Source organism: Lycorma delicatula, chromosome 5, assembly GCF_047948215.1.
Source record: "Lycorma delicatula isolate Av1 chromosome 5, ASM4794821v1, whole genome shotgun sequence".
NCBI classification, from domain to species: Eukaryota; Metazoa; Arthropoda; class Insecta; order Hemiptera; family Fulgoridae; genus Lycorma; species Lycorma delicatula.
The window spans coordinates 128,117,106-128,639,552 of record NC_134459.1 but is presented as its reverse complement, the minus strand read 5'-3'; the positions used below and the strand labels follow the sequence as shown (position 1 = coordinate 128,639,552).

The 522,447-nt window shown below is 30.2% G+C and overlaps 6 protein-coding genes and 2 pseudogenes across 12 annotated transcripts; 5 read left to right on the top strand and 3 right to left on the bottom strand.

Annotated features, from left to right (window-relative positions):
* The first annotated feature begins 3,719 nt into the window (after positions 1-3,719).
* On the top strand, positions 3,720-49,659 carry LOC142325381 (activating signal cointegrator 1 complex subunit 3-like). The gene is given in 16 exon segments (XM_075367081.1): positions 3,720-3,835; positions 13,115-13,256; positions 13,764-13,875; positions 15,727-15,895; positions 19,718-19,736; positions 19,738-19,900; positions 20,092-20,197; positions 21,792-22,087; positions 28,280-28,540; positions 32,181-32,321; positions 33,605-33,793; positions 35,562-35,864; positions 39,640-39,830; positions 42,844-43,012; positions 47,506-47,690; positions 49,459-49,659. Coding segments are annotated over 15 exon segments (2,493 nt in total). The 5' UTR covers positions 3,720-3,835; positions 13,115-13,137; the 3' UTR covers positions 49,529-49,659.
* A 1,816-nt stretch (positions 49,660-51,475) lies between these two features.
* LOC142325746 (GTPase-activating protein and VPS9 domain-containing protein 1-like) lies at positions 51,476-85,240 on the bottom strand (annotated as a pseudogene).
* A 35,806-nt stretch (positions 85,241-121,046) lies between these two features.
* On the bottom strand, positions 121,047-433,696 carry LOC142325380 (cell growth regulator with RING finger domain protein 1-like). Of its 4 annotated transcripts, XR_012756522.1 has the most exons (9): positions 433,372-433,696; positions 410,176-410,333; positions 176,863-177,034; positions 161,625-161,766; positions 155,831-155,938; positions 152,553-152,899; positions 139,588-139,652; positions 135,387-135,452; positions 121,047-121,216 (listed from the first exon to the last, which is right to left on the bottom strand). XR_012756522.1 is itself a non-coding variant. In XM_075367080.1 (8 exons), exons 1-7 carry the CDS (start codon positions 433,479-433,481, stop codon positions 143,248-143,250), a joined length of 1,053 nt encoding a protein of 350 aa, XP_075223195.1. In that variant the 5' UTR covers positions 433,482-433,696; the 3' UTR covers positions 135,544-139,652; positions 143,220-143,247. The 4 variants fall into 4 exon arrangements, 2 of the variants coding, with proteins under 2 accessions (XP_075223195.1, XP_075223194.1); XR_012756523.1 differs by lacking the exon at positions 139,588-139,652 and having other exon boundaries at positions 121,050-121,216; XM_075367080.1 differs by lacking the exons at positions 121,047-121,216; positions 135,387-135,452 and adding an exon at positions 143,220-143,263 and having other exon boundaries at positions 135,544-139,652.
* Positions 133,598-133,698, bottom strand: LOC142325874 (U6 spliceosomal RNA; annotated as a pseudogene).
* A 20,822-nt stretch (positions 433,697-454,518) lies between the features above and the next one.
* On the top strand, positions 454,519-471,199 carry LOC142325379 (acylphosphatase-1-like). Its single transcript, XM_075367077.1, has 4 exons — positions 454,519-454,779; positions 456,068-456,084; positions 467,680-467,789; positions 470,864-471,199. The coding sequence occupies exons 1-4, from the start codon at positions 454,608-454,610 to the stop codon at positions 470,976-470,978; spliced, it is 414 nt and encodes a 137-aa protein (XP_075223192.1). The 5' UTR covers positions 454,519-454,607; the 3' UTR covers positions 470,979-471,199.
* A 3,965-nt stretch (positions 471,200-475,164) lies between these two features.
* On the top strand, positions 475,165-485,535 carry LOC142324532 (acylphosphatase-2-like). Of its 2 annotated transcripts, none has more exons than XM_075365370.1 (4): positions 475,165-475,397; positions 482,295-482,311; positions 483,659-483,771; positions 485,404-485,535. In XM_075365370.1, exons 1-4 carry the CDS (start codon positions 475,214-475,216, stop codon positions 485,519-485,521), a joined length of 432 nt encoding a protein of 143 aa, XP_075221485.1. In that variant the 5' UTR covers positions 475,165-475,213; the 3' UTR covers positions 485,522-485,535. The 2 variants fall into 2 exon arrangements, with proteins under 2 accessions (XP_075221485.1, XP_075221484.1); XM_075365369.1 differs by having other exon boundaries at positions 485,115-485,492.
* Positions 485,536-493,234: 7,699 nt separating this feature from the next.
* Positions 493,235-506,073, top strand: LOC142324531 (acylphosphatase-1-like). 3 transcript variants are annotated; one of them, XM_075365365.1, is made up of 4 exons: positions 493,235-493,478; positions 496,433-496,449; positions 501,989-502,098; positions 505,577-505,810. In XM_075365365.1, the coding sequence occupies exons 1-4, from the start codon at positions 493,328-493,330 to the stop codon at positions 505,734-505,736; spliced, it is 438 nt and encodes a 145-aa protein (XP_075221480.1). In that variant the 5' UTR covers positions 493,235-493,327; the 3' UTR covers positions 505,737-505,810. The 3 variants fall into 3 exon arrangements, with proteins under 3 accessions (XP_075221480.1, XP_075221481.1, XP_075221482.1); XM_075365366.1 differs by lacking the exon at positions 505,577-505,810 and adding an exon at positions 505,329-505,570 and having other exon boundaries at positions 493,237-493,478; XM_075365367.1 differs by lacking the exon at positions 505,577-505,810 and adding an exon at positions 505,817-506,073 and having other exon boundaries at positions 493,244-493,478.
* A 1,947-nt stretch (positions 506,074-508,020) lies between these two features.
* On the top strand, positions 508,021-518,999 carry LOC142325744 (uncharacterized). Its single transcript, XM_075367775.1, has 4 exons — positions 508,021-508,246; positions 512,695-512,711; positions 515,686-515,801; positions 518,709-518,999. The coding sequence occupies exons 1-4, from the start codon at positions 508,021-508,023 to the stop codon at positions 518,923-518,925; spliced, it is 576 nt and encodes a 191-aa protein (XP_075223890.1). The 3' UTR covers positions 518,926-518,999.
* Positions 519,000-522,447: the final 3,448 nt, after the last annotated feature.

The window sequence follows — 522,447 nt, the reverse complement described above, 5'->3', positions numbered from 1 at the left end:
AAACGTTAATCATAGTCTGAAGAGTTTTACTCAGCTTGGAGAAAGGTCGCAGCTTTGTAGCATAATATGGTTACGCGAGTATCATTTTAGAATGTTCATAACGTTAAGACTGTGATTGACTCTTAGTTGACGCACAGAATTACTTGCGTAATGCTTCTGTTTCAGATCGCTTATATTCATATAAATACTAGATACGGAATCGATTTATTCCTCACACAGTTAAATTTTACTTACGTAAGAATCATCTGTAAATAAGTTGATAATAAAAATTTTTAAAAAGAACCAATTGGATACGCTGGAAGTCTGGGGCTCGTTTCTCAGTTTAGACGTAATCTTATAAATCTACAGGTTAACCAGCCTCATTGTCGGCCTCCGTGGCGCGAGTGGTAGCGTCTCCGCCTTTCATCTGGAGGTCCCGGGTTCGAATCCCGGTCAGGCATGCCGTTTTTACACACGCTGCAAATCATTCGTTTCATCCTCTAAAGAAATACCTGACGGTAGTCCCGGAGGTTAAACAAAAAAATTAAAAGGTTAATCAGATTAAAGAAACTGAAGATACTGGGTTCCGCTTTGAATTAGAGGGTTTTTTAATATTTCATTCTTAGTTTGCACATAAAAATAATTCTTAAGGCGACAACAAATTCAAAAATAAATAAATAAATAAAAACATGCTTTATTTTATATTTTTGACTTTATTTAATTTGTTTTATAAGATAACAGTCAATCCTGCTACTGCGTAAGGGATCTATAAAAGTGATAGACTCTGTTAACCTTGAACGTCGTAGTCGGTTGGAGTGAGGAATGTTTACAAAATAACTGTGTCAGCAAAGACACGCTGGCTAGATAGTGCGGCAACAACTTTTATCTTCATCACGCATTAAAACAAGTATTCTTTATGTATTTTATCTTAAATAATTTAATTATTTGAACTAGCAGACTCGCATGCTTCACTATGCTAGATTTGAGTAAATATAGATTAAATGAACACAATTGAAAGTTAGATAAAGCATTACAGAAAGTTAAAATGACCATTACGGAACTTCACAAAATTTAACCTTTCCATTTTATCCTTTTCCCCTTCCCTTCACCATTTCCTTTTCCCCATTTTCATTTTATCACGTTCTTTTTCCATTTTCCCCGTTTCTCTTTCCCTTATTTCCTTTTCTTTTACTCCTTTCAATTTTCTTTTCCCGTTTTCCCCTTTTTTTTATTTTTTCCTTTTCCGATTTTCCCTGTTTCCCTTTTCCTATTCTTCTCTTTCTCCCTTTTTCCCCGTGCATAAATCGGTCCAGTAGCTTTTTTAGTTTATATCGGACTACATATCGGAAACACTGGAATGGAATTGTAAAATATTTAGTACAGCGTAAACGATGGTAGATTGTCATTATTTAAGTAATCTTTTTACTACAGAATAAATTAAATATGGATAGGTTTTGTTTACTGAGAAATTTAACATTTTGTTTTTCAACAAATTTTGAAAAAGTTTCAGAACCAATTAATTTTTTTTTTAGCTCCCGATTCATCGAGGATATTTACTTATTATGTGAAATTATATATTTTCAAATAAGGTTATAAAGAGTTCCTAGACTACAAAATCATTAAACGCTACTTAATTCCAGTCAAGGTGGCAGTTAACAGCTTGTAACTTGTAAAGCAACAAAGTTGCTTTACAAGTTACACCTGATTACTTTTTTAATAGTCATAATTTCTTTTCCTCAGAAAACCATTAAAATTTATTTAAGATAATGCAATTCTAATAGATAAAGATTAAAAGCGAACCAAATCAAACTTTCAGTTATAAATCCTATTATTTTTTTGTTTTTGTGTGATAAAATTATTAATTACATTTAAAAAATACATTTTTAAATATATTATATTGAAAATAGTTTAAAAATATTTTAATATAAAAACTATTAACTTGAAAATTAAAACTAATTAATTCAGATTAATAAGGTAATAATAGTAAAAAAATCCTAACAGTATAAAATAGCTTCTGAACGATACAGTGAAAAAAAATTGAAACTGTGGTACTTTGTACGTAGTGGTGATTGTGTACAGAGAATGGAACAGATAGCGTAATTGCTGTATGTATTCGATTTACTCGTCCATCCACCTGATTCGCGCCGAATTCGTCAAAACAACTATGTGGGTAAGTTTTGCAGTCAACGAGTTGATTTCTAAATCTTTGCTTAACCATGATATAATCTATCTGATACCTTGCAGTATCGCCTTGCTTTTTTCAAGTGTATATTCTTCTATTATGATTTTTAAATTGGGTGTTGGCAATTACTAAATTATACTTCGTGCAAAACTCTATAAGTCGGTCCCCTCTTTCATTCCTTTTGCCCAGCCTGTATTCACCCATTATATTTCCTTCATTGCCTTTTCCAATGCTTGCATTCCAATCTCCAACTATTATTAAATTTTCATCTCCTTTTACATGTTTAATTGCTTCATCAATCTCTTCGTATACACACTCTACCTCATCATCATGGGCGCTTGTAGGCATATAGACGTTAGCAATCGTTGTCGGTTTAGGTTTTGATTTTATCCTTATTACTCCATACTTTATTATTCCATAATTTATAACTTTTATAGTAATGGATAAATTACTTTTTAATTTTTTCACTGACTGGTTGGTAAAGATGTTTTATCAGTTTTAAAAATAAAAAATAATAAGTAACTGTTCCAGTCGTTTCTGAACATCTTAATGAAATATAATCCAGGTGGAAACATTTTATATTACATTAAAAGACAAAATAGTGCATTTTTTATTACTACCCAACATTATAACAAACAATCTTTACTTTCTGAAAATTTCAAAGTTATTATTATTTTTCATATTTTTTTTGAGATACTTTATGAAAAATTATTATTTTTTTTTTTTTTTAGATCTGTACAATGTAATTCTTTAATACTGTAATTCTTTAATTTAGATTTTTCAGATAATCTAGTATTTATTATGAAGTTATAGTTTTTATTGTATAAAAAACATATGTATTATGGACCGAAATATATATTCATATACATGAATACATATGTATTATGTCATATTAATTATGAACCACTTAATAAAACAATTTTTAAATTTATTTAAAGTAAATCTGTAGAAATTATATAAGTTATTCAACAAAATTATTCTATTTTTTGTCTGTTTCCCATTAGTTTAATTTTATTTTATTTAATTTTATTTTTTACTACATGGTTAAGGTTGATGGTGATGGTATTGCCTGAAGAGACAGATTGATTAACTACTATTTTATTATTACAGTGACATTTGCTTTGTCACTAAATACTTATGATGAACCAAGAAGAGATCCCCCAGATGGGTTTCACCTCGCACTTTCAAAGGCTGTGTGGGAACCTCAAGAGCAACCGGGAGTGCAGAAATAACCTATTTTGAGACGATCAGAAAGGGGAATATAAACTGCCAACAAGACAGTTATATTTTAACAATTTAGATCAGTAAGCATGAATCTAAATTCAATATTCTTCAATGCATAATCAAATATAGATGTATTTTTCAATAAGCATGGAAGACTGTTGTATCCCAACGATGTAACAATATCGATGTAAGCCGACGATGTGGACAGTTTTTATCAGTATGCATTTCAATGTTTCTTTCATAGTTGTTCGTTATATTATAATAAATAAATGTTGTTTATAATAATGGTATCTCTCCACAGGCAAACCAGTGTGGGACTCAGAACTTTACCAGACGTTCTGGTGTTTCCAGAACCTTGGAAAACTTCACTACATGCTTAAGGTTGATGGTGAAAGATAATATTCTCTGAAGAGACACATTGATCAACTACTGCGAGGTGGAAGGTAGCATGTATGTTTATTTAAATACAGACATTCCTATCTAGACACCGTCTAGATCCGCATTTTATTCATTATCCTTGTGCTTGTGAAAATAATACTGCTAAATAACAATTTATAAAAATCATCAGCATATTGTAATTTCTTCAGAGCATCAGTTTTGTAAACACAGGACTTGAAACTTTGAGTGATGTCAAGTATATGGGTTTCAGAATAGTCAGTCTCATCTTAAAAATAGTAGTTGTTATAGCTCGTGCACCCGTCCTTCGTACCGTAAAAAAGTATTTTGTATGGTTCTTAGCGTTACTCTAAAAACACCATAAGGAGATGACCGTACTTCATTTATCAATTTTCATTTTATTTTTAGTCAAGTAACTGAAGACAAGTGCAACCAGTCGCGTCATACATACAATAACAGTGGCAATGGCTATGTTAGTTGAGCTGCCGTACCATACACCATCATATCTTTAAAGCTACTTTTTTTGATAACAGAAAGAGACAAACAGACCTTTTTTTTTATAGAAAATTTAATTTCAAATATAACAAGCAATTTCCAACTTTGACCAACGGTTTGGTCATAGTAAGGTTGAATATTGGCAAAGAACATAATAATCCGATTGTTACTGCAAGCCATTAACAATGTCAGCCATCTTGAAACTTTGAAACATTTCATAATAGTAATAGGTTCTTTTTAAATTTCCAGATTCACAGATGCCACTAGATTTATGTATATATATATATCTCAGATTTAGGTTTTTTGTTAAATTTTTCCATTGTTGGTTTTAATACAGCAAACAACTTTAAAAAAGAAAATCTGGTAAATATATAACTTTTTCCATGGTTTTATCATGATTGATGAGATTACCTATAAGTTTTTAATGAAAGTTCCTTTTTTTATTTTTTAAACCTCTTTCCATAACATTATTATTATTATTATTATTATTGAATAACGTTACTATAGTTAAATACACGTGGTTTAGAGCAAAAAATTATTCTTTAATCTTACATATTAATTTTTTAATGAAATTATGAAGCATTAAAATTATACTTAACAGAAAAAAAACAACTAAATAAAAAAAAATTCATTTATTAATTCTTACTGGTAACAGTTACATAGAAAATAGAGCAGTAAAAACCATTTTCTCATTCAAGTACAGTTTGAAAACATGAATGAATATTTAAACATAGAATTTTCCATTTTGATACAAGGTGTAATTGAAAGTAATCAATTAATGATAATTAGTTTTAAATTATGATATTTGCAATAATTATTATATTACCTAGTCTTGTAAGTTTTATAAAAAACATTTATTATGACGTATGTCCTAGTTTATGTAATGTGACTCATAATATTGTAAAATATAACACCCTTAATAACAGTGATTATATAATATTCTAAATTATTATTATATTCCATATCCCTCCATAAATTAGCAATTATTATTGTAATTTAATGTAATCAATTATTTTTTCTTCATTTTTTTAATGCAATATTATTATATTAGAATACTAAATAAAAATTATTAGGAATTAATAATTTTTAGTAAATGCAAATTAAAATTAGGTAAACAAATTTATAAAATATGTTTTATTCTGATTTTTAATATATCATCTAGACAACAAATATAAATTATGACTAATCAATCAAACCAATTACTAAACATTTACATTTTTTTTTGTCTTCAGTCATTTGACTGGTTTGATGCAGCTCTCCAAGATTCCCTATCTAGTGCTAGTCGTTTCATTTCAGTATACCCTCTACATCCTACATCCCTAACAATTTGTTTTACGTATTCCAAACGTGGCCTGCCTACATAATTTTTCCCTTCTACCTGTCCTTCCAATATCAAAGCGACTATACCAGGATGCCTTAGTTTGTGGCCTATAAGTCTGTCTCTTCTTTTAACTATATTTTTCCAAACGCTTCTTTCTTCATCTATTTGCCGCAATACCTCTTCATTTGTCACTTTATCCACCCGTCTGACTTTTAACATTCTCCTATAGCACCGCATTTCAAAAGCTTCTAATCTTTTCTTCTCAGATACTCCGATCGTCCAAGTTTCACTTCCATATAATGCGACACTCCAAACATAGACTTTCAAAAATCTTTTCCTGACATTTAAATTAATTTTTGATGTAAACAAATTATATTTCTTACTGAAGGCTCGTTTCGCTTGTGCTATTCGGCATTTTATATCGCTCCTGCTTCATCCATCTTTAGTAATTCTACTTCCCAAATAACAAAATTCTTCTACCTCCATAATCTTTTCTCCTCCTATTTTACATTCAGTGGTCCACTTTGTTATTTCTACTACATTTCATTACTTTTGTTTTGTTCTTGTTTATTTTCACGCGATAGTTCTTGCGTAGGACTTCATCTATGCCGTTCATTGTTTCTTCTAAATCCTTTTTACTCTCGGCTAGAATTACTATATCATCAGCAGATCGTAGCATCTTTATCTTTTCACCTTGTACTGTTACTCCGAATCTAAATTGTTCTTTAACATCATTAACTGCTAGTTCCATGTAAAGATTAAAAAGTAACGGAGATAGGGAACATCCTTGTCTGACTCCCTTTCTTATGTTCTTCAATTGTTACTGTTGCTGTTTGGTTGCTGTACATGTTAGCAATTGTTCTACTATCTCTGTATTTGAACCCTAATTTTTTTTACATATTTAAAAAAAAGATTTAACAGTGAAATTATTTGAAGGTTTAATAATGTGTCATCAATTTTAGTGAACCAAATCACAGAATAATGCATTTATGTTCATGAATTTTAAATTTTACTACAATAAAATATATGAATTCCAATTGTATGCAATTATATAAATTATATACTGCATCTGGGTTTTCATTGAAACCCACCGGGTTGGTCTAGTGGTGAACGCGTCTTCCCAAATCAGCTGATTTGAAAGTCGAGAGTTACAGCGTTCAAGTCCTAGTAATGCCAGTTATTTTTACACGGATTTGAATACTAGATCGTGGATACCGGTGTTCTTTGGTGGTTGGGTTTCAATTAACCACACATCTCAGGAATGGTCGAACTGAGAATGTACAAGACTACACTTCATTTACACTCATACATATCATCCTCTGAAGTATTATCTGAATGGTAGTTACCGGAGGCTAAACTTGAAAAAGAAAAAAAAGGTCATAAAGCAAATTTCCGTTTTCATAATGGCTTCAAGAGGCTGCAACAATTCTGTAGATACTTTTTGTTACATTTGTGGTGAGTTAACAGTTTAAAGATAAAAAGAAATATAACAAGTTTCGTTGATAAAGTAAGTGTAAGAGTGTTTTCAAAAGGCTACTTGTATGAGGTATCTCATAAAAATGATTAAATAAGTAAAAATTAATTTATAAATGCATTATAAAATTCACTTGATTTCTTTACCGCGTAGATTTAAAAAAATGTATCAAAATGGCGGCAGAATAAAATTGTTTTCTCATAATCAACTATAGAATGCGTTAAATATATCAACGCACGTGGCGGTGTATAATGGTGGCGTCCTTTCTAACGGTACCGTTAACGGCTATTCGATATAACTATGTAGATTAATTTGTTAGTCCAAATAATCTTAGTCGAATGCTTACTAATAGAAATAATTAGATAGGTCTACTGATTGGTTTCTGCGAATAATGAAATACTATTTTGCGTCATGGTCTCTACTGAAAGAAAGTAATGACTTGTAGTTAATTCTCTTAATTGTATGTTATGTGAATGTGTTTCTGAACCGGCTTTATGTTAATTATTTACAATTGTACATCATACTGAGTGTGTTATCTAGGTAATATAAAACTATAAGTAACTTTTAAGACGTTATGTTTATAGTTAATTTAGAAAACTTTTGCTGTTTATTTTATCTGAAATTTTTACTATTTTAATATTATATTTTGTGTTCGTGAACAAAGTTAAGTTTAATTATTTATGCGTGTTGTTAGTTCTAATTTCCATGTTAATTATTTTCAATATTATTAAGGGATACTGGTAATTCCTGCTGAATAACAAGTATCAGGTATTATTTACCCATCCTAGCTATTTATTTTATGATTTGTTTAAAATGTTTAATACTTGTGCTTAAAGATTTACTTCCTCACACAAACGATTTAAATGTAAGCCTCAAAAAGTTTTGTTTAGAAACTCAAAATTTGTAATAATGCTATTGTGTAATCCATAGTGCATTTATTCATTGAACAGGTTGACAAAAAACTAAAGTTATTAATAATCGAGTTTCAGATTAATTTAATTTTTCCTCCAAACCATTTATAGCTAATTGGCACCTTCCTGGAGTAAATAGTAATGAGGCAGTAATTAGCTACATAAGGCATTTTGGAAGAAAGAGTTTCATTAATTTGAAACCGGTAGTCAAACTTTAAACCTAATATAGACTCATTAATTAAAATTAAATGTAAGAAAAAAATGGTATTTAGAGAATTAAAACTAGAATTCAGATTTTTAAAGTAAGAAAAACATGGAAGAGGTTAATGAATCAGTTTTTCTCCAAGGGAAGTGATTTTATTTTAATAGTTTTAAAACAAATTTTAACTTTACCCTTTTACAAAACAATTGAAGATTTATTTTTAATTGTAAGCTAAATAAGCTCAAGTTATGTCACTTTAACACTTATTCAAAGATCTCAATGTGTTTAATAAATATTACATCTTAATTCTTAACATTATATCTTCTCATAGTTTTTACAGTAGATCATTCTTTCCATTATTAAATTATAACTAAGTCAGCAATGGGAGAAAGGCTTGGGTAAGATGATACCCTGCCACAACTTCTTACAGTTTGATGATTCCACATTGTGCAGAGTAAGATCCTGGAAATTGAAGATTATAAAGTAAAGTAAAATGCTAATGGCCAAATGATGAAGGGCTTAACAAACCCTTGGCCCGCCTACATTGAAAATATTCACGATTCTTCTTTTACATATAATAATGTTCTTTTAAACCATTGATTCTCAAAATTTTACACTCACTGTCCACATTGAAAACAAAAATTTTCTAGGGGCCTCCAACATTTTTAAACTTACCATCTGTTAAAAATAATAATTGCAATTATTGTTTTTAAACATGTCATATCCTATTTCTGAGTTGAAACTTCTAACATTTTAAATGAGAGCAGTTAAAACGCATTAAAGTATTTTTCATAAAATTGCTTTAAAAAAAATTACAATTGTATGTATATACTAAACAACAATAGCGATAGCATATTCAATTTAACAATACAATAATTAAAACAAAGGTTTCAGTTGAAATATTTTTTGTACTAGTGTAGTAGGTATTTAATTTTAGTTTGAAATATCAGGAAAACATAATTTTGCCTTTTTTTTTTTAATCAGCCATTGTCTTCCTAGACTGTCTGAATGCCCCAGCTCCCACAAGGGGGCATTATTCCCCACTTTGAGAACGAATGTTTTAAACTAATTTTTTTTAATCGGGTACAAAATCTTCAACATTTGGTTAATTCACAACTTCACCCTCCTTGGTGGTGAAGAAATGAATATTTTTAATATCTTAAGCCTGGTTAAAACCTTTTCTAGGATAACATGAATGTATTCTGCAAATTTGAAAGTAATCGGTCAGTTTTCTGATTAACCATGATCTGTTAAGATTGAGATTCTGCCTGATGCATGCAAAAGTTAGTCTTTGACCTACTAATAAATATGCTGTTTGAATTTTAAAATTGAACGGTTGTTTGCAGATATTATAAGAGCACCTCATTGCACCTCCCAAAACAGCATGCCAGGAGCACCCCATTTATAGGGGTGCTCGTTAAAGGTCTAGCCTTTAACGAGGTACTTGTATACCTTACAACTCCAAACTCACACGCAATCCCCACGGGAAGCCCATTATTGTTAAACAAAATTTTTTTAAATTTATATAATATTATTTTATATAATGTAAAATTAATTCTATTATTTCTGTAATATTATTCATTCGATTGAATAAAATCATTCGGTTCAAAACCAACCCGCACAGTGATAAAGACTCACAGTTCATTAATTCAATTCATGAAAGTTTGTGAAAACAAATTGGCAACAATAGACTAAAAATATTAACACCTAATATAAATCAGCTGTTCATATAACCATATGTTTACTAGTAACTTTACAGTGTTGCCACTTTGGCTGCCAAAAAAAGAAAACTAGTCTCATTACTTTATTTACAGACCTTGTATGTAATAACAAGACTTATTTTACTTAAAAATACTATCTATCAATCTCATGGGTTAACCAATCGACTGTACAAACCTATAAATTAAATTCACTATGTTTCACTTAGAATTCTATATATAAGCCTCCTCAAGTGTCAATACACATTCATACACACATCATAAATTCTTTTACATACTAAGAAATTAACCGGTCTATCCATCCTAGATTACAATATTTAATCCCCGCCCTTGTTTTAATAGATCCTGCTACATATATGACTCTTCTTATCTTTAGATAATTATATGTATCTCCTTTATATAAAGGAATAGCAATCAGGTTATGTAAAGAGATACATATAATTATCCAAAGATAAGATGAATCATATATATGTAGGCTTTGTTGTATCTATTACAATAAAGGTGAGGATAAAATATTGTTATCTAGGATGGGTAGACCATTTAATTTTTTAATTTGTAAGAGAATTTTATATGATTGTGTATGAATATGTATTGTCACCTGAGGAAGCTTAGAAAATTCTAAGTGAAATGTGATGAATTTAATTTATAGGTTTGTGTAGTCAACCCACCGGGTCGGTCTAGTGGTTAACGCGTCTTCCCAAATCAGCTGATTTGGAAGTCGAGAGTTACAGCGTTCAAGTCCTAGTAAAGCCAGTTATTTTTACACGGATTTGAATACTAGATCGTGGATACCGGTGTCCTTTGGCGGTTGGATCTCAATTAACCACACATCTCAGGAACGGTCGAACTGAGAATGTACAAGACTATACTTCATTTACACTCATACATATCATCCTCTGAAGAATTATCTAAACGGTAGTTACCGGAGGCTAAACAGGGAAAAAAAGAGAGAGAGAGGTTTGTATAGTCGATTGGTTAACCCATGAGATTAATAAAGATAATATTATTAAGTAATATATATATTGTTATTATATTTAATTATACCCAATCAAGAGGTAAATAAATTACATTTATGTAATATTACTAATCCGTCGACTATTTAATAAAGAACTATTAAAAATGCTACTTGTTATAATGGTAAATTATGTTCAAAATTATAATGAATTAATTTCGGATTGGTCAGTTCCATATTAGTGTATGTATTAATAAGATGATTTGTGAAATTCTGATATGCAAATATCAAAGTTCAAGTAGATAAATAATAAGGGTTCTACGAGTTTCAAGTAGCTTAATAATGGGTTTTCTGAGTCAAATATCCACTAAGCAAAAGAGTTTGCTTTATATGTTCTTTTTATATATAAATGGTTTGTTTCATAACGAATAAATGATGTATAATATTCATTGATATTAGTAACATTTTTTGATATGTTGAGTTTATGTAACTGGTTTTATATAAAACTCAAGAGAGCAATCTTAGGATATAAACTTATCAAGCAGCATAGTCTTAGTACATTGTTTCGCAATTCCCAACATTAGTAAATTCATTTTTTTTTTTAACAAATTCTTTAAAAATGTTTACTTTTGTAAAAAAATTAAATTTGGTGTAGTATAGAAGCTTCCAAGATTTATATCTGACACATAATGCCAGACATGGTACTTTATTGTAAAATTATTAATTTACTATAATTTGTCATTTACTAATCGGCATAACAGTAGATTTATGTCTGACACATAATGTGAGATACTGTACATTACAGCAAAATTGCATTTATTATAATTGTGCATTTGATATGAGTACTAACACTATAAATCATATTCCTTTAAAAATAATGTTGTTTATAAAAGTTTGTTTATGTTACTATATTACTCACTGTCGGCACATTTTTAATCGAAGTTAAAAATTTTAAATTTATGTAATATAAAATAAATAATTTTTTTGTTTTGTTAAAATAACATAATTTTATAAATTATTTTGGCCAAAAAAAAGTGTCATAATACAATCCCAAAACCAGGTTTGTCTTTCACTTCTACTAATTTCTTAACAGCTATAATTGTTCAATCACTTCATTATACAATATAATATTTGATGAATTTCTGTTACCATAACCTTGTATAAAAACTTGTCATTACATTCATGGTTTTGTTGTGAAGTGAGGAAATAAAATGTAAAACATTTCTTTCTTTTATATTTAACAGACATTTGCTTCTAGTTTATAAAGGTATCAATTAATATAATACTATATTTAGAGTTTTTGCTATTTACTCTTGTTATTTTTGCTGTTTATGTTAGGCCTCACATTTCCTTTAAGAAATCTTGATTTATGAAAACATTTTAATTAAATGATTAGAATGTGCAAAATGTTTTGATTTGTGATATGTATGAAATCTGAGCTAATGAGTCCATATGTGGTTTAGTAAACAAACATTAACTGTGGTGCATCTGATGACTTGTGCGCTAAGCTGTTTCATAAGAACTTAAGATATGAACAGGAAATGTAATCAGTTTGATTACAGTTCAGTATATTTTTTATAACACACAAATCAAAAATATAAAATTTACATAAATTATTCTTACCAGTCTTTGTTCATACTTTATTTTTTAATTAAGTATATATAAAATGATAGATGGCCTAGAGAAAATCAAATCTAACATTTTTATATGCTGTGAACAGATAAACTAAATATTATTTTTACTAAGCAAAACCCACTGTCAGAACAATAATTTTCTGGTCAACATAAAATTTGGAACTGAAAAGAGAGTAGGTGTTCTATATAGTATTACATATGCTGAATCTGAATGTATTCCAAAACAACCCATCACACGTTCTTAAGTTACAACCCTTAAATTTATTTATTCCATCATTCATGAAACAAACAATACAAATAAGTTAGTGCATCTGTATGTTAGCTTATTCATATCTGATTTATATTGTGATGCATGGTGTAGACCTATATTTGATACATAACAGTCAAATGATGTCATTTCATGTCAAGCTAGACATATATATATATATATATATATAGACATGTTAGAGAGTCAAGTAATGAGTAGTTCAACATGATGAAATTTTCTTCAGTATAGTTCAGCTCTTACTATGACTTGCTGTTTTCTTTAGTTTGGAAGTGGTTTTATCATACACATATAAAAAAATTTTAAGTTTAATTTTTAAAATTAGTTTTTTTTTAATTTACTGTAATTATTCATTTTTAAGGTTTAATATTACGCCATGCTAGAATGGGAGAAACTGTGAAGAAGTGCGCTCATGAATTCCCACTTCTAAATATTGAAGCAACTCTTCATCCTATCACTAGAACTGTATTAAAGATAAAATTACAGTTGACTGCTAATTTTAGGTAATGAAAAACTCTGATTTTTTATGTTTTGTTTTCTTTTGAATTTTAATTAAATAATAATATATGCAACCCTAATTAGTGTTATTTCAGAAACATATAGGAAGATGATTTTTGGTCATAATTATTACATTAAATTAGTTTATTTAAACTGTACATTTATATTAAGTAATAGCAGTATTTTTCTCTCTATATATGCACCATTAATAAATTTCATAATAATTGCATAAATTGCAGTTTTTATTAATTTTACACTATATTTATTTGTTTGCTTATTTTCCTTATGCCAACAAATTATTAATAATGTAATTACTAAAGTAAGCTTAATTATCTTTATATTTAGATCATATTCTTGCTCTTTAAAGTCTTATTCATTCATTTCGTTTCTCTCTGTATTAAATTTTTAGCAATTTTATTTTACGTGCAGTGAACTTCATAATATTAATTATTTCTTAAACTTGAGTAAAGAATTAATGTTTTAGCACTAGAATGAAACATACTCTTTTTCAGGTGGAATGATAAAGTTCATGGGAAAACATCTGAAACTTTTTGGATTTGGGTAGAAGATCCTGCTTCCAATTTTATGTACCATTCAGAATATTTTCTTATAACACGTAAACAGGTAAAAATGAACATTTCTCCTCTCTTATGGATCTTAATTTCATTTATTTAATTTAGTCTTTTCCATACTTTGTTTCAACCACTACGATTAATATTACAAGGCATGTTTTTTAAGCATGGGCTGTTTTGATATAAAAATTGAAATAAACGAAATAGAAAAAACTTTATTATAACAAAATAAACTCATATATATATATATATATATATATATATATATATATATGATTCAATGTGATCTACTTGTGAAAATTATGGTAAACATTCATATAAATATATGTCCACTATTTTGTTCAGAATTAAATTCTCTATAAGTTTTGTTTAAAAGTTATATGTGTTTATTGCACATTTAACAAAGTTGAATGTCAAACAAAAAAAAAACAGGATTTCTTATCCCAATTTATTGGTTTTCACCCCAGATTTCTCAGAAATTACTGCAGATACAGCTCTGGGACTTATTTTATTTGATTTTTCAGGTCAAAAACCATAAGAAATCACTAATACTGCCACTTAATTAATGACCTAAAGATTTCAGTATGACCTCATTTTACCAGGTAACTGAAATCCAAGCGAAATCTATCACTAGCCATAACTTACAAATGAAGTATTTAGGATGTATGTTTATGTGAACTTTTTCCATTGCTTTCACAAGTAGAATAGATTATGAAAGGCCCAGGAAAACTTGATTGTACACTCTGTATACAATTGATTTTATATTTATTCCTTTTTTTGGAGTAATTCAAATTGTATTTAATGAGCATAGTGGGAATGAATAAATATGAAATGGTCTTTAACATAAGCTTAATGAAATTTTTATTTCATTCTCGTAGTGTTAATTGATTTTTTCTTTTTTTGTAAATGAAGGGTAAAATAGCAAATATTTGTTCTCTTGCTCTTATATCTGATCTTACATGCCCTTCTTTCTTCAGTTACTTGTAAATTTCTAATCGATCATTATGCCCATTTGTTAATGTCCGAGCTGTGCTAACCCAGCTGGAGTTATGTGCTAGCACAGCTTGAGATGATTTATATTTTGTATCTTTTACTGATACACCACGCCCTTCTTATAAAATGTGTATTTTCCTGTGTATGTAAATGCATAGGTTTCATGTTCTTCTGCAGTGGAGGACATCCACTGCATTGAAATTGTTTTCAAAATAATAATAGTTTTGTAGAGCCTATACTTTTTATAATATAAAATATAATAGGTTTTATTATATAAATAAAAATCATTTTCATAAAAACATTATTTTTGTATATATGGAAACTTATGGAACACCTGTATATGAGGCAATTATGGGAACTTTTTGAACCTACCTTGAATTTATCATATTTTCTCATTAAATTCTGTTCATTTTTTTCTATTTTCGTACATGAGTATTTTGGAGTGATAATTACTACCAAACTTACATTGTAAAAAAATGTAATGTGTTACTAGGACAAAAGAAATGTAGATATTTGAAAAATATTCTATTTAAAAATTTTAATTTGAACATAAAAGTATAAAATATTAAGTGGTATTAAACAGGATGATTTAATTAATTGATGTAGAATTAAGAGAAAATTCAACTCCTGTATTGAGTACACTGATTTTACATTTTCAGATCTACTCCACAAAATTTTTACCATAGTTTATTATGAATATTAGTCTGTGATCTGATACAGAAGTGGTAAGATACTATGTGTTTATGTAAATGAACATTAACATACATTGATGTTTTTAGATATTTATTGTTATATATGCATTTTTTTGGTAATTTTATGTATATATATATTTTTTTAAATTTAATTAAATATACATTATTTTATTATTTATTAAAATTTTGATAAAAACATGTTTACATATCTTCTTCAGGTAATTTCCAAAGTGCTTCAAGAGCTGGTGATGACTATACCACTTCATGAACCATTACCATCACAGTACATGATCAGAGCAACAGCTGATAGATGGCTAGGTTCAGCCACCACTGAGCCATTATCATTTCAGCATTTAATATTACCAGAGAGCCATCCACCACATACAGGTTATTTATTTACTTATTTGATCTAGAAATATGCAAATGTTGGAACATAAGTATTGTGTAGAGGTAAGCAGGTTTCCTGTACTTAAATCAAGATCAATACAATCTTAACAATGCAGTTAGATAATTAATATATATATAACAACTCTTTTAATATTGTAATATTTATCTTCATTGACTCATTCTTAAATTCTGTTATTGACTATTTGCTCTCTTAATTTTGGAAAGAATGTCAATGGTTTTTGTACAGATTATTTTGAAAAATCATGATTGTTAAGTTTCCATTTAGAAGGTAAATTATTAGAATAATAGAAAAATAACACTTATTCATGAATAAAAACAAAAACTAAGGTAATGTATTGTTAAAAACATTCAGCTTTGTCACCTTAAAAATCACCATGTTTTATTTACAAATTAATATTAAAGACTTATTATACATTCATTAATAAATGATCATAATAATAAATTATCATAATAAATGATTATCATTTAAAAAATCTCTCCCTGAGTGCTCAAAAAATTGTCTCCCACCATAGGGAATTAAACGCATTTTTGACATCCAGTAAAATAAGTACTGCCACCTCCCTGATACACCAAGTGCCTGTTACAGCTTTGTCTTTTATCTGCATCACCTGATCTGCCGCCTCAGTGGCAGATTTACCTTTATGGAAGCTATATTGGTGCTTGTTCAAGGAGCTTGCAAATATTATTTATGAGACCATTGGTCTATATCCACCTATGGAGTTCTCAGCACCCATTTTTTTAATAAATACCACTCGCTTCTTTCCAGGATGCAGGTATATATTCATTAAGCAGCATTCCGTTTATGACCCTAAACATTCCTTCCAATACCTTTTCAACTAATACTCAAATAATCTTATAAGCCGGTGTACTGTCTGGTCCTGGGCTTTCTTAACTCTTCCAACAGGTCTTTTAGGTGCTTTATTTGCTGCTTTTATTGCTCTGGCCATAACATAATTGAACTGAGCAGTATCCCTGTCAGAAGCACTTCTCCTTTTTGAGCTTTGGTAAGCCCTTGTTTTCCATGCCTGCTTCCTACTGATTTCTATATCCTCAGTCCACCAATATGCATGTTTATTGTCCTTTTAGGGACTAGTGCACTGGATGTTTTGCACTCTCTTGGACTATCACCACCAACTCCATTGGAGATATGATCCTGGTCAGTCTGGTTTGTATTTGCCACTAAATTGAATACATCCTTTCTTGGAGACTATCATGCTTGGTAACTGGTTCTGCCAACACTTGTCCTAGTTTCATAGACTATATATAAATGATTCAAAAGACACTCAGTTTCTAGAATTGACCAGTTCACATAATTGTTGACTCCCTCCATTGGTACAAATGCAACGTCAATTGTGGAATGGGAGTCCCCTCTCTGGAAGGTCGCCCCACTGCCATAAATACCAAGCCCAGCCCACTCTCCCTGTGGCTAAGGTATTGGCCTCGTATGCTATTTAATTAACCAGAAAATTCAGGACTTTTGGAATTAAAATCCCCCCTCCCCCCAATTAATATATTCTTCCCCCTGTATTGGGTGATTTCCTCAGCAAGGTTGTCCAGGAAGATAATAAACTAAGCAATGTTCATATTGGGAGAGTGATAACAAGAAAATACTATCATGCTACCTAGATCTCCCAATACAAAGCCGCATCTGGCTCCACTTCTAACTACCAGAACACCAAGTACTGGAAAGGTTATCGCTGCCACTGAGGAGCGGTCTACTAGCCACGCAGGCCCCAAAATTATTGACACATTCGGCTCTGATAATATGATGATGTTTACATGCTCTTTCAACGCAGTGACCCAGCAGAGGTCCTGTACTGGTCTACGTCATCCTGTATTGATCTGGAGATATTTCACTTGGGGCTAAAAATTTCTCCGTTTCGTGGTCCTCCCTACCACAAATCACAGGCACCTTGTTCTGGGCACGCTTGTGCCCAGGCTTACTGCAGTTAAAACAAGTTTGACTGGTCCACCCCTTTGCAACCGGCTGAAACATGTCTGACGACCCAACATCGGAAGCATCTTTCTTCTCACTCTCTAATCTGAATGTGGCAGTGAATTGACTCATCAGGGCCACCGTTGAAATATATGGCAATGTTACCTCCATGCTGGGAAGTGAATTTCTTCTCTCCCTCCTCCCAGGTTGATCCATTCTTAATTAGATCATTGGAAACTTGTAAGGGATCAAATTCCGATTGATTTGATACCTCACATGGTATCCCCCCAAATCCAGGGTTGGAATTTGGGTGGTGGTTGAGGGGGTCCGGATTGATGAGATCCAGAGGGTTATGGGTAGAAACTGAAGGGATCAAAAGTTGTTTGGTCTAAATCCGGCAAAGATTGCTGCCAAACCTAACCTCACTTACAGTATATAAACAGCTGATGGTAAGTTAGCCGCCAACCTAATTGTAAATTGCCTAAAAGTCATAACACATACAGTAAATTCCTTAATCAGAGAAACCGTGAATGGTAAGGTAGAACTGTTTTCAGTTAATATTATTGAAATATATATCATACTGATTTTTCAGATAATGAAATTTGTTGCATTTATTTGCTCAGTAACTCCTATAATATATTTATATATACACACTTCGTAGAGGATAAATTATGTATAAATAATTTATTTACAAGTTTTTCTTAATGAAATATGACACCTATAACTTTGCTGATGACAATTCATGAATTTAGTTATTCATATTTTAGTCGGTTTAATTTTTGATGTTATTACTGCAATTTTGTTATCTTCCAGGAATTTTGTTCAATGAACAATTGAATGATTTGGTAGTGTAATTCTTAAAAAAAAAAAAAAATATAGCTTTTAAAAAATATTGTGCTAGTTTATGTTTTTCAGGTGCATTTGTTGTAGAAACATGTATAGTTCTCAGTGACTAAAATTTATTATATTGGCTTGAATGCGATTGTAATGATTTGATTCCTCATACCTGTTTAATAGTTTCATTCATCAAGAACAAAAAAGATAATAAATTATTAGAGAATTGAATGAATTTAAACTTATGTCTTACCTTGTAAAGTCACCAGAGAATAGTAAAATTACATAATGATCAATATGCATTGCTTCAATTTTGTCATTGCTAACAATATTTCTTTGATGCATCAAAGGGCAGCAAGGAGAATACTACAAGCTCCAATATCCATATATTGTTGGAACCATATGTTATTTCAATATATCATTTTGATCATTTTGTCTTTTTTTAATATTTTTCAATGTAGCCCAAAAAGCCTTGTCTTAATTTCTGGTTAAAAATATAATTTATATTTTTCAAGACAGAATATTCATTTTCCAAGGAAGATTTTCATTTGCACCTTATGGTCAAACAAGGCTCAATTTATCATCTGACCATCATGTTCAGAGGATATTGACTGAACCCCAACAACCTGAGGATAACCTTAAATCATACATTATCTTTTTTGTGAGCTCCTCAACATTGCAATACAGAAGGTGAAAACAAGAAATAATATATTCAGCTAACTGGCATGTATAATGGGGTTGCTCTGTATAATTGTGCTTTAGATCTCTGCAATCTTTATTTTTTCTCTGAGCAGGAATTAGTAAAGTATCAACAAAAAAATTGTTATTACCAATCTAGGACATGAAAATGACTAGAAAATTGCTCTCATAAGCCTCAGGAGACTCATTGTGCATAATGCAGACTTTAAGCCAGATCTCCGTGGCTATTCAATTTTGATCTAATATTTAGAAAATTGAGACCATAAGTAAGTACTTACTAGTTCCTAGCTCATTTTTATTAGTCGTAATGATTATGTATTTTTTTTTTATAGATTTACTGGAGTTGCAACCTGTTATATCCATTCACTCATTTTAATCCTATTCAAACACAAATTTTCCATTGTCTTTACCACACTGATCATAATGTATTGCTTGGTGCTCCAACTGGTTCCGGTAAAACAATTGCTGCTGAAATTGCTATGTTTAGAGTATTCAAACAATATCCAGGAACTAAGGTATTTTATTATTTCTGTTTCATTATTTATGTATTACTATTAAGTTGGGTGTGAATAATCTGTTTTCAGTAATTTTTTTTTATATCTTAGTGTTACATTTATTTTTTAAATTGTTTAGAAATCTTGTTTATTTTATAATAGTGTTGAATTATTATATCGGTTAGAAATGAACATTTATTTACTTTTTACAGGTTGTGTATATAGCACCATTAAAGGCGCTTGTTAGTAGAGCACAAATTGAGGATTGGAAAGTTAGGTTAGAGAATAAATTAAATTATTCTGTTGTTGAACTCACAGGTAAATCGCTTGAAAAAATATCTTTAAAAGTATTACCTTTTGTATTGCATGATTTTATATTTAAGATTTTTTCCTTCTACCGATTTTTTTTCTTTTATAAATATACTGTCTTCTACCATGTAATAAAAACCAATACTAAGACTAAACAAAGTTTCAATTAAACAAAGCAATATTTAAAACATTATATCTAATTTCAGTTAGTTAATTCAAACAAATGTGATATTAATATTATCTGCACAAAATTAAAAGTCTGAAACTCAATTTTATTGGTTAAATTAAACAAATATATATATATATATATATATATATATATATATATATATATATATATATATAAGCAATCATGGAATGTAACATATATCTCTCATGTTTAAATCACTGCATAATAAAACCAGAAAACAATATTAGAAAATAGTTGGATAAATTGTTAGATTTCAGAATTCTCCACCAGATTAAAGAATAATACTCGCGTCTTTAAACTTGATTTTAGAAGTCTGCATCAAATTAAGGATTAGCAAAATGTCAGTTGTTTTTAATTTGCCTATGTTGTAAAGGTTCCTGTTAGTGTAGTGCTCTAGAAGTTATAATTTAATAAACTGAAAATGTATTTTTTATGTGCATGTGTAATAATTTGCCTTACTTGCCTGAGGGACAACTGAGTACAGCTGCACTCAGTTTTCACGCAAGTTTCAAATCAGCATAGTTTGAAACTTAAATTAGAACATGCTGATATGAACTGATAAACATTAAAAATATTATTACATTATTATTCTTAAAACTCTTGATAGCTGTTTTTAAAATGGCTGTTAGGACCCAGAGGTTCTCAATATTTTTAAAGTCTTTTCTTTCCTAAGGCTTTTTTCTGGACTTGTTTATTATTAGAATGTATTACATTTATAACTGACTGAACTTTCAATCTCCATTGCTACCTTTCCTCAGCATTAATGTTATCTATTGTTGCTGATCAATTTGCATAATTAGGATAGGTTCTTCCAGATTTATGTTGCTAGAATGTACCACACAGCTGTATGCCTCATTCTGAAGATTGATATTAATGAAGCATAGAAGAAATTTTAGGTAGGAAAATGCTACACTTACTCACAATTTTCTCTTTAAATTAAAGAACATTGATAAATTAAACATTGCTTGTCTTGCAGTTTTCTACTGGAACTGACACAGTTTACTGAGATGAAAATGTTGATGTTTTCAGAGATTAATTATTAATTTCTGTAGTTATTTAAAAAAATCCTGTTCTGTTGAAAAACTGCAGTTCTGTAATGAGGTTACAGTTAAATTTTGCAAGCCCAGATGTAAATGCTTTGGTTGCTCTTTGATATTATATTTTCCCTTTTTTTACAAATTAATTATTCATTAATTAATGTTGTGTTGTGTTAAATCAGTTATGCTTAATATTAATTGATTGAATCAGAGGCCTGTGAGCAGCTGTGTCACTTGTTCATATAGTGAGTGTACTTGTAGTTTACTACATCCCTGGTTTACTTGATTACCAAGCAAGAATTATTGTTTTTAAATTAAGAATAATTTCTCATCGTAAAGTATATATAACTATTTATATTATTTTATATGTTTGTAGGTGATGTAACACCTGATGTAAAAGCAATTGCCAGCGCTAATGTTATAGTAACAACACCAGAAAAATGGGATGGTATATCACGTAGCTGGCAAACACGTGGCTATGTTCATGCAGTCTCTCTTATTATTATTGATGAAATACATTTATTAGGTGAAGATCGCGGTCCTATTCTCGAAGTAATTGTGTCTCGTACAAATTTTATTTCTTCACATACTTCTAAAACATTACGGATTGTTGGTCTTTCTACAGCATTAGCAAATGCTAGAGATCTTGCTAATTGGTTGGGTATTGGACAGGTTAGTTTTATTATTAAAGCCAGTAGATATATTTTATCAGTGTTAATAATAAATTTCTTTCATTATTATGTGTTACTTATATAATTGTAATAAATAATTAAATTTTCTCCAAATTGATATGAACACCTTATTAACTATTATGTAGTTAATAATATTTTGTTCACATGTCAGAGACATAAGAATGTGAGAAAGTTTTTTGGTCAGAAAGTATTTTGTTTTATAAAATAAATGACAAGAATTACTTTCTTATAAACAAAAATGTAAAAAATTTCTTTATCATCAAAATAAAGCTCAACATCTCAAATGGATCAATAGAGTTACATTTAAACCAATTTATTTTATATTGTCAGAGTAATTATTTGAAAGCTTGTTTGATAAAAATAAATAATTCAAACATAAAGGATTTAAAATATATGAGAAGATTGTAAACATGCATTAAATTATGTAAGCTAGGTGGAAAAAAAGAAAGAACTGTTATCTCTTAAACAATTTTCTTTGTCAGTAAAAGAGTACATCTGTAAATCTATTATAAGGATAAATATACAGAAGTAGATGTGGTCTCAATAAATTCTTATTAATAAAGTTATCGAGGAGTTTATCGTCTCCCATTTGGTGTGTTCTCAGGTGGTGGATAGGGCAATTCCCAGCAGATATGCAGGGTAGATGGAAAATAAAATACCACCCAGAGACCAAAGTGGTACCTCAAATACACTTCGTGTCTGCTTTGCAACATGTGGCAAAGTGGTCGCAGTCTGTTCACCAGAGGTACAGCTGGGCATTTCTCCTAAGAGCTACCAACCTTGAGATGTATCTTAGGGAACTTGTTCTTCTAACCCAACAAAAAATAAACGTAGATGTGCATTTTGTACAGAAAGCTTGGACTAATTTTGTACCAAGTAACTTTGATAGAATCTTTCTTTTAAAAGAATAATACAAGGAACTTTTATAAAACATCCAAAACTAACTTAACAAGTTGCACACCACCAACTTTACATTTTAAAGATCCAGAAACTCTCAAAACTGCATATAATAACACAGAATATTACAGAATACTCAAAAAACTACACAACTGCGACCCTCCACAAGAAAACTTTAATTTTGAAAACATCATTCCAAGTCGAGCAGATTCAAATCCAACTTTTGAAGAAATTAAAGAAATGATAAAGTAACTTAAAACTAACAAACCATCTGGATAAGACAATGCTATGGAAACGTTCTAGTGAAAAGATGAAAGTGTTGATGGAGTAATCCAAGAAATCTGTGAGACAAAACTCTACCATTTGGATGGATGGGCATCTGTGTTAATACATCCACTGCACAAGAAGGGAGACAAAACAGATCAAAGTAACTACACATGAATATTCCTCTTACCACTGATATGTAAGACCCTATCCAAAGAACTCTTAAACTGAGCTAAAACGGTCTCTACCTGCAAAAAGGACAGTATTAAAGGAGGGTTTAGGAAAGGTAGGTGGTCCTGTGCAGAACAAATCGCAAACCTAAAAATAAAAAAAAACATCTTAGAAATTGGGGAAATCGGGAGTTTGAAATGTGTGGTTACTTTTGTAGATTTTAAAAATGCTTACAATTCAATTGACAGAAATGTGGTTATTATCAATCTAAAAGAATTGTACTGGATAGTAAAATGACTGAAATAATTAAAGCAACCTTAACAAACACATTTTTTTCTAGAGGAGGGGAAACCTTTTATAAGCACCATGTGGTCTCATACTCCATAGTGTAGTGTGGGACTCTCCCTTGCAGGCCTACTCATTAAATCCCCTCCCCCAATACAGCAAGCGATGCTGGGCCCAACTTATGGTACTATCACAGCATCGCTGTGTGTTTCTCTCCATTACTGGCCCCATGTCTCAAACTTGTCAGGATCTTGTGGTTTTTTTTTAATTTGGTCTTGGGGTTGGCTGCCTGCACCAAAGGAAACTCGGACATTCATCCCTGGACATCTTCCATCAACATGGTTCGGATGATCTTAACCAGCATCATGCATTGTTTGGTCTGTAGGATTTTCCCAGTGATGTTCTTAGGTGTAAGCATGCCAAATTTTCCTTTGTGTGCTTCCCTATGCTGCAGGAACTTATTGCACTTGAACGTCATGTATTCCACGATCTCCTTCTCCCAGCAGTAATTGCAATCCACAGAAGGTCTCAAAATCCATGACCAGTAAGAAACTGTGTCAACTTGTACCCTTTCTTTCTGTTCTTGTCTAGCCTCTGGGAATTACCATTCAGGTATTATTTCAGAGGATGATATGTATAAGTGTAAATGAAGTGTAGTCTTGTACAGTCTTAGTTTGACCATTCCAGAGATGTGTGGTTAATTGAAACCCAACCACCAAAGAACACTGGCATCCACGATCTAGTATTCAAATCTGTATAAAAGTAACTGCCTTTATTAGGACTTGAACGCTGGAACTCTTGACTTCCAAATCAGCTGATTTGGGAATATGCATTCACCACTAGACCAACCCGGTGGGTTGTCAACTCATACCCCAGTTTGAGTTAAACTAACTTGAATACAGCCTTTACTGGAGTCCATCTGCCTTTTGTCAACTGATCCCATTTCTGCTGCCCTCTGCATCCACCTTATTCACTCCCCTGTACATCTCCTCTCTTCCAAACGAGGAAATCCGGGGATGCAATTCTCACTATGCTGGTGACATCGCCTGAGATGCTGTTTACCCATAGTATACCTGAAAGGGAAGGGATAAAGATTGCACATCTGACTAAGATTGCATGGGCTCTCCCCCTCTGCAGCAATGGACCAGACTGGGGCTCCATTGAGTAATTTCAAGAGTATCACCTGAGACAAGACCTTCCACTTTGATGTGTGAGGGCCCTGATGTTGGCTGTTGTCTAACTGAACACAACAGGTGTTTTTTCAGCTTTGACCAACATATGCCTCTGGAATGTAGCATTTTTGTTTATCCATACCCCATGGTATTTCATTGCCTGGGTAGGGTGGACTATCATGGTACCGACCCTTAACAAAATTAGGGTCAGCTTATGCCTACTCAAGACTACAACCACTTAGGTCTTCTCTGGCAAAAGCTGAAGGCTGATCTCCTGCAAGCATGAAACAATAATGTTTGTTGCCTTGTTTCCAGTGTCCATCACTGCCCGTTCCAACTTTGCTGTTAACACAAGTGTAAGTCATTGGCAAACCCAGTAAAGACTGCCCCAATGGGAAGTGCGAGGGACAGTACTTTGTCATATGTTATATTACATAGTGTTGGCCTCAACACTGAACCCTGTGGAACATTACAACTTATCCTGATCCATATCTCTCCCCCCAGTGGAAATTACCCGTCGCCAATTTTTTGAAAGGTAGCACTGGGTTACCCTTCTTAGTATAGACTAATGCCATAACTCTTCATAGCCTGGAATATTGTGTCCCATGAATAAACTGTTGATGTAACCTGTTACATCAAAAAGGTTCATCACCGGAATCAAACATGTATGCCTTGAGCTCAATCTGGCCTACTGGCCGTTGGTCATGACTACGTATGGCATCTACAGTCGACCTGCACCCTCAAAAAGTTTACTCAGGTAAATTGAGCAAGCAGATCAATCTAAAGGATGCTGGTTTGCTGGCTTGCCTCCCCTTCTTCCTGAGGATCACATGCTGGGCAGACTTCCAGGAGTCTGGAAACCATTCCTGGGTGATGGCATAATTGAATGTGTCAACCTTGCACCACAGAGCAAGTTTTACAACAAGCTTGACCACCTCCAAACCATGCCATCCAGGCCAGGGCTCTTACTGCGCTTGATATTATAACTGGCCACCATGAGCTCTTCTGTGGTGATGAGTGGGATATTAATGGCAACTATTTCCTTGTGGTTTGTCTTGCAAAACATAATGCTAAAGTTAAATTTATGGGGAAACTCTCAGAAAATTTTGAAATAACATAAGGTGTAACTCAAGGAGATGGTTTATCCCCTCCTTTTCAATTGTGGGTTAGAGAATGTAGAAAGTTTATAAACAATAACAACTTTAAATAATATCAAGGTGGATTGTCTAATTTTCGCAGATGACATGGCATTAATTACAGACTCACTTGAAAATGCACAAGAACAAATCACAGAATTAAAAAAACAAGCAGGCAAGGTCATTCAAATATCATTTGAAAAACACAGTTTATGACAAACATCAGCTATGCACTTCAATACGTTAAGATAAATAATAAATCACAAAATGGATTGCATTAAATATCTTTGAGAACGGATATCAAATGCCACAAAAAAGCGATAGAAACTAGAACACAAAAAATGGAAAGAGCATTTACATTACAAGAAACACATAACAAATTTCTATCATGGAATATAAAACTGAGACATTGTCAAACAGTGGTTAGACCCAAAATACTTAATGCGGTAGAAACACTTAAACTAATTGAAACTATAGATCTTGAACAATTAGAAAAGATTTAAAGGAGAGTTTTGAGTAGAATACTAGGACCTAAAAGTAACAGGGAATTTGAATTCAAATTATGACCTTATAGAGAACTATATTATATTTTAACTATATTTTAAACTATATATTAAACTGACAGATGTGGAAAAGATTACAATTCTATAGACATATATGTAGGATGGGTGTTAACAAAATAACTAAATGATGTTTTGATTTGCTAAGAAGTTACAAATCCAAACCCAAATGGTTTCAGGAAATAGAAAAAGGCAAGAAAAACACTAGAATCAACAGACACAATAAATGACAGGACTCTTTTTAGAGAGGTAATTCAGAAACCAGGTTTTCAGGAAAAATCTACCAGTGGAAGGAAGTGGACACAAGAAGAGAATGAACAACTCTTTTTAAGGATGAAAGAAGTGTGGGTGCAAAAGAAGCATAACCAAAGTTGATTTATTGCGCCCCCTAAAAGGGTATTTGAAAAAAGTTATCAGCAGAACTAAAAACCTCAATACATAGGAATATAGTACTTTCAGTGTTGGTCAATGTGGCTGTTCGATTCTAATAAGAGTCTGAAAGAAAGAGAGAATTGAATGAGTGAGAATGATGGGAATAATCATATATGAAAATCAAGTCTTTTCAAAGCATATAAACTTGTAATAAAAGAAGATATTACCAGCTTATAGAGATTGTGAATGAACAGGGAATTAAAAAAAGCTCTATGACTACCCTAAAATAATAGAATTAAGAAGAGAAAGTTGAAGTGGACAGAATGTATGACAAAAGTGAGAAAGGAAAAAAAACATTATATGTATATATGTATAATAAATGTAATCTGCAGTTGAAGTAAAGGGGGAACATACAGCTGGGCCAACAATACTAAATTGATTTTTGGTGATTTGGCTTGTTTTGTAGCTCCTTGAAATTTTTTACGACTTAATTAAGTATACCTAATACAATTTTATAAACAAAAGGTTTAAAAAAATAGTATTTGGATGTTGTTTAGCTTGATGTAAATGTTGAAACATTTACACTTTTAAAATTGAGAATATTTAAAACTAAGAATTCAAAGTACAAACAGTGTGAAGTTTCAATTCAGAAACTTTTTAGAAAAGTAGAGAAAACGAGTAAAAATTACTTTATTATTTTTAAGTGCTTTTTTTTTTGAAGAAAACTATTTATTTTGTTAGTGAATGTTAATTTGAAGTAACTGCCCATGAGCAAAAAGAAAAAAGTAGATATAATTATAAGTAGTAAAAAAAGTTATTAATCTTTACTAGTAAATGTTTTGTTACAGTTTTAAGTGAATATTTGTGAATTTTTAAAGAGTAACGGCTATTTTCTTCCCTTAATCTGTTTTGTACATAACAACTGGTGTAAATATTTTTCCACATAGGAGACATGAGACTTTATAATTATTTTATTAAGTAGCTTTTATTCTTTGTTTTGTAAAGCTCCTTTAAATTTAACATTTATTGCAGAAACTAACTTTAAGTAAATGTTTTTTGTTCCGTATATGCCATTATATCTTTTAATCAAACAGTAGATGCTATTTAATTTTTAAATTAACTAATTATTGTAGTGCAGAACTCTACTTTACCAGACTTTCCATCTAGTTTAATTTTTCTTTTCCTTTTTTTGTTTTCTGTTTTGGATTTCAAAATATTACATGTAATACCATAAAGCTAAAATCTATTTTAGTGTACATTGATGTTTATTTAGTTAGTATGAAGATTGTGTGTGTATGTTTTATTTTGTTTGTAGATGGGATTATATAACTTCAGACCATCTGTTCGTCCAGTACCACTTGAAGTTCATATATCTGGATTTCCCGGTAAACATTATTGTCCGCGTATGGCAACTATGAATAGACCTACTTTTCAGGCAATACGGCAGCATTCTCCTGCACAGCCAGTTTTAATATTTGTGTCGTCTCGTCGTCAAACACAATTAACAGCCCTAGATCTAATTGCATTCCTTGCTGGTGAAGAAGAACCAAAACACTGGTTACATACAAATGAACAGGTAATTTTATATCTCTAAATACAGTTTAACTTTTTTTATTTGGTAATTTTGATTAAAAATGATATGTTTGTGAGGGGAAATAGAACATACAGTTTTGTATACCATTAATTATCTTATCTTATATTTTAAAAATATAATGTTTTTAAAGTTACAAGATAAATTAGATAGCTCAAGCACTAAAAATAGATATGGACTCCTTTTATATAAATTAAAGTCCTGTGAATGAAAAGATGGAAGTTTTCTAATTATGTGCATGAATGAATGAATGACTTATATGTAAAATGCTTTAAAAAAATATAAAGTTGTTTAGGGGGTCTTCCTTTCTAGCTTTCAAAAGGTGCCAGTTTTATTTTTCAGAAAATGATAAAATCATTTATTTTTCCAGTAAAGGAAATTTCATTACCCACAATGTATATGCATGATTTGTAACGTTTTGATCATATATTTATTAAAAAAATTACCACTAATTTTAAAATACATTTGGAAGTCTAATTAAAACAAAACTCTTGAATTATAATTTCCTTCTGTTCATACCCATGTTTTATATTATAATGATAATGTAAATTCATTTTTATCCTAAGAATGTTATCTATTATTTTGAAAATAATATAAGATGGAGCAGATGTAAAATCAAAGGTCTCATTCGGGAAAAAAATACTAGGATGAAGTTATGATCAAATTAAGTATCCTAACATACCTATTGAAAAAACAATTCATATAATAAAAAATAAACTAATAAATAATCATGAAGACTTAAATTTATTGATAACATCATCGCTATTATAAGGAATATATGCCAACAAAATTACTTACCGACAGATTTAATGATAAGCGTTTTGCACAGGAAAATACCTTGCCTACGGTATTTCCTTTGTCAGCTATCATGTCTGAAATTTACTTACAAGATTTTGAGAATAAATTAGTTTATGGCATTATTCATACACGTAATGTTTTATTATGGACTCTTCATGTTGATGTTTTGTGTTTTATACGGTTATATATAATGAACACTTCATAATTATAAATAAGCTTAATTCATATATAACAATTTAAAATTTCCTTCAGAAATAAATTTTCTAGATGTTAGTATTGAAATTAATAATAATTAAACTGTAACTTCAGTATACAGGAAACCTATAACCGATAGAAGATCAGATCAGCCTTGGGCTCACAAAATTAACATACATACAAATATGATTAATAGAGCAATCCATTATACACAAAATAATAAAAATAAATTAAACATGGAAATAAATACTATAAAACAAAACATATTACAATTCTTAATAGATACAGTGATTTGTTAATTGATAATATATATTAAAAAAAACAAATGTCAAAACTTAATAGTACAATAACTTTAAAAACCAATAAATAACTCACAGAAGGTTGAAAATGTTTACTTAAAATATTCATACACAGATAGCGTTGTTGAAAATATAACTAAAGTTTACCATAATAATAAATTTAAACCTGCATATAAAACAAACAACCACATAATAAATTACTTAAAAAGCAATAATAATAATAATAATAATAATAATACTGATTCATATAATTTATACAATTTATGTGGGGTTTATAAGATAAAGTGTAATGATTGCAAGAATATTTACGTAGGTAAAACCAATAGATCTTTTAAAGCCAGATTTTTTTAAACATTTTAGGCATTATAAAAATAAAAAGTTGGGTTTCTCTAATGTTGCTGATCACCTCATTAATAATAAACATTCTATTTCAGATATTAATACTAATTTAGAAATATTGGAAATTAAGAAAGGAGATATAAAAAGTAATAATAATAAAAATCTAGATATTTTGGAAAAGTACTACATATTAGTTGAAAATCTCTTCCTTCTAAGCCATTTTTTAAAGTTAGGAATCAGGTGTTAATCACTGGAAGACAGATCAGGTGAATATAAAGGGTGTTGGAGGAATTTGAACCATAATTCGTTGATTCTTGCCATTATAATGACAAGTGTGATCTGGATATTTCATCGTTGAGATGCTGCAATTGGTTTGCATAATATTATTCGCCACTTATTGTTTTACTCATCTTTAGATAATCAATGAAAGTCCCCAAAAAATCCAAAAAAACAGTTGCCATAACTTTTTCATGAAAAAAGTCATTTTCGCTTTTTTTGGAGCAGGTTGACCTTTTCTAACCCATTTTTTTTACTGCTGTTTTGTCTTGGGAGTGTAATGATGAACCCAAGTCTCATCAACTGTCACAAATATACCTAAAAATTTAATAATTATTAATCTGTGTTAAAATATTAATATTTTCTTGTGAAAACTGGGTAGACTAAATTCTGTGTGACTCATAGAGTCAAAATACCTTAGAAGAAGTGTGTGTGTGTGTATGTGTCATGTTCAACAATCCATGGTGCTGATAATTCTGGAACATGATAATGCTCAGCCATACATATCGCATGCAACCACCAAGGTTATTGTGAAGTTGAAATTTGAATTTATTCTACACCCTCTATACCATGTGATTTGGCACTCTGCGATCTTCTTTCTGTGGTTAAAGAGGCTATTAAAGGTATTAATTTTGCCATGGATAATGAACTGAAAGACATAGTGAGATCATGAATGAAGGAAGGACCACCAGCATTCTTTATTGACTGAATAAGAAAACTGATACATTGTGGAGGTCGGTATGTATATCTGTAAATTGTGATTAAGTGGAAAAACAAATGTAAGTTTTTGTAGCAAATAAAATGTACTTTTATGCTATATTTGTTTCATTTATCTGTCTCTCCATTTGTGAGTTATGAGCGACAGTGCCTTACATTTCACTCACCCCTGATATATATTTTTTTCAAAAAAATTGTAATCATGTAATCACGTATCATAAACATGAAACTCAAAACATGGCTCTGGAAAATATATAAGCACATTTTAATGAAGTATAAAGAAATAAATTGTGAATACATTTATGTAATTACATTAATTTTTAAAGTATTATTTCTTAATTTAATTATAGCAAAACAATTTCATGAATGAATGACCATGAAACTCAATTTTTATGTGAACTTTTTGTATGAATGACAGTCTTAATGAAATGAAAAATGATCAACATCTGTGATTAAATGGTGGCTTCTCTTAACAGTCTTGGATTCAAATCCACTAAAAAGAATAAATAGTAATGTAAAAAAATATTAATTGAAAATTAAACAGAAATTATAAAAAGATATAACATGAATATTTTCAGTAGGGATTTTGTATCTGGTATATTTATTTATTATGTAATGTTTAAGTCTGCTAAGATGGGGTATTTTTTGTATTTATTTTTGGTTTTAAATTATATGTTCATGAAAACATACGACATTTTAATGCACTCAAACACTGATTTACTAATGAACAGGTGGAATTCCAATTTATCTTTCAATTATATTCTAAATATCTTATCTGCCTTACTGGAAAAATACTGCCGTCAGTAACATCAGCTTAAATTGTGTTAATTTTTAATATTTTAACTTATTAAAATGCAAGTTTAATTTCTTTTAAAGAACATTATCTTTCTACAGATATAATTTTTCTTAAGTCACCAGTACTATCATTATAATACTTTGTATGTCATTTCTTAAATTTGTAATAGCAAATCTTTTTGTATTATTATTATTCTTATTTTCAGGAAATGGAACAAATTGTTGGATCTGTTAAAGATCCAAATCTGAAACTGACATTAGCATTTGGTATTTGTATGCATCACGCTGGGTTACAAGAAAGAGATAGAAGAACTGTTGAAGAATTATTTGTTAATCAAAAGATTCAGGTTATTAATTAATTCAGTTTATTAACTATGGTTGACATTGACCATTTTTGGTTGATATTAATTGTATTTATTTACTACTGTAGCAGAGAAACTAAGCACACTAGGATTTTTCTTGGACTTGTTAGGCAATTTGTCTTTTAACCATCTTCTGCAGCTATGTCCTTCTGTGCTCTGAATATCCTGAGATTCTTCCTCTCCATAGATCTTTAATCTCTGGAAATTTCTCTTTTTATGATGTGCCCAGTTTAGTGTAAATGCAAGTTCTGATTTTAGCGGTAATATTTTGGTCTTTATATCATCTCTCTTCCTTTCTATCCTCCATACCTCACCTTTAATTTCTCTTGAGGGAGTGCCCTCTTCTCAAACACTATCAATCATTTTGATTTTACTTGAAAATGATATTTTGTTTATATTAGTAATGTTATATAGTGAGACCTGTTAACATTAGGTTAAGTAAATCCATTATAGGTATGTTTATTCTAGTATAAGTATAATTTTATATTTTAGAGACTTAAATTTATATATAGCATTAATGTATTTATATATGAACATAACTTATTCAATCAACTCTAGGCTCTTGGGTCTACGTTATAAACAAGAATCATCCTTATCATCATCTATCCCTGCTGTACCACTCTTTTTCCTTGTCTTCCACGGAATATTCCTTTTCTTCTCTGCTCCTTTTACTTATCTTCTGTGGAATATTCCATTTCTCCTCATAACTTCATCCAGATGAAAGTTTTCATTCAGTTCAAGTTCATTCAGTTTTTTCATTCAGATGAAAGGCAAATACTTATACAAATCAGAATGTGGTCAAATCTATAAATATTAAAAAATTATGTAGAAAACACTAATTATACAAAAATTAAAAGTTGATTGTTGTACTGTATGGTACGAAGCCTTAGTAAGAATCTAGAGCATTAAACAAAAACTAGACATTACGTACCTTACATTATTCGAACGAAATGTAAAATCATCATAGAAACTGCAATTTTTTTTTTTATCTGAGTATGTTAAGCGATTGTGAAGTTGATAGATAATGAAATAATTGTAATTTTTTGATGAATATGATAGATAATATAGTATAAACTTCAATAATAACTTTAGTCTGGGCATAGGAAATTACATCTTTATTTTCTTTTAAATTGAAGTCTACTGTTATGCTGCACTTATAAACTAGTGCTAATTTTATTTATACTTTTGTTACAGTTATATAATGTATTGTTCTGTATAGCATCATCTTGCTATGTAAAGTTTACATGCTCATAACTAATTTTTCACAGGTATTAATTGCAACTGCTACATTAGCTTGGGGTGTTAATTTTCCAGCACATTTTGACGTTGTTAAAGGGACTGAATATTATGATGGTAAAGTCAAAAGATATGTGGACATGCCCATTACTGATATATTGCAAATGATGGGCCGTGCTGGTCGACCACAGTTTGATAATCAGGGAATTGCTGTTGTTCTGGTAAATAATATTAATTTTATTTTTTGAGCCACTTAAATGATTCTGCTTATTTTATTCTTTAATGTTTGTGACAAAAACATAATTAGAACTAATTATGTTAAATGTAGTGTTGATAAGATACTATTGTATTTTTAATGTTACTGCTATTTCTTGTAAATTTGATAAATAGATTTGTTGTACATGTTAACTACGGATCACTAGATCTGTAATATAAGTATAATAACAAATTATAATTGTGGCAAAGGCATACTGACATCTGCTCATGTGTTTTTCACACAGATGAAAGATAAATACTTAGAAAAATCTTGTAATTTCTAAATAATTGGGAGTACACATGTAATTCTAAAAATGTGGTCAAATCTATAAAAATTAAAAACTTCTATAGAAAACACTAATTGTACAAAAATTAAAAGTTGACTGTGTACAGTGTGGTAAGAATTAGAGCACTCTCAGTATAATCTTGTTTTTGTTTAATGCTCTGTATTAAACAAAAACGAGAGCGTTAAACAAAAGACTATACCTACCACACATTATTCAAACCAAATGTAAAATCATCAACTATACTTTTTATTACTTGAATGTGATAAGAGAATATGCAGTTGATAGATAATGAAATAATTGTTAACTCTCTAATGCCAACAATTCTATAGTCTTCCTTGTTATGTAAAAATTATACTTTTGATGCTTTTTTTTAATAATTTTTTCCAGTATGTAATTATTTATTCATTTAAGAAAGATATTCTATTTAAATTATAATATAGTATTGTAACAAGTAGGCCTAGGCCTAATCTTAGACCAATTTATCCCTGGAATTTGTAATTTTCGTGATGTTAGCCTGCCTCATAAACGGACTTGTTATTATTGTTCATACTTTGTGCTCATATTCTGAAAAAGCAGGAGTGTAAATTTAGATTTTGATATTCATTGTCTTAAAGAGAAGAAATTCTACAAACTTTCTGTTATGTATTTTTCACAATATTAATGTTAACATTCAAAGTGTTGCATTTGTGTACATATTTATTGTATCTTCTTTTTTTAAATAAATAAACCAAACATATTTTGGTATTGCATAACTAATACTTATAACTTGTTTATTTATCACGAATGTTCCATTTCAGCAGCAAACCACTTTAGTTTTTTGATTTGAGAAAGGAATTTTTGATCACCATTTTGTTGTCTGCAGTTACAATTAGTATTGCATTTGATGAAGATTTAAATTCACTAATTTAATCGTATTAATTAATATTCACATTTTTTCAATGTGTTATGATAACTTCTTTTTAATAGATACGTGATCCTGCAAGTTAATTGTTATGATAGGTATTATATACCATTATAAAATATATATAAAAAAATTTATTATTGGTAGGAATAATATAAATTACTTTAATAATTACCATCAATAATTAATCAAATTACCATATTATTAAGTGAAAAGGACTTAAGAGATTTAGATTCCTTATGTAACCTTCAATTTTTTTTTAATATTTATTTTTTAAGTATATGCAAATTATGTAAAATATTCATGTTTAGTTATTATTAATATCTAAAAATAAGTATATCTATGATTGGATTTATTTATTTATATTTATCTTTGATTATTATTTTGTGTAATAGTTAGTAGTATCTGTTATTATTAATAGATTGATGTTAGCCCTGAAATTGGCTGTTTACATTTGTTATTTGATAAAGTGTAAGAAGTAAATAAGTTATTAAAAACACACTGATTTTAAAACTGTAGTAATAGCTGTGTTTACAATTTTTGCAGGTTCATGATGTGAAAAAGAACTTTTATAAAAAGTTTTTATACGAGCCATTTCCTGTTGAATCTAGCTTACTTTCTGTTTTACCTGATCATTTAAATGCTGAAATTGTTGCTGGATCTATTAAGACTCGTCAAGAAGCATTAGATTATCTGACATGGACTTACTTCTTTCGTAGATTATTACAAAATCCATCTTATTATGGTTTAGAAACACTTGAACCAAAAGATATTAATATGTTTTTATCATCTCTTATTGAAAAATCATTAAACACACTTTCTGATGCTCATTGTATTTATTTTGAAGAGGTGAGTTGAAACTTATTCCTTTTTTTAAAAAGATGCTATATTATTAAATAATGTTTATAATTTTTATTTCTAATATTTTCAGGGAAGTTGGATTAATCAACATATCATAAGCTGTTACTCTGCAAAATATATTTTTTTTTATTTTTATACATAAAATATATATTTAAATATTTATTAAATATAGATTTTTATTTACTTTTTTGTACTTAAAAGATTTGTAGTAAGTACTAACATTTCTCCCAGTTTTCTTTGTTCTAGCAGTTCAGAATTTTTGGTACCTTAATTATATACCACTTTTTTGTCAAACCCTTTTATATACTAAAGGATTAAAATTAAAATTGAGCAGTCACAAATCATACTCCTCCTCTTATAGCAACCATTTTAATAAATGTTTGCTTATTTGTAGCAACATTCGTACAGCAGAATGTAAATGTTTGTATTTGACATGAAATTTAAATTATTATAATAACATTTTTTAACTATGACAACTAATTGCATTTTTTTACTGATTTGTTGTATGAAGTCTTATTTAGTTGGATGGTTTTGTTTGAGAACTACAAAAAAATTGTCTGATATCCAATTGTTTTAAAATTCTTATTTCAAACTATTCAATTAACTTATCCTTATATAATTCATGTTTAGGATTTAATTACCATTATTCAGGTATTCTAGATAAAGATTTTTTTAGAAAATTTAATATGAAAAATAACAGATTTATATTAAAATTCTGTATCATTAAGAGACAGGTAGTACAAACTACTTAGGTACTACCTAAATAAAAAGAAATGTAGGAAAAGCACTAGTTGAGATTTAATTAGAATTGTTTATGTTCCTTAAAATATGATGCAGATAATTATTAGTTCTTATTTATGGAAACCTTATATTATATTGCTATATATTATATGGAAATCTCATATTTAGTATCACAGCTGAAGCAAGAAACTGAATCCATTTTGTTGTAAAATTGTAGCAATAAACCATTATTTTAATTATCATTTCATTTCAGTTATCCATTATTTCATTTATTTTTATCGGTTTATTTATTATTTTATTTATTTTTATCCGTTTATCAACTCTCCTGTCATTTTCAAATCGCTATTTTACCTCATCGTAACAGGCGATGAGATATGAGTTAAATTTTTAACATGGAAACAAAAGTTTAATCAGTGCAGTGGGGGTATACCAGTTCTCCTTGAAGACCCATAAAGGCCCGTGAAACACATTCTTCAAAAAAGCTAATTGCATTAGTTTTTTGGGACCATAAAGGTGTGATCTTGGTTGATTTTATGAAAAGAGGCATGGCAATTAATACTGAAACTTACTGCGAGACATTGAAGAAATTGAGAAGGGCTAAACAAAACAAAGTGGCATTCTGAGTTTCAGCATCGTTTTCCTTCATTAGTCCATACTGCAGTACGCATTCAATGCCAAATCAACAGTTTCAAATGGGAGTCCATCCTCCATACAGCCCTGATTTGGCTTCCAGTGATTATCACTTTTATCTGAAAATGAAGAAATGGTTACCGGAAGCAGCATTTTGAAAATGACAAGAGTTGAGAAATGATGTTAATACTTGGCTTAATTCACAGATGGCAGAGTTTTGTGACAAGGGTATACAAAAACTTGTTTATAGATATGACAAGTGTCTTAATTTGGATGGCAATTATGTAGAAAAGTAGCTATAAGATGTACTGTGTGTAATAAATTGGTTTTTAAGTAACGAATATGAAGTTACTTTCTGATTAGCCCCCCTTGTATATACATTATTTTACAGACAGGAAATATTTAAATTAATATATTAATTAATGTACTAGAATTATAAGAAATCACACAGATAGATTATAGGTAAATTAATGTCACTGTCAATTCGTAGACATTGACATAAGAATAGCCATCTGTGCCAATGTATGCCACATAGAGAAAAATACTTTTTTCAACACTTAACAATATAATTACCTCCAAAAGTCAATATTTTGTTTTTAAAGAAGATTAGCTAACAAAAACTGTACTAAGATACATACATAGACTATTTTTATGATATTTAAAATGAGAGAACCATTATGAAGAGGCTAATTTTATTGCATGTAATTCAATAAATAAAAAAAATACCATCTAAATATAGTTTTTATTTATAAAAATTTAATTTTAATGCTCATTAGCTAATGTGTTTTTAAGAATATCTAAAATCATTATTGAAAATATTTATAAAATTTTAAGAATAATGAAATAATAAAAATAAGCATTTTATTTGTCAAAACTATGTCAAAACTTAAAATATCTCATTTTTAAATTTTATAAAATCAGTGGATGAAATATAAAAATATAATTTAAAAAATTTATTCTGAATATGCACAATCTATACTCCAATGAGAGATAAGAGCATGGGGTGGTGTTTTTAACATACACTTTAATAAAATATTCTAATACAAAACAATATATTTAAAGCAGCACTTGGAAAACCAAGATGTTATCCCAGCAACAAACATTTTAATGAGAACAATGTTATTACCATCAAACAAATTTATTTAAAAGATTTGGTAATCTATATAAATGAAAGTAGACACATTTTTCATTTTTAATACTCATTATAACACCGCTTATAATTTACGAACTTAATGTAACTATGATGTTCCTCACACTGATTTAATTTTGTGCAGAAGACGATTTTCTTAATTTATAACAATATAATAAATCTTATCCCAGAACAATTTGTTATGCACTTGATATAATATAATATTTATATTATTATTATTTATTTATATTATTGATATAATATTTAAGTTTATAATATCATCCATTTACATGATTTACTTTATTAAATGCATAAATCACCTCTTTTCATTGTACTTCATGTAAACAGTAATTGAATATGCAATATTAAACATTTTTCCCTCTTTTTTAAAGTAGATACTTGGTTTTCTCTTTTTGTTACTTGAACTACACTTGTTGCTGGCACTCAAGGTCTGCTTTACTGGCAATGCCCATATTGTAAAAGAGATTATTTTTAATATTATTCTCTTTCTTATTATAATATATTGTTAATTATTGTACATGTAGTATTATAAAATGTGGCAAATAAATAAATAAATAAAAATTGATATCCTGTTTGGTTGGGGTTCCTCATGGTTGGATATAACTATAGCTCCACATAAGTAGGTTTTCGTCGAGATCTTATATTTAATATTAGAACATAAACTAAAATTTTATAATTAATCGAATTTTTTATTTAAAAATTGTTTGTCAGGAATGCTTGGCTATTATACATTAAAAGATCTTAGATGGATGTAATTTTATGTAGATTCTCTCAACTTATAGTCAGACCATAGTTCTTTTTTAGAGTGAAGTTAAATGACATTTCAGACCAAATTCTGTAGAAGAAAAGTTCAGGATACCTCAGTTTCTGAATTTATTTTGTTGCAGTTTATTAATAATGTTTTATAAATTTCATTAATAAATTATAATTTTAGAGTTTTTCATAATTTTTTTCTGAGAAGAAATTTCTTAAGAGCAAAATTTAAAGTGTATATAATGTTACACATAAATAAAATTATGAAAAAAGAAACTTTATAATGTATGTAAAGTTTTTTCTTCTTAGTAATCCGAGGAAAAAATGAATAAAACTTAAAAGAGACATTACCAAGACACATAAAGTAGTAATAATAATAACAATAATTATAATAGCATTATTAAAACGAATTAAATATTCAGTTAGATCAACATCTTTATGTAGTTATCAATATTGTCATTTTTGTTTTTATAGTGTTATTTTTTTTAGGATGGAAGAGGAGTGACTGCTACATCAATGGGTCGTATTGCATCATATTATTATTTATCACATTTAACAATGCTACATTTCAGATCACATTTAAACTCGTCACTAACTCTCGAACAATTGCTAGAAGAATTTTGTAATGCATTTGAATATAGTCAACTTCCCGTCAGGCACAATGAAGATCAAGTCAATGGGTAAATCAGTTGAATTTTTATTTATTTTATTAAAATACTTTTGTTTTTTTAAAAATTACATTGAAATGCATCAAGGGTGTGTTTTGATACCTACATTGTTTTGCTGGTCTCATTGGCACTGATGCCTTGCTCATATTTTACTGTGGATCTCAACAGATTTTCATAGAGTGGAGGGTCTATTGCCTACAGACTAAATCTGATCTGAAGTTGTTTAGATGGTAAAATGTCAGGATCAGGATGTCCACTTTGCAAACAAAACTACTGTGCATGGAAGTGATTTCTAGTATAATATAAATCTGAAAATATTTTATAATATTGTATTATTTTATGTACTTAATTATAATACTGTTCAGCTTCATTTAATAAGAATATATTTCAACATTTTTTGTTATTCTTTGAATTTCACTTGTTATGAGGAATCAGTTAAGTAATTGCTTATTTTAGAAATTTTACTATTATTAGGTTAATTACCTTATTTACTTAACTATAAATTACATTCACAACATATTTAAGTTTTCATGGATTAATTTAGCTTGTGACAATGTTTGTTTTGTTTGAAATGTTGCTATGATAACTATTTTAGATCTAAGGTTTTTGACAAGCACATATACCAGATGTTCATTTGAAAAGTTAACGCATTTATTAAACAGCTATTAGTCCCATTGTATTTTTGTTTGTAGGCATGTATATTATTCTTGGGGAAACTTTTTTAAAATTATTTTTGTAGGGTTGGAACCCAGCCCTTTGCTACACCTACCTAAACTCAAAAATCTTAAATGGCATTGATAACATTTAACTACATTAATTGACAACCCGAAAAAAATAATGAATTTTGGTGAAAAGAAAATTAAAATTCGCCTACCCCTTCGCTCGGTAGGTGTGAAAAACCATTTGGGGTTGTATTTTATTTTAATTTCAGTTCAACAAAAATAACTATAAAATTACGTGATATAACATAAACCATTTGAAGTAATCATAATCTGTGGATTAAAACTGTGAAAATTTTTTTTAAATGAGACTATGTAGCTTGTGACACCTCATTGGAAAGCCCTTTGAATGACAAGTAATTCGGTACAAATAAAATAAAAATTGGTTCACTGGTATTGAAGTTAACTATTGGTATCACTAGTATTGAAGTTCCAGGAGGGACAATTTATGTCCCTCCTGGAACCTCAAGAACGGTATTGCCAGTTTCAGCAAGACGGCGTCCTACATGCCACACGTCTCAAGAAACCATGGATTTTCTGCAAGAGTTCTTTGATGATCAAATAATAAGCAAGGACTTATGGCCTCCAATAGGAGGCCAATAGTGAGGTCAGGAGACCTCACATCTCCTGACTACCACATCTCCCAAAAACAATCCTCACACTATTGATGAACTTAAAGTCAATATTACAGACTTAATCACAAATATTTCCAATGCAACTCTTAAAAAGGTTTCTGCTAATATGCTGAAAAGAGTCTGTGCGTGTATAACCGCAAGGGGTGGGCATTTTGAGCATATTCTTTAACAATTATGTAAGTAATAGCTTTTTATTAAATCTCTTTTGTAAGTAACAAATATATTTTTTATTCCACCTAAATTTCCCTTTCTTAAATTACATTTAAAATTGGGTAACAGGACTAAAAAATCACTCTGTAGTATGATTGATACATAAAATGGCCTCCCTTTTATCAAAATTTTCAGTAACATCCGAGCACAATTGTGGTTCAGTGTTATGTAATTAGATGTTAACTCATCTTTGGGTTCATGGATTGTTGCGTGTACCTAACTTTTCACACAATTCCAAAGGAAATGGAAACAGTGGTGTTAAATTGTATGATCTTGGAGGTCAGTTGATATGACTGTTTGAAGGAAAATTATGCATCTGAACTTTGTTCTCAGTAGTCGTAATTTCATTGATTTATTAATGCTAATCTATTCTGAAAGCCATTTTCATTTTCAAAAAAAAATAGAACTTGATAATGCTTTCAGCCCATTATTTTTGCTGGATATGCATTGCCCAAAATGCGACAATTTTGCTAGTTAATATCCTCATTAATAAAATGGGCTCATCACCAAAAATAATTTTCTTGTAGAAAGCTGTTTTGTTTTCAAGAATTCAGTCAACTAGCAAATGATATCTTTAGTCTCCTGGGTTTAATTACTGTGTCAGTTGATCCTTGTATGATTGTAAAGCCAAATATTTTTTTTTAATTTATCATGTAGTGGTCTCGGTAGTGCCTAATTTCTGCTAACAGCTTTGAATTAACATTCTTGGATCTTCAGCAACACTTTTATTAACCAGTACAATATTTTTCCCTTTAAGACACTCAGGAAGCTGTACATCTTTTACAGATCATGTTTTCTTAAATTTATGTAAAAAACAGTGCTGAACATAACATTCACAATGCGATGCCTAACTCCCAGCAATTAGGCATTATCTGTTACCAAATTATGTGGACTGAAAAAAATTACAAAGTTCTGAAGTGTGATTTTGTAATATGTGTTTTAAGCTTGAAGCTTGTTTGTATGAATATGGAATTGAAATCTTATACGGTATGAAAAATACAATACGAATATAAAATACAATGTCTGACTCGGGTAGGGATGTGTTTATTCTTTTGCGTATTACTGCATAACTAAAAGATGATATATGTGGAACACAACTATCAAACAGTGCTACCACTTGACAAGCATAACTGGATAATACCTGGTAGCTCTTATTGAACAACTTTTTGTTTCTATTTTTATTTTATTTTTTTCATATTAAGTATAAAATTATGTTTACTTCTAATTTTACATAATTATTATTAATTTGCATTACTAATTAATTATAGTTAATTGTTTTTTGCTCTGGTGATGTAAGTTGCATGTTTCATATTGGTTACTAGATATAGTTCTACTAATTGATTTCATTTTGTGTTAGCAACATTTCTAATATTTTTTGTTCTAAATATTCACAAATTTATCTCTAGTTTGTCTCTTCAGTACTTTAAAAATTTTTTTACTTGGATTTTTGTTTTTCTGCAGTGAACTGGCCAAGGATTGCCCATTGCCAGTAGACCCATTAACAATGGATTCTCCACACACAAAAGCATTATTGTTATTTCAAACTCATTTTTCACGCCTACCATTATCTATGTCTGATTATTACACAGATCTTAAATCTGTTCTTGATCAAGCAATCAGAATATTGCAGGTAAGTATTTATAAAATGTTTACAGTTTAGTAAATATTATTATTTAGTTAAATATCTGTTTCTTTTTTGTTTTTCTAAGCACATCTTGTGGTCTTATGATAGAGATTACACCATCCAACAATGATTTTGTTAAATGAGAGTGAATAACTGATTCTTATAGTATTTTTCATGCTGATTTCAAATATGAAATTCTTTTATCAGGCTTAGTTTTTTGTAACTACTTTCTTATTTTCAGGTAGTATTATGCATGAACACCATACACATAGCATTTTGTGAACGTATTTTATTATATTATCAACTAAATAGCTTTTGTTTATTTATTACAGTCCCTTAATTGTATCACATTGATTTATTAGACATTAAGTCATCTTGCTTATTATTTACACACTAATTAAAACGAACAAGAAAGACTCATTCTTCCTTTTTTCATCTTACTTCAAAAATATCATTCACTCAATAATTATTTTTGTCATTATTATATTTACTTACAAACTGTTGCACAGACTTGAGAAATATTTTTAATTCTTATTTAAATGTGAGTTCTCGTATGTGTAATATTCAGTTTTGTAGTTTGCTTTTGTATTTTCAGGTTTTTCAGTAAAGTGAGTGAATGTTTATTAAATTAGCGTGTTTATAAAGTATTTCTTTTTAAACAATATCATTTATTGCAGTGTATTAATGCCTCAGAGTTGTGTTAATCATACAAACAATTTCTCTACATCTGTGGTGAGGTAACATTGAAGTCATAGAAAAGAAGTATAACTCCACTGATAAAAAAGTCATATGAACTGTACTTTGGATGTAAATTAGGTAAAGAATGTAATTTAGGTACTTAGGATGTAAATCAGGACAAATCTTGGGCTCCTCATATTTGCTGTGCTTGTTGTGTAACATTGTTCACTGGTTGGTAAATGGATCTCATCTCATGCAATTTGCAATTCCAATGGTTTGGAGAGAACTGAAGGATCTTACCGCAGACTGTTATTTTTGTGTAATAAAGATATCTGGGATAACAGCTAAAACTAGGTGTACTGTTGAATAACCTGATATTCCCTCTGTCATGTGGCCAGTGCCACATAGCCAAGAGCTTCCAATTCCAGTACCACCACAAACATGGAACTTAGATGAAGATGAAAATATCAAATCTTGTGCTGACTTATCAGGCGATGAAGAAAGTGATCCAAACTTTTTAGAAAATAGATATACTGAACCCTATTTAATTAAATGATCTGGTTCGTGATCTAAATTTATCAAATAATCAAGCAGAAATATTGGCATCTTTTACAACTGAACACTAAAATAAGTGCTTTCTGAGATAAGACAGTAAAAATTTGAATATTTCTTCTCTCAGTTCAAAAACTTATATACTGTAATGATGTGGACTATACAGTAATTCAAATTATGCAGATAATAATACAAGGTCGTTGGTTGACTGATTCACCATTAACTACTCTTCCTCATATTGAACCTCATAATTTATATGTTTTTAAAGGACATCATGAATTGGCAACACTACCTGGGCTAATGCAATGCACTTATAAACAGTTAGCATCAATTCTTACACCTGAATTAGATGAAGGACAAGTTGATCAGGTATTTAATTTTTTCCTGGTATTTTTTAAACATTCTGTAATGTTAATTATGGAATTAGAGAGTATTAGTGAACTAGTTCGATCAAATATTTATTAGATTTGATGATAAAATTAGAGATGGTGGTATGTTAAATACATTACAATATATAATATATACAATAATTAAAGATGTAGCTGATAAAAATAATACAGTTTGTTCTGTTCTTAAAAATAATTTTTTTTTGGTTTCTTTTAGGAACTTAGATATTGTATGCTATTGTATTTTACGTAGAACTTTCTTTTTTCTTAAAAGTGTGTGAATGCCATGATGTTTATTAAATAAAACAAGTTATTATAAAGTAAGCTAAAACTAATTATCATGATATATAACAACAAACACAATGTTGAACTGATTTACAAGTGTGTTAGATAAGGTAAGTTAAGTTAGATAAGGTAAGTTGTAACCATATTTTAAGGGTCATTCTTTTAGAGGAGTTGTAAAAATCATCTGCAGTAGAAGTCAGAAATATGAAAACAAAAATTATTTTGAATAATATCATTTGGTATACTAGATTTAAAATTATTTTCTCTGTTAAAAAACATCTAAAAGTTGTTTTACATCATTCGTAAAGTTTAATGCAAAATGTTAATAAAAAACTGAGTTGCTGAAGAAAAATATTCAATGATTATCGCACTTGTTTTTTTCTTTAAATAAACTCAATAAAAATTCCAGTTATATATAAAAAGTTAATTTAAATTTCACATACTTCAAAATTCTACATAGTAAAAAAGCATTGAAATTGTTTGAAAATTTTCTCACTGCTTCAGCTTAAGTTTTGTTTATATTTAAAATAAGTGTAATTTATTTAATTTAAAAACAGTATAAAGGATCTTTAGTTTTTGTTTGATGTGTAATTTATTAAATTTTGTGGTGTAATAGGTTTTGACTTATCATTACTCTTGCAGGTACTATTGTAGACTTAACTCGATTTCCTAATCTACGGGTATTGCAGTATTATATTTGATTTTACTTAAGTTTACATTTTTATTACTATTTTTCCCATGTAACTAAGTATCAAGACTTAAATAAAAACAATTGCATAATTCCTGTGTATGCCAATTCTTATCTGTGGTTGTGCACAACTATGTTATGATGATTACACTGATTTTTGTTGTAAAACATAAGTTGTGTGTCACCTTATATTAATTTTTATTTTTTATTAAAATTTTCAATACCAAATTCATAAACACAAAAAATTATTTTTTAAAATTAACTGTTTAACAGTAGCCGTGCATACTAACTAATTAAACCCCCACCTATTTTTGTTTAGCGCCTGATATAAAATAATGTAGAATGATTAATGATAGCAATGGGTCAGTTGCTACTACAAAATATTATTTATTATATTAAACATTTGGACTATGTTTATACCAATGTGAATAGAAACTTTCCAATGTAATAATATTTAAATTGATACAATAACAGATGGCAATTTTTTTAATCTGTATAGCACTTTATATACACAATGAAATATTCAGCTCTCAACTTGCAAAGAGTTACCGCATAAGCAATTCACAATTCAATCAGACAAGCAAGGTCAGGGGCTACGAGTATCTTACGTTGCTGTATATTTTCTTAATTTTTTTGTTTCGTGATTAGTCAAGCAGACCTCTTGACAAATCATAAAACAGTTAAGTGAGACTGCAGAAATGCAGACGCTCTCTTAGCTGTAATGTTATATATATTTTTTATAATAAAAAAACAACTTGAACAACCCAAGTTCAGAATTGCAAAGTAAATGAAATGACCATTACCTTACTTTTTTCTTTTCTTTATTCCAATAGCACATTTGTGGGATCCCGCATCATCAGTTATATATAAAATTACATATCAAACATAACAATTTTTTTTTTTTAGAATAAAAATTAAAAGATTAAAATTACTATCATATATACAAAACATGAAGTCAATTAAATAAAAATAACTACATATATTTAAATATGATGTCAATTAAGAATTAAAATTAAATTTTAAAATAAAATAATTAGAAAATGTATACCATGAATCTGGCTAGCCAATGTATTACTGACTGAATTTGAAATTATTTATATACATTCTGATAGTTGCTGCTTTTATAAGAGTGTCATCTTCATATTATGTCTGAAAGTTGATCAAGTTGGAAATTCTTTTTTGCTTATATATATAATGTCTCCAAGATGTCCAAACTTTTACTATTATTATTTAAATTAAATTTCTTGATTTTCTGAATATCAGATACAGAATATTTTTTATCAATAAGGTAACATTACATAAACCCAGTTTACCGTTTTTATAATTTCTAATGTGTTCTAAAAATCTAGTTTGATGCAGGATCCTGTGAAAGTGCTATTGGAATAAAGAAAAAAAAAGTCACTTCATTTGATTTATAATTCTGTACTTGGGTTGTTCAAATTAATTTTTGATTATAAAAAATACAATATATTGGTGTAGAGGAATATGGGTCATAAGTATTGACTTAAGAAAAATATATATTTGTTTGTAAACTACCCAATTTTGTTTTATTTTTAAACCATCCTATACGTTTAATTTCTGTATTTTCTCAGTTTTTACTGCATTATTATAATATCTAAGAAAAAGATATTAAACTATTTCAGCGAAGAAAAAACTTTTTTCTAACGTTATTGATTTGAATTGAATAAGCCCACATATTTTTAAAATATTCTGAGATTTAGGACTTCTATGTACAATGTTTTTAATTAATTCAATTGAAAATATTCTATCTTAAAGAAATTCTATAATCGTTTTTTTGATTTTCGCCTAAAATGTAAGACATCACACATTTTTTTATATGCATCATTACATTTTAATTTATTACTATATCTCTTATATATATTACATCAATTCTTTTGTTTTGTTTTTAGATATATAAAGTGATAAGAGAACTACCTGATCTAAAATTAGAGTTTTTTGTTCGTGGCTGTTGGGAAGGTGAAGAAGAAGATAAAGACAGAAAAATTAGCAGAAATGATAAAGAACCTCCTACTGTTCTTCATGCTGATCAAGAATATACACTTTGCATTAAAATGATTAGGTTAAATCAAACTAGGTAAAATAAATTTTTCACAAGCATTTAAAGATTTACCTCTATACTAATTAATAAAACTAGCGAGTTACTAAGAGAGTCCACATTAATAATGTTTACCTAATTCAGTTGTCTGTAATTATAACTATACAGAAAAGACACTTTTCCATATCTAAAACTTAAAGCAGTACAAGTTGATTTTAAGAGTTTTGACATACATACTGTTATTACAGTTATGTCAATTGTTGCAATTTTTTTTTCCTTTATTAGTATTGTTTCCTCATACTTGAGGAGACAAGTCTAACCCTGTGCCATCTCTGTTAACTGTGCAGGAATATGTAGTATGAAAAAAGTGCTGCTGTTTTTGGTTAGTTTAAAAATTCAAAGTGCATAAAATATTGAAACCATCTAAACATTATTGTGAAGCGAGTTCATGATTATCTGGTTACCAATGACCACTAGATAAGATAAAATGATCTTATTAATAGAAGTTTGAGGTTAAATCATGACATTATACAATCATCCCCCAATATCATTGTATACTGTGATGATTAGTCCTGTACATATACCTTTTTAATTAAGTTGTTTGTTTTTGGTAATGACAGAATATTGCTGCAGTAATTAAAATTACTGTGTGATATATTCTATTCAGCCACACGCAACTTGCTGTTGAAAACAAAATTATCCGTAGTGATAATTATTTATATTAGAAACCTTTCTTTAAAAATGTGAATGAATAATTACTAATTAATTGTTAATCAATTCATGGTAAAGATTCATTAATTTTGTAGATTAATTATATGTAAACTGATAATGTCTGCTGCATAAAAAATGTATCTTTCAACACAAAACTTGCCAGTTTTTCACTATATGTACATTCAGGTTTATAATAATTTATTAGAGCGCTTATTTTATTAAGCATATCATATTTAAAACAAAGCTAGTTATTTATTTTTTCTAAACTTGTATATCTATTGAAATTATTTCTAGAGAGAAAAGGACATGCACCTAAATTTTCTAAAGCAGTAGAACCTGGTTGGTTCCTAGTACTTGGCAGTATTGGAACTCAAGAATTGCTTGCATTGAAAAGAGTAATGCCTGTTACACATCATACAACACAACAGCTTCTATATACAACTCCAGCAGCAACAGGTATTTTACTTTTTTTTCTCATTTCATTGTAATTTATGTTACAGGGGATGAAAGATATTTTAAATTTTGGTTTTATCAAATAATTTAGTGATGTAACCTCAGCTTACAAATCTCCAGTCTGTAATAAATTGAAAAGCATTTGCATTTTTGCTTGTCGGTTCATGATACTGATAAATATATGTCGTCATAAATAAAAAGATATGGATGAGAATGTGTCACCATATTTTGTTGTGAATGTTTCTTTAATTTTCACTTTTGGCAGTTTTATGTGGTTGTTCATATATATTTTCTGAAAATCCTGTTTACATCTACAGTGGTTATTATAATCATTTGTTGAATTGTAGGCTGTATGTTTAATTGGATCCAGCTCATTTCAGTAATCGATATCATTGAATATTCATTCATCTAACTGTAAAACTCTCAGTAGAATCGTTAACTTGCATTAAACACAATTAGATAGTGAACAACATTTAAATAAATGCCATAATCTCAAAAAATTAGGATATTCTTATTTGAGACACACTAATGCAATACCCTTGAAGCATTAAAATGAAAGTACTTGTAATTGACATTTTTGATATAGGTAAATTAAATTTTTTTTGTATATAAACTGAGTAATGACAATTTCTTTTTGTTTTAGGCCGTCATGTACTTACACTATACATTATGTCAGATACATACCTGGGACTAGATCAACAGTACAACATTAAGATGGACATACTGCCACCAATTGCAGCAAAAACTGTTGATATGTATTAAATAATATTTTGTATAGATAATGTACATAAAGTTTTGTAAATATGTTATTTAATTATACAATTTAATTATTATAATAAAAGGTAAAACAATATTTTTTATAGGAAATAAAAATAAATAAGAAAGAGTGTTTTTTGTTTTTTTTTATTAAGTGAACATGAGGTACAGTTTATTGGGTGCTGCTTTTTACTTTTCTTAGCTTCTTCATTCATTTATTGTAGAAGTATTTGAAACCCATTATCAAAACTTATTGTACACTTTTTTATTTTTGTTTGTTATTAATGATTGTACTTATCTTTTAATTTTACTTATTTTCTGTAAATTTTCAGTTCAGTATAGTACTTGAAAAGTACATCCACTTTTAATTAAATTTGTTATCAAAAAAAGAAATACTGAAAAATAATTGCGTAAGAAATGAACAAATTTTACCATAACATTAAATATACGATGAAAAAAAAAGAGTTTTGAAATTCAAAATCTAGATTATTTCTTTTATTGATAGCTTTAAAAAATTAATCATTTCATATTTTCAGATGAAATTTCAGACCTAACAATAAAAAGAAATTATCCAGATTTTGAATATTTAAAAAAAAAAAACTTTTAGATAGATGATAGATAGAGACTACATAATAAATTACCATTAAAGAAACCTACATATAAAAAAGAAATTAACATTGTGAGTAAATTTACCCAATTAAACAGTTCTTTAGTAAATATAAAATTGGTTATAAAGTTAAGGCTATAAAAGTTAAGCTTCTTTAAAATAAAAAACAAAATTCTAAATTATCAACACAGTTAATTAATAAAAGAATATATCCCAATTAATATGTTAATGAAATTAATTCACTTTAAACAATGAACAGATTAACAATAAAGCAGATGTCCTTCTCAAGAACTTCAATTTACTGAAAACAGGTAATAAATAAGAATTAAAAGATAAGTACAACCATTAATAACAAATAAGCATGAAGAAGGCCAGATAAAGACATGACGTCAAAAAGGGAAATAAAGAGGGCCTTGACTAAATGCTATATAAAAGGGTAACAAAAATTTAAAAGTATCACTACAATAAGTTTTGACTATGGAGTTGTTCTGCTGCATCAATATATTGTAAACGAATGAAGTCAAATAGTTTCATTTCTGTTCCATCTCAAATCAATTTCCAAATCAGTTCCATTTCAGTCAAACAGAACATTTATCAATACATAATTTAAAAAAAAAATTAATTATGATGGTTTATGTGAAAATTATACAAAATTCAATTAAGCTGTAGCTATTACAGTTTTATATAAAACTGTATATAAAATTTACTACTATATATATATCTACACATTATTAATGATGAATCTGCCATACCTGTAAACAAAAAAAAGCTTACTTTGACTATATACATAGAGAAAGAGAGAGAATTGATGATTACAAATTTATCTTACATTTCAACAAGTTAAATGTACCTACAATACAAGATATCATATTTTCAAGCAATTACTACCATCTAAATCTTTAATAATTCTTTTTTTTTTATTAAAATAATATAGCAAATAATAGAATAAACATTAATAATTTTCAAAGAATTAATATCAAATGACTTTTTAATAAAATATTAAATATCTTTTGAGTTTTTATAATATACATTAAGCACAATCAGTTTTTTAAAAATAAAATTTGTTTTAATTGAGAATTATAATGTTAATTAAAAAATACTTTCATACAAGAGATAATTTTTATTATTTCATTAATTACAAGGCACAAAAAAATATTTGTTTCCCTTTTTCTATTAACTTTTTTAATTTTATTTAAAAAAATATAATTTTTAAAGCTATACATCTAATTGTATTATTATAATTATTTTTTTATCAGTTTATTTCATAATAAATAATACACAATTGCTTGTATGGCGCATTAAATAATTTTAAATATTAATAAACAAACTGAATGAGTTTATTTTTAATAAGAAGGATCTGTAATTTAATTTACTATATTATGTATTTAACAAAACGACAATATTATGTAACAATGCAATAAATTATTTGCTACATTTTTCATGAATATATGATACATATAAGTCCTGATAGTTAACTAGACTTTACTTCAAGCAGCATAGTCATTCTGTCTATGAAGTGCCAACAATGTGTATAATTATCTATACATCTGTATTGCAGGAAATCCTACCTCCACTTTTTTTTAAAATATGTTAATAAACACCAATCTTTTTTGCTCAGAAATCTTACAGAATTGTTATGCAGCTACATTGGCTATGCTAATCTTACATAACAGCCTATAATAATCCATCTTGTTTCTATGAAACATTGCTTCTAGTTAAATGACACATGCCAGCCTTCATAGCACAAGTGGTAGCATCTCGGCCTTTCATCTGGAGGTCCTATGTAGCAAAAATATAATGTTATAAACTACCTAATTTTACAATTCATTATATTTAAAAAAGAACTATCAGGAAAAATTGACAGTATTTATATTTACTAGATAGGAAATATATAAATTTAACAAATAATTTCTATCCATATCTATTTACTTATTTCTTGAAATATCATTATTTAGAAGTACTTTCTCAGCAATTTAAATGTAAGAATAAATAAATATTCTGATTATTCATTAATTAGAGCAAATCTTGCTTTTTAACACAAATTTACACAAGATATGTATATTGAAATAATATTATTAAATAATGCATTATTAAAATTCATACACAAATGCTAATAACATTTTTCTTTTTTAACAGTAATTAGTGGGTTATAATTATGCTTCTAACCAAAAACCCAGAACTTAAATTTTCTCATGTCAGATTTATATACACATGCATACAGAGAAATAAAACTTTCTAAGTTTATGATAAAATCTACTAGTCTATTATTACATTTCATTATTCATTAAAGATAAATTTGTGACACAAATTAATTTTTAAAAAAATATCAATCTTATCTCCAAAGATCATTAATCAAACGAGAATTGCTCCTACTGAAAAGACAGATTTTCATTTTAATTACATAATATGAATACACAATAATAAAATTACAATTTCTGTACACAATATTGAATGTCAATATCCACGCATAAAAAAATTTTTTTTTTTTTTTGTCTTCAGTCATTTGACTGGTTTGATGCAGCTCTCCAAGATTCCCTATCTAGTGCTAGTCGTTTCATTTCAGTATACCCTCTACATCCTACATCCCCAACAATTTGTTTTACATACTCCAAACGTGGCCTGCCTACACAATTTTTCCCTTCTACCTGTCCTTCCAATATTAAAGCGACTATTCCAGGATGCCTTAGTATGTGGCCTATAAGTCTGCCTCTTCTTTTAACTATATTTTTCCAAATGCTTCTTTCTTCATCTATTTGCCGCAATACCTCTTCATTTGTCACTTTATCCACCCATCTGATTTTTAACATTCTCCTATAGCACCACATTTCAAAAGCTTCTAATCTTTTCTTCTCATATACTCTGATCGTCCAAATTTCACTTCCATATAAAGCGACACTCCAAACATACACTTTCAAAAATCTTTTCCTGACATTTAAATTAATTTTTGATGTAAACAAATTATATTTCTTACTGAAGGCTCGTTTAGCTTGTGCTATTCGGCATTTTATATCGCTCCTGCTTCGTCCATCTTTAGTAATTTTACTTCCCAAATAACAAAATTCTTCTACCTCCATAATCTTTTCTCCTCCTATTTTCACATTCAGCGGTCCATCTTTGTTATTTCTACTACATTTCATTACTTTTGTTTTGTTCTTGTTTATTTTCATGCGATAGTTCTTGCGTAGGACTTCATCTATGCCGTTCATTGTTTCTTCTAAATCCTTTTTACTCTCGGCTAGAATTACTATATCATCAGCAAATCGTAGCATCTTTATCTTTTCACCTTGTACTGTTACTTCGAATCTAAATTGTTCTTTAACATCATTAACTGCTAGTTCCATGTAAAGATTAAAAAGTAACGGAGATAGGGAACATCCTTGTCGGACTCCCTTTCTTATTAGGGCTTCTTTCTTATGTTCTTCAATTGTTATTGTTGCTGTTTGGTTCCTGTACATGTTAGTAATTGTTCTTCTATCTCTGTATTTGAACCCTAATTTTTTTAAAATGCTGAACATTTTATTCCAGTCTACGTTATCGAAAGCCTTTTCTAGGTCTATAAACGCCAAGTATGGCGGTTTGTTTTTCTTTAATCTTCCTTCTACTATTAATCTGAGGCCTAAAATTGCTTCCCTTGTCCCTATATTTTTCCTGAAACCAAATTGGTCTTCTCCTAACACTTCTTCCACTCTCCTCTCAATTTTTCTGTATAAAATTCTAGTTAAGATTTTTGATGCATGACTAGTTAAACTAATTGTTCTGTATTCTTCACATTTATCTGCCCCTGCTTTCTTTGGTATCATAACTATAACACTTTTTTTGAAGTCTGATGGAAATTCCCCATTTTCATAAATATTACACACCAGTTTGTATAATCTATCAATCGCTTCCTCCCCTGCACTGCGCAGTAATTCTACAGGTATTCCGTCTATTCCAGGAGCCTTTCTGCCATTTAAATCTTTTAATGCTCTCTTAAATTCAGATCTCAGTATTGTTTCTCCCATTTCATCCTCCTCAACTTCCTCTATAACACCATTTTCTAATTCATTTCCTCCGTATAACTCTTCAATATATTCCACCCATCTATCGACTTTACCTTTCGTATTATATATTGGTGTACCATCTTTGTTTAACACATTATTAGATTTTAATTTATGTACCCCAAAATTTTACTTAACTTTTCTGTATGCTCCGTCTATTTTACCAATGTTCATTTCTCTTTCCACTTCTGATCACTTTTCTTTAATCTTCTTTCACCAGTTTGCACTTCCTGTTTATAGCATTTCTTAATTTTCAATAGTTCCTTTTACTTTCTTCATCACTAGCATTCTTATATTTTCTACGTTCATCCATCAGCTGCAATATATCGTCTGAAACCCAAGGTTTTCTACCGGTTCTCTTTATTCCGCCTAAGTTTGCTTCTGCTGATTTAAGAATTTCCTTTTTAACATTCTCCCATTCTTCTTCTACATTTTCTACCTTATCTTTTTTACTCAGACCTCTTGCGATGTCCTCCTCAAAAATCTTCTTTACCTCCTCTTCCTCAAGCTTCTCTAAATCCCACCGATTCATCTGACACCTTTTCTTCAGGTTTTTAAACCCCAATCTACATTTCATTATCACCAAATTATGGTCGCTATCAATGTCTGCTCCAGGGTAAGTTTTGCAGTCAACGAGTTGATTTCTAAATCTTTGCTTAACCATGATATAATCTATCTGATACCTTCCAGTATCGCCTGGCTTTTTCCAAGTGTATATTCTTCTATTATGATTTTTAAATTGGGTGTTGGCAATTACTAAATTATACTTCGTGCAAAATTCTATAAGTCGGTCCCCTCTTTCATTCCTTTTGCCCAGCCCGTATTCACCCACTATATTTCCTTCCTTGCCTTTTCCAATGCTTGCATTCCAATCTCCAACTATTATTAAATTTTCATCTCCTTTTACGTGTTTAATTGCTTCATCAATCTCTTCGTATACACACTCTACCTCATCATCATCATGGGCGCTTGTAGGCATATAGACGTTAACAATCGTTGTCGGTTTAGGTTTTGATTTTATCCTTATTACAATGATTCTATCGCTATGCATTTTGAAATACTCCACTCTCCTCCCTATCTTCTTGTTCATCACGAAACCTACTCCTGCCTGCCCATTATTTGATGCTGAGTTAATTACTCTAAAATCACCTGACCAAAAGTCGCCTTCCTCTTCCCACCGAACCTCACTAATTCCTACTATATCCACATTTGTCCTACCCATTTCCCTTTTTAAATTTTCTAGCCTACCAACCTTTTTCAAGCTTCTAACATTCCACGCTCCGACTCGTAGAATGTTATTTTTTAATTTTCTGGTGACCCCTTCCTTAGTAGTCCCCACCCGGAGATCCGAACGGGGGGACTATTTTACCTCCGGAATATTTTACCAAGGAAGGCGCCTCCATTATTGCTATGTGAAAATGCAGAGAGCCACATTTTCTTGGAAAAAAAGCAGCTTTTTATATTTGTAAATGTTGGAAGCTCTTAAAATATTACATAAAAAAATAACAATAACAAATGCCAACTGTAAATATCATGTTAGTGTTTCATAATTTCATAAAGAGAATAAATATATTTTAAAAATGAAGTATTTATTGCTATATAACAGCATTGCCAGACAATCTGCTGTACATATATACACATGTGCGCATGCACACGCACACACACACACACACAATAAATAGAATATTGTAAATTATCAATTCTACAAAAAAAAAAACAATATTTAATTAACATATGTAAACATTATGCTCTTTAAAATAGTATATACTACTTAATTGTATAAATAAATATTAATTATTCTTTCAAAAACTTTACTAATAAATGCATTATTTAAAGGTCATAAATGAGATATAATTTTTTATATACTAGCAAAATGGTAATTCATATTCCTTCAAAATTATTATTAGCAAAATATGACGAACAAAACTGTTCTATTATCATAATTATTCTTGACTAGACTGAGCTTCAGAATAATCAAATCGATACATCTGTAAGACACTTTTAACTTTTACAAAAGAGAATTAATATTAATTACTGTTTTGATAATAGTTATATAATAGCTCTCAACAAATTTAAAAATAATATTCTGTTAGATTTTACATTTAGAACCCTATGTTGCTTGAGATTAAAAGATGTGAAAATAAGGATAAAATACCTCTATTGCATTAATAAACCATTTAGAAAAAATGAAAGAAAACTAATACAACACACCTGTGGAAATAAAAAAATCACAAGTTAGCATCTTTTTTATTGGGTTTGTTAAACTAAAAAAAATTGTTATTTAACTTAACACTGCCAAAAATAAAATCCTATTTGGAAAAGGATTGCATGTTTGAATAAATTTATTGATATAATAAAATAACAATATAAATGGTTAAAATGGAGAAAAAATATTTTGATCTAAATTAATATTCATTGCAGCCACAAAAAGAAAAGCCTCATGAAACAGAATAATTAAAAGTAAATACATTAATTATTTAAAATATACAAACATATATTCAACACTAATTATAAACCAAATATTACTGTAAAAAACTAATTTAAAAATCATTTATGACCAATAAATGAAAAAGAAAATAATAACAACATACAAAAAAAATCTTTAAACAAAGATAACACAATAAAACAATGATTACAACAATGTACAAATTTAACTTAAAAAATACAACATAAATTTTTTAAAATGCACCATTGTACTGTAAAATAGTAATTAAAAAATTTAACTACAAAAATATAACCACAAATAATTTGTCACATTCTTAACTCAATTATTTAACTGTCTATATATTCTTTTAAACCTTCATTTACTATACAAAAAAAAAATCTATTTACTTTTAACAATTAGTCTCAATGACTTTTCATCATAGATTTAATATTAAAACAAACAGATGAAGATCATTATAATCTAATAATGATGAGTGATGCGTCACTAACTTTAGTACAAGAAAAGTTTTAATACTTTTTCCTTCAAACCTTATTAAATTCTCTTATCACAAAAAAAAATTAATTAAAAAACCGAAAACTTTAGATTGGTGAAAAAGAAAATTCAGCTAATACAATGTTCTTTGTAAACTGTCACAATTATTATTCTGAATTTAAGAGTAAATAATGGTAACTGTTTAACTCATGACTGAAATAGAAGTGACATTTGCTGCTTTTGTGTAACAAAAATTCTTGATCTGGTAGAACAATTATATTAAAAAAATTTAATAAAAACTTAATCCATAAACTATCCTTAAAACTTGAGCCCATGGCAATAAAGAAACATTCAGTAAATACAGCTATAAAATTAATTCAGACCATTCTATTTCATTTTATACATTTTTCACATTTGGTCATTTACTGAGAAACAATTACCAGTGGTGCTTCTTTTAACAACAAAAAAATAAGTAGCAAAACCAAAAGAATTATATATTTTCTTAGCAGGCTGTTATATAGTATTATCTTGAAGGTTATGTAAATAAAAAAGGTTTATGTTTTACAAGAACAAAAATGAAGAAAAAAAATTATGTATTTCTGTTCATACATTTGCACGACTAGTAATGCACTATATATAATGAATGAATGATAGTCATTGTTACTCTGAATACTATTTATATGACTAACACCTAGTTTATAAAAAAGTAAATTTTAAATAAGTTAACAAAAACATGCCTAAGTTATCAAACCTAAGATTTGTTAAAAAAAGTTATGAATTTTTTCACCAATAACCACTGTTTTAATAAAATTCAATCATATAATGATATATTAATCAGTCAAAAAAAAAAATTATTGATAAAAAAATGAAGCTCAAATAATTGTTCATAAAATATTAAAATTAAAATAACTGAATATACATTATAAAACTTTTATCAGCTGCCATTCTCCCTAACTGAATAAATGGGCGACACATAATACTGTTAGAATAAATAATTAAACCGCAGTTTTACTGAACTATGAACTCGCTTTTCCATTGTTTTTTACTTAAACTTTTTTTTAACAATAAAAGAAACAATTTAGTTAATCAGTATGTTATACTTGTGTATAACATTATGCACAATTAAAAAAAAAAGAAATTTATATAAATATATTATAAGAATTATTAAAACTTTATATATACTACATATTATGTTCAATTATAACTAAAAATAATAAAAATAAAAATTATTTTACTTAAATATCAGTATGAGTTTTTATAATAATAAACAGACTATATAAAACAAGAATTATTGCAATTTTACAATAAAACAGAAAAGTTACATTTAATAAGACCCTTATTCTTTATAATGGAATAAGTAAAAATGTCATCTTTCAGTTAATTTATTTGTGAAAACTGATAAGAGAAATAAATTGATAACAAGTTATTTATTCTTAAAGTTAAATTGTTATACAAAAAATTCATAATACATTTAAATAACTACAGTTATAAATATACAAAGTAAAGCAAGTAGCATTTTTTAAAGAAAAAAATTACCGTAATTTTAAATAGAAATTAATACTTTTATCACTAAAACCTCAACTATTAAATTTAAAAGAGTGCATGTATCTGTTACTATAAATGCACTACTAAATATATACTTCACTACTTGCTCTTTTTCAATAAAGTTACCTTAAGTATACCACAATACATATATTGCAAGCATGCATTAAAAAAACAACAGATATTATTAAATGCAAAAATATATATATATACTACTGTTCATTATATTTAATCATAGTAAATAATAATTTAATCACTGACAACATAATCCATGGTCTTAATGAATTCAATAGCTGAGCAGAACTGGACCCACCAATACCTAACTTCACCTTCCAGACGACTGCCATAAAAACTGTTAATATACTGAATGGTTGATAAAAGAGAAGGAGGATTTGCCTAAGAACAAAATAAAAAATTAAATATTAATCTAAATATTTTTTACACAGAAAAATTCTTGTAAGTGTATGGTCACAAACACAATCACTAGTATACTCTCCAGATGGTACTACTGCTGGTGGTCCATTCCAGGCCTACAATTCTGCAATTTTGTCTTGAAATCACAGTTTCTATTGACTTTGGTAGGGACTAGACATTTTTGGTTACTTTGTAATATTCCATTTAGAACCATTTCTGATATGTCAAAGCGTAATTCATTTCTATTTATTGTTTATTTTTTTTTAATGGATTATACTATTTCTTTTAGTTGATATTTTCTCTCAACCACTTGAAAGTTGTTCTATTTTAAAAGTAAAAATTTAATTAATTTATGTGAAATTATAAATTATAAAAAAAAAATCAGTTAATATTTATGCGTGTGTAACCTTGTTGATTGTTTTTCTTACATTTTTACAATTTTAAAAATATGAGGGATATCTAAAGTAGAGATCGCTGGGAAATTTCTCTCCTTATGGTTGGCAAACCTGTGTCGTTCATGGCCACATCAGTAATGTACACACTGCATTTTTGTCTGTAAGTTGTAGGGTCACCTACAACTTTGCATATAATGCAATTATATTTATCTATTTATTGATCTATATGATAATTTTATGTAGTTCTTTGTTAAAAGTTAAAAATATTATTAACTAATACAGAGTTCAATGTTAGATATGAAAGATAAAATATATTTTTAGTGTAATTATTAAGATTAAACATACTTTCATTTCAAAACAGAAATTAATGATTTTTAAAATAATTCTTTCAAAATTCAATTTTTTGAAACTTAGAACTTATGCTTTTTATATCTGAAAGGGAAAAATAACAATAGTCTATAAATATTACATAACATCATTAAATAAATAGATTTATAAATATTAAAATAACATCTATTAAATTTGAATGGTTTCACAAGTTAAACTAGTAGTAATTTTGTGGAAAAAACTGTCCATGTCCATGAAATTCACGTTTGAATATTATGGATTCAGGGAAGTATCAATTAAATTGTTTTACTAAAAATCACTGTTTTCTAGAAAATAATCAAATGTAACTTAAGTAAGACTTCTTTGCGTGAGGTCTTCAATTATTATAAAAAGAAAAATGTAAAAATTTTGTTGTAGAAAAAGACATTTGTTGTAAGCACAGTAAATAAAGATTATACTTAATTTTATGTACTACTACGTATCAATATTGGTAGACACGGGCATACATGTATATATTCACTCAAAATAATTTTCTTGCAAAAGATGAATAAGTACACGTATTATTAATATCCAAACTGGGTTAAAAATCAACAAAGGAAATGCATACATTTGCTTTAAAAGTGTTTGATAGTAAAGATGTTACTCTTTACTGCACTACAAAATATAATATCTTAACACTGAAACATGGATTTTGCTACATGAAATGTATTATAAGGGTCAGGAGTTATTATACAAAGCTACAAATACAGTTATTTTGCATAAGCTCCAAATTTTCTTTCTATAACATACCCAACCCTCTTCAGATTTCATATGAATTAAAAAAGAAAGGCATACAAAGAAAAGAATAAGTATACATATACATGATATGAATCTTATCTTAACTGCAATAAACATATTAATGCAGGTTGGAAACGTATATAAATTTTTAAAAGCATCACTAACTTCCTTAAAATGATATTTTTCCCCAAACCGAAAAATATGGTTCATATTACCATAAATTAGTCTTAAAATACAGCACCAGAAGGATATATTCATATTATGTTAAAAGAAAAGTATTTCCTACAAGTTGACGGTTGTTTTTTTTTTCTTTATATTCTCAGAAGTTTGAAACTTTCAATAAATTGTTAAAACAAAGTAAAATTTGTTACCTAAAATAACTACAAATAATTCAGACACTTTTGTTTTATTAATTAAACTTGGGGTAAAACATTATGAAAGTTTCTTCAAATCAGAAAACTGTTCTAAATGAGTATTAATTTTTAGATTATTTTAGTAACTGTTTGTAAGTAAACATGAACTGTATTCAGTAAACATGTCTAATTAGAACAACAGCAGAAAATAAATCGTGACACCAACTAAACTATAATATTTGAGGATAGAACTCAAAAGTGAAGATTCAAAGTTAATTTTGGCACTGTCATCAAAATAGTTAAAAGGAATTATTATCCAGTTCACCTTGTAAATAGAATCAATCTGTTCTTCACAAATATTACCAATCATTATTGGCTACTAACAAAAAAAAAAAGAATTATTGCTACAATATGAAAGAAAACATAGTTCTGAATAAACACTCATACCACCACTTATCAAAAACCGAAAATTAAAAAGATTATCTTTATTTCTTTATTTTGCAGGTTATCAACTAGACCTACCTACTGTAATTTTTTTTAATTAAATTTTTCCCTTTTAATAATAAATACAGATTATGTTTAAGATGAAGTGTTTGACAAATTACAAAAGTTAACTTTTATAATCCTAATTCCATATTTAATCATACAACTGACTTTTTCATAAATTTTCAGCGAATGATATTTCATAGTTGCAAAATCAGCATTAACAAAAACTAACGTTATAACTAGATAACCAGTATTACAAATGTACTTAAATATATTTCAGATAAGAAAATATCTTTACAGAGATGTGATAATTAAACTTGATTTTAATCAACCCAGAGATGATTTGATTTCCATGCATAAATCAACACATGTTTTTTATGAACCCCTATGTATAATTATTATAGTTATGGAATAAAAATATATATATTTTTTTTATTTTTTGTTTTTTTCACCAACATATTGACCACTGTGCTAATTAAATCCAATATTAACAACTTAACCACTAAAAAAATAAAAATACCAATAGTCAACTTTAGTGGGATCCACAAACAGTAATGGCAGTCATCATTGACAGCAGTGGAGTTTTGTCATTCATACAGATTTTGTGGTTAATAATAGTTTTATCAGTTAATGTATTTTGGTGGGACACCAAAACTTTTCTGTTTTTTTTTAATACATTTTTTTTTGTAATTAAAACCAAAACCTTGAATATTGAAGTATGTAGAGTAAATCAACTCCTTTGTTAAATTGTTAAAAAAGGGTATAATGTTTTCATAATTCTGAATCCATCTAGTAACAGCCTATATAACCTAGAAAAAATCTGCCTTTTGTGAATATAGAAAATCTTATCTTTTTTGTGAATAATGGAAATGTTATCAGCCCTGTCTAAATTGACAAATATTCATTGTTTATAGAAAATTTGCCTAACCTTAACATTCCAGAATCTAGTTCTACTTTATATATTTATGATAACTGATTAAAATCTGGCTACATTCAGATTAGTAATTAATTGCATGAAGGAGTATTAATATTCTCAACACATTGAACAAATCTAAAACTGTTAAAACTATTTCATACACATTTCTCTTAATGTGAGTTTTGTTCAGTTACTCTATAAAGCAGTTATTCGTTAATATTAAATATAAACAAATCTAATATAAATGTATGATGTATTAAATAAAGAGTACAGTTACCTTGATGAGAACATACACTAAAACTGGTATAAGATCATCAGCTGCAGGAACACTGCGATCAGATGCTAATGACAATAAATTCATGATAGTAGTACAACAATGAAATACACAGTATAACTTATCACGTGGTGTTTTATATGCTGATATTGCTGCTATATCAGCTTGGGCTGAAGGCCAAGGGCACTCATAATAATACATCTTTGGAATTTGTAAATCTTTGTGACTTGGTGTTATAACTTTAGAAAGCTTGTTCATGTGTTCATGCAGTACTCTGAAAAGAAAAATACTTTTTGTAGTAAACATTTTTTAAATCAACAAAATAATTATTTCATTCTTATTGTTTGTAAACTATCTTTACTGTAAAATTACATTTATAATTTGATGAGTGCTAACATATTACTTTTTGAGGTGTTAAGAAGGCAGCTACTACATTTTTATCCACCAAAATAATTACTAATGGTAATTAAAATATACTTAAAAATTTATTTTATAACAATTTTAATTTATAGCAGTGAGTATTTCTTGCTTACCTGTACTATATTCTAATGTTTTCAAGCTGTTAACTATAAAACATAAATACAAAATTGAATAATATTTTAATACATACATTGCATTACCTGTGATAAAATTAAATTGTGGGAAATTAATGTGAGAAAACTATTAAATTTACCGACTTATTCAAAAATATGCAGATCAAAGATACATGGAATATCGTAGATTGATTCTTAAAAATTTTAGAATTTCAGGTTGGTGTCTACTCAAATACTGTAGTATAATTTGTTTTATCAGTTACTTAGTTACTGGTTGATGGATTTCTCATTTATTAATAAAAAAAAAAAGTTTTAATGAGACAAAAAACAGAAATTCTACACCATTCTTTTACACATATATCCTGGATCCTACGTTCTAATTTATTACAATTGTCGACTTTGTTTAAAAAAATAAAAATTGGTTTAACACTCTACTCTCTTTTTTTCAGCAAGTGTTTTATACATCTCTATTCTCCGGTTAGTCTCTTAAAACTTACCTTTTATTTGCTGCTTTCAAGAATGATAAAAGAACTGGCACATCAGTATTATTTCTATGGTGAGAGGTATAAAGGACTTAAGTAAAAAAAATAAATAATTGTTTTTTTCAATGGTAACAACATGCATAAAAAAATTCTCTTTCAGATGGTATAAAAGGTTTAAGTCAATTATTATTATGATTGGTTTTACAAGCAGTGACACAAACGAGTTAATTCAATTTTTCAAACTTTTGGTTGGTAATATGGTCTTAATTCAACTTGTGTCTTTTTAAGTCATAAGACATCTTAATTCTTTTTGACCATATTTTTCTAACAATGTGAGGTCAGTATAAAAGACTTAAATCAACTTAATTCTATTTAAACATGTTTCATGTTAATTTTGGTCTGTTCAAAAAGGATTAGTCAATATTTTTATTTTGATATTACATAAAATTTGTCAGCCAACTAATTTTTTTAAACATATTTTTACATTCAGTAAATTTTATATACAAAATCAGATGATTTAGTAATGTTAGTATTCCTGATATTGTACAGCTGTTTTCTATAAGGTTACAAAATATTGTAGTGTGAGTATTAAGTTATATTATGACATTTTTTTTTGATAAAATGGAAAATATAATATTGTTCATTTAAAGTTACTTGTTAAAATTTAAAGTAATAAAATATGGGTGACCGCTCATGAAAGATATAGAATATGGCTTTAAGAAGCAACATTGAAAAAGAAGACTGGTAAATGGCATAATCTTTTTTGTTAATTCTAGGCGATATAAAATGTATTCTACTGTTTAGCCCAATTCTGCGAATTATCTTTCATTATTGAAATATTTTGATGTACTTCTGTTTCTCCAACTCAATTTTTGGTAAAGGATTTCCTTCTGCCATCAAATGTGTACAATTATAAAGAAAATACTTTAAAAAAAGTTACAACCAAGTATTTGCCTGAGTGATAATTCTGTTTGACATAATGACTTGTACAACTCATTAACTTGTTCTCATGTTTCAAATAACCTTTATTTTCTTTTTCCGATTAGCCTCTGGGAATTAATCTTCAGGTATAAATGAGGATGATATGTAAGAGTGTAAATGAAGTATAATCTTGTACAGTCTCAGTTCAACCATTCTTGAAGCATGTGATTAATTGAAACTCAACCACCAAAGAACACCGGTATCCATGATCTATTATTACCATCTGTATAAAAGTAACTGTCTTTACTAGAACTTGAACACTGGAACTCTCGATTTCCAAATCAGTTGATTTGGATGTTTGAAACAGCCTAAATTCTCATAATCTAACTCCCACACTTCAGATTATTCTTCTTTCCATACATGGATACATCCAGTAATTCGCCAAGTATATCACCAGTTGCAATGACTCTGATTCCAATTCTTCGACAGTGTGATTATGCAGACTTATTAAGATAAAGATGAAACATATGTTCCACCACAAGAAAGTGATAGTAGTGAAGATTCTACACTTTCAATTACAAGGAAACAAAAGTCAAGAACGAAAAAAAGTCTAAAATTATTGTCAATGAAATTCATAATGCAAATTTTGAAATATAAGGCAGATTGAAAATTGCTCACAAAGTCATGCTGTGCTGTAGTTCTTGAAGAGAGGCTATTAGACCAGCAGAATAAAAAATAATTAAAGAAATGGGCAAGGAAATTCATAAAGAAAGAAAACAAAAATTCAAAATGGTAAGGCCTACACTAATTTTAGTGGGAAAGAAGTATCGGCAAGGTAATTACTGAAACCACTAAAAAAATGTAGAAATGAATGTTATCAGTTTTTAACTGATGAAATTCACATTGCTATTTTTCATATTGGGAGTATTGGAGCTTAGGATCCCACGGTAAGAGTAGATTTTATAGCTGGACATGCTAATAACAAAGTATTGTTCAGTCAGAAGAGAAAGCCTGAAAGTTCAAAATCAAGAAATGTTAGTTATGAATATTTTATTCAGTTCAAAGTAGAAAGACATGTTGTTTGCAAGGACTTTTTTACCAAAACCCTAGATGAGAAAGAAAAATTTATTTGAAACTCTTTAAAAACAAATCCTAAAGTATATCTGAAATTACTAAAAGTGATCAGCGAGGGAAGCATCCTTCAATTAATAACTGAAAATGAACTGGAACAAGTACAATCCCATATAAAATCATTCCCTTCATACGAAAGCCTTCACTTGCAAAGGACAAATGATAAGAAATTTCTTCATCTCATTTGAATTTAACAATCATGTATGATCAGTATTGTGAGAAGACAGAAAAACCAGTCTGAAGAAAAATTTATGAGAGAATACCACAGCATGAAATTGTTCTTTAAAAAACTAAGTTGACACTTGTCACAAATGTGACACTAACAATGAAGATAAAAACTGCAGATGACAAAGTAAAATCAGAAGCTGAAGATGAATTTAGAGTGCAGCAAGAAGCTGCTGATGAAAGCATATGAATCGAAGAGAATCAATAAGGAAGCTGCAAAAAATAATGAAATAAAGAAGGTTTTTGTGTTTGACCTACAGCAGTGTTTACAAACACCATCTGTCTGTATTTCTGTTGTATTTTATAAATGCTAGTTGTGGATGTTCAATTTAACAACCCATGATACATCTGGAACTTCAACACATATGTGGCATGAGGGTTTAGCTATAAGAGGAGCTAATGAAATTGCCTCATATGGGTACAGTCATTTAAGTACAATTTCTAAAAATGTAAAAGAAGAAGTTATCTTTTATTCTGGCACCTGTGGTGGGCAGAATGGAAGCTCTCACATATCTGCTATGTTTCTGAAAGCAGTGGTTGACTTTCCACATTTTAATGTCATACATCACAAATTTTTGGTTCCTGGTCATTCTCACATGGAGTGTGATCACGGATTAATTGAAAAGAAAAAAAAGCCGCTTTCTATGCTGATATATCATCTGCATGATTGGTATGAGTTGGTAAGGAGCACTGAGCAGAAGAAGCAGTTTACAGTTTGTAAAATGAGGCAATTTTTGTGTCATTTCACAAACTGTTTTGTTTAATGTTTAATACCATTATATTTTTACTTCCTTGTACGAAGTAAAGGAAGTATTGCGACTTCCTTTACTTGCAAAAATTTTTGGTTTCAGATTTCAAAAGAAATATCCTTTTTGACCATTCGTGAAATCATTTTGACTAGTTTTGGCGTGATGTCTGTACATACATATGTATCTTGCATAACTCAAAAACGATTAGCTGTATGTTGTTGAAATTTTGCTTTTAGAACTGTTGTAACATCTAGTTTGCACCTCCCCTTTTGATTGCAACAACTTAACCAAAAGTGTCCAAAAAACCAAAAAAAATTTGGATTTTGGACTTTTTCTTAACTGCAATAATAAGCCCTCATTGTGAGCTTTTCAACAATATATCATAATTGGTACTTATTTTCATTGGTTCCAGAGATATACCCAAATGAAATATGTGGAACTTACAAGGGGAAGGCACATTGGTTGAAATCAGACTTCAATTATTAACCTGCGATTGTAAAAAAATTTTACGATAAATAATAATTTAATAATAACAATAAAGAAAAATTATAAAAAAATATCAGAAGTTATTAATGAAATAAAATTTTATGTACTTTTTATTAAAAAAAAAACGTGTATGTATAATTTAATAGGCGTACAAGAAAGTCATGTGGTGTCCACATCAGATTTCCTAATAAAGAAATTATTTTACCAATAACTATTTTATTGTGAAAAAGAATAATTGAAGAGCTTACTTACCACTAATCCTACAATTATTACTAAGTTTATGATCACTGTCCATTAAAAACAGAAACATTAGAACATTTTGGTAAAAAAGGCTTAAGTCAAGATTTGTTTGGTCCAAGAGAATTAAGTCCGTACATCAGTAATGAAAAATTGTGAAAAATGATATTAAAACCTAAAAAAGAGGTGAATTTGCAGATTAAAAAGAAAAATACGTTTAACAGCATGAGCTATTTTTTGAATATTCAATCAATCATTGCAGAGTTTTTTGAATATTGTTTTTGCTTTCCTGAAAAATCATAGTTTTTGACTTTAGTCCTTTATACTGCATATCGTAGATTTATGAATCTTCTAAATTTTTTCAATGCGTTCATTTTAGAAAAACCACAGTTTTAGACATACTTTCAAAGTAGTTTTCTACAGCAACTTTTCCCTTCAGTTTTTAATTAAGTTTCTGGGAACATTCCTTCAACCAATTATTTAACTGATTACTGATCAAACCTCTTTGAGCATCATTGTAGCATAACAGAATAGCAGTAATATTCATATAATAATGTTGTACCTCTTTCTTTTAGGTTGATTTCAACTAAAAAAGAAAACCAGCTGATGCCATATTGGAAGAGTATGCTTTAAAGACATTATTTAATGTTAGTGCTAACCAGTGTATCTTAATCAGGGTAGACCAAAGCTTTGACAACATTTTTGAACAATCAATAAAAATGATGCATTTTTTGATCATGTCGTTAATACTAGTGCACTGATATCTCAGTAATGGCTCAAATTGATGTCACACTTCTGACCTTATTTCCTAAACAGATTTCGTTAAGTCGCTTTGAACATACCCAATATTTTTGTCACTTGTCGCAATAGACAGACATCTGCTCTCAATATTAACATTAAATAATCCACACAGAAATGCTTGTAACAATCATAAATCTTTTCTTTTTTTTTCATTATAATTTAACAGTTGCTTTTTCATGTGGTGTTTAATGTTTTTAACAGCAATTTTTTTTTTGCAAAATTTTACATCTGTACCTTATCAAATGACGGAAACAGATACAATTGTAAAATGACATAAAAACATAGCTACAGCTATTGGTGAGGAACAAGGTGGGCATACTTTTCTTTACTGTTTAGCTGCTGGAACCACTGTAAGGTGTTACTTCAGAGGATGAAATGTATGAATGTAAATGAAGTGCTGTAATCTTGTGTAGTCTCAGGTCGACCGTTCCTGGGATTTGTGGTTAACTGAAACCCAACCACTAAAGAACACCGGCGGTATCCATGATCTAGTATTCAAATCCATATAAAAGTAACTGTCTTTACTAGGATTTGAACCTTAGAACTCTCAACTTCAAAATCAGCTAATGAAGAGTTAAACATTAGACCAAAACCAAGTGGGCTAAGGTGGGCGTACTGTGACATCCAGAATAATGCAAACTTTATGAATAAATAACAATTTATAAGGCAAACTGGTTCTCATTCTTTGCAAACATTTTGCAGCTACCGTGTATTATTATGTAAAAATTAGTTTTTAAGGGATACTACATTAAAGAATCTTTCAACTTTTTTTTTTAGATCATTTGAATAACATTTCAGATTATAGAGAATCATTAAAATAATAAAAAGTCATAAAGAATAATATAACATTTTCTAATCCTATACTAGAACAGTGTTTTCAAAAAATATGTGATTCCAAGACCCATAACAAATAAATATTTCTTACACAGGTCTGTCTGGAAAGCAATAAGAATGAAATAACTTATCTTTTTTTGGATAAACTTTGAGGGATTCCTGTTCCATAACAACTTAGGTTGGGATCTCAGGTACTCAAAAGGACTCACGTATATTCTAATCTTGTATTACTCTTTTCATGTCTTTTTTCAAGTAAGGTATCAAGGTACTTTTTCAAGTGCCTTAATAAGAAAAAAAAATTAAATTAGTTTGGAACAATGTTATGCCATCAAATTTTGTGTGGAACTAGCAAACGTGATCAGACACACTTTAAATGTTAAAGAAATCTTATGAACAAGCTAATTTTATCAGTACATGTATAACAGTGGCACAGGACTTTCAAAGAGGGTCATGACAACACTGAAGATGAATAATGTTCAGAGTACTCTTCCACATCAAAAATTGATGACATGCAAATCTGAGATATTAGTCTTGAGCAATAATCACCGAATTAACTCCCAGAATGATTGCAGAAGAATTGGGTTCCCTAAAACTATCGTCTATGAAGTTGTGAGACAGGAATTGGATGCGTGGAAAATTTTGCAAAAACTTTACTCTTGAATAAATAGTCATCTGTGCACCAGCCAAGAAATGTTTGGATCGTTTGACAACTTAACCTGATTTCTAGGCTCAAGTGATCACACTAGATAAATCACGGGTGTTCAAAAACAACCTGAATTCAAAAAGCCAAAGTGCAGAAGGCACATTACCAAATCATCTCGCCCAAAGAAAGCTCACAAGAGCAAACCAATGATTACCATATTTTCTATTTTCAAGGGATTGTTCAGAGAGAATTTGTACCACAGGGCCGAATGGACCAAATTTTCTAAGCATAAGTTATAGAATGTTTGGGGAAAAACTTTTGCATTTGGATTAAAAGATAGTTTCTTTCTTCATGGATCTTCAGCATGACAATGCACCAAACCATTCATCCAAAATATCCATTGTAGTTCTTTCATATTCATTCTACGGCTGTGACTTGGCATCTGGTAAATATTTTTTGTTTTTGTTCCCCAATTTAAAAATGAATTTGAAAGAATCTAATTCAGAACATAGGAAACATTAAAAAAATGGTGGGAATGGTCTGAACCTTTCTCACCATTTAATAACATGGGAAATATCAAGCAATATAAGACACCAGGCATTTAATATGAAAAATGCTTGGAAGCATTGCATGTATTCTAAAAAAAAAAAAAACATTTTAGGATATCATTGATTTGTGAATTTTTTCAAGAGATTTTTTTTTAAATAAAATAATTGTAGTTTCCAGACAAACCAAGCATAAATTCTTAATTCATTAATCTAGCTCACTTCTTAGTTCTAGCTATATATAAACATATATACAATCATAATAAAATGGCAAAGAAAGGAAAAAATAAACACAATTAGAGGCATAAAGAGCACTTAATGATATGCTAGTTATTATATAAAATTGACTAACATTAAACAAACTATATTTTTATGAAATTGGACAAAATATATAACAGTGCTAATACAATTTATATTAATGAACAGGGTTATCTAAATATTAGGTACAGCTAACCTGCCATGCTTCGCTGTGGCACATTGTGGTTGCATGGATGAGAAATGAGAAACAAAGCATACATTTCATAGAAGTTTAATTTTGCAATACTTGTGGATATACAATATTTTTTGTTTTTCCACTGTCTGCGTAGATATAAAGGCTATCTGGTTTGCCGACTCGGGAAGACGCAAATACAGTTGTCCATGTGAGAAGCAATCCGCATCTAAATCTAAACCACACAATTCTAAAGATTGACCTTGAGCTTTATTGATTGTGATTGCAAATGCCAATCGAATTGGGAATTGCAATATTTTAAATTGAAATGGTGTATCGGTCGGGATCATGGGTATTCGAGGAATGAGGAAATCTTCACCTTTGAAAGGCCCCGTTAAAATCGTTGCTTCCACTACGTTATTCATCTATTTCTAAATCGTACTGCAAGTCGCGTGCCGTTGCAAAGTTTTGGCTGATTAATATTCCGCAACAGGATAATTGGCACACCTATTTTCAATTTTAATGTGTGTGGTGGCATCCCTGGCAGATCAAGTGAGTTTAAAAATTCTGTTGGATAATTAACTACTTCATCTGCTTCCACAACGGTGTCTATCGACTTATATGTAATTTCCTCACTTTGAATGCTGTTTTGAATAACATTAAGTTGATAGACATCTTTATTCTTTGCGGCAAGGATAACTCATTCACTGAGCCAATCGTGATTTCTATGATTAATTTGAATATCAGGAAATATTTTATCGATCAGTTCTTCTTTCGATGTTACTAAATTACAAAAATTATCAGGAAATGATATTCGTCTAGATGTCTCATCGACTGGCAGCTGTCCGTTTCCAATGTCCAGTAACTGTCGTGAGAATACCTCAGCTGATGGATCATTCTGCAACTGGACATGCATATTCGTAGTCAACTGCAATATACATACGTGTCGCCACAGTGTTGAATATTTCAGACAAGCATTTATTTCGTCTGCTGGTGTCGATCGAGAAATTACAGGCAATGTTTGCCTAAAATCTCCTGCGAGCAATATCAAAGCACTCCCGAATGGTTGAACATTTCCATGCAAATCTCGTAACGATCGATCAAGAGCTTTAAGCGATTTTTTATGTACCATCTTGCATTCATTCCAAACAATGAGTTTACATTTTTGTAATACTTTTCCCATACAGAATGCTTTGGAAATATTGCACGTGAGAGTCTCGATGATTTGCATGTTTAATGGCAACTTCAGAGCTGAATGCGCAGTCCTTCCACCTGGTAACAATGTCGCAGCTATTCCAGACGAAGCAAGAGCTAAGGCTATGTCATTTTTTGATCGGATCGTAGCTAGAACCAATCTAATGAGGAATGTTTTCCCAGTTACTCCTGGCGCATCCAAGAAGAAGGTCCCCCAAACTACGTCATTTATCATTTGCATTATGCGATCATAATTGCCTTTCTGTTCACACGTTAATTTGGGAATGTTTGATTGGATATATGACTGAAGATCACCAATGTTGTAACTGTTCACAGCGTAAATCCACATCAAATGAAGTAATCGCAGCTCGGGTGGCTGCTGGCATTCCCAATTGACTAAGAACTTTATTTGCATTAGCTAAGCACTTGTCTTCAATATTTATCAATGCTTCGTTGTAAATGCCTTCTGTAAATTCAGACAAAAGTGAATATTTAACCTAACAAAGGATTTTTTGGTCATTATGTAGGGATATTATTTTCTGTGTATTTGGTTATTTTGACTTTTTTTGTTTACATAGTCTTAAATCTATCTGGGCTATAAGAAAGTTGGGTGTGTTAAATTATTTACTGTAAGTCATCCTTCTCGTTGGCTTTTCGTTTTGTTTTGGTTTTTTTTTTTTTTTTTTAATAAAATACAGATGTTTTAGCTGTTAAATATAATTCAAAGAAATTTGTTACTTAATCAGTTGTGATTTTGTTTACATTGGCAACGGCCATACGGGCTCTTTGTGATTGGTCGTTGTGTTTGACAGTGGCCATCTTGCACTGATCTGACTGGTTTTCCTTTGTTTACATTTCCATCTGATTTATTAGCCTCTTATTTATTAAAAAAACTGTACAAATTAAAAATAGATAAATAGATTTATTAAAAATAGATGAAAACAATCTTTGATGCGGGTTATATATCGTGCCAAAATTTGAACTTTATCGGTGCAGAACATTTTGAGTTTTTGAAGTGGACACAAACAAACTTAACATTTTTATATATATAGATTATATATTTTTTTTTATACAACTTTAATTTATAAAAAATACTTACTGATCACGAGAAATATCACCATCTCCATTAGGATACATAGCGTATATATATATACCCTACTAATAACAGATCTTTCAATAGCAGTATGAGCCATTGTCAACTGAGATTCACTGGCAGCTGAAACAATTTGAAATAATTTATCAATATATAATTAATATCTCTCCAAGTGTTTAATAAAGGATATATCACTGCAGTAGGATGTTCAGTGTGGTTTTAGTTTTATATACCTTTAGCTTTTTTCATGAGTATTTCAAAGTTGAGAACATCAATAAACAACTAACTGGTTTATATAGATAACATAATAATACATTATACAAATCATTGCAGGAAGGTTTAGTTTGATATTCCAGCCTAACAAAAAAAAAGAGAGGCTTCAGCATTTGCTTAGAAGGATCAAAGGAAACCATGAAAAAATCTTAAATCAACATTAAAAAACAGAATTACAAATAAATAGCAAAATGTTTTTAAAGCCCTATTTATTTACAATTTTTTTTTGCAGTGTTTTGATTAAAATTTTTTCATGGTTTCCTTTGATCCTTCTAGGCAAATGCTGGACTCTCTTTTTTTTGTTAGGCTAGAATATCAGACTAATCTTACTGCAATGATCTGTATAATATATTATTATGTTATGATCTGTATAAATCAGTTGGTTATTTACTGATGCTCTCAGCTTTAAAATGTCTGTGAAAACAATTAAAAAATAACTAAAAACTAAACTCAACATCCTACACTACACTGATCTATTTTATTACTATCAGCTACATTAAAATTATTACTACACTGGTATCCTTTATTACTGATTATAAAAAATATTATTTAAAATATAAAATATTATTTAAAATTTAAAAATATTATTTTCTATATAAAAACTATTATTTCATTATGTAGTAGTATGTAAAATGTGAGAATGGTGCAAAAGAATTGGATTTAAAAATTTATCAAGAATAACATTGATGAATGTGCCAACACAAGAAGAACCCTCTAGACTATCTACCACAAGTTATTGAGGTTAATTCATATGATGGCATTGTACTTCAATTTTACATCACACATGATTTATTGCTATAATTCAAGGACACTAGGAAAGTTTTGCAATGACTTTATTTTTTTAATGTTTCAAAATAATCTCGACCACACATTACACATTTTTCCATCTTTGAAACTACCTTCAAAGAAACACTGCCATGTTTCAACAGAGATCTGGGCATACTCAAAGCCCTTAAGAGGTTATTATTGCTTGTAAAATGTCTCCCTTTCAGTCTGTTCTTCACCGAGGAATAGAGTACAGACACATAAAGTAAGGTCAGGACTGTAGGGAGGGTACTCTAAGTTTTATTCCAGTACTGGCCAAATACTCAGAGCAAACTTCGGAGCGTCATCACAGTCCTTCCATTTGGGCACAGCTTCTTGAGAGCTTCAACAATTTTAGGGAGGCATTCCTCAGTATACCACTTCCCTGTAACTGTCTTCTGAGTTTCCAACACAACTTGCAGTAAAATTACTCTTGTACTAAAAAAAAAGGCCATCATTTTCTTCTTCACTGATCTGGATTTTCTAACACCCATTGGGATCTCCTCATTTTTGAACAATCATACTTTGTTCTGAGACTTGGTCGGGAAGTCATAATAGTTTCATCACCTGTCACGATATTGCTCATCAGAAGATTTCCCATTTTCAAATTTTTTCAGCATTTCATGGCACCATGAAACATGACATGCCATCTCATCGTCGGTCAAGTTATGCGGTACCCAAAGGGTACAAAGCTTTCTAACTTCAAGGTGATCTCACAGAATAATACAAACTGTTAGCCCATTAATGCTCAAGAATACCTCTATTTGGTAGTAGGTCACATACTTTCTGTCTCAAGTACTTTTATTACTGCAGAAATGTTTCCCTCAGTCATCGACAAAGGTGGTCAACTTGACCTTGAAAGCCAAACTTTCCTCTTTCAAACCCTCAGTACCACCTAAATATTGTTGTATAATGAAGATAATCCTCATTTCACTACCTCAGCTAAAAGGCAAATGACCTGAGATAACAACTAGAATGGCTATAGTGCAGGTTGGGTCCTATGCAAACTAACTTTTGACTGTCATCAAATTTTTCAAGATCTTGTAACTGTGATGATTCCTTCTGTCATACTGTAAAACTTTCCAAGTGCCCTTCGTATGTTCAGTAAAGCTAAACTATTACATTGAATCAGTTATCTTACAAATAACTGGAAGATTTAATTGTTCCAGTTTTCAGAAAAAAAAAATTCATGAGTGAAAATAAATATATAAAATATTATACATATATTACCTTGCCAAACAGGATCTCTTTCCATTTCCAAAGCAAGAGTTTGCAAAAAATTATCTAAAAGATCATTTTTCTCATCAGCCAGTGTAAGATGTTGAAATTCAGAACTGAACCTTGCTACCATATTTTCTCTACGCTCAAGGAACAATCTGACACATACAGCCATTAGAAAACTAGTGCGTACTGCTCTATCACTATTAACACGTTCTGTTAACCTGTCAGAAAATAGAAATACAAATGTTACTGATTTAAACTTTCAGTAGTAAATTTGTAAAATCTGACTAACTCTAATAACATGAGAAAGTATAAAAATATATCAAGACTAATTTAATAGTTAAAAATTATTAAAATGAATTAGCTGCACAATCATTTTTATTGGTTATACCCTGAACCCCAATAATGGGGATTTTCATGGCCAAATCTTTCTGATGAAATTACCTGAAAAATAATAAATAAATTAAGTATGTAAACTCCCATGTATAAATTTAAATTGTTTGTAGAATAACCTAATGTTATCCATATGAATTATAGCTCACAAAAATGAATAAATTTCACTGGCATAATTTGGGCCAGTACTTTATACAAGTTTTCTATGTTTCTTTTTAGATAGAAATGTTTTCAAGTAATCAGCTATTCAGCCCCAACAATCATTGAAGTGGATACAATTTTAAGTCAAGTGTTGAAAGTGTTATAATAACACGGGAAAAATTTTAATTACAACACATGATGGATCTGGTATACCATTTTATGAGCTACTTACACAGTGTCTAAATTACGGCTACAACCAAATCAATTAGTGAATTTCATTAAATCCAGAGAAACTGCTCAAGAATAACGCTACAAAAAATAACTTTTTTTATGTAGCTTAAAAAACATTTATTCATTTATAAAATAAATTTAATGTTTATAAACCAAGTAAAATAAATTAATAAGACCAACAATTCATTAATAGGCAAAATAAAATACCTATCCAAATGTGCTAAAGTAGAAAGCAAGGCTTGACGACAACGTATTAAATATGAAATATACGGTGTTCTTGACTTATAATCTTCCTTCAGCGATTCAAAGAGCTTGGTACAGCTAAAAAAGAAAAATATTTTTATTACATTATGTCATTACAAATAATTTGAAAAACATCAATTTGGTGAGAAAATTATATATATAAAACTTCAATATACCAAATAATTTAAAATTATGATCTACATGTATTTTATTTACCTACTTTACTTTACAACATGTATGAAACATACTATAATAATATAAAAATGTAAAACCCTACCCCTGACTATCAAACAATCGCACACAACGTAATGTTTCATGAAGATGTGCAACAAGAGAACGATCTTGCAGATTAATAGCTTCAGCCAGCTGGAGTTGAAGAAATGCAACCAGTTCATTTTCTTTCTGACTCCAAGCTTCTCTCTGAAATAAAAAAAAAAACTTCATGATATTATCATTATTATTGTTGTTATCTATATTTAAAATAAAAAACATAGATGGGCTTGTTTAAATTTTAACATTCATTCAGTGTATTTATGTTTACTTTTAACTGCTTCATAAGTTTGGAACCTACCTACCTACCTACCTACTTTAAAAATGAAGATCAAGTCTTCCAATCATAATAAATGAAACTACCTTATGACAAAAGAGAGAAAAAATACCATATAAACCAATAAAAATATTAATAATCAGAAAAAATGGAATTGCTGTCATCAAATTTATTGAAAGCACAAAGTATTTAAAAACATATATTTTATAAAAATTCACACAAATTAGTAATTGACATAAAATTTTATAAATACACACAACTGCTTTGAAAACTTTTTGAATATTTCATTTGAATGAATTAAAAAAAAAAAGGTCTGTGATTATGAAGACCTTAGTTTGGCTTATTTTACTCGTAAAATTCATAACTGAATTTTCAAATTTCTAAACATTAATCACAATAACGTTGTAAATGGATCTGCCAAATCTCAAATCACTAAACTTTATGCTTTTAATTTTTAACATCTTTATGAAGATTTGATATCTAGGGCACTTGCTGTATGCTGTATTTTGTTGGCTAGTTACAAATTGTGTTAAAAATTAAATAATAGATTAAAGTAGTTCTGACAAGATGTTCTTATTAAAATTTAAAAATGTATTATTACATAGGAGGGTACAGGGCTCAATAATCTCCCCTTTTAAACCTGAAAGGTACAAAAATAATATTTGTACCCACTGAATTTTTTCAAATCTTATTAGTTGGGTTTTTCATAAATAATTTACACATTTAATATAATTTAGTCCCAAAAAATACAAAATTTTAAACAGAACAATTTAAGTTATATCAGAGAAAGTTTATTTATTTACAATAAGGACTTTAAAAAATAAAAATCCCCAGCTCCAACTTGTAGAAAAGTTAACATTTTGTCTGAATTTAAATGCATTAATGAGATATATATCTCACTTCATCTTTGTTTAATACACTAACAAGGAATTAATCCTGAATATTTAACATGAAAAACTAGCAATTTAGTAAAAAAGGTTTAACTCTGGAAGGTGAAAGTCTCAACAAAGAATTATTTAGGGAAAAAATTAAATAGAACATTAAATTAAATGCAAGAAAAGAACTGTGTAAAAAAATTATTCATGAATAAAATCCTGAAAAAACAGAACCCTTGGTGACTGTATCGCCCTATCCTCTTGACTAATTATAACCTAACTAATTTAAATTAATGCTAAATTGCCATTTAACATCAATTCTCCATATATAGTAATCATCAGGCCAAATTAAAAATGCCACAGCATATGCTGTAAAATTTTAACACCCAAGATGAAAGACAAACCTTTCAATCAATCTGATCTGCCTTTGATCAAACTTCGGTTATTTCATACATTACATCTGAATCTAATCTAAATATGCTACAAAATACTTTGGTAGAAAAATAAATATCACTTTATTTTAACCATCATTCAACTTAAAACAAATACATACCATTGCAGTAAGTGTTGTCTCAGGCACTTGCTGTACTTCTGCAGTACTTAAAACAAGTCGTAATTTCTTCTTAGCATCCTTAAACGCATACGAAGATTCAATATTAGCAGGATCAATAAATAGTCTTTCATCTTCATTCACCACCGGTTCATTTCCAACAGTTACTGATTCACCCAATTTTCTAGTCTTATTGTTATCACTACCATTAGCATTACTATTATCTCCTCCACTAACCTTCCGCCTGTATTTTGCCAGTATATCGTCTGAAGTATCTACAAAAAAAAGTACTATAAAAAAATTGACAATAATTAAAAGTCAAAAAGTTATTTAATTTATATTTTCACACAAATTTGATAATTTTAAGATGCCGAAACTAATTAATCCATTCAGGGATGGTCAAAAAGAATATTTCCACTGAATCTGAAAACCTAAATTTTTTGTGATTACAATACTTACCTCGGTTAGGTTTAATTATTCTACATATTTTATTATTCGCTGGTTCATTTAAATAAATAAGTCTTATTTCATTTATAATATAAATTACTTTTATAATATTCTTTGAACTTGTAATTCATACATGTAACATTATTGTATTAATTAATTATATATTTGTAATAAACACATGTTTGTCTTTGAAGGATGGAACAAGACTGACTAACAATAGAGCATTAGACAAATTCATTTAATAAGAGTAACAAAAAAGTGAGAATTTATAAAGACTAAACGAAAGAATGAAAATTTATAAAGAGTAAAAAAAGGTGAAAATTTTTATTTTTACAATTAAAAAAAGGAGAAAATGAAACCTAAGACTTAACAATATTAAATTAAATAAATACTTTTATCTTTATGAAATTTTTCTCTTTATTTTTATAAAAGTTAAGTACAAACGAAGAACTTTTTTCAAGTTCAGCATGGTTCCTCTCTTCCCCTTCGCTTTGCCCCCAGCCCATCGTCTAAAATCATTTTAAATAACGTCACATAAAATGACTAATTATGTCATGTTTGTTTTGATTCTTATTTACATTTCCGTAAATAATTTAAAGATACAATAATAAAATATTAAAACTTAGAAATAATAATTAGTCATTGTTGAAACGCATATTAAAATCATAAATTGTAAATCTCACAAATTGGTTTAGTTTATTCTATATAACTGTCAGCTTCCATGATATGCAAGCATTTACTGTGATTTGAGTAAGGTTATAATAGATAATTTTTTGTGTCCTATTTTTAGCTTTGTTTTTTTTGTGAATGTTATATTTGAATAGTTTAGTCGGAAAGTGATGAAATTTAAAATATCAAAAATTCGGGAAACTTAACTACTCCACAGTCATTTCTGTGAAATTGTGTCTAATGTTATAAAGTTCATGACAGAAGAAGCAGAGAACAGTGACTTTATAATTGTTCCTAATAGAATAGGTCTGCCGCCACTCGCAAAAAAATGAATAAAAAAAAATTGCAGTGTCTCAACATCAAGGAAAACTTCTTAACAGCCGAAACCTGTCACAGGGTTTGATGATTTTAATATCCATGTTATCCATAATACAATCAACCACTTTTACATTTCAGAAAAATACCTTCTGTTAATAAAATACTCAAGAAACTGAAGGATGATTGTTTCACAGTTCAAGCTGATCATTACGTCGAATTCTTAAAGCAACATGGTTTAAATGTACTGGAATTCTATCAAAGAAGTCCGTATTGGTTAAAAGGTCTGATATTCGATACCAAAGATTTATGACTTGTTCCTATCTAGTAGACGGCATAAGAACCCAGGACTAGCCTGTAAAGATACAAACTGACTACCTCCCCCATTACTCAACAGCATGGGAATCCCAGACTGCCTGTAATATACACAGTGAATCATGAGAACAGCCTGGCTAGAGCAGAACTTGCCTCAGTTCTGAAATTTCAATTCTGCTGTCTGCCAAAAATAATGTAGGCCCTTCTACCACCACAAGTCCAAACTTCAATTAACTGATATAGTGAAAGTTGACTTCAGTCACTGACGATGAGATGTTAACTTCATGTCACTGGAGATTAACATGGTCTGTTGCAGAAACACTAGCCAGTTCATATATATATAGATCTTCATTGGAGCTAAAGTGCATGCTCCTAAATTTAACAAAAAATTTCTGTATTCAGAATAGTAAATCGACCAATAGTTTTTATAGATGAGATGTACATCCATAGCAATCACTTGCAAAAAAAAATGTCAGTTGGCAAATGTAATACAGCAGAATGTTTAAAGAAACCTATTAGTAAAGGAGAGAGGACAATAATTTCGAATGCAAGAGGAATGATGGGATTTGTACTAGACTGTCTGTCAATGTGGAAATCAAGTGGTACAATCAAGGGATTACCACCAAAACTCTGCTGAATTAGGAATTTTATTAACTTTTACATTGTGATAAAGGCGCATTGTCTATTACAATATGCCTTATCACAATGTAAAAGTTAATAAAGCTACTAATTCAAATGCTAAAAAGGAAATTACAGTAAACTAGCTTCAACTTAATAAAATTCCCATACCTCATAACACCTTGAATGTGGAGTTGTATAATATAATTAAGTAAAACAAAAAGTGTTGCGAGAAATATGCCATTGACGAGTAAACAAAAAACACCATGACGTTTTAAGACTGTCTCCCTACCACCCTGAAATACATCCCACTGAACTGATGTGGGCAGATGTGAAAAACTAGGTTGTAAAGCACAACGTAACTTTCACACATGAAGAAGTAAAGAAATGTACAGGTAAATTTAGTTCTATTGGACCTGAACAATGGAAACCAAAAATTCATAACTGCTTAAAATGGGAAGATAAATATAAAGCCAAACTAGGTATTTTAGAAAACACTGGAATCCTTTATATGTTTAGATGAATATAACGAAAGTGATACGGATGACAGCAGTATCTATGACAGCGATCCAATTACTTGTACTGAAGCTATGAGTTGACTAGAGTTATGATATTTGTCTGGTGTTATTTTTTAAAATATTTTTATTAGGAGTTAAATTAGAGATATTTCAGAATTACATTGTTGTAAATACTTACAGTATATGGTGCAATCTTACAACATTTTCTAATAAAATAAAATAAATAGGCCATTATAAAATAAGATAAATATTATTATTAAGATAAAATATTAACTGTAGTTTTTCAGTTTAAAACATTATAATTATTATTAACATGACAACCAACTCACTGAAGGTGGGAAAGGTCTGCTAATTACTGAATCGGCCTGTATGCACTCTATCTGTCTACATGCCAAGTACAATGCCAATAGCAGTATTTGGTTAATAATCTATATCAAGCAAGTACAAATAGATGCATACTCAAATTTTATTTCATTCTATCTCTTCTATGTTTCTTTAACAAAAATACAGTAAACATGATAAATAAATGTTTCCTGTAATTCATATAATGTTTTCCCATTCTACATTAACATAAATATATACAGCAATTGGCATTTTTATCAATCATGTTTTAAATACTATTTACTCATTTTAGCATTAAAAATATACCCATTAATAGGTATAAAATATATATATATACCGGGTGATATTTAAGTCTTGAAATGGTTTATACTGCATATCTGAGAGGTATTTGGAGACAGAAAGAAATGGGGTTCTACGTAGTTAAGAAAAATCTGTATTGTGGTGGGTTTTAATTTTTGTCCGCCATATTGAATCATACTTAATTTTTTTAAAATAGGAAGGTGATTTTGATTTTAAAATTTTACAAGAAAAACAATGGTGAACCATGTTTATCTGTTAATGCCTTCATTATCTAGTTAATAAGCATTCAAAGCTGTAATGATGGAAAAATCACAAACTTTAAACAGTGCTATCATATAAAACAATAATAATTAACAACACAACATTAAATGGTTATATCTACTAATATTATTTTCTAAATAAAAATTAACTTCCAATGTTAATATTAGCTGATGATATTTGTTACTTAAAATAAATGAAACAAATCAGCTGGAAATACTTCCTTGTACACCTATTAAATTACATGTACATGTTTTTTTAAAATGAAAAGTACATAAAATTTCATTAATAACTTCTGATATTTTTTCATAATTTTTTTTTTTATTGTTACGATTGAATTATTTATCGTAAAATTTTTTTTTACAGAGGTTAATAAATTAAATTAATAAATAATAATAATAATAAATTAATTAATTAATAAATCAATATATTTAAATAAAAAAAAGTTATAAAATAAATATTAAAGTTAATAAATATTAAAAATCAATATTAAAGTTAAAAAAAGGGAGATTAAGTCTGATTCAAACTGATGTACCTTCCCCCTGTAAAATCCAAATATTTCATTAATTAAAGTTTTATTCAGCTATAACTCAAAATAAGTACCATTTATGATATATCGTTGAAAATCTCTCATGAGGGCTTATTATTGCATTTAATAAAAAGTCCAAAATCCAAATTGTTTTGAATTTTGTGCTTTTGGATTTTTTTCCACTTTTGGTTCAGTCAATTGCAATCAAAAGGGGAGGTGCACAAAGTTCCAAAATCCAAAATTTCAACATCCTACAGCTAATCGTTTTTAGTTATGTGAGATGTATGTACATACATACATCACACTGAAACTTGTCAAAATGGATTTAGGGATGGTCAAAATGGATATTTCTGTTCAAATCTGAAAACCGAAATTTTTTGCAATCACAAATTTAGTTGAGTATATCATACAACATATAGTTAAGCAAAACTGTCAATATCTGAGCCATAATAATCCAGATGGATGTTAAGTTAATAATCCTAGCTCAAACACAGCACCCTCAGAAAGTGAATGTTTGGGCGGGAATCGTTGATCATTGTATTGTAGGGTCTTTTATTTTAGATAATAATCTTACAGGAGTTACTTACAAAAACTTGTTAGCTGTTAGAATTTTATCAAATAACTGGGAAAATGTTGGACAAGAATTAAATAATAAGATATAGTTTCAGCAAGATGGGCCACCACTTCATTATCTAAGGCAAATTTTAAATGAACAATTTCCAAATCGCTGGATAGGTCATAGAGGAGCCATAGAATGGCCTCCCAGTTCTCCAGATCTACTTCCTCTGAATTACTTTTTTAGGAGTACCTGAAACATGTTTACAAAACAAAACCTGCAGACATTGACAAATTAAAAAGATGAATAATTAACGAATCTGCTCACTTACCATGAGACATATTACAAGTTATAAATGGATATTACTTCACATTAGCACACTTGCCAAGCTGTAGAAGGGAAGATTTTGAACATTTATTGTAGAATGTGATGCTTTCAACATTTATTTCATTAGTAATTTATGATCAAAAACATTTATTTAAAATTTTAAAATAAATATTGTAATATTTAAAGTGAATATCAGCTGATTTAGCCATTTAATTTATTGTTGTGCTGTTAATTATTATTTATTGTTTATTATTATCAATATTATAGCACTGTTTAAAGTTTGTTTTTGTATGCAACATGAATGTAAAACGCAATAAAATTGCTCATGCAGCGTGTTTTACCTAGTTTTACTGTTAGCACAATTTTTCTATTATTGCAACTTTAAATGCTTAAAACTTGATAATGAAGACACTAACAGAAAAATGAGTTTCACCATTGTTTTACTTATAAAATTTTAGATTGAAAGCATGTGTCATATGTCCACCTTTCTATTTAAAAAAAATAAGTATGATTCAATATGGTGGACAAAAATTAAAACCCAACATAATACAGATTTTTTTCTAACTATGTAAAACCTGATTTCTTTCTGCCTCCAAATACCTCTCAGATATGAAGTATAAACTGTTTCCATATTTAAATATCACCAGGTGTATATATATATATATATATATATATATATATATATATATATATATATACACACACACACACATAAACACACACACAGTTTTAATTTTGATATAAGTATGATAATTAATCTTCAAATCATAATACTAAACATTTATTTAATACATTCAGAACTGCTTATGAAACAACTAATGGCTTATGTTTCAGAATTTTTTCTGATACTAATAAATGAGTTATAAAAGACAACTAATTATAATTATTTTATCTATTATATTTTAATTTTATTTAAATTTATTTTTGGAAAAATATTTTATTTTACATGAAAGTAAATACATCTAAATCTTTACATGTTTTTCTTAAAGGGGTTGGAGTTCAAACAAATAATACTACATTGCCTTAAGTTATATCAGATAAAAGAGGTCAAATTACTATAGTCTTATTAATATCTTCTGTATGCTGTTAACTAATTCTACTTATTCAATTGATATTAAAGATCCTAAGGAAATAATACATATAAAAAAAATTAAAATTTTCTACCTGTTCTTGTTGAACGACTTTCTTCTGATAATCCTCTACGAAGACTTAAACTATCAACATCAGTACCACCTAATCCAGTACCAAACCTACAAAAAAATCATTTGGTTTAGGAAAAATTACTTGATAACTTTAGAAAACGCAAATTATAAATACAATACAATGCACTTCTTTCAAAAGTAAGTATACTGAAATGTATTTTGGGCTCACCTGAAATTATAAAACAATCATCTTGGAAGTGTAATTGTTGAAAAATTGCACAATGATTTCATCAAGTTCTTTTCACTGTATGATTAGCATCATAGCTGAATACTAAGTGCTATATTTATGCTATATTTAAGTGCTAAGTGTTAATTTGCTATAAGTGTCCTTGGCCCATTGGTTACAATTCTATCTATTCTGGTTTATATTTGAATGACTCTTGTATATATAAACTACAATCTTTACAACAGATAAAATAGCATATTACAAAAATAAAAAAATCTTTGATTTAGAAAAAAAAAATTCCTCTCAACAATAAGAATGGATATTTGTGCAGCCTTTTTTCAAATATAAACTTTTTTTTTGATAAAACAAACTTAATCAATCATTTTTCAGAATGAAACTATAATTTTCATAAAAGGTTACAAAGGGGTCCTTAAGTTTGTCTATGTTTATCAAACCATTAAATATAAAAACAAACACCATTTCTTACAAATTATAGGATACAAACATGGTTTGTATTTGAAATTAACCAATGACTTTCATTAAAACATGGTTACATATACATAATCATACATTTAGGTTGTATATTGCTGTAATATTCACATAAATAGGTATGAAATGTTTAACAGAACTGAATGTGCATATTAATTAAATAATGTAATCCAAGAACAAGCATGTTAATACTTGTAGTAACAAAGGTTATTATGCAGAATATCTAGCCATGCTTCCGATACCAATGACCTATGAGATTAGTCTGCAAAATTAAATAATTATAATATCGCTTCTTATTCTCAAAGACAGTAATTTATTTTAATAATATATGAAATTAAGATAAAAAAATCTTACCGTCCTAGATCTTCAGATCCTCGGAATGATTTTCCACGACGATTTTTATTAAAAGGCAACCTAAATCTGAAGAAGCTACCATGTTTTGATTTGCTATCTTCATCCAATGATTCCTGAAAAAAAAAACAAAGTAATTAAATTTCTGTAGCTGTAACAACAGATTTATAGGTAATAAAATATAAAAAAGTAAAACTGAATTAAAAATAACAAAAATGAATCAACTATTAGATAAATAACTGATATCCACCTTATCACCTCTTTCAGCAGTCTTATCAAATGATATACTCTTTGGTATAGCACCAGTTGATGGTAACTGCTTAGAATTGGTAGAGTTACTTGGTTCCAACATGACAACTGATCCATTCAATACCAAAGGAGTGCCAGGAACATTATAATCTGTAAAAGAAAGAAGAAAAATATTAAAAATTAATATTTTTCAAACATTTATCAGTCAAAAAATAAACAAACTGTCATTTAAAAAAAAATAAAAAACCATAATGACAGAGGGACAATTGATTACATTTTCACATTTTTTTTACCTATGATAGTCTGCTTTCAAAAGAATATAAAAAATACAGAGAAACTAAGTAACCAACATGTAAAAAGTTCAAAAACATCTTGTTCAATGTCACAAAAATTGTATATATTAATAGGCTATTTGTAGGAGAGATTTAGACTCTCTTTATCAGTGGTTTTGTGTTTTTTTTTTAATGTAGTGTTAATGAAAATATATTTAATGTATTTCATTAACGATCAACAGATCCTAGTTTTATCAGGTTAGTCTTCAATTACTGCTTTCCATCTCTTCTCCATTGCACTCATCTCTTTTCCAATCGCTATCCAATTCATCTTTGGCGTGCCCCTTAGTTTTCTACTTCCTATATTTAGAAATAACATTTTCTTTTGTAATTTTCCTCTTCAATTCTAATCCCATGTATGAATAACCTTCCAAATCCTCTCAAGCAAATTATTAATCCTAAATGTTTTCATGCTATAACACTCCTTATTCTAAATCTTCTTTTCTTAAATTTTATCTCTGTAAACAGTAACTTACTCTTCTCAATCTTTTTTGTAATAATTTCTACATGTATTCAGATATTTTATTTGTTACTAAATTTCTAAAGAAATTTTACTAGCAAAGAACTATACTAGCCCAACGTAAAACCAAATGATCTCTCTTAAACTGAAAGATAACTACAAAGGAAGTGGACATTATAAAAGTAATTACAGAAATGAGAAATAAACTAGCCATGGGGAAAGATGGGCTGACATTTGAAGTACCTTCATGTTTTAATGGAAAAAGGATTGCAGAAATTAGTGAAATTGTGTAATGTGATCTACAAAAGAAGGATGTTTTTAGAAGATTCTCTAAAAACACCCTGATTCTAGACCTTAAAAAAAGTACACCCACAAACACCCACCAACACCCAACACCCACCAACACCCACCAACACCCACCAACAACCACCAACACCCACCAACACCAACCAACACCCACTAACACCCACCAACACCCACGTACACCAACCAACACCCACCAACACCCAGCATCACCCACCAACACTTACGTACACCCACCAACACCCACCAACACACACCAACACCCATTAACACCCACCAACACCCACCAACACCCAACAACACTAACCAACACCAACCAACACCAACCAACGCCCACCAACACCCACCAACACACACCAACACCCACCAACACATACCAACGCCCACCAACACCCAACACCCACCAACACCCAACCCCCACCAACACCCAACACCCACCAAAACCCACCAACACCCACCAAAACCCACCACCCACCAACACTAAAACCCACCAACACTAAAACCCACCAACACCAAAACCCACCAACACCCACCACCCACCAACACCCACCAACACCCATCAACACCAAAACCCACCAACACTACCAACGCCCACCAACACCCACCAACACTACCAACGCCCACCAACACCCACCAACACCAACCAACACCCACCAACACCCACCCTCAGCCGTACTCAGCCGTATATAGGGTACTCAGCCGTATACAGACATCAAATTTTCAGTGTGTATTTTATTTTTTAATACATTATATACATATATATATATATATATATATTAGTGCTAGTCCTTATATCAGAGTTTACATGGGAGCTATGTGTTGTGCACCCTACCACTTCACATGTGCTACATTGCTGCTTATTAAACATTGTACTTGTTATCAAGGTATTTGTAGCACCAAATAAGATATATTATTTAATTTTAAATTTCTATTAATACCTTGTAGCAAACTATCCTTCTAAAATTAGAATTTTGGAATGTAGGACAAACATAACCTTTGCTAGTAGCAGTTACATTACACCTCTTAAAATTGTTCTGTGAGCTCTATCTGTGTACAGTTCTTACAAAAAAAAGGTTAATTTTTAGTAATTCTACTACTAGATAGTGGTAAAAATTGTATCTAAACTTTATTTAGGTTTGTAATCCATATGATTAGGTTAATAAAAATACCTATTACAATTTTATATCAGAGCATTATAAAAAAAAATCATGTTGCAATAAAATCCATATTAAATAGGGTTGATATTAATTTGGATAATGAAAGCCTGGATAATCATTAGATTACATGAAATACCTTATATAGTAAAAGTCATATATGAGAGGTTTTGTAATTACGAGGGACGTTCAATAATAACGAGACAAATTGATGCAGAGAAAAAGATGTTCGTTCAGTGACAATGAAGCTTTTTGAGGGTCAAGTTGCCAACCTTGGGAACACATATCAGGGTTTCAATCATAATTAATTTAAACATAACCGCTTTTGTTGATTTCAGAATGTCAGGTCTGCTTGAAATGTGTTTGCCAGAAAAGCAATGTTCAGTGATAAGATTTTTGCTATCAGAAAGTGTGTAACTGGTGTAAATTTACTGAAGAAGTTGAAACAGGGTGGTGAAAAGTGCAGTAATATGTGTAAGTAGGTGGAACAGTTTAATTCAGGCAGAACAAGTGATAAGGCAAAAACAATAGGGTGCTCTCTCAAAAAGTGTGAAAATTCTCTTGCATGACAACACACGCTCCACATTGCTTAGAGAATGGAAGAAATGCTCAAGAAGTTTGTTTGGGAGGTGATGTTACATCCTCTTTACAGCCCAGACTTTGCTCTGTCTGATTTTCATTTGTTCGTCTCACTCAAGACTTTTTATGTGGCAAGAAGTTGGACAACGAAAACCAGTACACGAGTGTTTCATACAGCAAGGTAAAGACTTCTATGCTGCAGGAATCAGAAAGCTCACAGAACAGTGGGACAAGTGTCTAAATGTTGATGGAGACCAATTTGAAAAGAAGTGTAAGTTTCATTGTCATTGAATAAAATTGTTTTTTTCTCTACGTCAATTTGTGTCTAATTATTGAACGTCCCTCGTGTGTTGGATATACTTACAGATTTATGATGATGCAGAATGGATTTATTTCTACTTTTCTCTTTAAAATTATATATTATAATTGAACTTTATTAATATAATTTTTTTTTTATAAAACTGCAATGTTGCACTTTTTAAGAGATTAAACATGGAAACTTAAGTTTTAATTGACAAACTTTTGTAAATATTTTATATGAGTGTAGCATTTTAGGTAGAAATAAACAGCACTTAGTTTAAAAGGCATTAAATTGCTTAAAGAAAAAAATGGTAATTTTTTTTTTTGCTTTAGTTTATTAAATCATTTGGGAGCTGCACAGTTGCTTAAATGAATAATGGCTATTAAATTTATCAGCATAGTATTTATTTAATTGGCATTCTAAGAAAGTCAACATATTTTCTTCATCACATTCAGTATCCTGCTTCACTTGAAGTCGCAATCTCATCAGTACCTAGAATTTACATCACTGTTGTCCACTGCACAACAGTTGTTAATTGTATAAAACATTTCCTGTGTTGCATTTTAGGAGCCTGTAAGAAAATAATATTCTATCGTATCTTTGTTACATTGGTAAATTATTAATTATTTCAGACAATATTTTTTCCCAGGCTCTGTTGGTAATTGATTGCATCTCTTTAATTTACATCTTTAATATAGATGGTTTTATTAAAACTTTGATTATGTTTTCTTTCATGTTATTTTCTTTTAATGAATTCCATCATTAATGCTTTTTTTCTATAGCTATGTTTAATTGTTTTATGTATCCTCATCTATGGATTGCAAGTTAAATATATCCAATTAACAATAATAAAGTTTTAAGTGTGGGAAATAGTAAAATGTTAAACTTTATCAATCGTCTGGCTATATGTTAAGTCTGGTGAATTTGTAGCGATTAAAATGAGCTTTTGTTGTATTATATAATAATAATAATGATTATTGTATATAATAATTAATTTCATTAACTTGTGTTTTGCAAAAATAGACATTAAGTAATTGTAAATGAAAAATAATTATAAATCTGGTTGCTAATTTAGAAGATTAAAATTCTAAATATTAAGAAGATTATGACAACTGTAAGAAAGGAAGACTTATTTATAATCTGTAAAAGAATCAGTAATAGTTATAAGAGTAGAAATTAAAGAGTGAAAAGAAGAACTTGGATTCAGAAAGGAGTGAGAGAAGAAGGATGTACTCTGTCTCAATTGATTTTCAATTTTTATATAGAAGAGTTGAAGGTAAAAGTTGTGAGAGGCATAATTATCAAATGAAAAAAATGAGGTGCGTAAGATTTGCTGATAAAAACGGCATGGATTTATTCTTAAAAGAGAAATTAAGATAAAAATAAATGAAACTAAAAAAATGTAATGAAACGGAACAGAAATATGGATATTGTGTCATTAAATATTAAAATGGTTAACGCAATATATCAGAAGTTGTTTATTTATGTTGTAAAGTTATAAAAAGAATGAACAAAGTAAGTCAGACTTCAAAACCAATTTGGAACAAGCAAGAAAGGCTTTTTTTAATTCAAAAGAGGTATCTACTAATATCAAATCAATTCATTTAAGAAGTAAGGCAGACACTACCACTTTGCCAGTTTTGTCAGCAATATTATTAAAATTAAAAAAAATACTGTTTTTTATAATTTAATGAAAGATGGCTATAATGTGTTTTTTTTTTTGTAAATTTTTAATAAGATTTTTAACTAATTATTTATTTTATTTTGTAGGGTAGTGATGATGAATTAACATCACAAACTGGGGAAGTAATTGCATTCATTTGTGGCCATCGATATGATGGTAATACTGCTTTAGAGAAAGCTGCACCTAATGCAGCTTTCTCTAAAGCAGTACCATGCTTAAATCAAAGCGCACTACCAAATACTGCAAATGCACTTCATACGATGTTTCCACAACCTCAACTTGTACGACATTTTGCATGTCCAACATGTATTCTTGGTTGTATTGAATTAGAATTAATATAAATCATAATTATATTTAATCATTTTTTATCGCAACATTTAATTATAGTAATAAAAATAATTATAATAATCATTAATTAATGTAATTTAATGATTATAAATTTAAAAGAATGATTATTGTTTTATTAAAAAAAGGAAAGTATTTTGTATTTTTTTTAAGCACATTAAATTAAAATAGTATGATGTTATAAATAATGCTATGATTTATCTAAACATTTTTTTTTTAATATTTGTTAACAGATCTGCTTTCTGTGCATGTTTGTGGATATAGCCTATGTTGTTGGATCTAATATATGTTGTTTTATCTTGTTTTAGGGTTTTAGAAAATATAGGCCTGGCATTAAAGCAAAATGAGGATTTATTGGTATATTTAAAACATTGTTATCGTTTATGTTGGTTTATTTTAAAAAGCAGGATTATTGTTTTTTCTTATTTTTTCTTGTTTAATAGGATTAATGAGTTTTTTAATACTTCAGCAGAAATCATTTATCATTTTTATGACAATAACTACTGTTTTAGTGTATTATAATTAGACTATCGAACCACTTGATTACAACTTAATCTATAATGTTTTTACTTAAGATTTACTTGTTTTAGTGGGTAGGTTTGTTTGATGTAAGGTCATGCGTTTTCTTCACCAACACCTGGCTTAGACTGTAATATTTCTAGGAATCAAAGGTCACTTCATGTAGTTAGTTATTTTTAAAATATTCAAAAAATCCATAAAATGAAAGATTGTGTTTATTCAAATTTATATTAACTAGTATATTATTAAATTATATTTTACAAAATAAAATGCGCTCATTCAAGCAGAAAAAGTTTTTAGTAGCTATAATTCAAACATAAATTCATTATAAGATAAAGATTTTTAATTTTTCAAATATTAGCTGTACAGAATAATCACTTTGGAAACACAAGAGTTTTTACATTTTAGAAAGAAAAAAAGTATTATTACAAAGGCCTGTATACTTCGGATGTTTATTATCGGCAACTGGACATAGCTATGTAAATCGTAAGATTATCCCCTCCAAAACGAGAAGTACACATGCATTTTCAGCAAGGACAAAAACTCAGTCAACTACAGAGATGTTACAGTCATAGTCAGAATTATTGAATGATATTTAGTTGCATGATATTTAGGGATCATATTTACAATTTGATGTAAATAGAATACATTTATGTTATAAAATACACAATGTAAATACCCATTATATAAACACAGTTACATGGAAATTCACTTCTCACTTTTTTTGGTGACTGTACGTACACACACTGAAGCTAACAGCATGAACTCAGTTACGAATGAATTGCGCATGCGCTACTATTGCTTAACAAATGCCTTAAAGCACACTGTCTGTAGCCTCACGTCGGGTGCCTGTCTAAAATATCCTGTCCAAATATCAAGGGTGGCAAAAGGTTTTCTTTTATTAGATTAGATGGTTCGATTTTTGCCAACCCCGTCCGGAACCGGACTCTAATGCAGTTTCATTTTACTGCCCGCAGTCTTTAATTCCTGCATAATGAACATCAGCCACTATTTCCTCTACATGGATCTACTTACTTTGGAAAGAGTACATCTACATATTCACGCACCTTGTCTTCTGGTATCACTGGCAATCATCTACCTAGTCTTCCAGAAACTAACTGGTACCCTCTTCCACAGGGGTCTCTATTGATATCTTTGCAAAGGTCTTTCCAACACTTGCTCTTGGCGTTTTGATGGCTGCTGTATATTTGGATCTAGCCTCCACGTATTCTTTTTTGGCCTCATACTTACGAAGTCGACACCCACGTCTATTAACTCTTTGTAGTTTCCTTCTAGCTGCACAATCTCTTTTACGTAAGATCTCTAGCTCAAGTCCTCACCAATATGTAAATCTTTTCTTGGGCAACTGTACCAGGACTCCCGTCTTGTCACATTCTATAGTAACAATTTCTCTCAGTTCTTCAGGGTCTGTTACTTCAGCTACTTTCTCACCAATCACTTCCGAAAAACGAACACACTCGCGCCTCGAGCTGATATTTCTACCAGGCTTAACCATTCTTGGTGTTGTTGTTACCTCATACGCCATTATGTAATGGTTCGACAGACTCTCTTCATCAATATTCTCCAATTAATTAGAGTAGTTACATGATTTTCAAAGATGAACGTCAATTCAATTGCCGATCTAGCTTCCCCACGACTAAAAGTGGGTTTATCATTGTTCATACAAATCAACCTTAAAGCATTGATTTCTTCCGCTAAACATTGTCCCTCTAAGTTTCGCAAAGTACACAAACTCTGAAGTCTTAGCGTTAAAGCCGCCAGCCAAAATTATCTTTCTTCCTCTGAACCTTAGAATCTCATGCCCTAATTCATCAAGGAGAGTCACAAAACTGACAACTTCCCCATTTGGGGAATGGTACGTAGCGAAAATTACAGTATCCCCCAAGTCTGTCCAGAGATAACCTTCTCCAGCACCACACATTCCTACCAGAGTCTCTACTGAAGGAAAGCCAGTGTCAAATTCTCGTCTCTTATCCATTCTGACCTAATGGTTACTGATACATTAGGCTCCGCAGCAATGATAAAGTCTACTCTATTTTACATAGCCAACTCCCAGCAATTGTCATGTGCCCATCTGCTATGATTCATATTTAATTGTAGTATTTTAATTTCTAGAGCGTACGCCTTCCGGTCCAGTGGCCCTCCGAACCACATATCGCGTCCTTTGCATTGAGCACTCTTATGGCTCGATTTCCCACAGTTGAAGCATAACTGACGTCTACCTATTCCTTTGCAATCCGCTGAGACATGGCCGAAGCCCAACAACGGTAGCATCTGTCTTCAGGTACTCGAGGATATAGGCACGACAATGTACCCGGCCTATCCATATGTGAGCTTCTGTTAACTTCATCGCTGCGCGATATGTCGTGACCACTATTGCATTTTTGGTTTCACCATAAGCAGGTCTTATCGACGAGATCTTAAACTCATCTGCACCTATGATTACCTAAGCTATTGCATCCTTAATTTCTTCCTCATTGGTCTCACTTTCAATATCTCTTAGATGTATAATTGTTCTACGTCCGCCTCTGGTCTTCATATCGATATGTAACTCTGCCAACTTAGCTCGTAACGTAGTAGTAAGTTCCTTAGCCTTCTCTTTCACATTAACTCGTATGCATAATTTTTCATTATTCCCTTTCCTAAGTGACAACACTTCTCCAGCCTCTTCCCGAGTAGCGTTTTGTTTCATAGTTCTTAAGAGATCCGCATAGGACCTGCCCTCTGCTTTAATTATTATAGCTTGGCTGTCTTGTACAGGTGGAGTAGCACGCTTGATCCACGGACTTTTGCTTTCCTGATTTATAACTTCTGACTTTGGAATCAAAACTCTCACTTGGTCTTCTCTACCCTTTGTTAAATATACCAGTACTTTCCTAATGAGGTTCCCAAGTCTGGCTACTGATAGTATAAAAGTCGCTGCCTTAGTGGTTTCTAGTATTTTCTTCGTGGCTTTTAATATTGTCATTACTGCATTTTCCTCTCCTTTAACTGTTTCTTAATAAAAAGTGTATCTACTGGTTGGATTTAGCTTGCTCACGTCCTATGATAACTATCATTTTTGACAATGTCTCCATGAACAGGGTGATCTCTTCGCCCGGATTGGTCCGTTAGGTCATAAAAACGAATTATGTTTCCCTCATCGGGTATTTCCTCAACTTGAGAAACTCTTGAAACTATTTCTACCAGCCACCTTCTAACGGATAACGCTACCAAGTCCTCATCAGATAAGTCTGTGTCCAATTGTTCTCTTACCCCGAGCTTGCGAGACCCCTCAGTTTGTGTCGCCTGCGTAATCGTTGTCAGGGGTAGCGACAACTCCATCAGTCCTTTAAACCCTTTGTATATTCTACAAAGCTCCTTTTCATGTGTTGTTATATATTTCGACAGACCTGCTCCTGAATTTTGTTTCAAATTAAACACTAGAAGTCTTAACTGAGTAATTACTTCATCCACTGTCCCCTCAACAGATTCCTCCTCTTCCGATGACATCAATCTACACCTCTTTTTGCCTTTAGCATATTCTTTCTTCACCTTTGAGAGTGCTGGAGATCTCGAACTACCAGGTTCCGCTGAATACGCCAGCGGAAGTGATCTTCTTCTTTCCATTGTTGAACCAAATGTCTAATCGAAAAACTTATGTGTGGACCGTCTTCAGCGCCAAATTCCGCTTAATTGGAATACCCACCCGTCAAAATCATGGGGGAATCAAGGGGTTACGAAAATGTATTCACCCAAATCAAGGGGTCGGATTTGGGGGGGGGGGGGTCAAGGGTCAGGAAGGACCCAGGACGCAAAGATCCCAGGGGTTTTGAGTTAGGAGTTATGGGAAGGGAGAAAGGATGGAAAAAAGGAATCCCCTTATAAACTGCCTCAACACTTAGAATTACTTGCTCATCTTATATGAAAAATAAGTTGAAATTTTTCTAAGTGGTTGTTTACTTCAGTCTTGTCATAACTCACGGAGCAATAAATTAGTCAATAGTGAACCTTGTTGCCAATGGCACAATAAGGTCGATCCACAAAAATCTTGAATAAAAAGTTAGTCCATTGTCAAAAATCTTCAAAACTTCACAAACATATCCATTAATAATTAACTGAAACTTTCCAAATGTCCAAATCAACAATAACCCAGAAAAAACTAACCAAAAAAGCAAAAAACCACAGAGCGTTTGACAGCATGCCATCACTACTCAATGTCTCTTACTCAACCTATATATATATATATATATATATATATATATATATATATATGTGAACTTTTACACATATATATATATTAAATGATACATATTAATTTAATTAAAATTTGCTGGTTGTAATTTTTTTATTATTTTATATTTTGGATAATTACATTTTGCTGATTTTTGTACTGAAATATTTTCTATCCAGTTAGACATTTGTAGAGCAATTTTTTTTTTTGTTCAATTTTTGTTGTAATATTCATATATTTTTATAATATTTGTAGAATGACTTTTTAGTACGTACATTTTTTTATTTTTACAATATTTATAAATTTCTAGATTATTAATTTTTGTATTACAAATGACTTTTGTATTTTTTTCATTCATTTGATTTTTTTTATTTTTAATTACACAAAATTTAATTTAATTTATACACAAAATTCAAGATTCATTCTTTATTTCAAATCAATTTTCTATAAAAATAATTAATATTTACTATTTTTTTTTTTTTAAGAGGGTATACATGAAATAGAAATAACTTATGTGATTCATATTTTTTAAGTGCGGCACAGGTCCCCAAGTACTGGTGAAAATTAGAAAAAAATTCCTTAACTTTGGTACAGGTCCTAGTTAGTTTGTAAAATTTACTATCCCTTATTTGCGATATCGAACATAAAATTGGTGTGGTTAGAGCCTAAACAAGATAGAAGTTTATACAGCTTATAACACAAATCATTCTGTCATGAATAAGAGATTGCGTTAGAAGAAGAGAAGCTACAGGTGTTCTGTAATGCATTAATGGATATACCAATGGACAGTAATGGACAGTGGGGACTTGTAACACAAGAATTTCAGTCAACATGTTAATGCCAATAACTAAACATTTTATAAAACAGATGAAGGTTACATACAAAAGAAAGTAACTGACTTTTTACAATAAAAGAAGAACTTAACAAGAGACCTCAGAGAAAAATAAGACTGCTATGACCAATTCATAAATTAGTTGATGTAAGAGAAATCCAGATCTCCACATCCTGTGTATGAACAAGTATCTGCCTCTACTAAAATAAATAAATTTTAACAACAAAATTGTACTGCATTTGTTTAGCAAAAGGTATTTTTAAAAAATACATATGCACACAAACAAAACCACTTTCTTATTAGGTAACCACAAGTAACTCAAACTAATACAAACATAAAATTCAATAAAAAAAATTGCTTTACTTGCACCAATTACATGCTCTATTATTTATAAAGGAAGATTTAATTGTAAAAAAGTAGAAATAAAAAAATACTTTCACTTAAATAGCCATCAGTCATCTAAAAAAAATCTAAGTGGACCATAAAATACTAATTCATAATGTGTGACAAAAACAATGAGTGATTATGTAAACATGAATACTGAATGTTTTATAAAAAAAAGCCACAATTTTTACTCACTTATTTTCAATCCTGCATGCCACACCACTTAGCTCAGATACAGGTAAGTCATTGTTTTATTTTACTTAAAATGAATTTTTTGTTTTAAAATGTGTTTATAAAATTTTATATTCTGTAGATCATGATGTGATGCAAACATTTTAAAAATAATAAGTAAAATATTTACTGCACTAATTTATAAATAAATTACAATGAAAATGAATTAATTATCCATGGTATTACCTAAGGGTCGACAATTACATCAACTTTTAGGTTAAAGGTGTTCTCTCAGTTGCTATTCTGTTCATTTAATGCTCTTTTATATTTTTATAAAAAAAAGATTAAAATAATATTGACCAATTCTCTTTAAATTTTGATGTTTTAAGTCAGCACGTATAACAGATTTATTACCTCTTAATTTCAAAAAATTAAAATTTAGAGAATTGAATAATTATTTTACGTTTCAGTGCATTTATTGAGGTTTAATTTATTTATTTATTTTTTAAGTTTTTTTTATATATTTTTCCACTTTTCTATTTAAACTATAATTACCCTACAAAAGAGCACTATTTCTATGAAAAGAGAAGGTGAAAAATCTGTTGTTTGATAAAAATATGAAGTAGAATGCAATGAAACATTTTTGTTTTTTGTTTTTTTTTTTTCACTGAAACATTGTTAAGTAATTACTAACAAACGTGAATCTTTCTAACAGAATGATGCTGAAAGACGCCAAACTCAGGAATACAGAAATTTAATTATCGAATTACCTACATTAATTTAATTTAGTAAATGAATCATTTAATAATTAAAATAATTATTTATCCATATTTTTTTTTTTAATTCAGTATTTTACCACATGATTTTTTTGGGTGGGAGGGGGAAGACCAACTTTGATCCATGATCAGAGTATATGTTTTTTTATTTTGGAGGGAACTTTTGCAAATATCACTAATCAGACAGACACCTGATCGAGGCTTATTGTTTAAACCTTGTCTCACGAAACCATAGAGTAGCACTATCCAACCTTTTTACAACTAGGGACGTATCTGAATGATTACAAAGGTTATGCGGGTGCCAGGATTCAACTATCTCCACGCTAGTGCTGCTACTAACAAAATCAATAACACGGATAGATAACAAAAAAAGTTTTTAGTGTTTCTCTAAGTGTATACCATTTCTTGAATTGCTTTTTCGCTATATTACAGATCTGTAAATACAATTTTTCTATCACCCTTAGTTTTAAATAAATTACGCTTCAAAAAAAAATTAAGGGAAAATATAGTTAAAATCTGCAAAACTTATAATTTTGCATGACCACACCTGTGTTAAAATGATTTCGCTGATGCTTTTCTTTTATAAACAGCCTCAGGCACATCCCGAATTAATGTCCAATAGAAATCGGCTAGCATGTTAGTATACCATTTCTCTTTATAGCGGCTTTCCATTACCGAAATATCTTGGTGGAAACGTTCACAGTGTTCGTCACTTACGTCTCTGAGGTTGTTCAGGAAAAAATCCAGATGTGAGTGGAAGAAATGTATTTTCAAGACATATTACATCCCATAGCTCTGTATGAAGTAAGAAGTTGATTAACAACATCGTGGTAATTGTCAGATTTTTGTTTGCCGAAAAAATTTTGCAAACATCTTTAAATGAAGCCCAAGCTGCACTTTCTGCATTATTTAACATTGAGTTAAATAAACATAAAGTAAAAAACATAAAGTTAAATTTCTGCCTGATGAACAGAAATCCGGGACTATCCTTTTTCATTGCTTTTACAAAATTTTTCATTAGAATTAGCTTAATGTAGAGAGGGGGTAAAAATAATTTTTGAGGTTCAACTAAGGGCTCATGAATAATATTTTTCCCATTTGGAATTAAGTTGTCTCGTTTCTTCCACTCTTTGGTAACATAATGTTTATCCCTAGTCCGGCTGTCCTATTCGCAAAGAAAACGCATGTACTTAGTATACCCTAACTGCATGCCTAACAAAATAGCTTACAAATCACCACATGTTCCAACTATGTTTTTTATAATTTATTTTTTCAAGAACGTCTTTCATCACATCGTATGTCTCTTTCAGAAACATACATTCACAGGTGGCTCAGAAACCGGAATAATTTCACTGTGAGGTACAGGCCTGATTTCAGACTGCAATGAAGGGTATTTTACAGCATGTTTAAATTTTTTAGAAATTCCAGACACACTAGTTAAACAAAAGTAACAATCGGTTGCATGATCCTTTGGTTCAGTTGGTTCAGGCCAAACCATAGGTACACCAAATGGCAAAGCCTTCCGCGTACCTTTCAGCCATCCTCTTAAATATACAAAAAAATTAGTGCATACTATATGAGGAGCCTACGTCTTAACCTGATCACCAATTTTACATTGAAAGTACAAATGATATGCTTTTTTAATAAAAGGTGTAATGTTGTTTCTATTAGATTTTACGGTAAACTCATCACATGCATAACAAAAAGCATCCACATCATTTACACAATTTTGAGGCATTATGACACTGCACTGTTAACAAACTTAAGGTAGCAATAAGACTGAAAAATATTAATCATTCCTAAATCCAATGCTTAATACAAACAACACAGCTGTGTTTTCAGCACAAACTCAAATCAGCTCAACACTAATAGTGTCGGTTAGCGGTTTCATTATGGGTTCGGTTTTATGTTGCTTACTCTGTATTTCCTCAATACTTGATAAGCTGCTCTCTGTTGAACTATTGTCATAGTTTCCCAAATTTATGACAATATCTTCAATGATATTTTCACACAAACCGTCTGTTTCAAATGCTTTTTTCTTCTTTAATTACATGTTGAACACAATTTTTCAAAGTATTTGCATATACTCTGTTAAAATCTTTAATCAATAAATTTTTTACATCACTTAACTTAAATTTTGTGTAATTGTTCCCCAATGACCTTTGACTTATGTCCACATCAATTCTATCGGGTTAAAACTGCAATGGAATGGAGAAATCGCAACACGACACAATTTTTTTGATTTTGCGATTTCATCTACCTGATAATGAATATGTTTTCGTTTGACTGATTTTACTATTTTTGAAAGTTCTACTTTTAACTTGTCTTCGGTGTACGCGATTGTCTTCGATTTTAATCATTCGGCAATTTCCGATTTTCGGGTCGAAGCGTTTGCAATTTTTTCAATTTTAAGGTAAGGTGCAATATCCATTACTATGACGGATCATTCAGCCCCAATTTTCTTAATGCATTGCAAAAATTGTCACCATTCGTTTCATCGTGATACTTTTGGCAAGATTTGAATTCAAATACCCGTAAACCACCATTAAAAAATCCATTTTCACTTCCTAAGTGCCTTATTATTAATCGTTTACAGTTTTCAACCGGCGTTTTCACCCCAGTTGATAAACCTTTCAAAAAAGCGTCTTTTGCGCTCTTATTTCTTCATGCACCCATACCTTTTCCTTTTCCCGTACATGTCCCGCATTAACCCAAGTTTCATCTAGATAATAAATTGTCTTACCCTCTTCACGAAATTCATTGAAACCCTCTTCATAGCGTAGGAAATATTCCCTACGCCATGAAATAATTTCTTCACGTTCAATCAATAAAGAATTATGTTTTCTGGGTATGAAACGAAAATTCACTGATTATAAAACACGATGTAATGTACTTTTAGAAAAATTCGGCAGTTCAGAATCGGTATTCACGGCATTTACTATTTTGTACAAGTTAGGAAACTCGTTATTGAAAGAAAACGAGTGAATCTTCTGACAGTGGTTTTAGTAAAATCGTAAAAATTTTCAATCGTTTTCACATGTTTTCGAGTTTTTTTGGGGTTAACATGCTTACCATCAATTTTGTGTTTATTTATTCCATTAAAAATGCTCTTTCATTAATGCCTGTTGCTGCACTATTTGCTTCCGAGCAATGTCTCTCTCTGACTGCAGTTTCTGGGTTATCTAGTTTTAAGGTTATAGTATACGTTGCTGATATTTTTTCCTGAGCTACTTAAGAATCACTCATTGTTAAAACCCGATTGCAAAAAAAACACAGAGTAAATTAAAATTAATGAAAATAATACAGAATAAAATTGTAATAAAAATGAACTATAGAACTGTATCGTACCGTACAGAGTAACACTATAACATGAACTGAAATTCTTTCTTTCACGAATTGAATATTGGTGTCAAGCTTAACAAATGATGTTACCGCTATTAAACACCAATAACAAAGACTCAACAAAATTTTTAATAGCTTATGATTGGCTTACAGTAGATTTTATTATACATATAAACCAATAATTGCGCTTCACGTAGAAGTAACAGAATCACTCAGCCTAAATTACTGAGATAACTCACTGAGTTGGTCAAGTGGTAAACTCGCTGATCTTTCGAAGTCGAAAGTTTTAAGGTTCAAAACGTAGTAAACGCAGTTACTTTTATACGGATTTGAATACTAGATCGTGGATATAATCGAATCTTCTTTGGTGGTTGGTAGTTTTTTAGTATTCGTACACAATCCAAATCACTTCAATTCATCAACTTTGGATTATATTGTGGGTGGTTTTAATTGATGCAAGACAATATTTTATCAGAGGTGTTTTTATGTTGTCTCATGGACATAACTTCCGTAGGAAGTTCAGAAGGAAAATTCATTTGTTTATACATACAGAAACAATTGGCTTACACCCACTTACACTTACTGATGGATGATAATGAGTTTTGTTACATATGGAAAATGCCATTTCTAACTGGGATTAAAATTCAGGACCTCCAGATGAAAGGTCAAGCCACTACCACTCTGCCACAGGACATTCCAAAGGATAATTCACCACCAAGGGGGATGATTTACACAAAATGGTGGAAGCAATCTCTCAGCTGGCATAGACCTTTCAACTGTCAACGACACATAACAATAGTTGTACAAGCTATATGAACATTTATTTATTTACATTTCCTCCTACAAACATTTATTTATTTTTTATAGAATACCATTTATGTACAAAGTGTCAGGCTCGCTAACAGGTTCAGCAAGCTGTTAGTGAGTGCGTATGTGTGCCTGCGCCCTACCGACTAAACTTCCAACTCTGATAGTCCTTCCCTTCCTTTCTGGAAACTGCTGTGAGGCATTACTTCAGAAAGGGGGAGCTTACCTTCCTGCACCGGGTATCAGAGTGACCGCGGGTTCACCGCATCGAGATGACCCCACGTGGTTGGGAGGCCCCCTAGACACTCGCCCGCGGCCCTGTCCTCCGCACCGGAGCTCTCGGCCATCTGTCTGCTTTCTTGCTTCTTCCGTCATCCGAAGCCTCTCCATGACTACTCTGGAATACCTGGCCGCAGCAAGCCCCTCAGGCGGGAATGAAACCGTCGTATCCAGGAGTGCGATCATTTCGCCTCTCTCCACAGCGAAGCGGAAACACTTAAAGAAAACATGCTGCGCCGTTTCTTCCGTTCCGAAATCAGGGCAGGTTTTCGCGCAGTCTAGTCCAAAACGGGCCCTGAAGTCCCCATGCTCCGTCTCACTCAGATGGTTTACCATCTGAGTGAGGTAAAAATCCAACGAACTATGGGGTCCCGCAATCAACTGCAAATATCACGAATTATCCTACGGTTCCACCTGCCCTTCGTCCCCTGTTCCCACCTCTCCTGTCGTGTCCTCAGTGTCCTCCTCAATCGCCACCGCGATTTTCCTATCCGTAGGGTCAAGCCACCAGATTCGCGCATTCTGGCCCGTAATGTAACTACAAGATCCACCGGCCAAATAGCTGTGATGACTTCGAGCGCCTCTCTGGATGTAGTTCTATAAGCAAATGCCACACGCAGACAGCATCTCCTGTGTAGCGACTCAAGAAACGCTCTATACTTGCGGTATTTCATAGCAGATACCCATATTTCCGCTCCGTAAAGAACCGCAACGTAGACAACCGCAGTCAAGAGCCTTCTCCTCTGGTGCCGGGGTCTCCCACAGTTCGGCAGGATGCCCGCAATGAGAAGCACTGCCCTATCCGCCCGACCGCACGCCTCGAGAACATGGGTGCCGAATCGCAGCCGCGTGTCTACCCACATGCCTAAATACTTAATTGCGAGTTTTGATCGCTCTCACCTACCCTCCAACTCCACTAAGATCTTCGGTCCCCGTTTAGCGTTAAGAGATTGCAACTATTTCTGTTATCTCCGGGGCCGTACTTAATCCTACTTCGCTCATCCAGTCAACCACCGCCCGATAAGACACGCGTATTTTATCCTTGGTCTCTCTACGTGTATCAACCTCCACAACCAAAGCAAGGTAGTCCGCCTAGCCCACAATAGCCACTTTAGGGGGCAGAGGAACACAAAATACACCATCGTATGTAAAATTTCATAGAGTCGGCCCGAGTACCGACCCCTGGGGGATCCCTCTGCATTCTCCTCGCTCCAGAACTCCGCCATCCACCTCATACACAATACTCCTGTCACTGAGATACGAGCATATGATCCTTTTCAGATACACTGGAACACCGAAGCTATCCATAGCACGCCTGATCGCACCGTGAGAAACGCAATTAAATGCGTTCCTCACATCAAGTGCGACCAGGATGCACATTCTACCCTCGCGGTTCCCCTGAGGCGCAAGTGGTAGCGTCTCAGCCTATCACCTGAAGATCCTGGGTTCGAACCTCGGTCAGACATGCCATATTTCATACGCTAAAAATTCCCATTCCAGCTAAATGATCGTAGCACTTGATACCCGCACATGTTATTAAACAAAAAAATCTGATGTGGACCCACATGACTACCTTGTACGCCTATAAAATTACATACACACTTTTTTTTTTAAATGAAAAGTACATAAAATTTTACTTCATTAATAACTTCTGATATTTTTAATATATATACTTTTTTGTTATTATTGAATTATTATTCAACGTAAAAATGTTTTTACAATGAGAGATTAATAATCATTAATAAATCAATATATTTAAATTAAAAAAAAAAGTTAAAAAAAAGGAGAATGAAGTCTGATTCGAACCGATGTGCCTTTTCCTAAGATCCAAATATTTCATTAATTAAAATTTTATTTGGCTTTAACTCTGGAACTAATGAAAATAAGTACCACTTATGACATATCGTTGAAAAGCTCTCAATGAGGGTTTATTACTGCAGTTAAGAAAAAGTCCAAAATGGGCTTTTTTGGACATTTTTGGTTCAGTCGATTGCAATCAAAAGGGGAGGGCACACCAGATGTTACAACAGTCCTAAATCCAAAATTTCAACATTCTACCGCTAATCGTTTTTGAGTTATGCGAGGTACGTACGTACAAACGTCACGCCGAAACTAATCAAAATGGATTCAGAGATAGTCAAAATGGATATTTCCGTTAAAATCTGAAACCCGAAATTTTTCGCGATACAATACTTGTACTTCATACAAGGAAGTTAAAAACAAAAAACAAACAAATAACTAGTTACTATGAACAAAGTTGTTCTCATTCCTTGCTTGAATTTGCTTCCCAGAAACTTCTTTATATCGCTAAAAATGAAGATAAAACATAAAGATATTTATGTTTTATCTTCAATTTAATTTATATTTAATTATACTGACCATATCAAGTGTACCCAGAAGGAACTGTTGTAACTATTGCTTCAGAGAGTAATAGCAGTCGATAAAATCTCTTTGAGTTTTAATTTTTTATGCCATATTTGGAATATTTTACATATAATATAATTAGTAATTGGCAGAAATACTTTGTATTTCATACGTAAACATTTGAATTTCATTCTCAACCATCTATTGTAAATTAATTTTCCACTCGGCAAAGAAAAATGTTAAAAACTATTACATAATGCAGCAGGACCGATTTCTGTAGTGCAATGGTAAATTCTCTGCCTTCATTCTGAGTTTACCAGGTATAAATTTCACTCAGACTTAGCATTTTTTACAAGCTGTAAAATTCATTTCTCAATCCACCATAAAAAAGTTACAAATAGGCATCAATCAACCTGTTACTATTTGAATTAATAAATAAATATTAAAAACACAAAAACCAGTTTCAGTACTATTTTAGATAACTTATTTAAAATAAGAAAAGTTATATTAACAACTTGTTCTGTATGATGAACAGTTAAAAATAATGCAATTTGTGTGTAAGGAAAAAAGAAGAAAAATTAGCCATGTACACAACAGGAGCAGTTATTATCTTAATGTCTGGGATTGTTACCGGATTTAACAGGTAAATTATACATTTTCTAAATATTTCTTACATTACATTGTAGATTGTAATTCACTTATGATGAATGTAAGGAATAGGTTATTGGCATTTGTGCATTAACTATTAAAACAGTAAAAAAATTAAAATTGGATTTAAGTTCTTCAGAATTTAGAACCGTTAAAAATAATTCAAGTAAAACAAAAGTCAGATAAGTAACAAAAGTTGTATGTTGTTCAAGATACAAGAATATGAGAACATCTTAGGAACAGTTGACCTGAGACTGTACAAGACTATACTTCATTTACATTCATACATATCATCCTCATTCATCCTCTGAAGTAATATCTTACGTTGGTTTTAAAGTCTAAACAGAGAAAGAAATAAAGAAAGAATATGAGAACATTTTTTGATGTCAAGTATGAATCATGTAGACAGAAAAAATAAAAAATGTATTATCAATATTGTATATATAAATATATATATATATTAATATTATTTATTATACTTAATATACAGTTTAATTAAATATTTCAATCATGACTAAGGATGCAGGATCTTACAAAAGTACTTTCATAATAAAATTAAGGTAAAATATGTCTATTAAGATAAGATAATATATATGACATCTATTACATTGATATTATTATTATATTATTATTATAGTAATCTATACTAGATGGTTATTAATATAATTTAAAATATAGAAAATTAAAAATGTTAACGTATTCTTGTATTTGTACAATATTATTGTTACTACGTACATAATATGTACAATATTATTATAATTTTTTTTTTAAGTTTCAGGGGCATCGACTGCTGCGGTCATTAGCCCCTTTCCAAATAAAAATTAAAAAAAACAAGAAAAAAGAAAACGTACTTTTTTACCCTGATATATTCACTAGCGACACAGTCTAAAGACTAGACTTGTCATGACATATCATCCAATAAAAGACTTATCAAAAGATATTAAAATCCAAATAAACACATGATGTCAAGGGTGTAAAGGTGTAGACCTTTTAAATTGTCTTTACTTCTTGTATTGTTACTTCCTCCTTATAGATCAGACAGTTTCGCGATCTAGCAGAATGATATCCGTGGCAGTTAACACAAACCGGCGGATCCTTGCAGGACTCATTCTTATGTAATGGATCACCATAGGGACAGATTTATTTCCTGGTGTATTTCACCGCAGTAGATCCAAATTTCTGACATTCAAAACACAACGCAATGGAGTCGGGATGAAAGGACAGACATCCAGTCTATGAGAACCAGCCTTAATTTTCTCAGAACACTTAGGTTTGTTAAATGTTAAAACATGCGACACAGAGGGTACAACTTTTCCGTTACATTGAGTATTCAAATGTCGACAATCAACAACTCCTTGTACATGAAGCTTCTCAATGATTTCTTCTTCTGTCCAGTTTAGAAGGTCCCCGCACACAACTCCCATTGAGGTATTTAGTACCATGCAGTACAACCTCAACATCAATGAGTCCTATCTTCATAGCTTTCAATAGCCATGATGACTGCAGGTCATTGATGGTCTCCATAAACGAGAGCATAGTTGTCTTCCTGGTCTCTTTTACACGTCCTCCTGCAGCTTCCATGATTCCACGAGCAACCCCCCCGCACACAACTCCCATTGAGGTATTTAGTACCATGCAGTACAACCTCAACATCAATGAGTCCTATCTTCATAGCTTTCAATAGCCATGATGACTGCAGGTCATTGATGGTCTCCATAAACGAGAGCATAGTTGTCTTCCTGGTCTCTTTTACACGTCCTCCTGCAGCTTCCATGATTCCACGAGCAATCACGACAGGATTAACTTTAGAAAAATCCTCTTCTTTCTTCTTTATCACCAAATACTTTGAAATTGGTCTAAAACTCTTCGGTCGAAACTTAGTTTGGATCTTCTTCTGTATCACTGATCTCAACGCTCTTCCTTCCCTTCGCTTCTGAAGACAAAGGTTCTCCTGGATGAAGGATTTTACATAGACCCTCTGCCATGGAACATGTAAATGTAAATGCTTACATAAACCTGTAGTATCATCAGTCAATACGTCATAAGGTGTGGGCGGAAAGACAGTTGGGAATACTCTGGATCGTAGATCCTGCCTGGGATCTCACAGTCAGCCACCTCCCACAAATTTTACCTGGGTTGGGGAGTTAGGTACTGCCTGACCTATGATACCGACATCCCATGGCTCGCACGTAGCAGTAAAGGCTCTGATACCCTTACCCACAGGACAATCCCCTGCTAAGGGCCGAAGCGACCTACTCACGCTGAGGCGGCACAAGGCTTCGGCAGAGCAAACTCACAGCAGCCCACCACCTTCAATCAGGATCCACAACCGGGAAAAGGGATGGGCACTCCCTGTCTGCACTCCACCCAACATTGGCAAAACAGATCACGGTCATGTCTCCCGCCCTGGCTGCAAACAGCAAAACCGAGAAGCACAACCGCAACCAGCTCGAGACCGCCAATCCCGTAGTCCACAGGGGAGCTCCTGAGTAAGACCAGCTCCGCTGGCCGACAAAAGCGATGAATACTGTACTATGTCGTACCCTCGGACGTGTGCGTGGATGTTATTGCACGGAAGTGGGGTTGGGTTTGTACCGGGCATTATTATTATAATCATCACGGATTCGTGTGAATCTAGTGGGCGTGGGCTACCCTCGGTCGTCCACCGGCAAGCAACAATGCGCTTGGGGGGCCTCCTCTCTGGGGTCCGAATATTCATAAATTAACCTCTCATTCCACACACACGCGCGCGCTCACACACAATAAGCACATTCACTCTTCATTACTCAATGAAGTCACAAAGAAAAATAAATAATAAAATATATATAACAAGTGACAAAAAATCAATGAGAATCAAACGTTTATAACACTTTAAAATCACATGTATTCAATTAGCATTGTAATAAGGGTTGGTAGCCATCTCATGGGCTTGTGATCTCTTACGCACTGTAAATGTGCGCGCAGATACCCGTATTTCCTAATCCAGCGCCCTTCTCAGGATGTACAGTGTCATTTAGCACTAGCTCTTGCATTCTTCTATTCTCAACTGGCCTGGTATTTTCTGTAGGTCTACCTGGTAGTTCTTAGGGGTCGCCCAAAAGCCCCAACGATCATCGGCACTACCTGGTTCTTCATATTCCACAACCTTCTGACCTCAATCCTTAGATATTGATACTTCAGTCTGTCTACATTCTTTTGCATAATATTCGCGTCGTTTGGCATCGACACATTTATTAACAGTGCTGTTCTTCCAACATGATCTTTGAGTATAATATCAGACCTATTCGCATATATTTGTCGGTGGCGTGTACTGACATATCGTACATAATCATGTATCTACTGTTTGAAACCTCACGCTGCGGTTTATGCTGGTAACATTTTTCAGAGTTTACCGAAATCCTCAGTTCTCTACGAATGATCCAGTGGACCAAGTTACAAATTCTGTTGTGCCTTTGCAAGTATTGGAATTTTGGTAGTTGCGGGCATCCTGATATGACATAGTCGATTGTTTCGGGAAAGGCCCTACACAGTCAGCAACTGTCATTCTCTCTTGTTTGCATGATGCATTTCTCGTAATATTTTGCTCTCAATGCCTGATCCTGCGCCGCCACCATCAGGACCTTGGTTTCAGCTTTCAGCTGTTTTCTTCGAAGCCACGACACTGCGCAATCTTTATCGATGCCTGGGTGCCTGCATTCTGATGGCAAACTGTCCATGAAAATCTTTTCCGCCCCATTCTTTTCTTCTTGTAATTCATGTACCACTCCTAATTGCTTGGCGCATGTGTGGGCAATTCTCTTGGCTTTTGACAGGATTCCCGCATACCTTGGTTTCCTTTCCAATCTGATCACTTGTCGAAGAAGCCGCTCATGCCGATTCTCCAAGAGAAATTATGCTAGCCCAACTGTTGCATTTCTATATGCCGCTCCAATTTGCCGCAATATTTTGCCCTCTTCTCTCTGCGAGACGTGTCATCTATCAATATCCACTCATGGGTGGACCATTCCAAACATCATGAGGAACTTTCTTGTCCTACGATCCAATTCGTCCACCTCCACTTCCGCCACCCACGATGCCAAAACTATACTCGAGCCACGGTACGGCCAAGCTTCCGATCACCGTTATTTAGGTTTTGGAGGTTAAATTGCTTTTCATAACGCTCCTAACTCTCCTTACATATTCTTTGGTCAGCTTGTACTTGACATATCATCTTTGATTCTAGGATCATCTTCCATATCAGATATTAATATACATCTTCGTGCTCCATCTGACTTATGGCCGTTCTCGTCTGTTCATCCTTTCTGGGCATTTCGACACTGGTTCTCTTTTGAGAACAACCTTCGCGCACTTATCAAGCCCAAATTCCATTCCAAAGTTTGTGCATATTCTTGAATATGATTTTGACTATACCATCGAGTTCTTCCGGAATTTTTGGGAGTAGGTTCAACTCATTCATATACAGTAAGTGTGAAATGGGTTCCTCGTCTTTGTGCTTTCTATATTCCAACAGAGTACTCCGCAGACATACGTGAGGGGGTACTAGCGCTAAGCAAAAAAGCAGAGGTGACAATGAGTCGCCTTGAAATAAATCTCTCTGTATGAAGATCCTTCTCGTTCTCGTGGTGCCGGCCTGATTGTTTATTAACAGTCGAGATCTCCGTTGTCTCATATTTTGTTGGAATAATATGATGATATCTGGATCGATCTTAAACATCTCCAAAACTCTCAAGATCCAGTCGTAAGGCACACTGTCGAAGACTTTCTTATAGACGATCTAGGTCACCGCCAAGTTCTTCCTCTTTCCTCTATCTTCATTTCTTATGTTTTATCTAGAAGGAGCAGTTCCTTTCATCCATATGAACCGCTTTGGCTCCTCCGGTGTATCCTGTTCCTGTCTAGATGCGTATATATTCTATTTGAGATAATGGAAATGAATAACTTGTACACCACTGGCCAACATGTTACGGGCTATAGTTCTTCAGGGAATCTTCCGTTCCTTCCCCTACTTTTGGTACCATGTACGTTATACCTTCAGTTATCCATTGTGGGATCCGACTAGTTCACCTCAGTACTTTCATGAAGGCGTGATCTACCATGACATGCAAGGAGTGTCATTTTTTCAACCATAGGTTTTGTACCACTTCATGTCCTGGGACTGAGGGTTTTTCATTTTCTTCAACGCCTCTCGTACCTCGTCGTCACCCCTTATATCATTTGCGTTTTGCATATTTACAAAGTTGCAGTATGGTTTTCTTCATTTTCAATTCATACTGCATTGTTGTTATGATGAATTTCTCTCTCCCATATGTCAACCCAAAATCTCGTCATTTCTTCTTCAATTACATTGTCGCTGCTTATATCGTTCTCCCCACTGATTTTCCTATAGAACCGCTTTGGATTCTCTAGAAAAATCATATTATCGTTCCAGAACTTTACTCTCTCTTTGTATAATAGTATTCTTTGCACTTTTGCAGCAATTTGCTGCTTGAGGATCTGTATAATCGCGGCACGGTCTGCCTCATCAGCGATCTTATACTTATGTTTCAGTTTCTGGATTCGCTCTCTCACTCTTTTATTGGTATTAGTTTCATCCTTTACTTCGTCCTCAAACAGCTGCGACAATTCGATTCGCAACAGTGTGATTCTACTATTGATGCGCTTGGCTCAAGGAGGTTCTTGCCCCAGTTGTGTAATTCTTCTACCTCTCTCCTCCTTTTCCTTCTACTGCCTTCGCTTTTCCTTCTTTCAATCTCTTCCTGTTGGATATTAGTTATCATTCACGCAGCTGCATATATGAGACATAATGCAACTGATCTTCATTATTTCAAATTCTTCTATATTTTTCACGATATCTTACATTATGAAGTTGATTAAAATTACATTTCATTTGCACGTTGACCCTGATTTGCCTGTAATCTTGTGCCTTTAATCACACATATTTTTTATTTTATAAATAATTGTTTTCTTTGTTACGCTGCTCTGATCAAGATTTTACCATAGTTTCCCTTGATCCATCCAGCAAATGCTGAGGTATTTCTTTTTTATCCATAGAGTAGCAACGTATTTACCCGTTCCTGATGTGATCTGTGTAATATATTATTGTGTACCAAAATAAGAGATTTATTTTTTTTTATTAATTTATTCTGATCAACAAATACATTTAATAAAAATAATTTTCCAAATATGTGGAAGTATGCTTCCAAAATATTTTTTTTCAGAATTATAATGCACTTTCTTTCTCAAGTCATATACCTGAAAAGATCTTTCAAAGTATTTATTTAAGTATTTAGGAAGTGAGTTACTTAAAATTTATTTTGCACACTATGTTTCTGTCCATGCCTTTAGCAATGAACATTATTTAATTACTAGTTTTTCAAACAACAAACTGAACTAAATTTATTAAATAAAGAATTTTTAAAACTTACATCATAATCTTATCAATTCTGCAGAAAATTGTGCTGTAGTTGTTTGACATCAGTTTGTCTTACTGCTAACAGTTTTTTGAATAAAACAGACAGGTATTTAGAATAAGTTCAAAAAGTGTGTTGGATTTAAGTTTTGTCTGCCCATTTAATATATTGTTGTTGTGTGTGTACAATTCGTAATGTTATAATATGTTCTTTTTGTGTATGTGAAGAATATAAAGGTTGAAGTTAATAATGGTAGATTTCTGATTAACATTAATGAGAATGTTGGCAAATGTTAATTCTTTATTGGCCCTACACTTATCAATCATCTGATAAATGCTGAGATCCACCATTACTGTTAAAAAATTTGATACTTTACACATCCTTAAAAAAGGATTGCCTCATAACAATCATATATATTAAATACACAAACACACAATGCGCATACACAATTAAATACACATAACTCAAATCTATCAGTTGGCACTGAGATATTAACCAGAAAAAAATCAGATTTTGCATGCAGCATTTGAAAACCAACACATTGTAGAATGTGAAATTTATAAATATACTAAACTCTGACAAAAACAACATATTTAATGTATAAACACAACATAGATCTAACATATTACTCAACTGCAAAGTGCAAATACCTCCTAACCTTACAAGACAGCAGCTAAAAAGAAGGTCTTCTGGAAGAGTGAAAGGTCTTTTGGAAGAAAAGATCTATGTAATTTGCAAGCAAATCATTTATAATGTTTTAGTTCTAAATCTGGACCACACACTCTACTATTAGTCTGGGTAAAAAGAAATTATGGGTCCCAAATACATTTTAGTACTACAAATGTTTTTGCATATATTACAAAAAAACTAAAATTTCAAGCAATCTAATGTTCAATGAATTTTTGTAAAGATAAACAGATCTCTTTCAAAATTAATAACACTAAACACTGAAAATGTTGAAAATAGATACAAAAAATTAGTAATAAATGTATGAGTCAATTTTAATATGGTTACAGAGGAATTCATTTTGAAAATCTGCAATAATTATGTTTTAGTATTCTAATAAAATGCTCTAAATCAAATTTTGGCTGGAAAGTTTGTTTAAACTGGTAAATTGGCAAAACATATCTCATTTTAACAAATCCTTTATCAAATTTTTAAGCACCTTTCAAGCAAAAAATTTGGTATTTACTCTTCAAATTTATTTTTTTAATGCATATTTTTCCCCATGTATATATAAATATTTCTGAAAAGTATATAATCAAAGATTCTCAGGAAGAGTTTATTAATAAATTGTGTATCTGTACAATTGACTGTAATATTTAATCACATAAACAAGATCGAAAATAAACAAGGGCACAAAAATGTGAGATAAGAATAACAATTCATATCATGAAAAGAGACATACTTTATCAAGTGACTAATCAGGAAATTTATCAGCCGTTGTTTTTTGTAGCTAAACATGCCATAGTTTTTTCTATGCATGCATGCATTTTTTCAACCCACAAATCCAATGAGTAATTTGTAAAAAGTGCTAGATAAATGGAATTTATAATTACAAGATAAGATTTAACTAAGATTGGTAAATATCCTAGCTCAATCTTGTCAGAATTTCCAGTTCAATGGAGTTCTCAATTACTTTGAGTTTCCAGAAAAACTATTCTGTTGTTTGAGTGGAGAATTATGTGTTTTACTTCCTGCTAAGTCAAAAATTATATCTTCCTCAAAACCTTTTTAATAAAATCAGAGGCTTAAATATAATACCAAAACTTTAAAATCAATACCATAAAAATATCAAAATTTCATATTTTTTTTATTTTTTGAAATATGACTTTCAATAAAAAACAAAATATATTCAATCTCTGTGCATTGCATTAAACTTGCATAAGTATTATTAATGTAAAACAGCTCATTTTAAAGAAAATTTTTTATCATAGTCTTATGATTTTTATGTCAAAAAATCTGAATATTTTAGTTTTCTAAACAGATTGTACCCATAAAGAAAATTCAAATAAAATTTAAGTTCATTCAACATAAATGCAATAAAAGTAACATAATCATAAATGAAAATGATCTCAATAAAGAACTTCATAGTTTCATTTAAGATCTAATCTTACACTGGAGCTACCAAGTATCACATATCACCAGTTCAAAATATTTTAACGGATTTTTTACCAAACCTCTGATCACAAAGGAAGAGCAACATGTTAACATGATCTTGGACAAATGCAAGTTAATTCTTTCCTCTCAAAATGTGTTAATGGCTGGTCTAATTTTAGTGGAGCAAGTATCTGATGGTTCTTCTTGTTCAGAACTTACGGGATGAATGTCAGAAAAAAGGAGCCACAGAAAGGTACATTGTGTGTATTAAATAATAATAAAATTTGCAAGATCAACATTTATGAACTACAACATAATTTATTTACTGAATAATTTGGCTTCGGTTAATTATGAAATCACTAAAAAAATACAAACAAATTAAAAAAAGACTATTTAAACATTTACACAACAAAATTACTAAAAAGAATAAAATTGAAAGTTCTCTACTGGGGTTACACAAGTTCTTTAATGTGTTTTTCTGTTTACTGTACAATTTATGGTATTTTTCAAAAGTTAAAGCATTAATTTAGAAGTTTACTTGGAGATCTTCTACAAAACTCTTTAATCTTTTATATATTCTATAATATTTTGATGAGTTTTTATTAAATTTTTAATTTAATTTACTTTGTTTTCAGTTTATTACCAGATAAATCTGCAAAGATGAATATTTATTCATTTTTCACTTCTAGTTGATGCATAATTTTTACATTTAGCATCAAGATTCTACATCATACATACACTTACAAGATACATACACTTACGTATTATTACATTTTGGTTTATAAATTAGTTTCTATTGAATATTATTGAAAAAGAGGTATAATATATTAAATACCACTCCACCAATCTCCATGGTGGAGTTGCAGCATCTCAGCCTTTCATCTGGATCCTGGGTTTGATTCCCATCAGGAATGACATTTTTCATACATTATAAAATTTCCATTTCCATATTCCAATGCACAAGCTTTGAGCTTATGTAGTGGATTAATCATCAAGCAAAAAAATAATTAATTAAATAAAATTGAAAACTGTTAATTTTTTAAAATGCAAATTATACATAAGTAGTTTTAATTTTTTTTTTTCATCAATAGCTCTGTTCTTTATTTCAGCAAAATGTATGAAAGTAATCAAGTTGCATATGAACGGGAAAGTAGATTTATAACATTCAACAATGACAAAAGCAATATTAGGGTAAGTAAAGTTCATTAATTTCCCTATTTTTAAGAAACACACTATTTTGTTACTATATTCTAAATCATTGATTCCCAAAGTGGTCCAGGTGGACCCCCAGGGGTCCACGGGAGACTCGACGGGGGTCTACGTTGGCGTGACAAAAAATGGGGGTTCACAATTCGTAAGCGGGGGTCCACGAAAATTCATCTGGTTTCGATAGTGAAGAACTAAAATGTTGGCTTGACTTTGCGTATCAATCTAGTCAGATAATGTTTTGAGAAGCTCAGCGACTGTTGCTTGTAAAAACTTGCATATTCCATATTCAGTTCAACGAACGTGTCGAGACTTGCATAGCGCCTCCGCTGCCGCCGCCGCGGTCCGCAACGCTTGTTCAGACGTGCAAAGGGACGAAATACGACTTGTGGTGTGTGTGTGTGTGCTAGCAATCTTGCATGAACTTGTTTGATTCTTCACTAATAAAAATACAATTGCCAAGGATAAACATTACTCATTTGTTTCCGGAATTTCGAAAAGAAAAGTAGAGTGAATAGATGTTAGCGTTTGCCAGTGTCGGAAAAAGTAGTAAGTACTTACCTGCTTTTTTGTTATACTTACTTTTATTTTATTTATTTATTTGACAATTTATTGTACACGTCAGTAAACAAAAAATGCACAAATTACAAAAAATACGTAGGTACAAAAGGCGAGGCTTATTCCTAAAAGAAATCTCTTCCGTTTAAGGATTTATTAATTTTTGGTCTAAATTTTTTTTCAGATATATAAATATAAACTATTGGAATCGACTTAAAAACTGATCCTGAACATACCATTTCCCGGTTGTAACCCTTATTCTGTAACACGTTGTATATTTTCATAAATTGTACCTGTCTTTACATACTCATACTCATACGTGCATCAAAGTAATAAATAAATGATTAAAATCGCAGAGTTGTGATATAAAAATATTGGTTATTTAAAAGTATTTTCTATAGAATTTACAGAAATATATCAAAATATAATTAATGAAAAAATGTTTTACATCACATTAAAATCAGTTCAGCCATTTTCATAAAACTTTATTATGGATCTTACAGATTTATTGCTTTTAATAATTAGAATCAGTTTGCCGCTGGTACTTTATTTCATTGCAATAATTAATTAATCCTATTCTGTTAAAATAGTCATATCCTGTTAAGTAAGACCGCCTTGAGATTACTAAAACAAAGTTTTTTTTTTATTTACCGGTAGGTAACTGATACGAAACATGGCTGAATCTAAGAAGAAATGTCGACTGCACAGTGTTGATTATTTAAAATTTGGATTTCTTCCATCAAAGGCAGACAAGCGATTGCCTATATGCCTTTTGTGCAGCAACATTTTGAGCAATGACTCTATGAAACCATCGAAGCTCGAAGATCATCTAAGAAGGTGTCATCCTGATAAAATAGGTAAAGATTTGAAATATTTTCAAACGTTAAAGGAAAAATATGAAAAGAGATCTACCGTGCACAGTATGTTCGCTTCAACGTCTGAAAGTAACGATGATGGCTTGCGGGCATCGTACAATATTTCATTACTTATAGCGAAATCTGGAAAACCGCACACTATTGGAGAACAGTTAATTTTACCCGCTGTTGAAGAGGTTTTAAAAACTGTTCAGCACTATCTCCATTTGACATACTCAAAAGAATTCCTTCGAGTAACAATACTGTACAAAGACGTATTGATGAAATGAGCTCTGATATTGAAAATTTCTTGTGTAATTATCTGCAAACAACTCATTTTTCTATTCAACTGGACGAGTCAACCTTACCTGGTAATGAAGCATTATTATTGGCATATGTTCGATTTCTTATGCAGGAAGAAATTCATGAAGAGCTACTATTCGCGAAAACTTTGGAGACGGACACTAAAGGTGAATCAATATTTAATGTCCTGAGTGATTTTTTTAACGAAAAATCAATTCCATTCACAAACGTCATTTCGGTGGCAACAGATGGAGCTCCTGCCATGGTCGGTCGGGCGATATCGTGGGTTTATAAGCCATCTTAAAAGAATTATACCAGAGGTAACTGCAATTCACTGTGTCATCCACCGACAACACCTAGCAGCGAAAAATCTGTGATAGATTGCACCAATCGCTTCAACTTGTAATTAATGCTGTTAACAAGATACGAAGCAATGCATTGAATACGCGTTTATTTGCCCAATTGTGCGATGAAAATGATGAAAACTTCCAACGATTGCTCTTACATACTGAAGTACGCTGGTTGTCGAAAGGTGCATGTTTAACAAGATTTTACTCACTTTTTAAATCAGTTTTAGAGTTTCTGGAAGGAAAAGATTCAGATTTAAAAGAAAACCTGATCACTTTGAAAGCTGACATAGCGTATTTGACAGATTTGTTCAAAAAATGTAATGACATTAACTTACAATTACAAGAGGACAGTCTCAATTTAATAAAAACAAAGGGTGTAATTTCAGCTTTTTTTGGAAAGTTGAAATTTATGAAGCAAAATATTAGTCGGCGCATATTTTCCCAGTTTTCAAACTTGTCACAGATAGAATGCCTTGATGAGGATATTCAGACATACGTTCAACATTTAATTGCCCTGCATGATGACTTCAAAATCAGATTTGAGGATATTCTGATGATGGAAATATCACCATAGATCATAAATCCATTTGATGAAACAGAAGTGGAGAATGTGATATTACAAGAGGAGCTACTCGAGCTTAGCACTAATGAGGAGCTGAAGGTGAAATTTAAAAGAGGGTATCAAACATTTTGGCTGCAGGCAGAAATACTAGAAAAATATCCTGGACTGTGGGGAATTGCGAGAAAGCTTTTGATAGCGTTTCCCTCGTCATATCTTGTCGAAAAAAGTTTTAGTGTCGTTACAAACCTTTTATCAAAAAAAAGGAGCAGATTCAATATCACAGAATGGGGACTATTTTGTGATTGTCATTGTAGAAGTTACATTACGTTATTAATGTTTAATTTTAATTATATTACGACAATTCCAATACCATATCAAATTCCAATACCGTAGTGCTGTATTGTCATCGAAGTTACATATGTGTAGCAAATTTCATTGATTTTCATACGATAGATCAAAAGATATAGCAGTTGCAACATTTGATTATTCCTAAAGTGAGTTAAATAAAAGCTTTGTTTGTTTATTAAGACTAAAAAAAAGTAAAAATATTTATCTTTACACATCGAAGTTACATACATGTATCAAATTTCATTGATGTTCATGAGAAATAAAAATTTTCAGCAACATGCATGAATTTAGCATAGGGGTAATGCGTGGAGAGTGGGGGTGGGTCATATCCAGATTCGAACACCGTAGTATTGCACTGTCATCAAAGTTACATATGTGTACAAAATTTCATTGATTTTCATATGACAGATCAAAAGATATAGCAGTTGCAAGATTTGATTATAACTACAGAAAGCTAAATAAAAGCTTATAAAAATTATGAACTTTTTTTATTCAATTTGATTATTTTTACTAAATTGTTAATTTTATAATATAAGCAATATACATTTTTTTCAAAACAGCACATTGTAATTAATTAACTCAATGAATGTTCAATCAGTTTCCTATATCACAAAAGACAATTATAAAAACTCTTATCACAAAATCCCAGGACATCTGTAATAAAATCATTTGTTTACTATTACTTAATAAAAAATTAAATAAAAAAACATCTAGCTTCATCTGAACTGAAAGAATTGCAGCAAAATGCTCCATATGTAATTATACAGAATAAATAATATTGCTGGAATACAAAGAAAGGAATCTCAATTTCACTCAATCCATTGTGTTTTCTTAACAGATTGAAGAAGCAACGAAGAATATGAATATAATGCATTTTCTTAATTTTGTGATGTAATACGATTTACTCTCGAGATTGTTTTCCTTCCATAAAGATTTTTTTTTATAGAAAAAATGAATATTTTACCAGTCTCTCTTATTTACCCTATGCGGAACCTTACACCCACTTTATTATACAATAATTCCAGAAAAATAATGATGATACAGTGTAGAACATTATTATATTTTGCACGAAATTATAAATCAGCATCAGCACTGGTAATCAGCAAAAAACTAATTTTAACTATTTTTCTTTCGATGTCATGAATAAATTCATGATAAGTGTTACCTTACAAGCAAAAAACTTAGCAATTCTTTGTGTTGTGACAAAGTTCTGAGATCTAACCACCAAAACTTCTATACCTTTTTCTTTTTCCTGTTTAGACTCCGGTAATTACCTTTCAGATAATACTTCAGAGGATGATATGTATGAGTGTAAATGAAGTCTTCTACAGTCTCAGTTCCATCATTCCTGAGATGTGTGGTTAATTGAAAACCAACCACCAATATAATAAAAAAAGAATTTGAATACTAGATCGTATCCATGATCTAGTATTCAAATTCATGTTAAAATAACTGACTTTACTAGGACTTGAAAGCTGGAACTCTCGATTTCCAAATCAGCTGATTTGGGAAGACGCGTTCACCACTAGATCAACTTGGTGGGTTAAACTTCTATACCTAAGTACTTGAATGTAAACATGGACTTGGACTTGGACATTAAATATTGAACCCAGAGCTGTGGCTCCTAATGATTCTCTTATTTAATCTTTAATTTATTTCACCCTCTTCCCTGTTAGTTTTGTTAACATAGGCCCAACTTTAACTTCTACTACCTCTTACACTCCAAAGGGCCCTGATTTTTTAAGTACAGTCCATAATAATTACTCTAGTTAGGGTCATGATTGTAGCCATTTTCATATCAACTTATGTTTTACTTATATTTGAAAAGATAAAGGGAGTATATTTTTTATAAAATCACAGAACTGATAAAGTACTAGGAAAAAATAGGTCTACAGTCTGCTGCACAAGTATTAAATGGTTTATGTCTCATTACACATGATTTTATTACATGTTTTTCCCAATTGTAACTAAATAATGTTTGGGCACTGCATGCAGCCGCCTGGCACAGCACAATTGGTCCACTGTACACCAATACCAGCTAAAATAGAAATGTGAGCACGTACAGCAAATAAACCCATATCATCCTTCTCTTTTTTATGAGAAAAGATAATTTATAATTTTATGTTAATAAATGTAACAACAGTTGTAATGCTTTATATTTCTATTTCTTCTTATTCTGATTAATATGCATTAAATTCATCTTATCTGTTGCCTAAATCCATGGCTTCAATCATGTTTAGAGAAACTCTTTATTTATAGAACTTGTTTTGGTAATAGTATTGTATTATAAGTAAACTGGTTTATGAATAAATAGTAACAAATCACTAATTTCAAATACTAAGGCAAAAACTGTAACCATTAATTAAATCAGTATTTTATTTTAACATTTCAGCTGGAGATGGTATTTGCTATTCCATTTTTACACATTCCAATTGGAGGACAACCACACAGCGATAGGTTGGTGCAGCCAACTGTAGATATCAATGTGAAATCACTTGTTGCAGCTGGTGTAGTATTTTTTGTATTGTTTTTTATAGTGCCTGGCGTAATCAGAGTTACTTTTCCTAATACTCCTATATCTCGAGGTAAGTTTTATTTTATTAGAATAAATATTTTATTGTTATATTTTATACTAATATTTTCAACCAGATTCATATTCAAATTGTGTTCTTGTATTTCAGGTGACATCACTCCCTAAAAATGGCCATCTGCCACTAATAAAAAAAAAGAAAAAGTAAAAAAATAAATAACTAGAAACTGAAAATTAATAAATCTAGTTCATGAAATTAATATTTTTTTAAGTGCAATAATAAATTACAAAAATAGTGTATCTGTTCTTAGGTGCACTGAAATTCTTGTCTCTCATTTAATATGTTCATAGAAACACAATTTCTAAAAATTAGATCTTTCTTAAAGAAATTCCAGATAGAAAAAAGGAGGGTCAAAGATCAAATAATTGAGAAAAACAGATTTTAATCTTTATAATAATTTATTTTAGTTTTTTTTGTACAAATATTTTTGAACGTAAATATAAATTATCGGAGGAAGTATTCATAGAAATTTTTTTACAAAATTCAATCTAACAAAAAATATTAAATATTTTGTGAGATATTAGTCAAAGAAATTAAGTTGTTTCATTTCCAGTAGAGGCTTTTGGCTCATCTGAAAAATCAAAAAACTATATAATAATTTTTATTGTTATTATATTTGAAAATATAAATATTCTCTGAAAACATATATACAGACATGCATAGACAAGTGTGTGTGTGCGTTCGTCTCATGAGAGTGTGTGTGTGTGTATGTTAAAAGTAATATTCAATAAACAAACAATTTTACAACCTTCAGTTTTATATAGGAAATTGGTTTATAGAAAAACTAAATAAATTAGTAATAAGGAAAAATAAAGCAGCTGTACAAAAGGATTCAAAAACAAACCTTTGAATGATCTCATGAGCATGCTTAAACTAAACATTGTAATAAGAATAAATTGAATAAAAATGACAGAAAGTTTTCTTGTAAACAGCCATTGATATTATTATTACAATCACAACTATATTTATTAAAAAATTAATTAAATTATAAATTTGATTATTTTCTTAAATGCCAAGCTAATACTTACTTAAAAGAAGTGGAAGTGTAGTGAATAATAGAAATAAGAATGTATACATCAATTTGGGAGAAATTATCACATAATACTTCATTATCATATAACTTCAAGTCATTATCATACTACTTCAAGTATTATCATGTATTATTTGAAGTTACTAATATAATTAAGAAATAACTCTTAAACATCTTCCTCATATACATTATACATTTTCTAAATTTAATTTCTTGAAGGAACAAAAGAAATCTACTAATGACACTTCTTCGCTTTATTTAATATTAAATATTATCAAACAAATGAAATGGGTGACATGTAATACCATAAATAATAAAATGTATAAAACAAATTTTTAAATAAATTAAAGTAAATTCTAAACTAAATTTCAGGGTGAAAAGCTTTAATAACATGGTACATCAGTAATACAAACATTCAACCACTAAAATATTAAAATAAATTACATTAAGAAAAAGCTAAACTCCTACAATTTTTCTATCATAGTGCATTAAAAAAAAAAAAAAAAAAAAAAAAAAAATTGAACTAATCTTCTATGTGGAATGTTAATACAGTCTGAATTAAACAAATCCTTAAATAAATCAATTTCAACTGCTAAAGACACTTTGTTTAACAAAGTTGCCAAAAGCAGTGACACAGGTCCACCCAAAAAATAACTTTCTAAACCTTGCATTTAAACGAAATACCAAATTTAAAAAAAAAATAATATAATTAAAATATTAAATTTTACTTATAACTTATCATAATACAAATTATTGTAACAAAAAATTGTTAATGTTCATTTTTTTAAGAATAAAATAAAAATATTGAAAAAAATGAAAAAAATATTAAGGATTAAGCTCTCATTTGCAATTAGTTTAAAACTAACTCTATATTAGGTTTAAAATAATTCTGCTTACTGGGCCAGCACTATAAATTATTTTGCTGTAATTTCAGATATAATTCATAAATACAAATATTTTTTTTCATTGGATGACTCTATAATAGATATTAATCTGAATACTAAACACAGGAGTTAGATTTTAAGAATAAAAAAATAAATTTTAAAAAGATAAAATCTTCTTAAACATTTTCTTAATTAAGATTTTAATAAAATAACTTAGAATTTTAAGAATAAGTTCATGAAAATTTCCGCAACTTGTAGAACCATAACTGACTGATTAAGATTATATAATTTTAATTACTTTTTTTAACCTCTGGGACCACCGTTAGGTATTGCTTCAGAGGATGTGATGAATGATTTGTAGAGTGTGTGAAAAATACCATGCCTAACCGGGATTCAAACCCAGGATCGGATGAAAGAGCAAGAGGCTACCACTCGTGCCACAGAGGCTAGCTAACATTATATATATATTACCTGAAAATAAGTAGTGAACATACTTAAATATTATCAACTACTGCTACAATGTTGAATGTCTTGAAAGGCTTAGGTTAAAAACATAAAATAAATAATTGCGGATAATTAATAAAGAATTAGTTGGTTATTGAAAGACAAAAAGTCAGGGTAAAAGTAAGATTATGAATCCTTTCTGTAGACATAAAGAAAGAATGTAACAAGATATCACAAAGAGATAAATAAAATTAGAGTGCAATCCATCTTATGTCTTATAGATACCTAGTTCTCTTGATATTCTTCTAACATTAGTGCCAGGGTTGTTTTCAACCACTGTGAAAACATGTTATATATTAGGAATTTCTTCAAGAACCTTTGGAAAAGATATGTTTCTTTCAAAACCTTAAAAACACTCAAAACAATCTTTTAGTTTGGCACCCTTCTCATGGTAAATGACAGTATTCAATTTCATTTTTAATTCAATTTCAGTAAACATACATAAATATTATGCTACTTATTCTTTACTAAACATGTTAGGTATTTTTAAAGACTTGAAATAATTAAATAAATTTTTATATACGAGGGTAAGTCAATTATTATCTGCAATATAGTTAATACAAATAAGAAACTTACATGTACATCATTTTTCAACATAGTCCCCAAGTGCATTTCAACACACTTGGTCCATCGTTGCACAAGCTTCCTGATGCTCTCATAAAAGAAGGTTTTTGGTGGAGCTGTAAGTCAGGAATGCACCGCTTCTTTCACTGTTTTGTCAGACGGCTCCTTAAACTGTTAAATCGACAGTCCGTTAATGCCGCTTTGAGTGGACCAAACAAGTGATAGTCAGAAGGGGCAAGATCAGGACTATACGGACGATGAGCCAGTACTTCAAAGTTGAGTTTCTGGAGCGTTTCAACAATGTGGACAGGCATTGTCGTGCAACAACCCCAACACCTTTTGACAGAAGTCCTTGGCATTTGCTTCGAATTGTAGGCTTCAGCTTGGCAGTAAGCATCTCACTGTAACGCACACTGTTTATTGTCGTGCCTCTTTCCTCATAATGTTCCAGTACTGGGCCTTGTGAGTCCCAAAAAACCATAAGCATCAGTTTTCCTGCAGATGATTGGGTCTTGAACTTTTTTACAGATGAATTTGGATGTTTCCATTCCATACTCTGTCATTTACTCTCCAGCTCGTAATGATGAATCCATGTTTCATCACCAGTGATGATTCTGTCTAAGAAGATTCATTACCATAGTGATCCAAATGTTTTTGGCAGACGTCCAAGCGCATTTGTTTATGCAAATGTCCGAGTTGTTTTGGGAACCATCTTGCACAGACTTTATGAAACTCAAGTCTGTTGTGGATGATTTCGTAGGCAGAACCGTGACTAATTTGCAGACGATGTGATCAATAGTTACTCGTCTGTCTAAGAAACCCATGTTATGTGCACGCTCAATGTTTTCCTCATTTGTGGCGGTAAACGGTCGTCCGGTTCCTTCGTCATGCGTAACACTTGTGCGACCATTTTTTAATTTTTTAATCCATTCGTAGACATTCCGTTGCAGCAACACACTGTTCCCGTACTGTACCAAAAGTCTTTGATGAATTTCAGCCCCTGATACACCTTCCGACCACAAAAAACCAATCACTGAATGTTGCTCTTCTTTGGTGCAAACAGAAAGCGGAGCAGCCATGGTTAACAGCAGGGCAGCGATAATGGAACAAACCTAGCAGTATCAAACCTGCAGAGACATAACAATTAAACCACACAAGCATCATCTACACAACACAACAGTACTACCAACATAAACAAAAATATAACTAAATTGCGGATAATAATTGACTAACTCTCATAATAATACAAACAATAATGAAATAAAGCAAGGTAAATGAAATAAAGCAAGGTACATATTTATAGCACTTAAAACACTGAATATTTGAAAACAATACTAAATCTACTTATAAGTCCATCAATTAAATTGTGGTTTTACAAGGAATAATTTCAGTTATTTTGCAGTCTGCTTAAATATCAGATTAATGTTTTTTTTTTATTTTTTACAGCAGGAATGGAAATCATCCTCAAAAATAGTTCTCCAGAATATATACCTAGATTAACATTTTCCCATGGCCCCCTACTTATTTTCTCTAAATTTTTAATCTATCTGAAAGGCTAGCATAATGGAACTCTTGACAACAATCAAAACCAACTGAAAGAGATCCTACAACATCAGTACTACAACATCTCCAGTGACAATTGCTTCTCAATGAAACTTCTTAAAATACAATTTTATAAAAATAGTTTTATTACTTTCCGCCACACCTTGTAAATAAATACAAGAGTAAAATAATGGTATCAGTTATGAGGTGTGCTACATCAAAGGAAATTCATTTTTTTAAAATTAATAGTAAATTTACTGGTATTTTTCTTGCCATTTTTAAATGAAATGTGAACATCATGAATAAGAAATTGTGAGCAAAAGTATTTTCAATACAATAATTCAAAAAACCTTTTTGCAGTCCATGTTTTAAGTTACATTTTACCCTTCAAAATGTACGATATAGCAACAAATTAATAGTTAAAGATATTACTATAAAAAACAACCAAAAAGGCTATAAAAGAAATACACCACTCCAATACAATGCACACCAATACTTTTTGATGGCATTCAGGAATTCAATAGTTTATTAAAATAAATTCACGTTTTCCCTGGAATTATACTAAAATAAACTATATAATCCACTGGGTATAGAAAAGAGACCAGTTATCACTGTTCTATAAATATTAAAAACATAGTTTTGATTCTTTTTTTAGATTTAAAATACCAATATTCTCTGAAATCTGATTTCAAAAATTCAACAGTTATTGTAAATTGTGTTTTACATGGAGGCCTTTCTAACAGCAAATCCCATTACAATGACCAGAAAATGATGTTTTATGTTCTTGGTTGATATTAATCATTTTGATTGTAAATGCTACTAATAAATTCTTTGCCTTAAGCTCAGCCAATTTTTTCAACTAAAATTTAATAGCTTTTTTCTATTAATTACAGATAATTAAAAATTTTAACTACAAGCTAAGGTTTATTTAAGGCTTACTAATATAAGTAAGGCAATAATTTATATTAATAGTAAATATATCATATGTTGCTATAGTAGTTTCAATAGTATACAAATGAGTTCATTTGTGTTTGCCGCAGTGACGTAACAAAAGTTTAATATTAAATCACAAAAATTGATGCATAAATAAATATTTAATTATTTGTTAAAATTACTGATTATAAACATTTATTAGGTTGGGAGAATTCCGAAGCAGGAAGATTATTACAAAGAATGGAAGCATCCTTGACAAATGCTGGTTTTGAACCAAATGCTTGCTTAAATCAAGGCATGTGTTATCTAGTACAAACAGCGACAGAAAATGTATCAAAAGGACAAGCTTCTAGTTGGGAAAAAATTATAGATGGAATTACAAGGTAAGTCACTTGTAATTAAAATCATTTATCTCAGTAAAATCCCTTGATAAATGCAAATATATATGTATGTTTACAGGTAATACCTTATTATATTTCATGTATTGATAAATTATTCTTTCAACTTCCTAGGTAAAAGAAGTTTTATGAAAGAGTAACATTAAAAAATCACTTTTTTTAGTTTTTGAGAATAATTATTATTTTATGTCATAAAATTGAACTATATAAACAAACTGTTTTTATAATTCAATAAATAAAAAAAAGTACTATTTACTTTAAAATTCTGTTTAGAATGAGCAACACATACTGTTTTATTTTTTTAAATAAGTCTATTTTATTACCAACACTTGCTATACATCCAAATTATTGATGATTTTGGAACTGCAATAATGCATAATTAAAAATGAAACAATTAATACACTTAAAAAAGTAGTTATCAAGTAGAAATGATTTCTTGGACAAAAAATTATGTTTTTTATTTTTTTGTAAAGCATTTTGTTTTTTATACTTTAAGACAGAGTAGTGCATTTAAAAATTTCTGAGTTAACTGATTTTTTCTTAAATCTACACCTAACATAATAAGATGCTTAAATATAAGTACTACATGGTACTTAATATACCTAAATTGTTAATGATTCCTTAAGAGTTTGAATTTAAATTACATTTCAGTTAAAATGTAATATTCTATTTTATTTAAAATACTTATGTTAATTACACAAAATTATACTGCTTGATCAAATGTTGTTTAGATTATTCAATTGTAAGGAGTGGGTAAGAAAAAAATAACACCAATATTACAAAAAATTCCTGTGTAGCCTCTAATAAGAATATAAAGACCAGTGCATTATCTTTAATTTGCGGCAATCCTGCCATTTTTAGTTACCATCATGAGTTAAATGGATGAACAACATAGCTTTGTTGAAGCATTTTTTTATTTAAACAATCTGTTATTGCAACTCAGACAGCCTTCCACTATGCTTCAGTCTCAGTCAACATACCACCGTTCTGGATAGAAAAATGATTTTGCAACGGATTGCTAGCCTTTGTGCAAGCTTGATTGACACTGAAAAAACCACCTGGTAACCTCTAAGTGTTATAACCTCTCGGCATTCGCTTTCAGTTTTAAGAGAAATGTTTCTGGATCCCTTAATTTCTTTACAAGGTAACATGAAGTGGCCCTCATGCATCAGATTTGACCCTATGCAATTTCTTTCTTTGGGAATACTTAAAAGAAAATGTTTTAGAAATTATCCTCAGACTCTAGATCAACTAAAGGATGTGATTCGGCAAGAAATCAGTGGGATTCCTCTAGAGATGTACCAATGAGTAATGGATAACTTCTGAGAAAGACTTCAACAGTGTATCACGATGATGGTTGATTTAGTGACATAATTTTTAAAACCTAACTAAAAAAACCCCATTTCAATAGTAAAAACATCTTTTACGTACTTACTAAATTTTTTATTTTATTACAGATCAAAATATGGGAGTTATTTCTGTCCCACCCTTTGTTAAAGAATCTCAGAATTTGTTAAAGATTGTTTAATAAATAATTCTTTTCACGCAAACACAGTCATATATTACTTGGCACTAAAAATTATGCTTATTACTGTCAACCTGACAATCATGTACTTATAATACTCCTAAGTCTTATTAACTACAACTAAGAGCTACAGGTGGAAGCTCGGAAATTGTAGAATTTGAAACTACTGTAATTGGTTGGCAACACACATGCACATACTAAGAGGTAGTGTTTAAATTTATGGTTTTATGTGTAACAATATTTTTTTTCCACTGCTGAATGAAAATTTTATTGATATATTTTATTTACAGCAATAGTTGGATTTATTCTATAATACCACACACTTATCTTCCAAACAACTGTGCAAGCATCAACTACACATGCCCATTAATGGAACATGACTATATGGATATTCAAAACTATCTAAAACAAAATGTGAAAAAAATGTTTAATTTTAATGGTATTAATTTAGGATAATAATCTTGTTATTATACGAGGGCAAGTCAAAAAGTGAAATTCAAAAAATCAATATATTTATTTGTACTTACATAAATGATATATGCATTACTTTTCAACATAATCCCCTCCTACTTCTATGCAGTTATACCAACTTTTAACAAGCTTTTGAATTCCTTCCTGGAAGAAAGTTTTCGATCTGGTGTGTAGAAAAGATTTCACCACTTCTATGGTTTCTTCATCAGATTGATAATGATTTCCTTACAACTCTTCTTTTAACGTGCCAAAAAGATGAAAATTGTTTGGAGCCAGGTCCGGACTATATGAAGGCTGATCCAACAGCTCAAAACCGAGATCTTGAAGGCAAAGGACTGTTTTTTTGGCCATATGAGGTCAAGTGTTATCCTGAAGCAAAATCATGCTTTTAGAAAGTTTACCATGTCTTTTTGATTTGATTTTTTGCTTCAGTAAACACAGTAGCTCACAGTAGTTGTCACTGTTTACTGATTGACCTTTAGATATGAAGCAAACCAAAAGTGAACCTTCCATATCCCAGAATATTGTCAACATCACCTTTCCTGTAGACATCTAAGTTTTGAACTTTTTTGCAATGGGAGATGAAGGATATTTCCACACTAAACTTTGCTGTCGGGTTCAAAGTGATGGACCCACGTCTCATCAATGATTATTATTTGTTTAAGAAATGATTCTCCTTTTTGTAACATTTCAACAGCTTCTGGGAAAATGTTCAAACAATTCTCTTTGTGGATGCTGGTTAATTGATGTAGAACCCAGCAAGCACAGACTTTTTGAAAGTTTAAAGAATCATAGATGACTGAAGATGCTCAGCCATGACTTATACTCACTTGCAATGTTATCAACTGTAATTCGTCGATTACCAAGAATCTTTGTTTAATCGCTTCAATAGTGTCGTTAGTCTTTGAAGTGGAAGGCCTACCTTACACTGTTCATCAGAAAGAGAAATCCTACTATTTTTAAAGCTATCAATCTATTTGTAGATCTTGCTTCCACTTGAATAACTCTCTTCATATTGCTGCTGCATTTGATGAATAATCTCTGCTGGTTTCACCCCTTCTGAACTTAGGATACATATCACTGCCTGCATTTCTTCCTTGGTGTAATCAGACAAAGGAGCAATCATTTTAAACATAATTTTAAACACAATCACAAATAGCTAACAATGAAACATTACTTTCAATGAACAGCTGATAGAGGTTATGATTTATAACAGAGCAATCATTGCTGCCATACATCAAGAGGGAGGGAGGGAAATCAAAATTTCCCTTTACTTTTTGACTTACCCTTGTACATTGATGAATGTTATTACAAATTAGTGATAAATATCATTACAAATCACTAAGCTTTATAGTATTAATTGTACACTGTTTATAATTATATAAAATTATAAATATATATTTTTAATTTTAATGAATTTTTTTTTTTAAACATATAATTACATCTATATTAATTGTTATTTGTAAAAAAAGATTAATCAAAATTTAATAATACAATTTTTATTTTATTTTTTTATGAAATATGTTCTTTTCTGTTTATTACAAAGGTCTGCAATTTTAAAGTTAATTTCCAAACAAATGGTAACACTGCAGTTACCTAGCCAAATAAAGACCAGACACAGGAGTTTGTTATTGGGGATCACTGAAAACTAATTCCTTAAAAGCCTGACAAGATTTGAAGCCCATTGAGGTTTGACATTTGCTAAATATTTTATTCTTCTGTAGGCACAAGCAGAAAGTTAAAGTTGTAGTTAAAGTTAAAATTACAGGCAAAGTTGTGAATATATAAAAAAAACATCACTCTGACAACTATCAATTTCAACCTTGCATTTCAGATCCAACCCTAATAAAGATCCAGGTCATCCAAAACTATCATGTTACAATGGATCCAGTTCAATATGCCAAGGACCTAAACATTAATTGTTCTTAAATAAATAGTACTAGTAGTATTTCACTACTATTACTATTAATAACAATACACACAGTATTACAGATACGTATTATACATGCATATTATTACACAATATAATAATATTACACATAAAAAGATGGAAAGATAGATAACCATTTATACCACTGGTAAATTTCAATAGGTTGACATCAAAAAGCATACCCGACGATTAAAATATCATCAAACCTCTTACCTTACCTCTTAAACCCTCTTACCTTAGCCTAAGAAACCAATGAAAATGACCATATAAAATAAAATTTATGAATGAAATATAAAACAGTGCAAAATAAACTGCAGAGACTAGTACAGTATTAGAAGACATAAGTGCACTAGACTCACATAACAGTGAATATATATATATATTCATTATTATATATTCACTTAATTCAAATTCATTAACATATTGACCACTGTGTTAATAAAATTTAATATTATATGAAATTTAAACCACCAAAACACAGTAATCATATAAGTTAAAATTACTATATTAATTTCCATTAATCAATTTTTACAGGATCCTCCTTCTACAATTGGGTATTGAATTCTATAACTTCATTAAAACATATTCATCTTATATCTCAACTTGTCAAAATTGTATATGTAAATTCTGCTGGACAGCAGAATTTACATATACATTCATAATAAATTTTCAAAATTTTTAACAAATTGATAAATTATACAATGATTATGTTTAAATATAGTTACAGAACTCAATACAAACTGAAGATGCAGGATCCTGCAAAATCCAATTATTGGAAATTAATATGGTAATTTAACTACCTAATTACTGTGTTACGGTCATTTATATTATATATATATATATATATATATATATATACATATACACACAAACACACACACATTGAACACTAGTTTTTTTTAATATCTGCAGTTATACGAATATATATATATTTATTTTAAATTTAAATAATTCATTAACATACTGACCACTGTGCTAATACAATTTAACATTAAATAAAATATAAACCACCAAAACGCAGTAAATAGATAAATTAAACCATATTAATTCCAAGAATCGATTTTCGTGGGATCCCGCAACTTCAGTTGTTATTAAATTCTATAATTACATTAAAACATATTTATTTATAATTTTGTTCATTTGTTGAGATAGTTTGAAAATGTTGAAATTTACTATGCACGATTGTATAAATTTTGCTGTCTAGTACTGGAATCAATCAGGACAGCAGAATTTACATATTCATCCATGATAAATTTCAAAATTTACAAAAAGAAAACAATCTCGACAAAATTATAAATAAGTATGTTTTATGTAATTATAGAATTTAATAACAACTTAAGATGTGGGATCCCCTGAAAATCAAATCTTGGAATTAATATGGTAAGTTAACTTATCTATTGTCTTTGGGGGTTTATATTTTATTTAATATATATTATGCATACAGGATGCCCTATGAAGAAACTGAGAAACTTTCAGGACATGTTCTACTGGTGAAAATAATGAAAACGTGAAACAGAAACATAGGACTGGAAACACTTTGTTTTTAGTTTTGGCTAGTGAAATATTTCATCCAGATTTCAGCTCTTCTAATAAAAATAAGCCCTACTAATTTTTGGGACACAAATTATGGAGTAAATTTGGTGGTTTCTTATATAATTTGAGCTGGGAAATAGGATAAGATAGGTCTCAGGATTGTAACTCCAGTAGTCTTTAAGACATCCGATGTAAAACACAAAGTTTGGTGTTGAAAAACAAGTTTTTAGGTATTTAGTACAATAGCTTTGTTAAATGACTAATTAATATTAATACAGAAGATTTAGAAACAGAACTTGTAGAGAATTTAATTTTGGGAAAATGTAAATACAGCCACTAAAAAGCAAATAAAAGCTTTTAAAGATTGGTTTTTTATTGAAGCAAAACAGACGAAAAATAGACAGAAAATCACATAATTCTTTCTGTACCAAATAAACATTTTTAAAAACAGAAACAATTTATTTTTGATTTCTACTACAAAACAAAATTTGGGTTTTTTCAGATGTGAAAGCAAAAAAAGTTTTACCAAGCAAGACAGGTGAGGGACAATGATCAAATTTTCACAAAAACTTTTTGTTGTGGAGGACGGTATTGGTACATTTTCGTGGTTCAGAAACCTATCACCACTCTCACACATCAAAAAACTTTTTGTCACACACAATCATGCAATTTTCTCAGCACATTTAAGTAAAAATGCATATCCAATATCTGTTTAGAATGAAAAAATTCCTGTAAACAATCCTGTTCATATCAAAAAACCAAATCAACATTGACTTCACTTTAATAAAATTTCCTATGCTTTTTTAGAGTCAATGAACTCATAATTTCTTTTTTAGTTCTCTTACACAGAACTACAGACATAATGTAACTTCTAGTAAAAATTGTTTGCTAACTATTAAAACCTGGCAGATCACCCTTTACCATTTATGGATGTGGCAGAAGAATTATATCGAGGGAACTCCTTTCAACAAAATTTCACTTAACTCGATCTGAGTAATGTAAACACCTTGAGATTTTATCTGTCCACATTTAACCATGCAATCAATTTAAATATATCCCAACAGCTCTCAAATAACAACCACAGACCTTACTATCGACCAAGTGCTTGTAATCTTTGCACAATCTTTCACAATTTACAAAAGTAGGAGCCTCAGACTTAAAGATACTCTTCATGCTTGTGACCCTTGTCATCAGAATGTGTTCAGAGTAAAGCATATTGTCAGAATTTTTTCCTATGACCAAATCTACAACACAAAACATCTCTGAACATTATGTATTCCTTGACTCTACAAGAAGAGAGCTCCACAAACAACCTATCCTCAGCAACAAAATAGTTATACAGAGTAGTTGTTCGAATACACCTTGATACCTTTGGGCATTACATCTATCAGTTTTGAACAAAAAATTGCAATCAGACTTGAATGTCACCTCATCCAAGTCAAAAGAGGCACAACCTCATCCTTGGACAGGTGATGATCTGCATCATAGATAATGACTCAAGGCATCCTTTTACATTTCTGATCCATCTTGACTTCCAACTTTTTACTAACGACAAATTCTAAAATGACTCTAACTGTCTCTTTGTCATCCGCTATGACAACCAGACCTTTCCTAGTATCCTTTATGTTCCTAATTTTCAAAAATGTGGAATGCTTCACAATTTTGCATGTCATCCTTGTGTAGGAGCTGTGCTAATCTTCTCAATATTTAACAACTAGTAACTTAAAACAGAAAATATACTATGAATAAAATGATCTGATTTTAATTAACAAATAAAAATTTAATTAGAAATAAGATTGCACCTAAGCTGTAGGTCAAAATAATATCAAAAGATGTGAGTCACTAACCTCAATTCTGAATCATGTTCAAATGCTTAGTATCATTTTAAATATTCTGAATTTATTAGAAATTAATTATTTCATAATTAGTTTATACATTAGTATTAATTTTAGGTTCAGAGGTCAATAACATATTTAAAATAAAGTAATAATGTAATCAGAAAATTTTAAATGTTAATTAGCTAATATAGAAGCAAAATCAAAATTCTTAATTTTATCTTAAAACGGTTTTAAGTAACAGTATGCTTGAAATTTTTAAATAATGATAATTTATAAAAAATTTTAATACATTTGTCATTGAGAATTGTTAGTTTAAAAAAAAAATTCAGCTAAAGATTAGCACTTAATTTTACCAGTTTTCTATTTCAATTTGAACAAAGTAAAGAAGTGAATAATATTTTTATTACAATTTGAATGGTCATACGTATCAAAATAACTCCTGGTTACAAAAACATCATTAACATTCATTATTCACTTTACCGAGTACTGCCTGAAACATTTAACTTCCATTCCAACTGTTATAAAGATTTATTGGTCATGTAAATTTATAGACAACAAACAATTCATCTTAATAAATGGCTACTTAAAACAAGGCCAGATAGGCATTTAACAGTTTAGAGTAACAATGTTCACACAATAGATACAGCCAGAAATACATTCCAGAATTACTGTAACTTTTTTTAATACCTTTACTCAAAATGAGTATGAATAAGTTAGAAAAGATAAATGCATAAGAGCGCTTAAAAATAATTCAAATTTTACCAATCACATAACAGATAATAAGCACCAAAAAGCTTCATGGAAATTTTAAAATAAAAAATTGGCTAATATACATGGAAAAATGAAATACTTTTTAATTTTTCAATATTTGTATTTCTGTTTTATTTTCCTTTCTATATTTTTACTGATTATAAATATAAAATGTAACTACATTAATTAATAAAAGATAAAAGCTGTAGGGGAAAAAAGTTAGAACATATAATTTAGGTGTACAGTGTAATAAATTCATTGAAAACTGAATTGGAAATTGCACCAAACCAGTCAAGTAAATGATGATGTCACAAAAAAAGGTAAAGAATGATCCCAAAAATGCTACATAGAATTAATACAAAAACTTCTTAACATTTAAAAAAGAATCAGATTTTGTATTGAAAAAAGTTACATGTCGTGACAGAGTATAGAAATCCTGAGGGTTCTGTACTATTTGTTATCAATAAACATTCCAATTCTTATTACATATATCATCTTCTTCAATAGATAATGGTGAAATCACTGTCTACAGAAACTGGATTTTTATTATAAAATTACTGAATTTCAGTTTTAGAGTGTTAATCCTCTCAGTCTGCCCCTCACAACTGTAATATCAATTTCATTTGCATAAGCTACTAAACTTTCATTGTAAAAACCTGGTTATTTAGAATAATAACACAATTACATTTATTAATACATTAATAAATTATGTAACCTACAGTCTAAAGGTTGTTTGTTGCCATCTGAATCAACAAGAAATCTGAAATGTTATTTTTCACTCATGTTTGGTACTGATAGTTATAAATAAGAGTACTAAAAATAATAATGCTAGAACATACAGACAAAAATCTTCTTCAGCTTGCAGTCATGGTACATGAAAGTTCACAAGCTGACACTGCTATTCGCTAATAAACAGAAAATAATCTCAACAATTAATAAGTAAAATAAATTTTAACCTGAAAAAATGAAGAATTATAAAAACTATGAAGATATACCTGGTGTTAACAAGTTTATTTAATAAACTCACACAAATATGATACACAGAAAAAAAAAAGTTTTTTCAATTAATATACATGTATTTTTAAGAATAATAAAATAAATCATTTATACAGTGTCTTTTCATGATTTCACACAATTCTAAATAATAATTAATAATTAACTACAACTAAATAAAAAAAAGTTCATTGAAATATCACAATAGAAGTCCATGATACAAATGAGACCAGCAAATGCGATGTTTATTTACCAAAATAGAATAAATAACTAAAAATATTAATAATTAAATATTAATAATTACAAATAATACAGTAATTAAATAAACTTAAAATATCCACTGAGGAATGTAATGTTAATGATAATAAAATGGAAATCTTACACTATTTACAATAAGCACAGCTTAAAACAATTAAATTTAATTTAAATAACACTAAACAACAGAAAAAAGAATAAAAAAATTTACTTTTAAGATAACTTATCTTTAAAAATAATTTAAAAAAAAGAAAAATAATTTTAGTTTAAAATGACTTATTCATGAAATAAAATACAATAATAATTAATATAATAATGTTTAAAGTTAATGTTTTAACATATAATATTTTCATGTAATATAATTATTTTCAGTTCAACCTTATAATTTATAATCATAACCATAATAATATAACAAATATTTCATTATACAACCTCACATCAATCAAGCAAAGCCAACAGCGTTTAAATTTGTTGAGACATAATTGTTCAAGAACAAAGTGTAAGCAAGGTAAATTATTTTCAATTCTTGCAGCATTCAGATCAGCTAAAAAGTATTATTCCAATTAAAAAAAAAAACAAAAAACATTTATTTATTTATTTGTACTCTTTTATTGCAGTTGGAATATACTAACTACTTTTTTTATACATATGGTGTAAAAATGTCACATACAATGAAAGGAAATTAACATTCTTAGGCTTGTAATTGGTTTTAAATTACTTTTTTTTAGAAAGGAATAGTTAAAATCACTATAAACTAAGTAAATAAAGAAAATAGACAGCTTCCCACCATATTTTATTCAGCAGAAACTAAAAAATACTTATTTCAAGTGTTTTTAAAGAGAATTTATCTAAAAGAAAGATCTGATGCTATTATAATATAATAAAGTACTGCATAAAATAAATTATTGTAAATATAAATATATTCTTTTCATGAATTTCTTAGTTTTACAATATGTGCCAGTAAACAAAAAAAAACAAACAAATTATACATTTAACATTAATTTGAGTACAAAAATTTCAAAAGTGACTGTCAAATTTTTTTTAAATTAAGGCAAAATAAAAGATTTATTTATTTACTTTTAAGATTTTATTTTTCACCCTTAAGATTTTTTTTTAACTAGCAAGGTAAAAAATACTAATTTGAAAATCATTTTTTTTTGTCTTACACAGGTAATAAATTTACTTAATTTTAACATATTTTTTTTTTTTCATTTATAATAAATTTGATTAATAGCAATTTCTGAAAAATGATGAGTGACAATTATTTTTATTACATTGATATTACTATTCATCAATCAGCCTTTCACAGTTCTTAAATTTTTAGTCATATAATAACCAAACTTCCTAGAGAAGTCAATATAAGAATAATAATAATAATCTAATTATAGTCATACTTAAATAACCTAGAGAAAAGACAAAGACAGTTGCTGGCAAAGCTCAAGTTAACATTATTAATAACATGAGATTTAGATTATAAAGGAAGTAAGAATAAACCTGTTTATATTCAAATTTGTTAGAGTTGCAGGCCACCACTAATGGAAATGTGATTTAAAACAAAAAACAAATAATAAACATTCAAACAAAAATAAAATAATTTATCACCGTTACTGATAAAAAGTGAATGATTAAAACAAAAAATTAGCTGCAAGCATACAATTACGTCTAGATCATCTTACCTAATTAATAACGCACTGCCATAGATAATGACTTACACATTCAAAAGTCATTTATATCCACATTAAGCATTTAGATCTAAGTCTGTATGCACACTTATGTGATGTTTACAAAATATTCTGTCCTTTACCTTTTCAGGCTTAAAAAAGTAGCGTCAAATTCTTTCTTTATATAGTAGAATAATATACTGTACAGTAGAGAAAGATACTGGTGAAAGGAATAGAGTAATTAATAATTATAGAAAAAAAATTTGCAACAAGTGTTAGACAAATGTGTCACCTTGCAAATCAAATAAAATAATACTACATGTTCTCGGCTAGCAGGTCTTTGTTGGCAATCTGTTACTTGGGAAGCATCAGCTTTTCCAGATGCAACTGATGGCTAATCTACTGGCAAGCACTTTTGACGTGAGTACAGTTAAAATATAATTACCAAAATTTTCCAAATTAATGGTTTAAAATATTGTACACTGGCCATACCAATTAAATTTTAATATCTGGCACAAGGAATTTATTAATTTATTTAAATTTACAACTACATTAACAATAAAATTTTAAAAGAGGAATTTAAATAGATAATAATAAATCTAAGAATAAATTATCATAAATAGGTACAAGTTGAAGTAGAAGGGAAAAAATATTACTAATAGAAGAACAAACTGTATTCAAATACATGCATTTCAATAACTTTATATATTAAGAAGAATAAATTAAAGAAGTTTTTTACTATACTATAGATAAAGAGAATTTAATATTTATGTTTACTGATAGAATAATACTTTATTATCAGAATAAGATTTGAAAAATTCAATTATGTACATGTTATATATGAAACAGGATACAATTTTAATTTTTCCCCTTAAAAAAATATTAATTCGCTAATATATTTGTTGAAGTTCAGTAAGTTGAAGTAAAAGGTGTTTATAAAATACCAATTGAGCTGAAAAAAGAGTTCATCAATGTAAAATCTCAAAATGTCAAAGTACATTTATGTACTTTGACAGTATGTAGCAGAAATCATAAACTACAGTACTTTATAAATAGAAAAGCAATTCATTTAAAGGATTTAAAAGTATAATTTATTATATATAAATAACAAATATAAAGTTTGATAATAGAATAATAATTAATAGAAGGGATTTATAAAAAATTATTAAATCTCATTAAAAAGATCTTGAAAAGTAAATTCCATTCTCATTTATTTTTTGAACAGTTTATTTTTATTTAGTCGTCAATATCACTCAGTTTATTGAACTAAATACTTTTATCTTTTAGTTACCTGAACAACTATCAATTTAAAAAACTCAACTAAATAAAATACATAAGATCAAAAAATGAAATTAAAATGAATTCACTAAATAAGCTGTAAGATATACAAATAAATACATACTCATTTACAACCATATTTTTTCAAATATTTCTTTTAAAACTTTACTGATTTATTAGAATAATATTAATAATGAGTACACATTTGATTTCTATGTTGACTACCAGTTTATAATGAAGTCATAAAAAAAGTTATCAAATTTGACAGGATACTTAGCGTAAAATTTATAACTAGTCGGACTTCTACAGTAGATCACTAAAAATAAATTAGTAGTTTCATAAATATGTAGGAAATTGAGTTACTAAAGGAATTCAAAATAACAATTTTGAAATAATTACCTGTTTTCCCAGTTTTAATATTGATAACTTTTTTGTCTAAAATTTAATAAAGTGAACTATAAAATGCTAGAAAATAGTTAGAAAATAAACACCAGATGAATAATGGCAATTAGACAAATAAATAAACCGTAAGAAAACTACATAACAATTAACCAAAAATTATTACAAGGGACGTACAGCAAATGCTAACTATAGTTTATTTTCTGGTGTCTCCAAAAATATACTAACATGTTAATTTAGTATTTAATTAGCAATATCTGTATATGTGATTCATTAACATTTGTGCAAATGACAACCCTAACTGGCAAGTGAGTAATTAAGTAGAAATTATAAATATAGTGAGTGAAAGAAAAAAGTTTAATAAAGGAATATTATCATACTAAAATTCAAATGATACAAACTACAAAGGATTTTGAAGTTTTAAGGCAATGTTTAAGTACTGTAATTTACTTACTTGTTCAAAAAAGGAAGTGCTTATTCTATTCTTTCACCAAGTTAACATCTTTGTAAAAATCCAACCTACACCAGATCAATTCAGCAACTTTAAATTAGTATTTACATTAAATGCACATATATAGTAAAGAGTTTTTTGTTTAGATGATTATTCTTATAAAAAAAATAAGTTTATAACCAGTTACATACAAGAGACAAATCAATATAAACATAAATTATTTGATAAGATCAACAAATTCACATGCAAAATTTCAAAAAAAAAAACAGAGAAAGACAGCATGCTTAATTTTTACATTAAAAATAAAAAAAACTCCTAAAGCAGTTTAGAAATACACTTTTAAATTCAAAATAATCCAAAATCATTATTGAAATATATTTATATAACATATAAATGAATTTACTTCACAAAATAAACACATATATCTATCTCAAATAGCCCAAAAAAATGTTCCATGGCAAGAGAAGGCTGAAAAATACCTTTATACATTCCAAAACTAAAACTAACTTTTTTAATTTTAAATAATAAATAAAATATCCTTAGTAATGTGATAAATTTACTTATAATTTTTTAAGCAAGATTAATTTTAATTACATAAATAATATTTAATCATAAAATATTCATAATCATTTAATTGTAACAAATTTATCATTGAAATTTAAACATTATTCTAAAAATTAAATAAAAATATACAAATGTATAGTAAAATCTGTTAATAACTTGGTCTTTACTGAATAAATATCTGTTTCTTAAACTATATTCTTCAGTTCCTTAACTTTTCAGTCAACACAAATTTAAAATTAATATAAAGTTTTCTACATGAAAAATATGTTAAAAAGAAATTCAATGATCTTCAGGTATTAACAAGACTCCTTTGTGTCAATAATGTAGTTTATATAAAATCAGTATTATATACTTTACTTCTACAGTTACATACACATTTTAGTCAGGGGCCTGCCAATCCATCACTGCACTATTGGGGGGTAAAGGAAGGTGATAAGCATTAAAATTTTGACCGGCACTATTTGTCCTTGTGTTTAGAATTTTTACCTTGCATATGAAACAATATATGTAGATACATTTCAAAACAACACTTTATTCTGATTTCTGTTTTAATGGACAATTAAACAGAAACGATGATACCTTCCTGGTACATGATTTAACATATATAGAGTGGACCAAAAGTTACTTTACCATTTAAAAATTAAATAACGTTTTTGGTATAAATATATTTTTTTGTTTCAAATTTTTAAAATACAGAATTTGAAAAGAAATTATGGGTAAATTGATAACAGAAAAATGTGTAAAACTTATTGAGTTTTACTTTGAAAATCGCACTCCGTTGTTCTTACTCCGAGAGTATACATGCGACAATTTAAGAAAAGAAATTCTCCATCAAAACCAGCAATATCAGCCCTCATTTGGCGTTTTCAACAGAACAGTTCTGTCCAGGAAGTCCCCATTCAGGTCGTTCACAGGAAGATAGAGAGGTATGACAGAGCATTGATGAAGAACGAGGAAAATCCACTCAACAGAGTTCTCAAGAGCTTGGAATCACCTGCACTACTCTGAGCTGCATACAAAGAGGTCTTCAAATGTTTCTATACAAGGTTCAATTAGTACAGGAGCTAAAGCCGTTTGATCATCAAGCATGGCTAAACTATTGTGCCCAACAGTCCGTGCAGATGTTAAAAAAAATTTTCAGAAAAAGAATAACTTCCAGAAATGCAGAGTTTTGTTGGCTGTCACATTCTCTTGATCTGATGGTCACAGATTTCTTTTTATGGGGCTATTTGAAACACCGACTGATAATAAGCCCTGAAGTCTTGGTGAGCTGAAGGACAACATTCATCAGGAAATTCGAATGATAAACAGAATCACTTTGCAAACAGTTATGGAGAGTGTCAAAGAAACAACTCACCTTTGTGAAGAGAAAAATGGGGGTTATTTAAAGGATGTTACCTTTCATGTTTAGGCCAAATAAATCTCCAAGACGTGTACATTATAATGCTGAAAAGAAAATTATAAAATTATTAAAAGTAAAAAGGTTATTTCATTTTTAAATAGTAAAGTTGGCCCATTCTGTATTTGTCATTTAAAATCAAACTGACATAAAAGCAAAAATATTTAACTAGAACATAGAACGGGTAAAAATTATTTATACTATCGAAAAGTATTGATAGATTAGATCAGTATGAAGAAACTAATAAAATTAAAATTTCAAAATAAATGCAAATGGTAAGTAAAAAACAAAACCAAAAATGACACTGACAAATGTAAATGTTATTAAAAAAAGTAACAGAAGCTATCAAAATTTAAAAATTTAAGTTGAGGGCATAATATGCCCTTAAAAATATGACTGAGACTTCAGAAAAAATTAATTCTATTTTTTCTTTCTTCTATCAAGCTAATATCCTAAAATTCATGAATTATATTTTAACTCCTATATTAAAATGAAGTAAAGAGTTTGAAATTAAACATGGCATTACCATCGCCATTATTTTCAAATACTTCCAACAAGCTTTCACAGAAAACTAAAAAAAAAACATATAATTTGCTGTCTCTGAACAAACAGTGATTGTAAAGAATGTAATCGGCTAAAACAATAATCTTAATACCATTTCTTTTTATTTAATTAAAAGAATATGGTCAATGTCAACAACACTTTTCGATTGTCATATGAGCATGTAAATTCCTCACCCTTGAACAGTAAAGGGCAACTCCCACATTGTTATAAATACATGAATATAACAAAATATATTTTACCTGATGAACTTTGAAATACATTTTCTAAAAGATAATACATATAATACATTAGAATGCGTTAAAATACAACACATTTATTATTGTAGTTCTAAAAATAATAATTATTAGAAAGTAATTACATTCAATGGGAAGTAAAAAGAAAACTGTTATCTGAAGTGAACGGTCATCAGAAAAAGATAACAATTAATATTTAGCACTTTTCTATTCATCAAGTGGATGGAACTGATTTACCTAAACAAAGATTATTATCTTAAGTAAGAAAATTTACCAAATTCTGAACACAACAGGCAATTAAAATACACCATTGGCCACCTAATCACTGTCAATTGGATAGATTTTTTTATTTTTATTGTTGTATATTCCTTTCTGATTACACATTACCGGGTGAATGAGGGTAAACTCTGTATTTTGCTGAGACAGTGATGTCCCACCTTTTTATCAAATAACGTTGTTAATTTCTATGTTTAGTATTGCCTAACTTTCTTGCTTCATTTCTTTTATCACTCGCTGACTTGTTTCAGAATCATTCCATTGTTATAAAACAACTTATTGTACTATAGTTTTGACTAGAGTGCAATAAGTTTTGAAACGCGTCAACAAGTGAAAAAAATGAAACTAAGAAAGGTAGGCAGTACTAAACACAGAAACTGTAGTGATCTTAGCAGAAAAGATAATAGTAATTATTATCTTAACAGATTGATTGCTGTGAGACATAAATTTGTGTCTAAACCAGAATGTTCCATAGGCTGAGAGACACATTTTTATGTCAGTGTAATAGTCATTTAGAGTACCAGACCTATTTCTATTTGTAAGGTAAAAACTAACTTATTACAACGTAAAAAATCAGCTGTTTCCAATGGTATGCTTACCTTTTTTCTATCTCTTTTCAGTAAAAGGTTATACAACAGATCTTCTGTAATCACAAAAATTTTCTTTGTACATAAATAATGTTGAATTTCATAAGTGAATTTTTTTTTATATCTTTGTTTAGCTGCATATATTAGTCAGTAATTTTGTTCTGCAATTTGGCAATGCATTAAAAAAATTAAGAACAACTGTTTGTTACTATAAAGCTTTATTTACATTGTGAAGTAATAATTAGTTATTGTCTTATATTTACATCTGAATAAGTTTTTACGGTGCTGATTTATTTGTATTTAGTTTTAAAATGGATGACCATGAAACAGACAATTTTTTAGATGTTCAAACTTCACAGTTAAGTGATCAGGAAAGTCTTTTCAGGCCAGATTCTGATTATGATCCACAGTGGAATGTAGAAGATGATTGATTTGGATGTTAGTTCAAGTGATGAAAGTTTTGCAGATTTTGTTCGGGTGTTCAGTCATGATATTGAAGGTAACATAACAGTAGATAAAAGTCCAAATAATGAAACGGCCCATGATGATGTTGAAGAAATTGATATAAAAACAGATAATTTTAGAAATCCTGAAAGGTTTATAAATTTACAAGGAGAAGATGACCAGCAAGATCCCTCTAATAAATGGGAACTGGTAGGTACTGTAGATGAACTTACACAGATTCCATTTATCCTAATAATGAAGAACTGGGTATAAATCCTGATTTAACTGATACAATGGCAGATTGCTTGCCATTTGATTTCTACAATTTATTTGTTACTGTTGTAAGACATAATCAATCATCTTGTTATAGAAACCAGTAGGTATGCTGTCCAGATGAAAAATAGAAGACCTAATATTACACCCAATGCACATATTATAAAAAGTGGTTTGATACTAATATAATTGAAACAGAAAATTTTTTGGGAATAATTACGCATATGGGCCTGTCACCAATTACCTTCAATGGCACTTTACTGGAGGAATGATGACCTATATTCTACGCCTGTAAGAAAACAAATGAGCAAGAACAGATTTGAACTGTTACTCAGTATGTTTCACTACTCTAACAATGAAGAGGCCAATGCTGATGACAAAATCTGCAAAGTTCAGTTCATGATTGATTCAGGGTTAGCAAATTTTAGGATGGCACTTACTCATGAACAGAGCATGTGCATCGATGAAAGTATGGTACAGTTTCTTGGAAGAATTTTTTCCACCAATATTTAAAAGAAAAGAAACAAATATGGAATTAAGATTTTCAAATTATGAGTAAAGGATTTTTATACAATATGCTATAAAGTATATGGTGGCAAGGAAAGGGGTGTTAGAAATGCACCTATTTCACAAAATATTGTGCTTGATTTGGTAGAGCCATATTTAGATTGCGGCAGATTATTGTACACTGATAATTGGTATTCCAACATTAAGTTATCAGAACAACTATTGAACCATGGTAGATATCTGATGGGGACTTTGAGAGAGAATCATAAGCTCAATCCACCAGAAGGCACAAAAGATAAATTGAAATTGGGTGAATGTATTGCTAGTAAAAATGACAATAAGGTTGTTGTATTAAAGTGGAAGAACAAGCAAGACATACTGATGGTGACAACAAAGCATATTGATGAAATGGTAACTAATGAAGAATGTGGAAAACCTGTTATAAAACCTCTAGCCATCACTGACTATAACAAAGGAAAATCTTACATATATTTATCCAATCAAATGGGTTCGTATAGCAGTCGTGCATTGTTCAGTAAAATGGTATCGTAAAATTATTTTTGATCTTTTACTAACCACTAATACTATATGGTTTCAATATATATTATTGCTCTTGTTAAGAAATCTACAAATATTACAAATTGTAAAGTGTCTATAATGAAGTCATTATTTGAAAAAATTGAAACAACTCATCAAAAAGAAGTACTGGCAAATCATATTTTGAAGAAAACAAACAAAACATTACGATGTAAAATTTGTTACATAAAGAAGTTGTCTGCTGCTGGCAGAGTTAATACAAAGAACAAAGAAAATACAAAATAATACAAAGAACAGTTAAAACACAATGCCAAACATGCATGATGCAAGTGTATTGACTGTTTTTTTTGTTTTTTTTTTTATTATCATACAATAAAATCTAAATACCTTACAGATAGCCCAAATAAAACTTGTAAATAGTATAATCTTAAATAGTGTGATTTTGTATTATTTTTTTAAATATTAAGTCATAGTTATGTAAGCAAAATTTAGTAGTAGAGATATTACAAAATTAGAGGGATAAATGAAACCTTTAAATAGTATAAATATTTATGTTTTTAAGTTTTTAATGAAGTTTAAGTGTTATCTAAACAAAAGGTTTTAATTATTCATTCAAATTTTAATGATGACTTTTGGTTTTTTCTTTTACATTCTGTTTAAAATGTAAAATAAATGTAATACAGTGTTCAGTCTGTTTTTTTCATCATGTTCTACATGTCAAGGTAAGCAAAACCAATTATTTACTTAACGATTTAAGTATTTATTAACGACTTAACGATTTTAATCATTTACTTAATGATTAAAATTTTTACGACAGTAATATAAACCATTAATGACATTACTTTGAGACATAAAATTATATCTCACTCATTGTAATGTTATGAGACACAAATTTGTTTCAATTTTTTTATGTGAAAATTGAAAAAAAATTTATTTGTATATATTATAATGTCAACCATAGACATTCTTTGAACAAAAAAACTAAAATTAGAGTAAAAATTTTTAGCAGTTTCAACAAGTATTGCCAAGTTTCGCAGAGCAGCCAACCTGTTAACAACAATTTTAACTTTGTTAAATTCACATTTCAATAAAAATTAGTATAACCCAAATAATTCTTCTTTGTTTAATAATTATTACTAAATACATAATATATGGAATTTTATAACACACCAGTCACAAGATTTATAATCTTTTTTAGGTAATTTATCTGTACAATTTTTTTTATTAAAGAGATTCAATAAAGAATTAGCCCATAAATTGTCAGCGAACAGTCTCCCTCTGTACTATGTAAATTTTTATGCAGAAAAATTAAATTAAAATACCAACGATTAAAAATTATAAATGTAATAAAAATAATGATCATTTAATAAGTTATATTTTTACTAAGAACTACATTACTGTAGCATATACTCAAAATGTATTAACAGAATCAAAAAATAATAAGAAATACTTTTATTAATCAAAATATTCTACTAAATATATATTTACACTATCATTAAACTGATTTATTCAAAATTATTAATATTTACACATTATTTATAACTAGCATTTATCAATAATTAATATTTCAACTGACAGCTTATTTTTATTTTGTGAATAAAGTACCGGGTGATTCAAAAAGAACTTCACAACTAAAAGCATATAAAAATTTATTGAGATGACTTACAGATTCCGTTGAGTTCTCATTTCATAGGAAAACATATCAATTTTGTCAACCAACATTAACTTCTGTTTAATATGGCTTCCATTTGTAATGCAACATACATCCCACCTGAAGTTGATTTCATTCCAAACTGTAGCCAGCAAGTTGGGCGTTTCCTCTCTATCTGCGGCATTAAAGTCTTAGCTCAACAAGATCCGTGGGTGAAGGTGGTACATAAAAACCAAGAAAAAATCTAACGGGGTCAAATCTGGTGAGTAAGGTGGCCATATAATTGGACCTTCACAACCAATCCACCAACCTGGGAATTGTGTATCAAGAAAATTTCATTCTCATCTTGCTAATAGTAATGACCTTCATCATCATCATTGTCTAACTGAGGAATTAGAAAATTTTGAAGCATGTCCATATAAATGATACCACTTACGGCGGCTGCCTCATGAAAGAAAAAACAAACTGTCTCAGTGAAGGTTTGGTGACAATTGTAAATTGTAAGCCTACTAGAATGCTTTATGAAAATTACATTGAACTGCAGTTGTTGACTGAAAATTGTGAAACTAAAGCACATAGCATGCACATTCTGCACCAATAAATATATACATTTTTAACAACTGGTGACAGCACTGGTTGCTGAATTCGACATTAATGAACTACATCAGTCAAAGCTTGATGTGTTTTGCTATGAAAAGAGAATCAACTGAATCTGTAGGTTATCTCAATAAATTTCTATATGCTTTTAAAGTTGTGAAGTCCTTTTTAAATCAGTTGCTATATGAATATGCAATAATATACAACAAAAATAAAGATATGAAAATGTAAATAAAATGAAGGAATGAAAAAAAATTGAAAAATTTAAGAAATATAATACAACTAAACAAAGTAATAAATATATTTATGATGAAAGTAAGTTTATACTAATTTTTAGTCAAAAAGGATTTATATTAAAATTAAGAAAATGATAATATATTGTATAATATAAAACAAAAAGTAACCATCAGAAAACTATAACAAAAAACTTAACAAAAAGGAAAGGAAAAAACACTTATGAGTTGTGATTTTTAAAATAAATTAACCATTTAAAGGAGAAAACATTTCAATAAAATATTTATAAAATTTAACAAACATCTTTGGTTTTCTGAAATTTTCCTTTTAAAGAAGGTAACCATTACTTTTTAATTTTACAAACACAAGTGCCCCACTAATATCTATCTATATATTTAAAATAGCACAGATTTATAGTACATGTAGTACATAAATTAATGAAAAAATATAAAACTATTAGGCTTTAATTTTATTAATAGCAATAAAATTGGAAGGTGAAAAAACAAAAAGATTAAATACGTAAAGAATATACATCATAATTAGGTCAATTTAATATATTTTATATTACACAATTTTTTTGTAACAGCAAAAATGTCATTTGCTTAAACTTTTCTGTCCAAATTATTGGTAACTTATTATCTAATTGATGAAAAAAATCAGGTTCATACATTTTATGTAATTTTATTAATATTAATTTTATGTAAGTTGAGGCCATATATGACAAGATCTTTAAACTAGTTTTAATAATAGTCATAAGCCATGCTGTCATACTACACATCTTTATTTGAATGTTGAACATTGCATAAAAGTTGCATCAGATAGAAAATCTACTGGCTGCAAAGTAAGGTCTTTATAAAATATTTTTAATGTGATCTTTTCTACATTGATGTGAAAGTTCAGTAAAAATCAAACATAGTTGTTAATGAAAGATAGAGATACTAAAGCAGGTAGCCTGGATTAAATAACATGATTCTTTAAGTAATAATTGTTTTGTTTTAAGAAAATGCACATTTCTGAACAAAGACATGCATTTAACAGCTGTTAGATTACTTCAACTGGGGAAAATTTTAAATCTTCTATATATACCTTTAACCTTACTTTAGCCACGACTCCCATAGTCGAGCAAGTGAAGGCCTTGCCCCAGGACCACACTCAAAAAAAAGGGTCCCATGAGTTGTAATTTCTTTAAATCAAAGTATTCAAACTAAAAACAGACTAAAACTAGGCAAACTTTGCACCAGCATTCCATGAGTTTTTTTGTTTTGTGTCAACACTCTCACTCAGTGTATTAGAATGATAGCACAAAAACTCTATGATCTGTTCCTCATCAGCAAATAAATTGAAAAAGTAGTGATGTAATCGTCTACCACAATATTTAACCAAATTTTTTTTTTTTGTAAAATTCTCATAAGAGAATTTTTAAACATTTTTCTTTTAAAAATGCAGCATCCAAAGTGTTCCAATTCTCCAGATATATGTTAAGATCATAAAATGGAACTTCAAAATTATTTTTCTGTTATTTTAAATTACTTTTTTTTTTTAGTTTTAATAAAAAGTACATATGTAGTACAAGTTGCCTAAACTTATTTACTACATTGTCAAACCATCACTGGTTGGCATTTGGCATCTATCTGTTCTGTCGCCCATGATTATTTTTATTTAATTCTATTTACTTTATTTTTTATTTCATTCTTTTCTATTTAAATTTTACGAAATTGAGAAAGTAAAAAAGAGAAAATATTTAAGAGGTGCGCAGGAAAGGAAACATGCAGACAAGAAAAAGAATTTGAAAACTGCCAAAAAGAAAGTTTGTTCACATTTTTAAAAACTAAGTCAAAAGAAACTGAAAATAAGGAAGATAATGCTAATAACTGATTTTACTTTGTGAACTGGTGTTCACAAAGTAGCTCAGAATAGCTTCCTCAATTTTGAAACAAAAATGGAAATAATACAGATAAAAATTCCGCAATTCATCCAAATCGAAATTTCAACTCATCAAATTTGATTTTGGACAATGAAGATGAAGTTAATAAAGATCATGATCAAGAACATAAATATCTTGATACAGTCAAATAATCAAAGAGAATACAACATCAACCACATTGGACCGATCCTGGAACATGACCATCACATTCTTCTGACAAAATTAAGAGTTTTACTTCTTAAAAGAAATATTGTCCAAGTAAAAGATTACAATTTTCCAATAAAAAAACAAAGTAAAAAATTTAGTATTTTGTACTGTTTATGTATTTTTATGTTACATTTAAATGGAGAAAATTACTCTCTTTTCCTGTTTAGCCTCCGGTAACTACTGTTTAGATAATACTTCAGAGGATGAATGAGGATGATATGTATGAGTGTAAATGAAGTGTAGTCTTGTACATTCTCAGTTCGACTATTCCTGAGATGTGTGGTTAATTGAAACCCGGAGAAAATTACTGCAGAAACTGACTTATATACTCAAAAATCGAAGTCAGAGTATTCTGTTTTCACTGTTATTTATTCTCCAGTCAGATATAAAGTCAGCCATAGCATTATCTAATGTAGACATTTATGACTGGAAACATCTTAGGAGTTGCTTAATTAAACATGAACCGCGTCACTTGCCCACAGACAATCACTCAAAGTATAGAATTAAAAAGTATATTATGTAAAGAACAAACAATATACAACATCCATCAAAGACATTTAAATTCAGAAGTAGATATTTAAATTCATAAGTAGATCACTGGCAAGAAGTTCCTAAAAGAATAAAACATTGCATATAATATTTGGCTAAAAACAATGATGCATTTCATGGAAATAATCAAACAATTCTTATATAACATAATGGTAAATTCTTAAACTTCACTGAAATCATTTCAAAATTTGATACAAGAATGGTAGAACATGAAAGATGAATTAAAGAAACTAATGACCATTACTTGAGTTAGAAAATACAATACAAGATTATTAATTTATTGACAAGTACAGTTAAAAATGAAATCATTAAAAAAAACTCTAAAGAGCAACATTACTCAGTAGAGTTAAACTGTAATGCATGTCTTTGATCTAAAAGTCGTATTGAACAATTAACTTTTATAATTAGAATTTTAAAAATGCCAAATGAAGACCAGAAATTTACTTTATAGGAAATTTATCAGAAATTTTACTTTAATTGTACTTTATCAGGTTTTCATCCATGCCAAAAATTACAGGTTTCGTTTTAACAAATGAACTACATAACCAGCTTCAAAATTTAAATATAGATTTAAATTATTGTCAAGGGCAAGTGTATGACAATGGTGCTAATATGGTTTATAAGTGAAAGACGTTCAGGCAAGGATTTAGGAACAAAGTCCATTGGCTTTATTGTGTAATGTTCTGGACATAATTTAAATTTATTACTGGCTAATATGGCCTCCTCGGTCCGTATGGCAATGACTTTATTTTGGAACATTCTCAAGACTTCATAAATTACTTTCTGTGCCTACTCATAGGTGGACTATTTCAATGAAATATTTAACTAATTCATGTCTAAAACCATTGCCAGGCATGATGGGAATGTAATATAAATTTTTTTAAGTTGGTTGGATTTAATTTGGACAAAATTTTGACTTTTAGATATTTTCACATCTTCTAATACTTCAAAAATTATTTGATACAGCAGTTTCCAAATAGTAAAAAATTGAAATCGTTGGTCAATAAATCAATAGATCGTCTGGCAACTAAATTATTTCAGCAGGGGATGAGTAAGATAAAGCTACAATATTATTAATGTAACAACGCAAGGAAAACAATACAGAATAAAATAAACAATGTTTATTTTAATGACAAATACAGAATCTTTTTGGTAAATTTTTGTATTTTTATAGCCTTCTTTTCAAACAGGCCTTGCGTATTTAAATAGCACATCCATTTAACACTATGTTAGAAAGTATAAAAAAAAGTGCCACAACTAACAAGATTTATATTAAAGGTAAATATTTAAAAATGAATTTACTAGGCACTCAATTTCAAAATAACATAAAAGTTTAACAAAAATCTATTATTTTGCATATTCTTATTTTTATAATTTCCTGAAAAAAATTTGCAAGTAAAACATATTTTTTATTTTAAAATAAATGAAAATCTGTTTAAATAAAATAAATATTTGGTTCCACTCTTTTTAATTATTCATCATCATTACATAACAAAGGCAAACCAAAAAATAAGTTGCACTCTTAAAATAAAAAATTAATTTATCTCTGAACATCAACAAATGAACATCTACTTCTTGAGAAGCATGATACGATCTTGGTCAAATTTTGATTTATAAATAACAGGCAAATGATAACAATATCAATTAATTCCAAACCATTCCTTAACTAAAAGAAACATTTATGTCCCTAAAAGAACATGAGAATGAAATAATTGCTTGAGAAATAAAATTAAACAGAAATACAAATGTAATCAAAATAATAAATTAGAAGTAATAAATTGATTCATGAAAATTCACTATAAACAAGGCGATTGTTACAGATGAATTGAAGGTATTACAATACTGACACTTGTATAGAGTTGCTCAGTCAACATTGCAAGGAACATAATACTGATAGTGAGTGCAACTTAACTTTTAATTCTACGGCTCAAGTATTCATGCACATATTTCTTTTTTTTAAAGCTCCGACCAATTTATTGTTAATTATTTAATATTCACTTTCTTAATAATTAAATTTTAATTATTTACCTAATAATACATATTTAATTTGTATAATAATAGAAGCGTAGATTTAATTCTACAACAGTTATAAATACATGGTTTTTATTATCTTATATTCTAATATTGCAATTCAAACAACTATTCATTAAAACTATAACAAAAAATTTATTTAGAATAATGGAAAATGAAATCATGTATAAAACTTTCATATACTGTAATTTTTAGTTAATGATAATAAAAAATAGTAAAAACAAAATATATAAAAAATTATAACATTTGTATTTTTATCATGTACACAATAAATACATAAAAACTATGGTCACAGCTCTTATTGAAGAAAATAATATTCTACATTTTACCATACATAAATTATTTATAAATAATCATTAAATAAATTAAAAAAATCCATTAGTTTATCTACCGGTGGAATCCAAGAAAATCAGTCAGTCTATCTTGTAGCCATTGTGTAATTGGCTCTGGTTTTGAGGGTGTCGAATTTGTTGATTCAGGAAGGTATTCTTCAGTACGTATGCAAAAATAACTTTTAATTGGACTACGACACATCGGACAAGTATCCAATTTACTAAAACATGAGGCACATATACATGTGTGTCGACAAGGCAATAATGCTCGTGACAAAGGAAAATATTGGCAGACCACACAGAGCTGTTCTCCAGAATGATTCCATACTGAATCGAGTAGGAGAGCTCGATCTTTAGGACTTTCATCTTCGTAGGTAAGAGGGTTACCTGTTGCAAGGTATAATTGCTGCAACAGAATAAAACAAAGTAATGATATTTACTATACCAACATAAATGAAACAACAAAAACATGCTTAACTTATTGATTATTAATACTAAATTATTAATATTAGTCTAAACCAGAGGTCACAGGAATCTGTCAAGAAGGCATCAGCGGAATAAAATGATAACGAAGAACTGCTACGTTAACAATTTTAAATAATGCAAAGAACAAGACTTCTGTATTCAAATCTACTCGCCATACAAACTCTTGCTCATAAAGTTACAAAATTTTGACACACGTTATAATAGTCAAGAACAGTAATAGGCAGTATTTTTTTCTTTTTTTATTTCATTGATGCTTTCATTTACGTGGTTTTCTAGGATTGCATGTTCTCTCTTTTTAACTTCTTCCTCTCAGTTTACTAATTCTTTTTCAATAAGAAAAGCTGAATAAGTGGAATTCAATGACAAGACTTTAAAGATAAATAAAGGAAAAAGCAACATGGAACAGGGAATGTCATATCTGCCCATTAAAATATTATATCAGCCTAAACAGTTTGATATATTTATTATTGAGAATGGAAAAATGGATTAGGAAATCAGTGGTAGTTTGCAGAAGGGAACAACATATCAGCAAGGTAGAAAACATTTTATGTAATAATAAAGGCAAACAACAACAAAGTAATGACTAGTTATATATGCTCAAAACAATTCTAATTTACTGCAGAGTTTGAAAATATAAATGCAGTGAAGTTCTTGAATAGTAAAAACAAAGTTCTTGAGAGTAATTTATCAAAGGTACAACAAAAGAAAAAATAAAACAGAAATGTAAAAGTAAAGAAAAATCTGGTTAAGAAAATTAAGAGGAAAGATGTAAAAGGCCAATATCAGATGATAAAGAAATTTGAAAAAATAAGAGAATGTGTAATATCCTGGAAGAATGGTGATTGCAGAGGAAATGCAAAAGAGAAAGGCTCAGATTGAGGTGGCAGGAAGATGTAACAAAAATAAGATTCTCAAAACCGAACTGCGAGTGTTCATTATGCACAGTTTTTAAGGTAACAAAAAACCTCAACTCTTTATACCATACTAAATACAAGGTTCATTCAAAAGAAACCAAACTTTAAAAAATAAAAATCAAAGCTTTGATTGTAATAAAACTAGTAAACTAATACTAAAGGCAAGGGAACAATGTTACATATATCATCATGTTTTATTTGCCCGCACTTCAGGCCTCTACTTTTTCACTACCTCTCTCTTAAACACTGTATTGTTTCCAAATAAAACTTACTGATATTATGATCACATGGGATATACTCACAACAAATGATACAAATCCAAATAAAAAGGACTATCGATATTAATTTCTTATTTAACTCTGGTGAGCTTGATGTGAAATAAATACACACATACTAATAACATTGTATACAGCTGATATATTCTTCACTATAAGCATTTTAGAAAAACTTTCAAAATTTCTGTAAATGTTTTGCTCTATTTGAAACATAATTTCACATACACATGCACGCGTGCGTATACACACACACAGGCATGTACACACATGCGCGCACATGCACACACACACACAGACAGAGAGAGAGAGAGAGAGAGTTATATTTATATAAAAAGTATGTTATTTAATATTTACTAACAATCACAAACACTTATTAAACATAGAAAATTCATGGTAAATGATTATGTTACTGTTGCTTAATTAAAATAGCTTCTCCAACCATTATATTTAAAACCACTGCATTTTTAACCAGACTAAGTCTTAGCTCCTCCTAATGAATTTACCTTCCCCCCCCAAAAAGATTACAAAATTAAAGCCGACTTATGAATAAATACTTTTTCCTGTGTAGCCTCCAGTAATTACCTTTTAGATAATACTTCAGAGGATGAATGAAGATGATATGTATGAGTGTAAATGAAGTGTAGTCTTGAACAGTCTCAGTTCGACCATTCCTGAGATGTGTGGTTAATTGAAACCCAACCACCAAAGAACACCGGTATCCACAATCTAGAATCCGTGTAAAAATAACTGACAGTATGAATAAATACTGCTACGTTTTGAAACAACCCTTTCTAGATATCAGACACTTATGTTTTATAGTGTTACACAAAGAAATGGACATACTACAGGAATACGTTCTAAAGGAAATTAAAATAAAGAAAACCATTTACATAAACATGAATTCAAAAATACTTTCTTTTCAGTTATGTGTACTGTTAATTTTTCTTCAAATTTTATTGAAATGAAAGGTAAGATAATACATTTCTGTGGATATAAATTAGTTAAAAGTTTTAATTTTAATTAATTTTAACATTTTAAAAACGGATTCCCAGATGAATTTTTATAGCCATTTGATATAATTTTTTAAAATTCAATAAATAACATAAAAAAGCTCTTCTCAGAAGTAATGAAAATAAATTTTCTTAAACTGCTAAAAATAAATGAAAAATATATCTATAGAAAATTTAATTGAGAATAAATTCAGTAGATACCAATTACTTTTTTTTAAATTCTACTTTTTCTAAGTTTAAATGTAATTAACTTTATACATAATTTTAAGAACAGCTTACCAAAATTCCATATGCCTTCCTCAAACGCTTTCGGCTATTCTGCCATCTTCAGGAGGAATTTATAATTTATAATTAAAATATATAAAAATGTAAAATTCACATAATAAAATTAAACACATAATAATTAATTGTGAAAAACTTAATTTGTAATTTATTTTATTATCATACAACAAAATTTCTCTTTTACCATAAAAAATATATAACAATAATAATCAACATGTAGATTTTAAGAAAATAATAAAATATAATTTAAATTATGTAATTTATCAAAAAATATTAAATTCAGCTTTTAAATAGTTTCTTCTACTGTTAATTATTTATATAGAAGGACATAATCAAGAACAGAATAAAATTTTCTGCAAAAAATGTTTACCTTCAGGCATGATAATTGGCCGTTTGCCTGTTTCAGGTACTGTGCCAGTATACTAGTTGGCAATGTGCATACTGCATCTTTGATATGTACTACGTTAATCAGTGCTACCTGAAATAAAATACAATATTCTATTATTTACAGTACTATAATAATTAAACTAAAGAAAATATTTATTGTCAATGTAAAGTACGCAGTAATTATAATAAAGATTTTTATGTATAAAAATACATTTAAAAAAATTTTTTTTTTATACATTTTTTCTTCTTTTTCTATAATGTATCTATGTTATAATGCTTCCCAAAAGTCCTGTTAAAGATTAACTGGAGAAATAAAAGGATTCTATTTTCATATAGCTCTATAAGAATTTCACACTTTTTATTTTTTATGTATAGTTCAATAGAATACTAACAGTAAATGTATCATGTATTACTAATGAAGTATCAAGTATTACTTTTTATTATACACATATCTCAATTTATTATAAGTTAATTTAATACATAATAATAAACAATAAAATAAAAAATCTATAATAAACCTATATTAAAAAAGACTTTAACATAAACATAACAGTATCTATCACTTAATTACAAAACAGTTACATTAACATTTAGTTAAAAAAAGTTTTTAAATGATATACTGTAATTCTGCAACTGTTATCCTTTGCAGCTGCAATAGTTGAGCTGATGTTCATTATATGGCAGTCCTTGATGATCATAATGAAGATGTCAGTTGTAGTATACTGAAATATGTTTGAATATCAATCAAATTTCAGTATCTTGACATACAAAATAGCACATATAGGCATTACAGGAAAACGACTATCTAAAACAACTTATTGATCATGAGAACTTTATAGCCATTTGATATAATTTTTTAAAATTCAATAAATAACATAAAAAAGCTCTTCTCAGAAGTAATGAAAATAAATTTTCTTAAACTGCTAAAAATAAATGAAAAATATATCTATAGAAAATTTAATTGAGAATAAATTCAGTAGATACCAATTACTTTTTTTAAATTCTACTTTTTCTTAGTTTAAATGTAATTAACTTTATACATAATTTTAAGAACAGTATATTTCAGTATACTACAACTTGCATAAGTATCTTGTGCCTAGTATACTTTAAGTGTGGCACCTAAAGACAAAATTCTTTTCATTGTTTTCATTATTAAGATTGACTAACCATTCGGTTTAAGGGCATTAATTTAACTCACAATTAAAAAATTAAAACATTTACCTAACAGCCAAGAAGAAAATATTTCATTTAAAAATGGTAATAATATTGCAGAAAATTGGTGATTTTTAGATCTGCAATCAGTGGCAATCCTGAATGTGCAGTTCTGATAATGAGAAGAGTAAGAACAAAATACAAGGACAGATATCCACTTCAATAAAAATATACACCAGAAAGCAACTGTGCTTGACCCTTAATTCAGAAGAAATGTCAAATGAATTGCCGCTAGATTTGATTCAAAATGGCTCACTTACATTGTAAAAGACTGTTTCTCTTTTCTATTTTAATAAAACAAGAATTAGGTGAAGTGGCCATGCAGAAAAATGGGGTTAATTATAATGAGGACTAAGAATGCAACTAAAAGAAATTTTAGTTAAAAAGAAATAATCTGATAAAATTGATAGGGCAAAAAGTAATTAGTTGGATATAAGTAAAACAGGTGAACATTCTATAACAAGTATTACAAGAATGATTATAGAATGAAAGTTAAAGGCACATGTGAAGATAATGGTAACAAAAAATCCAAATGGGAACTTTCGAATACACCAAACAAATGACAAGGCATACAATTGCTGGTGTCACTGATATAATGATGATATCAAAGCAATGTTACAATCTGCTTTTGTTCAGAATATCCCTAATGAAAAACTATTCTCCAATAATAAATACTTCATGGTAAAACATCTAACCAAGATTTAGGAGATATTAAGTTCATAATACATCTTTTCTTACTGAGTCAGGGAATGTTTTTTGTGTTTGGCTTTTTCTAGGTGAAAAATGCTTTGGCATTCGAACATGATGTATATATTTTTAAAAAAACTACATTTTACAAATTCACATTTAAAAACAAAAACATCTTTAAAAACAATTAAAATACATCTTAAAATGAAAAAAGTGAAGTATATGCAAAGATTAAAATATAAACACAAGAATAATTATACTATATATCTGATAAAGATTAAAAAAATTACCATCTACTTTACGGCAATTGGCTTAAATAACTGAAACATAGTAATTCAAATATTTGGATATAAACAGACAGCTCCAAGGAATCATAAAACGTAAGTTAATTTCATTTCATTATCCCCCAGAATAGTTTGCATGTTGGACCCTAGTTTAAATTTCAGACTCAATGCCACATAACATACAATCCACAAGGATGTGGTGCACTATTAGTTGGCAATCACAGCGAGCATAAAATGGTGCATCTATTTGAGTCATCAGATATCCATGAATGTGTACCAATTGCAAACTGCAGATAATAACCTGCTGTCGACTGACAGTTATTTCTGCATGAGGAGCTCCATGGTAAAACACTGTCCTTAATTGGGTGAAATTTACTGTTCATGGTAGGTATACAACTCCAGTTGCGGAGCAATTCGTTGGTTGTGTAAACTGTATACATTAAGTAATGGTGGATAAACAATTGTTAAGAATCACCTTTATTTACTTTCAAAAATTACACTTCATTAATTAAATATTGCAATGAGTTATAATAATTTATGTTTTTAGTCAAGTTCACATTTTAAATATATATTAAATATGTCTAGCCAAACAATAAAATCTTTGTGATGTTGTTGCTAATGCATCTTAAAGGAAAGTAAATTCATGTAATTAATTCTAACAATAATTATAATCAGCTGGTTCATTAACAAATAAAAAGAAAAAAGATGACAGGAGATGTTTACATTAAGCAAGAGGTCAAAGAAAACAAATGAATCTGAACAGCAGCATCCCATTCACTTTGCCATTCATCATGAACTACCCTCTCCAGGAAACAGACAAGATTGTTAGAACCAACACAACTGGTAAAAGCTGAAAAGAAGCCCCTTTTGTCACACTATCTACATGCTCATTGCCTGAAATTCCTGTATGGTTGGGGATCCAGCAGAAGCGGGAACTGAAGAAGCTGGATCTGCTTTGGTGGAAACCACATTGTTCTGGTGAAATCAGGCAGTTTCTCTCAAGGGACCATACTAGACGACGGTTTAGTATTCATTCCATCACCTTGCACAGGATACTGGTCAAGGGTATAGGACGATAACTTGTCAGGCAAAATTTATCCTTACCAGATTTCAGTATGGAGATAACCAGTGCCTCTGACCAAGAATCTAGAAACACCTGGTCAGGGAAGAACTGTTTATTCATTTGCAAAATGAAACACTGAATCTCACAAACAACGGGGTGTCTGGAGTATACATCACTAATTGCCTGTAAGGCACTCAAGGAATCTGAACAAACAAGAGCATGTCGAAATTCTGGACTAACCATAAATAAGGCCTTATTAGTGGCATATACCTCTGCAATAAAAATAATGGATATCCTAGGAAGACCAAACATGTATGTTCTGTTGCCAATTACAAAACCACAACCAACAGAATTAACGTTTCTAGAGTGACGTGTATAAACTGTAATATCATGATTCACGCTATTCATAATACCACAAAGTTAGTTTTACAAGATAACTGGATTTGTGTTCTTTTTATTGCACTAACTAAAATCAAAGCAGTAATTAATGAGAGAAGGCTGCCAAGGTAGATAATAACATGGAGCAACAGTAAGAACTGGAGGTAATTGCACATGTAAAGCTGAGAAAAGGCTTTGAGTTCTGATAACTAGCGAAGCAGTAAATTTCAGCTGTTCCTGAAATCAGTTAGCATGCTGGTTCAAAAATACCTCATCGAAGGTTGGATGAGTTGGGTTGTGCTTTAATGGGAGCCATGTAGGAGCATATCACTTGCTTCCATCTGTTACAAAGAGATGGCTCACTACTATCCACCAGCAGACTTACCACAGGACTAGAACAAAAAGCACCCATGGCAAGACAAATGAATGAATGATGGACTGCATTGAGCATTTTTTTTTAGTGCGGTGGCCCACAGCGATGAATAAGCCACGCAACTGTACTCTAAATGGGAACTGACTAGAGCTCGGTAAAAGCGCAACATGCATATACGATCAGCTCCCCAATGGGTTTTAGATAGAACCCACAGCATGTCCAACATTTTAAGACTTTTTACCTTCAGCTTCTTTAAATATGTTATCCATGTCAGCTGTTGGTCTAACCACATTCTTAGAAATCTAACACGCGTGCATGTATCAACTGGTACACCATGTAAATACAGTTGAGAGTCAACATGTCCCCTCATTCGAGCAAAAAAATACTGTTTGTTTTTTCTGGCAGAAGCATGAATCCAGTAGATTTACCACTATGATTCTAAGTGGGTTATTGTGTTTTGAAGCAGCTTCTCACCAGTAGCTAACGTTTTTACATGCTACATAAATAGAAAATCATCTACTAATAAAGAACACATAACTGATTTTCGCTTGCAGTTTGTTATATTATTTACGGCTATGGCAAACAAAGTAACACTTAGGGCACTTCCCTGAGGCAGTCCATTTTCCACTGTGAAACCTTCAGGTACCATTTCCTAATCAAACTGGGAAGGACTGACTACTGAGAAAACCCCTTATATATGAGAGGAGATTACTTTGTACACCCCGTCCATGAAGTTGAACGAACAAAGCTCATTGGCAATCTCAGTCACATTGATCTCCAAAAGGTCCCGGCAGAAGATTACACCTTGGCTTGTATTTAAGATTTGTGGCATACCGATTTTATATTGATACCGCCCATGTATTGATGAGATGCAACAGTGATTGACAATGCTGGTTATTAAACGTCTCAACTAGTATCGTTCCATCTTATCTTAATTTCTTGACGGTTTTTGGTGAAACACGTGAACCAGTTATTACTTTGTTTATCACCATCCTTTATTCTAATCTCAACTTTATTTTTTGTTTGTCTTACATATCTTACTAAACTGCAATTGTGGTCTTTTCTTAACAATTTACAAGTCCCTGCTTTTTCAACAGGTTTGTTTTATCTTTAGCGTTTCAGGGGACAGAGGTCAAGTCAATTTCCTTGATATAACCAATGTAATGTTCAAGTTACTGATTTTAATGATTTTTCCTAATATTTTTTAGTTTGCACTACACATAGGCAATACGTAATTTTTGTTCATATTTCCTTTGATTCTGCTTCTGTATTGTTATGAGGGAAGGTTGTTTTACTGGATTTGTTCAATTTTCTGTCAATTCTTTTCTGTACCAAATTCTTTTCAACCAAATGATCTTTTTAATGAAAATAATGAACTCAGCTGTATCTTTAATGAAATTATTTTCTCTGCAAAAAGCTTCCAGACATCCTGTTTGCTATACTAATCAGTGCATTAAAAACAACCATCTGATTTAAGATCTCTAATGTTACAAACTTTATTTTCCTGCAGTGGCTGCTCTCTGGGATAGAAGTTAATAATCTATGTTGTTACTTTGAGTTTAGTAGGTAATATTTCTCATATCAACACTATTGATACTTTCATTAAAAAATAAATATTTCTAAAAACCATAAAAACCTATAGCAGTAATTTAAAATCTTCACCCAAAATCTTATAAAGGAATAATTCAGAAAGAATTTTTCTGACATTGGCCAATCTTCATGCATAAAAGAAATAAACAGAATTAAAAAAATATAACTAATTTTTTCTTGAAGTACTTACAGTTTCATCAGGATGGAGTGTTGCTGGGTTATCTCTTATTAGAAATATAACAAGTGGATAACACAATCTAGGAGGTGTTCCTAAATCTAGTGCTGGATCAGGTAGAGACATTTTCATCAATTTCTCTCCATGAGATGATTCTCTATAAAAAAAAAATTATTATTATTACTATAATTCAATAACTAACAAATTATAATACAAATTATCAATAATGATATATTTACACATAAAATAATGAAGCAAATTATATATCTTCAACTGATAAGCAACTTCTGATTTTAAAATTAACAAAAGTTAAAAATATTATAAATTTCATTAAAAAAATAAATTAAACAACTTGTTTTCAAATGAGTTTTTTATTATTCCAATTAAAAAGAACAACTAAACTTGCCTGCTGACAGTTCTCGCACAAAAAATCTACAACAGGGCAACAGTGCTACAAAACATTTATGCACTTCATTCATATTAAAATATCTTACAAGCTAGTAGAGTACTAGAGATGTGTGGTGAAATCAACACAAAATGGTATTTAGCCCTGAGAAGACCACCATGATGCTGGTGAAGGACTGTTTGGCCACTATGCAGCATGCCCATGTTTCACAAGGACTAGTCATCCTTGTTACAATGGTATTTGGGTATATTCCTTGATGAGAATTTCAGTTTCAAGGAGCAGTTTCAGAGTGTCGCTAAGAAGGCATGCGATGCCTTCTTCAGCATTCATAGGTTGGTCCACCCCGACTAGAGCCAAATTTTAAAACAATGAAAATTTTATATAAACATGTATTATGTTTTATGCAGCACCTGTATGGACAAACAGAATGAGGTATAAAAGCTATCCCGATATTTTGTTGAGGGCTCAGCCTCTCCTGTTCCTTACTGGGATGGAGGGGGGATCTGTAAGGCTGTTTCACGTGAGGTAGTTCTACTTATCTCAAACCAATTTACATCCTCGTGTTGAAACATCAGTTACATTATGTTGTGAATAACTTGGGTGAACTGACTATGCAGCATAATCGGGAAATAGAGCAGGAAGATTTTGGTATTTTGCAGGACATGTGGGATGAGATGGCAGATGGATGATACAAACACAGTCTCTTTCTAGATGTAAAGGTGACTCTCAGTGCCCTTACACTAGGCACTTAGGGCACTGAGAGTCACCTTGTGGATTTCCACAAACTGGTAAATGACTCGGTTCCTTTCAGGACATGGCGTATTTCAGGACAGGTTAGCTCGATTTGATTTGACTGACTTGGGTCTGTGTTCTCGATGCTTAGTATCAGATGATGCTTATCATGTGGTGTACATCTGCTCAAAATATGAGTTTAGGCATGCAGAGGTGGCAGGGACCTTGAGGGTATTGGTTTGAGTCTAGATTTGCAGGCTAAATGTAAAGTTAGAGATGAATAACACATTGTTTAAAGATTTAATAGGTTTTTGGTGCTTGAAAGAGGATTTTTAGTAAAGAATAGTAGCCTGGGGGGCTAGGGCTCCGTTTGGGTGCTTTCCACCAGAGTAGGCGCATTCGACAATTGTGCCTAGATATTGTTTCAACATCTAGGCACAATTGTCGTTGTGTTATTGTGTTATGTTCGTGGGTTGACTGGTAATTTTAGTTGCAGTATGGTAGGTCAAAATTATAATGTTTTGAACAATTTTTGAGGGTATGAGATTGTTTTGTTGTAGCTCAATTTGTAAATTTTTATTGGCTATCAGTTTTTTGATTCAATTTAGATGAGTTTGAAAAATCTCTTTTGTTAGTTGATGGGTTTTAACCCTGACAGAAATATCCTTCGAGGCATTTTCACTGGTGCCACCCTGACAGAGACCATACTGGTGATTGAAATAAGTAATCAGGTACTGAGGGTCTGGAAGATGACCTCTGGTAAGGAGCTTCAGGGTTAGGAGTGGAGGGGGTGGTGTGGCGACCGGGATAATCACAATTCTTCTCCTATGAGATCAGGATGTATATATGGTATTTCATGTTTGACCAATCATAGTGGTGGTCAGGTGGAAATTGGTTTTAATTCTTAGAAAGTCACATATATTTGATCTATAATCTAATTTATCTTGTCTTCCACATTAAATTAAAAGTAATAGTAACAATAATCATATAAATATCAGCATTTATCATAAGTAATGTTTTAACTTTGAACTAAAACATCAAACTGATCTTCCTACTGGCTACTGGCTACTGATACCAGCTATTTCTCCTTCCAATAGGCTATTTTCACAACTAATCTGCAAAGAAATCAGTCATTTTTTATATCCACCCTTATTTTAATTACACCCTAATTTTAATTATTATTTAAATTTTACTGAGAATCTAAAGTAAATCTTGTTCCTCCCAGTTTCTTTTCTTACCTATTAAAGAAGAATATCAAGTAAACAGTCTTTCAATCAATTTCTACATTATTATATTTCTGGGGTTATTGTCCTTTTTACTTCTGCTTTTATTATACAATAATATTTTGACCTGCACATCAGAACTACAATTGCTATCACTTTGCAAAGTAACATTTCTTTCTATCCATCCGAACTTTTCTTATTAATGTCTGTATGATTCTTGTAATTTCTACAGACTGCTGAAATTAGCATATTTTTAAATCAAAAAAACTACTATTGAATCGACATCTAGAAGTACATCATCCAAAAATAATAGGTCATCAAATGGCAAAAAGTTTCATTTTAGAGTTTCTATATTCTATTTTTTAATGGCTTTGTCAAAATGTGAATTAAAGTCAGTGAAAAAGAATATCCTCACTGAACATCTCTTAGCCCAACTGTAGTCACTTTAAAGTAGATCATACTACCTCCATACAAAATCTGCACAACAAAAGTTAAGGTTCCCAGAGCTTACTCACTGCATTCCAGTCTTGAAGAATTTACTGAATCAAAAACTTTCTTAACATTTAAAATTTTTGTGCTTCTCTAAAAGTTGTGAAAATGGAAATACAAGAAAATCTATTTGGCTGAAACCTTGCATAAAAATACTTTAGAAGTATATCTTAATTTGTATGCCACTAATTTTCTTAAACTCTTTTATTAAGGCTATTTAAAAATTTAATTATGATTGTTGGTAAAAAAAACTGAGAAAACAACTATTTTAAATATAAATACAAGATTATTTTAAATCTTCATTAGTTCTCCACATAATTCTCATACACATTCAGGCACCAATTGTATCACAACACCAGCTTTTGCAGATCATCAAAGAACCCCAATAGAAGAGTACCTTGAACCAATCAAGTTTTTATGCAACCTGAAGAATGTGGTTACACTTTACTGAGCAGAACAAATACTCTTTTGTGAACACCCCATTCTATTTATTTTGAATTTTTCTTTGAAGCTTTTCCACATTTTACAGTGAATTTATGACTCGCAAATGGAAGGAATAACAATAGGTTGTGTTTCACTGACCACTAATTTATCAGCACTGAGCATAATGTACAGTACATTGAATAACTTTTAGCTACCAGTGACATGCACTATATTCCTAATGTGACCAGTTTATTTTCAGCAGGCAGTTTAAAGTAAATTTTGAAACAGCCTTCACGGTACGTGTTCAGCAAACTAATTTTAAATGTGATACAATTTTATGTAATAATAATTATTTTATATAGCATATTTTAATGTAACACTAAAATCTATATATGAACACAGATCCAAGATTACAGCAGTAAAAAGTTCAATAAATTTGTCCATAGAAAATTAGATTTTTTATAATGTATTGCTCATTATAACAAATTGTTAGGGATGCAGGATGTAGAGGGTATACTGAAATGAAACGACTAACACTAGATAGGGAATCTTGGAGAGCTGCATCAAACCAGTCAAATGACTGAAGACAAAAAAAAAAAAATTACTCATTCTATTTTTAAAAAACATGAATAAATTAAGATTAATTTTTTTCCAAAATAACTATACTCTTTGACTAATTCTGTTCAAATCTGATAAAATAATTGATACTGATAAAAGAGGCAAGAATACAAAATTTATTCAGTTCACAGTTAAAAGTTATGTCAATTATTTACTTACATGTGCATGTATGAATTCATGCAATCATGGGCATGCAATCAAATACATGGTTGAAAATTTAAAGTAATTAAAATGTAAGCATAAAAAAGGGGTAAAAATGTAATTTTCTCAACTATCTGTAAACTACAAAGAAAATTAAAATGATAAAAAATATGACAATAGAGATGACTAAAAAATAAAAAATGAGATCTAAGCTAATATAAGTACCAGGTACCAGGTAGAATATAGATCATCACAATACAATAAAAAACAGTACTAATGTATTAATATGTCTCCACAAAATAGATAGCAGAATGGATGTTATATTATATGGTAAATGTTATGTTGATTATAACTCATAAATAACATAATAGATGTTACGTATTATGCACGATAACATTACATAACCATAATATTTATAACATAATAAATGTTCTGAAACAATAAACCAGCTTCAGAAGCTCTTTAATTATTCATTTACATAATAAACAATCAAAATAAAGCATGAATGACTCAATTATTTATTAAAAAAAGTACATAAAATCTGTGTAATAAAAAGAGAGAAAAATAAACATATAATTTCTGTATGTTTAACAAATAAATATTCTATGGTTCAACATATATATATTAATGTATTCATTTTAGATGAATAGAATCCATTCTTAAGAAATAAATTTTTATGTTAAAAATACAAAATAGTGAGTAATGGTAAGGAAAACTAAGCATTTCCAGACATATGTTGATATAAAATTTTTCCTTTATATCGATGTGGGGGAACATCCCCTAAATTCTTAAAATGGTTTTTATATATATATAGTAGGACCCCAATAATTTGTCATCTTTGTGACCGAGGGGGATGATGAATTAATGGAAATAACCAATTACCAAATAGTGTAACAAAAGTCTGATTACATACAAATTAACGCTTTATTAGCCTAATCATTATCACCCCCTCATCTCTTTAAGAAACGAGTCATAAAAAGACTGAAGACTGATGAAATTTAACTATAGTATTCTACTGAACATTTAAATTTTATTATACTGCAACATGCAGTATATTTACACAAATAAACCATTAATAAACACAATTTTTTATAAAAATTACATATATACTGTATCATACTTAAAAAAAAATCACTACACATACAACACTATATTCCCTAAGTCAAAGACTCACACACAATAACTACAGAATATTGTAGGCCTATGTTTTGTTATTTAAGCACTTCTTTCTATAAAACGAATAACCTAAAAGGTAGTGTTTTTAAATTTATGTTTCCATATTTACAATTCATTTTACTTTTTAAAGAAATCTGTAATTTTTCTTTGCACTTTAACATTCCTTTCTTTTTCTAATGTGAATTGATGAACTTGTTATATAGGAATTAACTTCACCCCAGCTGAGCTTCATTTTGAACAGAATACCATTCAATGCATTTCATCAGCATCTCCCCGATTTGCTGCTCATTTTACTCACTGGATTATCATCGAATTCTTCATCTTTGGCACCTTTCATTAAAAAATCTAAAACCTTTCATTAAAATCTCAAACTTTTATAACTTATTTGCTAGACTTTTTTTTACATGTTTGCTAAACATTTTTGCTTCAGAAGTACACTGTATAGTAATACGTATGACACTAGTACAAACAACTGACTGAAATGACGCAAAGTTCACTACTGTAATGAATTTCAGAAACGGGAAGGAAATGATGTAATATAGTATTTTTGATAAAGTATTATACTCACTAAGAAATATGTAAACATTGATTAGATAATAACGCCCAAATGAACATGTTAATACGAATGAAAGATATGTAAAATAAATCAGTTTTCTCATGTCATTACTGTAATTTATACATAACATACAGTAAGCTCATATAAAAACACCAGTCACAATTAAGGGTGAATTATGCTGTAGGCCTAAATAGATAAGAGTATTTTTTATAAGTAATTAGAAATTTAATTTACTTTTGTGTATAACTATTGTACTTCCAAAATAAAAATAACAAATTTGCCAGAGGGATGATGAATTACTGAATGAGACGAATTATCAGGGTTCTACTGATAGTTCTACTAGATAGTGAATCTGTTTCCCATTTAACAATGTTACTGTATATCAAACACAAAAAACGGTTTTTGACCACAATTTATTGGTTTCCCCCCTGATTTCTAAAAAAACCTACTGCAGATACAGTTCTGGGACCTATTTTATTCGATTTTTCAGGTCAAAAAATATAAGAAATCACTAATTCTGCCCCTTAAGTAACGTGCTAAAAATTTCAGTACTATCTCATTACACCTGGTAGCTGAAATCTGAACGAAATCTTTCTCACTTAACTCGCACATATGTTTATATATATTTTTCCATTATTTTTACTATTAGAATAGGTTATGAAAGTCCCTGGGGAATGTCGTGATATGCTCTATATACAAAAGTGTTTATAAAAACCAAAATAAAATAAAATTTCTTGAACTTGTATGTGGTTTTTATTGTCTATAAGAAATTATCTACTAGTTTTGATATACATTTTACGCGTTTATTAGTCACTTAACAAACTTTCTGTTTTACAAAAGTAAAAAAAAAAAATGTTAAACAACAAATTATTCTGTTTAACGTGGGATATTATGAAAAGTACTGGAGGTATGATTCTGGAACCTGTATTATTCAATTTGTCAGGTCAAAAACCATAAGATACCATAAAATTTACCGCATAAATTGTGTTCGTAGAACTTCAATGTGATTTATTTCACTCTGCCGAAAAATCAGGACAAAATCTTTTGCTAAACGTAACTCTGTAACGGAACATTTCCGGTCTCATTGTATAGTATTATATATTATATACGAGGTCTGTAATAAAGTAATGAAACTAGTTTTTTTTGGCAGCCGAAGTGGCAACACTATAAAGTTACTAGTAAACATATGGTTATATGAACAACTGATTTATATTAGGTATTAATATTTTTATTCTATTGTTGTTACGTAGGACATAAACTTTTCGTAAAACAGGGCTTTGTTGTGCGTTACAAAAATTATTGATACTAATTATGAACAACGTTGTGCAATCAAGTTTTGGGTTAAACTCTGCCAGAATGGTACTGAAACTTTTTCAAAATTGAAAAGGGCGTATGGAGATAACGCTTTGTCACGAGCACAAGTATTTAGGTGGTTTAAAGCATTTTCAGATGGCCGGGAATCAGTTGCGGACGATCAACACTCTGGAAGACCGTTAACGTCAAAAAGTGACGACAATGTTAAGCGAATCAGACACTTGATACGATATGACTGGCGATTAACTATCAGAATGATTGCAGAACAATTGAATTTGAACCATACCACAGTTCATCAAATTTAACAAACGAATTGGACATGAAAAAAGTTTGTGCAAAATTGGTCCCAAAAAACCTCACTGTTGAACAGAAAAACAACAAGGTGGAAGTGTGCCACGATCTTCTAGAGCGAATTGAAACTGATCTTGATTTTCTAAAAAATGTTATTATTGTTTATGAATCTTGGATATATGAGTACGACCCAGAAACAAAACATCAGAGCAAAGAGTGGCACACTTCAAACTCACCACGTCCCAAAAAAGCAAAAATGAGCAAATCAAAACTATGCTAATTTATTTCTTCGATAGTAATGGCACTGTCCATACAGAGTTTTTGTTTACAGGATAGACTGAAAATCAATACGTTACCGAGAAATTCTTGAAAGGCTGCAGAAAAGAGTTACTTGAGTCCCTACGACTTTTTCCTGTTCCCGACTTTAAAAAGACATCTCAAAGGACACCATTTTGGAACACTAAAAAACATTTTAAAAAAATGTAACCAACCATCTGATGGATATACCGGTTTCTGAGTTCCAACACTGCTGTGATGAGTGGGAAACCGTTTGAAGCATTGCATGTCTTCTCAAGGAAACTATTTCAAAGGTGATAGAGTTCATGAATAATTGGATTGTAAATAAAACGTTTCTCTGAAACAGTCTCATTACTTTATTAACAGACCTCGTATATTACATTACGTATACATATTATGTATATATATGCATAATGTAATAAAAATAAAAATAATACTCGTATTCACTTATGGATAGACCAAAATTGCTAGTTTAGTATAACCTTACCAATTTCAACAATATAAGCTTTAAAGATCCATTCATCCTCAGTTACAAGATACTGTATCAGTTGCATTACTATCATTACATGTAAAATATGTTTGTAGTTATGATCTGTTTTTATTTGGTCATAGTAACTACATAATATAAAGTGACAACCATTATAAACTATTTAAGTAATACAGTTTTTCATAACTGACAATGATAACATAAATTTTAAAAGTTAATTCTGTTTAAACTGATAAGTTTATATTAAACTTGATATTTTTTTCTGTTCATGGGCGATTTTTATTCATTTTAATTACGGCGCATTTCAAACATTTTATTCACTTTCTTTATGTTATGAAAACTTTTCATACATTTTAACATCAAAATACAGTAAGAACAGGTATGGTGTTGAAACACTTACCTTACAGAAGCACTTTTGCAGTCTGCAACTGTATCAGCTAAATGATATACTAAAATCTGAATCTGCTGATGCAGCTGAAGAATGCATTAGTACTACAATAAAATAAGCATTTTATTTTAACACATCCTTTCTGACTAAATTGAGATGGTTTAAAAAATACAAGTATTTAAACAACCAAATATTTAGTATAGGAATTTTAATTAATAACACACACATGTTCAATTAAAGTATACTTTTTTCTTATGAAGTTGTAATAGAAAAATAACACATACTCTGGAACTGAAATATTAATATGAGTTCAAAATGTTTGGGTAATTTCACATCACATTATTCAAGTAAGTGATGAATGGAAAGTGCATGCTGTAATTGAGTGCTCTGTTGATTGGGATTACTAGTACACACTCGTAATGCACACTACTATATAATCTTAATTTGAACAGTGAACACCACACGTTATTCATTTTTGAGCATTTTAACTGACACCTTCATGGAGAGAAATTTTGATAAATCTTATGATGAAATACATACCAAAATGATTCATTTTAATATGTCCATTACCACAGTCACACGGTAGAGGTAAGATAAAATGCATCATCATTCTTTTTTTAGTTTGAAGTAAAGTTTAGATCTACCCCTACCAACATAAGGACAATCTACCTCTGATTTATTCTGATTAGAAGCAGAAGCGGTCCCTTTGTAGACTGATCATCCACTACTTCCTACCACTCCACCTATATTTCCCTACTCTCTTTCCTTATATAACATCCATTGTATTAAAGTGCGCATCTCTTCACACAAAGAGTAAAACTGGTGACCAAGGTGCATCATATAAAGTTGAACTTTTTCATCTAAAAACTAAATCACATGTTTAAAAAGCAAGTCATTTTAATTAACCTACATTAACTGTTTTTTATTTTCAAAAGCTTAACCACATTTTATTGAATACTTCGTTTTTATTTTGAGACATAAGTAATAAGAATCTACACAATTAATAAACAGGCTGCTCAAAAAAATCTAGAACACTTTAAAATAGAATAGTTGTTATATTACTATGAATATTACAACAATACAAAAAGAAAAGTTACAACATAGAAACAGTTTCTTTGTGCTATTTCAATAAGTGCTCAAACTGCATACCACCAGCCTACAATCACTTTTGAGTACGATGCTGTACATTCCTAGAGACATCTTCCAGTAGCTACAGGGATTACTTTCATGGCGTAGTTCCACTAGTGACCATGACTTCTTATTGTACACTATTTTCTTAACGGTCCCGTACAAGTATAAATCTATAGAGGTTAAATTAGATTAACAGGTGATTATTTAATCAGGCAAACTAACATCCCAGTACAGTGTTATCCAGGTAGGTACACATAATTGGTTTAAAGTGAAGCAAGGCGCCATTGTTAAATGGGATCATCACCAAATAAAGCCTTATAGATAATAAAATTAATCTGTCCAGCATCTCCAAGTAAGCCTGGCTAATAACCAAGTAACCATAAAAAGAACAGTCCAATTAGTCCCCTTGATGGCAGACCAGACCAGAAAATGAGTCCTGGAGAAATGAATTATTTCATAAGCGAGCAATGCTTAGATGTGTTGGCAGTTCAGTCCCATATTCCTGCCCCAACTGTCATTGCACTTCACAGACATTCTTGAACTTCCAATACCACTTCAGAATGTTTTTTCATGCCTCAAATGGCAGCCATGTTTCTGCACTTTTTCAACTGACTTCATTGCATTGCACAGATTAACACTAATGACATCTGTTGCTGTAGCTGAATGTTGGGACTACACATTCACAGCCAACCACAGCCAACACGAATTGAAACATATCGTATGTATGACATACTTTTAAAGTATGTATACATTTTTTTGAACAGCCCAGAAACCGAGTGAACAACTAATAATACAATTTTCAATAAGAACAGAAGCTCTACAAGCTAGTTGTAACATTTAAACTAATATTAAGCTTCAAGATTGATTTTATAGTGTGCATGCGCGCACATGCACACATACATACACACACACCACACACAGTGAGAGAGAGAGATGCGTACACACACACAGACATATATAAGCGTATACATGTATAAAAGTTTAGAGCAAAGAAAAGCATTGTTAAAAAATTAAATACAAGTAAATTGTTTCAGATGCTCATCAAACTAGTTATGGGAAGAAAAAAGTTATTTTTTGTAGTTACACAACTCATGCATGAGGAGTATGAAAGAGATCATGGAAAGAGAGAGAGAGAGAAAGAAAGAAAATGATACAGATATGAAAACTTACATGTATTAATGATTACATCATGAGGAAAATTTAAAGAAAAAAACAATTTTAAACAATGCTGAATAGTTGTAATATGAAAATTACTTTAGTAATTGCATATCTAAACAAAGAATTTGTAATAAGAATTACACGATAAATTAAAAGGTAATCGCAAAATAATAATGTAATAACAAAACATGACTAACCAAATTAGCAAAATATATAATTATATAATAAGACATATAAAGTAAAATATAATAAAGTTAATAAAAGTAATTCTCATGACAGCTTGATTGTGATGACATCATGTCTAACTGAAGACAAACATAAAATATATGCATCGAAACTTAGATTATATAACTAAAATATGTTATTACAGGTCACTTTAATGATAATTTGAAGAACAATAAATAAAAACACAGAAAAAACCATATGACATCAAAAATTATATTTTATTGATTCACAAATTAAAATAATATAAATCCCAAAAAATAAAAAATGTTATACATTAATAATATTTTGTAATATAATAATTACATAAGTATGGGAGAAACTAAAAGTCACAAGATAAAAAAGAAATGACTTGGAGCATACAAACAACATTCATGTGAACTTATACAACCAAGAATTTAAATGCTACTCCATCCTCCCCACCATACATGAGATGGATAGTTACTATGTCCACCATTATACCATATTGGAAAGTTCAACCTGATCCTTATGTAAATGTATACCCAATATAAATATATTTATTCAGTCACTGAGTATGTATAAGGACCTCATTCCACAGTTAAAATTCTCTTCCTTATTGCTAAATCGTACAACACAGGTCATTACAGTACATTAGATTTTATTTATAATTAGTATACATAAATCTGTCCTCAATAATAAATATTCTTTTTAACCTAAAAAAAGGAAAATAATTACTGCAATAAAAATATCAATATTTTATTAATTCCATCAGTAAACAAACTCTTTTTTTTTACTCACAATGAGAACAGTAAAAAATAAATGCAATTAATAGGGTATTTCTAAATTATATACATCAATATGGCTATGATTTATAACACAGCAGACATCCCTGTAATCAATTTCCTGTAAAATTCTATAAAGTATGTCTTGATCTATGGTGGCAACTGTTTGTGTTATTCAGTGCCGCAGCTTGTCAACATTTCCTGGAAGCAGAAGAACAAACACTCTGTCTTTAACGTAACCCCATGCAGAGAAGTCCAGTGGAATTACATCAGGCAATCATGATGGCTAGTAAATTGTTTCAACACACCTTCTAAGTTGCGACTTTACTATTGAGATACGCGACAACTACACGATGATAATGTGGTGGCATGCCATCTTGCTGGAAAATGAATTCTGTGCCCAAATCCTGTTGTAATTGTGGCATTAGATAATTTCTAAGCATGTTCAGGTAAGTATAACAGTTACAGTTCACTGAGCAAAAAAGAAAGGATCATAAATTTTATTACTGCTTACAGCAAAAAAAAAACATTTACCTTAGGTGAGTCTCATACATGTTCGATTGTGTGACAAGGGTTCCGCTAACTCCATATCCGAACATTATGTCAATTCACTTTATCACTGGTATGGAAGGTTGCTTCATCACTGAATATAATTTTAGTAAGATAATTATCTTCAGTCTTAATTTTTTTTAACATGTTTACACAAACCTCAGTTCTTTTTTCTTAATCTTCACTCAAAGCTTGTATCAGTTGTAATTTGTAGGGTTTAAATGATAGCCAATTATGCAATACCTTCCATACTGTACCCTAGGAATATTCAATTCTAATCTGGCACGTATTTACCAAGATTATGAATGAATGTCAGCCGCAATAGTTCAATTGCTGTTTCAGAAACTGAAGGTCAACCTTGACCTGGTGTCCTACGTGATACACAACTTGTTTCAATGAAACGACTGTACCATGCATGACAGACTGTCTTTGGGTTGGTTGCTTACGATATTTAGTTATAAATTGTCTCCGAATGGTAGTACCCGATTTGGATTCATGAAACTATAAACAACACTGAGCACACTCTGCACCAGTGTATGACTCCAAAATGAATAATGAAATTACTCTTTCAAGTGTGGCACCTAGTGAGAATATCAGAAACTAACAGTGTTAGGCAAGAATGAAACTTGAAGATATACTCTATTCTACATACATTGTAACAAGATCAGTACAACGGACCTGTGTAACGGATTCCTAACAATTAAGAAGAAGTGGTAGAAAATATAACAATGGGAGGAATCCAGAAGGGGACTAAAAGGAATCCTTTTGCTAAGGCTAACAGGTACATTTAACAATCATTCTTTATAATACTGCCAACGACATACCTAAAACAGATGCTGTTCCATATGAAGAATTATTGAACAGAGTATGAATTCATGGGAAAATGTAAGGACTTGGACGACCATGCACTTGGCATGCTTCAACTTGGGTCTGGTTTCGCAGGTCAAGAGGACAGGAGTATAAATACTCTAGGAAAGACTAGTTAAGAAGAGTATTACGCGAAGAGTATTCTGCAAGGAGTATTCAGCGAGTAGTGTTTGAGGCAAGTATAAGCATAAGTAGTTGACACAATTGCAAAGTTATCTGTCAACATGTAGTACTGCAGGGTCAGGGTAGCGTTTGATGTGACGTCACAAGCACCCCAGTATGGACAGTGGGAGAATGCAGGAGGTTGTTTGGTCAGTTACTATATACAATTAGCGAAAGGAATAAAGTATTAACCTCATTCATAAACTGCTATGATAGTTTTATTTGTAAAAAGTAAAGGTATTTGCAGTCAAAGAACTTTAGACTAATCTTATCCTCACAGTAATACAATACCAGTTATTAAAGGTGTAAATATTAGCGATCATTATAGTGTCTTTTGTCAATGAGACTGAATTCTGGTTTTTATGATTAACTACATGTAAATAAATCCTGTCCTTACTTGAAATTCTATTTTGTATGAAATTTATTGATTTATTGAACTGCTCTTGACATTAATCAAATTTACCCATCTATAAAATATATATCTTTTTTACAGTATCTCAAGATAAATTGTATGTAGATTTAGTAAACAATAAGATTGTAAAAATGATGCTACATACTAATAACAGATGTCTACTCATTTTCATGAGCATATATATTATATTAATATGCATACAAATTACATTTAATATTAATAATATTATCCAAAGCACATGTTGTAAGAAAAATTAATTAAAAATCATATTACCTTCAGCTGTTACTGGAATTTTACAAATCAATTTATCTTATGACTGTGAAGATTGCTGTTGTTTGTTTGAAGGAAATTAAATGGTAAAAGCTAAATGATGAATCATGATGACATCAATTCTGTGCTCAATTTAATGTTAGCTAGCATTCATTGATTTTTGTAATACTACTCTAGACTACAGACAAATCTTTTCAAGAGGAGATGCCTACTAAAACAGAAATCTTTTAAAGTAAAAATACACATCTCCTTTTTTCTCTGTTTTGGTTATCAAAGACAACAATTAAAACCTTTTTCTAGGTTTCTGCTTTTTTTCTTTTGTCTGTTGGTTATTACTTTTGAACGATCTTATTTTTCTCTTTAATCTAGGATTTTAATTTAATTAGGTATGATAGAGGAGACAGCCCCATCAACCTAATTATTTATAAGAAAGTAAAGCCAAAAACTATCCAGACTAAACATATGAAACTAGACTACAAAAATTTAGAAAAAAGTACTTTTGGAAAATGTTACAACACTTCTCTCACCAGAAAATAGAGTAAGTTTACAAATGAAATAGAGAAATGCTATGATCATGAAACCATGCTAAGGAGAGAAAGTAAAGGACGGGAACAGCAAGGGTTGAGTGGGGGAAATATGTGACTGATATGGTGAATATGAATGAATCTAAGAGAGGTTAAGACAATGGTCCAATACAGAATAACTTAGGAAGTGGTTGAAGGAACCACCTTCCAATGGTACAAAAGAAACAGAAAAGATGTATTTAATTACTTAGAAATAAAGTAATTCTTTATACTATAGCAAACTGACAAAGATCATTCAAATGGAACTTATGAATATTCACTTACAAAATACTATAATTACATATTATGAATACTAAAACTAGTATAATAAACGACTGATAAAATGATATGCTGTAAAGTATTCTTAATATCATTAATTCATTATTTTCAAAGAAGTGCGTATAAAGTCTAAAATGTTTGTTTTGTTAATTGATAAAACACATATGTTTGTGAAATGATCCAAAAATTTCTAATAAACAGAAAAAAATTACAGACACTTCTGAAAAATGGAAGAAGTAGCCTGTAGATTCCTACATGGTTATATGAAACCGACAATAATAAAGATTAAATAGATATTTTTAATAATAATTATACCAATTAGACTAATCATACTTTCCACATGATTTGATACACACCTAATACAAGGTCCTTTCTGTTGATAATGCCCACTTAACAGGATATCATGTTGAGCAGCAGCATTAATAGCATTCCATGGTCGCCACAAGAATAAATGTAATTCACGTATTGAAACACCCCAAAATGCTTGTAATGTATACGCAACTTGACTGCTGACAGTGTATTGTACTTCTGTAACAGAAATAATAAGACAAAATATTTATAAACAGTAAATATGTAAAACAGATGTTTTATTAAATATACTATTAGAAATCAGTAATTGAAGACCTGACTTCATAACAGTAAAGCAGAGGTACTATTAATAAATTCAATATTAGCATCCACATTTAAAAAAATAACAACTATGTATTAATTCATTGTAATTAACATAACAGTCAAGTATAGTACATGATGAATTACAGTAGGAAAACTGATATTAAAACACATTATTTAATCTCGTAATTAAATAGTATATAACAATTTTATTTATATCTGTATCAAACTGCAGCTGATACAGATGTGAAAAAATAAAGTTGAAAACTTGTTGACTTCCATTGCAGAGCAGTAATGGCTCAGCCTTTCATTCGAAAGCTCCTGGGTTCAAAATCTGGTCAGTAGCATTTTTCATACACTACAAAATTTTTATTCCACATGCACAAGTTTCAAGCTTAAGTGAAGCATAAAAAAAAATAGTTAAAGAAGTTACTGCTGCCATGCTTTTTTGTCTGCTCAAGTAATTACCATGACATAAAATTTATTGTATGTGAATACATGAACTAGATTATAATTTTGCTCATCAACACCTAAAATACTAAAAGACACAGTTAGTTAGGAAAAATTCAGCAGAAAAATATAAAGGATGGAAAAAAGTACAAAAGATATAGCAGTTTTAAAAGGGGTGAATACGAGAAAAAAACTGTTACCCAATAAATAAAAAATTAATAAATACAATGAAACCACCAAATATTGGTTTGGGACCAAAAATATGTCTGTAGTTTGAATGTTTACAAGTTTTAAAGATAGCCTGAGTAAATCATTTTATAACAATTTTAATGAATGAAACCCTTTTTTATTATCTTTACTATTAAACAATAACACAATAAGGTCCATAAATATATAAGAATATAACCCACAAAGATTTTACAGTTGTTATAATCAATGCAGACGTTTTTAATTTTAATCAACCCTATTTCAAAGTACTGAGGATTGTGACACTGCTGTTTAGAATTATTGGAAAGTTTAAAATATTTTTTTAACTGGATTCTATGAATGGTATTTTCGATCAAGAAACAAAGGCATTTAATTTGTTTAAGAAAAGTTTATTAATTTGGGTTGAAACAAGAAAAAGTTAATGGTGAAAACTAAGTGCACCAATAAGATATGAGGTGAAAATGTTCAAACTCATGGAGATTGTGAAAAATAAACAAAGCAAATGTCAAAGCATTGATCAATTAATTAATTAATTTTAAGTTACTAATTAATTTTAAGCAATGAGCAATTAATATTTAATTGATATTTTTAATTTCTCAGGAATTATGGATTTAACAAAGCCAGATAAATCAGGTCTCTGATTTACAAAAAAGTCATTTTATCAAAAATTAATATACATAAAATGTCAGAAAAGCTAACAAAACAGTTGTAGGACTTTCCCATCACACGGCTTTTTTCTGCTGCATAACACACACAACTTAATTAAAAATATTTATCATTTTATTTAAATGCAATATTTTTTGTTTATTTAATTCAATGATTCTAACTAAAGCGCACGCACATACTGTATTTCATTCGCGTGGGTGTGGCGGTACTAGTGGCAACTTTAAATAAATTTTTACACCTTAAATATTATTTATTTATTTAATTCTACCACTCAGCTGTGACGTCAAAACACAGTGATGACTACAGCATTAGTCCGGCCACTAAGTGGGATGTGGGTTATGTAAGGGGTATGGCTCGGTTAAGACCCCACTTCGATGGGGAACAAATTTGTGGATTGAACAAGATGCTAACAGAAAAAACTGCAATGAAAAAGACCCTTTGCACTGCCTTCTACAGCATTTCAAAATGATTACTATTTTTTGGAGTGGGGATGCAATTTGGCAAACAAATTTTACACAAAAGATGTTTTTTTTATAACGGTTCACAAAAATATTTTTAAAAAATGCAATGAAATATAATATAATATAATGGGGTGAAATTTAGCAAAAAAACTTTTTTAAAAAGTTGTTTATTAATATTCACAAAATTATCAACAAAAAAATATAACCTTAATTATGCAAAATCTGGAGACGATTTTGTTTTTCCCCTGCATCCCCCACCACCTAACCTTTTAAATTGAAAATTTAATACCATCAACGCCCCGCCCCTACTATAAAAATATTATAGCCAAGTTTGGTGAAAATCAGTCAAGTAGTTCTGGAGATATAAGGCAATTTACACACCAGCATACATACATACATACATATGTACACACATTTTATTGCAGAAATTTCAATGCCATTTTTTAGTTTTCTGGAGTCCTTAGGGGTCAATTCGTCAAGATTCTGTGAAAACTGGATAAGCCCAATTTTCACCATACTTAAAAAAAAAAACTATTTGATACAATTAAGAAATAATGTATAAGCTGATTGCTGGAGGAAGATTCAATAAGAGCAACAATACAGAAAAGAAGCTCCTTCAATAGAAGAAGATGCATTACACGAAGGATCAGTGAAAAAAAAAAATAGAAGATTATCAAAGATAAAAATTACAAATTATCTGGAAGAATAAGGATGCTACCTGATCTGAAGGAAATAAAAATATGGATTAGAATGAAGACATCCTTACCTTCATACAAAAATTTTAAACAGGAAAATTTATTCAAGCATAAAAATACATATTACATGTGTACACGGTTTACAAGCAATTCATACAGCTAGAGAACGTGCTATTCTTAATTTACATGTATTTAAGCAAAATTGAAAGATAGTAAACAAAGGTGAAGCAGAAACGGCTGAACTTTGCAGATGATTAAGTATATGTGGCACAGAATACAGATGATATGATTTACATATATAAACAAAAATAGACCAAGAACATAAGAGTGCTTTGTTATTCCATGACATAGAAAAACAAATCCTCCAAGCTGCATTAACAAAAACCTCCCCGCTTCCATCACCTATTTTAACCCATTCATCCTAACCGATCGTTACTGTTTTTACATATTTATCTACTAGAACATTCAAAAATTGTATTGCATTAATTTCTAGAGAAAATCTAAGGTCCTTTACTGGTACTTTAAAATATGAAATCTATTTAGTATTACCACCTCTTATTTTTTATCTGCATTTCATAATTTATCCATAAACATTACAGTTTATAGCTTTAAACTACTGCAGAATTTTTAAATTGAAAACCGAAGTATGAATAATACAATAATTCAATTCAATTGTGTTAGATTTTTTTAAGTAAAAATACTAAGACGATTGTAATGAAATGAGGTCAAAACCAGATAAATAAAAAACAGAAACAAAAAAATATATAAATATGAAACACAAAAAAATCTTATTTATCTACCTCATTTCTTTCTATATATTATTAAGATATAATTTCTTTGATATTTTTCTCCTTATTATGAATATCATTTAAGTAATTGAATATTCAGTATTCTCATTAAAATTCCATATAATTTTCAAGGTAAAAAGCATGTATGTTAGCTGCCACAATCAAAATTGTTGTAAGTAATCTGTAAAAAATTAAGCAGCTCCCAAATACAGCGTACTCATTTTAAACAATAACATATATATTATGCCAGATTTATTATGAAAAGTAAGGAATGAAGTGGTGTTCTGTCACCTTCTTCACTGGACCAAATACACTCTTGCCAATCACTATGTGAAGTTCACTGAAATGCAGATAGAATCCAAAATATACCTTCATTAAACCTTAAACCTTCATTTTGTTCGCCAAGAAAGTGGTTGTACAATACACATTACTATCCTAAAATATAGAAATTGTAATTACATTTTCATTTTTACACAAAACATTTTTAATTAGATACTTTGAAATAATCTAATCAGGTCTTCCTCCAATAGTTTCAATCTATAGCTATTACAAGGAAAAATCTGTAAGGGTAAAAAAATGTGCACACAATCATATACAGGGTGAGAGAAAACTGAACAGTTAATCTTGTGAAATTGGACTAAAAGAGTTCAAATATGATATCATTACTGAAGAATTCCACAAAAAAGAATTTTAACAATAGATAAATATTCAACCTAGTTGAATACAAAATTATATATAATTTACATCATGGTAGGTATGGGAAGTAATGTTGCTTGAATAACTAACAGATCTTTTCCATTATTTAGCTGGATAGATCAAAGAACAGTGAGGAACTCTGATATAATTTATAAGTAAAGACACATGTACAGTAATGACATCATTTTGGTAGAACTTTTTCGCTGCTATTACTAAATATGACTACTTTTTCATATACAAATATATACATAAATAGTCACACTAAGGATGGATTGATGTGCTGTTTCATAGATAAAAAAAAAACTGCAGTAGCATTTATCTGGATGGATCAAGGGAAGCTGTGATAAACCCCAATCAGAATACCATAAAAAATGTGCACAATTTTAATTACAAAATAAAAAATAGATGAGATTAAACACTATATTAATTACTTAAAATATAAATACATGAAATAATGATAAGATAAATACAAAACATACTGAAATTTAAAAAAAAAAATCAACAAAATTACTCACATTCACAAAACCTTAATGAAAATTATTTGAGTACATAAATATATATCTATTAGAAAAGAGATACAGAAAATTCAGAGTTTTTTAATGGTAAGGTTTTTAAATCGTTTGGCAATTTATTAAAATGACTGTCAAGATTCCCAGCAATTTTAATTAAAATTCTTCTTTCCTTTACAACCTATTTCCCCATTCTTGTGAACTAAAATTATAAAACTATAAATGTAAATAACACTCTCGTTATAACACAAATCAAAACAAAATTAATTTTCATATCTTTACTGGAATCGAAATGGCAAATGCTTTTAAAAAGTAGTTCTTATTGAAAAAAAATGTAAATATTATATAACAGGTATTATTATTAACAAAATTGTTAATCAATAATCTTAAACAATTATTTTTTATATAATTTATTTACAAGGTTATGGAGAGTTGAAACTGCATAATTGTGGAAAGATAAGAAAAACAAAATACTACTAAGCATAATTTTTCATAATTCCCACAAACTTTCTTCATATAAATAGAAACTCACAACCATATACAGAAAATTTTAAACATCAACATAGAATAAAATTCAGTCTTCCACCAAATATTCATAAAACATAATTCTTCAAATACAACCTTTTTTTATGTATTTAACTGACACACACAAACTGTAGTTCACTGTGGAGGGGAGTACTTTTAAACCCACCCTAGTTCAAATTAACATAAAAGATAATTAATATATATGAAATAATACAGAAGAAAATATGTCAAATTAAATAAAATTAGTGGCCTCAACAGTAAAATGATTTTGGAAGTGTTAATTTTAAAATATTTTACACATTTAAGTATACTTTAAACAACGATGCAAGTTTTAATAAATTTAATAACTAAATTAATAAATTAAACTACGTACTAATTCACAGTAACATCAAACTCTTTATTCCTTAATGTAAAATCAAAAACTACAATGGATGAAAGAAGAGTTTAATAAGAGAGAAGAAACAATTTCAATTTTTTTTTTTCATTTGAATAAAGTTAAATCAAAGGATTTCTCAAAGTTGAAGTTTAGCTTACTGCTGAAAATAAAATAAATGTAAAGGATGACTATCCTGTAACTGTTAGTTGAACAGCCATTAAAAGCACAGGAGAGGAAAGTAGTAAAGGAGTATAATCAATGCATTTCTGAAAACTGCTGTTGAAAACAGCAGCCTACATTTATCCCAAACTGCCCCCAATATTAACCGATGAATGTTGCTCAACTATTAGAATTTGTATAATATGAATAATTTAACAAACTGCATCCTAATAGCAAAATGTATTAATTTATTAAAATTATTTTTAAGAGTTTTATCATTACTGTTTTTTTTTTTTTTTTTACTTTTGGTGTCTACATTGAGTACTTTCTCAGAGATATCTGCTTCTTTTTTTTTTTTTGTCTTCAGTCATTTGACTGGTTTGATGCAGCTCTCCAAGATTCCCTATCTAGTGCTAGTCATTTCATTTCACTATACCCTCTACATCCTACATCCGTGACAATTTGTTTTACATATTCCAAACGTGGCCTGCCTACACAATTTTTCCCTTCTACCTCTCCTTCCAATATTAGAGCGACTATTCCAGGATGCCTTAGTATGTGGCCTATAAGTCTGTCTCTTCTTTTAACTATATTTTTCCAAATGCTCTTCATTTGTCACTTTATCCACCCATCTGATTTTTAACATTCTCCTATTGCACCACATTTCAAAAGCTTCTAATCTTTTCTTACTCCGATTGTCCAAGTTTCACTTCCATATAAAGCGACACTCCAAACATACACTTTCAAAAATCTTTTCCTGACATTTAAATTAATTTTTGATGTAAACAAATTATATTTCTTACTAAAGGCTCGTTTAGCTTGTGCTATTCGGCATTTTATATCGCTCCTGCTTCGTCCATCTTTAGTAATTCTACCTCCCAAATAACAAAATTCTTTTACCTCCATAATCTTTTCTCCTCCTATTTTCACATTCAGTGGTCCATCTTTGTTATTTCTACTACATTTCATTACTTTTGTTTTGTTCTTGTTTATTTTCATGCGATAGTTCTTGCGTAGGACTTCATCTATGCCGTTCATTGTTTCTTCTAAATCCTTTTTACTCTCGGCTAGAATTACTATATCATCAGCAAATCGTAGCATCTTTATCTTTTCACCTTGTACTGTTACTCCGAATCTAAATTGTTCTTTAACATCATTAACTGCTAGTTCCATGTAAAGATTAAAAAGTAACGGAGATAGGGAACATCCTTGTCGGACTCCCTTTCTTATTACGGCTTCTTTCTTATGTTCTTCAATTGTTACTGTTGCTGTTTGGTTCCTGTACATGTTAGCAATTGTTCTTCTATCTCTGTATTTGAACCCTAATTTTTTTTAAATGCTGAACATTTTATTCCAGTCTACGTTATCGAATGCCTTTTCTAGGTCTATAAACGCCAAGTATGTTGGTTTGTTTTTCTTTAATCTTCTTTCTACTATTAATCTGAGGCCTAAAATTGCTTCCCTTGTCCCTATACTTTTCCTGAAATCAAAGTGGTCTTCTCTTAACACTTCCTCCACTCTCCTCTCAATTCTTCTGTATAGAATTCTAGTTAAGATTTTTGATGCATGACTAGTTAAACTAATTGTTCTGTATTCTTCACATTTATCTGCCCCTGCTTTCTTTGGTATCATTACTATAACACTTTTTTTGAAGTCTGATGGAAATTCCCCTTTTTCATAAATATTACACACCAGTTTGTATAATCTATTAATCGCTTCCTCACCTGCACTGCGCAGTAATTCTACAGGTATTCCGTCTATTCCAGGAGCCTTTCTGCCATTTAAATCTTTTAATGCTCTTAAATTCAGATCTCAGTATTGTTTCTCCCATTTCATCCTCCTCTAACTTCCTCTTCTTCCTCTATAACACCATTTTCTAATTCATTTCCTCCGTATAACTCTTCAATATATTCCACCCATCTATTGACTTTACCTTTCGTACTATATATTGGTGTACCATCTTTGTTTAACACATTTTTAGATTTTAATTTATGTACCCCAAAATTTTCCTTAACTTTCCTGTATGATCCGTCTATTTTACCAATGTTCATTTCTCTTTCCACTTCTGAACACTTTTCTTTAATCCACTCTTCTTTCGCCAGTTTGCACTTCCTGTTTATAGCATTTTATGCTTCTTTATAATGTTAAAAATAGAAATTTATTTTCTGAGTCTTCAAAAACAGTAAACATGTACACTTACTTATCACTGACTAAATGGTAAATTTTATTTTATTTCTATAATTATAAAATTTCATTATTTCCATTAATTTCAGAAGAGAAATTTGATTAAAATAAAAATTCTAGTTACAATAAAAAAAGTTATTTTAATTCTGTGAAAACTAATAGAAATAAGAGAAAAGGATTAGAGAGATGGAAGAAAAACTGATAAAAAAAAGTAAAAATTTTAAAAAGAATAAATTATAATAATATAAAACAATATTAAAACAAAAGAAACAAAAAATAACTGAGTAGTTCATATGTGAAATAGAAGAATAAACAATATCAACATGAAGTACTAATTGAAAAATGTTATTTTCAATAAAAGTAAAAGAAAATAAATATTGCTACTGAATAGGTTATAAATAAGGAATAAAAACTGATACAGTATAAAAATATCAATGAATAAAAAATGTACACAATTTTAATTACAAAATAAAAAATAAATTAAATTGTAATAATATTTTATTACAAAACATACTGAAATGTAATAAAAAAAAAAAAAAATCAACAAATTAGTCACAATTCACAAAACCTTAATCAAAATTATTTGAGTACATAAATATATATCTATTAGAAAAGAGATACAGAAAATTCAGAGTACTTTTACCTTATTCAAATAAAAAAAAAAATTGAAATTGTTTTTTCTCTCTTATTAAACTCTTTCATCCATTGTAGTTTTTGATTTTACATTAAGGAATAAAGAGTTTGATGTTACTGTGAATTAATACGTAGTTTAATTTATTAATTTAGTTATAAAATTTATTAAAACTTGCATCGTTGTTAATACATAAGCAAAATAAAAATTCTAATTTCTCTCATAAGAAATCAGACATGTACTTAAAATACAGTAAACAAAATCAGTTTTTAATACAGTAAAAAAAATAATAATAGTAATAATAAAGATTAAAAATTAAAAACTGAATTTTAAGTGGTTTTAAAAATAAAATCATATATAGATCAGTTGAAGCCTTTTTTCACATTAAATATATATCAAAAGCCGGATTGTTTAGTTTTAACTGACAGCGGAATGAGCCTACTTCTTAATCTATAAAATCTTACATGCTATCCAAATAAATTATAAATGAATATATGCTAAGTTATTATTGTACTTTCTAATACAAGTTACTCAAAGAGCAGACAGGACAAATAAAAACAACAGCATGAAAATATTTTTGTATTGCACAATATACATAAGCAACAAACCAGTACTACTCCGATGAGTGACCTGTAGAATTATATAACTCCCCACTCCACATTTCAAAAAGAATAAAAAACTAACAACCAACTCCCTGAATCTGACACACCAACAAAGCAACAACTACTATCAAAGTAAAAAAAATAATTAAAAAAACTATACATGCATAAACAAACTAAATACACATTAATAAACTGGTTAAAATAATATCAAAAGTTTATGTAAATACATTAACTAACTTCTCTCTCTCTCTCCCTCTTTCTTTGTATGAGCGTGCGCACGCGTGTTAAAGCCCATTAATAAAAAATTCAGATACTATGAAAGAGATGTCACAAGTGAAGAAAACAAAAAGCTTATAAAATTAAACTTCACTTAATTAGTTAAGCTTAAGTGAAACCTGAATTGTTCAGTAATTAAATGATGTAACAGTTTACAAACTACCCCTCATGGAGTATCCAATTTTACCTGGAAGAGAACTGTTCAAATGAAAAAAAATTAAATATGAGTAAAATTTGCTTCAATTCTTATCTTCCCCACACCTTGTAACCTTCTCTAACTTTTTACTAAAATGTACTCTCAACGAGGGTTTTTTTTTAAAAACTCTTTTCCACAAAGTGGAAAATAGTTTTGTGAAAAACAGTGGGGTGAAGAAACCCATTTAAAATTTCAAAAGTTTCTATGAAAGTTGTTTAAATTTTATTTGCTAACAATATTCATCGCTTGAAATGATTCCATTAAATGTACCATCAATAAAAAAATCGTAATAAACCAAATAAAAAACTGTTATTTTATTTTCATCCACTGAAGATGCTAAATTTCATATTGGATGTGATGATTATGGAGTATGTTTTATAAAAAATAATTTTATATAAAATTAAAACATGGTTTATTTTTTGTTCTAAATATTTTTTTTACATGCAACCTGTACGAATTAAAATCAAAAATTTATTTTTCAAGAGAGAGCATCCCATAAATCTTTAAAGTGTGAAGAAATAGATTTTAAGCGAAGAAATAAACGTAGTAAGAATTTAATCGATCTGCTAACTATTTATTAAAATAAATTCTTTATGGAAGTTCATTAAGTACACAAGGTTTTGCTATTTATGTGCAATCCCGTACAAATAGAAAAACAGACACAAATTTAAACAACAGATTTTTGCTTTAGTTTTATATAAAATAAAAAAAATAACAAGAAAATTGTTATTAGAAATTTACAGATGAAACTTTAATCACATTCTTCCAACAATATGTAGATAGCACTTGCACGAAGAAATATTGCTCGCTTAGCGGCAAAACTGTGAAATAATAAATTTTCTACCTACAGAACTGATTGCTTGATTTCTGATAACTAAAATACCAACAGAAAATCGCACAACTTCAAATTTCACTCGCCAGAACCATAAAGCTTTTTTTTTTGTCTTCAGTCATTTGACTGGTTTGATGCAGCTCTCCAAGATTCCCTATCTAGTGCTAGTCGTTTCATTTCAGTATACCTTCTACATCCTACATCCCTAACAATTTGTTTTACATATTCCAAACGTGGCCTGCCTACACAATTTTTCCCTTCCTGTCCTTCCAATATTAAAGCGACTATTCCAGGATGCCTTAGTATGTGGCCTATCTTTTAACTATATTTTTCCAAATGCTTCTTTCTTCATCTATTTGCCGCAATACCTCTTCATTTGTCACTTTATCCACCCATCTGATTTTTAACATTCTCAAAGATAAAGCTATCTTTTAAAAAAACATTTCTGAAAATAATTATTTAAAAAAAAAAATACGAGTATTTAATTATAAACTTAAAAGTTTTAAAACCTACCTAAGCACAATTTGAAATAATAACAAGAACAGAACACCTAGAAAAGTAATATTTAAACCTTTAATTATTTATTCAATATAATAATCATTATCAATAATACTCTATTACATAACATAACATGATTTAGTCAGTAACTACAAACTTGAACAATGATCTAATAAAAAATATTTAAAAAAAATTAAATATTAAAAGAAGACGAAACACCAAAACTATTTATCATCGACGCAAAGAAAAATGTTGACTATCGCGAACGATAATACAAAACAAACCGAGAAAATCATTATCTTTTCGCGAAGAGATGAAGACTATGTCGATTTCGATGGCAGAATGTTAGCGTCTCTACTTTTCATGCCGATCTCTGTGGCGATGTGGTAAGCATATCATCCTTTCATTCGGAGGTTACAGGTTCGAAACCCGGTCAGACATAGCATTTTTCATAAAAGTTCCATTTTTCCCACGCACAAGCTTAAAGCTTTGTGGCGAAATCAATTTAAAAAAAAAATTCTGAGTATAGAAAAACTCGATCAGGGTTTCATTTTTCAGACGCTAAATTTCATCTGTTACAAAAAATATATATGATTGTAATCCGATATGAGCCTGTCAGAAAAAATAAATTTAAAAAATCCCAAGAAATTCAACATCAAACACATAGATTACCAACAAACAAAAGATAGATACACAAAAAAATCTAAATTCAAATAATCTCTGATCTAAATTAGTTACGACAAATCCACGACTATAAACGTTACATACTTGTTCTATCTCTATCCAAACAACAACCAATAATAATTTAATGTAAAATCCAATTAATTTAAGATCTAATTAACGAGTTTAATTATAACGAGTAAAATAAGGATAGTTTATGTAACTCTGCCCAATCACGATCTTTGATAAATTTAACTTTCATCTTCAATTACCAAAATATAGTTGAATTATAAAAGTATTAGATAACAGATGAAGTACTAGTAGAAAGTAACAACACAGTAAACGATCGACCAGTATATAATTTTGTTTGTTTGATGTTTCGATAACTTTAAAATCTTACACACGTTTGATTCAAATTTACATTATTGATGAAAGTAAAATATTTCACGTACGTACGTGCGACATAATAAAACAAAAGTCACGCTGCTTTACTACTAATAGTTATTATCAAGACGTACACACAAAACGAAAGATCACGATAAAACGTGACAAGGGAACCTTGAATGTTGTTTAATAAAGCGATTAAATGAACATCGACCGATATATAGAAATGTTCGTTCAATGTTTATATTCTTGTAGGATTACAGGATACCTTTACACACAGTAAAGTGAATTTCGGTTTAAAAACCGAGGCTTAACAAACTTCAAACTGATCTTAAAGTATGAAAAACAACATATAGTTCCAAGGAAAAAAACAAACAGGAAGGATTCATCAAAATACATTACTATATTTTGAGCTATATTATTCAGCTTAATTCTTGCACATAACGAATGGCGATAATAATATTAATTTTAAATTTAAGCTTTTGTAACGACAATCCAAATTAAATTGTATAAAATTAAAAAAAAAATAAAAAACACTTCTAAATGTATTTGTTATTTTGATCATCCTTAATAACTTGTGCTGCTGATTTTATATAGGCGTCGACAATATAAAATAACTGGAAGCCCATTTGCCTTTTTAAAAGAAAAAGAAAGCAAATGGGCTTCCAGTAGCAGACAAAATGATCATAATCTGTTAATGATGTTAATGAAAATAAGATTAATAAGAATTCAAATTGCAATGAAGGTGAGTAAGTGGAATATAGAGGGCATAGGGAGAGTGAAACTGGGTGAAATGCTAACAAAGGCATAATGGTAAAAGGGAAAATAAATCGGCAGAGGAAATGCGGTTAAGGATACACAAAAAGATGGAAGCTGCAAAGAAAGGAATCGGTTTTTAAGAAGGCACACGGGCAAAGAAACCTTGGGTATCACAAGAAACTTGGGCACTGGGGAAAAAGAAAAAAGATAAGATCGAGGCTTCTGAGATGTGGGTCTGGAGGAAGTTGGAGAGATAAAATGGGTAGACAGAGTATTGAAGTATTAAGAAGAATAACCAAAAACAGAATAATATTGGTGACTATCACAAGGAGGAAAGGAAACTGGATTGGGTATGTAATTAGAGGAAGAGGAATAATTAATACAGTTCTTGAAGACTTCATGAAGGTGAAAAAAGAAAAGGAAGGAAGAGGATGAACTTAATAAATGACAAAAAGAGTAGTGAAGGTTATGATGAGATGAAAAGAAACGCATGGGACAGAAACAGATGAAGAACAACAATAGTGCCAGAGACCTGCCAATAGACAAATACCACATGATGATGTAAGCGAGTTTTTGTTGGCTGATATTTTTTTTATGGAAAGGCCATGAAAATTTATTTGTTTATTGCGCTCGTATTCGGATGTAAAATTCAATTTGTGTTGTGTTTTATGCATGTTAATGGCGCTCAATGACTTGTATTTCTTTATTACAATAATATAATGGTAGATACGTTTCAGAAATAAACTAAGGACCAATACATCAAAGTCGAACGTTATTAAATTTTATCTCCGAGAGCATGAGCATGACAGGAAAATTTCCGTGATGATTGATGATGAACTCTTGGAGGAATCTGAATCTGCCAGATTCCTGGGTATGCACCTTGATCGAGGGCTGACCTGGAATAAACACATGAATCAAGTTTGCACTAAGGTTTCATCGGGCATCTTTGACCTGCGTAAACTCGCAAGTGTCTGCTCTTTAGATCTGTTGAAAATGGCCTACTTTGGGCTAATATGTCCACACTTGTCCTACGGGATTCGAATTTGGAAATACTGTGGTCGGAGCTTGCTGCCTAGGGTGTTTCGGCTACAGAAGAAAACTGTTAGAGTGATTTTAAAATTCAGAGAGTCGTGTAGGGACGCTTTCTCGGAGCTGAGATTTCTGACTTTGCCCTGTCTTTATATCTTGGATGCTGTGTTGTATTGCCGTTCGAAGTACAATTTAGTGCGGAACGGAGATGTACATTTACGATACCAGAGGAAGGGACAACTTGCGTGACCAACAGCACAGAACAATGGCTTCCGAAAGTCTGCCGTCGCAAGTTGGTGTCAGATTAATTAATAGGCTCCCATAGGACTTCAAACAAATTCCCATTCTGAGTCAGTTTAAATCTCGACTAAGATGCCTTTTGATGTCTAAGGCGTTCTATTCTGTTGACGAGTTCATAGATGGCCGCTGGGATAATAAATCAAAATTTTATAAGAACATAGCCTGATGTCAAAAGATGTAAACTGTGCATGAATGATACATTTTGTATGTTTAGACTTTTAACCACATTTTCTAGTTGTTGATTGTTGACGATTGTGGTGCAATTTTGTACTACTTTTACGCAAAAAAAAAAAATTTACAGGAAGTACTAGAATGGTGATGGATATTAATAACAAAGGATATTTGACCAAACATACGTAAATCTATATAATTGATTCGGTTGAAAAAAAGGAAATATTATTAACGATAAGAATTTCATCCGATGAATTTGTATGAATAAACTTTTTTTTTCTTTTTCCTGTTTAGCCTCCGGTAATTACCGTTTACATAATACTTCAGAGGATGAATGAGGATGATATTATATGAGTGTAAATGAAGTGTAGTCTTGTACATTCTCAGTTCAACCGTTCCTGATATGTGTGGTTAACTGAAACCCAACCCCGAAAGAACACCGGTATCCACGATCTAGTATTCAAATCCGAGTAAAAATAACTGGCTTTAATAGGACTTGAACGCTGGAACTCTCGACTTCCAAATCAGCTGATTTGGGAAGACGCGTTCACCACTAGACCAACCCGGTGGGTTTGTATGAATAAACTATAAACATTTAAAGTGTTGCTAATTAAAATACGTATTTAAAAGTGAAATTACGAAAAAAGTTTATTAAATTAAGAGAAACATGTTCTGATTACAAATCATACACCCGATTAATTATTCTATTACTAAATTGTTTTTTAGTAGTAGTGGGCTAACGTCGATGAACGATAAATACATATAATAAAAACGGAAATAAATGAAATAATATATCAGAACTTGGGAAGAATAAATACACTAAAATAAATTTTTTTAAAAGTAATAAAACTGATTGATAAAAACGCACTAAAAATAAAAATTATTATTTAATTCATAATTAAATTTTAACTATTTGAAATAGGCGCTAAATAAAAACGAACTTTAAACAACTTACTAGCCTGGATTTTGACACAGACTCCAAAACAGTCACAAATTAAAGAACAATGAAATACAACGTTATCTTTTTAAAGAACGCTTTTTTAAGCGGTTTTATAATTTAAAAAAATGTATTTGATTTTAAATTTGTTAGTTTTATTTTTATTTAAACCATAGTCTTAATATTAAAAAAAACTTACTTAAAAAACACCGTTTGCTATAAATTCAAATTGAAAAAAAAATGCCACTCAAAAAAATATTTAAAAAAAACTCTGTCACCGTAATTGAGTCAGAAGGGCAGATTTCCTTAAAAATGTACCCAAAACCCCAGTTTTTTCCTTTATCTCCGGTTCCAGTGAACCGATTCGCTGTTTCTACTAGGTTTACATCATTCCACCACATTTCACCAAATCACTTTAAAATGCCTAGTAAAACGAAAAGAAGCTGAAAATGTAGCCAAAAAACCGGTCTTTTTTTAAATTCCAGTTGCTGTTAACCGATTCTCTTAAAAATCAATAGGGCTCTATTACCAATAGGTTTAAATCGCCCCCACCAAATTTCGTCAAAATAATTTGAAATTTACATCCGGTAAAGGAGACGAAAAAATCTTGTATATACCTTTGTATCTAAACATGACCCGGTGTAGTAGTGATTTCCAAATTCTATAGAAATCCACTAAAAAAAAATAATAAAAATAAAAGAATGTTGAGAATATTCGTTAAATAACTATTATTGAAACTAAGATAGTCGATACTGGGGTAGAAGCAATCGATATTATTAAATTTTTAATACATTAATTTTTCTTGAAGTTTTAGGTAAAAATACACTGAATATTAGATTGACTTAGGGTATATATCATAACACTATAATATCCGAAAGTAAGAAATGTTATTTTTATTTAAAGAATTTTCCATTGATTCTATTTTGGAAAACTTACTATTGGACCATCAAACGAAAAGAATCATTTACCAACTGTTAAGAGTAAGGCTTTAATAAACGTTAAAAAAGATCATACTGATCGAATCAAGAACCTTTCTTTTTTTTTATAAATTTGGTTAAATATACACATAAAGGTATAGAATTAACTGTTATTTTATATCAGCAAGATGAAGCTCCAGTTCATTACATTTATTCGGTAACGGACTTTTTAAATGAACATTTTAAGAGCGGTAGGTAATTTCTCTGAAATTCAATGGCCGCTAATATAGTTATCCAGATTTAGAACCTGTGATTCCCTTTGGGATATAATCAAAGACAAAATTTCCCACTTGTGATTAAGGAATGTCGACGAAAACTAAAAGCTGTTGTCAGAGGCTGTTTTTACGACTTCCTTCCTTTAATATGGAATACAATGTCTAAACAGAATTGATGACTTATTAAATTGTAAACAAACAATAGAGGAAACACGCAGATTTGTCTGTTTGCAACAGCGTCACGCGAGAACCAACCGACCGATTGCTTTCAAATGTTTAGGATACATTCGTGTTATCCCAGGGAAGGTTTTAAGCTATAGATCAAGAACCCAACCCCTTTGCGAGTGAAGTTAAAGATATTCACTAAAAAACAAAGATTAATCCTTTTACTCCATTATATTTCTGTTGCCATGGTAACAGAAGTAAAATTACTAGTTCATTTTTCTTTAATGAAAAAAATATAAAATATTTATTATTCACACTACTACAGTTCTTCTTCTTTCTTCTTTTGATCCCTATCTGACGTTTGGATTGGATCGACTCCTAAGCCCGTACGCTGCTGTAAGTTCCAGTGGTTGCCTGATTTCACTAACAAGACGCTTCCATACATGGCGGTCCATGACCATTGTCCTGGCTTCATTGCGGTTTAGCCTGCAGTTTTTTATATCATCATCAGCTTGACCCACGTTTTCTTTGGAGCTGTTCGTTGGATTATCCAATTGGTGGGTCGTTCATACCAGAGAAGTCTGTATGATAGGCGGTGTTCACTCATTCTGCAGACATGGCCAAACAATTGCAGTCTTCGTTTTTGAATCTGTTCCTCGATTGCTGGCTTTTGTTCGCAGCAATGGCGGATATCCTCATTTCGGATGTGATCGCGAAGTGAGACTCTGATAATCTGGCGTAGGGATCGCATTTGGAACACTTCAAGTTTGCTCAGGTCTGTCTTAAATAGTGTCCACATTATTGCTCCATACAATAAAATTGGTAAAATCAGGGTTCGGAAATGACGAACTTGATCTTCAGGGAGATATAGCATTGTTTCCACAACCAACACTTCACGGAAGCAAATTCTAGGATTACTTGACCAATTCGACTATGGATTTCAGCTATTTCTTCTCTTGGACCAGTGAGCCCAAATATTTGAATTACTACTTCTACAGTTACTAATATTCTGTATTTTGTAGTTTACTTTATTTTTCAAGTATTCGTTAAGTCTGTAATACTTCCTTCGTCGTTTCCTCTTTTCTTTTCTTTTTTTGTATATAACGACCCTTTTCATAATTAATTTTTTCTTCTTCCATATAGTTTTTTCAATCTTTTTCAATGTGCCCTCTAAGAAGAGATTGAATCTAGGACGATAATCTATTGCCGCTAAAAGTAGCTGGGTTTCACGAGAACAAGAAACTAAGGAGGAAAGAGATCAGCGCCTAGAGGTTGAAAAAGCATATCACAACCATGAGAAAACAAACGCGTCGGGGATCCTTGTTTGTCATAAATAAATTTATGACAAACAATTCATGTTTATTTCTTTATACTGAAAGGGATCTTTTGGCCACTCCATTTCCAATCTTGTAATATACTATTTTATAAAGAAAACACTAAGCTTAAAAAAAATTATAACACATCCAAACATATCAGATTTCGTTCAAATAAACCGGTGATCCAAACATCACCAAAAGATTTGTTGAAGTAGCAGAGAGATTATAGAAAGAATGTAGGTTTTTTTTTTGTTTTAAAGTAATAGAATACATGCAGCCTTAGATAAAAAAGATACTAATTAAAACAATTCACATCAAAACACAACATTAATTAAGTTTATTTCTATTTTTATTTCATCTAAAATAAATTATATCATTTGTTATTCCAATTTTTGTAATAATTATTTTTCTTATTTTAAGCTAAAATCGAAAATACATAACTTAATATACTTAAAAATAATCACTACCAAATAAGGAAATGTTAAAACGCGGTAAAAAAGCAAGTATTGAGAAATATTTTAATCATTTAAAATGATACAGTAAACAATTGCCTTCAAATAACATACGTATAGGATTTTTACACGGTGGGAAAAAAGGAAACATCACATACACAAACATACAATGAAATAATACTAATAAAAAATTATTCTCTAAATAACGTAATTAGAACTCGAAGAAGTGAAACCGAAAAAATTTTTTTTCTTTCTAAACCTGATTAGCAACAAAACGTTTTTGTTCCTACACCTGATTTTGAATAAACATAGCACTACAAGTAATGTAATGATAGGTAATGTAATGTTTAGTAAAGCGGTTTTTTTTTTTACAGCAGTTCGTAAAACAAGAAAACTACCGGCAGTAAAAAGAAACTGTAGGCTAAATAAGAAAACGAAACATGCGTATATTATACAATAATATGCAAATTTATATTTTAACTGTTAATTATCTTAATTTTTAAATATTTTTTATTAAACTAATTAATTTTCCACGATTTTTAAAAAATATATAAAAAACAAAATACTTTCAAAAATAGAAATCTTTGAAAATGAATAATAATCCAATCGGACTCTATATACTAAAAAATATTACGGCTAATATAATCCCCTAAAAAAATAAACTAAAATATTTTATTATTTTCATTAGTACTTTATCACTATGTCTAGTCTTTAACTTCCATAATAAATTCTGGTAATTTACCTAGAAGTAAATTCCACAAACGGTAACATCATTCAGATTATTTTTATTTTCAGGTAAATTAATTAGGTTGTCTTTTTACAAGAAAAAAATTATTACATCCCATTACTTTCGATTATATTATTCACAACGGTATACCGAAGTGTTAGTATATTCGTTAAACAGTTAATGAATAAATTCCTCAAACAGCCGAAGCAACATAATCGTCTCTAACCATGGACCTAACCAACAAAATACAATTTACTGATATTCGGAAACATTAAACTGTACTTCGTCGTCAATAAAAATAAACTAAAAAAATGTTTAAACATTGGCGCAACATACACAATGTTTTAGTAATTTTAATAAAATGTTATTTAACAGACTTCTATGAATCTGTTTTCATTATTTTCTTAATGGTTTTGTTCAATAAAAAGTGTAAATTTTATCGTTAACATTTAACATTTTATTTTTTTAAATAACTTCCATTTAATCTGTATGGGCGTGAATGAAAATAATATAGGAATGCCTAAAGCAGATGATAATAATAAATCCACCAAATGATCGACGGGCATACGGAGTAGTAAATATGTTACGGTTAAAACATTAGTTATAGTATAAGAGGAAATTCAACTTTAAAACAAAAAGATAAAGTTAGCAAGCGAAATAATTCTTATATAAGTTTAAAAAAGAAAAAAAAGAAAAGTAAGTGTTTTTCCCGGATTCGATTCCATCAAATATTTTAATCATATCACCTTCTTCACTAAAATATATCTTAATTTGCTTAACTGAAGTAACAGAAATAATAAAAATTACTTTTTACGTGGAACATAATGTGTAGAATTACGTGTTAACTAACAAAAAAAAAATATATGACGTGACATCACATGACTTCCTTCCTTGTACGCCTATTAAATTTCATATACACATATTTTTAAAACCAAAGGTTAATAATAATAATAATTAATAGATCAATATATTTAAATTAAAAAAAGTAAAAAAAAAAAAAAAAGTTAAAAATGTAATATAACTTTGGAATTAAGATAATAAGTACCACTTATGACATATCTTTGAAAAGTTCTCAATTAGGGCTGATTAATGCAGTTAAAAAAAATCCAGAATCCAAATTTTTTTAATTTTGGGCTTTTTTGGACACTTTTGGTCCAGTCGATTGCAATCAAAAGAGGAAGTGTACATCTAAATGTTACAACAGTCCTAAATCCAAAATTTCAACATTCTACGGCTAATCGTTTTGAGTTAAGCGAGATACATACGTACGTACGTACGTACGTATACTTATATACGTCGACTTATAGAAGTACAATTGCCCACAATAATTTTTTCGAGTTATCTGGAGTTTTTTTCCCGAGTAAGGTAGGTTTTCTCAAGCGAAACGAAAAAAATTCGCGTTACCAAGGATTTCGAGTTATCAAGGTTCGTTTTATCTAGAATCGAATGAAACTGGTTTCAATTTGATGTTTCTTCTAAAAGTCAAAATTTAAAGAAGAATTGAAAAATCATTAAATTATTTTTCAGTTTTACTGTTTTCTTTTTGAAATGGTTCAGTTTTTGTTAAATAAGAAAACAAAATATTTTTAAAGAACCATTCTGTATTTTTTAAAGTTATGAGAAGTTTCAAAACTAAATTCAGTAAAATCTAAACAAAATTTATTTTAAATTTCTTAAACGTGGTTTCCACTGATATGAGTTAATAAAATAATTAAAAAGCGATAATTCACCTTACCAGCAATTAAAATAGACACTCTCTAGATCATTCGGTCCTTAAACCATTGTCACGAGAATTTTATTCTTATAATTATTTTAAAATTTTTGCTGGATATATACATTAATTAAGGCTATTCTCCACAAATGTGTAAAAATAAAATACCCGTAATAGGTAATTGAAAACAAAGAATAAACCCGTAACAAAGACAATAGCGAATACAGGAAAGCACTTCACACACCGGTTTACCTACCAAACATCATAATGTTCTCCATACACGCATGCATACTTCAAGATAAATTCGTATAAATGAATCAATTTATTGATGTATTATAATTATTACATTACATAATTAAAAATACTATAACTGAATTAGAAAGTAACTACTACGACAGGACAGCGAGTCTATAAATAGACTACAAGAAAAAAAACAAGTAAATCAACATTAGTGGTTGTGTGTGCGTGCGGGCTCGTGTGATTGTATAAGGAACACAGTATTATTTTACTTTTTAAAATACAACAATAATTTCTACATAAAAATATTTCTTAAGACTTTTCAATAATTCAATATTAACAGAACCAAAATTAATAATTTAGCCTACTTTATAAAATAACTTAAACATTTTTATTCTATTTTAACTTAAACCTCATATATATATTTTTTTAATACGAAGAAATTGTAAAAATACGTACGTCATTGTAAAAATAGTATTTTACAATGAAAATAATTTAATCATCCATCAATTCGCTAATAATTATTATAACTGAATCGTTTAAAGAAAAGATTACGTGATAAACTGAAGTCGTAATCGACATACAATCAATCTGGTATTTTGTTCTAGTAGCATATCTATAACTTACGTAAATGAGTTTACATAAAACAAATATATATATACATACACAAACAGCGTATAAAATATTTTATTTAAAGAACCTCATCAATCAATCATCTGTCAGATCAACGGACTACAAATAGCCTTTAGGAAGTAACTTAATAACATATATGAAAAATTATATTACGGGGGATTAATTTTTAAAGGTTCTTAACTAATTTTGTAATAGATATTTTTTAATTAATATTCAAGACTATTATTGGCGTATACATATGTATGTTTTTCATTTTTTTTCAGTATCAGATTTAAAATAAATGGAGTCATCTATAGCAAGCATCAGAAACTACCGTATCTACAAAAAGGTATAACAAAGCTAAAAAAAGTTTAAGTTAATATCGATTGGCAATTCATGAAATAAATAATTTATATTACGACGTTAGGCATGTATCTAAATTACTCCATAAAATATGTGTGATAAGCCTTAAGTGTTTATTCATGAAATGACAACAAATGCATTAAGATAACGATAAAACTGAATTGAAAACAATTTTTGCTACTCTTTAAGATCTTTACAAAAATTAATAATTCGTCACTAGATTTAAACAAAATTTCTGTTTTCAAATATGAATAATAATCTAAACATCTGATTATATATGCTCATTATCATAAAAAATCCTTGAATGTGGTCCGAATGATTCAAAAGTTGATTTTGCTATCATTCTTCTTCATCACTCTCTCTGCTGTCTGATAAAACACTGAGAAATTTTCAACAGCTTCACAGTTTCATTTCAACTTACAGCATACGGAATTTGAAAACTTAAACACTTATACATGAATTATCACTGATATTATTGAAAATCTTTGAATATGCTCAGCGTGATAACAAAAAGGGTATTCGGCTGAATGCTTTCCGTCGACCGTAAGCTAAGAAATAACTTAACTTTCCTAGCAACCCACCTTACAACCGAAATAATATATATGTAAAGATTAAAATTAGAAATTAAATAATTTTGCACCAATTTTTCGATTAGTTCATACAAGCCAACATTCCGTAATTTATAAAAATATTATGGTTTTTTTTTAATACATCCTAAGAAGGTATTTTTATGTTTAATAGGAAAAATAAATCTGAATAAGATTATATGTGAAAAATGCAAGATCCTAACCAAAAATTAGACTCGAGACTTGTAGATGAAGTACTAAAGACTCCCGAAAACTATATAAACTGATCGTCAGTTGATTGGTTGGTATTCAATCGGCCAATCGGAGATGGCATAATAATTCCTTTGAATAACTTAAATTATACGTATGCACGTAGGAATTGCAGTAATATACGTAGGGTCACAAACTCTTCGATATGGGTTATCATACATGACAGGATTAAATTATAAGATTATTCTCACCCTTATCCTTTAGGTTCTTTAAGGGTAGTGTTAAGACAGGATCTTCAAGTAAATATTTATGGGAAAATGAATAGAAAATAATGATTAAATAAAAGAGATATAAAGAGCAGAAATTGGGGTTAATCTTGTTTAGGTCTTGCACGACAATAATAGTATAATACGTGTAATAATACGAGAAAAAAAAATATTTTCAATTTAAATATGGCACTCTAGCCTGCATCGACACAAGAATATTTGTTCAGTCTAGACCAGAGTTTTCAATTCAGTAACTGAAGTGTAAATATTAAAAATTAGCTGATTAAATTTGTAAAAATGGTAGAAAAGCCTACTACGATAATAACAGGAAAATCATATTCAATGAATATGAAATAACAGAGTCCCGATGGAGATTTTTTATTATCAAAGAACATTCTCCACGTCCACTAAGTAGAAGTGGATTATGTAAAACAATCATTCATTCATAACTGAAAGTGATATAATTTCTAGCTTCACACTGTTTATCCCGACTTTTCTTACAGCTGTGATGCAAGTGAAGTAGTTGAAATACAAGCGATACTAGTCAAGTTTTTTTCATTTTTCTTCTTCTCCCCCGGGCCGGATCCTGCAGTTAAGTATTACACGCCAGGGGAGTGTCCTTTACTCTAACGAGCCTCCACGTCCCAGCCCGCCGGTAGGATTTCACTTTGCGCCCGCCTCAAACCCCCAGAGTAAGATCCACCAGGTCTGGCTATGCCGTCCTGGCATAACTCCGGGAGCCGGGGCTCGGTCTTTATGTCAATGCCTCTAACGGGGACACCCCGAGTGAGGCATCCCCCCCGCAACTCGGTCTTTTTCGCTCGAGAGTGCTAGAGTCCCCGTGCCTCATCGCTACCGCCCACTCGTGCAAGCACATGCGAACGGCAGCTCCGCAGAGGGCTGTCCCTCATCCCCCAGCACACCCATCCTTCTCCTAAAGAACCTTCGCCATGAACCCCGCAATGGTGTCAAAACTCTTGGGGCTCCGCCACATGGTGGCGATGATGTTCTCCACTCTGAGCGGTCCGGTAATCGCCGAACAAGCTAGGCGGTAGTTATTTCTATCAATCAAGAGTTATTTCACCTGAGCGTAATGATGACTAATACATCCAACCCCTGCGGTGAGCAGAGTGGAACAACTTTCAGGGCTGAATATCACCTGTATTACGACGGGCTTGGCATGATAATTCATGCAGCTATATATTTAATTCTGTAAAGACAGCGGGAAGCACTACATTCCTTCTCTATAAGCGGGACATGGTATCCTTTTTTTTCTTGAGAATGGTTGTTTAATTTCTGAAAGTGACTGTTACTCATATCAAATCACCGGCACAAACATAAATGTAAGCGTAGAGAAAGAAGAGATATAAGATGACGGAAGAACACTACAAAATGTTAACAATTTGCGTATTCATAAATTGTTACATATACTGCATATGTGTATTCTGATGATGGAAAATGTTATCCAAAGGTATACCTAAAAGAAAAGGAAGCTTGTAGATTTGAAACTAACTTGGTTCAAGATGAGTTAGAGACAAGGTATGCACAGATTCCATCCCCGTAAAAAACCTAGAACCTAAACTTTTACAGCTGTAATTCTTCAAATGTAAAGTTATGCCAGTTCAAAGCATTTCTTTAGCTCCACTGTGTTTTGCAGCATTATTCGTTAAGTAAAAACACTTAACGAACACTTAATTCCGAACATTTCTGAATCATAATTCGTTGTAAAAAATAACACAGCTATTCTCAAAAATAATATGAACCCAATGCCGAACTTCCTATGAAACATGAGGAATAAAGTGGTTTGCTTCTGCCTTCAACGGTCCAAATATATATATAGTGGCATATTATTATGCAAAATTTACCCAAATGATGTGATATACAGTCCTACAAGTAACACCAACATTCCCTTCATCAAACAGACTGACTGGGTAAAAAGCAATACTCAAGGATAAAAGCAATTATGGCCTGTGCCTCTTCTACCTTAGCTACTTTATCTATGTTGCAGCTACAAAGAAAGACTGGAACAGATATGAAAATTAATATACCACTTTCTATTGTGAAACCATGCGTTATTTGAACTCATCAAATGAAATAGTTATAAACAACTATTGTTAATTCCCAAGCCATTTACCACGGATGAATAATTCACAGCGTGGATAATAATGTAGTACTATAAAAAAGAGAATATGCTTAGGTATATATTTGTTGATTAGCGACTACCCCTGCTTACGTTCTATCGAAATTAATCACACTTAACGCTGACATTGATTTACATGAACTGGACCGTTTCATTTTAATTAAACGCAACTTCACAGGCACGTAATCCGTTACAAACATAGTTAGATATATTTTAACTAAAGTTCAACGAAATTCCATTCAATATTAAAAAAAAAAAAAATAGGTGAATATTTTAGTTACATAGACATAAAAAGATAGATAAAAAAGTTATTAAACGATAGTAGTGGTGCTAATTAGAAGCTAATTAAATTTGTAAAAGATATGAGAACTAATTGCACAATTTTAGAAAATGTAAGATATTACAAAGCAAAAATAAGTAGCCAATAAGCACGAAAAATCATTTTTAAATAAAACGGTCGTTTGTTGTATTAGAAAAATAAATGAAACCTTTTCGAAACAATTTAATAGGATTTTAAATATAATTTTTACTTAAACTTGTAATATGAAGATAGAGAGATAAGAAACACAAAATTGTGTTGATCTAAATAAATAAAATAAAAAAGACTTATTCTGCTACATAATCCTTGTATTTTCATTTATCAGCGTAAACAAATTAACAATAATTGGAGGTCAGTACAGCGATTTGGAAGTGGTTTATACTAATTACGATATGTCAAATTATTTAATGGGCCCCATACCGGTTTAACATTTTTACATCAGTTATTATTCAGATATGGCATACGTTAAAACCAATATTCCAGATATATAATTATGTAAATATATAATTATTGTTATGATTTCCAATTTTTCAATATAATAACCTATGAAAAATAATTATTGACAGACGTTTAAATGAAAACTACAATAATTAGGTTAGAACATTCAGTTGGTGAATGCATATCCAAACGTTTTTGTATAATTGAACAATGTATCTTGTTTAAGAGATGAACTAACCCGCATCGGCTTCTCTATCGGTACTGGTCGTATTTAAATAATACGCCACAGCTATCGATCTTCCAAGAACGGAAAAGTTTAATCATCACACAACAATTATTTGTGGACATGTCACTTTCTAGTCGATCTCAAAAAAAAAAATCAGAAGTTACACCGCAGTCATGCCTGCCTGATTCAAACCTCCATTCTCCATTTAACAGTAAGTTCTTCTTCTCAGCCACATAAGTTACACCCACAATATTCTACTTGAGTGCAGCAGATTTTTATAAAATAGTTTTATAAAAAAATTTTTAATTAATACCCTTGAAAATGTTATTCTTATATTCACTTTACATATTAAAAAAAGATTGGAACATAACAGATAATTATTAATGTCTCACGAATATTTTTGAATTTTAATATCCCTACAATCTTGTATCAATTATAAATAAGTAAACAAATAAAAAACTCGGGGAATTCCAACAAATATTACTATTATATTCCAAATAATAGATCGTGAAAACAACATTAAAATAATATTGGCAATGAAAACGTAATCAAATAATTTTTTATGTAATAAATTACACTTTATAGATGGAAATGACAAAAAAAATCTCTTTTTTTTTGTAAATTTAATCAAGATAATTTACCAGACCATAACACAAAGCTATTCATTTTTTAAAATAAATATATACACACGCACATAAATCTAACAAGAAACTGACGCAGTAACATTTTAAATAAAAAACACAAAAATTAAAAAAATGTTTTTTCAAATTTCGTTCGCATCATATGACCATGAAAGTAACGTAGCAACTCATGAAATTAAGCTGTTACTTATAATTCAAAAGTTAAGATTGTAATTCAGTCTAAGAAGATTCCTTCAATAGCTTAGAAGGAAATAAGTAACACCATCATTAATAATGAATTATTTTTTAATGCTTTAAGAGAGTATTTTCATTCATTTTTAATTAAAATCAATATTAATTTATTAAATTTTTTACTATTTGCAACTAGTTAATAAAATATATACAGACTACACCGAAGAGACAGTAATCGTGGAAAGTATCTAAACTATTCTTTTAAAATATAACCTTTAAGAAATTAGTTTAACAAAAAAACTACAGAACATTAAAATTATATAAGTGTACGCGTGCACACAATCAGAAAATTAAAAATTCGTGAAAAACGTTTTCATCATCAACAGTATCCTTATATATACATTAAAATTCATAATTCTATAAAGGAATAAACTGATTTCTTTCACCGACAAAGATATAATGTACAGAAAATAACATAAAATTAGTAAGAAAATGCATTAAAATATTTTTCAATAACATTCATAGCACATCTATTAAAAAATACAGTTAACCCAAGGAAAGGGAGGTGAGTGGTCAGACAAGGCATTTTTCACGTGATACAAATTTCACTTATCATTATTATCGGTAACTTTAATTTGGTCTAATACCTGCAGTCGCTTGAAATTATAAATAAATAAAACCGATCATTTTTCCTTTGAAAGCTTAAGAAAGAAGGTTCACAATCGCTTATAAAATGATCGAGCTTATAATAGTCGTGGAATAAAGAATGTCGTTAAAAAAACATTAATTAATTAATTAAAGAACGACTAACACCAACAATAACCATTAGATTGTTACTTTTATATTTCCTTAATAAACGTTTTATTGGTTAACCGGATATAAACGAAGTACGAAGAATAAGTATTAACACAAAACGATTTAAATCACAACTTTTATAGATCATAATTTAAAAAAAAAAAAAATTAAACTTTTAAGACATCAAGAAGAATATACCAGAAAAATTACAATAAAATTGTACACCGTACGGTAAGAGTCTCGCATATAACATTTCTTCCGCTAAAAAAAAAAAAAATATATATATATATAAAAATGTAATATAAATAAAATTGTTTTTTTAACAAAATGATAGCGATATCAAAAAAAGTAAGACAGTACATTTCTATTACCAAAATCTGTTATTAATTTAGAATTCTGTTTAAAAAAAAATACATGTTAAATACATGTAATAGACAATAGATATACACAATAATAGATAATAAACAATGTTTAAGCGTTTTATAAAATAAGCAAAACATAGAAAACTTTGTTACAAGACTCTTACCGGCCCGATTTCATTTATTAAACAAAGAATCTCATAAGAATTGTATTATTTCTGTAAGTGTGGTATGTATTACATATAAATGAAATCGGGCCGGTAAGAGTCTTGTAACAATTTTTTTTTATCTATCGACCGTTTCTAAGATGTGTAGTTAATTGAAACCCAACCACCAAAGAACACCGGTATCCATGATCTAGTATTGAAATCCGTACAAAAGTAACTGCATTTACTAAGATTTGATTTTTTTTTTCACTGTGTTTTATTACATCATTCTTTTATATTTTTTCATTGCATATCACTGCGTTTTGTTACATTATTCTTTTATTTGTTTTTTTATGAATTACTGATTACTATATTATGGATTTATTATTAAGATGTATTGCTTTTCTAGAACAAATACACATTTTTTGAATTTCTCGGCCAACTTTTTTTGTTGATAATCATAACATTCACTTCATACCATATTTTTGCTTTATTAATAAAACTAATATAATGACCTTCACGAATCGAAGATCCGTGATGCAATATTGCATTTATTACTTTATAAGTGTAACCCTCGATTTTTCTTGTATCCATGGACACACTTTTTATATTATTATTATTAAATGAACTTTTTTTTTGTTTCACCATCAATTAGTTCAGATAGTTCTAATTGTAAAATAAAAATTTTAGCAATCAACTTTATTTCTTTTTTATGTAACAAATCTTTGTTGCTACATTTCCAACACTTTCCTACTGTTCGCGTTTTTTGTGTTTTATTAGCAGCTATAATCTCTTCTAAATTAATACTTTTATTGTTTTTAATGAAGTGATGGGAATTAAAAAAATTGTTTCATCTTCAGTACTTTCATTTGCATAAGAGCATTTACTATTAAAACAAGCTGTAGTATATTTTCTTTTAGATTTTATTATTTCAAGTGCATTATTAAAGTTGTTGTACGCTACCTAGTACTATCAAGTACTGCTACCTAGCGGCGCGATTCGTAAACCCACCTTTTTGAGAAAAAAGTGACATATTCGAGTCCCACAGTTCATCAAATGGAAGAAAAAAACGCTGTCTAACAAAATTAGACGTATTTTTTGAAAGTATTCTTTATTACAAATCTAATGGAACTGAAATACAATGTTTTCATGCTTATTTTTAATTTTTTCCCCCATTTTCATTTCAGTTTTAGGTTAGGTCATGTTTAAAACTGTAAACAAGTTCGTTGACTTTGTCGTGCCGTCCAGTTTTGCGGACTCTTACCGGTGAAGTTCTAACGATCTTCTTGAAAAAGGAAGGTACTTAATGGTTTTGCCCGGGAAACTTAACATACTGCAAAAAATCACTTCAGACATTACCCACTACGCAATTATCTAGTGGTACGTGAAAATGTTAGCATTAACGCAAAATAATTATGAATATTTAATGTCATTAACAAGAACAATGGAAAATAAAGTTAACAATAACTAAAATTAATCGTAATTAATTAAAATAATTTTCACACATCACGTTTATGCTATAAAAACAAATATAAAATATCCGGATAAAGTAAATTGTTTTAACTTGGTTACAGAGATTCATTAATTAATTATGCATAAATTAACCGTCCTTATTATTATTATTTAATTATCCGCAAATGCATTTTCATCGAGGTGATATCCTTGGATTCGAATGAATTTAGTATTAATTTAAGTCACGAATTTAAGAGATACATGTCTTAAGATACAATTTACCGGTTTCATATCATCAGTACAATGAGGCCATTAAAATATACATAATTTAAAAAAAAACATTTAAAAAAATTAAAGAATCTTCTACATAGCAACATACGTGCATGTCTTGTCTATGACCGCTTTCAGGTAGCACCGTGTTCTTAACTGCATCAGACGTCAGTTTTCAGTAGCATTTCGTTAACTACTTCTACGTCAATAAGCCAGACTGCAAGGTGGGATCGGTTAATTATTTTTATTGTACAAAAGGGAACATGAACTCTTAAATCGAACAATGACAGGAGACAAGACACGAGTATCTCAATATAAACCTGAAAACAAGAGGCTGTTGAATGGCACCATTTACATTCTATGATCATACCCAAAATGTTCACACAGGTTTCTTTAACCGTCAGTCAAGATAACGGTTTTCTGGGACCGAAAGCTTTCCTCTGATTAACTGACTGCCTCGAGTGAATATAACTATCGGAACGCTATATAAAAACATCGGTGTGCCCTCCTCATTAAAGGGGTTTTCCTGCTCTACGACAATGAGGATTCTCACACTGCTCAAAACACGGTAGAACAGTCGTAACAGTTTCGATGGAATGTGTTGGATCGTTCAAAACTAATCTGTCGATCTCAAATATGGTAGGATGCGTTAAAAATACGTTAACACATATATTCAATGAAAAATAAGGAGTTAAAAAAAAAATTGTTTTCAGTTTATGACAAAACTGTTCTTACTTTACAAATATTCTCAAATAAATGTATACAAAATAATTTTTTAATAGGCTATCTTTAACATACAAATATTTTTTTCATTAAATACCGAAGAATTTCTTTAAAGAAATATTAAAATTATCAATTCAAGTTTAGTTACTCTCATAAAGCAATAAAGAGAAAAAAAAATTAGGGGTTAAATTATCAATAATTTAACCCTTAATGTCAAATGGGTACGAAGATGGTATCCGACATGACAACTAAGTTGTTGACAGTCTAAATATCTCACGGATCAAGACAGTTTAAACAATTATACCATAATAAATAATCTCAAAACGTATAATCCCGTCGTGTTATAAACGGTTCGGTTACACTATTCTGGATCTCCTGCTTTTAAAGTTCCGTATCTTTAAACAATCGTGAAATTAATATTTATTAAAGCGTATTAATAAAAACCGGCTAGAATTTTACGCCGAGTGATAGTACGCCTAATGAAGGATCCGTAAGGAGCATAATTTAATCTAAACGTGCGTAAGAATTTTACTTAACCTCTGAAAAAGCATACAGTGAGTCTTTAGTTGAACGGTTTATAGTTCAGTTGGATTCTTCTAAACACCATATACACTCAGAGGATGAAAGCGTTAGTAACTTAAGGTACTCCATACTAATCTCGAATGGATGTTTAATTTCTAGAGGAAAACAAATTTTTGTTGCAGCATATTTTTAAACTTTTAATACAAATCATTTACCATACTAGTAAAACATTTCCAGAAATGCAGCAGGCTGGCGCCCGTTCCCTGAGAGAGAAAGAGACATTCTCCGAGTACTCGTCTCTGGACTACAGTTCATTCGTGAGTAAATCTTATCACCTTTCATTTTTTTTATACTTGATCCCTTCTACACTATTGCAGAATTGGTTTTTGGGCTTACAGGACCCCTCTACATACATAATGTGAATGTCTGTGACGAAAAAATCGTTCTTATCTGGTACGGGGTATTGCCTGTGGATTCACTAGTTAACACAATTTCCTACCTAGTGGCTACGTAAGAATATGTGGCTGAAGTGCTTATGAGGTAAAACCGGCCTCCTAATCTCTAATAAAATAAATTAAGACACAAAAATACCGTGGAATAATATTTGAGATAATAATATAGCCCGTGCGTTTTAATTTTTGGTGACTTTAAAAGAAGGTACATTTCCATTTAATGAAATGTCAACTATTTATAAATACCAATTTCCTACACAGAATGTATTTCTATACAACATCCACGTTCGTATTTATGTTTGGAAATATTATCATATTATGACGTTAAATTAACTTATCTCACATTAATTTATACATTGGAAATGTAATTTATAGTAATTCGTTACAAAACAAAAAAAAACGTGATAACTTAGTAATTTGTATTATATATCATTATTTATCATTAATTTAACAATTAAACAGGAATGCAACAATTACATAATAACGACTATTGAAATAAGCGCACAAAGTCAGCATTAAAGATCAGTAAGGTTAATTATATGTATCCTACATACGAGAAAATAATCCTTAACATCACACACAAGCATCTCCCTATAAGGATAAAAAGTACAGTAAACGTGACAATTTTATTAATTGGTTATCTTTGCAATAACAATGCAAGAATAACATCAATTACATATATATATATATATATATATATATATAAGTTTGTGTAGTTGACTGGTTAACCCAAGAGGTTAATAAAGATAATATTTTTAAGTAAAATATATCTTTTATGTATATAAATATATATATATATTTTTTTTTTTTTTTTTGTACACGAATCCTTTCATAAAGGTAGTTTTTTGTGTATTGCTAACGTTCTGTGGGCTATAATCAATATTTTGTGACTTTCTTAGTTTATATTTGCATTTACATAAACTACAATGCATTAAAGTTATTTAGTAAGGAATTTCACTTTCTTTCTTTCATTTTTTCTTTAGGTAATTATCTTATTTACTTTTTTATTTCCTGTATGAGGATTAATAGTTTCTTTATTATTTTGTTTAATATTTCCTTTTAGTTTTAATTTTATTGGGTTTATTAATCTTTTATATTGTTCTGGATTTAGGGTTTATTTTATAACTGCCGGTTGATCATCAAATATTGTTTATTTTTTATTGGGATGTATAGGTAAAACTTTACAAAAAATTTCTTATGAAGATTTTTTAAATTATTTTTTGTTTATTTTTGTATTCTGAGTATTTTAATTGATTTTTATAATTTTAGTTAGATATTTGATTAATTTTTTTATTATATTTACATTTATATAAAGTAAGAACGTCATAAAATTATATTCCTAAAAAAAAGGTCATAAAATAACAAATTAAATATTTATAACTACAACATAATGTAGAAAAACAGTTTCACTATTTATTAGATTTATCTAGTTTTTGGAAAAATTTTCTAATAATATTAAATTTATGTATTTTAAGGATAATGATGAATTTAAAATTTGTTTACATCAGGATTCAGTTCAAAGTAAATGGAATATAATAAGCGCTTAAAAATTTAAAACGAGCCTAATTAAATCCAGGACACTTTTCGATTAAAATACAAAAATAAAAATCTGATGTGGACACCACATGACTTCCTTTTCACCTATACAAATTACATACACTTTTTATATATAATTTTTTTTTTTTAATTATTATTTATTGTTTTCTTTTTGTTTTTTTTTTTACAATCTCAGGTTAGTGATTATAATAAATCAATATATTTAAATTAAAAAACAGGAAATGAAGTCGGATTTTTCACACCGATGTACCTTTCGCTTGTAAGATCCAAATATTTCATTAAACTTTTATTGGGCTACAACTCTGGAACGAATAAAAATAAGATCCACTTATAATATATCGTTTAAAAGCTCTCAATAGGGGCTTAATACTACAGTTAAGAAAAAGTCCAAAATCCAATTTTATTTTGGACACTTTTGGTCCAGTCGATTGTAATCAAAAGGGAAAGTGCACAACTAGACGTTACAACAGTTCTGAATTCAAAATTTAAACATTCTACGATTAATCGTCTTGAGTTATGCGAGATACATACACAACACGTACGTACAGACATCACGCCGAAACTATTCAAAATGGATTCAGGGATGGTCAAAATGGTTATTTCCGTTGAAATCTGAGTACTGAAATTTTTCGCGATTACATTGTACAAGGAAGTAAAAATTACATTATTCAAATTTATCTTCAAATCGAAGAAAAACTTAAAAAGTATCTTTTTGGAATACGGAAGGTCCTTATAAACTAGTTATATTGAAAATTAATAAGAAAGGGTATATGTATTTTTAGTTTTCTTTATCTTATTAAGACAAATTTCAGAAAAGAAATTAAATTTATTAGGCTAATATAAAAAATGGTTAGAAAGTAAGGTAAGTTTACTGTCCTTTAATCTTCAAACTTATCATTAAGATACAAACGTAACCGGTAAAACGGCCAGCTTGTATTAGATATGTAACCTGGCGACACCTTTTTTAATATAGAATTCATTAAAATAAAATTAATGAACCAACTCGACGGACACGCAACTATCGTGTATTAATGTTAATAACAAGATGGCCATCAAGTAAAGGTTATGTGTGTAAATTTATCATGAATTAAATATTATTTCATAACATAACATTTAATAATAAAATTAATCTACTTTTCGCGACTTTTCTTTTATACAAAAGTAAGATTACGTTTAATAAGAATAAAACACAATAACATAACAGCAAAATAAATTAATTTGTCCCAGTTTCGAAACATCAAAAATAAAATTCATTCCAATAACAATTAAACAAGAATAAGCCTATAGACCTCTAGTTCTGCATTTTATCTTGGCCGATAAGTTTAATGTTTAATATTTCGCTTCATAACAGCTTAAAAAACAAGTTGTCATTTTACTCATTAATGACTTTTCTGTTAACTTATACAATTATATTTCCTAACTGCAAAAAATATATATGACCGACACTCAATTAATTGCTCTTTATTATCTAATCTGGGCATATTTGAATCAGTAGTTATCTATTTATCGCCTATTTTACAAGTTATCGTCATTACAGTTAAAATCGAACGCTTAGATTTTTTGAATTTAAAATTAAAAAAAATTTTTGCTAATTTTATAAATTGTATAAAAATATGTGTACACTAATATAAAAATAATCATTATTACCAACAGGATGAAATGAAAATATAAAAAAGAGAAAATACTGTAACCACGTTGTAATATCATCTTATTAGTTGGTTTTGTGTTCGTAAGGTAAGGCGTCTGCATTATCACTTTCCTGTGACGTTAATGAATGTCACCCGCATTGGCGAAAATATTTCATTACATCTTCTTTTATAAATAAATTTTCATCAACGACTTAATAATGATTCTTTATTTAATTACTATATACCCCTATTTATCACAATTGAACATGCTTGTTTTTAAAATAACCAAGCCTGAGTGAAATATCTGTTATCTGTAAAATCGCAGGTAACTGACCGCAGATAATAACTGATCTCAAAGCCAAAATTGGACAAAGACAATGAGGAAAGTATTAAACAGTTATATCGGTATAAATATGGTATTTACTTTCTCCATTATACACAGGTATGGAGTCGAGTTAATTAAACATTTTTTTCTTCTGCAAGTTTACGAAGTAAAATCTCTGTAATAAACTATGACTGCATAGGCTTAACAGAAAAATGTTCGGGGAATAAAATAAGAGCAGACTCTATTGTACTGTTAAGAATCTAATAATATTATTAAGCTTTAACTTTATCTGCAAAGATGATTAATACGATATAAGATTAAATACGGCTTAGTATACTGAACAATAGAAGACAATTTTTTTTTTGTTTAATTTATTGGATACCTGCCAATACATGCCCTTGAGTAAAATACATAACTCACATATAATGTAACAATCAACCATCCAACTTGTTTGTTCTATGCGCGCGTTGGTGGCCCTAAAAATTTTAATAAATGACCTACAGTTGTTGACATTACCCAAGGTCATACGTGTAAAATAGACTTAAAAAAACGAATCTCACATAATTATGCTCGTAATTAAAGTATAAATTTACATCACTAAGGTTACACGTATTACCGTAACAAAAAAAAATTCAATATGTAAAATAAGAATGCATGACTAATATTTTAAAGAATAAAAACCACAAATAATTTAAAAATTAATAGTTATCTGTAAGTAAAGAAATTACAATTAAAACTCCAATTTCTAATCAATGCCAAAATTTAACACATCTAGTGCAAAATTTAAAATAAATATTATAAAATCTTAGAAAAAATCGTTAAACGATACGAATTAAACATTTATTTAATTTGATTTAATTGTTGCCCGTCTTCACCCAAGAGTTCACACAAGAATACCGATCGATAGAGGTACATTTTTAAATAAGAAAGAAAGGTAAACTTAACACTCCGTAAAATATTAAGCACGTAAATATCATAATAATGACATAAGTATCATGTTTAATTGAAAACCTATGACGAGAACCCAGCTTGATGAGCACACGTTCAATATCACAATCCATAACATTCGTTCACAAAACATTCAAATTTAAAAACTCCCGATCTCAGTGGCGGAACTGACATGAGTCACAAGTCGTTCCCAAAATGCAGTTTTCACCAATAACACACATCCATACCGTAATGAAGAGTGAAGAAATTTTCCGTTGTTGTCTTTACAGAACCAATACACATACGGTCGCATAACAGCATCCCAAGCGCACTGAATCCAACCACCGGGTTGGTCTGATGGTGAACGCGTCGTCGCAAATCAGCTGATTTCGAAGTCGAGAGTTTTAAGATTCAAATCCTAATTACTTTTATACGGATTTGAATACTAGATCGTGAATACAGTGTTATTTGGTGGTTGGGTTTCAATTAATTACACATTTCAGGAATAGTCGACCTAGTCTGTACACTTCATTTACATTCGTACATATTAAACACATTCATCCTCTGAAGTAATACCTTATGGTGGTTTCGGAGGCGAAAGAGAAAAAGAGAGAAAGAAACCCATCGAATCTAGGTAATACTGAGCTCTAGAATGACACTCTTTCAGTTTATTTCGGGGACTGGTTGTATAATGAATACTACTCTGAGAAACAACTTCGACTCTTGTACTTCGGATACTTTACATACGTCAAAGTTGTAAAACAAATATGACTGGGCAACAAATGACTTCCTTGTACGCCTTTTAAATTACATATACACTTTTTTTAAATGAAAAGTACATAAAATTAAATTTCACTAATAACTTCTGATTTTTTCATACTTTTTTTCATTGTTATTATTGAATTATTTATTGTAAAACTTTTTTTGCAATCGCAGATTAATGATTATTAATTAATAAATCGATATATTTAGATTAAAAAAAAAAATTAAAAAAAAAACAAATGAAGTCGAATTCGAACCAATGAGACCTTATTACTGCAGTTAAGAAAAAGTCCAAAATTCAATTTTTTGAGGATTTTGGGCTTTTTTTGGACACTTCTGGTTCTGTCGATTGCAATCAAGAGGGAAGATGCATAACTACATGTTACAAAAGTCCTAAATCCAAAATTTCAACACCCGAAGGCTAATCGTTTTTCAGTTACGCGAGGTACATAGGTACATACAGACGTCACGCCGAAACTAGTCAAAATGAATTCAGGGATAGTGAAAAAGGATATTTCCGTTAAAATCTGAAAACCGAAATTTTTCGCGAAGTAAAGGAAGTAGTTTCCTACTTCCTTTACTTCGTACAAGAAAGTAGGAAACAGTCAAAAGTCAAAAATTTTGACGTATAAAAAAAATTTGTCAAAGCTGGAACAAACAGTTGTAAATCTATAATAGATTAATGTATATATCAAATGAATAATGTTTGTGTATTTTTATTCAAATAAACTAACATAAAAATATTTCCATCTGACAAGGAGGCTCCTCAAATTGAACTGAGTTTCAATTTTTTTAAAGTTTAAACGGTTTATTATTGTTAAAACAAGTAACTGCATTATTCTATTGATTTTTAACCTCTTTGTAAGTTCAAATTCAACCAAAAAATTACTTTACGATCTGAATGTACAAATGAATCTTGGGATTTAATTGACGGCAATACCTCAGGATTTGGTTAGTTAAAAATCTGAGGAAAAGAATCACGGAACATAAACTCATTTCATAGAGTGGTTAAATAAAATACAATTTTCAAATAAATAATTAAATAATAGGTTTCAGAATAAATTCTATTAAAATATGAAGCTGACGTGGCTAATAACATTAAGATAGTGTAAAAGAGAACTTGTACATGGATTTGGTGGCCATAATTCAAAGTTTTTTTAAGTGATCTGATGTGAGAAATCAATTTTAAAAAATACTAGTCGTTGGCCTAATAACGTATATGACGGGTGCTGTAAAATTTCAACTGAAATCGCTATAAAATTAATTGTACCAGCTTCACATGAAATTTTCAAGTACGGTAATATGATTTGAAAATTAATACAAACACAACAAATAAGACTTTAATGAATGAAAGAACACAAAAACAATTCTCCAATTATAAAGTTAGAACCCCGTTTTAAAAAGAAATAAATAAAAACAGTTAATCATAAAATAATAATAACCTTTAGAAAAGACAAAAAATTAATATATTTTAATGCAAAACGTATCCCGTAGTTGGATATTTCTATACTACCACGTAATTCTGCTTAGCGGCAGGGTTATCCTTTTTGATTATGTGCCACAAGTGAATCGATCGTTACATCTTTGTTCATAAGCTATTCTTGAAAATGGTCTCGCAATATCAAAAAACCAAATGGTTTACCGTTGCCTTTCTTTGTCTAACACTGTTGCAGATAACCAAGCCGACCCAATGAAACGCACGTGAAATTCGACCCCAGCAAGTACATCAGTTGCTACATTTTTTATTTAGTATCAATCTAGTATATATATATTTTTTAGACAATAATATTATAGTATCTATAATTTATTTTTAAAAAAACTAGACTCAAGGTACCATAATGTTACTTTTCTACATTTTTTATGTTTTAACTTCTTTTAACGTAAAATATTAAATAAAAAAAAAAAAAAAACATTTCTCAAAAATTAACGTTACGAACGCCGAAAACTCTACAAAAATAACATTTACGGTAAGAACAATGAAGAAGACTGGTGACGAATAAGGAACTCTTAAAACATAGGAAAACACTGTTGGGATCCAGTCGATTATCAGTAACAGGTCCAGCTGTAACTGGTTTATCAGACCAGAAGGCCAACATCACAAAAATACTAAAACAAAAAATTTAAAAAAAGAAGTAACTATAAATATTCAAAAGGATACTTAAGAATAAAAATATTAAGCAAGGTCAAGACACCTGCATTTTTTGTTGACGTTCGCAATTCTAAGATTCTAAATAATTAACCTTTTCTTTTTATTAATCTAATGGGTAGGATTTTTTTCTACATAACGTTTTATGAAACCACCTCATTCCTATTAAACAAAGTGATTCCAAATTGCACATAAATTTCCCGGGAGATAGTTCTATAGCAAAAAATCTGAGTGGACATTACATGACTTGGACTTCACATGACATCACATGAAAAATACATAAAAATTTATTTCATTAACAACTTCGGATATTTTTTCATATTTTATTATTATTATCTTTATTATTGAATTATTTATTCATCGTAACTTTTTTTTACAAAGAGAGGTTATAATTAATAATAAATAAATCTATTTAGATTAAAAAAAAAGGTGATGAAGTCTGAATCGAACCGATGTGCCTTCCCCTGAGATTCAAATATTTAATTAATTAAAATTTTATAACTCTGGAACCATGTGGTATTAAGTACCACATGACACATCGTTGGAAAGCTCTCAATGAGGCCTTCTTACTACTACTACTGCAGTTAAGAAGAAACCCAAAATCCAAATCTTTTGGGCACTTTTGGTCTAGTCGATTGCAATCGGAACGGGAGATGTACAACTAGCTGTTACAACAATCCTAAATCCAAAATTTCAACATTCTACGAATAATCGTTTTGAGTTATGCGAGATACATACGCACGTACGAGCAGAAGTCACGCCGAAACTAGTCAAAATCGATTCAGGTATGGTCAAAATGGATATTTCCGTAGTAATCTAAAAAACGGAATTTTTCGCGCAGAGTTTTAGATATGCTTCATCTAGAAAAAATATATATATACGTAGTAATAGAGATTAGCTGCCGATTGAAGCACAAACTTTAATGAATTGTAAACTGTAAGTAACTATCACTATGTGAACTGGGTTTGATCTGAATGATTATGAATATCTAAAAACCATTCTAGATTTTTTGAAATTCCACTCTCAATGGTAAAAATAGATTTTTGAAACCCCTGTTTTTATTTAATTTCTCGGTAAAAATGAAGAAATTAACCTGACTTTTGGTGAGTGTAATCTACATATTAATAAACCAATTCCTAAATTTTTTAAATTCGACCTTGAAATGCGATGAAAAAAGGTAAAAAATATTTTGAACAGTGATTGTAAATTTTCCCAATCCCGGTTATAGTAAACGATATATTCAGCAAATTTCTTGCAAATACTCTTCAGATAAATATTTAACAACCATTTACGGGTTTTTTAATTCCCACTTTTTGAAGGGGTTGGAAGGTATACGGCTCAATCAACACATCCACTGTCACCGTTACTGTGACAGGCTGCTGAGACTGGCTGCACCTGCCTCCGGTTACTTGATTAAAAAACATAAAATAAAAAGATTGACCACTACGCCACTACGCTAAATTGCCTATGGTTACGCAAGTAACAATATAACGCGGGTGATGTTGCGACGAGGCGCTAGTGTTCTTATATCTTAAATAAACTTAATTAATTATATTACAAAAAAATATAAAAAAAAAGCTTATTATTATTATTTCTTTAAATATAAATATTCAGCCTTGAATGCAACTTGTAGGTACAATGTTAAAAGCGGAGGGAAAGTTAAAGTTATAAGCCTACATATTACGCAACTAAAATGATAGATAGTGTGTTTGAATAAGAGTGAATTTCACCATAATTATTGCTCACAAATATGGCAATAACGGTCGTGAGAATATGAAAATCTGATTTGGACACTGCATGACTTCCTTGTACGCCTATTAAATTACATATAACATCTTTTTAAAATGAAATATTCATAAAATTTTATTTCATTAATAACTTCTGATTTTTTTCATATTTTTTATTATTAAATTATTCATCGTAAAAATATTTTTATTATGAGAGATTAAAATTATTAATAAATAAATAAATTTAAATTTAAAATAAAAAGTTAAAAAAAAGGAGATGAAGTCTGATTCGAACCGATGATATGCCTTTCCCTTGTAAGATCCAAATATTTCATTAATTAAACTTTTATTTGGCTATAACTCTGGAACCAATGAAAATAAGTACCACTTACGACATGTCGTTAAAAAACTCTCATCGAGGACTTATTATTGCTTAAGAAACAGTCCAAAATCCAGATTTTTGGATTTTGGGCTTTTTTTGGATATTTTTGGTCAAGTCGATTGCAATAAAAAAGGAAGGTGCACAACTAGATGTTACAACAGTCCTAAATCCAAAATTTCTACGGATAATCGTTTTTGAGTTATGCGAGATACATACATACGTACAGACGTCACGCCGAAGAATGGATTCAGGGATAGTCAAAATGGATATTTCCGTTGAAATCTGAAAACCGAAATTTTTCACGATCACAATAATACTTCCTTTACGTCGTACAAGGAAGTAAAAAGAAGAAAATTAGAATAAATATATAAATAAATTATTTAAAATTATTCCGATTTTCCGGACATCAGCTATCAGCTTATACCCCCACTAAGAAATTTAAAAAAAATTAATACGCTATTTAAAATATGTACAATACTATTCAAATAAGCTTTGCTTAAAACAGGAGATGTTTTTTAAGTGATCTTTTTGACTTTCTGTAAATCGTATGGCACAAAACATACGTTAATTCAAGCCAGTTAAACAATTAAATAATTTACTTCTGAAAAGATTGATGGAAACATATTAACTGTTCAAGCATAAACTATGATGTCATTACTTATATCCAGGGTCGTCACACGAAAAAGCTCAAAAATATTTGCCTATCGCTATTGACTAGTTAAAGCACCAAAATGAATACGATTCTAAGCATATTCTTTATTAAAACCGATTACGTGATCTGGCAGCACATAAACGAAAATCAACTTTAAAATAAGTACACATTACAGATACTTTTATGAAGAAACACTGTTTTTAAAGTTCTGTTTTGATTAATAACTGACATTAACTTTATTCTATTTATTACTGTAATTTTTAGATTTTTTATAAATTTTAAAAATGATATTTTTTATAATACAATAACTTAATTAAATGGTTTTTCAATATGTTTTTGTAAGGTTTTTTAATAATTTTTTAAAATGACATTTTTTATAAAACAGTAAGGCCATAAATTTTTATTTCTTTCAGGTAATTTTTGTAAATTTTGATTCTTTCATTAATAAATTTCTACTGATTGGATTTTTTGTAATGCATTACTTACTGTACCTGTATTTTATTACACTGTACGTATGTACTGAATATTTTTCTTAATTTTATTGAAATAAAACTATTTTTTTATGTTTTTGTGTTTTATTAAGAGTAATACTCATTAAACATTAAAATCATGTACCCAGTACGTATAAATTTTTTTTATTCTTCCAATTATCCGGATTCGACCTTACACAGGACCACACGAATAATCGCCTTTCCACTGTACATTAATTAAAACCTAGAATTAGCATAGATTATTTGATAGAGTTAATAATTAGGCAGTGATTTACAAAACCTAATAGTATACTGCTTTAATATAAAATTATGTATGACATGGGCAGCAATCCATGAGTATTATTCATAAATTTAATACTACTCAGTATTAAATTTATTGTAACAAATAAAAGGTCACATAACACAAAATTAAGAACATTTTAGCTAAGTTCTTACAATAGTATAACAGAGTAAGATGCTTATAATAGTAGAACATAAGGAATCTACGAGAATCAAAGTAGATTTAGAAATCATTAATACGTTCTGCAAAACATTTCTACGGGGCGTAACGCTTTGCAGCAGAAAATCACATAAAAAGTAATAAATAACATTAACTATTTAAAAAATAATTGTTTCATATGTGAAAATAATGATATAGCTTATTACTACATTGTAATTAATTACCGATCTAAACTGATTCTTTTCCTGTTTAGCCTCCGGGAATTACCCGTTCAGATATTACTTCAGAGGATGATATGTGTTAGTGTAAATTAAGTGTAAGTCTTGTACAGTCTCAGTTCCACCATTCCTGAGATGTGTGGTTAATTGAAACCCAACCACCAAAGAAAACAGGTATCCAAGATCTAGTATTCATATCCGTATAAAAGATATGAATACTGCCTTTACTAGGACTTGAACGCTGGAACTCTCGACTTCCATATCAGCTGATTTGGGAAGACGCGTTCACCACTAGACCAACCCGGTGGATTGATCTAAACTGATTTTTTTTTTAACCTCCGGGTTCACCGTTAGGCATGCTTCAGAGGATAGATGAAGAATGATTTGTAGCGTGTGTGAAAATGTCATGCTTGACCGGGATTCAAACCGATCTTAACTGATTACTTTGAATAAACATAACGTTTAATATTTTATAACTTTTTAACAACCATATCATATATTTTCAAGATTATTTTAATTATTTTTTTTTAAAATAATTACTTTGTAACAATTAATTTGGTAAATTATAAGACAAATTACTAATAATTAGGTACATTAATAAAAGTAATTCAGTGTATTTAATTTGTGCGGAAGTTTCATGTGAATTATTGACATTTCACGCAAGCTGCGACTAAAATGAAAATATTTCGTATTTCTTTAAAAATAATTATTCTGAAAAAGAAAAAAATACTTGGAAAACTTATTATGGACTATTTAATAGGAAACTATCATTTTCACATCAATAATTTTCTATTATTATTGATAAAAAAAGAAAAACCAAAATAAGAGAAACCACGAAGAAAAGGAATCTACTATTATCAAAGTAGATTTAGAAAACAAATTCTATAAAATATTTATTTGAAGCTTAACGCTTTACAGTAGCAAAGTACAGGATAATAGACATGGTAAAATTAAAAAACTATTGAAATAACACGTAGTTATTTCGAAACATAAGCAGATAAATAAAGTAGGGATTGAAAAAACGATTGAAGATGATTTAGGGATTTAAGACGAATTGAAAAAAAAAATATATATATATACACACACATACATAAAATTATCTTGTAAAAAAGAAAGACAAAACTGCAAGATAATGCATTACGATCCCCAGAATTGGTTAATTTCATCATAGAAGGAAATGTAAACCTTAAGAAATGTAAAGGAAGACAAACGTCATAAAACAGATAATAAAAGAATAAGGTCTGTAAAGAAAGCGGTAGGGAGACTTCATACATATGGATTATATACCTACATAATATGTTACGTAGGTGTACATCGAGGTAGGTGGTGTTCAACAGAAGAAAAGAAAAATAATCTCGTAAAACCAGTCAAATAGTAATCAGAAAAAACTTACTGAAAAAATAAACTAAAAATAAGAGTTTTGTGGAAACTGAAACTGTTGAAAAGCTTACCAAACTATGTAGAATTTTCGATCGACAAAATATACCTATGAAGTTAACAATTCAGAAAGATTAAGAAATTCGAGGAATAACATTCTACTGTGCACATTAAATATTCATGTCTTCGCGCCAACGCCATCGTAAGAGAATATGTCCAAAATGAGTCCAAAATTTGTAACGCTAAGCGTCAAACAACTGATATTTGCGAGAAAAACATTTTTCTTCTCAGCTAACGTAACGGCGCCCAGAACTGGCAATAGAGGTCTTGAGATCTGACAATATATAACTTCGTCCTTTGGAGATTAGTCAATTCTCGTGTTTATATCAACAAACCACAAACAACTCCTAAGTTTATGACGTAGATTCTATGTGTTATTAACGAAATTAGCCGCAACTACGCGGAAAGATCATGGGAAATTTGTCTAAGAGGAAAAAAGGGCCTGCAAAGTCACGCAAGTCATTTGTCGGACATTATGTTCGATAATTAGACGCTATAAGGACACTTTGTATTAAAATATATATCATTTTATTAAACTATAAAATTTTGCTTTCTTTACGAGACATATTTACGTATACTTATAAGTAGTTTTGTGTGTGTGTGTATGTGTGTGCGCGTGTGTTTGAGAGAGAGAGAGAGATAGTATGCCGATCTAAATTTATTACGTAATATTTAAATATACCATTTAGTATTATACACTTTTAATAACGACCCATAAAGATATCACATGTTCAACACATTTTATTTATTTGCTTTTTAAGTAATAACCTAGTAATAATTAATTACAATATTAATATGGTATATAGAAATATTACTAATAATTATTAAATATTTTAATAAGAATAATTAAATGTATTTCATTTGTGCGCAACTTTCATGAACTGCATTTCATTCAAACTGCGGCCAAGGTGAAAAGGAATGTATTTCTTTGAAACGTAAATCTTGTAGAATGTTATTAGATATCGTGATCTTAAGGATGCAGATAACCTAATGCGATTCCCAAAAAATACTATGGTTACATTAATAATAATATGCCAAGCTTGTAAGGGTAAATAAGAAGTGAAGTAGTCACCAATCGCCAAATAGTTACCCGTCGCCTTACCAGTTCCATTGTTGTAAATCATCTAGTTCTAAACAATTGGATAAACCATATCTTTGTTTTTCAAGTGATTAAACACTGTGTACAGGATATGAGTGAAAAACGATCCAAACTGTTTCACCAAAGCGGGAAGAAATCGGGAATTTTTGGGCAAAAGAAAAAATGTAACCTTAGAAAAACTGTTAGTAAAACTTTTCAAAAAGTTGAAAAAAACTGTAATTAATGAAACTCACGTAGGATAAACACATTAACAAATACATGGGAAAAACCGAATGACAAAATTATTACATTATATGCAAGTCATTAAATAAAAAATCTTAAATTATTAATTAAACACTTTTATGAAGAACAACAATAAATAATCAAATAATTACCAAATATTACTGATAAAGTAGTAATTTTTATTTATTTTCATTAAAACAAAGCAAAACATCAGTAAATGATGCAGAGAAAGATTCTCGAATATAACTCGATAACTAATCCTTAAAAGTTAAGTAATATTTGCAATAATAAGAAGAAAATGATTTCCATACATAAAAATACAGGTAAAGTATAAATATTTAAAAAAGGACAGAAATTATTCTTGAAACTGGGAATATATTTACACTTCACGGTATGTAATATTTTAAAGTATTAGATAACAGCCAACAAAAGGAATTCCAAAGCAATAACAAGAAGTACGAGTACATAGAAGGTAGGTCGTTAAAACGCGTAACGTAGCCCAAACGATAGGTACTTACTCGTATAAGAGTTTGACATACATTTCGTATAGGTTGAATGACTAGCTGCACTAAGGAGGAGTAGGGTGCTGCTTAAACGCGGAAGTAACGAATGATTAAAGAACGGCATTTAAACATGCGACATCAAAAAACGCACACGTAAAAATATCTATACAGATATTAAGCACACACTCAAGAACGTATACATATATAAAAATAATAATAATACACACAAACGCGTACACAATACGGCGCGATGATGTGAAAGTGGAACAGCAAGACTGGATCTACAAGACCAGTTCTTCGCAGGTCCCGTTCACCCATATTTGTATAGCAAACCTACACGACAGGCTTCTCTCAACTGCTGTTGATACTAATACAAGTTCTTGTATTCATCGGCTACAGACGGAGCGTACACGACCTGACCACACAACGAACTATGCCGTTATATAAATGGTATAGGGATATAGTATATGCAGCCAGCTGATGAAGAGATGTTAATAACACTGCTTTAATGAGCTAATAATTAAGACGAAGGTTCAACGAACATCAGCCTTAATCCTTTTTTTTCTTACCCCGCAGCGATTACATAACGGATTCTTTATTTTTTACAATTAATAATAGTGCGCCGAAATTACACTTCTTATAAAACTCATTCATTATATACAGTTGTTAACAATAATGATAATGTAAATGAGACGTCCGAGAAATTCTTTTATCTCTTATCTCTTGATATTTTTCTATAAAAAATTAAAATTTTACTTTAAATGATTTTAAATCTAATCAATACATAATTAAAATATATTTAATACATTACTTTACGACCGATAACACTAATTAGTATAACAAAAATTAAAACAGGCAAATAGAACCTTCTATTTTTCTAGCAGTAATTATAATTAATACGATTAATTAGAACATATACGTGAGATAATATGTTCATCATATCATAATGAAACCACAGCCGTGAAATCGTGCAATGTTATAACTAGGCCATGTAAACAAGTGCAATAAATTACACAGGCAAGTAATTTTATAGAAAATCCTAGGCATAAAAATAAATAAATATTTGTTAATGAATAAATTTATTAAAAATAATGTACCAATATGTTCGTAAAAATGGAAGTGAAGCAAAGTAGACATGAAATAAGTTTGTTAATAATAAACATGCAAAATAATAATAAATTAAGGCCGAACCCACACTACGACAGACTAAACCGTCTCTGTTCTGGATAAAACAACCGTGCCATGTGCATGATAGATAAGACATTGATGCAATGCAACACCTACGTAATATCGGCATTACCACTTAAAGACAAAACAAGTAAGCTGAAGTTGTTATTTATGCACTAGCAATGGCAGAATTCGATTCATCTTCTGGAAATCTTTACTTGTTAGAATTCGACAATTTTTTTGAAAAACTCTCAATTTTTTAAATGTTTTATGTACTGCAGTTTGCAAGAGACTGTGAACTCAAAATACAATAAATTACAGAGTATCCCGTAAGTTTCCATACATAGAAAATAAACATTTATTTTATGAAAACCAATTTTATTTATATAATATTCACTACAGAACTACCACTGTTCTAAGAAACATTTCGATATATAACCGATTTCGATACATGACCTCCACGCTGAAAAACACCATAAATTTCCACACATAGGAAAACATAATTTTTTTTTATGAAGGCCAAGCGCAGTGCACTGCTGGAGTTATGCTTGAAATGACGTAGGTGATTCCATCAGATGACCTGATGTTTTGTATATTTTCCTGATACACAATGGCCTTCATAAAAAAATATTTATTTTTTCTATGTATGAAAACTTATGGGACACCCTGAATATAAGTGATAATTATCTGACGGTATATAAATAATTTTTACCTGAATTATAAGGAAAACAGAGTCGCAGCGATGGAATAAAAGAAGAGCTATTCGCAGAATAAAAAATCACCGACTGTGGTTTGCAGTGATCTGAACCAGAACGAGAAGATTATATCCTTTTATCCGAAACACATGACAGTTAGCAACGGATGACAGCTGTACTCTTAATAGTAGTCACAAAAGAAAAGGTGTGTGCGTGCATGTGTGTGTGTGCGCGCGCGCGCGCGTGAGCGGGCGGGCAACTTACGAGCAGTTTAATCGAAAAAACTGAATTTTGTACCATACTAAACTGCTTTTTTTGTGTTGAGTTTCAATTCATTTAAGGAAAACCTGTAGGAAGTACAGAAATTACACATAAATAATGTCACGTGTTTCGTCTGTTATGTTAATAGCATTATTTCATAGTTTATAGGATTAGATTATACAACAAATTAAAATTAATGTACTCGTATAATTAAGAGCAAAGTTTTATCAGTCGTTCAATAATTTAAAAAAAAATGTTTCCAACGATCAGTTTCGTGGTGGCATCTATTTTAAAATGCCATACAATTTGGATTCTCGATAAGGACACCACTATTTTGTATCAAATTATACAGCACGTAGATATTTTTAATTAGTGTCTGAAACGGTTGTGAAGAATGAATTTCCATTACAACTTGTGGCAATCTCAGTTTATTGTTAGAAAAGAATTCAAATCTCACATTACTCAACAACGAAACAGCTGATCAAACACTGTACTTCTCGTTTACGTGAAACGACTGTACCTTATCAAACAATCGGCGGAAATTCCCGTATGTTTATAGCGTTATTATTATTACCTAGAATATGCTTCTGCACGTTGAAATGAGAAAGGTGAAATGGATAAAAAGCAAAAAAAAACCCCAAACCTATGAATCGACCTGAGATTAGCCGATCAAGAAATTAATCCGCTAAACATTACACTGATAAGTCAGAGAAAACGTGTAGTAGAGGAATATCATACTTAAGGTAACCAAAGAAATGCGCGAAATGGCAAATTTTAAAGTAAACAATTGTTATACACCACACTAAGGTCGTAACGTGCAAAAAAAGAAGAAATATATATATATATATATATATATATATATATATATATATATATAACTGAAATGAAGCTTACTTGGAATTTAATTATTTACCAGATCAAACATCAATCTTTTTTATTACAAAATTTAAACCTTTCAATAAGTGTTACTTTGTGCGTAAATGATCAGCAGTTGGGTTTTGTCAAACTAGCGAAACTTAAAAAGACTTTTAAACGAATAAATAATCACCAAACTTAGACACAACGTTTATGAATACTGATAAAAGACTACAGATTCAAAATAAACAAAAACAGTATAATCCGTAAGGTTAAACTTGTAAATTAGTACGCTATTCGTTAATAAGTTTTAACTGGTTACAAATTTTTTTAAATAAAACTTTAAGCAACCTACGTTATATAAAAGTGGTTTTACGTTATATGTACAGATGTCTACAAGACTCATACCCCTCGTCTTTTTTCTTGTTTAGCCGCCGGTAATTACCTTTCTGATAATTCTTCAGAGGATGATATTTATGAATGTAAATGAGGTATAGTCTCAGTTCGACCATTCCTGAGATATGTGGTTAATTGAAACCCAACCACCAAAGAATACCGGTATCCAAGATCTAGTATTCAAGTTACAAGACATATACCCGTCTTCACTCCTAAGAACTGCTTACTTACAATCAAGCACCTACTGCAGGGTACAAGCGAAATGAAATGAATAACCACAATTAAAATATGCTTGTTTTTCAGCATACTTTAACTGTGATTTGTGCTCTAGCTATTACGTCTACACGTTCTCTTAATTCAGCCAAGCAAATAAAGATGACTAAAATTATTGATTTTTAAAAAATTATTATTTACAAAATAATAATAACAAAGAAACAAAATAATTTAAGTATTTGTAAATAATAAAGTTCGTAACTAATCTTTGTCTTTTATTTCTCTGTTTCCGGGTCATCACCGACATAAAGTAAATAAAAACCAAATGGAATAACATATGAAATAAACAATCCATTCATTAAGTGATATGCAGATTTTAAAAATCTCCAACGATTACGTAAGAAATAAAACAAGATTTGAATACGCTTTAGAAAAAATTCATTTAAAAACACACAAAACCAGACACAGTATAATTTCAATGATAAATTTTGATGACACAACAGCCATACACACACCTATTAAAACTTTTACTGCGGCTTAATGATGAAATACATTTTTAATTTATGGAAATAAAACATAGAAAATGTTTACATACGGAGTATATTAAAAAAGTATTTGACAGTTCATTTGAACATCGTTTTAACAGAGAAAAAGTATTTTTTTTTTAATACCCAAGTAGCGAAATCCTAAGCTTCACAGGAACAATGTTTTAATTTAAAATTTACGTAGCTCAGCGTGTGTCGACATTATTAGTAAGCTCAACATAAATAATCATTTTAATATCGTAACGCGAGTACAATATAACAGGATTATCACTTTAAAATTAAATAATACATAACAAGAATTAATGTTGCATGAATAACGTAAAAATGGAAACTACATTTTGATTACAATATTATTGTTACTATCGTCATTATAAATCATAAACGATTAAACTTTTGTTTGCATACTTACTTATCTACGAAAGATATACAACAAAAAACTATTTCGACCTTCCTTTTAACAAAAGATTTTCTGTTAAACAACCCAAAACATTTTGATTAATTTTTAAAATAGCCTACCGGGTTGGTCTACTGGTTAACGTAAATCAATTGTTAGCAGCTGATTTTCGAAGTCGAATGTTCTAAGGTTCGAATCCTAGTAAAAGCTAGTTGCTTTTATACGGATTTGAATAACTACAGTAGATACCGGGGACCTATGGTGGTTGGAGTTCGATTAACCAAACGTCTTAGGAACGACCGACCTGAGTCTGTATAAGACTACACCTCATTTACATGTTGTACACATCATCCTCAGCTCACTGCGCCGTGGGAGGGGGGGGGGGAGGTTCTTATTGTTCACTATACCTAATTCAGTTAGCTTATAGAGTTCAAATAAACAGACTGCGCGTACGAGTGTTCAGGCGGTGGATTCACAAACATCTGCTATAAATCCTGTTGCATATAAAAGAAACTATGCTACGTTAATAACACTGGTCAACAAAATTTAATTTTTTGTTTGTTAAATGAGAGTGAATGGCTGACTTTTATAATATTTTTTATGCTGATTTCATATATGTTAATAGACTTTTTCTGTCAGGCTCAAGTTTTTTTGTAATTGAAATTTCTTTTCGAACAAAAAATGTATGGTGAACGTAATGTGACAATACATTACATGCATTTTGTATTATCTAATATTTCTTTTGGATTTTCTGCTGTAATTTGCTGAAGGTAGATCCCTCGTTAAATTCCAACAACAGTCAGCTAACATTTTCCCTGGTATCATGTTTTCCTTTTAAATAGAATTTCATCAGTGATAGCGTCGAGATTTTTAGGGAAAAAATCCATATGTGATTGTTAGAAATCGATTTTGGGAGACATGTTACACCCAAGTTCTTAGAAATTTTGACGGAGTTCCCTCAAAAGTTCTCTGTAGTTACTGGCCTTATGGTTTCCAAGGAAGTTGTTTATCACATTTTGAAATGATTTCCATGCAGCAACCTCCAAATCATTCAAACATTCTTCAAACGCCGGAAAACTCATTAGTTTTCTTATTTGTGGTCCAACAAATATACCTACCTATATTTTAGCATCGCTTATATTAGGGAATTTATTTTTTAGAAACTGAAACCCTGCACCATTACGATCCATTGCCTTATCAAAATGTTTGAATAAATCTAGCTTAATGTGTAGAGACAGAAGGTAAATTTTTTCTGGTTTCAATAATGCCTAACAACATTCTCCTCTACTAAAGTCGGTACCTCTATCTTTGGCCACTGCTCTTTTATGTAATAGTTTTTTTCTTATCCCTGCTGTCCCACTCGCACAAGAAGCAACAGAACTTAGAGTAAACAAGTTGCAGTCCAAGTTAAATCGCTATTACTTTCAGATATCCATAAATATTTCTTATACTGAATCCTGCTCAATAGAAATTTCATATTTTCATAAGACTCCTTCACGTAAACAGCGTACGCTAATGGTATTGATGGGTATTTATTTCCTATGTGATATAGAACAGCTTTCAAACTAAGCTTTGACGAGTCAATAAAAAGCCGCTATTCGTCAGGGTGGTGCATATGTCCCAAAGCTTCCTATAAAGAGTCCACATCATTACGATATACTAAGTTTTAGTACCGAGATAAGAAATGTTCAAATTCTGACTGTCACGGAAAGCACTTATTTTAGTGTTTGATTGTAAAAGATGCCATACTTCCAGTCTTGATGCCAGTATTTCTACTTGATTCTTTGTTATCACGAACAAGATAATTTGATTCCGACTGATTAATTAAATGTGGTTCAGTATATCTATTTTCTAAAAACTTTGATCTCTTTCTTCATCGCCTGATAAATCAGCACAAGAGTCGACATTTTCATCTTCATCTAAGTTCCATGTTTCTGGTGGTAATGGAATTGGAAGCTCTTGGCTATATGGCACTGGCCGCAAGGCAGAGGGGTCAGGGTATTTAACAGTACCTCTAGTTTTAACTGTTATCCCGGATATCTTTATTACATAAAAATGACAGTCAGTGGTGTGATCCTTCCGTTCTCTCCAAACCATTGGAATTGCAAATGGCATGTGACGAGATCCATTTAGCCAACCAGTTAACAATGTTACACAAGAAGCACAGCAAATATGAGGAGCCCAAGATTTGTCCTGACCACCTAATTTACATCCGAAATAGAGTTCATACGACTTTTTTATCAGTGGACTTATATTTCTTTTCTGAGACTTCAATGTTACCTCACCAAAGATGTAGCAGAAATTGTTTGGATGATTAATGCAACTGTGAGGCATTGTTAATACATTACATAACTAATATTGTTTTAAAACAAACACTTTATAAACACAATAATTTAATAAACATACAATCATTTTACTGAACAACATACACCCGCAAATACGAAAACCAGGTACAAAACTGAATATTACACACACGAGAACTCGCACTTGAATGAGAATTAAAAATCTTTCTCTAGTCTGCGCGACAGTTTATAATAAAATATAATAACTACAGAAATAATTAATGAGTGGATGATATGTTTATAGTAAGATGAAAATAGGAAGAATGAGTCACATTCTTTCACTTTCTTGTGGACACGATAACTGCCGTAATTTTGCGTCAATCACTTTCAAATTGATACATAAAACATAACGACCCAAAATTTCGGTCAAGTTCGTAAATGGGCAAAATCGGACCAAGGGGGTGGAAATGTGAGGCTTTTTCGAAAAAACAAAATATCGCTATAACGTTTTCATTAAGTAATATATCGAATTCGTTAGAGGTTCCTACTATTCTTTGGATAAGGGCCTAAAATTTATCTAAGTAAAGGTTTTTGATATCACCAACCACTGGCCCAGGGAGTGGGTCAGTGGGGTTTCGAAGACAAAAAAAAAATCGTACCTCCCTTAATAGGCACAGTATCGAATCGGTTTAAAGTGGTCGTTAGTCTTCTAAACATTAGCTAAAACTTTTGTCTGAAACAAGTTTTGATATGACCAACCCTTACGGCAAGGTATGACCAAAATGTTGCTGGAATTGTAAGATTGGGCTCGCCGTATGCTAAATATGTGAAACATTTTTTCACATGCAACCATTGTTGTATTGTGCAAGTTTCTTAACTTTAAGGTGGAAATATTTTTTATCTGCTACTTAGCACTGGTGGAATCTACATCCGCCTTTTGGCGTTCCGAAAGAGATTTTTTTAAATTTAAATATACTGATTTATTAATAATTATTAACCTCTCTTGTAAAAATATTTCTATTAAAAATAATAATTCACTAATAAAAAAATAAAAATATGAAAAAATATCAGAAGATTTTAATCAAATAAATTTTCAAAATATTATTTATGTTTAAAAAATTAAAAAAAAATTCCTCTTATTATTAATCAAAATAAAAAAATAGGAAAGTAACAATATACGATTTGCCTGAAGCGACAAAAAAATACTAGTTTAAAAATATACAACATAAAAAAATTAAGCAATAGTTTGAAACATTATACGAGCAAGACCGTTAGACGAGTTCTTAGAAGGAAAAGTTAACGCAATAGGATTATTTCTGAATATTATTTAATATATTACATATATCTAGATGGATTTAAAACTAATAAATTTATAAATCTATTATTTGAAAATAAAAATCGACTTCACTTAATCGAATATGCTACTACAACACACACTATACGGTAAAATTGTGTCAACGTGACTGCCCACCGTCCTCTTATGTACGAACGTGGCCTTCACTGCTCAGTGCAGCAACTTTTAATGATATAGCAGTTACAAAACACACAAATGTTAACAGCCTAGAAACTATACACAAGTAACATAATACAGTAAAAAATATATAAATCTGATTTCATGTAATCGTATTACTTAAACTTTTAACACGATTAAAAATTAAAAATGCTTTATACTTACAATAATATATATATATATATAAATTATTTATATAATTTACACAAACAAGTATATTTTTCTTAAAAATCATGAAATGTTAGCAGCATTCAATTTGGGCCAAGGTCTATACAATCACATATTTAAGAAAAAATTAAATGTACTTCAGCCTAGAATCAAAATGATAAGAAATTACCCATATACATTTATCAGAATTATTATTTAAATTATAAACGTAAACAATTAAATAAATGTATAAGTAAAACTAAAATAGAAAATAACTAAAAATAGAATAATAGTACAGGCTATTTGTCATCAAAATAGGCTGTATTCGAAAATCCTTACCTACCGATTGATCTTTTGTCCATGCGTTAGGGGGATGAGGGAAGCTTAACTCCAGATTTTTAACATCCCCCTCCCATAGATTTTTGAAAAACTCGAATTACTAAAAAAGTTTTTGAATGCGTTTTTCTCTGAATCTATGAATTTTAGAGAAAAGTTTTTCAAACAAAAAATTTAGAGGACATTCTCCTCTACAATTAATGTCTGAAGTTATGCCGTATAATTTGAAATTGAAATTCTAGGTGGCGCTGAAGTTGTAAAAAACGTTGTAAACGAGTAGACCGGTTTCGAACACGTGCCCAATTCACAACATTTTCACACTTTCACAAGCTACAGCTCCAAAACGGTAAATCGTACAAGAAAATTGTTTAAATAAAAGTTATCTGTGTTTTTGAGATTAACAACTTTTCCAAATGCAATACAGACGAAAAACAATTTTTTCCGGTGAAAAAACCGAAAAACAAGTTTTTTACAACTTCAGCGCCACCTAGTATTTCAATTTCAAATTACACGGCATAACTTCAACTTCACAGACATTAATTGTAGAGGAGGACATTGTCCTCTACATTTTTTATTTGAAAAAATTTTCTCTAAGATGCATAGATTCAGAGAAAAACGCATTTCAAAAACTTTTGGAGTTTTTCAAAGATCTATGGGAGGGGGATGTTAAAAATCTGGAGTTAAGCTTCCCTCATCACTCCTAACATATGGAAAAAACATCAATCGGTAGGTAAGTATTTTCAAATAAAAATACAAATTGACTGTACTATAATGGACGCATAAGACCGCATTGCAAAAAGAAGATTTTCCAGTTACTTATCAAAGTATTTGATATTCCTAATCAGTTTCTAAACGGTACGAAATCAATTACACAAGAATGATGATAATCGGTTAACAAGGGCTAAAGATAAATCAGCTTGAAAATAAACATGTCTTTCAATCAGATATGCAACACGTTTAGTATTACATCAAGGGAAATATCTATATTACATCAGTTTTCAACGGAATTTAACATGCTTATTATCGATTCCCATTACTCGTATTCCTTCTAGCAAAAAGTTCTTAACTGAATTCTCACCGTATTTATGAATTTTGACATTTAAAGTTTCATCTGATATAAATGTTGAAGATTATTTTTATTAAATCTTTTACTACAATAAAAATATCATAAACATTCTAGACAAACTTTTTAAAACAGTGAAAGAAATGTTTTAATTCGTCAAACTGAATACACTTCTAACTCGTAAATATACCATCAAATAACAAAAACTGAGCTGTCTGAACAAAGACCACTTTATATTTTATTTTTTTTAATCTACCTCGTACCCATGCGATAATTGGTTGAAAATTATCAGAATTTTACAGCAATTATTAATTTAGAGAACGAAAATGGAAAAAATCTATAAGCTGAAATAATAAAACTGATTATTTACCTTTTTAAAGATAAAATATAGAAATAATAAATTCGTTATGTAATGATCAGTTTACAAATAATAATTACTGGAAAAAATGTGTAGAAAAAAAAAATTGGGCGAGAGGCAGTTTCGAACCAAGTCATGTGTGGCAAACCAGAAAGTAATAGTTTCAATAAGCCTGTGATGCAAAAACCGTCTAAAATTTATATTAATAAAATTTGCCAAATACTAATGCCAACGCTATTTTCATTAAATAAATTATCAATAGTTTATATGAAAAATAATTATCTTCAAAATTATAATGTCTTTCCATCCCTAATCCGAAAAAATAAATAATACCAAAAATTTAATATAAACTATTCTCCTAGTGCATAAGCTACTACACAAAATTTCACTAAGTTAATAAATTAATCTACAGTTTTAAGATTAGAATAACGCCAAAAAAAAGCATAAGCCTTATACACTAACATGTTCAATTTTTAAACGAAGCTTTTTGTGTTTTCAAAATAGATGTCAGAACAATGAAAAATAGAAACAAAATTTTTAAACATTATGATAATCAGTACTACTCTTAATAACATTCCAACCTGCTCCCCCTCTCTTATTAGTTACGATTTATTTTTCATAACGAAAAATATGATAATTACAGCTAAGCTGATTAGGTTAAAAAAAAAACAAGTAAAAAGGTTTTAAGTAATCATTTTAAAATAATAATTATAAAAATAGTATTTCTAAGTTGTTCGAGAGAATTTTCCTCGAAAAACGAAGGCGTTCCATGGAGGGAGAAGTGCGGCCAGAGCAATTTGGGTCCCGGTAGGGTCACTCAACGACCCTCCAACTGGTAAAAATAATAGATGACCTTGTCGGAGGCTTGAACAGGAAAGCGGTGACTGCAGCCGTTTTTTTTGGATGTAGCCAAGGCCTTTGACAAAGTTTGGCATCGCGGGCTGCTTTATAAACTAGCGCACTCGGCGATTCCATACCGCTATGTCAGACTGATGCGGTCATATTTGCTAGACCGACGTTTTGTCGTGCGCGTAGGGGAAACAATTTCCTCCACCAGAGAAATAGCCGCTGGGGTTACCCAAGGAGCAGTGCTTTCTCCTTTCCTGTACACTTTGTACGTGAACGATATGCCGCTATCGGAAGGGGTTAAAACGGCCCTTTATGCAGACGACACGGCATATTTCTACGAATCCGCAAATGTAGATTACGCGGTCCGGAGGCTCCAAAGGCAACTGTACTTAGTGGAACCGTGGCTCGATATGTGGAGAATCTGGGTCAACGGTGAAAAATCGGTGGCCTGATGTTCACATACAAGACACGCAAACCGGCCAGGCAGCTGGAAATCTCAGGGGAGAAAATCCCTTTTGAGAAAACGGTTAAGTACCTGGGGATGGTCTTGGACAGGCAGCTTACCTTCGGCGAACATGTAAATTATGCGACCCGGAGGGCCCAGGCCGCCAGAGCCTCACTATACCCAGTGCTGAACAGAGCCAGCCCGTACCCACTGGCAACTAAGTTACTTATTTTTCGGCTGTACGTACTGCCGATTCTGACATATGCTTACCCGGCATGGGGGGCAGTGTTGAGCTCCTCGCTTCAAAAGAAGATCGAGGCCGTCCAAAACATTGCGTTGCGGACGATATTTGGAGCTCCGTGGTTCGTCAGGAACGCCACTCTCCGATCCGATGCGAGATTGCAATCCGTGTCCGAGGTGGGGGTGGCGCAGGCGCGCAGACTGTTCGGGAGAGCGGCTGTGTCCGAACACAGTCATCTTCGGGACATCTGCCGAGAGGACCCAACCCCGACACTTGTAAGGAAGCGGCCTCACGCCGTACTGGACGAACCACCGTGATGGTGAGGTGCGGGAGCGAGAATCGACAAACCAGGCTTAGGGGCCTCCATATCGCATGAGCCACAAACGGAAAAACGCGTCAGAAACGTTTCCGGGGTCGCGAGTGAATGGTTTTCGAGTGTAAACTGTACAAGTCAGCGAGTTATACGGTCTCAGGACAACAAAATGCGGTAAGTTGTGTATTTTTTTTTTCAGACGCAACTTCCGCTCCGCAAACGTGAAACTCTGCCACAACAATACTGAGGTAAGAGCAAAAACGCGTTTTTTTCTTCTTTTTTTTCGTGCGTGTGTTTTGTTTCTCTTGTTTCAGAAACGGGAGAGACGTGGGTGTGGAACGACTCGTCGTGCCGTCTTGGTCTCTGACTAAGCACTCACCGAAATAGAGAGGGAAACGGCCTTCTTTTAATCCTGTGATCCCAAAATAAAAAATAAAATATAAATTCCATTTTTTTTCGTGTGTGTGTTCTGTTTCTTTTGTTGCAGATACCCACAGCCACCACAATTAACAAATGGTTTCTTCACTGCGGCCACGCGGTCCCCCCAACCCCTTCCCGGACACACGTGTGTCTGGAGATTAATATTATGTAGAGTAAAGAACTTCTGTTTGCTTCTGAAAAGGCGATCGCCGCCCCAAAACCGCGATCGCGAATAGATATCACCAAATTTGTAAGTTCCCTATTCCCTTTCCTTTCAAGAAAGAAGAATGAGGGAACAAGCCCAGCAGCCATCAGCCCAGCAGTCACCTGCCCTGCAGCCACTGACAGCATGGAAGAAAGAAGAAACCTGCACTTTTCCCCCGTTCAGCCCATCGGGGCCACGGGAATAGTAAGGTTAATGGTATGTAACTTCGGTTACTGCCAATTCTCGGAAAGTGCAGGCCAAAGAAGAATGAAGAGGTCATCGGAAGAAGATGAAGAAGAAGACCCTCTACTCGTCCCAACATCACGGACAGGAGTCCGGAACAGAGCCCAGCAGAGATGCGTCCTGAAAGGCAGCCATAACAGAAGTGGATGAAGAGCTTCTACACAACCCCTCCTTTAAAACTTACATATAAATTAACTTAAATCAGCAATTGCGACTCCTCCGGAGAAGGGGGCGCATTGCTCCCTCCATATAGTTAGTGCCCCGTTGTGGCGTATTCCTGCTAGACTATGAAGCGTTAGCACCGAAAGGACTTCAGTGGACGGTCTGAAGGGGAATTACGTCGGGAGGACAGGTTTCATAAGCCTACCCTTTCGCGGTCGGCCCATAAAATGGGTTTGATAACGCTGGCTTAACAACGGATTGGAATGCAATTAAATCCGTCCTTAAAACACAAAATACTAAATAAGACAAAACTTGAAAAATTAGACCCGTCATTTAAAATAAACCTTTAAAAACACGCCCGGTAAAATCATCCAGCAGCAAGGGACTCTGTCCAGGTTCTGCGATCCGTAGGGAGAATCTATAAACTCCCGCCAACTTTGCATTCCATTCCATAAAAATAGAGATTGAAAGTAAATAAAAAATTGGCAAATGAGTTATCAAATAAAATTTCGTAAAAAAATCAAATATACAATAAAATCAAAGTTAATTCAAAACCGTTCTGAATAGTTAAAACCCCTAAACAATATGATATTATTCATTTGTAAGTAGAGATACTGCTAAAATATTAAGAAATCATTATATCTTTTTGTAAGTTTATTTTCGAATATTATGTTTCTTTTATCTTTATTATTTTTTTGTAGCCTAATAAAAAACGAAATTTATAATTTGCTTTAATAATCCTATATTATTAAGTAATTACTTCAATATACTACAATAAAACCTCTTACAATAAAAAAAAAACAAGAAAACAAAAGAAATTAAGCAGAGGAAACAAGGCAAGTTATAAATCTTCAAAAACCTTCTTAAAGATCCAAGGAAAAGTTATAATTTGTAAATCAAGTAAAATTTCTCAATTGCTACGAATAACGATAACTTATTTTTTAAATTAAATGTAACAAAACGTTCGTAATAATAATAGTCAATTACTACATATTTAATTTAATTATATGTATTCAAACTCTACTGTACTGTTCGAACTCTAATTTTTTTTAATTCAATTTACCTTTCTAATCAAACAGCAGTCTTATAAAACAGCAATCAAATATTACAATATTTGTTCTGAACATATTGGTTCTTTTTTTAAAAAAAAAGCAAGGTCGTCTTTCTTAACTCACGTTAAATTTTTTATTAATTAAGTTGTATGTAATTAAGGCTAATATGAATGAGCATATAGCAATAAATACATTCGTACTACTGTTATTACAAATAGAAACAGACAATAAAAGGTTGAAACATTTGTAGGTCGAATGCAATATGAAATAATTATGAAAATATAAACAGAAAAAAAAATTGCATATACGTTTAAAACCGGTGTACATATGTTGTAAACATATATTATACAATTAATTAAAATACTATAATCTAATAAATTTATGTTATCAGTTTAAACAGTAAAAATTTAATAATTTGATGAAATACGAGGAAAATTATGAAATCACAAGCGAAATGAAATAAACACAATATACGAACTAGCTTCATATTCAAACACAGCATCATCAAACAAAAATATTATCATTTTATATGATACAAAGAAGAATCCCTTTACTTTCAATTATTTTACGTAACTAGCTTACTAAACATAACATAAAATAAAAATCAAAGAAAACACATTATTAATAAAATCCATTGTAGGCTAAATTCTCTAAAGCATACCTGTATTTTCAAAATTTACCTTTAATAAAATTTATTGAAGAAAAATATATGACTTTTAAAATAAACCTCGAATATCCGTCAAAGTGCATCAAATAATGTACAAAAAATCGGTATATAAGCGAAAACTAAGGTAAAGTAATTGATATAATTAATGCAGAAATATTTTTAATTTTCTGATTTCTTCAAAAATCATTAAATGTTTAATATTTTCTTGGAATTGAAGAATATTTATTCTTCAACTTTTCTCAGCAGCTTTTATCTTAAATATATTTTTTCACACTTTCCAATAGAATACTGCACTTTTTTTTATAATTTATATTTTTATAAAAATTTTATTTTAGAGTGTTTTCAATTACTATAAGTTTAATTTTATGTATAATATGTTTAATTTTATGTTTCATATGTTTAATTCTATGTATTCAAAATTAAAGTAATTTTGTACGTACTCTTATTTTTTTCCTAAATCCATTTATCTTTGTAATCAAACAGTGTACTAATAATGTAATGTTGTTTTTAGAATAAATTTTAAGGAAATGAGTCCGCTTTCGATAAAGAGACTTCAAGTTAAGTCTTCAGATTTTCGAACTTGAAATAGAGATTTCTTTAATATATAGTTTTATTTTTTAGTAGGAATTAAATTTATAGAATGCTATTGTTAATATAATGATCACACAATAACAATGTATTACATTTTCGTTGCATCATGTACAAGCGGTAATGGATTACTTTATGTTTTTATTGTATATTTTAAAATTAAATGTACTGCGGGTTTTGAGTCTAATGGGTCAGCAAACGTCTTGTAACAAGTACGCGTGCTCAGATCAGCGTGGTTAGCAATTCAGAAAACCTCTAATTAGTTGGTCGACTACTATTAGATATGATTTATTTATTGATAAAAATTGTTAAAAGCTGATTTGATTAGTAGTCTGATTGATAAGACTGCTGCTGTTTGATTAGAATGATAAATGGAATTTAAAAAAAATTGAGTTCGTACAAAATTACTTTAATTTTTATACATAAAATTAAATTAAACAAATAATAATTGAAAACACTATAAAATAAAAATTTTCAAAAAATATCAATTATAAAACAAGTGTAAAAGTGTAGTGTTTTATTGTAAAGCGTGAAAAAATATACATTTAAGATAAAAGCTACTGAGGAAAGTTGTAGAATGTCTTACGAAGAAAATATTGAACATTAAATGATTTTTGAAGAAATCAGAAAGTACATTTAATTCTACCTAGCGTAGACCAAAACTCAGCGGTTTGAATTTTGAAATTACCGAATGCGAATTTTCGCGTCGTAAATAAAATGTAGGACGGGTTTACGGAACAGTGGGTCTATGAAAAAGTCTATGGAAAATTATGCTGAAAAACGAAATGCTTTATACACTATGTTCAGTTTCCAATAGAACCAACAACACATTGTTGTTTATTAAGTTTATTGAGGAATGGATTACTCCAGCGTCGAACATTATTTTTGGTTGTTGGAAAAATTATGTTAACAAATCGCACCCATAAGTTTACTTTAAATACTAAACAGCATATTACTGGGTTTATTTTCGAGACGAAATTACAGATGCAAAAGCAAACACGATTAAACATCTATGAGCAACTAAACAGAGAAGGAAATAAAAAAAGAATGTGGCACATCCGGAACTACACAGGACTCTTTACGAATTTATGTGGCTTCCAAAAACATTATTAAGAACCTTAAAAAACAAATTATGTAGGACATCTGTGTTTTGGCTTCCGTAACGCAGTTGAAGTAAGTATAATTTTCTGTATTTTTATATATATTAATATTATAATAGGTAATATTGTAGTAGACATTTTTTACCCGAAGAAAGTCTGCTTTCGATAAACGACCGGTTTTTAATGTAAACTTCGTTATTTACATTTATACGCATAAACAAAGGAAAAAAGATTAATCAGCGATTGATAAAACCGTTCAAAAATGTTCACAATAGATTTATGTTTTTAAAAATTACATAATTATGGATTATACGAATTAATAAAATAACTAATTTACAATGAATTTGATAGATATTAAAACATATTTCAATTAATAATTCAAAAATACATAAACATATATCTAAATTAAAACTTCAATATTAAAATTATTTTATTAATTTTTTTTTTTACATTAAAAGGATCTTGGTTTATTATCTGACCTTATTACACGTTTAAATTTTCTTTCTCAGTATTCCATACTCCTTTCTCGATTTCATACTTCCACTAAGTCCACATCGTTACACCAAAGAAGAAACTGTGTCATGATCAAATGAAAGTACAGATTGATTTTCTAAGAAAACAGGAGATTGGGTTTTTCCAATCATATTTTTGTAATTCCTTGACGTAAAAACATGTACCCTGTTTTTTTCGAAGTAATTATATTTCTCATTTATAAATGGCATAAAACAACAATAATAAGTAAGTTTCAAATTAAATAGCAATTGTAAATTATTAGATAAAACTAAGCTGTACAACCCACATAATGAATTATAAATAACTACTAATTAATACTAAGTAAATAAATAAAATGATAATACTAATAAGGTTTATTGATAGTTATATAGATTAATAGATAAACACTTATCAACTGTTGATACAACACACATATAATGTGAAAAATAATGTAATAAAATTTGTAAACTTACAAAATATAACACTGTATTATAAAAAAAAAAAAAAAACTATTAATCAATGTTTTATATGTACAGAATGTGTATGAAAATATTCATAATCACGAGTAAATATTAAAAGAAAATTACGCAACATGTTTCAAAAGACGATTTACCGGTTTAGGGTTAACAACATCACCAACACGTGAGTAAACGCATGAATCATTAGAATTATATGTAATAAGGTTCAACGACCTTAGTAAAGTTAGATAATTGGAAAAAGCTGACCATGCTCGGTTGAGTAGACTGAAGATGTTAATAAACAAGATGTAGTTGATCAATAAGATCAACTTAAAAACCAGTCTGATATTGAAACGATTCTTTGTATAAATATAAAATTAATGATAATATTCTCCAATCAAGAAAATGCTTTATTAAATCAGAATTCCTGTTGCACAACTAGTGTTGACTCACACATATATAGTCCTTTAACAAATGATTCATATTAACGTGATTTTTTTTTATATATTATCCAGCAAGATACATTCTTCAAGGCAATTAAAATAAATCAAAGTCACAGACAAGAAGGATTAATTTTTTTATAACAGGAATTCTTCAGCAGATTTAAATTTAAATCAGAAAAAACATCCTGATCAGATTATCCCTATCAGAAGAAAAATCAACAAAATTTGGTAAAATAAGATTATTGAACAACCGAATATATAATCAGCTTAATTAACAACAGCTTTAAAAAATAACATCAACTTTTTAAAGGTATTTCCGTATGATTTTAACTTCGTTTAATTTATTTTTCAATCAATAATAATAAATCTTTATCAACTTGTTACACCTTGCAGTTAAAAAAAGAAATAATTAATCGTATTCCAACTCATTTTGTTATTCAGTACATTTCCTCAAATTAAATTTCCAAGAATCTGCAATTTTTTTTTTTTTAATTAGTTCGTTCAACCTTTAGAAGTTAAAAAGAAAACGTAATTAAAAAAAACTATAATTATTCGACAAGCAAAACTTGAATAATTTATACATATAATAAAGCTACCAAAGTATATAAATTATTTACTTAAAAAAATTAATTTTTTTCTTAACATTCTATTCTTTTTTTTTTTTGAGAAAAACGCATTCGCGTTATCATCGCCCGGGTCAAAATGTAACAAAAAACTCTTCTCGGATATTAAAATATTTATAAAATAAGGGTAAAACTAAGACAGTAATAAGATTAAAACTAAAATAATAAAAGAAACGTTAACTATTGGGATAACAAGAAAATAGAATATATATTCCAAATAGAATACAGGAATATGTATTATGATAATCCATAGAATATGGATTATCATTGATTCTTATTAAGTAAACTGATTCTTCTTAGAAGTAACAATACCCGGTCTAGTATATTCTCATTATTTCCTAGGATGCGCTAAATGTCCCTTGGTAGTTTAAATCTGCGACGTAAGGCTGCTTAAGATATGCATTCCACAAGGATGTGGCGCACAGTCAAGCGGCAATCGCATCGTACGCACAGTGGTGCGTTTTCTGACGACATCAGGTATGCAAGAAGAATCCCATGGTAACACCGTATCTTTGATGTGTCGGAGTTTATTATCCGTTGTAGCAGTCCAGTCAGCTAGCCGCCTTCTTCGAAGTGTATGTTTAACGGAATTAATAAAATCGGTAGTTGTAACTCGAGTGGTGAAGGACGGTTAGCTACCGCATCTTTGCAGCGGTATCCGCACGTTCGTTAACCAGGATTCCCACATCGCAAGGGATCCATCCAGCAATACTTTTTTAACGTAATAATTTTCTTTTTTTTTAATTAACAAATAATTATTTTTAATCTTGCATATTAAAAATAAATTCTATCTATTCAAAGTAGAACACTGATATAATTTATATATATAATTTCCCCCTCTAAATACTTCGTTTTTTATCTGTGTTTAGTAATTTCGCAGAGACCTCTGCTTCAACAGAGCTTTTTTCTAATAAAAAAATTAACATCAAACATTTTTTAAACATTAAATTATAAAGAGATATGTTTACATTCTCAAATCGCTGATATAAAATGAACTATTTAAAAAAAAAGAAGAGGAAATTCTAAAATTAACTACAACGGCAACTGGACTGTAAACATATGGCTATAATTTTAATATTTTACACTATGATTTTAATTAAATTTTATACGTTCTAATGAAGAAGAGATCAATGAATAAGTACTAAACTATGAAAAATAAACAGTAAGTGGAAAAATGAATAATAAAAATAATTATATTCTGCTACTAGACGCAATTTTCAAAACTATTCATAAAAAAATATATGGGCTGCATATACGAGTATATATATAAAATATTTACTTATTTCTATAAATACTGGTTTCTCGAATTAACGGTCAAATCAACATGATACAGTTTACTGATTGATATTCAGTAAGAAAAATTGCTTTATCTTGATATAAAGAAAAATATGTAAACGAATATTTTTAATGATTTTTTTTTTGGGGGGGGGGGATTTTCTTAAGTAATGTTTTAATAAAATATCAAACTTTTCTCAATGTTGAGCTTTGCTGAAACGTGTAAAGTTTCTTCTTTTTCTTAATTAAAATGTATAACACAATATTCATAGAATTTTCATCTCTGAAACCTATAATATGTATTTCATAACGAACAGGTATAAAGAAAATTTTAAGATATTATAAAAAAATTCACTAAAATAAGAACGAAATATCGTCCGAGCTTTAAATTATTGTTAAACTGTATGCTTTCCTAAGACAGTAAAGCGAAGTTTGACTTTCTCATTAACCAGGCTACATATTGGCAAATAATTAAAAACTCGATAATAAAGATAATAACAAGTAATATCGTCGCCTAAATTCAGTTACAATGAAATTCACCTCGGCAACTTTCTCTAACTTATCATTTACTATCACAGGTATACGTTGTAAATCGATATCCTAATAAATACGTGTTCATATTATCTTAGTATACCACCAGTGCACTATTGTAACCTTGTATAAAACTTCTGATCAAATCTTCATTATTACTAATCTTAATATTATTAATTTCTCTGTCAGAAAATACCTGCAATCACCCAGCTTTAATAATAGGAACTTTAAAAATTACTAATTTGAATATCAACAAACTAATTTGCATTAAACTTTGTAAACGTACTGTTAAAATAAAAAGTAAATCTGATGAGCTGAGATCATGTAGTTTACAAGCTTAGAAATCACAAGATTAGAACTCTAATGTTGTATATAAATAAAAATTCGGAATAAAATTATTTATTAGGAATGAAATATTCTGTAAATTTTGTAATTAATTTTTACTAAAAATTCTTTGTTGAACAATTCTAGAAATAAAATTTGTTTTACCAGTTAATAAATAATTACTTACTATTTGTTAATAATAGCTATCCAGAGATTCTCTAAGATCCAGATTGAAATCTTAATTAAATACAGATTAAAATTTAGCAAGATTTAAATCCCCTTATTACTTGATTACTCTTGTATTCGAATTTCGATTACAAGAAATCTTAGAATTGATTGCCCATAGGTTCGATCCGGGACTCAAAATTTTCATTCATAAAAAGTTCTAAAACTCATTTTACATATTTACAAGTGTATGTTTCAAAGCTAATTTCGAACTTATTATACTGAAAACTATTGTTTAAAAAAAAGATTTGAAACAATTTTTTTTTTAATGAAGTAATCGCAATAATAAACAAGAGATTCCGTGTATTTTGACAGTATTGTGCATGTATTTCATTTGCCATACAGAAAACAATCTGTAAAAAAAAAAATCAATTGTATCAAAAGCTATATTCACCACCATATTAATATGCTACTAGACGGAAGTAACACCTTTAAGAACCGGATAAATACTTTTTTGAATTTTAATAAACATTTCCAGAATACGAGTCAAAAAAAAACAAACAGATAGACAATTCCAACAATATTCTTATATTTTTAATCAGATCGTAAATTATCAGTTGTAAATCTTTCAATTTCACCGTATGGTTTTCATGTAACAACTTCCATGACTTGGAAGTTATCATGGTTTTATTTATCTATTAATTCAAGTATCAACGCCATATTTGAACAGTACCGGATCATAAAATAGAACTGACACAAAAAACAAATTATTAGCAGATATTATCAAAGGTGAAAACATACATAAATGGTTGGTAGGAAGAAGAGGCCACAATAAGTAGGATATCTGTTGTCATCGTAACTTCTAATGTTACAAGTACGACAGTGCATTAAATATACCATTCCATTCTTAATCCATTAGCGAGTGGTAAGTCATATGCAGCCACATAAATGATATGGATAATTAAAAACAAGGAAGCGAAGACCAAAAGGACAATTTACAAGGCGATTGATTGGTTTGACAAAAGTAGGTTAAAGAATATTCAACACTCCAGGTTGACAGAAGGTGTAAAAAAACAAATGCAAATTAGTTTCCGTTAGGCACGCGCGCACACAAACACACACAGAGAGAGAGAGAGAGAGAGAGTACGCGCGCGCGTACGAGCGATTAGTTAATAATCAAACAACAAACGGTGAAATAGAATAAAATTTGTAAGATATTTTTCAAATAAACTATCAGAAAATAAAACTTATTAATCATTCAAAATGTAACCAACTTTAATGTCAATGTGAACATCCGAAATAAAAGGTCAAAAGAAAACCTCTTTTTTTTTAATCAGAAACACCTCTATGCATGATAATTAAATACAAAGTGTATTTTAATTTATAAAATACTTTTATAAACTAAAATATATTTATTAATATCATCGTAAAACGGTTCTTATTCAGATCCAATTCAGGGAAAGCAGTAGGGAGTACCTAACATGATTATAAAGTATCTCATTTAAATATTAATTCTCATACAATACAAAAGTAACTTGTCGGTTGACTCACTATAGAGGAAACATGTTTTAACTGTCAGCTTAGGTGAAAAACTGATTTTATCTTGAACTATTCGGTACAAAACATCGATAATCTTCAATTAAAGATATACAAATAAACGAACTCATTCACTGGAAATATTTAAACATAAAGCTGCTGCCTTTAAAATAAGTACTATTTTATTGTGTCTTCTTTGTCATTGCCAAAGAGAACTGAATAATTCTTATTATAAAAATGTCTGATGTATAAGAAATGAGTGCCACCCACAACGAGGAATGTTTTAGTAGATTTTATTTGTTTATTACAATCAGAATTTTTATTTATTTATCAGGTTTAAGAAGGCTCATGAAATAATAAAAATGTGTCTAAAAAAATATTGAAAGATTGATTACTCCAATACGAAAAGAAAATGTGGAAAGATATTTTTCTTAATTTTAAATGAGCGAGTTTAAAAATTGTCTATACCTGAGGAATAATTTTATTATCTTGAGTATGGACAATGGAAAATCGATTTATAAATTAACCTACACGATGTGTAAGACATTAACATCGTTCTCGCCACAGCCACAAAATTAAACGTTTTTACATCCCATATTTATTTACTTACAGGTAACCGCAAATACAGTATTTCTCAGAGAAACCTGATATTTCCTAATTCGTACAATAACAGAAATTATTATGTATGTAATATAAGACGCCGATTTATAATAATATATTTCTTATATATATATAAATGTTAAGTTCGTTTATGTACGGCTTCAAAAATTCAAAATTTTCTGCATCGATTGAGCTCAAATTTTAGCACGATATATAACCCGCATCAAAGATTGTTTTCATCTATTTTTAATAAATCTATCTATCTATTTTTTTTTTGTACAGTTTTTTAATAAATAAGAGGCTAACGAATCAGATGGAAATGTAAACAAAGGAAAACCAATCAGATCAGTGCAAGATGGCCGCTGTCAAACACAACGACCAATCACAAAGAGCCCGTATGGCGGTTGCCAATGTAAACAAAATCACAACTGATTAAGTAACAAATTTCTTTGAATTATATTTAACAGCTAAAATATCTGTATTTTATTAAAAAAAAAAAAAAAAAACACCAAAACAAAAAGAAAAGCCACCAAGAAGGATGACTTACAGTAAATAAATTATAACACCCAACTTTCGTATAGCCCAGATAGACTTAAAGACTATGCCAACAAAAAAAGTCGAAATAACCAAATACTCAGAAAATAATATCCCTACATAATGACCAAAAAATCCTTTGTTAGGTTATTTTTTTACATATATATAACTAAACAATCGTTTTTTGGTCATTTAGCGTTCTTTGCTATGTAAAAGCAAAGAAAATTCACAAATAGTAACACTGAAACCACACAACTAAGTATTCGTTTTTTTTTTGTTTTTTCTAACCTCCGAAACCACCGTTATGCATTGCTTCAGATGATGATATGAATGATTTATAGCGTATGAAAATGGCATGCGTGACCGGGATTCCAACTCGGAACCACCGGATTAAAATCCGAGACGTTACCACTCGCGCCACGGAGGCCGGCAAACATATTCGTTAGGAGCCGAATAAAAACACGACTTACCAATATGGCGTTGTGTGTCAAACCAATTTTATACGGACTATAATTACTTTTAATACGCGAAACTTTGCAATGATTGAACATTAACTTAAACCTCTTCAAAAATTATTCCTTTTGAACTAAGCCACATTTTGATATCATTGTTTTTCTATAACACGGCTGGAATTCTTTTCGTTTAATGATGATAAGCGTTGTCGAATACAATAACCGAATTCTCTTCCAAAGGACATAATACACCGCTAAACTATTTATAAATAATTCAAATTCGTGTAATTTTTTTACGAATCGCGTTTTTATCAAAATCTCACCTTTTTCTCAATTGGGTTTTGTTTTCTTTGGAGACCGTAATTCATTAGTAGATTCATACTCGAGAATCACGTTGTACACTGAAGCAGCACAACTTCTACTTACGTTAGCAGTTTATTAACATCTGAAATCAACGCTTTGATTATTCTGTAATTTGTAAGCATTACTCTGCTTTTGTAAGCATTTAAAATGATGTGTTTTTTCGCACGACTTGAGGGCTTTTTTTCGCAGTCCACAAATCTTTATATATAAAACTGTTAAGTTCGTTTGTGTACGCTTCAAAAACTCAAAATGTTCTGCACCGATTGAGCTCAAATTTTAGCACGATATATAACCTGCATCAAAGATTGTTTTTATCTATTTTTCACATCAGTCACATACCCGCGACCGCAAGAAAACAATTTTTTTAACGGTCAGCTGTGTACCAGTGACCCCGCCATCTGCCTGAAGCGAGGGGAACACTCGCCATACTAGCTAACGACAACCGCAGTCACATGTGAAACAATACCTGTTCCCAATTACATTGTTTATTAACAAAAAAAAAACGTATTCACTTGCATCTGATTCAAAAATATTGTATATCCACAAGTATTGCAAAGTTAAACTTCTATGAAACGTATGCTTTGTTTTGTTTCTCATTTCTCATCCATGCAACCACAATGTGCCACAGCGAAGCGTGGCGGGTAGAGCTAATATATATACTGTACAAACTAATTTATGGGAAAAATTAAATATACAAATCAATTCGCCTGACGGCAAAAGTATAATGTGACATTTAAATAGAGGCGCGCTAATCAGGTAGATTTTGGTACTTCGAAAAAGACCGATATCAAAAAGTCATAATTTAACCACAAACACCAACGCTTTCTCTGTAAATATATAATCGATTCTAATTTCAAATAATACTGCAGAGGTAAAAGGAGAAAACGAAAGACCAATAACTAATTAGCGACACGCTTCCGAAAGTGGTTAACAGCTGTTTAGGCCTTTAAAAAAATAATGACAATGGCTCGTGCTAATAACAATCGAATTCCATAGAAAGGTACGCCTGGGAATCGAACCGAAACGGGATATACTTCCGCATACCAGCAGGATAAATTACGAATCACAGATACAAGGTGATTTAAAATGTCTACAAACATAACATTTAACAAAGAAATAATATATTATTATGAACTTAATTAAAACAAAAATCAATCAACAAACCGTTAGTTATCTACAACCTATCGCATTAATGACGGTTTTAACATCTTACGTAGGTTATTTAATGCAAAATTCAGTGAACCGAATACTAAAGAAGTATGGAAGATAAATTAAACGTTCAAATACATCTACATAACTGTCAGCTAAATACAAAGTCTTTGATCAAATACTAGACAATACTCGTACATAATAAAGAAAGTTAAGGTGAATAAGTCGTTATGATAAAGACCAGTTTATATTGAAGAGGTGAGAGGTAAAAATCAAAATTAAAAAAAAATAACAAGTAGCAAAAAAGGTTACGTAAAATATCGAAACTAAAACATGGACATCATATACAATGTAAATGACAAAAATAAGGAAAGATTAGCTCTTCGAAGGATATACTTTCCTAAATATATATATATATATATATATATATATATATATATATATATAATTTTATTTACTACTTCAGCGGTTTCAACCTTCTAATGAAAAATTTCGACAGAATTATCCGATAAAAAAATTAATTATTTTCGCTCACTGAACAGATTACGGACAATGTGACAGCTTAATATTAACAAGGTAATAAAAATAGTACTTAAAATCGTTTTAAAACAGTTAAAAATCTTTAAATCGTAAAATACTAAAACTTTTCCAACATATCTTGAAACGTAAAAGAATTTTTCTTACGAGGGGCAAATTTTATCTTAAAATCCGCCGATTACGGTGGCAGAGTGGTAGCATCTCGGCCTTTCATCCGGATTCAGATCCCGGGTGCCAGATATGGCAATTTTCATATGCTACAAATTTTTATTTTTATATTCCCACATACAACCTTCTTTGTAAGCTTCTGTGGTGAAAAAAAACCTGTTAGTAGTGTCAAAGACAATCTACATAGAAAATGGAACACAAATCTAATATTATTTCTTTCACGTTCATCTTAAAAAATCTAAAATAACTATAATGAAATGTACTATACATCATTAAATTCAGAAAAATGTTTCAAAACAAGCATTCGTAAAATGTTTTACACCTTATTTTAATAGACAAAATGTAAGTTTCAAACACAATGCAAATCTAATAAAATTTTCAACCACAATTTAAATAAATCTTTGTAATAAGAAAAAAAACAAACTATAATTGGAGAAAAAAAATCTTTAATATAGACTTGTAGTTGTACCGTCGAAAACTTAACAATAGCTAAAATAATAACTACTGTTCATCTGCAATTATAGGCAGTTCTAAGTCGAGGCATCTACGTGCTGGAGAGATGACCGCCCGTTTCGCCTCCAATTAGAATACGAAAATTTTATAATTATAGCATAAATTAACTCATACTTACCGATAATCTACTACTACATTATACAAATATAATATTTATTCTTTGACAAGTGGGTCTATTTTTAATCTTATATTAAGCTTTAGCAAATAAATCAAGCTTAAATTTAATCGATTACTTATTACTACTTCCTATAAAGTTACAATTAAATGCTTAACGATTAAAAATTGGCGAATAACACGGAACCAATGTTGTTTTACTTTCTCATATAATTTACTGAGATTACTTCTTCAAACATAGATAATTACAAATTTTTCACATTTTAACGGGAGAAAGCATTGAGCTGTAACTGATTTGGACTGATAGACGGTAAGGGCGGGCGGTTAACAGTGCCAGAACGAATAAGTTATTTCTACTTAACTTCAGATTGCCTTTATCATAATTCGACAATAAATAGTTATTTATATTTTGTGAAAGCGTATTTTTCTAAAAATAATAAAATGTACATATAATTTTGTATTTACTCATTAAAATCTCCTACTATTTATTTTTTTGTATCTTTCTATTAATTTTGTTATTTGCCTTTTTGCGTGAGAAAAACTTCCCGGTACGTAGAACGCAAAAACCTAATAAAACCTTAATCCAACAACTACACCAACAAAAAAAAAATCTTGAGGAGAAATCTAGTATAGGACAAATATTTTCTAAAGATAAAATTCTTAGGATCAAAATTAGACTATTTCGTATTTCAAAAGATCTAAATCTTAAATACAGGTACAAAATCACGTAAGAAAATATAAAGAAGCTGAAAAATAAAAAAAGAAGGTTTAAAAACTGATATTTTAGCACAAGATTACTTATAGTTGAACAGTATATTTATTTATAAACTAACTGCTTTATGGATTTTACTTTAATTCGGATTTTCACTCGATTAAATTTATTATTCCTTCTCTGATTTTTAACCATTAAAAACGAGAAGTATAGCCTAGTAATGGCAACATTAAAAAACTCTGGCGCAGAACTGCGCAAGAAGATCGACTTTTCGTTTCCGAAGCCCTAACAATTCCGCAATCAGAAACGCACTTTTTTCCAGAGTACAACGCACATATACGTTCGATTAACGAGCGGTCCCTACATACAAGCATCAAGTTTAAGAAGTCATTCACCGCTGTGACTCACTACATAAGCACGTATGAAAAATACGAAGCAAACATATCAAATTGAGGTTATGTCGTATGTTGTCGACCTTAAATTGAGCGTAACTCAAGAACAATTCAACCAATCTTCATCAAATTTTCTCGCACAACAACAACATATCTAATTTTTAATGAAAATTATCTAGTAGTTTTGGAGATTTTACAGCCACATAATATAAATAAAAAAAGTTATTACATTTTAAGTGAATGGTATTTTCGTACGGTTTTTACCGTACTTTTTTCTTCGAAAAGATCGGTAAAAACTTAATCAAAGTAATGTTTTGTTAGACTACATATTTTAAACGGTCTAATGAATTTCTAACAAACTTTCGCAAACTGCTTCTTTAAACCTTTAAACAAAAAAAAAAAATAAGGCTAAGTTAGTTGGGGGAGAGCCCGTTAAACCAATCAAATGGTGGTCCAACCTAACAGAAACGGACCCAGCCCTAAAATATGAATTCAGTTTATTTTAAGTATCTTTTTTCTTAACCGTTTTCAAAAAAAAAAAAAAGTAAAAGTTATCCAAAAATAGAATATTCTCAAAATAACAAGGGCGAAATAAAAAAACTGAAAAACTAAACAAAGAAAAAATTTATTTCTTTCAACAGTTTTTGAAAAACGTGTTTTTTGTTGTTTTTTAACCACATTAACTTATTGAACAGTAGTAACTTCTTAGTTAATGAAAGTTTTACAGGAGATATTCATAAGTTTAATAGAAGGAAAATAAATTAAAAGAAGTATTTAAGATAATAAAATATAAAGGTAAACATAATTTTACCTTAAATAAATAAACCAACTCCTCATCACAAAATATAACTAAGGGAAAATGAAATAAATATTAAAAACAAAGACAGAAAGTAAGTAAAAATTAAATAAAGAATACAGAAGAAAAAGAAAACACAAACATCAAAAATGAGATAGAGATGAACAAAATCTTCACCCAAGAACACAATAGGCTGAGAGAATAAACTACAAAAATATTCATTTTAAATACATTGCTGTTGTAACTGGAAAAACAACCACATAAACACAATGTGGATGAAAACCCGTCATTACAGCATACAAAAGAAAATTATAACTAAAAAATTTATATTCATATCAATAATATTTACAAAATATGAAAAAATATTAAAGAAATAATTTTAAGAACAAAGAAACAATCTACTACGTTTAATAGTAAATAAATAATTTCCATATAAAATGAGATAAATGACAAATTATTGATAATATTAATAAGGCTGTCTTAAATGACACGAAAAACATTAGATACAAGCAAATTTATACTTTACAAAAATAAAAATTAGATAAAAATATTTAATGAAGCCAAATAAATACCAGTAAAAGACTCGATAATAAATTTTTCAACAGTATTGTATTAAATATTATTTGTCAAGGTAAGCTAATATACCAGTATAATACAAATATATATAAATGTCATAAAAACAAAATTCAATCGTTTTTTTAAAGATAAAGGTCAAATGAACTGTAATTTCAAATGAAATTGTAAGTAGGATATGAGTATAATGTTATTAAACAATAAAACTCGACTCCATTTCGTGATAAAAAATAATTACTATTAAATAATACATTTGGTACTTAGTTTTAACGATTCTCCACCATTGTTTGTACATATACTAGACTAACAACTAATGCCATACAATATCCGTTTCCGGCAAAACGTTATCAAAACTAATATAATACATAAATGTACACATTTTCATCAAGCTAGAGTTATCTTAATGCTTATTTCATATAATCAACAACAGAAATTCTTCACGCTGAAAAAAAAATTACATTTAAATCACAATAGTATTTTTTATAATAATAAAAATGATAACTGCAATAATAATATTTTCATACAATCAGCGTCTGAAAATATTATTAACATGTAAAAAACCTTGACTCAATATGTAAATAAATTAACAAAAAATAAATTTAATTAAAATTAATGATTGTACCATCAAAGCAAAACTTAAAGCTTAGCCTTAACCAACATTTCGTTATACTTGAAAATAAAAAAAACAGACTGTTAAATTTTTAAATCTTACCGAACAGAAAAAAACCAGCATTTTTTTACTGTAAATATTTATCTTTTTCAAAACTGCAATACTCACCTGAAACAAAAAAAAAAAAATTGAAACCTAATGGTTTTTAACCACAGAAGTTAATGTTAGTTTTTAATCAAAACTAAATATTCAAATAATAACATTATAATTATTCAAATAATAAAACATCGTAGATTAAATAATGTTTTCATTAAACGAAAAACATTTACCACAGAAATCAAATTGCTTTTAATAAAAGAAAAAGCAATTTCAAATGAAGAACTCAATTCATTAGTAAAATCAATAACAATTACTGGTTGATAGAATTTAAATAGAGGTATGGCGTAAAAATTGAAATAGCAATTACTACAATGTAATATTCACCAAACATACATTTCTAACGCTACAGAAAGCGATCACGATAGATTTCCCTTCGTTTTACGAAAGGTCAATTTTGTAATATAATCCATTAAGTTCATTAAAGTGATTAATAATTTTGTCCAATGTTTGTGTAATCAGGATATATATTCCTTAAATTTACCAAAAGATCTGGTGTAACATTAACACATAAAATAAAATTGGTTAGGGCTTGTAGTGGGCGATATCATGCTCCGCCCTCATCGATAGATCCAACTTGCAATACTGAAAAATGTTTTTTAATTTTTTTCAAGTTTATTACGTAAACTTGCACTAAATTAAAATAAAAATATTATTACGACAGCGCAGCTCAATGGTGTCAGGTAATCAAATATCAAGCATTGAAATAGTTGGATCGTGATTTTACTTATTTAGAAGGTTATATCTACAACATTAAAAATTATATTTTATAATGCAGCTATGATCAAGGTTTTACCATGGTTTCCCTTTATCAGCACAAACAAATGATGGAGCAGTCGTTTTTACCTGCAGAATACGATTCCCAAACATCCCGATGTGATCTAAATAAAACGTTTTTCTTTTACCAAGCAGAAGAAAATACGTGTTTATTTATCTGTATGAAAAATTTCTGCTCTTTTTGAAAATGGTATTTAATTCATTCTGAGAAAAATAAAAACTTCTTAATAAGTTAATTTATTAATTAAATTAATAAAAATAAAATAATTAAAATATGTTATTAGATTTTCACAAAATTTATAAAAAATCTTATTTATTTACAACAAAATACAGAATACTCAGTTCGCAATTTCTGAAGAAGGTGCTGTGCACCGAAACACCTTTCGTGATTTTTTAAATACATTTTATGAGAATCTAATAACATATTTTGTTTATTTTCGTTTTCTTATGATGGATTTTCATAAAGTAACGGTTTCATCCATCGATTATGAAAACTGGAACGTAAAAAATTGAAAAAATTATTAATACGTAAAAAATACGATTGAGTTTAATATTACAAAAAAAATTAGTAATATTTCGTTATTATTTTAGGGAGAGCTTGTAGTCGCCGCCAGTTTAGTTCAGGATACAACGATCGTATACAGACAGTAAACGTAATTCCTTAAAATTTTTGGGAAAAGAGGTTCAGTAAATTAAAAAAGAAACTTTCAGGCGGTTTGCGGACCGTTCTTATGCTAGACAATATCGCCCACACCAACTGCGTCGTCATGGAGTCTTCACGGTTTCATAGTTCTAATGTTCGAAGAATGCTGTTGCAAGACTTACTTTACCATCCGTAAAAATTGCAGATCGACCAGAAACTGAAACCAAACGATCATGTAATGCGCCATCAACTCTAAGAACGAACGGTCGTAAAGATAAATTAGGACAGTAACTTTGTTAACACTCTGTGGATGTCCGACGAAACTCATTTCCATCTTAACGGTTTTGTTAATAAACAAATTTGTCGTTTTTGGGCACAACAGAATCCTACACAGCAACAAGATTACAATGGGGTGTGCTGTATGACATAATTGATGACCCTTACGTTTTTGAAAACGAGGATGGCCACACGACAACAGTCACATCAGATCGATACGTCACTGTGGTGAAAAACTTTGCTACGCAAAAATTACAGACAATTCCACAAATTATTGTGGATCAACATAACACAAATCACGATTATGGATAGCTCAAATTGTTTGTACCCCAATTGTTTGGCAAAAGATTTCGAGAAATAGTGACACTCCATGGTCCGGGTCTCCTAATTTATCGGTGTGCAATTTCTTCTTGTAGGGTCATCTTAAAAATAAATAAAGCTATAGTAAATAGTTGACTTGCTACGACAAAACTAAAAGCCAAGATCCGAACACTGATTGCTGAAATTCCTGTTGAAATGTTGCGTGAGCCCTGCAGAGTTTCACTACAAGACTGCAGGAATGTTTACGAAAAGACGAGTTCACCTGCAAGATGTGATTTTCAAAAAATACATTTTAAATACGTATTCTGAAATAGCGAGTTTCTTGTTTTATTTAAATTTTATTAATAAATCTATCTAGTATAAATGTTTTATAAGAATACTGAACTCTCAAAATTTCCCATTTCCCTGAATCTGTACCTGTATATAGCCTTATTTACATTTTATGTTTTCTTCAATTCGTTTCAAAGCATTTTCATTCAGTACGCGTCACACCACCGAATATTCTATATTCTACTGTAAAATTATATCTCAAAAATTGTTATTGCTTGTTTCTCCGGCTTATTATCGTTTTGTATAAAACGCAACCATCTACATCTAATACCTAACTGTATAACTGAGAACGCAGATTTCTTATCTGCATAAACATTGTCCTGGCTTTTGCAAGACCGCTTATATATTATTTTTAACTTCGTCAGTCCTTAGTAATTTTACTACCTAAATAACCAACTTCTGAGACTTCTGGTACACTGTGTCTCTTAACTTCAATATATTACGTTCTCCTCAAATATCTTCTACATTTAAATCCTAACCTCTTTCCTGAAATAAAAAAAAGATAACAAAATAATGAGATTTCATTATCTTTCTTTACTCTTCTAAATTTCAAATTTAATTTTTTCACAGACGATGGCACCAAACTATTCATTACTTCTTTTAAATCATTTGCCTATTTTCAGCCTTGTAAAATTACCGAAGAATAAAATTACTTCTGATATTTCCATGTCTTTTCGAAAAATCTATTATTCTTCATTTATTATACCTTCTATTTCTCATCGTATATATACATATGTATCTATTATAATTAATAATTTGAAAGCATGATTTTTTGTGCAGTAGTTCTCACATTTATTTACCTTGCGTTCTTTGATATAGTAAAATTAATGTTTTAATTAAAATGTAAGATACGTCAGCGGTTTCATAAATTTTTCTTAATGTGTGCAACCTATTCAGTTCCACTTTAAAGTGGTACATCATCAATTCCTAATGTTTTATCATTTTTTAGAACTTTATCAGATTCAGTTCGTAGTATACTATTTTTTGAAATCATCATGAATGACTCCTCTTTCCACCTCCAGCACATTTTCAGGTAATTTTCTCCTTACACACAATCCTTTTATGTATTCTACGTAATAAATATTTGGATTAAAATCTTTAGAAGGTAAAGAAAATAAGAGTGTATATAAAAAACAAATAACTTATGAAAAAACTTTCGATAACCTACACAATTAAATTACTCTAATAATCTAAGCAAACACAAAACACAGTATTTCGGTTTCAAAGCTTTGATAATGCTCAAAGCGTTTCCTATCAAGCTTAGTATCTACACATGCGACGCAAGCTCGTAGATAATATTGGGATATTGGATAACTGCCCGCTAGAGTAGATCCTATATACCTATGTGGAAGATAACAAATAAATAGTACAAATTTTGTCACAAATTATTTCTAATCTACAAAGGAGAGTAACTCAAAAATTCCCATTCTTAAACAGCTGTTTGGATCTGAATAATTCTACTACGAATCAAATACCTGCAATTATAATTTTAATCAAAGTCGAATCCTTTCAGCTACAAAAGAAATTACTTTTGCATTATAATATACCAATTATTAAATCAAGGAATTTTAACAATGCTACATAGATTATTAAATATATCACTTCAGTTAAACTAAATGTTTAAAGTATGATATAATATTACAAAATTCAATTACTTATATCTTATCTACCTTTTGGTATTCGTATGGTATTTTTTTATGATATGTAATTCTGCCATTTCACACTCAACCAGTACGACATTAGAACACAAACACACGTCTAAATATAGGATAATAAAAATCTCCTTTTATTTTATCTCAGGAGATAGGTTAGGATTTAAATTATAATAAAAATATTCAATGTCAATTATAAGAAAAATATTTGTAAAACACATTAATATTGAAAATCTTAATATTCACTCTTTTTAAGTACCGCAGAAAAATAAATAAAAAACATAATTTATACAATTTTTTAAAACTATGTAGTTATTTTTATATGCGTAGAAAAACGTGTTTATTATTGTATCACGCTGATGTAAAAATATTGTAAATGAAATCTAACCTTTTCATTACACGAAATATGTTAAGAATACAAAACCTAGTATAAAATACGTATTTTATACTAGGAGTATTAATGTGAAATAATGTAAAAAAAACCCACATGTTATAAGAATATTCTCAAAGCATATAAATACATCAACTTGTAAGGTCAGATTCCACGACTTAACATTAACGGACGTCAAAGAATATTTATTTATGTTGATGGATCATTTTATTTTTTAACATTACGAAGTAAAGCTTAAAAAGGTTGCCTTCGTTCGTTTATTTTGGACCGTCTTTCAGAACTAGTAAATAACATCGCGCTTAAAACATATATATTTGAGTAGTAAATAACATCGCTTAAAACATATCAAATAATGAACTTATTTTAATAACATTTGTATCGCTATAACTACCGAATGGAACTTAATAAACGGAGAATACAAAAATTATTGGAAACTTTTCATTTAAGAATACTCAAATTGTACTTGTGAAAATAATTTCAAAATTTTCTATAACTTCAAACCAACTATTAAACGATATTATTTATCAAATAAAATAATATTTCCTTTCTTCTTAAAATGTAGCTTTCATAATTTAGCGCAAATTAAAAACCTCCACTAAACGTTTTGACTCGTCATTTAACACCTACTTTAAAAAACCAAACTTAGAGAAGAATGAACAAAGAATTAGTTATTATACTTTTAGCGCGGTTATTTTAGACATTTTATTTATTTGTTTTTAATTAAATTTTTTTTTTATTTTATAATTACGATAGGACTGCAAAAAAACTTACCTTTAAGAAAATTAGCCGTTTTTAAGAAACGAAAAAAGCAAGAAAACTAAATTGATAAAAATAAGATAAGGGATAGAAAGAAACAACAAAAAAATATATAACTGCTGAACGTGACCAAAGTATTTATAAAAGGTAAGATAATTTTGTTTTTAATCTAAAGTTTTTGAACCAATTTTCTTGAATTTTCGCGGGAATATACTTTAAGTATAAAAAAAGTTAACACTTGATTTTTCTGTCACGCGGCTTTTTTCTGTTGTATGGCTTACACACGCATACACAAGAATTAATTAAAAATATTTATCATTTCATTTAAATAAAATATTTTTTGTTATTTAAAAAATTTTGTTATAAATTTTGTTAATATTTTTTGTTATTTAAAATATTTTTTGTAATTCAATAATTCTAACTAAAGAGCGCGCGCATACCGCATTTAATTCGCGAGAAGTGTGGCGGTACTAGCGGCCAAGTTACATACTTTTTACTTCCTTGTACAAAATAAAGGAAGTATTGTGATCGCGAAAATTTTCGGTTTTCAGATTTCAACGGAAATATCCATTTTTACTAGTTTCGGCGTGTCGTCTGTAACTACGTACGTGTGTGCGTACGTATATGCGTATGTATCTCGCATAACTGCAAAACATTAGTCGTAGGATGTTGAAATTTTGTATTTAGGACTGTTGTAACATCTAGTTGTGCACCTCCCCTTTTGATTGCAATCGACTTTACCAAAAGTGTCTAAAAAAGCTCAAAATCCAAAAAATCAGATTTTAGACTTTTTCGTAACTGCAGTAATAAGTACTCATTGACGGCTTATCAACGATATATCATAAGTGGCACTTATTTTTTTGGTTCCAGAGTTATACCCAAATCAAATTTTAATTAATGAAATATGTCTTTATTACAAGGGGAAGACACATGATTCGAATTAGACTTCATCTCCTTTTTTTAATTTTTTTTTTTTAATTTAAATATATTATTTATTAATAATTATTAACCTTTGATTGTAAAAAAAATTTACGATAAATAATAATTCAATAATAACAAAAATAAATATATCAGAACTTTTAATGAAATTAAATTTTATATATTTTTTATTTAAAAAAAAATAAATCCCTTTCCCTTTTAAAGTTAAGAAAAACTTAAAATTTATTCAATACGATAAGCTCCATCTTATAATTTCAGCAACATTTTGGTCATCACTAGAAGTAAGGATTGATCATATCAGAAATTGTTTCAGACAAAGATTTTTGGCAATGTTTAGAAGACTAACGACCACTTTAAACCGACTCGATACTCTGCCTATTAAGGGAGGTATGAGTTTTCTTTTGACTAAAAAACCTTATTTTTTTCACTCCCTGAGCCAATGGTTGGTGATATCAAAAAACTTTACTTACATAAGTGGTCACAAAAAAATTCTATTTTTGCAATTCAATTACCAGAGAAACAAATTACTACGGACCACCAGCTTCCTCTACATAATAAAAACGGAATCGTCGAAACCGAACTGTCAAATAAACAGCATAACTTAAATATTCATAAAAATTATTTTTTTTTAAATTAGTTAATTTTTTAAAGTAATCCCTCACTATTCAGTTCGGTATTAGCGAATTTCCTTATTTCCGGACGCAAGAATTCGAAAACATTTCTTGAAAAATACGATTTTTTCAATAACTAATACATTAAAAAAATTGCGTACTGTACATATAGTTCAATACTTGCATTTTGTGCGGTAAAATGAGCAATGTTCGACAAAAAAAAACCTAGTTTCCAGTTTTATGTCATTAGTTTAGATTCTCAACTATTTTAGCTCAACAACCCCCAAAAAGTAAAAACAATTGATAATGAACATTTCGCGACTGCCAATCCCAACCCAATGAAACCTAGTTAAAATTATTTAGCTACGTTGATAACGACGGGTATGAACATGCATGTATGAAGTGTACAAACATGAGCGCAAATTAAAACAAGTTAAACATGAGCAATTTACAGATTCCAACTTGATACGTAAGCGATCCTTGTAAATTGGTCTACTTGCATAATATTCGCTGTGAGAGGGTCATGTTCGAACATAAAAATAATTCAGTTGGCCGAGCATATCCCGAAAGACAAAAATGATTTTTTGAAGAAACTGTACTGTACATTTAGTGAAAACATTGATGTAATTGCTAAGTTGCCACTTGAGATTCACGACCAGCACATCGAAATATCTGCCGATAAAATAGTACAACTACAATACACATCTGAAGATTTAGATTATGAAGTGATTATGGAAATTTAGTCACAGAAGCGTTGAAAATATCATTCTCTTCCGCCAAGTTTTACCTATGTGAAAAGGGGTTTTTTCGTCCATAGTTACCCTAAAAACTAAATATAGAAAAACTAAATATAGAAGTTGTCTTTTAAAAGACAACTTGCCTTTGTGTGTTACTAACATAGATCCACGTATGGAGAAACTTTTAAAATGCAAAACAAACACAACCATCTTATTAATTTACTTTTTTTTACACGTGTAATTATAAATTAAGTAAAATGTATTTATAATAATTTTTTTTAATAATAAATGATTTCATTATTGTTTGTATAAAGTTGGAGGTTAATTTGGCGGCCTCAGGTTGAAACACGCTGGTTTGGAACATTAAGCCTGCAACTATGGAGGAAATTTTTTTTTTTTTTTTGTGGGCGAAAAACGCTTGGGCGTTGTCATCGCCCGGTAGGTATTATTAAAAGGGTAATATAACTCCGAAATAATAAGCTACACAAGGTGCAAATGTAATATTAATCATATAATAAAAATTTACTAAAACAAGCCAAGAAGGCAAAATAAAACCCAAAACTAACATCACAGACAAAGTTGACAAAACATTACAGATAAAATAATAGAATAAAGAAAGTATAAAAACTTACCTAACTCTGATGGGTTGTGCAAAAATTCCCACCCCGGATAGTAAAATTAAACTAAAAAAATCGAAAATAAAGGTTAAAAAACTCTCCTTACAGAAAAACATATATAAGTATATTAAATCCTTTGCAGTAACCCAGTACTATGCAAAAAGAAAAACATTCGCTCCAAAACCGTACCCTCATTACCCAAGACATCACGAATGCTGCTGGGTATATTAAACTGACGACGCAATGCTGCATAACATACGCAGACCACGAGAATGTGGTGCACATGGAGGAAAAATGCCTGATAAACAATAGATATAAACAAGTCTTCGTCTGCACAGCTAGACACAGCCATTCACAGCCTTCGATGTTATAGTTTTGGGTTAAGCAACTATAAAATAACCGAATGATTCGAGGTTTCAACGAAATTGACATATCAGATATTCAAGAACTTTTTAAAACTGAAAATGAAGAACTTTTAGAAAGAGCTACTTCATCAGCTTTTCTAAGCTGATGATGAAGAACTCAATTACTCACACGGAAGAGGATAACGACAAAAAAGTTTCAATTAAGTCTATAAACCTCAAATAGCTGAATGAAATTTCTAGATTCCAAGGATTTTAGACGAAAACATGTCATGGTATTGACACCATACCATGAAGAGTTTAAAGAACTTGAAAAAAATCGGACTCTGTAACAAAAAATGAAACAATGAAGTATTTAATTTTTTTTTTGTTTTAAAATAGAATTATGTTAAAGTTACTGTTACTGAACATAATTTCAAAGTTGCATAATAAAATTAGATGCAAAAGTTTCTGTAAATAAAATATTTATTTAATCTATATGTACTTTCAGTAAACAATTATAGCATATTGCGGTATATTTCTATATGTAGACTCTAGTTGTTCATGATTTAAGAAACGTAACCCATTTTTTCCCATAAACATAAGGTTTCCATACTGGCGGCTGGTATTTGCGTCAAGCTTGCGTAACGTAATACCCGCGAATTAATAATAATTACATTCAAATTAATAAGAAAGGTTGGAACAAACAATGTAAAGCAACAAATTAATATTTGATATTTATATAAAAAAATAGTAAAAAAGAACAAACGACCTTATGATTGGAACGATAAATCAAGTTGTTTAAAATCCAGGGGTGAAAAAATCCCACGTCATAACAAGCAAATGGATATATTAATTTATTAAAAAATATTACAAACAGATCCATATTACTTAAAACAAAAACTTTTTATTAAAAAAAAATAAAAACTTTCTGTGTTTAGGCTCAACCTAAATGTCTAAATTCATGAAGGTTTGTAACTAGAAACAAACCGATCAGTATACAACCTCGAATAAGATATAAATAAAAAAAAATTACCAGTTGTTTCTTCAGAATAGCGGTATTTACTTCGGGGTATTTAGTGCCTTTTTACCAATCTATAATAAGGTAAAAATCGCAGGTGATATTTTGAAGGAAATATTTCATTAAAATTCTGTTCCTTAGTTACCTGTTCGACCACTTACCAGTCAAAAGTTGTTTAAGAAATCATTTATAATACACAATACTCTAATATAATAGTACTATATTCATAAATGGAAGAAGAATTACAAACACCGACAGGATGAATAAATAGATCATAATTACCATACAAATTAGGGCAATCAATACAAAAAAAAAAAAAACGAAAGAAAGAAAGAAAACATTATATATAATTCACAACATTACTTAAAGAACGGAACAACGTAACATTCTCTTAAAGACTTTAAATTTATTTACAAACTTATATTTAAATAAGTAAACTTAATTACTATGAGTTAGAATCAAAAAAGGAAATTCATATAATCACGATTAACGACCTCACATTACCGTTAGTTACTTCATATTACAGAAGCACTGGTAAAATTCTTGGAAGGTTGTTCATCAGAACCAGTTATTTAAATGAGCAAATAATATTTATTAGAGAGAATTAGATCGTTTAAATTTGCATAGATTTGCAAAGTAACCGTGCTAGAAGTAACATGAAAATAAAAAAAACGGTAACTTGGTCACCAATAATGCAAGATATTATCAATTTTACAGTTCAACAATTTTTTTTTCGATACCGGTCACCGTAGGATCACATAGAATATTAACGTCTGGCTAGTTTTTAACTCTCCAATACTCCATTTTTTTACTGTGCGCTTCCTTCTTTCTTCCAATCACTTTAAGTCACTTTCTTTCTTCTCCTCTGAATTGCATCCCTTTGAATTCTAAGATTTTTATCCTAAGCACCCTTCTGTCTTTTAAATCCGTTTTGTTTTATGTTTGCTACCCGTAGATCCTCGATTGCTACCCTTGTCACGATTATACATGTCAAAAATTCTCTTCGTAAGCGTGTTTGAATCCATTCTTGTTAGATGTCCGTAGAATGCCAGTTTTCGCTTACGTATTGCTTCTGTGACTCTACCTAACTGCCGGTAAGGTTCCACATTCTTTGTTAATTTCCAACCATTGTTTTTAGGATTCTAGGTTTTTCCTTAGTATCCGTCTTTCAGCATGTTCCAGTTTATCCATTTTCCTTAAGTTCAGAGCTACGTATTCTGTATATATAGAGCTACGTATCCTGGTCGGATTACTGTTGTATAGAAGTGATCTTGCCCAATTTTTAAATCCGTTTCTTATTGTTTCAACAATTTTATACATACATATATATATATTACTCATGAACATTTAATGTAAACGTAGGAGGTGTGACTATTAAATAATGAGACTAATGCTGTAAAATATTTTCTTTTAAATTTATACATATTTAGTTATTATTCTCTTCAATATACGCTCCTCCTCTATCCTTACAACGCTCCATGCGAATTTTCCATTGTTCGAAACAGTGCTGGATGTCTTCTTCTGTGGCTCTTTCATGACTTATGACGCATGCCGCTTTTTCTTTCACAGCTTCAACGGTCTGAAATCTTGTTCCTTTTAATGCAGAGTTGACCTTGGGGAACAGATAAAAGTCACATAGTGCCAGGTCGGTAAATAACGCGGATGGTCTAACACTGGGTTGTTATACTTTGCTAGAAACGTCCTGATGAAGAACCTATGACTTGTTCTTCCCCAATTCGGGTCTTTTTTTCTTATTTTTTCACGTAGTTGAGCAAGGACCTTGAATAAAAACAAGAATAGTTAACCAACGGTCAGATCAGATCAGATCACCATTTTTTCAATATTTTTATCCGTTTTTCACGCGGAAGGGCGACCCGGGCGAACATCGTCTTCAACATCTTCTCGGCCAACTTGGAAACGCTTAAACCAGTCAAAAACCCGCGCACGTGATAAATATTCATTGCCATATACTTTTTTTAATAAGAGATAAGTTTCAGTAGCAGTTTTTCCAAATTTCACGACAATTCTTTGCTCTAATAAAACACATCATTTTTCGGCAAAATAAAAAAAAATTGATGTTATCCAAACGAAGGCCACAGCCAGACTAATATGTCTTCAGAAACTGGAGTGGCAACAATCGAAAGAGAAGGCTTCACGCTACACAGCTGTCGGTTGTACGAATTTGGCGCATACGTAGTTCTTCTGTAGCAGCATTAGTCTTGTTATTTAACAGCCACACCTCGTTTGACAAATGGAATTTAATCCAGTTTATCAGACTGTCAATTTGCGGATATTAAATTTTAGTTCAATAATTATTTCATCACTTTTTTTGGACCTTCAGCCATCTTAACGACTAAAGAAAATTAGCTAAAGGTAAATTGAACAGACAGATCTAAAAGGTTGAAATATAAGGAAATATACTCGTATAACTACTAAAAAAAATTCATCGAACACAAAGAGTAAATGTATGCGCGCAACCTTACTGGCACAAAAAAAGGATTCTTATTTTTCTACATGTACGATGAATACATTAAATGTCACCAATTATCAATATAACTTGAACAAAATCATTAGAAATTTTCTAAAAGAGAAGCTTGAGTAAAATAGGTTAAACGAACAAAAAATCTGAAAATACCACAAGTTACGATTAAAGGCTCTCCGGACACTGGCCAATATGGCCTTTGAAAATGATAATTTGATGTATAGCAATTCCTCACTTATCGTCATCTCATAGGTTTACATTGGTTCATTGTAATATCGCACATTAACTGATGATCAATTTAGGGGTGTATTATTTGTTGAAGCAATTTTGTTTTATGAGCGACAATAATTTTATTTAAATAATAATAATAATATTTAGCGTTACTGTTCACAGAAAAAATAATAATAAATATGTGTACAGGAATTGCAATTTGTAACAGAAAATTTTTCATGTACTTTCCATGTGGCAATCACATGACATCCCTAACTCCTATACATTCACAACCTTCTTTAAATACAAGTCGATAAGTCAATACTAAAGCAGTTTAAATTTGAGAATAGAACAAACGACTTACTAATAAATTATTTATATAAGAATTAAGTACATACAACAAAATTACTTATTGTGCATCGACTAGAATTCATAATTTGTATTATTACATTACAAGCACGATACTTTTTTACATTAATATTTAAATGAATAATCTCATTTTCTAGAAGACTGTTTTTTTTTTTAAGAATTAAAGAAGTAATATATAAAACCGAACACAATTTATAACCGATGAAGAAATTTAAATAAACACTAAAGACACTTTTGTGAAAACACTAAGAAAAACCTTAAAAGTATGATTTTCTCTCTTTTTTGGAGAATCTTCGGAAGGTCTTGAATTTACTTTTTATATAATACTAAAAAATAAAACGAAAAGCGTTTGGAATTTTACAATAGAAAATATTTTAGTATCATCGAAAACTAATAATTTTTTTTTAGTGAGCAATACCGCTCAACTACAACTGTATTAAAAATATAATAAGGAATTTCTTTGACGTAACAATATACATTGCAAATTCGGTTCAATTAATTAGAAATTTTAATTATTCAACCTAGCAAAACATTAGAAAAACCAAGTATAAAACTAAAATTGTTATATTTCCATTGATAATTAAACGTAAACAATAAGTTACAGCGGTTACAAAGTGACAAGAAAATATTGTCGTAAAAAATGATTCGTAAGAACGGGCAGTTACATATTTCATGTTAAATTTCATCAGTTCTAGTAGAAAAACAGATCCGAATAGTCTTTCTCGGGTAAAAATGTTCTTATATCATAATATTTAAAGAGTGGAATATTTAAAAAAATAAGGGATTTTAAGTAAACCAGATATTATGAATAAAATAACACTGTGTGTTTGCTTGTTGCATAATGTTTTAATTTATTTAGGAGGCATAAAGGAATAAATACAGTTTATAACTTGGTTAAATATTCTTGGTCAATTTATCGACGAGTACATTTCTTTCGTTTTTTAATATTACAACAATTAAATTTTTCAACATATCTGTTGTATAACAATATATGCATATTATATTATTGCATATAAATTATGCATTTTGTATAACAATATGTAAAAATTGGTATGACCGTCCAATTAAAAAAAAAAAAACAATATGTTCTGATGAAAAATGCTGTATGTATGATTCTAAACGTTCTCATCATAAACACTGTGGCTACGCTACACTAAATAAAAACATTTAAATAACATTAAATAAATAATAACATTTAAATATGTATGAATTTATACACAATTTGTACGTGAAATTTTTCATAAGAATCTGTTCAATTGTAATCGCAATGTAATAAGGACTTCACGATCATCAAACTACTTTTAATGGAATGTAATGTTATAAATAACGTGATGTCAGGTATTAAAATATAATCCCAAAATTGAAGTTAAAAAAGATTTAAGATGGCTTTGTTTTACCTTTAAACAGAATTCAACAATTATGAACAATTTCAATCTGACGAAATTAATATGGGTAAACTAAAAGATGTAGAGCTGCTAACCCACCGGGTCGGTCTAGTGATGAACGCGTCTTCCCAAATCAGTTGATTTGGAAGTCGAGAGTTCCAGCGTTTAAATCCTAGAAAAGTTAGTTATTTTTACACGGAATTGAATACTAGATCGTGGATACCGATGTTCTTTGGTGGTTGGGTTTCAATTAGCCACATATCTAAGGAATGGTCGAACTGAGACTGTACAAGACTACACTTCATTTACACTCATACATATCATCCTATGAAGTATTATCTGAAAGGTAATTACCCGAGGCTAAACAGTAAAAAGAAAGAAAAGGATAGAACTGCTATCATTGGGCCGGGTCCTTTGATGAGCCACCTCCATTATTTTGTTGTTATTGACAGTAAGCGCTATCTATTGACAGTTTAGTGTACTACATGAAGCTTGAAAATTACCTTCTTGACTATGAGTTGATCCACGCACAAACAAGGTATGATTTCTGTACTTTTCTTCTAATTTATTAGTGTCAACAAAATATGGATGTCAGTGAGACGTTAATAGTGTTTTAGTTGTTATTGATAATATTTAAAACTGTATTAAATCAGCGTTATTTAGCCATATTAAAATTGGACGTTCACTTTGTTATAACCGAAGTCACGGACATATTACATACCGTCTGCTAGTTGCCTTCAATGAGCCAGCCCGAGTTACTATGAATGGACTGGTAGCCCAACCATGGAAACTATATCGAGCCTAATATTTTTTTCGATTTCTTCGAGTTTTACAATAAAATGTCGTATCTGATTTAGTAAAAGCCTATCACGAGTAATTAGATCGATAATTAGATAAAGATCTCATTTTCTTTATTATAAAAATAATTATATTATTTTTATTTTAATCTAAATCGGAGATCCGTCATTCGTGTGGAAAATGAATATTCTATTAAAATTATCATAAAGATTTTCATTTTTCATGCGTAATTTACGGCTATTTGTAGTTTCAAAGTTTTACCTGGCCAATAAATAGATTAAAACACATGCATGGTGTAGGCTATATTGAATATTCGTTTTTTTGTTCTATTTGCTGCTAGGAGTGAAATATGGTAAATGGGAGGAAGTTGATATGAGTGGTGCACTTGAATCGGTGCGAAATGATGACGTGGGCGTGAATGAGGCTGCCAGAACATATGATGTTCCGAGGGTAATATGATGTTTTGAGAGACGTTTAGCGGGAATAAACTGTTTTGCCGTGGAGCATAAAAAAATAATAAGTAGCACGGGCGACTTGTCCGAAGAAGTGGAACAACTAGTTCTTGTTCTCATGTTTTTAAACTAGAAAAATCTTTGTTTGGGAGATAACACGTCGAGAGTTGCGCATCCTTGCTTTCGAGAAAGGAATCGAATTCCACACCGCTTCAGTCAAGAGAAAAAAATTACTGGCAAAAAGTGGTATTATTCCTTTATGAAAAGACATCCCAAGCTCAGTTTGCGTCAACCAGAGTAGATATCCTTTGTGCGGGCAAAAGGATTCAATAAAGAGAATGCTAACCATTTTTTTCACTTGTTAGAGAAGGTTGTTGACTTGAAAAAACTCGATGCAACTCGAGTTTTCAACGCGGACGAGGTAGGCTTATCAATAGACCAGAAGAAACCTCGAAAGGTTCTTGCTTTGAAGGGTGAGAAGGATGTAGGATGCATTGCCAATGGAGAAAAAGGCTCTACTACAACAGCAGTTTGCTGCACGTCTGCCGCTGGACAATATGTCTCACCAGTTCTGATTCACAAAGGTATACGATCTGCAGAAGGATTACAAGATGGAGATCCACCTGGAAACATTTTTGCATACAATCCACAAAGTGGATTCATAAATAAAGATATATTTGTTCGGTGGCTGAAACATTTCATTGAAGTAGTCCACCTTTCGAAGGAAAAAAGTTTTACTTCTTCTTGATAGTCATTGCACACACACCAGAAATCTCGATGCATTAGAAATTGCTCGAGAAAATGGTGTGATCATGCTCTCACTCCCGGGCCACACAACCCATACATTGCATAATGAATGGCTTTCCTAAAACAGGACTTTGGCCATTGAACAGAGATGTGTTTCAAGACTGCCAATTCGTAGCAGCAATGCAGTTTGAAACAGATGATCTTCCTGTTGCAGAAGTTCCCGACGCAAGCCTAACTGTTTATATTAGTGGTCTGTCACATGACATGCAGGCTCCAGGGAGAAAATCTGTTGCAACTACCCAGTAGAATAGATTCGGAACTGCTTCCAGCTGATGCATCAACATTACTGTCAAACGTTCAAGCTTCTTTGGGTGAAATTTCTCCAGTTTAAACTAAAATCTCAGTTGGAAAAGGTTCAAACAAAGCTCAAAAAACTATTCTAATAATAAACAGCCCACAGAAGCAGATCCTTGAAGAGGCCTGCTATCTATCTATCTATCTATCCTATCTGGACCAGATAAGAGAGTCAATGGTAAACTTTCGTCGCTGCCGTCAGCAAATATCAATTTCAACGAGGATCATGGTTCTTTGATATCTGTTGTGATGACTTCAATGAAGACATGATTAAATGTCTGTCATATAAACAGCGAGTTCACGAAAAGTATGCTGGTGCTAGAAAGGGGATCAGTGTATTACTGAGAAAAGTGCAACTGAACTCAGCAAGAATGAATACTTTAAAATTTTGTCTTGTCTCTATTTTTAAGACTGTACAACAATTTATTCGTTTTGTGACAACCACTGTATTTTTTTGATGCAGTAATTTGTGTAAGATTAATAATATTAGTAATAATTTAATTATTTTGTACGATTTTATCGTTTTTAGGATATAGTTATTGTTCTTTTTATACAATTTATTAATTATCCTCAAATTCTCATTTTCATTTAAATTATTTCTAACAAACAAAAATCCTATGCCTGATTTTAAAGTAGCATTTAATGATTCCGTGTGAATAATGCCAAGCTATCATTAATATATTTCAGTGTATTTTCTGGTCTTATAATATTTAAGAATCATGCTCAAAATAGTTTTCAACTATTTATTGGCTTGTATTAAGGTAATGTTGTATTAAATAAATAAAATAGCAACCGGCGTTTGCATAGAAACTCCTCGGCTCAATGAAGGCAACCGGTTTCCTTCATTAGGCCAACGACATTTATTTTTATTTTTATAATATTTACGAACATTTAATAATTATAACGGCTACTTTTAGATATGTGTAATATGAAAAGTAATATTTACAGTAACGTGCACAAAACTGTAAAATTGATAAATTTGACTATTTTATGGTGAGTTTTGTTTAAATGGCCATCGATGGTAACCTTACCCTAAACATAAAACTGTTCTTTAAAAAAAAAAATAATAATAATTTGCGTTTTAAAATAATACGAGTAAATAAAAATATATTAATAATATAGAGTCCGGCAGAAATAACTCCCCAGTTTTCCACCGCTGATGGTGGAACGCTAATAGTACAGGGCGTGGTGTCGGTACGCCATTTTCTAGCCGATATCTTGCCATTTTAATTACAACCATGGCGTGGAGTGGTGAGCATCGCGCTTTCATCATTGAAACGTATTTTAAAAATTGTGATTCTCTTAACAACACGCAGCTATTATTTCGTTCACACTTTTAGCTAGGTCGACATGCCGCGGTACCGATAAGAAGACAATTCAGTTACGGGTGTCCAAATTTAGAACTACCCGTTCAGCTTTGAAGAAGAAACCACTAGATAAACCACGAAGCGTTCGAACACTCGAAAATATTGAAGCGGTGAGACAAACAGTTACACAATCTATTAAACACGCTGCTGCGTTACAAATTTCTGATCGGACTGTACGGAAAATTTTACAAGCCGACTTACAGTTTCATCATTATAAAATAATGGTCGTATAACAGCTAAATAAACGTGTATTAGCCATATTGCTTCTTGCCAGGCTATTCTGGAAACTGTTCCGGTGAGCTAATTGTGCTGTCGAGTGACGAAGCTCATTTTCATTTATTTGGTTGTGTTATCAAAAAAAACTTTCGAAAATCAAATACCATATTTATTTTCTTGTAATGATGCATTTTCATCAAGAAACGGCTTCATCTATCGATTATATAAATTAATCTGTTAGAAAATTATGAGGCAATCCTCAATCAAAATCTCTGATACATGTCGGGAAAGCAACCTGTCAAATTCCTATCAGAATAAAATTAACTAGTTAAAAGTGTGTATAACTCATTTACACTAGTTAAATGTGCTTATTTGTGTATGCATAACAACAAACAGTGTATACGTTTTTTCTATACACATAAAAACGAAAAAAAATTAAGCCATATGAAAAAGTAAATTCAAGCAGTTAAGTTGTAATTTTAAATTTTGCTACACATCTTTGTTCGTTTTCATTTCATAATTTATCGATAAAACACCTCATTTATATGAACACAGTTTTTTAATTAAAAATTTATTTTTATAACTCTTTATATAAAAAAATGGTTCTTTTCAAAAGTATTCTTTCTTTTCATGTTTATCAACACCACTATCATGATAAATACGTTTATGATATGATAAAATATCATAAATACGTTTATCATGTCAATTACTTTAACAACTAAATTTTGTAAATTTCTGTAAACTGTGAGGGCCTTATGATTTTAACCAAAATTACGGAATTTTAATGGAGAATGGTCTAAAAATAATACGATAGGATTTAAAAGAAAGAATGTTAAATAGAAAACCATTGTTTCACAATTTTTTTTTTCTTAATACACGTAGACTACACAACTCAAAACATAACCTGTATTTAAATTTACACAATAGCGTATCAAATTAAGCAAATGAACGTAAAAATTTATAAACCTACGATATAAAGAAATTTAATCTTACAAACGTTTACAGTAATCAACAAACGTAAACTGTTTTTCCTATCGTAATACGTGTACCAGATGCCCTTTGGAGCAATCCACGTGTTAGGAACAGTTGATAAAACAGGAAAGCAAGGTGTCGAGTAGCCTACTCCTCACCAATGTCCAGAATTCTTTAAAGATTTATGACAATCCTTGGCGGGTGTCCAAGTTTGATTTCACAACTTTTTTGGAATGATTTCTTAGCGAGAATTATCTGTACAACTATTTTTTATACGATTTCAATTCTTTTTGTTAAATTTCTCGCCTATCCTAAGAAACAACAAATACGTAAAATATTAAAACAGAATTGTATTTATATATGACATGTGTTTTATTTGTTTTTAATAAATATAAATCTCTTAATAAACACCATATACAATCAACCTATATCACGCTTTCACGTTATTAATTTAATACGAGGGTCATTCAATAAGAATTAAAGACAGAAATAGCTGTAGAGGCAAAATAGTTGGTAAGCGAATTATGAAAGTTTCAGGACAGTGGGTTGGTAGTCCTGTGTGACTTCTGATCACCTATTTATATAAAATTGTTTTGATTACAACCTCAAAATCTCATTTTATGACAGAATCCTGTTAAAATTTTCAAATTAGGTGAACAGCGTGCAGTGATCCGTTTTTTGCTTTCCGAAGATAAAAAACCGATTAAAATTTACTCTCTCTCATAACCAAACAGTACGAACAAAGTTGTATAAACGACAAAAATTTTTACAAGTGGTTAGACAAATTTAATGACGTCGAACTTCAGTGACTGACGAGAACCGTTCTGGATATCCAATTGAAGTTTCAAATCCAGTGCTTGGAACTCTCATACACTCTCTCATCCACGAAAACAGACTACAGTTGAGATTATAGTTGAAAAATTACAAGCAATTGTCGGTACAGTTTATAATATTATCAACAAGCTCAAGTAGCGTATAACAAGCGCAAGATGGGTTCCAACAGTTGACAGATCACCATAAAATTCGCATTTGCACATAGCTAAAACCACGATATCAGCAGGAATGTGAGTGATGCTTTTTTGCACAATATTTTAATCTGTGATAAGTATTGTGACCTGTAAAGGATTCACCACTATGAACCAGGATCCAAAAAAGGACCGAGCATGGAGAACAGTGCATACTATTGTGAAAAATGCTTCTCAAAAAGTGAAGCCTGTAATGTTAAAAATACGCTCTGCATCTCAACGCAAAGGCATCATTCTGTTTCACCGTAACGCTCAGCCTCACAAGGCCCAAGTAACTCGAGATACTATCGATAAATTGCATTGGAAAGTACTCGAAGATTTCTTTTCAATACGCATAAATAAGCTGATTTAAACATCGGATAAATGCATTAATGTTGCTGAACATTATGTTAAAAAAAAATCAGTGATTAAATTGACCATTTTAGCACCAGAACGAATTGTGTCTAATTACTGAATGACCCACGTCATAATTATTTATATATATATATATAAATTGATTTTTAAGAGGCAATTATCATAACTAATTAATTAAGTTAATTATTGCTATAAATTAAGACAGTTTCATGATATAAGTGAGAAGAAATCTTTCGCTCAATCGGAAAACGACTTTTTTAAAATCGTTCATTTTTACTGCCCTGTACGAAGTACAAGGAAGTATTGTGATCGCGAAAAATTTCGGTTTTCAAATTTCAACTGAAATATCCATTTTGACCATCCCTGAATTAATTTTGACTAGTTCGGCGTGACATCGTACGTACCTATGTATCTCGCATAACTCAAAAACGATTAGCCGTAGAATATTGCAATTTTGGATTTAGGACTATTATAACATCTAGTAGTAGTGTACCTCCTCTTTTGATTGCTATCGACTGAACCAAAAGTGTCCAAAAAACCCCAAAATCCAATTTTTTTGAATTTTGGGCTTTTTGGACTTATTCTTAACGGCAGTAATAAGCCCTAGTCTTTCAACGATATATCATAAGTGGTATTTATTTTAATTCGTTCCAGAGTTACAGTCAAATAAAATTTTAATTAATGAAATATTTCGATCTTAGAAGGGGAAGGCATAGTTCAAATCAGAATTCTTCGTCTTTATTTTAACTTTTTTTTAAATTTAAATATATTGATTTATTAATAATTATTAACCTCTGACTGTAAAAAACACTTTTACTGTATATATATTATATATATTTATTTACGAGAAATAATTCAATAATAAGAATAAAAATAAATAAAAAAATATCAAAATTATTAATGAAATAAATTTTATTTATTTTTAAAAATGTGTGTATTTAAAACAGGCGTACAAGGAGTCATGTAGTGCCCACATCAGATTTTTTTAATAAAAAGAATATCTGTAAGGAGAAAAATGTTATATCCTTTTTGATCCCCTTTTCATAATTATTGCTTAGTAAGTAATATTAATTACTTAGTAATAATTGGATTAATTGCTTAGTAACTAGTAGTTACACGCTATAAAAAAACATGCTTTAATCTGTACACAGAAAAAAAAACTATATGCCATTTGTTTTACATAAATATATGTTTTAGACGGAACTGATGCATATGATTTTTTAGATGAATATTAATTAAAATTGAAAAACAAACATTCTGAGCTTGTTACATAAAACTTACTTTAATATTTTTTGTATTAGTAGATTTGAACACCATCTTCAGTATGACGTTTTGATAAAAAAAACAGCAATTCCAACAACATATAAAATTAAATGTCATTTAATTAATCAATTCAATAGATTATGCTGTAACTCTATAACAGTTGATAAACAATCAAAAAGAATTCGAGAGTTTAACTACGAAAATAATAAGAATTTCATTCGAAAAGAAAAAAACGCTAATATTTATAGAATGCCATCTTTTAACTTATTCTTCCCTGCTATACCCGAGAATGACTTTTATCAGTAAAATTATTCAAGTATTAATGAAAAAACAGAAGATGCATATGCTAAAGAAATACAAACACAAGAAATGCATTAGAAGTTTTATACACAACAAACATTCGCTAAAACTGAATCGTCACTAACATCATCATCAAATACCAGATAATTAAATGTTTTAAACGGAAAAGTTATATTAGAATACCATAGCAGCTGGACGACTTAGAGAAGGTTAAGACTGGACGACGTGGCTGGAGTAAGATATGAGAATAGATATTGAAATGAACCGGAGGGTTGTGGTAAACTAAGTAAAGGGATCGGTTAATTATTACTGGTAGGCTAAGTCAGTAAAAGCTTTAATAATAATAATAATGTTAAACTACTTTTAATACGATATAATACAATTGTTCTTCCTGAAAGTAAAACATACATTTTAGATGTAGCCAATTTTGAAAGGGACTAACGTTTATTGTTTGTTTAGTTCCTCAGTAACATAAAGAGAAAGAGATACATGGTGATGGTGAGGTGAAAAGAAAAAGACAGATAAAGAGAAACACTGGGACAGGATGTAGAAGGGATGAGAAAAAATTGTTTATAGGTCATAAAATAATAGCGTTCTTCTTTATTACGATGAAATACATAAATAGCGATATATTTTATATATCCAATATAATAAAATGTGAAAGCGAAAAAAAAACATGGCATAATAAAATAAAAACTATCAAAATAATACACGATGAAGAAGATGCATCTACTCCTTTACAGAAGAAAATATGTTGGTATTACACATAAAAAGATATAAGTGCACGTTCGTTAAACAACGAAGTACAATGCTGTGTTATAGTGTATAATCGAGCACAAATTGTAAAGTAATATTATATTATCTACATTACTTTTCTTCTTTTTTTACAGTATATTATTACATAAGATATACATTTAATCATTTTTCCTATTTTTAATATGTAATATAACATAGATAAATTATTTCACAACTTTAAAAAAAAAAATAGTTTAACAAGGACGTACATTAATTTGCATCAATTAATTTTTCACTTTGCGATATAAAATTACATATACTGAAAATAATTAATTATTAGGAAGGCAAGACCTATAATCACCTTAATATCTCAAGAAAATAATTATAAATATAATTTAGTAATCGTACGATTTACATTAACATATAAAAAAACAACAGGATTTTTATTAATTAGTAAACAGAAAATACTTAAAATTAACGAACGGGAAATTAACAGAGATTTTAATTACTGTAATCATAAGAACTATTAAGTTTATAATGGTCCCGAAAATTATACAATATTATTACTACTTAATATTATGCTCGAAAATTACTGCAATATTAATAGTTCAGTACAAGTAAACTAGATGAATTAATTTTTTTTTCACCTTCCAATTCCGGCGTAAATTCCAGATTTTAAAACTAAAAATACTTTTTAGCGGTCAATTAGCATGTCGGGACTTAAAGTATACTAATTTTTTTTGTTATAAATCATGAAACAATTATTCTCTTAAAAATAAAACAAAAAGAGGGAATGGATATCACTTTTCCGGCGAATATAGCTAGAATAAGTAGCTATATTAAAGGAGAGAGTATGGTGAAATGTTAAAAATGTGTTATCGAGTTTTTTTTAAATCTTTACTTTTTAAAGTCTAACTAATCCATCTAGACAAAAAAAACCTGATGTGAGCACCACATGACTTCCTTGTACGCCTTTTAAATTATACACATTTTTTTTTAAATGAAAAGTACATAAAATATTATTTCATTAATAACTTCTGATATTTTTTCATATTTTTTTTATGGTTATTATTGAATTATTATTTATCGTAAAACTTGTTTTACTATCAGAGGTTAATAATTATTAATAAATCAATATATTTAAATTTAAAAAAAAGTAGATGAATTCTGATTCGAACCGCTGTGCCTTCCCCCTTCTAAGATCTACATATTTCATTAAAGTTTTATTTGGCTATAGACTCTGGAACCAATGAAAATAAGTACCACATATCGTATATCGATGGAAAGCTCCCAATGAGGGCTTATTATTGCAATTAAGAAAAGTCCAAAATCCGAATTATTTTATTTTTGGGCTTTTGGACACTTTTGGTTCAGTCGATTGCAATCAAAAAGAGAGGTGCACAACTAGATGTTACAACAGCCCTAAATCCAAAATTTCAACATCCTACAACAAATAGTTTTTGAGTTATGCGAAATACGTACGTACATACAATACATACGTACGTGTAAATGTCAGGCCGAAACTAGTCAAAATTAATTCAGGGATGGTCAAAATGGATACTTTCGTTGAAATCTGAAAATCGAAATTTTTCGCGATCACAATACTTTTTTTACTTCGTACAAGGAAGTAAAAATTTTTGAATTTTTCTTCAGAAATTAAGGCCACTAAAATTAAAGTAGTTTAGGCACCCAAACTGAGAAGCAATTTTTTTCATTACTTGCATAAAGTAATAGTTTATTTTTTGAAATTTTTAAACAATTCTCTTTTAAATTTTTTTGTTAGGGATCACTTCTTTACGAATAAATTTTTCCTAAATTTTACCTATGTCGTAAGGAAGCCCTTGAAATCAATTTTTTCGAAAAATTTGGAAATTTGATTCTTAAATCATATTTTGGTAATCGTGATTTGGGAGACGTAGCCGGATAAATTATACAATCCTTTCCCTGTTTTTATTTTCATGATTTCTATCGCATGCAACTAAAAATTAATTTTGTTATTAATGTATAAATAAATTATTTTATATAATAAAGTCTTCTAAGTACAGAAAAAAGAAAAATCTTTTCGTAATAAGAACCCGTTGAGTATATTTTCATGTACCCATTTCCTCCTATGATTCTCTGAATTAGATCAAACACACGCTTTGCTTGATCAATACATTGAATAAGGCGTTACATTAAAATAGTACCTTCATTTTCATTCAATCACGAACAAGTTTTTGTTTAACAAACTTTCATTACGCTATTGGTATTTTTTTCTGTAAAATCTATACCTAAATAAGAAATCCTAATTCTCACACAACTCACTGTACAAAAAAAATGTATGTACAAAAAACTAAAAAAAATGAAATACAACGTTAAATTAAAATTTAACATTAATATTATCAGTTTACGAAAGACAAACAATAACTACGTATATGGAACGTTTGCGTACGTTTGGACGGGCAAATCGGTTGGTTACGGGACTTCTACTGTCGCATCCGCAGTGAGCTAAGTATATTTACAAATTCAATAATTCACAACTAAACTTATACAAAGGTTTTCTCAACCATCATCAAATATCCCCGTCAAAATGAAGACCGACCGAGTCTATTTACACACAAGGTTTTCATATGATTTTTTATTACATGTTTTATGGTAGAATTTTATTTATTTTCCTCGACAACCTATTTTTTTAATGGCCGCACATATCTAGAATAACTATCCGAACTAAGATGAAAATTGGTCAAGAATCAATTATAGAATATTTTTATAACACGCTTTAAGGAGTTCAGGTTTAGACAATCATTCTTTACAAACGGAACTGCCGTAATGAACTTTGTGAATATCAATAATCTGGCCAAGGAATCTCATAATCAAGGTCAGAACATAAAAAACCGACTCCTGGATTTAATTTAATATTCAATAATTAATCATCTACGCTATACTGATTTCAATTTTTTTTAATTAGTGTAATTTAAATCAAATTAAAAAAAGAATTCTAGAACATTTAAAAAAAGAATAGTAATAAATCTGTATAGAAACTCCCCAACTTGTAATTCATTTGCATGGGTTTAAAAATTAAATTACTTAACAGTAAAATCTTATTTTACTTTAAAATCGAGGTTAAAACCCGCGCTAAATGGTAACGAAAAAAATTAATAAATAAAACGTTTTCAAATATTCCGGTTATTAGAGAATTTTTAGGATGAGAAAGAAGACGAATTTTTAAAATTCATAAATAAAAATTTCGTGTGCCAGGATTTATTTACTTTCCCGTAACATTTCAGATTAAAAGAGCAGTGTTCTTTATCTTCCAACTAACTACCGTATGAAAATTTCTCTAATTCAAACGATCATCTATCTTAGATATTCTTTTAAACTCCCAAACAATTTATATTTTTGTTTGACTAAAGAAAATTCATTTGAAAACATAATCCTGATTAAGAGTTATTTTTGCCACTAGGTTAGGTAAATAAAAAAATAAAAACCCAACACAAAAAAAAATCTGACTGGACACCAGTCAGATAAATGTAAATGAAATTACATAATACACATTTTTAAAAGTACATAAAATTATATTTCATTAAACCTTCTGATTTTTTATCATATTTTTTTTTATTGTTATTATTGAATTATTATTTATCGTAAATTTGTTTTACAATCGGAGGTTAATAATTATTAATAAATCAAAATATTTAAATTAAAAAAAAATTTTAAGTAAAAAAAGGGAAATGAAGTCGGATTTGAACCGATGTGCCTTCCACTGGTAAGATCCAAATATTTCATTAATAAAAATTTTATTTGGTCATAACTCTGGAACCAATGAAAATAAGTACCACTTAATGATATACCGTTGAAAAGCTCTCAAGGAGGGCTTATTACTGCAGTTAAGAAAAAGTCCAAAATACAGATTTTTGGATTTTGGGCTTTTTTGGAAACTTTTGGTCCAATCGATTGCAATCAAAAGGGAAGGTGCGCAACTAGTGATACAACAGTTCTAAATTCAAAATTTCAAGTCTACCGCTAATCGTTTTTGTGTTATGCGATATACATACGCACGTACGTACAAACGTCACGCCGAAACTAGTCAAAATGGATTCTAGGATGGTCAAAATGAATATTACCGTTGAAATCTGAAAACCTAAATTTTCCGCGATTACAATACTTCCTTGTACTACAAGGAAGTAAAAACGTTCAATTGCGACAAATACATCGTTTAAATTATTGTAATAATGATAAATTAAAATTCGCTTATGGATAACTAAAAATGAGAAAGTTGATCAGTCTAACTGTCTTTGCAGAAACTGCCGAACAAACAAAATAAAATCCACTAAAAACCAGTTCACAAGCAGTCGTCCACTACATAGACATTCATTTTCCCACGATGCTTGTTTAACAGTATTTTTTTTTTTTTTTTAATAAATATTTTTTTAAATTCGTTATTTTATATAATACAGTTTTATTAATGTGTAACGTTTTCATTATTTATCAGTTTATTAAACTGACGAACTAATTTTCTCGCAATTAATTAAAAAAATGATAAAATAATTTATTGTTAAAAACAAAAATTACTTAATTTGAATACAACGAATTAATATTTATGTTTCAACAGAGGTAATTTTTTTATAAGTAATAGTTTACTAAATACTGAGTAAATAGGATTATTTTAAAACTAAAATTATTTATAAGAAATAAAATTTTTTATAATTATTTCATGACTTAAAATAAAAAATAACTAGTAAATAAACTTTATGGTGGAGAAAGACTTTAAAATAAACTGAGTTAAACGTTATGACAGGTTAATAGTATTTACGACTGAAATATTAAATAATTACAGTAATAAACTATACCAAAATAAATTAAAAACAATTTTTTTTTTTTTTTATTAATATTTTTTTAGTGCAACATTTTAATAACTATATTGCAGGTTATTATCTTTTCATTCTTTGACAAATGGACCACCTATCTAACTGTTATTTATTAATATCACATTCAATTATAAATGTAACTAGGAAAAAATAAATTAATAAATTTATTCAGAACTAGCCGACCGGCAATGCTTCGCTATTGCTAGATTTGAGTTTATATATATATATTATATTTAAATGAACACAACTGAAAAGTTTGATAAAAAAAAAAATGAACATTACAGAACTTCACAAAATTTAACCTTTTCCTTTTACCCTTTTCCTTTTCCCCCCCACTTCCATTTTTACCATATCCCCGTCACCGTTTCCCCCTTTCCTCTTCATTTCCTTAACCCCATTTCTGTGTCCCTTTCCCCTTACAAGTTTAGTACTTTCCCCTTTCCATTTCCTTTTCCCGTTTTCCTTTTTCTTGTTTTCCCCTTTTTTATTTTTTCATTTTCCCCTTCTTCCCTTCTACCTTTTTCAATTTTTCCCTTTCTCCCTTTTTCCCCACGCTTAAATCGGTCCAGTAGTTTTTAAGTATATAGCGGACACACGTATCACAAACACTGAAATGGAATCGTATAATATTTGGTATGGTGAGTGTTGCTTTTACGTCCAACAGACAGCTCTGTTTTTCAAAAAAAGCATGTTTTTCAAAAAAAGCATGTTTTTACCTGTCACAAGAGTGATAATATCTTAGGTATATAAATAGTAGGTATATAAAAACACGCGCGTATTCGAATGCAACATTGTGTCAAAATTTCAAAGCAATCGGTGAAGAATTTTTAGAAATTTAAGATTTTGAACAAACGGACATTTACATTTTTATTTATATAGATAATATTGTGGGCAGTTAAACGATTTTTTTTTTTATTGCTTTTTAAAGATGAGGCAAATAATTCTCTTACTTAATTACAACTATTTTATCTCATCATCGAGTCTTATTACCTATTTTAAACACTTCAATATAGATTGCAAATTACATTGCAAATTTATTATTTTATTTTTATCAATAAGAAAGCCATTTTTAAAATTTCGTTCTGTCACCGTTTTAGGAAAATCACTCCTTGAACGCCAGAGATAATGTAATTCTGAAAATAATGCTCTCTTAACAGAGTACACACCGAATTCGTTAAAATTCTTCGTTACGTAATGAACTAACTTCGAAATAATTTTTATTTATTTTTAATTAATGAATTACACTGAGATACCTAACATAATTCACCAATTAAAAATTAAATAAAAATGATCGTTTTGATTTACAGGAGTATGTAAACGAATATCAATCGAATTAAAAAAAAAATCAGAATTTCTTTACTTTTCAAAATAATATATAATACCTAATTTTAGACATAATTACACGGTAGAATTCTAAATGAAAGAGACAGTGGTCTAAATAGCAGAACAGAAGTTAAGAGGTTGGCTTGTAAACATTTTCCATTCTAACTACTTTGAAGTCCGACTTTAAACAATATAAAAATACTAGATGTGATTTTGTTTTTCATAATAAAACACTTAAAATGTTAAATAAAAACCAATTACTTCCTAAATCTAATAAGTTCCTTTGTTATCGTAGTGAAAAAATTCAGAAACCGCCATTTTAAAATTTTAAACAAAACTTTCATATTTGTTTCGTACAGGTTATCAGTCGAAAAAGATAAGCCAAATTGTATTAAAGGTTTAATCCGTTTTAATGACCTAAATTTCTTTTTAAAAATCCAAAATGACGGGCAGCAGGGTAAAATGGCGTTTCCGGGCCTTTCTTTAAAAGAACCACTTGTTTGCACCTATGTTAAGAAAATAATCAAGAAATATTTTTAAATATATATATTATTGTATATAAAATTTATCACTGTAGAATAAAACAGTGTTCAAAAAGTGATGCGACCTTATGGAAGAATGTTTCCTTCTTTTGTTGCATGTTTAATTGAGGAAAATTTAGAAAAAATGGATTACACAATGCAACAGAGAATATTCATTGTCTCCCAATGCATTAGATGTATCAGTTATGGCCAGACCCAGAATGCCTGCATAGAAAAGTATGGTGTGGATGCACCTAACAAATCCTCCATCAAGCTGTACGTCAAGTTCCAAGAGATAGGGAATGCGGCAGATGCAGCCAAAAGTGGTCGACTGATAGTACTAACATCAGAAAAATTGATCGACGTTCAAACTGCATATTCTGTAGCCCAAGAAGTCTGTACGACGCCTATCTAGTCGGTCTAGTATCTCCGTTGATAGCGCCCACACGGCATCGCGCATGTGTTTAAAGATGCGTACAGAATTTGTGTTGTTCACGAGTTGTTACCTGCAGACACTGAAAAAAGTGTAGCTTTCTGTCAGCGGTTCATGTCATCTGTAACGTCAGACGGGGAAGAACTCGATGATTGATTTTGATTTGATGAGTCACGGTTTCAACTTGATGGATACGTGAAAGAACAGAATTCATGCATTAGATGTACGAAAATTCCACATCAGCCGCACGAGTCTCCTCTGCACGGACAAAAGTGGGTGTTTGGTGTGCAATGTCACATAGGCGAATCTTCATGACATTCTTTCACGGTACATATGATGCAACAATTTGTTAGCATAATGGCTGCAGAATGGCTAGAATATAGTAGTTTCAGCAGGACGATGCTATGGCTCATACAGCCAACCAGACTTACTTGGATCAGTGTTTGCATGGAAAAGTGATTTCGAAGAGGTTACGACTTCCTCGGTCTCCTAATTTATCCCGTCCTGATCTTTTCTTGTGGAGATACCTTAAGGACGCTGCTTACAGAGCTCATCCTCACACCATTCCCGAGCTTCAGAGCAAAATTGAACGATGTGTCGCTGCAATTTCCCAAAAAACGGTTACAACATGCGTTTCAGAGCATGCAACGTCGTATTCAATTATGCAAATCGTATAATGGAGGCCACTTTCAACAGCTTTTGCAACTTACTAATTTTTCCATAAGGTTGCGTCACTTTTTGAACACACTGTATTCTAAAATGCAATCTCTCTCCAGTACGAAATTAATAATAATTATCAGCAAGAAACACGTCATAAGGAAATAATTAACAATAGGCTATAAACTAATTATTAACAAGATATGACAACAATAAACCGCCCGTAACAATCGACGTCAATGACAATTGATAATCGTCAATAGGGTGAAAACAGGAACAATACTTATTTACGTAATAAAATCTAATTACTGTATTGTATATTACAACTTATACTAAACCATTACTGGATTGACAGCGATTGCAAACAAGGGTTTATTGATCAACAGACACACTACCACGATAACGGTAAAGAAAAAAAGGTTTTAAAAATGTTTAAGATTATTGCAGATTTATTAATACAGTAACTTTTAAAAGTATAAATACAATATACTTTTATCTCTTTAAAAACTGTTGCATACAGCATTTCAATTCTATTAAATAAAAAAAAACTAATCCTCTAAGTTTTCCTTTTCATACTCAGCTACACATTCATACATGGTAGACAAGGTACCAAACAAATAATTTTGTTAAATAACAGCCATAAAAATCAAATAGCAATCTTACTATCATTACGTTCTTAATAACAATAATAAGGACATTAGTTCAATGTTAACTATTCAGTAATAGCATTAAGCTTATACAAAGACAGGTTATGATAATTATAGATAAATAGACATACAAAGCACCAAATTTAATTATTTGTATGAACACACCCAATAGAACATTATTTAATATTCATTTAAAGATAAATTTTGTCGTAGTTAATACTGCTGTATTTTAAAACTGATAAAAAAATAAAATGTCCCAATACATAAAAAATGTGGGATGTAGGATGTAGAGGGTATACTGAAATGAAAGGACTAGCACTAGATAGGGAATCTTGGAGAGCTGCACCATACCAGTCAAATGACTGAAGACAAAAAAAAAAAATACATAAAAAAGCAGCTAGTTGAACAAAAATAAATTGGCTATTACATTACACCGCCGATAGAAAACTACCAGAAAAATGGCTGTTATTTATATAAGTCCAAGATAACAGTACTTTTTTTTTAATCTTTAAAAACATCCCCAACCAACCAATGTTTTTTTTTTTTTTTATTTAGAATCTTCGTAATAATATAAATAGTAATACCCAATATTTAAATTTCTATTTTAAGGTATGATAAATTCACTTATAAAAATATAAATACGGGGGAATGTACACTAAGTGAGCTAAAGATTTGCCACTATCTTCGCCAACTGAACTGTAGGCTGGCTTCGGAGGGACGGGCAAGCTGGGTTTGTTCTACTATCAACCAGATAACATCATTCCGGTTACTAAAAACATGACACATTTGTATATACGAGCAAAATGTAAACACATTAAGTTTCTTGTTACAGTTTAATTGTGAAGTAGTGCGTGCTGCATAAAATTAATTTGTTTATACTCGTCTGTACTTTTCATTGTGAGTACATTAACATTGTGAGTATTATACTTTTGTGTAGTTGTATTTTAATATTAGTAAATAATTAATGCATATTTTTATATATGTATGCATATTTTTATATATGTATGCATATTTTTATATTATTGTACATTTTTAATGTTCTCCGAACAATTATGGAGAGTATTACGTTAAACGTTAAGAGAGGGATAACTCTCCACAATCAAACTCGGGAAATTATATGGAACGTTAATCAGTTTACGAAAAGAGAGCCCAAATAGTTCCAAGCTTACCATTTATTATTCGTGTGAAAAAATGTATACTGAGAACTGCTGCTACATGTGCGGTTTAGACAGGGTCTGTTAAAACTATTAGAAAATAAAATAATGGGACGTCAGAGAGTGAATGCTCGTTTCAAACCCCCACCAAAAAAAAAAATAAACGAGAAAACAGAATTTCTAATTACTACTGTAATAACAGACGAGTTTTGTTTTTATATGATAATTTATATGTCTTTCCAAATATATATATATTTTAAATATTTTTATTTTTTGATATCGCTACATAAGCTTGAACCTTCGGACATGGAAATGGAATGGTGTAGCGTATGAAAAATGTCATGCCTGACCGGGGTAAAATAAAATTATTTCTACTGTCGCAACTGACACACAAAGGTTTTTTAAACGTCTCTAAAGTAGGTTAGAGAAAAAGTTAATGAAAAAATGAATATATCTTAAAAAAATATATTCAACGAATACGGATCGATAAATTGACACAATATGTAATACTAACGGTGGTTTGAACAATTATATCTTTAAATAAACCTCTGTCATAATGTTCAATTATTTATTGAGTAAAAAATAATAAATTCACTTTTTTATTACCTGTCAGCTTGGAAAGAAATAGAAATTTATATTTAAATAAGAAATTTTAAAAAATACTGGTAAAAACCGCAAAATTTACAATCTGCCCTCCAATTAAGAATGATTCATGAAAGTCATTTATCCGTTTTGTGTAGAATAATTGTAATTGTAGAATAAAATGTAAACTATTTACATATTGTGAAATTTTTTTACACCTTCTCATCTTTTAAGAAAATAACCGATCCTTTCTATGCTTACTTCAGATCATCACATGAAAAGATCACTACTACTTTGATGGCTTAATAAAGTAATAGCAATTATCAAATAAGAGATTTAAATAACTGTAATAATAATTAATTAATTAATACAAATTATACATAGAGTGTATTGCAAAGTTCATCCAGAACTTTTATAACCTATTCTACACGTGAAAATAATAGAAAAAGTTCAAATAATCATATATATCCTAAAATGCTCCGTTTACGAGTTATGACTGAAAAGTTTACGAGTGATAGATTTCACTCGGACTTCAGCTATCCCAGTGAAATGAAATTGTACTGAAATTTTAAGGACATTAATTAAGAAGCAAAATTTCTTATAGTTTTTGACCTGAGAAATCGAATTAAACGTCCCAGAACCGTATCTGCAGTAGGTTTTTAGAAATCTGGGATGAAGACCAGAAAAAATACCCTGTTTCTTATGTTTATCCAATAACTTTGTTAAATGTGTAATAAACAAATAAAACTTTTAAACAAAACTTGTAGAGAATTTAATTCTGAACAAAATTGTGTAAGATAAGTTGAATAAAACAAAGAAAAGCTAGAAAAAGTCGAATTTTATTTAGAAACAGTACATTAATATATTTGTCAGAAAAATACTTATTTAATGTAAACAAAAAACAAATTCTTTTCTGGCGTCTACTTGCACATTCTTCAAGAAGAACTACCGCAGCTGCTTGAAGATGTTCCTCTACTGCTGGGACGCAAAGTATACTTCCAGCACGATGGCGCACCTCCCTACTTTTCTTGTGCCGTTTCCACTCACTTAAATCATCATTTCCCTGAGAAATGGACCGGTCGTGGTAGTCTACATTCCTGGCCTTCCAGATCGTCTGATCTTAACACCTTTAGATTTTTGCGTCTGGGAATGGATGAAAAATATTGTATACAAAACAAAAATACATTCTCCTGAGGAATTAATTGTCCGTATTATGTTTGCGGCTGAGCAACTTAAGAACAGCACTGAAGAACGAAAAAAAACAATTAAAGCAGTACAGAAGCATGCCAAGAAATGTACTGAAAATAGTGAGCTCATTTTTGAACATTTATTACAAACTGGTACGTAAAATGCACTTTGATCTAGTGTACTGTTAGAATACTGTCTATAGCACTTAGTGTAGTCTAATGTAGCTAAATTCCGAGCGAAAGTTTCACTAGCAGGACTCGTAAATCAAGCATTTTAGGATATATGTTTATATGATCATTTACTTTTCCATCTACATAGCGGCTATAGCTATACAGAGGGGATAGTATGGCGATCGGTAAAAATTGGGCATATCCGGTTTTCACCGAATCTTGACGAACTGACCCCTAAAGGATCCCAGAAAACCGAAAAATGACATCGAAATTTTCGCGACATGCGTACGTACGTATGTATTTATGTATGTTGGCGTGTAAATCGCCTATCTCCAGAACTACTTGACCGATTTTTACCAAACTTGGCTATAAAATTTCTATAGTAGGGGCATTGATGCTTCTAAATTTTCAATCCATAAAGTCACAGGGTGGGGGTTACAGGAGGAGAAAACGAAATCGTCACCAAATTTTGCATAATTAAGGTTATATTTTTTTCATAATTTTGTGAATATTAATAAAGTAAATAACTTTAAAAAAAAAACTTTTGCTAAATTTCACGCCCCCCCCCCTAAAACTGGTTTTCGGTGCTGGCCTGTAAATCACCTTATATCTCCAGAACTACTCGACCGATTTTGACCAAAGTTGGTCAGATTTCTTCTATATATGAGGCAGTGATGCTATTAAATTTTCCATTCAAAAGGTTACGAGGTGGGGGATACAGGGGGAAAACGAAATCGTCTCCAGATTTTGTATAATTAAGGTTACAATTTTTTTTTTTTTTTTGTATATTAATAAAGTAAACAACTTTCGCAATTTTTTTTTTTTTTGCTAAATTCACGTCCACCCCTAAAAATGGTTTTAATTTTGAAGAGTTATAGAAGGCAGTACAAGGGGAGATTTTCATTGCAGTTTTTTTTTTTTTTTTTAATAATTTTGTGAATATTAATGAAGTAAACAACTTTTGTGAAAAAAATATTTTGCTAAATTTCACCCCTACCCCTAATTTTAACGTTATAGAAGGCAGTAAAAGAGATTTTCATTGCATTTTTAAAAAAATATTTTTGTGAACAATTACAAAAAAACATTTATTATGTAAAATGTTTTTTGCTAAATTGCACCCCCACTCCAAAAAATAGTAATAATTTTGTTGTAGAACGCAGTACAGTGGGTCTTTCTCGTTGCAGTTTTTACAGCATCTCGTTGGATCCACAAATTTGTTCCCCTCAAAGTGCGGTCTTAAAACACCATATACCCTACATATCTCTTAGCGGCCGGATTACTGCTGTAGTCGACAGCTATGTTGTGACGTCACAGGTGGACGGTAGAATTAAATAAATGATTATTATTTACAGAGAAAAAAAAGTATTTAAAATGGCCGCTAGTACCGCCATACCCGCGCAAATGAAATACGGTATGCACGTACGCTTTAGTTACAATCATTGAATTAAATAAACCAAAAATATTATATTTAAAAAATGATAAATATTTTTAATTAAGTTGTGCGTATAAGCGGTGAATCAGAAAAAAGCCGCGTGACGGGTAAGTCCTACAACTGTGTTGTCAGGTTTTTCCATTATCCATTATTTTCACGAGTAGATTAGGTTATGAAACTCCTGGGAGAACTTCGTGATATACCTGTACATATATATATATATATATATATATATATATATATATATGTATATATATATAGCGGTTTCTGAGTCTTTTACTCCTTCACGAAAACTACTCAACCGATTGAACTCAAAATTTTCATGAACATAATTTTTATACTAATAAAGATTATAGGACTATTAACGTAACGAAATGTTTCAAAGTTTCAAGATGGTAGCCGTTTTACTGGCTTCAGATAATTACAGGATTATTTTCTTGCTGATATTCAATTTTACTATGACCTAAACGGTTGGCCAAATAGAATACGGAGCCACTTGAAATATTTAAAATTATATGTTCTAAAAAAAAAAAATGTTTTTGTCTTTTTCGATATCTCTTTCGATTATAAATAAAATTAACCTTAAGAATGCGTCAGTGTACGGCGAGTCGGCTCAACCAATACAGCCATGCCGCTGTTACTTGGTGTATGACATGACTGGCTGCATCTGCCTCCGCTTACTTGACTAACATGAAATAAAAAAAAAAACACAAACTGATAAGTAAAAATGAGAAACAAAGTACGGTCGCCTCCTCGAGGTGTTTGTTGGGGAACGCTAAGAACCGAGCAAAATACTTGCTTTTATAACCGTACGAAGGACGAGTAACCAGCTACAACTACTAATTTTAAGATGGAGGCCGGCTGTTTTGAAACCCACATTCTGATCACTCAAAGTTTCGAGACTTATGCTCACCAAACTGTTGCATTGAAGAAATTAGAATACATAAAATATTCACAACAATATCAGTAACACGTCAGGTGTTTCATCAGTCGCTTTAAACATTTTGATAATTTTATGAAAGTGTTTGTTGTTTTTTTTTTTAAATTATTTTCTAATAAAGTGATTTCATAAGAAAGCTACGTATTGTAATGAAACTATGATTCGACTTCCGGAAAATTTCGACATATCTCCACGTTTCACATCCCCAAGACCCCAAAACCGTCAGCTCAAAAGTTTATTTATATATATGCATATTTCACTTTCTTATGGACACGATAACTGCTGTAATTTTGCGCTATTCACTTTCAAATTGTTCCTTAAAAAACTCATCCCAAATTCTCGGTCAAGTTCGTTAATGACCAAAATCGGACCATGAGGGTGGAAATCGGGGTTTTTCGAAAAAAACAAAATATCGCTATAACTTTCTTATTAAAAAAAACATAGAATTCGTTTAAAGTTCCTACTATTCTTTGCATAAGGGCCTAAAACTTACCTAAGTAGTTTTTTATATCACCAATTTTATATTTCATATCTGTTTTATATTTTGTATTACATTTTATAATTTTATATTATTTTTTATATCACTAATTATTTTGGCCTAGAGGGTTGAAAAATGGGGTTTCGAAGACATACCTCCCTAAATAGGCACAGTATCGAATCGGTTTAAAGTAGTCGTTAGCCCTCTAAACATTACCTAAAACTTTTGTCTGAAACAATTTTTGATATGACCAACTCTTACGACAAGGGATGACCAAAATGCTGCTTGAATTGTAAGAAGATGGGGGCTTGTCGTATGCTAAACATGTGAAACCTTTTTTCACATGCAACCATTGTCATATTAAGTAAATTCGATGTTTTTCATAATTTTAAGCTGAAGTCTTTTTTATCCCCTACTTAGCACCGGTGAAATCTACCTCCGCCTTCCGGCGTACCGAAAGGGATTTTTTTTTTTGTTCAAATGAAGCTGTATAAGTTATTTTTAATTATAGAGCAAAATTAAAAATAAATATACTATCAGAAATTATAATACAAATGTTTTAAAAATATTATGACAGCAACGTATAAGAAAATTTTTATTTTTATTAATTTTTATTTTATTTAATTTTTACATTAAATTAGGAAACTAATATACGTAGGTTATGAGAAACTAATCAAGCAACATTGTAAAACATCATCATCCATCTCAACATACAATTTAATTAATGATGATTATTATTGTCTGCTAACTATACTTGTTTTGTTAAAAAGATGATTGAATACACGGCGTTCAGAGAGGTGTTGGGCAAACTTAAAAAACTAATTCAGGATCTCAAAATAGGTTCACGTGAATAAATGCCTTACATCGCTTCATTTTTCCTCCCTCCGCCAGTTTGTTTTTTTTTTCAAAAAAAATTAATATATTTTAAAAAGGGATCGAAAATATTAGTTTTATCGAATTACTACTTGTATGTATATTTTTTATTAGATAATATCTGAAAATTTTGTCCCTGTGTGTTTTTTTCATTTTCTTCACTAAATTAAACTAATAATAATTTCTATTATCATACAATATTTCGTTTTTCATACTACTATCTTTGTATCTTTTGTTTTTTCTTTCTTTTATTATAGAGAAACATATGGGCTACAAAAAACCAAGATCATACGTTACGTTACTTTGTCAAATGAGTATGAAATTCACAATTTTGAAAAAATTTGTCAATTTGTGAAACGTAACAAATTCTTCATTCAATGAGTACTATTGCATCAATTTCGATGAATCTTTTTATATTATTTTTATAGGAAAAAAAATATTTTATTATAGGCTACATTGTTACAACTAGCGTGTGAAGCTGCGAGTAGCCGGTAATATATATATATATCCTTTTATTAGAAAATAAGAAAACCAGTTATTAACGAAAAGTCTAGTAGGACTTTCCTGAATGAACATTCTTATTATTATTGTTGTTCATTCAATTATTATTAATTCATGTCTTTGTAAAGTTATTTTCTGTATTTAACTGAGATTATTACACCTTACATGTTCCTATAAGACATTGGGTATTTCTGTTTGATTTAATGCAATTGCTATTTATAGATAATTATATGTATGTGTAGTGTGTATATATTTATGTAAATAATGCGTAAAAATAATATAATTTAATAAATGTCATTATAATATAATTTTTTGAATAATGTCACTATTGAACATTAAGGTTAAGTAATTCTTTAAGGGATTATTTTTATTCTGAAAGCTCCTTAGATCACGTGAATATTATTTGGTGGCCGATCAATCAGTATTCACATATTACGTTAATCATAATTTACGGTCGTATATGACGTTAGTTCTTATCAGTATCTGTAAAATAAAAATTTAAATATCTTTTTTTAATTTTAAATTTAAACAAACAATTTTTTTAACACTGCAGACGACCCAAATGAGTTTGTTACGGTTTCCATAAATCTCTATTGGTCTCGGTTCCTACATACGCTACCTTAATATAATTTATTTATTTAATGTTTTAGCGGTTTTACGACAGATTTATTTCAATTATTAAATAGTTGGTTTTTCCGCCATTTTGGAAGTCTTACACTTGATTTAAAAAATCGATATTTATATATTTTATGCATTTATAAAGATTTTAAATTTCATTCCAAGGAATACCTTGTAGTAATGTATTTTGTTAAATCACGTTTCGCATTCATGCACGACTAGATGATGGAATAACGTGACCATAGTCACAAATTTAAATAACAGGCTTTTGCTTTCAGTTAACTATGAAACACAAACATATATATATATATATATATATATATAATTTTTTTGTTGTTGAAATAACCAAGAAAATAAAACGCAACTTAATAACTCATATACCAATAGTATTTATACGTACAATATAGAGATAGCGCTCGCCACGAAAGTCTGTTATGTCATTCCTCTACTTAAGAAAATTGTGAAACAATAAACCGCTAATATCTGGAGAACAGATTACACAATTTTAATGACTGAAATAGGAGAAAAGTAGTTTCATTTTCTGAATTTCAGTTTTGGAAATGTACAATGTAGATACGTCTTACAGAATCTGATTTAATCAACGACCTAAAACATTATTGTTTGAAATAAGACTCCATAAAACAATTCCGGCTCTAAGATATTTAAGCCTTAATACTCGCCAAATGTGAAACTGGATAAATTTAGCCTTAAAACTCTGTTCAGTATCACATAAATACACTGGTAAAAAAATCATTCACATCCACCAATATTTTCTTGAGTTTCAAACTTAATTCAGTATTTATACAAAGACTCATACTAACGTTCCGATTTATAAAAAAAGATACAGTTTAATTTCATCGTCAAAATTAACACAATTTCATTTTAGCACACTTAAATAACTATTAAACATCCGAAACGCAACTCAAGATAAACCTCCTTTTCTTCCGTCGACTTAGTTTTATCTTCTTGCATACCTACAACTAACTCTTATCTTACGTTAGCACTTCACCGACTCTCTTCTAGTATAACAAACAAATATAAAACTTTCCGCCACCCTAACGTGCTTACCTAGTACTTCAATTTCCCCCCGTATGATTTTTCTTGTAAAAGAAAAATAATTTATAAAAAATACAACTATCTATAAGACAAGTTTTACCTTTAGTTGCATATAATTATCGTTTGGATTAATTAACGAGATACAAAAATTACAACAAAATAATTCATAAATAAATCTTATATGAAACTATTACTTTACTTAAAAGTATATATTAGTTTATATATTATAAATCATTAACTTATGCTGTTTATTTATAGATGCTACAAAGAAACTAACGCTGTAAATATGTTGAAAATATGACTCAACATATTTTCCCTACATAAATTCAGTAAATAAATGCTATTAACAATATAAAATGTTGTAAATACAAATTCTACATTTATATATTCATTGATCGCAGGGATAGCAATTGCAGTTCTTATATTAAGAATAATAAAACGCGTTTTCTACTCCATTATATATAATTATAGTCCACAAAATAAATTATTTACATATTTTAAGTTAGTAAACAGAATTAAACAAAAGTTAATACATTAAAAAAATTGGGCTCATTAATATCAATGGAGGGATCAGGCTGATTTTTTTTCTACTCTGAATGTTCAACAGATATATCAAGCGTAATCGGATCCCAAACTTGATTCTCCTGAAAATTCATCAAAAAATCCTCATTTATTAGTTTTTACCGAGGTTATTATTCACAGGAAAATCAATGTGAAGGTCTGTCGATGCTTGATGACATGTCTGCGGATCATTCCAAGCAGAATAAAAAAATGAACTTGATCCATCCCGTAGAACTTCTGATGGAACTGGAAATAAGTATTGAGCAAGCGATTTATCTGTGATAGCAAAGAGAAAAACATGAGGGTCGGAGGATTCATTATGGATCGTAAATGATCCACAAAAAATTGGAAACATTTAACCACTTGTGCCAAAAATAATTTTACTTCACCGACAAAAAAATGTTATTACTTCATAAGGAAAAGTTTTCAGGGACAACAGACTCACTAACTGCTTACTGTCAGAAGGTTTTTCCATTCTGCTCCCGTGATTTTTTTCTTTTTTAATTTTTTATATTTTTTGTACTCTTAAGGACTATGCAACTATAATATGTAAAATAAATACACAAGTAAAATGTACAAAGTAGTACTGTTGGGCCATAAAGCCCTCGCCCAGACGACGAATCAATGAGTTAAGGGAATCGGTCAGCGAGAGATCTTCAAAAAAATTATACAGGCAGCCATCACGAAACAGAAAATTTTAAAACAAATCTTTACAGATAAGACGTTCCACCTAACAGCACAGAATCTTAAAATATAAAAATTAGAAAAATCATCTGGCAATAACTGCATCACAACACATGAACAAATGAAATACCAATAGGACAAATTAAAACAAATAAATCCAGAGTAAAAAGTAAAACCGGCTTCAAAAACCAAATCGCACTAAAAAATAATTTTTCTACCTAATGTGTACGTTGCAAATCTGTTCAACAAGTGAATAACAAGCAATCCCCATCCTCTCCCATGGATTAATGAAACGAGGATCATCTCATGTATGACATGTAGATAAAATGTAGTCTTGTACAGACGCAGGCCGACCATTCCTGAAACTTGTGGTTCATTGAACCCTATCCACTAAAGTACATCGGTATACACTACCTAGTTATTCAACTCCGTATAAAAACAACTAATCTTTACAAGGTTTTGAACCTCAGAACCTTGTTAAACAACCGACAACCGACTTGCGACAACGATTTAACTACTAGGCCAGGCCGGTGGGCCAACAAAAAATGTAAAAATTAATAAATAAAAATATAATGAAGAAAATAACATTTGTTTTTTAAATTTCGAAAGTCAGACCCAAATTAAGAGTTAGAAGATTGATCACAATTTTAATTTGGCGCCGATTTCAAATAAACAATTTCAGAATTGGAGACTCTTCAATTCTTAATCTCTTTTTAATTTATGCGACTTTGTATTTGAAGGCAGTTTTTTTATTTATTACATCTTCAATTTACAAATAAGAAACTATTACGATTATGAGTAAATTACAAATTTGGGGTCTTTTCGTTATTACTTCTATGTAGACAAATAAATCATCGTATTAATCAAAACAATAGTAATTAATTAATATTTTCTGTACTTATTGGAATTACGTCTATAGTCCTTTTGATTTACTTACGCACTTCTTAATTTAAACGTACGCAAACTATACTGCAATTTAACCACAAAGAACTTTTACATATTTTTCTTAATAAATAATTTATACAGTAAAGCAAACAATCGATGTTTAATAGTTTATTATCGTCTTATATCATTTATTTTTGTTTAAAAAAAATTATATTTTTTATCAACTGATATCTTTATTTGTTTTTTAATTAAAATAAATATCTAACCAACATTTTTAGTTTCCATTTATCTCGACTTGTTACGCCCAATGCATCGAAAAAATGACAATTTAATACAATATACACAGAACAGCCGAGGGCTGTAAAAACAAATCAATAATTTATTAAAATGTCGAGTGTAAACACTCACATATATGTATATGTATATATATATATATATATATAATACTGTTCTTTGATTCATTATTGCCTTTTTAAAAGATTTACATAAAAAGGTAACCACTGAGCAAAAACGCGTTAGTAGTCGATAGAAAAACCTTAACCTTTTAAATCGACACATTTATAAAATCAATCAATTAAAACAAAATGAGAAATGCCTAAAAAATGTTTACTAAATATACAGTAAGTTTAAAATACATGGTGGATTAATTAAGATACCACACGAGCATAATAATCAAAACGCCGTAAATAAATCAAGGATAAAAATACAAGAATGGGAGTTGTTCTCAATTTTTTTAAATGAACTTTTTTTTTAATAATAAATGTAATACATTTTAGTAGTAATAATAAAATAATACACATCTCAACGTATAACTTCCCTTACGTAACAAACTTTGATACAAATTAATTCTTTTTTTTTTTATAAAATAAAATAATTAATTTTTTTCGTAAAAAAAAAATGCTTCAAACAAGCTGCTCATTAGAGTGTTTTTATTACAATCGTCGTGCTGTATATTTGCCGATAACTGAAATTTCCTCGCTTCATAATTACGGGGAAAAATTGAGGTTACATAATTAAGCATTTTTACTTCATTTTTTCTGTCCACTTTCCGTATTTCATTTCATTACTGCAATTTTTCTTCAAACAAGCTGACGTTAAATAAAAACAAAAGTAATTTTTTTTCACCAGTATTTAACTCGAAAATATATCGGGATGAAAGGCATATAACAATTTCAAAAATATATCCTGATAATCAATTCAGTCTGATTATCCACGTCAATTTAAGGATACTTTTGAGCAACATCTAAATTAAAAAATTCTTTTAAAGTACATTCTCCGGAAGGAAATAATTACCTGTAATGTCAGGTAAAATAGCCTACATCGCGATCGTTATAAATTTCTACTTATAAAACAGCATAGGCAAATATTTTTTTTCCCCGAGTTATTATATATCAATCGTAATGGTTCGAACTTATAATTGCATTTAAGACATAATATTTGTTTTTTTCATTTCTGTACTCAAATTTTCTTACTCATCTTGTCAATATGAAAATACCAGAAATCTTTTTTTTTTAAAAGAGTACTTAGAAAATTTTAATGTTTAGGAAAAAACATTTTATTTAAACCTAAAATAGATAAACAATCTATAACCGAAAACCAATTTTCCAACAAAGAAAAATCGATTACGTAAGGACAAAAAAAAAAAATGTATTAGATATTTAATATACATATACAGAGAGGTTATTTTTATTTTAATTCCAGTTAGATTAAAAACAAATAATAAAAACAGGATGTATATATATCTTTTGAAAATAATAAGAAAATACGAAATGAAATTGAGTAGATAAGAGAAAAGTGATTGAAAAAATAAAATAAACTACACTACATTGTTACCATTAATATGAAACGAATAAATAAACTAGATAAATCATTTGGCAATGAAGTCAATGCCGGTAACTAGTATAGTTTAAATTTTTAAAAAAGGAATAAAAATTAAAACGAAATAATAATAATCATAGTAAATGATTATAGAGGAAAACCTAAGAAAAATAATAATTAAATTCAATGCGTAGCCCAGCATTATAACAATCCAACATTCAGAACCACACCTGCTCACGTAATTGCCTTCATTATTAACTTTACATAATAGATCTCTAAAAAATTTTACACACTTTACAACGTTTCCATTACATTAAATTTCCTTTTAATAAATATTAGAGAATATAAATAATGATTTAATACTTCCTGGTGTTCCTCAAACAATATATATATATATATATATATATATATATATAATATATATATATATATATTAATAAGTAAATAAACTTTTACTTTTTATTAGTTTTTTTTTATTAGTTTGCTTTAAATAATATATCAATAAACTACAATATTAATGAATGCAGTTGTAATTGATCGCTTACAATGTTTATTATGCGATACCAACCGACTACCAGCGTTTCGTTAGTGTGAAATTTCGGTAATTCAAACAATACAATTAAAAATTTGTTTATTTAAAAAAATCTTTTAGACCCGTCACTTTCTTACATATGTTAATCGTACTTCTACAATTTAAAGTAAAACTACGTTAATTCGAATAATATATATATTTTTTTAAACACTCTAGTCTCTTTATCTTTTAATAATGTTTTTCCTCTTCCTGTTGCGCCATATCGATTAACAAACGTTTGAATCCTGTAACTCGTCTCCCCTACATTTCCCTTACGTATTTCAACGCATAAGACAGTGGTACTTTTCGTTGATCGTTTACTAAATTATCACAGTTGCTTCCTAATCTACCCTTCTAATATCTTCCTCAATCCAAACCCTACCCAATCCAATCGTTACGAGATGAATGCAATGGAAAAGATAGTAATTTTCAACATCTTATAATGGCCTCTATAAGTTTCAACGATACTTCTGACATCCCTGAGAGGGATGAGCTTGACAAAATGGAATACTATAAACGCTACAATCGAACTGAAAATAAAATACTAAACGCCACAATCATACAAAAATTAAAATACGATTAAATGCAAATAACATAACTTATTTTCAAAAATAAGCGTATATTTATTACTAGCTAGACATTTTTTAGATATCAGCAGTGATTTTTAAAAAATTAAAATGTTGTCAGCGCTTACAAAAGCAACTATCAATAAGAAAAACGTAAAAATTAACTTTAACATATATTAATGGAATCTAAAATTGGATTAAACGCTCTGTCGTGCAGCTTTTTCAGAAGGTTTTATGATATAAACGTTACTAGCAAAAAATGTAAGAAGACATTGTAAATCTAAGAAGTGAATCTACGAGCTTGAAGTCAGTACTGACATCTCATTATATTATTGTTTTCCAAAACATTATTTTTGCGCGTAAAATTATTATTTTTATTTCATTTTTTCGACTTACAAACAATACGGACACCCAAGACAATACATTTATGTTGTTGTGTGTTCAATTCTTTCTACTTGAATTGATTACATGTATAAAAATGCTTAATGATTCTATCTTGTAAACAATAACAATTCCTTAACCAATGACTAATTGGTATTATATACAGGCCTATAAAAATTTATATATGCAGTTAGAAATGATGACTTTTGTCACGATTATATTTAGAGCCGTCATTCGTAGTACACAGTGCGTGTATACAGAAATAAACTTTAGTTCAGTTTATATCGTGTTCAGTGAACGTATACGGATAGCGTTTTTATGCGGTCATATTATTTTATAATTAATCATTGATTTCGCAAATTTTTTCTAATATATTATTTCTTGATTTATTTTTGTTCGTGTGTTATTAGTATAGTTATTATGGCAGAATTTAAATCCGTATTTAAGAAGAAAAAAATTACGAATCAAGTACGTGAAATTACCAATAATGTTTATAATTTTATAAATAAAGAAGCTCTAAAAGTAGGTAAATTAACTGACGACAAACATATAACTGGCATTCAAAAATGTGAAGAAAGAACTGCTACTGCTTGGGGGATTTTCAAGAACACAGGTTCAAAAACTCAGAAGAGAAAAAAAAGACATTCTTCAATCAACATCCCAATCGTATTCTTTCAGCACGGCAAAAAGTATAAAGACGTTCGAAACCTGTCAACGGACTGGACAGAATTGATTTAGGTGTATTTAAAAGAACAGTTAATGAATTTCGTTCAAAAAAGAATGAATTACCTACTTTAAAAAAAAAATAAGGCAAGAACTTCAGTCATCTTTTGTTTTTATGGCAGTGAATCAACTTTAGCTGTGATTTTGAAAGCGTTAGGTTTCAAATGGTGTAAAACTGGAAATAATAGAAAACCTTTAATAGAGAAACCCGATTAAGGGGAAGAGTAGTGAATATTTGCAGGCAATGGCTAAGTACACACGAAGCAATGCTCCAATTGTTTATTGGATGAAACGTACGTTTTAAGTTCGCATTGTTCGACAAGTCATAGTCTGATGGTATTGTTGAGGGACTTCATGTGCCGATTAATAAAGGTGACCGTTTAATAGTAATTCATGCTGGAGGAGAAATCGGTTTTATTCCGAACTAACTTCGGAATAAAGCCTACGCTAACGAACTAACTTGGAAAGCCAGTTCAAAAAGTGGGGACTACCATGACAACCATGAATACAGACAATTTCATGAAATGGGCGGGTGAAAAATTGATTCCAAATCTTCCACTAATGTCAGTAGTAGTTGTTGATAACGCCCCTTACCACAATACAGATATTGATAAAGCGCCAAATTCTAATACCACAAGAAAAGATATGATCGATTAACTGGAGAAAACCCAAATTCCGCAGAGTTAAAAAATGCTGAAATCACAATTATATGAATTAGTAAAGTTACACAAAATAAAGTACAAAAATATCAATTGAATGAACTTTTGAAAAATATGGACATCGTGTTCTTAATACTCCCACCGTAACATCCTGATTTCAATCCGATCGAGATCATATGATCCGCCGTAAAAAGACATGTGGCGAGTCATAACATAAAATTTTCTTTCTCAAATGTTGAAAAATTAACTATGGAGCAAATTAATTCCATGAATGAATATGGCTGGAAACCCTATTGTGAAAAAATAAAAAATAATAAAAGTGTAATAATAATAATAATATAAGCGTATAAAAACTGGAAACACTGATAGATGAAACGACAGAACTTATATTACATGTGTAGACTCTGATAATGAAAGTGAAAATGAAAGCGAAGTGATTTGTTTAGCGAGGATGGTGAAATTGGTAGAAGTTTGAATTAGATGCACGAAGAAAATTCAAGTAAGCTTTTGTTTGTTATTAAAAATTAATAATTTAGTACAAATAAAGGTTATAAAATAATAAATTACGTATTGTTTGTAATTAGCAAATGTAAATATTATAGTTATTACCACGTACAATATGATAATAAGTAATACTTTGATTTGATTATACTGTTTCTATGACGATCAACCGACATAACAACCTGACCTAGCTCAGGATTAACCGCCACGCGGCTTATACCCGAGTCTGGGTTTTTATAGCCCAGACCCGGGTTCCTTTAACGACCAGGCCAGAGTGGAATTAGTACCGAACTATATGGGCCATCACTCTCCGTAACAGTTCAAATAGTGGACTATTAAATTATTGGAATAGTTCCTTTCTGTTTTACAAAACATTTATCTACAATAAAAGTTTTTAAAAACAAAAATAAAAGATCAGTCCATACTCTGGGATCAATTTATTGATCAAATACAGATAAAACTATACCTACACATTTGTAGGAATACTCTTATGAAAAGATCCCTTGCAAAATTGTAGTTCCCTTTTTTAATCATTTATAAAAATCTTATTTCTTTACCTCATAAGGGAACTTTAAAAGTATTCCTAATACTAGTTTTTTAACAGTACGAGCAATTTTGGTAAATCTAATGAATTGTTTTTTATTTTAATACTAATAATACTGTTTTGATTTTTTTTAATTTATAATGTTAGAACAATTCATCGTTACTAATCAACTCGCTGTAATGCTACAGGTGATGTACAGCAATTGCTCCCCTAAGGCATTTACTGCAGTTAAAAAAGCCTTTCACAGTTTCACCATTTCAGGGAAATTCAAAAAAAAAAATTAATGTAAAATAAATGAACTGCAGCATCAAAAAATAATAATAATAAAAATAAAATAGATTAAAAAACCCATATAAAATGTAAGAGCATAAATAAAGAATAATAAATTTACAGATGAAAAATTATACAACGGAATTTAAGTTGTAACTTTTTAATAATCAAAATTAACCGACTGAGATGTATGGTAAACAGAAAATAAAAATTATTAATTTGAAAAAAGTAAATAAATAACGATGGAAAGAAAAAGATTAATTTACATATTTCTAGTCGAATAATAAAAAGTACGTAATAGGAAATACGACAGTTCATTACAACTAACAAGTTGTATAATACAGTGAATGTCATTATAACGTCGACATAAGTAGTATTTCATAACTCACGTATCAGAAGAAGAAAAAAATCATAAAAAACAAACCGGGTTGAAATAACGTCAGGCTTGACTGTTTTCACATGTTACAAAAAAACCCGTCTCTGAGATCTAATAAAATTTAAAAAATTAATAAAAAAACCAACAAACAAAATACTCTTATACATTACAATAATCTTTATAAGAAATTAAAGTAAATTTATAAGAAATTTTTAAGTAAATTTTATAGGATTGAAAAAAATCTGATATGGATACCACATGACTTCCTTGTACGCCTATTAAAATATATAAACCCATTTTTTTTAAATGAAAAGTATATAAAATTTTATTTCACTAACAACTCTGATTTATTTTTTCATATTTTTACTTCCTTGTACGAAGTAAGGAAGTATTGAGATCGCGAAAAATTTCGGTTTTCAGATTTCAAAGGAAATATCCATTCTGACCACCCCTGAACATGTTTTGACTAGTTTCGGCGTGACGTGTATACGTACATATGTATCTCGCATAATTAAAAACGATTAGTAGTAGAATGTTGAAATTTTGGATTTAGGACTGTTGTAAGCGGGAGGTGCACAACATCTAGTTGTGAATACAATCGACTGAACCAAAAGTGTCAAAAAAAGCCGAAAATCCAAAAACATTTGGATTTGGATCTTAGAAGGGGAAGGCACATTTGTTTGAATCCGATTTCATCTCCTTTTTTTCATTTTAAATATATTAATTTTATTATATTAATTAACCTCTGAATGTAAAAATATTTTTACGATAAATAATAATTAAAAAATATCAGACTTTATTAATGAAATAAAATTTTATGTCGAATTCATTTTAAAAAATGTGTACATGTAATTTTAATAGGAGTACAAGGAAGTCAGGTGGTGGTATCCACATCAGATTTTTTTATTTTATTGTTATTATTGAATTATTATTTATTGTAAAACATTTTTAATAAATATTTAAAAATATTTTAATAAATCAATATATTTATATTAAAAAAGAAAGGAAATGAAGTCGAATTCGAACTGATGTGCCTTCCCCTTGTAAGATTAAAATATTTCATTAATTAAAATTTTATTTGGCTTCAACTCTGGAACCAATGAAAATATGTACCACTTATGATATACCGTTGAAAAGCACTCAAGCAGGGCTTACTACTGCAGTTAAGACAAAGTAAAAAAATCCAAATATTTTGGATTTTAGGCTTTTTTGGACATTTTTGGTCAAGTCGATTATAATAAAAAGGGGAGACAAGATGTTACAACAGCCCTAAATCCAAAATTTCAACATTCTACGGCTAATCGTTTTTTAATTATGCGAGATACATACGTACGTACTTACAGATGTCACGCGGAAACTAGTCAACATAGATTCAGGGATGGTCAAATAGATATTTCCGTTGAAATCTGAAATTTTTCGCGGTTACAATACTTCCTTTACTTCGTACAAGGAAGTAAAAATCAAATTCTACTTATTATTATATAATTATACAATTATATTAAAAACAATTAACACTTATAATGGAAACAAATTTTTTCCCCCTTTTGTTTGTTCTAACGTATTACTCTAGATATTATTAATCATACATCCCGCGCGCGTGTGAGTATGTGTATTTGTTATAATCAACATAATTATTTTTCTTCAATTTGAATTTTATCTGTTCTTTCATTAGTCATCCTTATTTCTATTTATTTTTTACTGACCTTTTTTTTACAGAATAGGTAATAGTTACTATTTATTTGGCTTGAAATATTGTTTAATATTTATGGTAGTTGTACTTTTATTAATCTAATTTTTTCCTTTTAATGTCTTTTTAACATTCAATTCATTTAATTTTTCTACTCATATTTATCTGTGTTTTAAACTATTCAATATTTAAAGTTGTCACATTAATTACACACTTTTTTCTTTTTTATTGGCTTTTAACATTCTTAAATTTATTTTTCTACTCTGCCAAGTATATCTTTTTTTTTAACTATATGAATATTATCAGCATGAGTTAACCTTTTGTATTATTTTAATCTTTTAATATGTTTTTATCAATTTTGAAATCACAGTAGTTTTTGTACGCATTACAAAAATGTAACGGCAATTTAAATACACTACGCAGTTTTAACAATTGTTCCAATGGATGATTCTTTTCTCTTTTCATTCTGCTATACTATGACTCCAGCTAATTAATATAATTATTTTATCATCTAATTTAGTTTAATTAACTGAAGACTTTCTGAAATATAAAGTATTTAATTAGTACCAGGATCATTCGATAATTAAAGAGAGAAATTTAATGGCGGAAGACTATTTAACAGAATTAACTGAAACAGTCTGACCTTCAGATCGGCATCCCAGACAAAGAAAATATCAGCTGTTCGAAAAGCATTTCCATTATTATAACCTCTTTTGTTTATTTCAAAATGTACGATCCATCTGAAAAATGTACCGTGGAATAGTATGTGATGAAAAGGTTTTTTTTATTCTGAGGGCGTAAAACCGGTAGAAATTCACTCGCAACATACCGTTAAAAAGGCATAACAAAAAGTGTGTTCTCACGTAAATTTTTATAAATAGTTGAAACACTTTAAATCAGGTAAAAGAATTGTCATTGATTTTCATCGACTGACGCTTTGCAATATCCATTCTTATTTGCAAGGGCAGACTCAGAAGAAATTCGGGAAACTGCTGAAATTTGTAGTGCGATTGCTGGAACTGTCCATTTCAAAAGCCATGATAAGATGAAATACGCCAAAACAAAAGCTCAAGGAGGGTTCCGAGATAGTCGACTCAAATAATAAAGACACCCGAATTCACATTTATACGGCCCTTAAACGATGGTTTTTAGCGGAAAGTAATGCTTTTTTAAATCGTATAATAAATTTTGATGAAACTTGGATTCATCATTTTCATCCGGTATCTAAATATCAGAGCATGGAATCAAAACATTCGAGTATTCCGAAAGCCAGGAAAACATTCAAAATTTATGCGTAGCCGATAAAGTGATACTAGCGGTGTTTTGAGACTATAAAGACCCAATTTATTCCGATTTTTTTTTTTTTTTTTTGAAGAACAAAGTGCAACATAGTACTATGAAATGCTAGAAATTATCGTGAAACCTGCAATAAGGAAGAAACGTCCTGTTTCTTTTTCAAAAGGCGTAACTATCTGCATGATAACGTCGTCCCCTCAAAAGACATTTAAAAGTTGGGTCAGGAGCTGTTGGCACATTCACCGCACAGTTCCCATCTCGCATCATCAATTGTTTTTTTTTGGGAGTTTTACTTGGCACAAAGTTCGACAACAATGAGCAAATTAAGTGTGCAGTACAAGAATGGATCAGATACTAAGGTGAACAATTTTTTATTGTTGTAAGAATAAAGCTCACAGAAAGGTTAGACAACTGCCTAAATGAAGCCGGGGATTACTTTGTAAAGTAGCGTTATTTGCGTCATCATTGAATAAACAATCATCTTTCTAGCGTCATTTCTCTCTTATTGTCGCATGATCCTCGTAGTATACACATTATTAATTAATTAATGAAATGTGTTTAATGTTACTCTATTTTTAAATTATCTATTGTTTGATCAATAAGAAAACACCAATATTTTTTTTAAATACTTGTAAAATTTTAATTTTAAAATTTATAATATTAACTAATTTGTAACACTATATTTGTGTTTATTGTTAATAAGTAGATGTTGAACTCTTTTTATCAAAATTATTTGGATTCAACTCGATAAGGTAAATTTATTCTGCTTGGAGGAGCTTATCGCCTGCGATGTATTACAATTTATCGTTAAAAAAAATAAATAAATAAAAAATAAAAGCAAAATAAGGAAGAAGAAAAGCGTATGATGATTTCCTAGGAAAGGACCTCTAATTCTAGTTTCACAAATATTAATACTTTTTAAAATGTTTATCTAATACTGGGATGTTACTACTAATTCTGGGTATACTAATATATAATTCAAAACAGACAATTTAATACACTACTCACGAGAACTCGTAATTACTTATATTAAATTTTAATACATATTTATTTCAATATATATTTTAAAACATTTAAGACGTAATTTAAAACATTTCTTTTATTTTTCTTTTCAGTACAAATTCGAATTACTTCCTTAAAGAACTCCCATTGATTCAATTTAAATTAAGATTAAATTACCAAGTCAAATAACTTTCATAAATATAATTTATCATTATTATAAATATTTTCATGATTATTTCCAATGAACACGAAATTTGTATTTCTAACTTTTTTAGGTACTTATTTATAATGTATATTATTATTACGGAACTTTTTAATAAATACTGTCGCGTGTTCGCAGCTCGATCAGGATATTGAGAAATTGACAATTGAAAATGTTTATATAATTACAATTTAATAGTTAAAGAACATAAGTAAAGCAAGACAAATCAATAATAATGACTATAGTAATAATAATAATAATAATAATAATAATAATAATGACAGTAATTATCAACTCACAATAATAATTAGAATAACAATAATAAATAAACAAATAATGATGGTAGTAATCACAACCACAACAACAATAATAAACAGTGAATACATACAAAACAGAATTTAAAGTAATCGTCAAGATTTATTCACAGGTACATAAATAATAAAAACCAGAATACAGTCCCACTGACCAAAGACATTAGCATGACCGCTAGTTAACACTTTTAACTAATAGTCTCAACAATAATACAATAGGTACGACAAGTTTAAGTTCTTTTACTGCAAATACCTTTGCTGATCATAAATAAAACTACACTAACAATTTATGAATGAAATTTAGTATATTATCTCTTTCACTTACAGTCTAACAGTAATTCACCGAACCATTTTTTGCTTTCATGTACTGTACATACTGGAATTACTTGTGACGTCACCTTAATCGGGTGAACTTAATTCACTAGAAATTCGCTTCTTCCTCGTCGCAGAATACTCTCGCTGAGTGGCATCATAACGTCTTGCTTAGACTGATTTCGCAGAACTCATTTTTAATTGGTCTTACCCGGAGTATTAATTTATATCCTCTATACCTGCAGGACCGGACCCAACTCGAAGCGTGAAAATGATCGTCCGCCTTCACACGTTCCAATGAAATTCCTACACTTTTCTGGTAACTCTTCTCACGGAACAAACATTAGGTGTGTCAGTGGGCAGTATTACAAAATACTATTGTTAAACGGACCTGTTACCTTTACTAAAAGGGTTTCTTTTAGCTCCTTTCTGGATTCCTCCCATTATTATATATTCTAACACTTTCTTCTTAATTGGCAGGAATCCGTTACTCAGGTCCGTTATACCGATCTTCTTACATTATACATGTACGCGAGGTTGTTTTAAACATTTTAAAAATTGGACATACATCACAAACCGTTTAAACATACGTATGTTCTCACACTTGGCATAATAATCAGGAAAAGAGTACTAGCTAAAATATCCAATTCATCCCCTAATTATGAAAATCAAATCTTACATATATTAAGAAACAACAGAAAAACCATCATTCACGCAGGCCAAAAACCATAAACATAATTATAAAAATAATTGAACAGGAAATTAAACAAGTTTTAAAATTTACCATTAAACTCGTATATATTTTTGAACTTAAGCATTGTACAAAAAATCTGATGTAGACAACACATAACTTCCTTGTATGCCTATGAAATTACATTTAAACAGTTTTTTTTTTTAATGAAAAGTGCATAAAATTTTATTTCATTAAAAACTTCAGATATATTTTCATATATATTATTATTATTATTACTGAGATATTATTCATCGTAAATTTTTTCTTACAATGAGAGGTTACTAATTATTAATAAATCAATATATTTAAATAGTTAAAAAAAAATGAGCAAAAAAGATTAAGTCTACTTCAAACCGATGTGCCTTCCCCTAAGATACAAATATTTTTATTAATTAAAATTTTATTTGGCTATTAACTCTGGAACCAATGAAAATAAGTACCACTTATGATATATCATTGAAAGCTCTCAATGAGCGCTTATTACTGCAATTAAAAAAAGTCCAAAATCCAATTTTTGGGGTATTTTGGGCTTTTTTGGACACTTTTGTTTCAGTCGATTGCAATCAAAAGGGGAGATGCACAAATAGATGATACAATAGTCCTAAATCCAACATTTCAACATCCTACGGCAAATCGTTTTTGTTATGCGAGACATACATACGCACGTACAGACGTCACGCCGAAACTAGTCAACATGAATTCAGGGATGGTCAAATGGATATTTCCGTTGAAATCTGAAATTTTTCGTGATCACAATACTTTTTACAAGGAAGTAATAATGCACTACATGATTAAAAGTAATAAAGAAAAAAAACACATACGAGTATATTAATTAAAAATAAATAATTATTTCGAGAGAAAACCGATTTTAAAAATTATTTAATTTTGGATTTTATAAAAAAAATATATATATATATATAACAAACGCTTTTTACGATCTCCTGAGCAACACAGAACACATTTTTATTTAAACTTGAAAAAACATATTATTAAGAATTCATAGATCCATAATATAATATTTTATCCATTACTGATTTCGACAATCATGCCTTCAAAAATCGTATGTTCTTCTTAACAAATATTTTACTTTATTTTTTTAGTACATGTGTTGATATAATTATGATGAAGGTATGAAGGCCTACAACTTCTAATTAGGCCTGCATACCTTCTACTCTATACGGATAGACTAACGAATAAATAACGATAAAAATGTTAAATTTATCACGTTTTTTTGACAAAAGTTATTTAAGATTTTATGATGATTATCTACTTAAATTTTTACCTAATGACTTTCAACAAACAATATGATACGGCAAATAGTTTCTAACCGAATAAAGGAACGCCTATGAAATTCTACATAACTGAAGTTTACGAAAAAAAATTAATCTGTATATTTCACTAAAATGAATATGTCACGTACGGTTGAAACATGAATATATATATATATATTATATATATATATATATTAATATATATATCAAGCTTACAAAAGCTAGCTATCAGCAATTATGATCACAACTTATTTAGTTACACGTTTGGTAATAATAATAAGTTATTTGTTTTTATTTTGTACAATAGAACAGCGAATCCTTGGTATTTCGCACAATAAAGACAAGTGATACAAATTATATTAATTAATATTAATGGTTTTTAAACAAATTCCATTACAAATAATTGATCTTTGACCTTCTAACAAAGCTCAGATAAAAAATATCAAGTGTCCCTGGTTAGTCCATGAACAATATCAACACTTCTAGCCAACGACGAAAGACACGTTCTCTGACTAAGGCGTAGGAGACGATAATTACACTTAATCTCTGAACTCTAAGCCGAAATTTGAAATACCAACATCTACCTTCGCATTAAGTGCCATATAAAGAAATTCGGCATTCTGCAGTATTCTACGTTTTAGCAAGAGTAAGCCATAATACGTACACTGCTCCTGGTAACTAATATTACGCCTGCCGAACGCCTCTTTTTCGCAGATATTAAAAAAGCTTCTTTTCAACTAACCACTTCAATCTTAGTGTCAGTGCACACCCTCTTATAGTTATTACAATTATAATTAATTATAATCATAAGACATGGTTATATCGTACAATAGAAATAATAAATTAAAGTTAATAGAAAAATCTTCAATGAATGTATATTTATAAGCATATAGAAATTAAACATTTCATTAAAATTATCTTTGCTGTAATAAAACAAAAATGTTAAATACACCAAAAATAGCTAAGTACCTATAAAATATTAACCTCATTCTTCGCAAAACTTTCTTAAACATTCTGTATAAAAGGGTTAATATATTATAAATAAAAAGTATCATTTTAACAACATTAATAACAAATACTGAAGTTCCTTCTTGAAAGAAAAAAAAACGTCGTAAGAAGAGGCGAAAAATTGTTGAATTTCTTCCTCTCACCTCTTTCCTCTTCATTAGAAAAATAATATTTTTTAAATATACTTTTTCTGCATATTTTACAGTAAAACGCATGCAATGTATTAATGCCGGAATTCTTGCAACTAATTCTTATAAACTGAATATTATTACGGATAGCTGGATAAATCAGGGAGGAGCAAATAATAAGACTAAAAAATATAAATTATAATAAAAGTAGCTTTAAATATTTCCTTAGAAAATCATTTATCTACAATTCTATTAATTATATCATAAATATCAGCTTATCTTTAACCAGTACAAAAAAAGTTGCAAATTAATCATGCATTAATTTAATTTAAAGTTTTATACACTGATGTTCGTCTTTTCCAGTAAAATCATTCCATTTATTTTAATTAAGGTACCTAACAAAACATCATTAAACAACAAGCTGTTTTGAGTAATCAATATTCAGATGAGTTCGAAAAAACCAAAGATCTGGATAAACCTGAATTTCAAATGATTATGGAAAGGAATAATATTAGGATACAAGAGTTTTAAGCATATCTTTAAAACCTGCAATAAATGAAGGTTATTTTAAGAAGTGAAACTAAACAAGTGAAAGAAGTATAGAAATTTATTAAACAGCTATAATTAACCAAAAAACTAGTTTTCGCGAAGACAAAATGATATTAAAACAAGCTGTTGTATTCATGTAATAAATAAAATCTTAATGAAATACAAGTTAATACAAAGATTGACTGAATTTAATCGATTTAAGCGAAATATTTTTAGAGCATAATATTTTATTCGTTAAAATAAAAGTATTTTTATGTTACTTTCTGGCATTACGGAAAAATACATAACTGCAAAAAATAAATGGCGAATAAATCTGTGTATTAATCGTAGACACGCGCGTGCACATCGAAAGCGTATCCCCGTAAAGTAATAAATATTTAGTAAAGTTTCTATTGTAAACCTTTTTTACTTCTACACATCTCTACACCATACATCGTGAATTACGCCTTTTACACATTATTTCTTTAAAATTTGCCTTTCTTTAAAATCTCTATCCTTTACATTAAAAAGTTTAAGTATCTTGTGATGCCTTAACGTTGTACTTATCACACCAATTATGTATTTTAACAAACGTATCTCTTCTCCAATCTCTGTTTAACTTAATACCTCATCATTCTATGCTTGTGTTAAACACCTAATTTTCAATATATAATGGAATCTACATTACAAAAATTTGTATATATTATAGCGAGCTAATTATAATATATAATATTACACTGGATTTTAAATGGTATAGCTCTCTATCTTTGTGACTTTCATATCGTACATGTTTAAAAAAAATTACTATGAATATCTTTCTTACGTGGATCTGTTTTTATAAGAAATCTTTCCCAACTAGTACCAGTTTGCTTCTGATATCTTTTTTACTAAATCTGCAATTTTAAACCAACGTTTAAAAATAAACTAACTTCCGTGATGTTATGTAATGTTATCTTCTATGAATCTATCAAAAAGGTTCAGAGACCTGGTCTCATTTGAAACAGGAGTTCGTTGAAGGTCAAACCACTCACAACACTTAGAATCAATGGACATTACGCTAAAACCTGAAAAATTCCAAGCGATCAAGAGTAAAGATAAAGAGTGGATCGTAAGAAACGGAAAATCTATCTAAGAAGTGCTTCAAGGGACGTCTCCTCCTACTGGCCACCCGACCCGCCAACATTTCCCGGAGAAATCAGGAAAATGTTTTCTAAGATGACGTAACAGATTACCGATTGAAGATTTTGCGTCAATCATTTGAAATATATACAATAACAAAATGTTTTTCCATTAGAAACGAAAGAGCCACCTTAACACTAGGTCAGGCTTATTTTTAATTAAAATCCTAGTTCCTATCCGGAACTGCGTGAAAACATCGAACCGTAATTCGTTCAACCGGAACCTTCCGAAGGATGGGCAACTAGTTAAATAAAATATCTGTATGTTCAAAAAAAGTTTTCCTCCTGCATGTTTATAATTATTTAGTTATTTTAATATAATACATAGCGCAACTGTAATAATAATTTATTACATTAAAAATTTAACATAATAATTAAAATATGCTAAATAGGCCTGGTAATTGTTTAACCGGTAAACACATTAACAGACAGAAAGATTAAGAAAATAATATTTAGTTGTAATTTTTCAATTACGAGGGCTATTCAGAAAGTAAGGAACATTTCCACCTGACGCCGCCAGGCGCACGCCAATCGCGTATATACATGTGCTCGTGCTCGGAACCTCAGTCAGCGTCCAGCCGTGACAACGGGAACATGTCCGCACTGCCCGTTTTTTTATATACAAATTTGAAATGCGTGCTGCAATCGAAAATCCAGCCAGTTGTGAGGTGCGGTCTGTGATTCGTTTTTTGTTGGCAAAAAACTTAAAACCAATAGAAATTCATCGGGAACTGTGTGAAGTGCACGGGAACAACGTAATGAGTGAAAGTTCTGTCAGGAAGTGGTGCATTCAGTTTAAAAATGGCCGAACAAACGTTCACGATAAAGAGAAGAGTGGACGTCCGAGCATTGTGACTGACGATCTGGTCTCCAAAGTTGACGAAAAGATTCGTGAAAACCGCCGTTTCACAATAACTGAGCTTTCTCTATGTTTCCCACAAGTTTCACAGACTTTATTGTTTGAAATTGTTTCACAGAAGCTAGGCTACCACTAATTTTGTGCAAGATGGGTGCGTCACTGAGTGGTTGAGATCACAGGCGGCAGAATTCTATGACACAGGAATTTCAAAGCTTGTCCACCGCTATGATAAGCGCCTGAATTTGTATGGTGATTATGTTGAAAAGTAGTATTTTAGTCCCTCTTTCACAAGTATATAATAAAAAGTTTTTCTTGTATTTGGTTTTTTAAAATTCCAAAACGTTCCTTACTTTCTGAATAACCCTCGTATTACTAATAAGAAAAACGTAATATCGAATAAAATTCCAGCCTAAGCACAAAATATATATATATATATATATGTTAACTACTAAAGTAAAACATTATGCGTTACGAACAAATTGAAATAAATAATTATCTGTCAAAATGTGAATTTGAGTAGATGTGGGTTGGCGTTAGTACATTGTTAACCTAGAGACGTACCAGAAAGCTGTGACGTGATAAATGACATTTATGTTAGTTGTAGGAAATATTTCAATAATATAAAACGAATTATTGTCAACAGGTAAGCCATAACCGTAAGCAGTACGCAATTACTTTTTATTATTAAATCACAATGCCTGGCGATAATCATAACGTTCATTTACTACTTAACTTATACGATGTTCACATACACACATAAAAACTCATATATTTTTTCTGAGCAACGAAAGAGAGAAAGTGTTAAAATAAAATTCCCTGACGTCATAGTGTAAAGTTAGAATTTTTAGTTACCTGTTATTAAAAATTTCCAATTTTATAGACTCCATCTCTTTAAAGGACAATAAATAAATAAATAATAAATATTAAACATGTATTACGCAATGTATTACAAGTATTAAAAAAGGTATTACTTAATAAAAGGTTTTTTTAAGGAAACAGAGAAAATGTGCAATAAATCTATTAATAATAATAATAAAAATAATAAAATATCGAAACATTTTTTTTTTTTAATTAATATAAATAACATATATATATATATATATATATATATACATACATTATATATATATATATATATATATATATATATATATATATATATATATATATATATATATATATATATATATATAAAATAAATAATATAGCTAAGATACTACTAAGAATGGGAGACTTTATGGAAGACTAGAGAGATCAATTGGGGAAGAGCAGTTTGAGTTTAGAAGAGGGAAGGGAACAAGGGATGCAACAGGATTAATAAGAGTGATCGGAGAAAGTGAAAAGCAAAGAGATTTATATGTGGTCTTCATAGAACTGGAGAAGGCATTTGACAGGATGGAATGGGATAAATTGCTGAGAATCTTAAAGGAAAAAGGAGTCGCTTGGAGGGAAAGGAGATTAATAAGAAATCTGTACTTGTCACAGAAGGTAAAAATAAAGATTGGTAATGAGTTATCAGAGGAAAGCAGACTTGGGAGAGGGGTGCGGCAAGGATGTTGAATGTCACTGACTCTGTTCAACTGTTACCTGGAAGTGATAATTGGAAAGAATCTAACTGGTAATAAGGTTGTAAATATTGGAGGAAGGAGGATAGAGTGCGTTAGGTTCGCTGATGACGTGACAGTGTTGGCAGAGTGAGTACATGATGAATGAAATGCTAAGAAGAATAAATCAAACCTGCAAGGAGTATGGGATGAAGATAAATAATATGGGAACTTACTAATAAAGAAGATGAAGATAAAGACAAAAAGCATGATAATTAGCAAATCAACCATAAGGGCAACAATTAGGAATGGGGGAAATAAAGTTGAGCAAGTGCCATTCTTCAAGTACCTGGGGTGCCACCATTAAGGAAGATATAAAGTGTGATCACGAAGTTAAAGTACGAACTGCTACGGCAAAGGAAGCAATCAGAAAAATGAGTTGAGTGGCATTAGCAAACTACATCTGCGACTAAGTAAAAAACTTGAGAAATGTTTTTTGTGGAATGTGGGCTTTTATGGGGCAGAGACACTGACTATTAGGAAGGGAGAGGAGAGAAGATTGGAGGCCTTTGAAATGTAGGTTTGGAGGAGGATGGAAAAGATCAGCTGATCAGAGAGTTCAGAATAAGGAGGTGCTTTGTAGAGCTGGAGAAGATAGGGCGCGATTATTAAAATAATAAAAATAAGAAAATGCAGTTGGTTGGGACATTGGCTGAGACGTGACTGCTTGTTGTGACGGCATTGGAAGGGTTTGTAACGGGAAGGAAAGCAAGAGGTCGGAGATGAATGAAAATGGTAGACAATATAAAAAGGGAAGAAGTTACTATAAAATGAAACGGATGGCACAGAATCGAACAGAATGGAGGGGGGGCATGTGAAAACCTGCCTTTGGGCAGAACACTTACTATTATTTTATTATTTTTTTTAAGGAAAATCACAGAAAATGTGCCCTAAATCAATTAATAATGACAATAAAATATCGAAACACACTTTTTTGAAATTAATATAAATAAGAATAATTTTTTTTTCTGGGAGAAAAACGCTTGAGAAGCATATACTTCATCTTGGGCACATAAATCTTTAAATTTTACATGTCCATCCAGCCCTCTGCGGTTGACAAGACTGCCTGCGCCCGGTCTTGTAGCTATGGTCATGAATTACCACGAACTAAAAGGAGACAGTCATCGGCGAAAGCCTAGGCCGTGACCCGTTCAAGAAATTCCAATCTCAGAAATCCGTCAAATACCAGGTTCCACAACAGGGGACCGAGAACGGAACCCTGCCGGCTTCCCCTGGTGATAGACGTTTCCACAGCCAGGTGCGCATCTCAAACAGAGCCGTACGATTAGACAAATAGTCTCGCACTTCGGAATGCAGGGTTACGCGAACATTGCAGCGTTCCAACACATAGAGGACAGAACTCCAACATAAGGAAGGAAATGCTACCTCTATATCTATAAAAATTGCCGAAACATATTTACAGTCGGCGCTTTCCACCTCGCCAAGAGGATTTAAGATGTAATCCACGGTTCCAATCCCTTTCATAAAGTCATATTGGCCTCGACTTGGCCTCGAAAACAGTTCATATCGATGCTTTTCCAGAGCCGTTCCACAACCAGCTTTTCAAGCAACTTGCCGATTACCGGCAAGAGGCTGATGGGCCGATAACTACCGACCTCACTCGGATCCTTTCTTGATTTTAAAAGCACCACAAACCAACGCTACCTTCCAACAAGTCGGAAAACAACCCCAGTTAAGGCACCTCGAGGACAACAATCTAACAAGCGCGGATCTTCTATGATTGGCAAAAGATGGTAAAAAATGTCCGGTCAAGTTGGTTAATCCCCGGTGCCAATCTCAGTGCTAATCGAGAAACCACTCGGTCTATATCTACGGGATCTACAGCCGTACTCCAGAGAAGGCCATAACTCCAGCAATAACGCCGAGTTCTGCTTCACCCTCTGGAGCATCTGGAAACAGAGTATCCAGGAAGGCCTGCTATATCGCCACAGATGTTGTGGTCCCGACTACCAAACCAGCACCGAACACTGGACATTACGTGCAATGGCTTTGGCCGATAACATGACACTGCGAGCTGCCAGTGGTTGCGCTGAAACTCGCGCATGGAATCTTTCCAAAACTTGGCTTCATTCATGGCACGAACGTATTCGCTATGGACGCGCCGGTAGACATCCAGGCCCTCAGCGCACACGTCATCCACGATCATCCCCGTCAGAAGGCAACGCTAGTACCTTCTACGCGCGGATCTCACTCTTGCACGCAGCATTCAAGTCAGAAAACCACCACTTTTTCCCGGGCCACCGCCTACGACTAACAGACGGCCACCCGGAATCAGAGGTCACGACAGCTCCAGGCTCTCTTTGATCAGGGACTGGCCACTACCCAAGGGTCCGTCCATTGGTCGTGGCCGCCGTAGCACTCTATCGCAGCCAGTCTTGATGGCCCGGCGAAATTGCCGGGCCATCAATTCAAGCTCCTCCCTGTGCTCTATGCGCCATTTCAACCCCTGTAAGGCCGTTGCAGACTCGCGCCGCAGCCTGTCCTGATCCAGCTTCCTTAGGTTGTAGCGACCTGAATCTGGAGCTCTTAGACCGCCTCTGTAAGAAATCTCATAAGTTATAAGCTTATTATCGCTTATACTGGCCTCGGGCCAAACAGTCCAATTACTTTTACACCTAAGCAGATCGCCTCTAAAAAAGGTGACGTCGATGTAACTTTCCCCCAGTTCGCAAGAAAAATTCGGCGGTTGTTCTGCCTCGTTAAGCAAGAAAACGTTCCTGGCTTCTACGAACTGTGCGAGACCAGCGCTTCCGCGGTCACTGAATGGTGAACCCCAGGCGGAAGACTTGGCGTTAGCGTCCAGAGCAACCAGCACTCTGGTGTCCGGGAGACCGTCCAGAATCCGTCCCAACTTCGCCAGCAAGTCGTCCATACTCCATCCAAGCTGGAAGTATCCCGACACTAGTACGACATCGAGCGTACTCCGCGTAACGATGAACTGTTCATCAGAAAACTGGGGCATCAACATACTTGTCAGCCTCTAGTTTAAACTTGCAACGCAATGCCGTATAACAGATACAATCCAGAAGGATGTGGTGAACTGTTAGTTGGCAGTCGCAGCGTCTACAAACTGATGCATCTGTTTGAGTCATAAGATATCCATGAGTGAGCCTAGTGTGCCCTGTTCGCAAACGGCAAATAATAACTTCCGCTCAATGGTTACTTCTGCATGAGAAACTCCACGGTGACGCAGTGTTCTTAATTGTATGAAGTTTATTGTTAACAGTAACATCCCATTCACTTTGTCACTTATCACGAACCACCCACCCTCTTTAGAAAACAGAGAAGATCGTTCGAAGCGAGGCGATTGGTGAAAGGTTGCTGGAAACAAGTCTGTTTTGCCGCACCGTCAGCGTGCCCATTGCCTGAAATTCCAGTATGGCTGGGATCCTGCAAAAGCTCACAGTTGTATTATTGTGATTCATTTGCGAAATAACAAACTGAATCTTACTAATAACAGGGTGTCTGGATTACACGTCACTAACTGCCAGTAAGTGTCGTATGGAATCTGAGCAATCAAGAACATATCGAAATGTTGGACTAGTTATACGTAAGGTCGTATTAATAGCATATAGCTCCGTTACAAAAATACTGGCGATGCTGGAAAATTCAAACCTGTATATTCTGTTGCAAACCACAAAAGTACAACCAACAGAATTAAAGTTTGTAGAGCCGTCCATATAAACTACATCAGGATTCACGCTATTTATAATATTATAAAACTTGTTTGCAAGATAACCGTGTGTGGCCTTTTTACAATACTGACTAAGACCAAAGCAGTAATTAACGCGAGAAGGCAATCAAGCGGGGGGTAATAACATGGAGCAGTAGTAAGGACCGGAGATAATTGTACGTTCATAGATGAGAAAAGGCGTTGCTGAGCTTTGATGCCTAGCCGGGCAATAGATCTCGCTCGTTCCTGGAATCGATTAACATGATAGTTGGAGAAACCGAATCAAAGGTAGGATGATTTCGTTAATACTAGCTATGTAAGAACAGATCATTTGGTTTCGTCTATTACAAAGGGATGTCTCACCACTGCCCACCAACAGACTTAACAAGAAGCTTGAGCAAAACGCACCCGAGGCAAGGTGAATGAATGAACGGTGGACTGCACTGAGCATCTTTAGAGCGGACCACACAGCAATAGTCTAAGCAGGAACGGACCAGAGCTCAGTAGAAGCGCAACATATATATACGATCGGCTCCCCAACGGGTATCAGATAGAACTCTCAGCATGTCTAACACTTTTAGACATTTTACCTTCAGCTCCTTCAAACGTCTTATCCACATTAGTCGTTAGTCAAGCCACAAATCTAGAAATCTAACCCACGTTCATACCTCAACTGATTTACCATGTACCATGATTTACCATACAGCTGAGGGTCAAAATTTTCTCTCAACCGGGAAAAGCAAATGCACATCGTTTTTTTCCGGGAAAAACGTGAATCCAGTAGATTTACACCACTATTCTAAGCGAGTTATTGTGTTTTGAAGCAGCCTCTCACCTGCACCTAACGTTCTACATGGAAAAATCATCTAAAAATAAAGAACACATAACCGGTTTTCGCACGGTTTTTTATACTATTTAAGGCTACGGAAAACGAAGTAACACTTAGGACACTTCCCTCAGGTACTCCGTTTTCTAGTGTGAAACTTTCAAATACCGTCGTTCCAACTCGAACTCTGTAAAAGTTCATGAACAGATTCCATCTTAACACATAATAAAAAATAACCTCGTAATAAGAATAAAATTTCAACAAAAACTAATACTTTATAAAAACTTTACTTCTCTTAACATTTTATTTGCATATACAAATGAAGAAAAACATGGAAGTTATTTTTTATTGCACTTCATCATATTCAATAAAAAAAAGTAATGAATTCATTAAATTTTTAATGACAGTACTTTATAGAATTGTGGAAAGTGATGCATGATTAGGTAGGGAAAATACCATCCGACCACGATTTTCCATTAGCTGCGATCGGTTTTAAACGATAGCAAGCGTTTCCTTAAAAAAATTTCTTCTAATAATTGCAGATTTTTTAACTCGGTATTTTTTCACAAATCTAAACAGGCATATGATGGGCCGCAACGGTAATAATAAATTATAAAACAAAGCTCAAAAAGAAGAAAAACATTATTAAAATAGTTATTTTTTATGACATAGCCAGAATAAAAAAGAAGCAGAAAAAGATTTATTTCATTATCGAATATTTTAAGAATGAGAAGGGAAATAGTAGTAACCGGTGGCTGGTGACTGCCAATTTGCAAGAACTGTCTACCTCATACAAGCATGACATATTTACTAAAATTTCCATTAAAGTTCATTAGTAGACTCTATTATCCCAATCTGAATATTTTATATACTTTTTTTCAGTTTATTCATAAAATTTATAGATAATATTAAACTGTTTATATTCATGCTATTTATACCAAATTTTTTATTCATACTTTTAGCACATTATACGGAATAATAAAGGGAAATACAAAACAAGAAAGAAGGCCGGCAGATGTATACTGATAATTATAAGCAGTATAAAAACGCATTATAAATAATGTATTAAAAAGAAATAAGCGAACCTTGTCCTTCGTTGCATTTCATCAGATTCCATGTAACAGTATTAGCTACATGTTATTATTTATCATTTCATGGAATAAGGAGGGGATAAAAAATAAACTAAAGGCCGGCCGACATCGATTGCCTGGATTGTTTATCTCAAAAAAATTTCCTCAAAATGTGACTGTTGATAGCATATTACTCTTCTGTGTTTTCACACAGAACTTATCGCACACTTACACATGTGACATACAAATAAATGATCTAATAGTTAACCGCCTGCGAATAACAAGGCGATGAAATTATAACATAACAATAAAAAACAAACAGATGTTATTTTTTTACTGAACTCCATCAGATATTATACGGAATGTAAAACTTAAATCCGAACCGAGCTGGTTCGAACTGCAGTTATTTGAGTCACATTTAACGCTGCTACAACTAAAGATACTACTTGGTCTTTTATGTTACTATTTTCGTCTGTTTTTATCAGTTGTAAACTGTTCATGCTTTGACGCGGTACAGTTTCGTACTCTGCAGCTGGTTTTCAAAAATGCTCTATTCGATTGCGGAAAGGGTTGCTACAGTGGAAGCTTAAGTGTGTTCTGGATCCTTTCACGAAACACGTCAAATATTCACGGAAATATTTCCGAATGTCAGTAACCTATTATGGGACCCACCGGGTTGGTCTAGTGGTTAACGTGTCTTCCCAAATCAGCTGATTTGGAAGTCGAGAGTTACGGCGTTCAAGTCCTAGTAAAGCCAGTTATTTTTACATGGATTTGAATACTAGATCGTGGATACCGGTGTTCTTTGGTGGTTGGGTTTCAATTAACCACACATCTCAGGAATGGTCGAACTGAGAATGTACAAGACTACACTTCATTTGCACTCATACATATCATCCTCTGAAGAATTATCTAAACGGTAGTTACCGGAGGCTAAACAGGAAAAGAGAAAGAGAAGGTTCAAAAACTCAGAAGAGAAAAAAAGACATTCTTCATTTCAATCAACATCCCAATCGTATACTTTCAGCACGCCGAAAAAGTATAAAGACGTTCGAAACCTGTCAGTGGACTGGACAGTTTTTATTTAGGTGTAGTTAACAGAACAGTTAATGAATTTCATTCAAAGAAGAATGAATTACCTATTTTTAAAAAAATAAGGCAAGAACTTCAGTCATCTATTGATTTTAAAGGCAGTGAATGAACTTTAGCTGTTATTTTGAAAGAGTTAGGTTTCAAAAGGCGTAAAACTGGAAATAACAGAAAACTTTTAATAGAGAACCCCGATTAAGGGGAAGAAAACTGAATATTTGCAGGCAGTGGTTAAGTAATGGTGTTGTTCACAGGGACTTCATGTGTCGATTAATAAAGGTGACTGTTGAATAGTAATTCATGCCGGAGGAGAAATTCCGAACGCATTACTAACTTGGAAAGCCAGTTCTAAAAGTGGCGACTACCATGACAACCATGATTACAGATAATTTCATGGAATGGGCGGGTGAAAAACTGATTCCAAATCTTCCATCACTATCAGTAGTAGTTGTTGATAACGCCCCTTACCACAATACAGATATTGATAAAGCGCCAAATTCTAACAACAGAAGAACAGATATCATCGATTGGCTGGATAATTCCATATACTGTATAGTTCAAAAATGCTGAAACCACAGTTATATGAATTAGCTAAGTTACATAAAACAAAAGTACAAAAATATAACTTAGATGAACTTTTGAAAAAAACATGGGCATTGTGTTCTTAAACACTCACCACGTATCATCCTGATTTGAATCAGATCGAGATCGTATGGTCGGCCGTAAAAAGACGTGTGGTGAGTCATAACACACCATTTTCTTTCACAAATGTTGAAAAATTAGCTACGGAGAAAATTAATTCCATGAATGAAGATGATTGGAAACCCTTTTGTAAAAATATTGAAAGAGTATAAAAAACTGGAAACACTGATAGATGAAATGACAGAACTTTATATTAAACGTGTAGACTCTGATAATGAAAATGACAGTGATTTGTTTAGCGAGGATGGTGAATTTGCTAGAAGTCTGAATTAGATGCATGAAGAAAATTCAAGTAAGGTTTTGTTTATTATTAAAAATGAATAATTTAGAACACATAAAGATAATAAAGTATTAATTACGTATTGTTTGTAATTAGTAAATGTAAATATGGTTTTTATTGCCTCGTACAATATCATAATAAATAATACTTTGATTTGATACGCGGAGTTGATGTTTTCAGACCAAGTAGTAATACGCACAGTCTGCTCGTGCAGTCACAAGCTCGTATATTGGCTGGCCAAGTAGACAAACAACTTCGGTTTTAGTTTTAAAGAACAGATGTCTGAATGAGTTCCGTCGATTAAATTTAAAAAAAAAGTGATTTCCAAGAATTAATCAAACGAGAGGTCAATGCCAATGGATTAAATGGTAGACGAATTTGCAAACATGCACTAAATAATGCAAATGAAAAAACATATTTACCTAACAGTAAATTATAACTATATCAAACAAATTTCATTCTGAAAAAACTCTCACTTATAATAAAGCTTATTGCATAAAACGTGTTTCCTAATGATTAGTTGTTATATATAACGAACATATAAGAACGCAATAATTATTATTTAATTTAAATTACCAGAAAGAGTAGAGTAATAATATCCTGGTTTATACATCATATGATTGTATCATTTAGGAAAACCAGCCTAGACTATAACAGATTTAAAACCGATTAAATAAAATTTCTTGCGTACCACCACAGACTACAATCTCAAACTTACAAAGAGCGCTTCAAATTAAACCTATCCTTAAGTGGTAAATTTGAAAATATTCTTTACTTTTTAGGCTTATTTATTTTCTTATTTCCGTAAATGCCTAAAATCAAGTAAAAAAAGACCGAGATTAAACCAATGGTTTTCAAAATTTCGAAAATTTCGTGAAGTTTTCATCAAAAGCACTTTCCCCATTTCATAAAAATCTGGTACCCCATACACATGAGTCGCCATCCCAAAATTTCATGATTATACTCCTGCCCGTTCCGGAGTTATTAAGCAAAACAGACGCCGAAATACACGTCTAACATACGCAATAGTCACACTAAGTTTTTTCATTTTTGAATTTAATGGAAAACAAAACATCGAGAGACTTATAAAACCCAGATACTAAGATGTTGAGTCCTTACAATTAATATTCTATCGTATTAACCGGAAAATCAAAAATGTAATATCTACTCGTTCATCCCTGTTCAACTTCTTTCTAGAAGTGCAGCTTTTGATATCGGGGGTAGGACATAAATGTTAATGGAACACCCAACAGTTCTGGGAAAAATTCCATATATATAATTATTCTTGTTTATTTCTTTTTAAGGCGGCGAACAAGACGAACAGACTGATTATTATCGTTTATAAAACAGTATTAACAAAAATCGCATCGTTTCAAACAATGAAAATCTTCAATAAAATTTTTGAAAATAATCAAAAAATTATTACAATTTTTTTTATTTTATTAGCAATAAAATATTTAAGTACCTTCGTATCGAGTAATGTAAGCTTTACACTGCAAATAAATAGGAAGGTGGCGTAAAGTCGTCTCCCATACCAAGAAAACTTTAGAAAGCTATACTGATGTAAAAAAATCTGATGTGGACAACACATGACTTCCTTTACGCCTATTAAGTTACATTTACACATTTCTTTAAAGTGAAAAGTACATAAAAATTTATTTCATTAAAAACTTCTGATATTTTTTCATATAATTTTTTTTATAATGAGAGGTTTATAATTATTAATAAATCAATATATTTAAATTAAAAAAAAATTAACAAAAAAAAAAGTAGATGAAGTCCGATTCGAACCGATGTGCCTTCCCTAAGATCCAAATATTTCATTAATTAAATTTTTATTTGGCTATGACTCTGGAAAATGAAAATAAGTACCACTTATGATATATCGTTGAAAAGCTATCAATGAGGGCATATTACTGCAGTTAAGAAAAAACTCAAAATTCAATTTTTTGGGATTTTTAGGGATGGACAAAAAGGATATTTCCGTCGAAATCTGGAAACTGAAATTTTTCGCGATCACAATACTTCCTTCCTTTACTTCGTACAAAGAAGTAAAAACCCATTTATCAAAACAATAAATAACAATGAAGTCGGACAAAAATGAATTTTAACTAATAAAAGAGATAGTGAACAGAACTCAAAGAACAAATGAAAAGATGTAAAAATTAATTAGAACTCCGATAACGTCTAACCCGATGTCAAGAATTTGAAAACTATCAATTTCGCCGTATCATCACTTAAAACAGCACTAATTGCACAGAATTAACGCCGTTTATAAAACCAGCGCGCGCAGGCTGGTATTGTTTAATTACCGCGTAAATTTTACACAATCGATGAGAGTGTGACGGACCGTTACGCGGCAGTTACTTAAAGGACATATTAAAACGACACCGGATGACGTGACCGAACGTTAACCTCATGTTCCCCAAACGTAGACAAAGGACAACTTCTTCACGGTTACTATCTTGCATTGTTGATCTCCAAGGCAATATACCCGATTAATTCTGACGTAGCTTATTGTCGACAATTGTCAACCGCTCCGAAGTGAGTTCTCATTCTCAGATAACTCCTAAATAACCTATTAGTATAATTAACAGAAGAAACAATTATTTGTTTATTATTGACGCAATTATCAAAATTGTATTAGCTAAAATTAAAATAAAAAAATTAATATTTGAATTGAAATTTCATTCTTAAAATACCAATAATCAGACCATCATTATTAAGTAATATTAAAAAGCAACAATTTTTTTTTAATAAATAAATCATAATTTTCCTTTTTAATGTTATATTTATTAACGGTAATCGCTCTAAATTAGCATAACCATGGAACAGAATAAATGTAGTTGCATTATTTGATATTGAATTCCCAATTGTTATTGGTTTACTTCAAATATTAGAGTTCCATTAAAATAATTCACACATGACAGACCTGAATTAGGAATAGACAAATAGAATGCATATTTGTAATTAGGCTAATAACGTGTAATAATAGCGCTGCATAATAACAACTAAAATAAATTGTATAGGTTTTAATCGTTCATTTTAAAACCGGTTAACTATTTTTTTATCAACATCTAGTACTCGACACACTTCAAAAAAATACCCATCATTTTCCAATGAAAAGAAACAGGTTTTTAAAAATGGAATAATTAAATGGCACAGCCACACTGATGTTTAGAAAACAATTTATTTAGAATTGGATGCATCGATACGCCAAAAACGTTTTGGTTATGAGCAAGGGTTAAGTTACTCAAACAAATATTTCAGATGATCGATGAAAAATCATTGATCAACGATATGTTGTATTCTGAGAAAAATACTCAACTTCCCCAAAAAAATGGGGCGGGATAAGAATCCATCTAATTGGAGAACGGCCTTGAAGTACGTCATTATCTGTAATAATGAAGAGGAAATCTGTGCATTTGGTGCGCCCTTTTTATTTGTATGGTTTAGTATGGAGTACTGCTTAAGAACCGTTTAAAATAATTCTAGTAACCTTTTTTTAGGATTACCCATTCGGTACTACTTTAAAAAAGATCCAACCTGTCGCCGAGCTTCTTTTAGAATAAATCTCACATACCTGCAGCACCTCGAAATTAATTTATGGCAGCTCTTATACAGGCTGATCGGATAATACGAATTTATTGTGCAGCTTTAACTGGTTATTTGATGATCTGAGATACAAATACATTAATACAAACACTCTTCAACAACTACACAATGCGCAGCTAGTGCTATCTTACGATAATATAATGCTGACAATCACTTAGTTTTTTTTTAAGAGATCATAGAATTTGAATGTTTTCGTTAACTTTTTAAGTATAACATGTTACTATAATTCTAATTCTATCGTAGAAGGGATAAAATAAAAATATAACAATAAAAAAAGTTATTTCATATTGTTTTTTATGGTCTATTTAATATATATTGCTGGGAATCAGCAATATAAGAATCAGCAATATATATATTTAGTATAGTATAGTTTCACTTCCAGCTGGTCTTGGTTGGATTCCCACGAAGGTTTTGGTATTTTATGTCAATTCTTACATCTGTCACTGTTACTGAAAAAGTTGTAAATACATAAAGTTGTACATATACATATATATATATATATATATATATATATGTATATTTTAACTTATTTATCGATTTTTTTTTTGTGGAAGACCAGGCTCTAATGTTTTACGGCCATCTAGTGTAGGTTCACATCCAGCTGGTCTTAGTTCTATTCCTACAAAGGTTTTGCTATTTTATATCAAATATTACATCTGGCCGTTCAATCTGTCATTATAGTCGTACAAAAAAGTTGTGTTACTGAGAAAGTTGTTTCAGAGACAATAAAAAATAATATGAAATAACTTTTTTTTATTGTTATATTTATGCTTTTGTTTTATCTCTTCTATGAAAGAATTAGAATTATCGTAACAAAACATATTATTCTTATTATAATATATATATATATATATATATATATATATATATATTAATTACAAATATTAATTACAAATTAATATTTAATTACAAATTACAAATAAACAAGAAATCATTAGACAGGCGTTATTATTGTGACAAGAGTGCGAAAGGATATCGTGTATACGCTTGTTAAAATAAGAGACTGAAAAGTCCCGTTAGGGGGATGGCGGTAAAATACGATCGTACAATAAACTTTTAAATTCCGTGAAGTAACAAGGCGTCTGTATAATGAACTCGCATGAGTGCAGAAGTTTGCCTTGTAACGGCGCTCCTAAGTCAATATGACAGAAGTATATTATGGTACACACATGAATAGAAAAAGTCTTTTACATATTCGTATATTTGTGTGTGTGGTGTATGTATTACGTGTGCAACTCTGTGCACACGTAATACAGACATACAAAGCAGGATACGAAAGAGGAATTTTTTTTTAATTTACATTAAAAAAATGTTGCAACTACATTAATACAAATAAATTTTAAATATTAAGATTTTTCAACGTAAAGTTTTACATTATTAAACAAAAATTTAAATATTTAACAATTATTCTATACTTTATTTTATGATAGTTTTCTTTTCTTATTAAATTCAACTTTATATATATATAATTAAAACTAAACAATTTACATATACAGTATGTAAGGTTAACAAAATAAATATTAATATTACATAAACTAATAGATTATAAGATATGAAGAGCTGTCATTTTAATATCAAAGACAAAAACAATGCAGTATTATTAACATAATCACCATAAGGTCAAAAGTACTCGAGTTTTTCTTTTCAAAATATATTATTCCTTGACGTCTATGAAATAAATATCCGCGAATTGTAAACCTACTGCAGAGTTTTACGTCTACGATTGAATCTAAACAAAATATAAAATACAATCGAAGCTGATATTGGATTAAGGCCAAAACCGGGTATTGTTACAACGCTGCAACACAACTTAACTTCAGTAAGGTAGTTTTGCAGTAGTAGAATAAAGTGAATCCTCAGCGTACCAGACAAAATAAGCTCCAAAATACATACTATTACATAAAACAACACTCATATAAAAAAGCGCACAAAAGAAAAACCAAATAAACCGAAACACATTGTTTTTTTATAAAGATCACCTAGTTATTTTAAATACACAAAATAAAGAGCAGGAAATACAAAGTAAAAGATTACTTTTAAAAAATAGTTACAATAGAAATATATTCCAAAAAAGCTTTTTCACATCATTAAAATTCAATTAATAACGAAAAACTGTGATATTTATACTAAAGTGATATCAAGGGGGTTTTCTCACGATACAAATTTGTAATTAAGAATAATAATTACATAAAAGATTAAAAAATTATTATTTAAGATATGATATATTATATTTTAGCTTTTTCAAAGGCTGAACTCGCTACATTTAACGTAGCAAACGTTTATTATTAATCAAAGCAAAGACAGAACCAATGAGTGTAGCACTTATTCTGTTCATACTGTATTAAAGAAATAAAGAAAGAGAAAGAGAGCAAATAAACGTAAAAATAAGTATAGAAAATTAGTGATAACATTCCCTTGAATAAAAAACTATTTAAATATTAAGTTGTATTTACATTTAAGTTGTTTGTTGCAGTAATTTGCAAAATGCTCATTAGTAATGACATAAAATAAGTAGTAAATAATAAGTAGTAGAGAGCGTTACACAGCTAAAACGTGTTGTACTTTTTTAAAATATACTGACAAGTAACTTTAGAAAAGATAAACTCATTAACTACAATACCTAATTATCTTATACTTAAAATACACTATTTTTTTTTTTACGTATCACTAAGGAATTCAACTAATTTTTTCCACAGTAATGAAGTCCCGCTATTCGAGGGACGCCAGCATTACTAGATATGGACTCGAGGAATAAATATTTCAATTGACATTTTAATGAGTCCAATTGTTTCGACTTCAGTAATTACATATTCAACAAATGTAATAACTACGACGGCTTCACTTCACGTTAATATGTACGTGTTTACTCAACTCAGCTGACTTTACAAAATCCACCCTCCCTCCAATTAAGAAATACTAAGTAAAAAATCGCGACCCTTTAATAATACAAACACCAGCACAATTTTAATCACCTCTTTTAGAGGGGTTTAATTAAAAAAAGAAAAGAATGTAGTAATAGTAGTAGTAATATTAATAATAACGCAATGTGAATTTTAATAGCATCATAAAACTACTACTATATTCACGCCTTTGAATTTTTCTTACTTCATGAATAGGAAGCCTGTCTCCTACGTAATAAAATCCTTACCTTCAACTTAAGTACTACTATGAAAGGGTAACGTTTGATAACTTAAGATGGTTGCCAACTCTTTTAATGCAAAATAAAGTAATTCAATTTTGCATAACCTTTACAATATAATTAGTAAATACAACAGATTTTAAATTTACATACACTAAATGAATACCGTACTTTCAAAGAGTAATTTATAATAAATTACAACACGGAATATACTTTACGTGAAAAGTTTACAGCAACATAAAATAAGTGTTGGAAATGTTCTTTATATCTTATTACTCTTCTTAAAATAATCAAATTTTAAAAATAATTAAAATAATCTCATCTTGACAGGTTTTAAAGAAAATATCAATAAAGGTTTTAAACATAAGAAAGAAAAGTTTTTAACCGACTATAATTACTACATGGTTTTTTAAATAAGACTGAATTTACCTTAAATATCAACTATTACCAGTCGCTAGACTATGATACAATTTATGCTCGGAAAACTTACCAGTTACTTAAGACTAAAAACTAACATAAGATTAAAACCCTACTATAACTAACGGCAATTAACAGGTAACGTGAATTTGTGTACGATTAATAATAAAATGGAATTAAAAAATTAACTGGGTAATAATTACTACACATTAACTAAATTAAGGAAATATCGGAAAGAACCTGAAAAAACTTAAAACAGTAAAGTTAATCTACCTACCAACGTGATGAAAAAATTATATTAAGATCACTAATCTATGATTTCAAATCGAAACGTCTGTTACGATAATTACAATTCCAACGGCTGAATTTATATTAATTATATTAAGAAGAATTAGGATTTGGATTACCCGATAAGTCCCTTAGTTCCAAGATGTTTTTATTTACAGACACAAGAGAAGGTAAAAATACATCAAAAAAATGTTTTTTCTAGGGACGCCCTCATCACACCATACAATTACTACGGAGAAGGGGTAACTTAAAATAAATCCTGTCATCCTTAACGATGATTAAATGAGCGTCTAACAAATCCCTCCCAAAAAAAAAAAAAAAACATTAACGTAATTATTACGTAAATATTTCAATAACAACACAAGCGTTGTTATGTAATTTACAGTATGTTGTTATAAATACAAAAATAAAAACTATTTAATTCATTACTTTGTAGTATTTTTCATACTGTTAAACGATTAGAAAAGTCTTCAAAAATTTTAAAGAATCTTTATATTAATAAAAACCATCGAAATTCATACATTATTGAAATTTATTAATTAAGGATGAGATGTAGAAAGATGATATGTTAACATGACATCTCTTTTGTGTAACTAAATATGCCTATTAACAATAATTTATACATACAACTAAAATAATATTTACGAAAAACAAAGATGGCGCGAACTGGCAACTGCGCTCTCAGATGTCAGAATCATTTTAATGTATTTTCAGCTATAATACTTGTCAGGAAGGAAATTTAATTCAGCAGTGTATTTATATGTACCCCCTTTATATTTTTATATTTATTTTTATTTCCTTTTTAATCACAACAAAAAAAGGTTGTGCAAAAAGCAGAAAAAAAAATTATAAATTAAAATAGTAAATAAGGTCTATTTTCCATTTGTAAAAGATGAAAGTTAATTTTTTATTTATTTTATAAACATTGGAAAAAAGACTTAAACATATTAATTTTTTTCTAAATTAATACTTTATTATAGCCTGACGATATTTTAATTATAATATCTATTTTAAAAATGTTAAGACATTCTTCATTACCGATTGGTTTAAGTTCATCAAACCTTTTTTTTAATTATTACTTTGGAAATTATAGATTTTATTAATCAAGAAAACCTTGAATACTCTACTTACCATTTTCATATCAGATGTTGCAACATCTTATGCAATTTAAAAGATTCGATACAGATATTTTCGATTATAATTAAAAAAATAAACAAAAATAATAAATGTTTTATCAGCTATTTATAACTCGAAGAACCGATTATCCGGATTACACCAATACACCGTTTAATAACATAAATGGAAATCTAACAGTAAAATATTTACTAAATTCATAATTAATATCTTGCAATTATTATTATTACGAAACAAAATAATTTTATTTTAATAAAAATTAGTAAACTTGCATACAGTAATTATTTGACAATATGTCTTTTTTAAAATTTCTTTTGTAATAAGATAGAGAAACATAATTGACAACAAACAGTAATATTAAAAAAAAGTAATTTTTTATAATTTGCAGTAAAAGAAAAATAAAAGTAAAAAATCGTCCACTTATCCTACTCACAACAAAAAATAATAAACCTAGGAATTTAACAAGCTCGAACACTGTTTAAAATTAGAATCAAAACTCAACTAAACAATATTATAAAAGATTTCCGAGTTATAATTAAAGCCAAACTAAATCATTAAAGAACTAAACATAAAACAGCTAAAAGTTAAAATTTTAAAAATAAAAACACGTAATAACATAAGGTACAAGTTAAGTTACTTTCATTAATCAATTTCGAATGATTAAATAATACAAATAATTATATTAAAACACCATATTATTTACTATTACTCTTTTTTTTCTTTCATTTATTTATAAAAGCGAAACCTTGACCGAAAATAAAAACATAGCAGTGATGAAAGAAACTTAACGAACTACTGAACTAACCAGCAAGACGAGTTTCACAGACTTCATACCGTAGATTGTAAATTATATTTAGTTGGACTAATGCAACTTTTAGTAAATACCACTGAGAAAATAGCGTATATTTGCAACTAGAATCTAATTTTCTCATATTTACTTAAAGTAAATTTTAATTATTTGCAAATGATAACACTTCCAACTCCTAACGGTCTAAAAAAAAAAGTATATACACAGTGTATGTAGGTACACACGTATGTATGTTGAACGCATGCGCGCGTCTCAGAGAGGGAGAGAAAGAGAGTATTTCTTTGTATATTTAATTCCTCGGACCGAATAAACCCGAATTGCATCTTTTTTTCATTACAGGCGCTACGCTCTCGATAAATTAACGTTTTCTGTAAGAAATTATTTTGATCAAATATTTGGTAAATTTCATAAACTCAAAAGCCGAAATTTTATGTTACTTTTTATCGATTATGTCATACCGGTGATTTTGAAGAAAAAGGACAGACAACACGAAAGAAAATATTCGTAATAAAATTTAACTATAACGGACTAATAGCGTAGAGGTCTACGACATGAATAGAAATTTCCTACTAGTACGATTAAAATATGTAGTGACTAAGTATAAGAACATTTTCAAGATAAGTTCTTTTTCATCTTTAACTAGGAGCTACCGCGGTAAATAAAAGATATATGTATACATAATCTTGCTTTAGCCAACTGAAAATTCCGTAATAACGTAATCAACTATATTCCCCGACGCAAAACAATATAAAGATTTCTCTTCATTTCACCCAAAAGAAAAAAATCTGATGTGGACACCACATGACTTCCTTGTACGCCTTTTAAATTACATAGACACATCTTTTGCTGCACTTCATTTAAACTTATTTCATTTCAAAGTGAGATATGTTCCACCAATTCTTTAATAAAGTGGACAGTTACACAATTGTATTGTAGTGGGCACCACATTGCATCACATTTTTTTGTGGTGTCCGTATCAGAATTTTATGTTAGTTTATATATAATTTTGTTTCAGGTCGCTCAAGCAGTTATGTGGTAAGTGAGAACGTGTCGGATTCGTAACCATGGACACGTGGGTTCGAATCCGACTTTATATACATATAATTTTTAAACGTTTTACTTCCTAGTACGAAGTAAAGGAAGTATTGTGATCGCGAAAAATTTCGGTTATCAGATTTCAACAGAAATATCCATTTTGACCATCCCTGAATCCACCAGTTTCGGCGTGACGTCTATACGTACGAACATATGTGCGTATGTATCTCGCGTAACTCAGAAACGATTAACCGCTGGATGTGAAATTTTAGATTTAGGACTGTTGTAACATCTAGTTGTGTGTACCTTCCATTTTGATTGCAATCGACTGGACCAAAAGTGCCTAAAAAAGTCCAAACTACAAAAAATTTGAATTTTTGGATATTTTCTTAAGTGCAGTAATAAGCCCTCATTGAGAGATTTTCAATGATATATCACAATTGGTACTTAATTTCATTCGTTCTAGAGTTATAGCAAATAAAATTTTAATTAATAAAATATTTGGATCTTACAAAAGGAAGGCACATCGGTTCGAATCAGACTTCATCTCATTTTTTTAAAATTTAAATATATTGATTTATTAATAATTATTAACCGCTGTAAAACATTTTGAATTAAAATGAAAAACTAAAATTTTATTTGGCTATAACTCTGGGACCAATGAAAATAAATACCACTTATGATAGATATGTCGCTGAAAAGCCTTTTTGGACACTTTTTGTCCAATCGATTGCAATCAAACGGGGGAGGTGCACAACTAGATGTTACATCAGTCCTAAATCCAAAATTTCAACATCCTACGATTAATCGTTTTTGAGTTATGCGAGATACATACATACGTACGGACGTCACGGCCAAACTAGTCAAAATGGTAATTTCTGTTGAAATCTGAAAACCGAAATTTTTTGCTATTACAAAACTTCCTTTACTTCGTACAAGGAAGTAATAAAGGCGACAAAAATTGTGCTTACTACATCTTCTTTCGTTTGATTGTCTCTCGAATAATAAACGGTAAGATCAATCGGTAACAATTTAATAAATTTGAAAATGTTTACTTACGACTAAAAAAATTGATTTTTTTCTTTAACCGTAAAACGACTCACCTGAAACAAACAAAAACCAAATAAATAAATAGATTCTTAAACGTTTATCTGCCAGATAATAAGGGTGGATTATGTTTTATAATTTATGTAGTCCTAGGCTTTATTCAATCAATTAAATTAATGTTATTAAGAGATAATAGATTTGCTACTGTCGGGTTCTTTATTCCGGCAATACTACTGAACTTCTCATGTCACCGATCTCTCTCTCTTTTCCTGTTTAGCCTCCGGTAACTACCGTTAAGATAATTCTTCAGAGGATGATATGTATGAGTGTAAATGAAGTGTAGTCTTGTACATTCTCAGTTCGACCATTCCTGAGATGTGTGGTTAATTGAAACCCAACCACCAAAGAACACCGGTATTCACGATTTATTATTCAAATCCGTGTAAAAATATCTGGCTTTACTAGGACTTGAACGCTGGAACTCTCGACTTCCAAATCAGCTGATTTGGGAAGACGCGTTCACCACTACACCAACCCGGTGGGTCATGTCACCGATCTTTTTTTTTTCCCCTACTCTCCCCGACCGGATATCCATTTAAGTATACTCAGTCGGGGAGAGTGTCCTTCTACTCAAAGGGGGCGTCCCCCACCTTAATGTCACCGATTAATGGCTTAATGTCACCGATCTGTCGATTCTTTCCTCAACGGTTCATTGATATACCGTAGCTCCTAATCAACTAGCAAAAATTATACTAATAGTGGTCCAACATATAAATAGTAGTTGTTATTCTAATATACAAGGATTTTGCCAAGAAATTTACTTTGTTGTATTCTGAATGGATGCACCTTCTAGCACCCATCATTTTTTTTCAGAATCACCGGTGTAGAAGAATTTTTTTTTTCTAATTCTCCTATATAAACCATAAATAGATTTTATAGTGACTTTTCCCGAAGGAAATTATAAAGACCTTTTTTATACTTTTTACACTCCATGGGAGTTGTTTTAAATTACTACATTAATTTAAAAAAATATGAGTGGACACCACGTGGCTTCCTTGTACGCCTATTAAATTACACATACACATTTTTAAAAGTTCATAAAATTTTTTCATTAATAACTTCTGATATTTTTTCATAATTTTTTTTTACTATTATTACTGAATTATTATTTATCATAAAAAATCTTTTTACAATCAAAGGTTAATAATTATTAATAATTCAATATATTTAAATTAAAAAAAAAGGAAGTCGGATTCGAACCGATCTGCGTTCCCCTTATAAGATCCAAATATTTTATTAATTAAAATTTTATTTGGCTATAAATCTGGAAAATGAAAATAAGTACCACTTATTACATATCGTTGAAAAGCTCTCAATGACGGCTTATTACTGCAGTTAAGAAAGAGTAAAAAATCCAAATGTTTTTGGATTTTGGGCTTTTTTGAACACTATTGGTCAAGTGCATTGCAATCAAAAGGGAAGGTGCACAACTAGATGTTACAATAGTGCTAAATCCAAAATTTTAACATTCTACGGCTAACCGTTTTTGAGTTATGCGAGTCGATACATACGTACGTACAGACGTCACGCCGAAACTAGTCAAAATGAATTCAGGGATGTTCAAAACGAATACTTCCATTGAAATCTTAAAACTAAAATTTTTCGCGATCACAATACTTCCTTTACTTCGTACAAGGAAGTACAAATAATAAGTAAACATCATACAATAATTATTGCGACAATCCAAAAATAACTCTTCCGAAAAAAAGTAATACTAAGCAAAAAGTTGGGCTTCGAATAGTCAGTTTAATTATGCCTAGGTTAACAAAATCTATTTAAGCTTAATAAAATCTAAGGACCTGTATTTCAAATAAATGATTGTAAGAATCTTTAATAAAAAAAATATCATGTAAGTTATTTGATAATTATCTGAAAATCATTTCATCTCATCAGATCATTTTCAGACTTCTGAAAAAAAAAAATGTACAAAAAAAATATTATTTTTTCCTTTAAGAACCAAACACCAAATATATAACAATAATAAGAATAATAAACACTGGCTACATCGTAAATCTGTGGAAAATGATGCACATTTAAAAATATTCATTTTCTAAAAACGTGCATAAACGCACGCGCGCACACTTAAAAGACATATACACTATCCAGTTTTAAGCAATGATTTGATTAGATTCATTTTAAAAAGATCTAATGTAACACTGAAAGGAGAATAGATTTATAAAGTGGCACAAATATTCATAAAATCTGCGCTGTTGAATAACCAATAGCAAAACAATCTTATTAAATAAATTTTAGTACCGGAAGTCTACAAAATGGGAAAGATCTCGCAAAAAAAAATGAAAAATCCAAAACCGGATTGCGCCGTCAAGTTTATTATTCTTTTCACAAGGCAAAATCGTACGTAAAATGCATGTTAAAGAGGATATTAATTAAACATATGTACAAAACAATAAGAGTTCAATTAAGTCTCCAACTTTTACAAGAACCACACATTCTGGTGTAATACATAATTGTAATACGGTGTAATACATAATCACATTTTGGTGTAATATATAATTACACCAAACGACGAGCGGATGATTTTTCATGAAATACTACATTTTAAAATGGTGGCTGTTATCTTTTATAGGCAGTGAAGGAGTGGTGCAAGAGAGGAGGGATTTTCATCGGTAAGCCACTTCTGCTGCAAACTAAACATAGTTTACTCTTTACTGATGTCATCCGTCATTTCCTAAGTGCCTCTCAGCGTGGCTACAAGCAAGATGCTTCTTCACTTTTTCACGTTTTACTCCAATTTTAATCTAACGTTTGTTCCCAAGAATTACTAAAACCTGATTACTCATGTTTCTGAGAAATATTGTCTTTTTCAATAATCTGTTAAAATCTTTAGATAAAACTATTTTTTTCCGTTTTCCTTTCAGTCACAAAAAAAACTATAGCGATGCAGCAGTACTAACACCTCGATAATCATCAGTCAGTGATGTCTAATAGCCCTGGAAACAGTGCTTACAAATACTGTCATTGCAGCAACATTATTTCTGTCATTTAAAAAACATTTCGAAATCAGCTACAATCGACAATTCCATTTTATACATTATTTTAATTAGCCATTTATTAATTTAATGTCGATGTAGAATTCAATTTGTTAACATTGTAAAAAATGTATAAAATTTAACCGTTCACAAGACTGTTAGTGCTTAAAATTTTTAAATCTATACGTTTTAGCAATAAAAAATTAGAAAACTTTATGAAATCAAATTTTTAGAAGAAGGAACAGTTTTGCAAAAGAAAAATTAATAATGTTTAATTTAAAAGCTGTTCAAAAACCGGATGAATAAAATTTTAATTAATTTTAAAATCCTTCGAAAGTAATTACTCTAACACCCATCCTCAATAATTCTCCACGTTCGCAACCGAATTTTTCAAAAATTAATTAGAATTAATCCCGTAAATTCATAAACTACATCAGATTTATTATTACGGGGCAGATAAATCGTTATCTCTGAGGTATAAATCTGTGGTATGAGTCCAGTATGCATACATGTACACAAATATTACACCAGAAAATAGGTGTATTTTAAACATGAATTTTAATACTTTTGATTCAAGAAATCTTAAAACGTCAGGGAAAAAATCAAAGGTCATTTTTTTCAGACAGCAATGCCTTTCATACGTGTAATATATAAAAACCGCCTGAAAAGAAAAAAAAATATAATAACAGTAAACGAGATATTAATCCTTTTCATGTACAATAAACGAGTTTATACAACAGAATTGTTTCCCATGAGATGTACGCAATACAAACATGAACTTTCGTCAACAAAGCCTTACGAAGTATGACCTTTCTCAGATTTCATGACACGCCTCGCCCACATTTATTATAAAACGTAACACTTTTCTACACTTAAATTTATAAAATAATTTTTAACGCAAAAAATAAATTTATGAAACAAATGTGTCCATATCTGTATTACCTCATGTAATACCTTCGTGAAACGTGATACGGAGAATTTCATAAACAATTGTTTGATTAATTTACCCATAACCATATTAGAACTATTACTACCACAACAGGAAGATTATATGAATACAGGTACAGATAGGTACAATTTAAAAGATTAATATCACTGTTAAGTGGCGCGAGTGGTAGCGTCTCGGCCTTTCATCCGGAGGTCCCAGGTTCGAATCTCGATCAGGCATGGCATTTTCACACGCTACAAAAATTGTCATTCATCTCATTCTCTACAGTAATACCTAACGGTAAGTCCCGGAAGTTAAAAAAAATCACTGTTAAGACTTCAACGGATTATTTATAATGTAGTAAATCAATAATAATAATTCCGCATAAATAAACTAACGAAATTTACGTGAAGAAAACCGATGTATTTCATAAAATTCGAACCGTATGCTAGGAATCGTGTCCTGAAATAATTCAGGTCTATTTATACCGCTGTTTTCCAACGTAAATACAATAAATAAATGAAAGAAACATTTAAATTGAGTAACACACCAAGAAGAAAATAATAAACGTTTCATAATACTGTTTCTTACAGCAGAAGAAAAAAATACCTAGTTCATTGAACGGAGAAAAAAATACAATTTGGAAAAAATTGAACAAAGATAATGAAATGCAATAAAAAATAATTAGTTAAAAATAAAGATAGGCGATCATAATATGCCTGAAACAGTTTATTTTCTTATTTTAGTCGTAAAGTTACAAAGGATGAATTTAAAAAAGGCATGAAACGGGGCATCTTAGAAGGGCATTTAAATTTTTATGAAAAATTATATAACCAATTCTCCTAAGGATACCAACTGACCAGCACAATTATGCACTAGGTACTCTCAATAATTAAGGTTTATTTTGTCAATCTGCTCTGAATATACGCTTAAACCTACTGATGATAAAAATAATAATCTAAAAAAAGAAATATTTTGTAAAGCATTTTTTAATAATAATTAACTAAAAGTCACATAAAATAAAAATTAAATCTTAGATTCTGCTTATATAAAATAAAAAAGATGAAGTTGACAAAAAAATCGAAATTATTTACATAGCACAAACCGCAAGTGTTTGAAACTGTTATTGACAAAGAAAATAAAGGTTATTTTAATTAGCATTATTTAATATTTTTTCTTAAGTTTTTTATTCTTAGTCTAGTCATACTAACACATTTACAAAAAAATGCTTTTTAAATCATAACTAGTCGAGATGTATCTTTGTCGATATGTTTGAAGTTGAAATCGCTCCATAATAACTATACGAAATCGAATCTGGTCTTACTACAAGGCCCAATCGGATTTCTATTAACCGATGCAATTTCATATTATTACTACAATATGTGTTCAGTAAAACTAAAGAAAAGCAAATAAAAAACACAAGAAAGATAAATATCGATTTTCTTTTTTCTTTTACCAACGAATGAACAGTTCATTATTGAATTTAACATGTATGTGTATGTGTGAACACTTTTTGTCTCGGATTTTGATTTTGATTTTGGATAAAACATCGTTAAGAGTATTTCAAATATACACAAATAGCCGCGACAGGCCGTCGGGTTCACCTTAAAATGGCCGCCAAAATTAATATTTTATAATAATCATTACGCAATAACAGTGTAAGCTATAAAGCTGGTTCAAACGCACGAATGTAAAATTTACTAAAATGTAAAAATATTTATAAATATCAACTTTGTAAATCAAGTATAAGACTCCAAAATGGCGCAAAATCTGATTATGAAAAATAAAGTATATATATATATATATATATATATATATATATATATATATTTATTTATTGCATAAAACCGTCAAAACAAGAGATAAATTATATTAATTTAGCGAATGTACCCCAACCCCATTTATTAAAACTCATAAAAAAAACTCATTGCCCTACCTGGAAATATAAAGTTTTTTTTTAAATTAAAAATTAAAAAACGAGTAACATTTTAAATTTAACAGATACTGAAAAGGAACCGTCATATAGCGTAAGACTATAAATTATGATAACAAAATAGTGCAGTATGCGAATACTGATTTGATCAGCCAGGCAAATAAACGGTCAATGACCTAAGGGAACTTTAAAACATAAAAATAATAATCCCTTGTAACTTTAATATCCAATGAAATTATTTAACTAATTTTATTATAACGACATATATTAAATATTATATTTATATACACTGAGATATTCAGATATACGTACATAAAATCCATAAATAGCAACTGCATTAAATTAAACAATAATACTCAAATTTATTACACAAACATGTAGCATTAATAATCTGAGTTAAGTAGAAATTAGTGATAATAACTTTGTTCGGAATGAATTAATAATCTAGAGAATAGAAATAATAATAAGAATGCTCGTTGGGGAAAGTCTTACTAGACATTTTACTGATAACTGCTGTTATAATTCCAATATATTCTAGTATGAAAATGCAAAAATATTTTGCCGATTAAATGCACATTAACTAATTTTTCTAATTATTCTATCTCAATTTCAGCATTATTGAACAAAGGTTTTTTTTTTTTAATTACCGACAACTTTAAAGTGGCCTCTAACAACATTCGTAAAAAGTTATTGGTTTGGAAACTTTATTTTGAAACGATACGTTTGATAAGCTGGAAAAGAAAATTTCAATTAAAATGAAAAATAACAACTATTAATTTGATGGCGATATGATATTTAAAACACTACATTAAATTCTGAACACAGAAATGCATTAACTTTTCACTTTAAACAAAGCAAAAGTAGTTTTATTTTGAAACAGAAGTCGGTATAAATTGACCGCACTACCTTATCAAAACCAACTTACTCCAACATTTGTTTCTTTAATAGATATTTTTTTCTATTCTAAACAACCATTAGTGACTAAAAAACAATTAATTGAAAAAATTACCAACCGGAAAAACCAATGGTTAAGAAAAATTAAAATTAAACTACTATAACAAGGAAAGAATGGTTTTTAAGATAATTAAATAGCACATATTTATACAATAATTTTTATGCATTTTATAAGAACGTAAAAGTAATCGAAAAAGGGTACACGTCTTTAGTTATCTGAAAAAAAGGTAATGGAAAGGAAATGCAAACTTAAGAGAAGAGTTATTAGACAAAAAAATAATTTAATTTTAAATAGTTTAGCAATAATAATAGATTTTTTTATAATTTTCATAACTTAGTTTTTCAAATTTACTACTATTATACCCAGTTACATTTATATATTTTTTAAATAAAACATTCCTTAAAACTCAATTCTCGCATTTTTTTTCTACAATACGAAGCTCAGTACGTTATTCAGGGTCAAAAATGCATCTGAAAAATTTCTATTTTTACTTTCAATATTTCTTTTCAATACAAATTACAAAAAAAGTTTTAGTTTCTTTTGCGAATAAATAGAAGCTGGATTTTTTAGGTAAACTTATTTACAAGGAAGTAATTAGAAAACGAACTATTAAATGAAATATTTAAAGGAAAACTTATTTTAGCTATAATCAAAATTTTGATAGTTAATTACAATTTGTTATACAAACGAGGAAAATATTTCCGATTAGATTTATATTTAGCTTATAAAATAATAATAATAACAATATAATTTCCGTTAAATTGCCGTGCCTGATGTTATAGTATACTATTTTTAGATTTAAAAGGTCATGGATATTAATAAATGAATTAAAATGGATATAAAAGGTATTAATTTATTAGATTTAAAATTTTTTTTAAAAATCATGAAAATATGTTCTTGATATTGAAAACTCTAAAATATTTTTTTATTTTATTTTTACAACCATAACTTTATACTACTACAATATAGTTAAGCTGGTATGTTTTTTTTAGTTACAAATTTTAAAACAAATAATCCTTAAAATGAGTTTTAAAAGTTTTATGTGGTCTATATCACTGACAATTTTATATTGCTTTCCATTAATTTCTATCTTGTGCCAGTCATTTAAGCTCATAGTATTTACTATATCCTAATCTTTAGTTCTTTTTTTTATATTCCTGCATTTATTATATTTTATGAAGATTTTGCACAAAACACATTCCTCTATTAATAAATTAATTAAACCTATCTTTTTCTGTTTAGCCTTTGGAACCACCGTAAGATATTACTCCAGAGGATGATATTAAAATCAAATTAATTAAACCTAGACGATTAAATAATTATTCCTCAAACTAGCTCATCATTGTACCATTGTGTATCCAGTGTTTCTTTTCACTCGCCGTTTTATCAACCTATCTAATTTTTCAACATTGTCCTGTATTCCCAAATTGTTAAGCCTCTAATTTTCTCCTTTTAGGCTCTTACTAATTATCATACTTTTGCTAACATAAAAACTAATACTTGATATAATTTTTTGTGAATTACAGTAAGATTTTGGTGGATTAGTTCTTGTTTGATTTTAATAAGCAATTACGATTATTTTCTGAGAAGTGGTACTAAATGAATTACTTAATTTTATAAATTTATCATGTTTTCATAATAATAACTTCTCTTTAACTCAATTCATAGTATGATGAGTTATTTTTATACATTAAAAAAAAAATAACTAAAAAACTTAATTATAATTAGGAAACACTTATAAAATTTAATAATTTTTTTACATAACTTTTTCTTCAAGCACTGCAGAGATTTTAAGGAATAATTTTTTTTCTTTCGGACAGAAATAAGGAGAGTAAAAGTTTAATTTTATAAACACAGTATTCATCTACATTAATAAAAATTAAGCGATTCCGTAATTACATTTTATAAATAAATACGTAATTTAACGGTAATTTCGATATTAATTTATTAACAGAGGAGAGTGTTTTGGGCAAAATCTACATAAAATATAAAAAATACTGGAATACTAAAAAACAGAACTAAGGATTAGGATATAATTTAACGGCTAATTTAATCTAATCTGAGATTAAAAAACAGATTTTAAAAATAAAAATATTATCATAAAATGATATCATAAATATTAAAATATAATGATATCCTAATACCATAATGATATCTCCATAATGATAAATATGGAGAATATCCATATTCTCCATATTTATCATTTTTCTTTCTCCTTTTTAGAACTTTATTCACACAACTTAATATTTATTTCAACTTATTCAATTACAACTTCAATATTCTAATGTAAACCGAAATTTTAACACAACAAAAACTCAAAAGTTTTTTCGTTTTTTGCTTATTGTGTTTGAAAAAATAAACGGCGTCCATCTTCTACCATTTGATTTAAAAAAATTCTTATATTCAGTGTCACTACCGCAATTGAAACGAATAGTTTATTAGACATTTCTTGAAAATCTATGTTTTATTGGAACTACAAGGCCACAAATAATATATAACCCGAACTCATAAACGCTCTTCTATCGGTATAATCTTTTATACCGCTTAAGTATTTTAGTTTTTGAGTTTTTTTTTGTAACAAAATCTCAATTTTTTGTGGCTTTCCAATGACCATGTTTTTATAAACATAAAGTGCTACATTCCATAAAAACGATTTAAAGAACGTTTTACTAATTATTATAAGTTTGATGAAAGCAGATTTTATTGTGTATGACATAGATCTTCATGTTTGCACTAGTCTACTTCTGAGAAGTTCCTCGGTTCTTAAGCTAGCGGGTGGTCTAATTGCAATCGGTAAATTCATAAGCTAATCTTTTATACAACAGTTAAACTATAATCGGAACATGTAATAAAAAAAATGTCTTAATAACCTAATGATTAGAAATCAGATTTTCTAAAAATCTTAAATTTTTTATAGGAATCTAATTATTACCAATTAATGCTTAAGTAGGTAGAATTTTTTTTATTTTACTGCAGTGTTAATTCTATCATGATCATATCTTTCTGGAAAGCTAATCAATCACACTAAAAAGTTTATCGTTACAAGTTGCGTTAAATAATTGATCAAAACAACTTCATCCATTTTTACCACTCTTACTACATTAACTCGCTTTTGGATAATGTATGTGAGATTGATGGAACGGAACCTTTCAGTCGAATTTTCAAGCACTTCCGCTTATCCATTCGCCCTTTTTTTTAAAAAGTTTTCGAACCCCTCGACGATACCTCATCCGCTCCCAGTGGTACCGTCAGATGATAATAATTTCAAGTGCGTTCGGAAATTGGGGAAGGGGTACGATGAGGCAACCGCTCGTCCGATTTTCAAGATTACGGCGTATGTATCAGCAGGTCAAACGCTAACTGTTTAAAGCATATGGCACACCCTTGATCGACCGGATCTTGGTTATCCGGTAATCAAATCGTTTAACCCTATGTTTTGATTGCACTCACCCACCGTAAAACGTACCGATTCGATCTTCCGCTACATACGCTCAAACCTGTGCGCTAGCGCAGCTGTAAAGTATAAACTTATGAAGACTAAAAAGTACAAAATAAAAAATATATTTAAAAAACTTTTTAAAATCCACTCATATTAAATGCACTAAAAGACAAAAAAATAATTTCAGGATGGTATCTCACAATGGATTTGACAACAAGCTTTGATATTCAAGATTATGTGAAAGTCATGTCATAGCTTCAAATTAAAAAAATGATGTTTTTGCCAATTTTTTCATATGCGTGATGAATGGCCTAAAGAATGGGAAGCTCATGTCAAAGTACAAATCTTTGCTCCCACATGCACGCATCTGAAAACTTTTTTTTATCTTTTAGTGCATTTAATTTAAGATTGCTGTTTTAAAACTTGTTTTAATACTTTTTATTTAACAATCATAAAAACGAATCTATACGTGCAGTATATGCGCGTATATGTGTATTAAACATATTTTTGAACAATTACTTAAAACTAATTTAATAAGGCTAAACAAAAAAAAATAATAAAAAATATATTTACTATAGAATTTTTAACTTTTTAAAAGAAAAAAAATACAGAAATGAAACGCCACAGATAGAAATCTACAGTACAAATTAAGTAAGCAAGCAAAATAAATAGCAAAAAATTATAACGTGTCATAATTTGAAGTATGAATAAAAACCGTCCAAACGCCGAGCCGTCGGCCACTAACGAAACTAATATTAACGTCAATAATAATAATAGTACGCGAAGTAGTCTTTAATAAAGGAAAGAGAATATTAAAACAATTTCACTTTCTAAACAAATTTTGTTCACTTTCAAATTGAATAAATAAATATTAAACGAAAAAAAAGATAAACCGGTTTTAAAAATTTCCAGTTTCACTTTTTAAGAAGTAAATAAAAAAATAAGTGTTTGAAAAATTGTATATTTTATAAATTGAGAGGATGTGTTAATATTTATTAAAAATCGTTATGCGTGATCGTAAATATCCATAGATAAATTTTTTTTTATAAATACGTTGTTTCATAAACGGATGTAAATAAAGACATAAACAGAAAGAAGTTCACCTTAATTTATTCGCTTTCAAATACATTATACTATTAAACTAATTATTATACTTTAAAACTAATTAAAAAACTACAAAATAAATATATTCATCGATCAGAATAAAATACTTAAAATTTAAAAAGAAAATATGTAAGAAGTACATCTGCTCTATTTGTATCCTAATAACCTTAACAAATAACACTAACACTTACTTCTGTGAGGAATTTTTTCTATAGCCAAAAAAGCCAATTTTTTGGCCAATATTACCTTTAAGTAGTGCGTAGGCTTACTACAGAACCTGATGGTAACATTATTAAGTAAATATAATCTTCATGATAATGTTCGATTACGTTCATCATACTAATACAAATGTTTTCTACACAAAACCTAAATGTTTCAACTAATAAAATACAATAAAAACTTTATTAATGCTTAATTAGGGGGCGGGTTTGGTTGTTACTATACAAATTCCTCTTTTCAGACTGAACAAAAAACTAATCTCACAATTTTTTTTTTAAAATAATACGCTACATTAAAAAGAAATAAGTATCAAAATTATACTCTAAAACTTAATAATAATCTGTGTTATAACTTTTACTTACCTGTTTTTGTAGATTTGCATGAACGCTTACAAATTGATTACACCGTTAGAAGAGCGGTTATGTGTTCGGATTAAACTTTTGTTTGTGGCCTTGTAATTCCAATAAAACATTGATTTTTCAAGAAATATGTAATCAAACGATTAAATCGAATGGCAGAGATGAAGGACGCCGTTTATTTTTTCAATCGGTATAATCAAAACTGTTTAAAACTTAAAGTGGAGAGCAGATAAAAAATTCTGAAAAAATGGCTCTATGCAGTTTATAAAAACAGTTTCAAGAATCTAAGGGATAGTCCCCCACATCGACATAAAGGAAAAAAATTATTCAAAATGTGTCTGAAAACGCTTAGATTACCGGCTACTCCCATTTTGTATTTTTAACATGAAAATTTAATTCTGAAAAATGAATGATCGTATCGAGCTGAAATTTCATATTCTGCTGGGGTACCTAGAGGTTTAGTTATAATAATGAACCTGATCTCTCAATACAGTTCAAAATGGCGATCATGTAAACCTTTTTACAGTTAATATCTTTGCAACCTTTGCTGGTTTATTTAAATGTTATGTTATTACAGAAAATTTTAAGCATTTTTTGACAAAAAAATGACACCTTATTTATTCAAATCCTTCCATACATAACAACTTCATGGCAAAAATTCTTGAAGTGAGTCACTCTAGATTATAAAACCAGTTTTTATTTCTTCCAGAATAAAATTAAATATAACTCGATACTATCTCAAGTGGAATAATTTTGATCATATTAGTTCTAATTTATCATGTAATAAATTATAAAAATTTTAAATATTTATAATATTGAAAATATTTCAATAAAATAGAATATTATAATAATAAATATTTACGGTTAAATATTCGGGACGGACCAGAACTACTGCTGCTACCTTGGAGCTGAGAACTGGCGCTCTAAAGGCTAATCTATGTTAATTTCACGGAGGTAAGAGTATAAAGAGGAGTTCTACAGCCTATTAGAGTGTCTATGATAGCCTACAGAATGATACGGTAAAACTTATTCTTGCCTACTTGAACGCCAAGGTAGGTAAAGAGGATTGCTAGAGACGAGTAGTAGGGCAGAATAGTCTGCACAGCGTATCGAACGACAATGGGATGAAAGTAATAGACTTCGCGATATCAAAGAATGTAGTTGTGTGTAAAGAACAACGCTACCACGAAAATACATTCACAAAGTTTACGTTCATATGGTTTCTGGTGACGCTAGACAGTGTCAATAGAGACCAGACTAACTATGTGTCGATCGAAAAAAGTGGTAAAACAATCATCAATGTGGCTACTAAGAGGGAAGCTGATGTTAATACAGACAAATGAACTTATTACCTAGTCATGCCTGCGGTCATGATAACAGTAAGAAAAAAAAATAACGACAAGGAAAGGCAAGAGTGGGAAAAAGGGAGGGAAACTGAATATCGAAAGTATCGAGGAAAGACTACAGGAATACAGAAATACGACGGGAAAGATTTTTCAAAGCAGTAGGAAGATAGAGATAGACGGGAAAATGGAGGGTGGAATAGGATTGAGGAATGTTTGACGGAAGAGGGAAGAAAGGTATTGGGAGAAGACGGAACCTCAGAAAAGGAATGAATGGTGGAACTAAGACACCTGAAAAGAGAAAGGGATTACGATGAAAGTGGCTCAATAAAAAAGACTGGCAGATCGATATACGTATGCGGAACAAAGATGATATAAAGAAAAAAGAAGCTGTTGAGAGAAAATAAAACGGAGATTGTACATAAGGAACTGAATACGTTGGAAGAGGCTTATAAATAAAGAAGCCAAAAAAGTTCTACGGACAAGTCAGAAAAGAGAAGGAAAGGTTCCATCCAAGTAATAAACTTGTTAAGAACAAGAGAAGATAAGTGGTTTGCGCCAGAGAGAATGTTAAAGGAAGATGGAGAGAATACTTTTACGACTACTAAACGATAGATGACAACGATGATGATAGTGACTGGGAAGAATGAAAAACTACTACACAGACTGAGGACAGAGAACCGACGACAGAAGAGGTAGAAAAAGCCATCAAACTTTTTCGGAGTAATAAGGTGCCAGGACCGGATAGTGTTACAAGAGAACAGATAAAAGCGGGAGGAAAACTGCTTTTGGAAGAAATGCACAAGATAATTAATTTCATCACGAGGAAGTGAAAAATACTAACAGAATGGAGGAAGTCCTGTTAATAATAGTCTACAAAAAAGGACCGAGTTGACTGTAACAACTACAGAGGAATATCTCTACTGAACAGTGCTTATAGATTGTTCTGCACGGTACTACTGAACTGAAGCCGATCCGCTGAAGAAATATTTGAAAACAAATTCTAGAGAAACGTATAGAATATAATAAAGAAACACGTCTTATACTACTAGATTTTATGAAAGCATTTGACAGCCTATTAAGGAAGAACTGTATAAAACACTAGTGAAGTTGGAATGCCAAAAATGTTGGTGAAAATAATCTTAGTATGCATGAAAATAACAGTATTAGATAAGAAACAAAATCTTTTGAAACTAGAAGCACAGTAAAGCAGGGAAATGGATTGTCACAATCGCTGTTTTCCCTGGTGCCGGAGGGAGCAATGAGAATTTACTACAGAGAGGCATGTTTGAAGAACTTGGAGGAATGCAAGCACTTGTACAAGTAGAAGATATCTTTTTGATTCCAGACTAAGAAAGATTATAAATAAATTGGAAACGTCTGTAAACAGATTGGAAGTAAATAAGGAAAAACAGTATGTATGAGAGTGAAAAGAGGAGGCAGAATAGATGAGAGGGATATGCAAAGGGCCGATCTGGGTTGCAAGGAAGTCAGAGAAGCGAAATACTTGGACTTGGAAGTCACGATTACAGAGACGAAAAACAAGAAGTAAAGGAAAGAATCATGAAGGGAAACGGATGCTATTATGATGAAGAAAATCTTCATGTGGTTAAAAGGGAATCCAAAATACATGTATACAATACTGTCATACTTTCAGTTGTATTACACGGCTGCGACGACGAAACCCAAGAGACGAAGTTGCAGGTGTTTGAAAGTAAAATTAATGAGATGGATATACTGTCTAGTAGAGTATATAGATAGCCAGAAGTGGAGAAGAAAGAAAAACACGGAACTACGTGAGCTGTTTAATAGTCTCCCAGGGACAGAGACCGATGGAAGAAAATTGTTGCGTCGGTTAAGAACAACTGGTGTCTGTGATGACAGGGTTAAAATTTTTTTTGAATACCCATACAATTAGATATAGTAATTTTATTTGAAAAACTAACGGAAAAGAGGGTAAGCGAAAAGATATGGGAGGGGTATGTAACTAAAGAAAGATGCACTGTATAAATACGTATGAAGTAAAAGAATATTCGAGAAAGTCTATGACTCTAGCTAAATTACCGACCGCAAACGGAATAAAAAATAATACTGAATATTTGTCCTCGGTCTTTACCATTACACAATAATTTCCGATATTGGCGAATAATGTTGAAATGACATTACAATTACCATGAAATGTGTTAATTAAAAATATGATATAAAAAGCATCTCTTAAAACCACAATAGATTTTCATAAATGTAAACCACAGTCTCAAAAAAGAAATAAAACACAAAAAAAAGTTTAATTACGTAATTAAAAATTAATATTCACGGAAATTATTATCATTATTATTATGAATGGTTTACTTACAAACAATTAACTACTAATCTTTTAGAAGGTTAAAATGATACATGACAATTATAAAGAAATAAGCCTGTAAATAAATCTAATATAATAAACATAAATAAACTAAAATCAGATATCTCGTACAATAATCTGTACCTATAAAACACGTCCTAACTGACTCATAACCAACGATCAACAAAAGTTACTGAAGATAAACTGATGAAAATTTGTATACACGTTCTTCTTATGCTGTAAGCGCACATTAAAAAAAGGATTTTTTGAAATTCCGAGTTTAAAGGGTTAAAGAATTTTATTATTTATTGAATTTCTCCGTAACAAATGAAGATATGAACTTGATTTTTGGTGTGTGTAATCTTCATGTGAATATCTAATAACCAATTTATAGATTTCTCGAAACTCGTCTTGAAAGAGGCGAAGAAAGGTAAAATAATTTTGAACAATGATTGTAAATGTTCCCTGACTATACAAAACGAAATATTCACTCGATTTGGGCTTGCTAAATATTTTTCAGATAAATATTTAAAAAGCATTATCGGGTTTTTATGAATTTCGATTTTTTAAGGGATGTTAAGGATATTCTCACAAGCATGAGTGTAATCAACATAAAGAGGTCCAGGGGGCAGAGCCTGACAGGATAGTTATGCTATAAAAATTAACAACATATTCATATGTGAAAACTAAATCGCAATGAATACTTTCATGTTAAATGAAATAATTAAATAGATCTTCGTTTTTTTATAAAAGAAAAAAAAATAACTATAATTGTTCCGTTCCACGCCGAGCCGTCCGGTGCTGCGATCTAGTGGGTGCTAGCGCTCACGGAAGAGTTCCACTCGTACTAGCATTCAGCGCTCGAATCTGATACAAGGCGGTCACGTCATACTCTTAGTCCGGACGGACTCCATTTTATGTTCGGATGAACGTTAGCTTCAATGTTTTATTTAATTTTTTATATGTTAAGTAGGTTATGTTACAATTCATTAACCATTATTGAACAAGCAACAAGGCGTTGTCTTCATTCATCACCTACGAACATACAGTCCAATCTCACTCTAAAATCTACCAATAATATCTATTAATATGAGAGAATGCTATTATCATTATGATTATTACACCATTAAAAAGAAAATTTCACAAACGCTTTATTTTAAAAAAAAAACAATTATTAACATAAAAAATTACGGAATTGTCATCATAGATAAATAATCTATTATGTTTATTCTTAATAAGAGTAATAAATTTTAAATAACATTAAATAAATAAAGTTTAATTCACATATTTAAAAAATTACATATAAATCACATTACGAATGGAATAACATTATGAATTCCACGGATTAATAATAAGCAATTATCTAGCAGCTACATTTGATCGGAAAGATCAAGGATACTCTTAATCAAAGTAGCGCTAACACATTAACAAATAAATGAAAAGTGACTAAAGTCCACATTAACAAATGAAAAAACTAGGTTAATTGAAATTGTTTCACTACATATTATTTGTAAGCATAGATAATGCAGAAAATTAATGTTTGTTTTAATATTTCTATTAACACAATGATATTAATCGGTTTTGTAAACGAAAATCTTTTAATTTAGTTTTTAATAAATTGATCTTCTAAATGTTAATCCTTATTTACAAAAAAATTGTAATTGAAACACAATACGACACTTTATTCAAGTCTAAAGTATGCTACATATTACAGGAAAATAATCCTGTTTCCCGACAACTAATATCAAAAACTCTTAAAAGCTCTAAGTTGGCCCGTTTATTTGCAGTTTCAACATTTAAATTTGAAACAACAAACTACATGTATAAAGATTACAAATGGTACAATTAATGAAAATGTGCTGCTCTAGTACAATCAGTGGTAGAAGAGAACCACTGACAAATTTTAGGTAGATTAAATACTTTTCTAATTTATAAACTCAAAGAAGCCGTTTAAAAAATGGTCGATTTAAGACTTTATTAAAAAAAAAGTTTTACTTTCCCAAGGAAACATCTGCTCCTTTCCTTGATAAAAACTTCAGAAGGGAAGGGTTATTAAAATATCCTTATACTCAGGAACTATGGTGAGATGAGAGCAGGGCGCGACCTGGATGGTCCTCCAAACAACAAGATGATCTTTTTGGCTCGTTTTGTGGTTCCTCTGAACGAAGATCGTTTGCATGACATTTGTGAACATAACTGTAGCTATTCTAAGTTTAACAAAACACCATTTTTTCTAATAATACAGCCTATTTTTGAGCAGGAATATATTTTTCTAGTGTAGGTAATAACAGAGTTACAGAATCTTTTAGTGAAAACATTTATTATGAAAATATACGTATTCCCCCTTGTACATTAGCAAAATGGGCCTGATCAGATTCTTACCCAAAACGTGACGAGGTAATCAGAAGATTCAAATACTAACACGTACATAAAACCAGCAAAGACTTCAAAAACAAAACAGATATCAATTCACGTAACAAAACTAAATATTACCTAATAACAGAAACAATTTCCATTCTTAAACACAAACTTGAATAAAGCAGGTTACCAAAATACATTCGCTAAAATATTCTTTCTGAATCACATAACAAAATCAATTCGCCAACAATCACGCTCAAAAGATAATAAGCTGGCACAGTTATTTACATGATAACATCTAGTTATTCCAAGGATAATACAAAGTAATGTGAATTACTAAGCCCTGAGTATAACAAAAAATGAACTAATTCTAAAAAACCTGAGTGGTAGTTATATAAAAACTTATTACATTTTCAACTTATAATAAAGGTTATTATAAGATGGCCGTTGTTAAAAAATTCATTTAAACGTGGAATATACAGTAACTTAAAGTTAATATTTATTGTTTATATAACAAATTTCATTAATATTTGCACAACAAAAAGAATTTTAACTTCTTTTAAAATACCAGAATTTATTGTAAGAAATAAATAATATGAAAACCCTAAGGAAGTAAAACAAGCAGGAAAATGTATTTCTACGAATAATATTTACATTGTTATCGTATATTTAAAAACTAACTACATTATAAATAGGAACTTTTTTCTTAATAAATAGAATATTTACTGTAAAGGTAAAAAGTAATAGTTAAATAAAAAAGGTAAAGCAAATTAATTTTAAAGTATATGTGTAAAATATATATATATAAATTTTTTAAATTGACAACTTAAATAGAACGTTTTCAGCACTTGCACAAAGCCAGAGAAAAAACTGAAAATTATTTTTACCTTGAAGATTTTACTTATTTTGTTACGTAAGAAAAATAATTTTAAAAACTTTTCCTGATTGATTAATTGAACTAACTAAATCTTATAAAATATCACATAAATTCAACTCTGTGCTATGAGTTAAAAAAAAGTTGTCTACTTAAAATAAACACTCAAAATAAAAACAAAAAAATTAATTTACTCCTACAGTAATAAGTACTGAAAATTATTCCCACCCTCATTAACCCTTCAACAGAAACGAGTAGTCGTCCCGTGGGCAATTCTCAACTTAACCCAATATAGAGAACGACTGTGAACAAACAAATTACAGAGCTAGCATCTTTGATTCCCCTGTTACTTATTTTCATATTTACGCCCAATTCATCGAAAGCATAAAAACGATTTTTACGTTACACTAATAAATAGAAATATTCGCTAACGAAAAAAAACCATGATTTTATTTTTATTTTTTTTTGACCAGCGACATTAAGAGTGAAAGGTGCTTTAGTCCATTAATTTGTAATTATATAAACAATCACCAATAATAAATGACATTAAGCGTTTCATCTATGATGATGACAACAACGATTACTGTCCAGGGCAGAACATTCGTTAAAGTAGAAAACAAGTAAATAAGGGATCGCAATAAAATTTTTTTTATATGAACTATATAAACCCAAACCGAAGTGGAAGTTAAAACATTCCACCTGAGTATTAAGGAGACTAACAAAGAATTGAATAAAAAGGAATAGGAACTCGAGTACTATGATCCCCGTATAACTTGGAGTAAAGTCGGAAATTAAAATCTCTTTTTTAAATAACACAATTAATATTAAAAAAATTGGGGAATCATACTATCCGAAATTTTATGAGAAAATTCTTGGGGGCTCAACTAGAGGTCCTACGAGCGTAGGGTTTTGGCCCTATGCTTTACTGACGCGGAATAGTTGTACCAACGCGAAGAAACTGTTCACGAAAAACACGTTGATGATACACTAGATGAATCTGAATCATTGTTCCTCGCTGTTAAAGACCAATTTCTATAGATCTTGATTATCTAATGGGCATAGCATGGCTTGTCATAAGTCATAAGTAGTAGTCGAAATTAATAAAAATAAGAAAATCATCTTCGAAATACATTTTTTTTTTTCATCAAATCGAGTAAAATATTTAAAACCAATATAGTTTTACTAATTATCTTTATTTTGGTTGATTAATTCACCACATAACCTCGAAACTCCTTCATGGGAGTACGGTATGAACATTTGCAGCGAACAAAAAAATGCCAAGCCTGATCGGAATTATAACTCGGGTCCTTCCGGATGAAAGGCTGATGCGCTACTAGAACTACACATTTGCCAGAGTAGATATTTGGGATAAAAACTTCACGCCCTTGGACCGCATTCAGAGTCGAATGTGCTGCAGGAATCTCTACAACTGACATGGAGAACAATATACACAATCAGAACTGGAGTATAAGGATATAAATTCAACTTCAAGAATAAGGGATATTTAAAAGGATTAAAAACCGTATGACGGCAGAGAAATCCAAAGTGTAGATCTGTTAATGCTGGATTGTATTACTGTCGGCAAGGATCGTATATTAAAGAACCTTATCAACTGTCGAGGTCATTGAAGATTTGAATATTTTAAATACTGTACACTGATGTGGTCGTTCAGAGGAATATATATAAAGTGATTTACCGGGATATGCAGATACTTTGGCAGCTCGGCTTTGGAGATTGTGCGTGTAAAAGTAAATAAAAAAGTACAAAACGCTTCGTTAACGAGTTACGGCTGTCGAAAAATTTCGCCCATATTTCATCTCCTCCAGTGAAATGAAGCCTTACAGAAATTCTACTAACACCACTATCCTGTATGACAGTTTATTTTGAAACCTCTTTTATTAATTTTGAATACCAGACATTTTTATTTTTTAACATTTTTCTCGTTTTGAAAAATAGACGGTTATCGATCAAAATAATTTTTCAGTTAAATTCAGCTTTGTATTGCTCTAAATAAAAGTCCATTTTATTTAACTGTTATTCATTCGCTATCAGTTTACTTTACTTATACCACTAATCTGTTTAGAATTAAATTTTCTACAAATTTTATTAAAGAAGTTTATCTGTTCATTGGCAATTTAACAAAGTTATTACAATTCAAATTTTAAAAAAATGCGTTTTTCAACTCCCGTTTTTTGCCTGTTTTCTAAAACATTACTCAAGTTACAGTTCTCGAACTCATTTTTACTTCCTTGTACGAAGTAAAGGAAGTATTGTGATCGCGAAAAATTTCGTTTTCAAATTTTAACGAAAATATCCATTTTGACCATCCCTGAATCCATTTTGACTAGTTTCGGCGTGACGTCTGTACGTACGTATTATCTCGCATAACTCAAAAACGATCAACCGCAGGATGTTGAAATTTTGGATTTAGGATTGTGGTAACATCTAGTTGCGCACCTCCCCATTTGATTGCAATTGAATGCCCCAAAATCCAAAAAAATTTGGATTTTTTTATTTTCTTAATAAACCCTCATTGAGAGCTTTTCAGCGATGTATCAAAAGTGGTATTTACTTTGGTTCCAGAGTTATAGCCAAATAAAATTTGAATTAATGAAATATTTTAATCTTACAAGAGAAAGGCACATTAGTTCGAATTCGACTTCATTTCTTTTCATTTTTTAACTTAAATGTATTGATTTATTAATAATTATTAACCTGTGATTGTAAAAAAAAATGTACAATAAATAATAATTCAATAACAATAAAGAAAAAAAAAACGAAAAAATCAGAAGTTATTAGTGAAATAAAATTTTATGTACTATTAAAAATATTTATATGTAATTTAATACGCGTACAAGGAAGTGATGTGGTGTTTACATCAGATTTTTTTTTAATTTTTCATACCGAATTTCATATGAAATCATCAAATTAGCTTACATTTTTGTCCCAAGTATTTCTGTTTGGCTTCATTTTACTGCAGAGTTAACTCGTTAACGAAGCGTTTCGAACCTGTATGTAGATGTACTTTTTTTCTTTATTTTTACACATAGAACAAGCTCCCAACAAAGTATCTGCATATTCTGGTAAATCACCATGTATATAAATATTTAATTCAATTGGTAGGCAGAAATAATTAGAAAAATACACATGGAACGCCTACTTTCAAAAGTGATAGTATATTCTCTGATTCCTTTGAAAATAACTAAAAACTGTTTCCATTCTATCTTTTACTTATTTAGAGAAAAAATATCAGGTAATGGGTTGAAACCGTAAAAAAATTACTAATCTTTAAATTTTAAGTGGAATGCTCTTTTTAAAATTGATATGTAACATTAGTTCAAATGACTTTCGTTTTTAAAATAAAAACAAAATCTAAATACCTCCTAGATCCTTTTCTAATCCCAACTCAGAGTTTATCAATAATTTAATATAATTAATCTTACTATTACAACAAATTTGATAACTGAAGATAAAACCGTTTTTGAGGAATGGAGTCAAATAAAAACCAACACGAATAAATATTCACAGATAAGTAAATATGAAAATAAAATTACAATTATTTTTTGTTCAAGAGAACTAACAGTTGAGAAATACAAAAAATCCATGAAACGGTCACATTTTTTGATCAAGAACAAAACTTTCTCCGGATATAACAACCTGCAATGTAATAATCAATGCCAAAATATTAATTTTGGATATATACATACATAATAAATCAAATTTAATTCCTTTTTGTGTTTTATTTATTTTTTATTAATTATTATTTTAATATGAAGATGCGGTTTAGACACCAGGAAACGTGTAGTTTTTTACATTTTCTTCTTTTAATAAAAAAAAAAATAAATAAATAGTCTATTCTTGATTATTTTTTTAGCTGGAAAGTCTTATTACGTATTTTCAATAAGGAACGAACGATAATAAAAAAAAAATAATTACTAATTACAAATAGTCAGGAATTAGATTTCAACCATTTAATAATTTATCATGAAAAGAACAGTAAAATTAAAATTATATTGAATTCGTCACGCTGTTAACAATCTCTCTTCGTACACACAAGCACGCGTGCGCGCATGTATCTATTAGTGTATTTATTTACAATTCCAATGAAAAACTGAAGTAATTTAAAGAGATAATCAAGTAAAATAAATATAGAAGTAATACCAGACGTGCGGAAATATACAAAGTTAAATCTTCCGTATAAGCACCTAATGTATTTTCAGAGGGGGGAAAATGAGTGAAAAAAGACATAGACTGAGATCGGCTGAGCAAGTGAATGTATGAAGGTGATATGAACGAAGGCCAGTTGTTCTTATGTTTGTATTAACTTAGGAAAAAAATCTTCAAAACAATATATACATAACAATCTGTCATATTCTCTGTACAACAAAGCAAATATGACTGAACGCTTATTGTAGAAAATTACTTTAAAAAAAAAATACAATGCAGTAACAAGCAGTAGGCTTCATTTAAAATTGATATAAAAAAAGTATATACTCCACAATAAATAAACAGGTCTCAATGATAAAAGGAACAAAGGTGTTTCTATCATTATCTCTGCTGAATCACTTCTAAAAAGAAAAAAATTCTTGGAAAAACCTTTAAGAAGAATTAAATTTTCTTTTCCATCTTCGGACGATCAATGTTTTTTGTTTTCTTTTTTTTTAGGGGAAAAATTAATAGAAATCTAGACTTTCTAACGTAACTTCTAAATGCTGTTTTACAATAAGAAAATCTAAAAAATTCAGGTTCGTTTTTCAAATTAAAATTCGGGAATCGGGAAAATAATATCACTTAAAATCTACTCTTACCTATATGCAGTATATCCGGTTTTTTTTTGGATAATTTTAAAAGGAGAAACAATAATTAAAACTAGTTTCCAGATTTTAAATTAACTAATAAGTTTAACAGTTAATTTTTTTACGTTCATGCTAAGTTACATGTATGAGTGCGTACACTTCTTTGATGGATGCATTCTGACTATGCCACAAAATGTATATTTTATTTTTTTGTAAAATTAATGTATATTTAGAACACATTCAATACGTTATGATATAATTTATTACCTACGTAATCTCTGATTCGGGGAGGGGAAGAGAAAACACACACACACACACACACACACACACACAGAGAGAGAGAGAGAGAGAGAGAGAGAGAGAGAGAGAGAGAGAGAGAGAGAGAGAGAGAGAGAGAGAGAGAGAGAGAGAGAGAGAGCGAGAGAGAGAGAGAGAGCGTGAGAGTGATTAAGACAATAATAAAAGACTAACAAAAAGAACGGGTAGTAATACTGAGCTCCCATGAGTAAGATAATAATCTGAGAACAAGCGAAAATATACAGCATATACCGTATCTACAGTATGCAGTAGAGTATAAGAAACGTACAAACTACGGACTAATTGTCGATAGAACTTGTGTTACAGGTTGTAGATCTTCCCATATTCTAGAATAAGGAGTGAAGTTGATTGACTAATGAATTACACCAATCATAAAAACTTAGTTAAGAGCCGAGGGAACATAAAATAAGTTAGTAATTTCCGTATATGATATGTGTATGTTCTAACTTAAAAGGAAAAAAAAGAATACTTTTAAGGCTACGTTTGAAGCAATCATTCTTATTGCTTTCTTAATTCGTTATAACCAGAAGTAAAAGTTGATAACCAGAAGCAAAAGATGTTGTTTTGGATTTTACATAAAACCATGAAAATAAAGACAAGCAGTTTGATATGACGTTATAGAAAAAGAATCTGCGAAACATTACATTATGTACTGAAGTTATTTAACATGCGATGGCTCTACGTAATAAAACCATGAATCTGGCTTCGAGATGCTTAATACTTTAGTCAGAAAAAACAAGCTTGTCTTTTGGGAAGAGTAGAAAAACAAAGTAAAATTTTCTTTCAATTTATATATATATATATTTTAACAACGTACTGATATGGGTATTGCAATTTTTATTCTGTTTTTATTTTGTATGTATTAAATGAATCAATTCAGTGAATAAATAATAAATACGATATATAACTAATTTTCTTTTAACAGATATTATTTATACTGTAAAGTAATTTAGCCTTCGGTAAGTTAAATGAACAGATTTTATAATTGTAAACCTACTGCACTGCCTGTTAATAACTAATACATTACATTAATTTATTTGCAGAATATAATGCAACGATAAAGGTAACAGAAATCAAAGTATCATGCACATACACTAGTACTGTTATAAAATCTTTTACTTAATCCCCTATTAAAATTATGGACAAGTGAAGGTAGCGGATTTATTTTCTGATCCTAATACACAGTTGGCTTCTCACTGTATAATTACAAAAAAATGTAATGTCGCATTAAAAATAAATTAAATAGTAACAACTAATTCAAAGAAATATTTATGTAATAAAGAAATTCAATTAAGTTAAAAAAAAAAAAAATAATAAAATGATAGTGGCAATTACTTCTAGCAAAAAAAAAAGTAGTTACTTTTATGAAAAGACTACGTCAGCATAACGGAGTAAGCGGTTTAACTGTAAGCTTTTAAATGAATTCCAAGTTTTATTAAATTTACTCTTTCTTTCTAATCATCCATCCAAGTTTATATAAAGCGATAAATATATTTTTTTAATTTCTGTAATAAAAATGTTTATTACGGTACTGTAAAGAAATTATTGAAGGAGACGTAAATTTTCTTCAAAACGCCCTCTATCGCTGAGATACTGGTAATTACCGAAACGACCTGAAATTTTACGAGGGTTAAAACAAAAATCTATTTCTTATCGGATACTAAATAAATATTTTACGGAATCGTTTTATCGAAGTTTTAATGTTGAAAAACAAAATCAAACAGTAATAGTGTCTTTCCCAGTTTTTTCTTAAAAATGTAAACGATGGTTTCCTCCTTGCTGTTAAACGAATTTTTAATACAATAAAGTAATATAAAATACGCTTTAATTTGGTAAATATTGTATAATTAAAAGTGTTTTTAAATAAACTCTGACTCATGTACCTCCTTTTGTTATTCAGATTATAATTATATATAAATACAAACACCGCACTCGCATATTCAATTTTTTTTCTGTCGCTATTCACAAACTGACGATGTCCGATGAATAAATGATAAACGTATAGTGCATTAATTGAATACTACACCTACGATAAATGAGTACGAGCATGTTATTTATTTAACAAGGTCACGCGCAATCGAAATAAAAAAAAGTAACTATACAGAGTTTAACGTGTATATAAACAGAAAACATGTTAATAATGGCATAGCCAATAGCTGATGTATTTATATTAACATATATTTATAAAAACAAATCAAGGAAAAAAATACATATGAATTTAAACAATAAGGAACGGAGATGGATACTCGTATATTATGAATCTTCAACGCTTAATTGACCTTCAATATAAAATTACATTAATGAACAATATGGAATAATTTGATATTACCGAAATCTAGTCAACCAAAATAAAACTAACACGTACGTAGCGTAACTATACTCAATAAATATATACAACTAGCAGACCCGGCAATGCTTCGCTATTGGTGTGTGTGTGTGTGTGTATATATATATATATATATATATATATATATATAGAGAGAGAGAGAGAGAGAGAGAGAGAGATCAAATGAACACAATTGAAAGTTTGATAAAACATTTAAAAAAATTAACCTTCCCCTTTTTCTTTTTCCCGTTTTCCCGCGCGTAAATCGGTCCAGCAGCTTTTTTAGTCTATAGCTGACACACATACAAACATTGCCTTTATATATATATATATATATATAGAAAGTCTGTTTGTATATTTGTTTGTTTCGTAAATATCTCGACACCAGCGCCACCAAGCGGGTATAGTTTTGCAAAACCTTTTCTTTTCACGTAACTAATGTATATTCTGAAAATGAGCCAGATCGGTCCATAAATACAATTTTTCGAAATATCTCAACCCCAGCGCCACCTTGTGGGTCCAAACTAATTCAGAAACCTTCGCGGGCGTGCCCACAACAACTCACCAAAATTTCATCGCAATCGGATGAATGGTGTCAATCAGAATGGAATGCATAAGGGACAAACAAACATTCATATATATATATAAGATAACAAAAACAACATTAAATCAATTCTAAAATTATCGCCTAATAGGAATAAAAAAAATATGATTGAAAAAAGTATAAAATAGTATTATAATAAACTTCAAGCTAAATGGACCTACGTCCATTATATTATCAAGTTTCAATATATTTTTGAAGTTATATAATACTGTGTATCCATCTTAGTCAAATAACACAACAGGTTACGCTTACATTTTTATTAGATACAGTGTAATCATCTACAACTGGTTTCTACTGTTAGCAGCCCTAAAAAGAAATTTATTTCTTTTTTCCTATTAATACGTAAAATACAAACTTAATTACTCTCTAAATTCAAAAATAACGTAATATGATGAAACGAGTTTCTTCTTTTTATAATAAAAGTAATAACTTCTGAATATTCCTTTCTCAATTCATTTTATACCTTCTCGCACGGACCGATTAAGAAGTTCAACTGAATACGCCGGTATGCCAACAAATTTCGAGGACGGGTAAGGAATGACGGGTTCCCTTAGGAACTCTGACTAATTCTGAGTTCTGTAGGTTCTGGAAGAAATTCATTTTTGTGGCACTATATATCCTGGTCAATGCACAATCGTCATAATTCCCTTCGTAAAAATACTCCAAACTCATGAAGAACCGTGGAGGTGTGGGCGGGATGGAATCTCACAGCCAGAAACTATTATTTGGGTGGGATTATCCTGTCCTGTGCTAATCTACCTTCATCTTTTCTTATTGTTTTCTACCGCTTTTTCTTATTTACGATTCGTTTTTCTTCGGTTTGGATTCTATAGGTACAATTCAGGGCCTAGGTAACTTCACGGTGAAATCAGATCTGCGGGCCCGATGGGTTCATGAAATGATACAATGGACAGGAGAAGGCTCATATGTCTCCCACCTGTGCATCTGTCCGAAGATTCCTACAATTTTCCAAATAAATGTAAAATATTTACCGCAAAATTCAGTAATTTACAAGTTAAATTAAAACTAATTATCAATGTATAAGTTTAGTAAGAATTTCCCGAACGAACATTCTTATTATCTCAATTATTAATTAATTTCTACTTAACTCAGAATATTACATATTAATCCGAAATCAAAAACAAAATCCGAGACAAAAAGTGTTAAACACACGCGCGCGTGCGTAATTAATTTAATAACGAACTGTTCGTTGAAAATATAAACTACTAAAATCTGATGAGGATACCACATGACTTCCTTGTACGTCTATTAAATTACATATACACATTTTTGCTGCGCTTCATTTAAACGTATTTCATTTGAAAGTGAGATACGATCCTCCAATTCTTTAATAGAAGTGTACAGTAACATGATTCCTAAAATATTAGTTTTTATTAAGATCAAATATTTATACAATTAATTCAACAATCTTACCTGAAATATTAGGTTAGATTAAAAGTCCCTTGATTACTCTTCAAATAAATTGTTCACCAAATAATCCAATAATAATAAAAACTGATTATTCTACACCGTAAGGTCAAAATTAATATTTGTAACCAGCATACAGGAGTTGACGGAATAGTTTAATTATTATTAACTATTATTTATATGACACACCAGAAATCTGAAATAAACAGCAGAAATCTTGTGCATATTACGTACAAGTGAAAAAAATTCAACAATCATTTTAAATTGAATACAATTCAAATATATATTTTATTTTTCTGTCAAATAATTAAATAAAATGATATTTTTAAATAAAGATACAATTTTTATAAGAATTTGCTGAGAAAATCAAAAAATAATACAATTCTAAATTATAATTTTCAATTAATATTAAACAATCAGATGTTTCACCAACTCTATTATACACACACACCCACACACATATGTAATAATGCCAATTAAATTACATATACACATTTTTAAAAGTACATAAAATTTTATTTCACTAATAACTTCTGATATTTTCTCATATTTTTTTATTGTTATTATTGAATAATTATTTATTGTAAAACTTTTTTTACAGTACACGGGTTAATAATATTAATAAATCAATACATTTAATTTTAAAAGTAATTAATTTTAAAAAAGTTAACAAAATAAAAAAGAAGATGAAGTCTGATTCGAACCGATGTGCCTTCCCTTTATAGATCCAAATATATCAATAATTAAAATTTCACTTGGCTATAATTCTGAAACCAATGAAAATAAGTACCACTTAATCGTTGAAAAGCTCTTAATGAGGGCTTATTACTGAAGTTAAAAAAAAGTCCAAAATCCAATTTTGGGCTTAGTTGGACACTTTTGGTTCAGCTGATTACAATCAAAAGAGGAAAGTGCACAACTAGATGTTACACAGTCCTAAATCCAAAATTTCAACACCCTACGGCTAATCGTTTTTGAGTTACATACGTACGTACAGACGTTACGCCAAAACTAGTCAAAATGGATTCAGGGATGGTCAAAATGGATATTTCCGTTGAAATCTGAAAACCGAAATTTTTCGCGATCACATAAAAACATATAAATTACAAGAATTTAACTAACATTCTTTACAAGTTTTTAATTCGGTACATTTTCATCCACGAAAATAATTACCCAAACTTTAAACACCCATCTGTCGCAAGATCCTAGTGCTGATAACTTAGTTAAGTTAATAAAACTTGCCTGATTAAATTCCGATGCAACTAAGAAAAATATTTGGCAACAAATGATAAATGTAAAGTAAGATGTAACGTAAAGAAATTAAATAACATTTATTTTTTTTTAAGGTACCTTCTTACCATTATGATAAATCTTGTCAGGATCTTCAAATAAAATTAACTTAAATTCTACAAAAAGGAAAAAAAATAGAGAAAACTATCCAAAAACGAACCAATCTCAGTACCATTTATAAAAATTGGTAGGTTAGGAGTTAAATGGTAAAGACTCCTTGATATATTTACGTAATTTCTTATGTCATGTATTTGTCATATATGACATACATGATGTCATGTGTTGATATCATATATTTTCATTAATTAAAGAATAATTCAAAAAACTTTGGATAAAATTTATACGGTAATTTAAAAATATTAACTAAAAAATAAAAACAAGCCTACATAAAATTTCACGAGATGAGGAAGCACTGTTACAGAAAACTTCGCAACGTTGCCAATCTAATATATTAAAACAATTGGGCTGAAAACGACTTCCAGTTCGTCTGGGCATTCTACTGTACAGATCGGGCTATCTATTTTTTATTATGACCCACCGAAATGACCCACAGATATGTCGTAAAGCGTTACCGGACCCCAAATTTGAGTCTCCTCTGAAAATTCCTAAAAAAATCCTCACGTATTAGTTAACAGAGGGTCTTAACTCATAGGAAAATCACTTTGAACGTTTGTCAATGCTTGATGACATATCTGCAGGCCATTCCGAATAGAATAGAAAAAAAAAATTAGTCCGATTCGTCCAGTAGAATGTCTGGTCGGATTGGAAATAGGTTTTGAGCACCCATTTTACCCGTGGTAAGAAAGGAAAGAGCAGAAAGGGGGTTAAGGGTGAGACGTGTAGTGAATGGAATAGATTTTTTTAGCCGATTTTTTTTTAGTATAACACATTACTTGGTAATAATAACGCTGTAGAGCAGCACGGGTCCAATAGGTTTTTAGCCGATTTTTAAAAATATACGTATATCATTACGTTGTAATAACAACGCTGCGGAGCAGCAAAAGGCCGCTACTACAAAACAATATTTTAATCAATCAAATATATTCAAAATTAGTTCAACTTATAATTTAAATACCGTTAAGATTGACAGTATAATATAATAATTTTATTTCAGTTAAAATTAAACTGCCTAACAACAAGCTGTTGTCCCAATTACAGTATAATAACACAACATGACAGCATAATACAAATATATTCATTCACCCTGTTAACTATTGTTATATATACACGAATACACTTTTGACAGTAAGATAATAATGTAGAGCTCGTCAGTCGCTACATAGGCCTCCACGCGGTGGTGTATAATGAATTTTAAGGACCGGTAACCGTGTCATGGCCAAAATTCGTTAAACATACAAAAAAACGTTTTTAAATACGTAATTATGTTTCATAAGTTCGGAGAAATTAATTGTAAAATTACAAGGTATACGGTAAACAAAATAAATATTTCAAAAGTTTCAGTTAGTTAATCGACAAAAACCAGACTATCGTGAAAAATATTACAAAAATAAACAAACTTAGGCTAATATTAAGCGTCAAGAATAGGAACCACACTTAAATGGCTTATTCAAAAATATTTTTGCATTAAATTAAATTGCCTACGAATGGAGTTAAGGTTCTGATGACATATTAATAAATATCAGTATTATTCAATAGCAACTCCACCAGTAGATCTGGTTAAACAAATAGCAGTTAAATGGAATACCTCAACATATCATATGATTCCGAATATGGGCGAAGGTAGGAAACCTAACCGTGTTCCCACAAGCAGTTTCTGGAAGAAACGTAAAGTTTATTCTAGCATATATTCTTGTTTGTCAATGCAAAATAATTTAATTACTTACATGAACCTCCCAATCTATACAAAAATTCATCGATCCTTCGAGAGTTATGGGCTAGATAAACGCCCGCTGCCTTTAGCAGCCTTGGAAACTAATTTTTCAAGGGTTTTGTTTGTAGATTTGTTTTCAGAGATTGTTCTAACAACAAACTGTGCTGTTCACCATTCACCTTTCTGTTATTTCTTCGCCCCCGATTTAAATATTTTAGTCTAAACTACTCCCACTGGTGGCATGACGAGGAAGGAAGGAACTACTGTGCCGGTATTTGTTTGGTATTATTAGATGTGAAGTGACCTCACCAGAAACCTATCCTGTAATCTGTTTAATTATTTTTTTTAGGCAATAGGAGGCTGACTGATAAGCATTAAAGGCAGGTTTCTTAATCCTGTACAATACAAAGTGTGTCTATTAATTAACGAGACTAATGCTGTAAAATATTTTATTTTAAATTTATACATATTTAATTTATTATCCCCTTCAACGTACACCCATCCTCTATCCCAACTACAACGCTCCATGCGAATTTTGCATTGTTCGAAACAGTGCTGGAAGTCTTCTTCTGTGAGCTCTTTCATGACGCGTGCCTATATTTCTTTCACAGCTTCAACGGTCTGAAATCTTGTTCCTTTTAATACAGATTTGACCTTGGGGAACAGATAAAAGTCGCATGGTGCCAGGTCAGACGAATAAGGCCGAACACTGAGATGTTATACTTGGCTCTTGACAGATGTTATACTGTCTCTAGACAGACAATGCAGTGCGATCCCGTGCGTTGTCCTGATGAAGAACCCATGACTTGTTCTTCCACAATTCGGGTCGTTATTTTCTTATTTTTTCACGGAGTTGAGCAAGGACCTTGAATAAAGACAAGAATAATAATCCGACGGTCAGATCGGATCAAATTATCAATTTTTTCAATATTTTTATCTGCTTTTGACGCGGAAGGGCGACTCGGAAGAACATCATCTTCAACGTCTTCTCGGCCATCGTGGAAAAGGTTAAACCACTCAAATACCCGCGTACGTAATAAAAATGCATTGCCTCTAACGCTGAGATGTTCTTTACGAACGACAGACAGCCACTTTCATAACATTCAATTCCCTGCTCCACCATGGAGCAAGCCTCTCTCGACCGGAACTACGAGGACCTGAACATTCGGAAGCGTCAATGAAAGCCGCCAACAAACCTTCTGAAAGGTCTTCCAACTCCAGAACATCCAGACTTCGATCTAAAACACGAAGTCTGGCCGAAAGAAAATCAACAAACGTCTTTCACTCTATATGCCTGTGCAGGAAACGACCCTGCTGAACCGGAATGTTACATCAGTAGCGCTCACTCAAACCACCAGCAATTTCATACACAATAAATCGATGATCGCTTGAGCTATCGTCAATCCATACAATGAGAAGTTATGGTCGGCTCTGAAAAGATATGGTGGTAATAACATAACATTTTTATTGTTAGATATTAAAAAATTAGCTGAGGAAAAAATGACTATGGATAGTTGGAAACCATATTGAAGTTGAGTTTACTAAGGAAACGAAACTACGAATAAATTTCATTGTTGCGAACAATATTTTTGGTGGTATGTTATTATTCAATTGCCTCGAATGTATGAGACATTTACACGAATTGGCTCTATCAAATGTAGAACTAGGCGGGGTTCGTGCTTCCGCGAACTTCAGAGGGTAACGATGTAGGACATTCAAGATGTCCGGGTGAGTTTATAAATCACTAATGTAAATGTCTACCTAGGCATTTACATCGGTGGCATCCGAACGAAGCCTGGCTTATTACTATGAGATGTAAAAAGAGAAAGAGGGCGAAAGACGACTCCCGTTGTCTTTTAAGTTCATCAGGGCTAGGAACGAGGGGGGATGGCGACCGGAAGCGTCACAAGGCGGGTGTCTTTCCCTACGGGATTGGGATGGATGAGCTGGAAACCATATTGTGAACAAGAAAAAAAGGCTGAAACTGACTGTTCCGATAGACAGAGAAGATTGTGAAGCGTGCACTGTAACTGGAAATATAATTCAGATTTCAAGTAAATGTTCATAGTATTAATAATAGTATAATAAACAATGAAAACAATCGTACAAAAAAAAGAATTTGTAAATTCTAAATAATGTACAAAAAAAATTTTACAATAAAAACTGTACGTCTAATGTAGTGTAATGACGGATATATTCAGGCACTATGATTCTTTTAGTTTAAAAATACAGCTATATTAAAAATTCTTGTTTTTTTCAATCTTTATTTATTGAATTATTAATAATAATTACGCAATAAAGAATTACAACCAATAAAACATGAAAACTGTATGTATAAATTAAATGTGCATAAATAAAAATACGATTCATATTGTTGTCCTATTAGATGGGTGTAAATGTTTTTAGGTTCAGTAATAATGCAGTCTCGACATTTTCCAACAAAAGCCTTTATTTACATTGTACACACTGTACATAATTAGCGGACCAACATACATCTTCTAACGATTCTTTAAGTTCAAGCGATGATTGATTGATTTTAATCAAGCATATTTTTGAAAAAGTTATAAAAGTAAATTTATTATCAGGAAAAACCACAGTTACTGTTCGCGTAATAATATTAGTTATATCTTTGAAATGACTTTGAAACTTAAAAAGTTGCTTTATATTACGATAAAAAACTCAAGGACGGTCTAATTTTATTCACTAATCACAAAACTAAAGAAAAGTACCCTTTAACTAATTTCTAACCTATACTGAATTTACTCCCGAAAGAAACGTGTAAAAAATTCTAAAAAAAAAAACAATTAATGTATTTTATTACATATAACTTCTTTAATAACTAATTTATTTTCACTTTTCCCATCAAATTTAATCGTTTTAGTATCAACAAATAATAGGCTACCTGCCATTTTATAACAGGTATTTCATTCAGAAATTGTTATTCTGGTTATGTTCATTTTAATAATCTGAAGAAGAAAATGTGTTTATAAATAAAGTAATCATATTAAGAAGACTTATATATACGTATAAGCCAAAAGAATAAAACTTGGAATATTGCAATTATTCAATGATTCCAATCAAAATTCTTAATAATCGGAATCATAAACGCCCATGGACACACATGAATTTCAATTTTTCAGAATAAAATACCAAAACAAATCAGAAATTTATTTAAACTTCTTAGTGCTCACTCTATCTGACAATACTGAAGACTTGTCCAGATTGAAGAGAATCACATTATTAGTCCTGTCTTTAAGATACGATGAATTAATCAACCCATTTTTCGTATTTCACTTCATTCTATTTTAAATAATGTCTCATGAATTCTTCGTATTTAATGATTTTTTAGATAACATTTTTTTTTCATTCTCTTTATTTATTATTAATGTGAATTGTCATTATTATTTTATTTTACGACAGTTTACAGTTTTTTTTATTATCAACGTTTATCGTTCATTCAATTCCATTTGTAAAATAATTTTGTTCGTAGGAAGCAATACTTTCAAACTGTCTTATTCAATCTAATCTCTTTCCTTAGATTTACTTATAATCCTGTATTAAACAGATTTGTAAATAAGATTTATTGAAAAAGGAAGTAATTATTATTAAGGAGGAGGAGGGAAACAAAATGGTACATAAAAACCTATTTTAAAATAACTGATATATTAACTACTGCAGAGAGGAAAGTGTAGTAACAACCACATTATAATATAACCTGTATAATTATTATTGTGGATTGGGACTAGTAGTGTAATAATTATGCAGCGATGAGATCAGATTAATTATATGGCAATTAACGGGACATACTTTTAATTTTTTTGCGCGTTTCACAAGGCCGTAAAGTCAAATAAAGCTAAAGTTAGTCAAAAAGGAGTACCAGATTTCTTTTACGTACAATTTGAGTAATTAAAGACTTTTGCGATGCGATATTACAAGAGGATGTTTAAAATTAGTGGGCTGATAAAATATGAAATGAAGAGAGGAGAGGAAAGAATTTATAGCATAGACGCATGAAGTCGGCCGGTCATAGAGAGATGCGTAGACGGTAAAGACTGTAGAGGAAGTAAATGATTGAAACAGATAATTGAGAACATATTATGTGATAATTATGCTACAGTTAAAAGAATCGCACAGAACAGAAAGAAATCGAAAATGGTTTCGAGCCAGTAAAATTACCAACAACAAAAAAAATCTTATCTGCAAACCACATGATTCCTTGTTGGCCTATTAAGTTACATATACACATTTTTTTTAAATGAAAAGTACATACAATTTTATTTCGTTAATAACTTCTGATATTTTTTCACATTTTTTTTTATGGTTATTATTGAATTATTATTTATTGTAAAACTTTTTTTTACAATGGGAGGTTAATAATTATTAATAAATCAATATATTACCGTAAAAAAGAAAAAAGTTTAAAAAAAGGAGATGAATTCCGATTCGAACCGATGTGTCTTCCCATTCTAAGATCAAAATATTTCATTAATTAAAGTTTTATTTGGCTATAACTCTAGAACCAATGAAAATAAGTACCACTAATTACATATATATATCGTAGAAAAGTTCTCAATGAGAGCTTATTACTGCAGTTAAGAAAATATCCAAAATCCAAATTGTTTGGATTTTGGGCTTTTTTGGAATCTTTTAGTCCAGTTGACTGCAATAAAAAGAAAGGTGCACAACTAGATGTTACAACAGTCCTAAATAAAAAATTTTAGCATCCTACGGCTAATCGTTTTTGAGTTATGCGAGATACATACGCACATATGTACAGACGTCACCCCCAGACTAGTCAAAATAGAGTCAGGGAGGGTCAGAATGGATATTTCCGTTGAAATCTAAAAACCAAAATTTTTCGCGATCACAATACTTCCTTTAATTCGTACAAGAAAGAAAAAAAATATGAAACGTTCTGTTGAATTTACAGATATAGTGCGACTAGTAAAGCGAGCACATTATGATATTTTTCCATCCCACCAATCGTCTATGAGATAAAAGGACAAAAGCGTCGAAAACGAAACAGTCGTTCCACGAGGTTTTATCGTATTACAATACCTAACATTTCAACAAAGGCTTTATCGTAAGAAACCTTATTTGAAAAGAGATGATGCCGTGATTCTGTCATATCCTGGAAATTATCTATCACATTAATGTTATTTAAATAACATACAAAAATCTGGGTACATGTGTGTACGTCCGTGAGTTTTCTGCAAAATATTTGCAAGTTTACATCCACCTGTGCTTTTCTATCAGTATACGCGTACGAATTTTACCACTTCTTATGGGTTTTTAAATATTATTACTATACAAGAAAAAAAAACTGTAACAACAAACCAGTTTAAATTTTCCACAATTTATTGGAGGTAATTCTTTTTTTTTGACGTATACTCAAGGCAAATTACAATTAAACAACAACCTGTTAACTTAAACAAATCAAAAAATTATCTTTCCATCTATTAAAAACATAAGGTAAAAAAAAATTACAACTAGCTTAATTATGATCATTAATTGTTGGGTAATTAGGGACTACTGCATAAAACATTTCTGATAAAAAATAAAATTATAACGGCACTGGCAGTTGATATAACTGTTAATAGTTAAATACTGAAGGGAATTTCTCATAAAACTATAAAAATAATTATGAGATAACACGAACAAATCTTCCAAGGAAGTCGTATTTCTACTTATTTTTTATGAATTCTTATGTTTTATCTTTTTTTATTTTAATAACGGAAGAATTAATGTATTCTTCTACGAAATGGGAGCAAAACCTTTTAATTAAAACAGGAAATATAACAAACAGTTAATTAAACAGATGGGAAGATGGCTTCCGTTATGAAATGAAGTGTTGTAACATATATTTAGTTAACTACAACTATAGATCTATATTTTTCAATGTAGTTCAATTAAAAACAGAAAATAGGTGTGTGTGTGTGTGTATATATATATATATATGGATACTTTTATGTTCCTTATAGTCTAATATACAAAGTAAAAGTGGTATAGAGTAATAATCAAAAAATATGTAATAAATCTCTTTCTTCCTCATCCAAACCCCCCTCAAAAAAAAAATCACTACTTTCTATTTCGTAATGATATTGATATGTCTAAACTATTTTGTAAATTAATATCAAGATAGATATAAAATAAATAGTCGCATCTTAGTTGCAATTTTAACTTTAAAACCACGTCAATTAAGAAGGAAAATGGTTACTGTCGAAACTGAGAGCAGATTTCAGACGGAAGTTAAAATTATAATAGCAAATAGAAAAGATAATGAAGGCATTACAAATCTGAGACATCCACGTCGAAACAGCACTAAATGAAACGAAATACGAGTATAACCCCTCACTGCATGAAATATGAAACGATTTGTATTACTGTGCTGATTTTCGTATAAAGTACGAACCACATTAAAATGAAGTAAGAGAAAAAAGTAGGGCTCTATCAATGATTGACACTCCATTTTTTAAATTGAATGTAATCGTAATTACGAAGTGCAGCTTTATAAAAAAAAAAAATTATAGTTAATATTATCGAAATACCCTAATTTTATTGTTAATAATTTTTTTATTTAGTAAATATTAATTTTTGAATATGTTTTTAAATTATCTTTTTCATTATTTTTAATACATTGTTAGGGTAAAAATATTAATAATTTTTTTCAGAGTAATTATGCAAATATTTACCCACTTCGTTAATTAATTCGGTAAAAAGCTTTCATACAAAATGGTGAATACTTTCACGTAACTTCACTGAAATTGATAAATTCCATTTAAAACTGACAGATATTACTATTAATTCTTTTAAGATTTCAAGTTTTTTCCAGTCCTTTTATTTCCGTTATGTTTAAATTCATCAAATTATACGGTAAATAATTCGTTTAATAATGCCTGCAGAAGAGTAGGCAATGAAATTATAAGCATAATAAAAAAAAGCTCTTTTACTATGTAATTAATTTTGTAACATCTTACGTAACTTCTAAACGGTCATCCTTTCTTATATTTTCGTAATAAACTCAGCCTTAAGTAAAAAAAAAATCGTGACAACAAAGCTGTTACGCTTTCCTGGTATTGGTTATTTATTCTTGTACGGTGAAAAAATAATGATCCATGAAAAAAGTTACTTATGATTTCTTTTTTGGGGTGGGAGTAATTTATGATGTTTTATTGTAAAATTATCATATGTTTAAATAAACCGAGAAAAAGTTTTAACTTTAAAATAAAAATTGATATTTTATTTTTCTGCTCTCTCACCTCAAAAATCACCTACCAATACAATAAATTTTTTTTGGTTTTTCTACGTTTACTACGTTAAATGGAAGAAACTAAAACAAAATTCCACTGAAAAATGTACAACCGATAGAAAATTACCTAATATTTATTTTTGGAGGTGCGGGGGTGAACTATGATGAAATTTTGTTGTAGTATTATTATTAAAAGTTTAAATAACACACAAAAGTTTTTAAAGAATTCAAAAAATGTATATTTTAAACTCTGATCGGCTCCCCCAACCCCAATATTACCCCCAAAACCTTTTTTTGGGTCCTGAACTACTAGTATGCCTGGGTATAAATTTAAAAAAAATTCTTTTAAAAAAATATGCAATAAATAAAGATAGCATTTTTCGATTTTTTGGCTTGCGATATTCTGGGGCAAATTTCGTTTTAAAATGGTAATATAAGAATGCACACATATACTAAGTATAATATAAAGCCGTGTTATGAATTTATGAATGCAAAATTTTCAAAAATTCACCCCAAAAATCGATCTAAACCCCCCTGGGTTACCCCATCATTTTATCAAATAATTTCCTCATATACACAAGTCTAGAAAATTTCAAAATCGATTCAGCCAGTCAAAAGTTATTAAGCTTCAAATACACCAACACAAGTTCATACGTACGAACATTATCCCCACATTTTTTTAAGGGGTTCCTGGGTCATAAAACGTTGAGAAATAAAAAAATCCATACCCAGTTTTTTGATATAGATTACCATAATTTACTTCTTGCAGCATAGCTCTAGAACTATGATGTCAGGAAAGTAAAAGTAAGTATGTAATGAAGCTACATTCCTAAAATTCAAATAATATTTACGCGTAAAAAATAACACAAATAAAAAACACAATATCACACATTCATTAAAATACCTTAAAGATAAATTAAAAATATGAAGTAATACAGAAATAATTAAGTGTCATCTATGTTATTATTTGATATGTTTAAAGTTACGAACTTATTAAGATTCTGAAGAATATTACCGAACAGTTTACTGCGTAGAAAATTAGTAAAAGGAGGGTAAATGGATTTTGATTTTAGTAAAAAAATAAAATAAATCTATAAGACGTTCTTTTAAACTTTAAAATATGCAATTTTTTACCCTGTGCTATAAAAAAAATAGTCGTGATATTTTTATGATGTAAAATAACAGTCATATCTTAGAAGGGGAAAGTTATGATCTCAGTCTTCCATGATAAAGTATTACTTATGCTAGTCTTCTACGATTTACTCGTACTTTAGAAATAAACATTAAAGAATAAAAAACAATTAAAATTATCTTAATTATTTCTTAACAATTAACCTTTTTTTTCTTTTCAACCGAATCTTGTTATTAAATATATTAAAAAACAAGTACACCAAATTAGTCTTGACTTAAAAGAAAAGTATTGTGTAGATTCTTTTTAATAAATTCACATAATCGAGTTATTCCAGAAAAAAAAGATCGATTTCCAGAACATGTTGTTCATTTCTCGGTCAATTACGATGGTTATTAAAATAACAAAACGCAAACTGTATGAAAATAATTTCACTAAAACATTTTTCCAACCATTTATTTCTTAGATGCTTAGTGATTAAATTAACCCCGAAGGATTGGTAAAGAAACACGGTCACTGAGAGGCCAAAATATGAAAAACTTAAAACTTCATAACTCAGGTATTCTTTATCGCAAGAGTAGAATAGACAAAAATCCAGATAATTTTTAAGTTATAAAGAAGATCGGATAAAATTATTTACTACACAATGTTATTTCCACAAAAAAATTAATCTTTTTCCCTTTTCCACCCTCTTAGACCAACCTATCCATCAGAATCTCCAGAATCATACATGTAAGTAAAACTCACAAGTCGATGACCCTTGATTTGTTCCTCATCCGTTGACTATTTCTACTGTAATATTAAAAAACTATGGTTTATAACATGTTTATCGATCCGGTTAGCAGAACCAAAAAAATAATTCTTAATTATTTAGACCACAATCTATTTCACGTTAATCGTATTACTGTAGTTCACATATGACAGATCATAATATAATGCTAGTACTCGTATAAGATGTCAAAACACGAGACGCGAGATAACTTCTGATATTTTTTTCATTTTTTTATTGTTTTATTGAATTATTATTTATCGTAAAATCTTTTTTACAATCAGAGGTTAATATTAAATTATTAATATCAATATATTTAAATTTAAAAAAAAGTTAAAATAAAAAAGGAGACGAAGTCTGATTCGAACCGATGTGCCTTCGCCTTGTAAATATTTCGATAATTAAAGTTTTATTTTACTATACCTTTGGAACCAAGGAAAATAAGTACAACTTATGATATATCGTTCAAAATCTGTCAATGAGAGCTAATTAATGAAGTTACATTCTAAACAGATTATAACATTCTAAAATCCAGATTTTTTTGGAATTTGGGTTTTTTTGGACACTTTTGGTTCAATCGATTTCAGTCAAATGGGAGGTGCACAACGAGATGTTACAACAGTCCTAAATCCAAAATTTAAGTACATACAGACGTCACGCCGAAACTAGCCAAAATGGATATTTCCGTTGAAATCTGAAATTTTTCGCGATCGTAATACTTCCTTTACTTCGTACAAGAAATCAAAAATGAATAAATCAACGTAGCGCGCGTTTTGTCAAAAATGTAGGTACTACTTACTGATGACTTTGAATAAATACGCCGACACGATTTAACGAAAAGGGGAATCGTCAGTTGAGCAATGGCTACCACGCAGAAGAAATCAATGTGCGTACGATGGTTTCACGAAGGCGGATCTGTTATTACGTTAGTAACGTTTTCGTTTGAGTACGGTCGTGATCCTTCTAATAAATGCTCTTTTAACGTTGATATCAGCAGTTTAAGGACACAGGAAGTTCAGTACACAAAAAATTTGCTAGCAGACCTGTCTTCGAGGATGTTGTGATCGAGTTAAGAGAAACTTTTCAGAGAAACCCGGGTAAATCGACTCGTGCGAGTTTAGAATTGGAAGTAACGCAATTGATAATTGTGAAAGTTCAACACAAGCGCCTAAAACTTCATGTATACAAAATTCAATTGAAGATGACGATAAACCACGACCGTTACAATTTGTCCGTGGACATTCTTAATAAAGTGAACGAAGAAGTAATGAATGCGTCTTTAGAAAAAATAATCTCTGACGGAGTTACCTTCCATGTTTCTGGTCACGTTAATTTCATAATTATCGGTTCGGGATAGCGAGAACTCTCATGCCGTTCGACAAACCCAACATGATACCCCGAAAATTAACGTTTAGAGTGCGTTGACTGCTTATGAAGTGATCGGACTATTCCTCTTCGCCGAGCCAAGAGTTACTAACGCTAGTTATCTAGATACGTTACAGGAATGTGCAGTATACCACAAACTGGTCATCGGCAATAAATCATTTATTTTCAACAAGATGGCGAATCATCAGACCGGGAATTAAGTATTATCTTCATAAACAATTTATGAACCAATCCCAGGCTAACTCAATCCCCTGATGTTACGCCATTCGATTTTTTTCTCTGAAGGTTTGTCAAATACAGGTTGTACGCAGCAAAAGTTGTCAACATAAGTCAACAAAAAAGAATAATCGAAGTTGTAATTAATGGAATAACTCCAGATATTCTTTATATTGTGTGGCGTGAAACCGAATATCGACTAGACAGAAACGCGCCAGAAAAAGTGCTCATGTGGAACTTGTTTGAAGTTAATAAGTGTTGTAAACAAAACTGTTCGAAATGCCCTGTTGACTAATAAAATATGCAAGTAAGTACGCTTTTGCTATTCTTTTATTAACACCTAAAATGCGCTGAATAATTTACGATCATCCTGTATTAAAATTAAGAGAGATAAATATCTGCAATTGCATTTAATTTAAGTGAAAGTAACGACAAAAAAGGTCAATAGCAAATAGAATTTCATATAAGTAATGTACATGGGAATTATCACGCAAATATTTTAAAAGTTAATAAATACTTCATTTACGCATATTTTAAGTGAATTAATAAGAAGTTTATCTCTTCTTTCTTGATTCAATACTTCTGTATAAATTATAATTTTAAAATAAACATAAAATTAAAACAATAAAATTATAACACATACATATATTTTCCTAATGTGTAAGATGCCATCTTTTCAACTAGAATTCCCCAACTTATGAATAATAAGCAACCCCGCTCGGACCAATGAGATGAGGATAATATGTATGACATGTAAATAAGGTATAGTTTGTTTGTAGAGACTCAGGCAGACCATTCCTGAGACATGTGGTTAACTTAACCCTAACCACCAAAGTACACCAGCGGTCTGTCCAAAGCACTAAACCAGTAGTCTGATGGCTATAAAACATAAGTAATGTATCCTTTTTTTTTAACTCAAACGGCGAACTTCTAGATATCATTTCTACAAAATATTATTACCAATAAATTTTTATAATACTAAGCGTAAAAACAAAAAACAAAAACAGAAATTGACATAATAGAGAAGTATAAATAAAATCATAATGACAATAAAGATTTAAAAAAAAACACATGTAAAACTGTAAAAGCAAAAGAGGATGGTTTCGGCAAAACCAAAAATTGCTTAAGTTTCTTCAATTTTATTTCGATTTATAAAAATTAAGCTGCAAATTATTCGAAGTGACCCTCACGAGGACTTCAGAAGCTAAATTAACTTTAAGCTCGGACTGTATAGCCCTAACAATTTTAATCAAAATTGCCATATAAACAATCAAAATTGTATAATAACAGAAGATGGGATAAAAAATAATAACATAACATAAGATTTAAATTAGCTGGTTTTTATTTATTCATCATTCATTTCAATATTTATAATTAATCCATTAAAATCTAAAATTTTACACATTTTATTTCATACAATAATAATAATAATACAATAATTTATTTATAAAATAAATTCATCTCGATGATTACGAATCTTAGCATACCGATTGATAACGCGATCTATATTAATTTGCATGTCGTTATGAATATACATCACAGCAAGTAACGTCAGCCTCTCTTAATTGCCTATTATGATAAAAGATAAATTCCCGTTAATTACAGCGTTGCAACTGGTTATTTTAGTAATACAGTATTGGTAAACTGTTTCAATTCTTTTCAACTGGGTTTTCAAAATGGAAGGCCTTCGGGCCTTAGAGAGGTCCATGGCCCCGTGACCCTCCCCCCCGCCATGGATCCACCACTAGCAGTCACTAATGTGTCACATAATTTTCAAACAATTCGGCTATTTTATAACGCTACAATTTGGTTTTCTCACAATAGAGCTAAAATTAAGCCTTCTTAGAGCGTTAAATCAACATTAACAGATACTATAACATAACTATAGAACATAACAGATCATTAATAAAAAATTAATCAACACATAAAATTTATGTGTTGAAATCCTAATGGTTTTAACTCCTTTATATAACATCCCATTCTTTGAATAATGTAACACTAAATGCTAAATGATTCATAGATGGCATAATCCCAACACAATCATATACAAACGGGGAAAGACGAAAAAATAGAGAATAAAAAGCTATTACAGATATTTAATAATGGATTTTCGCATAATTTAAATAAGTAAACAAAAAAAATACAAACAGAAAAGTTCAATGAGTAAAGAATGTCTACGTAAAGTAGAATTGGAATATTGGAAAACTACAATATGCAAAAAAAAATGTATAAAATAAGTTTTCTTAAAGTTCTAGTTTGTGCCATAATTTGAATTCTTTTATGGATAATAATTTTTATCTGATTAATATAAAACTAAACTACATGAGCACTCACCAAAACCTACTTAAGATGTAATTAACATTAACACAAAAATGCTATAAAAACATACGCCCGTATACTCTACATTAACATGAAGCTCATCAAATTAAAATATAAATTACACACGAAGACCTGAGTTATGTAATAAACACGTTAACTTATGCAATAAAATAACAACCGATTCTCTTCATTATATCTAGGCTATAGTATTCTTCAACATTACAAAAAGCAAACAAAACAAATACGAATATTTCATCTATAATAATTAAGGAAATAAAATACGTATTACAAACAGAACAAAAATGCAAGACGGTAATGAACTCCTGCGAAATTCAGTTATACATGCAAATAGAAATTTTCTCGTGAGTATACGTCCATGAGAAAGGTAAAAGAAATTAAGTGTATATGCATGTATAAACGAGAGAAAAACAATTACTGACAGATTACTTTATACATTAGGTCTTTCAACTCTTACAGAATAATATAATATTAAAATGCGTACTGATACGTAAAATTAGTATAATATGTACAGTCCAACAACGCATGAGAACAAAGGCAAATTGTGAAACAGAAATAAAGAAAGTACTAACGCTATAAAAGAAATAAAATAAAATTTAAAGATAAAAAATAATTGCTACTTCTGCTGACCCAAACAATTGCCAACATAGTTACAAAATTAATTACCCTGATCAGCTTTAAACAAGTTTATTTTAAATAAAACACATAATGAGGATATAAATGATACAATACACACACAGCATTATAGTTGAAAAAATTAAAGGAATTTATGAAAAATTCAATTTAATTAGAGAGGGATTAGTTAACAACATACTCATAAATAATGTACAGTATATTATGCGCTGACTTGCATGGTGATTAGTACTGAATTAAACTGGTAATTTTTTTAAAAACTACATAGATTCTAAATTTACAAAAAAAAGTTTTTTTTTTTTTTTTTATTTAGTCTTAAATTTAATCACGATTATAATACATTTATCCCGCAATTTTTTATCTTATTTATTTTTTGTTGGAGATCCTCGAATAAATTTATCAAATATAAATCTTGATCAACAATAATTTTTTTTTTCATCAAGTACATAATAAAAGACAATATTCTAAGCATAATGAACAAATAAATTATTTTAATACGTAATGAGTAAATAACAAATGGTTCAGAGAACAGCAAAAACTATTTCACTGAAAACTTATACAAAAAACACTTGAATGAAAGACGAGAAAATTTTCTCCTTTAGTGTTTTGAATAGAAATCCAAATTCAAAAAATAGAGAACATGAAAACAGTTCATAGGTTCTCAGAAAACAGAAAAAAGTTCAATTAAAATTCTGTATCAAACAAAACCGTAAAAAACAAAAAAGGAGATCACATCCAAAATGTCCAAATCAATTCTAATATTAATGTTAAATTGTTTTTTCTTAAACCCCACAATAAAATTATAGCCCATTACAAGTACTGAATTATTATTACGCAGATTAATTTATATTTAATATTATGAAAAGACTTGGTATTTATAAAACATCTTTCTTAAAAACAAGTTGTACAAAATGTTAGTAGAAGAATGGGAAACAAAATTACAGGACGTAAAAATAAATATTTTTCTTCTTTGGAAATGTGTTAAAACTTCTATAGCAAACGTCAAAATTCTCATTAAAAAAATTGCCATTTTGAAAAGTAGGAGAACATATATAATACCGTAACTAATATATTTTTTCATTGTTGGTTCTCAGAAATTACAAAATAACTTTCATTTCAACAAAACTGTTCACACAGAACTGCCTGCATAAACGAACGATTAAAAAAAAAACCGCAAATATAGTTCGTCTAAGAATATGAAAGGCATATTTCTAGTGACGTAAGTTCCTCCAATCCGTCACAACGCCATAGAAAGAACATCAAATAATTGAACAGCTATTATTAGAGCTATGACTGTAACTACACGACTTTACTTCATCAAGAGTAAAGACGCATCAAGACCATGTCATCGTACGGTGTGATCAGGAGAGTATTAATTATTTCTCGGTACATAAATAATGACACAAACTATGGCAACGGGAAGATGATACAGATAAACATAACCCCTTGATTCCTAGTTACATAACCGTAGCGGTATTGAAATCGTTTAAGTTTCCTATCTTTCACTTACCTCTTACGCTTCAAGCCACGTTTCGATCTCGATCAGATCTACTGTAGTAGATCTGAAATTATTGGAGATTGTAAAAACAATTCTAGTTTATTAACATAAAATTCAATAAATAATATTAATTTTTAACAAATAAAATAAAATACAACTATAGCAGCAGGGCTAAAAAAGTTACACACGAGTGAGAACAAGATAATGTGTTAACTGCGACTAATTTTTAAAAACAATGACTCGTGCCGCTATTTCAATCACAAACTTAGAAAATAAGCTCCCATTCAGGAGGGTGATATTAGGTACATCAGTAAATTGTTAAACGCATGCACATTACATCCGTTTCCGGTTACCCGCATATACGGAATATGAATTTACTTGATTCGACTACTGAAGAAACTTCAGGTCTATAGTAAATCCCAATTTTTGAGAACCATTTTCTTCAACATATGTAGAGTTTTAATAATTTTAATCAAAATTTAAAATACAAATATTTTTACATTAATGTTTAAACCAATATCGAATGCTATTTAAGTAATACTGACTTTCATTATCCAATTTCCACAAGAAATACTAACATCCCGTTTTGTGACTTTAGGAAATTTTACTAAAATTTCTTGAATTTGTTAAAATACCTTACAAGAATTTTCTTTTGGGAAAATTAAATTTTTTCCCGATAATAAAAAGAGAGCAGGTTACATAAATTAAAGGAAAAGAAAAACAGATTCCAATTTTATACTCTGGAATAGTACCGCAGTTCTAACCGAGATAAACAACTGAAAATAAAAAAGCAAATTTAAAAAAAAATTGCATTGCTATTTTTTTTTTTTTTTTTTTTTTTTTTTTTTTTTTTTTTTTTTTAGTAGAAATAGAATTGTTTTTTATCAATCAGAAATATTTAAAATTAGCCCAGAAGGACATCAAAATGTGTTACAATCTTTAATATGACTGTACAGACAAAAGCCAATGTTTCTAAATGCACTTTAAGTGTAAAAATCAGCTGAAAATTCTAGTCAAACCTTTTCATTAATATTAGAAGCAATGTAATAAAAATAAATAAATATACAAATCTATATGTAATCATTTTCCGATGAATATGTTAAAAATTATGATTACTTTCAAACCATAATTTTTCTTCATCAAAAGTAAGATTAAAAAAGAGTTTTAGTGTGGTTTCTTAAAAGTGAAAATTTTATAAAAATTAGGAAAATTCAATCCTATCCTAAAATACTCTGCTGCAATGAAATACTATAACACCGCGCCGATTACCATATTTTACACTATTTTAAAAATTTAATTTTCATAAACTCTTTTATAAATTTATCTCCTCTATTAAGTTTAAAAACTATTTCCACTCGCTTAACATTTTAACTCTCTCTCTTTTTCTGTTTAGCCTCCGGAACCACCTTAAGTTATTACTTCAGAGGATGATTGAGAATATGTACGAATGTAAATGAAGTGTAGTCTTGTACAGTCTCAGGTTGACCATTCCTGAGATGTGTGGTTAATTGAACCAGAGCCACCAAAAAACACCGGTATCCATAATCTAGTATTCAAATCTGTATAAAAGTACACTGCCTTCACTAGGATTTAAACCTTAGAACTCTCGACTTCGAAATCAGGTGATTTGCGATGACGAGTATAACCATAAGACCAATCCGGTGGGTAAACATTTTAAATGGAGAGAAAAAATACACATTAAATAAATATTAATAAAATGTATAATTATTACGAAATTTAATAATAAAATTAATCAGTTTTAAAATTACTAATAAAAATTACACATCTAAAAATTAAGAAAACATTGTATGGAGCTTCGTAGTTCCAAAGCAAAGGACAAAAGCTATTGAAATATGGAGTTATAAAAGAACTTAGAATTAAGTAGGCTAATAAAATACGAAATGAAGTTGTTAAATGAATAGGGGGCAAAGGAAAGTTGCGACAGAATTATCTAACATATACGGAATCGTAATTGCGTATATAAAATGTTTTATATAAACAAATCAGATACAAAAAATTATTGAATACATTACTGGAAAATTAATGATATTAATTAATTAATGATAAATTAAAATTAAAGGTGGTAGTCCTGTATAAGCCTACTTTGTTTTTTTGTAGCGTTAAATAATAAACAATACAAAAAAGTAAATAATAAATATAAAGATAAAAGGAAGACATGTATAACTGTATAATAATCAAATTAATAATAAAATTTATACCACAATGCAAATATAATATATAAACTACTTACAGTATAAAAAAAAAATTTTCATAACCACAGAAACTAACCTGAAACAAAAAGAAAGAAAACAAATAAAATTTTGATGTAGAATTTAGATAAGTGCACATACAGAGTTAGTCACGGGAACCTGACGATTTTTAATGCAAAATAATTTGGCAACTCTGTCGTGTAGGCGGAATTCGAAATGGCTGCAAAGTTGCAGAAATGTCATTTCAGTAACAACGGAACAGTGGACTGCTGTACACCGTGCGCTCGTAGCGTATTAAAAAAGTGCTCTTATTTTAAAAATACTGTTGTGATTCCACAGCGATTTTTCCGTCGGCATTTCAATATTTCACATCATGGTGTCATTCCTATCCGAAATACGATAAAGTTGTGGAATAATAATAAATTTCCGAATTAATGCTTCTGCAACAAAAAAATCCCTACAAAGTTCTCTGCACTTCAAGGTTCTCTAACATCTTCAAACAGAAACAGAGGGTTTCTCAGCGTCACCGCAAATCGGATGATATTTTGGACAAATTTTATTAACTGAAATTGAAACGGTCCTGCTAATGAGTTATAAAGCGCATTTTCATTTATCGGACGCAGTGAGCAAACAAAGTTCTTGTTACTGGTTTGATACGAATCCTAAACGGCTTCATATGTGTCCGTCCTGTTAACAGTCCAAAACTGAACTGTGAACAAGAATTACCAGAGCACACCAAACACAAGGTGTGCTCTGGTAAGTTTTATAATTATAAGCCATTACTTGTTTAAAGAGGAAGGGCGCTTGGTGAAATCATATCTGACCTGTACAGAACGATGTACAAGATTTCTTGCTATTGAACTGTGTCCTGGGATCTATTTCAGTGTGGCGAAGTTCAGCAGGATGTAGCAATAGCCCACATCCAGAAATTCCATAAAGTTCGAGAGATGTTTTCAGGCTACGTGATTTCCGCATGAGGAGATGCTGCATAGCCGGAACTTTCTCCAGACCTGTGAGTATGCAATTATTTCTAGAGTGATCAGTAGACCAAATATTTGGTCTACTGACCAAATATGGCCTATATGGCCAAATATGCCTTGGAGTTTGACTAACTCAAAGGCTCCATAGAAGAAGAAATCGGAGAGATTCCAGACAACATGGTGCAACCAGTGATGCGAAATCTGCTGGACAGACTACAACAGTGTATAGAAAATGGTGGAAGACACTATACGATTATGTTATTTAAAAAAATTAAGTTACGTCAATATATGGCGTTATATTAACTGTAATTATATATTAATAAAACATAATTACGTAAATTATGTTTTGTACTTTTTATTTCATTTTTTAAATTTTCATGTTCATGCAACTTACCCTCTATTGTATACTTAACATAATGTTAAATATACAATAAGAATTTCCATGAATCTTATCACACACTGGTTATAGTACATTTATCTATTAAAAAAAGGTTACATAAAGAAAAATTACGGAATTAAATGCACATTAACAGAATTAATAAGTTTTTTCTTTAAATGTTAACTGTATAAAAAAACAACTAAAAAATTTAAATCAGACAAATATAAATAATTCAAACGAAAGCTAGCTACGGTTTATATTTTAGCCTACAAAAAACAAACTCACCTGGACTTCCCACCGCAACTGGTGAACTATATTAATCGTATATTTGATTGTATATTCTATATTACAAGCTAATGTTTTCATTTTTAATTGGTCTAACCAAAGCCGGTTATATTACAATTTTTGAGGTTTTTGTTTTATATTTTTTACATACGGTAATTTTTTTGCATTCTTTTAAATAGATCTTGTTTCAGTTTTTCGTTATATAATCATGTTTTTTTTAAATTCAGTCATAAGTAACTACGATGATGATTGCTGTTAACAATCGAAATCCATTAAAATTTTTGATATTTACTTAACGTAAGCAATTCTAAATCGAAGATTTATTAAATTTCAGTAAATATGTAGCATAATTTATTCTGATTATGTAAGTTCGCTTATCTACAGAAAATTAGAAAAAGTTTTTCAAAATCTTCGAAATGAATGTTTTTTGGAAATATTAACAAAAACATAAGCGGAAGTACTAGTAAAAAAAAAAACCATTCAAAATGTTTGGAAAAGAATTCTATTTTTTAGAAGAGAAATTCATTTGAAAAAATTCAATAAAAAATCAATAATATATAAACAAAAATCAAATACGTAGTAACAAGTATAAAATAATCCTTTTCAAATTCGTCTTAAATTTTCACTATTTTGAAGGATTATTAATAGATATTATTAATAGATATTTTTAATTTGACATTGACTTCACTGGAAATTAAAATTTACAAAGAATATAAAAAGAATATTTTTTGCTTTAGCAACTTTTTTGAACTCTAATTAGATTTTTAAAATTTGTTTGATTTTACATTTTTTTCATTTTAATATCGGTAAGTTTACAAAACAAAAAATAAATAAATTGCAAGAAAAGAGATCTCTTTTTTCCTACATTTTGATAAAAATAAGACAGGAACACAAAAAAAACGAAATACTACAGAGCTTGAGTAACGGTTCCCTGCAATGCGAGAATGTTAATTTTTTAACTAACACTTTTCAAATTAATTTTCTTAAATTTTCGAGTGAAAATATTTTAATCATCAGATTGACATCAAACCGTATTGTTACGCTATAACAATCCAGAAATTTTGATTTAATAGAAAAAACCTCCTAAATATTGTTCTAACTTAATGTCTCGTTTAAAAAGCTTACAACTGGACTACAAGAGAAACTTCCTCAATAAAATTAAAATATAAATCACTAATCAAAAATCTAGAAAAGGCCTGAATAAGTAAAAAAAAACTTCTTTCTTTTAAATTCAGTTATAAAGACGATTGTATTTTCTTAAAACAATTACGCGATCGTAACATTATTTATTATTCTATAATTAATTATTATTAACAACAAGTTCTACAGTAAAATGTAGGTTATTTGACAGCAATAAAATCTATGGCTAATCACTACTGAAGCATTCGCTTCTGTAAATTATAAAAGTCTAATAAAATAAAAAAGGGAAACAACCATAATACGATATATTAACCAGCTAAACCACATTTTAAGAAAAACAAACATTAATTTTATACATTGCAATACCAAGAATAAGAAACAGGTTGCTGTAGGGGAAAACCCAGTACGGGGTAGAAACCATAGACAGTTCCCACTACTTTGAAATGCACTGCATTATCTAAATAATATGACTAGTATTCCTATTCCTCTAAAGGAATGCACATAAAATCCCTAACAGGCATTTAAACTGAAAATTATCTAAAAAATTCCAATAATGGTACTGACAAGAAAATTTAAATATGCGACATCTGAATATAAATTGATGTTACTGTTTTCTAATGAGAATTAATAATATGATTACAGAAAGTCTGGGTTTTCTTCCAAACGCAATAACTCTTTTTTTATTTCCTGGGGAAATAAAAAATGATACCAATCAATTCGAATTACGTATGGGAAGGAATTCTTTGGGTATCTATTCCAGGCTTTGCTGATTAAATGCTTGTAAACAGCCGCGTCCTTTTTTCGTGGTAATAAAGTTACAGGTTATTATATCCATGAATCGCTAGTGTAAGATGGTAATTGTAGAACATATATATATATATATATATATATATATACACGCTCAATTTAATATTTCTGTTATGATGGTTCAAAATTTCCCAAATACATCCACTGTTTTTTGAATACGTTCGGAACAGAAAACATGAAATAGTCCTTGTTCGCTTCAAACTATCACGGAAGATCCTTTGCTACGGATAAAGTTTACCTAATTATATTTGTCGTCTTGAAAAACAGAATTCCTTGAATTCTGTTAAATTAGTATCCCAGTTTTTCTTCGATTATAAAAAAAAAGTAAAGGACTCGCTAACTTCACGGTATTCCAATCCCATGAAATGTAATGTTCATTACTGAATTTAAGAATAATAAATAATTATTATAATAATACCTCAAATAAAATAATAAATTATTATAATTATAAAAACTAGCATCATATTGTGGGGGGAAAACAATGAAAAGACTTAGGCATTTTACACTATTCGGAAAAATCTAAATATCTAATAAACAGTGTACTCTTATAAGAAAAAAAAATTATACATATATGAAGATAAACAAGTACAACAACACACGTTAAAAAGATTTCTTTTTTTTAAATCATAAACAAAAATGGTCAAGAACAGATTTTTGGAAATCGTTCTTGAAAATCGAATTCTATATCCGTCTAGAATAATGACTAGTTCATTAGAATATAACCTTTATTTATCTACAATAAAATAATATATAAACAATTTATATGTACATAAACAATAATGTAACTAAATCTAACTTAGAAAGTTACCACTTTCCATTTCTAAAAATAGATGAAATTCTTCTCAATTGCTTGTTTGCGGACAGCATTAAGATTATGAACTGCTTTTACATATTCCTTGTTTTACCAGTTTGCAAATTAAATCCTTAAACTAATTCACTTTCAAACGTGTGTTTATGTAAAACCATTACAATATATTATTTGTTTTTTTTTTTTGTATGATGTTTCTGTTTTAAAATTTTATTGGCAAAGCGTATTTAGCTAAGTTTGCTATAGGAGTTTATAACAAACCATACTGGTTCGTTCTTTACATGTACTTAGGTACATGTATAGTTCGTTCTTTATATTTATAGTAAAAATAAAAAAACAGGTGTTTTTTTTTCTTTTAAATGTTACATTTTTACATTAAGAACTTTCAGAGCTTTAATTTATGTTATTTATTGCATTGTGTTTATCTATAATGTTAAAATAGATTGGCTACAAACGTTTTACCTTTCTACGAATCGGTAAAGTACTACGACCTTCAGAAAAATTTGCGTGTTTTAGGGTGTGCGTGTTTGCATGAATTTTATATCTGTAACATCTCTTAAAAACATCTGTATATGTCTGTCAGCTCGTTTCCGAAGTTAAAATAAGAGTAGTTCGATAAATACCTATTTTTGTATATTTAAATTTTATAACTAAATTTATAAAAACCTTAATGATTGTTAGCTAGCCGGTAACCGTTCATTTATTTATTTTTGGTTAATTCAGATATTTTTAATTCTTTTTTTTGGGTGAAAACCAGCTTCATTTGTAAATAACATATTTATTAATTTACTAATCTTTTACGATTAAATAATCTTTTACGTTCATTAAGTTATAAAAAGATTTTCGCTTATGGAGTCTTGTATTTGATTTGTCTCCCGAATTTTAAACTAGATACGAACAAACTTTTATCCGCAGTAACAGTGTAATATAAATTGTGTAAAAAAACCAACCCTCTCACTTCTTTATCATTTTCTACTATTTAAACAATCTTCTATTTTTATCTCCTTTTATTAACGGATTTAAAAATGACAGCGTCACAACGGTCGGGCTTTATGAACAATCGTATGTAACTAATCCTGCACGCCCATTAATTTAAAACATTACCTTAAACTGCTATGGCATGAGTAATAATTTTTTTCTATTTCTCTTTATTAATTTATATTTTAAACGATTGGTTTATCTGCGTTAAATCTTTTTTCATTTATAGGTTATCTATATGAATTTATCAAGAACAAAGAACACATCAGAGTGAGTTCGTTCTCATAAGTTTATCACATTTTTTGGAGTTACCATATCACATATGTTACTGAATAAAGCCGTTAATTCTAGTTCTAACTAATTAATTTTGATAAATAAATATTTATTTTAATTGAAAAAAAAATTATAAAATGTAAGTAAACAAATTTAAGATAATTTAAAACGGGGGATAAATTATAAACCCCCCCCCCACCCCAGTACAGTAAATATGTCAATTTTATGGTACGATATTTTAATATTTTTGATGTCCTTCTAAAATTCGTCTTGTCAATGTTTTAAATTTCGATACATATCTAGATTAAACAAGCGGGTCGCTGAACCACAAGATGGGAATTTGTGTATTTCGTGTTGGTATGTGTTCGTCTACACGTTTTGTTTAACGTCAGGATAAATTTTGTTCAATAATTCTTTCGTAGGATAAAAAGTATATTTATAAGATAGAAAGAGACAAATAGGTCTGGCTATTGAGACAAAAAATGTTAATTCTCTCCCATTATTTCCTTGTTCCTTCAAAAACAACTGGCGGAGGGAACAATTAAGACTTTTTTAATAATATATGATCTATTTTTTTTAGCGTGAAAAACGCCATGGATGACCAGGATTCGAACCCAAAACCTTTACGGTGAAAGGGCAGGATGCTACCACTTTATCAGGCAGATAGGTTTTTATTACAAATGAAAAAGATAAGAAATACCTGTCTGAAATTTTGAAAAATGATAGCTAAATTACTAATAAAATAATGTAAATGAAATCTGAGCGTAGTTTTCATCAAATTGTGTTCCATTCTAAATGAAAAAAGGAATAATAGAACTAGATTTTTTTTAAAAACGACAAATTGAAACCGATTAACAGCATCTAGATATATCTTAATTACTAGGTACGAATGTTATAAACGCTTTCCAAATTGAGTATAGCAACAGAGTATGTTAAGGGATTCGGAAAATCCTAGAAAACGTTAGATATCAGTAGAGGGTAAAAGCGCTTCATACTAGTCACATGAGAAAAAGAAGGGAATCAACAGAAGTACTCTTGACTTATTACTTCACTCAGGCAAATAAATGATGCTTCAAGTTATTCTTGTTATGTAAAAATTTTCCTTGTAACTGTGATGAATGCAAAAAATCTTGAGGTACAAAAGCCAGGATCATCTCGCTTTTTCTGAGCCTAATGATGTTCACTATGTAGAAAGTTCACGTAGTGAATAGTACATCTAAACAATTTCGGCATTTTACATATTTCTGGCATACCGATGTGCAACAATGCGTTTGGTTCCGTGATGAGACAAGAGAAACTATTTCATTCCTCATTTTCCTAAACAATTCTGACGGGGGATGTTTGTTCACTAATGGTTATGCGGATTTCATGAGCGATTTATAACTTATATCAGGGCGCCTACAAATCTTTTGATTACGGCACTAAACATAATAGTATTCAATATTGAAACAATTTTAAAAAACAAACTATTCCAATAACTTAGAAAAATGTTAAATTTATTATAATTTTAATCAAATACACATCTCCAGGGCAAGGTGTGCTTTAATATTAGGAAATACTACTGTACGATATAGTTCAGTACAGCCTTCAGCTAAACAATTGAATAAACAGAAACATAAACTGAATATGTAAGCTCGATTAAAATTAATTATATATTTATGAGAACTCAAAATTATGACAGTATTTCGCATTATTGCATAGGTAGTTATTTAACTTTGAATGCCGATGTAGCCAGCGAAGGTACTTTGATCGTTGGGGATTCCATAAACGGTATTCACACGAGTAACTAGCTTTATTTAAGAGAAGACGACTTATTAAAATTATAAATGGGTTAGCGACCAATCCAAATAAAACTGAACGTGATAATAATGTGCTCATTTACGAAATATTTATCAAAAATTAAAAATTTCTCAAAGCGATAAAAGGGACTTTTGTAAAATACAAAATATTTGTTTTGAAAATAACAGGTAACAATAACAAAACATTGCATGATGAATAAAAATATCCTTTGATAAAAATAAATTCTCAACCCGAAAGTTACACTGCGTACAGTATAACTTTCACAACTTTCTTTTAAATACACCACATTTAACACAGATGATGTCTCTTCACTTTCATTTAACCAACATTTCCAGTTACACGACGTATCTCTTTTTTTCGCCAGTTTAGGTAATTGAACAACAAAACATAAGCTAAGTCAAGGCCAAATTACGGGAATTTCAACTGTTTATCGTACAATTTAATTTTCTTAATGTGGGCATTGTAGAAAGTGAATGGAAATAAACAAGAGTTAAATTACAGTTGGGCAATAATATAACATAAAGTGCATAAATTCTGCAGCGCAGCATGGCGGCCTGATTTCATCTCCCTCTCTTCCACTTATCAATCGGACTCTATTTTCTCCTCGTTTTTAACTCTCTCTTTCACTGAACCGACTTATTACGTATATAAGTAACTCGTATACCTCTCACTATTTATTTTTTCATAAGCTACTTTTTTTCTTAAAGACGTTCTCCATTTACACAAATACCATCATGAAATCACTATTTTTGCCACCAATTAAGAATTTTTAGATAAAAAAATAACCAAATAGTAAATTAAAAACCAAAAATCGGTCTATTCTACTCAAACTAATTAAAATATATTAATGCACATTAGAGCTTCATGTCGTTTTCTTTAATTAGACTTTCCTTATGAGTAATAACCATAATCCATGAGCTACCCAACTAGCGACTGAGTAAATTCGGAATAGAGGATAGTTTTATGTTGATTTTTTTGTTCTTTTTCTTATTTATGGACTTTTAACATTTCTACTCGTAAATTCATTTTTTATGAAGCGGTTATAATGTTACAATACATCCGGTGATATCGGATTTATTTCTCGGCAATTGTCAACAATTTTATTATACAGTATATCCGAGAAGTCCTCGTATAAGTAGACAAAAATACTTTTTGGACTAAATTTTTAACATTTTATACAATACGTACATTTTTTGTACGTACAAATTTATTTATCCGGCGGATTTATATGGGCACCATCTGCAGAACACACAGAGCTATACGTCTACATCGTTCAAAAGACTTCCTCTACATTGTTAGGTAATTTTTCATTTGTTGCATATCGACGTTGAGATACAGCCACATATTGCTAAGATCGGGCCTTCATGGGAGACGTTGTAAAGCGGGTGGTGATGATTGTGAACCAAGGCCGGTCCAACGGTCTGGAAATTGTTTGTTTAGGAAATCGCGCTCTCGAAGACAAAATGAGCAACGACCTTGTCTTGAATCCATCCAGATACGTTCCCTTGATGTCGACGTATTAATCATCTTTCCAATATTTTCAAACAAGAATGAACATTCGCGTACTCTTCAAAAACAACTGAGTACGAACAAGAACCGCGATGTCATCCTGGCCCACATCATGACGTGGTGGATTCCTTTCTTTCTGACTCAAGCACAAAATGAGGATTCTTTTTAGCCCATAAAAACACATTACTGGCTTGTGGACTGATAAATGGCACGTTCATCAGAGAAAAACTCTCTTTTGTAAGGAAATAATATTAATGAAGCACGGCAGGCTACAAGCTGTTCCACGTCTCTAACCGATAATTCACTGACAATGGTCGGTCCTGGAGGTTAAACAAAAAAAACACAGTGCCAAGCCCAAACAGACGAATACAAAATCAAACACCAAAATTGAGAAGCAAACGTAAATTGAAAAGAACAGAACATAGTATGAAACAAAACAAATACAAAAACTAAAAATATGAACAACAGAACACTATAGAAAACATATATATTGTAGATATTGAAAATAAGCGAGAATGAATAAATAGTACAGAAAAAATGAAGCGAAAGTCCAGGAAGAAAGTAATATAAAGCATTGAATAAATATATGAGAAAGTAATAAAGAAGCTGCTATGACAAAGATGGAATTCACGGTGAACAGAATACTGGGAATTAAAATAGATATAAATTTGAGGAAGAAATTTAAATAAAAAATTTAGTACATGTATTACGAAAGAAGGAAAAGATGGATAACAGAATTTTAGCTTTTGATTTAGCTTTTGGTGACGTGGAGAAAACTGAAAAAATAAAATGGTCAATCAAATTACGAAGTTCTGTAAAAGGTGAATGGTTAACAACCTTTCTTGAATCATTCAAAGATTGCAATTGTTAATGCTATTTGATGTAGTAAATAATTGTTGAATTGTAAGCAAACTGTAGCCATGTTTATTAACTTGAACTAATACAATATATTGTCTGATGATAGCCGTTGAAAGCGTTTAGATAGATTACAAATGTACTGTTATAGACGAGATTGAATTTGATTTGAATATAAAACACAACGCAATTGTATTAACTGAACATGTTAAAAAATTGCTATGTACGAATAAACTGACGTAACATACTGCCGTAATAAGTGGAGAAAGTCAACTGAACAAAGCGACCGTAGAGACAGAACTAGTGGTCAGTAAGAAAACTAATGCTTTTAACTGCCATCATCTGAACAAGATTTTAAATTCTTATTCTAATTCTTAACATAACTGCCCGTCGAAATCGAAGATTTTATAGAATATAGAGCGTTACACGTAAATACCACACTTGACTTAACATAACTAAAACTTAAATAAAAATTTTAAATAAAAATATTCAAAATATAAATAATTGAAAATAAAAAATTAAACATACAAGGTCTGTACGGAAAGTAATGCCATAAATTTTATTGTGAAGCGACTATATGTTGCAGCGCGCTCTATCATCCACCGGGATCGATGGTGGTGCAAGTCAACAACCGAGCGAGTACTTGGTCAGTTGTCTCCGAGTTATCGGAGGTGAAGGACGGGCAATTTCGTAAAATTCTTTTTCGTTTCTTGTACAAGTCGCAATGCAGCGCTTACTGGAACAAAGATACGCGATCAAGTTTTGTGTGAAACTCGGCAAGTCCGCTGCGGAAACTTTTCTAATGGTTCAACAGGTCTTCGGGGATGAGTTTTTATTACAATGGCAAGGCTATAGATGGCACATGGCGTTTTTAGAAGGCCGTGAAGAGGGTCGACGACGAAGCCCGCGATGGACGCCCATCAATCTTCTCAAACGACAAAAATGTGACTCGTGTGAAAACGTTTGCAAACAGACCGTCGAATAAGTGTTCGTTTAATGACCCACATGTTAAATATTCCAAAAACTATCATCCACGAGGTTGTGATCAAGGATTTGTACATAAGAAAAGTGTGCGCAAACTTATCCCAAGAATTTTGACCGACGACCAAAAATCTCGCCGAGTGGCAATTTGTCTAGACTATTGGATATATGAGAAAATGATCCTCACTTTTTGAACAATGTTATGATGGGTGATGAAACGTAGATATTGCAGTACGACCCCGAAACGAAGAGGCAAAGTACCGAGTGGTACACCTCGTCCCCCCGCTCCAAGAAGGCTCGAATGAGCAAATCAAAGATCAAGACCATGCTCATTGTATTTTTTGACATCAGGAGGATCGTCCACCGTCAGTTTGTACCTCCCGGGACAACCGTTAACTCTAAATTTTACGTAAAAGTTCTCAAAAGACTGAGAGCAAAGATCCGGCGCGTCAGACGTGACATTAGCGGCGATTTGAAACTTCACCATGACAACGCACCAGCCCACACTGCCTTCACCGTGACCTGCTGTGGCGACCGGAACGTCACTAGGCGGGTGTCTTTCCCTACGGGTTTGGATTCCCAGCCACCCTACAGTCCCGACTTGGCTCCCGTAGACTACCTCTTGTTTCCCCGTTTGAAATTCCCCTGAAAAGACATCGTTACAGAACAATTGACGATGTGAAAGCAGCTTGTGAAATAGCTTTAAACTTCCTGAACAGGCTTTCCAGAATGCCTTCGAAGATTGGAAACCCTGCTGGCAAACATGTATCGACGCAGGAGGACAATGTATTGAAGAATTTTAATGCACAGGTACTATTCTTATTATTAAGTAAATAAATGGTTTTTTTTTTCATATATGTAGACTTGGTGACATTACTTTCCGGACAGACCTTTTATGTTATATATAAACCACTTATATATGGAAGAAAGCATAACTTATGTACAGACCTATGAAATAAACCACTGGAAGTACAAATGTTTACAACCCTAACTAAATCATCGGGGCCTACATGAGTCACTATTCCACGTTTCCAAATCAGAAGTAAAGTGTTTTCATTGCTGAGTGAAACTAAATCACCTTTTCCAAATTTATCGAATGAATCTTTGTAATAATTGCCGTCTACCCAAACGATTAAGAGGGATTTCCTTGAAGTTAGGATCGGAAACTGCAGTAAGAGAAGACCCTACAAGGAAGTGACCGGTTGAAAGCGGTTCTGGGTCATTAGAATCAACTGAAATCGCGAACATAGGTTGAGAATTCAAGCAGGCTTCAATTTGAATTAGTACGGTATACAATTCTTCAAAATTAAGGTTTCATCCTTAATAGTAAGATGTACATGAAATCTGACGCTCTTAATAGCGCTCTCCCACAAACCACCAAAGTGAGGCGAAGAGGGAGGAATGAATGACCATTATACCTTGAGAAGATGAAAACGATTGAACTTTGAACGGCTGGAAGTTTTTAGAATTGAGGAGTTTGAATAACTCATGAAGAGCGTTTCTGACACAACGAAAATCGGAGCCGTTATCGGGGAACATTTGAGAAGGAAGGCCTCTACGAGAAATAAACCGTCTGAAGGCAGCAATAAATGAATCTGATGTCAATTCAGAAACTAACTCCAAGTGAAAAGCTTTAATAGCTAAGCAGGTAAAAAGTACGATGTAAGATTTGGTTGAAGTTTTAGATTTCTGCCTGCCATAACGAATCATAATCGGACCACCATAATCCACAGCGCAACAAGAAAGTGGTTTAGATGGAGTGAATCGAGAAGGAGGTAACTGACCAAGCCGTTGAACCTGCTTTTTAGCATTAAACCGAAAGTACCTTAAACATTTACGAATAATGGAACGAATAACCGTCTTGCCCTTGACAATCCAATATTTTTGACGAAGAGAATGATGTGTTAACTGGCCGCCAGAGTGCAAAAGACATAGGTGTTCACTAGCAATGATTAATCTTGTAGTGCTTGCATCAGTATGCAAAATAAGAGGATGCTTGTTATCGTAAGATAATGCGGAATGTTGTAATCTGCCTCCAACCCGAAGTAAACTTGCATCATCCAAGAAAGGATCATGTGAATTAAGCTTACTTTGTTTAGAAATAGGTTGTTGATTTTTAAGATCGTTAATTTCTGTATCAAAATGTGCGTATTGGGATTGATGAATAAAGAAATTACGAGTAAGATATAATTCCTCCGTAGACAAGAGATCGGTAATTCGTTCAGAGTTACACCTTATTTCACCTTAACATTGTAAATAAACCTAAAACAAAAAATAAATTTGCGAATTAACTTGAATAACGATGAATATGTTTCAGAATAATCATTCACGACAGTACATGCGAATGATAGTTGAATGGTTTGGCGTTTTTCAATTAGACATTCAGAATCAATTTCAAGCTCACAAGAAACAAAGTTTCGATCATTTGGCCAACAGGACGAATCTTATGACAGCCAATCTGGCCCATGCCACCAATGTGATGATCTAATAAATTTATTGGGAAGACAACCTCTAGAGAGTAAATCAGCTTGATTATCATGCGATTGATAATCCAAACTGAACAAAGCGACTGTAGAAGCAGAACGTCCTAGTGATCAGTAAAAAAACTAACGTTTAACTGCCATCACCAAACAAGTTTTTAAATTCTTATTCTACTTCTTAACAGTGAATGAAGAAACACAGATGTTCCAGACCATCATTACAAGAAAGAGAAATTGTAATGCAAGTTTTACAGTTAGAAGGCAAAATTTAATTAGGGTTGTGTTGTTAGGACAAGGAGAGTTGTAAGAAGAGAAGGCGGAAAAGAACCAAATTAGCGGATTATCTAAAAAAATGTAGAGAAAGCAAACAATTATAAAAAATCAATAGAACGAAATAAGTAGAGAAGCTGAGGTGCATCTTCTTGGATTACCCTGTTTTAGAACACAAAAAAGAAGAATTAAACACAGTTGGAATAACTATCTTCGAAACACCATGCATAAAGACAACAGAGAATTACGATGCAAATCTATCTAACTGCTCATTTTTGGTAGCAACATGTTTTAGACCTAGTAAATTGAGACGGTTTTTTAATCTCTGTAAACATTTTAATATGTTACCATTATATTTGTAATGGGACATTTGCTGGTGGGTCAATCTAAAGGTAATCTTCCAGCATTCTAGCGGAAACTATCCAAGTATTCATTATAAATTCTAAAAAGGGAAAAGTAAATGGAGACAAAATTGTTTTACGGCTTGTTTAACCATATTGAAAAATAACCGAAGCCCATCCGATGCAATTTATTGTCAATGTCTTCTTACCCATTTAATTCACAATAAAAAATAAACTACGAATGTAAAAAAGAAAAACGATTGGCAATACAGTTTACCGAACAAGTTATCAATTTAGGTAGATTTCATAAGAAAGCAACCTATTGTAATGGATACCATGATTCGACTTCCGGAAAATTTCGACATCTTCCCGTTTCACCACCCCCAGACCCCAAAACCAATTTCAGTTCAAAAGTTTATATATATTTCACTTTCTTGTGGACACAATAACTGCCGTAATTTTGCGCCAATCACTTTCAAATTGTTCCTTAAAAATATATCGTCCAAAAATCTCGATCGAGTTCGTTAACGGCCAAAATCGGACCACGGACGGTGGAAAAGGGGGGCCTTTTTTCGAAAAAACAAAATATCTCTATAACTTTTTTATTAAGTAAAATACCGAATCTGTTTAAAGTTCCTACTACTCTTTGAATAAGGGCCTAAAACTTATTTAAGTAACGTTTTTTGATATCACCAACCACTGGCCCAAGTGGTGGAAAAGTGGGGTTTTGAAGACTAAAAGAAATCATACCTCCCTTAATAGGAACAGTATCGAATCTGTTTAAAGTGGTCGTTAGTCCTCTAAACATTACCTAAAACTTTTGTCCGAAACGATTTTTTATATGACCAACCTTTACGGCAAGGGATGATCAAAATGTTGCTGGAATTGTAAGAAGATTGGGCTTGTCGTATGTTAAACATGTGAAACTTTTTTTCACATGCAACCATTGTCGTATTGAGTAAATTTCAAGTTTTTCTTAACTTTAAGGTGGAAATCTTTTTTATCCCCTACTTAGCACAGGTGAAATCTACCTCCACCTTCCGGCGTGCCGAAAGGGATTTTTTATTGACATTTTCTCAATTCATAAAGATTTTTCTATCAATTAAATTGAACTTATAATTTATTCTGTGAGTAAACACAGGTCTACAGTTTGCAATAATATGACCGCATACTGCATAGAACAATAATTCTAAAATCAAAATTAATCACCGTAGCTAATTTTTTGCAAATCGGAAAAATTACGCCGCCGTGATTTAGCATAAAATTATGGTATCACAGTAAACACCTAGAGCCTACACTAATAAAATCGCTTTCAATAATAAATAAATCTTAATTATTGCATGCACAAGAATGACATTAATACCGGATAAATTGCAAGCCTATACTATTTAACAACAAATATAAATTTAATTTACATATTCATAAACTATTAATTGCCTAATCATTACTGCAACACTAGGAAAAATTCCATAATTATTTTTCCCCCAACTTTGATAATCAATTTAAATTAAAAATAGATTATACCTTCCGAAAAACCTTCATAATTTCCACAAATTGAAAATAAATAACAAAAACATCAAGAAAGTAATTTAAAAGACTCATATACACGTCTTCCACATTTGTTAATAATAAATAATGTATACAGTTATATAGTGTAACAAGACCAGTATAACGAGTCTGGGTAACGGATTCCTTCCAATTAAGAAGAAAGTAAAAAATAACATTTATGAAAGTAATCCAGAAGAGTACTAAAAGGGATCCTTTTCTCAGACTAACAGCCGTTTAACAATCGTTCTTTGTAATACTGTCAATGACACACCTCCAACAGCTGTTGTTCGACGAGAACTGTTACTGGATCAGAACAGAAATTCATAGGAAAATGTATGGGTGCGAACGATAATTTTCACGCTTCAACAGTTAAGGAATGAGGCGGTTCTGCAGGTCAAAGGTATGTAAATACTGCTCGGACCAGGAGAAAGAGTTCGTATAAGCAAGTGCTGCAGGTCGTGTTCGACGCGATTGTGAGACGGCGTAACCAGTCAGCGTATAGTCACAACGAGTGAAGTGTGTGTCAAAAGCATTCCGGTATGGAGAGTTTGTGAATGCAGAAAGTTGTTTGTCAGTTATCGGTAGAAAGTATTGAAAAGTGATAGAATTACATTACTTCATGAACTACAAGGGTAGTTTTATTTGTAAACAGCAGACGTATGTGCAAAGAAAGGAACTGAATGAATTTTAGACTTGTCTTACCTTGTTGTTAACGCAATAGTAGGCGTTAATATTACCGATCATTATGTCCTCAGTCAAGGGACTGTATTCTACTATTTTGTATGTAATTTATTATTATTATTAATTTTTCTTATTTCATACTTTCTTGGACTAATCAAATCGTATGAATACAAACATTTGAATTTATTAGTCTCTCAATATCCCGATCGAGCGGCGAACACGCGACAATAGGTTAGAATTAATGTCATCTATAACTGTTTACAAAACATCTATAACTATCTGTAACAAAACTACTACTACACACTCATTTCAGCTAAATGTGATTAGATGAAAAAAAAAAAACACTTAAAAACCACTAAACATAATTTTATTAACTCAATTATAATTTACTAGGTACAAATCAATGTAACAAATATTCAATAACTAGTATATTTCATTAAAAAAAAATAAATAAATAAAATACTTAGATTCTATCCCAGCATCATTATAAATTACAGAGTTCATACTCATAATATCTCGTTTAGATTACAACACAGAACCGATGTGAGTAACAACTAAAAATAGATTTCCACTTGCGAATTTACTCTTTAATGTTTTAGCGGATTTCTAAAGAATTTGGAATTCGTTACAGCGCCCGGTCTGTTTATATACATAATTATGTACGTATGCAGGTATAAGATTTTTTCTTCACCCTGCCGGACCGCAAATCTTAACAGATTTTGACGAAATTTTGTGGGGTGATAAAAAACTATCGGGAATAGAATCCTTATTGATTTTCAAGAGAATCGTTTCACAGAAACCGGAGTTAAAAGTCAAAAAACAGGATTTATGGATACATTTTCGTTCTTCTGAGAACAACTTTTTTTACATTTTCTTTTATTTTCTTAACAATAAATTATTTTAAGAAATAAGACTGGTTTCATGCTTATCAACTGTTCTATACAAAGCCTATCTAGCACTGGTAAACCGTACAAAATACTTTTTATTTATACTGTCATAAGTAATATATAAATAAATGATAATAAATATTAAACTACATACCACTAGAAATAGTTTTTTTTTTATATCCTAACCGAGGAAATTAAATACTGAAACAATAATACAATTCATTTTTTTTTACCGGATTTTCAAGAATTTATAGAAATCGCTATTACGTCCGGTCAGTTTTATAAGGGGATTGTCGGGGGGAGAGGGGTACCAACAAATAAAAATTAGTAAATGATAAAAATATTAAATTTTTAATAAAATGTACATCTCTTTATACTTTTTGCCAAAGTTCCATTAGTACTGTCTCGTATTTCTATCAGACTGAAGTAACACGTTCATCGACATAAAATAAACTTCATTCAATAACGACAAATAAAGGGAAAAGTTACTTTACTTGTTTTACTAGGTGATTGCAGTCTATCCGACGCCGTAGTTAAAGATGATATACTACGCGGAGTTAAAAAAAAAAACATCAAATTATTGTATCCACTCAAAAATAATACAGTACCATTATACGTGTGTATTTAACCGTCTTTATTTTAACGAAAACACATAAATTTAACTTATAATTTATTTTATATGCAGTTGTAATTACAAGTCAGTACAAACATAATCTAATATTGTTTAATAATCTTCATTACCGTTCATAACTAATAAATGATTTAATAACTAATAAATGATTTTTCATAATCGTGTAATTATAAGTTGGTTTTCCTTTAGAAATTACGATTCATTCAGAGGTGGTTGAATAATATTATTGAAATAAAATTTTATCATTAATAAAGGAGATAAAATTACTTTTACATTCATATTAATAAATTACTGGAATTTCCATTATTTTTAGGAAAGAAGATTACTTCTTTTTGCCAGATTCGTACTAGGTAAATAACAGTGTCTCTTAAAAAAAAAACAAAAACAATATAAATCACTTGTTTTAAAAATAAATTTTATTACATAAAAGCAAATTGTTTTTATTATATAAACTGAATGCGTAAATCGTACGGTTTACACAGATTAAAATTTTAAATAATAGAAACCTGTTAATAATTAAAGAAGAATAAAATGAAAATCAATAATGAAGATGAAGAAACAAATCAAAGCGACAGTTCACGGATTTAAGAAGAGATTTATAAGCTAAGAAAAAAGAAAAAGTTTTTCGATTCATTCTTAGAGCCGATTAAATACTTTAACACATACTTGAATGCATATTTCTACGTTCAACGAAAATAATCCATCCTGACCCTCTTGCACTATCAGATGTTTTTTGTTTGGTTATTTGAAAGAGTTTTTATATGGCACCAAATTGTTCAGCAACAAAGAGAAGGTAAATAATGCGATAAAAGTATGATTCATACGTCAATATGAACGATTCTTTACTACTGTAATAAGAAAACTGACAGAAAGATGGGACAAGTGTCAAGATGTAGCCGAAAAATATGTTGAAATATAACGTTATCATCATTCACATCGAATAAGTAATAATTTTTCTACAGACATATGTTTCTTTAATTAATGAACAAACCTCATAAGAAAATATCTTACAGCAAAATTCTAATTATGTACAAAAACTATATTTCTTTAGTTTTAGACTTTTCTTAACTGAATAAAGCACAATATATAAACAGAAAAATAGGGAAAACTAAACCTCCTAATGGGTTAGATTCCGTAAAAATAAGGATACACTTACCGTAAATACTTATCGGTTGAGTGCATTGTTGTTATGGTTTTGGTACATGATAATACGATTTCTGCTTAACTGATTTACAAAGAAATATATGTGGTTAAATGGAACCTCCTATTATGATGAAATAATTAACATAACAAATAGACGACCGAAATACCTTAAGCATTTTTTTTTTTTTAATGCGTTGATTTTCACACTCAAATGAATTAAACGTTTTCAAAAGAAAATATACGTCAAAGACTATAAATTTCGTTCTTTAAATTTATTTTTTATGATGCACTTCGTTTCACTGTTCTCCAGCACGGGCACCTTTGTTCGGTGCAAAAAAAATGCAAGGAACTATATATACAAGACGCTAGCAAATTATTAGTAAATTCCTTATTAAATAAACAACTTGAAAATAGTACAGAGTTTCTGCTCTCACAAATTAACAAACCGAAAATGTTTAATATTCTAACAAAAAAGGAACGTAAACAGAAATAATTAAAATTAAAAAAATCTATATTAAAATTACCGGTATGTCTACCCTTAACATAGAGAAAAATAATGTTCAGTTTAAACGAAAAGAAGAAGCAATATAATGAACGCGTAATTCGAATATTCATGAAAAAAAACTCTGTACATCATACAGCAAGAACAATGCACAACTTTCTCATTACACACTCTGTGAACTACGAACAATGACCTACATTTTCAATTCTAAGATAAATTATAATATTTCCTTCTAGTTTCGAACTGCACTGTTACATTCGCTAAAAAATCTGATGTGGACACCACATGATTTCCTTATACGCCTATTAAATTACATATACACATTTTTTACAATCAGAGGTTAATAATTATTAATAAATCAATATATTTAAATTTAAAAAAAGGAGATGAAGTCGGATTTCAATCGATGTGCTATCCCCATGTAAGATCCAAATATTTCATTAATTGAAATATTATTTGGCTATAACTCTGGAAAATGAAAATAAGTACCACTTATGATATATTGTTCAAAAGCTCTCAGTGAGGGCTTATTACTGCAATTAAGAAGAAGTACTGAAGAAGAAGAAGTAATGTTTTGGATTTTGGCTTTTTTGGACGCTTTTGGTTAGTTGATTTCAATCAAAAGGGGAGGTGCACAAGTAGATATTACAACAGTCCAAAATCCAAAACTTCAATATCCTACGTCTAATCGTTTTTGAGTTATGCGAGATACATACGTACAGACGTCACGCCGAAACTAGTCAAAATGGATTCAGAGATGGTAAAAATGGATATTCCCGTTGAAATCTGAAAACCGTAATTTTTCGTAATCGCAGTACTTCCTTTACTTCGTACAAGGAAGTAAGAATTAAAAACAAAAATAATTGCTTTAAAGGTACAAAAGCATGTCATCGAAATCGTTTATTTCATAATTAAACCTTTAATTATATTGAAACTAACAAAACTTAAACCGCACTGGTTACTATACTTCGAAAAAAATACAAATTACAAAAAAAATACGGATATGTCTTAACATTAGTTAATCACACCAATTTAAATAATTATTTCTCGATCAGAAGCAATCTTAGCAATAAAATTCAACATTCATGAAGGTAACCAAATTATATATCACGTGTTTATATAAATTCTAACTATAGAATTAATTTACAATTTCAACTCATATTTAAAGGCTTAATAAAAATCAGAACAAGTAATTTCTCAACCGTTAACCGTTAAATAATTAAACAAACCAGTTCAATTTTACAGTAGATAATTTATCCAACACAAATCAAAATTAGTTTTTTATTAAATATTTTTTATTATTTGAAATTCGTTGACTAAGTGAATATACAATAATTCAGTGTTATTAAAATCATACTAACAAACATTTTTATTTATCAAAATAGTTCTACAGTAAAAAAAATGAAAATAAACAAAAGACAAGCAAATTACTAACCCCCTTTATTTAGCCCAAACTTTAAAAGACAAAATTGAAATAACTGAAACAAAATTTTAAAGAGCGTTTGATTATCATTTATTTGATTTACTTTATTTTGCATTTTTTTTGTTTTATTTTTATTAAAAATATTGATAATAGTATGGTAGAAAAGTATGGAAAGGAATACAATAAAACTAGATAAAGAGATTACTACGGAACTTCAGCTAAGGTTGTCTGGAATAAGGACATTTTTATTTTTCTTGATTGTTTGCGCAAAAATATTTTGAATGTATGAATATAACAGGTTATCTTATATATTATTATTCTACAACAAACCAACTCAAGTAATATTTTCAAATTATCTATGAGAAATAGTTTTTATTTTTAAAAATCTTTCCATTTAAATTGTAAAGGAAAACTTACAAAGACACCAAATTAGACATCCTCTACAAAGAAAGAATCATCGAATCGGTCAATTTGTTAAAGGTAGAAAAAAGTGGTTGAACTGACAACCTCAACTTTTTATTGAAGTTCATTATAAATGAAATAATGCTACTACAACAATATTTAAAAGCTGTAGGGGTTCATTGCTAGTGTTACTCAGATAAGATTTACTACAAATTCTTCACTACTTTAAGAGAGAGCTGTTAATTTTCGTTAAGAAACAAAACCTGTACCCTTCTTTATGTTTACAGAATTTAAGATTTCCGAAACCTATTTCATTTTTCCCAAAAAAAAGATTAGGCTAATAAGCCTGTTTCGGCGTGTAATACAGCCTGGTCTTCCTAGGACCAGGCTTGGTACTAAGCTTTCACGTTCAGGATTGTAGCTCCAGGCGTTATATGAAAGACGATTTGGCTTGACGCATAAAATATATTAGGAGCAATTCACGCTGAAGCTTTGAATGATACTTAATAAGGAGTTCTTTCACAATCGCAAAATTATGAGCCTTATTCGATTCACTGAGCAAAGAAACATCTTTAATATTAATCGATAAAATTTTGATCTTCTGTAATTTGCTCGATACGAAAATTTTATTTCTACAAATGAAAACTGTAATGGCTACCTATCAACAGATCTACAACCCTTCCCTTCTTGCGAGTTCTTGATTTTACTCATCTCTGATAAACATAGGGAAATCCTATATCCTATTCCCTTTTTATCCTGAATTTTCCTTCCTTGGTTTAAGGCCTCACAACCAGAGGAGTGGAAGGAAGGGGAATTTCTAACGGAAGCTGTAAATAAGGTGCATCCTTAGATGGAGCAGAGAAGTAGCATTGCACCTCACGCAGTGCTCAAGTCAACATGGGACAATTTTTCTTACAATCATCACCCATTACTAGCTCGGATCAAGACAAGAAGAGACGGAAATAAGCATGTGTGTACGCTCGCACGCGGTGTATGTATAGAATTAGAAAAAAGAAAGAACATAAAATATCAGATTCTATTAAAGTTAGTGTATAGAATATTAAGAAATTGATAAGTTTTCTCAAGATAATGGAAAATTCGCTGAGCCGCTACTAAAGAAAGTAAAGTTCTTACAAGGAATTAAATATTACTTTCTTCAATACAACATGCATTTCCAACAATTTTTTTTTATTGCTGGAACTATTAAAGTGTAAAAGATTTAAATTTCATCAATCTTTCATACTTTTTAAGGATGTTTCTAATTCATCCGAATATTCTTCATTGTAGATTTTTTTTGGGTATCAACAGCTACGGTCATTAGCCCGGTGGAAATTGGTAGCGTATGAAAGGACGCCATGCCTGACCGGGATTCGAACCCAGGACCTTGCTACCTACTCAGCCGCAGAGGTCGGCAACAACAATTTGAAGATGTACATATTTTAATTTTATGCACTGCTCCACAAACCAATCATGACGCTTACCAACAACCACGATTGCCAGTATTTCTCTTCAGGTGTGGTTAGAAAGTGCATTCGTTTTTCAATAAATTGATCTCTCATTTTTAATGTCTCTCTGAAATTTTCTATGCGTTCTTCTTTAAAATTAAGGACTTTACTATTAATTTAAATGAACAACATAGGATTTTGGACAAATTTTATAAGTTCAGAAAAGTTTCGTTTTTGTTAGAAGTTATAAGAGGGACGATTAGAAAATAAGTTACACCTCCTCTATGAAACAAACTACATATTTTTTTATATTTTTCGACATAATCACAGACTTTTTCTAAACACATTTCATACCCTGAGACAAGTTTTTCAATTCCAATATCATAAAAATTTCGTTCAATTTCCTTCAACTATTTAAGGACCGCTTCCTTAAGTTCATCATCATTAGCGAAACGCTCCTCTCCAAGGTCTCGCTTGAGAGGACCAAACAGGTGGTAGTCGCAGGGTGCTAGGTCAGGGCTGTAAGGCGGATGACACCACACTTATCACTTGAATTTTTGCAGTAACTCGTTTGTCACATGAGGCTGAATGAGGAGTATTCGGCCTCCTCATTTAGAGGAGGTCGTTTTTCTTCACGACAACGAGTTTTCGGCCTCCTCTTCATGAGGAGGCCGAAAACTCGTTGTCGTGAAGAAAAACGACCCCGTCACTCAAACTTCCGGGACTTCGATCTTTAATGGCTTTACGCAATTTTTTAAAGTCTCACAGTAAGATTTGGCATTGATTGTTGCTTAAATTCACTGTAAATAACTCCCTCAGAATCGAAAAAGATTGACAGCATAACCTTTCCAATATGTGAAGATGTTTTCACGTTTTTTGGCTTCACGAATTTTTATATCTCCATTCATGTGATGCTCGTTTTAATCTCAGGAGTGTAGTGAAGCACCCAGCTCTCATCCACTGTGACGATTTGTTTCAAAAATTGTGGACCAGCCCTGGAATAACGTTGAAGATAAGAAAGAGCAGACGGAAAACGTTGATGTTTGTGATTGTCGGTGAACAGATGTGGCATCCATCGTGCACACATCTTACGGTAATCAAGCTGATCGTGAATAATTGCAAACACACTACCATAACAGATGTTAAGTTCACTTGTAATCTCTCCAATTTTACTGAGCCGGTTACTCGGGATCATTTCATTCACGCGTTCCGCGTTACCCTCGAGTTTGCAATTGAACGACGTCTAGCACGCAGTTCATCACTCACATTTGTTTTTTCGTTTCTGAACGTTTGGCATAATTTTGTGATCATCAGGCGTGACATTGCATTCTCACCGTATACCTCAACAATATGGCGATGAATTTCAGAATTGTAATTTTTTGCTCACAAAAATCGGACTAATGAACGCACTTCTATGCTGGACGAAACCTCTAGAGGACGCGCCACATTGACAACGATACTACACACGTACTGAATGTCGTACAGAATTGCTGCTGGGGGAGCGTGAAGACAACAACGCAACTAGTGCTGCCACCACAAGACATTAATATATCCCTTTCATTTCAAGAGCACGCCAAGGTTGTAACTTACTTTTTGATCCACCTCTCCTACATGATAGCAAACAAAACTTACTTTTTTTAACATAAAATAATAAAAAAGTAATTAGTTCTCAATATACCTTGAATTTATGACCTCAAGCTAACCTGGGTTTAATACCACTGACTCGCTCAGGAAGTTTTGCAAAAACTTCTCAAAATGAATACTATAAATGATTAAAATGAATGCTAAAACTGGATGAATCATTTAACTAAAAATGTATGTAACAATTGCATGATTATATTTATTTCTACTTAAGTAAGAAAATAACAGATTAAATTATCGATGTACATAAACGCTCTGGTTTTATTTTTAACTTTGGTTTCATATAATCTTCAGTCATGAATCAGTTAAAAGAAAACTACTTTAAATAACCTTTTTATGTCAGAAATTCTAAAAAGTAGACAAGGTATGAAAAGTAAGAATAATGAGAAATGACTGTTAAAATTCAGTTATAATAAAAGGTGTAAAACAATCTTCTACTGCTCATAATGAAATACTTTATTAGGATAATTATAATTTAATTAATGGCTAATTACAGCCATAAAAAAACAACAGATGAAAATTATCTGCAAATGAAACATAACAACAAAAATAATAACTTTATTAACTGAAAAACTAATTTATGACGGCAAAAATAATGGTTGTGTACACAATAAAACAACAATACCTGTTAAAATGTTTGACATAACAAAAGAATAAAAAAAATTTTCCATTATTTACATGACAATCTTATAAATAAATTTCACTTAGTAAAAAACTAAACATACTCATACTGTCAGATTACAGCTACTAGCTGCCGAATAATAATAGAATAGACGATTAGAAACTTAACATCAAACGGTCATCACTTCTTACAAATAATCAGGGCATAATATTCAATAAGACAAAAAAATTCTAAGGATAACTTTTTAACAAATTTAATCTAATTTTTCTTAAAATAACATTTTAAACCAAAAATGATTAAGAAAAAAAGAAAGGGATTGTACAACTATTGTCGCATATCATTTTTTTAAATTAAATTACAATGTTATAAAAGCGTAGTTCAAACTCGCTCATGTGAAAATCATATACCAAAAGAAAAATACAAATAATGAAATTTGAATCGATTAAACTGATATCATTAAGAAAAGTCAAAATCTAATTCAACTAAATTGTAAATGTATGAATTTAAAAAAAAAAGTAAATTTCATTGTTACTCCATTTTAATCCTTTAAACTAAATTAAAAAAATCCTTTGAGTGTGCACTTACACCGTAGTACATGAATACAAATTTTCACCAATTTATCTTCAGTAGTTTTTTTTTATGTTTTGAGAAATCAGTCAGTCAGGAAATATTCTTTTACGTATATAGATACATACAAAGTATTTACAAAAACCATTTCAAGAATTCGGGGGATGGTTCCCCACATCGAAAAAAAGGAAAAAAAATATTTCAACATATGTCCGGAAACGCTTATTTTACCGGCTATCGGCCGTTTTGTATTTTTAACATAAAAATTTATTTCTAAGGAATGGTTATCATATCGAGCTGAAATTTTGTATCCTGCTAGGGTACCTAGAGGTTTAGTTGTATAACTTTATAATTTTCATGATTTCAATAATATTTTATTTTATAGCAATATTTTCAATACTGTTAAATTATAATAATTTATTATAAGATAATATCAATAAAATTATTCCAATTGATGTTGCGTTGAGTTATTTAATTTTATTCGGAAGGAAATGGAAACTGGTTTTATAATCTACAGTGACTCACTTCAAGAATTTTTGCCGAAACGTTTTTACCTATGAACAGATTTCAATAAATAAAGTATAATTTTTTTTCATAAAACGCTTAATATTTTTTGTAATAACATAAAATTCAAATAAACTAGTGTTATTGTTAATTTATTAACAATAAATCATTATTGATATATATAATCATTATTGTTATTAAAATTATTTTTATATAAGTAATCTTCTAAGTATCCTACCAGCATATAAAATTTCAGCATGATGTGATAACCATTCCTGAGAAATATAATTTTATGTTAAAAATACAAAACGGCCGGTAGCCGGTAAAATAAGCATTTCCGGAAATATATAGAAATAGATTTTTTCCTTTATTAAATAATGTATTAAGTTAAAAAAACTCTTTATAAAAAATATCACGCGCGCACGCACGCGCGCGCACACACAAATAAGCCTTAAAAGCAGTGCATTTTTGTAGAATGTAATTTTAAAATGGAAAGGTAATTAAAGCACAAAAAATATTAATTCACAAGGTTACCATCCAGTTCAATTACATGCACTATTTCATAAACCATTTCAACATAAAAATTTCAACAGACCAAAAAAATCACTGCTACATAAAAAACCTTGAAAATAAAATTCAAGCATATCAATAAATTAATTTTTTTAACAGAAACACTTTAAACTGCTGATAATGAAGAATTACTCAGCATTATTAGAAAATCAATCTTTATAAACAACATTTACTGACAACTCTATTGTTATATTAATGTTTTATGCTTCCTCAACATTCTACAATAGAAATGATAGATAATTTGATAAAAAGAAAAAACTATTAATAAGAACCTTCAAATTACAACTAATATTCACAAATAACATATCATGAATCTACAGACAAATAATGATGAGTAATAGTGGAATAATAAATAATCAAAACAAATTTTAACAAAATTGATAAAAAGAAAAAAAAACAAAAATTAATTCTCATAACAATTACATTATTTATTCACATTTAATTGAAGAAGAAGAGTTGTGGCCTTCGATTCTAGCAACAAACCATGATATATGTCAAGGATTATCTATACTAATGTAATAAACTGAAACATTTATCTTGAGTTTTTCATCTAAAAAATATTTCAAAACTTCCACTCAAACATACATACATTTTTCCTCCATTACAATATAAATATTAATATTTATGAACCAACAGCAAAAAGTATTTTACACTAAATTTATGTTTTAAACATTTTTTAATAAATAAAAATTATAAAAGTAAATAAAAAAAACAATTCTTGATTATAACAACGCCTAAGGTAACCAAATACAAAGAAAAATAAATTTAATTTTAATATAAATCATAATTTTTTATTAAATTACTCAACAACATTTTACAAATAAACTAATTTTATTCAGGGAGAGCAGACATCTCAAACAAACATTTTAGTTTACTTTTACACAATTTACTTTACTTTTACTTTACACAATTTTAGTTTAATTTTCTTTAAATTTCCAAGTAGTGTAGTTATTGGATGCTCATATATACTATACCTGCACCTCAGCTGTATAGTTAATTTTATTTAATAAAGAATATATATATATATATAGAGAGAGAGAGAGAGAGAGAGAGAGAGAGTTGGAATTAGAAACTTTTCTGAGAATTTTTTTTGAGAAACCACTCAATACAGATTAATATTTTTAAATGTATCTTAGTTAAATGGATTGAGATATTTTAATGATATTCAATGCCAATTATAAACAAAAATAAATAAGTATGAAAATTTTACCTTTGAAAATCTTGAGATGGCTATTTATTGTGAGCAAAATAAAATTCTATTCATAATAAAATACGTAACACTTTACCTAATAAAACATAATTCAATGAGAACAAAACTATCATGGAGCTATTAATGATTAAAAATTTTAAATGGAACCACTTTGACATTTTTAAGTTAAACTTTTCAAATTATTTATTTTGTGGAAGGTTTTGTTGGGTAAATGCAGTGAATTTCATTAAACTATTGCAATCCATTTATAAGATAAATTTTCATTGAAAAAAAATAAAATGACAGACATAGGGCATTTGTCCACATAAACATCTTGTTTACTTTGACATCCTAAATCAGTCCCTCAAATCTTTAAACAGTTCCAGGGTGACTATGTATGCTGTAATTAAAACTTGATAATAAATTACAATTAAATTGAAAATTTTTCATAAAAAAAAAACAATAGAAAAATTATTTAAAATTGATAATACAAATAAGATATCACAAAAAATCGTGTTGTAAATAATTAATCTAATTCCATAATATCAAATTTTTTCACAATACAACTGATCCAACTGGGTAATATTTAATATTTATTACCTTTGATGTATTTGTACTTTTTTATTATTAATAAACACCTGTATTATTACTTTCTATGTTTAGTACTGCTTACCTCTCTTAGCTTCATTCTTTTACCAATTGTTGATAGATTTTGGAACCATTCCATTGGAAAAACTTATTGCACTAAGATAATAGTAATTATTATCTTAACAAAAATTTTTTTTTAATATTATGATTACTACTACTACTACTATTATTGTTATTATGTTTACCAGAATATGAAGATTTTGATGTCTCCTGAAGTTTGAATGTAAAAGGAATATGAACCTTCATCATTTTCATTTGTGGAATACGAGGCTGTGCTGCACTTGGATGTACAGAACCACCAAACATTAATTCTTCGCCCTGTAGCCAAAACACGGTCATATTTCTGAAAAAAAAAAAATTAAGATAAAATCTACAAAAAATAACAAAAATATATTTGATTACGTATAAAAAATTATTTTTTAAAAAAGCTTTAACTAATAATATTAACATTAATAAAAAAAGGAAACAAATTAGAAAACCCCTCTAAAAAGTAAAATATAATAATTAAATCAAATTGAGAATTTTAAACAAAAAAATATTATATCTTAACAAATATAAAAATGTACTGAAAAGTAAAAAAAAAATTGTACTTTTTTTTTTTTTTTTTTTTTTTTTTTTTTAAGGGCGAAAAACGGTTGAACGTTATCATCGCCCGGAAAATAAATAAATACATAAATAAATAAATAAAAATAATTTTAGGTTTTTAGATAAAATTAAAACTTAAAACTACTATCACAGAAACAAAATCCGGAATGGGTGTAAAAGGCCCATTCTCGGATAACAAAAACACTAATATGTAACTTAAAACTCTGTTAAAAACTATCACATTAAAAATAAATAAAACTTAAAGCTATGTTAAAAACTATCACATTAAAAATAAATAAAACTTAAAGCTATGTTAAAAACTATCACATTAAAAATAAATAAAACTTAAAACTAAAAAAGGAGATAAAACTTAAAACTAATATCACAAAAATCTTATAACTAATATCACAGACGAATTTAAAAAACATACAAAAAAAAAACAAAAAAATCCGATAGGGAGTGTAAAAGGCTCCCTACTCGGATAACAAAACAATACATAGGACAATACATACAATTACTAAAGAATACATAGTTATTAAATTTTTTGCATTAACCCTATACTACGTAAAAATATAAACATGCGGTTTAAAACCTCCTTATCGTCACGCAAGATACCACGGATGTTACTAGGAATTTTAAATTTACGACGCAATGCCGCATAACATATGCAGTCCACGAGTATGTGGCGCACAGTCACGCGGCAGTTGCATCTTGCGCATAGAGGTGGTTGTCCTCTTGTAAACAGGTACTCGTGTGTGACTCTCGTGTGTCCTATCCGCAATCGACAGAGTACTACTTCCTCACGCCGGGGTTTTCTGTATGAGGAGTTCCATGGTAACACAGAATTTTTAATCTGACGGAGTTTATTATCAACAGTAGCTGTCCAATCACCTTGCCACCTTGTTCTTAATAATTGTTTTACATAGTTAATGAAATCAGAAGTAGCAACTCGGGTGGTGAAAGGAGGCTGGTTACATGCTTCTTTGGCAGCGGAATCTGCATGTTCATTACCTGGAATCCCTACGTGGCTAGGGACCCAGCAAAAACTTAATTCTGTGTTGCGATTATTCAACTCAGCGATTGCGTTGTAAATTTCAATGACGATAGGATGTTTGGAATAAAAGTTCTTTAAGGCTTGGAGAGCACTACACGAGTCACTGCAAATAAGAATTTTTCTATATTTAGGGTTAATGATGTTTAGAGCCTTATTTATAGCATATAGTTCAGCGGTAAACACACTCGTAATACTGGGGAGACCAAACATATAAGTTCTCTCATTGACAACAAAAGCACACCCAACCGTATCGTTTTGTTTCGATCCATCAGTGTATACAACCGCGTCTGGTTTCGCCTTGGAGAGAACACACTGAAACATCTGCTGAAAGACGATAGATGGTGTTGATTGTTTATTACATGTAGTCAGGTCAAAATTAAAATTTATGAGGTTTATTCCCCATGGAGGATATGAGCAAGGGTACATAGGAAAGAATGACGGTGTGTCAACATTTATATGCTGCAGCAGACGCCAGGTACGGATACCTACAGGTGCAGTACGTCGTGGATGATCCTCATACTTTCCTAGATTAGGATTTTTAAGGACTGACTCAAGAACCGGGTGATTTGGCTGTCCTCTGAGACGAGCAAAATAAGATAATAAGAGCTGGTCTCGTCTATCCCAAAGTGATGGTTCACCACAGTCTACAAGTAAGCTTGCGACAGGACTTGATCTAAACGCGCCTGTAGCAAGCCGAAGGAAAGCATGATGTACACTATCCAGCATTTTAAGCACGGTTTGACGAGCTGATGAGTAGGCCACACAACCGTAATCTAAACGGGAGCGAACAAAGGAATAGTAAAAATGTATCATACATGATCTATCGGCTCCCCACTTGGTGTTAGTAAGGACTCGCATCATATCTAAAATTTTGGAACATTTTGTTTTCAATTCTTTTAAATGTTTGACCCAAGTAAGACGACTATCAAAAATTAAACCTAAAAACTTAACGTAATTAGAGATAGTAATAGTCTCACCGTTCAGAAAAATTTGCGGAATAGAAGGGTTTCGTAGCCGAGAAAAAACTACACATTTTGTTTTTTCGGATGAAAATGTGAAACCAGTAATCCTGGACCAAGCTTCAAGGTGATATATAGTGTTCTGCAGTAGTCTCTCTGCTGTGGGTGCCGAACGGCTTGCAATGTAGATAGCAAAGTCGTCAGCGAATAGAGAGCATGAGACAGGAGCCTGAACACATTTGGTAATATCATTTATGGCTACAGAAAATAAGGTGGCACTTAATACACTACCTTGGGGCACTCCATTCTCTAAGATGACACTATCTGAGAGCGAATCATCTACACGAACACGAGCCGTTCGGTGATTTATGAATCCCCGGATAAAAGCAAGCATATTGCCCTTGATTCCCCATTTTTGGAGAGTGTTAAGAATACCACGTCGCCAGGCTGTATCATACGCCTTTTTTATATCAAAGAAGATAGCGACGAGGTGTTGCCGATTGAGGAAAGCGTTTTGTATGGCTGTTTCTAGTGACACTAAATGGTCAATGGAAGATCGTCCTTGTCGAAAACCACACTGTTCTGGAGATAGAAAGCCATGTTTCTCCAAGTACCATGTAAGTCTGCGGTTTACCATTCTCTCCATTATTTTACACAAAACGCTTGTTAATGAAATAGGGCGATAGCTTGAGGGGTTCTTCTGGTCTTTACCAGGTTTTAGTACTGGTATAATAAATGCTTCTGACCAGCCGGGTGGGAAGACTTGTTCGGAGAATAAACCGTTGAAAATATTCAAAAGTTGTTGTAGTGCCGAATTAGGAAGGTGTGAAAGCATGGAAAGGCGAATGTTGTCCGGTCCAGGGGAAGTGTCCCGTGAATTTTTAAGTGCATGTAACAATTCTTTAAATACGAATGGAGTGTTTAATTCACCAACCGAATCACCAATGTTTAACGACAACACCTCCATTTGTATCTTGTACCGTTGAAAATCGTTATTATATGATGAGGTGAGAGACACCGAGCGGAAAGATTTTGCTAGACTATTTGCCACTTCCGAGGATGATGAAAGGAGTTCTCCTTCATCAATAAGACCAAGAATAGATTGTTTCGGTGATCCGAAGATTGCACGAATTTTCTTCCATACAGTAGACGTGGAAGTAGTGCGTGAGATAGTGCTCACGTATTTCGTCCATGAATTCCTCTTAGCGTCCAAGAATACTCGACGGCACACCGCTCTAGCCCTGCGGTATAAATTTAGATGTTCTGTTGTGGGCCTACGATTAAATTTACGTAGTGCCTGCCGTCGATTCCTAATAGCAATTTTGCATTCATCGTTCCACCATGGAACGAAAGGACGTCTAGGATTACCCGATGTTTGTGGGATATACCTGTTGGCATTCTTAAGTATCATGGACGTAAAAGAAGAATATTGGTCGAGGATGTTCGCTCCATCGTCATACTGAGATTGGAATGCTTTACAGTATCCGTTCCAATCTGCCTTTTCAACAATCCATCTCCGTGGCATTCTTTTAATCTCGCAGTCTACACCGAAACTAATAATAATTGGTCTATGATCACTGCCGTGATAGTCATCACAAATCGACCAATTAAAATGAGGGAGTACATTCGGTGAGCATATGGAAAGATCAAGGTTAGATACAGCACCAGTTGATAAGGACATAAATGTGTGTGATCCATTATTCAGTAGGCAAAGGTCAAAATCTTGTCTCAATCTGTTTATCATATTTCCTCGAGTGGAGCAGAAGGTTGAGCCCCAGGAAATATGATGGGCATTGAAGTCTCCTACTATTAACGATGGAGATGGTATTTGTGTAAGGAGATTTGAGACGTCTAAAGCACTGAACACAGTGTTCGGTGAGAGATACAGATTGCAGATATGCAATTTGAAGGGAATAGTGACCTTTACTGCAATAGCAGGAATGACAGTGGTTAGTTGAATTCTTGTAGCTGACACCCCATTCTTCATGAAAATCGCTACTCCACCACTCTCCCTACTGTCTACTAGGCAGTCGTATCTCTCGCAGAAGTATCCTCTAAATGTAATTCGGTCATGTTGTAGGAGGTGAGTTTCCTGGAAACACATGATTAGTGGATCATGTGTGTGCGCCAGTACTCTAATATCTTCAATGCGGGACCGAATACCTCTAACATTCCACTGAATAATGTTCATAAGTGTAAAAAGCAAATAAAAAAAATAAATTTCGGAAACTATATAAAAATTAGTTGTACGTGATTCGGTTTTTCTTTTTTGAATTTTTTATTTTAAAGAACTCCGATGCCCTAGGGTCGGGTGGTTCTTCAACCATATCCTCCAGTATATGAGGAGATGGTGGAGGAGATTTATTTGAATGGGATGCTGTAGTTGACATCCCAGAAGAGATAGTTACGTGGGTTCCCTTTATGGGGAGCTTATTAGGTGGCTTACTGCCAGCTGTGATAGTCGCTATTCGTGGCGGTACGATTTTGGGAATAGGAACTTTCGTATGTATCATACTGTTTGATTCACTAGCTGCGATGGAGGACTTTTTATTCATTTTTGTCAGCTCTGAGATAGTGGCTGTAAGTGAAGCTACTTGATCAGATAGCATCTGAACAAGTTTTTTAAGCTCATTGCAGGATCCGCACTGCTGATTATTAGCATTTGTAGGAATTTGTTTAGTTGTAGCGGTGGCAAAAGATACGTCTGGTTTAACCAGGTTCCGTGAGTTGTTTATCTTTTTATATTCTCTACGTGCAGCCGGAAAAGATAGTTTTTGCTCCGTACAGATTTTGAGAATTGCCTTTTCTTCTTTAAAAGTTGGGCAATCTCGGGAGCGGGCTGTATGTGGACCACTGCAGTTTGCACATTTTTCACTTTCTTCGCAGTTAGTGTCGTTGTGACCTTCTTTACCACATCGAGCACAGATCTCAGTTTTCGTGCAAGATGTTGTAGTATGACCAAAACCTTGGCATCTGAAACATCGCCGTGGGTTGGGTATGAATGGTCGTACCCGAACCGAGAGGTAACCCACTTTGATCTTTTCTGGTGGAACAGGGAGACTGAATGTTAATATAAGAGACGGTGTCGGTTCTTCTGTTCCGTTCTGCCGTTTCATTATACGTTTCACCTCAACAACATCTTGGTGGCACAGCTCGTCAACTATTTCAGAGATATCTATATCCAGAAGGTCTCTACAAAAAATTACACCCCGGCTCGTATTTAGCGTTTTGTGGCATTCTGCGCTTATATTTATGCCACCCATACTACGGAGACGTAAGATAGATCGACTCTGCTCATCGTTGAATGTTTCAACCAGAATCGATCCGTCGCGTAATTTCCTGATATTCTTCGGGGAGCCACTTGCACCTGTTATGGTTTTGTTTATTAAAAACGGTGAGACCTTTTGAAGGGAGCCACCTTCCTGACTATTTTTGAGAACAACGAATCTGATATTTTTATATTTTGATTTTAAGAAATTCTGTTCAGTAGGACTTTTATCCTCGTCAGACGAAGCTGATCGAGGTCTCTTCGCAAGACTTAAAATGGTGGTTTTTTCAGATGGACCACCAACCATCATAGTGTTTATTATTGGAACTGAAATTTTGGTCCCACGAGTACCGGCGAAAAATGGACCACTCCAGCAGAGCGCACGCGTACTGGAGCTAGAGCTAAATACAACTGGGTTCGCCCTGGTGCCCAGAGGACATCGTTCGAGACTCACTACGTAGAGCCATTCACCCATCGGCACGATTTGTTCCCACCTTGGGTTACGGTTGCGTTTCGTAAGATGTCGCAACACCACCGAGTGTAAATGTAAGAAATATCAGTGTAGGTTGTTGTTGTGTAATTGTGTATGTGTGTATGTTGTAATTTATGTAGTGTTCTTGGTGTAGTATATGTGTAAAATGTAAAGTGTTCCGCAGCTCATTGTATAGTGGGAAGAAAAGCTGCGGAGGCTAGGCCCGTGGGGACGCCAACCCCCAAAGTCTTAAAGAATATAATAAAGAATATAATAAAGAATGCTAAATTATTATCGATATCAAATGCAGGTTTTCCATGAGCTAAATAACGCTGATTATGGTAAAAGAGTTCCACTATTGTTAATGGTTCAAGAACTTCATTAGAGGCAACACTGGCTTAATAAATCAAGGGGGATTTTACAGATGAAGCATGGTTTCATCTTGCTGGGTATGTTAATAGTCAGAACTACTAGACCTGGGGTATTGAAAATAAGCTCATCTTCTTTGAATTTCCCCTACACCTACAAAAAATAGGTGCATCATGAACGGTTTCAAGACGATAATAATAGACTCTTGTTATTCGAAAAACTATGAATGCTGCCATCTACCAAGAAATTATTGAACAATTCATAGCCTTACTGCAAGAGGATGAGCATGACTGCTGGTTTCAATAGGACAGCACCACTTGCCATACAGCTAGCTCTACTATAGAGTTGCCACAGGATTTTTTTGGTGGAAGAATCATTTCTAAAGGATTGTGGTCACCAAGATCTCCTGATCTGACTAGTCCAGACTTCTTTCCATGAGGTTACTTAAAAGAAATTGTTTATAGGAGCAATCTACACACCCTGCTGGAATTGAAAACAAACACTACCAATGCCAATAGAAAGTAGACAGGGTACAGCTAACAAGAGTAGCCAGGAAACTGGTCAAACAAGTTGACAAGTGCATAGAAGTGGATTGCCATCACTTTCAACATCTGTAAATTATTATGTAAATGTTTGCCAATAAGCTACTATTATAGATTAAATTAAGTGATGTGGTTTCTTTAAGTTAATACCCAATATTACACAAACAGTAAAGATACAAAGAATAAAAATAATAAAACTCCACTATTAAACACCACCATTTCTATTCATAACAACTTATATATTGATATAAATGCTACTATAAAAAATAAAACAAAAAAAAACATAATTTAACTTAAAAGAGTTAAAAATAAACTTAACTGACAATGTATAGTAAAATTACCACCCTAACACTGAAATATATATTAATAATGCATGCATGAACTGAAAAAACTAAATCCAAGGTCTACAGACAATTCATCTTCAAAGCTAAAAAAACAATATTTTTGCTCTAAACAAAACTCCATTTCTGTATTAAATCATAATAAATGAATAAATAACTTCACTATTTTCCATTAAAAAAAAAGAAGAAAAACCATAAAATACCTATGCCATAAACAAATTGTTCTTTGATGTAATAAAAAAATTGATTTTCTTCCATATGATAAGCATACTACCTTAACCCCTATCTTTAAAATGCTCAAGTTAAAAATAGAAATAATTAAAAGCTTTACAAAACAAAAAAACTCTCAAATCAGCTAGTTCAGTTATCAAATAATGGATCAAAGTAATATACTGTTATCTCCATGGCAAATTCATAGTAACCTTCACATTATCTCCATATTTCATCTAGAAGGTTCTGGATTTGAATCTCCAATCAGGCTTGATATTTATCATACAGTAGAAAATTTATCCTTCTTATCATAAAAAAAGTACTGTGTTTGTTTTTATTATCAAAAAAATGTAGAAAAAATATGTAGTGTACTCTGTTTATTTGGATTTCATTAATCTGAACATCAAGAATATTTTGACTGATTTAGTGTAAGAATATTTAATATTTCTTTCATAATTTGGTCCAATTTTCTAACTAAACTGTATTTTTTAAATAGACAATATTTTTTTTTAAACACACAATAGAACAAATTAAATTTTTAAATTTAGATTTTTCATATTTTTTTAATTAATTAAAAACTATAGATTATAGACCCATAAGTTATCTGTATATGTTCACATCCAGCAGCACAGGCTCAACTACAAATTTTTATTTATGTAATGACAGTATTGAAAGGCTATTCCCTATTTTTTAGTCAAAATTAATGTAGCTAAGTGTTATTAAATTTGAATTTATTATTAATAAATACTTTAAAATGATTTCAAATAAGTATCTAATTTATATCACACATTTATTGTAATCTCAGTATATGACATTTCCTAATTATCCAGTTCATCTAGAACACACCATCTGTTCAGATGAACAAGACTGTACTGTATAAATTAATACAATTTGCATTGTAATTATACATACCTGCAATGCTGATTCAGATTTTCTGTTCAAAGAAATGTTTATTAATTTCAAGATGTAATCAGATATTTTACGGGAAATAATTATTAATTTTTAAACAAAATTAAACAAATGTTCTCACAAGTAATATGTTAATTTTAACTTACAATAGAAATTTACATAAACAATGAAGGTAGATAAACTGCATATTACATGTTTAAATAAAAAAGGATAACTGACAATATCTAAAATATTTTCTAAATAGTAACCAGAAAAACCAAAAAAAAATGTGAGAAAAAAACACCAAGAGCTCTTAGTCATATTTAATAAACCTTGTATCGTTACTCAAGTTAAAAAATTCTGGATCCATGGACAGAGAACCGTATGCTGTTGACTGACATTCATTTATGGGTCTTGTGTAAAGAACTAGGTTGAGATATGACAGGAAATTAACCTTCATTAGGCCATGAAAATATCTAATCTAAAGATGCAAACCCGCCTCCCCCCTTGAGACACTATATTAAAAAATTACAATTAAATAAAATGGCTTTAAGTCAAAAACCATTCAGTAGTTGGAAATTCAACTTATTATTTTTTTAAAAAGTAAAACACTTCCAATCACTAGCAACACTTAATAAAATTGTGGTAATGGAGATGTTATTCATGACTACGATGCATAAATAATAAGTGTAAAGAAATAGTATGAAGTATACAATGTTTCAGCTCCTAATCTTTTTGGAAAAGTAACGTTTTTATTAAAAGTTATGTTTTATTAATAATTCCTTTCAATTTTATAATAATTCTATGAATCAATTAATAAGATAGAAAAATATAAAGACAGCAAAGCAGAAAAAAAACAGTAATTTAATTGAATGTAATAAATAAAATGAATTGAAACGCATATGCACTTTAACATACGTGAGTATATTTATGTTCATATATGCACACATAAGAGCATACTGATTGAATTCTTTGAAGAAGCATATAACTGAACTATATATTGTTAGTATCAGACAACATATAATATGGTATTACAGTAGGTCAACAGAAATATAATAGCTGAATAAAAATTGCTCTTATAAAAGCTGAATAAAAATTGAGCAAAAAAAATTCAGAGGCAGCAAAGACAAACTTTATTTTCAAATCATTTGTCTACCACAGCGGAACGAAACTGACAGTGACCATGGATAATCAATATATTATAGTATAAAAGACCTTGAACAATTTCACCAAATATAACACGGTTTTTTTTGCTGTTATCATTATTACTATACTACACTATACTGTATTATTATTTGAGGGAATACACTTCATTTGTCCACCTTGAGCTGAAGGCTGAAATTATTATTAAATATATTTATATACTGTCTATAATATATTGAATAGGTCAATGATTTCATTCAGAAAAAATGAACATTACAATCAATTTTATACATTCAGTGTTTAGACAATTAAAATGTACGAGAAAATAGCAACATATATTCATACAAATAAATGGTTGAAACTGAATAGTGTAAACAATAATTAACATCCATACTTTTATCTGCACCATAAATTCATTTCATCAAACAACACAAACATTTTCTACATTTATCTTTATGGTATTGGTTATCACCTTCTGTTATTAAGCAAAAGTTATCACTACTCTGGTTGTTAGAAAATAAAAAAAATATTCAGGTAATCCTGAATAGGCTCGGTTATAAATTTTGCACACATGTTCGTAGCATTGGAATGAAAAGAGATATTGGAATGAAATAAAAAATGAATAAAAGTACAATACCTTAATTACAAAATGAAGTATTTATTTTTCAATATAATCCCCGTTTACAATGACATACTTTTCCTACGCGTAACAAGTTTTTGTACTCAGTCAATGAAAAATTCTGGCGGTCTTTCTCAAATCCAAGTGGCCACAGCTTCCTTCACCTCATTGTTGTTGGTGCAATGATTACCTTTGAGATCTTTCTTGTGATGAGCAAACAAGTGAAAGTGGCACGGAGCCAAATCCAGCGAGTATGGCTGGGGCGGAATAGGCTCAAACTTCAGCTTGCAGAGAGCCAATAGAGAGTTTGCGTAGTACCCATTGTACACAGATTTTATGGTAACCCAATTACTTGATATTATGGCCTACTTGTTCTTTAGATAAACCTAACTGAACAGCGATGCGTTACTGGGTGATTCGCCAGTCACTTTGAAGCAAATCATACATCTCCTTTCGATGTTTATCATCAGTCATGAAAACTAGTCGTCTGCTGTGAGGTGTATCACTTTACCAGCTTCACATTCACAAAATTTCAATATCCACCTATTCACAGTACTTCTGTCAACAGTTTCACACCATAAACCACTTTTAAGCGATGAAAAATATTCGTAGGATTCAGATTTTCTGCTGTTAAAAATTTTATCACTGCGTCCTGTTTTAACCATGTTTACATATTGGCCACACTTGACTCCATTTTAACTGCTACTTAAAACAAACTGGTAAACATATTTCAACGTATTACCACAACTTTGTAGAGGGGGATTTTAGCTATCATGTGCTGCCACAGCCAACTCGATAGTACCTTTTGTCTCAGTGTAACAAGCTACTGTGCAAAATTTATCAGCCAAGTCTCATGTATGTTTCATATATATGGTTTCATTACATTTATATATACACGAGGGTAAGTCAATTATTATCCGGAATGTAATTATAAATTTTATTGCAATACAAATAGAAAACTTACATGTACATCATTTTTCAACATAGTCTCCTTGCATTTTAATACACTTGGTCCATCATTGCACAAGCTTCCTGATTTCAGTTGAGCTGCGAGCCAGGAATGCACCGCTTCTTTCACTGTTTTGTCCGAGGTAAATCGACGGCCCCTTAATGGCTCTTTGAGTGGACCAAACAAGTAGTAGGCAGAAGGGGCAAGATCAGGACTATACGGACAATAACGACTATACTTCACTACTACTACTACTACTTTGACTATAGTACAGACTATACTTCAAAGTTGAGTTTCTGGAGCATTTCAGCAGTATGTGGGCGGGCATTGACGTGCAACAACACAACATCTTTCGACAGCAGTCCTCGGCATTTGCTTCGAATTGCAGACTTCAGCTTGGCAGTAAGCATCTCACTGTAACGCGCGCTGTTTATTGTTGTGCCCCTTTCCTCATAATGTTTCAGTACTGGGCCTTGTGAGTCCCAAAAAACCATAAGCAACAGTTTTCCTGCAGATGGTTGAGTCTTGAACTTTTTTTGCAGGGAGAATTTGGATGTTTCCATTCCATACTCTGCAGCTCGTTCTCGTCTGCATTCCATTTACTCTCCAGTTCGTAATGATGGATCCATGTTTCGTCACCAGTGATGATTCTGTCTAAGAAGATGTCCCGTTCGTTACCATAGCGATCCAAATGTTTTTGGTAGATGTCCAAGTGTGTTTGTTTATGCAACTGTGTGAGTTGTTTTGGGACTCATCTTGCACAGACTTTATGAAACCAAAGTCTGTTGTGGATGATTTCGTAGGTAGAACTGTGACTAATTTGCAAATGATGTGCCACTTCATCAATAGTTTCTCGTCTGTCTAAGAAAACCATGTCATGTACACACTCAAATGGTTTCCTCATTTGTGGTGGTAAATGGTCGTCCGGCTCCTTCGTCGTGCGTAACACTTGTGCGACCATTTTTGAATTTTTCAATTCATTCGTAGACACTCTGTTGCGGCAACACACTGTTCTCGTACTGTACCAAAAGTCTTCGATGAATTTCGGCCCCTGATACACCTTCCGACCACAAAAAATGGATCATTTAATGATGCTCTTCTTTGGTGCAAACAGAAAGCAGAGCAGCCATGGTTAACGGCAGGTCAGCGATAATGGAACTGACCTAGCAACATCAAACCTGCACAGACATAATTAAACCACGCATGCGTCATCTACGCAACACGACAGTACTACCAACATAAACAAAAATATAACTAAATTGCGGATAATTGACTAACCCTCGTATTATATACATATGTCTACATAAATATATAAAATATTCAGTATAATGCAAGTCTTCTTCCAAATGATATGGAAATTTAAAAAAAAATGCTATTATGCTTAATCATATTATTTAATGAAAAAATGAATTTAAAAGTTTACAATCCATCTTAAGATCGATTTACAGATTTGAAAAAATCTGGCATAGGTAAAAGTTTTGGCAAATGAGCCTTTTCTTTCTTTTTCCTATTTAGCCTCCAGGAATTACCGTTCAGGTATTACTTCAGAGAATAAATGAGGATGATATGTATAAGTGTAAATGAAGTGTAGTCTTGTACAGTTTCAGTTCGACCATTCCTGAGATGTGTGGTTAATTGAAACCCAACCACCGATGAACACCAATATCCACAATCTGGTATTCAAATCCATATAAAAGTAACTGCCTTTACTACGATTTGAACGCTCGAATTCTCGACTTCCAAATCAGCTGATTTGTAAAGACGCGTTCATCACCAGTAAACTAACCCAGTGGGTTTGGCAAATGACTCTGTCTCCCTTTATCTCCCCACATCTTTGAGATATCAACTACAAACTTAAATAACATATCAATGTCTCGCATACCAAATTTTATTATTTTTGGTTTAGTCAATCTTGATTCATTAACCTAATAAAATCCTAAACACATGAATGAACAGAGTTTACATAATTTTCACATAATTCATGTGAGACCCTCACATCCAAAGGATCCAAAAAATTGAAAACAGAGATATTTTTGGCAGAATTATCATATTACTGTTATTGCTTAATATACTGTAATACTGTATATTACTGTAAAGAACATATAATACTGTAAGTATCAGGAAAGTAAAAAATAAATAAAGATTAAGTATTGTGACAGGACCAGTATAATGGACCAGGGCTATGGATTCCTTCCAATTAAGAAGAAAGTAAGAGAAAATAATTATGGAAGAAATCTGGAAAGGAACTAAAAGGGAGATGTTAGCTTCCTCAAGCTAACTGGTCCATTTAACAATCTGTTCTTCGAATTACATACAATGGCACCTCTAACAGCTGTTGTTTGATGAGAAGGGTTACCGGACTGGAATAGGAATTTATGGGAAAATTTAAGGGTGTGGTCAACAGTTAAGGAATGAGACTGTGCTGGTTCTGCAGGCCACAGGGTACAAATACTACCAGGGACAGCAGGAACAGTTAGTTCAGTGAAGCGAGTAGTTCTACGAAGCTGTGTTAGACGTGATTGTGCGATGGCATTATCAGTAAGCGTTTGGTAACAAGTGAAGAGTATATCACAAGCATTTCATTGTGGACAGTGGGTGAATGCAGCAAGTTGCTCGGTGAGTTATTGGTAGACAGTAGTGAAAGTGACAGAATTAAATTCATTCACAAAGTGTAGTTTCACTATAAACAGTAGAAGTAATAATATTTGCAGATAATTGAATGGTATGAACTTTATACTTTTCTAATCTTATCTTGCTGTTAATGCCATACTAGGTATTAATATTAGCAGTCATTATAACATTTTAATAAATTAGACTGTATTCTGGTTTTTGTAATTTATCTTTAAATAAAATCTTGTTCTTATTTGATTTACTATTTTATATGTCATACATTTACTATTATTATTGTTACTACTATTATTACTTATTTATTTATTTTATTTTCTATGCTTTTAGAGTAATAAATTGTATTTATAATAAATTTTTAGTAAGTTAGTCTCTCAATAATCTAGTTGAGCCATTAATGGTCGCAACAATATATATGATGGATCATGGAAAAAAAGCAGTAAATTACAAGTGTATAAAAAGAAGCATGGATTAACAATGAAGTAGACAGTACTTAATGAAGTAACAGTAATTAATGACAAACTTCAAAAAACACACATAAAAACTTCCCAAATGTGTCTTAACCCTTAACTGTCAGTCTTGCATATAATTACAATTCCTCAACTTTGATCGAGATGTTAGTTGGTTTTAATAGATATAGTCTTTTACATTAACTGAAAATACATAAAGTTGATAAAGACTTAGCTTATTAATAGTCTGAATTATTAGTTATAGTATAATTATAATATAATAGGAGGATATAATATCAGCTTTATACATATATATAATTTTCCAAGGATAAACCCTTTTTTTCATTGTTGTTGTTACTGCGATAATTATAGTTGTTTTTAATTCTGTTCATTTTCTTTTATAAAAATTGTGATATTGAGTTGTAATGGGTGTTGTTATCCATTATAACTATATGGATAATCATCACTTTTGTAGTTAAACTTTCTTTAAATAAAAATTACAAATTAAATTAAACAAGATTTATTAGACAGACTGTTCAGTATAATAACCAGGAAAAAATTGTTATCATACTGATACCTCCAGTAACATAAAACAATAATTTGTGACTGTTTTCTGCAATTTTTTATTAATTTTACATCACACAACAGATTACCAACATTTAACGTAATATGGAAAATTACTACCTGAAACAAAATATCAAACAGTAACCATGAAAATCTGTATGAATTTTGTACTCCAAGAAGATAGACATTTTTTTCTTCAGATTTTGTTATATATTGTGATTAATGATCCTATCTGAATAGAAATGTAAAGAAAGGTTACATCATCACATCTATACCTATAAAACATGTCATGAACGATTCACCAAAAACTAACAAAGATAAATTGATGAAATTTGTATATACATTCTTCTCATGGTGTATATGGACCTGAAAAAGATTTTTGAAATTCAGAGTTTAAAGGGTTAAAATGGAGTAACAATGAAATTTGTTTTTTTTTTAATTTCTCAATAAAAAATGATATCAACTTCATTTTGATGTGTGAAATATTCATGTGAATATCTAAAAACCAATTATTAACTTTTTTAAATTAGAGAAAGATAAAAAAAATTTCTAACAATGATTACATATTTTTCCCATTTCAGATTATACTAAATGAGACATTCAATCAATTCATGCTAGCAAATACTGTTCAGACAAATATCTAAAAACCATTTTTGGGTTTTTTGAATTTTACTATTATAAGATGTAAAAAAAATTATTTTTTTAAATGTTTGCCATTTTATACTACTGTTATTGGATTAATCTTAATGAGATTGGTAACATTGTGATGGTAATTTATGTTTGTAATTCTGATTATGTATTTTGAGAGCGAAGCCACAACAGGAAATCTAAAAACCAATTATTGGATCCTGTACTGACCTAACTGCTGCTGTGAAGAGATTACAATGCAGTAGTAGTTTTTAAAAATTGAACAGGCTTTAATTTTTATTTATCATTATTATTCTCACAGACGTGAGTTTAATGAACACAGTTCATTAAACTGAACTGTGCATAGCCCAAGAGGGCTATGCCCCTTGGGATCCAAGGATGAGATGCTAGTTAAATATATTTATATAAAGCTTATGAACTTCATTGAGACCATTTTAAACAGACCACTTCAAAAGAATTCTATGATGATGTAATACTGATGTGATGATACAATTATTAAAATATATCATTCTAGTACAAAGTAAATTAAATATTAATTTAGAATAAGAGATCCTTCATTTACTTTCAAAAATATTAATTTCTTATAATTAAGAACTGTATCTCATTCATCATTATTTATTTTTAGTAAAATATTATAAATCACAAATATTTACGAAGAAATACGAGAACCATATACTAATACAAAGATATAGTAAAAAAGGTAACAGATTTAAAATATTATACTTAATTAGATATGTAGTAATGGGTTTTTTTTTATTATACAAATTCATTAAGAAAAACTAAACAGATTACAAATACAAAATGAAGTAAACTAAGCTAGAAATAGTCATTCATGTTCTGTAAAGAAATTTATTAGATGTGTTTTAAACAAATTACGATATAACTAAATGCATAACCGATGTAAACGATATCAATATTTACTTGCATTTAGTTTGAATTCCTGCATAAACAATAAAACTTGTTCACTTATTAAACTAAAAATATTGCAGAACTCATAAAGCAAAAATGTACTTAAAAGAAAAACTGTCTCACGCAAGAAAAATCACAATGGTTCAAGAAATACCGTTGCTATGAATGGGAGTTACAAACCAGTGTGAGTAAATGGAAAAAATTATAGAAGTTATTAAAACTTTAATTTACAGTGTAGAAAAATATTAAAATACATATCTTTTAAATAGCTGTTATTCTGAAAACTATAACATGTTATACATTCCTTAACAATCTAATGAGATTATAACAACAATCTCAAATAAGTAGAAGAATTAAATAACGAACTAGATATTTATAAAACTGACTTTGAAATAAAGGTTCAATATTCTTCAAGTGAATAGAACCGGTTGATTATTTCATAACAACATGCTGTCCTTAATCAAATGCAATATACAGAAGGCTTACTTATGCTACTTTATAGTATTTATTTTATTATTAATAACCGTTTCTTAGACATAATATTTAAACCTGTATAATAATCTAATTAGTAAAGCTACATAAATTATAATTAATAATATATATAATTATATATAATCAAATACAACTAGCAGCACTTCTGTGAAACATTAGACCTCACTTTTTTTCAGCACTTAATAAACTGGAATTGAATTATTAAAGTTAAAATAATAATAAAAAACAGAACTTTTGATCATAATTTAAAATGGAAGTTTTCACCGTTGCCAAAAATAATCTTACTGCATTAGCTATATTGTAAACATTGTTTCCATCAACACCATAATTTGAATGGATACTTCCACCATAACTTAATTTTTTTAAAATAGTTTTTAAACAATTCAAGGGTAAAACAATGAAGAAAATTGAAAAAAACAAAGAATAAAAGTATTAAAAGTGATTAGAGAAGTTGATAGAAATAAATTTACTTGACCAAAAGTGTACCAAGAAAGATAATAAAAGGTTGAAACCACTGAAGGGAACATTTGATTTGTTTCAAACAGGATGTGTTGTTTTCTACTACTGCACAGTAGTAAAATAGTCTAGAAAAAAAACGTTGCATATGGTGAAGTATAAAATAAACATTATGAAATAGCCACCGAGAAACACAGGAAATGACAGATGATATCAAGATTATCTTCCATTAGGAATAGAGACTACATGTTGGTGGCTTGCTAGGAAACTTTCCCTCCATCACATCTCTTCATAGTCACCTGACTAAAAATAATGGTAACTGCCAATTTTAAACAGAAAATTTTATTATAAATGTATCAATCCATATAACAATCATGAAGAAACTCGCTGTAAGATTTTATAAAAACCAGAAAACAAATTTATCCGTAACTGAAAAAATAAATAATGTCAAAAGACATTATTAATATATATATTAAGACATAGTTAATACAGACATTAACCACATTCTGTCAATATATCAAAATTAACTAATACTAAAAGCAGTTAACAAAAATGGTTTCTTATTAATTTATTTCTCTGAATAACCATCATCAGAATTCTTAATAAATAGTAGTTTCCTTAAAGCTACTATATAATTTTGTTTTTCTTTTTTATGACATTATTTTGTCAAACATCTCATTTTCCAAATTGCAGCCCATATATATATGGTTTAAGGTTGATTTTCTTTGAAGGAAGATTATACATATTTTTTATATTTGTAAATTATGTAAATAAATGTTTTATTTTCTCTCCTGAAATTTTTAGCCAGTTAATTAGTTTTAAGTGAAGCACCATAATTCAACTTATAAAAAGCTAACATCCAGATATTCTAAAAACAGCAACAACAGTTTACTTCACCCCTACTTTTAATTATCCTTTCTATCTCAACTGAGTACTCTTTCTAAAACAGTATTGTAACTAATGGTTCAGAAAACGTGATGCAAGAAAAAACTGACAATACAAATAATAAACTGACAATACAATAATTCACAATATTCTACTGGACAAGACAAATAATTAATCGCTCATAACTATTTAATGAAAATAAAATTATTAACAAAATTATAAAAGGATTTTTTTTAAATTTTTACATTATACTGTTTTTCACAACAGGATGTAAGGTTTAATTAAGTTTGGTCTATTCCAATTTCAAGCCAACAAATCCTGAGAAAGTATTAAATTAATTACATCCTAACAATAAAATAATAATTTCTAATTAATTTTTTCAAATAAAAATTGTTTTCCACGAGATAGTATTTCAACTAATAGGTTTGATTAGGATAATGAAAACAAAAGTAAAAAAATATGGTTAATCAGAGATTCATGAATACATTACTTCAAGTTAAATACATATATTTTTATACTTTAACAAATATTTTTAAACATAGCTGTTCAATTAAAGAAATAAAGAATAAAATTAACAGACATATCAGTACGTTACTTATATATAACAAAATATATATATATTTTTTTTTACATTATCTAACAGAGTTTATAGATAGTACATACTTAGTAGATAATGTAATAAACCAGACAGTACAAGTTGTCTATACAACTTGTACATTAAGACTACATGTGTTACAGAAAACAACCTGACAGTCACATAAATACCTGAACTGAACTCATCAGAAATAATCAATCTGAATTTGTTTTTTATAATTTATTCACAAAGTATAGAGGATACATATTTAATGACACTGGGTAACTTTTCTTAAATAATGTTAATTATAATTGTCACAATTATAAAAAAAGAAAAAAAAAACAATGACAATATCAAGTAGGAAATGATTTACAAGTTTTTTTTCATATTTCTAAATTGAAACTTTCTTATAAAAAATCTAAAATTAATATAATATTAAGCACTTCATGGGTTTCCTTCAATATAAATAGAAAAGAAGTAACTTAACTTTTTTTAATAATATTTCATTTCTTTCAAAAGAGGACTTCATAGATGTGTAAAACTGGAAATACGCCTAAGTCAGAATTTAGTTAAAAAATTCCAGAACCAATAATGAATCTTAAAAATTATACAAATAGTTTCACAATATAGTTTCATGTTTAATAGATGAACACGATACGAATCAAGTAAGTCAAGTCAATCATTAAAATAACAAGCTAAGTTAATGAAGTAATGCAAAAAATATTATTATATAAAGTTAAAAACCTAATAAATCAGCAAACACTTTGACACAAATATTTAAATAGCATCTTAGAAAAATTAAATCAAGTCAAAAATTATAAATTTTCTCATCTTACTCAAACATTTTTTTGCTACTTTATAATAGACAAAAAACATAATTTACAGAATGGCTGGGTAAAACCAAATTATGTATCTATACAATACAAACATCAAATTTTAAACAGTTAATTCTACCTCAAAAACTCAGTCTGCACTTTTATTAAGAAAAAAAAACAGTTTCAGCAAACACGCAGGACTGAGTTTTGATTTCAGATCTGAACTGACTTACTTTCTAGTTAAGAGAAAGGCCAAAACAAATTTCTTCAGCCAATCCAGTTGCTTCTAAACACAATATTCTATTGTTTTACCATAAGAATCTGCCATTCAAAATAAAACAAAAACGAATTAAAAGTCTGATTTCATTTTATAACAACTGATTTCTTCTTCTGGATAGATACAAAATATAATCATAGCAAGCAATTTATGCGACATAATACAATTAATTCTGAGTCCTTAAAAAGAATCTCGGTCTTTTAATATTATACTCATAGCAACTGATATCAGGACCTAAAATATAAATATTTATGTTATGGTCAAAATTACTATTAACTAATCCACTATGAGAGCATTAAAATATTTTTTATGTATTTCATTTTATTTAACTAAAAAAATATATATATTCTAATAACACCATTTAATATTGAAATAAAAATTTCATAGAATAGTCACAAGTGCTCTTGCAAAATTATTAACTCTTTTACTTTTTATTAAATGTATCTGATAATTAAATTAGATTTTTTAATAATTAAAATACATATGAATAAAATGTTTAAATATCTAGTACATATATGTGTGTGTGTGTGTGTGTATGTATATATATATATATATATATATGGATTTAATTATTAGATATAACACCCAGCTCCACACAAACACAATTAAAATAAGCATTTATTATAAATTACACTACTAATTTAAGTATTTTTATTAATACCTTTACTCATATTTTTCGTCATTATATCATTTCTTTTTTGGATTTTTTCTAATTAGTTCAATCTAATTTTTTTGTATGTAGATTAACCCCCCCCCCCCCGCCGAACTTACCCTACAACATAAAAATCATTAGGCTCACAGATGCTACTAGAATGAAGATTAATTCAATAATTAGCTAATATCATAATTTTTTTTAATTAATGACTACTTATTTTTAAATAAATTAAATGTTAAACTAAATAATTCCTAAATTTCATGTTGTATCTTAAAAGTTGGGAAAAATGTGAAATATTGATTTTAAAAAATGGGCAGGCAAATTCAACCAATAAATAATTTTTTATTAAAAATTAATTAAAACATATACTTTGGAGAAATATGTACAGTATCATGTTAGGTTAACTGACCAAAATGAGAAAGCAAAGTTATATTCTTCTTCTTCTTATAACAATGATTTACAATGTAAAACTGATGTGTTCATTCTCAATAGCGTTCACATTCACTCTCACTCTAATAAAAATGTATTTACAAAAAAGAAAGATACACAGATGTAATTATGCACAAAATTATAAACAATAATTAAACATTGAAAACTTTTCCCTTTCTAATATGTGAAAAATTGATTTCATTCATTCACATATGGGTTGAAATTTGAAAAATCTGATAGTTTAAAACTCACACTAACCAAATCATAATGGGCATTTCATCTTTATTGATGATGTACATTAAAGCCCTCAACAGTGATTCCAACTTCTAGTGGAAACTGCCCTTTTTATTCTTTATGTGATGAAATGAGATAGTTCTAGACCTGTTGATAGATATGAGGCAGGTCTCCCAGTATGGGACATTGCCTTTTGTTCATAAACAAACTTTAACCATCTGCCTCCAAGTTACCATAAACAGAAAAAAGAAAGATTCTTTTTTCAAAGATGTCAAAGCCATCACTTTTTCAATATGTATTACTAAACACGTTTGAAAAATATTATTACTAAATGTCTAAAAAAAGTAGGGAGGAACAAAAATATAGAAACGCATAATTTTTTCTCTCAAAAGAAATGGCTGAAGACCATCATCAGTATTATTTATTAAGATGATCCAAGCCTGAACAGAATTCAAACCCAGAACATTTGGAATGAGGAACAGAGTGATCTCATTCTCTGCCTGGAGCTAAGAAAATTAAACATAATAGTAATTAATACATATACATTTTTGAAGTGAAATGTATTTAGATGGTTAACATATTTTCACTTTACGTAAGTCAAATATATTTAACTTATTATCACACAGTAAATAATAATATACATATATATAATGTTTTTTTAATATTAAAACACTATATGGCTAACTGTAGTAATTAATCAGAATTTTTTTTTGGCAAATGTTATATTTATATTTCAGAATTTATCACCGATTTTGTATGCTGGAGAAATTTTTTTCAAGTACTCAAAAAAGCTTCCAGAAAATTAGTAAAAATATATTCAAGGTTTTAAAAATGTATAAAACCATGTTGTCAAAATTCAAAGGTTCTTGATTACAGTACAATTTCTTAACAGATAAGAATGATAACACTCAAGTAATGACATGAATTGAATTCAATAAAACTCAGTCAATTTTACTCCTTAAATTGTATCTCTGAAATTCACTAAGTCTTACAGAATTTAAATCTATTTTCATAACATCTAAATAATAAAATGAGTTTAAAGCTCAGCAAGGATAAATCATGTCAAAAATGCATTTGTTGGAAAGTAAAAATTCTTGTTATAAAATCAAATGCAATATCAAAGGTTAATAACTGAATATAAGTGTCCAAGACGAAACAGATTTTACTAGATCGTTTTTCTTTGTAATAGATGGTTGAAGATTCAACTTACTTTATTTGCATATTGTTTTCTTTGAATCTTTTTACCTCTATGATAAATAAGCCAAACAAAAACTAAAATCATTTCTCACAGAATTTTTCATTTTTAAATTTATATAACATAATGCTTTGAAGAGTTAATGTAACATAAAGTAAAAGTAAAATGATGAACATGAGTATATTGTAATTAAATTTTTGTAGTTTACTAAACAACTCTAATGTAAGACATAATATATTGACACCAATCACTAAACAAAAAAGAAATTATTGTTTTATGTAAAAAATTAAAGAACAACTCAGAAAACTGAAATTACCATTTATCACTTCAGTCTTATCTTATTAATATCTAACTTACAAATACGATACTATAGATGAGTTCCTAGACAAACGGCTTGTGACAAATTTCCATAAGCTACAGTTAAATAAGGTATAGTAAAATATTTCCAAACAATGCATTTAAATTTGCTATATTCAAAACAATCTAAAAAACCTTATACTGTGAAGACACATTAAACCGCTTAGAATGTAATATAGCATCAATATACATCCATAACTCGATGCTGAAATGAGTAATGAAATAAAAATTCCTTATTTAAAAATAAAATAATGAAGTGGAACTATCTGTTCCAAAATCATAAAATAGGAATGATAGTAAAACAAAAAATATAACAGATTTTATCAGTAAGAAACTTTTAGAATGTATCTAAGAACATTAAAACTGATAATATTGACAAGTGTATGGCTAACCTATATAAACAATATTAATAACTTACCTCATAATAAACAGGACCATTCCACAAAAACAAATTAGTACAGCTAATACAGAAAGTATATTTGACAGCTCTGCAACTGAAACGAGCATTGCAGTCATCGCGACCAACATCGTTAACACGAAAGTGCTTCGCGATCACAGAGAACAGTCTAAATAATAAAAGTAAGGATTTATTTCAAACTGTCCGCAATCGAACCAACGTCACTTCGCACTGAACACATTAATTCAGGCCATCCCGAAGCCGACTGAATAATATTGTGAAAGTGGTTTACTAAACAAGACCACGACCTCTGATGTTTTTTTTACCATTTCTGATCCCCTCCCTGCCTTCGCAACAAACTCATTTTGACGTATGGCATAACAGCTGATTTACAGGTTGATAAAAACAAAATTTCCCTTCTGCTTAATTTGATTTGTTCTTTCAAAGTAATATTACCTCCATACTACATAATTATACTCAAATGGCAAATGATAAGTACTAAAATAAATATATAATCTACTATTATAAAAATATTTCTTCAATAAAAGTTGAAGTATATTTTACAATAATTTTTTTAAAAATCATTAAATAACAGTGAAATGATGATGATTATAATCATTCTCAATTAACTTTTGAAGTTAATTTCTTTTCTGTTGGTGTAATTTTTTTCCAAAGAATAATTTAGTTTCATCAACATCTAATATTATGCTAAAGAAGGAATAAATCACATTTCTTTATATCATTGAAATGCAGAGTAATGAATTTAATAAATGTGTGCTGATAGAAATAATTTTCAGTTAAGGGAAATTTTATATTTATATATTAGTTTTATCGCGCTCAATTTAAAGACACAATTTCGATTGTGCCCGTTATAAGTTTAAACGTCAGACCCTGTCTGATACGATGAATTAATCTCTATTATCGAAATTAATTTGCGAACCCCAAGACCCGTTCACTAAGCGAAAATCTACAACCTAATATTTATTTATCTGAATATGTTTTTGCAATTTTTTTAACTGCCTAACATTAGTTTAAACAGGAGTCTACACATATAATCACAGATATATTAAAATTGCATTCTCTTAATCGGAAATTCTAATCCTCTTTAATTTTTACTCTTAATAATAAAATATTCGCTAAAGTATTAAAATGAATTTGTTTCTTTTCTACATTTTATCTTCTTAAATGATGTATTACTTAATAAAATTTTTAAATAAGTGAAAAAATTCCAAAATTTTATCAGCCCATGAGCATTAATTGTAAATTATATATTCATATTAAAAGGTTTTTGTATACAAATATTATTGAACAATATTATTAATTATATTTATGTTATATGTGTTATAACATATTAAATAATTATTATTTCCTATGATGTTTTTTTCTATGAGAGCAGTAAAATTATTTAAAACTTAATTTCTTAAATGACAATCTGAACAGTTTATTAAATATAGTGTTTTAAAAATTTATGTCCCAACTTTAAGTATTTAAAACTTTAGTAACTAGAAGGATTTAAAACAATTCACTGTTTTAGCATCAGCTGTTATTGAAGGTAAGTTTCTAATGAAGATTTTTAATCCAACATAATGTTTATCCATTACTATTTTTCCATTATAAAAAAATATACCATAACTTAAACTTTGCTATTGTTTATTGTCAATAAACAAATTCTTCCAGATTCTCTATCACAAAAATTAACCATCACAAACACACTTTCAAAATACACAAAAAATCAAGTGATAGGTGTTTTCTCATTCATACTTCAAACTAGTCAATCTTGTTTAAATAATCTGCTTTTAAAAGTATGATCTATAGATCACTCAAACACCTATATCATCTGAAAACTACATTAAAAGAACTCACATTTTAGGATACAAAAAAAGATACTACAATAGTACAAAATAAAAACAAGATAACAAAAATATATCGCATTAACACAGAATAAGAGAAAATAAACATAGAATAACATAAAATTCAGACAATATAGAAATATAGAATTAACCAATTAGAATCATAAGATGCCCAGAGTTCGTCACACGATTTTTTGGCACATAAATCATATGACAACCCCGGGTCGCATGCTGCAGTGCTCCATATACATTCATATACTTCAGTTTATAGCTCATAGATGGCATTGTATTCTTATTGCATGTATTCTGAAGTGAAATGCCGACATGTGATTTTCATAAATTCCCTTTCTAGCCTTGCTCATTCCATCTTATCGAAATAAAACAATCTCTTTTTTTGTATTTTTTTGATGACCTCAGTAGCCATCATGGCAGAGAAAAGGTTTCATGGTGATGATGAGGAAGAATTGACAAAGTGTTTAGAAAGCATTCTAAACAGTTTTTTTTTTTTTTGATTCTATCCTTGGCTTTGCTAGTGGAAGGTTCTCTTTTGTGCTGTGTGAATTGTGAGTTGTGTGCAGTCCAGCCAGGTGTTCAACAGGACTTCTACCTGCGTCGACAGACAATGTAAGAAGGGTCTGCTAGGACATCAGCCGGGCTGCCAGCTACCTGCTTTCAGTTAAGAATAGCATAATCTTTTATTTCTCTTTTAATTTATTCATTCAAAAATGTAAAGTGAACTTTCTAAGAAGTCATTAGTATTACATTAGGTTAATAGCCTATTATATAGAACTATTGTGTCAGTTATAAAATAATTTTATTTTAAATTGTTTGATTTAATCTGTACCTATTTAGGTCTACAGGTTATATCTTATTTTGATTTTTCTTGTCAGTGTTTTATTTTACAGGAAGTGTAGTATAAGCAGTGCTAGCATAAGACTTAATTTTAATTAAAAATTTTTTTTTTGTTTTATTTTTTCTCCTTCATGGAAGGAAAAATAAGGCCTCCCCCACCCCGTTCTCCCACCTCGGAACTGTCCAACGGTGTAGAGGAAAACGGGTCTGGCGCTAGGAAGCGCCAGAAACGCCGGGACTCCGCGCCTCCTATGGAGACGGAGCCCGTAGCGGGCTGCAGCAGCCGCCAACCCGCAGGCTGATGATGGGGCCCCATCACAGCCTGCTACCGTCAGGCGGGAGAAAATCCCGCTGATAATGCTGGACTGCCCGAAGGAGTGGCCAGCATTGTCCCGTGACATAAAGTCAAGGATCGGGGGGCGCCTGGTTGCCAAGAGCACCGGGCTTTCAATCAGGCTGCAGCTGAGCAGCGAGGCGGATTACCGGGCGGTGCAAAGTTTCCTGCACTCGAAGGGAATCGCCTTCCACTCCTTTCAGCTCCCGAAGGATAGGGAGCTGAAGGTAGTTATACGGGGGATCCCCTATGGGGCTACCCCGGAGGAGATAAGGGAGGAACTGACATCCCTTGGTTTTGAGGTGACTTCGGTCAAGAAGCTCCTCACAAGGGATGGTCGGGAAACCCCGACCTGCCTAGTGGCCTTGAAAAGGACCCCTAGCGCTCGCAAAATATACGACCTCAGCGATATTTTTTATTGCAAGGTCGGAGTGACTGCGTTTGTGTCACGAGGGGGGCCACCCCAGTGCCACAGATGCCAGAAATTTGGACACTCGTCCAATTACTGCCAGAGGGCCCAGCAATGTGTCAAGTGTGGTGGGGACCACGACACTGCCACATGTGTTAAGCCGCGTGAGGAACCAGCCTCATGCGTAAACTGCAAGGGGCCTCATCCGGCCAATTACCGGGGCTGCCCCTATTATAAGGAGCAAGTCAACAGGGTCAAGGGTGTTAAAAAGCCCGCGACTGTTGACGGCCGCAGCTGGGCCCGTGTTGCCGGTGGGGGAAAAACAGTCCCCAAACCGGAGGTGCCGGCACCTGTGGCCAAAGCGGTCGTGAAAAAAGGGGAGGTACCCTCCCCAACACCCGCCAAGCCAAAACCGGCGGCAACCACCAAGAAGGTGGTGAAACAAAAGGCGGCGACAAAGCCGGCCCCGGCGAAGAAGGCCAAGCCTTCCTCGACGGGAAAGGCAAAGCCTGCTCCGGCTGGGAAGGCCAAGCAGGCTGTTAAAAACACCGCGGCCCCTGTGGCCCTGCGCCCCACCAAAAGGGCGGCCGCGCCAAAAGGCACCTCCAGCGGCAATCCGAAACCGGCTACCCCGTTGGAGACCACTGGCATAGACTTCCTGTCACAGATGACAGTGAAGGATATCCTGCCAGACATCATGATGGTTTTGCCACGCCTGCTCCAGGCAAAATCTCTCAAGGACTGTATTCAGTCCTTAATAGAGTGCCTCATGGCTGTACTGTCTAGGTATGGTTAGGCCCACCCTCAGACTCTTGCAGTGGAACGCCAACTCAGTAGTAGGCCGGACGGAGGAACTAAGCCGTCTGGCCGAGGATCTACTGATAGACGTGATACTGTTGTCTGAGACGTGCTTGAACCCAAACAAGCAACTGACCCTTCGGAACTACTTTACATATAGGACGGATAGGCCAGTTAGACCCGGAATTCGCACCTCTGGTGGAACTGCGGTTTTAGTCCACAGACGCCACATGCATACGCGCGTTGTTCTTCATACAAACGTGATGGAGCAAACGTGTGTGCATGTGGAGCATCTGGGCACGGTGTATCGGCTGGTTTCGGCTTATAGCAAGCCGAACGACGCGGTAACCGGCGCAGATCTGGATGCCGTGCTGGAAAATTGGGATGGGCCCATGATACTCATGGGCGACCTCAATGCCAAACACGTGTCATGGAACAGCAGTCTGACAAATCCGAATGGCAGATTGCTGTACGAAAGGGCGAGAGCCCGCCGCTTGGTCGTCGTAGGCCCTGAGGTGCCCACGTTCGTGCATCGCTCAGGCAGATTTAGGCCTGACGTGCTGGATATCGCAGTCATGAAGGGGGGTACCCTCCCATTCATGATTGAAACGATAGAAGACCTCAGCTCGGACCATTCCCCTGTCCTGTTGGAACTAGGTCAGGCAGGGGGTGGCCGAGATCCCCCGCCTATACCCCGAAGGTCAGTTAACTGGAAAAGGTTCTACGAGACCCTCCAGCGGGAGTACAGGCCGGTAAATCCTGAGCTCCTGAACACCCCGGAGGAAATCGACGACACTGTCGGGCGCGTCACGTCGTCAATGACCGAGGCCCTGGCAGGCAGCTCATCGGCCAAAACTCGAGCAGTTGTTCGAAACGACCTCCCTGCTCATATCTCCGAAGCCATAACGGAGAAACGACGACTGAGGAGGAGATATCGAATCACCCTGTCCCCCGCTGATAAGCGGGCCTTTTATAATCAAACGGACAGGGTAAAACAACTGCTGACAAGCCATCGAGAGGATTCGTGGAACGAATACCTCGCCTCGGTCTCTGACGACATCTCCTCGGTGTTCAGGTTGAACAGGAGACTGCGAGAAGGGAAGAAGCCTCGCCATCCGGTTGTGGGGCAGCGAGGTTTTCTTGCATACTCGGAGGCGGAGAGGGCCGAGGTATTCGCCGATACCTTGGAGGAGCAGTTCACTCCAAACCCCCCTCCCTCCCCGAACGACGAGCACACAACCGAGGTGGAATCCTTTCTTGTAGATTATTTCTCACAGGTGGAGGACGCCCCTCTAGAGATTGACCAAGTCACTGAAGCGGAAGTTTCCGCAGCCATTAAGGCCACAAGCCCCCGGGTGTCGACGGGATCAGCGCCCGTGCATTCCGGAACATACCGGCCTCCGTGATTACAGCAATTTCGGTGATATTCACGTCCATTTTGTACGTTGGATATTTCCCGAATTGTTGGAAAACGGCCAAAGTCGTATGTTTACCCAAACCGGGGAAAAGTTTACTTTTCCCACGGAATTATAGGCCAATCTCCCTGTTACCGGTATTTTCTAAGTTGTTCGAGAGGATTTTTCTCGAAAAACTGAGGCGATACATGGAGGGAGAAGTGCGGCCCGAGCAATTTGGGTTCAGGGAGGGTCACTCAACTACCCTCCAACTGGTAAAAATAATAGACGACCTTGTCGGAGGCCTGAACAGGAAACGGGTGACTGCATTCTGGATGTGGCCAAGGCCTTTGACAAAGTTTGGCATAGCGGGCTGCTTTATAAGCTAGCGCGATCGGCGATCCCTAACCGCTATGTCAGACTGATGCGGTCATATCTGCTAGACCGACATTTTGTCGTGCGCGTAGGGGAAACGATTTCCTCTACCAGAGAAATAGCCGCTGGGGTTCCCCAAGGAGCAGTACTTTCCCCGTTCTTGTACACTTTGTACGTGAACGATATGCCGCTGTCGGAAGGGGTCAAAACGGCCCTTTACGCAGACGACACGGCATATTTCTACGAATCCGCAAATGTGGATTACGCGGTCCGGAGGCAGCTGGACTTAGTGGAACCGTGGCTCGACATGTGGAGAATCAGGGTCAACGGTGAAAAATCGGTGGCCGTGATGTTCACATGCAAGACACGAAAACCGACCAGAGAGCTGGAAATCTCAGGGGAGAAAATCCCTTTTGAGAAAACAGTTAAGTACCTGGGGGTGGTGTTGGACAGGCGACTTACCTTCGGCGAACATGTAAATTATGCGACCCGGAGGGCTAAGGCCGCCAGAGCCTCGCTATACCCAGTGCTGAACAGTGCCAGCCCGTACCCACTGGCAACTAAGCTTCTCATTTTTCGGCTGTACGTACTGCCGATTCTAACCTATGCTTACCCGGCATGGGGGGCAGTGTTGAGCTCCTCGCTTCAAAAGAAGATCGAGGCCGTCCAAAACATCGCGTTGCGGACGATCTTTGGAGCTCCGTGGTTCGTCAGGAACGCCACTCTCCGATCTGATGCGAGATTTCAATCCGTGTCCGAGGTGGGGGGTGGCGCAGGCGCACAGACTGTTCGGGAGAGCGGCTGTGTCCGAACACAGTCATCTTCGGGACATCTGCCGAGAGGACCCAACTCCGACAGTTGTAAGGAAGCGGCCTCACGCCGTACTGGACGAACCACCGTGATGGTGCGGTGCGGTAGCCGAAAATCGACAAACCAGGCTTAGGGGCCTCCATATCGCATGAGCCATAAACGGAATAGTGAGTCAGACGCGTTTCCGGGGTCGCGAGTGAATATTTTTCGTGAGTTATATAGTTTGAAGACGTCAAATACGGTAAGTCGCGCATAAAACAAAAACGCGGTCAAAATTTTTTTTTTTTTTTCCGCGTGTGTTTTGTTCTGTTTCTCTTGTTTCAGAAACGGGAGAAACGTGGATGTGGAACGACTCGTCGTGCCGTCTCATCCTGCCAGTCGAAAGAAAAGTAAAAAAAAATTTTTTTTTTTTTTTTTTTTTCGTGTGTGTGTTCTGCTTCTTTTGTTGCAGATACCAACAGCCACCACAAAAACAAATGGTTTCTTCACTGCGGCCACGCGGTCCCCCCAACCCCTTCTCAGACACACGTGTGTCTGAAGGTTAATAATTACGTGGAGTGAATAATTTTTGTTTACTTCTTTCCAGAAAATCGCCGCCCCAAAACCGCGATCGCGAATAGGTATCACCATTTGTAAGTTCCCTATTACCTTCCTTTCCTTTCAAGAAAGAAGAAAGAGGGAACGAGCCCAGCAGCCACCAGCACAGCAGTCACAAGCCCAGCAGCCACCTGCCCAGCAGACACCTGCCCAGCAGCCACTGACAGCACAGAAGAACGAAGAAACCTGCACTTTCCCCCGTTCAGCCCTTCGGGGCTTCGGGAATTCCAAGGTTAATGGTATGTAACTTCGGTTACTACCAATTCTTGGAAAGTGCAGGCCAAAGAAGAACGAAGAGGTCTTCGGAAGAGGAAGAGGGAGAAGATGAAGATGAAGAAGAAGGAAGACCAGCCACTCGTCTCAACATCACGGACTGGAGTCCGGAACAGAGCCCAGCAGAGATGCGTCCTGAAGGGCAGCCATACCAGAAGCGGATGAAGAGCTTCTACACAACCTCTCCTTTTCAAAACTTACAGTAAGATAAAATAACCCAGCAATTGCGACTCCTCCGGAAAAGGGGACGCATTGCTCCCTCCTTACAGGTAGTGCCCCGTTGTGGCGTATTCCTGCTAGCCTATTAAAGAGTTAGCACCGAAAGGACTTCAGTGGACGGTCTGAAGGGGAATTACGTCGGGAGGACAGGCTTTATAAGCCTAGCCTTCCGCGGTCGGCCCGTAAAATGGGTTCGATAACGCTGGTTTAACAACGGATTGGAATGCAATTAAATCCGTCCTTAAAACACTAAATAATAATAAACAAAACTTGAAAAAAATAGACCCGCTATTTAAAATTAACCCTTTTAAAAAAAAAAAAACAATCCCGATTAGAATGATCCAGCAGCAAGGGACTCTGTCCAGGTTCTGCGATTAAGTAGGGAGTAATAAACTCCTGCCAACTTTGCATTCCATTCCATTCCATTCTAAACAGTGATAATAAATATAGTGATTTTTCTGATAATGAATGAAAAATCTGAAGAAAGTTGTAGTGATAGTTCTAATAAATCTAGTGATGAAATTGGTGAGGAAAACGATGATAATAATGATGCTGCACCAGGCCCTTCTAAGCATGTATGTACTGTGACACAGAAAAAACAAAGTGACTAGAATTGGACAAAAACTCAAAATAACCCCATTATATATTTTTTTACCAAACATGGTGACATTTTTGAAGATATATTAAATAAGTTTGAGTCAGAGCCACCTACAGAACTTCATATTTTTTTGGGATATATGGAACTTTTGTTTAATAAAATTTGTGATGAAACTAATGCATACACTACAAAGCTACTGAATAATCCCGTTAGGAAAAAGTTGAAAGATTATGCTAAATGGCTTCAAACTACTGCAGAGGAAATTAGGGTTTATTTTTCTTTAGTAATTTTGATGTTGCAGGTGCGAAACTCGCGTATCCAATTGTATTAGAGTAAAAAAAATGCACTGACACACCCATATTTCGCAAAAAAATGAGCAGAGAAAGATTCAAGCTAATTTCACGTTTCTTGCATTTCACTTTTGACAATGAAAATGATAAACTAAAAAAAATTAGGCCTATCATATAAGATTTTTCTACAAAATTTTCCGAATTATATCTCCCTTCTCAGAACATAGCTTTGGATGAAAGTCTAATGAAATTCAGAAGTTGCCTTTCATTTGTGCAATGCAATAGATCTAAACAATCAAGATATGGAATAAAATTTTACAAAATTTGTGAATCTAGTTCAGGCATTTGTTTATATTTCCAAATGTATGTAGGTGATGATGTGCCAAATCCTACTCTTCCTGCCAGAAGAGCAGGAAGATCGACATGTGTGAACCATTTTGTTGGACCAAGACTTCCAGTTCTGTAAGGAAGCTGAAAAAATTTGTGATAAAAGAACTTACAATTGGCTAGCTTAACTTAGTTAATGGAATTTGACTGCACATTCACTGCTTTCAGTGTTCACTTTTTTTTAAGGATGACTTATTTAAGTCTGTTTTGGTATGTCTATGAAAGTATACTCAAACTGAGTTATGATAAAATTAAGAACACAGTTTGTAAATGAATAACAGTTCATATTTTAATCAACAAAATATCTGAAACTTATATTTAAGAACATATTATATTTATTATAATATTTAATATTTATAATATTTAGAACATTGAAACTTATATTTAAGTTGGGAGACAACATTTCTTTTATGAAACTAATATCTCATTGAGTTAAGACAAAAATTAGATATGATATAGACACAAAGGAGAATTTTATAAATATTTTACAAACAATTCATCATGGATTTTTTTAGAATAAACATAATATCCTACTCTCAGATTTTGAAGTCAAGATAGATTTGCTGGGATATTATAAAACAAATGGTAGAAATAGCCAGCAAACAAATAAAGAAGAAAATCCAGTTAAAAGTATCATTATTGTTATGTTACAGCTTAGCTGCCATGAAATCATTATGTGGCAAATAACTTTATTGAAAAAAACATAAAAAACAGAACAAAAAAGGAAGCTAAACAAAACATAAACTCATCAAAAAGCAACTGTGTAATGGGAGATGATGTAATTTTATAATTACATTATATACATTACCCTAAAATTATATTTAACTAAATCTAACTTTTTTGTTCTCATACCCCTAAAACAAAAATAATTATAGGTTGTACCCCATATAATATGATATAATGTGTGTGTGTGTGTGTGGTCAAAAATCAAATTATTTATTGTTTATAGTACTTCTTTGACATAACCTGCAGTATCACTTTGCATACTTCCTAGGGGTATGCATACCACACTTTGCAGGCCACTGGGTTAAAGCAGTAATTATTGCTTTGCACCAACAAAATATGCATATGATTATTTATAATGTAACAATTTCTTTTTCCCCTTTCTATCTCTATCAGTAATTCTTAAAATTTTCCACAGCCTGAATTATTATCTACCATAAAAATATTTTATGTTTATGTATAAAACATTAATTTTAATGTTTTTGTATAAAATGAAATAATGCTTCAAAATGGAATCACAGTATGTTTGGGGTTAGACTTCTTATAAATGATTGGTATAGTAATCGATTAGTATCAGCACAAGTTTTAAAGTTTGTGTGATAATCAATATAAAATATACAAAAAGATATTTTTTTAAATTAAAACATACTGCTGAAATATTTAAAAAATATAAAACATAAATTTATAATTCAGACATAAAACATAGGCACTAAGTAAAAGATAACCATAACATAATATAAAAAATATATATTTATTTATAAAATAAATTAAAAAAAATAAAATATTGAAAATACATCTTACAAATAAGTCACAGGTATCAAAACAAAATTAATAAAAAAACTGACAACAAAGTCGTTATACTTTCCTGGCAATTACCTTTTTTTATTTTTGTATATTAGAAAAATAATGATACATGAAAAAAAATTTTTTAAATTGATATTTTTAAACATTGATTGGCTCCCCCACCTCCAATATTACCTCCAAAATATTTTATAAGGACACTTGCACTGCTGCTACTACTGCCTAGTAGTAGTGAAAGTAAAAAATTGGTTTAAAAATATCTAATAAATAGAGATCTTTGTTCAGTTTTTGGGAAGGGAAGTATTTGGGAGCAAAATTTTTTTTAAAATTATAAAGTAAGCAAGCGCGGCAAATAGATGAAGAAAGAAGCATTTGGAAAAATATAGTTAAAAGAAGAGACAGACTTATAGGCCACATACTAAGGCATCCTGGAATAATCGCTTTAATATTGGAAGGACAGGTAGAAGGCAAAAATTGTGTAGGCAGGCCACGTTTGGAGTATGTAAAACAAATTGTTGGGGATGTAGGATGTAGAGGGTATACTGAAATGAAACGACTAGCACTAGATAGGGAATCTTGGAGAGCTGCATCAAACCAGTCAAATGACTGAAGACAAAAAAAAAAAAAAAAAAGTAAGCATGTATGTACATACTTAGATTATTATAAAGTTGGGTTATGTTTGCAAAATTTTGAGAAAATTTACATCAAAGAAACTAACTACCCACAATCTCTGGAGATATTGACACAGAAACAAAAGTCTCTGTTCCAAATTTCATTAAAATCAGTTTATGCAGTCGAAAGTTACTAAGCTTCAAATGCACATATACACAAACATAACCCCCCATTTATTTTATTTTTTTTTTTGTGTCCCTGGGTCTTGAAATGTTGAAAAAACCATACCCCATTTTTGACTGATTAACTAGAGATCGGATTAGGGTGTCCTTTAACTGTGAGTTCAAACTTTAGTAAGTGATTCTACATAACATACTGAAGAAAAAATGTCCAAGTGAACATAGGTCCGAAAACGCATATTTTTCTGTCTGTCCGTCATTTTGTGTTTTTAAGAAAAAAATTGTTTTTCAAGAACAGTTGAAGATAACGAAATAAAATATACTTTATTTTTTAATTGGGACAAACTAACATTTTTTAATAAGGAAAAAAATAACGATACTCTTCGTTGACAAATTTCAAAATGGCGGTTGCTTCATTTTTTTCAAGCTTAAATATTTTAGGAATTATTATATTTATCAGTTTGTGTTGTATCATAAAAATTATGAGGAATGTTTTGTGAACAAAACGATACCTTACTCGTAAAAATCCAATGACAAACAACAGAGTTATTGCAAAAAGTAGGTCTCAAACGATGTGGCGGCCATCTTGTTTTTTTATTATCGACTCACTTGACGAATAAATCAAATTTTCTGATTAAAATTGGTAAGATTAGCAATTTTAAACAAAAACCACGATAATAAAAAAAAGGGCCGCCATATCGGTTTAGGCCTACTTTTTGAAATAACTGCTGTTGTTTGTCGTCGAATTTTTACGACTAAGCTGTCGTTTTGTTCACAAAATTTCTTCATCATTTTTATAATAAAACGCAATTTGATAACTCTAATATTTCTTAAGTTATTTAAAACTGAAAAATTGAAACGACCGCCATTTTGAAATTTGTCTACGAAGAGTATCGTTATTTTTTTTCATATTAGAAAATGTCAATTTAAAATAAAGTACAAAATTTCATTCGGTTATCTCCAACCATTCTTGAAAAATAATTTTTTTCTTAAAAAACACGAAATAGCGGATAGAGAAGAATATACGTTTTCGGAAAAAATTCACCGGATATTTTCTCTTCAGTATGTTAAGTAGAATCACTAACTAGAGTTTGGCCTCACAGACATTGTATGCCCATTTGCATATTGAGCCCATTCTCACCGGTTATTGCATATTTTCCTTAAAAATCTAGTGATGATGCATAATTTCGCTATATTTACAGTATTTTTCGGTAGGGTACCTAATTAATAAATGAAATCTTACGTTGAACCCGTCCTAACCTATCAGCCGCACAGATCTTGAGCGCTCTTAGCAGTCGCGTGTCTATTGTTATGGTCGGATAATATTATTATAAGGCTAAATAAAACACAGACTCACGCGAGACAAGGATAGACGATACCGTTCTGCATCGCGCACGCCTACTACAGCACTCCTCTCACTGGGCAGTTAAATTAGGCATGTTATTTTTGATGTGCTCATTGCATTGTTTTATTTTTTTATTTATTTGTGCAAAGTTGAATGTGTATCATGGCTACCAAAAAAAAGTGTCTCTTCGTAAAAAATTATCCTGGAACATTTACATACAATGGAAATGTTTTATATTGTTGAGTTTGCGAGAAAAATATTTCGTGCACAAAAAAGTTTCAAATAGACCAACATGTCAAGCAAGTCTTCATATCGCAAGATTGCAAAAGTAAGGCCCACGACAACAACTTATAACAGCGGCAGGTAGCAGTGATTTCACTTTGGTAGGTTTTAGAGCGAGGTTGGATTGTATTTTCATAGACAACCCCTTGTTGCTTGTTGAATAACGGTTTAATGAATTGTCGTCTTGACAGTTAATGAAATAAAATTGTAATATAACGTATAAATTGACATATAAAAATAAAAATTTAAATAAAACATTAAAGCTAACGTTCATCCGAACAAAGAATGGAGTCCATCCGGACTAAGAGTATGACGTGACCGCTTTGGAGATGAGATTCGAGCGCCGAATGCTAGTAACTATGATTAACACTGATTGTTCATCTGGACGAAATGAAAAATGCGACCGCACTGTGCGGGATTCTAACGTAGAATGCTAGTACGGCTTAACTTTCCGGTGAGCGCTAGCACCCACTAGATCCGGATCCACTAGCACCGGACGGCTCGACGTGGAACGGAACACACTTCCAAAGGAAAACAAAAAATCCACTTTAGCATGGATTTATGTGAAGCATTACTTACAAGTAATATTCCTCTTCACAGACTTACAAATCCTACCTTCAAAGATTTTCTACGAAAATATTGCTTGAATCAAAATACACCAGATGAATCAACTTTGCATAAAAATTACATACCAACAATTTACCTAGATGTTCCGGGAGAAATACGCAATGAACTCAAAGATAGCATTATTTGAATTTCAGCTGACGAAACTACCGACAGTTGTGGCCGTTACATTGCGAATTTAATTGTCTGTGCATTAAAACTAGAACCTTCTTTTTCCTCTTTGGTGACCTGCAAAGGCCTTGAAAAGATAAATCATTCTACAATCGCCAGATTGTGAATTATGATCAAGGCAGCCAAAGCCCTCCCAATATTTTATCCCAATTTGATTCATTTGACATGCTTTGTTCACAGAGTATATAGACTCGCTGAAGTACAACCCACATTTGGGAATGTAAATAAATTGATTTCATCAGCAAAGAAAGTATTTCTTATGGCACCTGCTTGCAATAAGGCCTATACAGAAAAACTGCCAAATGTGCCTTTACCTCCTGAACCAGTGGTAACTCGATGGGAAACATGGATTGAAGCTGAACTGTTTTACAATGAACATTTTGAGGCCATCAAAGGTGTAGTAAACGACTTCGGTAGTACATAGCCTATGACAGTTTGTCAGTCCAAAGAAGCATTTAAAAATTCTAGTATAAAAAAAAACATAGCTGTGATTAGCACTAATTTTTCCCACACACCTGTGACTATTAGAAATCTTGAAACTCAAGGTTTGGTGCTTGACTGAATCTATTCAGTTAATGGATCAAATCCGCCAAATGAACTCTGCATTGCCAGAGGTATTCCTGTGTAAACTTAAAGAAAAATTTGAAAACATTTTGAACAATAACCCAGGCTTTGAACCTTTGTTTCAAACTGATAGTTTTATTAATGAATGGGTCAACTTTTGCCAGAAAGATAAGTGCTAACATAGCACCCAAATTCAAATACTGCCCTGTTACCTCAGTGGATATGGAACAATCTCTTTCCACTTATAAAAATATTTTGAGTGATCCAAGACACAATCTTACTACTGAACATTTGGAACAGTACTTGATTGCTTACGTTTACAAAAGTAACAAAATGTTAAATAATTGTTAATTATCAAATTCATCAATATATAATTCAACTACTTAGTAATTATATACTGATTTTGAAATAAAAAAACTAAAAATTACTATTTTTTTATTACTTAAAGTTGCATATTTGGACACTTTTCATGCATATTTTTCATGTATATTTGAATGCATGTTTCTAGCTTTTTATGTTGCATATAATCCAGTCATAACTGATTATTGTACTTTCCTACTTTCAGCACAGCTCTAGAGCTATGATGCCAGGAAAGTAAGACACCTAGGTTTGTGGCTGATGCATTGAGAAATAGACAGTTCAGTTTTATTACTTCATTAATAATTACCCCATTAACTTCATTATTTATTTCTAGATCAGTTTATACAACATCATTGATGTTGATAAATTTAAAACAAATAATTTTATCTACAACTTTGTTTCTGGCATTCGTGATGCTGCATTCAGGATTTCAGTTTTTCTAATTTTTCCTCCAGGTGTTCCTCTAAAATTTCTTTGTTAAGCCAAATCTGAGGATTATAATCTTCAGATATATGAGCATAAGATGTGTTCACTTACATTAAAATTAACTGAATCTATAATCTTTTGGTAAAACTATTCTGAAATATTCAACTGTACAAACATATATATGAATTTCAAAATGTTTGTTTGAATGATCAACTTTAATTTTAAAAAACGTTACAACATTTTTTTATTATAAATATAAAGCATTTCAAAAAAAATACATGACTATTCAGATATTCTGAGTAACCTTACCACAAATATATTATTGTGAAAATTGGTCTGCAGTACATGATTTTGTTCAACTATTCAAATTGGAATTGAAAGCATTTTGACTTTTAATTTGGAAAAAAGTAAAAGTGGTGAATTAATTAAATATATCAGTGAGTAATAAATAATAATATTTTTCATGTATTTTATATATATAGGCATAGCACACGCAACACAGTAGATAAAGCATAGATTTTATACACCATTTGGGATATTCAAACAAATAAAAATTATTTTTTTACATTTACAATTCCTAATAATTTACTTCTAGTTAATTCACTAAATTTTATTATATATTTTTATTAGGATAATTCAATTATGGAGGATAATGAAGATAGTAGTCAGAATTCAATTAAGAGTCAGAAAAGAAATACAGATGAAGAAAACAATGATGATACTTATAAAATGAATAAAAAAGATGAACATTCAAAAGAATTACAAAGATTATGTAATCAGCGATATAGGGAAAATCAAAAGAGAAAATTTTCAGAAATAGACATGTCTGATGAAAAAACCAGGCAAAAAGAATTATTGAAATTGCATTCCAAAAGATATAGAGATAACAAAAAAAAAAACTCTTAATCAAAAACAAAATATTGACAGAAAAGAATCATTAAAAAAAAATTCTCAAAGATTTCAAGATAAAACTAGAAACAAAAAATCACAAACAATTCGTACTTCACAGATTGCTGGTCCATCAAACGTTGATGTTCCAGTTATTTCAGAAAATACAAAATTGCAAACAATTCATACTTCAGAGATAGCAGGTCCATCATACATTAATGTTCCATTTATAATTTTAAAATGTGGCAGTCCTGCGACTGCCACATTTTTTTTTTTTAATATACGAAACTGTGCTTTCAAAAGCTCTTTTTGGACTGCTATACAACTCCATCAATGCTATTACCATTTCTAATTTAAGTTCTGTATAACAATTCCAGGAATTTTTATGGAAAAAAAACAATTTTACACATTTAGTTTTTATTCTAGTAAAAAAAAATTTTTAAAGTGACCTAATCTCCTAATTTATCCAAAGCCTGTATGAAACCTACAAGAACTTTAAAAACTATAGATATTAACTTTGCAGCCAATTTATAATAAACTCTAATCAGTGGATTATAACAAGCTACCACATGACCATATACCCCATTTAAAATGTTTGAGCCGCCCCGGCCAAATTTATTTTTATAATTGTTAGCATTTGTATATAAACTGTTCTGTTTAAAATCGTATCGCTTTTCCGATCTAGTTTGTGTGTTTTGTTTCTAAAAGTTGAAATTCTTAAATATGTATTTAATTTTAATAGACGTATTTTTCATAAATTGAATTAAACTTTCTACAAAGTTAGCTAGATATTTTTCTTTGTTTACTGGTGAAGTAATAATGCTATTTTATTCCAAACCTAAAATAGCGTATTTTCCGACAAAACCTTTTCGTGTTTTACCGCGTTTTTCTTAAAACCTGAGGTAGAGGTGTGGAACCATCTTTATTCAATTTCTTAGATTAAAAATCATAATGAAGCACCAAATTTACCCCTCAGTTTGAACCGCTAGAATTTTAGTCCGGTTTAATTTCACAGAGGGAGCAGAAAGCAGCAGGATTAAATGTTCGTGAGTCGAAACTCTCTAAAGAACCATTTTCTGACCGAAATTTATATGAACTTTTTTCTTATTTTTGGCTGCAGAACTATCTCTCGGGAAATTCCCGTGCAATTTGAAATCACTCGTTCACATTTAAGAGAATTCTAAAGTATTAAATATAAATCAGTTCTAACTTCAAAATTTTTTAGAGATAATTAGTTATAAGTGTAATTTTATTTTAAACTGATATCAACATACAGTTCAATAAAGAAGCTATATGCGTAACATTTTTATTTTTATGAATAGGCTTTTCACCTTTTATGTTAGTGTGAATAGCTATTTTTTTTTAAATATTTACATATGGATGTGTTTTTTTCTAGGGTTACCTACATTTTATGAAAACAAAAAAAGTGAAATCTTAAAATATTTTGCGACAAATTAAGGGTCAACAAATGTTTAGTAGTTATTTTTCATTTGTCACCGACTTCAAAAAATCAATTAAGAATTGAAAATGCGTAATGATTTTGTTTAATTTTTAGTATTTTAAAGCCACTTTCATTATTTTTTTAAATTTATTTATTTTATGTTTCTGATCTGTAAAATATGCTGTCATAATTGGATTGTATCAGTTGTTCATGTAATTTTAAGATGTATCTAAAATGATTTGGTTTAACAGTATGATAAAAACAACTCTACAACTTCTTAAATATTAAACGACTAACTTTCAAACAGAGGAGCTTTTTCGTTCAAAGGGCCTTTTGAAAAATAATTAGCAGAACTCTTCAATAGAGTTACTGTTATCGTTGATATTGGTGGCGTCGTTCTTAAAAAGATTAGTTCCCCTTAAGTATATAATCGATAAGATATTAGGTCTATGTCCTATTTGTTAGTTTATTATGTTATTTTAGTAAAATTTTATCTTACACAGACAAGTACTTTAAAAGTTTTTCCAAGACAGGCGCCATAACAGCAAAAGTACTTACTGGTACTCCACTGAAAATGTACAAGAATTAGCTTTGAAAGGTGCTTTGGAATGAAAACATTCCCATATTTTTTAAGTAAACCATTTAATATTTAATAATTTTAGACTGGTTTAACAGAATAATGGTTGTGAATTTTTTATTCACATGCAAGGGTGAGATCATTTTCGCTGAATGTAGATTATAAATATGATTGTTTATTTGGTCTCTTATTAGTTTTGAAAGTTGTTTATTAATCACTGATCTCTATATAACTAGATAGGGGATCCTTATGGCATAAAATACAATTAAGTGTTCAATATTGAAGCATACTCCAGTGCCGCAGAATGAGCGGTTGAGAACTAAATAAAACCATTTTACTATTATGTGACTATAATCATGATGGTAGGGATATTTATTTTACTCAAGTCAGATAATCAAAAGAACGATCATTTTCACAGCACAAGCAGAAATTTACAGACAGTTGTAGAAAATTTATATAGAGAGAGATATATAGTTACATAGAGAACAGTGTTTAAAATACAAAATCAGAACACTTCTACCTCATTGGTTTAAAACATTGATATAACTGAATAGGGGATTCCATGTATTGGAATTGGTAAAATTTAAAGCATAAACTAGTGCTATTAAATGAGTGATAGAACTGGTAGAACTAAACAAAATGAAATGGTGCATGCGCAGAGGTAAGATAAACATCCCTACCATCACAATTGTAGTCGTGCAAGCATACAATGGTTTTATTTAGTTCCCAGCATCTCATTCTGTGGCACTGGAGTATGCTTCAGTATTGAACACTTAATTGCATTTTACGCCATAAGGATCCCCTATCCAGTTATAGAGATCAGTGGTTTAAAATGTGGTTTTATCCCTACTCTTACACTTTCCTCTCTGTGTGCGCCATCTCATTTTATTTAGTGGCACCACTCATTTAGTGGCACTAGTTTATGCTTCAAACTTTACCAATTCCAATATAAGGGATCCACTCTTCAGTTATATAGACATCAGCGTTATTAATAGATTTCTTGCTGTCATTGATCTGTGCGATATGACAGCATTGGAGACAGCGAGTGTGATGTATTGTTTTTTGTAGGCAGTTTTGACATGAAGTTACTTTCTTTAATGCAATTTAATGCTTGCTCCAAGAAAAAAAAAAAACAGAAAATTAGTGTCTGAGTTCAAAATATAATATAGCAGGTTATTATTAAAAAATCTGATGTGGACACCACATGACTTTCTTGTACACTATTAAATTATATATACACATTTTTTGCTGCACTTCATTTAAACTTATTTCATTTGAAAGTGAGATATTATCTCCCAATTCTTTAATATAGTGGACAGTTACACAATTTCTGAAATATTAGTTTTTATTAACATTAAATATCTATACAATTATTAATTCATCAATCTCGTACTACTAGATCAGTATTATTTGTATCTTCATGAGTTTCTGCTTAACAAAAGTTTCAGATTTCTGGTGTCATATAAATAAAAGTTAATAATAATTAAACTATTCTGTTTAGTGAATTTCTGTATACTGGTTACAAATGTTAATTTTGACCTTATGATGTAAAATATTTAGTTTTTATTACTGGATTATTTGGCGAATAATCAAAAGTGAAAAAGAAACAATCATACAGGAAAAAGAAAGATAATCTGAAGAAATATATCTCAAAAAAATGACAAGAAGATGAATGTGAAGGGAAAGAAAATATTTAGAACAAGGGAAGAATAAAAAAAATAAGAGATGATAAATATAAAGAGGAAAAAAATGTTAAGACCAAGGAAAGAATAAAAAGATTAAAAGAGGATGATGAATATAAAGAGAGAAAAAATTTCAAAACTAGAGAACATGTACACAAATTAAGATCAGAATAATTATATCAAATCAAAGAGTGATTAAATGAAACAACAGAAACAAAAGAAACAAAATGATGATCAACTGCAACTTAGGGAGAACATTGACTGACAATATCAGAGGAGTAATGAACTAAAGATATGAATTTTTTTGCAATTTATTAAAGATCAAGCATGTATGCCTGTATATGTATTCTTGGTGAGGATCTATTTTTCAGTCACTTTGTAGTTATCTTTAATACAAATAAAATTAAACAGAAATTTCAGAATAATTAAATAAAATTAAACAAGAAAATCCAGAAAATAATATGATTCTAAATTATAATTTTCAATTAATATTGAATAATCAGATGTCTCACCAAATCTATTACATATTCACATATATAACACCTACTAAATTACATACACACGTTTAAAAGTACATAAAATTTTATTTACTAATAACTTCTGATTTTTTTTTTATATTGTTATTATTGAACTATTATTTATTATAAGAATCTTTTTACTATCATGGGTTAATAATTATTATTAAATAAATATATTTAAATTAAAAAGAAAGTTAAAAAAGAAAGATGAAGTCTGATTCAAATCAATGTACCTTCCCATTAATTATAATTTTATTTGGCTTCAACTCTGAAACCAATGAAAATAACTACCATTTATGATATGTCGTTGAAAAACTGTCAATGAGGGCTTATTACTGCACTTAAGAAAACTTAAAAATCCAAATTTTGGGGGATTTTGGAAACTTTTGGTTCAGTTGATTGCAATCAAAAGGGGAGGTGCACAACTAGATGTTGCTACAGTCCTTATAGAAAATTTCAACATCCTATGGCTAATCGTTTTTAAGTTACGTGAGATACGTACATACATACGTTCGTACAAACGTCAAGCAGAAACAAGTAAAAATGGATTCAGTTGTGATCAAATTGAATATTTACGTTGAAATCTGAAAACCGAAATTTCTCGCGATCACAATACTTGCTTTACTTCGTACTTTTTTTTACCTTAAACTCATATGCAAGTAGATTGGATACACGAGTATTTATATCCATTTATCTAGTTAGACTGTTTACACAAATGGTGATAGACTTTGCCCGATAACTTAATAACACGTGTACAAAAAATGTAAACAATAATTTATATATAGCAGATGTTAATAATACGTTCCTCGTGAACAGATCAATTTTGCATTTGACTGCGTGTACTTTTCTGTCTTCGAAACTGCTAATGGTTGGTACCCATGGCGACTAAACGGCAATTATGTGTCTGCCTTTACTGTGTGATATTAGTGTTGATTGCCTTAGCAACCTTGAATTTGTTTATTTCTAAATTATCTGAAAAAGAATCGGAAAAGATAGAAATGACTGAGAAATTTGTTAGTGTTGATTTTGAAGTGTTTGGAAGAGTACAAGGTTTGTATTATAGCAATGCAATTTATTTTTTTATCTGGAAATAGCTGAAAATGTTTTTGTCGGCGATCCGTTGGGAAGGTTTAAATGATATTTCCGCCTATTTTTTAATTAATATTTTTAACTCTAAAACGCTTATTTTTATTAATATTTATTATTTTATAACCATGTTTTATGAACATTGTTAAATGCATAGAGTTTTTACTGAATTAGTAGGTTAATAATAAATTTATTATGATGAATGGAAGTATTACTGTATAATGTACCGGTGAAAGTAGTTAAACTTTTGAACGACTGATCTTGTAACAGTATATTTGGACCGGATATTTTTTTTTAAGCATCTACTTTTTTTCTTTAATTTTCATTTATTCATTGCAGATGGCAGAAACTAATAAATCTTTAGTAGTTAAGATAGGTTAAGAAGAAAATTTGTAATACTTAAAATCAGTAGTACAGGTATTTATTTAAAAATATAATTCTCTACTAGAACCTGGTAAAATCCACTATAACAGTTACGTTACTTGTTGTAGGATAAAATAGGTTGTTTGATTTTTTAAAGAATAGTTTGCTTGACAAGGTCCACTTGTTTGGACTTTATCAGAGTTATCTTTTCATAGATAAAAAAACAATTATCTTTAATATGATTATCTCTCCTCATTCTAATGTAATTATTGATTATAATTGCCCAACAGTAAATTACGTTTTAACAAATCACTATGTATATAATTGTGTTTAAGTTAACAATGAACTGTCTGAAATATTTTCCAAGATTAGTTCTTGTTTGGGTGCCAGTGGCCTAAATTTGTTTGTCTTTTTTATTGCCACAGCAAAAACTTTTTTTACTAATTTGATAAGAGAGCGTATTAGGGATTGTAATGTAGATAATTCCTGGTATGGATATTCACCATTAGGCTGTGTTTTATTGCAGTAATTTGTTCTTTTACTATTTCTTTTATTAATATTTTATTTTCAAGAAACTTCCACAATGTCTTTTATACTTTTTTTAGTCTGGAGGCTAAAAAACTTTTAATTCTGTTTTTTTGTTAAAAAACGTTAGATACTGTTTTTTACACTATATTTTATAATTTTTCCTGAAGTTTGTAATAATAATTATTTTTGTTACTTATTTGCAGCATCTGTAAGTCAAATTTTATTGAACTTTTTGTCTGCTATCAGGATGAGGATAAGTCTGTGTTACAAAAACTTTTGTAATTAAAATTTATTTCTTTAAAACAAGTAAGTAAATTTCCAGCACATTTCAGATATGATATAATGTTTTGTTTTGTTTCAGGTGTTTTCTTCAGAAAGGTTTGTTACATGTCTTGATTACTGCTATTAGCTTAACCGCTTGTTCCAGAATGTGTGAAGTATTAGCAGTTTTATTCCATTTTAAATTAACATATTATTATATAGCTATTTAAAAAATGGTAATACTTTGTTAACAGGGGGGCACTTGATTTGCACTGCTTTTAAGTACTGTTAATTATTGTATTTAGTTACTTCTGTTATTAATAAGTTATATATAATTTGTTTATTCAATGTTAATTAGATGAGTTAGAGAGCATAGGTTACTGCTTTGTTAGATTATGTTGATTTCATGTGCTGATGAACCATAAGTTTTTCAACATAACAGACACTCACTTTGCTTGTTAACCTCTTCTAATTAACGCTAAATATACAAATTATTTACAACTTATTAATAACATAAGTAATATTTAAACTAACTACAATAATTAACATACCAAATAGCAACATAAAGGTGAAAAAACAGTGCAAATCAACTGCATTTCCCCCCTTCCAATGGTAACACAATAGTACCAAAAAAACAAGGAAAAAATGTTAAAAAAAAGTACTAGCAATAAAACTTATTCTTAGGTGATTTTAAGGTTACGTTTTACAGTTAAATAATATAAATTTAAATAGTGTTCAACTTAAAAGAGGCCTCATCACTCAGTAGTTTATATAAATTTATTTTCAGTATATTATACATAAGAAAGAAGCAGTAATAAAAAAGAGAGTCAGACAAGGATATTCCCTATCCTCGTTACTTTTTAATAATTACATAGAACTAGCAGTTAATGATGTTAAAGAAAACAATTTAGATCTGGAATAAAAGTGCAAGGTAAAAAGATGAAGGTGTTACAATTTGCTGATGATATAGTAATTCTTGCCGAGAGTAAAAAAGATTTAGAAGAAACTGTGAATGGCATGGATGAAGTCCTACACAAAAACTATGCATGAAAATAATGAAATGTAGTAGAAATAATGAAGGTGGATCACTTATTATAAAAATAGGAATAGAAAAGATTATGGAGGTAGAAGAATTTTGTGATTTGGGAAGTAGAATTACTAAAGATGAATGAACGAAGCAGGAGTGATATAAAATGCTGCATAGCACAAGCGAAACGAGCTTTCAGTCAAAAATATAATTTGCTTACATCAAAAATTAATTTAAAGGTCAGGAAAACATTTTTGAAAGTATATGTTTTGAGCATAGCTTTATGTGGAAGTGAAACTTGGACGATCGGAGTACCTGTGAAGAAAAGATTAGTAGCTTTTGAAATATGGTGCTGCAGGAGAATGTTAAAAATCAGATGGGTGGATAAAGTGACAATTGAAGAAGAGGTGTTGTGGCAAATTGATGAAAGAAAAAAAAACATGTTGACAAGTGCATAGAAGTGGATAGACATCATTTCAGGGTACAGCTAATGAGAGTAGCCAGGAACATGGTCAAACATGTTGACAGGTGCATAGAAGTGGAGGTCATTTTCAATACCTTCTGTAAGTTATTATGGTAAGTGTTTGCTAATAAACTATTATTTATTGACTTAACTAAGTTATGGGGGCTTTTTTAAGTTGAATATCTGTACTTTATATTTAAATTATATGTGATATTCTAGTATTTATATAATAAACATCAGCACTTTGCTTATTAATGTGTCATTTGAACATATTTCTCTTAGAAATTAATGAAATATATCAATGTTCTCATAAACTTGGACTTCCAAATTGGTTACTAGGTTAGGTTTTTTTTTTTTTTTTTTAGTTTTATTTGCTAACACTAGCAAAAGGCATTTTAGAAATAATTTTAATTTACTCTCCTTAAGTCATAACATTTAAAGCCGATGAAGATCTTCGAAATTGGAACATTTAAGTAATGCTGAAAAATTACTTCTCGAAAATTGACTTATGTTGATGTAGCATCTATCATTTTTGTTGTAATATTAAATAATTTCTAATGTTGCTTTATGTAGTAATGAATATTGTATATGCAGTGTTAAAACTATAATTTTTTTTTTTTAATACTTGCTTCCAAGTAGGGAAATAAATATTTTGAAGTAGCTCATGTATAATGAATATATACTAACTTTTAATATTTAGTATGATAAATAGGTAAAAAGTGAAATGTATACATAATTGTCAAATTTTAAGAAAAGTGGTAAGTACTTAATGTACTATAAAACCAAACCATATTGTCGATTCTGTTTAAAATATTGCAAAATTTTAGAATACGTTATCCATTCAATTTATTAAAATATCAACCTCTAAAAATCATTAAATAAATTTTTGATTAATCAAAACTAAACTACTGGGTTTCACTTCTATTAATAATAATCTATATATATTTTCTTTAGTTAAAAATATTTAAAAAATGAACACACCAAACTAAAAAACATTATTTTAAACACAATGTTTGTTGCATAACTTTAAAATATCAACAGATATTCATTCTATGAAAATCATTTCAATCCCAGTTACATTTTATAATTTTCAAACTAAAAAACATTATTTTAAACACAATGTTTGTTGCATAACTTTAAAATATCAACAGATATTCATTCTATGAAAATCATTTCAATCCCAGTTACATTTTATAATTTTCATACATAATGAATTTTCCAGTATTATATTACTAAGCACAAGCTTCATACATATCTGCTGAATTAATTATCTTGCACATTTATAATTTTCTGTAAAATTTTCTGTAATAAGCATGGCAGAATTTGTATGCCTGGATGTCTCATAACACCACTCTAATAGAAGATGTCTGTAACAAATAATTTAAATCAATAATTATTTTATTGTTAAGTGAAAAAACATTACCTTATAATTGTTTTTAGTTGTTCAATATTTTAAATGTCTCCTTAGAAAATGATTAATAATATATAAAATAAAATATTTAGAAAATTATTCGGATAAAAGTGTTTTTCAGATGCCATATAATAATGTTTGATAACTAACATTTGATAAATCTTGTGTGTATAATTTTTTGTAAAAGAAAATTTGGGCCACTTATATGTGCCTTAAATTGATAATAACCCGTAGCATTTCTATCAGATTATTAGTTTTCCAGTTATGAAATGACAAAAACAACAGGCATAGATTGGATGATAATTTCTCTTTTAAATTCAGTTCAGAATAGTGACATATTTCAAGTAGTCAGTCCATAAAGGAGGCTATTTTAAAACCAATTTACTTCAGTACAATTATTTAATTACGTAATTCTGAAAATTCATACAAATGAAATGAAACTTGCTCTAAGCAGTGAACCTATGCATGTGAACTCATTCAGGATATGACAGCTATAATCAACTGTTAATATTTATTTGACAGATCACATACTTCAAACAACTAGTTTGTCTTCATAGAGTTAACACTATTATAGAAACCCTTTTTATTTATGATTTATAAACTTTTGGTAGACGTTTTACTTTTTTATTTAGACCTTTTTCTTTTGGCAGAAACCAAATATGAGTTACAAGACTATTGGTATTTATATATAGTATGTTATCAACCTAGATGTTTTCAGTATTTACAGTATACTTTTAAATTTTTATTATTTTATATTGAGTAATTCTAAAGATTAAATTTTGATGTTTGAATGATTAAATTTGTTGTGGGCCTGAGTGACTGGTACTGCACCATTTGATTTTAAAATTCTTAAATAGTTATAGCAGTGACTGATACATAATAATTATGAGGCAAAACCTTACAAGATCCAGAACGCACCTGGATCATTTACATCAGATATGTTTCTAATCAGCAGAAAAATGACCTTTGCATCAGTTTTTGTTCCTTGATAACTGGGAAACTGATAGAAATGCTATGGCTAATGGTTAGAAGCATAATTATATGACCCAAATTTTCTTATATAAAAGAATATGTACACGTGATTTATCAAATGTTATGCAAGTTATAAGGTAATTGATAACATTACTGTAAGACATCTGAAAACAATTCTATCTGAATAATTTTCTAAATATTTTACTTATAAATTATTTTAAAATTTTCAATAGGGTCAATCCATATCAATTCATCCAGGTCATGAAACCCATAGTCTCAGAATGCCATGAAATTTTTTTTTCTATTTGTCATCCTTATTAACTGTGTAAAATTTTATTTTGATATATTAAATACTCTTTAAGTTATTACATTTTTTAAATTTGTCAAAAAATATGTTATTATTGTTTCCGAGCCTTTTAATGATTGTGTTGTTGATTTAGTAAAAAACTCATAATTTTGTTAGTTTTCATTATATCATTAAGGTTTTTTTACTAAAATTTTCAGAAAAATGTACAGAATAAGGTAAAAATGCATTTAGCAATTTATCTCCTAATTGCTGCAGTAAATATTCAGCTCAAACCTGGATTTCATAATTTTTTTTTTTTGAAGAAAAAACAAAATTTTAAAATTCGATTTAAGAAAAGGCACTTAAGTAACCAAACTATTTTTTTTTATGTATAATTCTAAAAGTATGAGTTTGTGGAAGAAAATTTGTGGTTTTTTTTTGATTGCCAGTATTTTTTAACCCTTAAGTAATACACATTTTACTTCCTGAAAAATGCATACAATTGTTCATATACAAGATAATGAAATTATGTTATGAAACTTTTATTTGATGTGAAGTTGTTAAAATATTTGATACAATCAATATATCATTAATTTTAGAATTATTATAATTACACTTATTTATTATGTAAAGTAAACAAAGAAAATGCTAGACATCTGTGGCAACAAGAAAATGTAAAGAATAAAGATTAAGCAGTTGAGTCACCATCACTCTCCTTATACGAGGGTTTTTTTTTCAAGGTCCGATCGATCATGAAATTAAAACCACAGTGAAAATACAAAATTTTTTATTTGTAACAAGTACTTACATAGTTACGCCATTTTTTTACATAGTCGCCACTCCGATTTAGACATTTGTCGTAGCATGGTACCAACTTTCCAATTCCCTCATCATAGAATGGAGCCGCCTGTGTTTTCAGCCATGTTTCTACACTGGTCTACAGCTTGATGTCTGTGCCAAAATGTTGTCCTCCTAGCCAGCGTTTCATGTGAGCAAAGAGGTGAAAATTGGATGGAGCAAAGTCCAGGCTGTATGGTGGGTGATCAAACACTTCCCAACGAAAACTCTGCAGGAGCTTCTTTGTTACAGCTGCAGTGTGCGGCCGAGCATTGTCATGGAGAAAGACAATGCCTGATGACAACATTCCTCTCCGCTTATTCTGAATTGCCCTTAGTAGACGTTGAAGAGTCACACAGTATGAGGCTGTAGTGATGGTCGTGCCACGTTCCATGAATTCCACCAAGAGAACTCCATTCCAGTCCCAGAACACAGTAGCCATACACTTTCTGTTGGGGAAGGTTCGCTTGAACTTCTTTGGTTTACTAGAAGAATGAGAATGCATCCACTGTTTGGATTGTTCTTTTGTTTCTTCAGTTTCGAAATGGACCCATGTCCCGTCCGCTGTGACAATTTCGTTCAAAAAATCTTCTCCTTCATTGTGGTAGTGCTGGAGAAACGTTAGGGAGACATCCATTTTCATTGTTTTGTGATGGTGACAGCATCTTGGGAACCCATCTCACACACAGTTTGCGGTACTGAAGTTTGTGGTACTAATTTGTGGGTAATTATTGATTTAAATAATTTGTTGCAGACATCTTCTACTAGGTTGGTATTATGAGGGACATTCAGTCCTACAAATTCTGCCATTTTATTTTTCCACAGAAAGCTAAAGAAAAATAAGTAAAAAGGACCTCTTGCCCATTAAAAGCTGTTTATGATATAATCTTTGGCTTGTTTAATTTTGGTGAAAGGAAAATAAAAACTTAAATTTGGACAGTTTAGATAATATACATAAAATTTACATAATCTTATTGAGTTTATACATTAAATTGGCATTGATTAGAGAATTTGTCTAAATACCATTAAGAAAAAGAATATTCATGACATTAATTACAACAAATTTTACAGAATGTTAGAATAAATAAAGTTTTGTTAGATTTGTTATGTAAGGTAATTAATGCAATACATAATTACCTTGGAATTACCTGCGAAATTCCACAGGAATTACCTGTGGAAATGTTATTGAAAATTTTATGTAAAAAAATTATCAAATATAACTAGGATTGAAATGATTTTCATAGAATGAATAATATCTGTTAATGTTTTAAAGATAAACAGTAAAGGTTTTATTTAGAATATTGTTTTTTAATTTAGTGTCGGGTTTTTTTAATTTTTGAACTTTTTTTTTTGCTAGATCCAAGAGTTTGTGTTGTAGATGGATAGTCTTTTCAATTGCAAATGTAAAAATTTAAAGAGAATTGCTCCAATGATTTAGGGTCTACAGGTCATAAAAATTATACAGGCAAAGACACAAACATATGCCAGACACATTTATACATACTGTTGCCAAATGCCTTCGATAGCAAATAATTCATTACCTTGCGGTGGCCCTGAAAAGGGCCATTTTCTCTTGCATAAACTCTGAGAAGAACTGTTGGGTATGGAAGCTGGTCTCCGGTAAAGTCGGGGAGTTGCAACTCATCCATTGAAATCCGACCGGGCTTTCCCTCAGAGGCAGTTGGGTCCCCTCTACAGTGTGGCAGTGGTGGCCCCCAGAGCCCTGCAGTGTCGGGTCGGCGTTGGTCGTCCTTCACCAGTGCAGCCGAGGCAATTCTCCCCAAGTGATCCCATGCTGGGCCGGCTCCTGCTGCTGAGCCCAGTGAGCTGGAGCGGGAAGGTAGTGTCCATGTCCAGCGGCTCCCTTGGTGGGCCGGCCAGGCCTGCTGCTCTGATGTGGATGTTGGCATTAGCCGGGAGGTCCCATGTTGAGCCAGTCAGGGAACTTCTTCTGTCTTCTTCCATCTTCTTCTCTAGATGGTGGTCGACGATGAATTGTCTTCACTCTCGTGGTGTACACTTTTTTATTGGAGCCTGATAGTGGTGGGGTTGCATTGCCGCTATGGTGGGAGAACTGTATGGTCATCTGCACAGTGGTAGTTAATGCTTGTATAGTGCGTTTGTATACTGTGCGCTAGTTCACATCTGAGTTGCTATACCATTCGCCTGCCAAAATTAAATTAGGCATATATGTGGTAACAATATATATGGCTTGTTTTTGTTGTGGATGAATTTTTTGTTCAAATGTTTCTCCTGTGATCAGAATTGAATTCATATTCCCAATATGATAATCAAATAGCTTGTTGATTACCAATTTACATGTAAACATATGAAGTATATTGAACATTAACCATTAAATGAATTTCGCAGTTTTTTCTTTTAACCAATAGCAAACTTTTTTTAGTTTATTGACAATTGTATTCATTTAATTTGTTAATCATGTTTTTGGTATATCAAAAGCAAAGCTTTTTTTTTTTTAGTTAACAAAAGCAAAGCTTTTGAAATATTTGAATTAATACCATTAATTTACATTATACATATTAATTCATATATTTTATATGTAATAAAAACAAAAAAAATAGACTGTCATCTTGTTCTGTGTGACCATTGAACTCATTACTGATCTAGTCAGATACAAGTCCTGACTTCAGTATAAATTTGCAATAAGAAATCAGAAGTTCACATATCAGCAGACAACTATTATGGAAGGTCAGCAACAAAGCTGAAAGTTTTGTATTTTACCTGTGAACTGCAGAATCATTTTCTTTAAAAATGCTGCTAGAATAAATAAAAATCGTAAGCATATATACAGAATATGAATATATTTTATTACCCAAAGTTTATTAATAATTTTTGGTTGGACAAATTAACATATACTTGGTAGCATCCAGTTTGTTAACTAAGAAGTTTTGGTATTATTAAAAGATATTACCAATGATATTTATTTCTGAAGGGTCATTCCATGTCAAATCAACAAGCCTCACAACTTCACCATCACCAATTTCGACAAAATTCACAGTATTGATCATGTCCATAAAGTGATGCAAAGAAATACTTTTTTCAGTCACTCAGTTTTTGTGTAGGACCCCATAAAAAAGTGAAAAAATTGCAAAAACAAGGCTCAGATAATTATAAAAAAATAATTTTCTCAGCTGGTATAAGACTAGAGAGCTCAATTTGGTGTCATTTTAAAGCTCTTAAAATGTACATCACTTGGCAAGATTTTGTGACATTAATAGTTCAAGGTAACCAAAAATGTTATTTGACCTTGAATATATCTAAAAGTGTATTTTTTAAAAATTAGAAAAAAATATATTTGCTTCCTAATGTGTTGAACATGTAAATATTTCATAATGGGATTGCAGTGTGATCATGGTTAAGTAAAGTAATGAACTTGTACCTACTCACCACATAACTCTTAATTCATATAGCTTCCAAAGATATTTACAGAAGAATTACAGTGTACACTTTCATTTACAACTTCTGGTTAGCATTGTCCACTTCTTGCTTTGAGAGGTTATAAACTCTTCTTGTTGGATTTATCCTGAGATATACTTTTGAAATAACATACTCCTATGTATGTTAAGAACTTAGCTGGACTGTTCACTAGCAAGAAATGAGTGTTGAAGAAGTTTTGGAAGTTTTTAAAAGTCCAGCTTTTAGGAAGCGCGTTGTCAATATTTGCATCCTGATCATCTGTAGTATTACATTTTTTTTTTAAGTTTGTTGATAATTTCATGGTCAGAGGAGAGAGGAATAGCATCTTGTTCAGAATCTGAATCCATGTTCAATATTTTGCTTTTGAACACTACTGCTGCTTTCTTAAGCTTTTTCTGAGGGTAATAAGCTTTTTCTCTCACATAATCGTTTTTTTTTTTTTAATAGGTGATTCATTTAAAACAATCAAACTTTAGTTCAGAGCAGATACAGCTTCATCTTTTTCTGCGGAAAATTGTTGAAATTCTTCATCAGAAGTAGATTCTTTAGCATAGCTTGTGGCAAGTATCTCAAATTTTGTAACCTTGTTTAAGAAAAGTAAATGTTTGCACCAAGTTCTCACTTCCACTTCTCAGGTTTTTCTTGCAGGAATTATAAATTGACTTTTCAAATGGATTGTAACAGTACATTTTACTTGAAGCTGTTGAAGTTGATGGTTCCATGCTGGTCCAAGGCTGTAATAAATTAGTCATAAAACTTCAAACCTGTAGAGAAAGACAAGCTCCGTTAACAAAGAGTGACTGAAGAATCTAAAAAAAAAATTTTGTATCACTTTCTAGATATGATCTACCTGTGAATTTTATTGAAATTTGTGATTGTCAAGTTGTGAGGCTTTTTGATTTGACACGAAATGACCCTGAAATTTTTTATTGTTTGTCAATTTTGGTCACAGCACAGAGATAGCAATTTAAACATTGTCTGCATGGAAAATCTATTGTGCTGCAGTTTTTCAAGAATATTCAATTCAAGCTTATTTTAATTCTGGTACTGTGAGTACTGAGTGGCCATCTTTAGCATAGATTCATCATTAGATGATCTTTTAAGACTTTTGAGAACATAATATTTAAATTCAAAAAAACATTCCTACATTAAATAAAACTATAATTGCTTTTTACTAAAAACCAGTGATATCCTTAATTCAATCTCCACACAAAATAAACATGTATTCAAAGGATTGTATTTGGGAGAAGAGGAATTATACTGATTGTAGTGTAGGATTCAGTATGTATGTTTTTATTGGTTGATCAATAATAATTTACTTGTTTGTGAATTACCCTTATGTAAGACATGCACCTGAATATATACAGTTAATTTTTTTATTGAAAAATGATTATTTAACAAACATTTTTTGTTAATTTTAGTTTATTTTGCTAACAATAAAAATTAACATTTAGGCTGCACAAAACAAATTATATTGACTGATAGCACTTATATCTTCAACTGTTCAAATTCATAACAGTTTGAAATGTACATAATAATCTTTAAACAGTTTTCCACCAAAAGTACAGAATTCAATAATGCCTCTTACATTATATTTATTGTTTTTCCATTTTAAGAATTCTTTTGAAGGTTTCCTTCATCAGTTAATAAAAACTTTTTAAAATCACATTAAATTCTAAAACATTTAAATGGTCGCATACTATAAAAAATATGTAGTTGGAAAATTAAAATAAAATATTTCATGTGGCCAGTCACGCATTATTAACACAACAGTACAGTCTGTATGGCTGGCCACATGAAATATTTTATTTCAATTTTTTGACTACATATTTTTTATAGTATCTGACAGTTTAAATGTTTCTGAGTTTAATGCATGATTTTAAAAGGTTTTTATTAAGTGATGATGAGGGAAACCCTCGAAAGCGTTCCTAAAATGGAAAAACAATAAACATAAGGTAAAAAGCATTATTGAATTTTGTACTGTTGGTGGAAAACTGTGATATACTTTTGTCTTTGACAAAATGAGTACAGAGGCAATTACAGATAAATACAATAACAAAAAAGAAGTGAATTTGCCAATTTAATTAATAATAATCTTTAAATAGTGAGATATGAAATGTTTTAATGATGTCAAAATGTAATATTTGATATGAAATTATCAATAAAATATATTTTAAATAAATTCAGTTAAATATTTTATAGCTTACATAATATCATACAGACTTAAAAATTAGTTAAAATTTTAATTAATTTGAAGAAGGATATCTTAACAGATTTTAATTCTCATAGCTGCTTGAATCATTTTCTTCAGAAGGAACATGAGTGTCTTCATCATCACACTTGGCACAATCCTCATTTCTGTCAAAGGTATTGAAAATTCTGTGATTCTTGAAACTCTTCACAATCAGATTATTTGGAATATGGTTCAATGAAGCCAACATCCACACATAACTAAAATCTTGCTTGTTTACTGTTCTTGTAAGTCATTTAATGGAATGTAGTCGCCATCCATACCAAATAAAAATATCTTATTGAGGTTTGAGAGAGTGATTAATTCAACATCAAGTGGCTAGAATAAAGATTAGTTATTCTGTTTCTTGATGCCTTTTCTTCAAATCATGTGTTGCTTGTTCAAGGAAACTGTTCATCCCTAACAATTGTACTATTGTACAATATTTTTAATTTTAAAGAGTATTCTGATGATCCTCCAATATAAACACATTTACCCAGCCTAATATAGCATGTCCATCCCTACTTTTTCTTGCCACTAAATATTACAGCAGCTGGTAATTTCTTTTCTTTTGGAAAGGTTTTATTTGAGTATAGTAAATGGAAGTTTTTCCATCTAGAAGTATTGTTAGCAGACTATATCACTGCAAGTGTGTGCATGAGAGCAGTTGTATCCTTAACTGTGTTAATTGTTGAATTTGCTGGAATGTATTGAAAAAGGATCTATGTTGTTCATAACTATTATATTTTCTGTTAAGATCAAATAAAACTAGACAATTTGTGACACTTTTATTGTAGTTTTGTATGATTTATCTGTGTCTATAAAATTTAAAATGATTATATCTATGATTATTAAGTGTTAAGATGACATAGTTTGTATTTTGTCAACTCTTATGATTTTCCAGTACTTAAAACATAAAAAGTTTTCATTCTGAAGGTAAGTAGATTAGTTTTAAATGAATTTCATTGTGCTGTAAGAACTATTTTTATCTAGTGCTCTGTGCTATTCTAGAAAGTAAAATAGTAATACAATTGATTATTGTTTCCAGTACACAAAACAGAAAGGTGATGAATTGAAACTAGTGGGATGGTGTATGAATACTGATAGAGATACTGTAGTTGGACAAATGCAAGGAGAAGATAATAAAGTGAGACAAATGTAAGTTATTTTAAGGAAATCTGTGCAATAATAAACTGTCATAAAAATTTGGTTCCACTTTCTGGATCAGCATGTTAACTCGCTATTCATTTTTTACTGTTTTCTGTTTACTGCAGTTTTTAAATCTTACAAAACACATGAAGCCAATTTTAATAGGGTTTGATTTTAATAAATCTTGTATCAACTAGAAGAAATAAAGTTATTCCAGAAAAAAATTTCTTTGAGTCATTGTGGAGTATAAAATTAGTTTAAACTTTTATGTAGTTTAAATTAAACTAAATTATGATGAGGTTGGAAACAGGGTGGGATAATACAGAAAAGTCTTGTGAATAATCTTTATGTTGTATTTTCTATCAGGTTTTAGTTTTGTTTTACACACCAGTGAATTATTTCTTGGTGATAAAATCAAACCTACTGTTTTGGTTTGAAACATCTTAAAAGACTAAATATCATAATTAAATATTTATTATGACTAGGTATATTCTTGTCTGAAAATATATATTGTCTGTTCTGGTTTTATAAAATCAGAAAAGTATACAAGACACAAAAATGGCTGTCAGATCATTGTTTAGCATAAGAAAGGCTGACTATGCTTTTGCTGACATTAAATAAATAAATAACCCATTTAATGAAAGGTCTTATTTAAAATAGCTGGTCAGGACTTGCTCGCCCAACCGTCTACCCAGGAGGCTTCATCCTGTGGTCCCCCAACATGTTAGTTATCCTCGTGGTTGTGAAATATTATATATTTTACAGACATTCATCAAAGATTAATCAATCCTTTTGCTTCATTATATTTCTGTTGCCATGATGACAGAAATATAATGAAGTAAAAGGATTGATTAATTTGTTTTTTTAATGAATATCTTAATAGATTGAGGCCCTAGCCACCTTGGGGCTTTTGGATTTGTATTCCGATTACATAAAGAGGAAACATTTATTTGTATGTTAGCAAAAATCTCAAGAACTGCTAAACTAATCGCTAGAAAATTTTAACAATACCTAGCTTCATTGTGTAATTCGGACTGTCATAGTCTATTTTAAGAAGAAAGATTATTTATTAAAATGTGTAAATACTCATTACAGTGCTGCAATTCTCATTCGAGCCACTAGGTGGCAAGCCATTAGATTCTCATGCTCTTTTCTTATGGTGAGCTGCTTCCAAGATATTCTTCAATAGAGGTCTTATTGAAATTGAAGACAACAATATATTGTGACTGATTCATAATCAATGCCAAGCAGAAATTACTAAAGATAAATTAATAAAAATTTGTATACATGTTCTTATGGTGTAGGTGCACACTAAGAAAGGATTTTTTGAGTTTAAAGTATAAAATGAAGTAGCAATGAAATTTACAATTTTTTTAATTTCTCTAACAAATGAAGTTATATCAGCTTGAGTTTTTGGTGTGTGTAATCTTCATGTTATTATCTAAACAATTTCTAGATTTTTTTGAAAATCTGTGTATAAAGGTTAAATGATTTTTTAAACCTGGCTATTTTGTAATTTTTCTTAAGAATTGAAGATATCAACCTGATTTTGGTGAGTACATTCTTTGTCTGAATAAACCAATTTCTAGATTTCTGAAATTCAACCTTTAAAGGGGGTGGGAAAGATAAAAAGAATATTGAACAATGATTGTTAATCTTCCCAATCCAGACTATACTAAATGAGATATTCAGCAGATTTGGGCTTACAAATACTGTTCAAACAAGTATCTAAACACCACTTTTGGGTTTTTTGAATTCTGATTTTTTTAAAAGGTTTGGTGGTATACGGCACAGTGGCTCTACCAACATAGCCACTACCTTCGTTACTGTATGTGCGATTGGCTACACATGCCTCTTCTTATTTGATTACAAAACATAAAATAACAAATTGACTGCGATGGGAAATACAAATATCCATATAGTGCGGGTGAAACTGCAGTTCCTCATTGGAAGTCTTTTATAGAACCAGTATGTTTCTTTGATAATGGGACGTTAAGTATCATTAATTCAAAAATATAAAATAAATATACTACAACAGATAATATAAATATACTACAACAGATGTAAACTATGAATTGATTTTTGAAAATGGTAGTTTAAAATGAAGAATAAGTTTAAAACACCAAAATGGATGATGTTGACTGAGTTTTATCTCAAAGTGCAATTACAGTAAATTGAAGTTGAAAAAACCTTACATTAATGTGATATTTGAATTGAGAATATAAAAAATGCCTTTGTAATGAACAACCAACTCTTTGTAGCTTACAAATTATATTTGCTATTAGCATACTATATATTATTAATTACCCGTTTTATTAATTACACTAATTTATTTTATTTTACACCATATTGAACATGTTTAAAAATAATTTTTCCATTATTTGCCAATATTTCTTTTGGCAACTCAAGAACTCAAGCCATCAATTTATCAAGTAAAAAACTACTTTTAGCAAGTTCTCTAATAATTAAATTTACAATTTGTATACCTAAATGTAGTGATTAACTCTTAAAGCCTAAGCCTGACTAATTAAAACATGTAAATGACTAGTGTGAGTATAGCTCAGGATTTGGCAATTAATTCTACATTAAAAATGCAGTTGGTCTAGTCTTTCATATTTAGGTTTTAGTATGTTCTAATAGCTTTTGTTGAATTAACAACAAAGTAGAAAGATACAGTTATTAGGATACTAGGGTTCAGGGTTCGTGTTCATGTATTTACGTTTTTTAATATTGTTTTTGTACAATATATTTCAGATGTTAATATTTGTGATTTTATAGTTGTTATAGATAATTTTATTATTGAAATATTAAGTGGTTTAAAACTTCTGTTTCTAAAAAAGTGGGTGATATTTATGAATATAATCTTATTAAATATCATTTCCTAGGTATACTGGAAGGAAGTTTTTAGCACTTCTTCGTCTTTATGAGAAAAATTATCAATTAACAGATGATGTTATGTGGAAGGGAATGAAGAAAGATGAAAGAGTTCAAACTTCATATTCAAATAATTCATGATTTTTAATTCATTAAGTTTTTCATTTTCTTTTCTTTTTTTTTAAGTTTTATTATGTTTTTTGTTTTAGGAAGGTGTGGCTTGAAACCAAAGGAAGTCCATTAAGTGCAATTGAGAGAGCAGTTTTTTCTAATGAGCAGAGAGTTAAAGAATTATCTTTTGATAAATTTCGTATCAGGCAATGAATTGCTGTTTAATATAATGATTTTTCCCATTGTAAGCATTTGATATAATAGATAAAATAGCTTTTATATAACTTGTGATCTTTATAATACTCTAGTCATGTTTTATGAATTTGATAAAATTATTTAAAAATTACCTGTAAATTTTGTTTTATCCAACAAACAAATTTTTTATTTGTTAATAAATAAAAAATAAATAAAAAAATACAATTTGTGTATACCAACTTTTATTAGATGATGTTTTAACCATAACCAAAAATTATATATAGTTGTCAGCTTGTGTACATTTTGAACTATAAATATTTTCAAAAATTAAACTAGTTTGAATGATATTTATATTTATTTTTATAGTTATTAAAAATGTTATTTTTTAAAAATTCCTCTTTTTTGAAAATCCTTATTATCCCTCTCTGTCTCAATTTATTAACCTGCTTAATTTATAAAAAAAATTAATGATTGTTGAGCCACATCAAGAAGAAAGGATGTTAATTGCAGTTTACAACATTTTTTTCGATGCCTTCTCTGATTCAGAACTTGCTGCCATTCGTTTGATGAATACTGTTGTATTCCAATATTACTTTAATCAGGGATATAAGATTTTAAAAATAGCTGTTTTCTTGTGTTGTCTAACATCTTAGTGAATATGTTTTAATGTGGTTTAACATTCTGGTCAATCACTGTTACCATGTTTTTGCAGTGTATTATGTTCAGTGTAGTTATTGTTTTACATTTTTACATTACTTCATATTCATCATACTTAAATAATACTATTAATTTATTCAAGTAATAGTAATTTAGGTAAAATTAGTTATTTCTTTAAAAATAAAAAATCTGATGTGGACACTACAAGACTTTTGTATGCCTATTAAATTACACGTACACATTTTTTGGTGCACTTCATTTAAACTTTTAAATGAAGTCCACTTTTCTTTTAAAGTGGACAGTTACTCAGTTATATGAACAACAATCGTATATGAAATATTAGGATAGAGTAAGTCCCTTTATTAATCTTTAAATAAATGTGTAATATCTATCTTAATACTATGTTTGTTTTTTTTTAAATTATGATGTAACCTTCAACAAAATGAAAACAAAAATGAATAATCAGTTGTTTCACAATATCTGATATGAAAATCACATGACTTATTTCTACATCTATTAAATTATATATACACTTTTTTTTTTTTTAATGAAATGTACGTAAAGTTTTATTTCATTAATAACTGCTGATATTTTTTCATATTATTGTTATTATTGAATTATTATTTATTGTAAAAATATTTTTACAATTGGAGGTTAATAATTATTAATAAATCAATATATTTAAATTAAAAACAAAAAAAAGGAGATTAGTCTGATTCGAACTGATGTTCATTTTTGAGTTATGCAAGATACATAAATACATACACACTTATATACATACATATGTACGTACAGACATCATGCCAAAACTAGTCAAAATCGACTCAGGGATGGTCAAATGGATATTTCCATTGAAATCTGAAAACCAATATTTTTTGCGATCTCGTGAAAAATAATTCCTTTACTTTGTAAAAAAAACCAAAGAAGCAAAAGGGGAAAATCTTAAATGAGAAAATCACAAGAAATTAAATGCAAAATATAAATCATCATCTTTGAAAGAAAGTGGCTACATTAATATTGTAAAAGAAAATAATAATTTGTGATATCTTATAAAAATTAATAAATTCTAAGGAAATAGATTAACAGCAAAAAGCAATGAGCTTGTATGCTGTAATTTTGAGCTTGTAATATTTCAGTGTTAAATGAAGTGATATGAAACTGAGAAAAAGAGTGAGTTGATTGATTTAGAGAACATCTTTGGATTACACAATATTAAAATATTAAATGAAGCTGGTTAATAGTTTAGTATAGACATTTCAGCTACTGGAGATGGTTTTTCAATTTTGATGAAATAGACTTTTATGGGAAACATTTATAGTCTAAGAATAAAGGCTCTGTTTTAAAGACTATGTAATGTTGTTTTTACATTATATGAATTAATATAAAATCAATTTTTCAATAGAAATACATTTACTAACTAAATTTCACTTTAAAAATGCATTGAAGAGGAAGTATTTAAAAATACTTATTGCAGTCAATTGCTTCATATATGATATGCTTGTGATGTTCAGGGCTCAATTTAAGAACTCTAGTAATGCATTAGGTTGCTATAGTTAAGATGTATGTAAGAATAAAATGTGGACATATATAAATGACTGCAAGACTAATGAACTCATCATGCCATTTTCTACTTGATTCTGATGAGATAAGAAAAAACTAACATTAGAAATTAATATTTCGAATCAATTTCTAATTAATATTTCAAGAAAATTGTTGATTTATTTTTTCAAAATTCATATAAGAACAAATTGATCAGTTGACTGATATTTAATAAAAGTTGACTAACAAAGATGGTGACAACTGAGCAGAAACCTTTTTTGTCTTTTACAGTTGGATAAATTTAAATTGGTAGTAACAGTTGAAGTGCATTCTGTAGAAAGTTTAATTATGATCTTCCAGCTGACAGTAGCTTCATCATTGGCATAAGTGGTTTAAAATGATCACATATCTGTGTAAAGGGAAGAACATGGGACAGTATAGGATAACTGAAGAAAATGTTGAATTTATCAGGAAGTCTTTCCTGCATAGTACTAAAAATCTGTTAAGAACTTATGACTTCTTAACAGATGAATTCTTTCATCCGTCAAGTGAAAGTGAAAGGCACTTCCCAAAATGTTAAAAAAAATCTAATTAAATGTTTTGTGTATGATATCGTGATAGTGAGTTTATGGGCTGTTCTTTTTTGTTGAAGCAAGCATTACAGGAGTTGCTTATTTGGATATGCCATGGATATGGTTGTTTTGTAAACTGCAAGATGGACCAGAGAATTTTATTTGGCCACCAAGATGGTGTGCCTCCTCACTTACATAACTGTTTGAGATCAGTTGAATGATGTTTTCCCCAACCACTAGATCGGTCTGCATGAACCCACGTGATGACTTTTTTACAGTGGTCTCCAAGTGATCAGATATGACCACATATGATTTTTCCTTTGGAGCTTTATAAAGGATCTTGTATATATGCCTCTGCTACTATAACCTGATTTGAGGCACAGGATTGAAGCAGCTATTATTTCCATTACTCCAGACATGCTGATTGAAGTATGGGATGAACTTCCCTATGCCACATTACGAAATGACATTGAACACTTTAGGGAAAACTGATTTGCCAATTCATGTTTGTAAGTCAAAGTTGAGAGGTATGTAATTGCTTTAAAATCAGATATTCTTTTTTGTGCATCCTGTATTTAAACATTTGTGGTACAGATTACAATAAATGTAAAATTCAAATATCATAAGTGTTTTAGTTCTACAAAATTATTAATAATAAAATCAAAATCTATTTTAGCAATTTCTTAGTATTTGTAAAATTCTTATTTGTTGCATTTTACATTAGCATTTTTACTTTTCTTTCGACATTATTGTTTATATATTTTGGATTGCCATAATCATCATATGGTATTCAAATGGCAATTTTTAGAAATTTAAGATGATTAAGGTAGAAAGAAATTTTTTGTAAGATTTTATATAGATAGATTACATTTTGGTTAGTTAAATCATAAAAATCAATTTTTTGGTAAGTGGTTAAAGAGTAACTGAAAGGGCATTAATTGGAGAAGCAACCAGTATTTTCATTTTGAGCTTTGAAAATCATAACATAATTTTCAAGAAATATATATAGGTACATTTTGGAAATAGAATAACACTGTTAAGATGAGCTGATTTATGATAAGAATCTACTTCATTAACATTAAAATATTACAAGCATATTATTGGAAATTTATACAAAAACAGTTTTTTAGGTGGATACTTTCAAAATGTAGCTTTTGATCCTTAATAAAAACTGATTTGTATAAAATTAATTGATACAAAAATACATTAATTACAACTAATACACGTATTACCTGTTTTCTACTATGTAGATATTTTAAATACGTAATATCAACAAATTGCTTTCAAATTTTGTCCTTGGGCTATAAAAGATGTATCAGACCAACAAAAATGCATTCCAATATGTTATTAATCACTACATTAAATGAAATGAGTTTTAAATTATCTAATATATTGGCTAGTAATGGTTTTTGTATTTTTAATGTGATTATGTAATTAACATTTGATAATATTTTACATTAATTTACAACAAAACTTTTTAGTGAAATGGAAAAGTCTGTGAAACTATTTTTTTTATTAAGCCTTTTGGGAAAATTAGTAATAATATTAGGAAAACAACCAACTAAACGAAGAGCAGTTGAATCGGAACCATATTGGTTTCCAACACCAGCTCCACAGAAAGACTTTTATGCTATTGATTTTGAAGTAGAAGGAAATGTGCAAGGAAAAGGTTAGTAAAATATTTTTTTTTAACATTTGGTTCGAGGAAATAAAAAATTTCTGTCTTATTACCAGTGTACAAAAATTAAATTTTCATTAGCTGACAGCCTGCACATTGTACAGTTTAGATGTCAGGAGCAAGCATTAGTAAAGAGTATATAACTTTTACACTATGTGATGTGTGAAACATATAATTATGAAATTATGCATTCATAAACGTAAGTATTGAATGAAGATGTGCCCTCAGAGTAAGGTACTATGTAGAAAAAACATATTATTTAAATTAACTAATTAATGTGCACAATACAAATTCAACACAGCTATCAATATAAGCTAAGATAATTTTGCTGATTTGTATTAGAATAACAATAAAATCATTTGCTTCTAATTCTGTATACCAATTGTAACGAAGGGGTAAACCACCAACTTTATGACTAGAAAACCTGGGGATAAAGGAAATAAGACTGACATTAGAAATAAAGTTAAAAATACTGGTTAAAAAATGAACACCAGTTCTACCATCGGCAGTTACGAGCTCTGTTCAGAAAATAATCGAACTTTATTTTTTTAATCATTATTATTAATTTTACAGATTATTGGTCCTTGTTCCCTTCAAAATACTTCCCTTCCCTATTCACATACTTTTCCCAGTGGTGTTTCCACTTCGCGAAGCAATCCTAGGTAGGTTCATTTGAAATGGCCCGTAAGGTCTGTGACGAATTTGCTGTTATGCCAAAAATAGTCTCAAAACGGCATTCTTTCATCACTGATTTTAGGAAAAAATCGCAAGGAGCCAGGTTTGACGAGTAGGGAGTAATCATCTCCCTACTCGTAATGAAGGAATATTGTCGAGTTGTCTCGTCACAACTCTAGTCTCTTTTGCGGAGTTTTTCACGTAACCGTAGTAAAATGCCTTGATAGTACACTCGTTTCACCTTGAGGCAAGAATTAAAAATGCACAATTTCATTAAAATCGAAAAACAAAGCATCATTTTGACATTGGATCGAGACTGACGAGCTTTCTTGGGACATGGAGATTTTTTGCCAATCTATTGTGATGATTGAACTTTTGTCTGGATGTCATTGCCGTAAACCCAGCTTCGTCTTCCGTTTGATCCTTTGCTTGAAAGTTTCATCGTCATTGGCTTGCTCAAGAAATTGCCAACAAACGTACACTCGATATTTTTTTCTGCTTTTCGGTCATCAAACGAGATACGAACTTTGCTGTACCTCGATGCATGTCCAATTTTTCAGTCAAAATGTCATGACATGATCCAATTGAGATGTTAACCTCTTCTGTAAGTTCTCTGACAGTCAGTCGGCGATTTGCACTCACCAAATCGTTATTTTCTGAACGTGGGTGTCATCGGTTGAAGTCGAAGGCCTTCTTGGTCGAGGGTTATTTTCAATTGACTGACGACCACTTTTAAATCTTTAAAACCATTCAGAACATTACCTACGTCCCTTGAGTATTATCTCCGTAAGCTTGTATCAAAAGTTGAAACGCTGTGAAGGTTTTCCCCAGTTTCACGCAAAATTTCACAGTGTATTGTTGCGTTCAAAAATCGTTACTAACATTTAAACACGTTACAGTCAAATAACAATAACACGAAAATTAAACGAGACATAAACAATCCAAGAACATGTGATTACAACTATCGCACTAAATTGGCACAAAACAGCACTCGGCAAACATTTGGCACAGTACTTGGCCGGCTGAAAACGTTGTCGGTTTAATATAGATGATATTTATAACCAAAAATACATGCAATGCTATTTGACTAAAAGTAGTTTAGTATCTCAATAATATTATTTTAAAGAACTTTAAATAATTATTTCTTCTACTCACTGTATTGCTGTAGCTCGCAAATTCCGAAGTCGCTGTCGTCGGTAGATTCTAAAGAGCTCCTCTTCGATTCTAATTCACATTTATCAGAAAATTGTCGATTTGCACATCATTTAAATGTTCATCTTCAATGTATTTTTTTCAACGTTGACAACATGCTCGCAGACATTGCTCCACTCAGCTTCAAACACTTTATGAAATTCCTCTTAGCTAACATAAGAACGTCCGACATGTTAAAAATTTGTATTTCTTTTAGCTACTTGCCCTTTCACTTGACTCCAAATCATTTCAATAGCATTTAAGTCGGGTGATAAGGTGGCAACCGTAGAACGGTGTGATCATAATTTTCAAAAATGTTATCTATTAGAAATTTCTTTTTTTTTGTGTAATTTTATAATATATAATTCAGTCTTTGTCATAGCAGGAGAACAATTAATTCCTTGTTCGGCAAACCATTTTATCATGGTTATATGATAAAAATAACCATATTAATATGATAAAAATTTATTTATTTAAAATTATAAATTTAAGATTTATTTAAAATGATACAAATTTATATTTCATATGATAAAATGGTTAGCCGAACAACAGATTAACTGTTCTCGCTTTTTAAAGAGTTAAAATTTGGCTGCTTTTGCAGCAGAACGATGTGATACGATGCGTTTTCTAGTACAATGGCCGACCGAGGTAACAAGGAAATACACTTCTCCCGTACCCGTTTCGTGTACTTTTCGGAATCCATCGATTTGTGATAATCTCCTTTCTTATTTGACTCATACATAAGTAAGGCATAGTTAATGAATCCTTTATTACAGGCCGGCATGAACAATTAATAATAGTGTACCCTTGGATACTGGTTTTTTCAGTATCTCATGGAGGTTTGTTGTGTCTACCCACGATTTTGGTGTCGCATGACTACTGTGAATGTAGGTTTCATTTATTTATACAATTGGTCTTCCTTCTTCGCGATTCAGGGAAATTTGTCGTAGAAATTTCATTCTTTGCATTTTAATGTTATGCCGTTCTACCAGTATTGGTTGTCTTCTGTTTTTTTCTATCTAAATCCCATTTTACGTAAAATTATTCTCCTTAAAGACCTTTCACTCCCTTTGAGATTAATTTCACTTTCACGGGCTTTTTGCATCATTCTCTTCACAGTAGGAACGCATTTTTCGGTTACATAAAAATTGATTTATTAAACGCCTAGAAGCATCTGTCTCAAACGAATCTAAATTGCTCACAGTACAGGGACGATTTACACGTTTTTTCGGCGAAACGAACATTTCTGGCTTCTCAGTTTCATTTGATTTCCCTTCTGCTATAATTCTTTAGACCGTTCGTTTTGATACTTTTGTCGCTTGAACAACCGTATTCAGCACTTCAGTTTTCCTCACCATTCCGGTTCCGGCATCGTTTGGTAAAAAGAAATTGTAAACATTGAATATAATTTCCCTCGCCTGAGTATGAGCTACTGCACCTTTTCCTCCTAACTTGGGTATTTTAAAAGAAAATAACTGTATTGAAATATTAAAAATTCGAATGACTGAATTTATGACAAAGCCTTAAATGAAAACAACACAACGAACAATAAAAGTAAATCACTTAACAGCTATTTACTTCAAGTAAAATATACTACGCAATAAATGTTTCTATAATAACCACTTCTAGAACATAATTACAAGCCAAGCGATGTGTGAAATGATTCTTCACAACTCAATGATTAGAGTAGATTAAAAATAAGTACATAAAATTCTTTGAATTGCGTGTTGTGATTACAAAAATTCATAAATAACACATTAGTCGTGTATAAATCTACACTATTAGTTACTATACAACAGGAAGTAGGCCTAGATCACAACAATATATAATTTAGAATAAAACTCAACAATTACATACGCTATAGCAAGTTTATGAAACCTGTTTTTTATATATTACCATTCCACAAAAGATATACAGAAAATGACAATGTTTTTAATTTGCTTATAACAGAGGCCAATGCATGCAAAATGCTAGTACATAGGCTTTCAGTCCGTGCGCCAACATATGTGCCGTTACATTTACAGAGATAATGTGGAACACAATGCTACCAATCACACGTCACTAAATACCTCCGTTGGCGTGTAATTTAAAAATGTTCTATTATTTTCTGAACAGACCTCGTAAATAAATCGTAAATTAAATTAGAAGAATTATAATTAAAATATTGCGGCTTGCTTAAGAGTTTAATTAACATTTTACTTCATAATGATTGATTGTAAACATCTGATCACATTTGATTCCGACTGTAGTAGTATAACAACATATTATAGAATACATTGCATTTTAGTTGTAGTTCTTGCTAGCTTTATATTTCTATGACTTCTAACTTTTTTGAAAACTTAGGATTTTGTTTATAAAAATAAATTAACTTTTTGACATAGTACAAGACAGTTTGCTATTCAGATATGCTAAGGAATAAATATTCATAGTAACAGTTTGTTACTATGAATATTGATTCATAGTAACAAATAGGTGATTCAAAAAGGACTTAACAATTTTGAAAAAGTAGAGTTATTCAGAATACTTACAGAATCTGTTGAGCTATCTTGTAGCAAAATATATCAGGTTTTGATGCATACTTGTGAACCAATGTATGAATTTCTTCTTGAATGCTACAATCATTTACTCAGATGTGTGAGTAAAATGGCTACTTTTACTGTCCACACAATGATTTCGCTCTTTAAAATCAAATTCACAACTACAGATCTGTTAAAAATGCACAAATTATCACATTCAGTATGTTAAGGATTTTCCCCAACAAACCTACAATTTATGCCTGGCATCAACACTTTTTTTGTGTTGTAGTGTTATATTAAACATGGAACAGCAACAGGGTCATTGAATGTTTCTGATTCTAATGTGGAACAGGTTAGGGCGAATTAGAAAATTTGTTCATTTCACAGTGAGATGTAGACAAGCAAGGTTGCTTTTATCACCAGATATATGGTGCGTCAACACCTTATTGGACAGACGTCTAAGATTTCCTTGATAACTGTTTCCCAGGTCGATGCATTGGTCAAATTGGCCCATTTGCATGACCACTTTGTTCTCTGGATTTAACATCATTCAATTTCTTGTGTGTGGTTTCAACAAAAATCTAGGTTTGTTCTGTCATTAACTTCCAATCATGCTGAAGTAAAAAACTGAACCATCATACTAAATGTGTTTTGCTATAAAGTGACACCTCATCCAATTCAGGTAATACTTTGAGTTAACTTCTATATGTTTTTGAAGATGTACTTTTTCACCACTGTATAAATTGAACTCTACATCTTAATAACAATTGTCTTCAAATATAAATATATGTTGTCTTCAAATGTGTTCAATATTGTTGGCTTAAAATGAGTATTGAGTTTTCTTTTACTGACAATCTATCACGTAATGCTACTCTTTGTCCTGCAATGAAATTGCATTCCATGATGTCAAGGTTAGGCTTCTGTGACAGGCTTATTCTATATTTAATGGCAAGATATAAAACTCAGCTGCATTTTTTAAAAGCCATAAAAAAAATTTGCTTGAAAGTAAGTTTCTCCATAACTCAAAAAGTATATATTGTGTACTTAGTGCTGCCTAAGATTTTTTTATAGCATCTAACTGTTAATTTTATATTAGTAAGAATAAATTTATACAAATAAAATTACACAAATAAATTAAAAAATTTATTTGTTTTTATTGCTTTTAAATATTTATTTAGAAATTTCAATAGAATACGTGCTCCATTTTGACATTTTGGAGCTACTTCAAAGGCAGTCATTCATAACAATAATGGTGAGAAATAATTCATCCATAATACTATTAAGTCTGATAAATTCCATACCAATTATGAAAATTTCAGGTGAAATGCTAGTGAAAAATGTTGACTTTTGTGTCAGGGTTATTAGGGAAAGTGAAGCAGTTTCTTCATGCTGTTCACCACAGAGATTGACTGAATAATGAATGATGATTACTCTCAGATAAAGCAGGTATTACTACAACCACTCATATTTTATGCTTTACATATGTCAAAGCTGTAAGAAAGAGAGATATTGTCTCCTTTCAGTAGAAATATCATTTCTAGCTCAGTCCAATCGGCATTTATTATCAATTTGTACAACACAAGTCCTTCAGGAAATCATCCTCATGATAAAGTATTGTTCATATTTCTTTTATCAAGTTCAGGTTTACTCATGATATGTGCATCTATATGTGCTAAGCACATATACAAATAATATTTTTAAATACAAATTAATAAATACTAATACAAATTTTAGAAGTAGAAGACATGTTAAAGTATAGAAATACAAAACCGCTCAGATGAACAAGTAGAAGAGAAATTGTTGGAGAAGGTGAAATTGTTATTTGACTATATTAAGTTCAGAAGTTTAGTAAATAATATGAAATGATTTTTATCTGTAACCTAAAAAATGTTTGTTTTATTTTAATTTAAAGAAAAGTAAAACAAGAAAGACTTGAGTATTAGTTATTGTGTTCTTATTTGGGAAAACAGCAAACCATATATTTTTACAGAATGTTTTATATATAAATACATTTTTGAATATTCAGTAACATTTTGACTACTGTGACAGTAAAATTTAATATTATTGAAATATAAACCATTAAAACATAGTAATTAGATTACTACCTAATTAAATTAGATTAAACCTACCATATTAATTTCTAATAATCGGTTTTCACAGTAACCTGCATCTTCAGTGGGTATTAAATTCTACATTTATTACATTAAAACTTATTCTTTTTAATGATTTGTCAGTTTTTTTTCAGAGGTTATAATATTTTCTATTGTTAAATTTTAAATTATTAAAAATGTACATGTAATTGTGCAGTCCAATACTGGAGTACTTTTATCGAAAGATGAAATGGAATTATAAATTAGAATATTTTGAAAAATGTTGTAAGATAAATAAAGATAAGTACTTATTTTTTCATTTATTATTTCACCCTCTTTTTTAAAATATATGTGCAGCATGTAAGAAAAAGTAAAAAAAGACAATTTATTAATTAAAGATTTTTCCTTTTTTTCAGACATAATGTTTAAAGAGGTAAGAAAAAGAAATGGTAATTAAATAAATATTAAATGAACTTAATTTAAAATGAATACTTTTTTTAAAATATTTATATTAAAATTGTTGAGTGACTACAAAATACTATCAAATTAATCTGTATTCATGAATGAAGTTGTCTGATCATGCATAAATTTCATCTTATGATTTTAATGAATATTTATTACAAAGTTTGAAACTGAAAAATATTTTTTCTTAATAAAATTTCATCTGATTTTTCCCTTTTTATGATTTTATCTAGATGGACATCCTCATTCATAAAAACAAAACTGCTGGATTCTTTTCAATCGGTTTTGTATTTATAAATCAAAAGCCTCTCCTTTTAATTGAATGCTTTCTTATGTGATACTTTTTAACAATTCTAATTCTTTTAAGTTGGACAACTATGCTGAATTACCAAACAGTAAATTATATAAAATTTTATTAAATAAGCTTATAAATAGGTTATTTGAGTAAAAGGTTTTGCTCAATGGGAGAAAGTTTAGCTCTGTAACTGAGAAAAAAAAATAGAAATGAATTATGAATTTTTGTTAAAACTCTTAAACTTAAGTTCTTTTCAAGTCTGGTTGTATACTTGTTTGGTTATAATAATCATTGAGGATTTTAAAGGTGGATTTCTATTTGTAGAACTTACCTTCTCTTGCAGAAGATTGACAGTCTGAGGCTGTTATCTTTTAATCCATTATTTTGATTCTATCTCTTGGCCATCTCTCAGTCAATTGTTGACAAACAAGTTCTGGCTTTATGATCCAGGAGTGTAACAATCTATAGACCACAATCAATATACGCAAAAGGAATGCAGGTGCTTATGAGTCCTGATTCAATAAAGCAACACAATGTATCTGAAAGACTTACAAAATATCAGTCAATCAATTAATTATAGATGTAGATTACAAGCCTAATTATTAAAAACTGTTGAGTTTTAATTATTGTACTGGCTTAACAAACAATGTCATTATTTGCTAGTCTTATGAACTTTGTGAGATTGGAAGATATAAGGAAGGTACTGTCTCAATAGAAATTTATGTCAAATTTTAGTCCTTTAATTATTGGTATTTTCAGATGGAATTACCAAGTGTACAGCTTTATTTAAGTTGGGGAAAATATGATTCAAGGAAAGCAGTTGTGGTTAGAACAAATAACCTGTATTTGAAATTTCTGACAGATCTTCTTAAAATTTAGAAATTAACACATTTATTTGTAGTTATTTATTTAAAGTTATTACAATCTTGATAAAAGTAAAATTAGTAATATATTTTTTATTTAAAAAATGTTATTAATATTTATTAAAAATGTGTGTTTAACATAGATTTTTTTTTATTGTAGTGTTTGAAACAAAAAGCTGAAGCTTTAAAAAATGTAAGAGGATATGTATTTGATACTCCATATGGAACAGTGAGAGGTCACATACAAACAACAGAATTCAATCTAATGTTGCTGTAACTATTACTAACTCATTTATTTTTTAATAACAAAAATTAACATTTTTTATATTTAATCACATGTACTTGTGTGTGCGTGCGCGCGCGTTGTGTGTGTGTGTGTGTGTGTGTGTGTGTGTGTGTGTGTGTGTGTGTGTGTGTGTGTGTATGTTTCAGATTATATGTTATACCATTTAAAATTTCATAAAAATTTTGTATTTATGTAAAAATAAATAGATGATGATTGCTCTGTGCCACATATATCACAATCAGTTTCTAACCATACAAAGTTTTGAATTTATTACTGCAGATTATTTACAGAATGAAGTGAGGTCTACATTTTTTGGCTCTTCATTTGTTTATGTTAATGATTACAGTTGTGATCAAATGTATTTATCAGTTTTTAAGAAATTTTGCAGTAAAGTTTCTTGCTATTAAGTAGAGCAATATAAAATCTGAAATGATTTTCAAAAATATTCTTTTTAAATAGCTACTAGCAGAAAGGGAAGTTCAGTGAAGGGAAAATGTCATCCAGGTGTAAAAACTGAACACATAACCTTTCCTCCAACCTGATGAGATCTACCCTTGTTGTTTCATATCATTTCTAGTCTTCATCTCAGTGACTATATATTGGAACTACTCTATACTGCATTGCATTTGTAATCTTAACATTTGTCTCAGACCATTCTCCTACTATTATAAAGCACCATTCCTTTCTCAGAACATTATTGAATACTTAACTTACTTTGGTTTTTGATAATCCTATGGTTTATAGTTTTCCTCCTAGACTCTTGTTTACAAGAAAACTTGAAAAGTAACATGTTTTTTTTTTCAATTTTTTTAACATTCACTTTATAAAGTTTTGTTGTGGAGGGTTCAATTTGTTAAATTCAGTGCAAACTGGGCAAGGCATAATGCTTACAGAAGTATTAATATTTAATTTTACATTGTTCAAAATTGGACTTTTATATGTATAAATGTGCTTAATGTTTATTTCTCTGTATTGATGTTATTTAAACAATTTTAAAAAGAGAACTGAATTGGTCAATATGGTAATTAAACTGTAACATTTAAATATCACTTAGTCTACAATCCAGATTTCTCATATTCATTACAAAAAATGTATGCAAAAATAATAATACGACCTGGAGAATGGGGCCAATAAAAAGAGTTTTTCATTTTTTTTTTCTATAAGTAAAAACTTTTGATCATGAACAAACAGTATTAAAATTAAAAATAGTAATAGCAATCAAGTCATACATGTTTACATGAGAATGTTTAAAGAATGAGACCACATGAATTTTTTAGAAAAAAAGATATGGACTTGGTATTACTCATTTACTTGTGTTTATTGTTTACAGGGAACACTGGATTCAGTTTATTGGAAGTCCATTTTGTTATGTAAAACATGCTCAATTTGATAACCGTAAAAAGATTACAAGGTTTACCATGTCTGAATGTTTTCGTATCGTAGAATAAAACATAACTTTAACACTTATATTCTTGTGAATAAACCTTACCTACATTCTTGCACAATATGGAAACTGGAAAAATTAAATTAACCATAATATGTATTCAGTAAGCTGTATCAAATTGAAATAAGAATTACGTAAAAAAATTAATTAATTTGACAATGAATATTGTTTGCAGGAAACACTGGCTTAGATTTATTGGCAGTCCAGGTTCTCTCACAAAACACTCAAAATTTAGAAACCATCTGAAAATGAGAAATTATACAATGTCAGATAACTTCTTCATTCTTGATTGAAAAAAATTTTTATATAAAACATTATTTACAATAAAGTCTGTTTATATTTTGTTCTTGAATAATTATCCAGATCCTTGAATTCATTTAAGGTTTATATTTTCTATCAAAATGAAATTAATATTTCCTCAAATTTATCAAAAGATCATTTAAATAATACTTTTAAAATACTGTTCAATTTGTGGCCTTCATCCTACCCACAACATTGGGATGTGCATTGTTATCCATAGCTAGGGACCCAGTCTGTAGGATAGGTAAGGAAGTAGATTTAAAAGACAAGTACGAGTGGTAATTGTTTCTGCTTGGTTTAGAACCTAAATGAATTATTGAACATTTTTTAGCACAGTATTTATGTTTGAAATGGTCAGTTACATTGTAAATATATATTTAAGGTGAGATTGTAATCTTAGAATAGGTTTTGTTCAAATAAATATTGAGCCTGCCAAGACTACTTTAATCTGTAATTTATAAACAGTGTACTTATAACCTGGATAAACAAAGGCAGCATTCTAAATTAATTTAGTTGAAACTTATCTTCAAGCCTTTATTTTATTAATAATAATAAAACTGGTAGCTTTATGTTTTCTGTATTATATCCATTCTTTTTACATTTCAGTAACAAGCTTACAGAAAGATTTCATTTGTCGGCCAAGAAGAGAAGGCAAATAACACTAGTTAACAATGATTTTGTTACATGGTCAATATTTGCTGAATCTACAAGGATAAGTCAATTATTATCCGCAATGTTGTTATAAATTTTATTGCAATACAAATAGAAAACTTATATGTACATAATTTTTCGGCGTAGTCCCCTTGCATTTCAACGCACTTGGTCCATCGTTGCACAAGCTTCTTGATGCCCTCATAAAAGAAGGTTTTCGGTTTAGCTGCAAGCCAGGAATGCACCGCTTCTTTTACTATTTCGTCAAAGGTAAATCGACGACCCCTTAATGCCTCTTTGAGAGGACCAAACAAGTGGTAGTCAGAAGGGACAATATCAGGACTATATGGAGGATGAGCCAGTACTTCAAAGTTGAGTTTCTGGAATGTTTCAAAGTGTGGGCAGCAGTGTATGGACGGGCATTGTCGTGTAACAACACAACACCTTTCGACAGCAGTCCTCAACGTTTTCTTTGAATTGCAGGCCTTCACCTTTGAGTAAGCATCTCACTGTAACACGCCCTGTTTATTGTTCCAGTACTGCGCCCTCATAATGTTCCAGTACTGGGCCTTGTGAGTCCCAGAAAACCATATGCATCAGTTTTCCTGTGGATGGTTGGGTCTTGAACTTTTTTTTTGCAGGGCGAATTTGGATGTTTCCATTCCATACTCTGCCGTTTACTCTCCGGCTCATAATGATGGATCCATGTTTCGTCACCAGTGATGATTCTGTCTAAGAATATGTCCCGTTCGGTACCATAGCGATCCAAATGTTTTTGGTAGATGTCCAAGCGCGTTTGTTTATGCAACTATGTAAGTTGTTTTGGGACCCATCTTGCACAGACTTTGTGAAACCCAAGTCTGTTGTGGATGATTTCGTAGGCAGAACCGTGACTAATTTGCAGACGACGTGCCACTTCATCTGTAGTTACTCGTCTGTCTAAGAAAACCATATCATGTGCACGCTCAATGGTTTCCTCATTTGTGGGGGTAAACGGTTGTCCGTCTCTTCGTCGTGTGTAACACTTGTGCGACCATTTTTGAATTTTTCAATCTATTCGTAGACACTCCTTTGTGGCAACACACTGTTCCCGTACTGTATCGAAAGTCTTCGATGAATTTCGACCTCTGATACACCTTCCGACCACAAAAAATGGATCACTTAACGTTGCTCTTCTTTGGTACAAACAGAAAGAGGAACAGCCACGGTTAACGGCAGGGCAGCGATAATAGAACTAACCTAGCAGCATCAAACCCGCACAGACATAACAACAATTAAACCACGCATGTGTCTCTACGCAACATGACAATACTACCAACATAAACAAAAATATAACTAAATTGCGGATAATAATTGACTTACCCTCGTGATTCTGAATATGAAGTCAGAATTTCTCTACCAGACTTTTTTGAAATTGCCCTTCCTACTTTCCATCAAGTACATGTGCGTGAATAATTACAAGTACAATACATTATTTATTTATTTTATTTATTGCATCTCTTAAGTTGCTAAATAAATAATAATTTATTTGAGTTGATAAATAGCCAAGAAAAATAAATGTTGTTATTATTATTTACACAGTAATTAAAATGATCAGAAATGATACACATATAATTCATGCCAAATGTTTTACTCAATGTAATTATGTCACCCATTAATCACACATTGTGCAGAATATATGAATTTTGTTTTTGGTGACTCAGTGTTGGATGTAATACTGTAACATAGCAAACAATGAATCATGCTGGCTAAGAAAAATTTGAACTACATCAGTCAATTGCAAGATCTTGTGTGTGTAACATTTAGTGGTACAATTAATTTTCCTACCAATTTGTGATTTTATTTTTCCCTTTAGAAATCAATGTGTATATACTAACATTAATGTGTATATAAAGTGTTTAAAGTTTTATAATAAGTGTCTGTGAGTGTATTGCAGTGAACTTTTTAATAATAAAAGTGGATACACTTGCATTAACCTTCCAGACAGTTCTGCAACATTTGTAGTGAGGTATTAAAGTTGTGATGCTGAAAGTGATAGTACTGTTACTTGGTCTACAACTTGGTTACACTAAATCTTGTTGCTTCTTGTATAAGTGGGGGAACAGAGATAGGAAAAATTATTGTATTAAAAAGGAGTGGCCAAAAAGAGAAATAATGACTACAGGACAGAAGAACATTGTCAGTCCAGTACAGTGAAACTGAAAAAGTTTACTTTCTGCCATTACACATTGTTAAGTTTAATGAAAGATTTTGTTAAAGCAGTGAATCATGAGACTAGATTCCACTTTCAAAAACCAAGTTCCCTTATATAAGAGATGCTAAGATAAAGAAAGGTATATTTGTTGGTCCACAAGTAAGCAAACTAATATTGAATTCGAAGACACTATGAATGACTGTGAGGTTTCTGCATGAAAGTCTATTAAAAAGGTTGTAAAAACTTCCTGAAAAATCATAAAGACGATAACTACAAAAACCTTATAACTGAGCTTCTTAAAAGTATAAAGCACTTGGACATAATACGTCACTAAAAATCCTCTTCTTAGATTCTCATCTGGTTTTTTCCATACCAATCTTGGAGTTGTGATTACAGATATGGAGAATGCTTTCACCAGGAAATATCTGCAATGGAAACATGCTACCAGGGAAGATGGAATCCAAGAATGCTGGCTGACTCTGCAAAAATCTCAAGGTTATGTACCTCCAGCAAACTACATGAGAAAATCCAAAAGAAGCAGATTTTGGGCATGTAGAAATAACTACATGTAAAATATTACTTTACTACCATTTTCTTAAAAACAAAATGAATTTTTCTTAAAACAAAAAAATGGTAATTACAAAAAAATATATACCTGATGGAAAGAAACTACTTACATATTTGAAATCATTGTCAAAAATACTATAAGATTTAACTATTAACATTCTTGTAATAAACAAAAAAGAAATGTTCTTGTCCAATATAATTTTTCTCAGAAATCTATGTATTTTAAAAATTATTTACATTTTACAGTTAGCTATAACAACATGAACTGTTTTAATAAGAAAATTAAAACAAAATTTTTTAATATGTTGTTTCATCTTCCAATATTTTAAACCATTTTTTTAAGTTCAATATTATATAATCTACTTTCAAATAATGGAATTGTTTCTTTCAAACAATCCCTTGGAGCAAATCAATATCATCTCCTTTCAAGAACTCACTAGTTGCACTGATGCTATTGGTGCTCACCTTAAGAAATATGTAATTTAAGAAGTTGTTTTCGAATTTAAAGTAATATTTTGTCATACTATTCAGCAAATGAAACTATTCCTTATTTTAAAGGAGAAATACCACAGTTGTAACTTCACCCTATTATTGTCACCATAAATCCTGCTATAGATAAAAAGTGGAATAAGCTGGCCAAATAAAAATGAAAATAATTGTTATGGCCTTGTTCACTATTTTTCACTTCAAAAGATCTTATAGACTTCAACTATTTCAAACTCCTTATATTTTATCTGAAATCTCAGAGATAGTTCAATATACAATACTTTTAGGATAAGTTCAGAATAGAATGTATTTTAAAGTTCAGTTTGAATTCTTTAAAGTGATGGATTTGAAAAATAGTAATGAAAACTAATTAAAACCAACAAACAACATTCGGTCATTAGACAAATATTTTCTAGCCTGCCATATAAATTGAAAAATAGCTATAAAATATCTGAAATGAGTTAACAATATGCAAAACCAGAAAGGGCAATGAAATTATATTAAATTTCATGCATTTTGATTTACGAGTATTCATAAAAAAGTGAAACATTCATTCAGATAAGTTCTGATTTTCACTAAATCTAATTTAAAATTTGAAAAATGTGCTGCAGAATTGGTACATCAAAGCATACTGTAGGTACCACTTTTTCTCTTCTGTTCATGGCAATAGACTTGTAATTGTTATAAGATAAACCCTTTCCGTTATTCCTACCTAGCATTCTACAGTCATTTATTGTCACTATTCCAAATTTTCTTTGTGCATCTGCATTCAATTTTATGTATTTTTGAAAGTTTGTTGATTTTTAATTTTAGATTACACTGAACATTTTTACACAGACTTTTTAATTTAGAAAAATTGCTACATATATAAAAATAGGTAATACAGAGACCATCAGTTTCAAGTTGTGTAGTCTTGAGCCAGTTTTTTTTATAGTAGCCTGTTTGCTTGTTTTTTTTTTATTGCACCTATCATGAGAAAGTAAATACTGAGTCACATTATTTAACAAAGCATTCAAACAACTATTCATTATTAGGTTGAGTGAGTTGAAAAGGTTAAATCAGTGAAAAAAGTTTCACTTAGGGAAGTGATTTATTTGTTAAAAAATTGAAAAATGAAGGAATTCCCAGACACACTGATGTTAAATGAGTAATAATTCTCAATTAGTTTGTTTTTTATTTGTAAAGTGAACTCTATGAGTTCAAAATAAAGAATTTTGAGATCATTGATGAATTAATATTCATTTCAATTAATCCTCAACTTCTACAAAACTGATTAAGGGTGTTACAACTAATAATGATTCTATTCTTTTAGTTTATGACAATTTTGTGTTGCCACACAACTAAGTATATGTAATATGGATCGATGGTGCACTATCTATTTTGGGTTAAAAAAGGAGCCTTACACTGATATAAAAGACTTAAGGGCAACCTACGATACAACCTAAGATAGATCCAAACATATTATATGTCACTGTATTATTTCTCATGTTATATTCAACTGCTACTTCATTAGATTAAGCTTTAAACAGCAAGCAATTTTAAGAACTTCTGCATGATTTGGATGCTGAATTTAAATAATTTACATATTGCTGTGACGCATGGTACTGAGAAGTTAGAGATCAGTACCTCAACATTTGAAATACTGAAACAATTTTGGCTGTTAAGAGGTCAAATTGTTTGCTTGCTTGCTGGAAATATAAGGAATATTTCTACCTGATCCTGATAACTAGAAGTGGCTTACAGATTTAATATTTCTTAGTGAAAGTATACATCATTTGATAGACCTGAATATTAAAACACAAAATAAATCACAATTGGTCTTGATCATAAATTTTATTTTCATATATAAAAATGTTTTGAAGCAAAATTGAGACTGTGAGAAATACATTTTGCTTTTTCCCAAACAGAATCTCAGCTGTAAAACTGTGTGAAATATTTCTATGAAATATCAATTCTCCAAAACAGTTGTGGATAATTCACATATCTCAACATAATGATATTCATCTTTTTTTCACATTTCAATATTAATAATGATTCGATGCTAGTTGGGTATGGAAATAATAAATTTACAAAACAACAATGAATTGAAAAGCAAATGTAGATAAATGAAGGTAGCTGACTTTTACAGCAGGGTTCACATATCTTACACTATATTTCCTTGTCTGAGAATCCCTACAGGATTGTTGGGCACTACTTATGTGAACTACTTTTGTCAAAATGACACTTATGACATCATTACACTAAATAAATTGCTGCCTGTAACTTTGGTAAATAAATTCAAGTGTTGACTTAAAATATTCAACCAGAGGTTAACGAAATAATTGAAGAAAAGCAGTTGCACCATTCTCATAATAGACCTAAGTAACAAATGTAAGGGCGTTGAGCAATTTTTGTTTTCATTATAATATAGTATATTTTTGATTTTTTAACTAAATAAAATATTTTACATGAGAATTGTACTTATCTTATGCTGTTTACCTTCATTATAATCAATTACAATTTTTTGTATATTCTATAAACAATTACGTATATATATATATATATATATATATATATATATATATATATATATATATATACATTTAAAATTGTACATTACAAAAGTACTTAAAATAACAATGTGCAATCACACAGTCTCAAGAAGTTTAATTCACACATGAGAAGAAATGTGTTCTTGTATACAGATTTAAGTTGTAGAAACAGATAATATGTGCTGGTAGCAACTAGTTCATTATTCATTCTAAATTAATTTATTCTTAAAAGACGTGTAATATAAGCAAAAATACATCAACACCAATTCAAATTGTCAACACTGCTCCATAACAACATTTCACTTTAACAAACCCTGTTTATATTAACTGGTTCAATCTTAACTATTCTATCATTGGATCTATTGCACTGGCTAACAAAAAGTAACCAAGACCCATTATGCCTGATATGATTTTTATAGTGTGTAATTATGTTGCAACCTGAATAAAATATTTAAATTTAAACTTTTTGAAAATAGGAAATGTATTTAGTGTACTGAAAGAATAAAATATAAAATAATATATTGTCTTTATACATCATTTCAATCATGTTTTTTCAGGTTACTTATAAAAAGAAAAGTTAGACCTCATTACTCAGTGTTTTTTTGAAAAGCTTTATAACAGCTCACTTTTCGATTCTATGAAGTATCAAATTTAACATACCAGGTTCAAAGTGTATGTTTTAAGGTTAACCGAGAGAAATTATTTTATTTTAACATGGATGAAAAATGAAATTAAACAGAGATAAAATTCAGAAACAAAATTATTTAATTTGTTAGCGAATTATTGTACTTAAATTCTTTGAACTCAAAAATATTCAGAGCAGAATAATTAAATAACTATTTGTTTCATCCATGTTTCTGTATTTATTCCTGGCTATCAACCAAAAGGCTGAATTAAGCTTCAATAATACTACTGGAATTGACTGTAATATTTTGGGACAGTACATTAAGAAAAGAATTTAAAGTAATGGGAACTTCTTCCTCGTAGTACATACTACCTGACAAAGAAAGCAAAACTTAAATTAACCTGGATTAAAAACAGGTGTCTCACCAAAATTGTTCTAACACAAGATGACTAGTACTACTAGTACTGATATTAATTCCATTATGCTTTATTATCTCAAATATATAGTTATAAATACTGTGATAAAATCTGTAAAACTTCAGACATTATTTTTATCAGGGAAATAATAAAAAATCATTATATTTGGTTAAATAGATTTTGTATGTAGCAATTATATAACGATCAGAAAATTTCTGTATCTGAATGTTTGTTGGAATTCTGATAAATCAAATATTATCAGTTTTGTTATCAGATTTATAAAGTGATATATATTTTATATAAGTGTTTAAAAGTATGTGTAAAATAGAATGTGGTATCGTGTAACATTTTATTTAATTCTAATTTACCATACATTTTCTTATTCATATCATCCCAAAAATTCTACGACTGAAAAAATTTGGCCTGATGATACATCAAATCTATTAGCTGTTGACTTTGAAATTGAAGGTGTTGTTCAAGGTAAAGTCTATTTAAACTATTATTTAGTATTTAAACTAATTTTAATACAACCTCAAATGCATTTTATGTTTATTTTAATGATGGTTGAAGTGATAGATAAGAAATGTGAGACCCTTAACAAAAATCAAACCAAGAATAAATAACCTAATCTGAAAGCCATTTCAATCTCAGTATGTTCAATAAATAGGTTTGAGTATACCATAGTTTTGAAACTAAAATACAAAATTTATAAATTACTAGACTCATTTTATGTCTATGCATAATGTGAATGTAACATAAAACACTGATAATGAAAAGAAATGAATATTCATTCCATTGTCTAGTGATGTAGTCTTTAAATAGTAATAAAAATAAAAGATAGAAATTTGAAATTTTCATTTTTGTAATGATATACCAAACCAAATTATCTAATACAATGCTTTTAAAAACTTAATTTTCACTTTTCTTAGCAACTATTTTCAGAGATTGTGCTGCAGTTTTCACACTGGCATCAATTTTCATTTGGCAGACATGTATTAAAGTAATGATTGAAAAGTATGTGTGATTTGAGTTGTTTCTATTCTTTTAGTACTCTATTTTTTTTCATGGTTTTAAGTGTGTTAGGATGTGGGTGGTCTTTTTTAATAAATAATAATAAAAAAAAAAACAGACATTCACAAACAAAGAAACAATTCAAATTGTACAAAATTTTTAATTACTCTTAGGAACATGACTCCCTAATTAAAATTTCCAGCACTAATACTAGGTGATGCCAGTGGGATACTCCAGCATCAATTATTGAAGATAAAAATGTTACAAACATGATTGAAAACATTCTGAAATAAGTTTTTTTTAAAAAGTTTATTACACAACTTAGTTTGTATGATGTACAATAGTTTAAATTTCAGATTAATATCGTCGACCATCATGGTCAACAATATAAAAAAATAAACTAAAAAGAACAGACAAATAAATAACTTATTATTTTGTTATTAATTTTTTTTTTTGTTAAGTCAAAAGTTTGAATTTTGGCACCTGTTGAATAAATATAGAACATTTCTTTTCTACTATAGTGCTCTTTATTTAAGGTGAAAATTATAAAAATTTCTGAAGTCTGCTCTAGGTTTTGCTTTAAATCAAGTTTTTTCAGAAGCTACTGTTAGGAGGACTAGTATTATGAAATATAGTTCTGGCATTTTAAGTTTTTTTTTTATTTACAATAAAGAAAAAAACTAGCCGGTGTTATAAATTTAATAAAACACATACGGGTATTTTTACTTATATTTGGATATAAGTTTAAAAGTTTCTTAATATCTTAACTTTGCTTGATTGTAAGGTACTCTAAACTTATTAAGTAGATCTAAAAACTATTCAAAAAAATACATTTATTTTCATTTTATATGAATGGATGAATATAGATTTAACCCAACAAATAATGTATGTCTAATATTCCAGGGAGCCTTATCTCTTCACTACAAATCTCATTATATTGTTTCTTTGCATTCTCCTTTTCATATTTTTATTACAGTACAGTTTTCTCAACTTTTGACTGACCGGTGACAACTTTTTTCACTAGATCAGCATATTTTTTGAACATCAAATCTTGTGCATCAAATAAATCTATAAAATTTTAAATAAAAAACTTTAAAAGAATAAAACAAGCTTCAAAAAACACAAGTTAAAAGAGTAATACATTCAGTTTCACCAACTTTTGAAGTTTATGTCTAATTAAGGGGATTATTATTTATAATTTGGTGCCTACTTCATACTATCAAAATTTAAAGAATTGAAAATTGTTTTTAATGCAATTTTTTGGTGGTGAAAAGAGTAATTATTAATTTTTTTAAAAATGTGGAGAAGTCAGAGAAATTTACATAAAATGATTATATTTCTTATTAGCTTAAATAAATAATGTATTAAGATCATCATTTTATGTACTATATACATATAAATATGATATCATACAGATGGGAGTAAGGGAAACTGCAGGAAGGTCAAAGAAAAAAATCTTTGAAAATAAAATCGAAAGCTATAAATAAAAAATAAAAATAGTACAATCCATGCTAATGCATAAAAATAATAATTCTTTTAAGTAATAATGTTACAACTAAAGGATGAAAGTAAATAAATTAAATTGATTCATAATAAAAAAAAATATTTAAGCCATTAATTTCTAAATATCTGAGAACATATAAGTACTCAGATATTAACTTACATGTATTTAATGTACACATATAAGTGTACATTAAACAAGTATGCAACAATTTCAGGTTTTTCTAATTAGCAGCTACTATTTAAAAAAAAATCATTAACAGGATAATATTGTTTTTATAAAAGGAAATAGTTTAGTAATAAGCTGGATAATTTTAAACAAATCAGTTGTAAGAGCTTTTATATTGTTAAGTTTTTATTAAAACGCAAAAATTAAGAAGTCCTTCCTTGTAGGCGAAAATTTTATGTTGTATAATGAAATAACAGTTTTCTTGGAGGTGAATTTTTTAGCATAAATATTATTTTTTAATGTAAATGAACCATAAACTACTATTATTATTTATGTAATAATAGAAAGTAAGTAGTAATTGGCTAAAATACTCACTGGAAGATGAATAATGAACTATGCTTGTAATAGCATAATGTGTTTCTAATAAAGTAACTGCTTAAGTCAATGAACTGATTGTAATTATTTGTATTATTCTTATCCTATAATACCAAATACACATGAAGTTTTTGACATTTAAATAATTAAATAACATTTAAACTTGTTAATGGAATATACTTGTAGTAGTATTTTTAATAATTTATATGTTTTTAATATCATTAATGTTTATTATGTATTTTTAATAATAATATTTAGCAATGTAAAACTGTTTTAGATACATTTAAAATAACACTTATTGGTTAAATTAAGTAAAAAGCATAATAAAAAAAAGTTATTTTTAACAAATATCATGGTAATTCATTTTCTATTGTTCCAGGTGTCAATTTCAGAGAGGTAAGTTTCAGCTGTTTGATATAAATGCTTTGTCAAAATAGTTACAACCAAATCATCTGCTAGTAGATGCCAGTAAATTTTAAACAGGTAATTTCACCAATAGCTGATTCCTATTGGTCCTACATCAAATTTAAGGGGAGGGGGGTTAAGTGGATTCATTCAAAGGCAATAAGTAATTTTGATACAATGAATAATAATTTAACATGACTACAATCAAAGATGTATTTCTAACTTCATTTTTTAAAGAGTTTCAACAATGTGGACAGCAGTTTGGAGACCATTGTTATCAAGCAGAAATACAACACCTGTCAATGGCAGTCTTTAGCATTTGCTTTGACTTACAGGCTGTACCTGTCAGTAAGCATCTCACCATAACTTTGTTTATTATTGAACCCTCCTGATAATTCTCCATTCTTTGGCCTTTTCATGCTTCTGGTACACTCCATCTGTCTATCACATGACTGCATCTGAACGCCTTTTTTGTGATTGGCTATATCCTGATTGGTGAGAACCATTTATTACTGTGATTGGATAACTGTAATTCTATATAATGATTTGTCTAAGTTAGTTTTCAAAGTTGTAGATGAGTACCTTCTTGTGATTAGTATAAATAATTCAGCAGTGAAGTGTATTCTGATCTGTCAACAATTTGGTTTTTTAATTTGTCAGAATTTGTTGCTTGGACTGGTATTCTTAGTGAATTCTGATCAGTTAGATTCCTTCCATCATGTTACAAATAAAAGAAAGGCTACTTATTTGATTGGATTAAATTTGTGTGTTTTGTTTGATCAGAATTAAGATTATTTGTCATACTTCATATTTCATTATGATTAATTACATTAAATTAATTATTGTTACATAAGAAAAAGGAACAATATTTTTTAATATGATTTGGTTAAGAATTAAAAATTGATGTCAATATAAAACAAACTTTCCCCTATTTTCCCATAAAAAAAAAATTGAATATTTTTATGCTGCAGATGGGAAAAAGTTTGCCAATTTTACTAATGGATGTACTGTAAACAACAGTGCCATTTCACTAAAGCCATGACAATGATTTTTATTTAACATGTACAATTTTTTTTAAGATAAGAAGAAAGTTGTATTTAAATGGAAAATTTGTTCCACCTAAATATTTAAAAGAGAATACTTATTTGATTGGATTAAATTTGTGTGTTTTGTTTGATCAGAATTAAGATTATTTGTCATACTTCATATTTCATTATGATTAATTACATTAAATTAATTATTGTTACATAAGAAAAAGGAACAATATTTTTTAATATGATTTGGTTAAGAATTAAAAATTGATGTCAATATAAAACAAACTTTCCCCTATTTTCCCATAAAAAAAAATTGAATATTTTTATGCTGCAGATGGGAAAAAGTTTGCCAATTTTACTAATGGATGTACTGTAAACAACAGTGCCATTTCACTAAAGCCATGACAATGATTTTTATTTAACATGTACAATTTTTTTTAAGATAAGAAGAAAGTTGTTTTTAAATGGAAAATTTGTTCCACCTAAATATTTAAAAGAGAATACAAAATATGTTATGATATTTTTTATGTTACGATATTTTCTTATTTTTTCCTTTTGTGTGAGTCAAATCTACTTATTTTTTTACAAAACAGTAGTTACCCATCATTCTGGGCCCCTATGACCTTGGTGGTTTCCATGGTTCTATTGTGATGGTGGAAATTCTCTTCTTGTTTACCACTAACTGTAGCAAGAAATCCCAGAAAGAAATTGTACAAATGTAGAAAATGTTTCTTTGGTGACACGCAACAACCCATGGCTTGATAGAACTTGAGAAACTCTTATATCAGGGTTTTGCAATTTTTTTCTTTGTTTCCTAAAAATCCTTTTACCACCTTCACAAACAATTTCCAATTTTCTAATTCCTTTTGGTTGAGTTTTCCTTCAAAAGTAGTCACTTTTTTAATATTAGGTCCATAATACCTTCAAGTCTGCCAGACAAATCTACCTTCGTTACTTAAGTTTGGCTAAATTAATTAATTATGGAAAAAGTTCTCTTAAAAGTTTGGCTAAATTAATTAATTATGGAAAAGTTCTCTTAAACATTTGAAGCTTTCATCTTTTTTATCCATGCCTACAAAAATTTTTATCAGTCCTAACTTGATGAGAAATGGAAGAATTTTCTTTGGTTCAGGAGAGAGATGTATGAGATATTTTGATAATCAGGCTCAAAAGAAGGCCTCTGTGGGTTTTTATAAAATGCTTCTGTGTTGCTCTGCTAGGGTCTCATGGGTTATACGACTACCGTTATAAATAAATAAAATAAAATAATTTAAGAATAAATTAAAACTAATAATTTAAGACAAGGTTAATCAGCAAGGTTAATTTATTCTTAAATTAATCCATTTATATTTTATTTTATATATTTATAGTAGTGATCGATCTTCAAATCTTGAAGATCAGAACAGTTACATTGTTTGTACTAAATTGGATTCAGAATGCCACCATGTTTCTTTCAACTGAAACTGAATGAGCAACTGGTATAGATAGCTTTTTGTTTGGAGTAAAACTGCTTTTATTTGAATCAATAAAATGGCAGCATTTGGTAGGTTTATGGTTTATTCATGGTTTGTTCATTAATCCACATCTCAAAACACAAAAAACCCTGCATTTTATAAAACATTTATATTTCTGAAGGATATAATTCCATCTCTCAACAGATTCCACTCTTGCAATCTAGAGCTGATGTTCAGCTTCTCATTTTGTTAGGCCCAAGTCTTGCACTAACTCATTTATTTTGATGGATAAAATGGAGTTCACTGGATATCTGAGAATCATAAATTGTCTCAGAAAGATCTACATTTTCATCAGTTTGTGTTTTATTACTGACAATAAACTCTGAAATGTTGGTATCATTCCACTTCAATGGTGGAATTGGTACCTGTAAGCCTTTTATATAAGAACTAGTCTAAGAGCAGATGGCACAGATATTCAATTTTATATTATTGTATTTTTTTTTTAATATCATTCTACATGTATGACAAACATCAAAACAATTATTAGGCTCACACTACACCATATGAACTGCAAATGGTATAGAGCTTCGTTGTCTTTCATCCACTGAACTAGTCACATACAGCTTATACAACAAACATAAGGAACCCAATTCTTATATTTATTCTGAATTATATACCAAAATAAAAAAAAATTCACTTTACTTCCTTTGTTATAAATATATCTTGTGATTAATACAAAATATCCATACCATAAAACTAATCCAGTGATTTTTGTTTTCTTAAAAATCAATGAAAAATAATCTTTTTTAATAAAGAATTACACAATTCAATTATTGAAATCCACAAAAGAAATTAGTCATAAAATACATAAGAAATAGATAATAAAATGTATTAATAAAAATAGCTTTTCAAAGCAAAATGTTTACATTAAATTTGAACAGAAAGTCAATAATTGAATGCATTAAGAAAATACAACATATTAACTCCAGAAACTCCCTGGATTTAAATTTAAATTTAAACTTAAAGTCACAAAGTACATAAAATTATATGACCCAAGCAAATCACACTGATTCACACAATAATCAAATATATAAATTAAAACTGCAATGACTGTACTAAATTTAATATTACAGTGGGCAACTGGATCAACAATTAACCTCAATTATAAGGAACAAATGCAAGTCTTACAAATAAGAATCAACTTTGGAAAATCACCTCATAAAAGCTGCACACTTACAGATGTTAAATACAACTTGAAAATTTTACTCTTAATATGAATAATATTGATATTCTTCAATAATATGAAATTTACAAGGATACTGAATTTGCCAAAAACATATTAGTTGAAAAAAATCAAAAATAAATGCAGCAAATCAAATACACTGTTTGATAACATACAAAGTAGCTTTAGTTAAGAGGTTTCTTTACACTGAACACTATTAACAATGGCATAAATCCTTTAAAAAAGAGCTACCTACATAATAGCTCTAAAAACATCAGCAGCAAAATTTCATATTCGAGGCATATTCATAAAGTAAGGGCTGTTTGGTGATTAAAAATGATTAACTCATGAGAAAAGGTTTTTATGTACAGTTTTTAATTTACTACATAACTACTTCACTTTTCCACATAATCGCTATTTAGTTCTAAGCACATTTCGTAACGCTGCACCAGTTTATTTAATACCTCTGCGTAGAAGTTTGCCGCCTGGAAGTTGAACCAGTAGACAACGGCAGTCGTAAGTTCCTCGTCGTTTTCAAATCGTTGTCTACCAAGCCACTTTTTCAAATGCAAGAAGCAGTAGGTGCAAGGTGTCGGGACTATATGGAGGGTGGTAAAAACGTTCCCAACGAAAATCTTTAATCTTCTTCTTGGTTAAGGCAGTGGTGAGGATTCTTGGATAAGGCAGAGTACACGCATTGTCGTGAAGGATTACGCCTGACGACAGATTCCCGCGTTGTCGATTTTGGATCGCACGTTTCAGTTTGGTGAGCGTTTCGCAGTACAAGTCAGCTGTAATTGTTGATCCACGTTGTTCCATGAAATCAACCAAAATGACCTATTCGTCCCAAAAAACGGTAGCCAACATTTTTCGACACTAGTGTGGAGATATAGACTTTTTTGGTTTTGGGGAATTTGAATGTCGCCACTGCATTGACTGTTGTTTCGATTTTGCGTTGGTGTAGGATATTCACGTCTCGTCGCCAGTAACAATGTGAAAAAACAAATCATCTGCATCTTGTCGATAGCGGTTCTCTTTATGTTGGTCGGTGAGCAATTTCGGTTCCCACCTTCCACACAGATATCCGAGCTTTTCTATGACGTGTAGTACAACTTAAAATCAAATTCTATGACGTGTAATCGTGTAGATAGAGGTGCATCCAACATACGAAAATTCATCAGCCAGAGCACTAATCGTCAATCGCCGATCACATCGCAGTTTTCGGTTCACTTATTCAACGATTTCGTTGGTCTGAATACTGAGTCTGCCATTCCGCTCTTCGTCATGCACATTTGTGCGGCCATTTTTAAAGTCTCGACACCATTGTCTACCTTACCTTCACTCATTATTGTATGTTTACACATAGGCACAACACCCGATGAATTTCAGCAGCTGAAGATCCTTTTCCACACAAAAATCGAATCACAGCGCGCACTTCACAACTGGCGGGAGAAACGATTGTCGCGGATATTGCGATCTGCATTCACCGGCAGGCAAACGACTACTTATCAAAACAACTGCAGTGGCTTCGTAAATAGCCGGTGGATGGCCCTTCATCAGTGAAACTGTGTTCAGATACGTTAATATTTTTAAAAAAGCCGGCGGCCCTTATTATGTGAATATGCCTTGTATTTAGAAAGTGAGTATTTTTTTTTTTAATTTGTTAATAAAAATGTTTTATTATATTTTTATCATGCTTATGAGCACTTACAAATAAATAAACAATGTAAATCATAATTAAATGTAATAATGATTAAATTATGTTTCATTAATTATTATTATTTTTTTAATGTAAATTAAAAAAAAATTATTATTTTCAGTTTACAAGAGAGAAAGCCAAACTTCTTGATTTGAGAGGTTTTGTAACAAACACAAAAAATGGAACTGTATTAGGGCATCTAGAAGGAAATGCTGATGATGTAAAACACATGTACGTAAAAAAAGTAACTTTTGTAGAATATCCAATTAAAAAATGCTTGTTGCAGGAGATTCAATATGAGATGTTGCAGATTTCATATTTTTGTGAGAACACAAATAATAAAGAATATAAGGGTGGGAACCTATTACATTTTAGCCAACTGGTAATCTTCCCATAGGATATCCATTAGTATTATGAATTTTATTTTTAATAATTAAAAAACCAACAATTCTTTTATATATATGTTCAAGAGCTTTCAGAATAAAATTCCATCATCAGGAACTTAAAAAATGTATGTTATAATCTTAATAAAACTAAAATTTCTTTGCCATGTAAATCTGTTTATGTACATTCACAACACCATTAAATGGTAGAGACATGCATAATGACAGGATTTTATTCGACATAATTTTAAACATTTGACAACCTTTGTTATATTACATTATGTTACATAAACAAATTTACATGACAAAGAAGTTTTAAGTTCCTGATGATGGAATTTTATTCTGAAAGCGCTTGAACAAATATATTAAAGAATCATTGGTAACTGGGTTTTTTAATTATTAATTATATAATCATACCAACAGGCCATGTTTGATAAAATTATTATTATTATGAATTTTGTTTAGTTTATTATTTTAACCAGCTAATTTATATCTAAAATATATAATGAACATTTTTGACAAGAAAGAAAAACTGTGCTGTCAACTAGTTCTTGGCAAAGAACATCTGTAAAGGGCTACCTAGTTATATAACTCTGATAGTAGATTAATGAAGGTCAAACCTTCATCAAAATTAATCCATATAAATATATGCATTTAAGTATACATAAGAAAAAATATATGAATATAATGCACACAACCTATTGTTTGATTGAATAGCTAACATGATGATGCTTACTGATATCTGAAGGACTTCTCAGTGATTAGTGATGGTCTAATAGCTCTCTTTACTATTGTTCTAAGATGATGTATGACCTTTGTTTAAAGCAGACTCTTAAGATGTTACTCTTACTTGGATTTGAAAATAAATGTTACCAGTCATTGGTGTTTAATCACCAATGACTGTTACCAATCACCAATAAACACCATTAAAGTGACAGGTAACAGTCGATTGTGTTTAATTAATAGCACTGTAGTATTAGGACAGAGGACAGCCTGAGACTGGACAATACCAAAGGTCAAAACATTATTGGGATTGGAGTTTATTGCAAAGCACTAATCTCAAATTAACAGTAAAATAAGTTTTTAATATAATCATTTGCTGGATTATCTTTAGAAGATTGCTGATACTATATTAAATTAAAAAAATGTTGTGGATTCATCAAACCACTGAATAACTCAGTATATAATAACTCACAATTATAATTTACTATGAGTTAATGAATAATTTACTACTGAGTTAATCACATTCATTCATAGTAAATTGTAGTTTACTATGAGTGAATTACTCCAACATTAAGAAGTGGTTGTCTACATACTTGAACAATTATCAAATGATTTTGTTGATTGCTATCAATAAAAATTGTTGATTTTCTGGCTTACCTTAAATTTTAAGATTTCTTTACAAGTTTCTTGGATTGGGGATATAACTAGTGAGTTTATCGTTCAGTTAGATAGTTTCTGACATGCAATTCTGGGAAAATTTTTGAGAATTTTTCTTAAGAAAGTTATTGAGTTTTTATAGGAAAAGGGCTTTCTCTCTCTATATTCATATATATAAAACATAAAATATGAGTAAGTTAATGCGAAATTATCTTTAATTTGCTGCTATCATCTTGGGTACATATTGCAATCTCCCAAAGAAGCACTCCTCTGCATACAGTAGTAGTTCGTTTTTTGTTGTCTTTTGATGGTTTGATAGTCCCTTTCACAAAATCCACCCTTTTCCCTTATTGTCCTAACATCGCATTCCTTCTTGGACATGTTCTACAAGTTTTGATTTGATGAATGCTGATCATTATTATTATGGGTATAATGACTTTTAATGTAGGGACTTTCTTGATACTTGTTTGATTTTGGTGGGGATAACTGTACCATGAACCTATTCAGTACTGTTTTTATTATCCAGTATTAGTAAAAAAACTCAATCCAGCAGGCCTGGAGCCTGCTAGATTTTTTAAGCTAAATTGCTAATCAAAAAATAAGACTGGTCCTGTTGAACTGCCTATCTATTACAATAATCATTTATAATATAAATCTAAAACACTTCCTCTACATATTTAAAAAAAATAGCTTTCATTCAATTTTAAAATAAAAATATAATAATTTCAAGCAAGAATTTAAATCATAAGCGAATAACTATTCCAATAATAATTACTGTCTTAGAGAACAGAATGGAATACGTCAGTTTTGTCATTTAGACTCAAAACAAACAATCCAAAAACAGAGTTGTTAATTTAACCTGAATAAACACAGCAATAATTAACTCTTATGTTCTACTTCAAAACCACCACGTATTTTGAAAATCACTAATATATGTGCACAAATATTGGGCAACTAAAAAACTTATAAGTATACTGATCTGCAAAAATCTCAGTTACCTAGAATACAATTATAACTACCAGAAAAAAATTTAGAAATCAGTTACAAATTTTAATATATTCCATTAAACAAACATAGGTACTTACGTATTAACGCCACCGCAGCTACAGCTTTACTTAAAAACAAAGTAGTCAATCGGATTTCGGTGGAAAATGAACAGTCTCTTTATTAATTTTAATAAATGGTTATTTATATTTATTTATTTTATAAATATAATTTAACCAAACTTAACGTACGCTCGCTAACCTTGACTAATTACACCGTAATTTTTTGAGTATTTATTTAATAAATTAGTAATTATTGCTATTATTTATTATTTAAATAATCAAAACACTCAAGTTAATTAGTCAAGGTTAGCGAGCAAAGGTTAAGTTTGGTTAAATTGTATTTATAAAATAAATAAATATAAATAACCATTTATTAAAATTAATACAGAGACTGTTTTGAATCTATATTAAACTCTATATCGGCCCATTTTCCACCGAAATCCGATTCACTACTTGGTTTTTAAATAACGCTGTAGCTGCGGTGGCGTTAATACGTAAGTACCCAAACATAATAATGCAATATATAAACATAAAAAAGGATAAAATTACTTATTTATTTTTTCATTAACCTATATCTACACATTTCTATGAAACATTATTTAAGTGTAAATGTGTTTTCTATAAGAAATATTAATTTAACAAAGTATTTCAGGAAAAAATGGCTTCGTTATGTAGGTAGTCCTGATAGTGTAGTTGAAAAGGCTATATTTCATAATGAAAAGAAGATTAAAAAATACACCAGGAACAGAGCGTTTCTAATACTAAAAAATGTATCAAGAACATTTTAAGTTATTTAAACTTAATTTTAAAAACTTTTTGTGACATAACTTTAAGATCTACAAGTAATGATGTTCAAGTCATATAATTTTAACTACTGTGATTTAATGTTTATTATTTCAGGGGATCTTGGTTAAAAGAAAATACAAAAAATTATACCTTAACTGTATTAGAAAATGAAAAGTTAAAAGAATATAATTATAAAAATAAAACTTTACAAACTTTTCTTTTAACAATCATAGACCCAAGACCATTTACTACAGAAGCTGGTGAAAAGAAATAATTAAAAATTTAATTAAATACAGCAAATTAAAAATAAAAGTGCATACTGCAAAGTGTTATAAATTTATATTTTTATTTCAGGAAAAAATGGCTTCGTGAAGAGGGCTCTCCTTTAAGCTCCATTAAAAATGCTACTTTCACAAACGAAATGAAACCACACAATTACACATACAAAGATTTTAACATTATTAGATAAATATGATAAAAGTATTAATTACTTTTTTATAAAAATTATACATTTCAAATTTATATAATAACCTAAAAATTAAATTGAATGCTGTAATAACAATATGGAACTAAGTAACTAAGTTTTCAAATAAACATTTCTACCACCATAATTATATTTATATTACTTAGTAACCTTTAACTTCAAACACTAGTTTATACAAAAATATTGATGCCTCTTATGCACATTTGCATGTATTTATTTTTATTATTATTATGTATTGCAATCATCATCCTACTTACAATAGGGAGAAAAATTTCATAATAAATGCTGAATTTTTAATTATCCTGAAAATCAAAGTCCCACGACCTAAATCTACTTAGGTTTAAATTAGTAACCCACTGAGTTGGACTAGTGGTGAACTTGTCATCACAAATCGGAGCTGATTTTGAAGTTGAGAGTTCTACGGTTCAAATCCTAGTAAAGGGAGTTACTTTTATACAGATTTGAATACTAGGTCGTGGATACCATTGTTCTTTGGTGGCTGGATTTTCAATTAACCACACATTTAAGGTCGACCTGAGACTGTACACGATTACACTTCATTTACATTCATACATCTTATCCTCACTCATCCTCTGAAGTAACACCTTATGGTGGTTCCAGATGCTAAACAGAAAAAGAAAAAAAGTTTAAATTATTAAAGTTTTATTATTAAGAAATAAGCTCAAAAAATATAATCTACTCAAAAATCAATTAAGATGTAAAAAATAAAACTACTCAATTCCTCAAATTTTGATTTATTGAAGTCAGCACTAAACTAAAATAAACATCAACCAGCAATTTCATCATATGGTGGCCATATCCACTGAGGGCTAAGTTCATTATAGCTTCCAGTTCCTAATATGTAACTTTTTTGCACCTTCTACTGATCCTTAATACTGTTTTAATTAATCATTCTCTCTTTATAATATATTCCAGGCAATTGGTTATTCAACACTGAATTACAACAACTCCTAATTTGGTGCTGACTTCACAAAGAAAAAAATCTAAAGGAAAAATTCAATAGTACTACTTTTGATTTTACTGTGGATTTTAGATCAGTTTTATTTTTTAAATTTAATTTCTTAAAACATTTTTTATAGCATTGCATTAGTTTAAAATATGGCTAAGCCTACAAAAAATCATTATTTATAAAAATCCAATTCACTAGAAATACAAAGGGAAGGGAAAAACATTTATCGTGATTACAGTAATAAAGACAGCAGAGAAGTGACATTTAATAACTGTTATTGAACATGAGCTAAGGTTGTCTGGAATGAGGAATTATATACTAATTTTACCAGATTTGTTTAGAGGGTGGGGATATCATGAAAAAATCAATTCTGATTTTCTTCAGCGACATTTTAAAGAAAATTCTATTAAAGCAAATTTTTTACCTACAATAAATATAAATAATTTTAAAAAAATCAACCCCCCCCCCCGCCCGCTTAAAACTGAAATATATGTTTTTGTTTAGATCTCCCTTCAGTTAAAATATTTTTTATAAATTTTTGAAAGTATATACTTCATATATAGAACTATAAGAAATGTTACAATTTTTTTTTTTAATTGTAGACATCCCGGATCTAAAATGCAGAATAGTTTTTGAAAATTTATTTTTCCTAATTTAGCCTTTCTTGAACTTGATGTTAGATCTAGAGAAAACTTTACTTAAAGCAATTTTGTTAAGCTTAAACTACATATGAATGTTTTTAGATGTTTTAAATATAGAATGTTATAAATATTTCTTAAATTCTATTCCCCACCTCTAAAAAATATACATTCTGTTCCTCTTTTAATTTCTATTATTAATAGCTGGGAAATTTCTATTATAATTCCATTTAACAAATGTTGAACTGCATGGTTCGGCATCAAATGATTCTTGTATTTAACCATGACACAACAGCATGGAATAATTTTACTCATGATCTGTATCAAAAAGCTATAATTTTGAAATAAAATCATTATATAGTGTTGCAAAAGAAGTTAAATAATAGTAATAATAATAAGACCAATATCTTTATTACTAATGATAAGGATGATTTATAAGCAACAGAATTCAATCAGATAAAATAAAATGGGTGGAATATCATTACCATGTATTATTGTTATATTACTTGTAATAAATTGTAACAGAGTAGGAATATCGGCGAAAAGAGATTACTATACATTCGGTGATGAATATAATGATCAAATATGGCGTGAACCTATAAAACAAAAGTATATTTCACCTACACCTGCACCTTGTTATGACTTTGAACCAATTGTTGCATATAATTTCATTGTTCGAGGAATAGTATACAGTAAGTAACTAAATTAAAAAAATTATGCAACCAATAGAATTTATACAGATTACTATATAAATTAAATAAAAATAGTTGATTTTAAAACTAATTCTTCTCAAGTTAAAAATATTCTAAGAAGTATCATATAGAATTGATAAAACTGCAGGTAAAATAACAGGTTTTTAAAAAGTTTATCAAAATAACCTTTTTCAAAAACATTTACCACTATAAGTATCTCATATTTTATTAAAAACACTGTCTTAAAAACTTAATGCTTCGTGATCTTCTGAGAATGATAAAACTTAAGCTCTATTAATTAGCTCTATTAATTAAAATCAATACAAGATGAGTAACACAAAACTGAATTATTAGAGTGAAAATTAAAATTATAATATGTAATAATTGGTGGTTATAATTGACTGTGGAAGTTTAGTTATTGCCAAAGATCTTGCTATGTTATCAATATCATAAGCATTGTTTCCGGGAAATGAACATCACTACTAACTAGTGACAGTTGAAAAGGTATTTCATTATATTTCCATGTTTTCTTTTTGTATTTAACATTTTTTTCTGTATTTTTAAAAATTGTTAACTACAACATATATAGTAACTATTCAACAAACTTAATAATTAAAAAATTATTTGTTCAAAGAGTAACCATCAGATAGTCAGTGATTGAGAGTTATCAGACTAACTTTTTCCAACAACTGCACTGGATGAAATTTGATATAGGTCTAAATCAGTTCAAGTATTACAAAATAACATTAAGAGAACATTACAAATTCTAACAGACAAACTTAACTGAAGTCCAATAAAATAAAAAATCGAAATAATATTTAGGTTTTTTCTAGAAGTGTGATGAATCGGTGAAATAAAATTAATGTTGCTGGTACTTCAGAGTAAGAAATTACTACGATGTACAAAAAAAAAATCCTAAGTAATAATTAAAACACAAAAATTTATTTTTTCATTTATTTAGTTTTAATTAATGAAACACAAACTCACAAAACCACAGTTTTTGTGTTCATCTTACACATACAAAATAAAGTGTTAATTTAATGCACCTAAATATATATATATATTACTTTACTGAAATTAAACTTTTTAAGATTCATATTATTCCTCTGAACTGTTTAATTACATTAAACCAAATTGAAACAGTAAATAGAAAACCTACATCTAATAACAATTCATAAAAAAAAATCATCCTTGGCCTCATAAAATGAACACTTATACAAATATGATTAAGAGAGCAATCAATATGCACATAATAACAAAGAAAAGTTAAACGATGAAGTAAACGTCATAAAACACATGGCAGTTGAAAATGGATATATTACTTTAATTAATAATATTTATAAAAAACAACTATCAAAACAATAATAAAATAACTAACTACCTTACAAACAATGCATAATAAGACAAAAGAGAATGAAAAAATATACATAGAGGCATTTATACATTATTATTATTATCTTTTATGACCACATAGGATCACTTTCGTAAATCAATTATCGAAATCTATTCGATGGGACTACTTGGGCCTTGTGGTCCTCCCAGTACTTTTTCATATGTTCTGAGCTTTATGCCCTTTCTAAAGTTGAAAATGTTCATGTTGTGAGTTTTTTCTTGTGAGTGGTTGTTTTTGTTCTCAAGTTCTTGTTTAATTTTTTTTTCTATGGTGTCTTCTGGTGTAAGGCCAATTTCCTTCAGATCCTTTTTTATTTCTCTGATCCATCTGCATCCTGTTTTAGTGTTTTTTGAGTTGAGAATGTACTGTACTAGCTGTTTCAGAAATTTTGGATCTTGCAGCCTCATGATATGTCCAAAGAATCCTAGTCTCCTCTTATGCATGGTATCAGTGATGAGCTAACTCCTTGTACACGACTTTGTTGGGCACAATCCACCACTGCTCATTTTTCTGGTACTTTTTATTGAACCAAGTTCTTCCAATTCTTCTTTTGATTTTCTGGAGTCTGTCTGTCTTTGATTGTTCGTTCAGGTGGAAGAATGTTTCTGCTGCATAAAAGGCTTCTGGTTTTATAACTGTGCTGTAGTCTTAATTTTGCGTTTATTGATAGGCATTTTTTATTGTAAGCGTACCAGGTTAATTTCATAAGCTTTAGCTATTTGTTTCTTCTTATTTGCATTAAGGTTTTTTTGTTTAGGTTGTTCGTTATTATTTCTCTGAGGTATTTAAATCTGGTTACTACTTTGATTTTATTACTGTTTATGTTTTACTTCTTTTAATCGAGTTGGTTCTTGGGGCATAATTTCTGTCTTTGAATAATATATGTTGAGGCCAATCTTATTTGCAATGTTTTGAAGTTCTAATATCTGTGATTTAGCTTTCTTTGATGTCATTTGCTAGCAGTGCCAACTCGTCAGCAAACCAAGACAGTTTGTTTTGACTTTTCGGCCTATTTTTACTTTTGGGAGCATTTTTTGAGCCTTTCCCTCATTACCATTTCTAGAGGGCAGTTGAATAATAGCTTTGAGACCCCCATCACCTTGGTGCAGTCTTGTTTTGATCTCCAAGGGTTCTGAAAGCTCGCCTCTGAATTTTAGCTTTGACTTAGTGTTTCTGATGGTCAGATTTATATCATATTTATTAATTTGGTATGTAGTCCAAGGTGTCTTAGAATTTTAAATAGGGACTCTATGTGGATGCAGTCATAAGCTTTCTTGAAATCTAAAAATTTTATCATCATGTCTCTGTTTCTTTTCCTGTTGTAATCCATTAATAGCTTGAGACTCATGATCTGATCTGTACAGCTCCTCCTGGGTCTGAAACCTCCCTGGTATTCTCCTTGTTCTTTCTCGAGTTGTGAACTGATCCTCCTGAAGACGATTTTATGATTAAATGATTTATATATTAATATCATTGAAAAAATTACTAAATCTTACAATAAAGAAATATTTAAACTAGCAAATAAATCTAATACCACATAATAAAATATTTGAAAAACAAAAATAATCAATCTGTGTGGAATTTATAAAATTAAACATAATGATTGTGATGCTGTATATACAGGAAAAACAAGTAGATCATTTAAAACTAAATTTCTTGAGATTTAAAGTAATTGCAAAAAAAAATTAGGTTTATCTAATATGGAAGATCATCTAATAAATAATAAACATTCTATTCTGATATTAAGACAAATTTATAAATATTAGAAATTAATAAACATGATATAAAATTAAAGGTATTAATGAAGTAATCGATCTAGCACTGCAATTAGTTCTTAGATGGTGCCACTGAAACACTATACTGAAATAAGAAAATAAATAAATAAATATATCTAACCAAACTTAACTTACACTCGCTTACAGTGTTTGAGGGAAATGTTCTTATAAAAACTGCAACAGATAGCACCACTTGTGTAAATTAATACACTCATTATTTAAGGTATTTTTGTTTTTGTATTTTTATTTTGTTATAACAAAATTATTTCAATAATGACTGAAGATGTGGGATTCCATGAAAATACTTTAATGAAAGATTAAGGTAAGATTTGTCTTATCTCAATAGTCTGTACTAGATGGTTTATTTAATACAATTTAAATTTTAAATATATAATTATAATTTAAAATATATAATGTTTTTAGTATTAACCAAATATTACATGCAATATTATATCACTTTGATATCAGAAGGTATGAGTTTTAATATTTTACTTCATGTTGCGCCATAAAATTAACAGGAACTTAATAGACACAAATGAAAATTAAATGAATTTACAATTTTGTTGACTATTGCTAGATGAAATTGAAGTGTTATGCAAAATATTAATTGTGTAGGTGGGTTGTTCATAGGGAACAAAGTTAGCAAATATTCTTCAGCGATTAGCTTCATATAATCAAGCTGAGCACACAAATAATATTGCCTTCTTTTGCTGTCATCTCATTTTCCTCAGATAGAGAGCATTGAAATTGAGTTGACCACTGTTCCAGGCCCTTGTGTTACTGCTGGTGGTAAACATTTCTGTATTCTGTTCAACGAGTCTGTAATGCTTAGTCTTCTTGCTTCAGGAAATGGTGCATATTGGTTGACGTATCTTATCTCCATATACTGTATATGCTTTACTACTCCAAGCATTCATTATTTGTATGTATTAACATACAAATACTTGGACTTTGAAGCTCCATTTTTTAAAACTTATTTATTTTGCAACATTGCTCTGATCAAGGAATACATTTCAGCTTGATTTTGATATCTACTGCAAACAGTATTTCAGTAATAATTAAGTAGGTGACACTGTCATCTGCCTCCCCTAGTGCAATACAACGTTCATTATTTATCAATGAAAATATTTACTTTTATTTTGTCGAATGTATATCACAACAGTAACAGTATTTTTGGGTTATTCATTTTTATTTAAGAATGAAATGTAAATATGTTTTTTAGTGAATGTATCAAATTACATTAAAACAAATTTTTAAGTATAATTTTTTCTAAATTTCAGATCCATTGTATTTGAAGGTAAGATAATATTTTGATAAAATGGCAAAAATATTAAAAATTATATACTGCTTAAAAATTATTTTATCTTTCTTTCACTTATTAAAATGCAAAAAGTGGTAGTCAGCAGTGAGACATCAGGATGGATTTTTACATATATGTTTCAAATCTATTTATTAATCTGTAAATACATAACTTATGAGCACTAACTGGTCCAACATACTACAGGTACCAACAATCCAGGTAAAAGTAATAAAAGCAATTGAAATTAAAAAAAAAAAATCAGTATATATAAAATGATTCATCTGCTGACTTTTAAATGAGTGATTTTAAGTTTATTCTTAAGTCAGTTTTTTAAACTTTACTCTTATTTTTGTTGCCAGCAGTAAGTTGGCTGCAAAATCAGAAGGAATATAAGTTAGCCAGAAATTTGTTATGGATGAAGTATTAAGGTGAAACATATGAAATATCTGGCATTAAATCTTTAATTTTTTAACTTACAGTATGCACTTTTACTAACTACATGATGTGGAGCAGGATGATATATTTGTACAATGACATTATACTTTGATTAATATAACCTCTTAAAAGAAGGTACTTTAGTATAGCTCACACCAGAGTGCCTTGCATATTCATTGACACCAATGTAACTTGCTCCAGTTACATGTTTTTAATAAATAAATGAAATGATAAAATTAAAAAAAAATATTACAAATACTTTAGGAAAAAATTTTACTTAACGATATTCTGAATCTATCAATTTTGTAAAGACGGTCTTGCAGATCTCAAAAGATAAAAAAAACTAAAAAGTAAAGAAGGTAAAAAAAATAAGCTGTACTCTATGAAGGTTGTGAAACTTATTTTTATGAATCGAATAATATATGAAAGTATTTCCTACACAGATTCTAGACAATACTCTAGTGTTTGAGGCTTACATTCTTGACAGGTAAAATAATTAAACAGTGAAATTCCAGTTTCAGACATGAATTTGAAATATAGTGTTTGAATCTAATCAGTAATTTTCAAACAGAATTTAAAGTTTATTTTATTATTCTATTTGTTTATATCAAATGCGAATTAAATATTAATAATTATGTGAAAAGCATTTACAATTCATAGCACTGAGAATGATTTATTTTTCATTATTTCACTGTCACATAATTTAAGATTTTTGTTTTAGGGATATTCTGCTGGAGTTGGTTATTTTATTCTTGCTGTAAAAGATGATAATCTGACTGAAGTATTTGGTGGGTTTTATTTTTAATATTAGAGACCTCTGTTTAAATGGTACCTCTAACTATTTATTCTTAGTGTATCTACACCAGTTTGGTCTACGTTAAGCAAAATATATGTAATTACCAATTAAGAACAGATGTATATTTATAAAACAAATTTAATATAATTTAACAATCCCTAACATCTAAACAGAACAAAATCATTTATTGGAAGTTGAACCTATAAATTAGAAGTAAAATTATAACTGATAAAATTTAATCTATTCTATTCTTTCATTCATAATTATTTATAAACCTTAAATGATTGTTGCAATTATTAACAAGTTTGAGTGCTCAGGGATATTCAAGTTACCAAATTTAAAATTGACCAAATTTTCAGTAATTGTTTTGAATAATATAACACATTTTCTGCCTATTTTGTCATTGTATTAACCTGAATTCTTTTCATTCATTATTCATAAGATACATTAGTATGATGAAAACTTTTAATATTTTTTCTTGAGACCAAGAAAAAACATTCTACATCTGTTGTGGGATCAGGTTGATTGCTTTAAAACTGTAAATAACGTATTTCATGGTATGCGTTCCTCATTCATGTGGGATACAATATTATGAATTTTACATATATATTTTGTCACAAACTTTTCTTTTTATTAAATACGTGCAGATTGATTTTCAAAACATATCTGATTTAATTCTAACAGGAGCTAAATAAAGTTTACTTGGTGACTTTATTAATTAAGTACTTCTAATTTAGTAATGTGGTATCACATAAATACTGTCATTACAAGTGTGCTGAGCTGGCTTAAGTCAATTAGAGTAAAAAGCATGCAATCAGAATTTGCATTGTTTTCTTTTATCTAAAGATAATATTTTCAGTGATTGTATTTAATAATACTATAATCAATATCATGCTGAACTAATCATTTCACTCTCAAAAATTAATCAACTCCTATAGGTTTTGTAAACTTGCAGTATTAAATAAACATATTTCTAATTACTAAAAAAAAAAATTATTACTAAATAATTGTTTACGAGTGTTTCTACACTGAAAGGAATTAGGAGATGCTTTACACATTAAGCACCTAAAGCTAGACTATTTTATAGTCACTGGATAGAAAACACAGTTCCTGGATTGGTCCATAGGCAGATCTGTCCCCAAGGATGTAGTCTGTAGATTTATATGTTCCATAAATATTTAGCAAAATATTTGTTTTGGGAATCTAGCCAAAACCCAAGCAAGACTCAGTAGAAAGAAATTTTAAACATAGTAAAAAAGGAACAATATACAAATACAGGGATCATGAAATGAAACTAAGTCCAAAGAATATTCAAACGCCTGCACCAAGCAGAGTGTATTCTCACAATTCCTTGAGTTCATCTTTACTCAGGATGGAAACAGCAAATTATTGATTTTTTTTTTTTGTTGTTGAGCAATTCAGATATAAGCTGCAACAAATTAACTTTCCTCCTACTATTAAAAAACTACCTGATGATAGGCTCACATTACTGTAAGGGAACTCTTGCTCATCCCCAGAATTTGGTAGTATAAAAAAATATCTGCTTGAATTATAAATTGCTCAGCTAGACCGCTTGAGGAGAGTAAACTAAATAACTATGCACTTGTTTATAAGCTTCAGATTATGCAATAATTAAAGTAAATATATACAGATTAAATTTGTAGGACTTAATTAAAACAAAATATACTACCACTTAAAAATATTATATATATTTTGTATAATCAATTGAATTAATTGCAGAAATTATTCAAATACATCAAACATTTTGAAATTCGTGGGTGGATGCAAATACATCCAAGACCTAGAAATGAAATGACTGGATACTTTGAAGGCAGGAAAACTCCAATGCATAAAATGTAAATATAAAGTATATTTCTAAATTAAGTACTCATGTTGTAATTTTACAAAATCCTTTCTCTATAGTTTGTTAAATCAAATCAAAAGCATTATTTAAATTACTTTACTGTTTTTTAAACTATTTTTAGTTGTGAACTGGGAAATAAAACGCATGTAGGAGGCATATTAATTTTGTAGTAAATATGGCTATTATTTGACTAGTATGCCAGTTCATTAACTGGGTACGTATTGCTGATTAAAAAATGAACTAACTGGCCACTATTACACATAAATTTAGGCCAAAACAACTTTCTAATGCTACCAATGTTTGGTACGACATATATCAGAATGGAGAAATCCAGTAATTCTAATGATGATCATACATTCCTTTTTATCTTCAGATTAAGGAAAATTTTATAATCTAGCCAGTTTATTCAATAAAATTCTATAGTAATATTTCATAAAACTTCAATATAAAGTTTTTGTATTTTTAACCATTTGAGGAATTTCATGTTTTCTCTTACTGCTAGTTAACCACAAGTATTGGCTTGAAGAAACATGACTGTATTAATTTTTAAGGTTCATGAGCATTTTGAATTCTTGCAAGTTACATGGTCAGCAGACAAAAAGGGTTGTATTTAAGTTTGCATTATTTTGTTTATGAGCAATCAGAAACATTTTATATTCTGTACATTATAGTACTCACAGTAATTACCATTAAAATTACTATTTTGTGCAATGTTTTTCATTTTATGCATTATATTAGCAAAAAAAAAATAATTATCTGCACAGTTTACTTTTTTCACTACACTAATCCAGAAAATAAAATAAAAATATTTATTGTTGTTATGAAATCATCATATTTATTAATAAAATTTACCACATAAGCAAATACAGTTAAACGACTAATAAGAGATAAACTTTAAAGATAAATATAAGTTACAACCATTTAAAAAATCTAATAAATAGATAATTTATGCTTTCTCCACTTTAAAGTGTTTTTTTCTCTAACTTTTAAATTTTTCTAACACTTGATACACTGACCAAAAACTGGAGGGTACAATATCTAGGGAACTGCCCAGTATGTGGGTAAATTAACCACACATCTCAGGAATGATCGACCTGAGACTGTACAAGACTAGACTTCATTCATACATATCATCCTCATTCATCCTCTGAAGTAATACATCACAGTAGTTCTGGAGGCTAAACAGAAAAAGAGAGTATGTGTGGATAAGATTTGGTATGATCAAGCATGGCTAGATAGGGTGCCATTAATTGCTTACCGTGGTAATTCTAATATACATAGTACAAGAGGTGGGAAACATTTTCTATGAATAGCATTACTTTTTCCAATATCATATTGGGTAAGCAATGACAGATGAATATAATTACAACTTTTGAACAGTAGCAATTATTTGTTGTGTACAAAGGTTTATTTTATTTAACAACCAAAGTGTTCATTAGAACTCTGTTGGCCATGAATTCATAATTAGAGGAATATTAATTTTAATAAATTATCAACACTTATTAACTTGGTTCTCATTTTTATTAACTACTGCAAAAGTACAAGAAATAATATAAGAAAAAAAATTTTATTGTCTTTTTTTCTTAAAACTTGTTATTTTTTTTGGGAGCTTGAGTGTCATATTTAAAACTATTAATAATTATACATTTTATTAAATATAGTGAATATTTAAAGTGAACTCAACAAAAATTATTTCTATTTGTAATAAGAAGCAATCTCAGCAAGCCCTCTATAATTGATCAATAGAAATTTAACAATTTTCTGATCATAACAATCTAATCTGATTGTTATATTTATATAAAACATATATTTGTTAAAAAAAAGAAATCCAGTAAAAACAAGGGTGTCTCAAAAAACTTACGTATACTTTTTCATTCATTAACTGCATCATTATCAACTTATAGTTCAAATTAATCATATGTACAGTTTAAGTTCAAAATTACAATTTTACATTTTGTTGAGTACTATAAAACATTAGTTGCTGTAATGACAGGTATGGGTGAATGACTAAGTGAAAAACTTTGCACATAAATACCCAAGAGGAATTCAGTAAATAGGTCACAAACTGATGTGAAGTAAGTGAAAATAGTCGCTTTAAGGATGCCACATTATACCTTGATGATTAACAGGTGAACAAACGTGTAGCTCATTTTAAAAATCACTCTGCTCAAGAAGTGTACATTAAAAGTATGTTGTGTTTTTGTGAAAAGTATCTATTGCAAAGGAGGTTTGTGAAGAAATGTTTCTTGTTTACTTTGAGAAGTATCTTTCCAGGACACAAAAATTGTTGACAAATAAATACCTGGTATTCCTGTTTAGATTATATTAAAATTCTTACAAAGTTTGGTTAGCCCATTTTAGAAGTGAATTAATGATATGAATGTTGTGTTCATGACATTCCAAAGTTATATTGATCGTTTCGGTCTGGCATGACTGGACCAGAAAACATCGTCTACTAACTAGTACTTGCTTCAGTTACAGCAATGCCTAATCACATACAACTTGACAAAAATATTACAAAACTAAAGAATTGAGGAGGTATTTTGTTAGACATCTGCGACATCTGCGACATCTGCCTTACAGCCCCAAGTATTTTCATAAATTTGATACACTAAAATACTCACATTAGTGACACTGAGCGTGAGGGAGAAGCCTAAACAGTTTTATGCAACAGATTCTGGAGGAGTGATGGTATGAGTTTTCAGTTTTGGTATAAATTATGATGAAATGAAGAAATTGTTTTAAAGCAAGTGCCTGGCAGATTAAATCTTTTATATCCATATATGACATATTTACTGAATTTCCATATTATGTAATTTTATTCTTCGCTATCAATGATAAATAAATAATTTATTTCTTCTTTACGTTCAAATAAATCTTTTTATAAACATGTTTTCAGGAAGGATTTACTTGTAACAGCAGGTAATGTATTTGAAATTTTCAGAAGTACTGTAATAAATAATAAAACATTTTTAAAAAATTTTACAATGATTGGATTTTATATGAAGGAAAGCCATTCAGATCTACCAGAAGAAATACCAGAATCAATATTTTCATCAAAAGGTTTACCATCAACATCATCTTCATCCAGTGAACTAAATTATAGTTATGTGTAGTAAACTAATATACTATTAAAATTATTCATTAGAGTACATCATAATGCAAATAAATACAAAAGTAACAATTTTTACATAGTATCTATTTTATTACTTTACCCTAAAAAAAAATCCCTCGGAAACCCTAACCCATACAAACAATATTACATGTAAACTGCACCAGAGGCAGGGTTATATGGACAGATTTAGGCAGGGTGCAGGAAGAGTGTTGTGTACTGGAATGCTAGATAAGTACCAAACAGTGCTTGCATAATACATTTGTTAAGTCTTTATAACTAGGATGGACTGTATTATTTGCGGATGAAAGAATGAAGCAATTTTCTTCATAACAATTAATTTTAATTTGAAAAACTAAATAACCTAAGTCACATAAGACAAAGCAAGCATGATGGGATTCTTAACTCGAATACAATTTATATAAACTGGCTCACAGGCCAGCGCTAATAGACACGAGAGTGCAGCACTAGCTGGCTCAAACTAGAAATGGAACATACTGCCCACAAATTAAAATTACATAAATTATAATTCTAAAATACATTGTCTAATACTAAACAGAAGCTCAAAAAATACAAACATAATAATACTGAGGTATAGTAAATATGATTTAAAATACCATTATTACAAAATACAAAAGTAATATGCAAAATGAAAAAAAGTAATATATGAAAATAATCAATATGAAAACCTTGAAAGTACACAAGAATTTGAAGCTAATTTAAGTACAAATTCCAATACTGCAAACAGCAAAAAACTACAAAAGTAAATAAAATTAAAAAATAAACAAATACATGAAAATAAAAGTTAAAAAAAATCATTCATTACATTCAGCATCACTCAGGTCATTACAAATATCTGAATTTGGAAGAATAATTAATCTATTAATAGGGCTTTTGACAATGGTATTGTTAGTTTTTACATCAGCTACTCTAACTAGTCCATCATCACATGGATATACCTTAACAATTATTCCCAAGTTCCACATTAGTGGAGGGAGATTACTTTCTTTTTCTATAACTACATTGCCAACAAAAATGTTATTATTAGAAATGTTACATTTTTTCTCTGTTGCAAGGAATGTAAACGGTCATTTGATCATGTTTTCCAAAAGTCTTTCAATTTTTTGTATAAGCTGCTATCTAGTAAGTCTATTTATATTAATGCCTGAGAAATCAGTATCAAGTAAAGAATTTAACAGAGCAAAGGTTAAAAAATGTCCAGGAGTAAGTGGAGCTGGATCAGAGGAATCGGTTGATGGTAAGTATAATGGTCTTGAGTCTTGAGTTTAAGCATGCTTCTATCTGAATTAATAAAGTGGATAACTCTTTGCAATTTAAAACAGAATTTCCCATTACTCTTCATAGGTGAAATTTCATGCGCAGCAGCTTCCCACAAACCACCCCAACTAGTACATAAGAATGAAAGACCACGTTATGCTGTTTAAGGTACAAAAAGATTTAATTTTGGAATTACCATTATCGGTTTTAAGAAAGTCATACATTTCTTGAAGATAACAATTTTCACCACATAAGTTTTTTCCATTATCAGATTAAATATGAGAAGGCAATCCTCGGTATCCTACAAATCTTCGTAGGGCAGTTATAAAACTTTTTGTAGATAAAGGTGTACTACCTTTATCTTTTCAAGGTGTACTACCTTCGTGCCGAGACATACAAACAATGCAATGTAAGCTTTAATTGTAGATAAAGGTGTACTACCTTTATCTTTTCAATGTGTACTACCTTCGTGCCGAGACATACAAACAATGCAATGTAAGCTTTAATAGTCGCAGGATTAGTAGATCGAGTACGCCGCCCACCATGACGGATAAGTATTGGACCCGCATAGTCAACACCAGTTAACTGGAATGGTCTGGAAATTGTGACTCTTTCTGTTGGCAGTTGTCCAAGTAACTGACTCTGAGGCTGAGCTCTAAAACGAAAACAAGTCAAGACACTTATTGACAGAACGAACTATTATTTTAGAATTGACAATCCAATATTTCTGTGTAAGTGATGAATGAATTAATTGCAATCCTCCATGCGACAATCTTAAATGTTCTTGGAAAATAATCAATCGAGTAAGATGACTATGAGGACTTAAAATTACAGGATGTTTAGCATTTACAGGCAAATTTGAAAAATTTTTAACGACCTACGACGCGAATAATACCATTTTGATCTAAAATTGCGTTAAGAGAGACTAATTTACTTTTCTTTGATACAGCCGTATTTTTCCTTAAATAGCTTAACTCCTTGGCAAAATACAATCTTGAGTTTAACGAATAAGAATTTCCAACGTGCAATTGATTTCTTCCGGTTAAAGATCTGACAATATACGATTATTTTTATTTTTTAAATTGTAGATGAAACGACGACAATATGAAAATGTGTTTAATGTTCGTACAAACGAAGAAAATGGTTTTGAAAGTTCTGTTGTTTTAAGAGCAGCTGAAAATAAATTAGTTTTACTAGGCTTCTTTTATTCCATGAGCGAATCTGGCGGAATCATAGAAACGATAGGCTGATTGGATAGCCAGGCGTCCTTATATTGTTCCAGAAACGACGGACCATTCCACCAAAGTGGTTACGAGGTTAATACATATGGTACACATCCACGTGACAAGACGTCTGTAGGGTTATCCTTCGAAGGAACGTAAGAATTCCTTAGTTAGCTCTTTTATTTCGCAAACTCTACTTACGACAAATATCTTCCATCTATTAGGAAGCGACAACCAGTAAAGTACTAGATCAGAATCCGACCAAAAATGGATTGAATCCAATCTTATACCTAAAATACGCTTAACCTTACTAAATAAACGAGATAACAAAAGAGCAGCATTCAACTCAAGCCTTTGAATGGAGATTTGTTTGACAGGCGCAACTCTAGATTTTGAACACAGCAGGTGGATTTCAACGTGTTCATTACTATCAACAGATCTGATGAAAAGAGAAGCACCATATGCACTGCGCCACTTGGATCACAAAATCCATGAAATTGATAACACTTACTGAAACTAATGATTTTAACTATTCGAGGAAAAATAAAATTTCTTGACGATTTAAGCTGAGAACACAGAGAATTCCATTTTTCAGCTAGCGTAGCAGGAAGAACTTCCATAGAAGGTTAGCGCATTATAACTCTTGGATGAACACTTTAAATGGAACGATTGCAGGAGCAAGTAGACCCAAACGATCGAACAACGAAGAAATAATTGATAAAACAGAACGTTTAGTGTAAAAAGTGTCATTATCCTTTGGTTTGATTTGATAAATGAAATCATCACCTTGAGGATCCCACGATAATCGAAGCGTCTTGATATTTTCATCTTTGTCTAATTTGATAAAGGAATTAGGATCATCAAACATACCAGGCACATTTGAATTACATTTATGCAGCGGAAGTCCATATTTTTTAACCGATAGCAAAACGTCATTGTATAATTCTTTCAACTGATCAATGATATCACAAGCAGTGAGCAAAACATCGACATAAAAATTCTGCTTGATTGATTGGCAAGCTTCA

Excerpts from the sequence above, each read along its gene's own strand:
- LOC142325744 (XM_075367775.1), top strand. The coding sequence starts at position 508,021 with ATGGGTGGAATATCATTACCATGTATTATTGTTATATTACTTGTAATA. Across the intron at positions 515,802-518,708 it reads AAAACTCCAATGCATAAAAT|GAAGGATTTACTTGTAACAG; the intron begins GTAAATATAAAG and ends ACATGTTTTCAG.
- LOC142324532 (XM_075365370.1), top strand. The coding sequence starts at position 475,214 with ATGGAAAAGTCTGTGAAACTATTTTTTTTATTAAGCCTTTTGGGAAAA. Across the intron at positions 483,772-485,403 it reads GAATTCAATCTAATGTTGCT|GAAACACTGGCTTAGATTTA; the intron begins GTAACTATTACT and ends TATTGTTTGCAG.
- LOC142324531 (XM_075365365.1), top strand. The coding sequence starts at position 493,328 with ATGTGGTATCGTGTAACATTTTATTTAATTCTAATTTACCATACATTT. Across the intron at positions 502,099-505,576 it reads GCTGATGATGTAAAACACAT|GGGATCTTGGTTAAAAGAAA; the intron begins GTACGTAAAAAA and ends TTATTATTTCAG.
- LOC142325380 (XM_075367079.1), bottom strand. The coding sequence starts at position 433,481 with ATGTTGGTCGCGATGACTGCAATGCTCGTTTCAGTTGCAGAGCTGTCA. Across the intron at positions 161,767-176,862 it reads CAGAAAGGACCTTGTATTAG|AGAATCATCTCATGGAGAGA; the intron begins GTGTGTATCAAA and ends TTTTTTTTATAG. Across the intron at positions 155,939-161,624 it reads CACTCCATCCTGATGAAACT|GTAGCACTGATTAACGTAGT; the intron begins GTAAGTACTTCA and ends ATTTTATTTCAG.
- LOC142325379 (XM_075367077.1), top strand. The coding sequence starts at position 454,608 with ATGGCGACTAAACGGCAATTATGTGTCTGCCTTTACTGTGTGATATTA. Across the intron at positions 467,790-470,863 it reads GATAATAAAGTGAGACAAAT|GAAGGTGTGGCTTGAAACCA; the intron begins GTAAGTTATTTT and ends TTTTTGTTTTAG.